Source organism: Papio anubis, chromosome 4 (genome assembly GCF_008728515.1).
Source record: "Papio anubis isolate 15944 chromosome 4, Panubis1.0, whole genome shotgun sequence".
In the NCBI taxonomy this organism is placed as follows: Eukaryota; Metazoa; Chordata; class Mammalia; order Primates; family Cercopithecidae; genus Papio; species Papio anubis.
Window position 1 is genome coordinate 97,792,745 of NC_044979.1, and position 576,716 is coordinate 98,369,460.

A 576,716-nucleotide genomic window follows, 5' to 3' on the forward strand; every position below is an offset into this window, starting at 1 on the left:
GTAAGGAGCTCAGAGTAAATTCAGTACTATTGGAAATGCAATCCAAAATTATGTTTTTCAAAGGACAGGGCAGTTCCATTATGTCCAGGAAACGGAGAAGCCAGAGTTCAATTGTGGAATAATATGATGGTCTATGTTTCTTTTCTTTCTTTCTTTTTTTTTGAGATGGAGTCTCGCTCTGTCACCAAGGTTGGAGTAGAGTGGTGCGATCTCGGCTCACTGCAACCTCTGCCTCCGGGTTCAAGTGATTCTTCTGCCTCAGCCTCCTGAGTAGCTGAGACTACAGGCGCCTGCCGCCACGCCCAGCTAATTTTTGTATTTTTGTAGAAACGGGGTTTCACCATGTTGGCCAGGCTGGTCTTGAACCCCTGACCTTAAGTGATCTGCCCTCCTCGGCCTCCCAAAGTGCTAGGATTACAGGCGTGAGCCACCACCCCCAGCCAATGTTCTACGTTTCTAAGGGTTAAGTTAGCCACAGTACATTTGTTTCTAGGCAGTGACCTCAAGAAGAGCCTGTTCTAAAATGGAAGCTTTTTTGAGACATTACTACACTGCTGACCTCGGTGTAGTAATCTGACAATTCTTTTAGTCTCTTCAAACTGGACTGGAAATAATGGTAACTAAACTATATAGGGCCTTGGCATTTGCAAAGTGTTTTCTCCCATCCCTAAATGCATGAGTCAGACTCTGGACAGATAATTAATTGGTGGCAGATAGAGTAACTCAATATAGCAGGTTTACTGATTTGGCTTTGATGAGGACTGTGAGCTGTATAACATGTACATTCATTTATTTAAATTGTGTATGTGTATGTATATATATGTATATATATACACACACTTTTTTTTTTGAGATGGAATCTCACTGTCACCCAGGCAGGATTGTAGAGGCACAATCCTGGCTCACTGAAACCTCTGCCTCCTGGGTTCGAGTGATTCTCGTGCCTCAGTCGCTGAGCAGCTGGCATTACAGGTGTGCACCACCATGCCCAGCTAATTTTTGCATTTTTAGTAGAGACAGGGTTTCGCCATGTCGGCCAGGCTGGTCTGGAACTCCTGGCCTCAGGTGATCCGCCTGCCTTGGCCTCCCAAAGTGTTGGGATTATAGGCATGAGCCATTGCACCAGGCCTATTTTTTTAAATAATATTTTTTGAGTTTCTCTTACGTGAGCACACTGTTCAAGGCATGGAGACATTTCAGTGAATGAAACAAACTAAGTCCCTCTCCAAATGGAGCCTATAATTTTTACAATCGCAAAGATGACAAATGTGAGTTAATGAAGAGTATTATTTAAAAAAAAGCAGGATAAAGGACTAGAAAAAAGAGTAAGTAAGTAGGCTGAAGGACTAGAAAAGTAAACAGGATAAGAGGGATGCTGTTTTGCATAAGGTAGTCAGAGAAGGCCCCTCTTAAGAGGTGACATTTGAGCAGAGGCCAGAATAAATTAAGGAAGCACACTACGTGGCGACCTGAAAGAACGATATTCCTGGCAGAGGTGACAGCATGTGCATAGGTCCTAAGGCAGAAGCATATTTGCATCATTTTTTCTTACTTTTTATTATGGAAAAATTTAAACAATACAAAAGTAGACAGAATTGTATAACAAACTCCATGTATTCATTAATCTGCTGCTATACTGCCAACCAATTAATCAACACTCCCACTGGATTATTTTAAAGCAAATCAAGACATCATATAATATCATCCAAAAAAATTCAGTATGTATTCCTAAAGATAGGAGCACTTTCCTTTGACATACCACATCACTGTCATACTTCAAAAACTGTCAATAATTCCTTAATATCATTGAATATTAACTAGTGTTCAACTTTCCCAGATTGACTTATATATATTTTTACTAGTTGGTTTGTTAAAAATCAATATGTAAATAAGGTTATCTACAACATCTGAAAAATAGCAAGGAGGATGGTGTGGCTGGAAAGAACATAGCTCAATACCAAAGCTTACAGCTTCACAGAGAGGGAAAAAAAGCAGGATTGGAATCAAGAAAGGAAGTGGGAGAAGGAAGTGGGAGAAGGTGATCAGTAGTTATGAGGATGCAATGAACGGGCCAGTGCTGGTTGGCAGAGGTGCACAGGATTCTGTCAACATTCATGAGAAGTGTCGTCCTGTGGGTCCAGCTCCAGGAGGAGCAATCTAGAAGATGCTACTGCCCCATCCTTGAGATCCTTGGATCCTCTTGCCCCAGACAGGAGAGAATACTAATCTTTATATACCAGCTCCTAATTCTCACAATAGCCCTGCAAGATGATAACTGTTGTTTATAAAAGATGAAAGAGGCTCAGAGAAGTCAAGTGTCTGGTGTGGTGTGGAGAATGAATTTGAGCACTGGCCTATCTGGCCCCAAAACTGACCTTCACTTTCTGATATTATATCCTAAATCTATTTCTTTATTGTCCCCATCACAAGGGCAAGGACCTTGTCTGTTTCATGCACTGTGATATCCTTGGACCTAGAAAACTAACTGGCACATGGAAGAAACAAAAATATATATATTAATTTAAGGTATCAATATACATGTTGTATAACCTTGGGTCTCACCGAAAATGCTTTTGCAGGGATTGACTCAATTTCAGATCAATTTCTGTGTCTCTATGGCTCAACATGATACTTTCTACCTCTCTCTACTTTCTTTATTTTTTCTAGATCCACAGGTCTTCGATGGCTTGGAATATGGTCAGAGTTAGGCAACATGAAAATAGCTCAGGAATGACCCCAACTGAGAGACTATTTTATACTTACTAGATCAGTAAAAAGAAAGGCTGACTATATCAAGTGTTGGTGAGGATGTGGACTAACAGGAACTCTTACGTATCACTGGTGAGAATGTGAGTTGATAAAATCACTTTGGAAAAGCTTGGCACTGTCTTGTAAAATTGAACTTCTGCATATTCTAAGACTCAACAATTCCACTCCTAGGCCTTATTCCTGGAGAACTCTTGTACCTCTTTACAGGAGACTTTCATGGAAGCATCATTCATAACAGCAAACAACAACAATACTTTGTAGTTCTATTCACAGTGGAATGAATTCATAAAGCACGCTATTGTCACACAACAGAATTTTATACAGCAGTGAAAATGAATGTGTGAGCTACAGCTACCAGCAACAATATAGATGAATCTTGAAAACATACCCTTGGGTGAACAAAATCAAGTTGCAGAAGACTATTTTAAATATGTTGTTTTTATAAAGCACAAAACAAGGAAGATGAAACAGTGAAAAGTTTAAATATCTGTGCATTTATATTATATCTATCTACTAAAATCGTTTTTTAAAATATAGGAAAAACAGATGCAAACAAATCAAGATTTCAATTACCTCTGAAAAGCCAGCAGAAAAATGAGAAGATTCTGTGAGGTAAAGGAGAGAAACATATGTAGGTAGGTGAAAAAAATAGATAATTTGTCATTCTTCTTAAGTTTGGGTGGTGTGTTAATGGCTGCTTATTTTATTATACCACTTCAAAGCTCAGAAATTAACTACGTGACTTGTTTTGTAGGTATCAAATAAATAAATAAAACAAGCCAGTCAGCAGGATGGAGCAGTGTGTGAGGGCATCCTGTCTGCCATCCACACAGCCATCTGCTGGCTGCTGGCAGGAGTGTGTTTTGGCATCTGGATGCTGTTGTTTACTGTATGGTGGGTGCCAGGAGGTGTGCTGAATCCCTTAAGTGAGAAATGAAACACTTGCTCAAACTTGGAACTCCCAAGTACACATCCAGTAATTACACACCAGGGAGCAGACTTCATTCAGGGAATGCATAATTTATTTGTGCTTATACATTCCTTTACTGTTTGACAATGTAGTGATCACACCGAGAGGTACCAAGGATTCAAATGTGTTCTTTTATAAACATTTTTCTTCATGCACATCACGCTGCATAAAGCTGCCAAAGATCACGCCTTAAGTTCACTGAGCTTCTTTGCCACAGACGTGGAGGCACACACATTCTCAGCTACATGTGTAGAATTAATGTGTCTGATCTCATTCGGTCTCATGTGAGAAAAGTCACAAATTTCATCCATCTTTCTAGTACAGTTTCAGGAGCCCTGACAGCTCTTGCAATCTATAAATGGGGTAACTATTAATTGTAATTAAGTGTCAGAAATGAAAATAGAAAACATACAGAGGGACTTTTTCATTAATAAGAAATGTTAACACCATGTGATCTTAGCTTGTGCCAAAGACAGTAGTTGTACTGGAGTTTAAGGTGTCAGACTGTTTTGAAGAGTTTTAAAAGTACGTTGAAAAGGAATTTATTCATTCTTTTTAATGATAAATTTTAGAGAATAAAAATCTATGCTTACTCTCCCCACAATGAAAATGAAGATTTATAAATTATCCAGAAAATATGATCAATGTAAATAAACTGGTAATCTAGATACCTTTACGTTTTTGGCTTATATTGTCAACTGAATGTCTTTATCCCATGAATCAGAAAATTGCTATATCTCCATTTTACTTTCTTCAAATTACACAGTGTTAATAATTACTCTGGCCTACAAGATCATTTTCTTGCAAATTAAAAAAAAAACTTTGAATAAACCAATTGAAGAAGGCCATGTGCATATATATAATATGTAAACATATGTGCATAATACATGATATATAATACATACATATTATATATGTATCTAGTAACAGTATACACATATTCAAATACCTATATATGGAAAAAATTTTTTTTTCTTTAGAGTCAAAGTCTTGCACTGTTGCCCAGACTGGAGTGCAGTGGCATGACCATAGCTCACTGAAGCCTAGGACTCCTGGACTCAAGCAATCCTCCCACCTCAGCCTCCTGAATAGCTGGGACTACGGTCATGTGCACCATGCCCAGCTAATTTTTTTTTTTTTTTAGACAGAGTCTCACTCTGTTGCCCAGGCTGGAGTTCAATGGTGCGAATTGGCTCACTGCAACCTCCACCTCCCGGGTTCAAGCGATTCTCCTGCCTCAGCCTCCTGAGTAGCTGGGATTACAGGCACACGCTACCATGCCCGGCTAATTTTTGTATTATTACTAGAGATAAGGTTTCACCATGTTGGCCAGGCTGGTCTCAAAACTCCTGACCTCAGGTGATCCGCCTGTCTCGGCTTCCCAAAGGGCTGGGATTACAGACATGAACTACTGTGCCCGGCCTGCCCAGCTAATTTTTAATTTTTTTGTAGAGACAGGGTCTCACTATGTTGCCAAGGCTAGTTTCAAACTCCTAGGCTCAAAACAATCCTCCTGCTTTGGCCTCTTAAAGTGTAGGGATTACAGGCCTGAGCCACAGCATCTGGCCAGGAAAAGCATTTTTAAAAAACTGCCTACTATTCTTAGAATATGTAGCAGTGGGTTTAAAAAAATAGACATTAAAATGATTTTCTATTATATTAATTCACATGTAACTTTTTAATTTTTTTTTTTTTTTTGAGACGGAGTCTCTCTCTGTCTCCCAGGCTGGAGTGCAGTGGCGTGATCTAGGCTCACTGCAACCTCTGCCTCCCGGGCTCAAGTGATTCTCCTGCCTCAGCCTCCTGAGTAGCTGGGATTACAGGCGCACGCCACCATGCCTGACTAATTTTTTGCATTTTAGTAGAGATGGCATTTCACCATGTTACCTGGGATGGTCTTGAACTCCCGAGGCAAGGCAATCTGCCCACCTTGGCCTCCCAGAGTGCTGGGATTACAGGCATGAGCCACTGTGCCCGGCCCACATGTAATTTTTAAAACTTATGATCATCAATAAAGAATGACACTGCACACAGCATGATGTACGTGTCCTTTTGTAGCTTAAGGGTCTGGTCACGCTGCTGGGACTATTTCTTACATAGTCATTAGTATTTTCCTTTATAAACGTTTGATTCTTGGGCTCCATGATTATACAACATCCATTTATTTATTCATTAATTCAACAAATATTTATTAAATATTTGAAAATAATACTGTGAGATGCTGTTCACTTTGGTTCTGGGGCCATAATGATGGACAAAACCAAATATGACTCTTTACCTCACAGAATCTTCTGTCTAATGCTAAATATATTAATGAAATAATCACTAAAAAAATTTTTAAAATTTTGAGATGGAGTCTTGCTCTATTGTCCAGGCTGGAGTGCAGTGGCATGATCTTGGCTCAATGCAGCCTGTCTCCTGGGTTCAAGTGATTGATTCTCCTGCCTCAGCCTCCCAAGTAGCTGGGAAATACAGATGCCCGCCACCACGCTCGGCTAATTTTTTTATTTTTAGTAGAGTTGGGCTTTCACCATATTGGCCAGACTGTTCTCAAACTTCTGACCTTGTGATCCACCTGCCTCGGCCTCCCAAAGTGTTGGGATTACAGGTGTGAGCCACCACGCCTGGCCCCAAAAAGGCATATAATTATGAAATGTGAATAAAGAAAAGTATGTGGTGCTGATAGATTATAATGGAAATATGCCTTAGTTTGGGAACATCTCAGAAGGCCTTCCTGAGAAAGTCATGTTTAAGGTGAAGAGGGCCTGGTATACAGAATCAGCCATTTGAATCTCATTGTCTTTAGAATTTTTAATGGCTGGTGTTTTGCCCAAGTTACTCTCCAATTACTTTCAAAGTTGTATGATTAGTTATAATCAAATACACAAAAACTGAACACGTACTACGTGATAAGTAGTATAAGTACTAAAATAAAGTTCTTCCCTTCAATGAGTTACTTAGGGTAAAAGCACAATATGATAATATAAAATAAAACTTATAAGCAAAATAAGAGATATACAAGCTAGAGTACAAAAGAAGGAAAGCTTTCTTCTAGTTAGAAGTAGATTCTAGAGCATTTTCACCAAGCTTGTGGCATATATCTTGGGCCTTGCAGTGTAGATAGGAGTTTGAAGATACAGATGGGGGGAAGTAATTCAGTACGATGTAGGGATGGGAAAACATGAAATATATTCTAGAAGTTGTGGGTCTAGTTTGAGTTCTGTAAGAGGAAGTGGTGAGAGATGTGGCTGGACAGTTAGACTGGAATCAGCCTTTGACAGTCCCTGATGGCCATTAATTTGTATGGGCGTTTGAAAGTAGTGGATGAGCCAGCCTCGGTGGCTCACACTTGTAATCCCAGCACTTTGGGAGGCTGAGCTGGGCCAATCACTTGAGGCCAGGAGTTCCAGACCAGCCTGGCCAACATGGCGGCACTCCGTCTCTACTAAAAATACAAAAATTAGCCGGGTGTGGTGGCTCACATCTGTGATCCCAGCTACTTGAAAGGCTGAGGCAGGAGAATCACTTGAATCCAGGAGGCGGAGGCTGCAGTGAGCTGAAATCCTGCCACTGTACTCCAGCCAAAAAAAGAGAGGGAAGGAGGGAGGGAAGGAGCGAGGGAGGGAGAGAGAGAGAGAGGGAGAAAAAAAAAAGAAAGAGGATAGATAACTCCTTAGATGTGTAAAGAAGTGAATGATAGATAACTCCTTAGACGTGTACATCCAGCCCTGCTCAGCTCTCCTAACTCCATACTGTGGCTCTAGGTCAAGAAAATGATTAACTCTAATATCCCCTGTCCGTTTCTGTTCCTTAAGCTGGGCAAAAGTAAGGCAGATAAATTGTGTGCATTTGGAGGAACACAGAGGGACTATATCCTTGAGGTTAGGGACCTTGTCCTATTCATATTGCTATGCCCATCGCCTCACATAAGCCTGGCATTTGATTAATAATAAGTAACTGTTAGTTCCCATATTTATCTACTCAGTCACTAGGTAGAAACAATAAAGATCAAAACCCATATATTGCCCTTTTTTAATTACATTTTTTATTTACAAGACACCGAGCAGACATAACCAAATAAAATGTATTTTACTGGAACTTGGCTTGAAAAGAAATAGGTACAAAAGGCATTCTTCAGACATTTGGTGAACGCTGAATATGGCTGATTTATAGGAAGATATTATGAAATTATTATTCATTTTCCTAGGTGTTTGCAACTTTCTCAAATGTTCAGAAAGCATACATATAAGGCAAATATATAAAAATATTACTAATTGTTGAATCTGGATGGATGATATGTAGTTATTCATTTTACTATTCTTTTAACTTTTTTTTTCTTTTGAGACAGAGTCTCGCTCTGTTGCCCAGGCTGGACTGCAGTAGCGCTATCTCTGCTCACTGCACTCTACCTCCTGGGTTCAAGAGATTCTCCTGACTCAGCCTTCCGAGTAGCTGGGATTACAGGCACATCCCGCCACGCCTGGCTAATTTTTGTATTTTTAGTAGAGACAAGGTTTCACCCTGTTGGCCGGGCTGGTCTTGAACCCCTGACTTCAGGTGATCTGCCTGCCTCAGCCTCCCAAAGTATTGGGATTACAGGCATGAGACACTGCACCCAGACTTAACTTTTCTATATGTTTGAAATTATTCATAATAAAAAGTTAGGGAGGCTTTTCATTTCAAAAATCTGTGTTTTTAGTGTCTAGTAAAGAAAGGAACTCCAGCTTATCAGGAAAACAGTTTTTACTGAACCGGTAGTGGACAGCTCACAGATCCTCTGGGAAGGCTTGAAAATCATAATATGGGGGACCAGTCCTTCCAAGAACTACTCACCTTTCCCCTACCGTCCACACAGCTGGTTCTGCTAAAACTGATGCTACAATTACTGTCATGTCTCCCTCTGGAGACCCGATAGTTTCCACCGAGCTGCTGCCTCTCCTGGGCCAGAATGAATTCTATATGCAGCTAACTGGTGGAGCCCAGGCCCTGATAACAAGGGAGTATGAAAAACACATTTCTTACCTTTTCAGTATTTATAATGGAATACAAAATCTGCCTCATAAGGTGGGGGATTCCCTAAAGCAAGGTGGTTAAGATGTTGATTGGCCAAGAACAATAACAAAGGTCAACTACAGAAGTATGTATTAATTATTATCATTTTTTTTTGAGACAGAGTCTCGCTCTGTCGCCCAGGCTGGAGTGCAGTGGCCTGATCTCGGCTCACTGCAAGCTCGGCCTCCCGGGTTGACGCCATTCTCCCGCCTCAGTCTCCCAAATAGCGGGACTACGGTTGCCTGCCACTACGCCCAGCTAATTTTTTTGTATTTTTAGGAGAGACGGGGTTTCACAGTGTTAGGAAGGATGGTCTCGATCTCCTGACCTCGTGATCCGCCCGCCGTGGCCTCCCAATGTGCTGGCGTGAGCCACCGCGCCCAGCCCAGAGGTATGTATTATTGAAGATGAAAGTTACACTCCTTCACAGACACATAGGAGACATATGAAAAAAGAGTTATACCCCTTTCCGGAAGGCATCACAATTTTATATGTATCCTTCCATATATACAGATAGATATAAATACATATAGATATATAAGATACTGGTAAAAAATGTATTTTATATAAACAATAATAATGGTAGTAGCTAACATTTACTGAATAATAGCTGTGTACCGGATACCATTTTGAAATACTGCTTATGTAAACTAACACATTTACGGCTGACAACACAATCCTCTGATACGGGTACTAACATTATCACTCTAATTGTCCTATAAGAAAACCGAAGGTTAACTAAATATTTAAACTATACAGGTTTCCAGAACTAGTAAGTGGTGGAGCCAGGATTGTGAATTCAGATAGAGCATACACTCTTTAAACATAGCCTCTCCAATACCTATTGTTTATTATTTTCCTTATTCACTTACAATATGTGATTGTCTACTTCATTCTTTTAATGGCTACATATTATGGGCATATCACAATTAATTTAACCATTCCCCCATTAGTCAACATTTAACTTGTCTAAGTTTTCCCTATTCAAAGTAATAAGTCCTATTAAATATTTTTCTGCATATGTGTAAGTATTTCCAAGAGTCCTGGAAGTGCAGTTGCTGGTCAAATAGTACAAACATCTTAAATTTTATGTATATTGCTAAATTGTCCTCTAAAAAATTTTGTACCAATTTACATCCCACCTCTCTGAGTATGAGGGTCTCTTTCTGTTATTAGTCTCTACATTTGTACCAATTTAATGGTGAAAAGCATTTCATTGTGATTTTAATTTATGTTTCCCTGATCATTAGTGTAGCTCAGCATCTTTTCACACGTTCATTGACTGTTTATAATTTTCCTTCTATGAATTGCTTGTTTACGTATTTTAATCCATTTTTCCATTGGTTAGTCTTTTTTTTAATTCGAAGGTGCTCTTTATGAAAAAAAATTCCTTTGTCATGTTACTAATGGTTAAACTTTATCTAAACTGAGAACAAATAATTTAAAAAGCAAGAGACGTGTGTGTGTGTGTGTACGCACTTGTGTGATTAAAAAATCAATCAGAGGGTGCAGCACACCAACATGGCACAAGTATACATATGTAACAAACCTGCACGTTATGCACATGTACCCTAGAACTTAAAGTATAATAATAATAAAAAAAAATTTTAAGCCTTCTAAAAAAAAAAAAATCAGTCAGAGGTGAAATCTGCACAGGGCCTGTGGTCTAGTTAACAGTATGGTACTAATGTCAATTTCCTTACTTTGATATTGTACTATAGTTATACTAAATATTACCATGGGGCAAGCTGAGTGTATTAGTTTCCTAGGGCTGCTGTAATAAATTATCACAAACTGGATAGCTCAAAATAATAGGAATTTGTTCTCTCTTAGTTCTGCAGGCTAGAAGTCTGAAATCAAGGTATTGGCAGGTCCACGCTCTCTGAAGAGTCTAGAGGAGGATTGTTTCTGGCTTCTTCCCCAGTTTCTAGTGGTTTCTTTCAAATCCCTGGTGTTCCCGTGCTTGTACATATAGTACTTCAATGTCTGCCTCTGTTGTCATGTGGTGTTCTCTGATTCTCTGTGTACCTATGTCCAAATATCCCTCTTCTTACAAGAACGCCAGCCACCGGATTGGGGCCCACCCTAATCCAGTATGACCTCATTTCAACTTGATTATATCTGAAATGATAAGGTGATATTCATCGGTTCCTGGGATTAGGACTCAAGCATATCTTTTTGGGGCACACAATTCAACTCAGATACTGGGTGAAGGGTACAGCACACTTCCTTTACTTTTTTTTTTTTTTTTTGCCACTACCTGTAAGTCTAATTATTTCAAAATTAAAAATTAAAAAAAAAGGTATCTGGAAAAACATAACAAAATTATTAACAACGGTTACCTCTTTAGAAGATTTTACATTTTATTTAATACACTTCAGTTCAGCTTGGCTTTCCTTGGGAGTTATGGTATATGACTTTTGTCATTTAAAAACTAAAAAAAAAAAAAAAGAAAAAGAAATTTGGGAGAAAAGAATGGTCTTGTCATTAAAGCACTTAGATCTTAGCCTTTTGGAAAGAAACTTTAGTAGCAGTGTGAAGGGATGGTAAAGGGATGGTTTGATGCTAGAAGCTGAGAGACTAGATAAGAAATGCGTGCACTTATCAAGGTGAAAAGAGATCAGGACCTGAGCTGGGAACACTGGTAGGGAATGGCAAGGAGGAGATAAAGGTGACAAACATTCAGAATGCAACATAGACAGGATTTGGTGACTGATTGCATATAGTGGAGTAAGTAAGAACGAAGAGTTGAGACAAGTTCCCAGGTTCCTGGCAAGCAAGACTGGGTCCTTGGTGTTGCCATTCATTGAGGAGATAGGCTGGTGATTGTCCATTTGCCCCAACAGAACTATTCTCCACCCATTACCTCACTACTTTCTGCCCCAAGGAGCTGACCTCAAGAGACCAAATCCCTGGACTCCTTTTATCTCTGGTTTCAGGTTGGGTTTGGCCAATGACTGGTGTTAGCAAGAGATCAGAGAGAGGCCACAGCTTCTGTCAGAGAGCCCTTCCTCCATGCCCAGGTCTCAAATGCTTCCCTGACCTAGTTGGGGGATAACAGCTTCCTCTCTGTTGTTGCTCCTTCTGTTGCTAGAGAGAAACTTTATAGGATTCTTAAAGGGTCCCATCATTAAACTCTCATCAATGACTTACAGAGTGTGTCATCCATTTCCTGCCAGGACCTTGATTGGTACAGAAAAGGAATACAGGTGAAGGGGAGTGAGGTGAGAGAAAGATGGCAAATTCGCTTTTAGAAATGTGGGGCTGGGCATGGTGGCTCATGCCTGCAATACCAGCATTTTGGGAGGCCAAGGCGAGGGAATCGTTTGAGGCTAGGAGTTTGAGACCAGCCTGGGCAACATAGCAAGACATTGTCTCTACAAAAAATGAAAAATTAGTCAGGTGTGGTGGTACATGCCTATCATCCCAGATCTTCAGGAGGCTGAGATGGGAAGATTGCTTGAGTCCAGGAGGTCGAGGCTGCAGTGAGCCGTGATTGTGCCACTGCCTTCCAGCCTGTGAAAAAGCAAGACTCTGTCTCTTAAAAAAAAAAAAAAAAAGAGGCCAGGCACGGTTGCTCATGCCTGTAATCCCAGCACTTTGGGAGGCCAAGGCCAGCGGATCACGAGGTCAAGAGATCGAGACCATCCTGGTCAACACGGTGAAACCTCGTCTCTATTAAGAATACAAAAGTTAGCTGGGTGTGGTGGCATGCACCTGTAGTCCCAGCTACTTGGGAGGCTGAGGCAGAAGAATCACTTGAACCCGGGAGGTGGAGGTTGAGTGAGCCGAGATTGTGCCATTGCACTCCAGCCTGGTGACAGAGAGAGACTCCGTCTCAAAAAAAAAAAAAAAAAAAAAGCTGGGGTTTAGGATGTTTGTGTGACATGTAAGTGGATATCTATTATATGTAGGGTTGATGTCAGGAGGAAAGCCCGGGCTGGAGATGTAGATTTGGTAGATCTGGTAGTTATTAATAAATACATTAGTATATTTGGCAATTGAAAATATGTAATCATAATCGGAAATAATTTAAACCTGAAGGGACTGATGGCTGGACTCTGAGGAAGATTAGTACTTATGGGAGCAACTGCAAAATGAGAAGCCCACAAATGAAATTGAGAAGGCATATTCAAAGAAATAAAAGGAAGACCAGGATGCAATTGTATCCCAAAGGGGATAAGGAAAAAGTTTTAAGCAGGAAGGAGTGAACAATTCTATCATTAGAACTTCTTGGTTGAAAAGTTTGTGGAATAAGGTCTGAGAACTGAAAAGTAGGTTGGGAAATGAGGGTCATTGATGACCTTATCATGGTAACTTTCAGTGGACTGGTGGGGGTTGAGCACACTTTTTTTTTTTTTTTTGAGATAGAGTCTTGCTCTTGTCACCCAGGCTGGAGTGCAGTGGCACGATCTTGGCTCACTGTAACCTCCGCCTCCCAGGTTCAAGCGATTCTCTTGCCTCAGCCTCCTGAGTAGCTGGGACTATGGGCACCCGCCACCACGCCCGGCTAATTTTTGTATTGTTAGTAGAGACAGGGTTTCACCACGTTGGCCAGGCTGGTCTCGAACTCCTGACCTCCGATGATCTGCCTGCCTCAGCCTCCCGAAGTGCTGGGATTACAGGCGTGAGCCATCATGCCCAGCCTGAGCACATTTTATGGGGTGAGGAATGCAAGATTAATGAACATGTAGCAGTATGAATTTTAGCCCACAACTCAAGCTTGTAAAGAAGTATGTTTTAATATATTCCACCAATTCAATTTCTGTTTTGAGTCTCCATTCTAGTTTTTTCGTTTTCATTCAGGTTTCCATTTTTATTCAACTATAAGCAAACAGCACAATTAACACAACATTCAGCAACTCCAGACTAGCTTTTCTGACTCCCATGAAGAACAATCAATTTAACAGACAAAGATGTAAGGATTCCTCCCAAGCTGTCAGCGAGCACTGCTGCCGGTCTCCATGGCCACATCCCAACAGCAGCAAAGCCACTCTCCCTCCTGCCTCTTCCAGGACTGCTCTTTAAAGGGGTCACAGCAACATGCTGATGCCTGTTGAGGCATCTGAGATGCACCGTGTTGGGGGTCCGCTTCAATGCCAGCCTCTGCTTGTCTAGGTGAGCAACATCACCATAAAAACACATTGTGTACCATTCTGGACTCAGGTTCACAAAGGCAGAGGCAACCAATCTTTTTTTTTTTCTTTTTAAACCTCCCTTAAAGATTCTTCAATGCTTTGCTCTATCACTGTAGACCTGGTCTTTTTCCCACCTGATTTTTTCTTTTTTACATTCCGGGTTGCTATTTTCAGATTAACAATTTGATGACCCCATCACAGTACCAAAATATCCCCCAAAATGAAGTTCAAATTTGATCAAAACATAAATCAGAGTGAGTAAAATTATAAAGGTCAGGCAGCAGGAAAAGTCACCCTCAACCACCATCTGATTGGTCAGGTGTCGTCTGTGCCAAGGTGGGCAGGAAGAGGAGAAATCTATTATACATGCAACACTGAACTGGGAAACAGGGCTTGGGTCCTCCAGGACAGTTCAGGTCCCCAAGCTAACCCCCTACTTCCCAGACAGCTGCTCGTACAGTTTGGGCACATAGTCGTCCCACTCGGCCTGGTAACATGTGCCGGCCACCGGGGTCCCGAGCTGGTACTTTTTATGGAAGGACGCCACCTTGAATTTGTCACGTTGGTTTCCAGATCGGTTGCTGAGGGGGCTCGTCACACTTTAGCTGCCTGGCCTGCTCGTAAACCAGCCAGACACAGTAGTGGAGGCCTGTGCCCTTGGGAGGCCCTGAGCCCACATAATCGGAGAGGACTGTGCCACTGCTGATGTCACTGCCCTTAATGTTGACCACCAGGAAATGATGCCATTCCCTGTATTTGGGATCCTTTCTGCTGGGAGCATCCGGGTCTGTCAGGACCAAGGCGTAGCGCTTCCCTGAATCAATACCATCCCACCAAATGCTGGTGGGTCTATTCTTAACCTGGGTGGGCGTCAGCACTTTGCCCAGCTCGTCCACCGCCGCCCCGGCGTAGGTGACATGCAGCGGGTGCTGCGTCTGCTCGTCCACTTCTTGCAGGCTCTAGGGCCCGGACCACTTGCTGAGGTCCACCGGCATGGCGAGGCCAAGCAGTGTGTGCAGCCGGGAGTGCCGCGGCAGGCTAGGCGCGGGCGGCAGCGGCGACACGGAGGCCTCAGCACATTGGCCCGGGAAGGCGCAGACCCAGCGACCGCGTGAGAGCACGCGCCCCAGCCACCGCTCAGCCCCGCGCACCGCCCCGCTCCATTCTAGTTTTGTCAGGATTTTGAAATATTGCTCTGTACTAAGATAGGGTAGGGGATGTCTTGGAAACCTAGGAAGGTTAAACGGGCTGTGTGGTTTTGTCCACCTAGAGGTACCCTCCCATCCTCTCTGGCCCAGAGAAATCTGTTTCTAGAGTTGAGGGGGAGGAAAATGCTGGCTGTTCTCCCTCCACCTATATACCCCTGCCCTTGGCTTCTCCTCAAGCCATTTCTCTGCAGCCTGAATCCTCTCCCCATTTGTGGGGTTTGAGAGTCTGGAAACAAAAGCCAGAAAGATTTTCCTTCTACGTCCTTTCTTCAAGGCAACATATCTATGGGTGAAGGTTGGGAAAGTGGCAAGCTATACAAGGGGAAAATACCAAGAAAAATAGGTTAATATCTCAAATATATTAACACATCATATAGATTGATCCTTAAGAAGTTCAGCTGGGAAGGAAAGAAAAAAAATAGGATGCTAGTTGGAAGAAGATATGGGTTAAAAGGAGCTTCTTCCAGAATGATAGCAACTGTGCTTAAAGAAGCACAAGGAAGGTTCCTTACTTAAAGAGATCCTCCCCCCATGCATGGAAACCTCGCTTGACAGACTCATTACTTTATGCTCGTAGGTCCTTTTTTGAGATCCTAAGACTTGCATTAAGTTCCTCGTAGGCACAGAGATTATTACTGAGAATCAGGTTTTTTTTTTTCCCCCCCCGGATAAGACTGCTTGGTGCCCGAGGGGTGGAGCTGTTAAACCTGTGAAGGGTACCTGAAAAAGAAGAAAAAGTATAGAAAAAGAAAGATTCAGGAAGGGGAATTTTGTCTACTCACAGCTTGTCTTAGAACTTGCTATATCACACTATGTAACCTCAGAAGCCAATTTTCACAATTAACTAATAAAATATATTACAAATTACTTTCTAAAGATGCTCAGCCTAAGTACTTAGTAATAATTTCATGTTTCCTTTTGTCCTCATGGCAGGATCAGCCTAGCCATGGTCTCTTGTGAGAATAAAGGCATTTCTTTCATCTATTAAACCCAATGCTAAATGGCAATAAATCATCATTCATTGAATTCTGCAACCTAAACTATACCTTACTGAAGAAATTCTAGCCCCTATGCATCATAATTAACATCAAGTAGCAGTAGAAAATTGCAGTACAACAAAGACCTACATTTTGGCAGCAACCCTACTTGGTTGGAACCGAATGAACTCTGAGCAATTACTTCAGGGGAAGAAAGAAAAATAAACAAGACAGGCTCTACCTATGAAGCTAAATGAAGCAGTAGAGTGGTTTGTCAGTCTGGGTCCAAATAGCAGAGAAAAACCACATAGGTGATATGAGCAAGGAAAGTCTAATATAAAGAATTATTAACTATAACAGGAGATTGGAGTCACAAGGCTAATGGGAGTAAGAGGAACTCTAAAAAATATAAGAATGGCTGATATAAGGAGAGACACTACCCCTGGGACTGAGATAGAGTGTCCAAGCAAGATCACCTCTCAGAGCTGACATCTAGGCCCTGGAGAGGGCACGGCTGTGGGTCCCTGAATAAAGTCCCACAGAGAAGTCTCACAGAGAAGTCCTTGTGTTGCTGAAACTTACTGGAAATTCACCTTCTGGAACTTGCCAGAAATCTACCATCTGGAACTTGCTAGAAATCTGCCCTCTGCATCTTGCTAGAAATATGCCTTCTGGAACTTGCTGGAAATAGATGGAAGATGAGGGAGTACCATACAGACAATTCTTTCTAGAAGCAAGACAGTTGCTTGTAAAGACAAAAGACAATAGGAGCTGGAAAGAAATAGGGAGCTGGAAAAGTTTTAAAAATTGAAGAGACTTCAGCATGTTTAAAAAGACAACGGAAAAGATCTCGTGGAGATGGGAGTCTTGAATATAAAAACGAGATGATGTAGAGTTCCTGAGAAGGTGGGAGGTGTTGAGATCTGTGAAATAAAAACATATTTGAGCCTAAAACTTTGATTTAGCCTGGGTTAAAATTAAACATTTGAAGATTATCTTAATAACATTTCCTTAAAATAATTTTTATTAACTTTAATTATCATTGATACACAGTGACTCACAAAATACAGGTATTTAATAAGAAACACTGGGAAGGAAGAATCTTGTTGACATAAGTACCTTAAAAATTCAAAGTACTTTGCTGGCTATTACTCTTCTCAGTAAGATGAGGAAGAGAGGTTAGAGAATATTTACATTCTAGTGACCTTTCAGTTGCACAAGGAACAAAGAACACTGTTAGGAGCCAATGGGGCAAAGGTCTTTCTGAAATATAAACCTCTGCAGGCTCTGTTTCTTAGTATCATAAATTATAGTTTCTCTTTTTGATAGTGCAAGAAACTTCCCAAAACACTCTATTTTAACTTCAAAGTTTCTGCTTAGTATTTCCAGACGTAAACTTTAGTGTAAAGCATGTGATGACCACAAAGTCTATAACACATTTGTTATAGGAAATTTTCTTTAATGTGCAAGATAGGAAGTCAAGGGAATTTACGGTGTTGGAAGTCATGTTAATGAAATTATAGCCTATGGACTCTAAGTTGGATACTGAGGGAAGTATTAAAAGAAGAAATGGACTGAGATGCTGATGAGTTTGAAAAATAGTTCTGCTGGGCATATCTGAATGAGCAAGTTAGAAGAATAGGAGGTTGTGGTCAAAGAGTAGGAGGCTTGCTTTTCAAGATGATGACAAGGGCCAAGGTGTGACCACAGAAATAGGTATCTGGAGTGGAGTGGAGTATTTGAGATGGGGGATTCAGGAAATTAAAATGCTGGGATGTTGGCCTTTTCATTTTAATTTCATCCAAGTAGACAATGAACGGCTTAGAATGGAGAAGGAGACTGTGCACTAGGTGACAGTCTTCACTGAATGAGGAACAGTGACTTGGAGATCAGAAGATGACAGCCACAGGGAGAGAAGACGGAGCATAACACAGCAGTGTATACCTCAAAGGAGCAAAGGTGTTTTACAAGCATCTAGGTAGGTAGTAGTTGGGAAATGAGCAATGAGTACATCAATAAAATCTAATAGATAGGGAAAGAGAAAATAACCCTATTTTAGAGTGTTTGGAATCCTCTCTTTCTTTGCCTATCCAAAGCCTACCATTATTCAAATCTCATTTTTAAAGCCTCTCTTTTTAGATTGAGATCATCCTGGCCAACATGGTGAAACCCTGTCTTGACTAAAAATACAAAAAAAATTATCTGGGCATGGTGGCACGCACCTGTAGTCCCAGCTACTTGGGAGGCTGAGGCAGGAGAATCGCTTGAACCTGGGAGGTGGAGGTTGCAGTGAGCCAAGATTGCGCCACTGCACTCCAGCCTGGGTGACAGAATGAGACTCTGTCTTTAAAAAAAAAAAAAAAAAAAAAAAAAAGCTCTCTTTCTAAAACAAAGGTTTACAAAGGGTTTTTGTTTTTTTTTTTTTAAATTAAGAATCATTTATAGCAAAAGGTATCTTTAATACAAATTCTAATGTAAACCATTGTTCTAAGAAAGGAGAACAACTTATTTGCCTGGCTTTTAAAACCTGTAATGTTTCTAATAAAATATGTCTATTTGAACTTTTTCAAAAATTTTCAATCCTTGTTTTGCTATCTAATTGTCCCATCTGTGCCTTTTAAATTATATTATTCTCACTATGTAAGCCTTTTCTTCATCTTTTCAAATCTTATCAGTCTTTTGAAGTTTAGAACCCAATCTCTTTTACAAAGTCTAGCTAATTTCAAAATTATTCTGTATATCTTTCTACTTTATTTCTCAGAGTCCATTTCCTGCAAATTTGACAGTTATCTATACCATCCTGTAATATCTTGACCTGATTTTAAGTAGTTTCAGGGAAGAAACCATGCTTGATTCCTTGTTTTTCCCAGAGCACATAGTAAATGAACAAAACGCTCTTAGTAAGAAGCAACATGACACAATGGTGAATGCATGAACTTTGGAGGAAATTATTTTTGGTTAACAATTTTCTTCCTGATTCCTTTGTCCAAGCTCTTAAATCCTGACTGGAAAGTCCTCCCCCTATATCTCCTCATCAAAATCATACCTCACTTTAACTGTCCAGGCCTGCCTCTCCCATGAGAAATGTACTGCTAACACTAGCCTGTACTTTCTCTCATCTCTGAATATCTGTCTTCTTATTCATTTATTTACACTTTAGTTACCTACATTTTCATGGGCTCATTTCTTTTCTTCCTTTTGCTATCATAAGTTCCTCTAATGAAAGAACACTGTCTTTTAAATATAGTCAGCATATTTTCCCAATCAAAACACAGGACAACTGCCTACAAACTACTTGAAACTGTAGTTGCTCCAGAAAAATCATGGGTTACTCACTGATTTACTTTCCAATAATTCTCTCAATAGGTCTGCAATCCCTTATTCACCATTTTGAAATCTGAAAAGCTCTGAAAATTGGCCAGGTGCGGTGGCTCACGCCTGTAATCCCAGAAGGAGAATCGCTTGAACCTGTGAGGCAGAGGTTGCAGTGAGACGAGATCTTGCCACTGCCCTCCAGCCTGGGTGACAGGGCACAGGGCAGAGACCCCGTCTCAAAAAAAAAAAAAAAAAAAAAAAAAAAAAAAAGCTCTGAAAATCAAATGTTTTCTTAACATTTGGTGGCAAAACCTGTTTGACCTGACTCATTTGTCATTAAAACTTGACCTGAACCCAAGGGCAAAGTGGCAGAACCTGACCTGAAAAACTTGATCTGAAGTGAGACTATACACCTCATTTATCTTAGTGTGATATTCATAATTTTTCTGGAAAAAAAAGTTGACTGTGGGTGCTGCCCCAGATAGTGAGGAATGTCACATAAAACACACCTCTCTAAAGTCTGAAAAATTCTGAATTCTGAAATCCCTCTGGCAGAAAGATTTCACTTAAAGGAAGTGAATCCATATCTCTTCTAGCCGTAGTCCACTGCCATACACATAATAGGCTAACTTTAAGAAATTCAATTAAAGCCGGGTGCAGTCACTCATGCTTGTAATCCCAGCACTTTGGGAGGCTGAGGCAGGTGGATCACCTGAGGTCAGGAGTTCAAGACCAGCCTGGCCAACATGGAGAAACCCTGCCTCTACTAAAGATATAAAAATTAGCCCAGAGTGGTGGTGTGCGCCTGTAATCCTAGCCACTGAGGAGGCTGAGGCAGGAGAATTGCTCGAACCTGGGAGGTGGAGGTTGCAGTGAGCCGAGATCATGCCACTGCACTACACCCTGGGTGACAGAGCGAGCCTCTATCTCAACAAACAAACAAACAAAAAACCCAACCCCCCCCCCCCACTAAACCCAGAAATTCAATTAAATACTAAGAGAGTATCTATTTATCTTGGTGGGAAAAATGTGGTGTAAAAATTAAAGGATCATTACTAAAATGAGTGAAGCAAGTTAAAATTCCAGAACAAATACCTTCCTGGGGAAAATAAGGTCTAAAAATTCAAGAAATTATTAAGAATAACAAAGTAAAAAATACTTGTGAAAATGTCTTTCGAGACCAGCCTGACCAACACAGCAAAACCCTGTCTCTACTAAAAATACAAAAATTAGCCAGGCGTGGTGGCTGGCGCCTGTAATCCCAGCTACTTGGGAGGCTGAGGCACGAGAATCGCTTGAACCCGGGAGCCGGGGTTGCAGTGAGCTGAGATTGCGCCACGGCACTCCAGCCTAAGCAACAAGAGTGAAACTCCGTTCCCCCCGCCCCCCCAAAAAGACTTTCAATTGTGGCTTTTATTAGGCACACTGTTTTTCTGATTTCATTAACTGAAAATTAGTAGTCATTAAAAATTTATTACATGTGAATAGGAATATGATTTAAACATACAAGGAGTGACATCTCTGACAAATTGTGCTTATAAAGTTCACTGCTATGTTTACATTTCTTAAGGGACACAGTTATTTCTACTACCAGAAGGCTGCTACCAGTAACGCGAGTGATAACTTAAGTTGATTATTCACACCGTTTTCTTCATCCATAAAATAAGGAGACTGGGACTAAATGACCTGTTAAGGTTCTTCTGAAATTCTATGATCAAGTATAGTACCCAGCACAAGACCAAGTTAAAAAATGTCAATACATAGGAAAGAAATCAGTCTGTAAATACTGAGAACCTGTATTATCAAAGCTAATGTCTTCTGAAATAGCTGGAAGTAAAGATGAAAGTATATGAAAGATAATTTTGAATGTTCTGTATTTAGAATGTGCTTCAACATTTAATGCGATCTAATTTACATATCCTTTCAGGTGCTATTGCAAGTTTTATCAGGGTTTTATGGCAACAGACGAATATGATGAATTCGAATGGGACACACTGGCTTCTGTGAAGTTACGATTCAAACTGAATGTCTAATATAGGAAGGCAATACATACAAAAGGCAAAAGTGATTTTAGAAATAACAGAACGCGGGACAAAGTTCACACACGGAAAATGATATGGATAACAAAAGCCGGTATCTCACAGAAACGCGGGTAGAAAAGAGGGCTCTCTGCTGGAGCGAGAGCAAATAGAATCAGACGGCATTAGAACTGAAAGGCTCCTAGGAGCTTTCAGTGAACAAAACTTCGTAGTCAAAAAAGCACAGGACTGGGCCGGGAGTTGAGAGACAGTCTTGGAGTTCAGGGGTTTGCAGCCCTAGCCGTGTGGTAACTCCCTTGCTTCTCTGGCTATTTCCTTATCTATAAAATCGGTGGGTTAGTTTAGGCCGACTGAGACGCAGGCAGGGACACGGTACTGTTCATGGACCTCTGAGCTGCCCTTTCCACATCGCGGGTGAGTTACTTAAATCTCTGGTGTGTTTCCCCATTTCGTATGTCAAAATAATAATATAAAATCAGAATGTAAATCCAGACGCATTGTTTTTCTGCGATTAACTTGCTGAGCGAAAATGGCAAGGACGAACGAAGGAGAGAACCATCCTGCCTGCTTGATGAGGCACGCCTGGGCCCAGCTTCGCGTCCCGAGGCAGAGTGGGCTGGGGGCGTGTCGTAGCAGAGCGGCGGGGCGAACCCTCCAGGAGGCGGAAGAGACCGCCCCGTGGGCGGAAGTGACGCAAGGCCTACTGTCGGCTGTGAGGGTAGGTGTAGCCGGTCTTTGGGGGTAGGCGGTAGTGGCGGAAGAGGTTCAGTGGCTGATGGCGGATCAGGATCGGAAGCCTGTGTAACTTTCTCCCTTGGTCCGGGAGTCTTTCCACTGGGTAAGGCGCCTCCCCGGTCCACCCCAGCACCTTGTGCGGGTCGGACCCCAGCTGCATCTCTTTTAGGGCTCATGCTACACCCCTCTGCCCCTGTACTGTAGGGGCCTGGCCGGTCTCGGGAGAGGTCTCAGTGGTGACGAGGCTTTCCTTCCCGAGAACAAACCTTCCCTTCCGGACTGCGATTGTGACGGGGGTGTGGGCGACTCGGATCAGCCATAGAGTTTTGGAATAGCAACGGGTGGCCGCCCCACGCGGAGGGAGGCCCGCGGGACAGGCCTTCGCGATTTGGGGGAGGCGTGTGGGACGGGTGCCCTTTGGCTGGGGACAAGTGACGCTGGCGACCCCCGAAGGAAAAGCTTCTGGTGTCCAAGGCTCAACTCTGGGATGACTGTTTTGAGGTCCCTGTGGGTGTTACCGGCGCAGTAAGCTGAGAAAACACGTAGGTCGCGTCCGAGAAGGACGCTGGGGTTTGCCTCTGCGGAGAGAAACCCAGCTGTTTTGGTTTGAGTCGCCGGTGGCGAAGGGGGCGGAGACTCCCTGCGCCGCCTACTTTTGAGGGCCGCGGGCGGAGTTGGCTGTTCCGGCTGATCTCCTGCTTCACCTGGAATCCTTTCCCCACCCCGCCCCAACACCCCGCAGGTTCGCGAGGTGTGAACTAGTCCCGACCAACCTGCATTCCTCGCTTAGGGAATCTGTGGCTAGAGTTTAGCTTGCGCGTGTACACCTTATTAGTAAAAAATAGAGCTTAGCATGCGTTTGTGTGGGTGTGTGTACACACCTTATTGGTAAAAGTTTTGTTGGATAACACTGGCATATGACTTTAGACGTACAGTGTTAGATTTCCGATTTCACACAGTGGTTATGAATTGCTATTATGTCAGGCTTTAGATGGGAAAATCTTAATTGTTCAACTGTCTGCATTCTGATGTTAAAATTTCTACGTGCTGTGCACGAACAATTACTAGTTACAAATTTGGTGCTTAATTCCAAAAGGATTTAAAGAGATCATTTGAATAGAAACTAAAAGTGGGTTGATTGTCCTCAGTGCTTTTCGGGTTTAGAGAAGGAGCTGAGGACAGCCTTTCTCCTTCGTTGTTCTTTTCAAGGGTAAACTTGAAGTATTGTTTGATGATGCCGACTTCTAATAAAGTTTTATTTATTTTTCAAGCTGTTCAACTTCAAAGAACATCTTATTGTATTTTTTGTTTTATAGCCATCACGTTCTTTTTTTTTTTTTCCTTGAGACGGAGTCTTGCTCTGTCTCCCAGGCTGGAGTGCAGTGGCACGATCTCGGCTCACTGCAACCTCCGCCTCCCAGGTTCAAGCGATTCTCCTGCCTCAGCCTCCTGAGTAGCTGTGATTACAGGCGTGCGCCACCACGCCCGGCTAATTTTTGTATTTTTAGTAGAGACGGGGTTTCTCCATGTTGGTTAGGCTAGGGTCGAACTCCTGACCTCCTGATCTGCCCGCCTCGGCCTCCCAGAGTGTTGGGATTACAGGCGTGAGCCACTGCGACTGGCCCATCAAGTTCTTAAATTGTAGACTGCTGTTTGTAGTTCTCACTGCAGCCATGTTTGTAGAATTAACCAGTAAATATCTTTTCCATAACAAAAGTAAAATTTTGGAATTCAGAGTTTCAACCTTTTTAATGATGTTGAAATAATTATGAAAGATCCTAACGATGCTCCTTGTATACTTCTTTTGGGGACTTTATTGTATTCTTTTGGAATGGATATGTAAAATCTGGGCTTTATGCATTTCTGTCTTTGAAAAGCTTATTTTGTCCCAAATAAACCTTCGGAAGAAGATAAAAATGTTCTCTCCCCTAATATATGTGGGCCAAGATCATAGCATTTTAGAAACCAACTTATAAAATCTAAGAAGTAAATAAAAGTGGTGCGGGTGACACCTGAGCGGAATGTCTTGGCACTCAGGTGTAAAGGATTCTGGAACTAGGGATGCCTGCAATGGTGCAAGTTAATAGACTGGGGCCTTTGCTTTTGCCTCCTAGAAAAATTGCTGATTACATTTTTTTGGAAGCAGAGGTCTGTTGATAGTTGTTAAGTTTTTCTTTCTTTGAGCCACAGTGTGAATAATTGGAAACTGTTTGAATGTTGGACATTTTTTGCTTTCATATGTTTGCGTGTCCTATCGGACTGAAGTTTGGAGATAATTCTAAAGGTTTTTTAGCTGAGGATGTGAAAAACTTTCGGTAACTCTGTCAACCATTACCTGAATTATAACACTTCTAAAGATACAAAGTGTTCATATTCTAAAATGCAGTGTTTCTGCTGCAGTAGGTCATATGTGGAGTGTTACTAATCTGTTTCATTTCTTTATTTGCTTTGGTTTTCCTATTACGGAAATTTTCAAACATACACAAAGGAGAATGAACAGTAAAATGAACTGACACTTTACTAATCTTGTTTTATTACCCCTCTAACATTTATTTTTTTCCCCTGGAGTTTTTAAAGCAAATCTTAGACATCAAGACGTTTCATTTACAGTTAGCTTAGCATCTTTAACTGATAAGGACTTTAGAAAAACACAGAATTGCCATAATTATATTATCACACATAACAAAATTATTTTTGAATTCTAATTGTTAGGACTGGCAAATTATATTTAATATTTATCTAAATTAAAAAGCTTAATTTGGCTTCATATGTTTAATGTACAGAAGTTCTTACTATGATCTATTTTTTAGTAAGTTCACTCAGGCTTATATTTTTGGGCTAAAGTAAAACAAGTATTGGGAACCACTGGAAAAATACTACCACAAAAGTCAAATCTGTTTTGGGGTTGAAAAAGTTCCAAGAGGAGTAAGTAAAGATAACGTTGAAATGCTTCCCCACCCCCACCCCATGTTTATTTTAGCTGTATACATAACTGAGTGCCCACTATGTATTATTTATCTTTTTTATAGACATTAATGCATTTGCAAAATAATAAAATTGGAATTTAGACCAAAGACTCTATAGTATACAGTTTACAGCATAACACACATAAAGAAATTCTAGAGGCATTGGAGCTTGAGGGAATGTAGGAGGAAACCTGAAAGAGGGCACTGTAGTCAGCATGTGTAAGCATTTCTGACTTTGTTTCCCAGCCAAATGTGTCTGGTCCCTTGATTGTTGACTGGACGTTTTGTACTTATCCTTGGCTTGCCAACTTACTATACTCCTGTTTGTGGAGATGCACTTTAGAGAAGGGGAATCAGAATTTGACATGGTAAAGCTGCTTGCTTCTACTTTGCTTTTTGTGTAGGGAGTGTACTTCTGTCCAACTGAGAGGAGGTTTGTACTTTTTCTCAGGATGTTAGTGAAGCTACACTTCCCAGGCATTACCACAAGGTGATGCAGTGACTTTGCATATTGTTTCTCCACTCCCATGCGACCTTGACATTCTCAGTGAATTCCAGCATTTTTATAAGCTTGCCTGTCTCTTCAGTCTGTTATCTGTAGGAGGAGTGAACCAGAGGAACTATGTGGGAATTAGAAATTTTATTATTTAAAATGGGTTGATTAATGACATAATTATATTTAGATTGCGTTCATCCATGTAAACTTTTTAAATGATTCGTAGCTATATTTTAATAAGAAGAGTAAAAAATGACAAGGTGCTGGAATGACTTTTGTAAAATATTTCTATAATTATAGCAATTAAATTTTAAAAAGATTGGAGTGTTGGAGAGAGATTAATGAAGGCGATTAATAGGATAATCACAAATTATTTTACTTTTCAGACTTGTAAACATTGTGAATACTATATTTTAAAGTGAAATACTAGTGTTTTCTATTAGAAAATGTGAAATTCGGGGGAGGGTTTAAAAATGGGATTTCTGGTTAATAGGGCTATTTAAAACAATAGAAATAATACATTTATATATACTTGTAAAAATTCAAACAATAAATTGATGTAAAATTTAAAGTCCTTAAGTCTTGTTTTTACACACATCCCTTATAAGACTAACTCTATAGTGTATACTTCTTGAGTTCCTTTTGATGCATTTGTAAACATATACAAATACATATATGTATACCTATGTGCTATTTTGTACCTCAAAAACTTCAGTGAACTAAAAGTATAAGTTTGGATTGTGGATTTTTAAAAACTGTTTTAATTGAGGTTAACAGAAGTTTAAACACTTTTGCCTTGTCTTATAAAAAAAATTGTTACAGCTTTGTTGTTTAATTTATTTTAGGAAATGACATGTTAAATTTTAAGAAAAAAGTATTATCCTTAATCAGCCTTTGATTAAAAACATGGGACGTTTATTCTAAGCTAGTTTATTTCCTTCTTACTGAAAATCTTTCTCAGAGGAAGTGTGACTGTTCACTCGCTTCATAGAAAAATATTCTCTTGATTCAGTTTTGGTAGTTGTATCTAATAGATGTTGGTTCAGTTGATTTAGCTATAGTTTCTTTTGTTGGTATCTTATAACCAGTAGTGACTTTTTTTTTTTTTTTAAAGAACTGGAATTGGTGATTTTTTCCTCTTTCTTAAGCCACTGACTTGAAAAGAGATTATCATTAATGACTTCATTAATATGACCTCCCTGGGAGCCCAAATTAGCTCAGACAACTCAAAGAAACAAAATAATAGAACTCTTCAGTTATTTTAGGCAGAGTTCTCCAGTGTTTGTAAATGCTACCTTTTCATTTTTCTGATGGCTTTAGGTTACCAGGTAGAGAGTATACATAGTTAAGTCTTTCCATGAAATATGGTTGCTGGTAGCAAAGTCCCTTTGTTAGTGCAGAGGTAAAGGAGGATTGCTACTGAATATACTCTTTATCTTGGAATGCTTGCAAACCTCAGGTAGGGAGAGGCTAACAACTAGCCTGATACTCTACAGTGGTTTCCAGGTTCATGATTTACAGTCTCTTTTTGGGATATCCATTATATTCAGTAAAGCAGGACTTTGGCCGTAACAGAAGCAGAGGGGACATAAGAAGAAAGTTGGTATTTTTGAAAGTGCTTATTATTACAAAACTTTAAAAATTTGCCTTAGTATTTCAAACAGGTCAGCAAAAGAAACAGTTGTAAAAGCACACTGTTTCAGATCTTAGCAATAAGCCTTCTTACTAATGGCTAAAATATGAGTAGAGCCTTACTGCTGTGCTTGCTCTGTAGAAACTTCATTGATTTGTGAAGTAAATTAGATTAATTTGGTTAGCAAAAATCTTGCCCCAGTTTTCCCCATTATTACAGAAATGCCTGTTTTAATGACTCAAGCAAGTGCGGTCAGGACAGTCATAGTTTCTTATGTGTATTGTAGAATTAGTGATTGTACTGAGCCTGTGACAAACTCTGCAGATTCCTTTTTTGGGTAAATCCTCATTTGTTTCTGTTTTCTCAAAAGTAGAGCACAAAATAGGGAAAACATTTGGATCTTGCAGTTTTTATAATCTGCTTTCACCATTCATCTGCTATCCAGTGCTTGGTGTTTACTAAGCCAGTGAGCGTTCATGAATTTCTAATAGATTTTCAACAGTATGTATTTTATTAACACTACATTTCTATTTTTATTTTTAAATATAAGTTTATTTTAATCAGTAAACATGTGGAAAGGGTACATGAATACTAGAAGTCGAAGTAGGATCATTGGACCTAGGATGAAATGATAGGTTTGTTATAGGTAGAGAAGAATGAATAAGCTGAGCCATTTCAAGTAGACCAGCTAAGATTTTACATGGTTTGAGAGATTTGAACAAGCTTGTACCAGAAACCCAAGAAGACAGGCTGGGTCTGGGATGTGTGGAAATGAGTGAGAGTTAGTAGTAGGGACTTAAGTTGTTGGATAGTGGTTCTTCTTTTCTGGTTGCATACAGGATTGAGATTACTTGGGGAGATGTGGGGGCAGGGATATGTATATTCATATACACACCGACAGACACACATGCACACACCCCCAGGCCCCACTCCCAGAAAGTCGTTGTCATCTATTTATTGTTTTTTTAAAGGCCCCTAATGATTCTAATGTGTAACCAGGGTTGAGAAATGCTGGTCCAGGGGATTTAGAAGGGCAGGAATGTAGGCACAGAGATGTTAGCATCAGGTTTAGTTATAGGATCCCAAAACCTAGGGAGAGGGGAAGAGATGAATGGGATGGGCTAGGTTAGGGAGGAAAATGATGAAGCTCAAGGGTTCTCATAGGAAGGAAAAGTTAATTGACCCATAGCCAATAAAATACTGACTTTTAACTGTCCTTGTTTCTGTTTCTAGTGTTCGTTACTAGGAGCCAGCAGGTTTATATTGGCAGCATGTGCATGAAAACAGCTCTGGTTCATTTGGTTTTGATTCAGATAGATGCAGAGGGCTAGGCTTTCCAGGAGAGTTGAATTTTTGGTTTGGTTTTTTAACTTTTAAATGCCCATATAACTTTCTGAGCCAAATGGGTTTTAGTTATTTTCCAGTTTGTCTGTATTTTTATATTTAATCATATTTTTAAGAAGTTGCAGTATTTACAAAGTATATATTTTCTTAATTATGACATGCAAATATTCATGAAATTTATATTAAATATTATGTATTTTCTGAAGGCATAAGTTTATTCTTAGTTGGTATAATTTAACTTGTATGAATTACTTGTTTCAGATTCACAATGACATCCTTTCAAGAAGTCCCATTGCAGACTTCCAACTTTGCCCATGTCATCTTTCAAAATGTGGCCAAGAGTTACCTTCCTAATGCACACCTGGAATGTCATTACACCTTAACTCCATATATTCATCCACATCCAAAAGATTGGGTTGGTATATTCAAGGTAAGAAAGCTTTCGGAATATGTTCTCCATGTAAACACTTTTAATTTTCTTTTAAAACAGATTGATAAGTAGCTTGTACTTGCCTTTTCTTAACTCTGCATTAAGACTCATTTTTTTAAACATCACCATGAAATATTTAACAGTGAGGAGTAGATAAAATGAATGTTGGGAACTCCATTTCACCAGATTTTCCTCTCTCTCATCAAAAAGTTTACCTTAAGGACTTGTGAAAATTTTTTCAGAATCTTCTTTTCCTATTTTCTCCGTTCATTACCTGAAAAAAAATGATCTTTTTCTTTGGGTTCTTATATTATTTACTGTCTTTTCCAGTCATTTGAAATTAATTTTATACAGCTTGACAGTCATGTTATTATCCCTTCTACTGTTGTCCTGCATGGCTTAAATATTGCTCAGATTGTATTACACAGTTTTAAGAGTATTCTGTTTGTATTACACAGTTTTAAAGTATTCTGTTTAACATGACTGAATAGTAAACTCTTTGATGGCAGGAGTTCCAGTTCTTATATTTTACGAGTGATTTTGTATAATACTTTCTTGAAAATAAAGGTGATCATTACAGTGGTACACCTCACTATGCAGGACATTTTCTGGCAATTTTAACTCTTCAGAATGTAGTGGAAAACCAAAACATAAGAGTGTCCTCTGAGCAGTCAAAATAATGTCATGAATGTCCAAACAGTAAAACACATTCACTTTTCTCCTGTGTTATTCTGTATTCTTCCTCAGAATCAGTTTGTTTTATTTTAGTTAGGATTTTTATGGGCTTGATATTTTGATTGTCTAACCTGTATAAAGTTAAACGACAAGGAAGAAAGAAATGAATAGCTGCTAGAAATTAGGCACATTGAAAGTGTCTAGAAGTAAAAGTCCAGCCTGATGGGAAGGCAGAATAACATTTGGACAAAACAAAGTTTTGGCATTTAACGACTTTTAGTTCCTTTCTTTGAATTCCTCATTTCTTGATGTTTCTGAATACAACATAATAGTTATTTACTGTAGTTATTTACCGTTTACTTTTTGTGTCAGTTTTTTAGGCTTGTTAGATCCCAAAATGGAGAAACATTCATTGTAACCGTTTTATGAAATCAGTAGTAGTTTTTAAATTTTATTTCTTATTTTTTGAGACAGGGTCTTATTCTTTCACTCAGGCTGGAGTGCAGTGGTGGGATAGTGGCTTACTGCAACCTGACCTCCTGGGCTCAAGTGATCCTTTCCCTGCAGCCTTCCAAATAGCTGGGATTATAGACACACCACGCCTGGCTAATTTTTAAATTTTTTTGTAGAGACAGGGTCTCATTATGTTGCCTAGGCGGGTTTTAACTTCCTAGGCTTAAGTGATCCTCCGTGTCCCAGCCTCCCAAAGTGCTGGGATTACAGGTGTGAGCCACCACACCTGCCCTCAGTAGTAGTTTCGATTTTATGGGAGATACTGGTATCAAGTTAAAGATACTGGTTGAGAACTGGTGTTTTCTGTAGTAACACAGCAGAGTGGAAGAAAACAGAAATGTGATTGAGGAAAAAGAAGGGCATTTCCAGCAGGAAAATGGTATAGGTTAAACATCCTAAATCTGAAAATCTGAAATGCTTTGAAATCCAAAATTTTTTGAATGCTGACATGATGTGCTAAGAAAATGCTCACTGGAACATTTTATGTTTTGGATTTGGGATGCCCAACTAGTAAGTATAATGCAAATATTCTAAAATCTGATGACAAATTTAGAAATCCAAAGCACTTCTGGTCTCAAGCATTTCGGATAAGGGATACTGAATCTGTATAAGCAGAGGCTCAGAGGTAGGAATGTTCATGACAATGAGTAAGTCAGTTTACAGCATAAGCTTCAGTTAGGGAAGTTGTGGAAGATGAGATTGGAGATATGTTTCATTCTGTCTGTGGAAGACCTTCAGTGTTAGACAGTTGATAGACTGTTTTCTAAAGGGCAGTGAGAAGTCTTTGTATATGTATGGGTTGTTTGAAAAATTATGTTTCAAGAAGATGAATTACTACCTTTTTCCTGCAGACTCCTTTTTTATTTCTTGTATTTTTTCATTTTTTTTACAGCCAAAAGCCTGTGACTTTCCCTTCAAATCCAAACATCAGTTTTAACCATTTTATTACTTACATATTTCTAAATCCTTAATATCACTGCTCTAGTTCATGCCTTCCGTATTTTTTACCAAGACTATTGCAATAGGTCACCTGTTTTACCCCACTTTCATTCTTGTCCTCTAACCTTTGTTTTTTAACTGCTCTATATAAGCTGTAAAATGGAAACCTGAACATCTTTCTCTTATTTGAAACTCTTCATTGGTTCTTCATCATCTATGGAATAATGCCAAGACCAAATAACCTAGAGCCATACAGGGCTCCTGTATAAGATTTAATTTCCAGCTTCATTTTTGGTCATTCCTGCTGCTGCTTTTTTGCTTTGGTAATGCTGAACTATACTTCTTTCATTGTGCACTTTAAGGATTGTAAGTTTTCTCTCAGCAAAAAAGAAAAAAAAATCTTCTGTTTAATACTTTTTCCATCCTTTTTGCCAGGATAAAACTTTAAAACTCAATAGGAAGTTCAAGCATATAGTAAAAATTTCAGGTAATACAGGAAGGCTCAAGGAAGAAAATAATCATGCTTAACACTTTTACCTAGTGTTAACTGTTGTTAACATAATGGTATATAGCTACATGTAATAAAATTACAAATAATTATACACATGCATAATGTGTGTGTAATAAATATATACACACATACTACTGATGCATCATAGTGTGTGTATATATTCATTGAACCAGTTTCTTAATATTGGAATTTACACTGTTGCTAAATGCTTATCATTAATATGTAATAAAGTATTAATGTCTACCTATCTTCATTTTGTCTACTTATTTCATAAGGTAAGTTCTTGGAAGTAGAATCACCATGTTTATGACATTGTATGTTTTTAAGCACTTTATGTGTACAGCAAATTGCCCTCTAAAGTGATTTTGATAGACACCATATTGACAAGCAGGCAGGAAGAGAGTGCCTGGGTAGCAATTGTAAGGGAGGAGGAATGAAGATGGAAAAGTGGTATGCTTGAGAAAGTGTTAAGGAATTTGATTTGCTTGGGACAGCTATCAATTAAAAATCTATTATTATTATTATTTTTAGAGACGGGGTTTTGCCATGTTGCCCAGGCTGGTCTCGAACTCCTGGGCTCAAGCGATCCACCTGCCTCAGCCTACATAAGTGCTGGGATTGATAAGTGCTGGGATTGTAGGCATGAACCACCGTGCCCAGCTGCAGATACCAGTTTTAGAAGATGGATGGGAAAGGTTATTTTGGATCATGTTGTAGATTGTTTTAATATTTGAGGGATAGTTTTTAAGTAAGGAGTAATAAAGTTTAGAAGTGAAGCTTAATCTTATAGTGCTGAGTATGATAAATTGGAATTTGAAGAGAATGGAGGTAAAGAACGTTTAGACTATCCTAATTTTCTATGTGAGATAGTGAAAGCCTAAAGTGGAGAAGGAAGTAAGTTGTGTGTAATAATCCATAAATAGAATTCATAGGATATGTCAACAGTCAATTGAATTAGGACTGGCACTCATTCTATGGCATCTCAGTAAGGAGGAGCAAGGTCATGTGTTAAAAGTTGGGGAGGGCTTGAGTATAGATAATTGTCCTTGCTACTGTGGAAGAATGTCACAGGGAATTGGAGTAGCTTAACCAGAAGATTACTAAGCAGCAATTTTATGACTTTCTCCAGAGAGATTTAGCATTTGGAATTGTGTCAAGAGTGCCAGAAGTGGCTGTCATTCAAACTGGGTATTGGAAAAGGGTGGGAATGGGAAGGGAAGAGGACGAAGGATACTACGGTGATTTTGAGTATATTATTGAAATGATTGACTGATAGTGAAGTCCAGGTTGGGTAGGGAAATGAGTGAAGCCAAACAAGGGATATAGACCGAGTTGGAGGTTTTTGTTCCTTTTAGTTTTTTTTACTCCCTCTGCAGTATTGATTGATTCGTTTTAATTATAATGAAAAATAAACATATAACTTATGTTTATTATTTTATACGTTCACCTCTCATCTGAGCATTATACTCCCTATTTTACAGATGATGGAACTGAGGTCCAGAGATTAAAGTGACTTGTTCAAAGTTATCCATTACACATTGGAGCTGAGATTTGAACCTTATGTAAATTGGCATTCAATAATTATTCTCTGGCTGTTTGGTTGAGCTATCTGATTATTCAGAATTAACAACAGAGTTGCTAATAAGTTCAGCATGGATTTTCTTTAGTGACAGAATTGAAGTAAAATTACAGGAAAAGATTTAGAACTGCACCTGATGCAGGCTGGGCACAGTGGCTCACGCCTGTAATCCCAGCCCTTTGGGACGCTGAAGCGGGCAGATCACTTGAGGTCAGGAGTTTGAGAACAGCCTGGCCAAAATGGCAAAACCCTGACTCTACTAAAAATATAAAAATTAGCCAGGTGTGGTGGTGCGTGCTGGTAGTCCCAGCTACTCAGGAGGCTGAGACATGAGTATCACTTGAACCCAGGAGGTGGAGGTTGCAGTGAGCAGAGATTGCACTAGAGCACTCCAGCCTAGGTGACAGAGCGAGATTCCGTCTCAAATAAAAAAATAAAAAGAACTGCACCTGATGCCATATCTTTATTATTAAACCAACATTAATTGCAGTAAAACATTATATGTTACATTATATTTGAGTTTTGTTCTGTTTTGTGTTTATGAATTTGATTTGGTCTTAGTTGTATAAGTACATAAGCATGAGGAATTGGTGTATGTTTAGATTTATGCTTAGTACAAATTAAATTACCTTACAGTTAAAGACCCCCAGTGGATACCTGAAATTACAGATAGTACTGAACTCTGTTTACATTGTACTTTTCTGATACAGTCATACCTATGATAAAGTTTAATTTATAAATTAGGCACAGTAAGAGTTAACAACAATAACTAAAAATAGAACAATTATAACATGTAATTGTTATATTACCTGATACCCGGCCTGCATCATTAGCAACTCTGTTGCTAATTTTGAATAATCAGATCTTTCACTTAACCAAACAGCCCGAGTAAAAGTTATGTGAATGTGGTTTCTCTCACTCTCAAAATATCTTATTGTACTATACTTACTTATTTTGGGGTCTTGGTTGACCTCAGGTAACTAGAACCACAGAAAATGACACCTTAGATAAAGGATGACTACTGTAGTAACATTACAAGTCCATTAGTTTTTGTTTTTTAAACTTTAGAGTCTTAGAATTCTCACATCTCCGAGATACTGTTCTAATTGGAATTCTCACATCTCCGAGATACTGTTCTAATTGGAATTCTCACATCTCCGAGATACTGTTACAGTTGAGGAAATTGGAAGTGCAGAGTGGTCATGTGATGTGTTCAAAGTTACATTGCTAATGCATGACGTACCCTATACTAGACAAACAAAACCTCCCTATAAGATACTGTTTTCACTGCATCCTGCTGCCAAGCACATCAAAAACTAAGTTGCCTGATTAGAAGGTGGATCTAAACAGTGATTTTATTCTTGAGTATCCTGTTTCAAGCTTTTGTTTCTTTGTTCCTTGTTTTTCCTTTTCCTTTTCAAATTTTTTTCCTCCTCCTCCTGTTTTCCTGCCTTGGTCTCCCCTTCGGTCTTGTCTCATTCCACTCATTTTCTGTTTAAAAAAAAAAGTCCTCTGGTTTTAAAAAAATAATTATAATTATTATATTATATAATATATAAATATTTATAATTATAATTATTTATAATTATAAAATTAAAACGTCCTATAGTCCCACTACCAAAGTATATCCCTACCTAATATCAATGGTTAGCACTGTTAATGTTGTATTTCCTTCCAGCCTTGTTTTATTAATGGAAGGAGACTTTCAGTCTTTTTTGTTTTTGTTTTCGAGACGGAGTCTTGCTTGTTCTGTCGCCCAGGCTGGCGTGCAGCGGCGCAATCTCGGCTCACTGCAACCTCCGCCTCCCGGGTTCGCGCCATTCTCCTCTCTCAGCATCCCGAGTAGCTGGGACTACAGGCGCCTGCCACCACGCTTGGCTAATTTTTTTTTTTTTTTGTATTTTTAGTAGAGACGGGGTTTCACCGTATTAGCCAGGATGGTCTCGATATCCTGACCTCGTGATCCGCCCACCTCGGCCTCCCCAAGTGCTGGGATTACAGGCATGAGCCACCGCGCCCGTCCTCAGTCTTTTTTCTAATATATATATTTTGAATGTTGCTGGCATATCTCATGTATTTTTTAATGCCGTAATTTTTTCACTTAATCACTTACAATTAGTTCTGTACCGTTTTATCTCATTGAGGAATTTATGCTGTTTATGATATTTCTCTCTTGAATCAATGTTGCATACTCCCTTTGTATATCTAGGCATTTTTGCAGTTATTTTTTTCCTAAAGGAACTTTTCTGGTAACATGATTTTTAGAAGCTACATTGTATACAAAAGAAGGAAAATGAATGCTCCTACCCATTGTACTCCTAGCTTCCCCAGTGATGTCTGTTGTTATATATTTCTGGATTAGAAAAATTCATAGGCTCATTTTATACTTTTTTGTGGGCTTTTTTCCTCACTTAATTGTATTTCTTGGGAATCCTCCTATATCCATATGTAATCAGCTCATTTATTTTCAGTGCCCTTCCTGCTCCAAGGCTTGTCTCCCTTTATTCATCTCCAAACATCAGCCCCTCTTCTCTGTTTCTTTCTTTCCAACTGGTCTCTCGTATGCTTTCCTCACCCTAATGTTTCTGTCTTTTCCTCAGTGTTTCTCCAGGATTTATTATCTTTATTTTTTCTAGGTAACTTTGATGTCATTCTGGTCTTCTGTATGTTCTTTCTCAGAATTTCCTTTATGATCAAAACTTACCCGGCCGGGCGCGGTGGCTCACGCCTGTAATCCCAGCACTTTGGGAGGCTGAGGCGGGCGGATCACGAGGTCAGGAGATCAAGACCATCCTGGCTAACACAGTGAAACCCCGTCTCTACTGAAAATACAAAAAATTAGCCAGGCGTGGTGGCGGGCGCCTGTAGTCCCAGCTACTTGGGAGGCTGAGATAGGAGAATGGCGTGAACTTGGGAGGCGGAGCTTGCAGTGAGCCGAGATCCGCCACTGCACTCCAGCCTGGGCGACAGAGCTAGACTCCGTCTCAAAACAAAAACAAAAACAAAAACAAAAACTTACCCAGCGTGTTTTTCTGAAATGTTAACCCTATTTAAAAGGAATATATTGTGGCTTTCTCCCTTCTCTGTCATCCTTGTTTAATTTCCATTTTCTCATTTATTTTGCTGTTGCAGTAGTAACAAGAATGATGCCCACTGCTGTTGTAATTTTTCAAACTAAAGTATGTGACATATTCATTGCTTTAGTTTCTTTCTTAACATACATACAGCCTCCAATGGTATCTGTGACTACAATTAACTGGTTAACTAGATTCAGGTATATCTCCTAGAAGCAATATATTTTGGCAGTTTTAGATAACTGGCTATTTTGTCCCATTGTCTGAAGTGTTGCCATGTTCTCCCTGCCATTTTTCAATATTTAAAAATTGCTGTTATCAACTGTAAGTGTAATAATTTTCTTTTCGCTTGGTAATGGTAGACTAAAAGACAAGATTTCTTGCATTTCAGTGTATCCTGTAGCATTGAGAAGGAAGTTCTAGCCCGGTGACCAGGAAAATAAAACAGAGAATCAACCTTTGGTTTATTGACCCTTCTAATTAGATTTATTGTTATTGCAGTGGACTCCTACATAATTTCCTGATGTTCATCTTTTGTGTTCCTTCCAGTACTGTACACTCTAACATACTTTCATGTGGGAGCTTGATATAAGACAGTTATATCCCAAAGGAGCCCATTCCCTATGTCTTTCCAGGTTGAGAGACTTCTACATTTATTTTTTATGTATGCCTAACATGCCCCTCTCTAAGTGACTTAAGAACTATTTAGTTTTCCTTACTTAAAAGCAGTTTGAAGTGTAGTTCTGTATTTCTGACTTTTTGCTTAGGATTGTATCTCACCCCCCAACTTCTTGGTAGGCTCAGTTCTCAGGCTGCTAAGAAGCACTTATGTGATAGGCACTGTGCTAAATACTCTACAGGGATGATCTCATTTAATACAGACACAACCTTTAGAGGCTGTTTTTGTTATCAGAGGAGAAAATAGAAATGAATAACTTGTCTAAAACCATACAGCTAGCAAATGATCTGTTCTGGTATTCTGACCTCACACTGTATGCTCTTAATTATTACAAAATACTACACCTATAATAACTACCATTCATGGAGTGTTTGCCATGGATTAGGCACTTCACGTACTGCTTTTAGGTTCATTATCTTATTTAATTCTTCCAACAACTGAAAGGAAAAACTGGCTCAAACAGGTGAGGTAAATGACTTGTTCACTGATTCCTTAGGTTTCATATCTGTAAAGAGATGAATAGTGTCAAGTGTTTTTTACCTTGACACAGAACAGAATAAATTGTAAGATTTGTCCCAGCATGCAAATACACCAGAAACCAAATTTCATGAAACACTTACCCTTAATGCACTCCAGTACTTTCTTTTCTATATAATTACAAAATAAATGCCAGTCATGAACCACTAAATTGGTTTTATCACTTCCTACTGGGTTGTAACCTGTAGTTTCAACCATTCTTTTGGAGGCTAAAGGTGACTAAGGTTTGTCCAGCTTCAGCATTCTGTTGTCTATAATCAGGCCAATCAGAATCCTAGGTATAATCTAACCTTTTGGCTTATGCATAAATTTTTGTAATATTACTAGCAAATGGATATCTAGTACCTGTTTTAAACATCTCTAGTTTTCAATATTTAGCATGGCATAGTCCATCTGGAAAATACGGATTGAGATATGTATATATTCATGTTGTAAGTAGAAAATGTGTTATTTGAGACATGGGTGATCTATCTGTGTATATATAAACATCTTGGTGCTAAAGGTCTTTTTACAAAATTTGCCAATTGGCTGCAGGCAAGACTTGCCAAAGATGAGGGATTAGTGAATTTAGTGAATTTAGAGGGAGGCAGATGTCTAAGTAAAACAAATAAAACACTTAAATTGGAGGTATAAATTAAGTTTTTTGAATTTTGATATATCTGAAAATTCTTCAGAGGTGAATTTGTAACGCATGTCTAATGTTTTAAATATTAATTTTCTTTAGTCTATAACTCCCTCAGTTGTTGGATCTACTAGACATTCAGTATGTGCCACCTTTGAAAATAATACTCTGTGGTCAATAAAAAATAAATAACAAGTATTTAAAAACTTGCTGTGTTTAGTGAAATTAAATTTTAATCAAAACAAGTTTTTATATTTGATCATATGGATGGATTATCCTTGAGAAATTGGAAGCAAATTCCTTTTTAATACAGTAGAAATTCTATTCAATTTATGTAGATTTTTATAGCATTAGGCTGTGGTTTAATTTAAAAATAATTTGACCTGCTTGTTAAAATACTCTTGATTTGTAAACATATTAAATGTATATTTTAACTATAAAATACAATTTAAAAAATGCTGTTTATGAGCCTAATATTAAACTATTTGCTTATAAACCTGCCTTTTTTGTTATTTCCCTTTAGGTTGGATGGAGTACTGCTCGTGATTATTACACGTTTTTATGGTCCCCTATGCCTGAACATTATGTAGAAGGATCAACAGTCAATTGTGTACTAGCATTCCAAGGTAAGGACTGAAAACTGCAGAACTCGATGAAACTGGATGTCTTATTGCCGTTAGAGATGTTGTACTCCATTGTAATGATTTGTTCAGGTATGTCCAGGGTACCAAAGTTGAATTAATTTGTGTCTTTACTTAGCAAAAGCCCTAAGAATGTAACTGTCTAGTGTAGGCCACATGATGTTTTATGTAGACATTTAAAAGTTATTGGTTGTTGTCTTAACTTTCACTGAAGAGTGGGTTTCTTTTTAGGTATTAATTTTTGGGGATTTTTTTTTCAAGTGAGAAAACAATACAATAGTGATAACAGATATTAGAATAATGTAACAAAAAAGAGGTGAGGAAATAGTCCAGATGAAAACCACAAAAATGATTAACAGAACTTGTAGTTATTTGAATTCTGTCATGTGTAAGTTCCTTTATTATAAAATGGATATAAAGTAATATAAAATTCATTTTTGTGTTAGCTTGGCATTATTTACAAAATTTTAAAAATACTCTTATTCAGGTAATTCTGACATATGCTACAATATGGATGAACACTGAGGATGTTATAAGTCAAATAAACCAATCACAAAAAGAAAAATACTGTATAATTCCACTACATGAGGTACTTAGAGTAGGGATAGACACAGAAAGTAGAATGGTGGTCCGCAGGGCGTTCAGGTTCCCTCAAGGGAGGAATGGGGAGTTACTGTTTAATGGGGGTAGAGAGTTTCAGTTTTGAAAGATGAATTTTGGAGATAATGTTAGTTGCACAACAATATGAATGTGTTTAACATTGAACTATACATTTTAAAATGCTTGAGATAGTAAATTTTATGTGTTTTTTTACCACAACTTAAAAACTTGAAAAAAAAAATAACACTTATTCAGAGATCTATCAAAGAATTTGCTGCAGAGTAATTTTGTATTATAATTTTACTGACTTTAGGGTTGTATTAAAGTGAATTCTTACTCTTGTGTATGTCATAGATTTCTTTTGGTCTGGTGAAGTTTGTGGACTCTGTCTCAGAATAATATTTTAATGAATATAAAGTAAGACAAAATTGCAAAGAAAACCAATTATATTGAAATAATTATAATATCACAATAACAGATTTTTGATATATTAATACATGTGCTTCAAAATCTGTGTAACAAGATGTATTTTATTGGCAGATTTAATCGCTGCCATGATTTCCAAGTAAGATAACATTGAGATACCTGTAACAATTGTAATGTGGTATTAACATATAAGTAATTCCTGTTGGTGACAAAAATCACAAATACTGATAATCAAAGTACATGCTGAAATTTTAGTTAAATGTTGGTAAAAATAAAAATATAATGTTTTTACCATTAAAGTTGATGGATGACCTGAATTTTCTTTATCCTTTGACCCCAGGTTGAACATTCTCTAAAACTGCCTCTTTGCTATTGAGAACTTTATTTGCCTTTGTGTTTAAAAAAAAAATTTTAGGACTTTATTGCTCTTTCCTGGGACTGGCTATTAATAATTAAGACTTTTTCCTCTGGGTTTCTCATATCTTTAAGCAATGGGCTCTATTAAGAATGTTCTTATGTTAGCAGAAAGAAGTTTACATTTTATGAATCATTACTTTAAAAAAAAAGTGCTCGGGATTATGAGATGAATGATTTAAAATAAAGTTTATTGTCTCACACATTTTCACATATTTGAATGCAATTTAAAAATCGTGTAAATCTTTTTTGTTTGAGCCGGAGTCACACTGTGTCACCCAGGCTGGAGTGCAGTGGTGTAATCTCAGCTCACTGCAATCTCCGCCTGCTGGGTTCAAGCGATTCTTGTGGCTCAGCCTCCTGAGTAGCTGGAACTACAGGTGCTCACCACCACGCTTGGCTAATTTTTGTATTTTTAATGGAGACGGGGTTTTGCCATGTTGGCCAGGCTGGTCTCAAACTCCTGACGTCAGGTGATCCACCTGCCTCGGCCTCCCAAAATGCTGGGTTTACAGGTGTGAGCCACCATGGCTGGCCCTAAATCTTTAAAATGAAACCTCAAATCATTTCTCCCTTATCTGATCTGGTTTACCATCTTCAGAATGTTAAAAATTAAATTTGTTTTAACAAACTAAAAGAAAAGCCTCTAAAAAACCAAACTATACTAAAATATTTATTTAATGAAAATACTTTGTTAGCATGCAAATGCTTACTTCAGAAAGGAACTAAAAGACAGTTTGAATTTGGGATAAACATTTCTAGTATTATTGATTTCTTTTTTTTATTTTTATTTTTTTGAGACGGAGTCTTTCTCTGTTGCCCAGGCTGGAGTGCAGTGGCGCGATTTCAGCTCACTGCAAGCTCTGCCTCCCAGGTTCACGCCATTCTCCTGCCTCAGCCTCCCAAGTATCTGGGACTACAGGTGCCCGCCATCATGCCCAGCTAATTTTTTTTGTATTTTTAGTAGAGATGGGGTTTCACCGTGTTAGCCAGGGTGGTCTCGATCTCCTGACCTTGTGATCCACCCACCTTGGCATCCGAAAGTGCTGGGATTACAGGCGTGAGCCACCACACCTGGCCAAAACATTTTTATAGTGATCCCTCCCTTGAGTTTTAGCTTTTGTTATAGTTGCTAAGAGAGAGCATCAGCCTGTTTTAAGGGCAGCATAACTTGGAGCCTATGCACATAGCTTTGGTATAGTGATTTCCAAATTTAACTGTAATTTGGAATCACCTGAGTGCTTTAAGACATGCAGAAATTTATGTCCCACCTCCAGATGTTGTGATTTTATTGGTCTGTGGTATGGCCTGGGTTTTAGAATTTTGGAAAGATCAACAGGTGATTCTGTTATGTTGAAGTTTGGGAACCAGTGGCATGGCAGACAGTTTTCAGCAAATAATTGTTAACATTATCTAATTGATTGGGAGGCCGAGACGGGCGGATCACGCGGTCAGGAGATCGAGACCATCCTGGCGAACACGGTGAAACCCCATCTCTACTAAAATATACAAAAAAACTAGCCGGGCGAGGTGGCGGGCGCCTGTAGTCCCAGCTACTCGGGAGACTGAGGCAGGAGAATGGCGTAAACCCGGGAGGCGGAGCTTGCAGTGAGCCGAGATCCGGCCACTGCACTCCAGCCTGGGCGGCAGAGCGAGACTACGTCTCAAAACAAAAACAAAAACAAAAACACATTATCTAATTGATACGGTCTTATCTAAGTTAAAATGTCCTGTTTTTTATCAGGCAATATCTGACTTGGATTTTGGTGACATGTGCAGAGCAGCCTTCTAAAATAACTAGGCTCAGATTAATCAGCTTCAGATGGTTTAATTTAAAAAATTAATAAACTTTTTTGGAGCAGTTTTAGGTTTACAGAAAAAATTGAATGAAAAGTAGTTCTCTTGCAGTCCCTGACACTACCCTTCCCTGCTTTCTTTAATTTTAACATCTTGTGTGCTCCATTTGTTACAACTGATGGACCAATACTAATACACTATTATTGTCTGAGTTCATAGTTTACATCAGGGTTCACTGTGTGATGTAAATTCTGTTGATTTTGATGAATGTATGAAGACATATACCTACTGTTGCAGTATCATAAAGAACAATAACTTCACTCCCCTAAAAGTCTCCTGTGTCCCACTAACTCATCTCTCTTTCCCTCCTCGTAAAACCCTGGCAACCAGTGATGTTTTACTGTCCCCACAGTTTGCCGTAAAATGTCATAGAGTTGGAATCACATGATATGTAGTCTTTTCAGATTGGCTTCTTTTACTTAGTAACATGTGGTTTAAATTCCCTCATGTCTTATAGTGGTTTGAATAGCTCATTTCTTTTATTACTGATTAATATTCTATTGAATGGATGTATCATAGTTTATTAATCTATTGAAGGAGAACTTGGTTGCTTCCACGTTTGGCACTTACTAATAAAGCTACAATAAACACTCTTGTGCAAGTTTTTGTGTGGATGTAAGTTTTCATTTCATTGAGTAAATACCAGGGAATGTAATTAATTAATTGTATGATAGGTTCAGTTTTGTAGGAAACTGCGAAACTGTCTTCCAAAGTGGCTTGTACCATTTTACATTCCTCCCTGCAATGAATGGTGAGAGTTCCTGTTACTCCACATTTCAGCAGCATTTGATGTTTTGGATTTTGGTGGTCTGTTTGTTTAAAAACTTTTTCACTTTATTCTGAATTTTGCATGTGTTTGGTCTAAACATTAATTGGCACTGTGAGTGCATGGAGCTTGCATATATAAAGATATTTCCTTATGTTCTGTGCCAGGAAACCAATATGCAGAGGATAAAACTTGTAGTGTAATATGGGCAATGATTTAGGTCCCCATAGATGTTTTTGGATAAGGAAATGTTATAAATTATATATGTAGTTTATCTTTTAAAATAGCTTTTTTTAGATAATAAAATTTAGGTGTGTATTGGAACCAGTTTTGTTATGTTTAAAACTTCTTTCCTAACAGCTGTTGTTTTATTTTTAATCATTTTTATTGTGATTGGTTTCTGCCAGGTTAACTTATTTTTTTAGTGGTGACTCACACCTGTAATCTCAGCTATTTGGGAGGTTGAGGCAGGCAGATGACTTGTGACCAGGAGTTAGAGACCAGTGTGGGCAACATAGCGAGACTCCATCTGTTGCAAAAAAAGTTATTTAATGTGTTATAGTGACTATTGCATTTGTTTATTAGGGACTTAGCAATAAGTTTAAAAGTGGTTAAAAGACAGAGAGAGAGAAAAAGCATCCAGTTTATTTCTGTTAATACTTCAAAAACATTTTTGGGCCAGACGTGGTGGCTCACGCTTGTAATGTTAGCATTTTATGAGGCCAAGGAGGATGGATTGCATGAGCCTAGGAATTTGAGACCAGCCTGGGCAACTTGGTGAAACCTCATCTCTACAAAAAATATCCCCAAAATTAGCCAGGCATGGTGGTGTGCACCTGTAGTCCCAGCTACTTGAGAGGCTGAGGTGGGGAGGATCACTTGAGCCCAGGAGGCTGGGGTTGCAGTGAGCCGAGATTGTACCACTTCACTCCAGACTGGGCAACAGAGTGAGACCCTGTCTCAAAAATTCATGGGCACTAAGCATAAATGCAATATGTTTTACAAGTTTCTGAAAATTCAACAGTTCATTTTTATTTTGAGTTTTGAAATTCAGAAATAAAAGCATCTGCCTGCCTAGAACTTTTTTGTTGCGTAAGGAAGTCAAGGAAAGCTTAGTCATCAAATATTAGAGTTATAGAAGGGCTTTCAAGCATAATGCAAATCACTTTGCTCATTTTGTGGATGAGTCATGAGAATCCTGGAATGCGAAACCCGAAACATCTAACAGTACCTAAACGTGATTGTTTTCCTAAATGAACCCTTATTTATTTATTATAATCTTGTTGAACACTAAAGGCACAGTCTGTAAAATTCGACTCGAAAATTTTGTTTTTACTTTTTCCGATTTTATTTTCAGTATCTATCTGACAACAGTTTTTCCAGGCAGCTTTAAATTGCAGCTCTGAATAATTAGGTCTATCTCAAATGGTTTTGAACCATATTTTTTAGCAGTTTATTTTAGTGAAGTTTTTGTTTTTTAAAGAATTAGACCTTGAGGTCGGGCGCAGTGGATCACGCCTGTAATCCCAGCACTTTGGGAGGCGGAGGTGGGTGGATTACCTGAGACCAGTCTTGCCAACATTGTGAAACCCTGTCTCCACTAAAAATACAAAAGAATTAGCCAGTCTTTGTGGCGTGTGCCTATTAATTCCAGCTACTCGGGAGGCTGAGGTAGGGGAATTGCTTGAAGCAGGGAGGTGGAGGTTGCGGTGAGCCGAGATCAGGCCACTGCACTTCAGCTGGTGACAGAGTGAGACTCCGTCTCAAAAAAAAAGAATCAGACCTTGAATACCTAGTTTGTAGAGTTTCTAATGTCTTGATGCCAGAGCTGATTAATTATGCTGTATATTTGTTTTCTAGTTAAGCTTTTAAGTGAGCCTAGTGGCTATTTGGAAGTTGGTATGAATTAGTAAGTTTTTAGTAGAGATTAGGAGGGTGGATTTTTAAAAACTTTAAAAATGTATATTGCCAGATACATGTCTATGATATTTGCTTATTTAAACTTTGTATTTTGAAGTAATTTTAGATGTAAAGACAACTTGCAAAAGTAGTTCACAGAATTTCTGTATGCCCTTTGCCCAGCTTCCTCTCATGTGAGCATCTTGCATGACCATGGTACATTTATTTAAGAAAACAGTAGTTTAATAGTGGTATAGTACTATTGACTAAAGTACAAGCCTTACTCAGATTTCACCAGTGCTTCCATTACTGTTCTTTTTCTGTTCTTAGATCCCGTCCCTAATCCCTCTTTGCATTTAGTTGTCATGTTGTCTTAGTCTCCTTGGTTTCTCCTTATCTTTCATAACCTTTACTTTCTTGTAAAGTACTGTTAGCATTTTGTGTTGTTGTTGTTTGTTTTGGTAGTAGCTTGTCTCTCATCTTGGTTTTGCTCATTGTTTTCTCATCATTAGATTGAAGTTATGCATTTTTGGGAAGAATGCCATAGAAATAGTACTGTACCTTTCTCAGTACATTTTATCAGGGAGTATGTGATGTCTATATATCTTATTACTGGTTATAATAATCTTGATTGCTTAAGATTGTGTCTTCTGGGTTTCTCCACTGTAAATAAAGTTATTTTTTTCCCCTTGTAATTAATGCATATTAAAAGGGAGCTACTTTGAGACTGTGGAAATATCTTGTTTCTCCTCGTATTTTCAGCCACTAATTTTAGTATCCCTCCGTGCATCTTGCCTACGATTATTGCGGTGTTTGTCTAATGAAGTTCATTACTTGTATATTTATTAGTTGATCATTATGTTAGAAAGAATTGTCGTCTTCTCCATGGAATCATTAATTTCTTCTGTGAAATAAAGTCTAATACCGTATTTTTTTTTGTTACTTAATTGTTTCAGCTTTAGCCATTGGAGCTTTTCAAGTAGGCTCCTGTACTTTTTTTGACATGCTCCACCCCTCCTAATTTCTTTTTGTGGACTACTACTTCGCTTTAAAGTGCCACAAGAATTTATCTTATGTGATACATTGTCTGCCTCTCCTCTCTGTTTCTGGGAGACACAGCCTGTCTCACTGTGTCTCCCAGGCTCGAGTGCAGCGGCGTGATCTCGGCTCACTGCATCCTCTGCCTCCCATGTTCACGCCGTTCTCCTGCCTCAGCCTCCTGAGTAGCTGGGACTACAGGCACCCACCACAACGTCCAGCTAATTTTTTTGGATTTTTAGTACAGACGGAGTTTCACTGTGTTAGCCTGGATGGTCTGGATCTCCTGACCTCGTGATCCGCTCACTCCAGCCTCCCAAAGTGCTGGGATTATAGGCGTGAGCCGCCGTGCCCGGCCTGTCCTCTCTGTTTCTAAGGAGAACAGCCAGCTGTTTTTTAAAGAGTGAAATCAGGCGAAGTAGGTATAATAACTGAGGCTGAAAATTTCAAGGCATGAAAGAATAGCAAGCATAGTGATTATAGCTTTTGGGGTAGATATTAATAAGGTAAGATATTTATCTTTGTTTATTCGTTTCACAATTATTGAATGTTTTCTTTTTACAAGTCATTGTGGGGAATTCTGAATTTTTTAATATGTATATGCACAAATATATACACATACATGTGCCCTCAATGTGTGTGTGTGGTATCTACGGTGTTTTAGAGGTCTGATGTAGTTGTAAGTCATGTACATAGTAACCAGTAATGTTAGGTTTACTGTGGAGGTATGTAGTTTTTACACTTGATCTTAGCCAAAAAGGCTGAGAAGCGATAGGAGATGTTTATTTTTTAATGTAAAAAGTACTGTGTGAGCTTTGAGGGGGAGGCAAAGATTAATTTTAAGTTACAATAATCCAGCAAAATTTAAAGTGGAATAACAAATTGAGGGAAGAAGGGGGCAAATATTGAACATATTATTCTAGATACTATAAATATATTATCTATTTGTTAATATTTTGGATCTCTGAGACAGCCTTTTTTTTTTTCTTTAATTTTTTTTTTGAGATGGAGTTTTGCTCTTGTTGCCCAGGCTAGAGTGCAGAGGTGCGATCTTGGCTCACTGCAACCTCCGCCTCACAGGTTCAAGCGATTCTCCTACCTCAGTCACCGGAGTAACTAGAATTATAGGCATGCGCCACCACCCCTGGCTAATTTTGCATTTTTAGTAGAGTTGGGATTTCTCCATGTTGGTCAGGCTGGTCTCAAACTCCCAACCTCAGGTGATCCACCCGCCTCAGCTTCCCAAAGTGCTAGGATTACAGGCATGAGCCACCACCCCTGTTTTTTTTTTTTTTTTTTTTTTTTTTTTTTTTAACAGATTAAGAGCCTGTAGCTCAGGGAGGTTAAGTAAATAATAGTGGTAGAGCTGGAATTCTGAATAGAGCTGTGGGTTCTAAAGCTTTTTTTTTTTTTGAGACAGGGTCTCACTTTGTCGCCCAGGCTTGAGTTCAGTGGCACCATCATGGGTCATTGCAGTCTTGACCTCCTGGGCTCAAGCAATCCTCTCACTTCAGCCTCCCTAGTAGCTGGGACTACAGGCACATGCCACCACACCTGGCAAATTTTTGTATTTTTTGTAGTGACAGGGTTTTACCATGTTGGCCAGGCTGGTCTGGAACTCCTGGCTCAAGTGACCTGTCCACCTTGGCCTCCCAAAGTGCTGGGATTACAGGCATGAGCCACTGCACTGGGTTCTAAAGCTTATTTTTACCATACTGCACTAGCAGACCTCATCTTCTTTTCTGCCTTCATATAGTTCACATGTGCAGCATATTCCTTTAGTTAATATCTCTCATTTACATGTAATGAATGTAAAATTGGAGGGAAGATTTCTTTAAATGACATATTCCCATCCCCACTCCCAGTCCTCAGTAGATTTTTATATTGGTTCTTCCCTTGCTCCTCCTCCAGCCTGTTTCCCATTGTAAAGTATATACTTGCTTCTCCCAGATGAGTGGGTTTTGCCCTAGAAGATACAAGGGGAAAGGATATTCTGGGAATATAAGCTTAAACCTAAGAGAAGAAAAATTTTAACTTTGAGGAGGAAGGAAGAGTCTAGTTTTGATAATTTGTGAAAGGAGAAAGGACATATCCCAGATACGTGCCAAGAACAGTGTGCGGAATGAGATATGGCAAGTATTGTTAAATTGAAATAACATGAATTTTATAATAGGAAGTTTAATAATTTTGTTTGTTAACTTCCTCTTAGGATATTACCTTCCAAATGATGATGGAGAATTTTATCAGTTCTGTTATGTTACCCATAAGGGTGAAATTCGTGGAGCAAGTACACCTTTCCAGTTTCGAGCTTCTTCTCCAGTTGAAGAGCTGCTTACTATGGAAGATGAAGGAAATTCTGACATGTTAGTGGTGACCACAAAAGCAGGCCTTCTTGAGGTTGGTGTTCACAGTGAGATAGTGATTCACTGATAACTTTAAGAACAGAGCTCATGTCGGTTGGCATTTTAAGAACTTTAAGGTTATGTGAGAGTTGCCACAAAGATCGAATGCTTTAACTTGATGCAGTGGCTCACGCCTGTAATCCCAGCACTCTGGGAGGCCGAGGTGGGAGGATCACGATGTCAGGAGATCGAGACCATCCGGGCTAACAAGGTGAAACTCTGTCTCTACTAAAAATGCAAAAAATTAGCCAGGCGTTGAGGCGGGCGCCTGTATTCCAGCTACTCGGGAAGCTGAGGCAGGGTAATGGCCTGAACCCGGGAGGCGGAGGTTGCAGTGAGCCGAGATCGTGCCACTGCACTCGAGCCTGGGTGACAGAGCGAGACTCCGTCTCAAAAAAAAAAAATCCAATGCTTTTTAACTAAAATAGAGTGTCTTTTTTGAAATGCTTAAAAAATCTTTCGGCCATAATTATGCTGTTGGTTCCACTGTGGCAGGGACTGTCCCTAGGGCCTGTCCTTATTTTGTGCATAGTAGATAGTGCAGTAAGTACCAATTGGGAGAGTTTAGGTCTAAAGCTTTCTTTACGTTCCTTTGCCTAACTTTTTGTGGTGGCGTAATCATTTCATTGTAGAATGTTACCAATTTGGGGATGAAGCTGCTTGGGATAATGGTATAAATCAGTAAATCTAACTGTAAGGATGTGAACTTGGTTTCACTACCATGAGCATTCTCTTTCTAAAGTGTGGCAGTGAGGCAGGAGAGCTTCCCAGTCTCTTAATTTAGATTGAACATTTTTAGAATGATTCCTGTTGTTGTACTTCTGATGAAATGGATAAGCCTAGATTAACCATAATTTAAAAAGAAAATTTAAAAAGCTATTTACTATTTACTGTTTTTGTAAATATAATATTATGGAGTCATGATAATGGCTTCAATATAAATTTACTGTGTAGATGGTCTAATAATGCCTTATGTATTAATTTTTAGTAGTCATTGACAGAGAAAATAGAGTGACATTCTTTTCTCATTTTAAGATCACATTTTTCAGTATCTTTATCCTATACCTAAAAAACTACAGCTATATTTGAGTTATTGTGATTAATTATATATAGTGCCCTCTATTATAATAGTAAGAAAAATAGCTTCTCAAATTGGTTCATTATACATTTTTGGCTAATTTCTATTCATATTTCTTCTATTGCAGCCATTGCTTTTTTTTAATAGTTGGATAGATTTTTTTAACATGTAAATATTTAATGCCTTTGATTTTACTTTTATTTACCTCAAAGAACTGAGACTGGAGCAAAAAGACAAGAGGCTACAGATATAATACTTTTATTAGACAGTCAAACTAGGTTAGGAGGAACCAATCATTTTTTATTGTGAATTCTTTCATATCTTTCCTTCCCCTTTCCAGAAATTCCTCTCTTATCTTAAAGAAATGTAACTTTTATAGGGTGACTAAAACATTTTGTGGTGCAACTGCCTGATGATCAAGGTTTTTAGCTTTGTATTTGAATGCCAGTCAAAGATGCTGAAACAAGCCCAGATCTTAAGAATGCAGTTAGTATTTATACTGTAGCTTTTTGAATACTTATTAGACCACCCTCATTTCAGGGCCTCCAACAGAAAAGTGATGGGCATTTTGGCATTCACATCTATGTTGTACTTTTTCTTCAAGTAGATTGAGACATACCACATTCTGTTTCACTCCTTCCTACTTTGCAAAGGGTACTTTATAAAGAAAACGAAAATTGCTGTTTCTGAAGTATTTCTAAGATTAAATTTTTTTAACCAATATTTTGATGAGTCTTTAAAATCCCCACATTCATTAAAGTTTTTGTTTTATCTAAAACTGCACAAAATTAGTACAAATGTGAGACATTATCTGGGGCCCTGTTGACATTAAAAGTGATTAATGAGACATAATTTTGCCGTGTGTGGACCTTGATTATATCCTAGATTTTAAAAAAAATTGGGGGGATAGTGAGGGATATTTGACTATGGCCTATTGGGGAATATAAAATTATTCTTAATATTCTTAGCTATAATAATAGTGGTGGTTTAAAGCCACTGTCCTTATTAGGTGATGCTTGCTCTGAAGTATTTAGGAGTGAAGTGTCTGCAATTTCATTTCAAATGGCTTAGAAGAAAAAAGGATACATAAGCTTAAGTATATAAAGAGAGATAAAATAAACATGGCAAGATATTAATAATTAGTGAATTTAGGTGATGGATGTTTGGATGATCATTGTAAAATTTTAACTATTTTGTATTCTTAACGTATTTCAAAATACAAAATTGAGGCAAGAAATGAGACATATACGTTCTTATCTAATTTGAATTCTTCTAAAATGTCTACTTAAGCTTTAGTGAACTCGAGAAAGTATATGTGAATTAAATAAACCACTGGAAAAGGTGATTCTTTTTTTTTTTTTTTTTTTTTGAGACAGAGTCTCGCTCTGCCGCCCAGGCTGGAGTGCAGTGGCTGGCTCTCGGCTCACTGCAAGCTCCGCCTCCCGGGTTCACGCCATTCTCCTGCCTCAGCCTCCCGAGTAGCTGGGACTACAGGCAGCCGCCACCTCGCCCGGCTAGTTTTTTTGTATTTTTTAGTAGAGACGGGGTTTCACCGTGTTAGCCAGGATGGTCTCGATCTCCTGACCTCGTGATCCGCCCGTCTCGGCCTCCCAAAGTGCTGGGATTACAGGCTTGAGCCACCGCGCCCGGCGAAAAGGTGATTCTTTTATAAAGTCTGTGTTGCGCTTTGTCAAGATATATCTTTATTTTTAAGCTGCCAGATAGTTTTGAGCCAGATTTAATGCCAAATTAATAATGATACTAACCTTTATGGGTAATATACTTGCCTGGTTCTAATTTTCTGTTGACTTTATTGAATGCCATTTATTGCAATCTACTTCAAATCATTTTTAAAAAATAGATAAGATATAAAAGAAATTCAATGATTGAATAAATAAACTTTTCCTGGCATTTTGGTTTGATTTGTTGGAACAGGTAGAAGAGTCATTCAGAAAGTTTGCAGCTATTCAACTTTGATAAGAGCCATTTTAGAATTTAATCAGTTTGATTTCATAATCCCTTGACCCTGGAAAACCAATTTAGGGTATATGGAGGAAAAACATTTTACCAGTTAAATGTATAATACCACCTTTGTTAAGTCTTCCCTCTGAGTCTTCATTCTTCCTATAAGAGAAATATTAAACTTTGTTTTACTATCTTATGACCATTAATTTACTAATATTTTAGAATATTGAAGTTCATATTTTCCTGAACTGTTGGCTGTTCCTGTAAGAATCAGGTATATTGTTAATATATTGTTACAGTCTGCATGTTTGTCCTAAAATTTGTATTTTTACTTATGAAGAGTGTTTTAATTTAGCCAAGTAGAGGCCATTTTATATATAGAACCTATAAATTTCTTGATGTCTTAAAGAATCAGCACTTTGAATAGTAATTCCATAGATGAAGGCCATATATACCATATAAGTTTGTGATAGATTCAAAGATTTCCTATAGGTTTGCATTCCAGAAGAGGTACAACTTTTCCTCTCGGAGTATCTGATTATTACTGTGGATCAGAAAGCCCCGTAATTAACGGAAAAATTAATATGCCTTTTTTTTTTTTAGTTTTGATCTCAAAAATGATTAGCAGCCAACTTCATAATACAGTTCTCTCATTTTATATCTTCTTTTAATATTTTCTTCTTTGCTCAACCAAAAGAAGGTTTAAATTTATGATTGTTGAATTTTTCTAACTGAAGTCTAAGTAGGTAGAATGTAAAAGTTCTTTCTGTGAATGTCTTCACTATTTTTTTTGGAAATGGAAAGCTAAATTTGTAATAACATATTTTAGGATTAAGCAAAAAACTATTTAATTTGAGTTTTTTGCTTTATAGTTGAAAATTGAGAAAACCATGAAAGAAAAAGAAGAACTGTTAAAGTTAATTGCCGTTCTGGAAAAAGAAACAGCACAACTTCGAGAACAAGTTGGGAAAATGGAAAGAGAACTTAACCATGAGAAGGAAAGATGTGACCAACTGCAGGCGGAACAAAAGGTTAGTTGTGTCTTGTGTAACTGACTGAAGTTGATAGTATATTGCCTGAAACCCACCTTTTTAAAGAGCTGAACCAATTAAGTAAGCAAAAACCAGGTATTGAGAAAAGTAGCCTTTTAGATAGACATTTATACAAGAACAGGTCAGTTCCTATTAACCTTCTGCCACAGCTGCTTTTATGTTTGTAAGATGGTTAAAATACTTTTAGACTTTTGGTACCAGGCTTGTTGAGGTAGTCCCTGACAACTATTTCCAGATGTTTTACATCTAATTGTAGAATACTTGATAGATTTTTTGTTCTTGTTTAGAAATACAATTAGAAATGATAAGCACTGAATAAAGGAAAAATAGAATACATAAATTAAAATTACTTTTCAAAAAAGTGTAATTTGGTGAAATAAGATGTAGTAGTAGACAACATTTTGAAATTTTTAATGGGAGAAATGTTATATTATCCTAAGAAACAAACTAGTTAAAATTGGCAGAATTTCTTGAGCTAAGAAAGAGAGAGACAGGTACAATGCATGCAGAAAACATTGTGGCTTCATTAGTAATAGAAATAGACTTGTAAGAAGCCAAAAACAGTGAAAAAACAGTTATCTAGTCATTGAATTGTTTAATATTTTCACAAGAAAAGCAATTTGTTCTGATGAAACTTACACAGACTGTGATCATATATATTACAGTCTCACTTATAGTAGAGCTGGTGGGATATACTTATGCCCATTGACAGTATTGAGCTGTTGTTTCCTGAGGATGGGGTCTGTTCTGTTATCCTTTTGTTCAACAAGGCCTCCAGCAATTGCTTAATAATTGCTACATGAACTATTAGTCCTGTGATTCTCAAACATTTTTATACTCCAGTGGAGTGGTTATATATTGCACACCTGGGCAGAGATGTTATACAAGTAAGTCTTAAATTCTGAAAAGATTTTCCTTGCTTTGTTCTATCTGTTTGAGGATTGCTCTTTTGAGTTAGAGGGTAAACATAATGTCAAGTACTGTGTACATTTACAGATCTCCTTATAAATGTCTGTGAAGTCTTCACTTCTGTCTTTTCATCATTAGTCTTTTTAGTTAAAAATATGCAAGTATTTGCCAGTTTTACTTTTAGTGTCCTGCAGCAGACTGTAGGACTGTAGGAGTAGGATTTTCCATTTGGTTAAGGAACTACTTTTTTCATTTGAACCTTTCAAGCAGGTATACCAAATATTAAAATATAGTGAAATCTCATAATACGTGCCCTCCATGACTATTAGGACATTCAGCTAATTTTTTTTTTTTTTTTTTTTTTTACTCATTTGTTGTAATCTCTTGCTGCTTTGTGTAGTTATTACTCTCTTTTTCTCCATTCTTTACATATTTTTCTCATGATTTATACCTGGATTTGGCAGTTTTCCAAAGTGTAATGTCAATCTTTTTTTTTTTTTCCCACTGTATTACAAGCCAGAGGGATCAAGGTGAGATAGATAACTCATGAAAAAGGCCCATTTCACCATGTCCTAAGCCCATGAGATCAAGAATATCCTGAAATGTGGCCTTTGGGGTTTTAACTCTGATTACTTTGAAATCCAAGAAAAGAATGGATGATTGTGCGAATAGGAATGGCAGAATGATAGACCTTCATTTATGTGAAATTACATATATATACACACATCAGGCCATTTCTGTGGTTCATTTGAGTAGTAGCTGAAATTTAAACAGTCTCACATTCTCTGTCCTTTCCAGGTGATAAAGGGGTTAAGGACTACAGACAAGACTAAAGTGGTAGACTGAGGTCAGGGGATTAATGAAGCAAAACTTGTAGGAGATTGTGGCCTTGGTGCTCAGAAGAGGTCTTCAGCAGAAGTTTTTATGGCAACTCTTAAATCTTGATGACAGTCACTAATCTTGGAGGAGACCACTTCTCTGCTGCCATTCTTGCATTGGGGCATATTCTCTGGGAGGCACTTGAAAGTGATTTTTTAAATGATGCTCCATATTATAGAAAAGGTTGATAAAAGTACTTGGAATGGTACTTGATGCATGGGAGGTTGTCCCTAAATGTAAGTAGCTATTATTATTTTACTATTTTTCATAATATGAACCAGAGAATCATCAAGGAAGGACTAAAATATAAAGTGTCATCCGACAGGAGTGGAAATTCATAGCATTTCCCTCAGATTCTAAAAGTATAATGCATATATACTGTAACCAAAAAAACACTCTAAGTTATAAAACATATGTGGTGACAATTGTTTATTTCTGGGGATAAAACGTGTTTGCCAGGAGAGATAGTTCCTCTTTGTTACTAGTCAACGGACTTTTAGTTTTTTAATTTATTTTTTATTTTTTATTTTTTTATGAATTTGCTTCATATTCCAAAATTAGTCTCCTGCTGGGCTGCCACAGCTCCAGACTTTCAAACTGGTCTGGTTGGATGGCTTATAAAATCTGTGACATTTCTTGGCATTTGTTTTAAATCTGTTCCATGGTATGAATCCTATAGTAGTTCTAGAGGTCTTCTATTTGAGGTACTGAGTATATCAACTGTTGAATATCTGAAAGATTGTTCTGATGTATCATCTATAATTTCATTTAAAGTTTTATAATGGATACTCCATGTAATAAGCAGAGACCTTCATTTTCTTCATAATAGAAATTTATTGCATTTCGATTCTTTTATAAAATAATATGACTAGCTTATTACCTATTCCATACTTGACAAAAAATAAAAGTAAATTAAATGTCTGTAATTGTTTATTAATAAAATTTTTCATCTTTTATCACATTGACTTTTATCACTCTAAAGTGCTCTAATAATTAAAACTAAATGAAATTCTGATAATTACAATTCTTTAACTCAGTGAATTAAAAGAATTGGATATGTTGGGATTATTACAACAGATTGGTTTAAATTATATGTTTGTTTTTAATGTTATTTTATGAAATTGGCTGCTTGAAGGAATAAACTAGGATTACAAAGTAGATTAAAACTAAGACAAGATAATGTTTATAAATTGAGAAACAATAAATTACGTATTATATTTCCCCTAGATTTTTGTGGTATCTACTTCGTTATTAATGTACATCCTAGATTTGAAAAGTAACTATTATTAAGGATAATTTTCCATTCATTTCTGGTTCAGCTGTAAGGGAAGATTTCTCCCCTCCTCTCTTGAAAAAGGCTCATTAATAAAAATAACTCATATAACATCTAATAAAAGCCAGATAGTGATTTGAGTGCTTTACATATGTTAGCTAACTTCATCCTGTGAAATAAGCAGTATCGTCTGCATTTTTCAGAGGTAGCCCAGAGAGGCTACTTACTTGTCCGTGATTGCACAGTTAGTAAGTGATAGAGGCTAGCAGTATGGCTCCATCAGTGCTTTTAACCACTACTCCATACTTCTGAGGGCCAAAGATGTGAGCTGATCTAATTGATTATATTTCAAAACAGCTTTATTGAGATGTCATTTGTATATCATAAAGTTCACCAGTTTATACAATTCAGTGGATTTTAATGTATTTACAAAATCATGCAACCATTACCATAGTCTAATTTTAGAACAAATTCATCCCCAAAAGAAAGCTTTTACTTACTTGTGGTTACTTTCCATTTACCTTCCGATTCCTTCCCCCAGTCCCAGACACCCACTAATTGAAATTTCTGTATCTATGGATTTGTGTATTTTGGACATTTCACATGAATGGAATTATATAATATGTGGCCTTTGTGACTGGCTTATTTCACTTAGCCTAATGTTTTCAAGGTTCATCCATGTTGTAATATATATTATTAATTCATTCCTTTTATTGCCAAATAATCTATTGTACTGATGAGTATTTTTTAAAAACCCCATCTTTACATTTATCAAAGACTTCTGTGAAAATTAGCAGTTTGTGTGTTTCATTGTGTTCTCATTTGTATTTTGGAGTGCTAGATACATATTGGAAATTGAAGGATTTAAAATTGAGGCTCAGAGAACCAATGATTTTGAATCTTGTTTTTCAAACAGGACTAAAAAGTGCTGTGCCCCTATTAAGTTTTTCAGTTAGCTTAGTTTATAATTTTTTGGAGCCTAAACTATGAATTGAGTTTTTTCATATAATTGTATTTTCAACTTGAATAACAAAATGGATATGATGTACTTCAAGACATTTTTGAACTATATTATATTTGAGAATATTAAAGTAATATTGCCAAAACGATGTAATGGAGGCTGTTACAAACTGTTAAATGTACTCATACTGTTTTGATTCTTAAGTTTCACAAACTGGGTAGGAGACATCACCAGGTATTTGGGAAGTATCATAGGTATAGGAGTGAGACAATGTGCAAGATCTCTTCTCTGGCTAGTGTGGGCCTCTTAAGCTATCTTTATCTTCTTGGCTTTTTCTTCTCTAAAATGTAAACATATTTCGCATTGTTGTAGAGTGACAGCATATACTCCAAAGAATAACTTGTCATCACATAGAGTTTTCCTTTTTATTCTCATTGAAATTGCTTTCAAAAGGTGGTCACTTAGTTTTTCTGAGTTCAGGCTTCCTCATGGATAAGTCATCTAGTTAACAAGTGGCAAAGTTGAGAACCTGAAAAACCAAGATAGGTGTTTTTGTTGCTATATTACAATAGCTTATAATAACAGACGCAAGTGTGGTATGTCTCTTTATTCATCGAGTGTTTGTGGAATAAATAGGTAACAATGAGTTTTGGGGCTTGTGGCATTCCGACCAGTTTTTATTGTAGTCAAAAGAAGGATCTGAAGGTGACATTTTACTTCGGATATGGGATTTTATGGTCTTGAAAAGGATTAAAAAAACATATACTTAAAAACTATCATTCTTGGACAGTCCTGGTTTACTATATGTAAGCTATTTACAGTGTTTTCTTTTTATGCATCTTTAGTGTTTTTCTGTGGCCTTCCAGTTCTTTTAAGAAGTTTTAAAAAGAGCACTATTTTGCACTTTATCATTTTACAAATATTGTGGGTATTCTGGCATTTAAAGGGACGAAAATACCAGTTTGTAACAGCTAACAAATGAATTGAAAGATTTTGTATTACTAAAACTCAGCAGTCATTTGTCTCCCTCTAGCGATCACATAACTGTGCCACATTGCCCATTTACTTACCATGTTTTGATTGAAAACCAGAAAAAAATAGTTTTAATACTTTTTAAATTATGTTTCACATCTTATGGAATTTGATCTACATTTATTTAAGATTGTCCTGATTATAATTTTAATAGAAAATCAATAGTTCCTGTAAAGATTTTGGGAAGCCTTTATTATCTTGCTTCATTGAGCCTGAGAAGCCATGGTAATACCTTTTTACTTCCAGGAAGAAATAATCCAAGTAAACTAAGACATGCCATTGATTGTAAGATACATCTCCATTTCAGAAAGGATAAATTGTGGGAAAAAAATTAGCATATAGTTTTAGTACAGTAATGTAATGTCTTTGTGGATATTAGTCATTGAAATGGTTTTCTCATTTATAGAAGAAATTTTTCTTATCAGAATATTCTAGGATACATAATGGTATGGTTAGATGAAACTCATTGATAATACAATTGAAGGATCATATGTATTAAAAGTTTAAAGTTTAGAATTTTGAGTTGCGAGAACTTAAGTCAAATGGAGTTCTTTTTGATAAATGGAATTTTATGGTGGTAGCTTTGTAATATGTCAGCTTTGCTAGGCTGAACTTATTTTCCAGAGTTCCCTTCTCTGTAATTTGTTTAGGATGAGCCACAGGAGAGATTCTTGCATGAGATGAGGCAGAAGTGAAGCAGCAGCCATTTTGTAGCTTATACAAGTTGCGGCTTCTCTCCTGGCTCTCCTTGTTGGTATGAGGTAATAGTAGCCAGGCTGCAATTGCCCTACCTTCTGTGGAATCCTCTTTCAGTTTCTCCATCTCCTGGGTTAGGCCTGTCAGGAAGGACCCCAGCATGCTCAAGACACCTTGAGACTATCAGGGTCAGAATAAAAACCAACATGGACTTCAGTTTTCAGTCCATTCTGGTGGGCTTCAGCTGGTGACTGTGGATCCTATTTTGTTCTTGCTTTTCCCACTTTATAAATGTCTTTCTTGATTGCCTGCCTTACACAAACTAGTTCCAGTTTCTACCATTACACAAGATCAAATCTCTTAGTGTCTCTCTCAATCTGTCTGTTCGTCTGTCTTTCTCTCTCTCCCCAGCTGTTTGCTTATCTGGTTAAGCGCTTACTGATAAATTTACCATGGTACGTAATTCTTAAGGAGTTTTTAATGCAATTTCAAATTTGAAATTCTAGTAATGTACATTAACATTTAGGAAATTGAATTAACCATTTTCCCTCCAAAATGGTAGTGGCATCTTTTGGAGTATTAAAGTGTTCTTCAGTGTATTGTAAGTAATTTTGAGGATTCTTATAAAGAACCAAACTGGTAAAATGCGTAGATAAAGATTTCTGTCTGGTATAATTTTCCTTCTGCCTGAAAGGACTTTCTTTAACATATTTGTAGTGCAGGTCTTCTGTTGATGAATTTGTTCAACTTTTGTATGTTATGTTAGGAAAAGTCTTATTTTTACCTTTAGTTTTAAAAGAGATTTTTGTTGTGTATAGAATTCTAGAGAGATAGTTTTTGTATTTGAGTATTTTAAAAATGTGGTTCTTCTCACATTTATTGTTTTTGATGAGAAATTCAATGTCGTCGGTATTTTTCTTCCTCTGTATTTAATGTGTTTTTTCCCTCTTACTATTTTTAGGATTTACTCTTTTATCATTGAATTTAAGCAGTTGATTATGTTGTGTCCTCTTTATTTTCTTTATTTTTTATGCTTGGGGTTCAGTGACCTTTTTGTATCTGTATACTTAGGGTTTTCATTAAATTTTGAAAATTTTAGGCCATTATTTCTTCAGCTGTTTTTTCTGTCTTTCCTGTTCTTCAGGGACTTGAGTACACATATGTTTTGTTGCTTAAAGTTGTTTCAGAGCTCACTCGTGCTTTTTTTTTTTCTCCCACTCGTGCCTTTTTTTTTTTTTTTGGTCTCTTTTCGCTCTGTTTCATTTTAAATAGTTAAATTTTGTATGTCTCCAAGTTCACTAATCTTTTCTTTGCAATATTTAATCTGCCATTAGTCCTATCCAGTGTATATATATTTTTTATTTCAGACATTGTCATTTTCATTCCTGGAAGTTTGATTTGAGTCTTTTCATGTCTTTCATGTTTCTGTGTATACTGTGTTCAATATTCTTCTAGCTTCTTGAACATATGGAATACACATGTTTAAATACCTATTCATTAACTTGATCATCTGGCTCATTTCTGTATCAGTTTTGATTGATTGGCTTTTCTACTCATTATGGGTTATATTTTTCTGCCTCTCTGCATGCTTAGTAATTTTTGATTGGATGTCATATATTGTGAATTATACCTTGCTGGGTGTTGGGGTATTTTTTATATTCCTAAAAATATTCTTGAGGTTTGTTCTGGGATGTGGTTTAATTACTTGGCAACAGTTTGATCCTTTTGAGCCTTGTTTTCATGCTTTGCTTGGTGGTACTAGAGCAGCATTTTAGACTGGGGTTACTCTCTCCCCACTACTGAGGAAAGACTATACTGTAATTGTTCTCCCACGAATTATGAGTTTTTCCATTCTGGCTGGTAGGAATAACCACTATTCCTGGCCCTTTTTGAGTTCCAGGCACTGTTCCCTGTAGTCCTTTTTGGGTGATTCTTTCTCCAGCCTGGGTTAATTTCCTCACATGCATATGCTGTTCAGTAATCAGCTCAAGACTTGAGGGGGACTCCTTGCAGATCTCTTGAGTTCTTTTTTCTACATGATCCTTCTCTGGTACTCTGTCCTGAAAACTCTATTCTCCTTAGCTTTCCTAGACTCTCAGTTTCTCCCCATAACTCAGGGAGACCACTGGATTCTGCCTGAGTTTGCCCTCTTTGCCCTGTGGCCTTAAAAGTCTCTCTAGACAGTAATAAGTTGGAGCAGTTATAGAGGTGACCTGTGTTGTTTCTTTTCTTTCGGGGATCACTAACCTTTTATCCTGACGTCCAGTGGCTTGAGAGCTGTTCTTCATTCAGTTTTTTAGTTTTCAGGTGGTAGAGTTCATTCGGTTCTTGTTACTCTATCTTGGCACTATTTTAGTTGCATCTATTTGTGTGTTTTAGAGTTGCTATCAGGAGAAATGTTTATTTAGAGGAACCAAGATGTTCTTTCTCAAGTGATTTGAATTATCTGGTATTCTAGGTACCCAGGTTTAAAAGCCTGTATGGTTTTTCTGCATGTATTTGGCGTTCTGTTCTTAGTTTTCTTTTCCATGGTACTCAAAGTAGCTGGTTCAGAAACTTTGTTACTGGTCTGTGTTGGAATGAAAAATGTACACTGCAATGTATGTAAATGCATTACTTCCTTCACTGAGAAAGTATTGCTGTGAAAAGCTATTAGGTGAACCCAACAGTGTGGTTAGTGATGTAGTTGATTTATATTTTTTACAAGTGTCTTGTCTTGATATAGCCTGGTAACTGTTGGTGGTCTAGTACTGTTCCCCTAGTCACACTCCTGAGTAGCTGCTTGTACGTTATGTTACTTAGTTTAACAAACGTGGACTTTTATTTAATATGCTTTTTATTGGACTCAAGAATATAGATAGGTTCTGTAAAATTGTACCCAGGATTACTCAGTTGCAGATATAAAAGAAAGCAAGCATCCAAAAGCCAACCTATATTAATGTCAGTTATCTTGATTTTTAAAAAATATGTACAGTTTGCCACGTGCGGTGGCTGATGCCTGTAATTCCAGCACTTGGGGAGGCTGAGGTGGGTGGATCACGAGGTCAAGAGATCGAGACCGTCCTGGCCAACATGGTGAAACCCGTCTCTACTAAAAATACAAAAATTAGCTGGGTGTGGTGGCACATGCCTGTAGTCCCAGCTACTCGGGAGGCTGAGGCAGGAGAATTGCTTGAATCTGGGAAGTGGAGGTTGCAGTAAGCCGAGATCGTGCCACTGCACTCCAGCCTGGTGACAGAAGACTTCGTCTCAAAAAAAAAAAATAGTATACAATTGGATGGTTTTTTGTATATTTACAGAGTCATGCCACCATCACCACAATTTAATTTTAGGATGGTTTTTGTCATCCCCCAAAGAAACCTTGAGTCCGTTAACAGTCACTCCTTACATACCCTTGTCTCCATCCCTAGGTAACCATGAGTCTACTTTCTGTGTCTCTATATTTGCCTTTTTTTTTTTTTTGCATTTGCATAATGATTTTGAGGTTCATCCATAGATCAGTACTTTGTTTCTTTTTATTGCTTAATAATATTCTGTATCTTGATGTAAAAAATTTTTTTAAAATATAGAGACAAGGCCTCACTATGTTTCCCAGCTGGCCTCAAACTCCTGGACTCCAGCCAGCCTCTCACCCCAGCCTCTCAAGTGCCTGGGACTACAGGTGTGCGCCAGTGTGCTTGGCTCATATCTAGATTTTTGATTTTTGAGGCAAATATTTTTCTGACAAGTGCTTTACTGTTTTGAGATCCTCTATCATATGTATTTGTTGCCCTTCAAATTGGCTGTTTTTGGATTAAGTGTACTCAGTATCGTAGCAGTGTTTGAACTAGCTTTATAATATCCTTATTTTTGGCTTTTAGTTGTTACATTTTCTCTTCAAGAATCAGATATTTAAAGTAATTTGCAATAGTAGTTGAATTTGGGTATGATCAGTGGTGCATATCTTATACTTTATTACATAGCCAATTTAATTTTTTGTCTTAATGGCAGTGTATCAGATGGGTTACTTGATTTGAATACTAATCAGGGATAAATAATGAATTAGAGTGAAGACAAAGCAATCCAACAGTGTAAAGTGTTTGTTGTTGTTGTTAATGTAACAGTCTATGTCATAAGTCATTGAAGTCTGGAGAGGGGAGCGCGGATTGGCTTTACATGATTATTCAGGGGCCTCGTTACCTTTTATATCATTCCACTGCCTACCCTTAGAGTCCTAGAGAATTTATGTCTTCATGATAGAAACTTAGTCACTGGCATATCCTGGTTTCAGCTGGCTGAAAAGGGGAAAGAGATCTTAGACAAGGCATGATCAATAATGTAAGTTCTAGAGGTGGAATTATATATAATTTCATTGATATTTAACTGATGATAATTTAGATAACTATAATGCATTACAAGAGAAGCTGGGAATAAAGTGTAGTTGGGCAGCGATATGTAATTACTATGGTTGAAAGGAGGTCATAATTTGGCAGACAACCAGCAGTCTCTGCCACAACACACAACACCAATGTAGTACCAACAGCCTCTGCCACACCACACAACACCAATGTAGTAGTCTTTGAATTTAGCAGTTTATGAATGAGATCTGGAAATTATCTTTGAAGAGTATCTTATAACTTTATTTATTAGTACCAGTGTTAAGAAAGGTCATATCAAGAGTAGATAAAAATCAAATTACCAAAATTTCAATACCTCAATTATTAAAATTTTCAGTTATTATTTTAGAAAACTTTTTAAGAATATTGGAAAGTTGAAATCATTCTCAGTTCTTCCATTTACTAGCTGTGTAACCTTTGATAAACTACCTAACTTCTCTGTGGCTCACTTTTCTCATGTGAACAAGCATCATAGTTGTTCCTAATTCTTAGGCCATGTGTTCATCAAATGAGAATGTATTATGCATAAAGCACATAGAATTTCCTACACAGTAGCTCTCAAGATAGCTGTTATTGTTATCATAGCATTAGGTACCTGGTTTTGGACAGAGGCAGTTTAAGGCGTTTACTATCTAATACATGGAATTGCCAAAAACCAATTTTGAATTTATGATCTAATTGAATTTGTTTTTGTTTGTTTTTGCCGATTGTCATCAAGAAAAGATACAAAAGGCTTAATTTTAATACATGGGGTGATGATTATGACTTATGTATACATAGCAATATATTTCTTTCAAGCCAGTTACTTTAATATTGTACCTGCTCTACAAAGTAAGTTTTAAGAAATTCATAATATATTATTTCTACAATATATTTATATACTTTTAAATCCATAATTTTTGTATTGATAAGTATAGAACTGTAAAATGAAGCATTTTTATAGTTTATTTCATAAGACTACATCATTGAGTAGTTCCCATTCAATCTAATTAAAAGGTAATTTAAGTTATACTACCTTAAATGTTTGCACTTATTCCCTAACTCTTTAAAAATGTATATGAAACCTAATGTTCAAAAAAATAAAATCAGTAGTCTGTGGAATAAATTCATATTCAGGAAATTATTTAGACACTAGTATATTTGTAGCCTGTCTCTCTTCCCCCTCCTCTCCACTCCAACCACAAAAATAATGCTTGGATCTGTTATTTTCTATAAAAGTTGAATTTAAGTGCATTTGTTCATAGCAGATTTTTCAGTGAATTGAAGGTAGCCCTCATTACATTTTTTACTATAGTAATGCATCACTTACCAATGGGGATATGTTCTGAGAAATGGGTCGTTAGGTGATTTCCTCTTTGTGCAAACATTATAGAGTGTACTTACACAAACAGATAGTATAGCCTACTACACACCTAGGCTATATGGTATAACCTATTGCTCCTAGGCTACAAACCTGTAGTGCATGTTAGTGTACTGAATACTGTAGGCAGTTGTAACACGTGGTAAATATTTGTGCATCTAAACATATCTAGACATCTTAGAAGAGGAAAGGTACAGTAAAAATATTGTATAAAATGTAAGATTTGTTATACCTGTACAGGGCATTTACCACAAATGGAACTTGCAGGACTGGCAGTGCTCTAGGTTATTCACCGAGTGAGTAGTGAGTGAACGTGAAGGCCCAGGGCATTGCTGTACACTACTGTAGATTTTATAAACATTGTATACTTAGACTGCACTAAATTAATTAATTAATTATTATTTTTTTTGAGATGGAGTCTTGCTCTGTTGCCCAGGCTGGAGTACAGTGAGTGTAGTGGTGTGATCTCGGCTCACTGCAACCTCTGGCTTCCAGGTTCAGGTGATTCTCGTGCCTCAGCCTCCCGAGTAACTGGGATTACAGATGCGCGCCACCATACCTGGCTGATTTTTATGTTTTTAGTAGAGACAGCGTTTTACCATGTTAGTTAGGCTGGTCTCATACTCCTGACCTCAGGTGATCTGCCTGCCTCGGCCTCCCAAAGCTGGGATTACAGACATGAGCCACTGCACCTGGCCAGACTACACTAAGTTTATAAAAATTTTTTTTCTCCAAAAATAAATTAACCTTAGCTTACTGTAACTTTTTCACTCTCTAACTTTATTTTTAAAAACTTTTTGATTCTTTTGAAATAACTCTTAGCTCAAAACGCAAACATGTACAGCTGTGCAAAAATACTCTTTCTTTGTATCCAAATTCCATAAGCTTTTTTCGATTTTAAAAAGTTTTTGTTTTCTTTTCTTTTTTTATTTTGTTTTATTTTGTTTTGAGATGGGGTCTTGCTCTGTTGCCTAGGCTGGAGTGCAGTGGCGTGATCTGGGCTCATTGCACCTTCCGCCTCCTGTGTTCAAGCAATTCTCCTGCCTCAGCCTCTCGAGTAGCTGGAACTACAGGCACACACCACCACGACTAGCTACTTTTTTTGTTTTTGTTTTTGTTTTGTATTTTGAGTAGAAATGGGGTTTCACCATGTTGGCCAGGCAGGTCTTGAACTACTGACCTCAGGTGATCCACCCACCTAGGCCCCCCAAAGTGCTGGGATTACAGATGTGAGCCGCCACACCTGGCCAAATATTGTTGTTTTTGTCTGGTGGATTTCCAGAAACCAGAGAAGATGCATTTATAGTCTGTGTAGCTGTCATCATAACTTGGTATTTTAGTTGATTTCAAAAGTAGGGTGTTTGAGAAAAGCCAGATTAAGTAAAATGAGTGAGATTTGATTTATAATCTTACTAGCAATTTTCATAAATAGTTGTTTTGTCAATAATTTGCTATTTAAAGTGTTCAGGTGCTAGTTTACTAAATTTTACTCTGTGTGTGAATCTAGAATACCATTCCTTTTTTCTAGATAATTGTTAGTGATACTATATCTGGTTTCTTCATATGCTTTTGTTTATAATCAGAATTTTATTTTTTAACATGAGAATAAATGTGCTCTGTTATTTTAAATACTTTTAAAATGTGTTTAGCCACCTAGATGAATGATTCATAATCTTTTTATGTGGTTATTCATATGTGAGAGTTATGACTTATGGGAATTGGTAGTAGTGGCTCTTGGAAACAGTGATTTTTCAGTTTAGGAGTGAGAGGAAAGTCCCTGCATGAATCTGAAGTACTCACATCTCTTTATCTCCTTTTGCCCCAATTTTTATGATTGTTTTCTTATTGGTATACAATTTAGCAGGCTTAATTATCTGATGGAGGTTTTCTTTGTTTTAATATTAGAATTATGATGTGCTTTTGGCGTGATTTACAAATGGTGACCAAAAGTGTTTTAGAAAAATTGTGTTTTAGATTTTACTCTTTTAAAGTTAATTTTTGAAAGCAGGATTCCTAGTTGTCTGAAATGGCAAAGCTCTTAACTTTTTCATGCTAAGGAGGACTGAGCCACATTGAAGATGCTTATGCTTAACTCAGACATGAAAACTAGAGGCCTGAAGACTAATCCTTACTTTATAATTTTCATGTCTTTTGAAAGGAGGCTTGGATGCTGAGAAGCTATCAGGTGCCTTTATGGGCACCAGAGAAAGAGTCTAAGCGCTTGTAGTCAGAGTTAATATATAATTCACTGTGAAGTTAACTGACTCAAAGCAATTAGTTCATGATTTACATTCAGTTGCTAGTGATTTTTTTCTCTTTTCCTGTGCGTTTTGTAGAATGCTGTATACCCATTATAGGGCTTCATTACTTTCAGGATTGGAAGCTAATTTTGTCCTAGGGAGAAATACTTGGGTTAAATCTGTAGTGTACTTGCAGTGCCAAGAGAGCATTGGTAAAACTAAAAATGAAAAAAAAAAAACGTAAACTTTATTTAGAAACCTCTCTGGCTGTCTTTATAAATCAACACAACAAATCCTGAAAATGTGCCCAGTGTCACAGCAATCATTATGATTGCAGAGGAAATAAATATTACTTGTTTTTTCTCTGGTATTATGGCATTGGAACAAAAAACGCATTTTGTACAACAGTTTTTGGTTAGTGTTACAGATTCAGTCAAACATTTGCTTTGAACAAAAATATATCAATAGGGTGTATCTGACTTTTATAAAATAATGTAGCAATGTGCATATTCTAGCAAGATATTTAAAATGATATTCTATCAAAATATTTGGGTGAGTTCTTTTATGTGAATTAAAGTGAAATATAAATACTATATAATGTTTCATACTTTTAACCTGGCAGAATGATAATTTTTTAAGTTTTCGTTGCTGGGTAGGTAAGTATTACTGTTTTGGGGAGAAATTTTAAAACTGTTCTCTAATAAAAATAATTTTATTTTAATTTACCAATTCTTTTATTGTATAGTTTTTTATAACAAAGCACCTCCCTGTATACACTGTTATATTTGAGTCTTATAAATCGTCCATTTAAAGTAGAATATTCCAAGTAGAAATACATTCAATTTGTTGCACTAACTACCTCTTTTGTATTTGTCTTAGTATCTTTGAATATTTGTTTAGGCGTCTGAGTCACACTAGCAAGAACATTAGGAACATGGCTTTAGGCATATTTTAGTGCTTTGATGGGACTTAGTTACCTGTGCTAGAAAAAGTGGGTGTTAACCTCGATGGTGTTGTGTAAGACTTGATTTGTCGTGACTAATTTTTAAAAATTTTTCCTCATTTTTCTTGCCTGCCCCCTGGTGGAGAAAAGTTAGTAAAATCAACACACAGGGTACATGAAAAGTCTGAAGGTGGGGGGAAAATGTATATAAAAAAAGTAATCATTGCTCATGCGTGTAGTCCCAGCACTTCTGGAGGCCGAGGCAGGAGGATTGTTTGAGCCCAGGAGTTTCAGCCTGGGTGACATGGCAAAACCCTGTCTCTATTAAAAAAAAAAAAACGAAACATTAGCCAGATGTGGTGGGAGTGCCTATAGTCGCAACTACCTGGGAGACTGAGGTAGGAGGATCACCTGAGCATGGGAAGTCGAGGCTGCAGTGAGCTGTGATCGTGCCACTCTACTGCAGCCTGAGTGACAAAGTGAGACCCCAGACAAACAAAAAACAAATTATCGATTAATTTAGTATATGAAAATTTAAATATATGTTATCATTTCAGGTTTTATAGTCTTAGCTTCTCAATTTTGGAGGGAACAAATGCGGGACTAAAATTGTAAGAATACATAGTTTTCTTAAAGCTATGCAAATTTGCTTTGCTGATTATGTTTCTGTGTTTCTCAAAATACCTTCTCACTTCTCAGGGTCTTACTGAAGTAACACAAAGTTTAAAAATGGAAAATGAAGAGTTTAAGAAGAGGTTCAGTGATGCTACATCCAAAGCCCTCCAGCTTGAGGAAGATATTGTGTCAGTAACACATAAAGCAATTGAAAAAGAAACTGAGTTAGACAGGTATTTCTCATGCTTTTAAAAAATAAATTCAATAAAAATTTTAAAACTTTAAAACATTATAATGTTACTTTATCATACCTATCTCAGTTTAAAGGACAAACTCAGGAAGGCACAACATGAAAGAGAACAACTTGAATGTCAGTTGAAGACAGAGAAGGATGAGAAGGAACTTTATAAGGTAATTTATTTGTTCCATATTTATTGCCTGTTACTTCAAAAGAAATGACACCAAAGCTTAGGGGCTGTAGGTCAGCAGTTGAGGAGCAGCTTAGCTGAGTGGTTCTGGCTCTGGTCTCTTGTGTAGTTGCAGTCAGGATGTTGGCAGCGGCTTCAGTCAGCTGAAGGCTTGATTGGGACTGGAAGAGCTGCTTCTGAGATGGCTTACTCACGTGGTTTTTGACAGGAGGCCCTTCAGCTCCTCTTGAAGTGGTCTTTTCATAGGCTGCTTGAATATCCTCACAGCATGGCAGCTAGCTTCTCTCAGAGTGAGTGATCCAGGAGAGAGCAAGGAGGAAGTCACAGTCATGTTGTGTATCACCCCTAAAAGTTAGTTTTCAGGGAATTAATTTGCTTCTGTTTTACATACTTAACAGGTAGTGTGTAATAAGTTGAAGATGTTTAATGACATTAAGATACTTGTTTATCACAATTCATGTAACTATTTTTCCTTTTTAAGAACATACATATATATATACCTTGGGGAGAACATTAATTTAGTAATGATCCTGTTTTAGAGTTTGACTTTTAGAATATCTTCAGAGATGTCATTTTATAAAAATATCATCACTACTAACAAATCTTGACCGCTTGAAGTTTTAATTTTTTTTTTTTATTTTGAGATGGAGTCTCACTCTGTCGCCTAGGCTTGAATGCAGTAGTGCGATCTCAGCCCACTGCAAGCTCCACCTCCCGGGTTCACGCCATACTCCTGCCTCAGCCTCCCGAGTAGCTGGGACTGCAGGTGCCCGCGACCACCTCCGGCTAATTTTTTTTTTTTTTTTTTTTTTTTTTAAGTAGAGACAGGGTTTCACCGTGTTAGTCCGGCTGGTCTCGATCTCCTGACCTCATGATCTGCCCACCTCAGCCTCCCAAAGTGCTGGGATTACAGGTGTGAGCCACTGCACCTGGCAGTTTTTATTTTATTTTATTTTATTTTTAAGCAACCCTGAAATATAGGGTAGTTAGCTTAATTGTCACTAACTAATAATGTGGGTGCAGATTGAGACTTATTTTTTTAAGTGGCTCATAAGCATTTCCTGAAGGCAATTCCAGATGAGGAACTTCAAGAACATTCTGAGTTAAGTCCGTTTCTTGTTAAGTCAGTTTAATGAGCTGATGATTATGAAAATCAGGTAGTGTTTTAAAGTGATGCTGCAAGGGTGTTGGCTGCTGATGCCTTCAGAGAATCAGGAGTTAATATTCTATCCTTTTGAACAAGAATTAGTCCTTCAGCATTCTGTACATTTAAAGAGTAAAGTTCAAGAAGTAAGTTAATTCATTTCTCCTCAGTTCTCTTAACCAAAGTAAGATATACTTGATAGTGGACACTAGGGGTCTGTACTTATAATTCCAGTTATTGAATTTGATTTGTGTATCTGTTAGGAGCAAATCTGCAATAGCGAAAGTCATGGGAAAATCAACATAGTTGGGTTAGTCAACAAATACATTTTTCGGCACATTAAAACTAAGTAATATCGTACTTTTAGCCTGCAGAAAATGGAATTGTTTGAGATGTTGTTTTTGAATGTACCCCTTCTAGTTTTCCAGAGTCTTGTCATGCCAGATTTGAATATGCCAAGTAACATAATTTATTTCCCCAAAACAACAGCCAAATCTATTTGCATTTTTAAAGAGAACCTGAAACCATTAAATCAAAGGAAAGACTAGAGATCAGGTAATGTTGTTAGGCCTTAGAATAATCTCTATGGAAAATAAAAAAGCTTAGAAAAGCTGCGTTCTGCTCCTGCATGCTTAACTAGTCATTTGGCAGAACCTGGGTCTCCTAAATCCTAGTCTAGTATGTCTTTCCTTCCTTTAATTATCTTTGGGTTAGAAATATAATGGTATTTTAAACTTTGACTGACTTAGGTCATGGAGTTAGAATGTTCTTGACATTTTCAAACACCATTACAGGTACATTTGAAGAATACAGAAATAGAAAATACCAAGCTTATGTCAGAGGTCCAGACTTTAAAAAATTTAGATGGGAATAAAGAAAGCGTGATTACTCATTTCAAAGAAGAGATTGGCAGGCTGCAGTTATGTTTGGCTGAAAAGGAAAATCTGCAAAGGACTTTCCTGCTTACAACCTCAAGTAAAGTAAGTACTTTTGCTATATGTATTTGAAGATTGTAAAACATACCTATGAAATGTATGCAATATGATTTTCATTTTTAATTCCCCCAACCTTTTGTTTTGAAAAAGTTCAACTTTACAAAACAATTGGAAGAACAGAACAGTGTATACTAATGTATGCTAAAATATTTTGCTTTTCTTTGTTTTATCTCCCCCATTTATATGCCCTTTTTTCCTGAGTGATGTGAATTGCAAGTATTATGATAATTTACTCTAAATACTTTAGCATGTCTCCTTTATGAACAAGTACATTCTTCTCCATAGTCATAACACCATTATTACACCTAAGAATTTAGCATTGATTAATAGTCATTCTTGTATATAGTTAGTTCACATTCAAATTGCCCCAAATGTATGTATAACCTTATATAACCTTTAAAATTTTGTGATTCAGACTTAAAGATTACATATTATTTTGATTGTTGTATTTTGAGTCTGTTTCAATCTAGAATAGTGTCCCTATACTTTTTATGACATTGGTATTTTTGGAGAAGACAGGCTAGTCTGAGAAAATGTTTATAATCTGGATTTGTCTGTTCTCATGACTAGATTCAGGTGAGACATTTTTGCAAGAAAAGACATAGATGATGTTTTGTCCATCCTGTTGGAGTCATATCAGAAATTATATAATGTTGATTTGTTCCATTCTTGATAATGTTAGGTTTAATAATTTGTTTAAAGTTATGCCTACCTGTCTCTGTATAGGTGCCTTTCTTTTCTTCTTTGTGATTATTAAGCAATCTGTATAAACACCCTATTCTCCAACAGCCTTTCCCCAATGGTTTTATTGTCCTTTGATGCTCCTCACCTGCAGCAGCTATTACGTTGGTAATAATTAATGATAGAAAAATGGTGATTTAAAAAATTCTCTTATTCCTTTTATGTTTATTTGTAGGTAATCTTTTATAATGAGGAAGTTCCTGTCACCCCTCCCTCTTTTTTTAATATAACTTTGTACTTACGAATTTTTTGTTGCATATTATGCATAATCATCATTATTCTTTTTCGTACCCAAATTGTTCTGAATTTAACCAGGGGAATCTTTTCAAGCCTGCTTTTTTGTCCTGATATGTTCCTGTAATGCTTTGAATACTTACTTGCTTTATGGCACAACTGTATGTTCTAACTTAGGTTGTTCCCCCAGACCTGATATTACCATTTCTCCAAGAAACTCTGGTTTTTTTAGTAGGTAATGGTATTTTGAAACCAAGAACGGGATCCTATTGCTACTATGGGGCTGCTGCTTTGCACTTTCAGTGGGTATTTTGCATCTTTATTTTATATTGGTAGCTCCAATTCAGATTTAGTACCTTAGGATTCTTCCTTCCTTTGCTCCGTTCCATATTTTTATCTGTCTTCTCCCAGTGTGAGAACTCTTGTTTCTAAAACATCGTTATTACTCATGTGTTTCCATCCAGCTGTACACACCAATGGTTTCACAATTATTACATCGATGCCACTTCCAACAATAAATCTACTAAATAAAGCTAAGGTATTTTTACAGCTCTTTTTTCTTAGAATATGTTTCACTAAGGATGTATAGATCACCATGTTCAAAAGTTACTTGAACTATTTTTTTTTTTTGCATACATATGTTATAAATTTGTAATATAATTTCATTTGTTTGTATTTAATTTTAATGTTTGCTTTTATTCTTCTGTTTGATTTAATTTTATTGTTTGAATATGTGAAACAGTTGCTTTGTTCAGAAGTCAAAATGATAGAAAAATTTTACTCTGAGGTCTCAATCTTTTCCTTATTTTTTTAAACCCTTTTCTTACCTATACCCATAGGTAAACATTTTCATAAGTTTCTAGTTTATTCTTATGTTTCTTTTTGTAAAAATAAGCTTATATATGCATGTGTACATGTACATACATACTTCTTTATCCTCTTCTTTCTTAAAAAAGGTGGCACTACTATACATACCGTTATGCATCTTTTTCTCACTGAACAAAATAAGTTGCTAGTTATTCCATATCAGTTCATAGAGATCTTCCTCATCTGAAAAAAATGGCCATATAATATTCCATTATATAGATTTCCCTTGATTGATTCATTATTTCTTATGATGTTATTTTTAGTAATTTGCTATTAAAAATACTCAGACATAGTTAATGTAATACCTAAAATGTCAGAAGTGCATGACATTTAGAATTAATGATTAATCCTTGTTACTTTTTAATGTAACAGATTGCCAGTGCAAACATGAGAAGTGTATTTGATTATTTGTTATTTAATAAGATGCTAAAAATTTCTCTAAGCATCTTTTTCCTATTTAAGCAAGACTTCTGTGAGGAAAAGCTTAGTTATGGAAGTACCTGAGAAAAATGAGTACTAGTTGCTAAAGCTTTTTAAAAGATTGTAAAAGTAGTTTGAGGTTATGGTTATAAAAAAATTTAAACAGTATGTGAGGGTACAGAGTAAAATGTAACCCTCATCCCTTCTCAGATAAGTCAATATTGAATTTATGAATATACGTATATTTATATTTTAACACAAATTAGAATTTATACATTTTTTCCTTTTTAAAAAAATTTATAAATGGATATCTTGCACTATGATACACATGTGAATCTTTTTCATTCATCATAACAGCTGCCTAGTATTTCTTCTCTTCATTTAACAACTGTATAGTATATGATTGTTTAGAGTCTTCAGCTTTTATAAGCATCCTGCAGTAAACATCCTTATAGCAATATGTAGGCACATTTATAATCTGTAGAATAAATTATTTCAAGTGGAATTACTGGGTCAATGAGTATTTAAATTTTGATAGTTATTTTCAAATTACCTTTCAAAAAAATGTTCTGTTGATTTTTTTTATTCCTACCAAGAGTATATGAGATATGTATTGTTTGTAATGACTGCACAGACTTTGATAATATGGGAGTAGTATATCATAGTTTATCAGAAATTCTCATATTGGTGGACATTTTAGGTTCTTAATAATTTTTCATTATTTTAGTATTTTGTTGAATCCTTGTAAAGCTAAACCTATGTCTGCCCTTTGATAATTTTCTTGGAAACTTATGGAAATAAAATTGCTAGATCAAAAGCTGTGAGAATTTTTAAGCTGCTGATGAATGTTGTAAACATCTGATGAGAAAAGATGCCAGTTACAGTTTATATAAGCCCACCTGTTTGTGAATGTGCCAGTTTCTCAAAACCCATGCAAATATTGGAATGTTACTGTTTTTCAATCTTTGTTAGTTTGAAAGGTGAATGGCATTTGTTTTAACTTATTTATTTGATTGTTAGTGAGTTGAATTTTTTACTGCATAATTGCATTTATTGCTTTAAAAAATTTTGTATGTTCATGACTCTTGACTTTTTTTGTTTTGTTTCTCCCTTTCCTATTGACTAGAAAAGTTATTTATGTCAAGTATTATTATACCTTTCTTGAATATATTACATATAATTTTCTTCTAGTTCTTTTTCTTCTCCTTTGACATATAGAAGTTGGCAATATTTGTACAGGTAGATCTATTAGTGTGATGCCTCCGAAGATTTTGTCCATGCCAACACTGCCTAAAATCATCATTTACATGTCCTTCTAATGGGCTAACACTTTAGAAACCAATATTAGGTTGCATTTTTTTTTCCTGATTTTACATTATTTTTAGTGCAGAGATTAAAAGCAGGAAGTTGAATAAACTAAATTTATTGTTTATAATGTTTAAATGTTATAATGTTTAAACATTAATATTAAAGGAAATAATTTCATCACAGCAATTTTAGCTTTTTAAAGATACTTTTAGATTTGTCAAGCAGTATGCGTTACTTTTCATTTTCCCAGTGGCTCGTCTTTACTCCTTGTATATCAATATTTTGTTTTTAGAACTAAGGCCTAAATCTGTTCTGTGTTTTTATAATGATATGTGAAATAGATTAGATTATATTTGATGTCTTTTTTTTTTTTTTTTTTTGTGAGATGGAGTCTCGCTCTGTTGCCCAGGCTGGAGTGCAGTGGTGTGATCTCCGCTCACTGCAAGCTCCGCCTCCCAGGTTCACACCATTCTCCTGCCTCAGCCTCCCGAGAAGCTGGGACTACAGGCACCCGCCACCACGCCCGGCTAATTTTTTTTGTATTTTTAGTAGAGATGGAGTTTCACTGTGTTCGCCAGGATGGTCTAGATCTCCTGACCTTGCGATCCTCCCCGCTCGGCCTCCCAAAGTGCTGGGATTACAGGCATGAGCCACCGCGCCTGGCGATGTCTTTTAGGGTAGAAAGTAGGAAACATCTTTTAACCAAAATTTTTGGTGTTACAAAGAAGCTTTTGGAATGATTTTTACGGGTAGTCATACAAAATGAGGGTCAGTATTTCTAGGAGGAGAGATTCTGGGGGATGGGATCTTTTGTTTGAACCTCAGTTTGGGCAGGTCCTTAAGCACTGGGTATGTTGCCTGACTCCCTGTACTTTAGGTTCCTTGGGTATGAAGTAGTAGCAGTGAAACCAAGTACATAGGGTTGTTATAGAGGGAACCTAAAACAAAGTTACCTCTTAAGTTTTTTATAGGCATATACTCTGTAAGTCATGAGTAGAAAAATCAATATCTAAAATTTTGGCCCTGTTGAAATATGCAAAAATTGTTTCTGCTTCTGTTTTTTACTTGAGTGGCTGAATTACAAATATATTTATCTGCTTTCTTCAGGAAGATACTTTTTTTTTAAAGGAGCAACTTCGTAAGGCAGAGGAACAGGTTCAGGCCACTCGGCAAGAAGTTGTCTTTCTGGCTAAAGAACTTAGCGATGCTGTCAACGTACGAGACAGAACAATGGCAGACCTGCATACTGCACGCTTGGAAAATGAGAAAGTGAAAAAGCAGTTAGCTGATGCAGTGGCAGAACTTAAACTGAATGCTATGAAAAAAGATCAGGTAAAGCAAGTTAATTTTGAATTTGCATTTTGATTTAAAAAACCACTATAATCTCACAAAATAGTAAATTGTGTTAAAATAAGGCAGGTCAGATATCTGATCAGAGAATGTTAAATTTTCATTCCTTTTGTTTAGTCATTGTGACTTCTTGGCTTACAGTTAATGTATGCTGTAAGAAAAACTTCTGTGAGCGAATTCTTAATGGTTGGTGACAGCTGCCCTATTAATTAAATATGTTGATGTCAGATATGTATTGCTTTGTTTGGAATTTCTTATTAGCTGTATAAAACAGTATTATGGTTGTTTAAGAACTTAATAATTGCTCTTCAGGAGGTAGATTATTTTTCTCTAGTTTTTTAAATGAACCTTAGTCCTAAAAATGTAAAACTGGACTTAACAAGAGACCCTGTGTTGCTCTGTAACCAAAATCCCAAAATAAAGAAAAAAGTGGCTGGAGGCAGTGGCTCACACCTATAATCTCAGCACTTTGGGGGGCTGAGGTGGGAAGATAGCTTGAGCCCAGGAGTTCAAGACCAGCTTGGGCAACGTAGTGAGACCTCATCTCTACAAAAAAATTTCAAAAATTAGCCAGGTGTGGTGGTGTGCACACGTAGTCCCAGCTAGTCAGAAGGCTGAGGCAAGAGGATTGCTTGAGCCAGGAGGTCAAGGCTGCAGTGAGCCATAATTGGGCCACTGTGTTTCAGCCTGGGTGACAGAACAAGACTCTGTCTCAGAAAAAAAAAAAAAAAAAAGAAAAAAGTAAGATTGAAGTTGGGGTTACTATTAACATTAGGAGAGACCAGATTTTTATTTTTTTCTTAGAATGTTTGTTTCTTTCTAGGACAAGACTGATACACTGGAACATGAACTAAGAAGAGAAGTTGAAGATCTGAAACTCCGTCTTCAGATGGCTGCAGACCATTATAAAGAAAAATTTAAGGAATGCCAAAGACTCCAAAAACAAATAAACAAACTTTCAGATCAATCAGTAAGTATCATTAAATTTACACATAGTAAAATATCTTGTTAGTATTCTTATTCGAAAATCAAATTTGTAGTATTCTAAATATCAACCTTTTAAATATAATTTATCTCTGCTTGATTTCAAGTAATTGGCCGAATATTGTCAGAACTCTTCTTTAAAAAAGTCTGGAATTTTAATTTACTGGACAGCCAACAAAGGAAGCAAGGGCAGTAGCAAGGAAAAGACAAAGAGAACAAACAGTCCTCTTTTCTAGATAATTTCCCCCTTAAGTTCTTGATGAATATCTTTATCACTTAAAACTCAATACTTATTATTGACTCTTGTGACAATGACATCTATTCTCATTGGAGTTCACCATTAATCATCCCTTGGTCTTAGATGGTTTCTCAGTTGTAATTGGCAAGTTCTTCCTACTCATATTAGGAAGATTCTTATTCCTATTAGATTAGGAACAGTTAAAGAGTGTTAGCTAATTCTTTTGTATTCCATTTGAGACTAGGTAGGTAGATTTGTAAGACAGCCAAGGAAATGTTTTTATTTGGAGGTATGTATGTTTCAATGTGGGTCCTTAAATTGTACTTAAATACAGGGCTTGCAATCTGAGGAACTCCTGGAAATGTAGAAGAAACATAGTTAAAACCTGAATATGATGCATATGATACTTTCCTGGTCCTATTTTTTTAAATCAGAGGAGACAAGCAAGAAATGCATGTAGTAAAGTAGGAAGGGTTTTGTGAAAAAATATGATACTTTAAGTATGACTCATCCACATGTATGAATTTGGCCTGGGGCCTTTTGAGTACATTATAACTTTGTAGTAGATTTCTGTGAATGACTTATTTTGGTGGTGTTTTGATGAGTTTATAAGAAAAAGCAAAATATGGTATATTTCTTTTGCAACATTTAGGTCAGTGAGGAAAATGATGTGTATAACTTTAGTCTTTGTTGGCATTTAAAACAAGAGCAGCTTTTGTGGACTTCTTAGGATTTCCTAAAGTAATATGTAAAAATATTATGTACTTAGTTACTGCAAGAAGGAAATATAGCTAATTCATTGACTCATTTAACAACTTATTAACATTTTGAATAGGCTAATAATAATAATGTCTTCACAAAGAAAATGGGGAATCAACAGAAAGTGAATGATGCTTCAGTAAACACAGACCCAGCCACTTCTGCCTCTACTGTAGATGTAAAGCCATCACCTTCTGCAGGTAAAAATCTTTTAGACTTTTTGTGGAGGGTAGTGTACACTGGAAAGTACTTATACTGCCTTCTTCCATGTGTAAGAACTTCAGGGTGTTCATAAAAATTTTCATGTGATAAGTGAAGGAATTGAGGCAACGAGAAAATAAGGGTGTAAATGTAAAATAGAGTCATGCATGTGGTGAATATACAAAACATGAATAGATAAAATGTGAATGTAAACTAGTAGTTATCTTCTTGAGACTATTCACACATGTTAAAAATGAGCTGGTGCTTGTGAGTACTAATTTGGGCTACATAGGACAAAAGCCACGAATTGAATTTTTACTTGATGTTCCATTAAATCTATGGAATTTTGAAGCATTTTATTTGTCGATTTTAATTTTTAAATTCTGCAGGGGAAAATAATCCCCTATTATTCTCGTGTTTTTCTGTTCATTTATTTTTGGCTGCTTTGGATCAATGGGTTACTTCTTCCCTTGTCAATGTACCTGTTGGCTGATGGAGTTAAGTTTTTATTATAGAGCAGAATAGAGAGACATAGTGAAAACATGAATAATATGAAAATTTGGGTTAACTAGGTTTTCATCTGTCCTAATTTTTTCACTTTTATGTAAATTTGACAGTAATGACATTAAATACTAGAGAAAGTATATTTTCTTGTTTAGTGTGTGGAGTAGTTGATCTTTTAAGTCTTTTTAAATGTAAACATCTTAGACTATTAAATATTAGGTTTATTCCCTGTAGGACAGAATTGAGCCTTCTGTTTCCATGTATCCTTTGTAGTAACTAAAATGGTGTTATAGGGTATTTACTTAATAAAGACTTAGTGGTAATGAAGGGCTAGAAGAATGATTTAAAATGTGTTCTTGGCTGAGTGTGGTAGCATGTGGTCTCCTAGCTACTCTGGAAGCTGTGGCAAGAGGATCACTTGAGCCCACGAGTTTGAGGCTAGCCTGGGCAACATAGTGAGACCTTGGCTTTCAGAGAGGGGAAAGAGAATTCTCAGAGTATGGTTTTCCTACTTACCCTGTCTATTCAGTTATATAAGGAGAACAGTTTTTGTGCTGTTTTGGAACTCTTTTTAGCAAAAATTTTTTTTTTTGTTTTTGAGATGGACTCTCACTCTGTCATCCACGATGGAGTCCAGTGGTGTGATCTCGGCTCACTCCAACCTCTGCCTCCCGGGTTCAAGCGATTCTTGCCTCAGCCTCCTGAGTAGCTGGGACTACAGGTGCATGCCACCATGCCTGGCTAATTTTTTGTGTTTTTAGTAGAGACACAGTTTCACCGTGTTAACCAGGATGGTCTTGATCTCCTGCCTCAGCCTCAGCCCACCTTGGCCTCCCAAAGTGCTGGGATTACAGGCATGAGCCACCACGCCCAGCCAGTTTTTAGCAAATTTTTTAAAAATCAAAGAATAATCCTTTATTATTGAACGTGAACTTGGTTCTAGCCAAACGCACATTTAAAAATTCTCAACTAGAGTTTATGTATCCTTTGTATATCTAGGATATAAATAGATATTTCTGTCCTTCAGTATTCCATTTATTATATTTCACAATATGCAGACCTTTAAGTTTTTCTGAACAGGAAGATAATATAAGGGGCAAAATACTTTTTAACAGTCTTATTTTCTGCCTTGCTACAGCAGAGACAGATTTTGACATAGTAACAAAGGAGCAAGTCTGTGAAATGACCAAAGAAATTGCTGACAAAACAGAAAAGTATAATAAATGTAAACAACTCTTGCAGGTAAGTTAACTACCTTGTAAATGAAAGAGGTTTATAAAATCTTGATGACTTAGCTTACCTTTATTGTTTTGATTGATTGGTATCTTTGAGTTTCTTTCCCATCCCCATATACTGTTACTTAGTTTCACTTTTGGGATGATATGGGCGTTTTGTGTACCTGTTCACATAGGCATGTGTGTAACATCATGAGACCTAAAGTTATTATTTTCTTTTCACCTAATAAAATGTTCTTGTTTGGGTAATGGGCAAATAGTTAATTGAGGTTAGAAATTATTATCTATCATCGTATAAAGATTCATGAGAAATATTTGAACTTCATAAAAGGAAAGTGCTGTTTTTAAATTTACTATTATAGGCCAGGTGCGGTGGCTGATGCCTATAATCCCAGCACCTTGGGAGGTTGATGTGGGTGGATTCCTTGAGGCCAGGAGTTCAAAACCAGTCTGGCCAACATGGTGAAACCCTGTCTGTACTGAAAATACAAAAATTAGCTAGGTCATGGTGGAGCATGCCTGTAGTCCCAGCTACAGTCTCCTGAGGCAGGAGAATCATTTGAATCTGGGAGGCGGAGGTTGCAGTGAGCCGAGATTGCACACTGCACTCCAGCCTAGGCAACAGAGCAAGCCTCTGTCAAAAAAAAAAAAAAATAATAAAATAAATTACTATTATAATAGCAAAGATTTTTACATCTTAAAGTGACTAGACTTGCATAGTGGAAAAGGGAATGTTAACCAAATGAGTTGTCTCTTATGGTGTTGTCTATTTTCATTATTATTATTGCTACTATTATTATTTTTGAGACGGAGTCTAACTCTGTTGCCCAGGCTGGAGTGCAGTGGTGGGATCTCAGCTCACTGCAAGCTCCGCCTCTCGGGTTCACACTGTTCTCCTGTCTCAGCCTCCCAAGTAGCTGGGACTACAGGTGCCCGCCACCACGCCTGGCTAATTTTTTGTATTTTTAGTAGAGACAGGATTTCACTACGTTAGCCAGGATGGTCTTGATCTCCCGACCTCGTGGTCTGCTCACCTCGGCCTCCCGAAGTGCTGGGATTGCAGGCATGAGCCACCGTGCCCAGCCTATTTTGATTATTTTAAACAGCATCATTCAGACTTTTCTGGTTTGCAGCCTTCTTGGTGTAGTATTCACTACTGGAATATTTAAAGGAAAAGGGAAAATGCTTCTCATTTATATCAGTTTGGCATGGAGAGGAAAAAGTGTTGTTTGTGTATGTGATTTTTGTTTGTTTTATTAAATGTGCTTTTTTGTGTGTGTTTTTGTGTGCATTGGGGAGGGGAGGAGCCTTGTTTAGAGCTATAGAATAAAATTTACACATTAGCTTAATTTTACTGTAATTTAATTTACAGTAATTATTTAAAATATTTTCATGTTATAAATAGCAAAATCTTTTAACCAAAGTTAAAATGAACTTTTTTTTTTTTTTTTTTTTTTTTGCTTGAGAGAATCTTGTAGAAGGGTTGATTAGAACAGTTTTGAGTTCAGGGCAGTTGTTTGTAAGACTGAACTACATTTTCATTAAAGATGAAACAATTCTGGATGAATATTTCAAGATTTTTCTATAGAAATAGTATTGAAAGGAAGGTAGAATAATGTTCAAGCAAAAATCTTTTTTTTTTTTTTTTTGACAACCATATTGAGGTATAATTGAAATCCAATGAATTACTACACATACCTAAAGTATACAGTTGGATCAGTTTTGACATACGCAATTGTGAAACTATCACCACAGTGCCATCACTCTTCCAGTTTTTTGGGTATGTGTTCGCAACACATCTCTTTCGTTATCCTTACCTCCGGGAAATCACTGGCCTGCTTTCTGTCACTATCAATTAGCCTACATTTTAGACAATTTTATAAAATGGAGTCATGTAATATGTACTTTTTTCCACCCACTTTCAGCATGATTATTTGAGATTTATTCATATTATTGCTTATATTTATTTCTTTTTATTGTATCATTTGTTTATCCATTCCCCACTTGGTGGGTATTTGGGGTTGTTTTTCGTCTGGTACAAATAAAACTGCTTATGAACATTTGTTTACAAGTTGTTTATGGACATATGGATTTTTTTGTTTTTTTTTTTTTTTTGAGACGGAGTCTCGCTCTGTCGCCCAGGCTGGATTGCAGTGGCCCGATCTCGGCTCACTGCAAGCTCCGCCTCCCGGGTTCACGCCATTCTCCTGCCTCAGCCTCCGGAGTAGCTGGGACTACAGGCGCCCGCCACCACGCCCGGCTAGTTTTTTGTATCTTTTAGTAGAGACGGGGTTTCATCGTGTTAGCCAGGATGGTCTCGATCGCCTGACCTCGTGATCCGCCCGTCTCGGCCTCCCAAAGTGCTGGGATTACAGGCTTGAGCCACCGCGCCCGGCCGGATTTTTTTGTTTCTTTTGGGTAAATATCTACGAGTGAATTACCTGGGTGATATAGCAGTTGAATGTTTAACTCTATAAGAAATTACTGGCTGGGTGCAGTGGCTCATGTCTGTAATCCCAGCACTTTGGGAGGCCGAGGTGGGAGGATCACTTGAGGTCAGGAGTTTGTGACCAGCCTGGCTAACATGGTGAAACCCCCTCTCTACTAAAAATACAAAAATTAGCTGGGCATGGTGGTGCACTCCTGTAATCCCAGCTATACAGGAGGCTGGGGCAGGAGAATCGCTTGAACCTGGGAGATGGAGGTTGCAGTGAGCCAAGACTGCGCCACTGCACTCCAGCCTGGGTGACAGAGTGAGACTCTGTCTCAAAAAAAAAGAAGTTACCAAACTGTTTTGTAAAGTGTTTGTATCATTTTACATAGCCAGCCTAATGGGTGTATACTGACAGCTCATTGTGGTTTTAATGTGCGTTTCTGTAATGACTTGATGTTCAGCATCTTTTCTTATGCTTATTTGCTCTTTATCTCTTTTTGTGTGAGTGGTCAGATCTTTTTGGTAGTTTAAACATTGGGTTGTTCACCTTGAGTTGTATTTTTTTTTTTTCTGGATATGTCTTTTGTCTGATATATGTAAGGTGAATATTTTCTCCAAGTCTGTAGCTTGCCTTTTCATTTCCTTAATGATGTTTTTAGAAAAGCAGAATTTTAATTTTGATAAAGTATAGTTTATCAGTTCATTTTTGTTTTATGCTTTTTACCTTCTAAGGAATGGTTTGCCTAATCCAAGGAGATAAAGATTTTCTCCTGTGTTGTCTTCTAGAAGTTTTATAATCAGCTTTTCTATTTAGGTCTGTGAATCATTTTAATTTTTGTGTGTGGTATGAGATATGGAATGTATGGTATGGATATTCAACTGACCTAGCATTATTTGTTTAAAAGATTTTCCTCTCCATTGAATTGCTCAAAGTATATTTTTAGGTGTTCACATTGAACAAAATGTTCCAAGTGGAACTGGCCTAATTACCTTTTTGTCATGATTTGTAGCTCCTCCTTTATGATAATCTGGGTTGTAGAGAAGATCAGTGTATAAGAAGTCAACCTAAAAATTATCTTGGTCAGCAAATCCTGGAGTTTATCAATGTATGGAAACAACAGCATTATAAATATGACATTATTTCCTCCCTTTGCAAAAGTAATATATACTTATTGTGAAATGTTGTAGTGTTCCAGAAATGAAGAGTAGAGATGGCAAAAATTACCTCTTATCATTCTGATCCCCTGAGATAAGAACTATTAATATTTTGGTTTATATTTTTGTATACAACACAAACATAGATATTATAACTGTGTAAAACAACTTATAAACAAAAATGGATTATATTATATCTTCTTTTTTAGCAACTTGCTATTTTCAATTAATGTATCTTAACATTTTTTCTTGTCAACTTGTACATCTGCCTTATTTAAAAATATATATACTATTTCATTGTGTGGATAGAAAATGATTTCTCCAATTGTCTATTAATAGACATTTGATTAGTTCAGTTTTTATGCTGTTACAACAGTGTTATAATAAACATTCAGCCCATATCTAAGTATGTTGCTATAGATTTTCAGTCTACATGGATTTAAAATCTTTTGGTAATTATACTAATTTCATTTAGGATGAGAAAGCAAAATGCAATAAATATGCTGATGAACTTGCAAAAATGGAGCTGAAATGGAAAGAACAAGTGAAAATTGCTGAAAATGTAAAATTTGAACTAGCTGAAGTACAGGACAATTATAAAGTAAGTTTGGTACTCATTGTATGTAAACTTAAGGCATAAACTTTTGAAAATTTGTTATGTATAATTTTATTCAATCTAATGTACATTTTAAATATGATAATTGATAGTTTTTTCTACAAGTAAAAATGTACTATATATTTAGTTACATGAATACTGTTCATTAACTTTGAATTGAGAAAATGGATACCATTTGGGTTGCTATTGTGGCTTTAATTCTGTGGATTCAGATGGCTATTAAAATTACATCTTTGCCGGGCGCGCTGGCTCAAGCCTGTAATCCCAGCACTTTGGGAGGCTGAGACGGGCGGATCACGAGGTCAGGAGATCGAGACCATTCTGGCTAACACGGTGAAACCCCGTCTCTACTAAAAAATACAAAAAAAAAACTAGCCGGGCGAGGTGGCGGGCGCCTGTAGTTCCCAGCTACTTGGGAGGCTGAGGCAGGAGAATGGCATGAACCCGGGAGACGGAGCTTGCAGTGAGCTGAGATCTGGCCACTGCACTCCAGGCTGGGCGACAGAGCGAGACTCTGTCTCAAAAAAAAAAAAAAAAAAAAAAAAATTGCATCTTTTAATTGTGTTTATTTTTAAAGGTGAAAAGTGATCATTATCCTCCTGTCCTCTTGTTCATTTTGAAACAAACATGAATGCTTATGTAAAATTATTAGGATTGCTTGAGTCCAGGAGTTTGAGATCAGCCTGGGCAACATAGGGAGATGCCCACTCCACCACCAGTCTCTAAAAAATAAAAATAAATAAATAAAAAGAATTATTTTAGGGCTTTGACTTTTTTTGTAGTACAATAATATGTCATCAGTAATTTTAAAAATTTGGCTAGAGTTTTACCATTTGTCACCAAAGTATGTGACTGTGATCCTAAATGAAATACTGTAAAAGCAAGTGATGTAATCTTAACTAATGAAAATTATTTTTGCCAATATAATGTTAGGCAACAGACAAGCCCAAATAATAAATGGTAACTGTAAGAATGTTAGAGAAGGTCAGGTGCCGTGGCTCACGCCAGTAATCCCAGCACTTTGGGAGGCTGAGGTGGGCGAATCACGAGGTCAGGAGTTTGAGACCAGCCTGGCCAATGTAGTGAAACCCTGTCTCTACTGAAAATACAAAAAATTAGCCAGCCATGGTGGTGGGCACCTGTAATCCCAGCTACTCGGGAAGCTGAGGCAGGAGAATCACTTGAACCCTAGAGGCAGAGGTTGCAGTGAGCCAAGATCATGCCATTACACTCCAGCCCGGGTGGCAGTGCAAGACTCCTCAAAATAAATAAATAAATAAATAAATAAATAAATAAAATGTTAGACTAAAAAAAAAAATAGGCTGCCTAGCTACTTAATAAGTAGAAATATATATTTCTTCTAAGGAATAAAGTATAATTTAATATATTTTAAGAAATGTATATAGATATAATTTACATTTTTTTTTTGACTGAAGACAGGAATTCTAAATGGTTCAAATATCATAGCTGATTCTACCTGTGATCTAATTTTAAAATTAGAATTACTTTAGTTTTCCCCTGTAGGGGCTGGAGATGTAGGACATTACAGACTAAGATACATTAGCTTATTATTTTTGTGACCCTTGTGGATATTCTTTTCAGTAACTGGCAACTTCCTTAACTATTAAGTGTGAATCATGAATTCATATGAAAAGAATTTTTTGCATATTGACTAGGAAAATGATTTAGTAAATGTTTACTGAAGCCTATTTTACATAAAGTACTATGTTAGATATTATGTGGGCAATCACATAAGGCACAGTGGTATGCTTAAGGAGTTTATAATCTAGTAGATTGCTAGAAGTGTAATGGTAGTGTGCACAAAATTTTCACACCACCATAGGTAATCATCTGTAAACCATGGGAAGCTGAACAGATAATTTTATTTCATTAATGTTAAAAGTAAGCATTGAGATCAAACAGCGTATCTAAAATTATGTAGCTGGTAAATGTGTTTGGCTTTTTATTTAGTTCCTTTTGCCCTATTTTGTACTATTTTGACATGGACTAACACTGACCAGACAAGGCAAAATGTGATAAAGCTCCACATGAATAATAAGTTTAATTGCCTTAGAGTTGTTTCCAATCAAATATTTAGGGGGAAGACATTATGGAATAACTACACCTTTGAAAGAACAAACTGGAGGGGAGGAGAAGCAGAGCTAGGGAAAGGAAGCAGCAGCATTCTATGTAGATGGAAGAGCATTAAGACATATTTGGAGTTGAGAAATGGAGCACGTAGTCTGCGAACTGTGAGCAGTCTTGATCATTAGGACTTGTGTCTGTAATAGAGTAGCTTAGGCTTGAATGATAGCTTGAAGCCAGGTTTTAGGCCTAAAATGGAATTTCGGTGCTAGTTCTATTAAGAATTTTCTAGGAGAAAAGAGACTCAATCACAGTCTTTTTGAAAATAATTTGGCAGTATTGAAGAGGATTTAGAGGTGGGAAGGGTTTGAAGGTGAGGAAATCAGGTAGAAATATTCTTAAAATGAATTGATAAAGACCACCTCCTTTTGGGTACCTTCCCTGATCACCTGCCATTGAATGGATTATATATTTACTAGAGAAAGCTGTGAAAGACATGTTTAGGGAAGAACCATTGAAGAATGATTTTATTTGTATTTGTATCCATTAATGCTTAAACTGTAATAGGTGATCAGTGGGTGACTGCTGAATGAATGAATGATTTAGAGACTGAAAGTGTTGGAGAATGGAGAAACAGGAAAAGGGAAAAGTATTACAATATAGTTTCTCAGCTTTAGTCACAGTGTAGTCTGAGATTGAGTTCTGTTAACAGAAGTATGAAAGTAGGCTTGGGACATTAACTATCAATTTAAAAGGCAGATTTGGAACTTGGGAAAGAGAAAGTGGTACATTAGTTAATACTTGTGATTTATTCCCAGGGGGGTGATATTTGAAGGTATGGAAGAAAGTGAGTTTTCAGAGAGAATATTGAGAGAAGAGGCCAAAGAAGAAACTTTGGAGAATACTCATATTTGTATTGGGAAGAAAAAAACACACAAAAAAGGGCATGGGGTGATGAAAATATTCATGCAATTTCACATAAACCAAAGGAATAGTTTTAAGAACAAGGCAAGTTGGTCAATAAATGACAAATAATTCAGAGAAGTCAAAGAATTAGCTGAGGAAAATACATGGATTTAGTAATAGGAATTATTTTCATAAAGCAGTATAAACCAGATATCAAAGTTGCAAGGAGGGAGAGGTAATGAAAAAAAATAATGCAATTTCTTTCTTTATTCAGCTTCAATTGGCAGAGAAAGACAAAGAAATAAGTGGTCTGACTTCACATTTGGAAAACCTCTCCAGGGAGAAGGTATTGAGCAATGTAGTTAAAAAAATTTGTACCATATGAAACTGAATAATAATAGAACTTTATGAAGAGACACATTTTAAAGTTCATGTGACAGTACAGTGTTCAAATTTAGGAAAACGTGAAATTTCTAAAAATTACATGAAATGTTTATCTGGTTTTCTTTTATAATAGGAAACATTTTTGAAGTTGTTTAATGACTTACAGCAAAAGCTCACAGTCAGATAGAGCAATATATTGGTAATGTAAAAGACACTATAGTGCAGCATTTCTGAGTGTGGTCTGTGGTCCTTTTGGTGGTCCCCAGTCCCCTTTCAGGGGCCTGCAAAGACATGGTTTTCATAATAATACTACCACATTATTTGATTTTCTCCCTGCTGTTATATTCGCACTGTGTGAAAGCAGTGTGGAAAACTGCTTGTGTATGTATTATTATGAATTAAGGCAGTGGCACCAAACTGCTTTAGTAGTTATTGTATTCATCACCACCGTGTGCTCACAATAGAGAAAAAAAAGCCAGTTGTACTGAAGATGTTAAAACAGTAAAATATGTTAATTTTATTGATGCTTGACCCTTGGGTACATGTCTTTTTAGTATTCTGTGTGATTAAATGGAAAGTACCCCTAAAGTTCTTTTGTCGCCTAATGAAGTATGATAGTTAATAAAGGTAAAGTGCTTGTGTGGTTGAGTTGTGAGTTGAACTAGTCTCTTTTTTCATGGAAACTATTTTTACTTTAAAGAACAATTTCTATATTGAGACTTGGGTATTTGGCAGATATTTTCTCAAAGTGAAATGAAATGAGCCTGTTATTTTAAGGAAAAACAATTGATAATATTTTTCACCATTGATAATATTTAAGCTTTTAAGCAAAAACTAGAATTTTGAAAAAATTGTTATCTTCCACTGTGAGCTTGATGCTTTCCAATGTTTATAAACTTTTCTAATGAGATGGGTGTAATATTTAGACTGTATTTTTTTTTGTTGTATAGCAAAATTTGCCAGCATTTGGAAGATCCACATAATTCAGTGAACCAGCAGTTTTCCAAATGAGCAGCTATGTTGCAAAATCATGTATCATAAAAGAACCATTCTAAGTGCAAGTTAGACCTCAAGGTTGTATGGGGTTATTGTAATAGTTGTGAAATTCTGATTTTTCAACTATTACTACATTTTCCACATTTTTTCTTTGGCATTCTACTGTAAGAAAGAACCATCCTTTGTCCTTGTTTATATATGTCTGTGTGGTATTGTTCCAGTAACAATTTTCTGACGCCAAAACTGGTATTCTACAATTCAGTTCAATTCTGATACTAACTACCATGAGTTAGCGTAGACCCCACAGGTTAAGGGCTCAGTCCCACAGGACTGCTCCCGCTTTAGAGGCCAATTACAAGTGAAGTCCTCAGGCTACTGATAGCAATCATTTTCTTACACTTATTCACACATAAGTACTTAATAGCAAAAATTATTATGTACCATCAATAACAGTGAAAAAATAATGTGGCACACGTGGAATTTTCTACTTGTGGCATCATGTCAATGCTCAAAAAGTTTCAGTTTGGAACATTTCAGATTTTGGATTTTTTTATCAGGGAATGCTCATCCTGTGTATGCTTTTTCTCAACACTACTATATTCTGAAAATCATTCCGTATATGAAGTTCATACAAATCCTCCATCTTTTTTTTAAACAGGTGTGTAGTACTCCATTGTACATACCATAATTTATTCAACCAACCTCGTATATTTGGCCATTTAGGTAGTTTCTAATATTTTACAAATAATACTACAATGAAAGATTCTATGTAGCTACAGTTTTCTGGTGTTGGGGTAGTACCTTCAAGGTAAATTGCTGGAAGTGTGATTGCTGGTTTGAAGGGTAAATGCATGTGTAGTTTTGTTAGAGATTGCCAGATCCCCTTTCATAGAGTTTGTATTATTTTTTGTTTCCACCAGCAATGTATGAGAAGTGGACCTGTTTCCCATATAAATTGTAATCAGGTTTTCCAATTTTTGCATATGGGATAGATTAGGAATAGTATCTTAGTGTAGTTTTAGTTTGCATCTCTATTATGAGTGAGGTTAAACATCTTATCTTTTTTGTGAGTTTTTTGGCTCATTATTCTCTGATTTTTGGTTTGTTTTACTTACCTTGTTATATATATATTTTTTTCCCCTGTTAAGAGATACTAGCCCTTTATCTGTGATATATATGTAGTAAGGATTTTCTCTCAGTTTATTTGACTTTTGACAGTGCTCACTATGCTTACTTTTACCATGTAAATGTTCTTTATTTTTGTGTAAAGTGTGGTACTGCCTTGACCAGCAGTGTCAGCACCATCTGGAAACTTGTTAGAAATTCATATTCTTTGCTGGGTGCTGTGGCTTACGCCTGTAATCTCAGCACTTTGGGAGGCTGAGGCTTGTGGATCACCCGAGGTTGGGAACTCGAGACCAGCGTGGCCAACATGGTGAAACCCCGTCTCTATTAAAAATGCAAAAATTAGCCAGGCATGGTGGCTCATGCCTGTAATCCCAGCTACTTGGGAGGCTGAGGCAAGAGAATTGCTTGAATCTGGAGGCAGAGGCTGCAGTGAGCTGAGATCGTGCCACTGCACTCCAGCCTGGGCAACAGAGTGAGACTCTGTATCAACAACAACAACAAAATGCATATTCTTGGGTCCTGTTCCGGCCCTGCTGAATCAGCAGCTCTGGAGATGATGCCCCAAAATATGTGTTTGACAAAAACCCTCCAAGTGTTTCTGATTTATGCTCAATTTTGAAAACCACTGATGTGTTGCATTTGAATTTTTGTTTTCCACGGAAAGCATTCCCTACACCCAGGTTATAGAGGAGTTCACTTGTGTTTTGTTCTAATACTGATATAGTTTCAGTTTTTTTTTTTTTTTTTTTGAGATGAAGTCTTGCTCTATTGCCCAGGCAACAGTGCAGTGGTGTGAGCTTGGCTCACTACTACCTCTGCCTCTCGGGGTTCAAGCGATTCTCCTGTCTCAGCCTCCTGAGTAGCTGGGATTACAGGCTCCCGCCACCACACCTGTCTGATTTTTGTATTTTTAATAGAAACGGGGTTTTGCCATGTTGGCCAGGCTGTTCTCAAACTCCTGATCTCAGGTGATCCACCTGCCTCAGCCTCCCCAAGTACTGGGATTACAGGTGTGAGCCACCATGCCCAGCCAGTTTCAGTGTTTTGTTTTTTTTTTTTTTACATTAAAATTTCTTATCCATTTAGAATTTATTCTTAGATATCACAGAAGGAATGAATCTAAGTTTATCTCCTTCTAAATTGCTGTCTAGTTATCTCAATCCATTTATCAAAATGCCGGTTTCATGTCAGTGATTTGAGATACTAAATTTACTGTATAATAGATTTCCATGTGCAGTTGGGTCTCTTTCTATACTTTGAGTACTGTTCCATTGATCTGTCTGCTCATATGGTAGTACCATGATGTTTTAATTGTAAGAACTTTGTAGTCTATTTTAATATTTGGTTGGGTTAGTCCTTTCTCATAACTCTTTGTTTTCAGTGTTTTCTGGCTTTTTTCTCTTGAAGGGTTAGTTTTCCATATCAATTTTAATACCAACTTTTCTAGCTCTAGAAATGATTGTTGGTATTTTTATTGATATTGCATTAAGTATGTACATTAACTTAGGGATAACTAACATCTTGGTGATATTTCTACTTTTTAATAAAGAATAGGCAATACGGGATGTGTCGTTCAAATCTGTTTTGTGTCTTTCAGGAATTTTAAATAATTTTCTTCCTATGGGTTTGGAAGAATTCTTCTTCAAGTTTATTCCTAAGTATTTTTGTTTTTCCTTTTGAAAATGGGATTTTCTCTTTCATTGTATGTTGTAACTGGTTATTGTTTTTGAATGTGGGACTCTTGAACTTTTTGTAGCTTTTAATTTTTATGTAATTTCAAACTCAAGTTGAAAAAATAGTATAGTGAACTCTCATATATATTCTTTCCCCACCATTTGACAGTAACTGGAGGTGAAGACATAAGAGTCCCTGCATGTTGTATCCTCAGTACAAGGATGTTCTTTCAGCCATGTTACAGTTAACAGATTTAGGAAGTTTAACACTGACACAGTATTACCATCTAACCTACAGTACATATTAAAATCGTATCCTTAATACTTCGTTTATTGTTTATAGTCTTTTCTTCCCTGATCTAGGATCTAATCCCTGATCATACATTGCATTTAGTGATCATGTGTTTAGTTTTTCTTTATCTGGAACAACTTTATAGCCTTTCTTAACCTTGACATTTTTGAAAAATATGGGCCAGTTATTTAATATAATATTGATTTTGGTTTAATATTTCATCATGATGAAACTTAGGTTATGAATTTTGCCAGGAATGCTACAGAATTTAAATATCCTTCTCAATACTGGTAATCTTTCGTTATTTGGTTAAGGTATTGTCCACCAGGTTTTACTGATGTAACATTAATATTTTCCCTTTGTAATTAATAAGTAATTTGTAGGGAGATACTTTGAGACCATGTAAATATCTTATTCTTTATCAAACTTTCACCTGGTATTTTAATATCTATTAATGATCTTCTAACTCCATCATTCCTTCTATATTGATTAGAATTTTTCTGTAAGAAAGAGCTATCTTTTCTTTCCCCCTAATTTGTTTGTTTATTCATTGATTGTTATCATTGTAGACTCATGGATTCCTGTTTTATTCAGTGGGTTACAGTCTATTTTTATAATCATTTTGATACTCAGCTTGTATCAGATTTAACTAATAAGAGCCCCTGCAAACTAGCTCTTGTGGCTTTTTATTATGTCTTTCATTATTCTTTGAGCGCTTATTACTTTCTGGTGCAGAAAGATGTTCTAGGCTCATCTTGTTATTTTCCTGCCCCAGCCTGGAATCAGTCTTTTGTCCAAGGAGCCCTGTTCCATTTACTGGTGAATGTAGTTTAGAAACCAAGATCTGGGCTGTAGGTGTGCCCTCATTGATTCATAGTCCTTAGCAGACAGCTAGAAAATACGTTTCTCCCCCTCTCTTTATATTAAAAAATAGCAACACACACACACACACACACACACACACAAAACCCATGAGTAAATACTTATATCTCCAATTGTAGTCTAAAACTACAGCATAAATTCTAGTCTTCTCTCTTTCCATAATATAACTTCCTTTTCTAATTAGACTAGGAACCTGGTCTCAGTTTCCTTGATATATTTACTCAAGTGTTGAATACACAGAAAATAATTTCAGAATTGCTAACCCATAACACTGTGAAAAGCACATCTAACTAGAGTTCAACATTTGTTTCATTTTTTGGCGGGTGGGGTGGAGAGTGTAAAATTTACATATTTAGTTGTCCCATGGTGTACTCTCCATGCTCCTTTATTCTCAGAGCATCCCCGTAATGGCAGAGAAGAGGAATATATTATTTCTCCTGTTTACCAGTTGGGAATATTAGAAACATCCTTAACTTGTCAAATAATTTGTAAAACTGGGGTCACTGTGAGCCATTGTGGGTACCGAAGAAAAAAAGTATTTAGGCACCCTGGCAAAGGCAACCAGCTAAACAGACTTGTTCCTGGGAGCTGGAATAGTAAGAGGTGACTACTTCTGACAAAATCTGTTTCTTAAACTGTGGTGGCTTTCTATTTTAGGAAAATTATGAGTCAGCAGTTAATATTGTTTTGCTCAGTTAAGATAGCTACACTCATGTTTTCCATGCCTTTGTCAGTAGGAGAGATCCCCCAGGGATTCTTGACCATTTTTGTCTCTAGTACCCTTTGATATTTTGATGAAGTCTGTTTTCAGAAAATGATTTAGAATGAGTACAGCAAAATGTGTAGAATCACAAAGGAAACGCATTGTTGTGGTTATCAAAATATTAAGACAAATTTGTGATATATGTGATAGTAGAGTATGTGCGTATTCTTTTAAATGTTAAATAAGATTTAATAGCCTATCTAATAATGACTAGAATTTTGAAGCAGTGATGAATAGAAAGGCTATTTTGAGATGGCTACAACAAATGTAGTTCGAAACAAATGGAAGATTTAGCAGCATGTCTGATAATGACCATAATTTTGAAGTGGTGATGAATATCAAGGCTATTTTGAGATGGCTACAACAAATGTAATATGAAACAAATCTATTTGATTTCTGTAGGTGGCCAAATTGCAGGCACTACAACTATTATTGTGTTCTTTGGCCTACATTCCTAATGGAAGAAAATCCTAAATTTTAGTTAGAAGTTAGTGAGTAGATACAATGTTTTTGCCCATGTAAGTTCATGGACCTCCTGAAATCTAAACATGGACCCTTTGAGGGGCTTTGTGAATGCAAGTTTAAGAACCTTTTCTAAGTCCAGGTATTATGTTTTGGAGGGGAGAGTTCAGTCTTCTGATTTGCAAAAGAACCTAACCTCAACTGTCTTGTCCATGTTCATGCATTCTCTCTCCCCCATGAGGAATCAAAGCTACTTGTCACCAATCCTGTTCTTACCCTGAATCCTATTTGCAAGGGATTTATTGTATCTTTGATGGTAGAGTAGGCATATTAGATTAAACTCCCTATTAGGTTGGAACTCTCTATAAAGTTGCTTGACTGTACCAATGCAGCATAAATCTTTTGATGAAACCCTTGACTGTATTTCAGTAGTATGTTATTTGCTTACGGAAGAATTTAAACTCTACTTCTTTTTGCATAAACTTGATAGTAGAGTATGTGCTTATTCTTTTAAAAGCTAAATAAGATTTAATAGCATGTCTAATAATGACTATAATTTTGAAGTGGTGATGAATAGAAAGGCTATTTTGAGATGGCTACAACAAATGTAATTCAAAACAAATGGAAGATTTGGAAGTATTTTATTATCTCTAACTTCTTTTGTGCCTTTTTGGTTTTTTTTTTTTTTTTTTTGAGATGGAGAATCTTGCTCTGTCACCCAGACTGGAGTGCAGTGGAACGATCTTGGCTCACTGCAACCTCTGCCTCCTGGGTTCAAGCGATTCTCCTGCCTCAACCTCCTGGGTAGCTGGGACTACAGGTGTGTGCCATCATGCCGGGCTAATTTTTTGTATTTTTAGTTGAGACAGGGTTTCACTGTGTTAGCCAGTGTGGTCTTGATCTCCTGACCTCATGATCCGCCCGCATTGGCCTCCCAGAGTGCTGGGATTACAGGCATGAGCCACTGCACTCGGCCCTTTTTTTTTTTTTCCTTCTTTCTTTTGAATCGTGTTTGAAATATTTCTTGGATTTAACCTTTCTTTTTTTTCTGTAGTCACATACCAGTCTTGAATGACTACAGTAGCATCTCTGGGGTTTTTAGTCATGGCAGGAGATGAAGGATATCTTTTGAATGCCTGTCTTGTTCTAAATGTATCTCCTATTTCTCAATAGCCCTGTAAGGCTTAGAAAAGATAAATTCTTTAGGGTTATTAGTGCTGATCTGATGATCAAATCTAGGTCAACCTGATTCCAGTCTACCATGCTGTGCTGCCTTCCTACTAATTTGCTTCTTGTTTGCATATGCCCATTATTGTTTTGCTAGATTAACCTTACCAAGGACCATTTTTACCTGTTGTTATTGTTCAAAAACCTGAAGGCCCATTGTAGTAAATTGTATGACAGATTTGACACATCTGACCTCCAACTTGTCTTTTCAGCTATATCTCCTACCTGAGACAGGGTCTTGCCTTGCTCTGTTGCTCTCCAACTCCTGTGCTCAGGTGATCTTCCCTCCCAAAGTGCTGGGAATATGGGCATGAGCCACCATTCCTGGCTCCTGCTACTCTTAATATGTATCCTTCATTTACCAAGCCTGAAATATGTTATTCTTTCTCATATCTTCTGTATCCGTTTATTTACTTTATGTCTATAATGCTTTTTATCTGCTGGGTGAAAATTCCTGAGGATCCATCTCAAATGGCTCTTCTCTATAGTCTCTTCCTAGTATACAGTGTTTCCATTTTGATACATTGCATTTTACCTTCATCTCTATACTAGTCCACTTATCACAATTAGTTGTTAATTATTTATCTAGAGTTGTACCTTTTATTAGACTGAATTCCTTGCAGGCAAAATCCATTTCCAGTTAATCTTCGTATCTCTAGTTCCTAGTACGCTACCTGTTACATAATTGATGGTGTGCTAGGTATCTTGAATGAGTATTTTCTTTTTTTGCTTAAAATTTCACAAGTCTTATTTTTACAATAAAATAATGAATGATTGAAAGGCAGGAATGCCATCTTAACCTCACAGTTTTACACAGTACCTGGTGGAGTTGATACATGGACATGTATTTATGAATGGACTTGCTTAGAAAGAACGTTTAATTCCTCCATCTCTTACCAAACCTAAGCTGACTTGAATTTTTCTTAATGTTTGCCAGTTATGCTCTTGATGATGACTTTCATTTTAAGGTTACTTAGTCCATTTTTTGGATCATTTATATAGGTAAAAATGTGTTAACTTAGAGTCTCATCTCTACCCCCAAGAAATGAAAAGCAGCAAAACCAGCTAAACTTTCCAGACTAAATTTTTCATTCTTATATCCTTTGTTAATAAGGCCTCTGGTTGACTTTTTTTTTTTTTTTAACAGCTCTGTTAAGGTGCAGTTTACATGTAATATAATCTGTTCATTTAAATGCAGTTTGATGACTTTTGGCAAATGCATGTAGTTCTGTAACTACCATTTCACCCAAGCAGTGTAACATTTCCATTACTGCACAAAGTACCCTCTTGCTTATTTGCAGTCATCCCCTCCCGCTACCCCCCGTCCTAGAAAACCTCTGGTCTGCTTTCTGTCGCTGTTGTTTTATGGCTTCTAGTATTTCATGTAATTGCAATAATGCAGAATTTATCCATTCATTAGTTGATAGACATTAATCCTCTTACCAACTGATGGACATTTAAATTATTTCTGATATTTTGCTATTACAAGTAATACTGCTATGAACATTCTTACACAAGTCTTTTTGTGGACATATGTTTTCGTTTTTCTTGGGTAGATACCTAGGAGTGGAATTGCGGGCTTATATGGTAAGTGTATGTTTTTAATGAAACAGCCGAATTGTTTTCCAAAGTGGCTGTACCATTTTGTATTCCCACTGGCAGTGTATGAGCATTCCAGCTGCTCCATATCCTCACCAGCACTTGGTATTTTTGTCAGTCTTTAATTTTAGTCATCCTACTGGGTGTATATCTCGTTGTAGATTTTAGTTTTAATTTCCCTGATGACTAGTGATGCTGAGCATCTTTTCATGTGCTTACAGGCCATTTGTACATATTCCTTTGTGAAGTTTCTGTTCAAATCTATTTTTTTTTATTGCGCTGTCTGTCATCTTTGGTTGCGACAGTTCTTTATATATCCCAGATATAATTCCTTTGTCAGATATTTTGATGTTGTTTTCTTCCAGTCTGTGGTTTGTTTTTTCTTTTTTTTACAACATTATCTTTTGAAGAGCAAAAGCCTTGAATTTTGAGGTAGTCCAGTTTATCAGTATTTGTCTTAATGATTCATGCTGTTCGTCCTATCTTAAATTTTTGCCTAAATCAAGGTTATGAAGATATTCTATTTTTTTCTTCCAAAAGGTTTGTAGTTTTAGCTCTCTTACTTTAGATTTATGATCTATTTATTTTTTATATGGTATGATATGTAGTCAAAGTTTGTTTATAAATACCCAGTTTTTAAACATCATGTTGAAAAGACCATCCTTTTCCTCCATAGAATTTCCTCTACATCTTGAGGTATTTTAAATGTTGAAAATACTCTATAAGTATGGGTCTACTTTCAGAATCTATCTTCTATTTTATTGATTTTTACCAAGGGTCAGAAAACTAAGGCCTATGTGCTAAATCTGGCTTTATATAAATAAAGCTTTATTAGCACATGGCCATGCCCATTCATGCAGGTATCATCTATGACTGCAACTGCAGAGACAGATTTCAGTAGTTGCAACAGAGACTGTGTGGCCTACAAAGGTGAAAATATTACTGTTTGGCCCTTTGCAGAAAAAGATTGCCAACTCCTTATCTATTTTCTTATGCCAATACTCTACTGTTTTGTTTACTGTAGCTTTATAATACGTCTTGAAATCAGGTTGCATAAGTCCCCCAACTTTGTTCTCTCTCTTTTTTTTTTTTCCCTTAAACGCCATCTTTAAGGGAAAAGCCACTCGTCTTCCAGGCTGAAGTGAGTGGCTTGATCATGGTTCACTGCAGCCTCGACCTCTTGGGCTCAAGTGATCCTCCTGCCTCAGTCTCTGAAATAGCTGGACTACAGGCATGTGCCACTGTACCTGGCTAATTTTTTTCTTGTTTTCTTTTCTTTTTTTTTTTTTTTTTTTTCCCTGAGACAGGGTCTTACTCTGTCACCCAGGCTGTAGTGCAGTGGTGCCATCATGGCTCACTGCAGCCTTGACCTCCCAGACTCAGGTGATCCTCCCACCTCAGGTTTCTGAGTAGCTCGGACTATAGGCACATGCCATCACACCAAGCTAATTTTTGTATTTCATGTAGAGTAAGGATTTTGCCATGTTGCCCAGGCTGGGCTCAAGTGATCCATCCACAGCCACCCAAGTGCTGGGATTACAGGCATGAGCCACTGTGCCTGGCCATTTTAAAATGTTTTCTTGAGATAGGGTCTCACTGTGTTGTCCAGGCTTGTCTCAAACAGGCAATTCTCCTGCTTCGGCCTCCCAAGTGCCACGTTGTGAAAATCATTGAGAAACAGGAAATGAAGGTGGCTTGTCCAATGTGATTCTAAGGCCTGAGGAATTGTACGGTGGCCAATAGTCACACACATCCCATTAGTAACTACTTATTTAGGAATGAAATAAACACATTACTTTTTTTTTCAATTTATGTGTAGTTTTTTTTTTAAATGGTCACTAAATTTGTTAGAAGACAAATACTTAACAGTCAGTAAATCCTTACTTAACATCATAGAGCAGTTGTTAGAAACTGCAACTTTAAGTGAAAGGACTTACAGCAGGTTGAAAGAAATAACACCTCATGATCCACCCACCTCGACCTCCTAAAGTGCTAGGATTACAGGCATGAGCCACTGCACCTGGCCCCCTTTTTTTTTTCTTTCTTTTGAATTGTGTTTGAAATGTTTCTTGGATTTAACCTTTCCTTTTCTTCTGTAGTCACATGCCAGTCTTGAATGACTACAGTAGCATCTCTGGGGTTTTCAGTTATGGCAAGAGATGAAGGATATCTTTTGAATGCCTGTCTTGTTCTAAATATATCTCCTATTTCTCAGTAGCCCTGGAGTTACAAGCATAAGCCACCATGTCCAGCCTGTTCTGCTTTTTACATATGGGCTATTACAGGACCTTTGTATTTCTGTGTACATTTTAGAATTATTTTGTCAATGTGTACAAAAGCCTACTGGGATTTTATAGGTATTGCATTGTAACTATAGTTAATTTGGGGGGAATTAATAGTGTAAAAATACTAAGTTTCTAGTCCATGAACATGTTATATGTCTCCATTTGTTTATGCTCTTTTTGATGCATTATTTTGTTTAGTGTAGAGGCTTTGCACATCTTTTGTATATTTCTTCCTAAACATTTTATCTATTGATTTTACTCTAAGTAGAATTACTAAAAATATCATTTTCCAATTATTTATTGTATGTACAAATACAGTTGATTTTACATATTGATCTTGTATACTGCAACCTGACTAAATTGTTTACACTCATTTTACAAAAAAAAACTCCTATTTTTTTTTCGAGACGGAGTCTCACTGTGTCACCCAGGCTGGAGGGCAATGGCGCGATCTCGGCTCACTGTAACCTCTACCTCCCAGGTTCAAGCAATTCTTTCTGCCTCAGCCTCCTGAGTAGCTGGGACTACAGGCGTGTGCCACCACGGTTGGCTAATTTTTTTGTATATTTAGTAGAGACGGGATTTTACCATGTTAGCCAGGATGGTCTCTATTTCCTAACCTTGTGATCCACCTGCCTCGGGCTCCCAGAGTGCTGGGATTATAGGCATGAGCCACTGTGCCCGGCCATTTTTCTAGTTTTTATAGATTTTTTGGAATATTTCACATTCATCCTCATACCATTGTGAATAAAGATTATTTTACTTCTTCCTTTCCAATCTACCTTAATTTTGCCTTGATCCACTGGCTATTTTGAATGAAAGTGTTGAGAGCAGACATCATTGCCTTATTATTATTGGATCTCATTATGATCTTCAGTAGAATCATTTAGTTTTTCACCATTAAGGGTCACAGTAGGTTTTTTTTAGGTGGCTTTTACGAGGTTAAAAAAGTTCCTTTTTATTCTTTAGTTTCTGAGATTTAAAAAAAATCATGAATGACTTGGATTTTGTAAAATATTTCTTCTGCATCAATTGAAATTATCATATTTCTTTTTCTCCTTTATTAAAAGGTAAATTACATTTATTGATTTTTGGATGTTGAACTGCATTTGGTTTTTGGATGCTAAAGTGACTTTTTTTTGGTGATAAAGTCCATTTGATCAGGTTTTATTTTTTAATATTGGGTTTGACTTGCTATAAGCTAAGGCTTTTGCATCAATATTTATGAGGGATAAGGTCTCTAGTTTTTTTGTGAAATCCTTGTTTTTGGTATAAGAATAATACTGGCTCTGTAAAACAAGTTAGGAAATGTTTCTTTGTATTTTGAAAGAGTTTATACAGGACATACGTTTATAAAAAAAATCTTAAATGATAGAATTTACATTTTTCTTTTTTTAAGGAGACTTTTTGGCCAGGCACGATGGCTCATGCCTGTAATCCCAGCACTTTGGGAGGCCAAAGTGGGTGGATCACGAGGTCAGGAGTTCAAGACCAGCCTGACCAACATGGTGAAACCCCATCTCTACTGAAAATACAAAAATTAGCCAGGCATGGTGGTGCGCACCTGTAATCCCAGCTACTCAGGAGGCTGAGGCAGGAGAATCGCTTCAACCCAGGAGGCAGAGGTTGGAGTGAGCCAAGATTGCGCCATTGCACCCCAGCCTGGGCAAAACTGTGTCTCAAAAAAAAAAAAAAAAAAAAAAAAAAGAAGACTTTTTATTCATAGCTAAGTTGTAAGAGATTCACAGTTTACCCTAAATTAACTCAGTGAGAATGATGTACTTTTCTTGGCACAAATAAATTTGAAAATACATTGGCTTTATCCTGCTTTCTGATTTTGTTATATGTGGAGGATACATTTATGAGAAGTTGAGAGCCAGCTTTTCTAACTGTATTTCCAATTGCATTCCAACTTCATAATAGGAAATAATTTTATTGTTATATTTTGACTAAATGTTTAATAGTACTGTACTTATGAAATCTTTTATTGCTTTGCTTATTCATCTTTGTTTTTGTTAATTTTAGGAACTTAAAAGGAGTCTAGAAAATCAAGCAGAAAGGAAAATGGAAGGTCAGAATTTCCAGAGTCCTCAATATCTCAACACATGCTCAGAGCAAAATGGTTATGTTCTAACACTATCAAATGCACAACCAGTTCTGCAATATGGTAATCCTTATGCATCTCAGGAAACAAGAGGTTATTACAGTATTTTTGGTTTGGGGTTAGCTGCATCTGGAGATTTTTTTATGGTTTATATTTTCATAGATTAGCAAACTGCTGGTATAATCAACTCTAATACAAACATTATTTTATTTGTATAATTAGCAGTTTTAATATTTAACAGTGTAACTGGCCTCATCTATAAGTGATGCACCATGAGATGAGTAGTTTATTTGCTTATTACATATAGTTCACAATTTAAAAAATCACCTGGGTTAAAAATAAAAACATATTTTTTTCATGTACCAAAGTGGTTCTTTATATACTGTTCATCATATCTATACATACAGATGTTAATTTTAGTAACCGGTTTCACTGTACCCTTCCAAACATTTTATTACAGATGGAGCAGATGGTGCTTTTTACCCAGATGAAATACAAAGGCCACCTGTGAGAGTCCCTGCTTGGGGACTAGAAGACAATGTTGTCTGCAGCCAGCCTGCTCGAAACCTTAGTCGACCTGATGGCTTAGAGGACCCTGAGGATAGCAAAGTAATTTTGAATTTTCATTGTGTGAGCCTGTCCCTTTTTTATTTTTTAGCTTATGTAGAGAGTTAAGGGTTTGTGTGCATATGTGTATCTTTGTGTGTGCATGTGTGTGTGTGGAAGGAGAGTGTGTACTTGAGCCTGCACACAATTGCCTACTTGATTTTTGGAAAAACCTGCTTGTATTTAAATTAGAAAAAAATCTACCAGTATGCTTCAGACGTATACTTTAGGAGTTATATACTAAAGTAAAAGATTAAGTTTAGGGAATAATCTCAGAATATTGTAGTTATCAGATAGTTTAATCTTAAACATCACTAAGTAACTTACTATATTCTTCTGATTATAGATGTACTAGGCTTGAAGCAGCAAAGTGTTAATGGCAATATTATGTTTCCTTACAGCAGCTCTTTTTGGATAATAGTTTCTTTTCTTCATAGAAGCTCTTTTTGGATTTCCTGTGCATTAAGATGAATTTAAAAGAAATGCTTTATCGTGCTCTTTGCAAGTACAGTGGTATCATGACCTGTTTCTTATTTAATCTAGTTTGCTGCATTTAATTGCTATTAACCTTTGCAGAAACTGATCAGTGTTCAGACAGGCATGATTTTAGCCCTAGTGCTCAACACCCATAATGGAGAAAAATGTATTTCTCCCTCCTGCCTTTTGGCCTCCTATGTCCATTACTGGGAATAATTAGGAAAACTGTCAGAACTTTTGTAGCCTATTTAAGGTCTAGAGTATCATCTTACTGCTTTTTCACACCTTTACCTCACATTTTGCATATTTAATCTGATCATTCTTGGCACAGATGTTACATGTGACAAGACTTTCTCTTCTGTAGTCATCTGCTTCAGTTTAATTAGCAGAATGTTCTTTCTGATCTGTGTGCTTTGCCCTCCTGCAAACCCATGAGAAGCAGTGTTAGAGTCTTGTGCTCATTTGCTGACATGCTTAGATTTGGTAATGAGATGGAGGACTTTTAATATGCACACCTTGAGTAACTTTATTTTGCAGTCAGAAGATTTTTCACATTAGAAAGTAATTCTTATGTATATTCAGAATTTAAAAAAATTATTGTCATTACAACAATAAAAAATCACTTGCAAATGAAGTGTTTTAGTAAGTAAGTTTAGTAAGAATATGGAAAGCAAATTTGAGTTAATCTGTTCTTTCTTTCTGTTTCTCTGCCCTGGGAGTGATTAATAGCCACAGGCCCCAGCACTTTTGAGTCAGGGTTGAGGTGACCTACCTACTCTTTCAGCCTACCCTGGTGCCTACACCTGCCGTGTCTCCTCTCTTCTGCACCAGAAACTGTGGTCAATTGTCAGATCAAAAACCTTTTGTGGCTCCCATTTACCTAACTTTAACATCATAATTATGACAGCAGCAAACATTTCTATACCCCTCTTTGCCATTAATGCTGAGCTCTTTAGATAGAGTCACTTATTGGTTCTTCATAGCAGTTCTTCATAGCAGTCCTGTCACAACTTTATAATGGAGGAAACCGAGAGACAGATTAAATAGCTTGCCCCAAATCACATAGCTGCTGTAGGCAGAGACAGGTAGAGACAACCTCATGAGATTGGCTATAAAAGCTGTGGTCTTAGCTACCTGTCAAATGGACTAAACCAGAGGTTTTCCTACTTTCTTAGTTCATGGCACCCTTAGCATGTCAGTAATTTTTTTTTCACAGTAACTCCTACGCTAAAAGAAGGACAGTAAGTCCTCACTTAATGTCATATATAAGTTACTGGAAATTGTGACTTTAAACCAAATGATGTATAACAAAACTAGTTTTTTCCCTCATCAGCATTATAATGAACCGACAAAAGAAATGATGTTACTTCTTTCAACCTGCTGTAAGTCCTTCATTTAAAGTTGCAGTTCCTAAGAACTGCTCTATGATGTTAAGTAAGGACTTACTGACAGTTAAGTATTTGTCTTCTAACAAATTTAGTGACTATTAAAAAAAAAAAACTACACCTAAATTGAAAGAAAATTAATGTGTTTATTTCATTCCTAAATAAGTAGTTACTAATGGGATGTGTGTGACTATTGGCCACTATACAACTCCTCAAGCCTTAGAATCAGATTGGACAAGCCACCTTCATTTCCTGTTTCTCACTGATTTTCACAATGTGGCACTTACTTTATATCACAGCAGCTGCCAAAACCAGCATCTCAAAGATAAGATGACATTGAAAGGAATGGGTAGCACTATTCAAAGTTGAATCTGTGAGCCGTCTCCAACGATTCTAGTTGTTCACGTGGTATATGACAAATCCACATGCTCCTCAACTTACAATGGTGTTACATCCTGATAAACCCATCATAAGTTGAATATGTGTTTTCGACTTGAAGGATATTTTCAGCTTACAGTGGGTTCATCGGAACGTAACTCCATCATAAGTTGAGGAACGTACTGAATGTGTATTGCTTTTGTGCCATCTTAAAGTTCAAAAATTGTAAGTCTAGCCATTGTGTGTTGGAGGCCAACTCTAATGAGTATTTCTGTGTACTTCTGCATATATAATATCTTTAGAAAATTTAACTTATCCCACAGTAATCCTCGGAATTTACTGTGGTGCCCTAGGTACTTTCATACCTCATTTTGGGAACTATGGGTCTAAATCGTTGCTTCTCAAAAAAGTGGTTTGTAGACCAGCAGTAGTGGTATCTCCTAGGAGTATGTTGGAAATACAGAATCTCCTGCCCCACTCCAGCCCTACTGAGAATCAGACGGCATTTAACAAAATCTTTAGGCGATCATATGATTTTTAACATTTGGGATACACTATTTTAAAACTTCCTAACCCTAATCGTTCAAGGCCAGATTATTTTCTCTTCCCTTAATTCATATCTTACTTTCTAGTTGTGTTCTTGCATTTCTTAGTGTTTCTCTTCTACTTTCATTCCTTTCTCCTCTGTCTCTTAAAGATGAAAGCCCACACATTCTATTAATATGTGGCTTATTTGAAACTTTCCACATGAGCCCTTCACTGTGAACCCCTAAACTGAAGACATTTTTTGTTGATAGACAGTTTTTTCTTTTTTCTGGTGAGTTGTAGCTTTTATTCTCAGAAGGGTCTGTGACTCCAAAATGATTGAGAACCAGTGCTTGAGAGAGTCAAGGCCTGTTTCCCATTTATCATGATGCACTGTTTGAGTTTTTGCCTTTCTCAAATTTGCCATTTTTCGTGTATTACCTTACGTTTTAAATTTAATTTTAATGTGTTTTCTGTTCGCAAAAATAGTGTGTGGTTACAGTCAATTTCATCTTTATCAAGAGTGCCAAGACAGTTCAAGAGGAAAAGAATAGTGTTTGCAACAAATGGTACTGGGAAAATTGTATATCCAGTTCGATGAAAGAGTGAAATTAGACCCTTGACTCATATCCTGTGCAGAAATTAACTCAAAATTGGATTTTAAATGTAAGAGCTAAACTACAAAACTCAAAACATATAGATAAATCTTTATAACTTGGATTAGGCAGTAGTTTCTTAGATATGACACCAACAGCATAAGCAACAAAGAAAAAATAGATATAGGTTGACTATCCCTCATCCAAAATGCTTGGGACCAGAAATATTTCAAATTTCAGATTTTTTCAGATTTTGGAATATTTGCATTATACTTACCAGTTGAGCACTTCTAATCTGAAAATCCAAAGTCCACAGTGCTTCAGTGAGCATTTCCTTTAAGTGTCATCTCAGTGCTTAAAAAGTTTTAGATTTTGGAGCATTTTGCTCTTCAGATTTTTGGATTAAAGATATTCAGCCTATAATTGAATATGTCATCAAAAGGATTAAATGAATCTTTGCTGTTCCATTTAAAATTTTTTACACACAGTTATTTCCAACAGATAATATATAGCTGGTTGGCATCTCTTAATGCTGAATATTCCCTTTTCTATACCATATTAGTATAATACCTTTTATATAGTAGAGGCTTTTTAAATGTTATTAATGAATTTAGTTTAAAGAAATGTGTTTGTTCCATTTTTGCCTATTAAACTATTTAAAATTCAGGCCATCTTAGAAAAGTAATTGTTGGGCTGGACATGGTTGCTCACGCCTGTAATGCCAGCACTTTGGGAGGTCTAGGCAGGCAGATCACTTGAGGCCAGGAGTTTGAGACCAGCCTGGCCACATGGCAAAACCCCATCTCTACTAAAAATACAAAAAAAATTTAGCTGGGCATGGTGGCACATGCCAGTAATCCCAGCTGCTTGGGAGGCTGAGGCATGAGAATTATTTGTATCTGAGAGACAGAGTTTGAAGTGAGCCAAGATTGTGCCACTACACTCCAGCCTGGACAACAGAGCAAGACTCTGTCTCAAAAAAAAAAAGAAAAGTAGTTAATTTTTTGTGGTAGCTTTATTGAGATATAATTTACATATTGTACAATTAGCCATTTAAAGTATACAATTTAGTGGTTTTTAATATATTCACAGAGTTGTGTAACCATCACCATATTCAATTTTAGAACATTTTCCTCATTACCAAAAGAAACCCTGTACCTTGTAGCAGTTAACCTCTTCCCATTTATTCCCACCAGCCCAGGAAACCCTCAGTCCACTTTGTTTCTCTATAGATTTGTCTGTTCTGCACAGTCATATAAGTCAAATCATAAAATTGTTATCTTTTGTGACTGGTTTCTTTCACTTAGTATGTTTTCAAAGTTACCCATGTTTTAGCATGCATCCATGTTCAACATGAAGAATGGGTTTTATTCTTGTTTGTTGGTTTGGATGTATAGATTGAGCGTCCAAAACCCGAAACTGAGTGCTGACATGATACTCAAAGGAAATGCTTACTGGAGCATTTTGGATTTTCAAATTTGGGATGCTCAGCTGGCAAGCATAATGAAGTATTACAAAATCTGAGAAAGTCTGAAATCTGAAACACTTCTGGTCCCAAGCATTTTGGGTAAGGGAGACTCAACCTGTCCCACATTTTGTTTACCCATTCATCTGTTAGACATTTGGGTTATTTCACCTTTTGGTTATGGCATACATGCTTTTGTTTGTGTAACTTTTCACTTCTTTGGGGAAAGTGGAATTACTAGGTCAGTTCCACTAGTAGTTGCTGGAGTAGAAATGCTAGGAGTGGAACTGCTGGGTCATGTGGTAACACTTAGGTTTATCTAAACCTTTTGAAAAACTGCCTGATTGTTTTCCGCAGTAGCTGCATGACTCTACATTCCCGTCAGTAGTGTGTGAGCGTTCCACTTACTCCACATCCTCAGCCACACTTGTTACTGTCTTTGTGAAATGGTTCATCGTCGTGATTTTGATTTGCATTTTCCTGGTGGTTAATGATGTTAAGCATCTTTCATGTGCTTGCTGGCCATTTGTATATCCTCTTTGGAAGAATATCTGTTCAAATCCTTCTGCCGTTTTCAAATTGGGCCCCTTATTAGAGAATATGGTTTGCAAATATGTCTCCCATTCTGTGGGTTGTCTTCACTTTTATGATGGTGCTGTTTGCAGCACAAAACTTTTAGTTTTAGTGAAGCTGAATTTATGTTTATTTTGTTGCTTATACTTTTCTGTTATACCTAAGAAACCATTGTCTCCAAGGTTTTTAATTTACTCCTGTGTTTTCTTATAAGGGCTTTATAGTTTTAGCTCTTGTATTTGGTTTTTGGTCTATTTTCAGTTAATTTTTGAATATGGAGCAAAGTAAGTAAAGCTTTTGAAAACTAATAGAGCTTTGCAAAATTATTTTTAATTTTTGAATATGGAGCAAAGTAAAACTTGAAAACAGAGATTTGCAAAATTATTTTCTTTCTGATTTTAAATACTTTTAAATTAGATAAATGATATAGTTCAATGTTATTTCTTCATTGATTTATTACTAGAATTGAATGTCTGACAAAGCATAAACAATACATCTCATAAGAAGAGGAGGAATACTGACTAATATTGTATAGTAATACAAAGGTTTGAGGGGCAATTTAAATAAAAGTTTTAAATAAAAATTTTAAATAAAAGTTACCCAGAGTCATTGGGTACTCTCTTTTCCCTTATGTATTGATTTTGGTCTTAGCAAATATATAAATTTCTTAAAGTGTGAATGCTCTTGAACTAAAGTAATAATTACCAACTTAGTAAGAGTTTTGTTAAGTGGTAAAACTTTCTTCCTTGATATTCATTACTAATTCCTGAATGATAACTAAGTATTTCAATTAATAGTTCCTAGCAGAGGTAGAATTACAACACGGTTTGGGAAATGCTGAGTAGATAGAGTCCCACAGTCTGGATACTAATAATACAGATGATGTAACTCAGTCATTAACCCCTGAGTATGTATTCCCATAACTTGATTATGATAGATGGCATTTTTTTTTATTGTGGTAGAATAAATATAAAATTTGCCATCTTAGCCATTTTTAAGCATATAGTTCTGTAATGTTAACTTTACTGCTGTGCAGCCAGTCTCTGGAAACTCTTCATCTTGCAAAACTGAACTCCTTACCCATTAAACAACAATTCCCATTCCCTCTTCCTCCAGCCCCTGAAAACCACCAGTAATTTGAATTTGACTACTCTGGGTACCTTATGTAAGTGGAATCATACGGTATTTGTCTTTTTGCGAATGGCTTATTTCACTTAGCATAATGTCTTCAAGGTTCATCCATGTTGTAAACGTGTATCAGAATTTCATTCCTTTTGAATAAGGGTAAATAATATTCTACCCTATGGATATATGCCACGTTTTGTTTATCTGTGCCTATATCAATAGAAATTTGGGTTGTTTGTACCTTTTGACTATTGTGAATAACGCTGCTGTGAACATGGGTTCGTGATTGAACATATCTGTTCAAGTCCTTGCTTTTAGTTCTTTTGGGCATATACCCTGATGTAGAATTGCTGGATAATATGGTAATTTTATTTTTAATTTTTTGAGGAACTACCATGTATGATCATGATTGTATTTTGAAGTTAGTGTGATCTAACCCTAGTTTATTTTCTAACAGGTTATAACCCCCTTTACATTAGGCCAGGCAGGTGACTCATGCCTGTAATCTCATCACTTTTGGGGAGGTCAAGGTGGGAGGATTGCTTGAGCCCAGGAGTTGGAAACCAGCCTGGTTAACATAATGAGATCCTGTCTCTTAAAAAAATATGCCGAGTGTGGTGGTACACTCTGGTAGTCCTAGCTACCTGGGAGGCTGAGATGGGAGGATTGCTGGAGTCCAGGAGGTCGTGGCTGCAGTGATCCATGACTGTGCCACTGCACTCCAGTCTGGGTGACAGAGCAAGACCTTGTCTCAAAAGAAAAAAAAATTACTATTAAATGTCCAAGGTGGTCACATGCTTTTAATAAGAAAACAAGAATGTTTTTGTACAGAGTATATCCTGAGCAGATAATGAGAAGTTTTTGGGTTTCAGATTGAGCGTCAGTTTATCGTAGCTTGTTTCCTTTGCTTAAAAACCAGTTTGTAATGGAAAGAGTATTGTGCTGATGGGTGTAAAGGTAGATGAACACAATAGGGCGTTTAGATCTTTAAATGGATTAAAGTAATATTAATAAAAGTTTTCTGAAAAGGTTTTTCTTAAAATTTGGAATTGTTCATAAATATATTTCAGTATGGTATTCTCAATAAAATTTGCTTACAAGATTATTTTAGTAGTTTAGCTAAAAGACTAGGTGGTGATATTTTAAAATGTGCTGTTAAACCCTTTGGGTTTGTAAGTTTCAGTGCTGAAACTGATAATTTAATAATTTGAGGTAGAAGTATTTCTAAAACAGAATACATGATTCTCTGGCTTTCATTTAATATAACCTTGATGATTAAGGTTTATTTAAAAAATCAATGTTACATGGTGTCATATTCTTTTAAGATGCATAGTAAGGCTGTGTGATCTGTTACCAATAGTGAAATGCCTAACATCGGATATTTCGAGTTCTTGTCTTGCTTTTCTCTTTTTCCCAATAGCTTTTTTTTTTTCCTAAACTGCCAGTCAGCCTGCTTATAATAGCTTCATTTCCCAATTAAAGTATTTTTAATCTACTATGGCTCTGAAACTAACCAGGCTTGTTGAGTAAAATAGAATAAATGTATTCTCGGCCGGGCGCAGTGGCTCAAGCCTGTAATCCCAGCACTTTGGGAGGCCAAGACGGGCGGATCACGAGGTCAGGAGATCGAGACCATCTTGGCTAACACGGTGAAACCCCGTCTGTACTAAAAGATACAAAAAAAAAAAAAACAAAACTAGCCGGCCGTGGCGGCGGGCGCCTGTAGTCCCAGCTACTCGGGAGGCTGAGGCAGGAGAGTGGCGTAAACCCAGGAGGCGGAGCTTGCAGTGAGCTGAGATCCGGCCACAGCACTCCAGCCTGGGTGACAGAGCGAGACTCCGTCTCAAAAAAAAAAAAAAATGTATTCTCAGGTAAAGATTTCACTCATCATTTTGCCTGTCAATATCATGAGAAACGTTATTATATGTATTGGCTTCTTAAGAGTGCTTACTGCATACTCTCTGATTTCAGCCTATGTTTTGAGTAGATGGTTCATGTTTTATTTCATGAGAACTTATTGTTTCTCATTATAACATGTAGAATTATACTCTTGAACCCCTCTCCTCTTTTATTAGGTAATAGGTGGTAGAAGATAACAGAGTAATCGAGTTATCATTGCCAAATTATACATGACTTAGAAAGTATAAATTACTTCTACTTTTTTTCCCCTCCAGGTATTTAACGAGCAGGATTAACATGTCTGACAGGTTGTCTGAATCTGAAACCTTAGCTACAAACTCTACTGTTAGCTGATTCATGGAAGCAGTAAATTGGTGTAGGCTGTTAGCTGTTATAAAACAGGAAAAGAAGGTTATGAGATTTTTGGTTCCATTACATTTTTGGCCTTTGGAAAATTGTGTTCTATCTTAAATATTTGTCATTAAAAATTCTAAAAAATATATCAAGACCTGCCCCGTTTTATCTTTTCCCATTATTTTCTTCAACATTTCATAATTTTGGATTTTTGTTTTTCAAAGATGAGTGAGAAACTTTTGTTCCTTATCACTGATTTGTAGTTATTTAAGCATACTCAGTGTTTCAGAGATTGTTGCTGGGAGGCCTAAATCTGGGAGCTAGAGTAACCTGGCACAGAATCAGAATTCACTGTCAGCAGATTCAACTACTTTCTCATCTTCCTTCTTTGTATCTACAGACTTAAAAGCTATCTGGGGCCGGGCACGGTGGCTCACGCCTGTAATCCCAGCACTTTGGGGGGCCGAGGCAGGCGGATCACGAGGTCAGGAGATCGAGACCATCCTGGCTAACACAGTGAAACCCCGTCTCTACTAAAAAAAAAAAAATGCGAAAAATTAGCCAGGCGTGGCGGCGGGCGCCTGTAGTCCCAGCTACTCGGGAGGCTGAGGCAGGAGAATGGCGTGAACCCGGGAGGCGGAGCTTGCAGTGAGCCGAGACCGCGCCACTGCACTCCAGCCTGGGCGACTGAGGGAGACTCCGTCTCAAAAAAAAAAAAAAAAAAAAAAAAAAACTATCTGGATTTTAGTTACTTGATTGAATTTTTGAAGTATATAAAGGATTCCTGTTTTATCTCCCAATTTAATCCCCCATTAGGTTATCTGTCCTGTTTTCCTTTTGCTCAGTTATATCCTATGGGACTCATAGATAAACAAAAGTATTTTACCTCTTCTTTTACTTTTCAAGAGGGGAATATTGTCAGAAGGATAGTCAAGTACCAGAAATACTCATTTTGTCTTTTGTTTGTTCACTTTGCACTTCACACCATATATACTTTTTTGGTGCTCCTTCCCATAACAGACTTAACTGACCCATTAATAGCAGCTCTGGGGCAAGCATGCCTACCTAGTAACATAAAGACTTCATCAGGGCCGGCTACACTTGGGGATATGCTGTTAGTTCATGACATGGAGCAACTAACAGCTGTTGAGATATAAAAAGGAAATAGGCAATTTAGATGATGTGCCTTATTTTAGTGTTAAATGAGCCTGTGTGTTTGGCTGTTGATGTAGCACGTACAGATCTCTAAAAAACTGACTGCTGGGATGCAGCCATGGGAATCCAAATCAGTGTTTTCTTTCTGATTAAAACTAGATGCACACATTTTTAGAAGTCTCACTTGACAACCTCTGAAATATTTAATTTTGGATTTTGTTCCTCTACAGCAGAGTTTTGAGGCTTGTAGTTGAGTGCATTGCTTTGCTTTAACATGTGTTAATCCAGTTGGATTTGCTGCTGTGTGTTCCCAAGAATATACATATACAAACTCACACATACTCCATTAGTTTTTCATTATGATTTCTGTATGTCATGCAATGGATGTATCTTGTCAAAGAGACTGTCTTTCTTGTAAATTAAGCTTACAGTTATTAAATGAGAACATTTGAGACAGTAATGCCATCTGACAATATTGAAAGTAGGGCCGAGCGCGGTGGCTCATGCCTGAAATCCCGGCACTTTGAGAGACCGAGGAGGGCGGATCACTTGAGGCCAGGAGTTTGAGATCAGCCTGGCCAACATGGTGAAACCCTGTCTCTACTAAAAAATTAGCTGGGCCTGGTGGTGCACACCTGTAATCCCAGCTACTCAGGAGGCTGAGGCATGAGAATTGCTTGAACCCAGGAGGCAGGGGTTGCAGTGAGCAGAGATCGTGCTACTGCACTCCAGCCTGGGTGACACAGTGACGACTCCATCTCAAAAAAAAAAAAAAACAGTGGCCACCCAGTCTGCAGAAAGATACAGTCAGTAAAAGTTACCTATGTATATAGGTTTGAAAAGGTCTACTGTTCTCAGCTTCATTTACACACACAGATATGGTAAATGGTATGTCTCTATTCCTCTGAATACTGCTTTTTATTTCAAGAACACCACACTGTTAGTCCATAGTGAAATACTCTGCAGAGTTTCAAACATGTTTATTTGAAAGTCTAATTAAATGATAACAGAGAGAAAATTTCCTGAAGTGTAATCTTCTTTTATACAGTCAGTATGTGCTTGATTGAATTAAGGAATTTATATTTGGTTTTACTTTCCTTAAAAGTTCCAAAATTATTTTTCCCCTAGGAAGATGAGAATGTGCCTACTGCTCCTGATCCTCCAAGTCAACACTTACGTGGGCATGGGACAGGCTTTTGCTTTGATTCCAGGTAGATTTTTCTTTCCTTTGTATAATTTGGGTTAATTTAGGCCAGTGGTTCTCAAAGGTGGTCCTTGGGAACTCATTAGAAATGCACATATGTAGGGCCTGGCCTAGCTGAACCAGAAACACCAACACTGGGCATAGGCCCAGCAATCTGTGTTTTAACGTGTCCTCTGACTGATTCTGATGCATGCAATCATTTGAGAACCAGTGCCATAAAAACTTTTAGCTATTAAACCAAATGCACTGGTGGGAAGTTATGAGTTGTATTTATCCTTACAGTCTTACAAAAGGCATTTTCTGTTAAACGTGGAAGAATTCTTGGTACTAATAATTTCACATAATTGTGATTGGATTTGGAAGGTTTTAAGGGGAAAAAAAGGTTTTGTTAATCTAATTGTAAAACTAAATTTAGAGGCTCTATAAATGGGTTACACAATTGTCTACAGCAAGCATTTAGAAGCAGAGAAAGGTTTCTGGAGTAAAGACTTGTAAGGTAGGTTGTTTAGTATGAATATCAGCTAACTAGATAAATGGAACCTTGTCATATACGGACAAGTTACTGTTGTTCTACATTTATTAGAAACATGTAATTTTTTCATTTTCCTCTTTAAGCTTTGATGTTCACAAGAAGTGTCCCCTCTGTGAGTTAATGTTTCCTCCCAACTACGATCAGAGCAAATTTGAAGAACATGTTGAAAGTCACTGGAAGGTGTGCCCGATGTGCAGCGAGCAGTTCCCTCCTGACTATGACCAGCAGGTGTTTGAAAGGCATGTGCAGACCCATTTTGATCAGAATGTTCTAAATTTTGACTAGTTACTTTTTATTATGAGTTAAGACAGTTTAGCGGTTAAAAAAAAAAAAAAAAAATCACCTAAAATAGACCACTGAGGAGACCATAGAGTGATGCCTTTATGCACCCTCTATTGCACTTTCTGACCAGGAGCTACTTTGAGTTCGGTGTTACTAGGATCAGGGTCAGTCTTTCTTTCATCAATAAATTTTAATCTGTTAATCTTACTTGCTTTAAAACAAAGTTCTTGTGTGTTCTTATCTTTATTTATTCCCTAGTTTGCAGAATTGTCTGAATAAAGGATACAAGGATTATTTCAATGTTACTGCACTGAAAAATGTGTATGTATTAGTGTGCTACATTATTTAGCAGAATATTCACAAGTTTCTGTTGACCTTGTTGATTGAGCATGACTACTAAATATTATGTAATAAAAAGCATTTATCATAACAGTCTTGTGAAGTAGTTCTTCAAATACAGAGAGTTCTATAATTTAGCCCATGAAATGATAGGTTTTTAATTTCCAGAAATGGAGCTGCATGTAGAATGAGATCACATGCTTTTTATATGTGAAATGTTGGTTTTAGCAATTAACAGAAGGCATATTTTGCTAATTTTATGACAAAATTTTAGAATAACCTGAATGATTATTTTTAAACTATCTTAAAGTTGTATGTATATATCTAATGGGAAAATGGAACAAGAGATGTCAATATTGTTTTCCGATTAAATGATCTCATAACAGGGGTGTTTGTGGCATAAAATCACAGAATATATATCAGTATCTTTTTTACATTTTCCTGATGAGAATATAAATTTGAAATATTCTCAGTAAGTGATTAAAAGTACAATGCATAAACCCAAATCAAAGTAATGTGTTTCTTCAGTTATGTCTCTGCTGTATAGAACTCACTAACATTAAAGAACGAGGACACATTTTCCAAGATCTATAATTTCATTGTTGTCACATTTATTTGTGAGTTTTTCATTAATCTAGCATCTTGAACATCTTTTTTTGGTTTGGGCCTTTAAAATTCTTCTGAACTGTATTCCCTTTCCCTTTTATAATGTGCATGTGAATAATTTAAAGTACCAGCTTTTGATTTTGCTGCTTTTGTAGTTATCAAAATAGTTTACATTTGTTCTGAGCAAACTAAGCTATTGAAGATGTTAACGTAATATTTAGACTTGGGGGCATTTTGGGTTACTATATGTGAACTGCAGCATATGTCACTTGTATTTGTTTGTGGAAGCAGAGTTTGTATATTGTTAGAATCCTTTAAAAAGTTTGCGTCTAGGGCAAACCAGTATTAGGCATTCGTATGCCAGCTGTTAGGACACAGCAGTCCTAGGAAGCAATAGCTTTGGAGACTCCAAGTTTCAGCTTCCTGACGGGTTATATGACGAGCAGAATATACTTAGGTAAAATATGTTCAACAATGGGAGCATTTTTGTTGCAGTTAATAATTATGGACCATGTTAATCCAAAAGTATCCTTTGAATATTACAGTAGTAGACGCTGTTGATCTTACTGGCCTAGAACTTATTTTAAAATAGTTTAAATCCAAGCTTGTTATTGATAGAAAAGTAATACAGGCTAATCTAAGCAAAAAATGTAAGGGAATAAAGTCTACGTGCATCAGCTGAACAGCCTTAGAATGAGGAACTGAATGGATATATTTGTTAATTTCCATGGTAAACTTGATACTGGTTTTCATAATAGACACTAAGGGAAATAAAGAGCCATATTTATTTTTGGGTCAGAGGCAGTTTATTTTCAATGTGATTTCATTTACATTTATAAGCAGCTTTTCTTGACAGGAATTTTGATTAAATTGCCTTCAGTTCTAAAACAAACCTCTGTTGCTTTCAGACTTAATGTGCTCTGTCCCCAACAAAACATATGAAAATATAATTTAAAGCACAGTTTTCACAGACACAGTACAATACATTCACTATACACAGTATAACAAAATATTCCCATCCTTACCTGTTTAGTAATACTGTCACAATGAATAAGTAAATAGAAATTGGAATTTATCATTGAAAGAAATGTAACATGCACAATGACTATTTTATGACTGTTTAGCTGTTGAACTACTGATCCAGCCTGCAGTTTCTTGCACTAGAAGGAGCGAAGCTAAATAATAATTGCTGGCCTAAAAAATTTTTTTTGGTCGATTGTAGGTAGATATGAAATAGCCAAGTGGGGCCTTCTTATGCACCAACTAGTTGCGTCTCATATCTGGATCACCCTTTTAAACATAGGATAACACTGTATATGCAGGACCAAGGCCATACTTCAGATCTGAGGAAATTTTTAGAGGGCAATGTCTTTATAAATACTTTAAAATCCCTCATTATGAGAGATTCAGAACTTAATGAATACAGAGGTTTACTCATCTGGCTAACAGAATTGTCATCCTTTCAAAATGTTTGAAAATTGAGGAGGGACCCCTGCTTCCCAGCTATATGTTACGTAAGACTTTTCATCAAATGGGAACATGGGAAGAAACTTTTTAATAAGCAATTTGAGTTTGTTTTATGGGCAGTTAGCTATCTTGAAGCATTTTTTATTGCATAATTAGGCAACTGGTAAACTCTCATGTTTAAGGAATAGCACTTGGGAGAAAAGAACACTCAAGGCATGATGGTACTGTCGGTGAGGAAAAACTTCAGGAATGGTCCAGGTGTAGGTTACTCTAACGGGTCATATTAATCACGCTTTTCTTTGACCACCTGCTGCAAGAAGCACTTAATTGTCAATAAGGCTCATTTTCATATTTCAGCAAAGTGTTTTATAAAGCTAAACAGACATTTCCAATGAGAACGCAGACCTCTCTACAATGTGATGAGAAAAGTGCCTTTTAAAAATAAGTCAAAAATGAGCATGAAGAGGAGGCAACAGGGGTCTTAACAAAAATGTTCCTCTTTGAAATGTGCTTAGAATTTTAGTTCTGATTTGCAACCCACAGGTTTGGTAGGGCAGTGGTTGCAAGAATTGGCAACACATAAACATTAAATTGTTGGCAATAGAGAACTACAAAGTGCTTTAAAACTTCATCTGAAGATGAAGATATAACTAAATTTCACACACACAAAATTTGCACTTAAGTATTTCAAAGTGTTTCCTAACAGATTTCAGGGAAAAGTATTTCACTAAGTGGGTATCTTGGTCCGCAGATATCAATAGGCATAAATTGAATCCCTTGTATCCAGCAGGCACTCAATGAATGTGTATTAAATGAATGAATGAACTGAATAGACTATTTTGTACAAAATGCCATTTATAACACTAAAATGACTAGTAAGTCAGATGGCAAGATTTTCAGCTTTTTAAAGGGCAAAAGGATTTGCAAGATAATATAAAACACAGAAAGCACACCTTTTATGTATGTTATTTAAATATGAAAATATTTTTAGCATATTATGTTAAACATTCTTTCTTATTTATATTTCCATTACCTAAAGTCTTTCTACTCACAAATACTAACTCCATTATGTAAGGCATGGTAACCAGTTTGATAATGAAGGTATTATTTTGGTTTTGAACATATGTGAGTTGATGTGTTGAAAACTTCAATCACATTACAATCTTGAAAAAACATCTCAGTGCCAGCCCCTCCTCCCCCCAGTTGATACCACTGCAATACAATTCTACAATATGCAACATGCCCTCAATTTTATTTTGTTTTGGGGGAAATGTGCTGAAGAACCTAGAGCTTGTTTTGTTTAGCACCTTATATCAAAGTAATGAAAATGGGTATGATGATTACATGTGCAAATGTACAAAATCATTAACTCTACAAAGATACATCATTCCAAAATTACAGAAAAAATTTAAAGCATGCATTTAATTCTTTTTCTTTAAAGGGTTGCTGAATGCTTCCCCTGAAAAAAGGTGGCTGTTTTCAAAATCAGCAACTGCTGGTGAGGATTTCTTGGCACAGTTATGACCAGCATGTTATTGCTGCATCTTCCTGATGATCTCAGCCGACACCGGGGGATGGAAATTGATTGTGTGGTGCCGCAGGCCCTGAGCTGTCTTGTAACTCTTCCCACAGCGACATTTGAATGGTTTGCGGACACGAATCTGTGTTCTGTGACCATTCTTAGCGTGATATTTTATGCCATTCACATTCTGTGGAGAAGATGAAAATATTTCTTATTAGATGGATTCACAGAATGCCTGTCAAACTTGGGAAACCTCAGTTTGGGTCTGGACTGCAGTTCCTGGATGGCAGCTGTTTACAGTGTAGTCTTTTGCAAGGACTCCAGTTGGGACCCTTAGGGACATTCTGGTGTGTCAATCATGGGCTGTACGGATGGCCACACACACAGCTGACTCCAAATTTCAGATGTGCCTCAATTACTCTGAAAATGAAATTACTGATTTCTTCCAATTTTATATAAAATATATATTTAGGACTTAGACTGTATAAAGAAAATCCTCTGAATCTTTTCCACTCTAAATAAAGTTAACAGTGAACAATCCTATACAAATGTCTTCAGCATGTCCAACAAAATATCTTTCTAAAGAAAAAAAACATTAGGGCACATCTCAAAGTTTGACGTATAGAAATTTTTGATTTGAAAACTCAATTTACATCTTGCTTCTAGACAACTGTGTTAACAGTTCCCTACCATGCCTTAACCAGAGTTTTTGTCAATGTTCTGCTCTGCCCTAAGCCAGTATCTCTGATGCCACTGTGGGAGCTACTTGTTGCCCAAATTGTGTTGCCCCACTGTACAACTGTATATGTTTAATAAGCACCTGTGGTCAGACTGGGCCTTACCTTAAGTATTACATTCCAAACATACAATGAACTTTAAAAATTTAAGGTTATTTATATAATGTTAGTCACTAAGATTGGACTTCTTAGCATCTGGATACTAAAGTTATCAAAATGCTTTCTGAATTTCTATTAATCGGTTTTGCTAGCTCACCAGCATATTCTATGTAAGACTCCATTCTTAGAGTCACTCTCTACAGTTTTAACAACCAGTAATCCTCATCCCAATTAAATGGTGAGGAAATAGGCTCAAGGGTAGTAAGTAACTGGTGGAAGATTTAAGAAGGGATGGCAGAGGTGTGGTATTTGAGCATAGGTCTTAATTTCCAAGTTAGCAATTGCCAGATTAGAGAGTAAGGGAACACAGAAGACAGCCTAAAACAAAAAGCACAGATTTTAGGAGAGTGAGCTGTTTCCTAAAATACTACCTAAATCCAGTCCTGCTAGGCCCAGTCCCTTGCCCAGCTAAAGGATTCCAACACAATACTGTTCTCACTCTTCATGGGATGCCTTTAAAGAGCTCCCAGAAAACAGCTCCCCGCTGTCGTCTCATGAATATCTAGCACAGTGCCTGGCACATTGTAGATGCTCAGTAAGTCTCTGTGAGTGAATGAAGTTACAACAGCACTTCCCAAGTTCATGCCTCACTAGTAATGGAAGAAGGGTTGCTACTAAATATAAATATAAATGTTTGGTGGTTATTACTACCACATTAGAGATGTGCAGTGCACGTTAATGTTTTTAAAAAGTCCTTGGAAGAGAACTCTGCTGGACTTTGTTGAACCCAGGGGTGCCAAGTAGCAGTTGGCTCAGAGTCTGAAGGTTGTCCAGTGATTTGAAGCAGGACAAACAGTCTGCTCTGAACACCTGGCTCCAGGCCTTCTGTACCTTGTCTCCAGCCTTGTCCTTCCAGCACCAATCCTTTCAAACATAAGTTCTTCAGTCTTGTTAAGAGGCATGTTGGGGGTTTCAGAGCCTGCTGGGGCAGGAAAGGGGAGGGTAGTGGCAGTGGCAGAATCAGACCCACTGAGATGTTTGATGGGTAGATATGTCCTGCCAGTCCCTGGCGGTTCCATCCCCTCCGAGGCCCAGGCACATGAGTGAAGAGGCCAACGTGTGTATCGAGGCCAAGTGAGCCTTCAGATGGTTCTAGCCCCAGCTGGTGTCTTAGAGCAACTGTGTGAGAGACCCCAGGTGAGAACCACCTTGTTGAGCCAGGCAGCCCAGAGAACTGTAAAAGATAATTGTTTTAAGCCATGTATTGTGTGTGAGAGAGACAGAAAGAGAATGAATATTAGTTTTATGGCCATTAGAAAAAGACTTCCAACTTTAATATGGTAGAAAGTGTCCTGGGTTACAAATGCTAGAGATGTGCACCTGCCTGCTTAGTAATATCCCTTTATAGCTCAACGAATATTGAGCACCTATCAGGGTCCTTTTCTGCGGATGAAGGGCTACTAAAACATTTCATGTCCTTGTTTTCATGGGGAACTTGATGCAGGACAGATCATCAGTAATCCAGCTACCTCTGTGCCCCAGAACCATTCAAACCTTGTCAGAAAATAGAGGAAACCAAAAACAGAAAAGCATTAACCAAGAAACAAAAAGGCAGAGCAACTCTTTTTTTTTTTTTTTTTTGAGACGGAGTCTTGCTCTGTCGCCCAGGCTGGAGTGCCGTGGCCGGATCTCAGCTCACTGCAAGCTCCGCCTCCCAGGTTCACGCCATTCTCCCGCCTCAGCCTCCCGAGTAGCTGGGACTACAGGCGCCCGCCACTTCGCCCGGCTAGTTTTTTGTATTTTTTAGTGGAGACGGGGTTTCACCGTGTTAGCCAGGATGGTCTCAATCTCCTGACCTCGTGATCCACCCGTCTCGGCCTCCCAAAGTGCTGGGATTACAGGCTTGAGCCACCGCACCCGGCCAAGGCAGAGCAACTCTTAATGGTGTCAGGGCTTAGCCATTCCATTGAGGGCTGAGGTTTTTTATAACTAATTAGGCTAAAAAAAAGATTTAAGACCAGAAATTGCTAAAACCAGAGAAGCCAGTCCAACGTGAAGTCAGATCTGTCGTTCATCAAGAGAAGGACAAGCCAGGGCTGAGGGGATTCCAGCAGGCGCTGTGGCCCGTTCCCAGCTTGAATGTAAACATTATGTTGTGTGTCTGGCATGAGACTATGAGGAAAATAGCCAACACTACACACACATCAGCTTTATGGAAAAATCAGGAAGCATATTTAGAAACATAAGGTATTTCCAGGGTTGGTCAAAGAACCTGCTGTGCCATCACTCCTTTGTCTTTGCTGCTGTGATTAAAAATGTTGACAAGTGTGAGTGGGTTGCCTTTATCACAAATGTTAGTACAAGGTCAAGTAAGACTCTCTTAAGACATTTCCTCCATCCAGCCATTCAGTTAGAGGCCGCAGGAACATCCTCTTTACAAGACCAGAGGAGCTCTGAAAAGATCCACCAAAGTTTCTTATTGCATCAGTCCTGAAACAAATTTGATCTTTCAAAAATATTAGTAAAAAAATAAATAATGGCTGGAAACCTGAAATGCTGAAATTGCTGAAATTCTTTGGTCTTTGAAAAAAATGGAATCAAGCTTAAAAGGGCAAGGAAGGTTGCTAACGTTTATTAAGAGCTTATCATACTGGGTACTTGATGTCAATTGCCTTATTTAATACTCATGTTCTGGATGAAAGAACTGACTCCTAGAGGAGGTGAGTGACTTGGCCAAGATCACATGGCTCGTAAATTACAGAATTGGAATAGGAACCCAGGGATGTCCGATTCCATAGTCCATATTTCCTCATGTAGTCTCCTAACGTGCTAGGTACTCGTTAATTACAACAACCAGCTGGTGGTCTTTGAAAAATCTTACCAGTTGGGAAGAAGGATTGGGATAATAGTCTGGAGAAAACTGTCTGTGAGTTACAATGATGTCAAGCTAGTAAGGGAAGAAAGTGGGAAGGTAGGAGGTAGAAAGGAGGACTTAGGTGGGGGTTCTACCATTAGGAACTACTTGTCCCCTCTGATGGAATTAGGCCAGTCAATAGACAGCAGGCGATTTAGAGGCTTTTCTAAAAGTCTACTCCAAATCAAATCATGAAGCCTAAAGTCCAGATGCCAAGCTGGGCCATCCTGTCCTTACCTGGATGGGATCTTTGTTGTCAGTACTCAGACCTTCATGTGTACAACATGACACTTGACCTAGATAAGCCCAATGGTCAGTTTCCCAGGGGCCTGGATGTTGTACACAATGGAGAAGATGAAGTTGCTTGGGGATTTGATGAGGAAGAAGAGTAAGAAAACAAACTGGGGATGGTAGTAGTGGTAATGGTGGGGGTTAAAAGTGAAACCACTTGCAGCAATGTGGACACCCCACCAGCCGCAGAAAGCAGGAGGGCTGAGGCGCATGCAGTTCCCTACTGGCCACTGCACACCAGCACACAGGGTGTCTAGCAAGTTGGGTGGGGTCTTTAGGAAAAAAGAATTGCCTCTTCCCTCAGTCATTTAAGTAATATGTTCAGTTAGACAATTGCAGAAATTCAGAAAACACAGAAGAGCATAAAAAAGAACAGATACTATCACTGTTAATATCTGAGTTAATTATATCTTGAGTTACATAATTGAGTTGAGTTAATAATCTCTCTCAATACCTTTTTTCCACTTAATGTTACTTTGTGAGCACTCCCTCATCATTAAGTGTTTCTCAGTGTTTGAAAACGGGACACTATCTGGGTCTGTCTCTGTTGATGAAACTGTCACCATGCAGAGGACTCCAGAGGAACTTTGGGGGGCGGGGTATTGTTGTTTTACATTTCTTAAAAAACAAAACAAAAAAACTTTAAAGTGCCTTTAATCTTTGCCATTCTAACATAAAAATTATCAAAGGAAAAAAACCTCAAAGCACTTCAACCCATCTTTTAAACCTATCTGCATTATAAGGAAGGGAAGTCGTCTCTGTTCCCTGAATTCAGGCAAGCGTGAGCAGGGCAAGAGTGGTGGGCTCAGTGGTTGTGGCCTGGAACGCCTCTGGGAAGGATACAAAGGAAATAATCCTCCCACGGCTTTGGGGCTCCGGGGCTCAGTGGGGAGCCCACACTTCCCTGTTCCCATGGGCTACGCCTTGATTCCTTTGCCCTCAGAGCACCTGTCACATCTGAGACCTGTGCTGGGTGCTGAGGAGGGACAGTGAGCTCTGAGGGTTTTGGGAGCAGTAAGGGAGATGGTGCCTCAATGTAGAAAGAGCATGTGGGGAGGATGAGAACTTGACCTACGAGAGGCGGAGAGGGGAGTCGGTCTGGGAGGTTGGTGAGGGCTCCCAAAGGTGGTGGCACTGGAGCTGTGCTGGAGAAAGGAGCGGAATTCAAATGAGAGATACTGAGGGAGAGAGGAAGGGACGGGGGACCGGAATATGCCTCTTTGCCCTAAGGACTGTTTAGCTGAAGGCAGTTAAGCAGCAGCAGATGCAGGAAGGAGTCCCTGCTCTCCCTCTGTGTGCCTAAAAACAGGACACACATTTACAAAGACAAAGGGAAGGCCACCCCCACTTCTTCCAGGGAGATCGAAGGTTAACCAATGCAGAAGACTTTAGACTCTTACTGGCCTGGAGATGGTACTGGAGGAATCTACATGAACAAGCTAATACACTAACAGGACTCTTGTCTGCCTTTTGTTTTTCTTTTTTCCTTCCATAAGCTGCTGCTCCCAGAGACTCAAAGCCCTTTTCCTTTGTTACTTCTCTAAAAATGTACTTAACGGTTCTTTGTTGAAGACGCTGTATAAGCTGTGAGAACCGAGAACCGCCCATTCCCTGGGTGTCTTGTCTCCCATGTGTATATGAAATACACATGTTGATAAACTGTTTTTCTCTTGTTAATCTCTCTGTTGTTACAGAGAAGATGTTGCAACTAGAACTTAGGATGATTGAGGGAAACATTGTTTTTTTCTTCTACAGAGGGCAGGGAGCATCCTCGGCTAAGGAGTTAACATGGGAAGGAAATGTAGAGACCTGGCTTTACTGCAGGGTCCTTCTCCCATTCCCTGCTCGGCATGAGGTCTGGGAGTTCAGTACCTCATTCTGTCTGCTCTGTAAATGCCAATGAAATGGCGAGGACTGCTGATCCTGAGTCAGTGTCCAGGAGACTTGGCTGGCAGAGACTGCTGCCAGCAGCAAGCAGGGAGTAAGAAGAGTCTGACTTGCCTTGGGAACAAATGAGGTGGCAGCACTTCTGGATTCTGCCCGAGTCCACAGTACCCAGCTCATCCCACCCTCTTCTCTCCAGTACCCAAGCCAGCAATGATGTAGTGAATCAGATGAAATACGAATCCCATTGGAGCACAGCCCTACCTTCCAGCCAGCAACTTCAGGGCAGAAAGAGTCAGCCGCCAGCTTGGGATGTAGGAGTGGCTCATCTCCAGTGCCTGGTCAGAGGTGAGGTCACAAGCCTGCTATGGCCCTGCGTATCATGACCTGCATTCTGGCCCAGAAAAGGAAACTCACACTTCCCTTGCGGGATCAGGACCACCAACTGCCGCCCACGTCACCTGCCAGTCAACGGGGCTGGAGTCGGCAGCCCCTTCAGCCCAAGGCTCATTGAATTCTCAGTGGTGGAGAGAGAACACTCAGAAAAGCCCCCACCAACCCAGACACAGACAACCCAGAAACCCAAGCAGAGGAAAAGTAAAAGAATGACAAAACAGAAATGACAAGAAGGAAAGGATGCGAACAAGAAAAGGGGATGGAGCTAGAGGTGGGAGAGAGGGGATGCTTCCCCTGCACCCGCTGCCCAGAACTCAGGGCGTAGCTTGTATTTCCTTTGTGTTTTGGCGGGTCAGCCTGAGTACAGGTCATTACTTGGCTCCCGCTTTTAACATGGCCGATGTGGAAGACACCCCCGGCCGGGTGCTCGGCCCTGGAGAGCAGGCAGCAGGATGGCAGTGGTGGGGAGGAACAGCTGCGGTGAGATGCGGTGGGAACCGGCCCCAGGGGCCAGTCACGGCCTTCTCTGTAGAGAGCAAGAAAGGAGGAAAAAGTCTCTTTCTGCAATGAAGCGCTGCCCTCTGGAAAAATGGGCTTGTCCAACAATCCTGTGGATGTTTTGTATCCCAAGGTAACCCCTGAGCGGCCCTTCCCTCCTCTCCCAACTCCATGCCTCTGACACAGAATGTACAGATGCGTCCTGAGGCCTGTTCTGACCCAAATGCAGCGCTCCTCTGCCAGCCCGCAGAGGCTTCTCACATCTGCGTCCTGGGGAGTTCATTTCAGCTTAAACAACGAGCATCTGGACTTTGCATGATGGAACTGTAACAGTACATAGAGTAGGTGAAACCTAGAAATGCTAACTTTGTGGCACATTTGTGTGCCATGCTTTTACATCGACAGCTGCTATGAAAAGTACTGAAATAGATGAGTGTTCAGAGAGACCTATTTAAGAAGGGGCAACATAAGTGCTTATGCCATCTTTTCTTTTAAGCTTAAAAACAGTCAGTCTGCTCTGAGTGAATCAGCGTGCCATCGAGCATGCCAGGTGTGTTTCTGATGTTTCTACTGCTAGCTCACAGGTGGATGTGAAAGAGCTGCTAACACCTCATGGGGAAGTTTGCAATTTTGTTTTTTAAAATGCCCTCTAGACCCATACTTGACTGTTGTGGTGTTTCTCATTTTGTCCCTGTTCCTTATTAGAAAATTTAGCACCCCCAGCTGCGCATGACACCCAGTCAGGCCCTCAGAGACCTGGGTCAGCAGACAGGCAGCTGAAGTTGAAGTGGGTGGTTTGGTGAGAAAAATATCAAAGACCTTTTTTCTCCTGATCCCCTTTCATGCCAGTGGGTGGAAGGAAGCAAGAACTTCCTCAGCTGGAGGCTAAATACCCCACCACACTCACCAAATGGCTCTGGGAGCCATCTGGGGCTTTTACAACTTCAAAGTGGTCTCCCGTGAGCCACCTGCAGGGCCATCCATTGGGGAAGGTGCTTGGCAAATAAATAGGTTGACGTATTTGATACTCTGTTCTGATGGGTCCCCCAGTATGACATGAATTTGAAGACTATCAAAGACATGATCCTCCTACAAAAGATCTCTCTTGACCGCCAGGATCCCAAGTAGGTGAGCAGAGGGGAAAGCCCCGGCGGCAGCCAGCGGTGGTGGGTGAGCACTGCCCTGAGGGCACCTGTGTGCACGCAGCGGTGAGGCCCACGCACTCTAATGCAGGAGAGGGGAGTGTCTCCCCCTAGCCCATACACTTGCTTTAAAATCAAGAAAGGGCGGCTGCCTTCCATGAAGCTTGCCCTGTTTCCATGTGGTTATGCCAAGCACGCAGCACCTCTGTTACCTTGTATCTCTTTTTACATCCAGGAACTGGGCAGGCAAAAGGCTTCTCTTCCCCTCCATTCATGCACATGGAGCTGAGGATGGCTTCGGAGCTGATGGCACTCTCTGTGGTCCAGGACTCATCGCTGTCCGACTCCTCATAGTCCACCTCCTCCTCGTCATACTCACTGCCTGCGGGACAAGAGAAGGGCAAGGACTGTCAGGAGCACTCATCTCCCCACAGGTTCACCCGGCCACTCCCAGGACAGGAGACGTGGCAGTGGCAGCGCAGCGCTGATGGCCCAAGGAGAGGGCACTCGCGGCACCAAGTGACTGCAAACACGACTATTCCCTTACAACCCTGGGAGCAAGAGCCCCGTGTTCCCACCTAAGAGACCAGGGCAAGGGCTTCCCAGCAATTCATGGCTAGGAGTTGGCGGAGCAAGAACATTAACTCGGTTCTACGGCAGCCCAGCCTGTGGCTGTGAAGGCACAGGGAAGACTCGCTCTGGGGCCAAAACCAAAAATAAGCAACGATGACAGACTCCTCACACTCCCCACACTAGTGCCTGACACTCCCAAATGAGCAGAACCCTGTCCCCTTAGCTTTATGCTTTACTGGCCTAGTAAATGCAAAAATCTCCAGGGTCAGGGGTTACGTTTTGGACTTCTTAGGCATTTCCAGTAGGAATGAATTTCAGGTGTTTTTCTTTATAGATTTGAGCTGGGAAATTTGGAACTAAAAGAGGGTTACCCTCAGGCTAGGGAGCAAGAGGCACAGAAGGCCAGGAGCTCTGAGGGTAAATCGCCAGCAGCGACTCGTCCTGGAAGACGAAGCGATCCTCTACACACGCAGTCCCAGGCACTGCGTCTGCCCTTCAGCTCATGCGACGCTTCCTGCTAGGGCTGGCCCATCGCCGTCACGCAGCTCAGACAGGAAGCAGGGATTCTCTTATATTCCTAAGGGTGAAGAGCTCTGCTAAGAATCGAATTGAAATAGACTCTACTGACTTCTGTGCAAGACGGCAGGGATGGAGAACCACTTCAACAGGCAGCCTCGCTTCGCTCTTTTTTAATGAGGCCCAAAGCCATTTATTTGGAGCTTTCGCACAATACAACCCTGAAGGACGTAATTCTACAGATCATAAACAGTGTAAAATAATATGTTGACAAGTCCTAATGCATTTACAAGCCCCGTGGAATAAATAGGAATTATAGCACAACATTAATAAGAATTATATGGTAGCAATTACAGTTGTGAAATTCATCCCCCAGGTGTGAGGCTAAATTGTACCAGGGGCCTGCCTGGGTGCTTCAGGGGCTTACTCTGCTACATCAATTATTTCAACACCAAATATTGGCACTTTTATTGGGTTTCATTTTAATAGGCATTAATAAGATTGTTTGAAGAGCCAGTTGAGCCAGGAACAGGGACGCCGGCATCTGAGGCTAAAAGTTGAAAGGAGCCAGGAAGGAAGGAAGGGACCTGAAGTTTATTGAGTGCCTATTATGTTTCAGGCACATTATATGCATTATCTCATTTAATCCTCCAGTAACCCTGTGAGGTGGGGATTACTGTCACTTTTATACACACGAGCACCTGAGCCCTAGTGAGGTTAAAACGCTTATGCATTCTGAATTAGCCATTAAGGGACAGTGTGCTTTTCCCCCATTGCTTCCCAGCCCCCAGTGCCAAGCTCTTCTGAGGGGTTCCTTTTTAATCTCCTTTGAGTTGCTGGCTCTTCACCATTTAATACTGAGACGGAATTCAAAGCAGTCTGTTTTGAAGTCTGTTAGAAATTCTTGGGTGGTGCAGAAAAAACAATTTGGCAAACATGAAGCTTTGGAGTTAAATGTGGGTTTCAGTAAATTCCGCTGTACTTGGCCATAGCTCCCTAAATCAAGACAGCCGGTTTGGAAACGCTTGTACCAGGCGACACAGGGGTGCCACTCTGCCACGTTGCTCAGGGTCTGTCCTGGAGCAAATCTTGAAATCTGTTTTTAAGTAGGGCATTGTTTAAGACATTTTACTCTTAAACAAATGCCACATGCTGGCGTCCTTTAACTTGCTTGTTAGAAAACTATAAATGCTATTTCGCAAAGCTCCTCCAGCGGGACTTCAGAAAGTTAGAATGACTAATTTATCCATCTAATTGGGCTAATTTGTTAACCTCAATACCAAGAACCACGAAACATTTAGAATGGGGGAGGGTGGGGCACCTCAGACCAACTGGGAGCTTAATGAAGCCCAACAGAAGAGAAAACTTCAAAACTCCACTGGATCAAAAGCGATCAGGCCGAGGAGCTGAAGCTGCCTACACCGTCTCCGTCTCTAGGGAAGGCGCGTGGTATCCAGCCCCAGGCAGGGCAGGCAGGGGCCACGCAGCTCACCCTGCAAGTTGGAACACTTCTGAGACGGAAAGGTAGTGTGGGCCGACAGGTGTAAGCTGGGACTGTCCCAGGCAAGGTGGGACACACACCACTCAGCAGCTACAATCAAATCCTTGGGTGAAACTAGTCATCTCCCTCGGCTGCAACAAGATGGACTTTTGTTTATACTTAATTTTGTCCTCTAACAGAGAACATCAGCACAGACCTGGGCTCATGCCTCTGCTTTCATTAGCTGAAGGACAAGCCGCTTGGCTTTTATTTTCTCTTTCATGAAATGGGCACAAGTCTGTTTCTTGCAGGTTGAATTTAAGGATCAGAATGAGTGTGTACAGAATACCTGGGATAGGAGGACTTCCATAGAGTACGAGCTGAAAACATGCAAGGCAGTGTAAGCAATGCCATCTTTGTAATCATATTACATAGACATATTCCATATAAAATAAGATTATCTTTAGAAGGGCCTTTTGTGAAACCAAACGAGATAATTCCAAAAGGGTTGGGAATCCCTACTGGAAAAAACACAAGAGACTCCAGGACCAGACAGGCCCCATCTGCTTTAAGCTCAAAGAAGGAGCAAAGCACACTCCAGCCCCCACCTCCACGAGTCTGCAGAGGCCGGGAGGGAGCGCAGCTGGGGCTCAGAGCACTGTGAGCCAAGGCAAGTGCCGCTACCTCTCTGAGCTTCAAACTGCTCATCTGTAAAATGGTGAATGCCTGTACGCACTAAGGCTGTTGTGAAGAATAACTGAGTTCCTGTGTTTAGGACTCTGGACAATGCCTGGCCCATGGTAGGCATTAAAGTAGGCAAGAAAATAAAATGCTATGTGAGCCGTTTATCTCATCTACTGTTCCCTTGCTCTCTCTTGAGAACAGTCCCCTTTTTAAATCTGAGGAACGTGGTGGGGTTCTACTACAGCTTTTCTTATTGTACCCCAAATGCTCCCCCTTTTATTAACCAGGTGTCCACAGCACCAGGCGGCAGCCAGAGGGCCTGGGGCGGGCAGCATAGGGGCTGCGGGATCCGAGTCACAGGCGCTCAGATGCTGGCACTCATTCGTGTCCCTGGCAGGGCGTGGGGGGTCCTGCAGAAAACTTTTGAGGCCAAAACACAACTGCTGTTAGTCTCCTTTCAAACATTTTGGAACTGTAGAAAGAAATACCCTAAAACTAAAGTCACCAAAGCTGCTGGGCCAGCCTTTGTCCTCTGCTTTATCCATTTCCTCATGTCTTCCCACAAGAGGAAAATAAATCCCAAGCTCGTTCATTCGTTTTCAATTGCTGCTTCAGCTGCTATCTCAACACTCACTGCAGAATGAACAAATCCCCAGCCGTCTCCACGCCTTTGCTAGGGAACTCCTCCTCCATTCCTGGAAAGCAGGAGGTGGCAAAGCTGCTTCTCCTAGCAACACCCTCCCAAGTTTTACTCCTGTGCTTCAATTAATAAAAAATCGTGAGCACCGCCCCAAGTATGAATTTGTGTGAATATTTTTATTATAAATGCCGTATATGTATTAATATATTATTGCAGAAACCACATCTGCAAAGAAGCAAAAAGGGTAGGGCTAAAATAAGTATAAATATCTTAATACAGGAATAGTTTTAATAAATTATTTATAAGTAGGTATAAAGATTTAATACCCCCTTCTCGTCCCTCACTTTGAGCGCACTGCCCTGCATGCCAGCTGGGGCTTCAACGGGGCACATCACAGTCTGCACTGAGGCTATCAGGTTGAAATGAGGCTCTGGGCTACTCTAGGGGAAAATGAGGGGACCTTAAGGATGAATACATTCATTTATTCACATGGCAAACTTTTACCCAACACCTGTCATAAGTAGACTTGGTGATCACTAGGTCCTGTCTAAACGCCCCCCTATAAGCCAAAGGAGAGGGGCGGGGTGTCCCGCCAGGAGACAGAAGATCATGAGGAAATGAAATGATGTTCTTGTTCTGTGCCTCACACCATCCCAAGACAACAAATGTTAATTTCCACACAATTTTTGAAACAAACAAACAAAAAATATATAAAGTATTTCCTTAAAAGAGAGGGGAAAAAACAACCATGTGTATGTATAGTTATAAGCAGTTGGGGCAGGAAAGGTCTTTGGAGTGTGAGAGTCACAGAAAGAATGTGACTGGGGGCCAGAGTGGGCATCTGGGGACAGGCTGGCAGGTGTCCTCAAGGCCACCCTCTTAGCAAGCTCTGCTGGGGAACCCTGGACTGTGGGGTCAGAATGTTGCAACTGGGAGGAACTTGCAGACCACTGAATCCCACACTCATCTTGGTGTCTCAGAAGTTAGTGACTGGGGCTGGGCACGGTGGCTCACACCTGTAATCCCAGCACTTTGGGAGGCCAAGGCGGGTGAATCACGAGGTCAGGAGATCGAGACCATTCTGGCTAACATGGTGAAACCCCGTCTCTACTAAAAGTACAAAAAAATTAGCTGGGGTGGGTGCCTATAGTCCCAGCTACTTGGGAGGCTGAGGCAGGAGAATGGTGTAAACCCGGGAGGCAGAACTTGCAATAAGCCAAGATCATGCCACTGCGCTCCAGCCTGGGAGACAGAGCGAGACTCTGTCTCAAAAAAAAAAAAAAAGAAAGAAGTTAGTGACTGGGGGTGGGCAGTGGGGAGGGTTAGTGGGCACAAAACAAATAGAGTAAGACCTAGTATCTGCTAGCACAACAGGGTGACTTTAGTCAATAATAAATTGTATATGTTAAAATAACTAAAAGAGTATAATTGGATTGTTTGTAACACAAAAGATAAACGCTTGAGGGGCTGAAGACCCCATTTTACATGATGTGATTACACACTGCAGACCTGTATCAAAATAGCTCATGTGCTCCATAAATATATACACCTACTATATACTCACAAAAATTAACATTAAGAAATTTAGGCCAGGCGCAGTGGCTCACGCCTGTAATCCCAGCACTTTGGGAGGCCGAGGTGGGTGGATCACGAGGTCAGGAGTTCGAGACCAGCCCGGCCAACATGGTGAAACCCCGTCTCTACTAAAAAATATATAAATTAGCTGAGTATGGATGAGTGCCTGTAATTCCAGCTACTCGGGAGGCTGAGGGAGGAGAATCGCTTGAACCCGGGAGGCAGAGGTTGCAGTGAGCCGAGATGGTGCCATTGCACTCCAGCCTGGGTGAAAAAAAAAATAGAAAAAGAAATTTAAAAAAATGTTAAGTGACTGGCCCACAGTCACATAGTGGTCCGTAGCCCGTTCAGGGGGCTTCTCTTCTCCAGGTCTACCTCATGATGCAGGATTCTAAGCAGGAAAAGATCACGCTATGGCCTGCACCCATTCACATTCCCTCTCTTCTTCCTCTCTCCTCCACCCCACCCTTTCCAGCCCTAAATCCCAGGATGCTTCAAGGGAAAGGGACACGGTGCTAAGAAAAAACCTGTTATGTGCCAACCACCCCTCCCGATACGTTCCTGTTTGGGGGTCCAGAGGAACGCTTTCTCACCACTACCACAAAACTCTCTAGCTTTGTTCATCCTACGTACCTACTACTTCGTAATTTCTAAGCTACATCTCCCCATTTCCTCCCTCTACCCCATAACCACTGTTTTATTCCCTATCTCTGTATATTTGACTTTTCCCGCATGTAAGTGAGATCATGCACTAGTTTTCTTTCTGTGTCTGGCTTATTTCACTTAGCATAATATCCTTCAGGCTCATCCATGTTGTGGCAAATAGCAGGATCTCCTTTTTGTAAGGCTGAATAGTATTCCATTGTGTGTCTCTCTCTCACACACACACACACACACACACACACAGATTCTTGGTGCATTCATCCACTGACGGACACGTTGGTGGTTTCCAATTCTTGTCTACTGTGAGTAATGCTGGGAGAACATGAGAGTACCGACATCTTCCTGAGGTGATGATCTCATTTTCTCTGGGTATATATCCAGAAGAGGGATTGCTGGGTCATATGGTAGCTCTATTTTGCTAACACTTGTTATTACTTGTCTTTTTGATCAGAGCTGTCTGAATGGGTGTGGTCTTTTAAGTGATAGTTCATGGTGGTTTTGATTTGCATTTCTCTGATGCTTAGCGATGAGCACCTTTTCATATTCCGTTGGCCATTTTTATGTCTTCTTTGGAAAAATGTCTGTCCAGGTCCTTTGCCCATTTTTTAAACCAAGTTATTTGTTTTTCTGCTATTGAGTTGTATGAGTACTTTGTAAATTTGGCTGTTAACCCCTTATCAGATATATGGTTTGCAAATATTTTCCCCAATCCATAGGCTGCTATTTCATTGTGTTGATAGTTTCCTTTGCTGTGCAGCTTTTTAGTTTGTAGTCTCATTTATTTTTTATTTTTATTTTTTTGAGACAGAGTTTCACTCTTGTTGCCCAGGCTGCAGTGCAATGGAATGATCTTGGCTCACTGCAACCTCCACCTCCTGGGTTCGAGTGATTTTCCTGCCTCAGCCTCCCAAATAGCTGGAATTACAGGCATACACCACCACACTTGGCTAATTTTGTGTGTGTGTGTGTGTGTGTTTTTTTCTTTTCTTTTTTTTTTTTTTTAGTAGAGATGGGGTTTCTCCATGTTGGTCAGGCTGGTCTCGAACTCCTGACTTCAGGTGATCCACTCGCCTCAGCGTCCCAAAGTGCTGAGATTACAGGCATGAGACCCTGTGCCCAGCTATGCAGTCTCATTTATTTTTGTTTTTGTAGATTGAACTTCCGGTGTGATAACCAAAAAATTCATTGACAAGGCTCATGTCAAGTTGCTTTTTCCCCATGTTCTCCTATTCTCTAAGAGTTTTACAGCTTCAGGTCTTATATCCATGTGGAGTTGATTTGTGTGTATGGTGTAAGATAAGGGACCAATTTCATTCAAGAGTATGTAGAAACCCAGTTTTCCTAGCACCATTTACTGCAGAGATTATCCTTTCCCATTGTGTTCCCTTTGTGCCCTTGTCAAACATAGTTGAATACATGTGGGCTCTCTCTTCTGTTCCACTGGTCTATGTGGCTGATTTCATCCCAGTACCATACTGTTTTGATAATCACCTTTGCTTTGAAATATAATTTTTATTTTGAGATGGGGTCTTGCACTATTGCCCAGGCTGGAATGCAGTGGTGCAATCTTGGCTCACTGCAACCTCTGCTTCCCAGGTTCAAGTGAGTTTCCTGCCTCAACCTCTTGAGTAGCTGGGATTACAGGCACCAGCCACCATGCCCGGCTAATTTTTGTATTTTTTGTGGAGACAGGGTTTTGCTATGTTGGCCAGAGTGGTCTCAAACTCCTGACCTCAGGTGATCCGCCCGCCTCAGCCTCCCAAAGTGCTGGGATTACAGGCGTGAGCCACTGTGCCCAGCCTGTAATATAATTTTACAAGACCAGTGCTCTAACCACTGAGCTATGGAGCCCACGTGCCTGTAATAAAATTTTAAAGCAGGAAGTGTGATGCCTCCAACTTTTTCATTCTTAGGATCACTTTGGTTATTTAGAGTCTTTGCGGTTCCATATCAATTTTAGGATTGTTTTTACTGTTTCTGTGAAGAACGCCATTAGGATTCGGATAGGGATTGCACTTATTTCATATGGCACTTTGGGTAGTATGGACATTTTAAGAACATTAATTCTTCTGATCCATGAGCAAGGGATATTTTTCATTTATTTGTGTCTTCTTCAATTTCTTTCATCAATGTTTTATAGTTTCTAGTGTACAAATCTTTCACCTCCTTCATTAAATTTATTCCTTTTTTTGATGCGATCATAAATGGGATTGTTGTGTTGATTTCTTTTTCAGCTAAGTTGTTATTTGTGTATGGACATGCTACTGATTTTTGTATATTGATAATGTATCCTGCAACCTTACTGAATTCATCTTCCTCTGTACTTAAAAATTAGTTGGATCAGATTTGTAATTTTGATGAAACAGTCCTCTATTAGAGGAGAATGCCTGCAGAGATCTACCTTTCAAAAGGACACAAGGTTTAAGGACACAAAGGATCCACTGGCTGTGACACTGGGTGAGTGTGACAGTAGGGTGGAGAGTCAGCCCAGCAATCCCTTTTATTGGGATGGTTAATTGCTTCTGCTGATGCTCCGGTGAAAGTTCCACGGTTTTGAGGCCCGATTATTTTTTAACAAACAAATGGGCAGATTGTACAAATGTGTACATGTCATGGCAGTCAAAATGCCTGTTTTTTGTTTGGCCTCCTTTTGCTCTAAGCCATTAGCTCCTTAAATTCTGGCACTTGCCTTTATACCCAAACCTACCTGTGCTTACTTGATTTTTTAGTTTGGTAAAAATTCTAGCTGCCTAAGAATGGGCAAATTTTGTTTTACATGTGCATTTAACCAGAGAAGTGTCTTTGCCATTTAGGCTTGAGGTGCCGCCTATGAACCTGGCCCTAGGAGAGGTGCTTTCCACATCACCAGCCTTTTTCTCTCCAACTGATCAGAGGGGAAAGCTAGGGTGTGGGAGGGTAAGGGATGTGCCGCAGGTCACCTGGCTAGCAACAGGCCCATCAGGTCTTTGGTTTCAAAATTTGTGCTCCTTTGATTCATTTTTAAATTGAATATCCCCTGTATGATGGGGAGAACAGAGACGCGACAGACAAAGCAAGGCCCTGGAGATGGGCTGCAGAGAGAGGAAAATGAACACAATGCATGGAGTTGCTCAAAACCACATGTGGTGCGCAGTGTGTGAGCAGGTGGGAGCAGCGCGCTAAGCCTCATGACAGCCAGTGATGGGACCCTGCCATCCAGGTGGCTGTGGTCCAGTTTTCCAAAGGCAAGGGACAAGAGCTATCTTTGTAAGGCTCTCCGTAGTCTTAGATATGATTAATCAATTTTAAAATGATGTCCACTAATGTTAGGGTTTCTGCAAGAAAATGTAATTTAACCTGACGCTGTCACATATAAAAATTGGCTGCCACTCATCTTTCTTGGGTTGAGTTTTCTGTATTCATACTCCATGGTTTCATAACCACTGTGGTGGGAGCCTGGGGCGGGCAGGACAGCAGCCGAGAGGGGCCTCAAGAGCTCATTTCAGCATTTCAGTTGGGGAAATGACCAAAACCAAGGTACGACCCTTTGTATATAAGACAATTATATACCACAGGATGGCCAGGGAGGGTTGTTGGAAAAGGAGGTAAAAATCAGTGTCAGTTTCATGAATCACATGAAGAAACTGAGGTGGCCTGGAACTCGTGCATGCACATGCACACACACACACACACACACACACACACACACACACACACACCCCTCTCTTCCTGGCCACCCGCCTACACCGAGCCCACATCGCCATCCAGGGGCCTTGCCGGGTGCTTCTGCCACATTTGCTCTCTCACTGGCCACAAGAAGATTTCCAGTCTTGCCCACTCTCCTTGAACCTCTGCCCGCACTTCCCTTTGCTGACTCCTTACTCTGTGGAGATGGCCCAACTCTGTTTTACTGCCTACAGAGTTCTCATTCTTTGTAGTCATAAACATAAAATAGTGACATACAGATAAAAGTCAACCTTTTCCAGAAACCCAATATGCCACATTTTTCTTATAATGCATATCATTAATATTCATGTAAAAGTGATAACTGTGGTGACAGCAAATTAAAACTTTCCTGGGGTATCAAATTCTGGCAAATACATTAGCAAAGAGTTGCCTTTCTGTCTTATAGATTTATCATTATAAATTAGCTTTAATTGGTACTGACCCACTTTATAGGAGCTAAAGCAACAATAGTCGAAATGAATTGGCAATGAATGATTACAATGAAAGACACATTAATGGCTCTGGGACCACAGGCCATGCCTGGAAAATTCTTGACCTCTTTGTTCCTGGACCTCAGCTCATTACTGGAATGTCATTCCGTAGTTAAGGAGGAAACAGGTTCCTCCTTAACTATGGAACTGCTCCTGGTTCTCCAAGCCAGAAGTAATAGTTCCATAGGACTTTACACTTTCTAATGAATTGCCGTCCCGGTGTTGGATTCATCTCTGGTATTTGGAGTTCTGGTCATTATTTGTGATTACCTCACAGTCCCCAGGACACTGCCAGAGCCACAAGGAGCCACTGGACATGTGTTTGTTGAAGCAGTGAACCAGTGAATCGAGTTCAGAGGGGAAGGAGGCCCCAAGATTACACAGCTTCAACTCTTGACTCCCACTAATCTTTTTTTAAAAAATTACTTTATTTCACTTGCCTGCTTAAACCCTCCAGTGGCTTCCCACAGCAAAGAGCAGCCCTGGGCCTCATCATGACTTTTTTCTTTATCAAGGTTTCTTTATCAAGGCATCTTTCAGCTCTGAAGGACCAGTTTTTTTTTTAACTTAAGAACTATTTGTACTTGGTTTAATGATAAGCTTTTACAACTATAAATCTAACAAACATTTATAAATCTTTAGATAGTATTAAATAATAATACATTGGAACGTAATTTTTAAAGTTTTTTTTTTTTGAGACGGAGTTTCACTCTTGTTGCCCAGGCTGGAGTGCAATGGCGCGATCTTGGCTTACTGCAACCTCCGCCTCCTGGGTTCAAGTGATTCTCCTGCCTCAGCCTCCGGAGTAGCTGGGATTACAGGTATTTGCCACCACGCCCGGCTAGTTTTTGTATTTTTAGTAGAGTCGGGGTTTCACCATGTTGGTCAGGCTGGTCTTGAACCCGTGACCTTAGGTGATCCACCTGCTTCAGCCTCCCAAAGTGTTGGGATTACAGGCATGAGCCACCAAGCCCGGCCTAAAATAATATGTTCTAATACATTTAAATATTGATTACACACACACTCAAATTTGACATATTTCAACAAAATCATGCCAACTTTACTATGTAAGCTTTAAAAGATCTTAAAAATACACAAATCAAGGCTGGGCATGGTGGTTCACACCTGTAATCCCAGCACTTTGGGAGGCTGAGGTGGGAGGATCATTTGAAGGCAGAAGTTTGAAACCAGGCTGGGCAATGCAGTGGCACCCCATCTCTATCAAATAAAAGTTTAAAAATTAGCTGGGTGTGGTGGTGTACACCTGTTGCCCCAGCTACTCAGGAGGCTGAGGCGGGAAATGAGCAAAACCAGGATAGAACCCTGTGATAAGTTTGGGAAGATCACTTGAGTCCAGGAGGTTGAGGTTGCAGCGAGTGGTGATGGCACCACTGTACTCTGACCTGGGTGACAGGGAAAGATCATGTCTCCTAAAAAATAAAAAAATGCAAACCAAAAAACGAATCACACCAATGACCACAATGACTATCAAGCCTAAATTTAGCCTGTTACACAGTTGGTTCTAAAGAGCTGAATTATTTTTTCATAATTTCCATACTTAGCTTTGACCTTTCTGGGTCACAAGAATCTGGTGAGACCTAAAAGACAGAGGAACTGACCTCGGGCCAGTGGAGGGTGGGGGTTCTGAGTTATGGACCCACACTGATGCCTGGGGGTTCTGAGTTATGGACCCACACTGGTGCTTGGTCAGGATGCAGTCAGGACAAGATGATTCAAAAGTGAGCCTGGAAATAATTGCATTAGAAGATGAGTGGATACTCATTGGTTTCAAATAACTTATTTATCTCTGCCTTAATTTCATTATTTACCCGGTAGTCATTCAGGAGTAGGTTGTTCAGTTTCCATGTAGTTATACGATTTTGAGTTAGTTTCTTTATCCTGAGTTCTAATTTGATTGAACTGTGGTCTGAGAGACAGTTTGTTGTGATTTCTGTTCTTTTACATTTGCCGAGCAGTGTTTTACTACCAATTATGTGGTCAATTTTAGAATAAGTTCGATGAGGTACTGAGAAGAATGTATATTCTGTTGATTTGGGGTGGAGAGCTCTGTAGATGTCTATTAGGTCCACTTGGTCCAGAGCTGAGTTCAAGTTCTGAATATCCTTGTTAATTTTCTGTCTTGTTGATCTAATAGTGACAGTGGGGTTTAAAGTCTCCCACTATTATTGTGTGGGAGTCTAAGACTCTTTGTAGGTCTCTAAGAACTTGCTTTATGAATCTAGGTGCTCCTGTATTGGCTGCATATATATTTAGGATAGTTAGCTTTTCTTGTTGCATGGATCCCTTTACCATTATGTAATTCTTTGTCTTTCTTGATCTTTGTTGGTTTAAAATCTGTTTTATCAGAGATAGCAAAAACCCCTACTTTTCTTTACTTTCCATTTGCTTGGTAAATATTCCTCCATCCCTTTATTTTGAGCCTATGTGTGTTTTTGCATATGAGATGGGTCTCCTGAATACGGCACACCAATTGGTCTTGACTCTTTATCCAATTTGCTAGTCTGTGTCTTTTAATTGGGGCATTCAGCCTGTTTACATTTAAGGTTAATGTTGTTATGTATGAATTTGATCCTGTCATTATGATGCCAGCTGGTTATTTTGCCCATTAGTTTCTTCATAGTATCTATGGTCTTCACAATTTGGTATGTTTTTGCAGTGGCTGGTAATAATTTTTCCTTCCCATATTTAGTGCTTCCTTCAGGAGCTCTTGTAAGTCAGGCCTGGTGGTGACAAAACCTCTCAGCATTTGCTTGTCTGTAAAGGTTGTTATTTCTCCTTTGTTTATGAAGCTTAGTTTGGCTGGATATGAAATTCTGGGCTGAAAATTCCTTTCTTTAAGAATGTTGAATATTGGCCTCCACTCTCTTCTGGCTTGTACGGTTTCTGCAGAGAGATCCGCTGTTAGTGTGATGGGCTTCCCTTTGTGGGTAACCCAACCTTTCTCTCTGTCTGCCCTTAACATTTTTTCCTTCATTTCAACCTTGGTGAATCTAACGATTATGTTTTTTGGGGTTGCTCTTCTCAAGGAGTATCTTTGTGGTATTCTCTATATTTCCTGAATTTGAATGTTGGCCTCTTTTGCTAGGTTGGGGAAGTTCTGCTGGATAATATCCTCAAGAGTATTTTCCAACTTGGTTCCATTCTCCCCTTCACTTCAGGTACACCAATCAAACATGGGTTTGGTCATTTCACATAGTCCCATATTTCTGGGAGGCTTTGTTCATTCTTTTTCATTCTTTTTTCTCTAATCTTGTCTTCATGCTTTATTTCATTAAGTTGATCCTCAATCCCTGATATCCTTTCTTCCGCTTGATTGATTCAGCTATTGATACTTGTGTCAATGAGAACGAAGACACACAATGTATCAGAATATCTGGGACACAGCTAAAGCAGTGTTTAGAGGGAAATTTATAGCACTAAATGCCCACAGGAGAAAGCGGGAAAGATCTGAAATGAACACTCTAATATCACAATTAAAAGAACTAGAGAAGCAAGAGCAAACACATTCAAAAGCTAGCAGAAGACAAGAAATAACTAAGATCAGAGCAGAACTGAAGGAGACAGAGACAAGAAAAACCCTTTAAAAAAAAATCAATGAATCCAGTAGCTGGTTTTTTGGAAAAAATTAACAAAATAGACTGCTAGCCAGACTAATAAAGAAGAAAAGAGAGAAGAATCAAACAGACACAATAAAAAATGATAAAGAGGATATCACCACCGATTCCACAGAAATACAAACTACCATCAGATAATACTATAAACATCTCTACATAAATAAACTAGAAAATCTAGAAGAAATGGATAAATTCCTGAACACATACACCCTCCCAAAACTAAACGAGGAAGAAGTTAAATCCCTGAATAGACCAATAACAAGTTCTGAAATTGAGACAGTAATTAATAGCCTACCAATCAAAAAAAGCCCAGGACCAGATGGATTCACAGCTGAATTCTACCAGAGGTACAAAGAGGAGCTGCTACCATTCCTTCTGAAACTATTCCAAACAATAGAAAAAGGGGGACTCCTCCCTAACTCATTTTATGAGGCCAGCATCATCCTGACACCAAAAACTGGCAGAGACACAACAAAAAAAGAAAATTTCAGGCCAATGTCCCTGATGAACATCGATGTGAAAATCCTCAATAAAATACTGGCAAACAAAATCCAGTAGCACATCAAAAAGCTTATCCACCAGGATCAAGTTGACTGCATCCCAACATATGCAGATCAATAAATGTAATCCATCACATAAACAGAACCAATGGCAAAAACCACATGATTATCTCAACAGATGCAGAAAAGACCTTCAATAAAATTCAATGCCCCTTCGTGTTAAAAACTCTCAATAAACTAGGTATTGAGGGATCATATCTCAAAATAATAAGAGCTATTTATGACAAACCCACAGCCAATATCATACTGAATGGGCAAAAGCTGGAAGCATTCCCTTTGAAAACAAGCACAAAACAAGGATGCCCTTGAGGTCTTACCACTCCTATTCAACATACTAGTGGAAGTTCTGGCCAGGGCAATCAGGCAAGAGAAACAAATAAAGCATATTCAAATAGTAAGAGAGGAAGCCAGATTGTTTCTGTTTGAAGATGACATGATTGTATATTTAGAAAACCCCATCGTCTCAGCCCAAAATCTCCTTAAGCTGATAAGCAACTTCAGCAAAGTCTCAGGATACAAAATCAATGTGCAAAAATCACAAGAATTCCTATACACCAATAATAGGCAAACAGCCAAATCATGAGTGAATTCCCACTCACAATTGCTACTAAGATAATAAAATACCTAGGAATACAACTTACAAGGGATGTGAAGGACCTCTTCAAGGAGAACTACAAACCACTGGTCAAGGAAAAAAGAGAGGACACAAACAAATGGAAAAACATTCCATGCTTGCTGCGGGAAGTCAGGGACCCTGAATGGAGGGACCAGCTGAAGCCATGGCAGAAGAACATAAATTGTGAAGATTTCACGGACACTTACCATTTCCCCAGTCAATACTCTTGTGATTTCCTATAGCCTGTCTTTACTTTAATCTCTTAATCCCATCATCTTTGTAAGCTGAGGATGAATGTCACCTCAGGACCCTGTGATGATTGCATTTAACTGCACAAATTGTTTAAACAATATGAAATCTGGGCATCTTGAGAGAAGAACAGGATAACAGCGATGTTCAGGGAACAAGGGAGATAACCATTAGGTCTGGCTGCCTGAGAGCCGGGCGGAACAGAGCCATATTTCTCTTCTTTCAAAAGCAAATAGAAATATTGCTGAATTATTTTTCTCAGCAAGGAACATTCCTGAGAAAAAGAATGCGTTCCCAAGGGGAGGTCTCTAAAATGGCCACTTTGGGGATATCTCTCTTTTACAGTTGTAGATAAGGGATGAAATAAGCCCCGGTCTCCCGTAGCACTCCCAGGCTTATTAGGACAAGGAAATTCCCGCCTAATAAATTTTGGTCAGACCGGTTGTCTGCTCTCAAACCCTGTCTCCTGATAAGATGTTATCAATGACAATGTGTGCCCAAAACTTCATTAGCAGTTTTAATTTCGTCCTGGTCCTGTGATCTCGCCCTGCCTCCATTTGCCTTGTGATATTTTATTACCTTGTGAAGCATGTGATCTCTGTGACCCACACCCTATTCGTGCACTCCCTCCCCTTTTGAAAATCGCTAATAAAAACTTTCTGGTTTTGCAGCTTGGGGGGCATCATGGAACCTGCTGACATGTGATGTCTCCCCCTGACACCCAGCTTTAAAATTTCTCTTTTGTACTCTTTCCCTTTATTTCTCAGACTATAGGGATAGATTCAATGCTATCCTCATCAAACTACCATTGATTTTCTTGACAGAATTAGGAAAAAACTACTTTAAGTTTCATATGGAACCAAAAAGGGCCCGTATAGCCAAGACAAACCTAAGCAAAAAGAACAAAGCTGGAGGCATCACGCTACCTGACTTCAAACTATACTATAAGGCTACAGTAACCAAAATAGCTTGGTACTGGTACCAAAACAGATATATAGACCATTGGAAAGAACAGAGGCCTCAGAAATAATGCCACACATCTACAACCATCTGATCTTTGACAAACCTGACAAAAATAAGCAGTGGGGAAAGGATTCCCTATTTAATAAATGCTGTTGGGAAAACTGGCTAGCCATATGCAGAAAACTGAAACTGGACCCCTTCTTACACCTTATACAAAAATTAACTCAAGATGGATTAAAGACTGAAACGTAAGACATAAAATCATAAAAACTCTAGAAGGAAACCTAGGCAATGCCATTCAGGACATAGGCAAGGGCAAAGACTTCATGATTAAAACACCAAAACAATGGCAACAAAAGCCAAAACAGACAAATGGGATCTAACTAAAGAGCTTTGCACAGCAAAAGAAACTATCATCAGAGTGAACAGGAAACCTACAGAATGGGAGAAAATTTTTGCAATCTATCCGTCTGACGAAAGGCTAATATCCAGAATCTGCAAAGAACTTAAATTTACAAGAAAAAAACAACCCCAACAAAAAGTGGGTGAAGGATATCAACATACTTCTCAAAAGAAGACATTTATGCAGCCAGCAAACATATGAAAAAAAAACTCATCATCACTGATCATTAGAGAAATGCAAATCAAAACCACAATGAGACACCATCTCACGCCAGTTAGAATGGCAATCATTAAAAAGTCAGGAAACAACAGATGCTGGAGAGGATGTGGAGAAATAGGAAGGCTTTTACACTGTTGGTGGGAGTGTAAATTAGTTCAACCATTGTGGAAGACAGTGTGGTGATTCCTCAAAGATCTAGAACCAGAAATACCATTTGACCCAGCAATCCCATTACTGGGTGTATACCCAAAGGATTATAAATCATTGTACCAGAAAGATACATGCACACGTATGTTTATTGCAGCACTGTTCACAATAGCAAAGACTTGGAACCAACCCAAATGCCCATCAATGACAGACTGGATAAAGAAAAAATGGTACATATACACCATGGAATACTATGCAGCCATAAAAAAGGATGAGTTCATGTCCTTTGTAGGGACATGGATGAAGCTGGAAGCCATCATACTCAGCAAACTAACACAGGAACAGAAAACCAAACACCGCATGTTCTCACTCATAAGTGGGAGTTGAACAATGAGAACACACGGACACAGGGAGGGGAACATCACACACTGGGGCCTGTCAGGGGGTGGAGGGCTAGGGGAGGGATAGCATTAGAAGAAACACCTAATGTAGATGACAGGTTGATGGGTGCAGCAAACCACCATTGCATGTATATACCTATGTAACAAACCTGCACGTTCTGCACATGTATACAGAACTTAAAGTATAATAAAAAAAGAAAAAGAATACAAATTATCAAATAAAAGTCTCTAAAGTCTATGATAATCATACAAGTGCATGACAATAAATGATGATGTACAAAAGTGCTCAGTGATCCTGCCACATCTGTTATTGCTGGTGTTTGAACTGTGGTGGGAGAAGGTGCTCCTTACAATATTCACACATTCATTCCTTAATTTAACCCACTACCAAGAAGACCACTGTCACTCACTGATGCATCAAAAGGACTGGGTAAATAATTACCCTGTTTAATTAATTTTCTTAAATGTATGATAGTTCACATTTATTTTAATGTTTACTACTAGACGTGTTTTGGGTCTTTATTTAGAAGTTTGGTGATGTTTTTGTGACCAGAAATATGCTGTAGGAACTTAACTTCTCTTTGTATAAATTAGCCTTTGGGAAAACTGGTTTTGTTATATGTCTTTTCACTTAAAGTGAAAATTTCCAAGAACCTCTTGACAACATTAAGTGAGGCCTTCCTGTATTTGGCTTCATTAGTATTCAATGCTGCACTATGAATGACGCTGAGCCATAGGATGAACCAAGCTCACATCTTTATCTTCCTTGGAGTTCAACACCATCTCCATAATCTCTGTTGTGATCTTTGTCATCTTCATCCTCCTCCCCATCCTCCTCATTGCATGAGCGGCTGATGTGTATCTGGGGCCCACTAGAGGCCAGGCACAGCTCTAAGTGTTGTACATCTATTAGCTCATTTAAATGTCACAACAACCCTTTTAGGTGAGCACTAACATTATCTTCATTTTACCTAAAATGGAAGCCCAGAGAGGCACAGTGTCTTGTCAGAGGTCCAAAGGTCCTCTGTGGGGTTGCAAGGGTTCCCAGCTGGCCATCTGGCTGCAGAGTCTGTGTTCCCAGCCAGAATACTGCGCTGCACACTTAAATTCAGTCCGACCCTCGGATGGACTGTAAGCCTCCTCTCAGTGTGTTTAAGCCCCCAGGTATTCTGGTCCCCCCTCCCCACTTTCCTCTCTGCCTCCCCTCATCCCTCCTTTTTCCTAAGAGACTGTCTCCAAGCACCTGGTGCCCTCTGTCCTTCTGCTCCAGGACCACCCTGCATGGCTGCCATCCTGGAATTCCCCTTCTCCACTGTCCCAGGAGTTCCCTTTTCTTCTCCCCATATGGGGCCGATGCCTTTTCCAAGGTTCTGTGTCTTCCTCTTTCTTCGTTCACCACTTGCTTGGGTCATGGGAGGTAAAATCTGGAGTCCCCGAATGTCTGAGAATGTCTTCATTCTACTCTCAGGTCGCAGCCCACGGGTCCTGAGCCGCAATGACTCCCAGTCTCAGCTGTGTCCTCCTCCCAGGAGACTCAGCTTCTTGCTGCTCTCTGTCATTCCACTTGCCATCCTTTTACTACTGTGCTGGGGACTCATCCACCTGAAAACTCATGCCCTTCAGTTCTGGGAAATTTCTCTGAAATTTGCTTTTTTATAATTTCCTCTCTTAGCTGTCTTTCTGGGAATTCTTTTTATTCTAATATTACACCTCCTGGACGAATCCTCTCATATTCTTATCACTTCTATTTTCTAAACCTCTGATTTTTTTTTTTCCTTTTTACTTTCTGGGAGATTTTTCTAAAACATCTCTCTGTCCTTTCTACAAATGTTTTCATTTCTGCTATTATCTGTTTTAATTTCCAAAAACTCCCTTTTTATTCTTTTTTTCACGCACAAAGCTTTCTCCTCTCTGTAAGGAGAAAGTTATCGTTTGTTTTTATTTTCTCCTGCCCCATGCACTGTCACTGTTTCTCTGGTGTGCCTTTCTTCCTCTTTAATCTGGTCTAACACTGTCTGTCCTGGAAGCCATTCCCAAACCTTCAGGATCCTTGTCTCTCTGCTTGTATTTAAAAATGAGGCATAAAAAGCAGATTGGATGCTCTGGTGCATGGGTGGGTCTATCAAATGGTGAAGGTCCACATAGTAAACCTGGAGGGGGACCACCTCACAGGTCCTTTTCCCTTGGGCTGGCCGTCCTGGGTGGTGCGAGTGGCTACGGGTAGGGAAAGGGCACTAGGCTTCTACCACTCACGATGGAGTCTCTTCCTCAGTCTCCCTGTTCTCAGAACGGTGCCCGCACCCTGGGCTCTGCCTGGCAGCTCTGGTTCAGCATCTCCAGAGCTATGCTCTGTCACGGGATGGATGGCAGCTGCCTGGCCTTACAGGGTTAGGGAGGACACAGAGGGGGAAAGGAAGGGACATCCTGTGGAGACCGTCAGCCAGTTCTCCTGACTTCAGCCTTGTCTGCACTCCCACAGTCAGAGGTATCTGTAGCTCCATTTTAAAAATAGAACAGATTTATTTTTTACTTTTTAAAGATATATTCAACTTTTATTTTAGATCTAGGGGGTACACGTGCAGGTTTGTATATTGTGTGATGCTGAGGTTTGGAGTACAACTGATCCTGCCACCCAGGTCCTGGGAATAGCAAACAATAGTTAGCTTTTCAACCCTTGTCCCCTCTCTCCTCCCCCGCCCCAGAGGTCCCCAGTGTCTACTGTTGCTGTCTTTATGTCCATGAATACCCAATGAACATAAAGCTTTACTGAGGTATAATTCACATACTATACAATCCACTTATTTCAAGCGTACAGCTCAAGGTTTTCCATATATTTGCAGACTAGTGCAGCCATCATCACAATCAATTTCAGACCATTTTCATCTCTCCAAAGAGAGACCATGTACCTATTAGGCTGCTCCAGATCTGGAGGCTTTCTGGGATTATTGAACGTGAATCGGCCCACCTCTGAGCTCACCCTTTTCAGCTTAAGTTCCAGCTTTTTCTAGTCTGCTAAGTCAGTGACCTCTTTTCCACTTGCTGTTCAGCTTCCATGCTTCTGTTGCTGCTGCCTCTCCTCTATCTTCATCTTTGTGGATTATGATTTTGAAATTCCGCTTTCTGTATTTTGGGTACATGTGTGTGTTCACACCACCTTTTAAAACTGGAAGTTCCCTGGCTGCTTTGAAATCATTCTTTTTTCTAGCAAGAACAAAAGTTCCAGGCCTGTCTTAGATTACTCCTGCCCTAAGACATGTGGTCTGCTCCTTTCCTCTCAATAGAGGACAGCACTGAGACCAAAATCTAGGTGCTGCTGTGGGGCCCAGTGGTCCCATGTGAGGGCTGCTTCTGGGCAGCACTGCTGTTCCGGCCTGCCTTGGGGACAGGGCTGTCTGGGCTTCTCTTTAGGATCATGAATTCACTACTGACATTTCCAATTTAATGCTAACATCAACATGTGCTTCAAAATGTTATTCCAGGTGAACATGCGATTTATTTTCTCTGCCTACAGCTACTTCATTGTCTATTCCTTCCCTGCCCATCATTATCCTTCCCTCTCTTTTATGATGCTTGTATGTCTCCATGTCCATCTGGTTGGGGTCCTTTAGATGACCCTGTTCTCCCTGCTCTGAATTAGAGACCGGTGGCTACAAAATGCTGAGCCTGTCCCTGCCACAGGGCCTTCTTCTCATGGCGCCCTCTCCTTGGACTTTCTTCTTCTGGTTTGTCTCATGGGTGGCTGCTCAGCATTCGGGTCATGTCAGCTCAAATGTCACTTCCCTCAGAAGGCCTGCCCTGATCACCTCCCTGCCAACGGAGCCCGTCCTTGCCCAGGCACAACCTCCACACTTGGGTATCTCCCTCACAGTGCAGCTAATTTTCTAAATGATATCGTTTTCGTCTTTGCCATCCTTCTTCCCCACTGGAATGCAAGCTCTGGAAACCTGAATTCCTGGTATCCTTAAAAGTGACTTGCACACAATTGACACTCAATATATATTTGTCGAAGAAACAAATCAGAGGCAGAGACAATGTGCAAACACGGGGCCTCCTGACCCCCAGGCCATGTCTTGTGACTACGCGATGTGGTTCCTGGGGGAACAGAAATCCAAGTACAAGGCCCAAGGGAGGAATTTATAGTGAAGACACACAAAAACTTCACCTACCTGAGATTCAGCTTCCAGCAAGTGACACACCTAAGTCCAATTCCCTGTCACATTTCTCTGTGCCAGTTTTTGGCAAAGAATTGAAACTCACGAGTTCGTGGAATGTTTGTGGGCAGTGGCACTTCCCACTAGGTCAACTGCCAAAGAGAGGAGCGCAGGGGAATGCAGGGGTCGCCTCCCCCAAGCTGCCAGCTTTGTGAACACAGCCCGGACTCATCAGGAGCGCAGAGGCCTGACTGCCGCCTGGCCGCTGTGACGAGACCGTTGTCATCCTAACGGCTAATGACGCACAGAGGAGGCTGTGACTCACCCTTGGCTCCCTCATCCTCCATCAGGGAAGAAGGAAGAATGTCACCCTAACTCCATGGCCGCGATTTAATTTGAGGTCAAGATCAAAGCTATTCAAATCAACATCTTCTAAAAACTGGAAATTCAGATTTTAAGACAATTCCACAAAGCCATAACAAGAAATTCTGCATGTATTTAAATAAGCACATTCTCAGAAAAAGATGAAAAGAAATGCACACCCTAGGAAAAAAACAGTCCCTTTCTCATTAACCCTATAGCGCCAGGCCCCTTCATCCTTTTCTTCTTTTCATTTTGCGACTTCAAAGCAGCCCTCTGCTCACCTACTCAGTTTGGAGTCAACACCCGCGGGCTTGCCCAGCTCAGAGCCTACTGTGGCCCTAGCAGGAGTCCTCTCCCTGCTGACGGCTCCGGCCAAGCTGACTTCTCCTGGTATCTGAGTTCCCTGCTCTCCCAGCTTGGTTAGAAGAGAAAGAACCACCTGAGTAGCACAAGAAAATATGGTCTCCTTTATTGTTCCCATATGTTGTTTCAGGTCCCATATCTTTAACATATCCCACATTTTAAGGAAAAACTGAGCAACGAAAAATGCCAATGTCTCTTCAGGACAGCAGGGAACTTAGAGGGACACCTTTTCCCATCCCTTATCCAAGTCAGAAGTCCCACTGCTTCAGAAGTCCCAATGCTTCCTTCTTAGGGAGATCAAAATGACTTCTTTTCCCTTAGCTTTCTCACTGCTGCTAAACACTTGGGGACATTTGCTATAAAGTTTTCCTGTGGCAATGGGCTCCCTCACAGGACCTGCTTCCCCCAGAGTCTCCAATAGTGCTTCCAAACTGCAGACCGTGACCCAGGAGTAGGTTGTGAGATCCATTTAATGGGGCATGATGAGCATTTGAAAAGGGACAAATGGAATAGAGAGTATCAGAGTATAAGGTGTGTTCATGGACTGGGCACCGTGACTCACAGATGTAATCCTAACACTTTGGGAGGTTGAGACAAGCGGATTGCTTGAGCCCAGGAGTTCAAGACTAGCCTGGACAACATGGTGAAATCTTGTCTCTACAAAAAATACAGAAATTAGCCAGGTGTAGTGGCACACGCTTGTGGTGCCAGCTACTCAGGAGGCTGAGGTAGGAGGATTGCTTGAGCCTGGGGAGGTTGAGGCTGCAGTGAGCCATGATCGTGCCCCTGCACTGCAGCCTAGGTGACAGAGTGAGACCCTGTCTCCAAACAGAAAACAATGACAAAAGAGATGTGTTCATGAAGCTTTTGTTTCAGGGGTGTATGTGCTGTCTCTCACGTAAAATGTAGTTCTTACTATGTGAAACAGTAAAAACCTTTAAAGCCATATTTAACCATCAGCATCTAGTTTACAGGATTTCTTTATAAAAGAACCAACATTTAACCAGAAAAAACATATTAGTGAATAAAGGTATCCAACATTTAAATAGGATATAAAACAGGCTAACAGAGAAAGAGAAAGGGAGTTTCTGACGACCATCGACAAGATGTTGTGTTAGGTAGGTGTACAGTGAGTGCCACCCACCAGCCCTCCCCACCAGGAACCTGAAGTCTAACCGGGGAGAAGAGCTGTTGCCAATCTGACTACCGTAGCTGCAGAAGGGCCCAAGTAGAAGGGAGCTGACAGCCACAGACACGAAAGTGACAGACTTACAGACTGATGGACAGTGTGCAGAAGATTCCTGGCTGATTCGGTATCCTTTAGGACACGGGGCATATTCTTTGTGAATATTCTCAAGGGCAGTCCACCCTTGCTTTCTGAGCAGGTGACACTGTTCTAGGGAACGGCCACAAGTCACCTGGGGCTGTTCTGCTGGACTAAGAATGATCATGTATGCAGTACTTTGCAGCCCTTACTCAGGCCGCCATCGGGCTGCTGCCTAGAATGGGTGCGCAGACAGGTTCAAGTCTTGCAGCTCGACCTCAGCTTGTCTTCATGGAGTGAGGGCAGCACCGCCGGCACTGGAAGGATGGTGCTCTGTGACACAGTGCACGTAGGCGTTTGTATGTAGTATGGATATTTTGTACCTAGTAATTTTGCTTACTTAATAGACACTACAATATGAGAAAATGAAAGGAGCCACAATGATGACAGGCCAGATTGCGATGTGCAAAGGTACACACAGAACAGCTTCATCCTTCTATTAACCCTAATGAGCACAATGACACAAACTCAACTGTCCAGAGCCCACATGGTGAGGTGGCTAAGAGAGGCACTTGGGAGCAGGTGGCCTGTGCTAGATTCTGTTCTGTTCTGACAGATATCTCACCTCTCCATGCCTCCATTTCCTCATCTGTAAAATGGAAATAATACTAGAGCTAACCTCACAGGGCTGTGGTGAAGATTCTGTTCATAAGCATATTTAGGTTGACTTCCGGCACACAGTGAACACTGTATTAGTGTTGGTTGCTATAGTCCTGGTAATCAGCATTTTAAAATTAAATGTCTGGATTTGAACGACGACCACGGATCCACAAAGGCCTAACAATAATCCAATTCGAATTATCTGCCTATAATTAGTGGACTAAAATGTCTAAAATGTAGTTTACATTTCGAATACACTCGATCACAATACTGCTTCCTAATGATGTTGGAGAAACAGCGTGCTCATTGAGGATTATATTGCTGAATTTATTTTCATTAATCCACTCACATTATTGGAGACCTGGGGATAAAGAAGACACGCTGTCTCTCTGGCCTCGAGGTGCACGATGCAGGACTTGGGTGGGCAGACTGCGTCATGCCGTGGAGGAATGCAAGGTCGGAGATGGCCCAGACACTAAGGGAGTGCCTCACTCTTAACGACATGACTTCTGAAGGCAGTGAGAGTGAGTACTGTCCTTGTTGGACCAAGTGCTGTTTGTGTCTGCACTGCGGCAGCCCTTGCCGGGGCTTGTTTTGGTATGATGATTTCCTTCTTAACTGTGAAATAAAATGTGCTGTATTTATAGAGCGTACACCTACAGACAGGGTGGATATTTTTACGCCAAGAGAAAGCTCAAAAGGAGGGTTGGGAAAGGGAGGATGATTGATATAGAGAAAAATGTTGCAATGATCAAGATGAGAAATAATTAGGGTCTGCCAGCCAAAACCAGTTTCTACTACATCAGAGTAATTGTCTCTGCCCAGACATCGCATATGACATGAACATGCACCAACAGAAAATAAGCTGCTTCTCTCGGGAATAATGTCGTGAGAGTCACTGAAAGTTCACGCAAATCTCAGAGATTGCCCATAAAAGCTTAGTTTCACACTTCGTCCCATGTGGAAACTACAGCCTGTGCCGCATGAAAAACGAGTTTTATGAGAGTACTTCTGATTTTTAAGAAGGCTATTTGGCTTCATAACAGGGCAGCTTCCCGAGAGCACCAGCAATGTCGCTTTTACATACTGCACGTACCAGACAGGCCTCATAACCATCAGGGCTGCATTTAAATCTGGTAAAACGTTATGCGGGTGACAAACTTTGACAAAAGCGATTGGGAGAAACTGCAAGGGCAAGAATTTCCCACTCAAAGAGATCGTTTTAAGCATGCTCTAAAAATCAGTCAGAATTTTACACTCCAGGCATGACAACAAAGACCGAGGGAGAGGTAGACGGCGTGGCTGTCCCTGCTCCCGGTGCCATTCATGTCCGACAGGCCGATCTACCAAGTAGACATGGGCATTGTGGCCAGTTTCAGCAGGCCAAGGTCTCAGTGGGAGTGCCCAGTGACCCTGGCGATGCTTTTCCTGTCATTTCTATTTCTTTCACAGGATCTCACCTGGTTATGAGAGGACACTTTGTGACCCACTAGCCTGGGTTCCAATGTTGGTTTCTTCATGGACTCGCTTGGTGACTTCAGGCAAGACATTCAATTCCATTTGCCATTTTCTTCTCTTGCTACAGAGCCCACTTCAGAGGATTCAGTGAGTGAATACGACATACGTGCTTGGGTCAGTGCCTGCCATACTATCAGCACTACCTGTTACTATTTTCACTGGTTAAGCAGACACGTGAGTTCACACATGACACCGTCTATTGGGATGATGCACGTTGCTTGCTCAATGGCTTTAAGGCCTAGGATCAGTGACAGAACTCCAGGAGCAGTGGGGTTAACATGGGTGACCAATTTCCCCTGCCCACTGTCACTCATATGGCCCATGCCTGCTCCTGCAGATGCCGTTCCTCGGTCCTCACCGCAACTCCGTGTGGGGTTGACAGCCGCTTGCTTCTCCCGTCCCCACCTCCCTCTCCAGATTCCTCCGCCCCTGCATGGGCCGCCTTGCTGGGGTTTCTCACTGTCCACTCTGAACAAGGCGTGGAGTTGCTTGCTCCAGCCTGGCTGGTCAGCTCCCCAGCTGCCCTGCCCCAGCCCATCTAGGTGACAAAGGCATGATATCGCTTCCTCTGAAGACTGGATTCTTCTTTAATTTGGACACAGTGGACTTCAAAAGCGGCACTCAGATTTCCCTGTTGCTGTGACTTATAAGCATTAACTCTGGCAGTGAGATGTTGCCTCCTGATAAGAGAGAGCATGGTACCTAAGTCAAACTGCCAACATTTAAACCCTGTTTGTGGGATCTTGGGGACTTACTTCTTCAAGCCCCAGTTACCCCACTTGAAAAATGACAACCACAACAGTAGCTCGCTGTGGTAAGGATGCAGCTAATACATGGAGAAGGCTTTTCACGGTGCCTGGCAGAGAGCAGTAACTCAGTCTAGACCCTCGGCAGACGGTCACACCAAGAACGAAAGGCACGATGTCTTTCTTCCCCAGAATAGAGGTGTGTGGGCTCTTCCCTGCGCTCTGGTCCTCTGTTCATTCAACTTCAGGGCCTCTCTGGATACATGTATTGTTATGTATTGCTACACTGGAAATCCTGCATTCACAAGCTGCAAACTTCTCTGCATGTTCATAAAATGTCTTGCGGAACAGAACGATGCCACATAAATGCCACACAGTGATAAGCAAGAGGTTTTTACGTGGTTTGGTAATAAGACTGTTACTAGACATCTATTCAGGGCTGAAAAACAGGAACAGTCATGGTCTAATAAATCACACCTATCAGTTCCCAAACAAGCGGCAACAGAAATAAGGGAGGACCCTGCACCCTGCTGTGAATGGAAATGTGATGAATGACGTATTTACCAGTAGGACTCCAAAACCCTCAGGTGCTTCCATTAGCTTCTGCCTGAACTGTGGGTGGCCAGTTTGGATAGCAGTTTTCATTATAATACATGCGGACAGACTAGGTATTTTTGGGATTCTAGACAGCGGTGTCTCGACGGCACCAACATGGAGGTACAAACATCTGCAGCATCAGCTGTGCCATCCCCCTTCCCTCCCCCTGCTTCCGAGACAGATGATTAAATGGATATAGGCGTCTATTTGGGTCCCTTCCTAGCGTGGTGACCCCATGCAGGAACCGAGGGGTTGATTCTGGCCTGTTTTCCAGAATCAAATCCAGGATGGGGCAGGCCAGGAAGATGCCCCAGCTGCCACTCGTAATGTGCAGTAGGAAGTAGGCTTTGCGTAAAACAAAAATAGAAACACGGCAACAAAAGACACTATCTCTCCGTCCTTCTGCCATTTCTTCCCTTCTAGGGTTAGGAAATGGTATTTGTACCAAGGGCTGACTTTCTGTGCAAAGTAAAGGGAGGCTGGTTTGAATTTCTGTGTCTTATTTTCCTCGCCCCTCTAATCAGGCCCTGCCTCCCTAACTACATTTATTTTATTTTATTTTGAGACGGAGCCTTGCTCTGTCGCCCAGGCTGGAGTGCAGTGGCACGATAGCAGCTCACTGCAACCTCTGCCTCGTGGGTTCAAGTGACTCTCCTGCCTCAGCCTCCTGAGTGGCTGGTATTACAAGCACACACTGCCATACCTGGCTATTTTGTGTGTGTGTGTTTTTAGTAGAGATGGGGTTTCACCATGTTGGTCAGGCTGGTCTCGAACTCTTGACCTCATGATCCACCCGCCTTGGCCTCCCAAAGTGCTGGGATTATAGGTGTGAGCCACCACACCTGGCCCCTAACTGCATTTAAAAAGCCCCCATAAGCTCATTTCCTGGGGTCTCGGAGGAGGTACTGGTCCTGCTGTGCTTCTCCCTCCAGCCCCACCTTGCTCAGTGCCCCTGACTCTGGCTCTGCTACCTGTGTTCTCGCCATGCCCACCTCTTTCATGTATGAATTCCACATCTGCTTTAAGTTCCAAGTGGGCTGGGACCCTGTTTGATGAGTCTCTCCTACACAAGTCCCAAGTATGCCATCAGTACATACTTTCTGATAGATTTTAAAACAGCCAAAGCTTGACCTCTGTACAATGTTATCACTGCGTCATAGAATAATAATATTTCAGGGCTGGAAAGAACCTCAGATTTCCTGTGCCAACCTCCCCTCTTACAGACCAAGGCCTGGGGAGGGGGTGACCTGTCCCAGGTCACACACTCAGCAAAGGTCCAAGCAAGGGTGGAAGTCCAGCCCCCAGGTCACTGGCAACCCCTCCAAGGTCCTGCCAGTGGCTGCCCAGGTCAAATAAATGGGAAACCAGCGTTTGCAAGCCAGGTGACGGAGCCCTCCTGAGTCACAGATGCTGCTCGGAAGGCTGCTTAAAACTCATTTTCAGGCATACACCAGTGCACACGTCCAGTACTCTGCGATTGCGTCCACCGAAACAAGCTGCTTATCTACTTTTCTGAACTTGAAGTTCAAATAGTGAGTGCTTTTGAAAACTCCAGAGTAGTTATCAATGCTTCCTAGATGACTTTAACTGGGTTCACGTACCCCCAAGCAATGGTATGTATCTGTAGACGCAGTTTCATGAATAGAGGAAAAATACCAGGTTTAAATGTGTCTCTTAAACTGTCATTCTAATGGGAAGTTAGAGTTGGGTCCTGAGGGAAATAAAAAGGAGAGATTTTCTAATTCTAAGTTCTCAAACCACTGAATAGCTTCGCTGCTCCTCCTCAACTGGTTTGGAGTTTGATTTGAGACCAGCACTAAATACAAATGGCTCCTTTTTCAAATCAATCTTGATCTAGAGACATACAGGTCGACCTTGGGAAAGCAAGGTCAGTGCTTTGTGCCAACAGGGTTGTGACATCTGTAAGGAGATGATCACAATCTTTAGCAAACCTCCATTTGTCAGCTCAAGTCTATTAACTGTTTCTTTCCTTGCTTTGTTTTGCTCTGTAAGGAGAATACTCCTTTTCATCTCAGGACAAACCAACGATATGTCATCCACAGATGTCCTAATGGGATAATCCATGTGTCACAGACGATAAGGAAAGTACTTTCCAGTTAGCTAAATAAGGATTAATGAATAGATATTCAGCAAACCTTTTGGGGAGACACAGACAACCTCTGCAATGGGCAGTGTCATCAAAGTCCAAGAAGCCTGCCTAGTACACATTTGTAAATGGCCATTGCAAACTACTTCAGAGGCATAACTTTCAAGTTTGTGCATTCAAGAGAAATGTTTTCTATGTCTATATTTTTCTAAAGAGTGAAGGTTTAGAAGAACAAGCTTCAACTGTTAATTATATGATGGTCCCAATCTTTCGGGGTGGGTTTGAGAATTAGAAGCGTGTAAAGGGTATGTGGTTCAAGTGGGCGGAACTTTTTCTACCTCAGGCGACTGTCACACGAGAACTGTCAAGGATGGAAGGTGGGGAGACACACATGTCAAAGATGGAAGGTGGAGAGAAAGTGGTGGTACTATCTGTGGCATGTGCTCTGTTCAGCGGAGCTCACTTCAGAAAGTGCAGCTGGAACACTTCTGAGGTGCTAAAGCAAATTGTTATAATGTCACTGCCCATGGTGCTGTGGAGGCTTTATAGCCACAGAGCGCCCATAGTCTCTGGAAGTCATTCTGCATTCTTACATAAACTCTTTCCCCCCCAGCAAACTCCATTCTCCACAGAAAAAGGCCTTTCAATAATGAACAGCCGTCTGTTCCACAGAGCACAGGAAAAACATGATAAACCAAGTCACACAGCCTTGGCTGTAAACATATTCTTACACGAGATTTCTACAACTCCATATAAACAAAAAAACAAGCTATTAACCACTTGCAGAACAAAAAAAAAAAAAAAATGCATTGGGTTTCCTGCAATTAAGCCGCAATGTTTTACAGTGCAATTTTATTTATAACTGAAAAAGAGTAAATAAGTAAATATATAAAACGTCGAACAGACCCCTCCTGCCAAAGGCTTTTTCTGCAAATTAACTTTGCAGTAATAAAACCTGTGCCAGCTGGAATCTTTTCCCCTGTGCTCTGTGGCAAGGGCAGCCCACGCGGGTATATGGCTGAGAAAAAACACAGTAGGGCATTTTCTACCTTCAGCCAGGGGATGTTAACTGAACTTTGGCAAGTGTTTAAAGATTTCTCTCTCCATGTTCAAGAAAGAATTAAAAACAGTTGAACTGGGGAAAATGAACATCTGTTACTTACTTACACTCACAACCACAATGAAAAACATTCACAATTAAAGCAATTTTGCTTCCCTGCTAGTTACAGCTGTAATCTTGGGTTAAAAATATAAATGTGGAGCCTCCTTATTGTCTTTGGAGCTTTCTTCTTCGGGCTGCTTGTAAAAAAGGTAGTTTACTTGGGGTTGATTTTTTTTTTTTCCCGTTGGAATAACAATATCAGGAAACAGGTCTGCATAAAAAGATAGGGGATGACAACAAAAAGTACCTACGCAATGGAGCCTTGTTTTATGAAGCTATGAACCAGTAGTCAATAAGTGTTTTATATTTGGGAGTTAAATACACTTTACAGCTGTGTAAAAAACCAGAGCCATTTTGGGCCAAACATAAACATTCCAGCGTCTACAAGGTTTACTTATATTAAGCAACAGGGCAGGTTTCTATCAACTGGGAGGGATTTGTGTGTTATGCATGACAGCGCTGAAAAGCCTTCCACATCAAGTCATTTCCCTTCCAACATGCAGAAATTTCATCAAGAAAATCAAATCTATTTCCGACAAGGTCTTCATACTTCCACCCCAAGCTAATGAAATAACCTCCTAACTGATATGCCAGGCTCTAGTCTCTTGGCCCTCCAATCCATTGTCTTTCTGGCTGCCACATTCAACCTTCCTCCAAATAGCTGCAATCCATAATACCGCTCTTCTCTGACTGCATTGGTTACTTTGCTTATTAAAAATGGCTCCACTGCCAACTCAAACACAGATTCCTTAGCGTGGGATTTAAGGTCCTTATATCTATGCATATGCTTCATGAACCCAACACACCAGTTCACTGGTGTGGAATGGGTCCCCAGCCATCCCCTGGCTGTCTGTCTAGGTTTTTCTGGCTTGAAATACACAACACTCAGCCCACCCTCTACCCTTTCCTGCACTCATTCTTGAAAACCTCTCAAATGCTACTTTCCTCAGGTTATTGTTAGCTGAATTGTTCCCAGTAGATGTGACTACTAACCCTTTTAACCATGATAACGGTTCACTGAAGGCACTGAGGTTCAGAGTCTCCTAGGAGCTTTATTTACACCCTTGTTTTCCTCTGTGACTTCACTGCCATCTCTCTGAGGGTGGCTCATCTTTGCATCCCCTCCAGCACTCAGTGCTGGGTCTTCAAGGTACAGTCATTAGAGCCAGTCGCTTGTCTCTCTTCTAGAGAGCTGGTGGAACATTTCCTGACTCCACTCTGATATGCTGCTGAGAAGGCAGACTGAGACACTCTGATGCGATTATTATATGGACTAAAAACCATCAGACTTCCACCAATATCACATATAATTCAGTCAAACAGATTTGCTAGGCGTGGGTTCTAATTGGAATGGCCATCATAATTAGTCTTTCTCCTTGGTCAGGCCAAGAAGGAATTAATTTGTAACTCATTAACATTGATTTGGAGCAATCTTAAACCATGGTAGGAATGAGTTCATCTCCAACTGGGCACAGGGCCTTGCTGCTGAAGGTCCAAGGTCACTGCCCACAAAGGCTGGTTCAGCCTTGGAATGTCCATGGGCTCCTGCCAGCCCTGGCCCTGATCCACACCACAGAACCCATGTGGCTAAAGAAGCTGAGGCTGGGAAAATCCCCAGGGAGGGGGCAGAAGACTGTTACGTCTTTAGCAGAACATGAGGCTTTTTCCGAGGTTCTGGAAAATAAGTCTGGACAGTTTTCTTTCAAAGTGGTATGGTTCAGCACACCTCTGCCCTCCTTTGCCATCCCCTCAGGAACAAAAGCCAGAAGTGCAGAGGGAGCTGTCATGTTATTCCTGGCCCGATGAGAGCAGGAAGTGCCATAAATCTCTCAAGACAGCCTAGGCTCATGGGATTTCCAGAACCAATCTGTCGATTTATGAGAATCAGATCATTCAGACAGATATCCGAGCTTAGATCCTTATGAAAAAACATTAACATACAGGGCATTCCTGTCACTTAGGAAAACATTATTCTTTCAAAGTTCCTCCTATGGAACACATCCAACATCTAGGGGAAAATAGCAAAGAAGCATGGCCTGAATCAGGCCAACCGCTGAACCTTTAATCTCGGAATGACTGACTTATCTGGGGAAATCGCTAGCAGCCCTGCTGGACAATGATCAATGAGGGCTGGTGTGGCGTGGCACTGCCTTGGCCCCTGAGCAGGAAGGCTGGTCAACAGCCTTTGGGATCATCAAACCTGGCCCCAGCAAACAGGAAACAGAGCAGTTTTGCAAGTGTTCGGCTTGCAAACGCTACCTACAGATGATGTTGGACCGGCAGTGCTGGAGCGCTGGAGCTGCAGAAAGGACCTAAGGCCCAGGCTCCTCTGTCCCCTGGAATTCGACTTGCTAGATCTGGGGTGGGTTCCAGAGAGCCATATTTTGAGGGTCACTGGGAAAAGCTTGGGAACTACCGAAATACCATATATTGTGACAGAAGGGGTCAGTGATTTAAGACCATGTCTTGATTCTAAAAGAGAGTCCTTGACCGTAGGCTGCCCCTGAAAACCTGCTTGTCTCCCATCTTCGCAAGAAATGGCCCGGCCTTTACTTGGTTGCCTGGGAGTCTTTCTCTCTCGCTTTCCCTTCCAGCCTCATCCAACTCCCATCGGCTCTACCTCCAAAACATTTCGAGTTCATCCGTACCTCCCCACTCTGTGATCCTCGTCCCAGACTCGCATCGCTTTCCTCTTTCCTCTTTCCTCTGCACAGCTGGAATAGAGTCCCCTTTTAGCCAGTTTTACAGCCCCAATCCCAACAGTCATTGGTCAGTCAGAATAACCTTTTAAAAATGTGAAGCAAACCATGACATTCCCCTGTTTAAAACCCTCCCTTGACTGCCCCTCACATGTAGCAAAAAGTGCTAACTCCTGTCATCTGGGCATGTTTCCTCCACCCCACCCACCAGAACCAGCCAGCCTCACACTCCTGTTTTTTCTCTTCATCTTTAAACATGAGCTCTGAGCTCATCCTTAAAGCTCAGACTGGGAATCACCGCTTCCAAGAAGTCTCCTGACTCTTCATCCAAGTCTGGGCTAGGTAGGTGCCTGCCCTGTGTGGGCTCTGAGCTCGTCCCTATCAGAGAATTGTCCACCCCATGTGAATCTTACCATCCGTCTCCCCTCTGTGTCTCTGTGATACTGGGGTTATGTCTTTTATCTCTGTACATTCATTAGGTACACAGTAGGCACTCAGATGTTTGTTCAGTATATTAACAAGAAGACCGATCCTAGTTATACCTGGAAAACTAGTAATTATCCTAGGAGCTAAAATGAATGTTATGGAAGGACACACAAAAGGAATCACATTTCCTATATTTCCATTCATTCCTAAGTCCTCAGAGGCAGCAGAGGAGAGCACTCAAGAGTCTGCTTTGCAGCAAGGCAGCCCTGGGTTAAGATCCAGGCACTAAAACTTCCTAGCAGTGTGGCCTGGGGCATGTTACCTAATGTCTCTTACCTTCTGGTCTACATTTACATAGAAAATGGGAATGTGAATTACATAGAAAATGGGTATGGTTAGCCAAGTGCCCAGTACATCCTGGGTGTCCCCACATGGTAACTCACAGTGTTGTTCTTACTCCTTTAGGGGGCTAACCCTCTAATGCCTCTGGCCAAGGTGGGGTGGAAGGGACAGAGGGTCTCTCTTCAACCTGCTTCCAGAACTGTTTTATCTAATAAAGCATAACTCCTGATTTGTTTTCCTTTATAAGTAATCTTGATTTTTAGTATTTCTGAAAAGTCAGCTCTACTGGACTCTAGAACAGCTTTGGTCATCTGTTTCCACCTTGACTCTTGGGAGGACATCTGATGGGACCTCGAGGGGCACACTCTCCCTTTCTGCCCTTCTCCCTCCACAGCGCATGTTTCCATTTTCCAGTCCCATTAACGCCACCGTCACCACAACTGCTAGGATTTTGCTAAGTACTTAAAGCAGAAAGAGGCCTGGATTAGAATTCTGAATCCTTTTAATCTCTCTACAGGTAAGTTCTGCCAGCCTAGTTTCTTAAAATGTCAAGTATTAAGCTGCTTTTATCTCCCTAATTAATAATTAGCTTTGGCAAGCAAGAAAGTAAAAGGCATGGCTGGATCTTTCTCAAAAATAAGATCCCGGATAGCAGACTAGGTATAAAACGCAAGGAGATGGAAAGATCATTTGGATTCAAATAAAGCAGAAATCATGAGCCAAGTGTCCTTCCTCAGAGGATGGAACTGAGCGGGTGAGTTTCCATTACTCTCTCTGGAGAGGTCTGTGCACTGGTGGGAAGGGGGGTTTCCACAATGAGCGCTCTATACTTGAATGCCCTTAAAGACTAGAGGCAGTCTTTTCTATTGCTGCTTTGTAGCTTGGAAATCCCAGCTAGTGATGACTTTATGGGTTTGTATGGTCTAGACAAGAGGGTTACTCTTTGGTGAAATTGCTCCTTAGGGAGGTTACTGTGAAAAATTCCCATACAACTAATTAGCATTCAGAAGGGCAGGCTACTGAGAGGGCGCTAGACTTTGGCAGAGGCCGCTGCTGGAAAGCCAGCATCCCAGGCTTTATTACCGACCACGTTTATTTTCTTCCCTGTCAAAACAAGGACAGGAAAGGGGAACAAGAGAGCTAGCGAGAAAACACAACTCAACGTAATAGTGGAGAACAAAAAATGAAGCCTGCCCGTGGCTCTGAATGAGAGGTCACGCCTTCTCTGAGAAATACGGAAATACCAAACTTTTTTTTGTTGTATATTTTCTACATAAAACGTTTTCAGCTTTCTCAGTAGCTTCAGATCTTTGGAAGCAAACATGGAAAGGTATAACAGTCTGAACTGGGTATGGGGTAAAATGCTCCTCCAAATGTCAGCAAGTCATAGTTTTAAAACCCAGAGGAACTCACAACTATTTTCACCTCAGGTTTTACAGGGCCAATAGAGGTAGGTGGTTGTACGTGTTCCTTCAATACGGGGAAGAAATAACTTTCACCTACCCTAGGACTGAGCCAAGAGAAAACACCTGTCTAGAAAGCCTTGGGTTCTGGTCAGCTGACAAGCGGCCTCTGTGCAGGGATGTCAGCCTGTGCTCCCGAGTCTCATATCCAAATGCAAAACCCATTTGGGCAAGTCAGCATCTTCTCCAAGAAGCCCTTGGAGACTGGCCCTGCATGGCGGCTTTCCTTGCCATACGTGCTCTCAGATGATCTCACACTCACACAGATGTGGTTTTCTCACGTCTATGTTATTTGTAGGGACGCAGTTTCTTCTCCTTCCTGTTGAGTTCATCAGGGTGTGGCATCTTCTCCACCTGCACTTCACCCTGATGGACCTATGATGGTCTTGCAAGCTAAGTGCTTCACACTTACAATGCAATAACTGAGTATGCAAAGGGGGACCATCTACAAAAGCAGCCATATTTTAAAAAAGCATTTTTCTTCCTCTCTGTGGTTATGCTCCAGACAGGGACTGTGTACGCATTCTGGCGATGCCGAGTCTGCGAGTGTTCCAGGGTCTGCAAGCCCGAGGGAATTATATAGCTATGGCTTGATGGGGTCTCAGGAGTGAACTACGAACATGATGCAGTGTGATTATGGAAACACACTTGCTGTTTTGTAGTGGCTAGAATGTGACTGAAAGGAATAAGCACTAGAGTGGGAATCAGGAAGATTGGACTGTGGTACTGTTTTACGCAATTTAACTATACATCCTTGACCCTACACTTACGAAGAGATGAGCCTAGATCACTTGTAGGCTTTCAAATTTTTTGACCATGATCCATTGAAAAATATATTTTACATTACAACTCAGAAAACCACACACATACACACACACTCACACCGTTTCCCCAGCTAATATTTATCCTTATGGAGTATGAAACACTATTTTCTGTTTTTTTCTTGTCTTTTAAAAATACTGGTTATAACTTACCAATTAATTTCATGATCCATCAATGAGATATGACTCCAGTTTGAAAAAAGTAGCCAAGATGATCTCTGCATAAATTTCTGGTTCCCAAATTCCATATATGTAAAGATCTGATGCTATTTTATGCCACAGTGTTTTTCCTTGTTTTCTTTAATTGGGAGGAGTTCGGAGCAGTAATGCACTTTGTAAATTTAGGAGTGTTAAGGAATGACAACTTCCATAACGAAGCCATTGCCTCACCTGCCATTCTCCCAAGAATTCTCATCTAACTGGTGGAATAGGGAATGGATTCACTCTCTGGTCTCTTTGACCATCATTTTATTTATTTATTTATTTATTCAGTTAATACAATTATTTTTAAAATTCTTGCTCATTTCAGTTTTTTTTTTTTAATTATACTTTAAGTTCTAGGGTACATGTGCACAACGTGCAGGTTTGTTACATATGTATACATGTGCCATGTTGGTGTGCTGCACCCATTAACTCGTCATTTACATTAGGTATATCTCCTAATGCTATCCCTCTCCCCTCCCCCCACCCCACAATAGGCCCCAGTGTGTGATGTTCCCCTTCCTGTGTCCAACTGTTCTCATTGTTCAATTCCCACCTATGAGTGAGAACATGCGGTGTTTGGTTTTCTGTTCTTGTGACAGTTTGCTGAGAATGATGGTTTCCAGCTGCATCCATGTCCCTACAAAGGACATGAACTCATCGTTTTTTATGGCTGCATAGTATTCCATGGTGTATATGTGCCACGTTTTCTTAAACCAGTCTGTCACTGATGGACATTTGGGTTGGTTCCAAGTCTTTGCTATTGTGAATAGTGCCGCAATAAACATACGTGTGCATGTGTTTTTATAGCAGCATGATTTATAATCCTCTGGGTATATACACAGTAATGGGATGGCAGGGTCAAATGGTATTTGTAGTTCTAGATCCTTGATTGCCACACTGTCTTTCACAATGGCTGAACTAGTTTACAGTCCCATCAACAGTGTAAAAGTGTTCCTATTTCTCCACATCATCTCCAGCACCTGTTGTTTCCTGACTTCTTAATGATCGCCATTCTAACTGGTGTGAGATGGTATCTCATTGTGGTTTTGATTTGCATTTCTCTGATGGCGAGTGATGATGAGCATTTTTTCATGTGTCTGTTGGTTGCATAAATGTCTTCTTTTGAGGAGTATCTGTTGATATTCTTTGCCCACTTTTTGATGGGGTTGTTTTTTTCTTGTAAATGTTTGAGTTCTTTGTAGGTTCTGGTATTAGCCCTTTGTCAGATGAGTAGATTGCAAAAATTTTCTCCCATTCTGTAGGTTGCCTGTTCACTCTGATACTAGTTTCTTTTGCTGTGCAGAAGCTCTTTAGTTTAATTAGATTCCATTTGTCAATTTTGGCTTTTGTTGCCATTATTTTTGGTGTTTTAGACATGAGGTCCTTGCCCATGCCTATGTCCTGAATGGTATTGCCTAGGTTTTCTTCTAGGGTTTTTATGGTTTTAGGTCTAACATTTAAGTCTCTAATCCATCTTGAATTAATTTTTGTATAAGGTGTAAGGAAGGGATCCAATTTCAGCTTTCTACATATGGCTAACCAGTTTTCCCAGCACCATTTATTAAGTAGTGAATCCTTTCCCCATTGCTTGTTTTTGTCAGGTTTGTCAAAGATCAGATGGTTGTAGATGTGTGGTATTGTTTCTGAGGGCTCTGTTCTGTTCCATTGGTCTACATCTCTGTTTTGGTACAAGTACCATGCTGTTTTGGTTACTGTAGCCTTGTAGTATAGTTTGAAATCAGGTAGCATGATGCCTCCAGCTTTGTTCTTTTGGCTGAGGATTGTCTTGGCAATGCAGGCTCCTTTTTGGTTCCATATGAACTCTAAAGTAGTTTTTTCCAATTCTGTGAAGAAACTCATTGGTAGCTTAATGGGGATGGCATTGAATCTATAAATTACCTTGGGCAGTATGGCCATTTTCACGATATTGATTCTTCCTATCCATGAGCATGGAATGTTCTTCCATTTGTTTGTGTCCTTATTTATTTCATTGAGCATTGGTTTTCAGTTCTCCTTGAAGAGGTCCTTCACATCCCTTGTAAGATGGATTCCTGGGTATTTTATTCTCTTTGAAGCTATTGTGAATGGGAGTTCACTCATGATTTGGCTCTCTGTTTGTCTGTTATTGGTGTAAAGGAATGCTTGTGATTTTTGCACGGTGATTTTGTATCCTGAGACTTTGCTGAAGTTGCTTATCAGCTTAAGGAGATTTTGGGCTGAGACAATGGGGTTTTCTAAATATACAATCATGTCATCTGCAAATAGGGACAATTTAACTTTCTCTTTTCCTAATTGAATACCCTTTATTTCTTTCTCCTGTCTGACTGCCCTAGCCAGAACTTCCAACACTATGTTGAATAGGAGTGGTGAGAGAAGGCATCCCTGTCTTGTGCCAGTTTTCAAAGGGAATGCTTCCAGATTTTGCCCGTTCAGTATGATATTGACTGTGGGTTTGTCATAAATAGCTCTTATTATTTTGAGATATGTTCCATTAATACCGAATTTATTGAGCGTTTTTAGCATGAAGGGCTGTTGAATTTTGTCAAAGCCTTTTCTGCATCTGTTGAGATAATCATGTGGTTTTTGTCTTTGGTTCTGTTTATATGCTGGATTACGTTTATTGATTTGCGTATGTTGTACCAGCCTTGCATCCCGGGGATGAAGCCCACTTGATCATGGTGGATAAGCGTTTTGATTTGACCATCATTTTAAAAGAGAGCAGTAGGTGGAAACAGCCCCCTTCCATCCATGTCACTAGGATCCCTGTTCTTACCGGGCAGCAACTACTAAAATGGTTTGCAGCTTCCCCATTCTTAAGACATACATTATTATTATTTTTACCAATCTGTTTCCCATTCTTTTGAATATTCTGAGGACATTTGTACTGAACACAAAAGATGAACAGGAAGATAAACAACATGTTATAGCAGTGCTGCTACTCTGTCAATGCATAAATGGAGGCCAGAGATCTTAACACAGAGCTCTCAGGAGTCTCTGAAATCTGCAATTCTTTTATTTCCAAAACATACACGGTAAGACACTCATTTGAGTTGTTTTCTGCATAACCATGATATTTTCACACTGACCTTGAGGGTAAGGCCAGTCTTTGAGAATGTCATTGTCCTATGTGTATGTTCCATTTCTTCATACCGAGCATCACCTCTTTTCTGAGAGTCAAGGGACCACACTACCTGTTGTTTGACATTTAGCTAGCTTCAAGGGCATGGTTCATGGCGCCAGGATGAAGCTAAGTTAACTGGCCCATATGAGAATTAAACCCATGACCTCAGACTTATTAATACCATGCTCCTATCACCCGAGCTCCAGTTTGCGAGTATCATGCACAGAGAGGGAAATGACTTCTTATAAGACAACAATGAACAGGTATGCAGAACTGATTCGATTTAGTATCTTCTCTAAGGTACTAAATGAGTTAGTATCATTTAGTATCTAACTTCATCATCGTGTATTTTAGGGAGACTTTCAACACAATAATGGTCTAGAACTTGGTGGAATATTAGAAAGTAACCATTTAAAAGGGTGGGGCCTGCTCAAGATATAGGGTCATGATCATGCTTCAAAAACACCATCCTACATTTAGTATCTTAGAAAAGATACTAAAAGTACATTCATTTAGTATCTTAGAAAATATACTTCAATGAGAGGAACCAACGATAACTATTAATTTGGCGTCTAAGTAACAATATGGTTTATTAGGTTAATAAATTCAGAACACTTTATAGACAAGAACCTGCGAACACTCCGAAGGAGCCACAAATTGCCATCTTCTGGAAGATAACAAAAGAGGTAAAATGTATGAGAAAACATCCATTCACTTTTCAGTCCTGCCATCTTTCCAAAATAGACTATTATATAATAGAAAACAAAAGGTAAATAGAAATTCTAGGAGGCTGTTAGATGCTATTTTTAAGAGGCACAGCTACCACGAAGATGGAGCTACTTTCAAGTTTATATATAGCATAATTCATTTTCCAGTTTACCCTCCTTGCTTGACAGAATTAAAATGACAATGTTCATCAGTGTGCCACATTTATAGCTTTAGCTAAAGGTCTCCCACATGGCAAAGGACAAGCTTTCTAGTCCTGGCAAAACTTCCACTTTTGATGATGCCAAGAAACACATATTTGTTGGAAAGCAAAAAAGGGAAGGAAAAAAATCCTTTTTGGAATATTTATTACTTATTCATTTTAGAAAACAGAGCCCTATAGATTACTTACAAATGTGTTAACTAGCCGGGCACAGTGGTTCATGCCTGTAATCCCAGCACTTTGGGAGGCTGAGGTGGGCGGATCACTAGGTCAGGAGTTTGAGACCTGTCTGGCCAACATGGTGAAACCCTGTCTCTACTAAAAGTACAAAAATTAGCTGGGCGTGGTGGCGGATGCCTGTAATCCCAGCTACTCAGGAGGCTGAGGCAGGAGAATTGCTTGAACCCAGGAGGCAGAGGTTGCAGTGAGCTGAGATCATGCCACTGCACTCCTGCTGGGTGACAGAACAAGACTCCATCTCGGGGGGAAGAAAAAAAAAGGTTAACTAGATTCTACTAAACTTTGTTTTGTTTTGTTTTGAGACAGGGTCTTGCTCTGTTGCCCAGGCTGGAGTGCAGTGGCGCAAGCTAGGCTCACTGCAGCCTCAATCTCCCAGGCTCAGGCGATCCTCCTGCCTCAGCTCCTGAGTAGCTGGGACCATAGGCACATGCCTCTGCACCTGGCTAATTAAAAAAAAGCTATTTGCAGAGACAGGGTCTCCCTGTGTTACCATGGCTGGTCCCGAACTCCTGGGCTCAAGCGCCTCAGGCCTCACCTGTTTTGGCCTCCCAAAGTGCTGGGATTATAGGCATGAGCCACTGTGCCTGGCCTGAACTTTTAATTTACTATTTAGTTGGCAAGTACCGTGTATTAGTAACCAAAGGTGTATTTATGTTTCTGTAATGCGTATTTATTATACAGTTATTCCAGAAATGGTTTCATTTTTCTTTGATTTAAAGAAAAAGCCAATTTTTATATTTGCAGTTACTTCATAATTTTAATTTTATGGTTTTACTTTCCAAAAGGGGCCTATTCATCTCCCGGCTGCGGGGGGAACCGTTCCAGGTTAAGGTGCATGGCCCACAGGTGGTGGCAGTACCCCATCTAGCCCTTCAGAACCAACTCCAGTCAAGATCCCCTTGGTAGCTCACTCACAACTAAGTTGTGACATTTTAATTGCATGCTTTTAAATATTAACCATTTGTCAAGTTTTGTTAGTCTTAATAATTTTCCTATACATACAACATAGTATATTTTGAATTATATATACTGGTATTACAGAAACCAAGTGACTTTAATTAAACACTTTTTTCAAAGAATGCTTCCTTTTAATGGCAGTGAAATGCTGTTCATAGCATCTAAGTGCTCTGCCAAAACTAACTTCATCATGGTGAATTTCAGGGAGACTTTCAACACAATAATGGTCCAGAACTTGGTGGAATATTAGAAAGTAACCATTTAAAAGGGTGGGGGCCTGCTCAAGATATGGGAGTCACGTTCACGTCTCAAAAACACCATCCTACGTTGACGGCCCAGCATCAGTCCCCGTAACTGTTAGCACCCTGTTAGTACAGCCTGGATAACCCCAGACAGTTCTGTCTAGAGGAGGATAGCTGAGGATGCACCACCAGAAACGCATATCGAGGGCCTTTCCTGCCCCTGAATTTAAGACTCTAGGCAGCCATTTTCAAGTCAAACATTCTGAGGAGACTTTTTACTATACAGTGACACAGCTTATCTTAGAGAGCTCACACGAAAACAGATCACACGAAAAGCACCACTTTATTTGCCAGAAAGAAGTCTGCTTGACTTTTATTTTTTATTTAAAAATTTTGATAGTTTTGAAATAGGAATCTATTTGAAAAATAAAAATGCGGCCGGGCGCGGTGGCTCAAGCCTGTAATCCCAGCACTTTGGGAGGCCGAGACAGGCGGATCACCAGGTCAGGAGATCGAGACCATCCTGGCTAACACGGTGAAACCCCGTCTCTACTAAAAAACACAAAAAACTAGCCGGGCGAGGTGGCGGGTGCCTGTAGTCCCAGCTACTCGGCAGGAGAATGGCATAAACCTGGGAGGCGGAGCTTGCAGTGAGCTGAGATCCAGCCACTGCACTCCAGCCTGGGCGACAGAGCCAGACTCCGTCTCAGAAAAAAAAAAAAAAAAAAAAAAAAAAGAAAAATAAAAATGCATCCAGTCTCAGGCTGCAAGGAAACATCTTAGCTGGTAGACAATGTCAGGGACCAACTACTCCATTCAAAATTATTCAGGTTCCCTGAGAATGATTTGTCCTGGGGCCTAAACCTATTTAGAATACACTAGCTGCCTTAAAATGAAACTGAAGAATTGGGGTACTGAGATAGAAAACACAGTCCATCATGAGATCAGTAGATGTCAAATTCATATACAGTTGTCCCCCAACCAGCTTTAGTTTCTTATGGTTGATTTTGCCTATGTGTTCTATACCAAACGGAGCCTAATTGACTTGGTTTTTTAAAAAAAAATACTTATTTAGACTAGTGGAATATGAAATAAATCTTTGATCTGATAAGACCAACCCAACTTGTTACTGCTAAAGATGAATTAACACCAGTCCAATTTTCCAAGGAGGAACTGTGTAATTTTGGTTGCAAGGTGCCAGACATGCACAATCCCTTTGTCCATGGTCCCAGAAAGGTTCCAGGAACCTCAGTTTCTCCCTGCCTGTCAAACACCGCTTGTTCTGAGTGCATTTCCAACATCTGATGCAAGTCCTGGGACAGGAGCAGTGAGATTCTGCCCCTCGTCTTTTTAGCAGAAACAAATTAGCTCAAAGCATTCTCAGTTTTCTGCAGGTTCTTTAACGCTGTGCAGCTGGGTGTGCCTGGGGATCATTTTATTGTTAAAACTTGAGCCACATGGAAAAGACATTAAAACAAGTTTGCTGCCGTGATACTCAGAAAGATGAAAGGGCTTCTCTGATTTTAATATGCCGTGTTGTAGACTGGTGGTGGCAGGGGCGGGGGCGTGGAGAAAAGGTGTCTTTGGAAATATATGAGTTTGTCTGGGCTGTGAATTCTTCAGGTGCTAAATCTACATCACCTTCATAAGGGAGGCGTATGGCAGTCTCGGGCGTCTGTTTGTTTATTCATGTTTTCAGTAGAATCCACACCACTTTCCAGGCTTACAATATGTTGCTCTCTTTAGCACTCATATTTCAGTTCTGGTTTGTGCTTCCAAAGGAAAATTACTGAGAAGTGTGCACTGATGGATGTTGGCATATGAGCGAGCTCTGGACGTTGGCTTAAAAAGATGGCATTCTTTCTTGGGGAGACAGGATGTGAGCTGCACAGTCTTAATATGTGCTCTTTAAAACAACTTTACCTTGTGATCTTTTTTGGTATTTTTTTGGACGATGCAGAGACCCCTGCTGGGACAAAGAAAAAGCAGCTAGGACCTAGGGCCAATGCCTCACCACTAACCGTGTTGCTAGCACGAAGGGAAATATGACCGTAAAGACCTTTGAGATTTCTTGTGGGAATTCTTAACAATGGACATACTATTTTTATTGAGTTTGATTAAACACCACAGTTAACAGTAGAGATGAAATTCAGGTTTTTAACTAAATGTAAATGGTCAAGTGTGGTATAGGATCATTCTGCATGAACAGTATAAAAAATAACACAGAAACACTGAATTATTGGCTTTCTGTTAGCACAGACATTAAATCTGAGGATTTAAGTGCCTGCCCATCAGAGAAACTGGATTACTTAGAGTTTCTGAGGATGTGCTCAACATGGACTGAACCTGGGTGGCTTTAATTTTCTTTCTTGTAATATTCTCAACGTAAGGAAGCACCCTTTATCTCATGGGAAACAAAATATTTTGGGTATTGGAAGACGTAGGTGCTGTAAGTTCTATCAGAAACACTTTCAGTCATTAACCAATTCTCAACCGTGTCACTGGACTGAGAGTTTGGCAAGAGTGCTTCTTTATCTTGTCTTCCCTGCTCCTTCTCTCTACTTAATATGTCCCGTAACTGTTTTATTTGTTCATGTTACTGCTTCCTTAGTGTTCCTATGCTAAGGATAAAGAATTCCGCCTACTGTCTTTCTTCAATGAAGAGGAAATTCCAGAGATTTTCAAACTCAGACTACTGCATGTATTTACTTCATTGTTCCTAAATGAATTGTTTGTAACAGAGGAAATGCTATTTGCTAGTTCAAAGAGTGACTGGAAGTTGTGGACTCCTGTTCTTTATTCCTGCCTGAGCCACCACTCTTTTGTTTCAATTGAGGTAAGATTTACACACAGTGAAACGCACAAATCTTAAGTGTATACTTGTTTTTTTCTGAGACGGGGTCAGTGAAATGCACAAATCTTAAGTGTATACTTGTTTTTTCTGAGACAGGGTCTCACTCTGTCACCCAAGCTAGAGTGCAGTGGCACAATCACAGCTCACTGTAGCTGTGACCTCCTGGGCTCAAGCCATCCTCCCTGCCTCATCCCCAAGTAGCTGGGACTACAGGCATGTGCCACCACGCCCAGCTAATTTTTTGATTTTCGTAGAGACAAGGTCTCACTATGATGACCAGGCTGGCCTCAAACTCCTGGGCTCGATTAATCCTCCCACCTCAGCCTCCCATGCTGGGATAACAGATGTAGGCCACTGCATCGGGTAGGCATATAATTGGATGAGTTTGATAAATGTATACATTTGTGAAACCAACATCCCAATCAAGACACAGAATATATCCATCATTCAAGAAAGTTCCCTTGTCCACGCCTTCCTCCTCACATTCTCACATTAACTACGGTTCTGATTTCTGTCGCCACAGGTTGGTTTGCCTGTACTTGAATTTCATGAGTACCCTTTGTGTCAGGCTTGTCTTGCTCAGCATAATGTTTTTCAGATTCATCCATTTTTTTGTGTGTGTATCAGTACTTTCTTTTTATTGCTAAATTATACTGCACTATCTGGATATATCAGTTTATCTACCCATTTATCTGTGGATGAACTACTCATCAGTTTGGGGCTACTGTGAATAACTGCTATGTACATCCTTGTACCTGTCTTTTGTGGATACATGTTTTCATTCCTCTTTGGTAAATACCTAGAGTGGAAGTGCTGGGTCAACATCACTCAGCTCTGTGGCTCTGAGGAACCTACATCACACTTCTGTCCATTTCACTCTCTGCTGGGCAGAGGGATAATGAGATCTGCTGCCCTCTCCCCTCAGAGCAGGTTTGAGGACATTCTCCGCTCTGCACAGGAAGGAGGGAAGGGAGTTTCAGAGACACTGTAGTCAAAACTCCCCCAGTTCTAAAGACTTTGAGATACCCTTTACATGGCCCTCTGACCTTGATTTAAATCTTACCAGTGGGATGTTCAATTCTACACACCTTAAAGGGAATCTGAAATGTAAAAGGACCCTAAATTGGGTGGCACAAAGGGGTGTCCCCCCAGTCCCAACTGTGACAATGGTCGGGGCTATGTGGGCACATCCTTCAACAAGAGAGGGGACAGAGCTCCTTCACCAGTGTGTTCACCTGCTGGAAACATCCAGTGCTCTGTTTCTTAGTACTCTGAGCCTCCACAGTTAAAAGGGTTATTGCTACCTTTACTAAAATAACAAAAAGGACATAAAAGTTGGTCAACTTGCTACATCTTCACTTCTGCCACCCCTGGTTATAAAATGATAATCTTAAATGCTTCTGTGTTAATAACAACAGTGTCATGTCCCCCCATTTCTAAATTGGGTTGTCCTTTCATTATTGAGGTGTAGGAGTTCGTACATATTCTAGATATGAGACATTCATCAGATACATGGCTGCAAATATTTTCACCTATTCTGATTGCCATCTCAATTTCTTGATAGTGTCCTTTAAAGCACACATTTGTTTCATTTTGACGAAGTCCAACTTCTGTTTGTTTTTTTTTCCCTTTGGTCCCATAGACACTTTAGATATAGCGTTTGTATCCATCTCCTTCCTGAAAATGAACCCATCTCCTTCCTGAAAATGTATCCATGTCCAGAGTGGTCATTAGCAAATACCACCTGTAATGCACATTCCTGGAATCAGCCTTCTCTGAGGTTAGTGCAGACTAAAAATAAATATGCACAAGCAGCCCTGGCTAGGGCTGGTGAAATATTGTCTGCCCAAAAGGGCTGGATTCAGCTTACAGCAAAAAATGTTTTGATTTACAGGTGCTACCTAGCTATTTCTAGAAGCCCTAACTAACCTGACTACATAAGCCATTTCCACCAATTCCAGTCAACAGTTCCTGAACACATGGGGCTTACTTACTAATGCAGGGTATTTTGAAAGCAGAGCGGGGATATTCCTATGCTAATTTATTTTCTGAACTGGTGGTTTAAATAGAATCAGTGTTAACACAGCAGTTGTTCCTGGCCCTATCCTTATTTAATTAATCCTCCCAATAAGGTAAACACTGCCTCCATTATACAGATGAGGAAACTGAGGCTTGAAAACGTTTAAGTTCATCTGTCTCTCAAGCAGCAGAACCAAGATTTGGATTGAGACCCCTTTGGTGTACAGGACTCTTAGCACTTTACTTCTGTGCTCCCAGAGTTCGGGAGGGTCTCCCAGAAAAGTCTAGATCTGCATACCACCTTTAGTCAACGCATCCAGGTCTGCTCACTAATTCCCTAACCTGACACATTCCATAATCATGGACTATAAAATTGTTTGCCCAAATCACTTTCCCTGTGATCTCACCTTATTCCAACTCCTTTGGAACTTACATTTGCCCTGCAATTATCTATGACATTTTATGAGTGTGAATATACATCTTTCAATTGCATTAAAACAGCGTAGAATGACCCCATGTGTATTTCTATACTGTCTTATTAATCATCTGTGCTAATGTAGCCCATATGTGTATACATCATGTTCATTAGTTGTCTGTTCCACAGGCATACGTAGCCTGCTTCTATTAAGGGTTGTAAGTTCTAAACCACAAGGGCTATGCCTTATGCTTTTCTGTATCCCCAATACTTGGCACAGTGCCTTATAACAAGATATACATGTTCATTGCAGCACTATTCACGATAGCAAAGACATGAAATCAACCTAGATGCCCATCAATGATAGACTGGATGAAGAAAATGTGGTACATATACACCATGGAATACTATGCAGCCATAAAAAAGAACAAGATCATGTCCTTTGCAGGGACCTGAATGGAGCTGGAGGCCATTACCCTTAGGAAGCTAACACAGGAACAGAAAACCAAATACTGCATGTTCTTACTTATAAGTGGGAGCCAAGTGATGAGAAAGAACTAACTGATGAGAGAACACATGGATACATACAGGGGAATTATACATACTGGGGCCTTTCGGAGGGTGGAGGGCAAAAGGTGGGAGGAGGGAGAGGATCAGAAAAAATAATGGGTACTAGGGTTAATACCTCGCTGATGAAATAATCTGGAAAATAAACCCCCATGACACAAGTTTACCTATGTAACCAACCTGCATTTGTACCCTGGACTTAAAATAAAAGTTAATAATACTTGTCTTGTGTCCTATCAAATATTAACAAGGATCAAATTACATGGTGAATGTGAATGCTTTTGTGCACTATAAGGTTCGAAAAAGATTATGATTACAGATCACCACTGACTTGTTTGTATTTATTTATTTATTTATTTATGATGAAGTATTACTCTGTCACCCAGCCTGGAGCACAGTGGAGCAATCTTGGCTCACTACAACCTCCGCCTCCCAGGTCCAACTGATTCTCATGCCTCAGCCTCCCAAGTAGCTGGGATTACAGGTGTGCACCAACACACCTGGCTAATTTTTGTATTTTTAGTAGAGACGGGGTTTTGCCATGTTGGCCAGGGCGTGAATTCCTCTTTGGTAAATACCTAGAGTGGAAGTGCTGGGTCAACATCACTCAGCTCTGTGGCTCTGAGGAACCTACATCACACCTCTGTCCATTTCACTCTCTGCTGGGCAGAGGGATAATGAGATCTCGAACTCCTGACCTCAGGAGATCTGCCCGTCTTGGACTCCCAAAGGGCTGGGATTACAGGTGTGAACCACTGCACCTGGCCAATTTGATTGTTTTCCTCAAGTCAAAAAAAGGTTTTGTTTGGGAAGGTTTTTTCTAAGTGGTATAGCTGTGGAAAAATAAATCCCATTTCCTTGTTGCCATCCTCACTGCAACACTTTCAGTAGCAAGAAGAGATTAAAAATAAGTGGCTGCAGAAGATGCTGGGGAAGCAGAATTAGCCATAAGACTCGACCATGATACTCAGGCAGAGGAATAAAGGTTTTACTGGTCAATCAAAAAGGAAGAGGAAGCGACAAAGATAAGAACAGAGTAGTATATAAACAAGCAAATGACCTACAGAATGCAGGCAGAGAATATAGCAACATCTTCTCATTCTCCAGCTACAAGAGCGGGAATTTATGTGAAAAGGAAAATGTAAATCAGATCAATAGGAAGATTTTAGGGAATGTTGCTTAGGTATCATGCAGACATCCAACTCTTTAGGGAGAGTTTTTTAGAAAAACCAAATCACAACCTCAGGAATTCACAAGTAGATCACGACATTCAGTCAGGTTGAAATATTTCACTTTCCTCCCTCATTTTCCACTATTAAACAGAACAGGATTTCTCTGAGATTTTTCCTTCCATTTTGTTCTTTTCTTTTGGGTAGGTGGGGGATGTATATTAGTTTATACTTTATTTTGCTTATCTTTTTTCTGTCTGGAATTTTTTGTCCTTACTAAGCCTGTTTATTTCATTTTCTAACAATAAAGGCATGAGGGAAGAGCTCACCTTAACTCCATTCAGATAGAGCTTCTAAATGTCAAGCAAAGTTCTGTCAGTCCTGTAAGTCTGTATTGCAGAGTAATGTTCACCCCAAGGGAAAAATTAATACTATATTATTTAAAATAATTTGCTGCGTATTAATAACTCCTAAAGTTTTCAATATCTTTATAATCTGAACAATTTATTGTAAAAGCCATAAAGAAATATTTTGTAAAAGGCCATACCAAAAAACACAGGAATGTGAGGTAAAATAATATAAAATTTAAGTTTCTGCATTGTTTTAAGAATCTAAACAAGAAAACCTAAAAATTGGTTTAATTTCCTTGGGTGCCTTTCTCTGGTTTAATACTTGAATTTCCCCCCCCAGAGTATGCCAAAATAGATATACCAATATTTTCCAGGAGTAACTATGTGATGCTACTAGAACCAGAAACCCAGCCAGCTCTTTCCACCGCTTCTCCATTAAGACATGAGTGAGCATCTGTCAGTCCCACTGGGTTCATCCCGGAGGCCAAGGAAACAGATTACAATAATCTTTCTCCAGACAACGTGGAAATATGTTCAAAATTCAAGCTAGAAGGCACACAGATACTACAACGAGATGGGCCACGTTTTAAAACAGTGGTTTCTTAACTCTGGTTGTAGGTTAGAACTACCCACCCAAAAGCGCTTTTAAAAACTCCCAATGCCCAAGCCCCATCCACCAACTGAATCAGAGTGGCTGCAGGGGAAGCCCAGGCAGAGGGAGATTACAATTTTTTCCAGGTGATTTCAACATTCATCCTGATCGAAAGTCACTGTATTAAGAGGTTCAAGGGGGAAATATGGGGGGAGGGGGGACAAATTACTTTCTTAACTACGCTGTAGGCAATAATAACTAAGGCAACCTGCTCTCTAATGATGGACGCAAAAGCAAATAGGCCTTTGCTACAGGATGACCTCACACCACAGGTCAATTAATTTGATGGAAAGAGAACCATTCAACTCTTTTTAGGGCCAGTAATTCTATATCTTCCAATCATATGGACTAAGTTGCTTTAATTATAAAAAGAAAGACAAGCTCATTTCAGAAAATGTGGGAAAAGAAAAAGAAGAAAATAACATTCATCTTCCTACCATATTAAGGTAGATAACCATGGTTAACTTCTCTGAAGTAAAAGATAAAATTTAGATCACGGGTCAGGTGTGGTGGCATAATCTCAGCACTTTGGGAGGCTGAGGCGGATCATTTGAGGTCAGGAGTTCAAGACCAGCCTGGTCAACATGGCAAAAACCCGCCTCTACTAAAAATACAAAAATTACCAGGTGATGTTGATGTGCACTTGCAGTCCCAGCTACTTGGGAGGCAGAGGTGGGAGAATCTCTTGAACCTGAGAAGTGGAGATTGCAGCGAGCTGAGATCACACCACTGCACTCCAGCCTGGGTGACAGAGTGAGACTTTGTCTCAAAAAAAAAATAAAATAAAATAATTGAGATTATATTGCTTATGCAGTTTTGAAATGGGATCTTCTCGTGTAACAATATAATGTAAAAACCTTTCCTACAACATTGTGGTGAGTGGCTACAAAGCAGTCCATTGCTTGAAATGGTCATTATTTATTTATTGGTGATTGACTTTAGGTTTATTCGCAGACACATGGATCCACGATTCCTTGAACTACAAACTAAGTAAGATTAACCTGGTAAATACTGAAAGGAAAAAACAGTGGTATAATGGTAAAGTGAGGCAGGGAAGGTCCTGATATGTAGCATTTGCCAATTTCACTGGTGTAAATACTCCCACCATGGCCAATTTCAAGGTAACAGTTTAGTAAACAGCTTGCAAACCTGATTATTTAACAACTGGCTATCTGGAGTCAGCTGACCCTTAGAGAAACCCTGGCTGAACGAAACTGTTAAGTCCTTCTGTTACGACATGCTGTTTGAATGGTACAGCTGTGTGAAAATGGAAGTTACGGTGAATGAAGTCAAACCAAAGTTTCAGTAACTTAACGTATTTTGAGTTTGGAGGTGTCAAGTTCACACACACTGTGGATGGTCTAATAAAGTTTTTTAAAAAGTATTAATGTAATAATAACGAATGTGGATAGAAAGTGTGGGTATACTAGAAAGAGCATATTCTTTGAATAGACAGACATGGATGTGTCGTTAACCTTATTAAGCCTCTATTTCTTTATCTGTACATAGGAATAATAATGTCTCAGTGAGGCTGGTGTTAAGATTAAATACAAGGTCATGCATAAAGAATACAGTAAGCACACATAGCAAACACTCCACAAGTGCTACCTGCCTTTCCCCCTAAGTAATTATACTCTAGATGTTACTTTTTTTTTTTTTTTTAGACGAAGTCTTGCTGTCACCCAGGCTGGAGTGCAGTGGCGTGATCTTGGTTCACTGCAACCTCTACCTCCCAGGTTCAAGCAATTCTCCTGCCTCAACCTCCCAAGTAGCTGGGATTACAGGCATGAGCCACCATACTTGGCTAATTTTTATATTTTTAGTAGAGATGGGGCTTCACCATGTTGGCCAGGCTCGTTTCGAACCTCTGACCTCAGGTGATTCGCCTGCCTCTGCCTCCCAAAGTGCTGGGATTACAGGCGTGAGCGACTGTGCCTCACCGATGTTACTACTTTTAAAAGGAGAAGGGTATAAATTATCTTAACAGTTTCATATAATTTAATCACATTTATTTTTAAATTCAATTTCTCTATTATTTAAAGCAGGGGTTGGAAAACTGTGGCCTATGGGCCAACTCTGGCCTCTTTTTGTACATGGAGTTTTCGAAAAACTTTTAATAAAACATACCATGCCCGTTAATTTAGGTGGTTCTATAGCTGCTTTCACATTACAATGGCAAAGTTGAGTAGCTGAAACAGAGGCCCTGTGGCATGCAAAGCATATTTACTATATGGACCTTTATAGAAAAAGTCTGCTGATCTATGATTTAAACTATTCTAAGCTTTTCTTAAATGAATACTTTCTCTATATATTAAAAGAAAACAAGACAAGGATAGGAAAGGAAAACAAGGAGAGAAGAAGATTCTTCTAGGATGTAAAAATGGCAAAACAGGCCATATATGATGGCCCCTGCCTATAATCACAGAGTTTTGGGAGGCAGAGGCGGGAGGACTGCTTGAGGCCAAGAGTTTAAGACCAGCCTGGGCAACACAGCAAGATCTCATCTCTACCAAAAAAAGTCAAAAAATTAGGTGGGCATGATGGCATGCACCTATAGTCCCAGCTACACAGGAGGCTGAGGTGAGCTACCCAGGAGGCTGAGCCCAGGAGTTTGAGGCTGCAGTGAGTTATGATAACATCACTGCACTCCAGCCTACGTGATAGAGTGATACAGTAAGACCCTGTTGCAAAAAAAAAAAAAAAAAAAAATTGCAAAACAAACATTGATTCCAAGTATACCAAAGAAATACTCGAAAGTCTAGGATAAAGCTGAGCTCTAATTCAGTATTGTCAAGAAAATAAACCTTAAAGAACATTTTATAAATGAAGTTCCTACAAGATGACTATTATTTCTGAAGTGGGAATGCACCATGAATATGGAACTTGGAAGAGTGAATTTAAGGGGTAGAAACGTGGAATTTTATAACCTGGCAATGAAAGTGACTGAAACCACATTAGTCAGGCAAAATAAGCTGATCTCTCTAACTACAGGTAAAATAACATTCCAAACACTGAAAAATGTACACAATCAAAATTGTACATGGTAGGGGTTTAAGAAACCATTTCCCCTGCTAATTTTTGATGTTTACATGGAATGTTCTTCCAGCAGCAAATAACTTACCAATGATCTTGACAGATTGAAAATGATACATCTTTACCACAACATAAATTAATTCTCTCAATGGGAAATTGCTAAAATAGGCAAGGTGTCAGAAAGATTTCTTTATGTCTGAAGGAAAGGAAATGATTCCATTTCTTCCAAACATTCTTACGTGAAAAATAATAAACTCTCACTTTTAAACTGTCTTTATTTTCAGGGGGTCCTAGGCACCCGTCACTAATTGGGGCAGTCATAGTTATCTGGTGTTGGACATGAGTCAGTCCATATTACTTCAGGTATAAAACACAGCCAGTTGGAGACTGCCTCCATAATTCATATTATACATGAATAAATATCATAGCAATACCCAGAAAAGAGGATTGCGGAATTACACTTCACTCTCTTTCATTCCTTAGATTTACAACATAAATGTCACACAAAGATCCTGGAAAGTCAATCTTCACAAAATAAAATATAAGGGAAACATGGTGGTCTATTCAAGGAAATAGATAAATGCCTAACACAAATGAACTGGTTCGTCCTCTAGAAGAATGACCTTGATACTGTTCCTAAAATACAAAGTTGAAAACCCCAGACGAAAGAGATGAACATTTACTGAGCACTGTGTTATACGTGTGCTATCACATTTAACTTTGATACAAAATCTATATAATTGGTATCAGTGACTTGCCCAAGGTAACATTTGTAAAGAAAGAAGTTCAGGCAGGAACTCTGGTCTATCTCCCATACCTAACCTGTCTTCAAAATGTTCAATCCTGATTGAACACAGGGTATCTGTCAACCATGACAGATACCCTGTGTTGGTATGGGGCAACCCTGAGATGCCCCATAGAGAAAGAGGTCCCCTAATCACAGCATCTAAGTTTACTAAATCCTCCCTTTGGAGACTAACAGTGCACATTAAAGCCCTGAATTAAAGAAATCCATTTAACTTTGTCGAACTCATCATCTCCCCAAACTTACTAGGAAATCCCTTTTCCCCAACTAGTATTTTGTGAAGTTAGTATTCTGAAACACGCTTTGCACGGTGGAAAATGGATGACAGAGAGATACATAAACTGTCAGAGAAGATAAACAATTTTAATCATGGCTAAGGAGATGATGGTGTAGTTACAAGTGGCTTCTCTTTGCTCTTCGATTCAACCAAAATTTTGAGTAAGACCCCCAATGCCCTAGTCCCCACCTACCTCTGAGTCTCATCTTACACTTGGGCCACCTGGCCTGCTTTCAGTACTGGGGACCTGCTGGGCTTTTCCCCTCCATGGAGCCTTTGCAAAATGTTCCCTTTGTGACATTGCTCCACCTTTCCTCTTTACTAAGTTGACTCCTTTCCTGCCTGGGTCAAACTTCTCTCTGGATGCCCTCCTATCACAGAATTCTATATAGCACTTGCCATGATTACAAGGTTATATTTATTTGTGTATTGATTTGATTAGTGATGGTCTATACTCCCACCGGGGGAAGAGAGCTATCTCTCTGTTTCTCAGACAGCACAAAGATGCGGGACCTCTTCCACCATCTCTATTCACTCCTGCCCAAGGAGGAACAGTGACTTAATGAAGCACGAACTAGGGAGGAAGGGCTGGACACGCTCTGCTCAGGGTCCAGGGTGCAGTCTGGTCAGCTCCCATCCTGAGGTAAGCTGAGAAGTGCACAGTGGGAAATAAACTGAATTCTGGGAAGACATACTAGGAAGCCCAATTGTTACAGATCCAAGCTCCATTCTGTGGTTTAGCTTTATGTAATACAGGTGATATTTTGTTCTTCATCTGTGACTGCTGTTTTATTTTTTAATCATTTCCACACTTAGGAGAGGAAGACAAAAGTGATCTTGTTTGGCCTCTAGAATGCCAACATTCTCCAACAGGTGTAAGCTCCTGTGGTCAGGGAAAAGGGCCTCTCTCTGCTCACCTCAGTAGCTCAGTTTCTGGCACTTACGAGGCATTCAAAATGCCATTTCGCCCAGGCTGGTCTTGAAATCCTGGCCTCAGGTGATCCTCCTGCCTCAGCCTCCCAAAGAGCTGTGATTATACGTGTGAGCCACAGTACCCAGCTGAAGTCCTAGTTTCTTGATACATGTAACTCTACCAAGATTTTCTTACTAATAAATTTTTTAAACAACTGAACTTTGTCTTCAGATTATTACAAGCTAATCCTAATGTGGAACTGAGGATAAAGTTTTGAGCAGAGTCAATCCAAATCAATGAAGACGGTATCCTTAAAAGGACAGAAGCCTCTTTAAGGCGAGGACCTGGAGGAGAGGAGATGAGAGTGCAGGAGTAGTGGACATCCATGTGTGTCAGGGAGACTGAGATGAAAGAGGAGGCACATAGGAGAGATGGGCTGGGAAAAATAAAATGGATTACTTGATTGGAGAATAGGTGGGTATAAAGAAGCAAGTGAAAAAGCTAAATTGAAGGGCAAGTTTCCACTATTTACAGAAAAACCTGGAGAAGACAAGGACTCCCCCTTTTTCTCAAGGCATTGTAAAAACAATGAAGTCTCCTTGGAAGAAATATTCTATCTAAATTTCTCCAAGACTGCTTAATAAATTGTTTTCTCTAAAATATGTAATGATTTTAACTGTTTTAGAAGACAAAGTGTTCATAACATATTTAGTTGTAAATCAGGTGATGAAATATATATTATTGTAGAGCCCATTAAAAATGTTGTGTATGTGGGTATGCACAGTAAAAATGGGAAATATATTGACAAAAAATCTACAAAACCATTATCGCATGCATATTAACAATAATCTAGAAATATTTCTTCAGTAATAAACTGAAGAATGAATCAATATACAGAGACTAGTGAAAGGATTGATGATGTGGTGGGTCTGTGTCATCGTCTGTCCCCAGCCCCTTTCTGCCCCCAGCACATCGCACACACTTTCTCTTTCTCCTCTCTCCTCTCCTCCTCCTCAAGGCGGTAGGGCCAAGCCACTCACCTGTCGGAGTGCTGCTGCGGAATGAAGAGGAGGGGGTGATGGGTGGGGTCACGGGGGGAGTAAGGCTTCCACTGCTGTGGCGTGGGGGAGTGGACACATTCCCTCGAGACACTGAGCTGGACAGAGTCAGTGACAGCTTCGGCTGAATCTTCTTCTTTAGGGACTCCTGCTCTCGGCGGGCAGCATCTGTCATGAATCTGAAACAACAACAGAAGGTAAGGAACCGGGGCCACGTATAGAGCATGAGGACTCACGACATTCATTAGGTTTCACAGAGGCCCGACCCTGGAAAAGGACCTTGGCCACAGGTCAGTCCCAATCTCAAAAACTCACAATAGCTTCCCTTTTCCAATGCAATGGAATTATCTTCTAGCTTGTTATTTTTAAGGTTCCTCAAAGTCAGGTTCACTTCTTCCCTAGCAAATCCTCCTTGCCAGGAAGCTTATACACACAGAATACATCTGCACCCACTGTAATGCTTTCAGTTACAAGATTTCCTCTCTTGGAAGGTCTGCTCTCTTTTTTTCTACCCATAGGAAGCCCACACATCCTCAAAGTTCCCCAACCACTCCTAAGTAGACAGCGCTTCCTTTATCTGCAGGTTGGCAGTATTTCTTTGTACCACTTAACTGCCACCTAACATATATGGCCTCATGAAAACTCTCTTTTTTGTATTACTTTGATTCTCATATTGTTATTTGGGTTTAAAAACTCTTCTTGGCTAATTGAGGCCTTGCTTGCCTCATCATGAAGGCAAGGATTCTAGTCCCCAGTTCCTAGCACAGTGCCAGGCCCGCCTCAGGAAACACAGACAGAACTGCATACATTTGCCCAGGAAGATTCCAGAAGGGAAGAGAGCAGCACAAGGAGGGAGGTCACCACTGATGATCTGTTTACGTTCTAATTTTATTACTCATAAAGAGAAAGGTGACTTTTCCTGATAGTTTCACTTTGGAAACTTGAGTTATTCTTCCAATGCTTCTCTGATGTTGGTAATATTCAAACTTCATTCTTTTCTCACTGTATAATCTACCATTTTGTAAATTCGTGTAATATGAGATTCAAAACAATCTATGAAATGGTATCTCCTACCTAAAGAACATTCACCTTTTCATATTGGCAGGCAAACTTTGTCAGCTGCATTTTTGAAAACTGCCATAGAAAGCATAGTCCATAAATGTATGATAGCGTTCAGATGATAAAACCACAGCTGTCCCCACCACCTAGGCTAAGAAACAGAACATTCCAGGCCCCTCAAGGCCTCTCTCCAACATCTTCCGCATGAACTATATTTTGACTATTTCAATACAATTTATCATAAACTCACTGCATTGCACTTAAACATGGTATTTTACCCAACCTATTTCACATTTTGTCTACAAAATTTCTTAGTATTTTTCCTCACTACATGATGAAGTTTTGAAAGTCAACAGATAGTTCTAATACCTGGTGAAAGCTTGAAGTCAATTAAATACCCAATGAAACAACAGTAATATTGTTACGCTGTCTTAAAATTTCTATTTTTATACTTGGAACATGGATGGCACATTTCTTGAATGGTTCTTGCAATATAATGCAGATATATAAACTGGATTTTATATGCTGAACTGAGCTTAGTAATAAAGCTTTGCCTTGAGCTCTTAGGTTTTGTGCTATAGCATAGTGGTGATTTAAAAAGGACTGTCAATGCAAAAGAGAATTGTTTGCACATGTAGCCAGGTACTCATTTATTTTCAGATGCAAAATTGGTTCTATTGTCCTTAAAACTTCTTATTCCCCTCCTCATAAACCTCTACTAAAAATACAGACTCACAGAGAAAAGCAAAGAATTAGTGCTTTTTAAAAAAAATTATTCTAAGAAGAACTGCTAACTCGCATGGTGCTGAGCGTCTCACACTGGGGTATGCAGCGCGCCAGGGAGTGGCAAAGCCACAGGATAAACAGGCTGCTGCTTCCAGGAAGGCTGATTGTTCTCGAGGGCAAGTAATTCAAACTAGTGTTTCAAATAGCAAAATAAACACGGACATGCTTATGGGGGTAGAAAGAAATTTTTACATCTTGCATTTTAGTTAAGAGCATGATATTTGGAGTGAGGCCAGGGTTCAAATCCTGGCTGGGTTATTATGTAATTTGAGGCAAGTTGATAAACTTCTCTGAATCTCAGGTTTATTCTCTGTAAAATGGGAATGAGAGAGTAGGTAAGGAATTAACATAAGTCTTTTCCCTTTCTGCATGGGAGTCTGATCTTTGGCTAAATTTGGTAACCTGCTAAGACAGTATGTCAACCACGTTACCAGGCGACACTCTGACTGGTGAACTGCACAGCCTGGGAGGATCTAGGAACCTGTAGCTATCTGATAGGAAGCCAAGAATCCTGATTTAGGCTTCCTGAGCATGGTGATCTTGTAGCTGGGCATGGCCCTTGCAGAGAACTGGGAGCTATGCCCAGAGCATGTTGCAAGAGCTTTGGCTTCTGTAGGGCATGAGGCTTTTCTACCAGGATGGTTTCCACTCCTACCCCTCTGCACCTGAACAGACTCTCATGTGCACTGCTGCAAGGGTGCCTGCAGAAGGCGGCCTGTCCTCCATCCTCTGAACGGGCCCAGTGCCCTATTGTGGCCCATGGTCATCTGTGAGTCTGAATGTTCACGACCTAAGAAGGTAACCTGCTGGCAGACAGGGCAATAACATTTCAACTTCAGAGGACTGTTGTGAGGATAAATGAGGTAATTGGCCCGACATGTAGCAAATGGCTCAACATGCAGAAGCTGTTATTAATTACATAAAGCATTATAATATGGTTATGTCTCTTTATTTTGTCCACCTTACTCAACTCCAAGTGTCTTGAGAACACACCACACACCCATGGCTCTGAAAGCACTAAGCACACACATGCCTTGTGTAGAGCAGAAATTCCATTTGTGGAACGGCTAAATGGAATAAACCCAGAGGGTGCATATCCAGTGTGAGACAGAGAGGGAGAGACAACCAGAGGGAAGAGAGAGAAAGGCTTCTCTATGTCTAACTCATATATTTATACATTTTTTTTTTTTTTGAGATGGAGTCTCGCACTGTTGCCCATGCTGGAGTGCAGTGGCACAATCTCGGCTCACCTCTGCCTCCTGGTTCAAGCGATTCTCCTGCTTCAGCCTCCCAAATAGCTGGGAATACAGGTGTCCGCCACCATGCCCAGCTAATTTTTGTATTTTTAGTAGAGACAAGGTTTCACCACGTTGGCCAGGCTGGTCTTGAACTACTGACCTCAAGTGTTCTGCCCGCCTCGGCCTCCCAAGTGCTGGGATTACAGAACTCATACCTCTTATTGTAAAACTCTCCTACACCTCAGATATAACACAACAACTTTTTTTTTTTTTTTTTTTTTGAGACGGAGTCTCGCTGTGTCGCCCAGGCTGGAGTGCAGTGGCCGGATCTCAGCTCACTGCAAGCTCCGCCTCCTGGGTTTTTACGCCATTCTCCTGCCTCAGCCTCCCGAGTAGCTGGGACTACAGGCGCCCACCACCTCGCCCGGCTAGTTTTTTGTATTTTTTAGTAGAGACGGGGTTTCACCGTGTTAGCCAGGATGGTCTCGAACTCCTGACCTCGTGATCCGCCCGTCTCGGCCTCCCAAAGTGCTGGGATTACAGGCTTGAGCCACCGCGCCCGGCCAACACAACAACTATAAACAACCATAACAACATTCACACACACACAAACCCTGCCTTCACCCTCACATGGGTTTGGCCAGCTACAGACAGCAATCTGGATTTGGGTTATATCTTCTATAGTGCTTTCTAGAAACAAGAACAAGGCACCTATGTTAAAAGCATTAAACATGAAACACATTCTTAAAGCCCTGTCGCCAAGACTTCCTCCTGTAGTTCTCCCTCCTCTCTTGGATTGGTGTTGTGAATTTGGACATACGATCTATAAATCATGGTAACCTTGACATATCAAGGCATACAGCTGCACAATTTGTTCTAGTGACAACCATACACACACATCCCCACACCACCCGCCCCCACAAACACACACAGGAGTGCCACACAAGCGCTGTGGGAACCCTGGTTAAAATAGGCCCGTGTCTCCCCTGCACTACCATGTTGCTCCTCTTCCTCTTCCCTTCATTAACCACGACTTAACCCATTTTCTGAGACTTACTAAGTTCTCAAGTTTTTGAGCAATGTTCTATCAGCACAGCTGTCTGTCAAAAGGTGGGCAGATTCCCAGTGGCAAGGAACCATTTGGGGAGACAAGAGTGTCTAGAGAAGCCAAGGAGGCATAGCAAAGGCTGTGATTCTGGCCAACAAATGAGGACTATGTTCCCTGTTTTACCAAATATCAGGGCTGGGAAAGGTTCACCATGTTCCCAAGGCTGAGTTCAGGTTAAGGGAGTCATGTCACTCAGTAGCCTGAGCTTTCCTCAATGAGTCTGGACACCACTGGCGATCTTTCTGAAGCTCTCAATAATCACGGCTGATGTGGATTTTTTTTTTTGGAGATAGGGTCTCGTTGTCACCAAGGCTGGCGTGCAGTGGTGTGATTACAGCTCACTGAAGCCCTGACTTCCTGGGCTCAAGTGATCTTCTTGCCTCAGCCTCCCAAGTAGCTGAGACCACAGGCATGCCCCACCATGCCCAGGTAATTTTTTGATTTTTTGTAGAGATGGGGTCTCACTATGTTGCCCAGGCTGGTTTCAAACTCCTGGGCTCAAGTGATCCTCCCACCCAGAGTGTTAGGATTATAGGCGTGAGCCACTGCACCTGACTCACTTGGGTTTTAGAGCAGGAAGGAACCTTGGTTAAGTCAGATCATCCGGTTCAGCCCCCTCATGTGTTACAGCAACTGTGAACTGAGGTGGTGTGACCTGTTTGGGGTCATTCAGGCTAGTGGCAGAGCTGGCATCAGAGCCTAGTCAAGCCTCGGGACTCTGTCATGGTTTTCACAGTTGAAAGCGTTCAGGGAGCCGGAGCATGGGGCCTGGGGCAATGCCCCTCTGGCAGTTTACATGGGGGCAGTGGGTAGCTGGGAGAACAAAAGGCTCATCCTCCAAATGTCAGTCCGTCCTGCTGTGTGGGACCACTGGGCTCCCCAGTTGTGGGGCAGAGGTCTCTGGAATTGTAGCCCCACTGGGCTACAATCTGGGGAAGGCAAGCTGGCTGTGCCCACCTCCCAGAATTCTCTCTGCTTTGCAGTGGTGATACTGCTCTGATCTGGCAGCTGTAGTGTGCTGGAGCTGGCTCATACTGGGTTGTGAAAGCTGACTTAAATTTTCAGGGATTTGGTGAATCTGTTGTTAAACACAGCTGTTATTAAAAACTAAATTATGAGGCCGGGCGCGGTGGCTCAAGCCTGTAATCCCAGCACTTTGGGAGGCCGAGGCGGGCGGATCACGAGGTCAGGAGATCGAGACCATCCTGGCTAACATGGTGAAACCCCGTCTCTACTAAAAATACAAAAAAACTAGCCGGGCGTGGTGGCGGGCGCCTGTAGTCCCAGCTACTCGGAGGCTGAGGCAGGAGAATGGCCTGAACCTGGGAGGCGGAGCTTGCAGTGAGCCGAGATCGCGCCACTGCACTCCAGCCTGGGTGACACAGCACGAGACTCCGTCTCAAAAAAAAAAAAAAAAAAAAAAACTAAATTATGTAAATAATTAAATCAAGTGCTTTGTTAAAAACAAGGATACTTAACTCAAGGCTCATCACTTAATTATTTTACTGCATTTTAATATTATCTATATTCTTGAGGTTATTTACATTAATATTTTATCTATTTGGTAGAATTCCTGTATAACTATATGCTATATAATGCAAAGTAACCTACTCTGTGTTCAGTAACATGTGGGTAGCTTGAAATTGGCTATGGCAGGAGTATTTACACCACTGAAACTGGTAATACCACAAATTGGGATTTTTTTCCTCCCCAAGTCAGTTCAACATTTTCCAGTACACCTTCTAGTGATTATTATTATTATTATTTTTTGAGATGGAGTCTCACTCTGTCGCCCAGGCTGGAGTGCAGTGGCGTGATCTTGGCTCACTGCAACCTCTGCCTCTCAGGTTCACGCCATTCTCCTGCCTCAGCCTCCCCAGCAGCTGGGACTACAGGCGCCCGCCACCATGCCCAGCTAAATTTTTTGTATTTTTAGTAGAGACGGTGTTTCACCGTGTTAGCCAGGATGGTCTCAATCTCCTGACCTTGTGATCCACCCGCCTCGGGCTCCCAAAGTTCTGGGATTACAGGCGTGAGTCACTGTGCCTGGCTGTGATTATTATTTTTTAATGTGGGGAAAAAAGTGTTTGAACTGGGCTTCTTGCCTACTCACTAAAGGAATTAATCAGGGAAGGAACAAAGAATGAATAAGAAAGTCTTCTTTTTTCAAATTGTAAAAAGTAATGTATCTCAGTAAAGAACACTTACAGAACATTTTTTATGGATTTGTGACTTGTGTTTAAAAAGCGTTTTAATTGACCAATACAGAGGTTAGGAAAAGAAATGAAATAAAGGTATTTTTTAAAGTTATGGAATATATATGCAAATCAATATCTACATTGCCATGCATAAAGATTTTAATAAAATAGCAATCTGTGTACCTATCATTCAGCTTATGAAAGGAATTTTTGATGTTTCCTGTGTAAAAATTTTTTTTTCTAAGAGAAATATTACCCAGATAAAACTATGGTTGATATTTTAGGGTTTTTCCTTCTAACATTTTTCTACACATAGAGAAAACTGAGTATTTCTTAAAGAAAAAAAGTCACTTGAGACTCTTTCACTCACTGTTGACTAACAGCCTGAAAATCTGCGGTCAGGCAAAGCAATGTTTTCATTTTGAAACTGAAACTGCTGTAAGATTAATTTCAACTTTCCTACAAATCAGAAATGTCTAAGTTACTTTAATTTAATATGGTCATTTGTAGTAATATTTGTTATTGCTAGGGGAAGTACATATTCCTTAAGTAAATTTTCAAGACTCCATTATAAATCTTTTAAATCCTCAGACCACAACGTTCATTTAGTCTGACATGTTCAATGTGGAAACATGAATATAGCTCCGCAGGGGGAAAATGGCAACTGCTGGTCCAGGGAGACTAGTTTCAACCACAAACTCAGGAAATGTACAGTATTTGCTGGAACCTGGGCAGAGACTCCATTGCCACCTCACTTGATGGCCAAAACACCTGAGTCTAAGTGACCTGCTGGGGAAAAAACATCACTGGGCTTTCAATGGATCAGAGAACTCAGAAATGGAAGTGACCACTCAAAACCGCAGTCTGAGAAAAAACTGAAAACTCCAAGATATGTGGTGTGGCGTGGCTGTGATTATATGACTCTGGAGAAGGCGCGTGGTCCAGAGGTCTGCACTGCATGTTGCCAGGAGGCTTGCTCTGGGGCAAAGAAACGGGTGGCCTCCGGAGTCACTGCATTTGCTCTTGTGGTCTTGGTTTTTCTACTTGTTAAAACTGAGGAGATTTGGTTTTATGGATATATGGAATACATCACTGCTAGGGTCCTTCCCAGCTCTAACAGTGAATGATTCCAGCAATAGCATTGTGCAGTATTTTTCAAACTTTGACTTCAACCCATTGTAAGAAATGTATCTCACGGTGCGACCTGGTGTGCTCACATGTATAAACAGGCCTGCAACCTGCAATTCTGAAATCTCCAAAGCTCTGAAATCTGAAATTTTTAAAAAATAAAGTTTGGCAATAAAACGTCATTGGAAGGCAACTCTAACCTGACCGGGTGAAAGCCTACTTACAGATTTTATTGTATTTAGTGAAAATATTTGTGTGTTTCACTGTATAAATATCAATGTATGTGATTATATGGGGCTGCCCCAGACCCTACTGGGGGTATTATGTAATATGTAGTATTTGTACCATATTACCTTTATGAAATCTAAAAAATTATGACTTATGAAACATATCTGGACTCAAGGATGAGACATTTTAATGTAAATATCTGAAACAGAAATTTCACAAAACAATCTTTACTACATGTGATATACTCTGGCATTTTTCTGTTCTATTTCATTTTAACAAAATCTGATGGTCATGACCACCACATTGACTTCTCGACCCCCTGGGAGGTCATGGCCTGGAGTCTGAATACATTAGTGTAGCAGTTAAGAGGGTGGGCTTTGGAGGTGGACTGTCTAGATTCACATCTCTGATCCATGCCCTGCTAGCTGTGTGATGACAGTGGGCAAGTTACCTACCTAGCCTTTCGGTGCTGCCATTTTCTCATCTATAAATGGTGACAATGACAGGCCCGACCTGTTGTGGTGAGGATTAAGTAAGTTAATATACATAAAGCACTTAGAACAGGGCCTGACACTTCATGCTTGACAAATGTCAGGTTCCTGGTTCATAAGAGAAGCGACTAACACTTGTACTGGAAATCTTAACTCGCAAACCTTTTACCTTCTGCCATCTACACTAGCATTTGGTTATTTCTGAGCTGGGGCACTGAATATTAGGATTTTAAATACTGTCATCATGAGTTCTGCTGATTCTGAAAGCAAAGAGCCACCTTTACTGATTCTGCAGGCATTCATGTTATTTTTATTTATTTTTTGGCTTTTGTGACAGGCTCTCACTCTGTCGCCCAGGCTGGAATGCAGGGGCGTGATCATGGCTCACTAGCAGTTGCGTGATTTTCTTGTCAGCCTCCTGAGTAGCTGGGACTACAGGCATTCGCCACCACACCTGGATAATTTTTTGTACTTTTTGTAAAGATGAGGTTTTACCATGTTGCCCAGGCTACTTTTGAACTCCTGGGATCAAGCAATCTGCCCACTTTGGCCTCCCAAAGTGTTGGGATTACAGGCGTGAGTCATCGTGCCCGGCCCAGGAATCTATTAAATTGCAATGGCATCTATTGAATGGCAATCACAGGCAAATTCAAGAAGACAGATACAGTAACTATTAACACAACAGAAAAAGAAGGTTCGTCTCATTAGACAACATGCTGGGGCCCACCTATAAACTCATATACCTCTTCTTACTTCCTGGCCTTGATTTCTAGAGTAGAACCAAATTATAGAGGGTCTTTCCAGCAGGACAGGCAATGGGAGACCCTCCATACCACGAGCTGCTGGACTGACATCCTTCCATCCAGCTAAAGGTTGTTCTCTGCTTGGGAGATTCATCAAGTTGCACAAGGCTCTGACTTGGTCTGTCAGCAGACCCTCCGTAGAACACCACATCCAATTACGCTTCATTTGAAGTTCAAAAGCTTTGTTCTGCCTTTTCAATGGCCCTTTGGGCACTGTCATTTCTCAGCAAAAACAAGCTTTTGAGAAAAGCTGTGGGGAGTTGGCAGATAGGCCCTGAGATTCCAAGCACTCCAAAATCTGGTAATTCATTGCTCCAGATGATGGTACTTCTGACATAAAAATCTAACCTTCTGAAGGACAGTCTAACATGGAGAGTAAGGATTTTTCTTTTCTCTGGCTGTTACTATGCAATCCAGGACAAGAATGGATAGAGAACCAGTAAGCAAGCAAAACAGTGCATGGCACATTTGAAATGTGTCTGTGGGAAATGGTGATGGAAATAATGGGTACATTTCAGCATGCAACCATGTGTGGCCCACATGTCAAAGGATCTGGCTGCTCTAGGTCTCAATGTAATGATGGCTTTCAGAACGTACGTCTGCTAATAAATTCATGTGGCGGGTCTTCTTATTTTAGCAGCAACTTAATTCCATAGTGAAGCTAAAGGTGTATTTGGTTAAAACAGCTAGTTAGTGAAACATGACCTAGAAACAGCAAGTGGAGTAATCATTTGTCAGCACCCCTTCATTAATAGAATGGCCTTTTTTGGTGATCTGGGAACTTAATAAATGTACTTTTCAGTAGAAAAGAGAAAATCTGGATTTCCAAATCACATTAATTTCAGAAAGTTTATAGTAATGCTTCAAATAATCCTATGTTTCACTTCTTATCCCAGAGTTATTTTTGACTTCATGATCTGAGGCCCATGGGGTGGATTTTGAAGCTTCATAAAACTTTTTGCAGTATCACCAAAACTCTGAGCCCCTTTTAACATGCCATTAAAATGTTAATGCAAAATAATAAAACTAAAAGCAGCACGAGGAAAAAAACCCACTCCATTTGATCAGATCAGTTTGGCACTTAACTTGTAAGGGGTATTTTTTTGTGATTGACCTTTACACTGGTTGTGGACATAATTTGAGAAGTACACAGCTAACGAAATAGACTGTGTTCCCAGGTACCAAACTAAAACTGACAGACTTACTGCATTAAGAGAGACGTTATTTTCTCTCTCTCCTTTTCTTTTTAAGACAGGGTCTCACTCTGTCAGCCAGGCTGGAGTGCAGTGGCATCATCACGGCTCATTGCAGCCTTGACCTCCTGGGCTCAAGCGATCCTCTTACTTCAGCCTCCCAAGTAGCTGGGACTATAGGGATGCACTACCAAACCCAGCAAATTGTTGTACTTTTTGTAGAGCACCACATCCACCTAATTTTTGTAGAGGCAGGATCCCACTCTGTTGCGCAGGCTGGTCTTCATCTCCTGGGCTCAAGCAGTCTTGTTGCCTTGGCCTCCCAAAGTGCTAGGATTTCAGGTATGAGCTACCCACATCTGGCCTGCTTTTCTAAGTTTCTATTTGACATAGATGGAAGGATGTAGTTCCTGGTCTTTGGAGAATTCTAATCTAATTTTGCATAAAATAAATATGAGGGCAAGCCAATTTCAGAGCAAACCTTTAGCTTATTTTGTGTACAGACGTTCATTTCTTTCTTTTTTTTTTGTGGGGGTGAGGGAAGAAAAGGTGGAGTAAGATAAAAAGACAAGATAAAAGGTGATCTTTTCTTCATCTACTGTCTTGACAATCATATTTTATTTCTTTTTCTTTTTTTAAAGGCAGCTACAGTTAATTTATATTCTGTTTGGTATATTATAGCTTGGATATTCTACACCTTTTTTAGTATTTATTTAAATAACACTGGGTTGCCAATTTTTATATTGCTATGTATACCTTATCTAACTCACATCTATCATCACCAGCCTCTGATTAAAAAGAAAAAACTACTTTAACATAAAATATAAGAAGATCATAATCTTGGAATAAATCTTTTCTTGAGAAAGACTGTTCTTTATTCTGAGATTAAGATAACAGAACACAGGAAAAATCTACTTAAACTGTTTTGATGAAGAAAAGCCACAATATAAAATTTCGTGTTATTACTTTATACTTGCATCATATATATATTGTATTATTTATAATATACTGTTTACAATTATTCTGTAGATGCACATTTTAAAAAATATCTAAATGTGTTTTCTATTATTATCATTGCAAAAAATTCAGTTGCAAGGAATGCTGACCAAACAGAACTCTTAAATTTAGGTGGAATTGCTTGAAATACGCTGAGCAAACGAAGAAGGCAAACAAAAGGGCACTCAAATCCAGCAGCTTCTCGTTTCCAAGAGCTGGGAGAAGGTGAGCAAGAGCTGAGTGTCCTCTTACAGCTGGACACACAAAGGGGTGGTGAGGTGCTGGATGCCCACTGTTCCTGGCCCCACATGCCCCAGGCAGCTCAGACACTGCAGACCAGTGGAAACGTCCTCATGAACAGCAGCAGACTAGCAGCTGTGCTGCGGATAGCACTTAAGAACCATTTTTTTAAACCAGTAGTATCTTTTCCTAAATTCTGACACTCAAATGAAATCCAGGCACCAAAGTTAAGCCACTGAAATAACAAACAAAATCCCATTCCTGAATACTATTTCTTTGTATGTTCCCAACAAATATTGTATATGTTCTTCACAACTATGGAATGATACAGTCAATTTACCCTAATGAAAGCTTGCTCAGGCTCCGGCAATCACTCTTTAAAGCCACAGGTCAGCATAAATTATCAGTGAAGCAATTAATTTTGATGTACTTTAGCCTGAATAAAATAAACCATGGTCTTTTTCATCATTGATGCCAAGAATAAAAAACACTTCTGAAAGTTACTATACCACAAGTCTTTGGTTTGGAGACCAATGGAATATCTTTCTCTTGGCAACTCCCTATCCTCCTTTCCATTCCTTTCATACCCTTCATTGAATTGCAAATAACTATGGCTATTTCTTACACATGGTTTTCATTGCTAATTTGACATTCACGTAAAGACTAATTAACAAAACAAAGAAGTTGCACTTTACAAGGTTTTGTGATATAAAACTACAAATAGCTTTTGAGTTTTCTTCTTTTGCCTCCTCTAGAAGTAAATTAAATGAGTTACTGAGGTTTCACTGTAAGCTGCTAATGAGATGATGCGTAACTTTCCCCGTAAACTAGAAGAAATTTAAAAACTGAAGAGAAAGTTGCACTTACGGTCTCTGAGAGTTTTAAATCCAGTATACAGCTGGGAACACAGCCTGGTGAATGAAAAATCTAGGTTCTGAAGGCAAACTCTTGATCTGACTTAGCTAGTGTTCAAGCTTGGGCAAATTAATGACTCCTTCTCATCTTAGGGTCTTTGTTATAAAAGAGAGGTAATCCAAACACTTACCTCATGGGGGTTATTATCAAGATCTCATTGGAAAATGCATGAAAAGCCCTTGGCTCCACATAATACTCAATATATGTTAGGAGACCACTCAGAGTTGTGGTATTTCCATGGGCGCTGGCCCTATGCTCTTGACCCTTTCCCAGGAAGGAGAAATTGTTTGTAAATTTAACAGCCATCTAGGAGAATTCTTACATAAGAGGTAATTTCTTGGGGGAACCTATACAGTCCACAGGTGGGCTAAGATAGGTATCTAAGTCTGGGATTGGACAGTTCCATTTCCAAAGAAAAGTACTTCTCTGATGTTGCATGGTCTTACCCTTAGGTGAATTCTTCTGACAAGGTGGGGTGGGTGACCATCAATACCCAGCTAAGAACAAGTGACTCCCAGGGAATCTAGCACCAGGGCATGGGGCACACTGGAGGTCTCCATTGAATGAAACACTGGGTTGAGAAAGGGGAGGAGAAGCAAATGAGATGGCAGAAGATTCTCAATGTGAGAGGAGGTTTCAAATAGGTAAGGTTTGTCTATGCCAGAGATGGCACACACAGTGGCTCTGGTGCCACTTAAATGCACTCTGCCCAAGACGATTCTAATCGTGTAAACTAATCGATTACAGCACTCTTGCCTGTGCTGCTCTGGGACTCAGCCTTACAGTCTTCTTCAGCACTGTGCCCTAGGTAGTCACTACAAACCAATGAAAGTGACACATAAGCTGAAAGTTTGTGCCATCTCGGACTTACACATTTTCCTCTGTATCTACTAAGATTTCCACTAATATTCTGGCCTAGGCATTTGGTACATACTTTATCCCTTCTCAGAGAATCAGAGAACAAAGCTGGCACACTGTAATATCTGAGAGAGAAAGTTGAGTATGTCTAAGACAAGAGCTGTCCCCAGGTTAAAGCAAGAATATTAGCAACATATTCAGATAACAGCATCTATTTATGAAATGTAATTGTGTATGGGTCAACTGCTCCAATTTACTGTGTATATAAGACTTATTTATACACAGAATAGCAGTCAGCAAATTAGCATTGTTGAAAGATAGAGCGGAGTTTATAGCAGTATTTCTTTTTTTTTTTTTTTTTTTTTTTTTTTTGAGACGGAGTCTCTCTCTGTCACCCAGGCTGGACTGCAGTGGCCGGATCTCAGCTCACTGCAAGCTCTGCCTCCCGGGTCTACGCCATTCTCCTGCCTCAGCCTCCTGTGTAGCTGGGACTACAGGCGCCCACCACCTCGCCCGGCTAGTTTTTTATATTTTTTTAGTAGAGACGGGGTTTCACCGTGTTAGCCAGGATGGTCTCTATCTCCTGACCTCGTGATCCGCCCGTTTCGGCCTCCCAAAGTGCTGGGATTACAGGCTTGAGCCACCGCGCCCGGTCCCCTATAGCAGTATTTCTTAAATGAACTATTAATAATAAGGCAGTGAAACTATTTTGGGGACAAAGCCAGTTTCTTTTTCTTTTTTTAGATGGAGTCTCACTCTTTTGCCCAGGCTGGAGTGCAGTGGTGTGAGCTCGGCTCACTGCAACCTCCGCCTCCCGGGTTCAAGCAATTCTCCTGCCTCAGCCTCCTGAGTAGCTGGGATTACAGGCGCCCGCCACCACGCCAAGCTAATTTTTGTATTTTTAGTAGAGATGGGGTTTCACCATGTTGGTCAGGCTGGTCTTGAACCCGTGACCTCGTGATCCACCCACCTCGGCCTCCCAAAGTGCTGGGATTACAGGCGTGAGCCACCGCGCCCAGCCCACAAAGCCAGTTTCAAGCACGGGCTGTTCTGTGACAAAGCAAGTGCATGTGGGCATCTCAAGCTTACAGACCTCAAGTCTCATGGATTTTGGGGGCTGATTTTTTTCCAAAGTGATTTTTCTGCCTTTTGTTGCAAGAGTTCAGTTAAACTACTTCTGAACTTAAGAGCATTAAATAAAATTCATGGACGGTCACTGTTTTGGACTAAGGTTCTGCACTAGGCCCCAACTGAGCAGACCAAACCAGAATGGAGTTGCTCAGGCTAAACTTTGAAATGGGCCAGTTTTCCAAAAAGCAGGACAGTCACAGCAACCAATCAGAAGGGGCCCAGTTTATCCAAGCTGGAAGTCCCCTATGAGAACAACAAATGACTTTAAAAGAACCAATGCACTTTTTGTTCCCTGTTTCTGCTTTCCTCAGCCCTACTGAAGAGTTAACCCAATTAGTCTGAGTGCTAAATATACTTGGTAAACTGTAAACTATGTGTAAATCTTGGCTATGGAAAGGATGCAGATGGTGATAATTTAAACTTTTTATTAGGCATAATTTTTTTAAAAAACCCACAACTACCGCCACAACGTCAGTATTTTGCTATCTTATTTAAGCTTTCGCCCTTCCTCCCTTTTTAGGCCATGAGTGATAAATCACATATTTTTCATCTTGTGTCCACATAATCACTTAAAAATTTATAGGGATTTTTAAAAATGGAAGAAAGGAAAGAGAGAAGAGAACAAAGGGAGAAGGAAATTATTCCAACATAGTTCCTGGGAAATACCTAACATAGATTCACAATTAAGATGGCCAGCAGCACAACTGCAGGGACACAACACACTGCCAAATGCTTGTAGAAGAGTACTGTTATATAGAATCTATACCATTGAATGACACTGAACATTTATTAATTTGAAAGTATCAGCCAATGGTTTCCAACTCTTTCAGGTATGAGAGTCTGTTATAATGTCAAATGGTATGTTGCGTTGCATAGTACAGTATTTAGATTGAGACACAGTATAGAGATTTTGGTGGTTTTTAAGTTAGAGGGAAAAAAGAATGACATAAAACCACTATTCAGTAATGCTTTGAAATGAATGTATATTTTATAAGATCTCCTAGCCACCTTTCCCCTACATGCTTCCTCCCATGCATAGCTCCCATGCAAAGCCTGCACAAATTTATGGGTTATCTGGAAAAAAATTCAGGGGGTATGTGTGTGTTTAAATTTTTCAAGAATGTCACTACTTAACTGCTAATGAAGTACTTCTTGGAGGGGCCTCTGGACCTTCTGCTGATTTACAAGGAGCAGCCTTCATTTGCATGCCAAAGGCGTGCACTAATCCTTAGCATCAGCTGGCTTCCAGGAATGCATGCGTCCCACAATCCTGTTTATCCTGCTGGTTTATTTAGCAAAGCTTTTCTTCAGAGAGTACAGGCCCGCATTTCAGGCCAGCCAACCTGATTATCCCAAATCCCTAATTAGTGTAATTAAAGCTTTAATGGATTGCAGCCAGGATATAAACCAGGCAAACCCCCATTAAAACCTATTACTTGTGTATGCAGGAATGGTCCACAGCAGAGGGCTCCTTGTTGAGTGACTGAAGGTCCTGGACACCTCTGCACCCAACACCCAGGCCATTTTTGGTGACCAGGGAGCCTCTTTCACCAAGTTCAGGTATGCAAACCAAGCGGTTATTCCCCCTGCCCCAAGTATCCACTGAAGCAATGGGCATTTTCAGATGGGTTTACCTTTCAATCATTACTCCAACAGATGCTAGCCTCATGGAGATTTTCCTCCTGTTATTATGCCCTGGGAAATGAGACAAATACCCTAACTAAAATAATTTCAACCAACTAGGAGAATCTTGTTAGACCCTGCTGAGCACACTCATATTAACCATGATGCAGAGAATCACTCAGAACTTTTCCAACAACCGAACACCAAAGATCTACAGCTTTAAGCCAGATTTAATCCATAGCGTTTTTAGGTGTTCCCAACAGTGTGCAAACTAACCCCTTCTTAAAATGGCTCTGGAGCGTGTTCACATTATCCAAGCTTCAGGTGGATATTTGGATGTTAATATTAAAGAAGGAATAAGGGCAGAAGATCTATGACTTTTAAAAAGTCTTTTTAGTATGTGATATGCTAGGTGCTTTATCATTATTACCTTATTTAATCCTCATGACAGCTTGCAAAGGGTTATCAGTCCTATTTACAGATACAAAATTGAGGCTTGAGACATTAGTTTGCCCAAGGACCCACAGTTAATATCACACCATAGGAAAGTTACAAAGTGCTAAAAGTCTGTGTTCTTCAATACAGTAGCCATTAGCCATATGAAGCCACGAACACCTGAAAGGTGGCTAGTACAGCCAAGGAATGAAATTTATAATTTTACTTAATTTAAATTTAAGTAGCCACATATGGCTAAGGGCTACTATATTGAATAGAAACATAAGATTTCCACGATCACAGAAAGTCCTATTGAGCAGTGCTGTTATAACTGATAAGAGCTCCATCTGGATATGCTGGGTGTGAAATGGTGGTGGGATACTCAAAATGTAGACAAACAGGTCAGCGATCTAGATTTGGGAGTCATCCATCCAGAGAAAACTAAGTGAGCAAGCAGGGAAAAAGAGGCGAAGGGTGAGAAACTTGGGGAAATGCCTGCAGTTTAAATGGCAGGAGGAGAGACTGAGTAATGGGTCTCATACATTTTTTTTCAGACTTAATATTTTTACGTTTTTAGATGAACATCTGGGGTACAAACATTACTTAAGAGTGAAGATCTTAAATGAAAAAGTACATTTATTTATTTGAGTGTTTTATGCAAAGATGTCCTCTCTTTCAAAGGCATAGCATTTATATCTTCCAGCTCAGAACGGGGGTGTAACTGGGAACTGAAAAATGTTAATACAGGACATAGGCATCACGTGGCTTTTATGCAATAAGTAGCTCAAATTCAATTTCATTCTGTCCACAAACCTCCTAAATAATGGGATCCCAACAATTTGCTGAAATAAAACTCTAACACTGGTACCTGCTGTGAAGGGTACTTTACAGTAATTTTCACTTACACTTCTTTCAGTTGCCTGGGGGATTCTTTGTGATGTTAACCGACCTTGTATTTCTTACCATGAAACCAAAAACACCTAGAGAAAAAGTCGACTCCTTTTCCTTATTGGGCGTGAAAAGTCTGCTCACAACGCAGGAATTTCACTTTGGTAAGATCTGAGACCAAACCTTTGAGACCAAAGGTTTTCCCTTGGAGAGGGTGAGAAAAATCTTGGGGCTAGTTTACCTCCATACTCTGCATCCTATGGAAGGACAGGAGTCTGAAACTCTGACTTCAGAAGAAAAATTTTCACCCACCCCTACAAATAGAGGTGAGTGATGCAGAGAGGGAGGAAGAGGGAATAGTGAGAAAGGTATTAGAATGGGCTGCTAGGATTAGGGTTAAAATTAAAACAAAAACCTTGAAATTTAGAGTTCTGAAAGGCCAGTTAAGACATTTCCAACTTTTTTTCCCCTACATAATTTACAATGGGGCTTGGGTGACTACAGAGCATGTGACCCTACAATGCAGAATTTGGAAAAGAGGAATTCTGGGAATTAAAATGCAAAAAGTGCGCAAACAGGCCAGCCTTGCCTATGACAGCTGGGAAAAGACTGGAGACGGCCAACACAAAGCTCCCTTTTCCCTGTCCTCACTCGTGATGGTGGCAGGTACTGTTTCCACTCACGGTGCTGATGATACAGCTGGCTCTGGCCTCATTTACGCAATTAACCACACATTCTCTGTGTCGGTATTGCTCCCTCGGAGAACATGAGGAATTTGTGAGGAGACTTTATATCTTTCAGGATATCTGGGAGCTACTTAGTGGGTAATTCACTGAATGCTACCCCAGTGTCTTTGAAAGAGTTAATTCACCTCCTGAGGGCCTCCAGAATCTGCCTCCTCATTAGGCCTTATGGGACCAAAGGGAGGTCAATACAGAACAGCACACATATAAAAAAAAGTATATTTTATATATTCATATACATATATGATAAATATAATTTATAGATGAATATTTATATGACATATTTATATGCATATTATATATTTATATACATATAATGTATATTTATATTGTATATGTTTATATATTCATACATGTATTTATATATAATATATTTTTATATATTATATATATTTTTATATATGTATGTGTGTGTTTGTAGCCAGACTGACATTTTCTAACCATGCAATGTATTAAGAAAACGGGGGGAGAAAAAAACAACAAAAGAACCAGAAGGCCATACCTTTTAGACAAGCAGGACAGTGAGGAGGGAGGTCTTCTCTAGTCTGTCTCATCTCCGCTGTCTGTGGGCGGAGGAGGGTGGGGAACAAGGAGACCACACGAGAACAGAGCTTGGTGGGAAGGGTGCTGAGGAGCTAAGTGGTCAGCATATCTGCTGCAGGAGGGGTGGAAACCCCTTGCTTTCTTTCACACCCAGTCAGAGCTCAGCTCAAGCCTGCTCTTACCCTCTCTTCCTTGACTGATTAACATCTCCAGAAGAAAATCTAACCCACCTGTGGGAACCCTTGCAGATGCCTCATTTCTCTTGTATTCAGGCAGTGAGATACCTTGCCCATTTGATTTCTGTCCTACTTTCTTCTTACTATAATTGAAGTCTAATTCTCTCTCTCATTCTCAGTGAGTTGTTACTTAGCAGGGGCTCTTAGAAAAACAAAGGTGGGACCTGCAAGCAAGCCCTGTATTCAGCTTTACCACGTGCTAGTTATATGCCTGTGATAAGCTTTTAACCTCTGAGCTTCAGTTTTTTGTTTTTGGTTTTTTTTGGATAGTTTCACTCATGTTGCCCTGGCTGGAATGCAGTGGCGTGACCTTAGATCACTGCAGCCTCCGCCTCGCAGGTTCAAATGATTCTCCTGCCTCAGTCTCCCAAGTAGCTGGGATTACAGGTGCCCACCACCACGCCCAGCTAATTTTTGCATTTTTAGTAGAAACTGCGTTTCACCATGTTGGCCAGGCTGGTCTCGAACTCCTGACCTCGTGATCTGCCCATCTCGGCCTCCTAAAGTGCTGGGATTACAGGCGTGAGCCACCGTGCCTGGCCCGAGCTTCAGTTTTCTTATCTGTAAATGGGGGTTTCACTGATGTGTTTCTTTATTTCCACGAGTTCTGAAGGTGCGTAAGGTGGCTCTTCAGGATAAAGATTTAAAGCACAATAAAATCGAATGAGTAAGAGGTGTGGGAGAACTGGGAGAGAACAAACCAGGGGACAGAGCATAGGGGCAGGAATGGGGCAGCAGAAACAAAATGTGGAGGAGAACCGCCTGCTACCTGTTTGCTATTTGGGTTGAAAGTTCTTGAATACTTGTAAATTGGAAAGTTCTGAGTCAACAATGCAAGGAATTGCTCCCAATATTCTCAGATGCTTCTGAGTGAAGGACCAACATGTGCTGTAACTCCACAAGTAGTTATGGAAGTACTTGTACATGGGCTGAGGGGACATGGAGATGGGGACAGGGTCTCTGCTCTCCAAATGCTGCTAACAGCCTGGAACAGGTGTCTGAGGGAGGGCACAAAGAATTCTAAAGCCGACTGTGGGGAGTATGTTTGCACAGGGTGAGGCCCGAAGCAGAAGACCACTGTGTGTGGTTGGGCCGGGGGCTGTACTTTGGTCCTGGATGTTAAAAACTACTGTGTGTGCTCGTCAACCCCAGTTTCTGTTTTTCTGTTTTGTTCAGGTTTATACAAATCGTGGCAACCTTTTGTTGCCAGACTGCATTGTGATTTTCTCATGCCTTCAGCAGGACTGCCAGGGAAGCAGCCCTCACATCCCTTACTAAAAATGGAAACTCCTGCTCACCAGCCAAGGAAGAGAGGGCTGTGTGGCCAACATTTACCTTGCAATTGTTACTATATCTCCCATATAGATGTAGCACTTCTTCAAAAGCACAGGGCGACAGTTACCTTTCATTTCCACACAGGGGCCTCTGAGGATCTTATAGTAGATCGGTTCAGCCTCCATTCCATCTGATGCCCAATGTCCCTGCAGGAAACAGGCTTTGGGATTTCACAAGCCATGCACTGTGCTCCTCTGTTCTAGAACCTCCCTCTGGTGTGCTCATAGGATCTATTTTATTCATGGCAGCAACCAGAGTGCCGTTTACTTTATGTAAAGGATTTCAGCTGGTGAAGAAATGAGCCCCAGCCCTTAAGCGAGGATTAGACCCAGCCTCAGCAACCAATAGGATGGCAGCCACCAGCATCTTAGCTGCAAATTACTGTTAAGAGTCTACTATCAGGATGATTCCTTCAAGCAGGCCCTATTAAAAAAATAATCACCATCTGCTAGACTCCCTTCTTTATTAAACTGGTCATTAATTACTCGTAACAACTAATTTTGTCAGGATTTTATTGAGTAATTATAAAATAAACAGGGAGGAGATCAAGCTTCCTGCCTTGCTGAAGGCAGGAATTCTTTATAATGCTATGTTTCAAAAGGGGGCTGTAATAAATCCCCAAATTCCATTTAATATGGTAATTATAATTTGCAAAATTCATCCTTCCTGTGGTGAACGAGTGCCTTCTTTCAGCTTAGCTCAGCCTGACTTCATCTTGGATCATTAAATAGCAAACTAGTCTTTACCCACTGGTAACAATAGATCTTTCATGGGTTATTGGCTAATTAATCAAGGTGCATAATTTGATCGCTAGCACTTTTAAAAAAGTTTTATATTCCAGGTATCATAAAACAATATGATATTGCTGTAGAGTAATTAAAAATGAAGCAAGTTTTAATGTTTTGATTAGAACAGGTTTATTATCCTGAATAAGGTGAAGTGCAAAGTTTCACTGATTTCTTCAACTACAACATTTAGGTTGAAACATTTGAAACAAGCCATTAATTTAACAACATGCTCATCCAAAACAAATCATAACTCATTTCTTTTTACTGCAAAAGTAATTGAGTAATGAATAATGAAAATCATCCCACTGAAAAGGGCAGTAAATATGTTGACTTTATTATTAATACTCAATTTTGGTTAATAAGGCAGCTATTAAATTTGAAACATGATGGACCTGATTTATTGACTTATTCAAGATTAACAGTGAAATACTATCCAGTAAATACTGGGGTTCTTACAAGAGAAGATTTGATTCTGAAAAATTAAGTAGAATTCAACTGAAATTTCAGTTCATATTTAGAATGATTTGACCTTAAATCTCTTATCCCTGTACTTTGCTTGTTCCTTAAAAGAATTTAAATTGTGTGTGTGCTTATGTGTGTGTGTACGGGGGTGGGTATGAGAGGCCTCAGAGGGCCTTATACCATGCACTCTGCACCCTAGTGAGCTGGAATTCTCTGATGAAGTCAGTAGTGGTATGGTCATTCTTAGACTCTCTCCAAAAGGAGTTCATAATAAAATACCACAAGGACATTCGTTACACCTAAAGGATTAGTTGCAACCTAAGTCTCAAACACAACATTTTAGTGATGGTTCAGGGAAAAGAAAAAAAAAAAAGTAAAAGGGATCAGTGAATTTTTTTCTCCTTCAAATAGGATTATTTATACTAATAAGAATACTTGTTATTCATAGCACTAAGTTTCTTTGAAACTGAGTTAGTGTATACTGAACCAGTGCTCCTAGGGGAAATTCAAGGTTAGGTTCCTGCAAGCCTCTGGCCACAACATTTTCCTCAACGGATTAATACACGAACTTCTTTTAGGTGTGTTTCTGTTTAAAGACACCTTGCGTAATACATGTTGTTGATTCCTTGAAGTCAGGGCCAACAGTACTATGACTCATGCCGGCGTAAACTTACCTGACACATATATTCTCCTAAGTCACCTTACAGCCTTCTTGTGCTTAGGAACTCTAGATAGCACTTCGGCACTATACTTGGGGCCATTTTAAACAGCAAGATCACCAATAAAAAGCTTGAAATGCAAACAGCATGGCACTAAACACAGTGTGAAAAGGACACGTGTGTAATGTAAGAGCTGAAACAAGAAAGCAGAGCACTGCTTTGCTCAACCTTAGCTGGGAATGTGTGCACTGGTCAACTCAAGAATCTCACCACTCCATCCATGTCGGCGAGTGACTATGAAAGCACCACTTGGGGACACAAATACATTTTATTAAGAAGGCAAATTTACAAACACCGAATCCACAAATAATAGCAATTGACTGGGCCTGGCACAATGGTTCATGCCTGCAATCCCAGTACTTTGGAAGGCTGAGGTGGGAGGATCCCTTGAGCCCAGGAGCTTGAGACCAGCCTGGGCAACAGAGTCAGATCTCACCTCTTAACAACAACAAAAAAACCCGACTGTACCTTAAACTACAGGCTCTTACTACACATTCACCTATGTATTATTATATTTGCTTATCCACAATTTGGGGACATTTCAAGTGCTTGTCAAACATTTTCTTATTTATCGGCATATTTCAGAGAAGGGCTTCATTTCCTTAAGGAGCATTAGGTAACATCCCGAGTTTGCTTTCCATGGAGGCACAGTCTTTTCTAAAGGCAATGAGGACCTGTTCCAGAGTGCCTCTCCTCACTCCCAACTCTGGCATATTTCTCCTCAGGTTTCAATGACCAGAACTACATCACAATATTGTTTACATCAATCAGTGGCATGAGGAATGAGTTGCTTCCGTCAGCTTAGACCAGAGTTCTGACTCAGTAGGTCTAGGATGGCACCTAAGAAGCTGCAGTTCTAACAAGTTCTCAGGTGATCCTGATGCTGTTGGTCTGAGAACCACAGAGCTTAGATGATTTAAGATTTACCACCTGAATACACTTTTATGGCCCTTCCAGCAAATGAGAAGGGGAGAGTTTTAGGTGGAAACAGGCAATGGAGCTGTTCTACATGGTCTTTGCAGACATGATGTCTGCTGAGATACTGGTCATTGGTGTTAATGAAACTTAAAACAGGCTGTATTTCTTTTCAACAATTAATGTCATTTCCCATATTTAAGCAGCAGTTCAGTATAAGCTCACCAAATTTCATTTTAAATCTCACTAGCTGATTTTTTTCCTCATCACCACTGTTTTCTCTTCTCCTTAACTCATTTTGGAAAGGGAGTGAACAAGACATGTACAGTCAAATTCTTCAGAGAAATGGAATGCAGTAGTGTAAAATTCCGCCACAAGCACAGTTAATGAAGCAAGCTAATGCGGCTACTGCAACCCCTACTCTCAAATTTCTTCACAACCGCAGCAACATGCTCAATAACTGCCTGATTATGTGCAGATAGCACTTGGAAAAGTTCAAATACTAGAATATATTGACATCCACTCTCCAGCTAGATTTGCAAGTGGGGAAAAGTACTCCAAAGAAGGCTAGCAACATATATAGCAGCATTCAAGATGGAAGCAGAAGCCAAGCAAGCTATTTCAAGATCCCTGGAAGGTAAGCTAGAGATTTTCGTGCTATGATAAGTTTGCATAGACAGTTTTATTTACTCTAAGCATTGCATTTGTTCTAAAGATTACACAGAAAGATGTGGGAGTCACTGATGCTGTTTCCCACATATTTCTGACTTTCCACTTTTGCATGATGGTACTGCACTTCTTTGTTCCCCTTGAGGTTACATATGGGCAGATGACTTGATTTGGAAAATGCATAAGCAATGATGAGCTATAGTGGCACCTCCTGCTATAGTGATTACGGAATCTGGGTTGAGATAAAGCTTCTATAAGACTAGGTTCCTGAGTGAAGGAGCAGGGCCTCTCTAATGAACCATGGTGGACACGCAGAGTAAGCAAAAAATAAACTCCTGTTGTGTTAAGTCACTGAAATTTGGGGATTTGTTACTGCAGTATAATCAAACCCATCCTAATACAAAGGATGTAAACCTTTTATACTGCCCTTTAATTATACATTTTTTTCCTTTAAGCTCAAATGCCCCTTTAAAAAACCTACAACCTCAAGCTTCAGTCTCGCTAAGATCTTCATCATCACTCTAGCCAACATTTATCTCTTTGTGTGAACACCAGTTGCAACTCTAAGAAAAATCACAAAGTTTAGCACTTGATTATTTTATAGTTGTCCATATATATTAGTATCACCTCACCGACTACATCAGAGACTAAGGAGGGGGGCAGAGTTCATGTCATAGGCATCTTTGTGTCATCTTGAGCAAAGGAGGGTACCGAGAATTCTGATAAACAGCTGAGAATGATGTCAATATTTCATTTGAACTTCCTTCAGCGTGCTATCTGCACACAATCAGGCAGTTATTGAGCACATATTGCTGCACAGAGTCATACAGAAAATTTGAGAGTAGAGTTATAAGTAGCCACGTGCTTGCTTCATTAACTGTGCTTGTGGCAATTTTTACCACCTATGCAAATTTCCATTTCTCTGAAGAATTTGACTATGCATGTCCTGTTCACTCTCTCTTTCCAAAATGAATTAAGGAGAAAACAGTGGTGATAAGAGAAAAAAAAAATCAGCTAGTGAGATTTAAAATGAAATTTGGTGAGCTTATACTGAACTGCCGCTTAAATATAGGAAATGACATTGTTGAAAAGAAATACAGCCTGTTTTAAGTTTCGTTAACACCAATCATCTAAACATGGGACTTTGTGATATTATCTGGCCTAGTCCTTGGTCTTCAGATTTGTGCTTTTGAGCACGCGAAGTATCATGGTTCTTAAAAGGTAAGAGGCTGAGTGAAGGTCTCTTGCTTACTAAGTGATGAAGGTAGCACTGAAACACAGGTCCGAGTAACGGGCAACTTTAAATGCTCAACATAGGTGGGCAGACTATCTCATTAGCATGAAATGTAAAATTATATTTTGAAGAATTATGATTTTTGAGCTCTTAGAAGAGAAAAATATTTTGAACCTGGCCCCCCATTGTGAATAGAAACTAAAATGGGAAAATTTGGAGAAATAAACCAGTAAGGAATAAAGATCATAGGTCATTCATGCCAAAACCTGTGATGAGACTTAAAGAAAAATCATTTAATTTTTCAAAGGTAAATGGAAAATGCAAGCATGTCAACAATGCCTTAAAGCTCAGTAGCTGCTTATCTTGTCAAAAATGTAACTATCAGAGCTGGGTAAAACAGAACAAGCATGACGATGCATTCTATGATGATAAGGCAGCAACATGAAATAACATCTTTATAATCACTAAAATAGTGCCAAATTTGCTTGGGTGAAGTCATAGAAAAGAGGGGTGACTTACGGTTACAGAAGGAAGGAGCAAGCTCAATTTTGTGCTATTTGACTACAGGAGTGCTCTGGAACGCCCAGGAACATTGGACCAGCAGTCTAATTCTACCCACACCATTTATTAAATAATTAATACCTAATCATTTGAAAAAGTACTAGTTGGGAATTGGCTGTAAATCTAAATATCACTAATGACAATGTAAGTAGAGGCAAATTCAATCCTGGTTTCTAAACAACTTCACAATAAGCAGCTTGTGGAGTTTACTCTGTGTGCAAGTTGTATTACTGCTTGCGCCTTGGAATCCTCCTTCATTGCTACCCTTAAAATCCAAGCTAAAGGGACTCTCTTACAGGGATGAATGCCTCAAGGGAAGTGCCTTCAGTGTTTGAGGAACCAAAAGCTCCTGGCCCTGACCCAAAACTAATCCACATTATTGTAAGGTACATCCAATATTAAAGGCACTACGGTGATGTTTTAGTACACTGAGTTCTTAGCTTTCCTGAAAACTTCAGCTTCATTTGGCAACTGATGCCTCTTGGGGAGCAAAATTACTTACATCGTTAAAACTTCATCAAGTCATAATTTTGTTATAATTGTTAACATAAATAACTACAGTAAATAAGTACAGAGTGATCAATTTGTTCTTGATATCTCAAGGGAGTCCTTATTTAGCTTTGATATATAAAATCAGGACATTATTTATTTGCATTACAAACTGCATATCAACTATTCACTTGGGCATGTTTTAATTGGCTTTAGGTTTAGCACATTCCATAACTGAACTGTGTAAGCAGGTCGGCTTCACAAATAAGGTCTCATGTAACAGCTAAGTCTAAATGACGATGTGTCATATGGCATGTCAAATATTTTTCTGCTTTCCTCTGCTTCCCTTCCTGACATCAGAAAAAACTTTGTTCTAGTGAAATAGAAAATAAATTCTGCTACTACGGGATAAAAGGGGGGCATGTGAATAAGACCCTCTTCTTTCCTGGCCAGCAGGAAGTGCCTCCAGCTGTCTGATCTGCCTCAGTAGCCCAGCACAAATTTTTCAATTGACTAATGCTCCCCACTTCCACCAACAACAGAGTAAGATATCGCCTGCTAAGATAAATTACCATAATATAATGATTGAAGGGAAAATATATGGCGTAATAGAGAGGTCTAAATACCCGTAAGTGGAAAAAAGCATAAACGACCATTTTAATTAATTTCCTAATGTAAAACACAGCTGTAGTAATGTTGGCAAGCCTCACCTGCCCGTTTTAAATTTGTGACATGAAATCATGCCACTTAATTAAGTCTTAATGCACAAAAATATATTTTATTTACTTTTTATGGAATACCAGCATTTAAAGCTTTCTATTTATGTGTGTAAGCGCTTTATAAATTACTTGAAATACTGAAAAAATCTGACTACTACTAATCGGCAGTTACAAGTACCAGTTTTAGTTTCAATAATTAAATGCCTTTTTGGTGGACTCCTGCTGCTATGTGAACTAGCTCTAGGCTATTAAAGTAATGAGTCCGGACAGAGTCATCTGATCTCATGGTTGGTGGAAAACTCAAGGAAAAGGGCTTTGCCCACAATTCCTAGTCTGTTTACCAGACTGCAACCAGACTGCCTGCTGGAAGCATTATAAAGCCTCTGGGCTTCCCCTTCCCCCTTCCAGCAAGTAGCTTTTTTTTTTCCGCTTTTGCTTTTTACAAGTGTTGTCTCGGAAAATATGGTATTATAGAGCCCTCTGCAGGCCAGAAGTTTTGTAGTGTAGCTTACCAGCATGACTTTTCTTTTTTTTTTTTTTTTTTTTTGAGACGGAGTCTTGCTCTGTCACCCAGGCTGGAGTGCAGTGGCCAGATCTCGGCTCACTGCAAGCTCCGCCTCCCGGGTTCACGCCATTCTCCTGCCTCAGCCTCCCGAGTAGCTGGGACTACAGGCGCCCGCCACCTCGCCCAGCTAGTTTTTTGTATTTTTTAGTAGAGACGGGGTTTCACCGTGTTAGCCAGGATGGTCTCGATCTCCTGACCTCGTGATCCGCCCGTCTCGGCCTCCCAAAGTGCTGGGATTACAGGCTTGAGCCACCGCGCCCGGCCCAGCATGACTTTTCTTAAAGTGGCAGTAAGAGATGGGAAAAGTATAATTGTCAAAACTTCATAAATCAGATCTCATTAAGAAATATGTTTGTCATAAGGGCAGACTGGCATCAATTCTTCCAGAAGACGCACTGAAAAAGAACATCTGTTAACTTGATTGAGGGATGTTGCCTTGATAGCAAAATTTTGGTGGCCCCTGGTAACTCTTCATAATGGGTTGCAGTGTTAGGGATTATATCATCTTCATCATCATCGTAATTCTTAAAATAATCCATGAAAAATACAGGGCTCTGAACTGTTCACTTAAAAATGCAATTTCTGGCCAGGCATGGTGGCTCAAGCCTGCAATCCCAGCGCTTTGGGAGTCCGAGGGGGTAGGACTGCTTGAGACCAGGAGTTCGAGACCAGCCATGTAGTCAGATCATGTCTCTACAAAAATAGAAAAGTATTTTAAAAAAAGAATTTCTATCACACCTGGGCTTTAGAAGCCTAGGTATAAGGAAGAATAAATTAGAAGTTAATTATACAAACTCCATGATTTCCTCAGCCAAGTTTTCATTCGAGTGAATGAAGTGTATGCCTAGAAAAATTCAGTGAATTTCTCAAGTGTTTTAGAGAACTTAGTATAAATTTTTACAGGGCATTTTATATGTTTTAAACTTTTTGGATGAAATGGATATAAATCATTACAGAAAGAATGCATATGTAAAGATAAAAATGAGGAAGTGCATTGAAGACAAACAGAACAAACAAAGTAAGGTCTCATTTTCATTTAGACAGTACTTTTCGAACCACATTTTATGTTGGTTATATTCTTTTTTTATTGGAGACAGAGTCTTAGTCAGTCGCCCAGGCTGGAGTGCAGTGGCACGATCTCAGCTCACTACAACCTCCACCTACCAGGTTCAAGCAATTTTCCTGCCTCATCCTCCTGAGTAGCTGGACTGTAGGTACACACCACCATGTGCGGCTAATTTTTTGTACTTTAGTAGAGATGGGGTTTCACTGTGTTGCCCTGGCTGGTCTTGAACTGCTGAGCTCAGGCAATCTGCCTGCCTTGACCTCCCAAAGTGCTAGGACTACAGGCGTAAGCCATTGCGCCGGGCCTTATAAAATATTCTTAAAGTCAGCAAAATAACCAACAACTTTTAATAGGAAAATTTTTCCTAATATTTTCAAGTCAGCAAAAGTACTAACAGCTTTTAATAGTGGTTTTTTTTTTTTTCATAGTAGTCAAGAGAGTATTAATTTAAAAGAGGAAGCATTTGACCAAAATATTTCCTTTTATTGAGTTTAATCTGTGCCAGGTAACTCATAAACCTCCTGGAGCACCCAGAGATACATGCTTCTAACAACTCACAAAGGTGCCAGAGCCGTCTCCTCAAAGTTCCTCACCCTGGCAGTAAAACATTATGATCAACATTCTCCTAGAAGCTAGGATAAGTAGAAAAAATGGGAAGTGATATGACGATGAAAAGAATCTGATATTGCATATGTTAGAATTTCCTTCCATAGCATTTTTTTTTTTTTTTTTTTTTTTTTTTGAGACGGAGTCTTACTGTGTCGCCCAGGCTGGAGTGCCGTGGCCGGATCTCAGCTCACTGCAAGCTCCGCCTCCCGGGTTCACGCCATTCTCCTGCCTCAGCCTCCCAAGTAGCTGGGACTACAGGCGCCCGCCACCTCGCCCGGCTAGTTTTTTGTATTTTTTAGTAGAGACGGGGTTTCACCGTGTTAGCCAGGATGGTCTCCATCTCCTGACCTCGTGATCCACCCGTCTCGGCCTCCCAAAGTGCTGGGATTACAGGCTTGAGCCACCGCGCCCGGCCCCTTCCATAGCATTTTAATCATTTAACAGGGTCTCTTTAAGGACCTGAAGGGAGTTATGAGGAGGCCGTGGTCTGGAGGTGAGAACCCAGGCTGTGGTGGTTGGAGGCAGTCTCCAGATGAGCCTCAGCAGCTCCCTGGAGACTGGTGACATTCTAAGACCATGCCTTCTGTGGCTGTTTGGCATAACTGACTGCTGCTTTTCCCAAGGACAGCCATTTGGTGTTGGAGGTTTTTCTAGTCTTCTCTACTCAGTGGTATAGACAACACCAGCATGTCCTTAGGGTAATGTCCACAAGGGCTTGGGTTCCAGTAAAATGACTCTTCCAAATGAAAACCCGAAATTAAAACGTCGAGTTTCCAGATTTGTTGAACTCAGAAACAAGTGCTCTCAGCATGAACTGTCAACAGCCAAAGTTAAAATAGGCCAGCTGGTGGCTCCTGTGGGATCGTCTCCACACACTCTATCCCAACTTTGCAGAGTTGAATGTCAGACGTTATTCTATCAGGCCTGGAATCCGCTGCCAGACTCAGCCTCCTTCATCCGGCTTATCTCCTACTGAGAGGCTGTGGCTGACTGGATGGAACTGCACACTTCCCAGCAGATGCTGGGCTGCCAACGGATGGGAGCATGGCTGGGCTGGCGCCACCAACATTTACAGCCATTCCTCCCGCTCCATTCCCCCTGCAGCCCCCCAGCCCCATCCCACCAATGCCTGCTTGCAGACTTGGCACACTAGGAGAGGACAGGTGATGAGGATTAGGCCAAACGTATTTGCATATCCTCAGCACAGGGACGGAAATTAACACCACAGTGACATGATTTAATGGCTAACCTTAAACCCGAGAAAGCCCTGAACCAATTTTTGAGCACTACGAGACTGAGGGAGATGTAAAATGCAACCCATCTGGCAGGGATGGGTTTGTCCAGGGTTAATAGTAGAAACAGAAATGAATTAGTTTGAGTACGAAGTGTTGTTTAACGTTCACTCACAAATTATGAGTGGGCCTTATTCTTGGGCATAAGAAATGCCACCTTTACTGTATTCTTGTGGGATGGGGACGGGGACTGAAAATGGTGGGACAGTTTTCATGATCATTTTCTCCTCTGGCAGCCGTATCACAATCTTTTGAGACCGAGTCTTGCTCTGTCGCCCAGGCGGGAGTGCAGGGGCGTGATCTCAGCTCACTACAACCTGTCTCCCGGGTTCAAGCAATTCTCTGCCTCAGCCTCCCAAGCAGCTGGAATTACAGGTGCCTGCCACCACGCTCGGCTGATTTTTGTATTTTTAGTAGAGATGGGGTTTCACCATCTTGGCCAGGCTGGTCTTGAACTCCTGACCTCGTGATCCACCTGCCTCGGCCTCCTAAAGTGCTGGGATTACAGGCGTGAGCCACCGCGCCCAGCTCACAGTCTTAATAGGCCCTTAAAGACAATGTTGACCATTTGTCTGCAGCCAAATTCAGAAATGCTCTGACAATTAGGCATTTCAGAAATGTTCTGACAATTAGGTATTTCAGAAACTGAACATGTCATACAATTTTTGTTCACTATAATAAGAGCATAAAAACATTTTCACAATCTCTCACAAAGTTAAGTGAATGAGAAAATGAATTAGTACCCATGAAGTATATTTTCATTTTTCTAAAGCTGCTTCTTGTGGGAAAGTCAGAAAAGGGGTTGATTTTTTAAAAATGATTATGTAGACAACTGTGTCATTCTGTAATTTGAAGCAGGCAAGAAGGCAGCTAATGCTCTTTCGGCCGGGCGCGGTGGCTCAAGCCTGTAAGCCCAGCACTTTGGGAGGCCGAGACGGGCGGATCACGAGGTCAGGAGATCGAGACCACCCTGGCTAACACGGTGAAACCCCGTCTCTACTAAAAATACAAAAAACTAGCTGGGCGAGGTGGCGGGCGCCTGTAGTCCCAGCTACTGGGGAGGCTGAGGCAGGAGAATGGCGTAAAAACCCAGGAGGCGGAGCTTGCAGTGAGCTGAGATCCGGCCACTGCACTCCAGCCCGGGCAACACAGTGAGACTCCATCTCAAAAAAAAAAAAAAAAAAAAAAAATGCTCTTTCAATTTGCTGTCATATGAAGGTACCTAGAAAAATGAATGCCATTAAAACTTTCTTCTCATTTTTATGAATCCAATAAGGTACTGGGTGCATTCTCTGGGCAAATCCGCATAAAGCTTATTTAATTTGTTTTCTGCTAAGACAATAACGAGTTAGTTTCTCTGTAAGTAAGCACGAGCCTAACATCCCTTGGAACACAACGGTGACATCCATCATGAACACAGTGCTTTACCAACATAGGGTGACTGACAAATGCCAGACATATATTTTTAAAAATAGGGTTATTCCCTTTAATGGTGCCATCTTAGGGGGATATATGTACTTACTCTGCTGTGCTGCCATTTTATTACTCAAAAATATTTTGGACTTCCTATTGAAAACACCTTTGGAAAATACCTGGACTTCTATGGAAGATCACTAAGGGTGGTAACTATCACTGAGGAGCCAAAGGCCATTTGTAGTCAAGTTTGGAGAATAAAGCAGGTAATTCAGCTCCCAGAACCCCTTGAAGTAAAAACCACACAGCAAAAACTTACCCAAAACAAATAAGTGAAGCTAAATAGAATCTCAGCCTTTCATGAGATTGGAAATTATCTTTGAAGACCATTCCAAAAAAGCAGCTGAAAACATATTTTGAGCAATGGTAGAGTCATTGAAATAGGTCTGGTAAACATCCCCCAATGTGGTACTTTTTAAAAAGACAACATTCATTTATTTTATTTTTCTAGAGACAGGGTCTTGTTCTGTTGCCAAGGCTGGAGTGCAGTGGCAGTCATAGCTCACTGCAGCCTCTAATTCCTAGGCTCAAGTGATTCTCCTACCTCATCCTCACAAGTAGCTAGGACTACAGGCATGGGTCACCATACCCCACTAATTTTATTTTTAATCTTTTTCTAGAGACAGGCTCTTGTTATGTTGCCCAGCCTGGTCTTGAACTCCCAGCGTCAAGGGATCCTCTCGCCTCAGCCTCCCAAAGTGCTGGAATTACAGGCATGAGCCATGTGCCCAGCCCACGGTCAATATTCATTTGGATGTATATGTTCTGGTATGTTGTGTATTATGTGTCTTTTGCAGAGGAAGCAAAATGTCCGTGGGAGGAGTTCTTAAAAATCATGGCAGCCCCTTCTACAACTAGGAATCTCTATTGAGGTCACCTGGATGCAGATCACCTTTCTTCTGGGAAGACACTGGAATCTTACCTCCGTAGTTACAAAGTAAGGTGTACTAAAAACCTTAGAAACCTCACCATGGCCAGCCTGGAGAGTCTCCTGTGGTATGCAGAGCTGAATACTTGGAAGAAGTGAACCACTCTGCATGAGTGATGAGGGAGTCCCCAAAGGGAAGTGATGTTATCATTAGGGCAGGCAGAGTGTGGACAGGCTCAAGATAGACAGGACACCTTGAGGACAGGCTCAAGATGGAGAGGAAGGCTGGTTTGGGAAGAGTGTATGATGAGTTGGAAACTCCTTTGTACCCATCTTCCTGGACACAGTACTTGGGCTTGGGGAAATCATGGCTGAGAGTACAATTATGAAACAAAGCTGTGAACAGAGGCCCACATGAGGATCTACCATGGTGTGAGCCATAAATGTACCTGCAAACCCCCCAAATAGCAGCTAATCCTTGGAACTGGCAGGACATACCTTCAACACAACACTGTACAAGGGAGATAGTGAAAAACAGCATTCAGGTCCTGGCTTGCACTTTTTCCTTAGCATCTACAAAGCAAGACTGACCTTTTTCACTGAGCAAACCACTGGGTTCTTGGGTAATTTGTGCATGTCAAGAAGACATCAGACTTTCTTCTAAGAACATATAGGTGCTCTACTAATTGGAAAAAGTCACCATATCAGCACTCTAGCCTATTTTTTCATCTCTCATTCATTGCCTTGAATGAGGATGCACAGGAGATCCAGGAGCTGCTCTGTCTCCCCCTTCAGAGCTGGGAATCCCCTGCGGAGCCCCCATCCCAATTTCTTCCCCAAACTTCTGTTTATAGTATTTACTAAAGAAATGAACAAAGAAACTCTCACTATTGGGAAGGCCACTTAGGAACATTAAGAGGATGGGCTTCGAAACCTTTCTGCTGTGATTTTAATGCCAGCTTGATCATCTACTCTCTGTGACAATGGACAAGTTTCTCAACATCTCTGTGCCTTAGTATCTTCATCTGTAAAATGGAGGATAATAGTATCTTCCTTATCGTGTTGTTGTAAGCATTAAATGATATAATAAATATAAAGTACTGATAATCGTGTCTGGTATATAGTACTTAACAAGTAGTGAGATTTTAATGCCTCCCTCTGCTTTTTAAAGTAAACTATAAGCCCTTTGTGGGCAGGAGCCTCATAGAATCATCAATCTATATTTCTCATTTGAATAACATCTCACAAGAGATGTTTTTTATATTGCAACACAGAAATATAAAAAAGAACTATGAAGAGAAGTTGCCAAAAATATAATTCATAATGGTAGATGTGGGAATGCTGTTTGGGTAAGGAGTTCTCGGCACCCTTTAAGTCACCCCAAATGCTAATTAGTATTCTACAAGAAGGTCAGAGCAAATTCTAGAGGCAAGAATTTCTTTCCCAAATCAATTTTCGGGAACCCTATGATGAAAACTTCTCATTTTACATGTACTTGATAAAATGAAATAATAATTGAATCTACAAGGCCCACATGCAACATGAGGTCATATAACTGTGTCAACATGTTTGTGTTTTATTTGAATAGTTCATTTGTATTTATTTAATTATATATTTACTGAAAAGCAACACAGACTTGTACTACATTGTGCCAAATGGTATGTGATGGCTATACTTAAAATGCTCAGATTATTTTGAACAGAGGGATTTATTTTCTTCTCATAGCTTTTGGAAGTCTGGGCCTATCTGGTTTCAGTTAGGCAATAGTCTTTGGCCAACATTTTCTGGTACATTTGAAACTGTTGAACAATGAAAAGTAGAAACTTTTCATTGCCAGTGCAGCTTAAGCCTAATGCAGATATAAACACATTTAATAGCACTTTATTTAGGTTCAGCTTTATTATTCTTAACTTTCATAGTAATTTTGAATCACATTGCATTAACAAATTTTTATTGGGTTTCCCAATGGAAAGCCAATTGCAGGCAAGGCCTTTTACGACTGGGATGTCGCAGTCAATCTTAGATTTACCTTCTAACAAAGAAGAAAACACAATTCTTCAAAGCTTGCTTGTGTTAAGTTCTGATATAGTATGCTCTGAAGGACACTAGTTCTTTGCTTTGTTCTTTGCTAGTGCCCTTCCTAGGTATTGTACAAGTACCTTTCTTAAACATCTTTGAGTTACAGCCTTCTAACAGAGCAAGCACATGGATGGAGCTGGAGGCCATTATCTTCAGCAAAGTCACGCAGGAACAGAAAAGCAAATACTGCATGTTCTCACTCCTAAGTGGGAGCTAAATGATGAGAACACATGGACACATACAGGGGAATAACACACACTGGGGCATGTCAGAGGGCGGAGGGTGGAAGGAGGGAGAGGATCAGGAAAAATAACTAATGGATGCTAGGCTTAGTACCTGGATGACGAAACAATCTGTACAACAAACCCCCAACACACTTTACCTGTGTAACAAATCCACATATGTACATATGAAAATATGTACCCCTGGACTTAAAAAAAGAGCACATGGCAGTTGGCGACAGGAAGGGCAGGGACGATGCTTACCTACAGGCTCAAAATCTAACCTGGGCAAGAGGGGCATGTTCAAGATTTGATTTTAACTGGCAACTCACTTTTCTTGGCAACTGAAAGTATTCTAAGCAACTTATCCCTCTGGAGTCCTCTTCAAAACTTATAAATAAAGCAGTCTTCTAGGAGCCAGCTCCTTGAGAGGAGCTGCTATATTCTGGTTTCTGATTTATTTAGTGGTTAAAATATTTCCCTGTGATTTACGGTAGGGTGGCTCCAGTGGGCAGCCAAGCATTGCCCAGTGGCCTGTGGCATGCCCACAGCGTATCGGGTGCTGTGGCCAGCAGGGGGAGGGAGCAGAAGTGGCGGCCACCCTGAAAGATCTGGTGGCCAGCAGGCCAGGGAGTGTGTCCAGCAGCCCTGTGGAGGAGATCCAGGCTCCCAGAAGGAAGTGAGGGTCAGCCTGGAATCTTCAATGAAAACCTTCACTACAGGGTACACTACAGAATAACCACTTTTACTAAATATTACCCTAACCACAAAGAAGTTACTTAGTTTGCCAGTTACAAGCACTTTAGCTTATTGACTATAAGCAGAAGTTTGTAGGTAGGAGAGTACATACAGTACCTAAGAATGTGAGTTTAGGCATGAGCTGTGTGACTTTGGGCAAAAGATTTAATCTCTTGGGTAAAATTTCTCATGGGTAAAATGAGGTTTATCCCATCTGTACATGAGGAATGCTATCAGGATTAAGTGATTAAGCTGTTGCAAAGTGCAGAGTAAAGCCAAATAATAAATGGCAGTATTATTATTCCTAAGAAAGTATAATAGCAATTTTTTAAAATGCATGTAAAATGCATATGTGGGAAAAAAAAAAGCCTAGAAAGATACACCCCAAAATATCAACAGTGGTTATCTCTGGGGAACAAAATTATAGGAGAATATATTTCCTTCTCTATCCCTTCCTCCATATTTTCTGCATTTCCTTTTTTTTTTTTTTTTTTTTTTGAGACGGAGTCTCCCTCTCTCGCCCAGGCTGGAGTGCAGTGGCGCGATCTAGGCTCACTGCAAGCTCCGCCTCCCGGGTCACGCTATTCTCCTGTCTCAGCCTCTTGAGTAGCTGGGACTACAGGCGCCCGCCACCATGCTTGGCTAATTTTTTGTATTTTTAGTAGAGATGTGGTTTCACCGTGTTAGCCAGGATGGTCTGGATCTCCTGACCTCATGATCCACCCGCCTCGGCCTCCCAAAGTGCTGGGATTACAGGCGTGAACCACCGTGCCCGGCCAATTTTCTACATTTTCTATAATGAACATATATTACTTTTTGGTCAGAACAAAGTTATTACAATACTAAAATGTATCTTACATGAAAATATAAAGAAAATGGCTATGAAGAACAAGATGAGAAAATGTTATTGCAAACCTGACCACTGTTTTCCCTGACAGTATTTCTGGAACATTCCAACCTTGTCCTCCTTTTCTCCCAAGAACACATTGCAAGTGGTCACACTAAGATTAATGAAAACAGGCACATTTATAGCATACAAAAAGGCAATACAACACAAGTATGTTCACTTTTTGATGGTTTTATTGGTTTTGTGATATATTTTTTTAAAAGGAAAGATTAAACTTTTCTTCATAAAAAAATGGTTCAAATAGTTATTTTTAGACACTGTCATAAAAACTTAAAATTGTAGGTTTTTGCTCTACCACTAAGAAAACGTTCATATAATCTAAATTTCGTATTATTTTAAGAAACTATATTTACATCTTACCACTATAGCCCAAATATTCCAAATAATTTTCTCCTATAGTCTGACAGCCATTTTTTTTCTTAAAAAGGAAGAGATAAGTTGACAAAACGATATGCTAAATATAACACAGCCATCAGCAGGGCAGTGGTATTATATGAACAGTAATTGAAGTTTTCGATCACTTTGCTATCAGAAAAAAAGCCAGTATTAAAAATAACATTTTTACTGAATGTGAAACCAGATCTAAGTAGATTAAATGACTTGTCCAAGTCCTTTCTGTAAATTTGTGGCAAAGGAGAATTTCTCAGTGGAGTGATTACATCTTTGCCTTCTGGAAGGCCATCTACAATGAGATTTCATGTAGAGCAAGGGTTAGCAAACTTTTTCTGTAAAGGGTCGGACAGGAAATATTTTAGGCTTTGCGGGCCGAGAGTTTCTGCTGCAATTACTTCACTCTTGTGAAAGTGTGAAAGCAGCCATAGACAATTCATACATAAATGAATATGGCTGTGTTTCAATAAAACTTTATTTACAAAAACAGGTGGAGGGCCAGATTTGGCTCACAAGTCATAGCTGCTGGTGTGGAGGAACCTAACTGTTGAATTATAAAACCATTCTTTAAAACCTCTATCCTAAAAAAACAAAACAACAAAACAGAAAGACACAGGACTATTATAAGAATAAACTCGCAGGTGGGAATTTGGGATACCTTGGCACAGCAATGTGTGTGTTTGCACATGATGGCAAAAATCAGATTTGGAGGCTGGGCGAAGTGGCTCAGGCCTGTAATCCCAGCACTTTGGGAGGCCGAGGCAGGCAGATCACCTGAGGTCAGGAGTTTGAGACCAGCCCGGCCAACATGGTGAAACAACGTCTCTACTAAAAATACAAAAAATTAGCTGGGCGTGGTGGTGCACACCTGTAATCCCAGCTACTCAGGAGGTTTAGGCAGGAGAATTGCTTGAACCTGGGAGAACTGCTTGAACCTGGGAGAATTGCTAGAACATGGGAGAATTGCTTGAACCTGGGAGAATTGCTTGAACCTGGGAGAACTGCTTGAACCTGGGAGGCAGAGGTTGCAGTGAGCCAAGATCGCACCACTGCACTCCAGCACAAGTGACAGAGTGAGACACTGTCTTGAAAAAAAAAAAATCAGGTTTGGGTGACTTCTTGAATGTAGTTGGAAATAATTCTCCCTGGTTCATCACAGGCTCAGTCCTGAGCAGGAACTTGTTTGATAAACTAATAGCATGGGCTATTGTAAGTTTTTTAAAAAGGAGGTTTGGGGGACTGGAGAAATAAGCCAAAGGAAAAGGGGTTAAAGACAGGGAAGAGTTTTATGTGTATGGAGAGTGAGAAAGGAAAAGAAAGAGAAACCCAAGGTTTGGGAAGGTCATCTGGAGTTGGACAGGACTAAGGCAGTAAGTTATCTAAGACATTTCCCCCAACTGTTCTCAAGTCCAATCAGGGATGAAAGGACGCATGTGTTGTCTGTAAATCCATGTATAATGAGATGCTGTTTGAAGTAGCACAATCTTGGCTCTACAGCCTGTCACAGTTGAGAAAAATATTGGTGTTTGATAGGTGCTCCCACATCATAATGTAATACTTTATGAGGACTGTTGCCATGTAAAGTCACAGATACAGTCATCCATAATCTAGGTGCAGGTGGAAGACAGGGTACATCTTGTGCTCTCAATCAGCTGGAAACAATAAATAAATTTATGATTCCCAACATGAAATACAGAGTTTTAAAAAGAAAGACTTTAAATGAAGGTTTTAGTTACACATCGTTTATCCCAAACCATTTTAATGTATATCCATTTACTGCAAACTAATCTTTTATTTAAATAACGACAGCTAGAAGTAAATCGAGACTGAAGACAAAAAACAAAGTCCTTCAAGATGTGAAAATGAACTTGGTGATGATATTCAACAGACTCCTCATGCACTCTCCTGCAAACCTATAAGCTGAAGAGATTTAGAACTATTTACATGTGTGGTGATTGCATAGGCTACTGAAAAACAATGATTATTTTCTTCTTTGAGGTTTACATACTTTTTCATACATATAAATGTTTTTATGCTTCTTTATGACATTTTTGATATTGTGTATAAATATGAAAGGGCTGCATCTGGTAACGATGGCTATCATTCCCTGAGCATATAGGCAGGCCAGGAGATGCTTTATAAACGTTACCGGGACGGACATTATAAACAGCTCTGTGGAATGGGTATTATTATTTCAATTTTCCAGCAGAGGAAAATGGGCTTAGTGATGTATAGATGTTCCTGGTAAAAGTAGGACAAAGATGGTTAAACATTTTTAAAATAATGCTCTCAAATTAGTGGAGGATTTAATAAAGACAACATTCAATCTATATTCTAAATGGATATGTGATGTGATATGATCATTTTGAATATAGATGGAGAATTCAAAAAGAGCAAACAATCACTAGCTGACCAATAACTACTAAGCAGAGATTTTCTCAAAATAATACTCCAAGCACTGAGAGGGTAAGAACTGACTGAAATACAAGCTCTAGAAAATGAGCAGGGCTGCTTCTGCAGTAGGAAATCATCTACGGTAAAATCCTTCCTAGGCCCTCCTTTGGGACTCTCCAGTTTATTAGAAAAAACACACACAAATATTACTATGTTTTGTGCTTTTGAAAAGGTGCAAACAAAACAGGTTGTTTGGCTATGGATGTTCTTCTCTAGATTTAGCAGTTTTCATCTTTGAATCACATTTACAATAATGGAGTAATTTAAGAAAGCCATATTTCACTAAATATTCTTTAAGGCCTTGGTGCTTGTGGATATACTGTATTTTTGCACACTTGTGGACAAGATGTTGGCTTCATTTTACAACTAACATCTTGTCCACATCAGGGGAGCTTTCTCACACAGACATGCATACCATGTGGGCTACCTGCTGAGTTCTGGCAAGCTTGGCAGACTGCAGAACATAATGGGAAGGCGGTTGGAGTGGAAAAAAACCTTCCTGGGAATTTTTTAAGTGGTTACAAAAAAGGCATACCATTTCCTAATGTCCCACACTGTGAGTTGGCACAGGAAAGATAATCCAGGAAATGAGATGTAAAAACTGTACACAAGTTTCTTAACAGAAGAGGCATTTCGCAAACGGCCAACATAAAGAATGCATTTCCATTTAGGAAGTCAACCACTTGAAAGTTTTACTTTTTAATTAGCAGCATGGAAGTTGAAAGAATATGAGCTGGAAATGATCATTAATTCCACATGGAGATCTTACAGTTGAGCAACCAGTTCTCAGAAGCCAGTATGCTCATTTGTTAGTTAGGGTGCACATTCAAAACAACCTAGTTGGAGAAGGATATTCATTGGGTAATGTCTTCAAGAATTTCAACCGGAGAAGCTGTATCAGGTAAATGTGATCTAAATGCAGTTATTTTAGTTTTCTACTTTGGTGGAAGGCTTTTCTCTAGTAAATTACTTGGCTTACCAAAGCAAGATGTAAACCTTCTTATTTTTAAAGCCAAAAGGAAGAAAAAGAGAGAAAATGCAATAGCACCACCTAAAGGGCATTTCAATAGCAATAAAAACTAAACGAAGCTTGAAAACCAGTGAAGATTTTTCATTTTGCCACACACACACACACACACACACACACACACACCCACCCCCATAACACACCATATATAATATATATAAAACATATATATTACAGTGTACCAGATTGTTATGATAAATGCAGTTTGACAGATGGTACACCGTGGCGGTAGTCTCTGGAGCACTTATATTTGGCTCCATATCCCATCGGGTAGGGGGAAAAAAATCAATCCAATTTACAGAAAGGATCATTTTGCAAGGTTCAAAATTCAGTTGAATGAACTCATACACCAAGATGATCACAGACCTAAATGTAAATGTAAGAGCTAAAGCTATATATAAAACTCTTAGAAGAAAACACAGGAATAAATCCTCCTTACTTTGGGTTAGGCAGTGGTTTTTTAGATATGACACCAAAAGCACAAGTGACAAAAGAAAAAAACTAGATAACTAGGCTTCGTTAAAACTAAAACCTTAGTGCTGCAAATGATATCGTCAAGTAAGTGAAGACAACCCACAGAATAGGAGAACATATTTGCAAGTTTTATATCTGATAATGAACTTGTATCCAGAACATAAAAAGAACTCTTACAACTCAACAATAAAAAGATCACTAACCCAATTAAATAATGGCAAAGGATTTGAACAGTTATTTCTCCAAAGAAGATATACAAATGCCAATAAGCATTTGAAAAGATGCTCAACATTATCAGTCATTTGAGAAATGCAAATCAAAATCGCAATGAGATTCCACTTCATACCAACAGACAATAATAAGTGTTAGTGAGGATGTGGAGAAATTGGAATCCTCACCCATTGTTGGTGGGAATGTTAAACGGTGCAGCTGCTTTGGAAAACAGTTGGCAGATCCTCAAAATGGAACTGTACCTCAAGTGAGGAATGAATAAACAAAATATGCCATATTCACACACAATAACATTCTTTGGCAATAAAAACAGTACTGACATATGTGATAACATGGATGAGCCCTGAAAATGTCATGCTAAATGAAAGCAGCCAGACACTTTAGGTCACATATTATATGATGCCGCGTGTAGGAAATCCAGAATAGGCAAATCTATAAAGGAATAAAGTAGATGAGTGGTTTCCAGGAGCTGGGAAAGTGGGGAAATGGGCAGTGACAACTAATGTGTACGTGGTTTCTCTGAGAGACGACAAAAATATTTTAAAACTAGGTTGTATTGATGACTGCACAGTTCTGTGAATATACTAAAACCAATGAATTATACACTTTAAATATGTGAAATGGTATGTGACTTATATCTACAAAGCTGTTACATTCAGTTGAATAGTTCTCAATTGCTAGCCCCCAGCAAAATAGAAGGTATTGTTTATACACAAAAATAAACCAGCCACAGCCTCTGTGATCCTGTAGTTTGCAAATCTCTTCTACGCAATGTTGAAGGGGGAAACAGTGACAACTTGGTGAGGTCACACAGCAGCAGAAGTGGGACCAGGAGCTGGGTCGCCCAGAGTTTCAAGCAGGGCCAGGACTAGGGTGAGGAGTGAGGTACTTGGATTGCCCCAGTGAAGGGGGTGCTCACTCCCAGCACTTCGTGTGCCTTGCCCTAGTCCCAGCCCTGGTTCCGCTTTCCATGCCACCTCCCTGGGAAGTTCGAAACAAGAACAGCTGCAAGTAGAAATGCTATTGTTAAAGCATCAACCATCATTCTTCATTTTTTTCCCCTAAAAACGTCGTTAAAGAACAAGAAAAGATTTCTTTTTCCCCTTTACTTTAGGGAATACTTCAGGGAAAAGAGAGATGACCCAAAGAATGAGAAGTCAGGCAGAGCCTGGAAGAAAAACTAACTGAAAAAATACATGCTTGCCAAGAGGACATGCTTTCTCTGGTGACCAGAAGTACCACCAGCACTTATTTTAACAGTTTCATCTAGCATGGTCTTCCACAACATGCCTACTACAGCTGCCAGTGGAATCTAGATTGGCCACCTCCCTTCCTCATATGTGTCTATACCAACATGCTTCAACTGGATTAGTGAGTTTCTTTGTGAGTGCAGTGGACATAGTGTAAATACTACAATAAAAATGTGGCCTTATTGCTCCCCAACAATCTTTTATTTTTTATTTACACATCTATGCAGTCTCTCTAAGGTAAGCTCACACACACACTCTGCATGCTACATGGTTATATCCAATGCACAAACTCAGGGACAAAGTATTCCTGAAAGAGTATAGAAGCTTTCAGCTTTATTTTGTCCATTTGTTTACTTTGACATGAGATGGTGGTAGTAAAGATTAAAATGCTCTCCCATGTCTATCCTGATTATCTATCCTGCCTGTTGATGGTATAAAACGGCTTGTAAGGCCAGACTTTCTATTTACATGTTCTGATTTATTTGCTGTTGTCAAAGATTCCCTGTTTATTATCCCCTCCAGAATGAGCTCCATGCTCCAGCTAAACATATTTTTATACCCTTTCCTGCTTTAATCATAGCCAAATATTTGAAATCACGGACATGCTTGCTGACTCTAAGTTTAAGTATCCCATTACACAGCAAGTTAAATAGGTGCTTGGGCTTTACAGTCTTAATGTTTAGTTTTGCTCTATTTGTTTCTCTACATAAGCATTGTACTCATTCTTAAATTTTCTTGTGAGGCTTTGCCAACAGTGTTAGGTTTTTTTTTTCATGCACTTCTATTGCTTGGTGTCAACTAGAGTTGTCAAAGCCTTGCCAAATTTACTTTCTTAGTATACATCTTACAAACCAAAGAGATTTGTGCATTATGAAGACAGCTCTTATGTCCACAACGTTTACTCCTTAAGCAAGCACATAGGCTTAATGTTTAACAAGGACTCCACAAGACTAACTCATATACAGGGTCTGAAACCTCCCCCTACCACTTACTAGCTCTGTGCACATTCTTTACCCTAGCTCTGCCTATTTTCTTTAATGGAAAATGGTGACCAGTGTGACAGCTCCTCCATCCGGCTGTCGTGAGGATTAAATGAAGTACATTAGCAATCACTCAATAGAGGCAGTTGCCATTAGTATTGCTGTTGAACTTTTGTCTTTAGGATGTTCTCATGACAGCCTCTTATTCTGGTTTGCTTAAAGGTAACCAAAATATGATCCTCTCCTTTAAGAGCATATGTAAAATAAATATATTATTGACTCGAAAACACTCAAAAACCTGTAGAATAGGTTTATTGCTTATAAACAAGAAAAAAAATTAAGCAATCAGTGTTCCCTCTTGGTTTTATGGATGGATGTATAACAACAGAATCAATATGCTATGAAAAAGCTTTATATTCCATTAGGAAATCTCATACCTGAGTGAATAGAACTATCCATTTAAACTTGTTTTCTATCTCTTTGCTTCTTTGGAACTCAAAAGCAACATATTTTTCCATAAAAATGCAAACATCACAGGATTACTGATACTGTAAAAAAGGAAAATTCTTACAGTCCTATCCCAATAGCCACTGTCAGTTATCGGGAAATACTCTGGATTGCCTTTTTTTGGTGCATTTTCTTTACCAACTTTTTTTTCTTCTTAAACTTAGCAATAGATCTTGGACATCTTTTCAGGTCAGTACATACAGATCTACCTCATGGTTTTTTTTTTTTTTTTTGAGACGGAGTCTCGCTCTGTCGGGGCCCAGGCTGGAGCACAGTGGCCGGATCTCAGCTCACTGCAAGCTCCGCCTCCCAGGTTCACACTATTCTCTGGCCTCAGCCTCCCGAGTAGCTGGGACTACAGGTGCCCTCCACCTCGCCCGGCTAGTTTTTTGCATTTTTTTTAGTAGAGACGGGGTTTCACCGTGTTAGCCAGGATGGTCTTGATCTCCTGACCTCGTGATCCACCCGTCTCGGCCTCCCAAAGTGCTGGGATTACAGGCTTGAGCCACCGCGCCCGGCTACCTCATGTTTTTAAACAGGATGGATACACTCAATTTAATGAACCAATCTCAAATTGAAGAATATTTTGGTTACTTCCTTTTTTTTTTTTTCTATCACAAACACTTTTGTGGTCAAATTCTTAACAGTTTCACAATCTGACCCAATCTCTATATTTGAAAGGCTCTTCCAAGCTTCATGATTATCTATTGAAATGAATGGCAACATCCATCCTCAAATGAGCCCTGCTATTTCATGTCCTCCTCTCTTTAGAAAGCTTACGTTACATTGTATCCAGGAGCATGGCTTGTTTTGTTCTTAACTTTCCAACATTACCTCTTCCCTGGGAAAAACAAAACAACAAAAACAAAACACTAAAGCATCTGTGTCTATGTTACAATCCTCTGAAAATCTGTTTCTCTGTCCTGGCCCATTCATCTATTGACTAGCTCTTTGTCCTGTAGCAATTCCAGGGAGGTCCAGGGCATATTAACCTCAGCTTCTACAGCCTTGGGCAAGGTACTTATCTCTGTGCCTCAGTTACCTCATGTGTGAAATGGGTATAATACAATTGTGAGGACTGAATGAATACAGTGCAAAGTACTTCAAATGGTGCCTGGTAATAGCTGGTATTCAATAAGTAGTAGCCATTATTGTTAATAGTTGGTTGGTTGCTTTTAATGATTTTTTGAGATAGGGTCTGGCTCTGTTGCCCAGGCTGGAGTGCGGTGGCATGATCATGGCTCACTGCAACCTCCACCTCCCAGGTTTAAGCAATTGTCCCACCTCAGCCTCCTCAGCCTCCTAAATAGCTAATTTTCTTTTCTTTTCTTTTTTTTTTTTTTTTTGTAGAAATGGAGTTTTACCACATTGCCCAGGCTGGTCTCAAACTTCTGAGTTCAAGCCATCCACCCGCCTCAGTCTCTCAAAGTGCTGGAATTACAAATGTGAGCCACCATGCCTGGCCATAATGATTCCGTTTTAAAGAACTGAAAATACTGATTTCTACCCCCTACAGGGAGAATGGCTCTCACTTGTTTCCATGACTGATGCCGCTTTTGCCACCATCACTGTTTAGCAAGAAATCTGAAGCTTAGGCCGTTTCTCTAAAACACCTTGTGTTGCAGAGCCAAGTAGCAGCTGGCCATGAGGTGTATGGAGCACAGAGAAAATCTTCCTACTTCAAAATACATGAACAAAATGATACGGTTAGAGGTTCATTGCGTGGGGCTTTAGGAATGGTTTTGTTATCAGGAATTCTCTGCTTAAAATATCAAAACTCCTGGGAGGAAGAAAACCTTTAGTTATCTCACAGCTCAGCAAAGATGAATTGACAGTCAGCTAAGCTAAAATAGGTGGAAATCACAGCTGGGGGTGGGAAGGACTGAGTAGCAGTGTAAGCAGCAGCACTATGGCAGGGGAGGCAACAGGACAGGAGAGAGGCCTTGCTTCCTTTGCAGGGTGTGGTTCCCAGGTCCTGCCATACCCCCAATACTCTGAGGGCACCAAGCCAGGTTTAGAGGCCCCTGGATCGGGACAGAAGGGGATGAGCTGTGTGTCCCCGGGGTGAGATGGCCCCTGTGCCCTGTCCCACCTGCCAGTTACCCATGGCCTCAGGCTTTTTTCCTCCTCCACACCCCTCTGATGGCATCTTCAGCAATGAGCCAGTGTAGGGAAGAAATGGCCGTGGCCTCCTAGAGGGGGAAGACCCTGTGTGTCAGGCCACAAGCCAAATGCCACCTTGCCATCAGCAACCCTAACGTGTTGCTTTTCTTGGGCACTCACAAGAGGCAGACTGGTTTTATAACACACCCACTCATGGTCTTTCTCTCCACTTCATGAGAAACCCCTTCAGAATTCAGACGGTTTTCACATCTCGGTTCTCATCACGGGGTCTACGCATGATGTTTATTGGGATGAACACATTGGAATCTGGGGCTCTGCTTTCCTCTTTGCATGTAAGTGACCCTGCCACTTGCTAACAGTGGTTGAAAGCCATTCCACGGCTGCCGTGGCCACTGAGGAGGGTTCTGAGGACTGAGGCAGGCAGCAGGGCCAGACTGCAGGTGTGGGCCAGGAGCCCTGGCACAGCAGTAAGCAGATCCTTGTCTCCTGGGAAGAAGAAACCTGGCTCCCGCCCGCTGCCCTCCTCTCACCTGCTCCCTACAGAGTGCTGCGCCAGCCCTGAGCATGCCCCCGGTACCATTCTCAGTGAGCCCGGAACACAAAGGCCTCTTCATGTTCAGTTTTGATAAGTTCCTGGAAAAGGCTGGTGAAGAAGGCGACAGCTTTCTGCTCTCCTATCTTTCGCAGGGCCGGGTCACGGCAGTGTGGTGGTGGGGGTGCTCTCCCCGCCACCCCCGTGATCAGCCTTACCCTTGCACCTCCTCACTTCTAGCTCCTTCATGCACCCTGTGACCCAGACTCACCTCAGAGTCCTTCTGCTTCAGTGTAATGCATCTTATTCTACAGCCTGCACTTCCAATACACAGCACACCCACATGCCCAGATGCCATCTCAGCAGTCAGCCTACATGGTTTCACAGAGAACGACCACAGGCACAATTAGGCATTGAACAAAAGCTCTCTGATGATGCCGCTGATTTGGCTGAAATCCCTCAAGTCTGATGACAGCACTGAGAGGCCAGTCCACAAGAAAGACTGACTGCTGCATCTTGGGTGGGTGGGTGGCGTACTCGGGTGGAGGCTGCCTGGGTCTTGGGTCTCTGATCAGAAGGGTTTTACACCAACGCAGCAGCCCTTGAAATTAATTTTCCATTAAAATCTAAGCCTCTCAGTCCGATAAACAAACTGCACATTTACTGTGGATTCTGTATCTGACCTTTTACACTGGTTTTGTCAACAAAATTTACTGTATTCATAAATACTAATGTTCTCATTTGGTTCCCTATCTTTAGTATACTGTAAATTATAAGCAAGTACATAAATGTCTTGGGCTGGTAATATAGTGGCCTGAAATGACTTCCTTTTTCCTTTAAAGATGTTGCGTGCTTTAATGGTAGGTGTTTTTAATTAACTTGAAGTGCCATAAAGTGCCCATGTATGAACAAAGACAAGTGAGTTGCATTAAATTAAAAGTGCAGTATCTGACTAATGTTAACAAATTAGGCATGCCTTCAAGATGCACAATTTCTGTTTGGAGTTGTCATCTTATTAATGCAGAGATACCAAAGCTCCTACAATAGCCGCACCAAATGAGCCTTTCAAAATTAATATTTTTGGCAATCAATTAGGAATAAGATTTCAAGCTTTAAAAAGATTCCCACTCAGGCATCTCAACATAGCATCCCTTCCCTTTTTCCTTCATAAATGAGCTCAATTTGGGGATCTGATCTTTTTGCCAATATCAGTCCAAATTAGCACTGTAAATATTGAAATCAAATGTTACTACTTCGCCTAATTTTCTTTCAGCCTGCAGTTAATCTTTATTCAGCCTTAATGAGTATTTATTGTGTGACCCTGACAGCTTGCTACTGCTGTGATAAATTATCTGACTCAAGTCCGATTAAAAATGCAACCCTGAGTGCTAATTATCTCAACAGACCTGCTTAATAATAGCATTTCTTGTCAATTATGGAATCTCAGCATGGGTGTCAATAGCAACAAATGCACAGGCCTACCTTGGATGCTGACTTCCCATAATGCCCTTTTACTTGCCATATGTAAATCAGAGTGCTTCTGTACCTGTGATGACCTTTTATTAGCAAACTGTCAAAATGATAAAACTAGCTGTAGCAAAACCCCCACCACCATACAATTAGGGGCTACAGCTTAGGACAACAGGAGGGCAATCAGACACAGCTAATTATGATGCATCTTACTTATGGCCTGTCCAGCAGGAAGAATGAGCTGTTTTTGAAATTTATGCCAGCTTCAGCATGGCCCACAGGAGGCAAGCTGCTGGAAAGTGGGGTAAGGGGGGAGGGGACAGGCAAGGAACTGCATGTTTCTACAGTTTTTCTGGGAATCTGGAATCAGATCTGAGTTCAAATTTCAGCTCACTTATTTGCTGTGTGATGCTGAATAAATCAATTCGTCAGAAAAATGGAGGCAACACCATTTCACTCCATTGGGGGCTGGGTGAGTGAGGGGAATGGAAGGTAACAAATGTAGAAACACTTAGCAGAGTGCTATCACGTAGAAGGTGCTGAGTATCTTGTTGACTTTCTTCCCATTTGCCTTTTCCTTTCCTAATGACCAAGACAACCAATAACAACAGCTAGAAGTGCCGTTTACAGAGCTCTTGCACGCATCCTGCACACTGTCTTATGTGCAGCCTTCCTCCTCACCCTGTGGTCAGAACTGATGAGAAGAGCGGAGCTGAAAGCTACCCTACCCAGATCATTTAGTGCAGTCTCCCCTTCGTAGGTACAAACGTCTTAAAGAATTCAAAAGCAAAGACGACTCTCTTCACAAAGGGTTATCTGAGTATCGCAAATGGAGTAGCATTTATTTAATTGAGCATTTACTACGTGCCAGTCACCATGGGGAGTGCTTCACTTTGTTTGATCCACACAGCATCCCTATGAGGTGGCTGCTCTTAGCCTATTCCCTCTGGAGATGAGGAAAGAAGAGAAGAAAGCTTAAACGACTTGTGCAACCTCTACAACTTGTACGTTTCAGAGCCCAGGCCTGAGCTGAGAGTCAAAACACCCACTTTTCAAAATAGGGGGGACACCACAACAGATTTTAATTACCTCCACAATGCTTTTAGTAGAAAAGGACAGGGTGATACCAGCCTAAGAATGTTCCCCACACCGTCATATGGCACTCTAATGATAAGGAACAATAAACAATACATGCCTTTTTGGCTCTCTGCTGTGACAAACCACAAAGGCAGCAGGGCAGGAGGCAGGTCTGAAACAAGCTTTGGTCTTTGGATGGGGCAAGGTGTGTTGGGAGTGAAGTAAGATGAGGCACTATTTGGTCACATGACCTGAAGCATGATCAGTCTTGGGTGGTAATTTATGGGGCACAAACCTCCTCTGGCTTAATCCAGAGAGGCTTCTTTCTCATGACGAAACTAATTCTGTCACATTGACGCGTTCCTGCCTCACCTGCCTGCCCTTCCTAGGCCAACCTGACAAGAACCCGGAATACAGCAGGGTACTGAGCATAACTGGAGGCAACGTCCTCAGATACAGTTCTGAATTTTCCCAGAATAGAAGGGGACTGTCTCAAGTGAACCCCTATTAAAACACAGATGTTCACATCCCCTACATCCGGACTGCCTGGCCTATGCAGACAGAACAGGGAATCCATCCTGCTCTGTAAGGAGCCAAATGGCATTTCCCTGGTGGCCACACCCAGGTTGTGATAAGGCTCAGGGTCGTGGGAAACAATGCAGAGGAAAGGAGGGTAGTGTAGACGCCTCCGCTGCTAGCTGGAGGCCGCGCGCTGGATGGCTAATGAGGCCCAGATGCGGGTCTCTCACTGACTGATCCGGGGAGATGTGAGAAAGGAATGCGATCATTTCCGTCTGAAATAATGTGCTCCCTCTTCCCCGACACCTCGGGCCCACTTCATTACTTCCTCCACCGATGATCTCAAATTAGGAAGCCAATCCTTCCCCTCGATATGATGCCAAGTTAGTGCCACGAGGGTGTAAATCAAATGTTTCATAAACACTGTGTGGGCTAATTTCTTTCCAGGGGTACTCAAGTCAGTCATCTCCCTCTCATGAGCATTTGCTGCTTTCCCATAAAGTGAGCGTGCCTGTGCTTTCTTTGACGAGTGATGCTAATTGTCATTTGGGGTGAGCTACAAAGCTCTTTCTCTAGGGCATTAGCTGAGAGTTAATGCATTCCACAGAGATATCTGGGGGCCCAGTTTTCAACATCCTGACGCTTCTCATCACCTTGTTCTGTCAAGGTAAACCCAGATTTCAGCTGGGAATAAAGCCTTGTGGGTTTAAGTCTGTCTCCTGATTTTCATACTTTCTTTGATTCCTATGACACAAAGCAATGTTGATGTAGAAATTATTTTGTACCACACTTGCCTCCTTGGCGTGTCCTTCAGCAACCATTCAAATTCCACGTAAGTTTCACAGGAACTATGGAAACATATCCTCTACAGATGAGCTTAGCATGGAAGTTATTACCCCACTGGGTCTGACATTATTTACCTCCCTCTGAACACTACTATAAAAGGAACAACATCTTGCCGAACACTTTAGCAACAAGGAACATAATACATGTGCCCGGTGAGCTGTTAGATTCATATCTGTAGTCTCTGTATTCCAAACTGTTCTATGTGTGAGTCTAGTGCAAGAAAAAGTGTGGCTCAAAGGCTGTGTCTACAGCGCATAAGGTTTTAATGGCCTTTGCTTGCTTGCAGACCAATCCCTTAATTTTCTGGTTATCCAACCATTTGCCACTTGGCTTCCTATTTTGAACAATATGCTTGTTGACACATTTTACTGAAAAATCAAGTAATCTGAAATATAAACTGTGCTTAAGTGGTAGACTATAATTTGTTTTGTAGGTGGGTGCCCGATTTGAGCAGCTGTTATCTACTTTTTTCATTTTATAATGTTGACCCAATCTTTTTATTATTATGATACCTTAAGTTCTAGGGTACATGTGCACAATGTGCAGGTTTGTTACATATGTATACACGTGCCATGTTGGTGTGCTGCACCCATTAATGTTGACCAAATCTTAAAAAAAAGTTTGTTTCAGTCTGGGTCTCAGGCCAACAAAATAGTCCCCTGAACTTGACTGAAACATACGGATGTGAGATTTCATTTATTGTTTTTGGTAAAGTCACGTTCCTCCAGAAATTCTGCAGGGGTCACATGAGAATCTTGGGTGCTGCCACTTGCCTGAAGCTGTTTCCACTAGCAACGATCTTCCTAAAAACACATGTCAGCAGTTAGCAATCCAGCAGTATTACTGAAGCCAGCCCTAGGGAGCTTCATTTCTATTTTGGGGACTCACTGGCCTTCCAAGGGACAGAAAAAAAATTTGGATCATTTGGCTTTGCAGGAAACCCCTTGCCTAATTTCTATTTCTCTAAGCCACACCCCTTCCGGAACCCTGTCATCAGCTAAGGTGTGACTGGTAATACATTTTGGATTTCGAGAAATAATCCTGGACACCTCCCCACTATGCATTATCATCTTAAAACTATCACAAGACCCACGGGAAAATAGTTCTTCCACCTAGGATCTTTGGAAAAGTGATCGAGAACTCGCTTTGGTACTTCTGGGGGTACTGAAGTAAAAAAAAATTTTTTTTTAAATCTTCTTTTAGGGCTGGGGCTTAAGCACACCACTGTTAGACACACTGTTAGAAAAGAAAGTAAATCCAGAAGCCATGATTTCAAGCAGAATTGAGTGTGGGTGCTGACTTTATGCTGGATTATGACACAGCTAGCATGTAAGATGTCCAGGGAAGTCCAGTGGGGCAAGCCATGCCCAGCACTGATTCCCTGGACTAGGAAAAGCTCTCCTGATCATCCCCCTGAGCTTCTGTGTAGCACCTCCCGATTCCTGACCTTGGTGTGGGCTAGCAGGGTCCTCTGCACCTCTTCTCTAAGCCCCAGGCCTTGTGGGTACCTAAAATCGATCTTTTCAATTCTTCCTCCTCCTCCTCTCTGAAAGTTACTACCACTTCCCACACCCAGGTCAAGTTACACCTGTCCAGTTTTTATGGTTATTTGATTCCCTCTAGACCAGCAACCAACACATCTCAGGGGCTGTGGTTCATCACCATGCCCTTGCTGGGAGTTCTCAGAACCAGCTGCATCAGCATTGCCTGGGCACTTGTTAGAAAGGCAGAATCCTAGACCCCACCCCAGAACTCTGGGATTTGCATGCACTTTAAGTTTAAGAAGCACTGGTCTGGAAATGATAGGTGTTTCTTGAAAGCAACTTATTTCTGAGAGTTCATGAGTGATCTAGGATTTTGGGCCAATTCACAGAATATTGACAACCATGGTTGCCTTCTAAAATCTCACAGCTGAAGTCTTCATTCTGCAGACAGACTCTGATTTATGATAATTTGACTTACAATTTTTTGACTTTAGGATGGTGCAAAAGTAATACACATTCAATAGAAACAGTACTTTGAGTACATACAACCATTTTGTTTTCCACTTTCAGTACAGTATTTAATAAATTATTTAACCCTCTACTATAAAATAGGGTTTGTGTGAGTTGATTTTGCTAGAATAAAGGTTAATATAAGTGTTTTGAGGATGTTTAAGGCCAGCTAGGCTGAGCTATGATGTTTGTTTGGTAGGTCAGGTGTATTAAAAGCCTTTTAAACTTATGTATTTTTAACTTATGATGGGTTTATCAGGACATAACCCCATTATAAATCCAGGAACATCTGTATTTGATATCCAGGAGATATGTTTAAATCTGTAGTAAATTTGTTTAGTCTAAAAGTGAAATTAAATGTTCTGGTTACCACACACACCAAATAAAGATATATAATTTTTGAAGAATTAACCTAAAGAAGATCTATCTAATACGCAATCCGAAGGCACTTTGAAATCTTATAGTGTCTCATATTTAGCACCAGCTGACAAAGGCCAGGGATAAAGCAGCCTTTGTTTTAACTGAAATTCTACTGGAAAAAACATCCAAGAGTCTCCATGATTCCCCCAATGACCAACTGAGTTTCCTTGAAGTTTTGGAGAACTCAGTATTCACAGGGTTGTGAGTGGCTTCCAAAAATAGATTTCTGGGCTGCATGTCATCCCTAATAGAGCAGAATCATCAGATGTTGGGATAGGGATTTGTGGTTTTAAATCTCCCTGGTGACTGCGGAAGGACCGCAAGTGGGAGCAATTACTCCAGGCCACTGAGGGGCTCTGAAGGTGGCTTCTGTCTTACGTTGTAGCTGTAACCTCAATCACAAACACAGATTTATACACAGAGATTCTGATGACATAGAGTTCTGAATCCAAAGGTGAGGAAGGGTTTTGTGGTCTACATGTCAGTCCTTGAACTTGTACCTACATGTTTAGTAAACTACGGTGGTCTTTTATTCCACTGAGGACAGAATACCACTGTAATATGTAAATATGTGCTACCAACAAATTCTACTGCCCTAAGGTGAAAAAAGAATTCAAAATGTTCTGAGTAGCTACACTATGTCCACTGCATTCAATCAGAAATGGTCCTGAATTCTTTGTTTTCAAGCAAACTTGGCGAAAGTCTAGATCATTTTATAGTGGAATCACAAAGCAATTTGTTTTTCCTCTCTGAGGTGAAAATGTAAAGCCTCCTGTTACTTACGCCATGACATCTAAAAAGCAGATGATATTATACATTTTTATTATCTTCAAGAGTCTACGTTTCTGTTCCTTTCTAGTAGATTATTTAGTTACTCTGCCAAAGGATGCTCATAATGTCATGTTTGCAAAATAGCTTTAAATGCTTTCAAATACTTCCAAGATTAAAATAACTGCTGAGTTATTTTGCTTTCTGTGGACAGTTCAATTTCATTTAATCTCTGAATATACTCTTTTTCTGATGGATTTATAACTACTACACAATAGTAGCCATCCATAAAGAACAACACAATAGGTACTAAGAATCTACCACTCACAGTTGTTCTGTTTTTGGCATTTGTGGTTCATGATAGCCCCTGCTATTCCTTTCAAATGAATCTGTTTTCATACAGCATTTATTTCTTGACATTTCACATAATTTAGTCAACACTCCTTAATTTTTTTCCCCTTTGATCTATGACTATGTGTACACCAACCAAACAAAAAACTACAAAACTCTAAACGTAGTGAATTTCTCCTTTTTTTCCTCCCTTCTCCTTCTAGTTGGTTATTTACATCACTAGTGACATACTATAATAAATTGCCATCACCATCCACTCCTCACTGTAGATCAAAGCCTTGGAGTGCTTGATGAAAATTTATTAGACCTCTGCCCACTGAATCCCACCTGGCTGCTCACAGCACCCTTGGCTAGCATTGCCTTGAGCTGGCTGGAGACGGACACTCTGATGACTAACAGCTGGGTGTCTCAGACAAGACCTCTCTACCTCCAGCCTCCATGGGCTAACTCCGTTTGCTTTCCTATCTCTTTTTCCTTATCTTACACCTAGGTCTTTGGTCAATTCATGGCAGAGGCTGCCAAGGATGTCAAAAAGAGGACATGGGGACGAAGGGTTGGGTGTGGCCTGCAGATGGTCTATGTGCCGTACCAGGCCACTGGACAGTGCTGCTGGACTGGTGATATTCGGGTCACTGATGTGGGGTAGCCAGTCACTGAGAGGTCCTGGGAAGGCTGAAAATCACAGGTTGGGCAGAGAAAAACTCTCTGAGGGGCTTTACTCTGGGAGATTTATAAGACCCAGGGGTGTTTACATCTGTGTTCAGTTTCAAGCATTTTCCCAACTGCTTCATGCCACGGTGCTCCAGCTTATCACTGCAAACATGGCCAAATAAAAACTACATGTGGCATTTGGTAAAATTTATACAGAGGGGCAGCTCTTTGTATCCTGCCTCACCTGAGGCTCATCTAATCAAACAAATCTGGCAATAAGGATGACAGACTGTAAAATCCAAATGAAGCATTATTTATTTTCTGCACCCCCTTTCCCACTATGCCACGATGCCTATGGAAAAAGAGACCGAATCAAAACCTTCTAAGAGTCTGTAATTACCCTGACAGTAATGACTTATCATTTGTACACCCTTGTATTTTCTGTCCCTTCCTCTGAAGATTCACTTCAGGCATGCGGGAGCATTTACAGCCAAGACGTCAGGAACAGAAACACAGTGACTGTCTGAATATTGATCATATACAATCTGTATACAATATACAATCTGTATATTGACTGTATATTGACCATCTGTATATTGATAACTTACAAGGGTTTGCAGCTACATTGCTAGCTCATATTTTTGGTGATTAAAAAGAGAATGGGGGCTCCTGGATGTAAAATATCATACTTGAAGGTAGTGGTTGAGTTTTGGAATTTTTTGACTTGATTCATTCCACAGTTGTGCAGCGTTCTACCCTATGTCAGCAATTAGAAAACTGGGCAATTAACTTCATGGATTTCTACCTGCCCTTAGAAGACATCCATTTTCTGAACACCTAGGAAGTCCTGACATATGCTAAAATGTGCACCCACAAACTCACAAGGCTGCATAAGAGGCCAAATTCAGCAGGTCCTGCTGTCAGCCACACCCTCATCCCACAACAGCTGCTCTCATCAGTTACACCCTTTGCATCCCTGTCTAGATGTTATTTTCTGGACTCCTCCAATTCCATAGTTGCTCAGATAAATTCTGTAGAACAATAGTATTGACATCTGGAGTTTGGGAGGCCAGGGAGAGTTGAGGAGAGAGAAAGGGACGAGCAGGGAAGGGAAGGATTTGCGACGCAAGGCAACTGTCAACACAACCATTCTGGCTGATCATGCTGTTCCTTGGGCTCCCTGTTTGACCTCCACTAGCCTTTCTATTGTCGCACCCTCCTGTCATTCCCCAGTGTTTTCTTTTCCTTTTGGTAGTGGAGGCCCCCACAGTTGGCCTTTAGAGTGCATGTGTAGTTCCAGGACCCAAACTACACGCAGGGAAGTGTTGTCATGCTCGTGTGTGATGCTGACCTTCACCCTGTGGGCCTGAGCCACAAAGTGTGCTCTTGTGGTCATTTAAAAGTCTGCCTTTGGCCAGGCGGATCACTTGAGGTCAGGAGTTTGAGACCAGCCTGGCCAACATGGTGAAACCCCATCTCTACTAAAAATACAAAAATTGGCCAGGCGTGGTGGCGCATGCCTATAATCCCAGCTACCTGGGAGTCTGAGGCACGAGAATTGCTTGAACCCAGGATGGGGAGGTTGCAGTGAACGGAAATTGTGCCATTGCACTCTAGCTCAGGCAACAGAGCAAGACTAGCAAGAGTCTGTCTCAAAAACTAAATAATAAAATAAAATAAAATTAAATTAACAGTCTGCCTCCTAGACAATGCCAGTCTTTAAGAAGCTTCCTCTCACAGCTCTGCCAGCCTCATGAATGTATGTCAGGAGTCTCAAGTTTACCCCTCAGACACAGGTCAAAATTATCGCTCCACTATCTCCTAACCTCCAACTTAGGAACTTCCCAGGATTCCTGACTTTTACTAGACACTCAGCTTCAGACCTAAATTAGAGAGATAACTTACCTGCTTTTCATGATACTTTTGATACAATCTCATTCCACCCTCCACTCCTCTTTGTGAAACACTGGCATCAAGTTGAGCTTTGCACCAGTTAACATTTTCAAGGTTTAAGATTTCATTAAACATTTCAAGGTTTAAGACTTTGTAGGACCATCATGAGCATATCAAATGAGACTATGTATACCAAAATATTTTGCAATCTGTTAAGTAATATAGAAGTGGTTAGGTGAGCCAGATACCAGAGCATTAAGACTCTCTGCAGAGTTGTTGAGGCTATACAGTCTGATGTCAGAGCAGGAGTCTCAGCTGACACCCTGAGTAGATGACAGTGAATCACTTGAGGGACAAAATATGCAAAGCTGCTTCAACCTCAAGGTGGCCCAGTACCCACAGGCACGTTTGGATCCACTGCCTTGGAATGCCATCCCTCCCAAAAGGGACTGGGATCATCCAGTGGCCCTATCTAGTTGATGAAAAGATCTACAGAAGACTACCAATGAAAAGCCACTATCACGCCCACGGGACCTTTGAGTAGGTCTAGGTAGGCGTACACTTTACCGAAAACCAGGATTTTTATGACACTAGCCCTAATGATCTTCAACCTGTAATAACTGAAAAACCAAATGTCAAACACAGGTCTGGTACTTAGGAAATCATTCTCACTTTGAACCAAACCTGATTAACAAAACTTCAATTCCGTATTGTCCAAGGGACCTAGAGAGTGTCCATTATGCACCATGAGCTTGATATTGAGCCAAGTACATTACCTGCATTGTACTACATAAGATTACACCAAGTAGTCGGTCACAGCACTCATAAGCTAAGGGCTACCTCAAGGCCAAACACAGGACACAAAATAATTACAAATCAGCGCAACAGGCTCCTGTTAGAAATGAACGGATGGCTCAAACAACCTGAATTTCAATGACAAAAAAGGCACAACTCTTGCATACAAGATAATTTAGTCTTTCTCTTCAATTTTCTGCAAATACAAAATGAAGCAACAACATTTTCCATTTTAAATGATATTTAAATAAATGTTGGTATGAGTTACAGGGAATCTTGCCCATTCTTTTAGGATGGTGAACCCACATAACCCAGCTTTAATTACTTCTATTCCCCCATCTTACTCAAGAGGCTTAGCTCAGTGCCTGGCCCATAGTAAGGACTCAATAAAAGGTTGTTATAATTAAGCTTATCACTCCTATTTAAATATGCTGTTCAATTTTCATCTGGGTGTGCTAACTTCCCTGTAGGAATGCCACTCTGGCTCACATACACCTAGAACCCCTCTGATGTGTAATGGTCTTTACTCTGGCATTGCTTGATACATTAGCCCTGCTAAGCCAAAAGAAGAGTACTATTACCTTCAGCAATTGTATAGGTCTCTATTTAATAATGCAATTTCTTGCCGGGTTCTAAGGCATTTGCTGCCACAGTGTACATGAATAAAAAGGAAAAGCATGCATTTTAGACATTAAAGCATAAGCCTTATGGTTACTTTTCTGAAATGGTCATCTTTCCTGGGCAACCAGATTTGTTTTTATAGCTTCAAAAATCCAGGTGTGTCCAGTTTTGCAAAATGAATTAGTTCATTCAGCAAACATTCAGGATCCTGAATCCTTTTACAAGTTAATTATTACAGTATTTAGGTCCTGATGTTGGTGCTTATACTCAACAATTCTTCCAAAGGCAGAGAACCAATTAAGGAGAACAGAATATTGGTCCCACACTATTGGAACAAGACAAAAACACGGCTCAGGCATCTTCTAGTTTTAGAATCAACACATCAGAAAAGGTATCTGGTGTAAGAAGAGAAAGACAGCGGGTTCATGAGCCATACTGCTGACATTCTACAGCCTCTCTCCTTTGCTGTCTCTGTGTCCTTCCTCAGATTGAATTACTGGGCTGAGCTGCAGGTTCTGTCTCCTTTCATGCTCACTCCATTCCCTCCTACAGAGAAACTACAAAAGCCTACTCTTTGAGGAACTGAGCCAATACAGAATATTCCCTGCATATACCTGTAGGATGAGAAACTGGTTAATGACTAGGCAGGTGGGGTGGGCACTCAGAGCAGCTGTGTCATCAGCAGTTCATGGCACAATAAAGAGTTTGTGTTCACTTCCAGGGACATAATGAATAAGAATTAGCACCTCCCTTCAAGGAGCCCATAGTCTAGCAGGGAAGGCAGGTTCACAAATGGAAAAACTTAACTACTTTGCACAAGGTAGAGGCAGCACCTAGCAAAGAAGGGGTAATGAACCCTAACGGGTGGAGAGGGGTCAGAGAAGACATTTCTGAGGAGGTAGGTTGTGAGAAAACATCTGAAGTTTATCAGTCCCAAACAGGGATTAGAGGACCGATCCTGGCACCCAGTGAAATGGTTCCCATGCTTCATCTGTGTCAACAATCTCAACACGGGACCTTTCCCCACTTTCCATGAGGGGCTTTGTCCATGCAGACACAACCTATGAGTACAAAATTACATTCTAATCCACCAATTCTCTCTTACATTCTTTTGTAGGTCTCATAAGTAAACCAACAGCTGAAATACAGATCTGGCTACAAGAAGTTAAATCCCTTTAGGCCTTCACAAAGTGGCTGAGCTGTAGTTGGCAATGGAGTTGTTCTCTGAGTTATGAATCACTGAGGGAAAAGGGCTGGAGAAAACTGCAACCAGCTATAGGGCTGGGGGAGTTGAACAACAAGCATATTCCTTTCTATTAAAATCAGATGTTAACAAATTTCATCTCTTTTCTTGTTATGCACAGAAATGCACTGAAAACATGTTTGAAACATGTTTAGGAAAAAACACATTAAGATATTTTTATTCTTATGAGAGTGTAAGCATGGAGGGATTTGAAGGCATCTGCTATCAATATTCAATATAAAAATCTTACCTATTTGATCTCTTAAATGTTACCAAGTGGAACCACATCCTGATCAACAAAGAGCTTCATAGTATTAAGCAAAATCATTTTTAGCAGAGAGAAACGTGCAGTTTCCTCTTGTTGCTCTAAAGGCAGTAGCATAGGATATTAGTTACAGCATTAGCATAATCCTGAGCTTACTTTATTTTAAAAGCATGGAACAAATATTTGATGATGCCTCAAGTTTTACCAAACTCAAGTTTTTCCAGCTGGCAAACCACAGGCTGAAAAGTTAAGTCATATAAGGCTTTATAGCTCCATGTACTAAAAATATTCCCAGCCAATGGGTAATTTTTAAAGCTGTTCTAATCCTACCTGTAGGTGGATAAATTTTAAGCTTGAACAACCTTTTAAGGGGTAGGCTTTTTGTTAACTATAGCCAAGAGGTAAAAACAGTCCAAACCCAATTCTGGCATTCATTTGCAAGGTCATGTTTGAGATTAAAATTTATGTGTATAAAAAGGATTTACAAACTTAATGCTGAACCCAAAATGTGCCATATTAGTTACCATGACAAATGACAAATCTAGCCCTCTGACTTCACACTTAGCTGAAGTGCCTGCAGCTTAATGCAAGCTCAGCTTTGAGAGGACGAGAGGGGAGTAGGCTTCAAAAGGTTCTGTGGTTTGGCTGGGGTGCCTGACCTCAGAATCCACCTACTCAGAAAGGTTTGGATCCCTGGAATCTCTGAAGAGACTCCAATGAGGTGGCACACACACATCTATATTCTTTGGGGGTGGTGGGTTATGAAGGATTAAAAAGACAAATTTAACTTGAACAACTAGAAAATGAATAGACCGAAAAGTATGTTTAATCCTCTTGATGGATCAAAGGTCTGTAAAATACATACATATCCTAAGTTATGGGCTGAGTCTGTGAGATGATAAGAAGTACAGCTTCAATGATATGGAGAAAAGATGGATGTTTACCCTGGATAACTGCAACACAGTCAGCTTCTTACTGGAGATGTCATCAGAGAAGTCACAGTGACAGCATTCACACTGCCTCAGCATGGCAGATAAAGGCATACATCCTGAGCTAGATGACATGACCGGTGACCCATTGGGCTTCCAACCTCTTTCCACCCTGGTGTCCTGCCATGCCCCACCCTGCGGTGAGCTCATTAATCCCTCAGCCAGCCCTTCCCAGTTAGTCTGTCTAGGAACCAGTGAAGACGGGACTTTAGATATCTAACTGCAAACATCCTAGAGGCTTCTGATAGACATCACTTGTCCTTCTGTAGTAGCCCAGCTCAGGGATCCAATCCATCATAGCTCCTAGAGGTAAATACTGTGGTTAGTGGGGTCCATGGTGTTTCTTCTTCCTGCTGCCTTTCACTATTTCCTGCTCAACTACTCTGTTCAGCCTGACTGGGGCTGTGTCTCACCGATCATGCAATGTCAATAAAGATGGCCCTCTGGAAGCTCAGTGTCTGCCATCATCTGCAGAGGGACACTATCTGTGGAATAGAGCATGGTCAGCAGTGGGTGTGGCTGCTGAGTTGGGAACACTAATTTAGGATAGTGGCTTTGGCAGGGCATCCTTGTCCATCTGCAATATCAATCTTGTCCTCCACCCCTCAAAAAAGAACTCTGGTCTTGTACTCCAGCAGCTTTTCAATATTATGACTAGTCAGCCCATACATAAGGGTCAAATTCAGCAACTCAAATGCAGGTGGCTTAGGGTATCAACTGGTAATGTGTAAATGCAGTTATTTCTGTGACAATCAAATTTATCCACCTACAGGTAGGATTAGAACAGCTTTAAAAATTACTCATTGGCTGGGAATAGTTTTAGTACATGGGGCTATAAAGCCTTACATGACTTAACTTTTACAGCCTGTGGTTTGCCAGCTGGAAAAACTTGAGGCCCATGGGTGGGGAGCAAGGCATGTCACCCCAATCTGTAAACAAGGTCACTCTCTAAGTATCACACTTGATTTTCCAGACTGCAAACAGGACTTCTTTCTTTCTTTTTTTTTTTTCCAGATGAAGTTTTGCTCTTACTGCCCAGGCTGGAGTGCAATGGCATGTTCTCAGCTCACTGCAACCTCTGCCTCTTGGGTTCAAGGGATTCTCCTGTCTCAGCCTCCCGAGGAGCAGGGATTACAGGCATGCACCACCATGCTTAGCTAATTTTTGCATTTTTAGTAGAGATGGGATTTCTCCATGTTGGTCAAGCTGGTCTCGAACTCCCAACCTCAGGTGATCCACCTGCCTTGGCCTCCCAAAGTGCTGGGATTATAGGCATGAGCCATGGTGCCCAGCCAGGACTTCTTTCTAACTGACATCTTCCAACTAAATGACAATTAAGTTGCCTGGCCAATAAATTCTTGTGGTTTGGTCTACACAGATTTCTTAAAAAGTATATTAGTCTTTTACATGTTCAACATTGGTTTCTGCCAGATTTGTGAAGTAATAGAAAAAAGTGGTCATAAGTGAAACACATCCTTTGTAGCTCATATGAAAAGGATGCCAACATGCGTTCCCTGAATTCAGTGTGTTTTTAGAAAAAGCGGTATAATTTATATCATTTCATTTACAACAGTGCTAAGTTAATGCTCTTGGCTGATTTTGACAGAGGTCTTTCCAATCAAACTGCAATGATTTGTTTCCCTTAAACACTTTCCGTACTGACGGACTTTTAATTAGCTTTCTAGAGTGTTTTCCTGATGGACATCACCTCCCTAAAGCCTTGTAAGTTTCCTGGCTTCTAAAAAAGAACAAGAAGTTAAGGGGCATTCTTGGGGTTTCAGGCTTTCTGTGAGTCAAGAACAAATCGTTGTTTCGTGAAATTGGGTGCAACTGTTTACTGGGAATTACGTAGAGAGGCTTCTTTCTGTACCCTCTCAGCCCAGTCCCCAAACCTGCTGCTCAGCAATTTGACTGTATTTGTTTATTTACAACTGATTGTGACAGTGTACTAAAAGGCATGTTTTTACACAATAATGTCAGCTGGGGGTGGTAATATGAGACCACAATTAGGCATGACCTCTACTTCATGAAGCACTCCCTAAAGGGTGGTGGAGGAGTGCCAAAGCTCAACAAGGTTAGCCAGATTATCTTGAGTGAATAAAATGCTCAGAGGCTGGAACCTGCACTGTGAATCTTTTAAATCTGTGCCTAGGACACACAGCAGGTCCCAAACTCAACCACAGACTCCTTCTTTGGAAGAGCGTTTCACGGGATGAGTGTTCTCAAGAACTCACTTTGGGGCACGTTGACTTCATTCACTGAATTAAGAGAGTGCTGGAGGAAGGGACAGGCGACCTTGTTGTGTTCTGATTGGGTGGGATGGGGTAGCAGAGATGAAGTAGTGAAGGAGTGTCAAGGAAGTTCGTGAGTAGGGCAGAGCAGATCTTAAAGGCGTTTCACAAGAATCAGAACCTGTATTTGGCTCCGAGAGCTGTCATGAAGTAAAGGGAGGAACGTAGTGGAGGCGCTGACGTGGCACCTGTGAATGTGCATCTATCCTTCCCATTCACATTCTCATGAGAGCAGTCGACTAGCCATATATTATAAAACTGAGGGTCCTCTGACTCAGTTACTTCCCTCATTGATTCTGCCAGGTGACCAAAGACCCCTATTAAGATGATGCTCTTTGGGGGTGTGACTCAGGCATTCCGAAGACTTTAAAGTGGGAATGCTATCAAGGATGATGACGTGCTAGGCCATGGTTAGTCAATGCCCTTGAACCTCATGAATTGCTCATTATTATTCCCTAATATCTGCTCCACTTGTTGTTCCCCATTTTCCACTCCTAACCAGGCCTCTCAACACTACTGGGGAGAAAGTTTATTTTCTCTTCATAAAAGTGCCAGGGACTGCTCTTCTGGAAGAAAGGGCCCTGTGTGGTAGGGCTACAGAGTACAAGGCCAGAGAACACCAGGCAAGTCACACCATGGCCCAAAAGGAAGATGGGGTGAAAATGCGGTCATGCCGAACCTCACCTCACGGTTCTGGCTATGGCCAGTCCGGGCTGCTGAGGACATCTGCCTCCACGGCTGTCTGAGAAGAATATTTGCAAACTGTCAATTTGACCACTGGGGGACTGGGAGGCTGGAGTGGCAGTAAACTCTGTTGAGTGCCACTGCCAAAGCAAGAGTCTATTTATGTGAGATCACACGGAGGCAAGGCCGCACACGAATAATGGCAAACCTCACTTCTGAGTTTTAGTGGTACCTCATAAAGCCATTTGTTGATGGAAAGTTTGTGCCGTTGACTCAGTTCTGCTCTGCCCTGAGTCTGCATTTTCCCCTCCCTTCCCCCAGTGGCAAAGGCCTATTTGGACCTGACATAGGAATCATCTTTGGTTCTCTCCCAGGTAAGTGAACTGAATTTAAATCCTCAAAGCACTCCTCCTGTGACCTTCAGGAATAGCAGCTAGACCCTGACATCAGTTGGCCACATTTATTCCTGAAATTTCTAGCTTTTGTGTCCGAGATATGAGGCCCCACTTGGCACTTGAGAAGTGGTTCAGTGCTTAATTATTTTATTTATAAAATAAATAACATGATTTTTTGCTTTTATTTTCTAGGATATGATGACATAGGGGATGATGTTTGTTCAAGGTGTCCTCAGAGGAAGCAATACCTCGAGGTAGTTCATCTAAGTGGGGACATTTCTGCAGGATTTCAAACGACGCACCTGGTGTGAAGCATTATACATTTCAAGAACACCAAATACAGATGTATAAGAAAGTGGAGGAATGAAAACAACTCAAAAATACATTCAAACGGAGCACTCTGGTTACCCTGGACTACTGTATTTCCTACCCAGCCCAGTTCCATTGATGTAACGTCCTACCACCCAGAAGATCCTCCTATTTTAAGACACTATCTTGCAAATGCCCCTGCTCCATACTCAGACTACTGCAATTACACAGTAAGATTAATGAATTCACAGGCTGTTTCTGAGGATTTAATGACTTCTTAATAGAACAGGGTGCACACATAGCTAGACTACTATGACAAATCATAAAAGCTTCTTAATAAGAAACCCCAATTAGTTAATTAAAATTTGCTAATTGAAAATTCTAAGAATAGCTTGTAAAATATTCCAGACCTTGAGATAAAGCAGTAAAACACATATCTAATGTGCCCACCAGACAAGTTTTACATATCTATGTAATAGGAGACCTTGGTAAGTAAAACAAGAAATGAGGAAATAGGTCATCACAGAGAAACCTTGAAAGTGGTCTAATATATCAAGAGTGAGAACTGGAAATTGTTATTATTTATCACACAGAGAGCAGGTGCAAGGAATGGGGTCACCTTTATTAATTTACTCATACATTTCTTACTCCCCCTACTCCGTTACAGATTCATCTCTCTGTAATGGCATAAAGGCATATGTAAGTAACATTGCATGGATCTCACCAATTTTGGATATTTTAACATTCATTCCTGTTCTTAAAAGATGTACTTGATGCTCAGCGTGGCTCTACAAGAAAATGCTCAAAATGTGCCTCATTAAGATGACTGATGTAAATTTTTACTAAAGAGTAGGTGAAATGTTGTGAGGAAAGGAATGCCTTCTAAAGCAAGTAGAGAGAAACCATTTTTTTTTTTGCTCCAAATGCCACATAACCAGTTCTAAGTTAAGGGGAAAGGAGGAAGAAGGATAACAGAGCTACAGGACTCAACCTCCATGAAGTCATCACATGGAAGCCTTGACAGTGGTCTAATAGAGCAACCCCTAGTTTTTGTGCTGCAGAGGGAACATGGCTGCTGCTCCACCAAAGCAATCTGGCAGGCTAGACTTCACAGCTCACCTGAAGTATCCTTGGAGCTATGTACATGGCTCCGGTGAAACCTAAAACCCAGCCCAGGCTCTCCGATTCGTTCTTGTTTCGAGCCGGGGGTCCAGTTCTGTGTGACTTACCTTTCCTCACCATAACGTGGGAGTAAAGTAAGGTCAAACGTTCTGGCTTTGACTTCAGCCTTCAAATTTGATTTTGCAGTCCAGACGATACCAGATCCACCCTGCCATCCCCAAGTCAGGGCTCCTTACAAAGAATTTTTGGAAAGAAGAATGGATGACAATGGGGAGGGCAGAGGGGGACAAGCAGGGAAGGAGCTGGGATGTGACCTGCTAATATAAATTATAGTACTAATAGCAGTAACTGGTTTTACTAGTAGTACCAGTAAAAGTGCAAGAGTAATGGCAAGATTAGCAATAGCAGTGGTGGTGGCAGAACAGTGACAGTAGTACGAGTAATGTTAATGGCAGCAATCATTTGGGGAAATGCCTACTGAGTGGTAAAATAAAAAGACATGTTATTAACTTTTCTGTACTATCTTTACTTTACAGATGAGAAAATTATAGCTGTAACCTGCCAAGGGAACCTGTCCGAGGCCACACACAGTTAACAGCAGATAAAGATTTGATACCAGGTATCCCAATGCTTTCTAATTATGATCAGGGTTCTCTGAACAAATCTCAGGAAATACTTCTAGGCTAGTCATTTTATCATTCCTTTTACATAAAATGTCTCTAGCTAGCCAGCTCCTCTTTATACTGCAAAGTCCGTTTCACTTTTTCCTCCATGAAACTTCTCTGATTACTTTAACTCCTATGAAGTTATAGCACTGATCATTTGAGCTATTAGCCTGGCACAAGGACATACTTTGGCCCTGTGACATACTTTACACTGCTATTTAAGTTTCCATATGTGTCATCTTGAGTATACAGACCCACCATTTATATTTCTTTGTCTCTTCTAAAGTACCTGGCACCCATGAGTATACAGTAACCATTCCCTATACAGAACATATGTTACAGACACTCTAAAAATGAATGAACAGCTGGGCGCGGTGGCTCATGCCTGTGATCCCAGCACTTTGGGAGGCCGAGTCAGGAGTTCGAGACCAGCCTGACCAATATGGCGAAACACCTTCTCTCCTAAAAATAAAAAAATTAGCTGGGCATGGTGGTGGGTGCCTGTAATCCCAACTACTCAAGAGGCTGAGGCAGGAGAATTGCTTTAACCCAGGAGGGGGAGGTTGCAGTGAGCCGAGGTCACGCTATTGCACTCTAGCCTGGGCAACAGTGAGATGTTGTCTTAAAAAAAAAAACCAAAAATGTGCAGATGAGTTTCTTAATTTTGTGGAAGTGCATGACACTCAGATCAGATGCCCTGTTGCAGATGATAAGGACAGACTGTACCAATGTACCGGGGGTCTAAAATGAGGTTAGAGTGAAATACTGCAACCTTGCCACTTTACTCAGCATAAAAATGCATTTAAATCCCCCAATTCTTCTCTCTGGAAAAGGTATACATCTGTGAGCAACTCCCTAAGAGAAAAAGGCAAACTTCAGAACACGAAATATTCCCAGTTCGTTAGACTTATTGTGCTTATTTAATTGAACGGCATTTTCACTGGAAAATTTTAACCAATTCATGTATCTCCTTAAACCACAAGACTGAAAGGACCCAGGGAATCCAGTAGTGAGAATTTACTCCTTTGGGGAAAAAAACTTCTGTGTTCTAAGTGCTAATTTTGTTTTTTTTTGTTTTTTTTTTTTGAGACGGAGTCTCGCTGTGTCGCCCAGGCTGGAGTGCAGTGGCGCGATCTCGGCTCACTGCAAGCTCCGCCTCCCGGGTTCACGCCATTCTCCCGCCTCAGCCTCCGAGTAGCTGGGACTACAGGCGTCCGCCACCACGCCTGGCTAGTTTTTTGTATTTTTAGTAGAGACGGGGTTTCACCATGTTAGCCAGGATGGTCTCGATCTCCTGACCTCGTGATCCACCCGCCTCGGCCTCCCAAAGTGCTGGGATTACAGGCTTGAGCCACCGCGCCCGGCCGTTCTAAGTGCTAATTTTTAACCTGCATATCTTTCTTCCCAGGAGCACAGTGTTTATCTTGTATGCACAATTTCTTTAGGTTACATTCGTTTTGGGGTAACCCATGCCAAATGAACCCAGCGGGCAGACTTAGAAGAGAAGGCATTGTGTAAAAATGTAACAAGGATTGATTGGCTCTAACAATGTCTGACAGTCTTGCTGATATATTCTTCAGTGCACAACAGGGTATTCTGTAGAAGTTAAGCTGTGGCATGAGGTGGAAGTTCAGCCTGGCTGCTGACATATTTTGGACAGCAGAGAGGGCTGAGGTTGCTGTGGTTGCCCTGACAATTGAGGGGTTGGCACATCAGCAGAATGAGAATTGGAGAAGTCTGGCAAAAAGTAAAGCCGCAGGAGGGTGAAATCTGGAGGAACAAAGCCTGGTTTCCCAAGCCACCCAGGAGGCTTGGGTCCGTGCAGCTCCAACTCACAACCTGGTGGAAGAGCTTGCTGGGAGAAAAGTGCAGGAAGGTATGCAGACAAGGAAGGAACGGCGAGGGAGGGAGCAGAGGGGAGATGCTGAAGGTGGGCCGAACAGACAACAAACACAGCTAAGAATGAGGAGTCCAAGAGAATCATGACAGGCCAAAGAAAACCCTGGGGTGTTATAGAGGGAGCATGTGACGACAGTAGGCAGTGCAGAAGCAAATGGAGTCAAACAAACCTCCTCATCAAAATGGAAATATGGCATTTGAGGACTTAACTGTTTGATCTTCTATGAGAAACCAGGACAGTAATAGCTGGCAGTTTTATTGCTTACTACATGCCAGGCACTGTTCTAACTATTTTACAAATATTAACTTATTTAGTACTTATAACAGTCGTCAGAGAGTAGGCAGTGCAGAAGCAAATGGAGTCAAACAAATCTCCTCATCAAAATGGAAACATGGCATTTGAGGACTTACTGTTTGATCTTCTATGAGAAACCAGGACAATAATAGCTGGCAGTTTTATTGCTTACTATGTGCCAGGCACTGTTCTAACTATTTTACAAATACTAACTTATTTAGTACTTACAACAGTCGTTAGGGTAACTATTACAACTTCCATTTTACAGATGCATAAACTAAGGCACACAGAGGTTAAGCAACTTGTCAAAGGCCACTGAGCTTATCAGAAGCAAAGATGAAATTTCAACTCAAGTAGTCTACCTCCAGAATCTGTATTCCTGGTCACTAAGCTGTACTCTCTCCCACAGACTCACGACATGCAATTATAATATATGATTTGTATATGAAACATAATTGCCTGAGGCAGGATTCTCAATTCCAACTGCCGCCCAAAGCTGGTGTGTGGGTGAGTGGCACAGGCGATGACTCAGACCCACTGATTGTCCTCGACCACATCATAACTGGGAGAAGCTGGTTTCTATCTGTCACCACACATATGCCCAGGAACTCTGGTGAAGATATTAAAGAGTTTATTTTTCAGGAAAATATTCTCCCCAAAGAAAGCTTACTGCAAGAGCCAGAGGTGGCAGGAAAGAAGGAAAAGTGATAGGTTTTGCCAGATTATAGAAGAATTGCTTTTTGGATAAATTAAAGAATAGAATGTTGACTTTGATGCTAGTTGGACTTGTCCACCAGACAGTCAATGTAAAACAAGGAAACACTGTCATTTAAACAGCTTCAGTGGGAGCCCCGGCCAGAGAAATACTGCATTTTAAGGGGGAAACTGTACACCCATGCCATAGTATTTGAGAATCTAGGGATTCATGGTGCTCTCCGGATCCTTCCATCATGGGTATCAAAGGTTTACTGTCATCACCTAGAGGCAGAAGGCTATATGCTGGTCCAGGACTTTGGCACTGGAAAGACCTCAGTTCAAATTCCAGCTCCACTAGTGGTGAGTAACATTTTTGAGCTCTGTTACCTTATCTATAAAATGAAGATGGCATCTCAGTCATAATAATAGATTATTTAAATAGTGGTCATAAACACTCTTTGCTTTTTCATATCAACTTTTGATTGATGTGAATTCTTGATAGTCTTCATGTGCAATAACACGATTCACTGCAGTATGAACATTCTCACTTAATTTACTGAATATTGACCAGATACCAGACTAACTGCACACAAGAGGAAACATACATAGGTAAGAAGTATCAAATCATTTTTCTCAAAATTTTCTGATTGTAGAGGTGCCTAACTTTGTTGACGTTATGTTAGAAAAAGATAAAAGTGATCATAGTAATATTCAGAAAATTACCCTGACAACCACACCCATTAAGTGTTAGGAAGGCCAAACCTCACAGTTCATATGCATCACTTACGAAAAGTTTATCCAACTGACTCTCATGGCTGGGTGATTCACAGTCTTCCCCAATCCACAGAGAGTCAAGACTTGCTTTTCTAAAAACAGAAAGCTTTCATGCTAATCCTGGAATCTCTGAGGGACAAGAGAAGTCAAAGGGATCAGTCCTTGTATTTTATAAATGGTGGATACAAGTTATATTTGGAATCCCATATTGAATGCAGAACTAACAAATCCATAGAGGAAAGGCAGTAAGTTTTGCCAGCCCATAAATTAATTACCTTTAATAGCCAGGCTTAGGGTAAAAGCAGGAAGATATGCAAGAGCTTCCCTATCTGCTGCTTTCATTTTGGTAGTTAGTCCTGGAGTTAAAATCACTTCTAATCAGCAAGAAAAGCAGTTGTTTTAAAAACAGTAACATGCTGAGGGGAGAATTTCCCCTGATATTCTAGGGAATGTGAACTTTGGCCTTTGCTGTGGAATAATCCTACATATGCCTTTCTGAAATACACTGCAAATCTTTTTTGTCCTTTTTAAATGAATAGACTAAAGCTCTGAAGCTTAACAGAAATGATCTACCCACTATCCCTCCTTTTAAAGCTTCACTGTGTGGGGTTAGCATTCACCTGTTTAATAAACTGAGCAAACCAAACATGGCAAACCTTCAGAATTAGGGAATCTGAATTCCAAATTCAGATTGTGCTGTAAAGTGTAATTCTTTGGGATGGATTTTCTGTGAATGAAGGGGAAAACGTAATAATACAGAATTTTCTGGGGAATATATTTTTATGTATACTGTGTTACAATTTGACATACAGCATTCTGCAAACTTATTTTCTAGTTAAGTCAAGGACAATTTTAGGAGTATGGTAATAATCATGTTTCTCTGTATCACAGTTAAATTTCAATTAACTTTAAATTGGAAACAACATAGCTTTGGTGCTTTCCTTCCACCTGTTAAGAGGATCAGAGTAAATTCTTGGATGAGAAAAAAACCTACTCTTTTATTTCCTTCCAAATTCAGAATTGCCATGCTGGTTCCCTATGATGACTCAAGTTACAATGGTAAACTGGGGGCAGCTGTCAATCCTGGGGTCTTGCACATTGTTGTGATGGGTCACAAATATTCGAATAATTGCACAAATGACAGTAAATGGATCTATGTTTGCAAAAGCCCCCCTCTTTTTTTTTTTTTTGGAGACAGGGTCTTGCTCTGTTATCTAGGCTGGAATGCAGTGGTGCAATCACAGTTCACTGCAGCCTTGACCTCTTGGCCTCAACTGATCCTCCTACCTCAGCCTCCCAAGTAGCTGGGACTATAGGTACACACCACCACGCCGGGCTTTTTTTTTTTTTTTTTTTTTGGTAGAGGCAAGGTCTTGCTACATTGCCCAGGCTGATTTCAAACTCCTGGGATCAAGCAATTCTCCTACCTTGGCCTCCCAAAGTGCTGGGATTAAGGCATGAGCCAACATGCCAGGCAATGGCTCCACTTTTAATAAACTGAAGTAGACTGAAGATTAAAGTACTGGATGTAAGTAGCACTTTCTTTTCTTTTAACACAATTTCTTCAATGGAGAATGAGGACAACATCTGAACTGGTTGCTTATATACCTATATACCCATAATATAGTGATGGCAATTGTGAATTTCTCTAGTGCTTCTATTATACCCTCTTCCCCCAAATGTTTTGGGATTTAGTAAAAGTCTAAGTTTTCCCTTGGAAATGTTTAATGAATATTATCGTCCAAAACACGCACTGGTATAAAAATTGGAAACTCACTGGTAAATAGCGTTATAACATCCGTATCCTTTCTCCCCAGTCCAACCACTTCTGAGACAAGGTTCTATGAAAATGATCTAAATGGAAAAAAGATCCATTAGGTGGATCTTTTCTGGCACGATGAAAAATGTTTGCTTCAGTGTCATTTATAATAATGAAAGCTTGTAAGCAGCTATCATGACGAAATGAAGGGCATGTTTCAGTGAACTCTATCTTATGGAATATTACGTGGCCATTAAAACAGTAATTTTGAAGATGCAGCAATATGGACAATGCTCATGATACAATAATTAAATGTATGACCCAATTATAATCTTGCCACAGATGCTTATAAAACTAGAATGGGACCAAAAACATGGAACCACTGAACATAAAATATTGTACAAGAGTGGTACAATATAAATGATCCACCCCACCACCAAAACCATTTTCAAAGCTTACTTTTTACTATTTCCCTAATAATCAGAAAAAAAATTTTTTTAAATGGCTGACACAGTATATTATGCTTTTAAAAAGAAGTCAAGCAGAAGATGACCAAGGAAACCAAAGGAAAAAAGAACCCACATATTTTGGTAGTCATGAATCTTACCAAAGGCTAGTTGGGTCACCTCAGATGCCAACAATGGTAACTCATGAATCTGTTAGTCCTTAAACTATTGGCTACAATGGGCAAACTAATCTCAATAAAAGTCATTTTAAAAAGCAAGAGAGCAAGAGAGACACTTTCCCAGTATATCCTGTGGTCTGGAATTTATTGTGGTATCTGTGACGGAGAAGAGTGTATGTTCGCATGTGTTTCTTTTTTCTAACATTATCAGCATGAGAATGACTAGAAATGTGCTGTAAGTTTTTCAGAAGTCAAGACAGCTGCGACAGCTACAGGGTTTCATTTATAGATACTGACACTGCATATTTCAGTATATATCAGACACAAAGGTTAAAATATGTGCATACTGTTCTTCAGCATAAAATCTAAGCAAATATCTTAACTCTTGACAGCACCAAAATGTTGCTCTTACTTTTTCCAGCCATTGTACACCCAACATACTCTATTCCCCGATATTTATAACACAAATAAGCAAACAAAAAATCAGGCATCTAATCAAAATGCATCCATTCTATATTCGAAGTCTAAGAAAGTAAAACTGGTGACAGGTATTAAAAGAAGATCTGAACATGTTTATTTTTATAGTCAAGTTGTCTCACAAAGCATAGATACATATGTTTTCCTTATAGCTAATATTAACACACATAAATGCCTATCACTTAAGTCTTCTGACATCCCAAAATTACTGCTTGAGGTGAATCAAGACTGTGGATCACAACATTCTTAAATTTGACTGCATGAAGAAGACTGGCAAATGTCTCCCTCTTTTAAAAGATGTTATATTTCTACATGAGGCATCTTTTTGGGATACATTTGAGCATATTCAGTAAAATGCTGATTAATCTTTCTTGATCTTTACTTCTGATAAGAAATGAAAGATCCTTGTATTTTATAAATCTTCAGCAGTTTAGATTTCAGTAGTCTAAAGACTAATGAAAAACGAAAGAGAAAAACAAAGCCAAAAATCATAAATCCTTCCTCACTAGAAGGCATTCCTCCCTTATCCCTAAAAGAAATTCATTCCTGCACATCTTGTTTGAATTTAACTTCTGAAGTTTGTCTTGTTCCATCTCCAGAACGAGTCAGGCTGCAGGGTATAGAGATATGACTACATGAATAAAAACACATGAGCAATGCAGCCACTGCATATACAAAACCAAGATGACTGTCAAGTGACATGTCACTTGGATACATGTGTTTCTGTACTTTGTCATGAATGTTCAAGCTGAAAGCTACTGGAAGAATCTGAATTCTCCTTCCCCTGCTATTGCAAAATATGGTAATGTAATTAGAAAAAGCTAATGCTTTATGAGCAGCATGCTGGCATCCCTTTTTAGCTGTAGAAGATTCACTCTTTAAAAAGCACTCAACACATTAACACTATACAATACATTCCACAACGCTACAATGAGGGCAAGACTCTCCTACTAACACAACCTCAGGTTCTGAGGAAGTGCCTTGCACAGATGCTGGGTTTGAGTTTTACTCAGGAAGAGGGTGCTGTTTTTCTTTAATCCCACCCACTCTTTCTTACACCAGCCTTACATGATTTATAGTATTTTTATTACAAATAGAGAAATGAAACCTTGGTTTGCACAGATTGAAGTGGTGATGAGGGAATTGGGGTGGTTTGGCAATGGATGGAGGTAGAGAGTGAGATGCAAAATTCTATTCCCATCACAAGTGAGAAAAACACAATTCAAGGCTGATCCTGGACACAGTCAAGTTCACAGGGGTAGTCCAGGAAGGGAAGGGCACTGATGGTGTATGTGGCCATGCCTGTAATGAGATGAGGTCCATAAACTACAGTTCCCCTTTTCCTGAGTCTCCATAAATGCATGGGAGAAGCAGAAGCAGGGTAAATTTGCAAGAATTGTTACTGGTGGCCAAATTTCTCTGGTGGAAAAGGCAGGTTTTCTTTTTCATGCTTTTATATTAAAGCCTTTGAATAAACAAAATTCTTAGGGAACTCTCAAGGGATAATTTTGTCTAGAAAGTTCCTTCTACTTCTTTCTTAATTCCTTTAAAGGTGTGAGATTCTGACCTAGTAACTTGCAATGAAGCAGTATGAGCAACAAAGATGAGGTAGTGGTTTAACTTTCCAGCTGCTTCAACTTTAGACAAGAAAAGAAATGGATGGGGGCATCCAGGTTGCTTGGCAAGATGGTGCAGACTGCACAGGTCTAAGGAACTGACTAGTCAGTGTCCACGTCAGTGATAAACCAAGAGATCTGAAAAGGCCTGACTATCATTTCTTATTGCAGTCTCCTTTTCATAAAGCACAGTTTTTATGCTTTTATTATACACATATGTATCCCAGACACATCGGTTCTAATTTTTAAAAATAAAGCTGTCCTAATTTGGGGTGGGGGAAAGAAATTCAACTAGCTGCACCCTCCTCCAGATAGTTTTGGGCAGTGGGTCAAAGTCACTGGCAGACCCATGATGCACCTGACAGAGCTTTGGAGTAGATACTGCAGGGCCCCCGGACCATGCTCTGGCCATACTCCTGCCCCTGAGACATGAACAGGAACAGCTAAGGAATCTGAGGGGTCCTCTGCTTGCACATGGGAAGAGAAAACAGAACATAGGGGCATCTTACAGCTTTCTGACTGTCCGATCCCTCTCATGGTGATAAAGGGAGGGACCTGACAGACTAACACTTTCAGTTGTAAAAAGATGAAGTAATGTCTTCTTGCCAGCCATATTTGTGTATTCAGATCAATCAGGGTCATTAAAAACTATATATTACTAAATAACAATCTACAAAAACATAGGTTAAATGAAAAAGCAAAATTTAAAGAAGTTCCTCTAATGCAATTTTACACATATGTGTGGATAAACACTTGAAGGGAAATACAAAAGCATCTTATTTGTTGATAAATTCCTGGTGCTGTTTCTTTCCATTTTTGCTCCTATTATTTTTAAATAGAAAAAGAGATAAGATGGATCAAAAATAAATTGCTCTAAATACCACTATACAACTACAAGAATGACTAAAATAAGACCTTGAAATTACAGACAATACAAATTGTTGGTAAGCATGCAGAACAACAGGAAGTCTCAAACCTTGCCAACAGGACAGCACTGTGGTCCATTTTATTTTTTCTTTTCTTTTTTTCTTTTTTTTGAGACAGAGTCTCGCTCTGTCGCCCAGGCTGGAGTGCAGTGGCCGGATCTCAGCTCACTGCAAGCTCCGCCTCCCGGGTTCACACCATTCTCCTGCCTCAGCCTCCTGTGTAGCTGGGACTACAGGCGCCTGCCACCTCGCCCGGCTGGTTTTTTGTATTTTTTTAGTAGAGACGGGGTTTCACCGTGTTAGCCAGGATGGTCTCGATCTCCTGACCTCATGATCCGCCCGCCTCGGCCTCCCAAAGTGCTGGGATTACAGGCTTGAGCCACTGCGCCCAGCCGGTCCATTTTATTTTTAAAAAGTTTAACTGGTTGACTGTTTTTACTAGCTGAACACACATCTATACCACAAGCCAGTGATTCCACTTCTAGTAATATATTAGAAATAACTGCTATGTACACAAAAAGACTGGGAAAAGAATATTCATAACCTCTCTCTTTATAGTAGTCAAAGACTTCCAACAGAGAATAAATAATTGTGAAAACTCACATAGTTGGACAGTATATAACAAACAACAAAACATGTACTAGCACATGCAGTAATACAGAAGAAACTCAAAAACATGCTGAGCAAAAGAAATCAGACATAATTAAATGAAAGTTAAACGAAGACCACCTGAAATTCCAGATTAATTTGCTTTGCCATAACAGGTATTATTCTATACATAATATAATTAGTCCCATAACTCACAGTCACATAATAAACTTATTAACAGATGGGAGAGGTGGTAGCAACTGGTGAAGAACTTGTTTTGAAGATGGAAAAAAAATGCTTATATAAGGTAGAATTCCAGGGCCTGAGCCTGGTCTTTTTGCGTTCAGCATCTTTCAGTGGCTACAAGGGTGTTTGTGCCTAGGAAATCAGAGGCTTATAATAGTTTTCCAATTTAAATTAAGAGTTCTTTGACTTTGCTATTATATACAATATGCACATGCCTCTTTAAAATTGTAGAAAATAAGACCTTGATGCCTTAGCCCTTCAGATAAATGTATGCCAAAGACCAGAAAGTGCTATTTTCAAAAACAGTAAATGAGTTAAGAGCATAATATGCCTTTATTATTAAAAGCATTCTGGCTTTGAGTTTTCAAAAATATGCCTGCTGTCTAGCAAAGATTAATGCAATATAGAAACCAGCTTTTCATCATACTTATTTGGCCCAGGAGAAGTGTACATCGCTAAATCTGGTTGGTGCTGAACACATGATAAAATGGGCAATAAAAGAAAGTAGGGATGTTTGTATGGGCACAAGGAAGACAAGTCTAAGCAACCTCCCAGCTAATTTGCTCCAAATGAATTTATCCCAATAATAAAAATGAAAAAAAAGATCAATCAAGTTTGTACCAATAACAGATAGTATTTTTCCTGGTAGCCTACAGTACCGAGATGGCCCCCACTGTCTGAGAGTAACATAGCACTCTTCCTCTGGGTGTCAGGATGTGATGCCATTTATCCTTTTCTGCTAACCTTACTCTGGTCAAAAGGTAAACTCGGACAACTCACAGTTTGCCAAGGTGATACTGTGATTCCTGAGAGACACAACTATTGACGATTGCTTAGCTCTCTCAATTTGAAATGAAAGAGTGAGTTCAGCCAAGTCTGGCATCATCAAGAAGAGACGCACACAGACATCACCAAGAAGGCAGGGACAATTCCAAAAGCCAGATCCCATTTCTGGTCTTGGTGTGCTGAATGATATCTCATTAGGGGAGAGAGGACATGGCAAGGACTGATTATACGCCAGCCCTACCAACTGTAAATTACACAGGGCCCATGTTGTCACCTAAATCTGCAGGGAAATTCTGGTGATCATGGAAGGTGGAAGCTGCTTGGAGAGCTTCTCTGCGAATCCTTCTGCTTGTTGAACATCACGTTTATGGCCTTAGCAACGGTGTAGAGTGAATTGATTGTCAAGGAAAATGCAGTAACTCATATCAAGCCAGGGAAAAAAGCTCCTGGGATGAGGCTGACACGAGTGCAATGACCAGAGACTAAATTACCACCTGCTTAGGGTGGAATGAAAAGACCAAACAATAAGCAAGGGGATTTATCTGCAACTGGAGACAATGACATAAAATACAAGCTAGCACTTCAATTATTCAAGTCTGGTAATTCCACACAGTCTGCATGTCTGGTTAAAGAACTCTGTGGAAATTCTTGAGCTGCAGGTTTTTAGAGGCAATGTGTATGAGGCAAGACAATGGAATTGGAGATTAGGAGACACAGGTCTTGCCTTGGCCATGCCTTGATTCTGTGCAGTATGGCGAGAAATCATCTAGCATCTTTTTACCTTTGTATTTGAGCAATCAAGAATAGTGATAAAAACAGGGATGTACAATAGAAAGATCTCGGAGTCCAAACCTTGTCTGCCATTTATTAGCTGTGTAAACTTGGGCAAGTCACTGAATTTCTCTGATCCTTGTTAAAAAAAAAAATAGTGGTAAGAGCAATCTTTTAAAGTAGAATCATGGTTCACTTGAGCAAATGACTTTGTAATAAACCAGACACCTGGAAGTATCTGGGCAAGTTCTTTGTAAAATAGAAAGGGTTATATACATTTTGGTTTTCATTACTGCTATCTGTTTACCACACAGGGCAGTGTGATGACGTGTACAATATATAAAAGATCTTACAGAAAGCAAGGTATTAGTATGGAGAAGTTCTATGATATCCAAGAAAAAACAAAAACTTTGGAATCACATAAATTTGGGTAAGAACCCACTTCTAAAAGTTTGACTACTTAGAACTGTGATGACACCTTACTCAAGCATTCTTAACCTGAGGTCTGTGGACCCAAAGGGGTCATGGGGAGAATTTAAGAGATCTGTGAACCTGAACAAAAACAAAAAACACCAAAAAACATCATTACTTTCAACTAGTCTGTAACTGAAATGTACCATTTCTTTCAATTATAAGTATATGCAGTGAGTCACAGTATTTTCACAGTATCTACGTATGACTTTGTACCTATTAGAAGTCAGATATTTTGATATCACAGTACCATTGTAGCAGGTATCTCAAAATATTGTTTATACTCATGACTAATTGAAATTATGGAAGCTACTAACCCAGTGCCTAAGCTTCCTTATTTAAGGCTTTACTAAAGAAGCACACATTAGTGTATCACAAATTCGTAATTTTACTATTTTGACAACAGCATTTTAATGTAACTGGTTTTCTTTGGAATCTTACATATTTTAGTTTATGAATCTTAGTTTAACCAGTTTTAGTTAATTCCAAAACACTATTTTGGGAAGTAGTCCACAGGCTTCACGAATTTGCCAAAGGGCTCCCACAACCTCCCTGGGAATTCATTTCTTTAGGTGTCAAAGAGAGCTAAGAGCCATGATGCAGGGTCACCGTGAAGATTTCAGATGACACAGAGAAGTACACAGTCTAGTGCCCCACACAAAAGCCAGTGTGCATTGAAACAATGAGACAAGGGAATTAATTTCTATTTTGTGTCTTTCATTCTTCCTAATTTCAATACAATTCATTTTTGGTATTTCAAGGATTTAAGTCAATGAAGACTTGACTGTCTTCATTTGCTGTATGGCTTTGGGTGGTGTTTGTGATGATATGGTTACGCGGATGTCCTTTCCTTCTAAGTTCAAAGTGCTATCGCTGGACACAACCTCTGCACAGGCCAGACGGGAGAGCTCTGGGGATGAGTCCACGTTGGCTGAGGATGGGGGCACCTTATAGGGGATATACCGCTGACTTAGCTGAACTGCTTTGAGCCAATGGGCAAGGTCTTGGCCACAGTGGAGGAAATGAGAACAAGTAATTTAGAAACTGGGAACACAGAGCTATTTTAAAGCTTGCCAGTGAGAGAGCCTTCAAAGACAGGACTAGTCTTTAGGCTCAGCATAATGAACCTCAATGTGAGAAAATTAAGTAATGTTTCAACTTGAGTCCCAAATCAACAGTCTCAGCAATATGAGAGTATTCTACAAATGGGAATGCACTAGAGCTACAGAGGGAAGATTCATGGCCTTCTTAATTAACTCCGAGGTGCCGCACATAAGGGGAAAACGATAAATCAAGTAGATTACTGCCAGCAATCTGAATTTCCAAATGAAATAAGAGAGGTGTAGCGCCTTGAGTCATTTTGTAAATGTGTACGGTGGGTGGAAGGGAATCTCCAAGGTCATCTCTTGTGTTTAATTTGCCAGTTTATGATTTAATTTCATACCATGTGCAAAGTACTTGCTATACAATCAGGTGTGAAAAGATAGGAAATAGAAAGATTAGTAAGACATGATGGGAGGGCAATGCAATATACACACATGTAAAACTGTAAACTTGTTACTCATGCATTTATCCCAAATATATTTATTGAGCTGCTACTACTGTGTAACAGTGTACTACCTACTGTGTAACAGTGTTCTAGAAGCTGAGGATGTAGTAATGACCAAGATGGACAAAGTCTCTGCCCCCATGGAGCCCACATTCCTTAGGGAAAGACAGGTACTCAACAAGACAATTACATAAACTGTGATTTCAAGCAGTGATAAGCACTATGAAGAACAGAAGAGAAGAGTAAGGGCACAGAGAGGGATGAACAGGATATTGCTGTGCAGGTGACATCTGACCAGTGACTAAGAGAAGGGGAGGACATGAACTGTGTAAAGCTCTGGTTGGAGGGAGAGCATCCCAGCAGAAGGGTCAACAAGGACAAGAGCCTTGGAGCAGACCTGAGCTGGGTGTGCTCAAGGGGCAGGAACGACAACTCTTTTGGGGGAAGGGGGATGGGGGTAAGAGTTGAGGCTGGAGAAGTGAGGGGATGCCTGGTTGCAGAAGCCATGCTGGCCATGATAAGAAGTTTCACTTTTATTCCTAGTGTGACAGGAAGCCTTTGGCAGGCTACGACTCAGCTCCTGCTAAGATAAAAACACAAGCAAAGAAATATAGGTCTGTAGAACAAATAAGGATTAATCCAAATTGCAGGATTATCATTAGTGGTGAAAAACACAAACACATGCAAGCAAACCTGGAAACAACTGGGATATCCACCACTTAATAGTAAAACAAATAATTATATATCCATATTATAGTATTTTGTGTTGCTGTTAAAAAGAATGACTTAGATCTATCTCTACTGACCTGGAAGGATGTTACATGAAAAACAAAAGATAAGTGTGTGGGGGGAATGAGATATATACACATATACATATATGCATATATGTATGCAATAGATATATTTTATGCATATATATGTATATATGTATGTGTGTGTGTATATACACACACACACATGATGTTTATTTTAGGCTCTCAACTTTATTTAAAAAATGTCACAACCAATCAGGGCTATATATATATATATATATGTACATATCTCCACACATGGGGAATACCCGCCACAACGTTAACATTTATTAACTTGGGATGGGGCAGGGTGGGGTGTTAGGGAGAGAGGAGAGAAGCTATTAGTCTTAAACATATTTGTACACAATTTTAAAATTTATATTATTCAACAGTCATAGCCAAATGTGTTAATGTTACGATTTTTAAAATTTTAGCTTTTTAGAGATGGTGGTCTCACTTTGTCACCCAGGCTGGAGTGTGTGTGTGTGTGTGTGTGTTTGTGTGTGTATGTGTGTGTGTGTATTTATTATTATTTTCCGAGACAGGGTCTCACTGTGTTACCCAGGCTAGAATGCAATTATAGCTCATTGTAATCTTGACCTTGTGGGCTCAGGTGATCCTCCTCCCTCAGCCTCTTGAGCAGTTGGGACTACAGGCTCATGCCACCATGCCCAGCTACTTTAAAAATTTTTTGTAGAGACGGGGTCTTGCTTTGTTGCCAAGGCTTGCCTTGAACTCCTGGGCTCAAGTGATCCTCCTGCCTTGGCTTCCCAAAGTGCCGGGATTACAGGTGTGAGCCACCATGCCTGGTAGGGGGTGTATGATTTTGAAAAAGGCACTTAATCAAATATTTAAACAATTTATTCTCAGTGATTGGGGAATCTTCGTAATATAGTGTTAAACGTCCATCTTGAAGAACAGGATTATCACAGCCAGAAAGAATTAGAGACAAGAAGGAGGATGCTGCAAGTCAAGGGCAAAACAATGGAAGGTTTTCATTCATGGCACTAACAGACTGATGCTTTCCACAGATCTTGTGATGGCAGCTGGTGGACAGGGTTTCAGTGGAGAGAATGGAGGCAGAGAAAGCATTCATTTGCTGTATGGCTTTGGGTGTTGTGATCAGTGAACTCTTGGGACAATCCCAAACAGGAAGTTAGCGCTTCAAGTAAGGACAGGAGCAGGGGAAGCATTCAAGAGGCGATGAGGATGCAAAGGTTATACATTTGGTGCTTGATTGTTTGGAAACAGGAGTGAGGAAATGAGATGGTTGGAATATAATTAATTCCAAGCTTCCTAGACTAGTGAATGGGTGGGTGCCATTAACATAATATGAATCAAAAAAAAAGAGGAGACATTCTGGAGAAGGATGTGAAATAACGGGCCTGGCACTAGATGAGCTGAGCCTGTACTGAACATTCCCAAACCCACAGGTAGTGGGGTGGTTAAAAATGGGGGCTGAACGAAGCATGGGACTAGGGTCTTCTCCACATAGGTTAACAGCCAAGGTCAAGGCATGGAACAAATACAGACAGAAAAACAAAATGCTAGAGACAAAACTTAGGGAGAGGCCACCGCTTTTATGGCAAAGAAGTAGAAGAACCAGGACAGAACAAACTAATGGGCACAAAGGAAGAAAGGATTTTAGCACTGAGAGCAACTGCTGACAAGGGGATGGGGACTTCCTTAAGGAACTTGAGTACAGTATGAAACACTTCAAACTGAACTGCAGTAACTGAGACTGTTACAGGTCAATCTTGAGGGTCCAGCCGAGGTTGGAAAGATTGCATTTGAAGTGGGACGAATCATCCCACTATATACTTTTATGTAGCAATTCTCCGTGGCCACTAAGTAGAGAGGCACGTATTAAGTTTATCTGAGGCTGAGGACTGGAGATGATGAGTGGGCAAGGTCAAGGGGACAAGGGAATTAACCTAATTGATAAATTCAAAGTTGAATTTAGCAACTGGGTGAAGGCAAGTTGTGTTTGGCTGTTCTTGTGAAGCTATAAAGGAATACCTGAGACCGGGTAATTTATAAAGAAAAGAAAAGAGGTTTAACTGGCTCACAGTTCTGCAGGGTGTATAAGTATGGTGCCAATATCTGCTTGGCTTCTAGAGAGGCCTTAGGGAGCTTTTTTTTTTTTTTTTTTTTTTTTGAGATGGAGTCTCGCTCTGTCACCAGGCTAGAGTGCAGTGGCGTGATCTAGGCTCTCTGCAACCTCTGCCTCCTGGGTTCAAGCCATTCTCCTGCCTCAGCCTCCTGAGTAGCTGGGACTGTAGGCACGTGCCACCATGCCTGGCTAAGTTTTTGGTATTTTTATTAGAGATGGGGTTTCACCATATTAGCCAGGATGGTCTTGATCTCCTGACCTTGTGATTCACCACCTGCCTCGGCCTCCCAAACTGCTGGGATTACAGGTGTGAGCCACCACGCCCAGCCAGGAAGCTTTCATTCAAGGGTCGAGGCAAAGTGGGAGCGGGCGTATCACATGTTAAAAGCAGGAGCAAGAGGAGGGGGTGGTGCCACATGCTTTTAAACAACCAGATCCTGTAAGAACTCGTGATCTCAAGGACAGCACCAAGGGGATGGTGCTAAATCAGTCATGAGAATTCCACCCCCATGATCCAATCACCTCCTACCAGGCTTCACCTCCAATACTGGGGATTACTTCTCAACATGAGATTTGGAGTAGACATCTAAGCTATATCACATGTCAAGGAAGGACGGGCTGAGACCCTAGAGGTCTCAAGGCAAATGTGGCACCCAGGAGAGGACACAGCAGGGGAAGCACTGGAGCCTCTGGTCAATAGGTCAACTTCACAGTTTGAGATAATGAAAGTACAGCAGGTCTTGCTTATGACAAAGTCCAAGACATCGCTTTCTATGTAAAAAAGAAAAAGGAAATCCAAGTCTATTTCTAGAGAGTTTCCGTATCACTGAATTTCTACTGACCTGTAACAAGTTTAAAAATTTTGAAAAATTATAAAGCAGCTTTGAATTGGGCTCAAAGATGCATAAGAAGAAGATCGGTCATAAATACTGATGAGTGGACATAAAGATTTTTTAAAATGGTCTGATGTGATTTCAATTGTATAAGCAACCTTTTTAAAACAGAGTGTCCTAAGAATGAACTGTAGACTGCTGGAAGTGCAGTTCCTAACAAATGAATCACATCACCCAACTGTGCCAAGACTCACCTCTCCTACCAAGTGTTTTGTGTGAGCAATGCAAACTAATTCTGTTGGAGCAAGCCGAAATGTCACGTAAGGGTTGTCCTTCCAGCTTCCCAGTGTCCCTCAAGAATATATGGTCTTTCTGGAACACAATGAGCACACCAAATCAAGTTACAGATATTACAAGGAAAATCTGGCAGGCAGCCATCTCAGCTTTTCTTCAACTAATGTCCATAAAAATATAGGGTAAGAAAATGGTAGCATGATGCCTGGTGTTTGAGACCAAACAGCATGCAGCATGTTTATTATGGCATGTATGAGGCCACAAACTTCAGTCTGGGGCTGGGGCACACAGCAGAACCTTAGTTCTAGTAGACAAGGGAGGAAAATAGGAAGGCATGCCTTGTACTGTAATAAATATGACTGCTCTCAGAAGACCATAAACAGGTGGTTTCATGAAAAAATAAAAAAGTCACTGCTTTTAGATTTAAAAAACATCAAATGCTTCAGGCTTGTTTGTATTAAAAAAATAGAAGGCCAGTACACACTCAGCTAATTATAGCATTTTTTATGAGGCTATGGCTGACTAAAATCTGGCAAAAATGAGTCCAACTGAAATAGCAAGAGTGAGAGTTTGGGAGGATTAGGTGAGGTTTTGGAGTGGGAAGAAATGTGGGAAAGAGGAAGAAAGCTTTCATTAAGCAGCTCACATTCTGGTAGAAGGAGGAAAAAAAGCATCCAGACTGATTTTATTTTCATTCAAAACAATCTCTTATTCCATACATTTTTACTTTAAATCCCTGAACATGTTTATAACGGCTACTCTGAAGTCATTGTCTCTTAAATCCAACATCTGGGCTATCTCAGAAAAGATCTCTATTGACTGCTTTGTTTTGTCTAAGGGAAGATTTTCCTACTTCCTTCATGTCTAGTAATTTTTAATTATATATTAGACATCGTGATATCTGATCCATTCCTATGAAGATACTGAGTTTTGTTCTAGCAGGCAGTTCAATTTCACGCTGATCATGTTGAACTTGCATAGGTCGAGACTTATACTTTATTAGAACACATCTCTTAAAAGCCCAAAATGTTTCCCAAGACCCTTTAACTTGTCAGGACTTCAAATTCTGTCTCCTCTGACAATCTTACGTGGGTTTGGTTTTAGGGATCGTTGGGGTGCTTTTAGAGCAAGTCATACCTTAGAGCAAAGTCCTTATTCCTAATCTGAAGTCTTTCTGGTATCTCAGTTGAATGACCAGATGTCCACAAATTGTTTCTATACTGGCTGGGCTGGAGTGCAACATGGTTTCTCTATTCTAGTCTCACCCTTGTGGCAGCCACTCTTTGATAAGACTCACGGTCTTACCCTGAACAACAGCAACCCACCCTCAGCCATGGACTCACGGAGGATCTTCATACAGATTTTTGGAAAGTCTTCACAGATCCCTCATCTTCACTTGCACCCCCCTTCCCTCCACACACATACACACACAGGCAGATTTCAGTGGCTTTAGTTGTGCCAACTCTGACTTCTGCCTCCTCAGTTCAGTGAAGCTGCTGCGCTCTGCCTGGACTCTAGCTTACTCCATTGCAGTAAGGACATTATCCTCAGATGGTGAGGGCCAGGTAGGTGACCATGGGGCTCACCTCCAAAGCTTCCTTTCTCTCAGGGATCATGGTCTTGTACTACTTATTGTCTATAGCCTGAAACCATTATGTTGTACATTTGTCCAGTTGTTTATGGTGAGAGAAATCATGATGGCAATTTAACATATTTTTATGCTCCATGCCATATGAATGTTGAATAAAAGTTGCAATAACATTCCACATAGCTCTCTCAATGCAAGTAGCAGTAGTGGCTCCTGGTTTCACATAAAAGTGTCCCTAGAGTTCTTTTTTTTTTTTTTTTTTTGAGACGGAGTCTCGCTCTGTCGCCCAGGCTGGAGTGCTGTGGCCGGATCTCAGCTCACTGCAAGCTCAGCCTCTCGGGTTTACACCATTCTCCTGCCTCAGCCTCCTGAGTAGCTGGGACTACAGACGCCCGCCACCTCGCCTGGCTAGTTTTTTGTATTTTTTAGTAGAGACGGGGTTTCACCATGTTAGCCAGGATGGTCTCGATCTCCTGACCTCGTGATCCGCCTGCCTCGGCCTCCCAAAGTGCTGGGATTACAGGATTGAGCCACCGCGCCCGGCCCCCTAGAGTTCTTAGATCATTCATTCTTATTCTTTCATAAACAAATTCACGTATTCATTGAATAAATACTTATTGAGAGTCTTGTATATGACAGACAGTGTTCTGGGGGCAGAGACAAGATTTGAACTGAAACAAGTCTGACTCCTGCTCCTATACTCTTAACCACTACATTGTTCTACTTCTCAAAGAGAGGAGAAATACATTGGAAATGTGGGAAAAACAGTGATAGTTTCTGAGCAAAAAAAGCGGAAGCTATATTTTTAATAGAAGCCAGCCTGGTGTCTGAGCAGGTTATGAGAAGTAGGTGGGAATACCACTAAAAGAGGCACAAGAGGATAATTTGATTGAGTTATACCATTAGGGCAAAATTTTGTCCTTGTTCTTCCAAGATGATGATGAGTAAAAAGAGTATTCTACCTTTTGAATCAGAAAAAGAATAAAAAGCCATTCTGAATAAAAGGCTTCAGGGTTCCTTGGGGAAGTTGAGGAAGTAGGTGGAAGTGATACTACTCTAGTGATATTACTATTACCACAAACTATATACAGAACGCTATTCCCATCAGATGCTTCAAGAAAAAGTGCTCTGGGATCAGGTGCATATAAGAATTATATTACTCCTCTTGGAGACTTAAAATGCCTATCAGCATAGCAGAGGATCTGATAAATCGTAGGGTAGAGAAAACCATTTAACTTAAAATCTCCCAAACACAAAGACCACAGTACCCTACTGTGAGTAAGTGCGTGAAGGTGTGAGGGTGTGAGGGTGTGTGAGGGTGTGTGTGTGTGTGTGTGTGTGTCTGGGGGGAGAAAGGCCGGAGAGAGAGAGAGAGAGACAGTGTGAGAGTACATGTGAAACCGGTGAATATCCCTTGGAATTATTGTTCTATGAAACAGATTTTAGAATTTGCTATCTAATATCAACAGCAAATACTAGGCTAAATAAAAACCACTTTTAGAGGTCAAGCCTACCACTACTGCACCAAGTAGTGCAGGAAGTTCTACAAAGAGAACGAGGGTAGATCTGTAACTAACTTGTAAGAACATAGTATATTTTTGTTAGGTAGTAAATGAAAAGAATCGAGTATAAAAAGGTGCCAATTTGTGCCTAGGCATGACAATTCTTTACATCTTATACTAAATGCTATATATGTATTTTTAAGTTAAAGTTAATTTGGAAACTCCAATTTATGTTATTTTAATAAAAGCGTATTTTGCAGAAAATACAGTATAATTAACAGCTGTGGCCATGTACATTACCATGTCTTATTTTCTTTCTCTTTTTTTAAAAAAAAAAAAACAAAAAAAACAGAGTCGTTCTTGTTCTATCACCCAGGCTGGTATGCAGTGGCGCCATCATAGCTCACTGCAGCCTTGAACTCCTGGGCTCAAGCAATCCTCTCACCTCAGCCTCCCAAATAGTTGAGATTACAGGTGTGAGTCACTGTCCCTAGGATCATATCTTTAAGTTTTGTCAGTTATCCATTTCTGGGGACTGACAAGTTATTACTAAGCTACCTGAACTACTCTGACAATAATCTGAAGGAAACACCGAGGGACAGCCCCATGCTTCTCAGTAACCTTTTTATGGAGACTCATCTGCCTTTGCCCTGCAGCTCCCCTATCCCCTGCCTCATTGGTGAGTCATGATGGAGGATGATTTCCTGGGTGCTATGCCCTTTCTTTCCTATTGATTGGAGATGCTAAGGTGTCCTTATCCATTATAGCTGAGGCCTGTTATGCTAGGATTTCCCTTGCACAGTCAACCTAATTCGGTGGTAGCTATCTATCATATAGGAATTACTGGTTACCTCTCTCGTAGCGTTTCCAGCTTCTTCAGTCTCCTACTGTTTCATCTTATCAGGTTGCTAACCTCTAATTATCTAGGACACAGCAATTATTCTGATATTATTTTTATGTCTGTTCCCTCTGCCCAGGTGTCCTACCCTATTTTTCCAATATTAGATACTCTTTCAAATTCTCCTCTTACTTTTCTACCCTCTAATACTTAACTTCCAACTCTGATATCCCAACAGGTCAAGCTACACAGTGGTTAGAGTCTAGAGCCTAACTGTGCAGGTTTGAACCCAATGCCCCACTGTGTACTATCATTTGCAGGTTTGAACCCAATGCCTCACTGTGTACTATCATTTGCCTTTTTCATTCTCATTTTTTCATAGGTGTACTGTGGGGTTTTCCAGAGGTTGTATGACATACAGCATTGCAGCAGATTGGATGCAAAATCCAAAATCCAGCTGATGTCCATTAAGTCATTAAAAAGCCCACTTTTAAGAAAATCAAAGGTTTTTTTCCTATCTGTAAATATCTATTATGTTCAACATATTATGTTCAAGAGTGTAGAGTAATTTTAAATAGGTATATAAAGGCAACAATTTTTACTTAACTGTTTTCTTCTTTTTTTATAATCCAAAAAGCTAGCTCCATTTTAAGGAACCTAACCCTCTGTTGATTGATTAGTCAGTGTTATTGCCAAAGAAAGTTTCATCTCAATTTTGAGACGGCCAAATGTCTATCAAGGTTGTTTAAACATATATCTGAGCAGAAAATCATTCTTTTCCGGTCTTCACTGCTCAGAAAAATTAGAGCTTATTTCCCCTGAGAGGAAATAAAAATCTCTTATTTGTATAAACCTCATTTTTTTTTTAAAGCATTATCTTCTGTCATATTTAGCCTATTGCTGTCAAGCTGATTTTCTTTCACATGAGTTAACCCGTATTACTATCATCTTGAATGTATACTGGCTTCATCTGAATTTTGATACTGCATGCTTCCTTTCTCTTATCAAAGGTCACCAAGATTCCTTTTGGTCATCTTTCTACCATGGCCAGGTGAGCAGTTGTCTGTTGCTTGGCACTCTCTTTCATTTACTACTTTCCTACAGATACATATCCAAAGTGCCTATTGTGTGGTAAGTTTATGCTCTGGCATAAACTTATGCTCTGGCATATGGCACCAGAAATCTGGTATGAGTGGAGGTGGTAGTAACTTGGGCAACCTTCCACTCAATCTTTCTCTTCACTTAAAAATAATTGGTAAACTTACTGATCCACTATACATGTCCACTTCTCTCCCAGCCAGAATTTGATCCATCAAATTCCCTATTTTCTCAGGTTTGTAATTACAATGAAGTGCCCAGTTCAAGACCCATCTTCTCCAGATCTAATTTCTAATTTACAGTAAATACAGAAGACAGAGGAACTCATCAATTGACGTCTAGAGGAAACAACCAAGAGAAAATCCAGAAAGTAGAAACATTCTGTGGGACAACTAGCCTATCTCTTCAACTAGTTATTGTCAATAAAAGGGACTGTGCCAGATCAAAAAAAAAAACTTGAGGGAGAAAATATCCACGTGCAATGTGATTCTCTGAATTGGGATGCTAGACTAGACTGACCAGTTATAAAGAACATGTATAGACCACCTGGAGAAATCTGAATATTAGATTAGAAATCTGTGTATTAGATAAGATTTAAATTTAATGAAATGGAAAAGTAGAGATGAATGACTAAAAAGAGTAGATTATGAAGTAATATGTACAGCTCTTGATTAAAAATTATATATTTATGTATTTTTATAAAATGATCTGAAAAATATGAGTTAAAGTTTTAGTAGCAGTGATACCTGGGTGGTGAGAATGTGATGTTTTAATTTGTTTTTACATTTTTGTCTGACTATATTTTCTAATTTTCTATAATGCCTATAGGTGGCTGTAACAATAAAATGTTATTTTAAAAATTACTCACTTTCTCTGAGATGACTTATCCAAGAAATTTCACACCCACTGATCATGCCCTGACTCTAGAATTCCAGCACATCCTACTGACAGTTTATGCCAAACCACCGCACTTGATTCAAGTTCTCTGGTGGTTTCTCTATGTGGCCCCATCCCTATTCTTTGACTTCTTTTGTAGTCCCAAACCATGCTTGGCAGAATATTTATTACTTTAGTGAGTATAACTCCCATATAGAGAAGGTTCCAAGATGGCTGAATAGGAACAACTGCAGACTGCGGCTCTCAGTGTCAGCGACGCAGAAGATGGGTGATTTCTGCATTTCCAACTGAGGTACCGGGTTCATCGCACTGGGGCTTGTCAGACAGTGGGTGCAGCCCATGGAGCAGAGCAGGGCATCGTGTCACCCGGGAAGTGCAAGGGGTCAGGGAATTCCCTTTCCTAGCAAAGGGAAGCCATGACAGACGGTACCTGGAAAATTGGGACACTCTCACCCTAACACTGCACTTTTCCAATGGCCTTAGCAAACGGCACACCAGGAGATTATATCCCGTGCCTGGCTTGGAGGGTCCCACGCCCACGGAGCCTGGTTCACTGCTAGCACAGCAGTCTGAGATTGAACTACAAGGTGGCAGCAAGGCTGGGGGAGGAGCGTCTGCCATTGCTGAGGCTTGAGTAGGTAAACAAAGTGGCCAGGGAGTTCAAACTGGGTGGAGTCCACCACAGCTCAAGGAGGCCTGCCTGCCACTGTAGATTCCACCTCTGGGGGCAGGGCATAGCTGAACAAAAGGCAGCAGAAACTTCTGCAGACTTAAATGTCCCTGTCTGACAGCTTTGAAGAGAGTAGTGGTTCTCCCAGCATGGAGTATGAGATCTGAGAACGGAGAGACTGCCTCCTCAAGTGGGTCCCTGACCCCTGAGTAGCCTAACTGGGAGACACCCTCCAGTAGGGGCCAATTGACACCTCATACAGCCGGGTGCCCCTCTGAGACGAAGCTTCCAGAGGAAGGATCAGGCACCAACATCTGCCATCCTTCAATATTTGCTGTTCTGCAGCCTCTCCTGGTGATACCCAGGCAAACAGGATTTGGAGTGGACCTCCAGCAAACTCCAACAGACCTGCAGCTGAGGGTCCTGACTGTCAGAAGGAAAACTAACAAACAGAAAGGACATCCACACCAGAACCCCATCTGTATGTCACCATCATCAAAGACCTAAAGTAGATAAAACCACAAAGATGGGGAGAAACCAGAGCAGAAAAGCAGAAAATTCTAAAAATCAGAGCGCCTCTTCTCCTCCAAAGGAATGCAGCTCCTCGCCAGCCATGGAACAAAGCTGGATGGAGAATGACTTTGACGAGTTGAGAGAAGATGGCTTCAGACGATCGGTAATAACAAACTTCTCCGAGCTAAAGGAGGACGTTTGAACCCATCACAAAGAAGCTAAAAACCTTAAAAAAAGATTAGATGAATGGCAAACTAGAATAAACAGTGTAGAGAAGTCCTTAAATGACCTGATGGAACTGAAAACCATGGCACAAGAACTACATGATGCATGCACAAGCTTCAGTAGCCAATCCGATCAACTAGAAGAAAGGGTATCAGTGATTGGAGATCAAATGAATGAAATGAAGCAAGAGAAGTTTAGAGAAAAAAGAGTAAAAAGAAATGAACAAAGCCTACAAGAAATATGGGACTATGTGAAAAGACCAAATCTAGGTCTGATTGTTGTAGCTGAAAGTGACGGGGAGAACGGAACCAAGCTGGAAAACACTCTTCAGGATATCATCCAGGAGAAGTTCCCCAACCTAACGAGGCAGGCCAACATTCAAATTCAGGAAATACAGAGAATGCCACAAAGATACTCCTCGAGAAGAGCAACTCCAAGACACATAATTGTCAGATTCGCCAAAGTTGAAATGAAGGAAAAAATGTTAAGGGCAGACAGAGAGAAAGGCTAGGTTACCCACAAAGGGAAGCCCATCAGACTAACAGCAGATCTCTTGGCAGAAACTCTACAAGCCAGAATAGAGTGGGGGCCAATATTCAACATTCTTAAAGAAAAGAATTTTCAATGCAGAATTTCATGTCCAATCAAACTAAGCTTCATAAGTGATGGAGAAATAAAATCCTTTACAGACAAGCAAATGCTTAGAGATTTTGTCATCACTAGGCCTGCCTTACAAGAGCTCCTGAAGGAAGCACTAAACATGGAAAAGAACAACTGGTACCAGCCACTGCAAAAACATGCCAAAATGTAAAGACCATCGATGCTAGGAAGAAACTGCATCAACTAACAAGCAAAATAGCCAACTAACATCATAATGACAGGATCAAATTCACACATAACAATATTAACCTTAAATGTAAATAGGCTAAATGCTCCAATTAAAAGACACAGACTGGCAAATTGGAAAAAGAGTGAAGACCCAATCAGTGTGCTGTATTCAGGAGACCCATCTCACGTGCAGAGACACACATAGGCTCAAAATAAAGGGATGGAGGAACATCTACCAAGCAAATGGAAAACAAAAAAAGCAGGAGTTGCAATCCTAGTCTCTGATAAAATACACTTTAAACCAACAAAGATCAAAAGAGACAAAGAAGACCATTACATAATGGTAAAGGGACCAATTCAACAAGAAGAGCTAACTATCCTAAATATATATACACCCAATAAGAGCACCCAGATTCATAAAGCAAGTCCTTAGAGACCTACAATGAGACTTAGACTCTCACACAATAATAATGGCAGACTTTAACGCCTGCCTGTCAACACCAGACAGATCAACAAGACAGAAAGTTAACAAGGATATCCAGGAATTAAACTCAGCTCTGCACCAAGCGGACCTAATAGACATCTGCAGAACTCTCCACCCCAAATCAACAGAATATACACTTTTCACAGCACCACATCACACTTATTGCAAAACTGACCACACAGTTGGAAGTAAAGTACTCCTCAGCAAATGTAAAAGAACAGAAATTACAACCAACAGTGCAATCAAACTAGAACTCAGGATTAAGAAACTCAGTCAAGGCCGGGTGCGGTGGCTCATGCCTGTAATCCCAGCACTTTGGGAGGCCGAGGCAGGCGGATCACCTGAGGTCGGGAGTTCAAGACCAGCCTGACTAACATGGAGAAACCCCGTCTCTACTAAAAATACACAATTAGCCAGGCATGGTGGCGCATGCCTGTAATCCCAGCTACTCGGGAGGCTGAGGCAGGAGAATCACTTGGACCCAGGAGGCAGAGGTTGCGGTGAGCCGAGATCATGCCATTGCACTCCAGCCTAGGCAAAAAGAGCGAAACTTCGTCTCAAAAAAAAAAAAAACCTCAATCAAAACCGCTCAAATAGATGGAAACTGAACAACCTGCTCCTGAATGACTACTGGGTACATAATGAAATGAAAGCAGAAATAAAGATATTCTTTGAAACCAACGAGAACAAAGACACAACATAGCACAATCTCTGGGACACATTTAAAGGAGTGTGTAGAGGGAAATTTATAGCACTAAATGCCCACAAGAGAAAGCAGGAAAGATCTAAAATTGACACCCTAACATCGGAATTAAAAGAACTAGAGACGCAAGAGCAAACACATTCAAAAGCTAGCAGAAGGCAAGAAATAACTAAGATCAGAGCAGAACTGAAGGAGATAGAGACACAAAAAACCCTTCAAAAAAATCAATGAACCCAGGAGCTGGTTTTTAGAAAAGATCAACAAAATTGATAGACTGCTAGCAAGACTAATAAAGAAGAAGAGAAGAATCAAATAGACGCAATAAAAAATGATAAAGGGGATATCACCACAGATCCCACAGAGGAACAAACTACCATCAGAGAATACTATAAACACCTCTACGCAAATAAACTAGAAAACCTAGAAGAAATGGATAAATTCCTGGACGCATACACCCTCCCAAGACTAAACCAGGAAGTTGAATCTCTGAATAGACCAATAACAGGCTCTGAATTTGAGACAATAATTAATAGACTACCAACCAAAAAGTCCAGGACCAGACAGATTCACAGCCGAATTCTACCAGAGGTATAAAGAAGAGCTGGTACCATTCCTTCTGAAACTATTCCAATCAACAGAAAAAGAGGGAATCCTCCCTAATTCATTTGTGAGGACAGCATCATCCTGATACCAAAGCCTGGCAGAGACACAACAAAAAAAGAGAATTTTAGACCAATATCCCTGATGAACACCGATGCAAAAATTCTCAATTCTCAATAAAATACTGGCAAACCGAATCCAGCAGCACATCAAAAAGCTTATCCACCATGATCAAGTGGGCTTCATCCCTGGGATGCAAGGCTGGTTCAACATACCCAAATCAATAAACGTAATCCAGCACATAAACAGAACCAAAGATAAAAATCACATGATTATCTCAATAGATGCAGAAAAGGCCTTTCACAAAATTCAACAGCCCTTCATGCTAAAAACTTTCAATAAACTAGGTGTTGATGGGACGTATCTTAAAATAATAAGAGCTATTTATGACAAACCCACAGCCAATATCATACTGAATGGGCAGAAACTGGAAGCATTCCCTTTGAAAACTGGCACAAGACAGGAATGCCCTCTCTCACCACTCCTATTCAACACAGTATTGGAAGTTCTGGCCAGGGCAATCAGACAAGAGAAATAAACAAAGTGTATTTGATTAGGAAAAGAGGAAGTCAAATTCTCCCTGTTTGCAGATGACATCATTGTATATTTAGAAAATCCCATCGTCTTAAGGAGATTAAGCCCAAAATCTCCTTAAGCTGATAAGCAACTTCAGCAAAGTCTCAGGATACAAAATCACTGTGCAAAAATCACAAGCATTCCTTTACACCAATAACAGACGAACAGAGAGCCAAATCATGAGTGAACTCCCATTCACAATAGCTTCAAAGAGAATAAAACACCCAGGAATCCATCTTACAAGGGATGTGAAGGACCTCTTCAAGGAGAACTACAAACCACTGCTCAATGAAATAAAAGAGGATACAAACAAAAGGAAGAACATTCCATGCTCATGGTTAGGAAGAATCAATATTGTGAAAATGGTCATACTGTCCAAGGTAATTTATGGATTCAATGCCATCCCTGTCAAGCTACCAATGACTTTCTTCACAGAATTGGAAAAAACTACTTTAAAGTTCATATGGAACCAAAAAAGAGCCCGCATTGCCAAGACAATCATAAGCCAAAAGAACAAAGCTGGAGGTATCATGCTACCTGACTTCAAACTATACTAAAAGGCTACAGTAACCAAAACAGCATGGTACTGGTACCAAAACAGAGATATAGACCAATGGAACAGAATAGAGCCCTCAGAAATAATGCCACACATCTACAACCATCTGATCTTTGACAAACCTGACAAAAACAAGAAATGGGGAAAGGATTCCCCATTTAATAAATGGTGCTGGGAAAACTGGCTAGCCATATATAGAAAGCTGAAGCTAGATCCCTTCCTTACATCTCATATGAAAATTAATTCAAGATGGATTAGAGACTTAAATGTCAGACCTAAAACCATAAAAACCCTAGAAGAAAACCTAGGCAATACCATTCAGGACATAGGCATGGGCAAAGACTTCATGACTAAAACACCAAAAGTAATGGCAACAAAAGCCAAAATTGACAAATGGGATCTAATTAAACTAAAGAGCTTGCAAAGCAAAAGAAACTACCATCAGAGTCAACAGGCAACCTATAGAATGGGAGAAAAGTTCTATAATCTACCCATCTGACAAAGGGCTAATATCCAGAATCTGCAAAGAACTTAAACAAATTTACAAGAAAAAAATCAAACAACCCCATCAAAAAGTGGGCAAAGGAAGCTGGGCATGGTGGCTCACGCCTGTAATCTCAGCACTTTGGGAGGCCAAGGCAGGCGGATCATGAGGTCAGGAGATCGAGACCATCCTGGTTAACACGGTGAAACCCTATCTCTACTAAAAATACAAAAAAATTAGCTGGGCGCAGGGGCGGGTGCCTGTAGTCCCAGCTACTCGGGAGGTTGAGGCAGGAGAATGGCGTGAACCTGGGAGGCGGAGGTTGCAGTGAGACGAGATCGCGCCACTGCACTCGAGCCTGGGCAACAGAGCGAGACTCTGTCTCAGACAAACACACAGACAAAAGTGGGCAAAGGATATGAACAGACAATTCTCAAAAGAAGACATTTATGCAGCCAACAGACACATGAAAAAATGCTCATCATCACTGGCCATCAGAGAAATGCAAATCAAAACCACAATGAGGTACCATCTCACACCAGTTAGAATGGCCATCATTAAAAAGTCAGAAAACAACAGGTGCTGGAGGGGATATGGAGAAATAGGAACACTTCTACACTGTTCGTGGGACTGTAAACTAGTTCAACCATTGTGGAAGACAGTGTGGCGATTCCTCAAGGATCTAGAACTAGAAATACCATTTGACCCAGCCATCCCATCACTGAGTATATACCCAGAGGATTATAAATCATGCTGCTATAAAGACAGGTGCACACGTATGTTTATTGTGGCACTATTCACAATAGTAAAGACTTGGAACCAACCCAAATGTCCATCAATGATAGACTGGATTAAGAAAATGTGGCACATATACACCATGGAATACTATGCAGCCATAAAAAGGGTGAGTTCATGTCCTTTGCAGGGACATGGATGAAGCTGGAAACCATCATTCTGAGCAAACTATCTCAAGGACAGAAAAACCAAACACTCCATGTTCTCACTCATAGGTGGGAATTGAACAATGAGAACACTTGGACACAGGGTGGGGAACGTCACACACTGGGGCCTTTCATGGGGTGAGGGGAGAGGGGAGAGGGGAGGTATAGCATTAGGAGATATACCTAATGTAAATGACGAGTTAATGGGTGCAGCACACCAACATGGCACACGTAGACATATGTAACAAACCTGCACATTGTGCACATGTACCCTAGAACTTAAAGTATAATAAAAAATAAAAAATAAAATAAAATAAAATAAAAACTCCTATATAATTAGTAGCTACCTGCTGTCCAACATGGCTGACAATATAAACACAAATAATGAAGGTGAAAATTTCATAGATTCTTATTAGAATATGGCTTAGTATTACACAAATTTGTATACACATAGGTGACATATTTTACCCAAAGTGACAGTCACAGTATTACAAGTCCTATTCAGTACCATAATTAATCTATATGCCTGTTCATCATATTCTCCAATATTAGGAGGCTAATATTATTGGTTATATTAATTCATATAACTTTAATATATAATTAAAAAATTTCAAAACCCTTGCTAATTACAGAAAACAATACTGACTCTGTAAGAAACCTAGAAAACTGTATGTCTTTATTTTCATTTGATGTAATTTTGAAGGTGTTCTATTTAACACATGTCAAATATTATGGGTAATTAAAAACTGCAGATATTCCATCTCACTTCTTAGGAAGGCTGATAAGCAAGAAATCCAAGGGAGGTATGCAAATAGATATTTCTGTCCATAAATCCTTTTAAAAACATGTTTCATAGAAGAGCCTGAAACTGAACAACAGGTATCTCTAATTCACAGCACTATCTGGGCGAGAATCAAATAAGTTTTCTAAAACAGGCACTCAAATGAAACAGTACAGATAATTCATTCCCAGCTTTCCACTTCAGACCCCGAACCTCAGCTCTGGTACCAAGAGACTAAAAACACTCCTCACCTACTATTAAAAGACCTATCAATAGAAATTCGTTTCCTGAATTATGAGCAGAGAGTTTCTCATTCTCATTAAAAACGAGTTTTGCTTTTACTTTGTCTTTTTTGCTTTGGGACTGTATGTTTTCTTAACCTAAGTTGATTTCAGTTTCTCTCCAAATATTACTGTCTCCTTAATTATTTGAGTTGGCTGAAACACTAAGTCCTCTTTTAGACCTGATATATCAAGTTTGAAATGGTGCTCTAAAGTTGGGCTCACACGTTCAGTTTAAGTAAAAACTATGTTACTTTACAGATGGGGTCAGTTGTTGAGAATGTTTTTACTAAAAGATGAGCTGCTACTAAATAACTTTCTGATACTAAATTATTTCAATTTATTATATTCTGGTATTACAACAATGTTTTGAATTCATAAAGTACTTCTTCACCTCAGGATTTAAAAGGTTCACTCGAACATAAATCCATTAATCTCCCAAACCATCCTATGAAATCAAAAAAGCATATTCTAACTATGCATATAAAATACTTCCAAAATGAGCTTATAAATCAGTCATGTTTGCAGCATATGCACAGAGCATTACAATTTGACTTCTCCCTAACAAAGAAACAAGAGCATTCCATACACAGGTTGCTTTTAAATAGTTTCATGCAAATATTTTAAGACTGAAAACATTTTTCTACTCTGTTAAAAAAGACGTGTTTAAAAAGTCAATAAGCGGCAGATATGAGGTTGGTATAAATTCTGAAAATGGCTTACCTATTAATGTAACTCAGGGCAACGTAGGTTGGCTGCTGTAATTCTTGTTTTTCTAAAACCCGTGGATCTGTATCTGTAATAAAAATAAAATTATGATTTTTTTAGATTTTTGCATTAGAATATATGAGGCTACCTAACACAAAGTAACAGAGGCTAAGCAGAGAAAAAGATTAATTTAGTACACCACTTTTTAAAGCAAACTCAGTCGGCAAAGCACAATCATTTGTTCATTCATTCATAAATAACAAGATATTGCATTACTTTTCAAGGGAATTCCAAACATCAACAGTGATAAAATGTCCATCTGTCACAGAAACTCTTGCACAATCCCCCTCATAAATATTGGTTTTCACTGCTTACAGTTACAATGTTGGCATGGTTTCTGGTGGTTAATCGGCCTAAGAAAGAAAGTCTCTGTTAATTATGCTCACTTCAATGCTGGAACAAATTAGTTTCCATTGGAAAGCTCCATCAATTTGAAAATCTACTGAGTATTGTTCTTGTTCACGAAACACTTTTCTGCATTTGGATTCACATTCTGGAGGGCAGTTCTTCTCTTTTTAAAATGTATGAGTTTATTATAACTTTTCTAGACTCTCAATCAGAAATTCTCACACTGGTTCAGAGTCAACAAACACTACATTCACCAGAGGACTTTTCCCCTCAAAGAGACAGAATTCAACACCATAGCAACGCTTTATAATGGTGCTTCTCCAGCACAGCACCAAGAAGATACTTTTCACAACCAGAAATGTATTCTCAAACTTCTCACATAGAGAAATGACTGTATAAATATATGCATAAACAATGTTTATGTAATAAGGAAATAGGAAGAAAACAAGCACACAATTTTGTTTTCTTAGAAAAAGGTTCATAGACTTCACATAGATTTATTTTCATTATAACCCCACTTAAAACTATCTCATTATTAGAAACCTTACAGCTGCACTTGGCAGTAACCCCTTCTTTGATGTAATGACAGATGTTGTTTCCAGCACCTTTGCACAGGAAGTGTTTATTGCACATGGTAGATGTAAGCTATGTCCACTAACTCCAAAGTGCATGAACAGGTGATGGGGGGAGGGAAGGAGATACAGTGGCAGAGAACACGGGTGGCAACAATGACAGCATAAAAATCAATTTACAATGCTTTTAACTCCCAGACTAAAACTGGACAGTAGTACCGGTTTTATTCGTGGTGTTAAAGTTAAGAATCTCATGTTCACTTTATGATTTTTTCTATGCCAAGAATTTCAGGGAGACACTATTCAGAAATCCTGCTTCCTGGGTCTTTGCCACTGCAGGTCCTTGAAAGCCAAATTCTGACACAAGAGACAAAGATTCTCTGAATGGCTCCATCGAGTCGGGTCTGAAGGTTTTGGCAGTGCAAATGAGAACAGATCAGTAGCTCTGTGCTTCCTCCCTCCTACAATGAGTACATATGCAACTGAGGCTACCCTCCATCTCTGGCCTAGTGATAAAAGGAGTGGTTCTCTAAATACAAGAAAATCACTCTTCAAGGGGAAACGCAGTTTTCACATGCAACTCTTATTCACACTCATTTAAATTTGCTGTAATCCCAACATATATCCATGCTTCTGAGAGGAAGATCCTCGCTGGAGGAGTCAGTAGAACAATGTTCAACAGGGAAAGGTGTTTTGTCCAAAGAAATGGCACATTGGTATGCTGGGTGGGCCATGTGTGCAAATGGTGACTGACATGCCAATCCTACAAGGTCTTTCTAGGTGCTTAACGAGGTAAGAAACAAGAAATTAGAGATAAAAACCATGAAAATGAAAAGAAAGGAAGAAGATAAGAAAGAACAGGGTAATGCAGAAAATTTCTCAAGTCCTCACAAAATAGTTTCACCTCAAGTTTAGGTACTGACGATTAAAGGGCTTTGCTTTTGACACAGGGGCCTTAACTTGAATTGCTAAAAACCATCCTTCAAAGAGGTATCTGGTGCATGATTTAATGAGGTGTATTATTTTGAAAGAAAAGGGCACCATTCAGAGTCTAAAATTTGTGTATAAAGGGGAAAAGGAGCCCATAAACATTTTTATAATCTTTTGCTTGCCTTCATTCCTATAACTGACATTCCCCAACCTGACAATATTCCCACAAACCATCTTCTAAAGTTTTCCTTTGTTCCCAAATTATATAATTTCTAAATGTTCTAAATATTACCTCTCCAGACTACCTTGATTTTTATTTTTTCCCATGTATATGTGTACAAAGATACATTTATATTATCCTTTTCCTTCCTCAAGCTCTAGAACCTCTTTGGAAAACGGGAAGGAAGTATCTTATATAAAAGTCTACAACTTTGATGCTCAAATAAATGGCGTCAGCTCCTGCTGATCACACAAACTGCATCTTGTAATCTTGATTCACAAAAAATCAAGAATGTTTAGCACTTTATTTGCAAAGCAAGGTTTTAAAGTTTTGTTTTCTTAATTTGCTTCATCTTCCATAACCTATTCTAGACCTAGGCTCACACATCCTCAAATTGTAAGTGGGAAACAGACTTCTGGAAGCTTTCAAACACCACCCTCTCCATCACAGAAAAACCATTTGGAAGCACCTCAGGTAGGATTCTACTTTCTCTAGAATGTACTCTGGTAACCAACAAGACAGCAGAACTTCTTGACAGACATCCACCGGGTCCCCAAATCTCCTTTTCAAACTAAATGTTTCCTTGGGCAACCTTTAGAATATCCATTAAAGCACTGAAATCTTAAAATTAAATTAGGCACTTGGTACCCACAAATCAGGAGAGGCCTGCACCAGTGCCACCGGAGGAGTAACATCAGCTGCTGGTCACAAATAAATGTCAGTTCTGTCACTTGCTTCCTGGCTGGCTGGTGTGTGGGGATTATGACTCACCATTTTACGGATTTAATTATGCTGTTGAGCACTTCACATTCAGTAAAAGTATAATAGCTGCCTTCACTATTTCTCCCTCCCTGACAGAAATGTAACTGTCTAATGCTAAAAACTCTCCACAGGATAGGAAGAGAGAGAAAAGAGAGTAGGTTTTCAGAGCACGACAGATCCCCAGGTCCTGCACAATGACATACTCCTCATGAGGATTATATGAGGGCAGAAGGGATACAATCAGAACAAACTGGAAAGAGTAACACTATTCACTAAACATTACTAAATCCAACAGGAAGAACTTCCTTATAATATGCCACATTGTTCAGAATTTTTTTGAACATGATAAATCGCTACACGAAGGAATATAATATGAAATGAGATGGCCACGGCACACATTTATGGTGCCGATAAAAATCTGGAACTAGAACATTGGTTACAATTGCCCAGAGATATAATCCACCTCAGCAAATGGTCTATGGAATAAAAGTACTTGGTTTTTCATAACCACATGAGGCTCCTTAAACTTGTAATTTGGCAAGAGAATAAGCATTTCTATAACATGGCTGTCAACAGCCACATAACAACATTCAACCTCTTTCATATCACTAAGAAGTGACAGGAAGATAAACTCAAACTTCAACTTTTTTTTAGCAGGGCAGGGTAGGGCCAGACACAGCACCAACAGAGGTTATGACACTGTTTTCTGCCCTAGACTACTCCTTGCACAGTCCCTTGCATACTCACAGATTTCAGGTAGACTGGAGGCTAAAATAATTCACATATTAAAATATATTTTAAAATACCCGAGTGATAAACACCTACACTAGCTTATTTCAAAGTTTCTAAAACATAGCATTCTTGAAAGTAGATGGCAGTGTGTCTATCTTTATCTCAGGGGATGAGGTTCTGAATGCACAGCTCTATAATAAGGACTTCGCTATGTAACACTAGACACAGGTACAAATTGAAAGTTTTCTGTAACTCCTGTGGTCCTAGTAACTTATGGTTTTATAGACTCAATTACATTGCGAAGGGCTGGGGGTCACAGTACTAGCTCCCACTGCTTCTCAAGTGGCAAGGAAACAGCAAGGTAGATAGCAGAAATAAGGAAAGGACAGCATTCAGACCCTTAGTAGGAACTGGAACTGCAACGTGACCAAGGAAAGGCGAACACCACAGATCACCTCGTTGTCTCTGTGAAGCCCATGTTGATCAGCTTTGTTGTCTCTAGCACTGGAACCAACGGCCATCAAGCATCAGGATTGCCACGGTTCTGAAGAATAGCCTTTTGCAGTGCTCTTGTTGAGTCTAAACGAAAACTTTATCAGGGTTATTTACCTGGTCAACTGAGGCTAATTAATGAGCTCTTGGGCTTTGGCTATGCTTTAGCTAGTCTACATTTTATAACCTGGATTACTTATAATTTTAGAAAGTCAGAAACCAGACGCACAACGTCTCAACAAAACTAAGGAGGCCTCTAAGGGCAATGTGCTATTCGCAGGCTGGGAGGTAGCAGGGTGGGGAAGATGTGATATCATGCCGTTTGAGAACTTGTTCAAATTCGATATCCTCCAAATACCAGGTTCTTTTTAAACTGTGTACAGCAACAGTGGGAGGCCTGAGAGGATGTGGGTGGGAAGGGGTGGAGGATTTGCAGTGCTGGAAGACCCTGGGGAGGCGAATATCCACCCAGCCAGATGAGTGATTTTGAAGATCTGGGCTGGATACACCACTTTTCTTGGGAATCAGCAACAACTAATGGGTGCTGTCTGTTCTTGGCCTTCCCTCAGCTATCCAACTTGTGAAGTCACAGAGTTGTAGACTTTGTTCAGCACAGCCTTCCGCAACATTCCGTGTGGAGTTTGCTGCATCCTCCTCCTCCTCATTCTGCACCACTGTATTCCTAGCTGCACCACTGTATTCCTAGTGCTAGCACTGCACTTACGCCCCGGGAGGGATGTTATCCAGGCATCTCCTCTCCTCCTTCCACACTTTTCAGAGGTGAAAAACTTATCTCAACTTCTTTCATTTCTCTAGCACTCAGCTCAGTGCCCTGCATGTAGGAGATGTCAAGTAATTGCTGAATGAATATACTGTTCCACTAGTTTTATAATGAGAAAATTGAAGGCTTTTGCTTATAGGTAGCAGCTTCATCAAGGGCATGTTTCCTTCACTATCCAAAGCCCCACTAAAATAGAAATAAATGAATAAACAACTAATTAATGATAGAAGAATGGCAGCAGAGGCATCAGGAAATAAGTTATTTCAACCAGTATTTTGGAAGGTGGAAAATCCATACAGGAGTAGACAAAGACATAGAGTAGATAGAGTCTCAAGTACCTGCAGTGGGGGAGACCCAGAGCCAGGATCTGAAGCCCCTGCAGAAACCCTGAGGCCCCAGACTTAGAGGTGTCAGGTATGGCAAAAGGCAAGTGGGGGAAGGTTCAGGCCTGAAAATAGGGGGGTTGTTTAAAAGGTTGATTATCCAGGGACACTAAAGCAGGACACCAATTATAGTGGAGGGAGGAGAGGGAAAGTGCAGGGCTGAAAATAGGGGAGTTAAAATGGAAATATGCCAACTCCACTGCTCCCAATAACAATGGTAACCAGTCAGAAGGATTCTTCTCTGATTCAGTTAAGTGGGTGTGGAGAAAAGACTGCCAATGCCAACATCTGGTGATTCCCTAATTAAACGATCTCCCTACAGTTAAGTGCATGGTCAACCAGCTCCATCCATGCTTCCATCGAGAGCCTCCTAGCAGTTTTTTCTTGCTGTGATACATTTTCTTAAGAGTCAAGGTCTTGCCCTATTGCTCAGGCTGGAGTACAGTGGTGGAATCAGACCATAGCTCACTGCAGCCTCAAACTCTGGGCTCAAGAGAGCCTCCTGCATCATCTTCCTGAGCAGATAGGACAGCAAGTGTGCACCAACATAGCTGAGCAATTTTTCTTTTTTTTTTTTGTAGAGATGGGGTCTTGCTATATTGCCCAGGCTGGTCTTGAACTCCTGGCCTCAAGCAATCCTCTTGCCTCGGCCTCCCAAAGTGCTGGGATTACAGTTATGAGCCACCGAGGTCAGCCTGCCTTGGTTTTAAATATGAGCCAAGAACAGTCAAGAAATTGTCTCTAGACATTGGAGGAAAAGTCTTAAACGTGAATGAGAGAAACCAAAACAAACAAATGGGGAGGGAGGACAGAAAAAAAGGAAGGGAAGAAGAGAGGAATGGGGTAAGAAGGAAGGAAGGCAGGTAGACACGAGCGAAGGAACAAACACATCAAGGCCTGGGAGGTTAAGTGACATGTCTACTTACACAAACCCGGTACTGGCAGGGCTAGGACCAGAAGCCCTGCATCCTAAGTCTTATTGGGCCAGCATTTGGACTATTAAAAATGCTGCTCATCCTCTAAAGACATTTCATTGCTACCATCCAGTTGTAACACTGGACTCCGTATAGATAATCTTTTTTATACTTTCTTAAAAGCCCCGTAGTTCTGTTGGTTGCAACTTTCAGTCCACTTTGAAGACTGAATTTGTTGCATCAACAATTTACAAAGACCAACTTTTAATTCATGGCTAGTTTACTTCAGCTGCTGAAACAAATAATTCTTGTTGGCAATGGCCCTTTAAAAAAAAAATTCTACAATTGCACGTAACCAGCCTTTGAATGGATCAACTTTTCCTTAGTTTATAGACACGTCATTTGAAACTTTTCCCAAGCCATAATTTCCATTACAGGGAAGTCAGTGCAAATCAGTGAGATGCTGGCTTTCCCCAATTCAATGTGAAATCCAGATGCGGTTAAGTGTTGCTGTAAACTTTATGAGTTAAATATCTGAAAGTCAGGGACACTGTGCAGCACAATAACACCATCTATTAAAACAAGCATTCATGTTCACATTTGTAGCCCGAGTTTTCCCACCACAAGTGAATGAATAAACATTATTCAACCAAGAACTGTTTGGACAATATTCCATAGGCTAAATTAGCTGGCTGTTGCAACTTTCCTTATTCCTGGCAGACCAGAGGGTTAAAATGATCAAAAATAATTCTGACTAGGATACTTCCCAACTTTACCAATCTCTCAAGCTTCTAGGATCATCAATGACTGCTGAAATTTTCCCTTAAGTATAAGATGTATAGTCTTTCTATCAATGAAAAGGACACTACCAGTTCACACTTTTCAGTGGTGATGGAGTGTGCTTTATCCACTCAAGCTCTCGCCTTGCTACTTGTGAGAAAAGAGCCTGCCAGAAACCATAATGGCTGCAAGATATGCTTGTAAAGTATACAACCTGCACATCTGTCTACAGCAGCCCTGGAAACTGGGGTGCTGAGACTAAATAACAATAAAATTCTTTCAAACCGGAGTAAGGCCAAAATTTGGTCCCATTTAATCCTGGGACCAAGTTAATTTGTGTGCACATACAAATAAATATACATGCCTGCCTTCTCCAGAAATGAACCTGATGACAGATCCAAGCAGCATGCAACGCAAAAGATCATAAAGGAGCTGCTACATCTCCCCTGCCCATGAAAAGAGCCTATGAGAAGGTATCTGGAAGAGAAGACAGCTGCTTGTGAGTGAGGTTTAGCGACAAAAGAAAAGGCAGGAACATGAGGCTCTCGAATTCGTCTCTGAAGGCTGGAAGGCAAAAACCTGTTTATGGAAAGGAAACCTTCCCCTCCTTCTGCCTAACATTGTTTGCCCAAGGAAATCCTACCCATCTTCCAAGGCTTTGGCCCATATAGTACTGTCAGCATGCACTATACCATATATATTTGCAAATATGTCTTATCAGTCCATTAAAATGGAAGCTCCTTAAGGAACCAGATCTTAGAGGCCACAAATCCTAAGCCCAGTGTTCTGTAAATAATCAGTGCCCATGATGATATATGACGAATACATGAATGAATGCCCTGAACATGCAGTACCACAGAGGATACAAAAGCATTCAGTTCAGACAGCTCTGCCTTGGAGAGTCAGGCAAACAGAGGGGGAATAGTAAATGACTTTACCAGGATATATACTTCCATCAAAATACATCCCACCAAGCACAGATGTTCAGAGAGCTATAAAATGATGTACAATTCACAATAACAAGGGACAGAGGGCAGATAGGGCTAATCCGGGAAGGCTTTACTGATGAATGGGAACTGAGCCAGGTTTTGAAGGGAATGAGCGTAGGGAATCTTCACAGGTGAGGGCGGGAAACCTAAGAATAGCACAGGGGAGAAGTCCGTGGATACTGTGGAAAAGCAGTGGAGTTGAAGAGTATTAGTTGTAGTATTAGTATTAGTTGTAGAATATTTATAGAGATACCTTATAGAGATACTTTAGAAGAGTAGTTCTGAACTGCAGGCAATTTTGCAGCACCCCCCACCCCCCCGACCCCTGCCCTGGGATATTTGGCAAAGTCTGCTAACAATTGGAGGGAGGGTTCAAGTATAGTATCTAGCAGGTAGAGGTCAGGGATGCTGCTGAACACCCTACATACGCACGCAAAGTAGCGCCTACAACAAAGAATCATCTGGTCTAAAATGTCAATAATGTCAAGGTTAAGAAACCCTGCTTTAAAACTATATGATTATGAGAAACACAGCTATTGCTCCTAGATTGCTTCTAGGTTATAATTTCTGTTGTTTTCTGCAGTCTAAATCAAGAGGCCGGAAGGCTGGTGAGGAGGCAATGAGAAGAGTAACACAGAGGCTGTTTGGACCTGGATAAGTGCTCCTATTTTCTTTTTCTTTTTTCTTTTTTTTGAGACAGTCTCGCTCTATCACCCAGGATGGACTGCAGTAGTGGGATCCCAGCTTACTGCAACCTCTGCCTCCTGGGTTCAAGTGATTCTCATGCCTCAGCCTCCTGTGTAGCTGGGATTACAGGCACCCACCACCACACCCGACTAATTTTTGTATTTTTAGTAGAGATGGGGTTTCACCATGTTGACCAGAGTGGTCTCGAACTCCTGGGCTCAAGCAATCCACTGGCCTTGGCCTCCCAAAGTGCTGGGATTACAGGTGTGAGCCACAGTGCCTAGCCAGTTCTTATTTTCTTACTGGAGACAAATAAATTGAATTCATTTAAAAGACATTGAATTCTTGCCATGTTTAGTTGCTTCGGGGTAACTTTAAATCAGTAGGTTCACAACTGAGCAAAAAAGATGAACAGAATTCACAGTTAACAATAATCTGGCCGGGCGCAGTGGCTCATGTCTATAATCCCAGCACTTTGGGAGGCCAAGGCGGGCGAATCACTTGAAGTCAGGAGTTCGAGACCAGCCTGGGCAACCTGGCAATACCCTGCCTCTACTAAAAATACAAAAATTAGCTAGGCATGGTGGCGTGCCTGTAATCCTAGTTACATGGGAGGCTGAGACACGAGAATCACTTGCACGCAGGAGACGGAGGTTGCAGTGAGCTGAGAACACGCCACTGCATTCTAGCCTGGGTGACAGAGTGAGATCCTGTCTCAAAAACAAAACAAAACAAAAACCTAAACAAAAAAACCCAATAATCTAAGACAGACTACAATGTTTGTCAATACAGAGGAAAATACTAACTACTCTAGAAACAAAACATGATTCTCTGTGCTACTCAGGGGAACTTTTTGAAAGAAAAATTTACATGAGCCTTGAACTAAATCTACGTTCAGAAACGATGAGAAAATGATGAGTCTGAATAGAACACAGTTTGAGCAGATAAACAGAAGTATTTAATAGAAAGGAGCGGGGAGTGGCAAGAAGTCAGTGGGGCTGGAACTCAGCAAGAGACCTGAAATGCAGATTGGGTCACGTCGCAAAAGACTTGCAATGCTTTCCAAGACATCAAACTTAGTTGTGCAGACGATGCAGAGCACTGAAGGTATAAACTGACAAAGCCCATGTTTTCGAAAAATAACCTGTGGTGGCAGGAAGGACTAGGAGGGTGGGGTGGGGAACTGGGATGTAGAAATATAAGATTTGGTAAAAAGAACTGGAAATAGAAGATTTTTCTTATGTTATAGATCTGAGTATTTCATTACAAAAACAAAAAGTAACTAGAAGGTGAAAAGGAGTTTGCTAGACAAGAATATGAGGTCTGCTTCTGACGTGTGGTAAGACATTCTGCAGAACCAAGAAGTCTGGAACTCAAAGGGCAGATAAAAGACTCATGGTATAGATAGGAAGTGAAGTGCTGAAGAATCCCATCATAACACCACACATTCCAACAGGCAACTGAACCAAAGCATGTCTCTCAAAACAAAACAATGATATTCCATAAAACCCCAACTACGCTGATTAAAAACCCAGTTATCAAATAACTTGGCCAAATACTGGCTGAGAACCTACTAGGCCCAGTGGAATTCCAGCAGGGATTTTTTAAAAGCCAGAGGTTGTGCTGCATTTGAAACCAACTGAATGGTAAATTTCACAAAAGATGAGCATGACAGACTGGGGGGAAAAAAGAATAGAATAAAAATTGGCCCTAAGTTCAGTTTTGATCTGGTACCCAAGTCTCCAAGGCTCACTATGACAATCAACCTCTCATTGGCACATTTGGTGTTGCATACAAGTCAAACTGCCTCAATTCAACCCTAGCTGTGTAACTTCTTTAAGCCTCAGTTTTTTTCATCCACAAGAAATTGATAAGGATAGTCCTTTCACCCTAGGGTTGAAATGTGGATTAAATTAGCAAGCATGTTAAGTATAACTACTGCTCAGTTCTTTAGTCCATAAGGTATTTTGAAATTAAAATTTGCACTGTTCTGGATTATTTCCATTTTATGTGGCATAATGATACATAGAAAATCTAAGAATTCATCACTCACATAAGTGTGGCCGGGACTGCTGGCTGCTGCCCAACAGCTATTTTCCCCCCTTTCCCTCCATAATGCTTAGAAACATGGCTGCCTGGTATAAAAACCACATTTCCCAGCCTTCCTTGAGACAGAAGCATTCATGTGACTAAGTCTTGGTCAATAGGATAAGGCCTCAGGAAGCCTCCTTAATATGGTAGATTTCTTTCAGGCTGCCTGAAAGAAATACTGGGTATGAGATAATCTTGTGAATGGAAGTCATATATGGTGAAGCAACACAATAGGAGTCTGGATCCCTGATTGGGTGAAGCTCCACACTACTCTTGAACTGAGCACCTCCAGCCTTCTTTAAAGTGAGAGAAATAAACTTATCTTCCAATTAAGCCATTATTTGAAGGTTTTTCAATTATATGAAGCCAAACCAAAACTTGACTGAAACACAAAACCACCGGAATTCTGGTTTATTTTGTTGGACCTGAAACTCTCATCTGAAACATGAAATATTTCACGTTTCGTTTTATTTTCTTGGATTTAAAAGAAAAAAAAAACTCTTTAAAAATGTATCATAATAAGTGCATGGAAAGAAAATCAGAGCAAAATCACACCTGAATCACCACAGCCTCTGTGGCTAACTCTAAACAGGATGGTTAAAGAATGGGAGAAAGAAGAGGAAAAAATCATCATGTCAAATTATGGCTCTTTTGGTCGTTTTAAGACTTTCTCCAGAATTAGTTATTAGTGGGCAATAATGAAGCAAATTGCACATGCATATTACTTCTGAGTTATGAACAATACAACCAGCAGTAACCTTTGAAGCTGTCAGGATCTTTTCAGGCAGGCAATTAAAGTGAAAAATGAGAGTGTGCACAACTTCCATCACCCGATACTACAAGTAATAACACTACCTACAAACACTGACATAGGAGTGGGGCTCAGTCTGAATATTTATTAATGCAGATCTGTTCCCATTTGTTCCTCTTCTTTTCCTATAACCCATCCCACCCCCACCTGCCAAAATTTTTTTGCTTTAAAGGGCAGCTCTGACATCATGCATCGCATTTACCTGAAACCTACATGCACCGTGACATCTCTCCTATCTGCACTGAAAGAAATTTTCCTCCCTTTCCCTCGACTCATATATAAATTTAGGACAAGCTTGGATTCTACAAGGAAACGAAGTTGATAAAGTAGTAAGCCCAATCAGGAAAACACAAAATAAGACGAAAATAATCAATAATGGATATTTACAGATGGCCAAATATATACGTCAAGTATGGGGTGCTAGGCATCGAAGGTCCCCCTGCCTGCCCCTACCCACCCCTGCCAACACACATACAAAAAGGTCTCAGCTCTCAAGCAGACTGGCCTGTAGAGGAAGTGTCTTATATTGATCTAAGAATAATCTAGTGTAGAAGTATCAGCTTTTCTAATAAAGTGTAAGGCCACTATTTGCATATTTTGTGATTTAAGTACCTAGACTTTAGAGAAATGGCAGGGATGACTGCAAAGAGGCGGGGGACCTGACGAGCCAGTTGGAACAGGTGTTCCCAAGCTAAGAAGAAACACCCATGCTAGAGGCCTAATACCTGACACCTATGAATCCATCTATGAGTCTGTCTCCTGTGGTTTCAGCCATTTCTAAATCAACAAGAGCCTAGAGCCCAATGGTTTCTAGCCATAACTGCCCATGATTAACACCTGGGTAATTAAAAAAAAAAAAAAAAAAAAAAAAAAAAACCGAAAGGAAAAACCCACCCAAAAAAAAAAAAAAAAAAAAAAAAAAAAAAAAGCCTGATGCCAAGGACCCATCCCCAAAGATTCTAATATGCAATTGACAATTACTATTTGACTCTGAGAAGGCTCAGAAACTGGAAAAGAGATAGAGAACTGGTTGGGAAAGTTATTTACACCAATCTGCATCCCTCTCACCCTCCCAAACTAAAAAGGCAATTGTGAAACTGGAAAGGAACTACTGGAAGTGATTTAAAAGTTGTATAAGTCTGACATCCAGTGAAACCATTAAATTTTTTTTTTTTTTTTTTTTGAGATGAAGTCTTGCTCTGTCCCTCAGGCTGGAATGCAGTGGCATGATCTCAGCTTACTGCAACCTCTGCCTCTTGAGTTCAAGTGATTTTTGTGCCTCAGTCTCCCAAGTAGCTGGGATTACAGGTGTGTACCATCACACCTAGCTAATTTTTGTATTTTTAGTAGAGATGGGGTTTCACCATGTTGGCCAGGCTGGTCTCGAACTCCTGACCTCAAGTGATTTGCCCACCTCAGCCTCCTGAAGTGCTGGGATTACAGGCATGAACCACAAGACCTACCTGAAATCATTAAATCCTGACTTCACTTGGGATTCAGGTTTATTCCCCCCGCTTTCACTTTCTATACAGAAAGTATTAAGCTTAGAAGTTATGTAGACAAGTTAATGTTTTCGTGTATTTCTAAAACCAAATCACAGTCTTTGTGAGTGGTTTTCATCTATTCAGTAAGAGTGTTCTGACAAGACCTCTGACTGGGAACCATTTATTTTTCTTCACAATATGCGCCTACAATTAATAAGACCACATCACTTTAGTTGTTCTGCGGTTCAAAATTTTCTGTAAGTCAGATGGGCCAGAACCAGTGTGGTTTTCCTGTGCTGTTATTATTCACCTCAGTAATAAATCAGACCATATCCAGGCATATTAGTTTTGTATTTCAGAAGCCAGTTTTGTCAAGGATTTGGCAAAAGAAATTGCCTTTGTTACATCCTATCTCCCAGGGAAGCCGAATCACTGCTTTAAAAAAAAAAAAAAAAAAAAAAGGCCACAGGGAGAAAGAGCTGAACATCTGGACCCAGACTGACTGGATGGCTCTGCCTAACAGTTATCAAAGGTAAGTGTACATAGGTCACAGCTTACTCAGGTCAAATTCTGGTCCAAGAGACTCTGCCTGGCCGGCTAGAGCATTATGCATGCTGACTCCATGCCCAGGTGGCAGCCAGGAACACAGTGTTCAGGCTCGTGGGCCACAGAGGTTACGTGCTAGCTGGGGATTTATTGCTCCTGATTCTGCGCAGGTTGTGTATTCATTCTGCTTGCTAATGAGTAGGGGAGCAAGCTGAGCTGTAACTCAGATTGATCTCGCTGATGGTGTGAATTTGGGCGTCTGGGAAGTCCCTGGACCTTCTCAGTTATCTGGCACTTGGCAGATGGCTCCTGACAATCTTGGCTTCTGTGGAAGGACTTCTGGGAATTAACTCTGAACTCTCTGTTGCTTTAAAAAAAAAAAAAGGCTTAAATTTCTTTAGACAATGTAAGATGGTAGTTACTGACACTCTGCTACTTTCTGTGTGACTTGAGCAAGTTTCTCAGCAGATAAAGACGACAGTGACTCATGGCTCCTACACATGATGAAGTTATTATGAGGATTAAAAGAGATAAGCCATAGACAGCACAGAGCACAGTGGCTGGTACATGGTAAATACTTAATAAATCTTACCCACTAGGGGCCAGACTTGGTGGCTCACGCCTGTAATCCCAGCACTTTGGGAGGCAGTGGCAGCTGGATCACCCCAACTTGGTGAAACCCCGTCTCTACCAAAATACAAAAATTAGCCAGGCGTGGTGGTGTGCTTCTGTAGTCCCAGCTACTCAGGAGGCTGAGACAGGAGAATCGCTTGAATCTGGGAAGCAGAGGTCACAGTGAGCCGAGACTGCGCCACTGAACTCCAGCCTTGGCGACAGAGCAAGACTGTGTCTCAAACAAACAAACAAACAAAAAACCCCAAGAAACCAAAAACTTACCCACTAGGTACTATTATTATTTTAGGTAGTAAGGTCTGAAAGCATTTAGTGCTTACGTTGTGGGACTACATTTGTGAGCAATCAATAGTTCTCAAGTAGCAATAATAACTAATAATAAAGGTATTATTACTATCACTGAGTGTCTACTATGGGTCAATACAAAATGAATTGCTTTCCGTGTGCAGTCCTCATGAAAATCCTGGAAGGGAGATATCTCCTGACCCACCCCGCTTCCCAGAGGAAAATACAAAGCTCCGAGAAGGCCCCAAATCACATGACCAGGAGATAAAAGCCTTAAATCTGGGTTTGTCTAACTTCAAAGTATGTGCTATTTGACCACACTTGCTGCTTCCCCTGAGCGGAAATAACTTGTTTCACAGTATGGAGCTCTACAACACTGTTCAGTAACAATGCTCTCAAATTAAATTGCCAGGTGGCCTTTCCTTTGTATTTTAACTTTTAAGATGATTTTATTATATCTCTTCCAGAAACGAACATGGATTTTTTATAACAAAATTAAAATAAGCATTATGTAACTATTAGCATAAAACATTTTTGTTCTTGTATGACCTAACATCATCTCGCATATCCCCAGAAGCATGTGGAACACTTTGCAGGCACCCCACCTTGCCCAATTCCCACTCTTTAAGTGCTATCCAGCTACTGCAATGGGATGTCAGCAGCCCTATATCTTAGGAGCAGGTAAAAGTATGGTATTCCTGATCTTTCCAATTAAGTTTATGTTTTTGATTGCCCATGTCTGACTCTAGGCTTAGAATCATTTCTGGACCCAAATATTTCTCCTGTCCAGTACTTTGGGAGGCCAAGGTGGGCAGATCCCCTGAGGTCAGGAGTTCGAGACCAGTCTGGCCAACATGGTGAAACCTCGTCTCTACTAAAAATACAAAAATTAGCCGGGTGTGGTGAGGTGGGCAGATCACCTGAGGTAGTGAGTTCGAGATCAGTCTGGCCAACATGGTGAAACCCTATCTCTACTAAAAATACAAAAATTAGCCAGGTGTGGTGGTGTGCACCTGTAATCCCAGCTACTGGGGAGGCTGAGGCAGGAGAATCACTTGAACCCAGAAAGAGGAGGTTGCAGTGAGCCGAGATCATGCCACTGCACTCCAGCCTGGGCAACAGAGTGAGACTCCATCTCAAAAAAAAAAAAAAAAAATTATTTCTGGACACTAAGGTTGCTCTTGGGGCTGGTAGGCAGCTCTCTGAATTAAGCAGTTGGTTTTGGCCTCATTGCCATTGTGTTAGGAATCAATACAAGTTGACCAGGTGACCGGCTGGATGGGAAAGCATACAGGTCAGAATCATGCCTCTTTCCTTTTTTAAAGAAGACTGAAAAATTAGACTTTTTAAAAGAGCAGTTTTAGGTTCACAGCAAAATGGAGAGGAAGGTACAGAGATATCTCATATACTTGTGTCCCCGCCCCATGCATGGCCTCTCCCATTACTAGCATTCCCCACTAGAGTTCTTTTTTTTCCTTGCTAAAAAGTGCTTCATAGAATGCCAGAATGCTTTGGAAGCATTGGGATGAAATATTTAGACAAATTCTGATGGAAATTAAAACCCATGACAGCAGCAGCAACACTATTACCGCACCTGCATCTTTTGTTAAGTTTCTCCTTTGGGTGACTGATCTTAAAAAACACCAGAGGTTCTAGTCCAGGGTCTAACTATTTCTAGCTTAGAGTTTTCATCAAGTCAGTTACCTGTGAAAAGGAGATAATGATATATGCACCAACTCCCTCACAAGCTTTAAGTGAGAATCATACGTTTTAATTATTTATTTTTAAAATTAATTATCATTTTTTTAGAGATAGGGTCTGTTGCCCAGGCTGCAGTACAGTGGCACAAACATGGCTTACTGCAATGTCAGTCTCCTGGGCTCAAGAGATCTTCCCACCTCAGCTTCCTGAGAGGCTGGGACCACAGGTGTGTACCACTATGTCCAGCGAATTAAAAATAGAATTTTTTTTTTGTGGAGACGTGGTCTTGACCAGGCTGGTCTTGAACTCCCTGCCTCAAGTGATCCTCCCACCTTGGCCTCCCAAAGTGCTGGGATTACAGGCGTGAGCCACTGTGTGAATCACACATTTTAATTGGTCAATTCCAGTATAAATTCTAAGGTCCTATCCCAGCTGCCAAGACAAGGTGGCCTCAGAGTCATTGTCTCTCCAGCAGGAATAACCCAGTGCAGCCATGTCTTAACTTACTAGTCTCTCTGGCAAATAACCTCTGGGAAGAGAAGGCTTAAACTATACACTAAAATAGAAACCTGATTATTATTATTTTTTTTTTTTTGAGACGGAGTCTCGCTCTGTCGCCCAGGCTGGAGTGCAGTGGCGCGATCTCGGCTCACTGCAAGCTCCGCCTCCCGGGTTTACGCCATTCTCCTGCCTCAGCCTCCCGAGTAGCTGGGACTACAGGCGCCCGCCACCTCGCCCGGCTAGTTTTTTGTATTTTTTAGTAGAGACGGGGTTTCACCGTGTTAGCCAGGATGGTCTCAATCTCTTGACCTCGTGATCCGCCCGTCTCGGCCTCCCAAAGTGCTGGGATTGCAGGCGTGAGCCACCGTACCCGGCCAAAACCTGAATTATTTGTATAAAGAACTTAGATTTCATTTTACTTTTCTATCCTTGGGACTTGAGTGCACACATGCACTCAGATTATGATTTTTCTCTTGCAAGAGTAGGGACCTGTATCAGAAAAGTTCTTCAAAAGTTCTTCCAAAGAGCCATGTGACTTTTCAGTAGAGACAGAAAACCTTCTGGCTAGCTTTAAGCTGAGTTTATTAAAAGCCATTCTGATTCACTACAAACTGTGTGATCAACTAACTTGTTTCATACATAAAAGGAAAGCCTTTCCATTTATAAAACCAAGATACATTTAAATGATTTTATCACACATTCAAGCCAAATGCAAAACTTTCTATCATGGTTAGTAAAATAGACATTATCAAGGTAAACACAAGACATCAGATTCCTCAGAGAAGCTCGGGTGACTTCTGGGATTTGGTAAATGTTACTATCAGCTGAGTTTCAACAAATGGAAGGCAGAGACTCTGATGGATTTTCTAGGCTTACTTAAGATGAGGTTTAATACTCTAGACATGGATTCAATATCATAAAGATACTGCGTCTTCATTTCTATGGCTTGGTTTTAAAAGGAATGCAGAGATAACATACTTAAAAAAAAAAAAGTAGTTGCTGAGTATCTACAACCATTCTGCCTGTCAATCTCTCCTCCCTTCAGCCCACACCTTCCTACTTTAGCCAATCAGTTCAATGTTTTTACAATATTTTTGATGCAACTCACAGTAAAACATACATTTTAAATCATAACCAGTACACCGCTCCAGACACAAACATACAAAAGTTTCACAAAACATTACTAAACTTCACCATATGTGATAATACCATTGCATTTTTTTTTTTTTTTTTTTTTTTTGAGACAGAGTCTCACTCTGTCACCCAGGCTGGAGTGTAGTGGCGTGATCTCGGCTCACTGCCACCTCCGCCTCCCGGGTTCAAGCGATTCTCCTGCCTCAGTCTCCTGAGTAGCTGGGACTACAGACACATGCCACTACACCCAGCTAAGTTTTTGTATTTTTAGTAGAGATGGGGTTTCACCATGGTAGCCAGGATGGTCTCAATCTCCGGACCTCGTGATCCGCCTGCCTCGGCCTCCCAGAGTGCTGGGATTACAGGCATGAGCCACCACACCCGGTCACCTTTGCATTTTTAAAAAATGTTATGACAACCCATTAAATTGATGTTGTCACTAACTAATGAGTCCTAAATGGTGACTTCAAAAAAATTCAAATCTTGCTAAATTACAAATCAATAATGGCGTGTGTTAAGCCCACTCCTACACATGGCTCTTTATTGCTTACATGATAAGAGATTTAGGTAAAACATAAAAGATCATTTGCAATTTGGCTCCCTCAATCAAATTCTCCAAACTCATCTCTAGTTCTCTACATGCCCCCTACACTCCAGCAACTCCTAACTTCTTCCTGTCCTCTGCACATACCTTGTCTACACTCCATACCTTTGGTTCTGATTAGCCTGTTTGCCTTTCTGTGTCCTGTTCTGTGTGCCAAGTACTGTTTTACACAGTCTCTCTTGCCTCTGGTTAGGTTCAGAGAAAATCAGGGGGAGAAAGGAGAAGGTGGTCCAGTATCTGTTCTCCTACTCCCTCCCAGCTAGGCATGGTTTTGGAAGCAGCTGCTATGCTCTACCTAAGGCCACAGCTCTGGATGGCGGCTGTCCCCCTTCCAAGGCTGCCACTCTCCAGGTTCTGTTCACAGCATCACCTCCCCTTTCCCTGCAGCTTTCTGCTGTTGCTAGGTCCTGGGTGCCTCAACATCTCCTACCCTGCCAGACCCCTATAAATAGCCCCCATATTTAACCCTCTTCTATTATTTGGGGGCCTAGAATGATATGCCATGCTACCCAGAACACCCCGTCCTCACCTGCTTCTCTGTGGTCATCCTCAAACCCATCATCCAAAGTCCACTATAAAAGTCACCTCCTCTATAAAACATTCCATAAAGCTACATGGTAGAATCTGCCTTAATAGTCAGGTATATTAAAAAGATAGATTACATTTTAAAGTGCTTTGCTCCCAACAGACTCAGCTTCTCCAAAAGCTAGCAACTTGTTTCCCTCCTGTCCCTAGCACTTAGCACAAGGGCTGGCAAATAATCATGATCATTGAAAGAATAAATGAATGAAAGGTAAGAGGATTATCAATTATTAAATGACATCACAATTACATGCCAGTAGGTAGTATTTTCTAACAAGAGTGTCTACAGAGCTGCTTCATCTGAATTCCCATTCTGGGGTGATCTAGTCAATTTTCTCTACATGTAGCTGCTGGGATCCAGCTAGAGACAACTGCTGCTTACTGTGTGGTGAACCCCCTATCCCTGGTGGTAACTAGCTGGCTCCCCACAATCCCACATCACCTGGCAGGGTGTGGGATGCTACGATGCTAATGAGATTTTACTTGAAAGATGTAATTATTGCCGCAACCCAAGAAAATAATTAATGGCCAATTTTAGTGGGCAAAATATTCATTAATCAAGTCAACAGACAAGAGACCTGCCGAGTTTAGGAAAAAGGTCCTTAGAGAGAAGGAAAAAAAGATAATCACCTAGAGATTTCTCCTTTTCATAAGTATAGGTTAAATCTATTCAATTATAGTCTCTTGAAAGTTTACATTTCAGATTTAGTCCAATGACTTCTAATGAAGTCTAGGTTTAAACTTTTCAGTTTTAGAATGCATTGCACAACTGTTATTTAATCATTATGCTGCACCAAAAGGTAGTGATGAGGAGACAGCATTAATCTCATACTTGGTTGGTTTAAAACACTTCACGCAAGGATTTCTGAACATGACAAATGTCAGCTTCTGTTTTCTTATATTACAAGCGAGGAGGAAGAAAGGTGTCATGATGAGAAAACCACTGGGCTTGGTGAACATTTACGTCATCTTTGACCCTTACAAACACACAGCCTTTTAAACCTGAGGGTGAGAGGACATTTTAAATTCTTCTAACACCTTGGTAATCAGAGCGCAGGGAAATATTTGCCCAAAAAACAACACAGTGACCCAGAGATCAAATCAAACCTACACCTACTATTAAAAGATACTTCAATCCCAAAGAGCATGGGCCCTCATAAAAAATGATAAACAAACCCTCCAGCCTCTCCCTCCAGCCCTTCTTCGCAATGCCTTTTTATAATATTCATGTCCTCAGATTTATGTCGACCATATATTGCCTAGATGTGTCTCCCCATTCCATTAAAAGGGACTTAAGGGATGGGAGATGGGTCACAGAAGGCAGCAAACAATAGCTGACAGTCGAGTTTATTTTTTAAAACCAAAAAAACTTCCATGTTTTCATTTAACTTTAAATGCTAACAACCATATTCTAGCCTCGACATGCCCATAAAGCTGTTTCACAGTCCAGGGAAAAAAATTTTTTTGTTGTAAATAATGTTCACCATCCACATCTTAACAGTCTGGATACTGAAGCATTTTTCATTCAGAGTAATGATCTCCAGGAGTAAAAATAATATAATTATAACTGAACTACTTGGTCAGCTAAATCACAACCAGAAATGCACTGGTATGTATTTCATTCACTGTGTCAAAAAATCTTCATTCTGAACTATCAACACAGCACTAAATTTTGATCTGTCATTGAAAACAGGTCGCTTCTATTTCTGGCTTACAGCATGGTAACAGGGCACAGCAATTGGCAAAGACAGCTAATATTTCACATTAAATCTCCCTACCTGACCTTCTGAATCAAAAATGGAGGGACTCATGAAGAAGAAATTAAGTAAACACTCCTTTTTCTTAAAAAAAAAAAAAAATCAAAACAAAACCCCTCTTAAAGGATAGAAAAGAAACGACTGAAATTCTTGGGATACAAATTTGTTGTTGATAGGTTAGCCACTAAAGGCCACTGAAGGGTGTGGGCTGCACCCCTGGGCTGCCTCCTCTTACAGAGGGATAGGAGGGAAAAGGGAGTTTCTTGGTGTCTAGGTGGTCCTTAAGACAAAGCCAGAATTGGCATTTCCAGTGGAGGGAGGACCACAAGGTCAAAGGGCACGTCAGCCACTTTGGGTGTGGCCTCAGCTGGCCCTTTGCAACCCACTGCTACTGATGGTTGAGATGTGGACAGAGGATGATGGACATGCATTGCAGAAGGAAGCAACATCTCTTGAGATTCTTCTCCTCCATGAGTCGTTTTGAAATCACTTGTGGATCTGTATTTAAACCACGTTTTTATCTTTTAGTTTACCTTTAAATACAATTTGAGAAAAGTTTTGCAGATACTTCTTCCTCCTTTGTCCCACCACAACCCAAGCCTGGGTAAAGTGACCCTCCCAACCCAAGCCTGGGTAAAGTGACCCTCCCATCTGCTCTTTTTAGTTGCCCCATCTTCACACGTACCCCATGGTTTGAAACCACCTGATGGGCATTCTCAACCTGGGTAGGTTCACCAAGTAGCGTCTCCCTGCTATAGCCCCAGTGATTTCCGATTTAATTGATCTGGCATGTGAGACCCACTGAGACACCTGAGTGCACCCCAGGTGACTCTCATGTGCAGTCAGGGCTGAGAAGAACTGCTGTGCTAAGCTCCCCGAGGACAAGCCCTGGGGCTGTTCACCTTTGAACCAGACCTAGCACAGGGCCTCCTTGCTAAATAGTAATGGAACACATAAAAGAATGTTGTTCAGTGATTGAAGAAGACAGTGGGAGGAAAAAATAGGAGGGCCATTCAGGATGGCCTCTCAAATGTGAGTGTGCATCAGAATCACCTGGAGGCCTGTTACAGCTCAGGACAGCAGGGGTCGGGGGGAGGGCGGGCATCCCCAGTGTTCCTGATTTAGTAGCTCTAGGGTGGGCCCTGAGAATTTCCATTTTTTACAAGCTCCCAGGTGACGCTGATGCTGCTGACTGATCTCAGGACCACACTTCTAGAACCAAGGCACTGAAACGACCAAAGCCGTCTAGTAATCTTAGATTAGATGACACATAGTAGTGGACTGCAGGATCTGATGAGGTGGCCAAGGACAGTAATTCTATGAAGGACATCACAAGGAGAGGCTGCACAGGTCTTTATTCCTATCTGATTGCTGGCCACAGAGACCAGGGTTGAGGAAATCTCCCTTTTAAACTGTAATTCCAGGTCACTCCGCTACCTTTAATCTTCATGGCTTAAGTATATGAATTATCCATCATGTGTCCACTACTATTCAGAATTAGGGTGTGGTTGGCAAAAAGAACAGACTGCCATCAATATCTAAATAAAAATTACAGTAACACTTTCTTAGAAATAGGCCCAAGATCAAATTTTCCAAAAGCAACCGGTGGCAGACCTAGGCCAGGAAACAAACCCAGGGCTGCTAGTTAAATCAACGGAGGCACTGGATTCTACAGCTGTAAAAATACAGTGGTTTAAAATTCAAGCTTCCAACAGCCATCCAAATAGATGCTATACTAAAATTACATGGGGGGGAAATGCAAGCTTTCTTCAACTACTGCCAGTTAAGGTATTTCTTTCTTAACAGACAAAGCAAAGGAATAAAGAAAATGCCAATTGCATTTGGTTTTCTTAAGAAAGCACTGGCTACTGGTTCCTAGGAACCCTCCCATCACCCAAGCCATTGAACAGTGACACAAATGGCATTGTGACAGTAACACAAGCAGGGGTTCTCTCTCCACTTCTGGCGAACCATCTGATGGGTTGATATGGTTTGGCTGTGTCCCCACCCAAATCTCATCCTGAATTTCCACATGTTGTTGGAGGTAATTGAATCATGGGGGCAAGTCCTTCCCATGCTGTTTCTGTGATAATGAGTAAGTCTCAAAAGATCTGATAGTTTTAAAAAGGGGAGTTTCCCTGCACAAGCTCTCTCTCTTTGCCTGCTGCCATCCATGTAAGACGTGACTTGCTCCTCCTTGCCTTCCACCATGATTGTGAGGCTTCCACAGCCACATGGAAGTGTAAGTTCATTAAACCTCTTTCTTTTGTAAATTGCCCAGTCTTGGGTACGTCTTTAACAGCAGCATGGAAATAGACTAATATATGGGTCCTAGCCAGAAGTAATAAATCTGGGTGTTAGACAACTGAATGTCTCTCTACTTTGGGGTTGTGAGACAGTCTTCAAGGAGTTTCTAGAGCAGAAGTAAACAGGAAATTGTGTTCTCTGGAAACACAGTCTGTTATTGGGAGGGGAGTGGTATAAAGATGATGGGCTCACCCACTCAACAAGGATCAACCCTTATATTTGCAGAGAGCAGTGGTTTAAAGTACGGTCCTGGACCAGCAACCCCCAGGATCCTGCCAAATTCTCAGCCCCTGCCATTTCCCAGACCTAGCAAAAGCAGAAACTGTGTGTGTGTGTGTGTGTGTGTGTGTGTGTGTGTGTGTGTGTGTGGTGTGTGTGTGTTTAGGGGGAGGGGGCAGTGCAACCTACATTTTAACAAGTCCCATGCTAAAAATTCTGATGCAGCTCAAGTTTGAGAGCTACTGACAGAGCTTTACAGTCCTCGAAGCACCTCTGCATACCTTTTCTTGGGCAAGTCCAACAACCACGTGGGAAAGATGGTATCATTACATTTTAAACATTAGGGAACTGAACTGAGACAACGAAGATAAGCTTAAGGAGGCATAGTGCCTAAATGGTAATATAGGATCCTGGAAGAGAAAAGGGACATTAGGGGGAAACTAAGGAAATCTGAATAAAGAATAGCAAACAATGCATCAATTTGGTTCATTAATTGTAACAAATAGACTATACTAATGTAAGACATTAATAATAGGGAAAACTGGGCATGGGAATATATAAGAACTGTACTATCTTTGCGATTTTTTTCTAAAATAAAAAATTTGTTTAAAACAATTAGGGAACTGATGCTCTGAGATACATGTTAAAGATGCTAAATACACAATGGGTGCCTATGGCATTATTTTCTGTATGTTTAAAGTATTTATGAAATATTTTATAATAAACTATATAATACTTTGAAACTGTAAAAACTACACTCAGACACTGTTTTGTCTTTTCTCCAGAAAAGGACTGGCATGTGTTTAGATAAGGATGCTGTGCTTGCAGCAGGCCTGAAACACCCCCTCGTCCCAGCAGAGCCTGTGGGTCCTTTTTGTGCAGGCCCTCTTTGTATTGTCAGCTCCCGCACCACGAAGGGGACCTGCCCATGCTCAGGATCCTCCCTGAAAAATAACTGCTGCGATGGAGATGCTCTGGGTTCCACCTGCTCCCCAGGCTCCAGGCCCCCGCCTCTCCCCTCACACCCACCACAGGCCTGGGCATCTCATCATGTTTATAACCCCACAGGGCCCTCATCTCGGCTAGGCCTCCTCTAACAGTAGCTGCTCCTCCTCCAGACAGTGACGGCATTTTAATGAGGGCACTATAGAGCCTCTGAACCCCGCAGAAGTGAACTGCATGCTGAAAGCTGCTGGTGCCTTCAGACCAAGCCAGTTGGCCATTTCCCTCTGCCTTTCTTTGCTGCAGACTGCGCTGCCCTTGGTGAGAAGTAAAACCCATGCCCCTCGCCCCAGTGGCTCCTGATGGAGCAACGTCTCTGAGGCCAGCCCGGAGCTCTTGAGGATGCATCAAGTCATTTACTTACCTCTTTTCCAACCTCGGAAGGAGTTAAAAACAGGTAGTGAAACCAACAGAATAGGGATTCAGAGGAAAGAGAGCTGAGAGGCCTGAACAACCCATAAACTGAATGTTAATCCCTAGAATAGTGGGACATTCACGGCTGCCCACACGTTTCTGAGGCTGGCTATTTTCACTCTGCTGTTTTAATGCCAACACCAAGGAATGTGTGTGGCAGCCAGCCTTCCGCTGACACCTTTGCCTTGGGTCTTACCCAGACCAAATGAGTGAGGATGAGGGGACAGGAGCCAAGGGGGCATTGTTTGTGAGTTCAAGAAACAACACTGAAAGCTTACTGGTTTGTTTTCTAGATCAAACACATCACCCTCATGTACCTGCCGGCTCCCCCGGCCCTTACTCATGCCATTATGTCATTTTCGACTGCTCTCCCTCCACTCCTCAGTGGAGTCAAACCCAATTCCTCCCTAAAGGGCCTGTTAAAGTCCAAAAGGCAGCCCAGGGAATCGTTCTCTGCTTTCTTTTGTATCATTCGTTCTTTCATTCAACCAATATTTACTGAAGACCTACTATGTGCCAGGTACTGTTCTCGGCACTAGAAATACAGCAGTGAACAACAAAAAAAGAGGATTTACATTCTGGAAAGGACAAGGGTCAATAAGGACATCAGTAAATACACACTGCTATGTGTACCATGTCAGATGGTAACTTCCAGGAAGAGAGAACAGGGGAAGGGATGATAGTGACAGCTGTCCTGCTCTCTTCACTGGCACTTAGGTTAAATATGCCATTATCTGGCCAGGCCCAGTGGCTCACACCTATAATTCCAGCACTTTGGGAGGCTGAAGCAGGTGGATCACCTGAGGTCAGGAGTTTGAGACCAGCCTGATCAATATGGTGAAACCCCATCTCTACTAAAAATACAAAAATTAGCCAGGCATGGTGGTGGGCGCCTGTAATCCCAACTATTCAGGAGGCTAAGGCAGGAGAACTGCTTGAACCTGGGAGGCAGAGGTTACAGTAAGCCAAGATCGCGCCACTGCACTCCAGCCTAGTCGACAGCCAGACTCTGCCATTATTTAACTCAGTTAATGTTTTGTTTCCTCTTCAGCTAGATACTCTGTGTTCTCAAACAGTAAGGGCTGTTTTTGGCTTCTTCCAGCATGGGATTGTATACAATGTCGCCGTTCAACCAATTCTGTTGAACAAAAAAACTTATACAGCTGATTCATGTTTTAGAAACACAGACCTTCTGGGTGCACAGGGAAGTCAGGAGATGAATTAATCCAGGTGGAACCGCAGGCAGTGAGTCATCCATTCCACACCTATTTTCCAGCAGCCATGTCCTAGGCACATGAGTGCAGCACTAGCCAGATACTTGTGGGCTCACCAGTGAAATCCTGCCCTCGTGATGTGTACATTTTGGTGGAAAAGACCAGCAAATGACAAGCGATTACTTCTTCGTTGTTGTTGTTGTTGTTTGTTTGTTTGAGACAGAGTCTCGTTCTGTTGCCCAGGCTGGAGTACAGTGGCATGATCTCGGTTCACTGCGACCTCTGCCTACAGAGTTCAAGCAATTCTTGCATCTCAGCCTCCCAAGTAGCTGGGATTACAGGTGCCTGCCACCACATCCAGCTAATTTTTTATAATTTTAGTAGAGACAGGGATTTACCATGTTGGCCAGACAGGTCTCGAACTGATCTCAGGTGATCCGCCTGCCTCAGCCTCCCAAAGTGAGTAAGCGATTACCTCTATGGAGGAAACGGCAGGAAGAAGAAAAGAAGAAAAGCAACACAGAGGCTAGGAAAAGGCTTTCCACCGAGATGATGTTCCAGCCAAGACAGGAAGTGGGAGAAGGAGCCAACAAGGCCAAGGGCAGGATAGGGGTGGGCAAGGATACTGAGAAGCAGCGCCTGGAGGAGGAGCCGGACAGGGCACAGGCCTGGAGGTGGAAATGTGCTGGGTGCGTGGTCACAGAGTCCAGTTAGTATGGGGATGAGGCTGGGGAAGACAGGAGCCAGCTTTCGCAGGCCCTTGTAGGTCACTGTAGGGAGTGTGGGTTTCATTCTAAGTGCAATGGAAAGACACAGGAGAGTCTAAGCAGGCGAGAACACAAGATTTGTATTTTAAGAGGATCCCTCTGAAAAGACTGCCCCAGAATTGGGGTGACTACATGTCACACTTTGCCAGGGACAGTGTTACTTTATGCCTGTTGTCCTAGCATCATTATTAATAGCACCCCATTTCACTTTCCAAAGTGTTGCAGATTAAGGGAAAAATTATATGGTCATCCTATCCAGAACCCATTATTATAACTAACATGATTCACTGTTCTGAGAAACCTGATATGCTATGTACCAGTCACATCCCCCCAAATAGAGCAGAGGCTGAATACAACATATTCTATAGTGGGAAATTAAGCCTGTCCTCCAGCACCGCAATTATGAAAAGGTTCTACTGTGTTCTGATGGCTTTTTTTTTTTTGAAAGACAGGAAGAAGAGAAAATTCTATAAAATTCCATGATGTATTCCACATTTTACAGCTGCTGCGAGGGGAAAACTTTTCCACAGATCAAATCTAAAATTTTCGTGGTTCAGTTGGAGTCTGTCCTCACTTGATATGGACAAAAAGGGCCAGTCATTGCTCTCTGTGCAGAGATCCTGAGAGTCCTGTTCTTGAAGAAGCCTGCCAAAGTCACCTCCAAGCAGCTCCAGGTTACATAAGCCCTGTTTCTCTAACCTCTCCTCTCAGGTCTTATTTTTCAAATGTTCAGTCATCCTTGTGGCTCCTCTGTTTATCCTTGCCAAGTTCTTCACACTGACACAGTACTTCTAAAGTTATACTCCAGAAGCCCTCTGCTATTTTCCCTACCAAATCTTTCCAGAAGCCTCAAAGCCATTCTCCTCTGCATCTAAGCCACGGGCCGGGAAACTGGAACCGGTGCTGACAAGCCACACTGTACCTCCTGCCTTGCTTCCACCTGTCCTCCTTGGAGTAGACCACCTAAAGAGAGGATTAAGCATAATCTTACCGTGTCTGGGGGATAAAGGCATGTAGGGGTAGCAACCTCTGTCGGCTTGGATTATGCCCCTTCTCATATTCCATCTTAGAATCTCAGAATGTTGGGATAAACGCGACCTTAGCAACACTCTTTTCATTTGGTAGATTTATTGAAGGCTGATCCTACAAATTGCTCATAGATGGGACAGAACTCGGACCCTGGACCGTGGCCCTTCCCCTCTGCTTTGCTGCCCCTCCGTCCACTTCATGGAAATGTTACTGTCCTCTGATTGATTTATACTGAGCTGAATTTACATGTCTTTTCCCACCCCTCTCCTTGACTTGATTTAGCTTCTTGAGGGCAAATAATGTATTTAATAGGTCTCTGTATTATTCACAACATGGCATCTTTCATGTAGCCAGGTCTCCGGGGAGATATTTGCTGAGCAAACTCCTGAATGGACTCTTAAGGCTCCTCCTTGCTTTATGATAGAGACAAGAGTAACACTCCCAGGCTTTTAGGGGTCACAGGCTCTGGGGACAAAGAGACCTGACTCCAAATCCAGGCTATGCCACTAGTTTACCAACTAGTAGCTAACTGGCTGTAGGAAAGGTATTATAATTCATCTTTCTTCATCAGAATAATGGATGCAATATACCTACCTCTTTCCGATGGCTACAAAAGCCTCCCTATGTTGCACAGAAATGCCTCAACAGACACATGTTCTGCCCTGAACACCACTTCTCCCTCTTTTGCTTGCTCTGCTCAGTTAATATGAGTTCCAGCTATTTTCCCTATAGGTTAAGCTTTTACCAAAAAAAAAAAAAAAAAAACCATCCCAATAGTGCTGTTCTTACCAGAGATACCATTTTTTTCTCAGGCTGAACTACTTAAAACCCTCCTTAGATAAGAGATAAAACTATGCTGGAACTTATATCCTTTTGCAAATTTTTAAAGTAGAGTGCTGAGATAACACCAAAATGGGGGAATTCCTAAGGTGACTTGGGATGTAAGTAGGAGTGAGGAAAGTAAGCTTAGAGAGAAAACGAAGAGAAGCTTTCTGATGAGGTGTGAGCCCATGGAAAACGGCGCAGGGAAAATGAATCGGAAATGCAGCCTGTGGGGTAATACCGCTGCAGAAGGAAACAGGCGAGGAGAGCCAGCCTCCACGGTGCCTCCTCCTCCTGACTCAGAAACTCGGGCCAGCAGGAGTTGAAGCCTATGACCCCTAGGACTGATCCCATACTGACATCTTGTGGTTACAAGTGTCATGACACTTATGTGGCCCCACGGCAAGCATGGACATGCATATTCATACCACAACCAGGTCTTCATTTTGCAGCATTTCAAAAGCATCAAATGTTTTCTCAGCCCCAAGCTCCCTGTTTTCAGTAGAGGTAGAAGTGAGCGAAGGAACTGTTGATGAATGTGACACTGGCATTTGTCTCCCCCGACTGCATCCATGCTAGTGGCTCCAAGCCTCTGCAGCCTTGGCTGGAGCATCTCTTCTTCTCCAGCACCCGAGGCTTCTTTAGAATTACTAAAACTCACTGGTTGTTTTAAACGTGAAATGAAAACTGCAGCTGCTCAGAGCTTTCAAACACCAACCAAACCACCCCCTCATGAAGTCTAAGGGAGGAAGGCAGGAAATAGAACAGTAACCTGGTTCTTTGGAATTTCAAAATTAAATTTCTCTTCACAACCGTTCCCCGGAGCTCCTCAGTAATGGAGGTGCACCAGAAACCCTCCATCTTGCAGAATCCCAGATGGTCCTGAGTGCCTGCTGCATTCGGAGCACCTGGGGATACTAGTGCACCTCAGAGGGCCCACGATCCAACAAGAGATGGGCAGGACCCCATCACCGTGAAGTAAAGGAGGGGTGGCGAGGGGCGGACATGGGCCGAGAGAGTTCTGGCGGGAGACACCAGGAAAGGCTCCCATGGGAAAGCAGCATTTTATCTTTTAGGATGAGCAGTGTGGGGCAAATAAAGTTGTGCAAGAAGGCATTGATAGCAGGTAAAGTCACAGGCCTTAGGAATCATAGGAAACAGGGATTTACTAGGAATCAGAAAACAGGGATTTACGCCCAGGCCCATCACTTCCTAACTGTCCATCTGAACATTATCTGTGAGCTCTCAAAACCTCGTTTTCTTCCTCTGAAAATCAGGGATGAAAATTCTGACTTCACATTGCAGTTGTGAAGAATGAGTAAGATAATGTGTAGAAGCGATGACTCGGCACACACTAAGGACACACACATGAGAATGCCAGTTGCTAACAGCTGGAGGAGCAGCAGGAGCGCAGAGATGGGCAGGAAAGGCTGCCACCACCTGCGGAAGTCAGGGGCAGGTGAGGACAGTGTGGACGTAGGACAAACAAAGACAAGGTGGTGGGGCAGGGTTGGAGGACAGAGGCACTGGACACCAGGCAGGGTCGCCTGACCAGCTCTTGCTCCTCTCTGCTCTCCCAATGTGTCGCCTGACTCTTCACTTGGTTTCTTTTTGCCTCTTTATATCCTCTCTCCCCAGCGAGGTTATTTTGGCTTTCTGGAGACATGGGCCACAGTTCATCATGGGTCCAGCAGAAGGCTCAGGTGCAGAGCAGACACTCACTGAGCATTTGGCCTGGCCCCTGATGATGCTGGGTCACTTTCAGCAAATTAGCTAACCTCTGTTAGGAGGCAGGTTTCTCTTCAGTACAATTCAAACAAAGGCAGAATACTTGTCTCTTTTGGTTGCTGTGAAGATTAAATGAGAAAATGCAAGTGAATGGACAAATGACTGGGAAAAGGCTAATAAAAGATAACTGCTATGAGAGCTGCACCTGCTAGAGTCCTAGCTGCCAGCTTCAAAGAAAGCACTGCAGACTGTTTTCTATGAAACCCAGTCTCAAAGACCTAAGGATATGCTCAGGATAAATCAGAGAGGGTTGAACAATATTATCACAACAATATTTTCTAAGAGAGTTGTTAAGAAAATCGGGTTTTCATCTGAATTTCTCTGTATTATGTAACTTTCCCACTTCTTAATCATAGCTTTCAAAAACACACCATGGTAGCACTGCCCTTAACTGCTTTTCCAGACGAAATCTTTTCAAATTTCCACCAAAAGAATGCAGTTGGCACCACCTTCTCCTGACCGTCCTAACAAATGGATAAACGTTGCTGCAATGAGACAGTTTAGAACAACATCTGCTCCTATCTGCCAACAAAGTTCAGCTGTGGCTTCTGACACTAAATAGGGCATGAAAATCTCTTCCTTTAAAAAATAATAACATTTATACTTTTTTGTTGATCAAAAATAACAGATGACTATAGAAAAAGTAGAAAATCTAGAAAATTATAAAAAACAAGTTACCCATAATCAACTATCCACACACAGTTCAGGCTGTGCATTTTATAATATCCTTTACTATCCTTCTAGTCTTCTTTGCAGATGTATTTTTAAAATGGAGTCAGTCTTATCTTTTCACTTATTATAGCTGAAGATTTTATTTAATATTTCACTTTTGTTCTTGTTGTTGTTTGTTTGTTTTGAGATGGAGTCTCTGTCGCCCAGGGTGGAGTGCAATGGCATGATTTTGGCTCCCTGCAACCTCCGCCACCCGGGTTCAAGTAATTCTCATGCCTCAGCCTCCTGAGTAGCTGGGATTACAGGTGTGCGCCACCACATTTCACTTTGTAAAAAATTACCACATTACATAAAGCTGGCAGTATTGAAAGAGATGTGAGGTGAAGTCTTTATTCTCTAGAGGTCGGTGCTTCATGAGGATACATGACACACACACAGGAAAAACAAATAATGGCATACAATAATGATGGGATACAAGAATGACTTAAGACGGGGTAGTACAAACAACATCTGTGAGGTTCACACCTCGATGAGATTACCATGGCCTAGAATGGCCTTGCAAGGACTTCATAAAGGAAGACAGAAACAAGTCCAGCCGTGAAGCATTGTAGTTCTATAGAAAATTTTGAATTGATAATGACTAATTTACCTCCCTTTCTCCAATACACAGAAGGACAGGTTCACTGAAGTCTTCCCTTGCTAAGCCTTTGTTCTTACGGACAAAGCTGAGCTCCCACAAAAGCTGTTTTTCAAATATCATAAATAAGGATGTAAGTAATTCGAAACAATTTTCCAATTATGTTTGCATTCATGAGGAAAACCAAGGTTTTAAGAGAAAATAAAAGGTTATCTGAAGAATTAGAAGTCAATTCTGAAATTCCAGATCCCTAGTGTCTAAATAACACATAATACAAGAATTAGCAAGAATCTACTCCACACATGATATTGAAACTTGGAACCACTTGTCAACCAAGCTTAATTCCTGGGACAGACCTTCCTGCTTAACCTGTATTCATCCACTCATACATTTAGGAAATACTGTTCAGTATTTTAGAATGTGAGTTAATGAGTCCAACACTGGGCTAGGCGCTAAGGTAAAGTGAACCATATGGACAGGTTCCTGCCATCATGGAGTGGACAGTTTTAGTAAGAGAAAGGCTGACAGGTAAACAGACAATGACAACCCAATGTAATCAATGCTCGGTAAATTAAGCCACCTTAAGGACTTACAGATGCTACAGATATAAATGCTTCATTAAGAAATGAGCACCTAGAAAAAACACTATATTACCCTACGCTTGGAAAATTAGGAAAGGCTTCTTAGAATAGATAACATTTAAGTTTAAGGAAGAACAGCAGAAAGTCAGGAGAGGCAGTAAAAGAAATATCTAGGGCTGGGCACAGTGGCTCATGCCTGACATGCTAGCACTTTGGGAGGCCAAGGTGGGAGGACTGCTTGAGGTCAGGACTTCAAGACCAGCCTGGGCAGCACAGCAAGACCCCATCTCTAAAAAAAATTAAAATAAAAAATGTAAAAATGAATATGGTGGCACTGCCTATAGTCCCAGTTACTCACGAGGCTGAGGTGGAAGGATTGCTTAAGACCAGGAGGTTGAGGCTGCAGTGAGATGTAATCACGCCACCACACTCCAGTTTGGGTGACAGAACGAGACTCTGTCACAAAAAGAAAAAAAAAAAGAGAGAGAGGTCTAGGAAGAGAGAATAGCATGTTAAAAATTCTAAGGGAGAGAAAAAAACATGGTGAAAAAGTGGAAAAAAGATATTCAAATGGCTGGGTCAGAGGGTGGAGAAGGGAGGATTTCGGTGAGCTAGAAGTAAGCACATACATAACCAGGTGTGGGCATGTGTGTATACACACATACTCATTTAGACCTCAAAACAATCCTCCCATAATTATCATCATTTTGAAGATAAGGAAACAGGTATGAGAACACTAGTTGGTGATAAACAATAAGTAGCCAAAGGACCCTGAATGGAAGAGGGACATGATGAATTTTGCGTCTCTGGCAAAATACCAATGATGCAGTGTAGAGAATGCTTTGGAAGTTAGGAAGTGATGATAAAATCTTTATTAAGCTTCCCAGAGAGATTAAAGGGCTCACTTTCTGTCATCTTACATGCCATACCCTGAGTCTGCAACTTGAGAGATCAGGAAACATAGACAGAACCGTTTCCTTCAAGGAGGTTATAATCTACCAGGGGCAACAAGCATATCAGGACACTGGGTGCTCTCTGCAGTGCTTGGCAAGGATTCCAGAGACCAACTACTTTCTAAAGCACCATGACCAGCAGAATCATAGACTGAGGTTCCTTCTTTGAAAGACAGCCAAGCTTCTTCCAGGAAGAGAAAGCCCTGACCACAGGGAAGCACTGACCACAGCTACAGCCCCAGTTCTTCTCTGGGTCTGACAAACTCAGGACAATGGTTCTGTCCCCTAACACCTTTCTATAGTCCCAAATCCTAACCTGGTGACCCACTAACAATGTCCACATGGTACCGTGAGTGTCCAGGGCTATTCCTGGCTTAGTCACACTCTTTCCCTCTTGGGGTTTAGCTACTTTGTCACCTCCCTGCTGGAGAAATGCCACTTACCCATGATAGTGTTAAAGAACATTTGTCTTCATACTTAACAACAATCCAGTCCACCCTTTATTCTACTTTCTTCAAAGCTATGAGTAAGAAAGAGAAATTAAACTAAAATGTTCAGTGTAGGTAACAGGCTCTCCATACAGCAACATCGTATCTAAATCTTTACAACCACCACCATGAGAAAAAGATGTGCTTGTCCTCATAAAACATGAAAACACAGGAAAAGGTAAATTGACTTGCCTTGGTCCACACAGCTAAATAAGAGCATAAGCAGGCTTCAAATCCAGTTCTGACTCCAAGGCCAGCCTCATTCTACTGCACTATTTAATTCTTCAGAAGTAAAATAGGTCATTTGAAAACATACTATCTTTCTGAAGTTGGCAGTTAACGTGTTTGCTACAGAAGATTGGTCAAGAAACCAATCAGGGGTTGAAAATTTGACTTTGAAATTATATCCTCAATTCTTAAACCTTCATTTATGGTTTGGTGGCGTATTTAGTCTTGTCAATAAGGCCCTTGCAGCAGCAGATGTTGGACTGATGTGAGATGGAAAGATTTTTGGCCAGGTTTCTGAAACCCTAAATTCTAGACCAGTTTTCCATAGTGAACACAGGTTCATGAGAGCTAGGGCGGAGCTGGGGTTACTCTAGCCAAATGCACACTGTTATTCAGAGCCTTGGCACCAAACTTTGCCAAGGTGCCGATAAACTAGGGTAGGTTATATGTCAATGAATTATAAGTAGGGGATCATATAATTCCTTGTCCAAACCATTGGGACACAGCAAAAGGAAGTGTTATTAAATATGACAACAGGACAAATGTGTAATCCAGGTCTGGCCACGGCAAACCAACACTTATGGTCACCCAGGTCATAAGCAGCCCCGTTACTTTCTAGCTTAAGGCCTAGGTTACAGGAAGTCTAGAGGCCCCACTGGGTCTGGATGCCCAGGCTCACATGCTCATCTTGTTGCTAATAGCAACAGGTGGCTTCTAAAGATGAATCTAAGGAAAAATGCTCCACAGGAATAAAAGCTACAAAAGTATTCTTCTCTAAAGCCCGAAGTTAGCCCAAACCATCCACCCTAAACCTTGGGGCAGGGTGGGCTGCAGTGGAGGCAGTCTGTCTTTCTTACTACAATACCCTTCTCAAAGGAGGACGAAAAGAATAAGAGAACGTAGTGCAGACACAAGAGCTCTGAGCCTTTTGTGTACCAAACTGACATTCCCTGGTACTTGTGGCCCAGGAATAGTCCAGGTTTTGAACCTGTTCCAGCTGCTTTCTCCCTCAAGGCTCAGGTTCCTCTGGGTGACTGCAACGCCTCTAACAGAAGCACAGAATGAATGTTGAAAATGCATTCCCCCTAGAATGTGCTACTCATAAGAATTCCTCAGTGCAGGGGAATCAACCAATGGTGCAGGTATCATTTGTGTAACTGTCTAAGGTACCATGCAAAGGCTATTTTTTCATGTTTATAAAAATAGATAGACCCAGTTTCTTGCCCCTAACACAGAACTCTATACCTCGTAGTCATTTACTAAATGTTCTCTCACCTGAATAGGACCTAGTTAAGTATTCCTGAAGCCACCGGCACTGGAGAGGAGTCAGCGCCTCCTTACTGGTGAGTGGTCAGGAGATGTCCGCAGAATGGTTTACACCACAAAACTTATTGCACCCCTTACCTCGGTTTTCCACTGCATCAGGTCAGAAACTTATTTGATTTGCTGCCCCGAATGGGCTTCACACCTTCCCTCCTATTCGCCAGTGTGTCTTTTTCCATTACCCATGTTTAAAAACAGACTCTTTAATTTATGGGCATTTAGGGCTGGTGAAAATCTCCAAGCTCTGGGCTCACCACAGACTCAGGCCCCTAAATGGTAACAGCTGAGCTGGCTTGTCAGGCGGGGTGAGGCCCCTTCTCCCGTCCCTGGAGAAATAGCCTGAATGAACAGACGTACTGACCCCAGCCCCATGCCGGTCTCAGGGGCTGCCCCAAAAGTGGCTCACTTGGGGATACGGCTTGTTGCTTCCATGGTGAAGAAGAAAATCTTTATTTGTGCCTGGGGAGTAGGAAAAAGGGTTCCTAATGCTGGCCTTGGTCTGTTTCTGATCTCTCACAAGGGATGAAACATTGATAAGGACGGTCCTTTATTTGTGGTTATGTTCTTGTTTGGTTATTAAAATACCCTTTCTTCTGTGAAACGATGTTGGACAGTGGGTGACATTTTAAAATGTCTTTCATTGGCAAAATAAAGAGTTACCATTGGCATACTGATAAAGTTTTTTGGTAAAATTTTACTGCCCCCTGAAATGCAAAAGTCTGGGAAACACTTCCTTAGACTCCATGGCAAGGCTTCTGAAGAGCAGAGAGATGGGAACGTGGGTCGGGAGAGTGGGGAGAGCACTCTCATCTCAGAACTCCAATCTGCTGGCTGCAACATATACATTAAATAACTAATGGGGATGGCAACAAAGCTATCTTTGTCATCTAGTCCAGGCCAGGCTGGGTACTTATATTATCTCAGTTAATCCTCACAATTACCCTGCAAAACAGACACTACATTTTCCATTTTATAGCTAAGGAATTAAATGTGCAGCTATGTACCATCAACAAGTAGCTGTGAAAGGCTGGGATTCAGCCCCAATGCCTGTTTCTTTCCCTGATGCACGGGGTATGCAGTGGGGAAACAGGGCTATCAGCTTCACTAAACAGCAAAACAGAGCTTTTGAATTAATCAGAGTTGTGAAGGGACCCATTTCTGAATGGAGCCTATTACATTCTAAAACTCAGATGATCATGAAGACGTTATAATGGAAGTTTGTTTATTCTCTGCATTTTCTAATTGGTTTATTTGAAAGTTTGGTCTCAGGAACTGCTCTGCAAGGCTCTGGAAATGACTTAATCAAAACAAGCCCAAGTTCAATGTGAAACAAGCAACCTGTCTTCTGCAAAGCAATAGTCATCAGCCAAATCGGAAGCACCCAAGTAGTCATTACCCTCCCTTTCTTGACCTGTGGGTATTTCATTGCTTGTTGCCATTTCCAAGAGTTCAGGCAGGCTTAAGTAACTGTTCATTAAAACCAGAGTTTAAGGGGGAGGATTTTGAACAATGTCAAAGACCAAGGAGCTCACTTGAATATTACCTGTAGATTTAACTTAACCATGCTGTTGCTATTTCTAAAAAGGCATAAATCACACGATGGCTGTATTCTTAAGGGTCATGTAGCACTAAATACTAAATCAAACTTCTCGCATCCATTGAATCTGCTGAAGGCAATATGTAGAGATGTTGCAACATTCTTTGCCACTACCTTTCCATTCTGCTCCATTCCCACTTTTAGACACAAAGCAAAACCATCCACCCCGGGAATTTAACAACAATGCATCCGATCATTAATAGGTACAAATAAAGATGCAAGAATCAATTGTCACAAATAAGGATAGGATTTGGCATCTCATTTGGAATGTCTCCTTTGCCTTAACAACCCTATTAAGCGTTGGTGAATAACATTAGGCAACTATTCATTCAACCAATATGTACCAAGTGTCTACTAAATGCCAGCAATTGTTCAGGATGATGGGGATGCAAAAGTGAATTAAGAATAAAGACAAAAATCCTTGCCACTATGGACTTCTCCCTGTAGTGCAGAGAAAACTTGATATTATACAGTAAAAACTTCACTTATTAAAGTTAAAATTTTAAAATAATAATTTGACTTTTAGATGGTTTTCATGGTACATGGAAACTCATGATTTTCTCAAATTTATTGCTTCATCCTAGAAGAAAATATTATTTTGCAGATGATTTAACATAATATACCTAACTTGAAGCAAAATCATGCAGACATCTTTTGTTACTATCCACATTCCTGACATCTTCCTTGAAGTTTTTCACTTCTAAGGGCTGCAGTGATTCAAGAGACTGTGCTGGGTGCTTCTTAGAGGATGGCCCTGGGGAGGAATAGGGTTCCCAGCACAGGACTTGTCCTTGTGATGTTCTGCCAAGTCAAATTTACTTCCTACAAAACCAACAATTCACTTTTACGCTGGATCACTAAATAATATGGCAAGATTTTAGTCAGAAAACTTAGGCAGAAGCTTATGAAATAAAGAATGAAGGAGAAAGAATGAGGACGCAACAATGGAATCAAGAGTATCTGACATATCACACTTTGTCTGTTGTAAGGAATTGCTAACAGATGAAAAGAATGTCCTCTAAAAATCCCCCCTCGAATAATCAACTATCAAACACGTGCAACAAAACAGACTATGGGAAGTTACTCCAAAGGTGACTGCTAACTTTCTTTATCCTAAACAGATGGATCACAGATAAAAAAGGCTACAGAGCTTGGTAATACCTATGTAGAGAATGAAAGGCTATATGGCAAAATCTATATAGGAAAATCTATAGAATTCTTACGAAATAATGTTTTCTATCAAATGGGAACCATTTTAAATATTGAGGCAACTGAGATATTAAATTTTTTAACCTAATGTTTAGATCTTTTCTTATACTGTACAAGCTAAGTATTTAAAAGCTTGAAAAAGAAAGCAATGGCACCTTTGCAATGATCAGAGCCAAGTTTGCTGACAAGGTGAAGAACTACACAGTCAGGACTCAGGTGCTGGCTGCAGTGCATCACTAGGTGGAAAACAAAACATAGGAATCAGTGGTAAGTTCAGACTCAGTAAAGTGCTACACATTCCTTGAAAGTCGAGTGGTTGAGGTGAATGGAGCACTGGCCTCAGGTATACCTGGGTTAAAGCATTCTTACTTTCAAAATCTGAAACACAGGAAGAGTTAATAATACAGCTTGGCATCATTATATCAGAGTGTCAAAGCAGGTGAGCTGATGAGATTCAGAAAATAAAGACAAGGACTCGGAAGGTGGCACCCCTCTAGATGCAGACCTGAGCAAACCAGAAGGAGCAAGAGCCCTGTAGGGGCTGGCACAGGGTGGAGAATGTTTCTAAGGAATTGAAAAGGAGTGTTCAGTTTAAGTATACAGATACAGAACACAGCCTCAGTTCTGACTGTAGTTGAGGGAAGTTTTATAGGCTTGTGGAAGGCAGGCATGGAATACAAACAAATCAATGCGGACAGGAGTAAGAGATAAACAGTTTTAAATGTCTTGTACAACTAAAATGTTTCTGCAGCCCAGGTTTATTGCCAAAAGAGGAGACTTGGAAAATTTTGGTCTGGCTATTCCAATTATAGAGCTTTATGAAACCACACAGGATACAGCACTACCTTCTTGAGAAAAGCAACGATGTCTTGACCAGGTAAACCTCCACGGTAAGTGTGACTTGTAATGGGTAACTCTGCATAAGGGCAGTTCATCCTTTCAAGGCCTGGCCTCATTCGTTTTGGAAGACAGTTGCAAAGATCTTGTAAATTTTGCTTTATCTATTTGTCAGATTGAGACTCGTACCACTAAAAAAAAGTACATGAGTTACTATGAACCTTTGTACTATTTATAATGTGAAGTACAGGTCGTCAGTTACCATCTTGACTTTAAAATAGTTTTTATTTATCTTTGTGTTGGTTTAGAACTTAAACTTTAAACAATGTCTCTCTCTCTTTTGGTTTAGGGAGAGAGAAAAATGAAAGTTTTGATTTCTATTTTGGTCTTGCCCAAAAGTATTTCATAAACATTTACTAAGAAGATTGTCAAGCTCTACCTAACTGCCCCCATGAAAAAGATAAACCTTCTTATGATTATTCAGATAAATATATTCATCATTTTCATCCTGGTGTTATTATTCATACCAACAAAGGTACAGTTGTCATTAAAAGTAACCAGAGTTCCCAGGCACCTCATCAATTACCTACCTACCTATTCTTGGCAAAGCTTGGTTGCTATACATAAAGCATATTTACACCTACTTAGTATATGGTCTAGCTGTTGAGTCCTCTAAAGCTAAAAAGACATCAATACCTCAGGTTCAGCTCTCCTTTCCATCCTTTCTCTATTGATGGCACCTTCACACATTAGATCCTAAAAAAGAAGTCACCCTTAGGTCTTTCTAGAAGTTTCTTAGGTCTTTAGAAGTTGATATGGGGAAGAAGGGGCCAGGAAGTATCATCTTTCTGATGGCCATTTCTGCCTGTGTGTCTAACACAGTGAATATTCATATAGAACAAACACTGGCGCGGTGGGGGTGGGGGATGGTAGATGTTGAGTGGATGATGGAGAGAAGGGAAAGTGTTTGTGGAAAGACCCTCACTCCCAACATCCCACCCCTCAGTCCCAGACTGCTTCGAGACTAGGAAGCAGAGAGCCGGAGGAATGCAGCTGGTGATGCAGTGAGACCTTATACTGGTTACTAGGACTATCCCGCAGAGTGTACCATTTGTGTATATATGTTTGTGTATGCATAACTTTTTCACTTACAAAATGGGGCTTCTTCCATTATTCTCAGCAACCTAAAGCAGGAACAGAAACCCAAACACTGCATGTTCTCACTTGTAAGTGGGAGCTGAACACATGGACAGAGAGAGGGGAACACCACACACTGGGGCCAGTCATGGGGGCTGGGGGAAGGGAGAGCATCAGGAAAAATAGCTAATGCATGCTGGGCTTAATACCTGGGTGATGGGTTGACAGGTGCAGCAAACCACCATGGCACACGTTTACCTATGTAACGAACCTACATATCCTGCACACGTACCCCAGAACTTTAAAACGAAGAAAAGAAAATGGGCTTCTTTTCTCTGATAAAGACTCTCTGGGAAGAGACAGGATCTACACTTTGTCACATGGGAACCTGCAATGGGAGATATGAGGATTTTCTCTTTCTGCGTGTGGGAGGCTTTGCTTTTCCAAGAACACTTTGGAGTGTCTCACACATCCAGAAGTGAAGATTGGGGCTGGCTCTCTTCCTAAGCTTCACAACAAATCGAAAAGTTCTAAAAGTGGTATGACCTATGTTTATAGAAGTTCATCTTGTATATGTACAAATAACATGAATAAAACATGATTTCTTCCTTACTTTCACGTTTACCTTCTCCTTCTCTCTTCTTTAACCTGCAAAAGGGAACTGTGAAATCTGCATAAGAATCAACACTGGCACTGCATATTTTGGATATAAACCAAGGACAGAAAATATGGACTCTGAAAATACTAGTTCAGAACTAAATAAATAGATCTGCAATTTGGAAATTAATAATAAGAAAAAGTTACTGGTTTTCTTTTTAAGACTCACAGAGGATAAATACCTCTTATAGTTTGGGAATTAAAGAGAAAAAAAAAAATGGCTCTGCTGTGCCTCGCTGAAAGCTTTCTCTGCCCTGGCATGTTTGTAAACAGCATGTTTCACTTTGCTAGCAGGCGTGACAGCTTAAGAGTGTCAAGCCCACTCCCTCATTTGCTAGATCAGATAGCCTTTTCTGTTTGTGATAAGTGAAACCTAATCTTCACTTGAATGAGAATTTGCCCAATATATTTAGAACATGAGGCAGGGCTATCCCTGAAGCAACCTAACTGCCTCTGTGCCTCAGGCATTTTCCGCTAGGTCTAAGAATCAACACAAAAAGATCGAAAGCTTTAAACACCTGAGTTCGGATAATTCTGGCCAGGAAGAGACCCCATGACCAGTCAAGTGTCATTACCAGGTAAGGAAGTAACATTAGCACAATGGGCCCATTCTTGGACCCTAACCTGTGCTGTACCCACATACTCTACCATCTCCCCTTTATACCTCTTGGTCCTCCCACTGCAGGTCCAGCACTTCCCCTCAGCTCCCTACAAGGATGCGAAAGCATCCCAACACAAACGTCCAAGTATCTCCTCTCGGTCCTTGACCCGTTCATTTTTACTTTCTAAAGATATTACTACAGCACCTTGCAAATTGAATTTAACAAAGGACCTATGTAAGTATGGATTATGTTACTTAAGCAAACTAGATGGGGAGCCCATCTTTTCCATATTTACCCCTAGAACAAAGCAAAGTGCTTGGTCCTTAGTTGATACAATGCTGACTCAAGTGAAAATAAGGAGACTGCACAGCCACTGGGATGGAACATGGATTATGAGATCGAAAAGTTCACAAAAATAAAAACATTTCAAGGAGTTAAAGAGGAAGACCAGAGATTTGGAGCCTAGTGTGTAATGTGAATAAAGACTTGAGGCTGGCAAGGTGGCAGAGGACAATGGCACCAGGGCTGGGATGGCAGTAGACTGTGGCTCTGATTACAAATGAGACACTCTAGGACCCAAAACTGGCTAGGCCTAGGGTATGCGGGAGCTGCACATGTAAGATTCTGAAGGCCCCAAAGTTATTTGGGGAGTAGAACCCTTGGAAGAGAGAGGACGTAGCGCTAAGGAGACTTGAGGGTGTGGAGCAGATTCGGGGAATTACTGTAATGTGACCACAGGGCACACTCCAGCTGAGGAAAGCAAGAACTCGCCAGCCACGCATGTAAATACTATTCTGTGTGCTTGACAGCAACTCCTCTTTCTTTCAAATGACATGCGCCTCTTTCCTTCCTGACTTTCAAAGAGCCCTGATTGCTGAACTTGTAATTATGGTACTCTATGGGAACTCTTTTTTTGGGGGGCGGTGGGAGGAGTCTCCCTCTGTCACCCAGGCTGGAACGCAGAGGCACGATCTCGGCTCACCACAATCTCCACTTCCCGGGTTCAAGCAATTCTCCCTGCCTCAGCCTCCTGAGTAACTGGATTACAGGCACCGCCACCATGCCCGGCTAATTATTCTATTTTTCAGTAGAGACAGGGTTTCACCACGTTGGCCAAGCTGATCTTGAACTCCTGACCTCAGGTGATCCACCCGCCTCGGCCTCCCAAAGTGCTGGGATTACAGGCATGAATCATTGCACCCGGCTGGAACTCTTAATTCTTTCTTAAATCAGTTAGTCCTGATGCATAAGAAATACCAATACCTCTCAAAAAAAAAAAAAATTCTCTTTTATGACTTTCTGAAATAAAACATCACAATATAAATTTCAAACTGTTCGGTGGTCTACTGATCCCAGGCAAAACACACACATGCGCGTGCGCGCACACACACACACACACACAAAGTTTAAGCAGAACCTTACTTAAGCGACTTGAGTCAAGGAACATGAGAATCTGAAAGGTTAGGGTGGGTTTTTGTTCCCTTTGGCCAAATCCTAGAAGACTTTGTCCACTGGGGGTCCCACTGCCTTTCAGACAAACAACAGGGAGAAGAACAATTGGAAGCACAAAGAAATCCTTTCAGTTTCTTTTGTTATTTTGAGGCAGCCTTTGAGGGTGGCCAGTTATAATGAAAATATGAAAGAAAACTAATATACACACACACTGATTTATAATTTTTATAATGGAGCATTTAATATTCACATTCTTGTATGGAAAATATTCTTATTTTTCCCAATCCTGCTTCATTCCAAAAGCATTTACAAAAGAGACAGATCTGTCTTTAACTCACAAATGAGAAAACAGAGGCCAAACTGTGTAAGTGACTTCCCTATATTCACATACCCAGGTGTATGGCCAAGCTGGAATCTGAACAGAAGTCTTTTGAATTAAAATGCCACAATCCTTCTACAAAGTACAGAAATGACACCATCATCCTCCTAACAGAAACAGAGATCTGGATGAAATATCAAAAGAGAAATCCTGCTTCCCTGTTCGCTCGGAAAGGAATTTGTTACTGAATAAAAGGTAAACATGCCATGGCCTCTGCAAACAAAGTGTGATTTTTTACTATCCTGTATATTAATGAAATACCATCACAGCCAGTAAGATGAGAACTCACAGTGTGAAGCTAAGGACATGAAGGCTGAGCAGTTACCATCCTCAAATTGCAATATTTTATATATATAAAAGAAATAGGCTGGGTGCCGTGGCTCACGCCTATAATCCCAGCACTTTGCGAGTCCGAGGCAAGTGGATCACCTGAGGTCAGGAGTTCGAGACCAGCCCGGCCAACATGGTGAAACCTCGTCTCTACTAAAAATACAAAAATTAGCCTGCCGTGGTGGCGGGCGCCTGTAATCCCAGCTACTCAGGAGGCTGAGGCAGGAGAATTGCTTGAACCCAGGAGGTGGAGGTTTTGGTAAGCTGAAATCGTACCTCTGCATTCCAGTCAGGGTGACAGAGTGAGACTCTGTCTCAAAAAAAAAAAAAGAAAAAAAAAAGAAAGAAACAGGCACAATTTATCTGTTATAGTGTTGAAAAACATCAGGGTGGCATTAATCTCAAGTGAAAAAACAGGAAAAGAATGAGAAACTTAAGACATCTAAGAGATTAAAAAAAGAGCATCATCAAAAATAAATTTTTCAGAAACTATTTTTTCAAAAAATGTCCAACAAACTCTTAAAAGCAAATAAGCCACTCAATTTCGGTGTACAGCCCTTTCTCCTAATGGATGACTGCGGGAGAGATGTTTGTGGTTCCTTGCTTTCTTTTTGGGAAGGGCTGGGCAGGAGGAGTAAGCTGGAGGATAAAGGGCAGAGAAAGTATGGCATGCTTAGAAATTGTTAACGTGTACTCATTAGGGAGTACACAGAGTGACAAGATGTCAATCAGAAAATATATAGCTGATTCACTTTTCTTCTGGGTTGTTAAAACCCACCAAAGCTTTCAACCACTGTCCTGAACAATTCTCAATTTCAATTCTAAAGCAACAACAACCTGAAACCCTGAGAACAGACCATAGACATGTATGGCAATAAATACACAAAAATAAAAGAGAAAAAATTAAATGCAATTGTCAAATAATATCTTTAACTGGAAGAAGATATATTTGTGACAATTCAGCAGGAAGACCTTATTTTTTTTCTAACAATGTAACATACACAAAGTCAAATGGAGTAGCTCTAGCCTCTCTTTAAGTACATGTATGTGAGATGATTGCCAAGGACCCTTGCAACTTTACTCAGTAAATTATAATCATTTATCTGTCTTGATGCACTAATATGTAATAACTGTGGGGGAAAATACAAGTAAATAACACCTTCCCCCAACCAGTCATTTTAACATGCAGCACTCTGCAATAATTATGATTCCATTATACATTCAAGTCCACAAGGACAGCAGCCCTGCCTTAGAATAAACTTCAGGTTAGAGTCAGTTTGATAAACATTGATTAACAAACCACTGACATAGTAACAAACTAAAACCTATCTGACTTCTGTAGTGACTTTTTTCTTATGTTTTGTACAGTTATTGGGGGCATGCATATTATTTGGAAATATTAGTAACATGAAGTTGTTTTCTTTGTTTATTCTTCATCTGGTGCCACAGTCTTCACTCACTTTGGCGGGGAACAATGAGGATGCAAATAGAAGTGGTAGATTAACGCAACCTCACTCTGCAGGCAGCTTTGGACACAGAGCATCTTGACAAAGGCTCGCACTGGAGGAGGTAGGGTCATCTCTGGAGGACATTTGGGCTTCCTCGTGGCACACAGGTTATTCTGGGGCCTGCCCCAAATGCCATGATGCCTTGTGCCAAACAGGGGAAAGGAGGGAAAGCTACCTTCCTATTGTGGGTTAGTGGCTTTTACCTCCCTTTATTAGACACCTAGAGGTTCCTAACCCTGCCTGGGCACTCAGGGGTGTGGGATGTTGGGGGTGACGCTGTGCTCCTGGGGATGGTAGGAAAGTATGGTCAGGGATGGGGAGAAGCATCTGCAAAGAATGCACATAGCGAGACCAGAGAAAGTGAATAACCAGCAACCCTCATGGCAGCCCATTGGCATCTACAGAACAAACTCCCTCTAGGTACAGCAGATGCCAATCTTTCGGCTCACGAATGGGCACAGTTCAGTGGCCCAGTTTAGGAAGATTCTGGGCCTGGGGACAAAGGAACACAGTGGAGCACACCCTTACTGGGGCGCAGAGGGAATCAATCTGTTCAGAGTTTATTTGGGTACATGCAGAACTTGCTTAACTGTCCACCTCTGAAAAGAGACAATTATGATGTAGGAAAAGAAAAAGCAGCAAGACTAGATGTACTCAAACACAATAAGTATTATGTTTTCTTGCAAATGTCCTCAGCAATGAGATACAGAAGCAGAGGAATTTAAAGAACACATCCAAGAGATCTGCACAGTCAGAGAAATCAGTGACTTTGTTTTATTTTTCAGTTTTCCAGGCAGGACCAATTAAACCTGTCTTAATAAAATTCTCAAGCAATGCTGACACGATTCATCTGTGCAGTATTATAAGAGTTTAGCAGGCCCCATTTTAACCTTGGTTGAGTTTTATGACTCATGTAAAACATTCTGAAAATGACTCAGGGAAAAAATGGGGACATGGTGAGATAAAAGTGGAGGAGGTGAGTCATGAGATCTGAGTTCTTATTTCCAGATCAGTAACTAGCTGTGTGGCTTTGGAGGGGTCCCTTCACTTCTCAGAGCCTCTTTTTCCTTGTGTGAAAGAAAGAGAAGGAATTTTTACAGTTTTATTTGCACGTGTCTATTTCATCTCAATTTTATTAAAAACGGGGCTCAGGTTGAACACACTTGGTCAAAAGGAACCCTCTTTCTAAATGCCAATTCACATGATTGTTCCATATCCAGAGATGTGTGGATGGAAAGTTTCCTTATTCAAACCTTACAAATGAATTCCAGACACCCAGGACACCCCCAGCAACAAGGAATCTTTTGCTGAGTTGGTTCACGACATTTTTGGACAGCATGATTTATCACAGATGTCTCCAGGTAATATGTTTCCTCATACTTTCTACCTCAAACTCACTTTTCTCTCCTCTAGTCACGTGTACACATAAATTGCTTTACTAGAAATGGGCAGAGAGATTTTGGAATTTTCATTGCCAACATCACAATTTCAAATAGGAAAAATAAAAAGCTCTTTTTCTTCCAGCAGAGAAAAGCATGAAACTCAGTTGATAATTCTTACAAATGGTACCAAACAAAGGAAGAAAATACCAGAACCGACGGGCTAATGCAAAACAATAGAGAGAACAGAGGAGAATGGGAATTTCCATGCAGTGGGAAGCCTATTTTTGGCAAGGTAAATGAAACATTAACATATTATATTAGAGTAATTCAGGTGAAAGAAAACATACAACCTATAAACTTTGGGATGGGGGAATGATTGTGGCAAATAGCTTCTCACTGTGCTTGTATTAGCATAACTAGTAGATACAAGCTCATTTTTCAGGGTTTTATGATTCTGACACTATAAATCCAAAGTAGACTTGACCTTGTTAAGTAAATGATTCATATAATTTTGTTTACATCACTGAACTAAAGAAAGGAAGACAAGATAAAAAATTCTACTATGGAATTTGTTGTTTTCTTTCAAGCATTTAAAAATATTAGAGATAATCTTCCTTTTTATTTAAACAAAACTGTTTAACATCTGCTTTTTATAATATTGTTATTTCTTGTGAACATTCAGTGTTTGAAACTCTTGTTCCCAAGAATTACTTGCAAATATCACATAACTAAAATTCCAAAAAAGAAGCATGCACACACCCCATAACTCCAGCAAATCCTTGATTAACTGAAAGCCAAAACCCAACCAAACAGAATTCCAGACGAGCTGAAGCTTGTCCTTTCCATATGACTTTTATAAGAAAGTAGGAAACTACAAAAAAGATACAAATGTATTTAAAGCAAAAGACTTGCTGAACATATCTGTAGGTCAGTACATATTCAGCTGCACTGTCCATGCTTGGTATACTTAAAGTATTATACAAAAAACCATGCTCATGATGAGGTATGAACTCTACCTTTTATTTCTACCTCAAATTCTTTTGTGGAACAAAGCAGAATATAAGCAGGTATTATCTTTTATCTCTACAACTTTAATGCATAGCACATCGATGAGACCTGCATACTAAAATATTTCTGTTAACAAATTAACAAAGAGTGGTAAATTAGAGGCAAAGCATGCTAAATCTAAAAAGATTCATGATCGCTCAGCATATGGAATGTACGCTCATAGCATCTTAAGGTTTAAAGAGACCTTGGAGATTTACTTAGCCCTCCCTGGTGCAGGGCTCAGCTTCTCCAAGAACGTTCTAATGTTTTAAAAAATGCTTTGGTATTAGCTACCATATTGGGAACACATGCACACGCACACATGCATACACACACACATACACACAATCATCTTATTTCATAGTCTTATGAGATAGATGTATTTATCTTGCAACCAGGGAAACTGAGGTTCAGAAAGTGGCAGAGGGAAGACAAGGAAGAAGAAAAAGCCAGAAAGAAGTGAAACAAGTTTTTTTTGCCAATTCTTTTCTATGGTCTAAGATCCAAGAATAAATAAGAAATTAATTAGACAAGATGAAAATGTGCCTCCCCTGCCCCATGCAAATACCAATATTATAACTGACTTACTGAGATATATGAAGCTAAGATAGTCCCTGGAACATACTACACACATAATGTTAGCTTCCTTTCTTTTGAGTATGTTACAGCATCTTGGGGACAGGTAAAGATATTTAGGACCCACTCTCAACTCTGAAAGTTTTGGAATTATCGCATAACTAAAGAGAGTTATGAGGAATGCTAAAACCCATTCCCCTAAGAATAATCATTGCAATTGTGTTTTTTATTTTAATTTAAAATTCAATGTGTATATGTCTCCTTCCCGCCGCCCCAAGGACATAAATTACTGGAATGACTGAATACAGCAAAAAATACAGACGTGGGGAAAGGGTGGCAGTTTTAACTTTGAAATTCACTATACTTGTCAGTTAAAGTCAGGCCTAAAGCATTAATTTATTCTGAAACATTAATTAACTGGAGCTTTTTTGCATTTAATTTTCTCTGGCATTTTGGAATCTATTCTAAGCCCTGTGGAAATGGCAGGTCTGATGTTATTAAAGTTAGCCTTTCAGAAAGTCCTCAAACTGAAGACTCCTACACATTAAAAAATGCTGAGAGTCCAGATAATGCAAACCTGAAGTATTATTAAAGGGTATTCTTTACACATGAAAGAAAAACCTTACTTTTATTAAAAATGAATTAAACTGTCAGAAGTCTACAATTTCACATAATATTTGAGCCCTTTAAACACATAAAAAACAACATCTAAAGCCAGTTTCATTTTTTTATTTATTCATTCACCCACTCATTTAAATATCTGTTGAGTGCCAACTAAGTGCCCGGCAGATACTGCTCCGGGGCGGGGGGAGGGGGCGGCAAGCAAGGTCCTGTTCTTGTGCAGTTTACAGTCTAGATGGGAAAATAACAACCAACCAATATATAAGAAAATATCGAAGAGAGATGTGTGCAATAAAGAAAATTACAGAGTAATGTAATCAAGAGTGACTGGGAAGGCCTCTGTGAAGAGGAAGAACTTATGTCAAGTCCTAAATGATCAGCAGTTGGCTATACAAAGTCTGGGGGTAAACATCTCAGAGAGGGGAATACACGGTGCCACAGTGGGGAGGTGGGAGTGAGCCAGGCAGGTTTGAGGAGCAGGAAGGCAGCCATAGAGTCTGGGCCACCCGGCAAATGAGGGTGTGGGGGTGTAGAAATGTGTTTGGTGGGATCAAGAATTGTATTTTGGACACAAGGAATTTTAGATGCCCACTTTAAAGAATGGTATGATAAAACAATAATTTATAGCAATTCCATGATCGCCCAGAGTCAAGAGAGGAATTGGGAATGGAATTTAGGGATGGATGCCACTGACTGCAGCGATGTAAGGTAGAAGACCACGATTCTCTAACAAGCTTTATCCCATGCGTCACTTTAGATATTCCATTTAATTGGTTAATACTTAATTTAATATGTCCCAAATTCAACAGAGTAGATACTGTTCCTTAATGTTCTATGAAGGAAAGGAAGAAGACCCATCTAGAAACCACGGAGATTATTTCTATTACATAGATATTTCTTTAATAGTCAGTGTGCTCTCAAAGAAACAAATTCTTTCAGAAATGCATATAAATGGGTGCCCTAGATACATGTGGCAAAAATTTAAAAAAATTAAAATGTGTGTAATCGGAGAGAGTATTTGGAGAACGTAAGAGCGAAAGGCTTTCTAGTGGTGGTTCACAACACAAAGAACTATTGTTTACCTGGTGAATGTCTGTGTGTTGGAGCCCAATTGTGTGCGTGTCTGCATGGGTGTGAATGTGCGAGTGTGTACGATTTGATATTGCTGATGGTGGAGGGAGGGAAGTTCACCTTCCTTCCAAGTCAGATGGCCCAAATGATTATATCTCCTTGCTTGGGATGTTTTGAGCTTGATTTTGGATGGATAAATAGTTTATAATTTGGTATAAGCTATTTTTAAAAAGGTGACATTTTTTAAAAGGTATGGGAAAAATTAAACTAGACATCTTACTATGCAAATTTCTGAGGCAGCAGAGAATTCCATGGCCACATCTATTTCCCAAGACACAGCCTTCCAGAAGCCAGTGAGATATCACCGCTTCTTGTGCCTCTTTACTTTCCAAGACATGTTTGTGTCTGAGCCTCATCAGCCTAAGGGCAAGACCTACATATTTCAGATGATTTGCATTGATGGGTTATGACTATAATACATACCAGAGTTAACAATCTTGATTTCAAGTCTCCTTGACTACATTTGGGAAAGGGCCACCTTACTTTTTGTTAATAAATCTTCAGAGAATTCCCCTGTAATGCAGCTGTCTGATACTCATCTTGAGTATCTCAAAAACAGTATTTCTCATACCCACAAATACCACTCATGACTAAGTTTTCTAAAAAACTGGCAGGGAGTCATTTCCACAATTGTTTGACTTTCGAAGAAAGGCTACTTTCTACTCCTGTAGGAGGAGATCAAACCGAACTGGGCACCAAGTATCTAGATCACCCTATGAAGTGCTGCCCTCAAACACATTCTCTGTACAGTCACAGATGGTGGGGTCACCCAAGGAAAATAAAGACCTGGCCTAAAAGACGCAGTCCTCTTGGGGAAGCACAGAAGTAAACAGTGACAACCAAGAAGAAGAATGTGCTGAAAGCACACAGGATAGGTTTTGAAGGATCAACAGGAATTCATTAAGAGGGCTGAGAGATGGTGACAACATTTCAAAGAGGATGGAGCCAACTATGACAGAAAGAGGCAATGTGGAGTGTGATGTGTGGAACAAGTAGCCCCATCTGATTACAGCACAGGGTGTGGGGAGGGAAGGGGAAACTACTGCCAGTTCCATTCAGAAAGACCTTAGAGTTCCTGCCAGGGTGGGACAATTACCCTGAAGGAAATGGAGAAGCACAGAAGAATTCTGAGTTTGAGGGGGAGTTGGAGGCGAGCTGGGTTCCTGACATGATCAAGTTTTAGAAAGATCAATGGAAATGGCAATAGCTGAAGAATGGATGGGTTAAGGCTGGGGAAGTGTGAAGACTGAAGCCAAAGTAGAAAGCAAATTAATTTATGTTAAAAACCAAAGTAACAACCGTCCTTTAACAAACTGCTTGGCGGGAGGGATTGTTTTTAAAACACTGTTGTCTTGGTTGTCTTCTATGCACTATAACATACAGATACGTACTGCAGAACAACATTTTGGTCAATGATGGAACATTTATGCAATGGTGGTCCCATAAGATTGTAATGCTGTATTTTTACTGTACCTTTTCTACGTTTAGATACACAAATACCATTGTGTTATAATCACCTACAGTATTCAGTACAGTAACATACTATACGGGTTTGTAGAAGCAATAGGCTATAGCATATAGCGTAGGTGTGTAGCAGGCTCTACCATATAGGTTTGTGTAAGTACGCTCTATAATGTTCAGGTAATGATGAAATCATCTAACAATGCATTTCTCAGAACATGGTTTCTCAGAAAGTATTCCCATTGTTAAGTGACGTATGACTGTATTCTACTAAGTATGTGTGCTTTGCCTACCTGACAGTCTTCTGGGGTACCTGCAAAAATATAAGATAGATATGAAACTGCTGCAAAAGATGCATATGATCTGAGTATCACTAGGAAGTATATAGGAATATTGAATGAGGATTCACATTAACAGGTGAAGCTAAGTCTGTAACAATGAACTGTGACATAAGGAGGCAAGGTAGAGTACTAGGAAACCAACAAACTGGCTAGCCGATGGCCTTATACAAAAGATGGCTGCCTGTTAATGGCAGACCATTAGCTCTCTTTCCCCCAGAACATGAGCTCTTTGGTTGCAAGAATGCCAACTGTTGTGAGTCTGTCTTTTTGGATGACCTATTACCTCCATCTTTCGGCTCAAGTGTTGCCTCTTCTGAGAGCCAGAGTGTGAACTACCCTCCCCTAAGCTCAGCATGTTCTACCTACCTTACGGCCCCAACATTTTCTTGGGGGCTACTTTTTATTCATCTTTGTGCTCTCCGGGCCTAGACAAGGGCCGGATACATGAGTTGGTGTTTGTTTTAAGAAACACTGTGAGTTAAACCTAGCTCTAAAATTATTACACAGCCATTGTAGAAAACTGGCAGATCCTCACAAAATTAAACATAGAATTACCATATGACTGGTGATTCCATTCTTAGGTAAATACCGAAGAGAGCGGATACAATTGTTCAAAGACTTGAACATAAATGTTCAAAGCAGCACTATGCATAGTAGCCAGAATGGAAACAACCCAAGGGGCCACTGACTGATGAATGGGTAAACAAAACGTAGTATATTCTCACAGTGGTGTATTATTCAGCCATAAAAAGAAACGATGTACTGATGCTTGCTACAATACGGATGAACCTTGAAAACATTATGTTAACTGAAAGAAACAAGACACAAGAGGCCAGATATAGTATGATTCAACTTAGAGGAAAAATCCAGCATAAGCAGATCCATAGAGGCAGAGAGCAGGTTACTGGTTACCAGGAGCGACGGGGAGGGAGGAGTAGGAAGAGACTGCTTAATGGGTTTGAGGTTCTTTTGGGGTGATGAAAATGTTCTGGAGTTATACAGTGTTGATGGTTGTACATTATTGTAAATGTACTAAAAACCACTAAATTGTACCCTTAAAAATGTTTAAATGGTGAATAGTACGCTATGTGAACTTTACCTCAAGTAAAAAAAAAGTGGATCAAATATATCTCATTTCACTGAAGACCATCAAATATATCTCATCTCACTGAAGACCATCAAATATATCTCATCTCTTCTTAGCTAGTAAGTGTCCATCTGTCCTTCCTTCCTTCCTCTCAACACTCCTCTCTTCCTCATTCCTTCCTCCATTCCCAGCTTGCTATGAATCTTCAACAAAGTCAAGTAAACAAAGTCTTCACCTGCAAAATAGGAACTGCACGAAGATGATGATCATACTCTTCTCTGCTGTAGCATCTGACAGATAATTTGCTGGGATGCTGCAGTTCCTATGGACTGGACATCCCATAGTAGACAGCAGGTACAGGGATGAGTGATCCACCTCCTCCCAAGTGTCTGCACTGTCCTAGCTGATGAGGCCATATGCCAAAAATTTTAAGAGTCTGCCCACGTTCTTTGAAAGTTCAGCAAGACAGTGGGAGTTACAAAGAAAGCTAATAACCTATCCTTCTAAGGAAAAAAAAAAAAATCACACAAAATGTATTATTCTTTAGTTTTTAATTAAAAATGACCTTTCTGATTCTATGGCTGGAGGCAGCTATAGTAATGAAAAACGATGTCATTTACTGGTGATACTAACAGTGTGACAGTACAATGAAAAAGGTTATAATCATCAGAGAATTCCTAGGTGTCTACACACCACCTAATTGCTGGGATGCGGGGAGGATACTGATTGAGAGACATTGTAATCACTCTGGAGCAAAAGACTAAACACAAACCTATTTGGCATATGGTACTCTTGGGACTTTATTCTCAGCTTTTCCTTTAATGCTGCCAGCAACCAGAAAAGCACATGAGAAGGAGTTCAACCCTAAGAGATGGAATTTTGACACCATGGGTCACCATCCTCTTAAACTCTGAATGAGGTGAGACCAGTGCCTAGCCTAAGGGGCAGGCAGGCAGGAAGGAAAAAGGCTGGGAGGAAGCCAGGAGGAAGGTGAAAATTAGGGCGGCATAAAAGAAATTCTTTTGCTTAGCTTGTTCAAAGAAGGTGAGGTGCGGGAGGTGGGGGTGGGGATGAGTGGTAGGAGTATGTCTACAGAAATGCTGCTGAATGCCTAAGTGCCCTGAAGCCCATTTTCCCTAAAATCCAAAATATGTTCTCTTCAGACAGTATCTGGGCTACTTTCTTCTTCACCCAATTCAACCCAACCTGAGTAACAAATGAAGAGGAAGCTGCCAGGAACGGGAAGAGTTTCTAAAGACTCTTGAGAAAAAGGTCTGCTGAACTGAGATTAAAGTATTTCTCCACCACTGTGCTTATTTTCTGCCATCTTCAAAACCCAGGGCAATGGGGAGTGATTATATTCAGAATAAGAAACATCTATTGGTTTAGTGGCTAGAGGATAGACAGAACTGTTAAAAGCGCAACGAGTGTGTGGATTAGAAGAACTTCACAGCAGAATTTTGTTTTTGTTTTTTAGAGACAGGATCTCACTCTGTCACCCAGTTTGGAGTGTAGTGACGTGCTCGAAGCCCACTATAGCCTTGAACTCCTGGGCTCAAGCGATCTGCCTACTTCAGACTCCCAAGTAATAAAGACTACAGGCATGCCATACCATGTCCCACTAATTTTACTTTTTATAGAGATGGGGTCTCACTGTGTTACCCAGGCTGGTCTTGAACTACTGGCCTCAAGTGATCCTCCTAACTTGGCCTCCCAAGGTGCTGGGATTACAGGAATGAGCCACGATGCCTGGCCTGTTTTTATTGTTTGTTTAAAAGCATTTTATTGGCCTTAAAAATTACAAAATAGCATTTGCACATTTTTTTAAAGTGGAAAACCATTAAACATTTTAAGAAAGCCTTATAGATGTATAAAGTTAAAAAGTGAGAATCCTTCATCTCCCACTACACCTCCCTAGGTTAATTACTACAAGAATTGTGATAGGTTTCCTTCTCTAATGTTTTCAATGTATGAGCAAATATGTAAATGCTTTTGTTATATTTTATATCTGTTTGTTATTCAGTGCTTCCAGCTGTGCCCAGCATGACACAGGAATTACTTCTTTAGTTTCTACAAAACTTTTAGGAGCCAAGTACTACAAAAAGCCCCATTTTTAGTGATGGGCAAACTGAGGCGCAGAGAAGTTAAGCAACTTGCTCAAGGTCAACCAGCTGGTAGATGACAAACCTAGTTCCAGAGCTGGCTTGTTAGCCCTTATGCTGACATACGGCATCTGTCCGTGTCAAACCATGGAAAACTAGCTTATTCTTTTCAAATGGCTGCATGGCATTACATATAATGAATACTCCAAATTTTATTTAATCTGTTCTCTTACTGAGGGACATTTACGCTGCCCCAAACTTTCCTCTATTATAAATATCGTTATGATGAATTTCCTCAGTACAGCAGAACTGTTAGGTCAAAATAGTATGGTTTAAGTTTGGATAGGTGTTACCCTCCCAAATAGCTTATGTAAATCTACATTTCTAGAAAGAACGTTCCAAGAGCGTCCTTTCTGACACACTTTCCCAAGTGCTGGACGCTGCCAATCATTTCATGTTTGGCAATCACAGTCTATGAAAGTGATTTTTTTTTTTTTTTTTTTTTTTTTTTTTTCAGGGCGAGTCGCTCAGCCGCCCAGGCTGGAGATGCAGTGGCGGGATCTCGGCTCACTGCAAGCTCCTCCTCCGGTTTAGCCATTCTCCTGTAGCCTCCCGAGTAGCTGGGACTGGCCCGCCACCTGGCCGGCCCCTGGCACTGCATATTTTAGTAGAGGCCGGGGTTTCACCGTGTGTTAGCCAGGATGGTCTCGATCTCCTGACCTCATGATGCGCCCGTCTCGGCCTCCCAAAGTGCTGGGATTACAGGCTTGCGCCACCACGCCCGGCCGTGAAAACTGATTTCAATATTTTTTTTCCCTGATTGTAACTGAAGTTGAAAGTATTTTGATATGTTAAAGAGTCACTTGTATTTCTTCTGTGGTTGTTCATATCCTTCCAACATTGATCTATTTCACTCTTTTCCTTCCTGATTTGTGGGAGCTCTCTATAAATTTTTAATATTAATGCTTTTTCTGTTACAGATGTTTCACATATTTTCTCCCAGTTGGCCCTCCATATTTTCATGTTGTTTATGGTCTCTTTCACCATAATTTCATGAAATTGAATTTGTTAAACATTTTAAGACTTCAGAGCTTCTTGTCATGCTTTTAAAGGTCTTCTCCAGGACTATAAAAATATACTGCTTTGTTTTCTTCTAGAATTTTATAGATTTGAAATGTAGTATGTTATGAATTAGGGATCTAAATATATATTTTCCCAAAGAGATTGCCAGTTGACTCAACACTATATATTAAATATCCCATCTATTCTGAGTTGAAAGTTACCTTTATCATATATTAAATTCTCAAGTACACATGGATTTCTTTATGGATTCTCCATAGAATATTTTAAAATCTGGTGGGGCATATTCCTTCTAATTATTTCTTTTCTTAAAAATAGTTCTTTGATATTTTTGCTTACTTATTCTCCTATATGAACTTTAGAAACAAACTTTAAAGTTGTAAAAAGAAATTCTATTAGAATTTCATTGAAATTGAACAGAAGTGTTACATTAATTTGAAGAGAACTTATAATACTGAGCTCCTAGCCAGGAGTGAAATGTATCTACATTTATCAATATCTCTTTCTGTATACTTCAGTAAATTTCTATCATTTATCTCACAGACATGTTTTGTTAATTTTACTTTTACATTTTTATAGATTGTGATGCAATTGTGAAAGGTATCCCTTCCCCCCATAATACCATATATATGGTTACTGCTATCAGATGAAAAAAATATTCATTTTCTTTAACTTTACTGAAGCTTTATTTCTCCTAATCCATTGCTTCTGATATTTATCATATATGGAGATGATCATATAGATTTTGGCCTTTTATGCTATTAACTAATCAAATTACACTGATTTCCTAATATTGGACTAGTCTTGCTTTCCCAGGCTAAGTTTACAATATCACGGTGTATTGTTTTTCTGGTATTTTGCTGTACTTGGTTTACACTTATATTGATAAATCAGATGGTTTCATGTTCTCTTGGTCATATTTTTGTCTGGTTTAGGTAACAAGAGTTAAATCAGTCTGTAGAATAAGCCTGGATATGTTCTATCTTTCTCTATGCTTTGGAGGTGTACAAATTACCAGTAAAATAATAAAATCTGTCCCTAGTATCATTTAGGAGGAAGGAGATCTGGCTACTTTTCAGAAAGAATTAGATGGTTGGTTAGAATGAATGGACCCTCCATGGATGCATGGATGGACAGAGAGATGAAAGACTAATTTTCTTCTGTGGTTCCTTTCTATTCACACGTTCCTTTTTGAGTCATTTTTGGTAATTTTCAAGTTCATTTCTAAAAGACTGATACATAGAAAAATTTTATAAACCTTTGGTTCTATCTCCCTCTAACCCTCAAGTAAGCTTTCCAGGTGTTCCTATTTTATCAACATTTCCAAAGAGATGAGTTTTATTTTATCAAATTCATTAGGTTTTTGTCTTTAATCTTGTTTTCTATAATTTCTGGACTTATTACTTACGATATTTGACTTTTTGCTTTATTAAAATAGTTGTTCTTTTTCTCAAATATTGATTTGAATATTTAGTCCATTTATTTTCAGCACTTCTAAGTTTCTTTTCTTTTTTAGGCAAGGGATGCTGGCAAAAAGCTTGTCTAATTTTCTTATAAATGTCTTTAAGACTATAATTTGTTCTCTGAGAACTGCTTTGGCCAGACTTCTGGTTTCTTATGTGAAGTACTCTCATTCCTATTAACTTCTAAATAGTCTGTCATTTTCATTATGATTTCTTCTTTCACTGAAGAGTTATAAAAAATGCTCACACAAAGACTTGTAAATGAATGTTCATAGCAGCATTATCAATAATAGCCAAAAGGTAGAATCATCCCAAATGTCCATCAGTGGATGAATGGATAAACAAAATGTAGTATAACCATACAACGGAGTATTACTGAGCCATAAAAAGGAAGGCAGTATTGACACATGCTGCAGCATTGATGACTCCTGAAAACATGTTAAGGAAAAGAAGCCAGACACCAAAGGCCATATACTGCATGTTTCTATTTATATGAAACGTCCAGAAGAGGCACGAAGAATCTCTCTCTCTCTCTCTGACAGATTCTCACTCTACAGCCCAGGCTGGAGTGCAGTGGCATGATGTCGGCTCACCGCAACCTCCGCCTCCCGGGTTCAAGCGATTCTCCTGCCTCAGTCTCCAGAGTAGCTGGGATTACAGGCACCCGCCACCACACCCGGCTAATTTTTTGTATTTTTAGTAGAGACAGGGTTTCACCATGCTGCCCAGGCTGGTTTTGAACTCCCAACCACAGGTAATCCATCCACCTCGGCTCCCAAAGTGCTAGGATTACAGGCGTGAGCCACCGCACCCAGCCAGAAACCCTTTCTTTCTATTCTACTACTTCCAATACTTCACTTCTGACACCAGATGTGTGGGTTTTTTTCCCTTACACCAAGCAATTCTCCAATCCTTGGTGAACACCAGCTGGTATCCTACAATATTTTCAATTCAATTATGACACTAATCAGAGTTAGTATCAGTTCCCACAGGTAAAGGGCTCAGTCCTACAAGAATGTCCCTATTTCAGATGCCAATTGAAAGCCCAGGTAGCTACTTGTACTTCTGAACAACTGGCTATAAATAGGAAGTTCTGGTAAACAGAAAGCTCTCTTCAGGTTCAATTATTTGCTAGGATGGTTGACAGAATTAGGGGAAACACTTTACTTACATTTACCCATTAACTATAAAGGATACAACTCAGGAACAGCCATGTGAGTGGAATGGAATGGAAGTGAGGCATTGGACAAGCTATGGGAAAGAGGCACAGAACTTCCATGCCCTCTCCAAGCACACCACCATCCCAGCACCTTTCCATGTTCACCAACCCAGAAGCTCTCAGAGCCCCATGCTTTAGGAATTTTTATGGAGGCTTCATCACGTCGGCATGATTGATTATGAACTTAATCTCCAGCTCCTCTCCCCTCCCTAAGACTGGCAGGTGGGGCTGAAAGCTCCAACCTTCTAACCATGGCTTGGTCTTTCTGGTGGCCATCCCCATTCAGGAGCCCACCAAGAGTCGCCTCATTAGAACAACAAATAGTCCTGTCACTCAGGAATGGAGATGGGGGAGCTCTGTGTCAGGAACCAGGATCAAAGACCAAATATTAGAATTAAAGATAAACTTAGCACCCCTATTGCTCAGAAAATTGCAAGGGTTTTAGGAGCTCTGTGCCAGGCATCAGGGGCAGAAACCAATATATTTATATTTATTATGTCACAAGGCAAATCCGTAAGAGACAGAACATAGGCTAGTGGTTACCAGGGTTGGAGAAAGAAGTGAATGGGAAGTGACTGCTGATGGGCACAGAGTTCCTTTTGGGGGTGATGAAAATGTCCTGAAATTAGACAGTGTTGATGGCTGCACAACTCTGTGAACAGACTGAAAACCCCTGAATTGTACACTTTAATAGGGTCTATTTTATCTTATATGAATTGTATTCCACAACAATAACAGTTATAAAGAATAGTATTTTCAAATCTCCATGTTGTTAGATTTGGGAAGGCTAAAATCTACTCTTACTGTATTTTGTTTGGAGAATTTAGACTATGCACGGTGTCCAATTTTTGAAATGTATAGAGATTTTCTTTGTGGCTTAGTCTCTGTCAGTTTTTGTAAGTGTCACTAAGTACTTCAAAAGAATATACATTCTCTCATTGTTGGATTAAAAAAAGAATTCCAAATGCTCTCATTAAGTCATGGTTGTTGATCGAGTTATTAATATTTTACATATGCTTTCTCTTGTTACTGATTCTGTCAATTTCTGCTAAAGGCATATTAAAGTCTACTATGGCCAGGCATGGTGGCTCATACCTGTAATCCCAGCACTTTGGGAGGCTGAGGCGGGCGGATCACAAGGTCAGCAGTTGAAGACCAGCCTGGCCGCATAATGAAATCCTGTCTCTATTAAAAATGCAAAAAATTAGCCAGGTGTGGTGGTATGCACCTGTAATCCCAGCTACTTGGGAGGCTGAGACAGGAGAATCGCATGAACCCGGGAGGTGGAAGTTGTAGTGAGCCGAGATCACACCATTGCACTCCAGCCCAGGCGACAGTGCAAGACTCCATCTCAAAAAAAAAATGAATAAATAAATAAAATAAATAAAGTCTACCACTATAACTGTTTTTTAATAAAGAAACTATTGTTATATTTTAAGTGAGTATCATATTCTGTTTTTTTGTTTGTTTGTTTGTTTGTTTTTGAGATGGAGTCTTGCTCTGTTGCCAGGCTGGAGTGCAGTGGTGCGATCTTGGCTCACTGCCTCCACCTCCTGGGTTCACGTGATTCTCCTGTCTCCGCTTCCCGAGTAGCTGGGATTACAGGTGCACACCACCACGCCTGACTAATTTTTTTGCATTTTTAGTAGAGACGGGGTTTTACCATGTTGGACAGGATGGTCTCAATCTCTTGACCTCGTGATCTGCCCACTCGGCCTCCCAAAGTGCTGGGATTACAGGCGTGAGCCACCGTGTCCAGCTGTGAGTATAATATTCTTATAATAAATAATAGCTCTAATCTAGTGAAGTTCTGCATTGTCTCCTGCAAACTGGCTCTTGAAACCTAATTTTTCCAGCTCCTTTTGCATACTCATCTGTTTCACTTACAACCAAGGCGTCTCCCCAACAAGCCTCACCCATCCCACTTCCCCACTAAAAAAAAGTCCTGAGGTTCATATGCAAACTCCCTACAAAGGTCAGTGCCACCAAACAGTGCTATAAATAACACAGTTCATCAATATTTAAAGCCTGCAAATAAGAACAATTAAACTCAACTAGTAACTCAGAAAACAGAATCACAAGGAAAGAAATCACACCTTAAATTGATTTAGACGGGCATTAGAAAACTTACAAAGTGATTTACTGACAAACTAAACATTCTAGTGTGGCCTAGTGGAAAAGAAAAAACACTGTCATTTTTTTCTGTTTAGAAGCCAATGCATAGAATCTGAAACTGCAGGTTCACTCTGAGGGCAGGCCTCATGTGATGTTTAAAGGAAAAAAAAAAATTAACCTTGTGCACACCTCCTATATTCAAGATCATTAATGAAAAGCCAAAATGTTTAATTTGCTCTGATGTTTCTGCTTTCTGTCATTTTTATATAGTTAACAGGATCATAATTTAAGTAAGTCACACATTGTAAATAACCTGGGCATATTATTTTCTTCTCCTTGGTAATTAGACCACCTTTTGTTACAAAGAATCCTATAAACCATTTAACCATGAGTAGCTGTAAACTGCTCATATTAAAAAATGGGTGCTTCTGCTCTTAAGAAGTTGAATAGCACCAAGAAAATGACATACCTTTTTGTCTCTCCTTCACGTGCATTTTATTTGAGTTTCTGGAGTCAGTTGACTAATTTGATAATTGATATGCAGGTGTAAAAATCTACTATAAAAACTTGTAAAAGAAAGCAATCCCTATTGACCCGCCATTTTACCTCAGTGCGAAGCAGATAATCTACACTCAAGGCCTTACCTACAAGTGGCTTCTCCAGCCATGTATAAAAAAGATGAAGCCATCTGGCACAACAGGAGTTGCAGAAGTATTCAACAAATTAAACAAACAAACAAACACCTCCAATCACTTCAGTTTCTTAAGCAGAGCAAAGCAACTTGTATCTTTGTGTTACTTGTGATTACTTGATATGCTGATCAATTAGGATGTAAAAATAAAACTGGCAAAAATCAAGCTAAGAATCCTAGTGTTAGAATATAGGACATTCACAAAGATGAGGAATCATTTTCACGCAAACAAACAGCAACAAGTATGGATACTGACTTTTTTTTTTAAATTGTGGTAAAAAATACAATATTAAATTTTACCATCTTAACCACTTCTAAGTATATAGTTCAGCAGTGTTACGTATTTTCATATCGTTGTACAACAGATCTCTAGAATTTTCCATCTTGCAAAATGGAAACTCTATACCATTAAATACTAATTTCCCCTACCCTAGGCTTTGACAACTGCTTTTCTACTTTGTTGCTATGATTTTGATACGTCATATGCTTTGACTCACAGTACTTGTCCTTTTGAGACTTATTTTGCCTAGCATGATGTCCTTGAGGGTTAGCCATACGGTAACATGTGATAGGATTTCCTTCATTACATCTGCATGATATTCCACTGTAATTACACACCACACTTTCTCAATCCACTCATCTGCTGATGGATACTTGGGTTGCTTGCACTCCTTGGCTATTGTAAATAATGGTATAAAGAATATGGGTGTGCAAATATCTCTTTTAGACCCTGCTTTGAATTATTTTGGATATATACTCAGAAGTGGGTTTGGTGAATCACACAGTAATTCTATTTTCGGTTTTTTGAGGAACATGTTTTCTATAATGTTTTGTTTCTGTTTTGAGGAACTGTTTTCCATAATGGCTGTACTGTTTTTTTATTCCTATAAACAATGCATAACCATTCCAATTTTTCTGCATCCTTGTCAACTCTATGACAATTACACAGATATGAGGAAGAAATCTTTTACAGGAGTGTATTCAGGAAACAATTGAAGAAATTGATTCTACTATATAGCAAAAGAAAACAATAGATAAAACAGTATTTTCATACCTCTTATTAATGGCAAAAAGTATCCCAAAGAACCAAAATATGTTGTGATCCCAATGAGAGATTTCAACCAATAAGAGTTTGAAATGAAATAGCTTTTCTTAAATTTCATAACACCAGCACTTGGCTTTTGAGCAAAGGAGTGGAAAGGTATGGAAAGAACTGGAAGGGGCTAAGAAGACACTGGCTGAATCCACTCATACTGAGAAGATGCTAGAGGGCCTCACAGAACCCTTCCATCCTCACCTTTCCCACCCCACCCCACGCCCCAAGCAGCTCTGCATCCATCTTTTTAAAAAACTGTTGAATAAAGCCAAAAGAAAAGGAAAAAAGGAAAGCCAGTAGTCTTCATGCTTCTTCCAGGATTAAAATTCAGTTTCTTCAATTAGGATAGGAATCCTTGTCTATTTCTCACTTTGCATATATACCTCCCCAAGTATACACTTCCCATCTTCATTTTGAAAAGTAAATGTGCCTCGAACCAATCAGTGATGTAGAACAAAACCTTTAAATTCTGCTTTCCACAGAGCATATAATCCTGCATCTACTTAAATATACAAAGCACTACTTTCAGTCATCATTCTTGCTCAATCAGTACCATTTATCTATTAAATGGATGGCTCTCTTATTTGCTCTAGCATAAAACTGACCCCATAGTAGTTACAGAAGTTGAAGAGACACAACTTGAAAAGAATCTACCCTTTTTAATTTAACCAATCCCAGTTATCCTTTATAACAACTGATGCACGAATATCCAACTAGAGTATGGCAGGGCAGTCACCAGCACTGGAACGAAAATGGGTCCTCTCCTATATATGAAGAGAACACCATACAATTTCTTCTGAGAGGGAGAATGGCAAAAAGCACTGACTCTAGGGCCCTTGCTCCCTAGTCATGCCCCTAGACCCAGTGAAGACTCCCCTTGTACACTTGCTGACAGGATCTCTATTTGCGGTCTGTTTGGGTATGTTCTGGCCACACTAAAGCTACTTGTAAATATTTCTGCCATTTCCCTTTAGGAAACCCAGGGCCTGGTATAATATGTGATTCTCTCATGCTCAAGGCCATTAGGGTAAATGTGCCTCGTGTATCCCACTTAAAAAGTTAACGCAGGAAGAGGTGCAGACGCTGGTAGACACAGTCTGCCTTTCTTCCTGCTGTCTGGTTAATGTAGCAACTGGCTGCTCAGGAAGGAAGGGGAGGGAGATGGACCGGAGAGCTGAAAAGACGGCTGGCGCTAGGTAGGATTTACCTCATAGACTTATCCACACCATCCCTCCCTAAAACAAGCTACAATGCATGGCGCTCACATTGCATTTTGAGGTAAAAGTCCTCAATATAGGTGCTGGCAATGTGCTCTATCTCGATCTGGATAGTGTTTACCAGGGCTATAGATGAAATATGCAATTGTTAAAAATCAGTCATGTACACTTAGAGTTCATGTACTGCATGTTAGTAAGACTTTGAAAAATTAAATTTTAAAAGTTCCCAATATAGACTTACTAAATGACAGAATATGGCTCCAATTCATTCCTTTCAGGTTTGTTTTTTTTTTTTTAACTAAATTTTGCAATGACCTGAGGTCTCCAACTTCTAGTCTAGTCTCTCTCCCTTCCATCCCCTTTTTGCATCACTAACACATCAAAATTCCTAAAGTTCCACTCTGATCAAGTCATATTCCAGGTTAAAAATCCCTGATGGCTCTCCATGGTTTATCACTGTCTATGAACTCCCTGGCCTGGCACTCACTCCCCACTCCAGGGTTAGCCACATGCCCTGGCCCAAAACACCCCTCAACAGCCTTCCTTGAGCCCGTCCTATGAAGATCTCCCAGCCCGCACTTTGGTGTGTGTGATTTCCTCTCGTCTACCTCCACCCATCCCCAAATTTCCATCTTCCACTGTTAAGCATATGTATGTATATCTTTCCAGCTTCCTCCAAATGGATACTCTAATAGTAACAGCAAGAGATCTTCATTTATTATGGATTTGATAATAATGTTTTAATATCATTTACTACATACAATGTAAGCTTCACGAAGACAAGGCTCTTTGTTGTATTCACCAGTGTATCTCTTGGGCTTGGAAGAGTGGCTGGCACATAGTAGGTGCACAATAATTATTTGCTGATTTGATGATAATAGCTTTCCTGAAGGACAGCCTGTTTCCCACACACTGTGCTTTATACAGATCATTTCTATTCCTGAAAACACCAAAGCAATACATATAATATAAGCCCCATATTCCAGATGGGGAAATTGAAGCTCGGCGATGTTAAGTAACTTGTTTAAGGCCTCACAGCTCAGGGTAGTCAGGATTCAACCTCCTCTTCCTTTGAATTCTCAGAAAACATTGTACTATGGTGCTTATCTTCTGTCTGATACTACACTACACAGTAGCCTGTTCTCTCTTTCTGCTTTCCATTCTTTGTGAACAGAGACTGTCTTACCCATCACAGTGTCCTCTGAAGCACCCAGCTCAAGTCTTCACAGTGCAGGGGCTCCATAAATATCTAGTGAGTGACTGAAGAGTAGATAATAAAGGGGTGGGGGAATATGATTTAGAGAATATCTCTTAAAAAAAAAAAACCCAGAGCATGCAATAAACTAAAGCATAAATGAACACTAATTAATAAAAGGAAGAAAGTTAATTAGTAAAAGCAGGCAGTTCACACCACATGTACATGACAGGAGAGAACAGCCTCATGTCAGATGGGACTCCTGGGAGCGCAAGTCTTTACCATATAAAAATTAACTACAAGACTCAAAGGGCAACACCACGTGGCAGCTTCATTCCTTGAACTATTTCAACAACTACATACACAAAAAAAAAAAATAAGAAAGAAATTGTTGAGTCTGGACTGAATATATTATCTGAATGTGAGCATGAAATTTCACAGAAGAAATCATCATAAACCTTTTCCTCCTCAAGAATCATGTCCACCATGTCACAAGTGCTAAACTAGTAGATTAAACTAAAAGCAAACACAGCTCATGACATCAGGAGAGCTATCTGGCTTTATGCTCAGCTGGGGCTCAGGCCGCTTTTGCAATCACCAGTGTGGCTGCATACTACCCTTCTCTTTGTCTTCTTTATGCTAACAATTCCTGATGCACCCTCCTGTTCCCTGCTCCTGAAACCCTTTCCCAAGTCGGTAGTTCCTTGCCTCCATGACTCAAGAACTAAGGTACAACGACATTCCAGAACCCACCCATCTCTTAAGTTGGGGACTGCCTGTACTCTCCTTTATGAATACATATATATCATAATGTTTTGTGTCTTTAGGGGATAAGATTTTGAGCTGCTATTCTAGAGCATGCTAAAATGTTAATTCTATAAATTTATTCTGGAACACATGAACAATAACACTACTTTGGCTATTTTTCTGAATTTCTCCATAATAGAAAGTAAGATTAAAGCAAGTTCCTAGCTCTCCATCATGCTGTGACCCTCATCAATGAAGTTCAGAAATTGTTGCACATTAAAGAGGGTTTACCTGCTAGGGGCTAGGCTGAATCTTACCTTTAACCCACACCTTAGTAAACAATTTGCTAAATAAATGAACTGGTAGTATAAGGAAGATTTCAGCCTGATTATTGTAAAAGCACATAAAAAATGTTTTTATGACCTTAACCTCTGTGTCTACCTGTATGAGGTTTTCAGAGATTATTTATTTTAAACTCTACTTTTGTACCTCAGTATAGGTTGAAGAGAGACCCTGCAAACAAGCCCAAGGAATGTTAAGAGTGATAATAGCTAAGATCTACTGACCACTTAATATTGTGCCAAGTACTCTCTAAGTACTTTATATGTATTATCTCATTTAATCCTTGATCATCTTATATGATAAAAACATCTGGGCCTGGTGTTTTCTCTATGAAAAGATTTTGTTTTAATTTTTAACTTTTTGTTACAGAGATTTTTCAAACATACACGGAAGTAAAGAGAATGCTATAATGAATTTTCATGACCCATCACCCAACCTATGGGATTTTTTACTCCTATTTTTAATGGTTATAAGCTACTTAGGTCTTTGTAGCCTTTGAGTCAGTTTTAATAAGTTAGGAATTTTCCCATTGTGTCTAAGATTTAAAATGTATTGGCCCCAAACCTGTTCAAAATATTCTTTTATTAGATTTAAATCTCTGCCCTAACTGTGGTTACTAACATCATTTGTTTATGGCTTTTCTCTTTTCACTTTCCTTGATCAGTCTTGGCAGAGGTCTGTCAACTCTATTCATCTTTTTAAAGAACAAACTTTTGGCTTTCTTGATCCTGTCTAACGTAAAAATTTTTTTCCCCTTAATTCTAGTTCTTCTTTCATTATATCCTTCCATTTTCTGAGGGGTTATTAGGTGGTTATTTTTTCTAACTGAGGCTGGATGCTGTACCAGTCAGGGATGCAGAACCATCACCAGTGATGTGACAGGAGGAATGCTTACAGCAATTAGACCCTGCTACTGTGGGAGGGGCTGGGGAAGTGAAGGCGGTGGTGCTGATCCTGATGGGGACACCAATGACTCCTTCTGAAGCCCAGGAGCAGGAGGACCAGTCAGAGTTTGTATGCCGGGAACTCAGAAGCCAGGCTCATATAACACCAAAGTGGACCTACAAAGCGGGGGATGCACAGAGAGGTCTAAGGAAAGCTTACTTTTTGTGGGTCCACAGGAAAGAACCTGGGGTGGCCAGCCAGAGGGAAGAAGAGCTAGATACAGAGAGGACAAAAATGAGGACAAGCCAGAACCTGCCTGCACCTGCCTCTATTTCTGTTCATCAGCTCATCTCACCCTGAAGTACTCTGGAGAATGAAGGCCACTGCTTCACTAATTCTACCCCCCAGTCTCCTACAAGTTCCTCTTTTGGACTTCCCATACAAGGAAGGAGATTCTGGGAAACAGTTCCTAGTTTAACCAACTTGATCAGGGAACAGAATAGCACAGATGCTTTCATCTCATTAATGTTCAGCCTTTCTTCAATACATTTCTAAGTACTATTCAGCTATATCCCATAAGTTTTAACACAGATTCTATGTATTTTCATGCTTATTTCTAAATATTTTATGTTTCCCATAATGTCTGCTTTGTCCTGTGATTTATTTGCATGCATGCTTCATAATTTCCAAACATACAGGTTTTCTTCTAGTTTTTGTTACTGAGTTTATAGTGCAATTGTCTTAAATATTTTCATTGCAGTCAATTTTCTTAAGTATTTTACGTGCCCTTAAAATGCTCTCCCACTTCAAATGTTGGATGCAGCGTTCTTTATATGTCTTTCACATCAAGCTTAACACTGTTACTTTTTTGCCTGCTTGATAAACCAATTAGACAGAGTGAGAAAGAGATTAAAATCTGCCCCATGATAACAAGACTGTTTTATTTTTCCTTGTGATTTCAATAATTTTGATTTTACATATTTTGGGTCATAGTAGTAACATAATAAGTATATAAACGTTTAGAATTGTTTTATGTTTCCGGTAAATGGAACCTGCTAGGACCTTCTTTATCATTAATAATATTTTTGCTTAAATTCCATTAGTAAAATACCAGGTTTCTTTTTGTAGGACTCTGCCTGGCATATAACTTTACATACTTTTCATTTCATCTTTTCTTTATGTGTTGTGAAGATGATTCTTGGAAGCAGCATGCTGCCAACATTTTTTAAAATCCAGACTGATAATCTTTGTCTCTTAACTGGAATAATTTGTCCAGTTATATTTAATATAATTTAGTGGTTATTCTGAAAATACCAAAATTATATATAATGTATCAAAACCTAAACATTGCCAATTTATTTACCTTCCTCCCAAATAATACGTTATATGTAATCACCTCCTGACTGACATGCTATAATCGACACATATTTTGGTTTTCTAAGCTCACAAGAAAGTTACTGTTGATTCAAATTTACCCACATATTTACCATTTCATTCCTTCTTTTAACTCTAATCATTTTATTCATGATCTCTTACCTTCTTCTCAAAGTACATATTTTAGAATCTCCTTTCATGAGAATATGTTACTCCTCTTTCCTTGGTCTGAAAATTGCTTTATCTTATCCTCATTTTTGAAAGACAGATTTGGCTGAGCAAACAATTACAGGCTAATTTTCTCTCTGTATTCTGAAGACATTGTCCCACTATTTTCTGCCCTGTCATCACTATAGTTAGTTGAACCACTCCTTTGAAAGCTACATGTCTTTTCTCTGTGGCTGCTTAAGGATTTTCTTTGTGATGGTGCTCTGCTATTTTACTATGCCATATCTAGGCATACGGATCTCTTAAAAATTTAATCTTGTTTAATGTGTTGGTATCTTTAATCACTTCTGGAAATTCACTCTTCTTGTTGTCGTTTAGCCCTCTTCTATATTTTTCATCTTTGTATCTACTGCATTCTAAATACTTTATTCAATTTTATCTTCTAGCTTATTAATTCTTTATTTGATTCTATCTAATCTGTCATTGATTACCTATCAAGCTTTTAATTGAAATTTCTATATTTTAGCTAATATAAGTTGCATCTGCCTAATTTTCAAATTCTTTATTTCCATACTCTTGCTCCTTACACATATTTTCAATCTTCTCTTCCATTTTTGTAAATGTAGTAAACATACTTATTTTATGTATCATGTCTGATAAATTCAGTATCTGAAGTCTTTGCAGGTTGATTCTGCTGACTCTTTTTCACAATGATTTATTTTTTGTGTGTGTTTTGAGATTTTTGAATGGGAGCTAATGTATTTCAGGAATTCTGTAAGGGTTCTTTATGGTCAAATAAAGAAAGAATTCCTTCACAAACAATCTGCATTTGCTTCTGCTAGGTAACAAGAGCGACTACCAACCTGGTACCATTTTAATTAGATTCTAAGCTGAATGTTTTTCTGACCATTCAGCTAGTGTGAATTTCAGCTGTAAATCCACAAGTTGCTCTGTGGTTACAAATTTTCTGAGGAGATTTATTTTTTGCTCCTCCACATAGCTCTAAGGTTTAAGACAGAAAATTTTCCTTGGAGGAGTCTCAGGTTTTTTTCTAGCTTGCCGTTACCAAGAGAATACAGCTTAGAGGTACCAGTTCCATGGTGGGAGGAGCCTTTGCTAATTATACAGTTCAACTTGGGTGGGCCTAGAGTTTTCCTTCTGTGGCTCTGGAGGTTGTAAAAACCTAAGAGCAAGTTCAGGGTGAAAGTCAGCCTCCAGAGCTCTCTCTGGGTTTCCAAATTTCACTTGGTATTTAGCATCTGAGTATTTCTTCCTGTCTTGTCAGATTGGCAGTACAATTGAAAAAAATCTGTTCCACTGATCCTGCAGGCAGTATGATTTACAGTGGTTCAGAATGAGAGCTTTGAAACCAGACTGCCTGGGCTCAACCTTCTGCACAGTACTGATTAGCCAGGCAGCCTTGGGAAGTTATTTAAACTCTGCTTTAATATTTCTACTTCTAAAATGGGAATAAGAATAGTACTTGCCTCATACATGGGTTTTTGTAAGGATCAAATGAATTAGTGCAGTAAACTACTTAGAACATGGCTGGCCATAGCACTCAAAAGAAAAAAAGGCATTATTATTACTACTATCACTGTTAGATTGTGGTACCATGATGAGATCTTACAATGCAGATGTTGCTTTCTACTTCCTTAACATTCTCTCTTGTATTATCATGTTGTAAAATCAAGCTTTGCAAAATGTAATTTTATATAAACATTTCTGCCAATGCACTCATTTTTATGAAGCTGCTATTTAAGAAAGTAGACAAAACACATAAATATATGCATAACAATGAATGGCAGACACACTCCACTGAACACTCCTATTTAACTGCTCTTACAATTTAGGACCAAGAGGGAGCACAATGAAATTAAAAAGCATTAATCAAAATAACCCGAAGAATAATTTTAATGATGCCTAATGGAGGGATTTGGCTATTGCCATCAAGTGTAAAGGTGAGCATGTTAATAGCAAAAAGAAATGGCTTTGTTAAATGTGATTATCCCTTGCTCTTACTAAGCCTTATGAGATAGAGCTACACAAAAAAGAGCCAGGAGAGTTTTCAGGCCCAGAGTGGCTGTATTTACAATGGTGAAAACCCAGTATATTACAAATTATATACAAATTTTTTTTATATTATATACAAATAATATAAAAAGGCATATACTATGCATACAATCAGAAAGAGCTGGCTTTAGTAAGACAAGGGGGTATTTCTTGATTTTAATATGCGAACATTTTTAAAGTATCAAAATCAATCTTATTATCATGAGCACTTTTTTCTTTTTTTTTTTGCTTGGCCATGAAAAACTTTATTTTTATATTTAGGTTTGATGAATGAACAGCCATGCAGAAATATGATTGGACACGAAGGATCTGGCCTAACGGTGATGGACGGAGTGGGGAAACCCAGCAAAACCACACAATTTTTTACTGAGTACTTCAGTTACAAGGTAGAGAGTGAACCCTGCAAGAGAAATGAGCTCCTGTTGATTTGTTTATAAATTATCACAACAAAACGTGTCTGGCTAAATTGGGATGTGGGATTTGGGGTTGTGCCAGCTGTCAGGTGATCACTGCTCAACTCCAAATACACCCCTTAATAGCTGCTCTGTGATAATGGACTGGACTCGAAGCATTCTTCTTGACTCAAAGCCTAACATTGAGTGAGCTCAATGTCAGTTAGAGTGAGCGCAGAGTGAGGCCTTGTCAGTAGAGGGCGCCGCAGGGACACTGTAGTGGCTCCAGAGTACCGCGTTTCGACATTTTCTTGCTGCTGCTTCACTGTCCTTCAGCAGTGCATGTATATAGGGACATCTCTGCTCCGGTCTTGTGTGCAGAGCATGCAGTCCCTTAGCGACTCCGCAGCCCTGTCCTGAGGCTGAGTAACCACCTTTCCACAGGCCTCCCACACAGCGCCTGCAGCTTGTGCCCACTGCGATACTCCAACTCCCCACCAGCGTCAGGTTGCCTGTGCCCCAAAGCCAGCAAACTTCTGTGCCATGGCAGGGAGCTACATCCACACCCTCCCCAAAACAGTCTGAACCCAGCCTTGGGGAGTGGCTTCCAAGTGTGTCTTTCTTTGCATATTTTTCTTCAGCTTTAGGGCACTTATTGAGTTCTCTTTACATCTTTATAGTTACTCTCCTATCTTAGTTTAGTAATTCCTTACACTAAACTTCCCCTGTTTTAAGTTCCTTTGTGGTTTTTGTCTCCTCGTTCGACCCAGACTGACACAGTGTTTAATTCTCATTTCTGAATTCATAGTCATGTACTCTTTCCTCATCATACATCACTTACTTTATCCATTAAAAATATGCTGTCTTTCCATGTACGTGTCAGCTGAAATGAAAAACTTTGAATGATGCAAGAAAACATCTTCTAAGCTTATTTTATTCTTTGCTTATATCATATGAAAAAATTCCAAGCTCAGCACCTTGCCTACCAAAGGATTTAAAGTCAAATTAATTATTTCTTCCTCTTTTTACACCCTGTTCTTTCTCTCTTCCACAGAAAAGGGCTGGACTTTTGTTTATAATTTAAAAATAACAAATAGATTTCACAATACCTTATTCTAAAACATTTTAACAAGAATTTACAGATCCTAATTACTTCCAGAGTAACATTTGAAACTAAGACATTAAAAAGTGCATTGAAAAACATAGATCATTTATTTATCTTTCCTTTAGTACCCAGTACTGGACAGACTGTAGACTAGGAACTGTGATCTAAAAAGATGAATGAGGCATCCTCACTTCTGCAAACTGCAACAGAACGAGAACATAGGTGAAAAAAGAGAAGGAAAGGCAGGGAGACTTGATAGCAAGATATAACAAAAAATTTCCTCCAAAAAATCACCCTTGTAATAATGACCAACATTGTTAAACACTCCTTAAGAGTATAACCCATATAATTCAGGGGGAAAAAATCAAGTATCTTTAAGAATAGTTCCATATCACATCTATTTGAACTTGGGCTCTTAATTGTCAAAGCTAAATTAAATCAAAATATAAAACAAAACTATACTAAAATAGAACAGAAAGAAAAGAATGACATGCATTATTTGTAGTATCTTCCTGTGTTCCTTGGTAATGGAAACAAGCAAATATCTGGGATTACAAAAATTTTTAGGACATCTATTTCACCAGCATGCAAATAACTTGACATTTTACAACTATATTTATAGTACCCTTTGAGGTTCCCTGAATAAACAGTTTCCAATCTATATGCATCTCTTTGACATGTGAGAGAGGGCTCAAGAAATGCCACAGTGTGAAAGTTATCAAAATGGAATTTTAAATCTAATGAGTTGCATATCATATCTAAGCAGAGAGTTTCAACATGACTGCAAGAAATGCTCTATTTTTTCTCCTCCCAAAATCTTCTAAAAGGTCACACCAGTCTAATAGTGATAGGTAACTGCCAAGAGTTAAAAAAAATTGGACATCCTGGAAATTATAATTAAAAAATATATACATGACTGAGGTAGGCAAAATCAAGGAAACCAAAGATACGGAATTAACACCCTCAATGACCAGAACGTCTGGCTATATATTTACTTATTTTTTTTCTTTTAATTTTAATTTTCCCCCAAAATAGAAACATATTTCAAACCTCATCATTTTCTACTTTAACCAGCCAGCAGGAAACCAACATAAAATTTAAAAGAAGGAAACTATGTAAAAATCTTATATAAGCAAAAGCTTTTTCAATTTTTATTCCAACATGAGAGCAGAAAGCAAGATTTCTGGAAACTGATTATTAAATAGAAAAGAACAAAAAGAAATGTGGTCCTATTTATCACTCATTCAACAAAGAACTAGTTTTCAAATTGAAAAACTAAGCAATGCATTCTGAAATGTGGCTACAAACAATTCTATAAATTTTTAAACTAATATTAATGAGAGTTGAGGAAGCAAACTTTCAACAACACTCAAGTAGTTAAACAGAACTTCCTCATACTTCATGTTTGCCAAACAAAATATCAGGAATGTGGGATAAAGCGTAAAGAGATCTTATTATCATCTAACTCAGTCTTCTTTCACAGATTAGGAACTTGAGAACCAAAGAAGATTTTTGTTTTTTGTTTTCCTCTAAAAAATGCTCTGCTAATGATCTTACGGGCAGGTGGAATAAAAAGGGTACAATTTTAGAGGCACTAGATCACTTAGCCTTTAAAATTTCTTGACCAGCCTAACAGAATATCTTAAATTCCACCATTAGAGATTCATTCTATAGGGTTATTCATTATAACTTTAGATCTAAGAATCTAAAAGTTTGAAGGGCACTTGCAGATCCTGAGTCCAAACTCACTCAAGGAGCATATCCAAATCACATTTAGGTTAAGTTCTTTTAGGGAAATGACTGGGTCCTCTTTACCTCCATAGTCCCAGATCCTGGCAGACAATAACCTACATATTAATTGTGGTGTTGGTGAAAATGACTAAAGAATCAGTCAGCTGACTTTCTCCCTGAGCACTGATGAGGAATCTTTTGGGAATAAGATTCAGGGGTGGTAGGTTTTAAATAGAAGAGGACAGAAGGGAGCCAGACGTGGGTCCAGGAGACACAGTTTGGGGTTCTTGACAAATGTAAGCAGAGTGAAAACCAGGGTAGGGTAGAGGAGTGGGTGAGAGAAGGGGGGAGGTGCCTCAAGAGAACAATAGGACAGCGAGGTGAGGGAATGGAAGAAACACACTTTGTTTATTGCACAATGTTTCACAGACCTTCTCCTGCCAACAAGCAGACCATAAATGTCACTATTCTATCCTAACATGTGCTGTTAAGTCAGTGCAGGATGGTCTAGAAATTTTGCAACTATTTCAAAAAATTACCAAAAATGTTTTACATCCTGCCTAGCATCTTGTTATCTAGGTAGTAAAATACCAAGGGTTAATGTGATAGCTAAAGAAAAAGAAAATCACCCAACCACCTCATGCCTTTTCTTTTTCTTTCCTAGGAAATTGCCAGTTATATGGGTCCTACATTTGTCCTTCTTTTTAAATGGGAAAAGGCAGAGAAAATAAAACTACAACGCGTTTTATTTGTGCGTTAGCGATTACAGCCCGGGGCTATTTTTCCTTTCCCAAACAGTGTACATTTCAGACCTGACACAAAGCAGGGGGTGGTACGTTGAGCTCCATCAAGCAAATTTTTACTTGTGACCAAAATACTGGACCAGATGGATCGCAAAACTTGCCAAGAGTGCAGTTAAATGTTCACGAGAGGACTACTAACGTAAGCAAGGAACTCACTAGTGCTATCTCTGTTTTTTGTTTTCATTCCACCTAGAACCAAGAATTTAGGAATGCTAAGGAAATCAACCCCAGGCAGATTTAGTCTTTGCTAAGCACATTACAGAACTGTTAACACACACCTTAGATGCACTGAATTCTAACAATTACAGAAACAAATCTCTAAGGTTATGGAACTTCACCAGAGGTATTTCTAAGAACTGCTGGATGATTGTTAAAAGAACACTGGAAAGAGTCTGGTACAGGCCAGGTCAGGGCTGGAAGTGGCAAAGAAAGCATCAACAACAAAGCTGGGCGCGGTGGCTGACACCTGCACTCCCAGCACTTTGGGAGGCTGAGGCAGGTGGATCACAAGGTCAGGAGTTCAAGACCAGCCTGGCCAGCATGGTGAACCCCCATCTCTACTAAAAATACAAAACATTAGCAGGGCATGGTGGCACATGCCTGTTATCCCAGCTACTTGGGAGGCTGAGGCAGGAGAATTGCCTGAATCCAGGAGGCGGAGCTTGCAGTGAGCCAAGATAGCACCACTGCACTCCAGCCTGGGTGACAGAGTAAGACTTCATCTCAAAAAAAAAAAAAAAAAAAAAGAAAGAAAGAAAGAGAGAGAGAAAGCATTAACAACAAAAGGTAGGAACCATCAAACCAGATAATGATCCTCAACCAGAGTACTACAAGGTCCCTGCTTGGAAAAGTATCTGTGCTTGCCTCAAGCTCACGGTTACTACCTAATGGCACCTTCCAGAGGGTGGCTGCTGCTGTTGATTTGATTGTTGTTACTGTTGTTTTAAAACTCTAATTGGAAAATCAGTTTGTAATTCCATTTTATGACTCCTGAGGAGATGAATGGTCTTTTTAAGAACAGCTATCCAAAAAACCCTACAAAATCCATCCAAGGACAGCCTCTGCTCATCCAGAGCCAAGAAGAACTAGCAGGTACCTACAGCATCTCGGCACAAGGCTGGTCCCCATTCCAGATGAAGCTTCCACAAGTTAACTCCTTTGTACCTGCCTACCCTTGAATATGAAAATCTTTGACAAGCTGCTGCCATCCCTCCATGGTTGTGAGACCACCTGGATAAAAACTCTAGGAGAAAATGCTGGAGTCTGTGTCCACTCCAGATAACTAAGTGAAGCTTTGTCATTTACTAGGTCCACAGCAGATGGAACTAGGAAAGGCTGGGTTTGAAAAACCTAAATTAAGGTAAATATTATCCTCAGTGAACATGTTTCCCTGCTCCATCAGTGTTGTGAGGGGGGAAGATTCCAGAGATGATGACTCAGACATCAACAGGGATGAGTTCTACTGTTCTGGTTGTTAAACCAGTGGACTCTTTATCTCTCCATTAACAAATGCTGTTGTGCCCATATCCCCAAAGGAACCCCTTGCTGCTCCTGCCCTCTCCTTGGGGCTACTTTAGGCCCCCCTACAATCCAGCAACTAAAGAGGTGACCACAGAGCACAGCCAGAGGCCTGTGAGAATCAATGCCAAGGCTTCAGCCAGAGCCTCATCAGTGCTGCCCAGGCTACACCAGGCCTTAGGTAATCTGACTTGTGCTGCTGGAAAGCTCTGGAGAACCAATGATGGAGAAAGTGTTGGGCAAACTTTCTCTTGTTTTCTGCCCAGGCTAACAAAATGAAAAAATGAGGAAGAAGGTAGATTTGGGCCACTTAGAAAAACATAGTTTATTTGAACCAAGTACGGCAATTTAGTTTCAATTTGTGAAATCTCAGTGTCAAAATAGGTTGGAAGGGGACTTGGGCAGGTGCTCAACCCAATCTTCAAACTGTATAGATAGGATAAATGACTTACGCTCGCTTGCTAATCAGTGCTGAGGCGAGGAACAGAACCCAGACTTCAGCCTCAGTCTCTCAGCCTAGTGTCCTTTCCCGTCTCCTTCTGCTTCTAAGTAGTTTGTTTGTTTGTTTTTGAGACAGAGTTTTGCTCCTGTTGCCCAAGCTGGAGTGCAATGGCACGATCTCGGCTCACTGAGACCTCCACCTCGCAGGTTCAAGCGATCCTCCCACCTCAGCCTCTGGAGTAGTGGGATTACAGGTGCAAGCCAACATGACCAGCTAATTTTTTGTATTTGTAGTAGAAACGGGTTTCACTATGTTAGCCAGGCTGGTCTCAAACTCCTGACCTCAGATGATCCGCCCACCCAAAGTGCTGGGATTACAGGCATAAGCCACCGTGCCCAGCCTAGTTTTTATTTATTTATTTATTTATTTAAGACAGTTTGTAGTACTTTCAAGTGTGCCAAAAACTGGGCTAGGAGGTAAACAATATAAGATGATTATCTCTAAAATACAAAAAGGATATGTAATGGGCATGCAATTGGTCAGTAAATACCTAGAAGCTTCTCATGCATGCATAATAAATTGCTTCCCTTAAGTTAAACAATCCTCTTGTCATATCAATTATACCATTCACCTAATTAACAGAATCTTTCCTAAACTGTGCAAAGGCAAACTTCCCTGAAGACCTTGCAAATGATTCCAGTGCCCAATTGCTGGAATGGCACTAATGAGATTTGACTCTACTGACAAATTAAAATTTTAATCAGGGCCACATGAAAATCTCAAGAGCAGGAAAAGTAAAGCAAATCGAGAGGTTTACATCATAGGTTTTGAGATACTTTTCCATACATGCAACACAGAACAGAGAAATTAAGAGGCCAAGGAAATGTTATTTTTTTAAAAAAGGAGGAGGACAAAGAGAAAAAGAACACACGAGTCACTGGTAAACAATGTTGACACTGTTGGCCACTTTGTTTTAAAATCATATAAAATCTTTGGGGTATTAACAATTGCCCATACTTTCCCCTGAAATTGCAGAAAACCTGGCTCTGCAGCAAAGGGAGATGGTTTAGGCCACTGACTGAAAGACTCATCCCTGTGTGTGGTTTCAAAATGCTGCCTGGTATCATAGCAACCATACATGACTGAATGTTGTACAAAATGTGATCAAGGCCTCCCCTGGGAAAATCTCGTGGAATTTACTCCATTTCTAAGATGTTCCCAGGGCTCTGGAAATCAGGTCCTCAGTACAAGGATCTTAGCGCAGGAGGAACTTACACATCCTCCAATCTGCCTACCGACAAGGCACAGAGGGGATGGAAGAGCCCAGTGACTTAACCAGCACCGTGACTGGTGGCAGAGCCGAGAACAGAGCCAGCTATCTGGACTCCCAGCTCAGCACTGCTTCCTCTTCATCTCACGGCCTCATCTCTCCAGTTTAGTGAGAACTGATCTTCCTCACCAATCAGCTGTTTCACAATGAGACTCATGCATCATAGCTGTATTATATTTTAACCTGGAGATCGAGTATGGTACGCCAATTGGATGTTTGTACTCTGGGGACTTTTCCTTGTTCTAAGGTGACATGACAAATGGCAGATCCTGCACCTTCCACTTCACTAAAGATAGTCTTAAGGACAAGTGCCTCGACTTCCTTTGGCCATTAGCTCCCTGCTTGCTCCCTAGCATTAAGAAACAAAAGAAAAGTTAGCTGATTTGTTCCACGAGCCTGAGCCATGCACCTGGAATGAGAGGTACTGAGGGAGAGGCCCAGGTTTCCTGGGTCTGTACCAGGTTCAAAGGGCGGAAGAGCTGCTCTCCATGCCCAACTTGGAACATACAGAATGACATAAAGGGGGAGAAAATTTATCTCCAAACCTCTGGTTCACAGGCAATCATGTGCAGAGGCCTTTAGCTTTACAGTTTGGGGTGCTTTTTTCTCCTGGAGGTGCCGGGTACGGCTCCATGCTTGGTCTGCAGCATTCACCATGATGAGCGTTGAGCAGTGTTCTCAAAAACTCATGCCCCCAAGTTTGAACAAACTCATACTTGTCCCCTAAGAAGTCCCTGTCATCCCAGTCTGTCTGGCCACGAGCTCCTACTCCCCTGACCTTGAGGCCCACAGATGGGATGAAGCCAGGGCCTGGCTCCTCACTCAGGTCCTCCCGCGCCTTCTCTGGATGCCTTTCTCTCCCTGCTCACGGCACACTGCACTTTGTAAAACATCTTCAGATGTGGAGAGCTGAGTCCTGGCAGTCATCCCAGGAAAGGGGAGCTTTATTGTTGCTCTGCCCGTGATTGGTCCTCACTCTCAAACAGCTGTGAACCTTTTTCTTCGTTTATTTTCAAGCAATTAAAACTACAGCTTGATAGCATTACTGTAATCTCTCCCATTGTGTTTAGAGAAATTTTCTTTCTTCGAGATTTCATGTATCTATCCAAAAGAGAGAGAACAGTCTAGAGGCACCGCATACCTCACGAAAGTGATCTGATTGGTTTCTATCCCTGAAACAGCCAAATACTTGGAAATAAGAAGTTGAAAACATACATGTGGCCACATTTTCCTCTCCTTTGCTTCCATGTCCACATGGAAAAGAAGAAAAGCTTCTAGATATTTGCAAAGGTTTTGTGAAATATGAGCTTTGGCTAAGCAAATGTTTTTGAAAATATTTGGACCCTCCAAACAGAACAGATGTTTTTGCAAAATTTTCCACCATCCAGTCACAGCAATCCCGGCATGATCCTGCCCCATGTCCGGCTCCAGGCAGGCTGTCAGTGGCAGCTGGTCTGAAGAAAGTTTCACAAAGCATCTAGCTCTTCTTTGACTTTAGAACAAGCTCCCTCCAAGCCTTGCAATGTTCCAAGGTAGAGGAGGTAGCAGGAAGACGGGCATTTGAACAGCACGGAGGGCCAGAGGCAGAGTGTGAAGGCAACAGTACCAGTTCTCTTAGTGACAATCATCAACAAAGCCTAACATTTCACAAGTACTCGGGCTTATTTCTTACTAAGTCCTGAAGCATTAAGGTCACCCAAAATCCCCTATTAAAGCGTGAGCTCCTCGAGGGCATAGACTGTGGTTTATTCATCTTTCTATTTCCAGCACTTGCATACTGCACACCCAGAGCAGACACTCAATAAATTTGATTGACTGAAATGAAAGCTGTGAATACCTTCATGGGAACAGGGCCATGACCAGCAGGCATCTTACCTAGAACTGGTTACCAGGTGAAGGCAAGATAAACAGAGTATTCCAACATGGAGAAGGCAGCTGCCTAAAACGGAATCGGCTCTGGAGAGCCAGAATCCCAGTGTGTAGCGAAATACTACAGGTCAGCAAGCAATGCAGTGTGATACAAAGATCCAACGATGTGCAGCCAGAAACCAGTGCACAGGGAGGTTTGATGCCAACAGAGACTGTCCTAAATCACAGGCAAGACCTGCATTCATAAAGTTATGAAAAGAGCTCATCACAGCATATTTCTTCTCCGCTTTTATGCACCAGGACAAACACCTAATACAATATCCTTAGCAGATACACCTCTGTCAACTCCAGCACCAGCAGGCGTCGACAGTTTGGTGGCTAAATGCAAATTCTTCTGCAAACCCTGCTTCAACTGCCCTCAAAAACTCTTTAATCCTCCTTTCAAACTTTTATAATTCAACTCTCGTTTCTCTCCTTCCTCATAGAACCATTTGGAAAGATTTTGGTTTTTCAATAAATATATTAATACACAAAAGTTAGTATGTCCTATAAAAGTATTTTTAACCCAGCTCCTAATCTGCCAAGATTTCAGTGAAACCTTTCACTTACCATTTGCCACCCACATACAGACCCAAGGACGGACCTTCTATCCAGTGACGGCACTTACAGCTGATTAAAGGGTTTGGAGGTGATGACAAAAATATGCTTGGTTTACAAAGACAGGCAACATGGAAGGACACATCTGTGATCAGAAAAACTGCAAATCTGTGGAGGAGGAAGCTGCTTTCGATTTGCATTATTACTGCTTGGGTTCAGGAGAGATCGTGCTGTTCCAAGTGATTCCATATTTAACAAGTTCTCGGCATTTCTCATTCCAAAAATATGTAATGAAACTACTAACGATACCAAAGAGCTGATTTTAACTTTTGTCTTCTTGTCAGAAGACAGAAAATGTTAAAGAAGAAATTGATGATGTTGTTAAGTTTAACATCATAGTATGAAGTCTGGGAGACATGTCTGAATCAAACACATCTTCCGTTCTAAAATCTACCAAAATGAAGAACTTCCGAGAAGATGAATGAAGGAAACACTGTATATATTGCTTGCATAAATTGGATCTCATTAAAAATATGGTGGCTAGGCTTCACACACAGTTTGCACCTTAACCTTGCATCTGTTATAAGTGCCCCAAGCATTATTCCAGCTCTTTCATTTTAGTGAGAAAGTGTGATGATTTTGTCAACCAGGGTGTAAAACTGACTTGAAACAAACTGCTATAATCAGCTTCCCACAACCCACTGAACTATGCGAAATGGCAGTATGTAATAAATAATTAATACAATTAACAAAATGGCATGAGCCTACTATAGAACATAATCTGTTCAGGCTGAAGAATAAAGTTCATTTCAAATAATTGTTACCATATTTACTTATGGATATGGCTATATGCAACTGTACACTTAAATAGCATATAACAATTCCCAAAGTCAGGTCTTTAATGTAAATTGGCCTTGCTTCACTTTTGAGATAAGTATCTCCAGACATACGAATTCTTGGATAAAACTTAAAAAGACTAAAAGTCATTATAAAAAATAGAAAAGATAAACTGAAAGAAAAAATAGAAACCATCCATAATTCAGCTCCCTTCCACCCCCCACCCCCTCCCCCACCAAAACACGTTCAGTTAACATTTTAGAAGGAAAGAGATAAACACCTAACAGTTGTTTCAAAAGTTGGGATGGGGTTAGAGGATCAGGGAAGGATGAGTTTACCTTTCTTTGTATCATTTAAATTTTTCAAGTCATGTGCATGTATTTTTAATTTTTAGAAAATAGTTTATATAAACTTGCATACACCTTTCAGATTTTCCTCTAGATACATATTTTTTAAAAACCAAAACAGTGATGACATTGTGTGAATAACCAAAAAAATTATAAATTTAAGAAAAGTACAAAGACAACCTCTCTCACCTTGTTCCCCTCCTCCCAAACCTCAGGAAAGGAAACTCCAGCCTTGCCTCGGTGTGAAAATATATGACTTTTTAAATTAGCACTATTGGTAGGTGTTAGCAGTGAGCAATGTGTGACCCAAAATCTTCCTTTCACACAAAACACAACACTATTGTCTTCTAAATTTCCTTCATCCGAGTTGGACAGGACCCTCTCCAGTCCTCTATGTTTTAAAATAAGCAACTGATATCTAGGTAGGTTACAGAGTACTTGAGTTAACAGAGCTAGCCGTGCTGGAGCCTGGCTGGAGACCTGGTCTCTGGACTTCCCATGCAGCCCACACAGCCATCCATGCTGTTATTGGTAGAGTTCTTTTATACTTAGAGGGAAGGTCAGTCCTCAGATTTGCCCTGGAGTGTGATGACTTCAGGCTGTCTCCCCTCGCTTTCTCTCAGGCAAGGGCGCACCCAAGGACTGAAAATCAAAGCCAGGACCACACGACTCCCATCCTGACTCTCTGGACCCGAATCTTTGCATTTTGCTTTATTTTCACTTTAAATCAAAGTAGTTTGTTAGGCTGTCTCTTAATACTTTGGCACATGTGTTCTCCTGGGGGACAATTTCACAAGGTACACTTACAACCACCGAGGCACAGTCTCTTTGGAAGAATAAGGAGCCCTCACGTCTCATCACAGTGAACGTGCCTATTTATGTCACGTCTGCATTATTGCCCCTGCCTGGGGCAGTGCTGGCAACCCCAGGAGGAAAAACCACTCTGTTGTGGCCATTTTCAAAGAAACTGGCCTTCTACATACAGAAGCCCCTGGATGTGTGAATTTTCTTCGCAACAAAGGGACAGAAGGCCCAGTGATAGTTTCATGGTTATATGGTCAAAGGGGTTGATAAGAAGCAAAACATAAAATAAAATAATCATAATCGGAAAGAAATTGCATAAGAAAAAGGAACCTAAATGCCAAGTAAATTCAATTATTTAAGAGTAGATGCTTGAAAAAAAAGCTGACTTAGTTAAAAAAAAAATCAGAAGTGAGGCTTTTTCCCTTCAACGTATTCTATTGCTTTCTTATGCTTTATTATAAAATTAGCTGACAGTACTGTACAGGGGTCACTGCAACATTTTCTAAGTGCCTCACGTCTACCTATGTGTTCCTACTTTTCCAGGCCTCTGGGCAAGGATGTTTACATTATTTGTCCTAAGTAATTAACTTGCCCCAAATAAGTTAAAAAGTCAGTGTCACAATGTCAGAAGAAGGGCCATGAAATGTTTGTTAAGGTCACTGGAAGAGGCTAACTTGTGGCTAAATTTAGTAAGTATTTCTTTCATAGGAATAATATCAAAGTTTGAGTCATGGAATAGAGAGGAAACCTGAAATGAGATTTTAATATTGTGCACAACACCTTAAAAAGCCAACAGGAAAGCAGTATCCCATATGAAGCAGAAATCCAAGCTAAAGAAGATATGGAAAACAAACAAAACATTGTGGAGAGTTTTTAAAAATCTGAAACAGAAATACATATATGTATGTACTTATGTGCACATACACACATACATATAGAGAGCCCTATTTTTTGTTGATGAAATAAGCTTATTTTTATGAAATCAAAAAGATTCGTGGCTTAATAAATATGTTAGAAGAAATGAGCTATTTGAGTAAGCTACTACTTCGCAGGAGTTAAGTTTATAAAGGAGGTTATACATACTTTTATAATTATTCTGATATTTAAATTTTGCATAATATTTCTCATTAATGAAGACAACCCTGGCTTGTCTGATGTGTGAAATTATTTATTTTTAAATTGTATTTCAAATGAAATTAACTGACATTATTATACACTGCCTCATTTTAGGACAAAGGCTTCCACTCACTGGAGAATCCACTGTGAATCCCATGAGCACAGAATGAGACTTCTTAATGACTAGTCTAAGCCTTTATAAAAAATGTCAACCATTAACGACAATAACAACTACTCCTGAATTGTGTCCTCATTTTCTTGAAAGAAATGAAGAGGGAAAGGACACAGGTCCCAGGAAATCAAATCCGCTTTTAAAGAACTGTCCTCAGAAACCAAGCAGGGAAAAGGGAAGAGGTTATGGGCATGTCGCTGGAGCCAAGCTGACCTGGGTTCAAAGCCTTACTACACTCACTGCAAATTTGTGGCCTGGCAAATCAACACATCTCTCCAAACCTGTGCACCCTCGGATGTAAAGTAAGTGTAACAGCATCTACCCCACAGGGCTGTTGGAAGGATTTTCCAAAATGAAGAATGTAAAGTTCTCCCTCAGTGATAACCCCTCTCATCATTACTATGCCCCAGCATCCCTTAATACCAGAAGTTTCTCCCCACTCCTCCTGGACCACAGAAGCTCATTTATTTACTTACAACAGGGCATTTACCTGATAGTGAGCTAAACTCCCCCTAGAATATAAAAAGTATTCATTAAGTAAATATGAGAAAATAATTTTAAAATAGGCATATACAGACAGTAAAAAACAAACTTTACCTCCTTCCATCTCCACTTCTCCTGATTTTTACCATATATAATTTAGTATGCTTTCTTCCAAATCTTCTCTCTCTACCTATAAATGTATATTGTAATTGGGTTTTCCCCAAAAAACACATCATGCTTCTACAAACTGTTCTATAAGTGACTTACTTTACTCAACAACATAAAACAGACAGTATTATTCTTTTTAATGGCTGCATAGTGTTTCCTATAGTGAATATACTTTACTGAAGCACTCCCCATATTAATGGATATTTAGGAATCCCGATTTTGCTATTAAAAAAAAAACAACAACAGGCTGTGCACTATTTTTAGGGTGGATTTCTAGAAATGGGCTTGCTAAGTCCTTGATTCATTTGAAACTTAATTTGACACTGGTTATCTTGACCACACTGACATCAGATCATAAATATGGTCATAATGACATCATAATGGGAGAAACGAGAGAGAGAGAACTTCTATTGGTATTCAGAGCATTTTTTTTCTCTTGGACATAAAATGGATCCATTGTACAGGAATGCCTTCTCCCCATTCTCAGTGCAGAGACAAAGCTGACAAGCTTAAAAGTACATGTTTAGGATTCTAGACTTGGTTTAACTCAAATGGCCTTGATTGGATGGGGTCCCTCTGCAGTATTAAAACTGCTCTAATTGCATTCTTCAAGCCAGCTGAAGGCTGACAGCTTCCGCTCCCGGCTCATTATCAGAGCACTTCAAGGGGCTCCATTATGAGCAGAGCACCTGGTCCAAATTTATTTCAACGGCCCAGAGCAAAATGGGAAGGTGCTTAATGTTCAACCACAATGGTGACATTTTTATGAGATATCCAAGGTTCAGAAACAAATAAATGAAAGGTTTGAAGGGAGCATGAACAGAAACCGTGACAATAAAAATTCAACATTGATATATCAATTTAAAAACATATACCACCCATACACTTGGGGTAAGGCCAAAGGTTCAATGCAGGCTAACCAGAAAGAAAAAGAAGAAAAAAGGTCAATACTCAACTCCTCCCGTGACTGGCTTTGCTAAAAAAGACTGATGAAATTCTAAAAATGTTTAAGGAAATCAGAATGAGATGCGAATTCTGGTTAGGATAACAATTATGTTATCTATCTCATCTACCTTCACCAACATGAGAACGAAAGAAAATCCAAGTGGAATTCAGAGTGAATTCTAAATGTATTATGTTCATAGTTTTTCTCTGGTTTGCTTACACAATTGCTGTCTTTCTCTCTCTTAAAAAAAAAAAAAAAAAAAATCCCGTGTGGAAATAAGTTAATAATTCCTTACAGATGTTTCCATAAGAAAACATTGTGCAAATATATATTTAGAACTTTTTAATAAATGCATAATAGGGAAATTTTCCCAGGTAGATCATAGCAGGTCCAAAGTAAACATGACATCCTATTGCATAAATCCATATCTAGAGACTGCTTGTCAAGTGGGATTTTGCTCTCTGCAGCTGAGTACTTGCAGAGATCTTAGTGTGCAGACGACAACCAATTTTAAAGCCCGAAACCCAGCTGCAGAGCATTAGAAAGCTCTACCCTCTACTAAGAATCTGTTTAAAGAATGTTAAAATAAATATTTGTATTCTTTCACTAAACACAACAATGACACTTACATTGGAATCTAAGAAAATGATGAATGAAAAATTATAACACTGGCACTTTACAATGGGAATGCTGACTAAATCGGAACTATACAAACTCGGAGGATTTACTCAATGTTTAGTCTCTTAAGAGAAAAAGAGGAGGACAATTAATCAACTACATAGAAATTTTTTTTCAGCTATTAGTTGCTTTTGGTCTTGTGATTTTTATCTTTCTCAAGCATTTTCCCTATTAAGCCGACCATATGGATGTGCAATGCATTAATCGGCCAGACTATAAAGGCTTTAATTATTTTACTGATTTAGAAAGGCAATTAGGCAGCACCTATTTTTCACGTATTGATTACACCGACTCTGGTTTTAGATCTGAATTCATGAATCATCAGGCAACTGGTATAACCACAAAAAAGGCTACTGGAGTCTTTTTTTTTCTTTCCTACAACAAATAAATAAAAGCACTTAAAATTAATTACCTGATCGAACCACCTTAACTACAAAAAAAGAGTGGCAAAATCCCAGTAGAATAAATTCGGTATGTAAGTCCTCCAGCAAAGTGATCACTTGTCTGAATGCCTGCAGGCCACCCAGTGTTAGGTCTTAGAATTTGGGAGCTTAGAAAAATCTTCATCTGGGTGTACAAAAACAGGGTGCTTTGTTTTGGTTCTGATTTAGCCTTGCTTCTGCCTTTACTGTATTCTGCTGCCTCCTTTGAAACTACATAAAGAGCTGGAGCTCTGGGAGTCCATGGGGAATTTCCAAGCTCACCATGGAAACTGAGGAAGTGGTCATTTGGATTATGTACATCCGGGTCCTGATTTCTCCTTCACTTTGACCTCCTTCTCCTCCCCATCTACTAACTATTTAAGATCCGCTATGTAATCTAGCTCAGAACAACTGAGACTGCAATGATGGCTGTGCATGGTGGCACTTATGAAACGAATAATTCCCAGCCTTTCCCATCTTTATGGAACAGAAGAAAACATAAGTCTTGAAAGTTTTCACAAGATGTTATGTTAGATGAAAAAATTTGAGAATTTTTCCCATAGAACAGATGTTTCCTAGCTTTGTACAGCCTCTCAGCTCTACATTAGGAAGTCACTCATATGATGATAATGTACCATTTATGGGCAGGGTGGCAAGACACTTGGATTCAAGCACTGGATGGCATTTATCAGCTGTGCAACTCTATGCAAATTATCTTCAAGTCTTTCTAGCATTAGTTTCTCCATCTATAAAATGGGAGCAATTATGCATGCTTTACCCATCACAGAGAACTGCTGAGACAGTCATACGTGCATGTGAAAATGCTCTCTAAGCTGGAAACTAGTGTCATAAACGTCATTTCTTTTTGCAGAAGCCATCTCCTTCATGCAATCACCTACACTGCCCTCTCGTGGTAGGCAGGCTGCATTGCTACTCAAAGGCAAAGATAATTATTTTGTGAATTTAAGATTGTATTACTACCAGATTAATTTCATGTAACCAATTCTTAATTGCCAGGCGAATAGAGAGAGGGCCACTTGACATGAAATATACAATTCAAAGGATCTACTCGGGTTTTTTTTTTTTTTGTAATGCCATTTATGAACAGTGAATCCAGACACTATACTCTGGGCCCTTTTCTGGTACTAGTAGTCAATGATAAAAATTTTGAAAAGTGGAAAACACTGGACAAGAAGAGAAGCATGAGATCAGCTGAGTATTGGTGAAAAGTCTTACCTTCCCTGTTACTTTGGACATGGATATTAAAGCCAGTGAAAATGTTCATAAAAACTGTAGGAACAAAAAGCCATCCATAGTTTTGCCGTACTCTAGAACTAGAATAACTGACTTTTAGAACTGGTAGGACCTGAGATACCACATTGTTCCTCCTCCTTTCTTTACAGATGGAAAATTTAAGATGCCTATAATTTTTTTTTTTTGAGACAGAGTCTTGCTCTGTTGCCCAGGCTGGAGTGCAAGTGCTGTGATCTCTGTTCACTGCAACCTCCACTTCTCTGGTTCAAGAAATTCTCCTGCCTCAGCCTCCGGAGTTGCTGGGATTACAGGTGGCCACCACCATGCCTGGCTAAGTTTTTAAATATTTTTAGTAGAGACAGGGTTTCACCAAGTTGGGCAGGCTGCTCTTGAACTCCTGATCTCAGGTGATCCGCCCGCCTCAGCCTCCCGAAGTGTTAGAATTACAGGCGTGAGCCACCACACCCGGCCATGTGCATAATTTGAAAGATGTACCTCACTTGGTCGCTGACCACCAAATTCCATCACAGCAACCACCTTCACTTGGAGCTGCCTCCTGCTTCTGTTTTTATCACTTCTTAACTCAAAATACATCTTCAATCCCATTTTTCTCTGACATTGATATAGAATAAGAAATACTGGAAAACTAAGCCACGAGGAGCAAAATAAAACATAAACATCCCTTAAGAGAATTCATTATGAGAAATCATAAAACTGACAAGTCTCCTGAACAAAAATAACTTGAGAGTTTACCCAAAGGCTAGCAAATATTAAAATAATGACAAGGATAACAACCACAAGCAAATCAATACATGCTTGCTGATGAACTGAGTAGGAACTTAAGAACTTGACGCCTCTCTAAAATTTTTAGTTGAGAAACATTTAATTATACTCACTATGCAGAAGGCCATGTTTCAAATGCTTTCTTATAATCTCATCACAACATCCAATATGCTGTTAATAACCCTTATTGACTACAGCATCGGTTTACAAACCCTGCTGATTGTTCAGCTAGCACCATGGATCGGGGAGTCATCTAGAGGCATAACTCAGAGATACTGCTGGTCTGGTTCCAGACCATTGCAATAGCAAATATCACAATAAAGCGAGTCACACTAATTTTTTGATTTCCCAGTGCACATAAAAGTTATATTTACACTATACTGTAGTCTATAAAGTGTGCAATAACATTGTCTTTAAAAAGTATATATCTTAATTTTAAATTATTTTATTGCTAAAAAATGCTTTGTAAAAATGCTTATAGTCATCTGAGCTAGATCTTCTGGATAAACTGTTGCAGCTTCTCCAGCAAGTACTTGAGAAGCTGCCTCACTTTGCTGCCTCACTTTGCACTTTCACGTTATGGAGATGGCTTAGTTTCTTAAACTTCATGAACCCAACTTCTGCTAGCTTTCAACTTTTCTTCTGCAGCTTCCTCACCTCACCCAGCCTTCATAGAATTGAAGAGACTTGGAGCCTTGCTCTGGATTAGGCTTTGGCTTAAGGGAATGTTATGGCTGTGTTGATTTTCCATCCAGAACACTCAAATTTTCTCCATATCAGCAATAAAGCTATTCTGCTTTCTTACCATTCGTGTGTTCACTGGAGTAACACTTTTAATTTCCCTCAAGAACTTTTTCCTTGCATTCACAACTTGGTTAACTGTTTGGTGCAAGAGGCCGAGTTTTCAGCCTGAGTCGGCTTTCAACATGCCTTCCTCACTAAGTTTAATTCTTGCTAGCTTTTGGTTGAAAGTGAGAGACATGTTACTCTTTCTTTCACTTGAACACTTACAGGTCATCATAAGGTTATTAATTGGCCTAATTTCAACACTGCTGTGTCTCCAGGAATAGTCAGGCCCAGGGAGAGGGAGAGAGACAGAGGAAGGGCCTGTTGATAGAGCAGTCAACACATACAACATTTATTAAGTTCACCATCTTATATGGGTGCAGTTCCTGGCACCACCAAACAATTACAATAGTAAAGTCAAAGATGACCGATCACAGATACAATGACAATGAAATTTAAAAGATTGCAAGAATTACCAAAATGTGACACAGAGACATAAAATAAGCACATGCCGTTGGGAAAATGGCCACAAACCTTCAATTTGTAAAAAATGCACTATCCGCCAAGTGTGGTAAAGCAAGGTGTGCCTGTATTAGGGAAGGGAGGGCATCAAAGTTCCTTAGAAGATAGAGTAGTAAGCTGGTAAATTATGGGAAAAGTCAAGAAAACCTCGTGGGGACCAGCACAGGAAAGGCTGGCAGAGATGAAGCAGGCCTTGCATTCTTTGACCTCAGGGCAGTGGAGGACATCTCCGGGATGTGACCCAGTCAGGTTAAGGTTTTGAGACAGGGCTAAGCCCAGTGTTGTTACTCTTCAGTAAGCCTGGAATGGAGCCACCCCCTCCCCAAGCAAATCACATTATGATGAGGAAGAGTCACATGCAGATGAACAGTAAATGAAGACAGGACAGCCAGCTCGGAGGAACCAACACCAACATGGGGGAAGGGGTGCGGGCGCGCCTGGGGGGCTGCACCTGCAGAGGGGAGCAAGAGGGCACTTTGGGGCACCAGATGCTTTTTCTAAGGTTTGGTCATAACCAGCACCAAAAAACAGCAAGCCGCGCCATTCCCTCTGCTATTCTATTTCTTCACGCTGCCTAGCTGGGGTTTTAGGGACTTGAAAATGTACCTGGGGCTACAGAACAGTGTCCACGCACTTTGGCAAGTGGGCAAGTGGGCCTGGGACATTGTAGCGGCCTCTGCTCCACCCTTTCGCCTTGTCCAAAAGTCTCGACACTGCCAGAGAGCGAAGTGGGACAAGACCCCAGAGAAGAATTTAATAAAACATCAAGGCCAGGGAGTTTGTGATACTCAAAACTTTGTGGAGGATGGGTCAATCTGCATTTATATGTGTTTCCATCTTTCCAGAGAGAGAAAAAAAATTAACATGGACTGAATTTTCTCTATTTCTATTAATTCACATATTATGGCATTTTCATTACAACAAAATGCTGCACTCTTATACTTTCTTAAAAAGATCACTATAGTAAAACTCCTATTAATCTATATACCTGGATGACACTAGAGTTTAATAAGTGTTTACAGAATAAATCAATGACTGACAGTAATATTAAGGGGCTAAATAAGTTGATCTCTAAAATTACTTTCAACCTAAAAATGCTAAGTCCTTAGGTTATTTTAGAGTAGAGTATGTTTGACGATTATGAGAAAGTATCTGGAAACGTGAAACTTTAGCCTGCTAAAGCATCCTCTAGACAGGTCCCTCTGACAAAATGAAGTAAGACCTGGTAGAATTTTTCAGACAAATCATGCCAAAGCATCACCTCCTTCAAGACAATGCATGGGGGTGTGGGGAGGCAAGGACATCACTTACCCTTGCAGCCCTTGTCTATTTGGCTTTCTTTGCAACATTTCACTGGACTGATGAGTGCTCCTCATTGAACTCTCCTTCCTGGGCTTCCCCTCGCTCTCCCACCTCTGCCCGTTCACTCTGCTCCTGTGCAGGCTCCCTTTTCTCTGTCCACCCTTAGTGAGTCTTTGGCCTTAGGGATCTTCTTAGGTTCTCTTCTCATGCCACACCGTCTTTCGTCTCCTGTGATTTTAGTTAATATCTGTATGGTGATGGCTCTCAAATCTCTTCCTCCAGCTCCAGCTGCCTATTGGACGTGTATAATCGGTAGCTCTCCAGGCTGCAGTATGTCCGAAGCTCCCCTGCTCTGGTCTCCCTCCTCGCAGCCTCTTTTGAGTGACAGGCACATGTCCTACCAGCCACCCATGAGCCATCCTTGGCACCTCTCTGGAACCTTACCCCTCACATCCCATAAATGCCCAAGGACTGTGCATCCACCTGCTGAACATCACCAGAGTCCACTTCCAACTCCACTCACAGTGACTGCAAAGGGGGCCTTTGCCTTCGTGCCACCATCACTATTCCCTGCTCCACAAGGTGGGCAGGGTCAGCTTCTCAAATGTTGATCTGGGCACCTCAGTCCCAGTTCAGAACCCACCAGTGCCTTCCTACAGCCTGTGAGAAAGTCAAAACTCCTCCAACTGGGTTCATAAAGCCCTTCCAGAGCTGACCACCACTGAGTGCTCTGGCCTCTCCCTCATGGAAACACATTTTCTCACCTCCTTTACTTCTGCTGTACTCATGGATTAAAATGTTTTCCCTTATCCAAATCCCCTCCACCTGGCTGGGGCCATTGCCTTCCAGCTTTTTGGCTTCTGGTAAGTTCTGCCTGAACCCCTTCAACCCTAGATCAAGCACCCCTTCCACATGCTCTCTTTGGGTTCACATCTCTCATTTTAGCCCTTGTAATTCGAGTGTAAGTTCCTGTAACGTCTCAGTATCCTTGCCCCACTCGTGCATATACCCTAAGGCTGTCTCATTCATATCACAACTCCAGAATCTGCACAAGGCCTACCACATGACAGCCACTCAATGGATATTTACTGAATAAATAAACTCATGATTATGAATATTTTAGTACCTGACCTATGAGTTATTGATACATAATGGGAGTACCATGGGTTTTAAAATAACACAGACCTGGTTTCCCATCCCAGCTCCACAGCTCACAAGCTATTCGATCTCAGAAAATGTATGCCAACAACTTACTTCATAGGGTTGCTGTGAAGACTAAAATACACACAGCATGTGAAGTGCCAAGAGTGCTGTATTATTTTGTATTTTTCAAAATGCAGTGCTACCAACTTCTTTATCACTATGTCAATTAATGCTATTGCTGCCTTAACCCACAGGCCATCAGAGACATTTTTAAAGTTCTTTATGTGAGCATTATTCAAGGAAAAGCCTTGTCTGCTGACCCAGCCAGTAAAAACATTGGGCCCTGACATTGGGTAAGAAATGTTGCTTACAACATTGTAACATTGTTGCAACATTGTCTTACCCAATGCCAGGGCCCAGTGTTATTACTCAAGCAGGCTGGAACATCCGATAATTTCCGCCAGCCTAAGAATTATTGGTATTGCTTCTACATTTTACATTTTATGACAACAAGTCTAACAATACAAAGCAAACAGTGAAATAGCTTGTTTCTTTCCAGGATTATCGAATGAGGGCAGAAGATGTCATGGGTATATTTTGATAAATATTTCAGGCATTACAAACAACACTGAAATATATGCCAGCCTTGTAACCACCACACTGCAACATTTTCTGCTGCCTTCTGAAGACTGTGGAAAAGCCTCCTTGTGAGGGAGGGTAGAAGGAAGAGAGGGAATTTCTCAGAAAGAGAAGAGAAAAACCTAACACTTGCCCAGTATCATTGTGGGTTTAACCATTTTGCTTTACTGATTTTATGGCACAATCTAGTCTCCCCGTATCCCCAGAGCAAAAACAAACTAACAGCAACAACAAACAACAAAAACCCTTTCCATCAGGCCACCTAGTGGCTTTGGAACCAATTACAAAGTACTATGAGACGACTCTTTAAATGAAAACTCTTAAGCCATTCACCAAGTCAAGTACATTGTGGGAGCTGAACTCCCACTTCAAAAGTTTGGGTTCTGACCACGGCCTCCAATCCAACCTCCCTCAAATTCCAAGAGACTTAATCCTGGCTTCCCGTCAGGAAGTTTGCTCTCACAAACTTGTAGAAGTACTGGCTATTAAAAAGTGTATGAGTTCTTTTAGTCTTTCTGTGCCACGGTCAGTAAGGGCACAGAAGAAATCCTGAGCTTCTAAGGGTGACCCCACCCCACAGGGGGCAAGCAGCATCATGCCATCGCCATGCCCAGGAGGGAGACATGGAGATGGCCTTGGAGCAGCTCTGGGCAGACTCTCTCTCTTCACACAAGAGGCAACTTATGTTCTGGGTCAGAAAGGATGTTTGTTGTCTGCTGTGGTTTGAATGTTTATCCTCTCCAAAGTTCGTGTTGCAATTTAATCCCCAATGTGGCAGTACTGAGAGGTGGAGCCTTTAAGACGTGAATGGATTAACATTTATGGATTAATAGGTTAATATGGGATTGGAGCTGTCGGCTTTTATAAGATGAGGCAGAGAGACCTGGGCTGGCATGTTTGCACACCTCAGGACTCTGCAGAGACCCCACTTGGAGGAAGGCCTCACCAAATGCAGCCCCTCAACCTTGGACTTCTCAGCCTCCAAAACTGGAAGAAATAAATTCTTTTCTTTATAAATTACCCATTATCAGGTATTCTGTTGTATGCAACATTGTCTTGCCAAGGTGGCCCAGTTTATACTATATTTTCCAAGGCTTGCAAAAACTAAGCTTTGCCCTAGAATTCTTGTTGAGAAGGATCTGAAACATATGATTTTTATGTGGCTGACAGGCATAAAATCCCAAAGACATTAATACAGAATGATTTTTTAAATATCTTCTGATATGTACCATACCATGTTTAAAATGTTCCCTTCCAGTTTAAAATGTATGCTCTAACTATAGAGTATTTCCTTAGAAAAACTGAACAAGAGGAGCAATAAGAAATCCTATTTATTTAAGATTTTTCTCTTTAAAGTACATAAAACTTGAAATTTTTATATGCAGCTTAGGTCTTCATAAACCTACAAACAGGTAAATGGAATACTTAAATCTTTTCCTGAAAATATCTTTGTTTCCCCAGACTAAGACCTCATATTCAAAGTGTCATCCCCCCGTGATTTTTTATGACCACGTTATAAACCCCTCCAAAAATGGGGTTTACAATGGAAGTGTTGACATCATGTTAACTATTGCTTTGCAAACCGAGCTCAGTAATCAAGGCCCATTATATTTATGAGGCAGGTAAAATCTGTAGCCATTAATCACAGAGCCATATTGACAGATTCTAAGTTTGAGGTCCAGCAAAATTAATGTATCCCATTTCTTATATCATTGATACCACGAAGAAAATTTGCAGGCAGCTTTATAATTGTGAGGCTTTTACATTTTTACAGAAATCCAGAGGCAGACTTGTTGAAACATTTCATTTATTTACACCTGCTATGGTCAGTTTTTGCACATCTGCAAAGTACGAGAGAAGATTTTTCTTTCCCCATAGATAATTCATGAGAATTACATGCATTTGCACAAACGCAGTCTTTATTAGAAGAGCACTACAATCATGAATTCTATGTATCCATATACCTAACCCACACTGACATTGTACCAAATTGTGATTAATTACCAAAAGAATATTCCACTCCTAAATTATAATTCAACATCCCTATATAAAACAATCTGAAATGTCAGCACTCTGTCTTTATGACATCATGCCATCCCAATAATTCTGTTTTACAAGTAAATTCCTATTATACATTAATAAGGGCTGTTGGTGGCTAAACATCTTGCCTCCCCAGTAATGACTGGCTTGAAGGCAATTAGAGCAGCCAGGTGCAGTGGAGCTGGGTACTCATAAAAGTTTTTAAATTTTACTGTTTCCGTTTCATTTGGGGAGGTGCATTCCAATCTGCCCAAATTAAAGAGGAAGCTCTGCCCATGTTTTCAGCTGTTGTGTGTTCTAACCATTACTGATAAACCCCTTTAATATTTCTTTGCTCCTTAGAAGCTGATGATCTGAGGAGTTCAAGTTTCACCACGAGCATCTATATTTCACTGGCTGTCACAGTGGTTACTCCAGACACACACATACATGTGCACACACACAGTCCCAGGGTAACAGAGCAGCACCTTCATTTAAGACTTTCTGGGGCAGCCCTGAGTAGTAAAATTGATGCATGAAAGAAAGAACTTTACTCACTTTGTTAACATGTTTTTGCTGTAATTAGTTTGGGTCAGTGGAGGAGACATCAAATTAAAGTTTTATGTCATAATAGGAGCGATGATTTTCCCATTACAAGAAAATCAATTTCCTTCTACAAACTACAAACACTACATAAAAGAATTAATAAGTGTAAAGACTTAACACATCTGAAGCAAGAGAAAAGGTTGCCACTGATGATGACAAATATCCTTAGAAGTAGAATTTTAAAAAGAGTTAACAACTTCCCCACGGTAGTATTATAAGGGTGATGTACCCTGGGAAATTTTCCTACCATTCAGAAAACACAGAGCCCTTTATTTAACTATTATGTGTCTTTCTTTTCTTTACTGTGTAACTCATACTAATCAATTTAATTTAATTCAGTTAAACATTTTTAATGTTATAAACAATCAGTTTTATGATATCAAATGACTGACCTAAGTAGGTTTTTGTTTAGCTTTCAACAAGTTATATGGATACTCTATACATTAATGATCAGATAGACAAAAGTAATTATGTAGCAGCTGCTAATCCAAGGACCAATACCATCCTTAAAAGCTAGATTCATGTCGATGACAGTAAGACAGGGTCTCACTTGATTTCAAGAATACATCAGTCAGAGCTATTCTAGGAAGTACTCTTGGAAGAGACCCTTTAGAAGTAAAACAAATCATATTCCATTTAATTTCAGAGGGCAAAACAGACGTGACTGCCTCTGAATGAGAACAGTCCTCAAAAGTGATACCCAATTTTTTTCTAGGCGGTTTGGGGATTTTCCTTTTTGTTTGCTTTATTTTTGATAAAAACTTTACACTTACCAAAATAGGATTTTTTAAAAAAAAGAGTAGTGCAGCATTAATTCAGAAAATAACATCATTCAGAAACACACTGTTGGTCTGTATTAACAACCAACCTCTCAATTTTCTGAGGGGAAAAAGGGCACATAAAATGAAGACCCTTTGCATACAGTTAATCATCTCTTGCTTCTAAGCAAAGAAAAACTTATCAAGCACTCATTTACTTAGGATAGTGAGCTTCAGAATGTCATCATTCGACATAAGGTTTTTCAGAATTCCTAATCAGGAATAATGCAAGGAGGAGGCCATTTGTAATATCAAACAGGGAGCACCAAAATCTAGATTGCTTATCTCTGTGTCCTTCCTTTTGTTTTCCTTAAACCATGAAAATGTCCGTTTTAAAAAGAAAAAATAGTCACAATCAGTATTCTTACATATTTTCTTTCTCCTCTCTACTTTTTTTTCCTCGTGGGAATACGGGAGATAAAGAGAAGGGTTTCACAAAGGGCCTTTATTTCTTTTAAGCAATTACCAAGACGAATCCTGCTTCCCAGTGGATGTCTCCCTGCCAGCTTTTGAACTACATCCTTAGCCCCTTCGTACAGATTAGCCGCCCTACATTAACAGACACAGCCTGAAAACCAGGGAGTCTGAAAACACATCCCTTCACAGAGCTTAACAGTCACTCAGGGTTAACACCTGCAGGGCTGCAATCTGCTGCAAGAGGCAATGGTGCAGGGACATGGTAGCCGACAGCAGTTTCAACCGGTACCATGTTCCAAAAGTTTCATCAGTTTGAAAACTGCAACTTCTACATTTTTCTGCAAATCTCTCTTCCGCATTGCTGAATCCATTCTGGATTCTGAGATATTTTGCTGCTAGCAGCTAGCTTTCTTACTGGCTCCCTGTGCCTTATAAGGCAACAAGGCAATACATTAATAAGTGCTTTGGGGGCTCCCTTCTGACCACTGAGCCACAAGTAGGTTGCAGGTAATTTGATCTAAAGGCTCCATTGTCAAATACACCTTTCCTTTTCCTAATTACATGAGAAAACCTCAGTAAGTCCCAATTTTAATAGTAGTGCTTCCTGCCACAGGGATCAAAGTCAGAGATGTGTGTGATGAAGTGTAGCTAGGTTTGTTTAAGGAGGGTCTCCTTTTCCTTCTACTTCCAACCCTTTTCCTAGTATCTCCCAAAGAAAAGGGGGCCTGCCTCCATTCCCAAGGACAGGTCCTCTGATTCTCCTCTGTTAGAACTCTGTTATTTTCACCTGCCAAACCATTATGCCAAAAATCACTGTTTGCATTCTGTTGTCCTACATGTTTCTTTTTTATTGTTGTAAGCAGGGATGGATGTTTCTCTGAGTTTATATAATCTCTCTCAGGATAAATGCATTCTTAAACTAATAATGGGCTTGATTCTCATGTTAATTCCTCCCTTCAATTAATTTTATTTTACCAACATCTCCAAACTAGGGGGACACTGGACAAATCATCAGCACTGCACATACTGAGCATATTTCCAATCATCACCAATTTCCAACAAGAATAAAAATGCTGCCCAAGAAATAAACTCCCATTTGGATACACTCAGTCATCAGAGTGCATTCCAAAGAGCAATACAGGAGGAAAAAAATAAAACAGAAACAGAAAGCAAAACAATAATAGTATTGAATCTTAAGGCAACGTAAAAATCTAATCCCCAATGTGATGGTATGTGGCGATGAGACCTTTGGGAGGTAATTAGGTCATAAGAGCGGAGTCCTTGCCCATGATGGGATTAATGCTCTTATAAAAGGGGACTCGAGAGAACTTGCTTCCTCTCTCTCTCTGTACTAGTTGAAGACAACAAAACAGCTATCTGCAAACCAGAAAGAGGGCCTTGTCATACCCAATTATGCTAGCAACTTGATCTCAGACTTCCCAGCATTTAGAACCATGAGAAATAAATACCAGTATTCTATGATAATAGCCCAAGCTAAAACAGAAATTGGTATTGGGAAGTGGAGTGCTACCTTAACAAATACCTAAAAATGTGGAAGTGGCTTTGGAACTGGTTAATGCATAGAGAGGCTGGAAGGTACATGCTAGAAAATGTTGATATTGCTGTGAAAGGACTTTGGAAGGTGATTCTGGTGAGGGCTCAGAAAGAAAAGAGGAGAGACATATAGAAAGTTTTCATCTTCTGGGAAAACACGTAAGTAATGCTGTTCAGAATGTTGGTGGAAATAGGGATGGTACCAATGAAGGCTCAGACAAATGAGGAACACATTATTGAATAATTAAGGAAAGTAAATTCTTGTTATAAAGTGGCAAAGAACTTGATTGAACTGTGTTCATGTACTAGTATTTTGTAGAAGGTAGTATTGGCAAGTGATAAAATTGGCTATTTAGCTGAGGAAATTTCTAAGCAACATGTTGAAAGAGCAGCTTGGTTCTTCCTGACTACATACAGTAAAATACAAGAAGAGAGAAATTGAGATGTGAGGGAAACAAGAAACTCTGTGGTGAGATTACACCATTTAGATTCAAAAGTCCATGTAAGATTTGGGTCCCCAAGAAGTTAACCACATAATCAAATCCATTATGGTGCCATTGTCAGTCAAGAATCAAGGTTGCCTGCCAAGGCTTCAATCCCAGTATCCACTGTGGATACTAACAAGTTACTCAACCTCTTTAAACCACACTTTCCTCAACTTCAAAATCAGTTTAATGATTGAACCTACCTCATCGGACTACAGTGAAGATTAGATAAGATTTCCTGTATAGCTCTTATAGTGCCTAACATACCTTATGATCTCAATGAACATTAACTGTCATTATCATCAACATCATCTTCTTCATCATGAACAACAAATCTCTCTGCTTATCAAAGATGCTAATATCCAGTTAAATTGCAATCTTAATACTGGGTTTCCCCAATTTCTTCAATAACTGCCTAACTTGTCCATTCATCTTATTTTTCATAACTTTAAACATTATTAAATCAAAGCACAAGAATCTAATATAAATTCTAGGCCAATTACATGCCAAAAGGAAATTATTTTAGCGTTACAGTACATTCTTAGCATTATCCTACTCTATCTACATGAAAAGTAAAAACTCACTCTTTGTTTAAAATATCTCATTTGAACATCACAATATCCTCCAACACAGGTATTTGTACTCCCATATAATAGAGAAGAAGAGTGAGGTGGCTTCACTGCTTAATTTACCCAAGGCCATGGGCTAGTAATTGGTGGAACCTGGATCAAAGTCAACTTACCTCACTTTTAACCACGCCTCCTCATTCTCTATCTTCCTCTTTTCCTATTCAAGTTCTTTTTTCTATTCCACAGACTTTTTTGTTTTAGTTTTTTTACTTAAAAGTTAGTTAAAATTATTACTATTTTCTTCTAATTATATCAGGGGAACTAATGTTATTCTTATTTTTACATACTTTTGAGAGATGCACTTTCTTCTGTCAACCTGAACTTCAATTTTTCATTATGTATCAACTAGAAGTCCATATTTTCATGAATATTTAATGTTTCCTCCTAACAGTCATGTTATTTTTCACGACTATTTAAAACCACAGTTGTTAAACTAGCTATTTATGAGGCATTTTCCCTTGCTCCCAATATGCTACCATAACAATTTTAACCACTAAGAACATTCTTAAAATAGTTCAGTTTTTTTTTATTTAGGTATTTCCCATTAAATCCACTTTTGGAGAAAAGTGAATACAGTTTTACTTTCTTTCATCCTCTTAAAATCAACTTAATACTAACCTGAATAAACAAAGTCCTGAATGAAGATCTCAATGTAAGTTAAAAAAAAATATATATATATATGTACAGACACACACATATATATGCACACGCAGAGAGAGAGAGAGAGATCAAAGGAAAATCTGTTTAATGTAAACTTTATTACTTTGGGGTTTTAAAATTCAGAAATACACTTCAACATTCATATCGCTGTTAGAATAGTCAGTGTATGTATGGCCCAACTGGAAAATATTCTCTTGTTTTAAATGATGATGGGTCCTTGAATCCTGTGTAATGGAACTTAAAAGACTCATATCTTCTATCTTAGCATGTCAATAGGTCAAAACTTTGTAAAATCAACTTGGCAATAACATTTCATGCAGTCCAAGTATGTTACCGTAGCAGAAAATTTGCTATGATGGCTTAATTACACAACTACATAGCAACATTCAACTTCCAGTGAGAAAAGGTTTAGATTTAGGGAAACTTTTCAATATTTTCTTTTTCCTCTCATTGAGGGTATATTTGGGGTATTACACATGACTTCATGTATATATGTAAACACAATGTTGTATTTGTGTATATATGTAAACACTGTAATTACATATATAAAGGGCACTCAATGGGTAGGAGTCAATGTTTAAACTATCAACTTTTAATTAGTTTCAATTTTTTTTTTTTAACCTGACAGCAATAATCTAAACTCTAACATCCCATTTCAGGGAAAAAAGGCAAAAAAAAAAAAAAAGAAAAAAAAACAATGTCAAAGTAGAGGAAGAAAGAAATAGAAAGATCTCATTTTTAGAAATGACAGCTCCTTATTTTGGCTTCTATTTAATTAAAGTACACGGTTGGACTCAGCTTTGATGTTATACTGCCTATTCAGAAAGTGGCAAGCAATATTAAAAGTATATAAAAAATTAAAAGTAGGGAAGAAAAGGAAAAGAAATTGCTTAAACTACTTCATAGAACTGCTTTTAGAAATTTCTGGCTGGATGCGGTGGCTCACACTTATAATCCCAGCACTTTGGGAGGCTGAGGCAGGCAGAGTGCTTGAGCCCAGGAGTTCAAGTCCAGCCTGGGCAACATGGTGAAATCCCACCTCTACAAAAATACAAAAAGAAAAAAAACGAAAAAATTAGCTGAGTGTAGTGACTTGTGCCTGTAGTCCCAGCTACTCAGGAGGCTAAGGTGGGAAGATCACTTGGGCCTGGGAAGATCGAGGCTGCAGTGAGCCGTAATTACACAACTGCACTCCAGCCTGGGCGGTAGTGTGAGGCCCTGTTTAGAAAAGAGAGACAGAAAAAGGAAAGGAAGGAAGGAGGGAAGGAAGGATGGAAGGGAGGGAGGGAGGAAGGGAGGAAGGGAGGGAAAGAAAAGAAAAGAAAAAAGAAAAAAGAAAAGGAAGGAAGGAAAGGAAAAAAAGGAAATTTTTATCTAGAAATTTCCATTCATAGACAAATAATCAAAACATTATTCCATGTAACTTAAATTTCTTTCCTAAAACATGTCCCTGAAAGGGTTTCTACAAAGTGTTCTAGTTGCCATGTGCATTTGAAGAACACAGAAGTGCACAATCTTTTTAAAAGCATTTTTAAATTTTGATGTTTCAATACTTCAGTAGGACTTACCACCCCTTACTTCCCACCATTAATTAGCATCTGTGAATCTGGTGTTTGATATGGTTTGGCTGTGTCCCCACACAAATCTCATCTTGAATTATAGTTCCATAATTCCCACATGTTATGGGAGGGACCAGGTGGGAGATAACTGAATCATGGGGGCAGTTTCCCCCATACTGTTCTCATGGTAGTAAGTCTCACAACATCTGATGGTTTTATAACGGGTTTCCCTTTTCACTCGACTCATTCTCTTCTGTCTGCTGCCATGTAAGACGTGCCTTCTGCCTTCCACCATGATCGTGAGGCCTCCCCAGCTACGTGGAACTGTGAGTCCACTGAAACTCTTTCTTTATAAATTACCCAGTCTCGGGTATGTCTTTATCAGCAGCGTTATCAGCAGCGTTATCAGCAGCGTGAAAACAGACTACTACAGTGTTGCAGACAAAAAAATTACTGATTGGATAACTTCAAACTTAAGTTATCTGAAAAATTTGATTCTTCATCAATTACCACTTACATATGTTCCTTTCAATTTGCTAAAAATTTCTCTTGGTATATGACCATTTCACATTGCTAAAATCCAGTCAGCTCTCTCAGGCAGCGAGTTCACTGGGCTGTTTTGCACATTCAGGGGGAAATGAAGAGAGTGCCACAGTGATAGTTCACTTCTCACTGAGCTTTGGGCAAACCCAAAAGACAGGTGCCTGCCTGCAGATGCTGTCCACTGTCTCTTCTTTTCAAATGCTGTAGCACCCCCCTGTGGCAATGCCTGCAAACAAGTCAATAACAAGAATGCCTTTTAGAATGAGCTGCAGACAAAAGTAAGGGTGTAGGGGGCAGGACCTAGGGAGGGAAGAATATATTCAGTGCTCAAGACAACTTGACCCTCCTTCTTCAGTATTCCATATATTTATTCGCAAATCTTTATTAAATGTTACAAGCACATCATAAATGTAGAGACACCGCAGGACAGACCATGGTCCCACCCCTAACTGGAACTTAAGATTCTTGTGTGGCCAAAGCAAGAGACAGACAGTAACTATGAAAGCACACAAATAAAATCATTTCAGACAGTGATACATGTCCCCACGACTCAGAGGTGGAAGAAGTATACATGTTCAAAACAGGGTAAGGCTATGAGACATGGTAATATGCATAAATCAGCAATGTAACCCTCTGAAGTAGAAGTCAACATTCTATCTGCTCGGAGGCAATAGACATTTGCATTTCTTTTTCGGATCAAGACAGGATCTAAAAGTAAATCGTTGTCTGACTCCCCGATATCCCTTCTTCCCTTTTCTCATCAATACAGATCGCTAATGTTCACTCAGAACAGAGGCTACATTTGCCAGCCTGAAGGTCCCACAGCTGGCAAGGGGCAGGACAGAAACCAAAGGGCTGACTCACCAAACATCAGCAGTCTCCTTTCCAGCCCCAGCACGTCTCTCCAGGGCTGCTCGCTTCTGCCTATCCACTCTGTAGCACAAAAAGCCTGGAGAGGCTTGGCCTGGTCTGGGTTTCTGTCCTGACATACCAGCTAACTTGTCTGTGACCCTACACACATTAATAAGTTCTGTCTCCAAACTGTCATCTGCTGAAAAGCAGCCACCTATCTTATAGGAATGTCATGGGGGAAGAAGGAACCCAGTAGGCACCCAGGACTTGAAAATTTCTGGCAGAAGGAACATGGGCAAGCAGACCCGAAGCTTCTCCTTCCAGGCAAGAGCACCCGCTTCACCACCACTTAATTCATGTTTTGCTTATGGTGCTTTTTAAAAATTATTATTTTTTTATGTTTTTGTCAGCTCAGTCCCACCCTGTGGCCAGAGGGGACCAAGGGCCGAGCTGTGCCTCCTCATGATGTTTTAACAATGCCCTCTTTGCTCCACTGCCCTCAATCGTCGTACCAAAGCCCCCTTAGTAAGACGGCAAGGAGGAAACACACAGAAATATATCTGGAGTCCCAACAAGAAAGAAGCTCCATCCAGAAAAACTGGCACCCCAGAGAGAGGCATAGTCTCTACTCTGTGTTTTGGCTTATGCGATACCCACATTTACCCCAAGGCTGTGCCATCTCCAAATTTGAGAAGCTCCCACAGCACCAAAGCCAAACTACTTTCAAGGCTCTACGCAACCTATTCCATCTTATTCCCACAAGTCTTCAGTTTCATCCCAGCCCATCTCTTCACTCTCCATCAAGAGCACCACGATCATTCTACGTATTTGTTCACTCTCTCGGGCCTCCTAGGCAAGCCCTATATTAGTCCATTTTTATACGGCTATGAAGAACTGCCTGAGACTGGGTAATTTATAAAGGAAAGAGGTTTAATTGTCTCACAGTTCAGCATGATTGAGGAAGCCTCAGGAAACTTACGATCATGGCGGATGCAGGGAGGAAGGAGAAGTGCCAAGAGAAGCAGGAGGAGCCCCTACAAAACCATCGGATCTTATGAGAACTCACTCACTATCATGCGAACAGCATGGGGGAAACCACCCCCATGATTCAATTACCTACAGCTGGTCTCACCTGTGACACATGGGGATTATGGAGATTATAATTCAAGATGAGATTTGGGTGGGGACACAAACCCTAACCATATCAAGCCCCTTCCTCAAGGAGTTCTCTGGCTTTCTGCTCATCTTCAGCCCACCTGTCCTTCTAGCAGAGCCTCTGCTGCCTTCCAACAGGTAATCATGGTCCCCTCCTCTGAACCTCAAATCCCTGTGAGATCCTAAGAGGGCATCGGTCAGCTTAGGTTGCCATAACAGAACACCACAGCCAGGGTAGCCTGAACAACAGAAGCAATTCTGGCACCATCAGGACTGTTCGGCTGAGGCCTTGCTTCCTGTCTCATAGGCTGGCCCTCTTGCTGTGTCCTCACATGACTGAGACAGAGAGCTCTGGTGCTCCTCCTCTTCTTATACTGGCACTAGCCTTTATCAGGCCCCAACCACATGACCTCGTTTAACCCTCGTCATCTCTTCAAAGCCTCCATCTCCAAATACCCTGGGGGTTAGGGCTTCAACATAGGAAATTTGGGGAGACACAAACATCCCATAACAGCAAGGGTGGCGTGAGACAGAAGACACTAAAAGGGAGAGGGATGAGCAGAACTGAGAGGGAGGCCACTGAAGAGAGAAGGGGGAGGCAGGGCCTCTGTCTGCTCTTGAAGTTGGAAAAAAGAAGAATGAAGGGAACAAGAGGGCCAGAGGGTAGGGTTGTCTGAGGAGTTCTGTGGTGAGGAAAAAATTATGAGTAAAAGGCAACACTTTTGGTTATAAAGCACAATAAGCTATGACAAGAAGCGGTCCTTTGGTGTTAACTCTCTGAAGGTTAACTTGACTGGACCATATAAATCGGAAATGACCTTTCCCTTGTCATAAAAATAACTGAAACCCTTATAGACATAATGAAAAACATACTATCCACTATTGAGCAAGGAAAAACATCTATCATCAAATTAAATATTTTGTCTTTTAAGTGCATGAGCAAAATAATTTACATAAGAACTACAGTTTTCACATAATCATTCATGCATGTTGATAGGCAATTCAAGGGAAAATTCATAAAACAGAACTGTAGCTCAAATCTGTTCTGAACAATTTATCTTTTTACTAGAAGATGGCCAATAAAAGACTATTTTTTAACTTTTTCATTTGCAATTTTTTTTTTTTTTTTTAATTCTCAAATTGCATCTGTGTCTCAAATAAAGTAATGTGAACATTCTACCTCTGGGGTGTGGAAAAGCAGCCATGGCCGCTGGATGGCCGTGGGAGGCTGACTGCAAATGAAACACTGGCTTACACTGCCCTCTGCTGGTATACTGACCACATTTCAAGTTCCTTCGTTTACAAAGTTGCCAAAAGACGTTCAGTATTTTGAACCAGCAAATTCAAGCCTAATTACTAAAAACAGGTTGTGGAAAATATTACCAAGTGGCGTAAATGCCATCTGCACCACATCAGGCACACATTCCTAATGAAAAGGGCACATGTGCAGAAAGAGATGGTGCCAAATCACATCTGCTAACCTAATATAAAGGGTTTTTAACTAACTCTTTAAAATATGCATTAAGTTCACAATAACGCCTTTAAATCACCCCCCTCCTTTCCCACTCAACCCCTGCCATGCCAACCAACTTTTCAGAAAACAAATAAATATTGCAAAAAATTAAATCTTGGCTCCCACCACTGCATTTGGGCCTCTGTTTAAATCAGCTCAGCAATAAATAACTGCATGTTACCACAGTTTACAAAATTCATTTTCTAAGTACAGACTTTTTTTTTTTTTTTAATTTAGATGCTGCTAATTTGCCAGAATGTTGCTGGAAAACATGCCATTTGTTTAAACACACACAACATCAGCCTCCATTAAAATGATTACAGCATCATTCAAAAGTCTGAAGCATTTATTAGGTGTCTCTAATTCCAGAGAGCCTTTTACTAAGCCCTGTATAAATAAGTTAAGACAAATTCCTGCCTGAGAGCTTATTTCCTAAAATAGATGAAGTCACACACATTGACACAATAGAACAACACAGGTACACTAAGTTAAGTGAATGTACCTACATTGTGTTCTGAAGCAAGAAATGGGAGAGTTGTAGGAGCCGGATATATAAAGGGTGGGGCAAGAAGAAATCACAGCTGTCTACGAATCAGCCAGCAAGTCCTTTAGGAGGAGGTGGGATTTCAGGTAGCTGAATGAAGGGGAAGCTTCGGGGAGCTAGAAAGAAAGGTGGCAGCCACAGGACTGCTAGAGTCTGGGACGTCATTTGCATGTAGAAATGGGATGACAGGAAAGAGGTAAATCTTGGAAATGCCATGACTCCCAGCAGCCACACAGCAGCTTGCTTTAACCAAGCCCAGAACACTACGCACTTCTGCACAGGGGTGCCCAGCTCCAGGCTACTCATTAAATTCTCAAAACTATTCCATAACATAGCTATTATTATTAAATCCCAAGTTTTACACATGATGAAACTGAAGCACACAAAACAGAACATTTTGTCTCTAGACCCCAAAAACCTTAAGCTTGCTGCTATGGACTGAATGTCTGTGTCCCCTTAAATTCCTATGTTGAATCTGTAATCCACAATGTGATGATATTTGGAGTGAAGCCTTTGGGAGATGATCAGATCATGAGGGTCTCTGGATGGGATTAGTGTCCTCTTAAGAAGAGAAACCAGAGAGCTTTTCTTCCCCCCTCTCTCTCCCTGACACATGTGGACATAGCGAGAAGACAGCTATCCACAAACCAGGTAGCAGGCCCTTACCAGGAACTGAATCAGCCAGCACCTTGATCTCAGATTCCCCAGTCTCCAGAACTGTGGGAAATAAATGTTTGTGTGTAAGCCAAACAGTCTATAATATTTCGTTGTAGCAGTATTTCGTTGTAGCAGTATTTCGTTGTAGCAGCCCAACCTAAGACACTTCCTGAGTGCAGGGACCAGGTACGTCTTCTTCATCTTTATGTCTTTAGTACCTAGCACCTTTAGTGCCTGGCATATAGGAGGTATACAGCGACCACCAGGAGGCATTACTAAACAAATACCACTCAATCATAATCTCCCCAATAGAATGTAAATCTGGTTCAGAATGGAACATTATTCACTTTTTATTTCAGAGTCTCCTTTATCTAAAGTGCAACTAGATTCTAGTTCCTTTGAACTCTGGGATGCCTCACAATGTGTCCCACTGAGGATAAATGAATGCTAGACTCACAATGAAACATTTGATGGTAAGAGATGATTAGTAATGATGACGGTAATGGTAACCGCTAACACTGACTGTACTGACAACATGTTGGGCATTGTGCTAAGCATATCATGCACAACATTTCATCTAACCATCAGGAAAACACTCCGAGGACAGAACTATGACCATCCTCCAGTGCAACAAGAAAGTCCATAAAGGGAGGTCCACTAGTCATGCCCAACTCCTACTCTGGGATTATTCCTAAAACAAAGCAAAATGTTCTGAATTAAATGTCCTCTCTCTCGGGCCATGATAGGCATCCATGAGCTACTCTATTTTTTCCTAATAAGCAGCAGGGCAAAGTTAGCACTAGGACTGAGGGATGCCAGCACCACTTTCTTGGGACTTTCTGTTATTCTTGACCTGTTAGCCAATGTGACTTAGAATAACGTGGAGATTATTTGCAGTATGGAATGGAAACCTTCCTCTTCTTTTCAAAGAGGAAAGTATACTTTGTTCAAATGTCCAGTATCTTGTCTCTTATGATGACAGTTGGCCACATCTCCATCCACAAATTCCAATGCTCTTTAGCATTTGGTACTTATTTCTTAAATGTGTATTCAGTCTGACTAAAAGAAATTATATGAAATTTTCATTGTCTATTCACAACTTCCAGCAAGACTAAAAAGCATTTTTTTTTTATAGCTAATAAATTCCAGCTTAGAAAAGTTAAAACTTCCACGCTTTGGAATTTCACCAACATGGGGGAGAGGAGTATGTAAGATGGAACAGCTTTTTAACTTTTTTTTTTTTTTTGAAATGGAGTTTCACTCTTGTTACCCAGGTTGGAGTGCAATGGAGCGATGTTGGCTCATTGCAACTTCCGCCTCCTGGGTTCCAGCGATTCTCCTGCCTCAGCCTCCCAAGTAGCTGAGATTACAGGCATGCACTACCATGCCTGGCTAATTTTGTAATTTCAGTATAGATGGGGTTTCTCTATGTTGGTCAGGCTAGTCTCGAACTCCCGACCTCAGGTGATCCGCCCACCTCGGCCTCCCAAAGTGCTGGGATTACAGGCATGAGCCACCATGCCTGGCCTTTTTAACATATTTTTAAAAGCTAACCAGTGACAAAAACAGAACTAATGAACAAGAAGGGGTCCTCACTTTCCTACAAAAGAATATGGCCTTTTAGTCTCCAAGATTTCAGTGCTTGGAGCTCCACTTGGCCTGCCTCAACACTAGGAACAGCCAAGAGAAGTTTCTGTGCTCACTAAGAGAAGAGAGATGCACTAAACATCGTGTTCTTTTTAATGGTTCTGATTATATATATCCAAGTACTTAAAGTCAAGTTTTTGAAAGATGCTTGCTTTCTTCTGTTAATTAGTCTAAAATCTAGTATTGGAAGGAAGAATCGTGGACAGTGTGTTCCACACTCCCAAATTTATTAGAAAGGACAAAGCGGAAAGTTCTGAGGAGAGGGTGGGGAGAGAAACCCATCAGCCTTAATAAATGAGAGTAATACTTCTGTTCATAAATCAAGTTCAAAATAAACTATAAACCAGGATTTCTAAACCAATACATAAGAGCATTTTTATAAACCACAATCCTTACATGAACTCTGGGTTTTAGATTAGCATCTCTCTGAGCTTGCCTAAAACTTGTATAAAGTAAATCATTCCAAATCCAAATCAAAAAAGTTTTATTTTTCAAACTATTGATTGTTCAGGTAGAACATATGTATATATAATAACAAGATATAACCCCTATTAAATGATGAGGTCTCCATTTTACCAGCAGGGAGAGGTACTTTCAGATGGATGGAATTACATCTCAGACAACTTCTCAATGCTTAGGGTGATTCTGCAAGCTTAATTTACGGTCCTGTAAGTTAAGGCTCTATGAGCAACATGATTAGTGTCCTACAAAATGGCTCAGTTTAACTTAACGCATCACAGAAGTGCCTTCACACTCTGATCACTCTAGACCCAAACTTAAAGAAGTATAAGAAAGGAAAAGAAAACAGAATTACAAGACCACCATCCATATGCACTGCTTTAAAAATGTGCCGAAATTCTGAGAAGCAAAGGTGTGTCTGGAAAAGAATCCAGAGAATAGCTGGACTAAGTCTGTGGTAGGCGGTCATGGGGCCACCAAGAAACAGGTTTGAGGCATCTGTGCATCTACACTGTATTTTGTATTGGGTTAAAAACTGGGAAAAAAACAAAACAAAACTTTAGGCAGCACTCATCCACTCTGGATAAAGAATAAACTCTCCATCTAACAGTGAGCTGGTGACATGACTTATTTACAGATCACGTCATCTAAGCACCTGAAAAGATAAAAATATCATAGTGATTTTTATGAAGTTTACATTTTCAGAATTGCTTTGAAGCATGTTTAGTGACTTAATGACATAAGCATTCCTTCAGCATTCCAGATAACAATAGAGGCATTGGAAATACAGGAGGAACCCTTTTTTTATCCTCATCGTGCCACATTAATTTTGTAAATAACACAACTGTGACTTCAAACACAATCAATCTGATATTTCTGCCACTACAGCTTTTCAACGTTTGAGCTCTTGCTGTATACCACATATTAAACACACCTCTATCACAGATACACAGTTATACTATGTGTTATATATTATTTATTACATATACTATGTTATATATTGATTCTACTGTAAGAATATCTCAGAAGACTAGGGTGCCCAAGAAGGGCTGAAAGGGAATCACAGAAGATTCTGACACATTTACAGTTTTGGCCAGTCATGGTGGCTCATGCCTGTAATTCTAGCACTTTGGGAGGCTGAGGTAGGAGGATTGCTTGAGGCCAGAAGTTTGAGACCAGACTGGACAACATAATGAGACTCATTTCTACCAAAAAAAAAAAAAAAAAGCCTGGCATGGTAATGCACGCCTGTAGTCCCAGCTACTTGGGAGGCTGTGGAGGAAGGATTGCTTGAACCCAGGAGGTTGAGGCTGCAGTGAGCCATGATCCTGCCACTGCACTCCAGTTTGGGTGATAGAGCAAGACTCTGTTTCAGAAAAAACAAAAACAAAATAAAATTTAAGCCAATTTTAAGTGTGTGCTTGGTGTATTTGAGAATCTGTTAAAAAAAAAAACCATATTTAACTGCTTGAGGGAAATGCCTTTTTTTTTTCTTAGCTCAAAAGGGATCAATATGACAGGGGATGCTTTTAGATGTATTTTTAACAGAATACAGCTAGAGGGATAAAATGCTAATTTTCTATGCATTGTCTTATGAACCACAGAGGAATAAATGGTGCCTCATCAGACACGTCTCAGTGGTGGAACTGGGGAGTGGTGCCACCCTGGGTGGGAGGCAGGGCACCAACAACCTTTCCCAGCCTGTGCCACCACCCTGATTGCCCAGAACCCCTGAGGGACAATGCAGAGGCAGGCAGCTGGAGGGACAGCTTAGCTTGGGCTCAAATCTGAAACACAGAAAGAGATAAGAGACGACCAAATCCCATCCCTGCTCCAGCATTTGCTGCAAGGTAACCACAAGCAAATGTCTTTATCTCTTAGGGCGCTTGCTGCAAAAGTGGAAACAGTAACAGCTACACCTCACAGGACTATCGTGAGAATTAAAAGACATATTGTGAATACAATGCCTGGCAATAGCGCCCAGCGCATGCTTAAGGCTCAGTGAATAGAAACGATTCCCGTAAGTATCACTCTCTGACTTCTGGGTTTGTTCCCATTGGCAATCCCTAGGTTATTTCTTATCACCATGTCCTTGCAAACCATATCATAAATATCCAGGCACTATTTGAGAAAAAAATACAACAATGTATACTTATTATACATTGTTGGTGAAAAAGGGTATATAATATTTAGCATAAAATCATTTCTTGAAAAAAAAAGTCTACATATGTGGTTGGAAAAAAGTCTGAAAGGACATATACTGATTTGTAAGCATGGTAGATTCTGAGTCTTAGTATAACTACAATCAACAGCTTTGGCTTTCCTTTTGCTTCTCTGTTTTTCTAATTTTTCTATAGTGAGCATACATTCCATAGTTACATAAAAATATGAGAAATCAAAATTTTCATACATACTAAAAAACAAAATCAGAAGATACTGCTGCTAAAGTATCAGGACTAGTACAAACACAATACCACTTCCAATGCAAAAGCACACGATGACGTAAAACACCACTCAAAGGTCAAGCACAGCCAGAGGACTCTCATGGCAGAGAGAAAGTGAACTTGACCTTGAGCCCTAACCCAGCTATTTCCCAGCCACAGCCCTCGGTGAGTCATTTATCTTAGGCCTCAGCTTATGACCGATTGATGTATCCATTTTTGCCCCAGTGGCAACACTTGCTAGATATGACCAGTCCCTTCTCCTTGGAACACTGCCCTGGCTTCCAGGTCACTCCCTCCTGGCTTTTCCTTCCACCTCGGTGGTCCTTCCTTCTTGGTCTCCTTTACTGGTTCCTGGATCCCATCTGGTCTATTGTTTTAATGCCCACCAATCCCAAATGCATATCTTCAGTCCTGACCTCTCTCCTGAATTCCAGACTTGAATATCCAAAACTGCATGGTGGTACTTACCTATAGTTCCAGCTATTTAGGTGGCTGAGGTGGGAGGATCACTTGAGGCCAGCGGTTTGAGGCTGTAGTGTACTATGATTGTGCCTCTGAAAAGCCACTGCACTCCAGCCTGGGAAGCAGAGCGAGATCCATCTCTAAAATATTTTTTTTTAAATTGCCCACTGAAGATTATCATCTGGCATCTAATAGGCATCTCAAACTTAACCGGGCCAAAACAGAGATCCTGATTTCCACATTCCTCCAAAACTTCCTCCAGCCAGTCACCCTCATCTTAGCGAATGCCAACCAAATCCTTCCAGTTGTTCAGGTCAAACACTCTGCATTCATCCTTGGTTTCTTTCTTTCTCTCATACCCAAACCAAACCTGTTGACCTTACCTCTAAAATCTACCCAGAACTCTAGCACTTCCCACCACCTTCACAAGTACTACCTGCACCAGGACCACCATCTTGTTACTGGACTATTGCAATCCCCCTTTAATCAGCCTCCCTTCTTCCACCCTTGTCCCCTCCAGTCTACTCAAGACACTGCAGCCAGAGTCACACTATTAAAGCACCCATTTATCCATCCTGTCACTCCTCTTCTCAAAGCCTCACTGGCTCCCCATCTCCCAGAGTAAATGCCTCAAGCACACACTGGCCTATGTGGGTGCCCACTACCTTATCTCCCCCTGCCCTCTTTCTCACTCACTCCAGCTCCACTGGCCTCCCTGCAGTTCCTCCAGCACACCGGGCAGGCTCCCACCTCGGGGCCCCAATCTGAGCTGTTCCCTCTACTTAGAATGCTATTCTCCCAGTTGGCCACCTTCCCACTTCCTGCAGGTCATTACTCAAATGTCTTCTCCCCAGGGCAACTCCCCGGCCACCCTAGGTAGTACTGTGACAACCCCACACTCTCCTCTCCACTTTCCTTGTCTTACTTTTCTCCATGGCAGTTTCATTTCCCAACATAACTTTTGTTTCACTCACTTCATTTATTTGTGGTCTGTCTCCCCACAGCTAACACATAAATTCCACAAAAACAGGATTTCTTTATTGTTTTGTTCCCAATTGTATCCTTTGTACCTAGGACAGGGCCTGGCAAATACTAGGCACTCAATAAATATTTACCGAATAAACAAATAGGATTTAACAGCCTGCCCTTACTTGTCTGAGTTATATAAGAAGCCCACAAAATAAGGAATGTAAACATAACTACTTAATAATTTGTCACTTAAACATGTGGATAGTGTTATTATTATCACTGTTGTATTGAAGATGTGTCCCAGTTCTGCCACATGTGGCCTTAATTAGTCATGCTTGACCTGTGATTCCCCACCTCCCTCCTACTTTATTTATTTCAGTACCAAGGCTGGTAACTGAGAATTCCTACAACACTAGGATTCTGGAAAGTATTAGGTTCGCAGACCCACTCAATAAATTAAATAATTATCTGAATCTTCCCATTTTTGTCTCCCATGGGGAAGGATAAGGGGAGATTAAAACATTGAATGTGATCGCCGAAGAGTGCAAACAGTGCCTATTCTTTCTTGACTGTGCATCAGAAATAGTATACCACTGAACCTAAGGCAGCTCAGGGTAGAAGACTCTGCCCTTGACTTTTGCTTAGCCCTCATGAAACAACCATGTCTCACCCGAGGTAGATTTCTGTGTGACCTCTCTCAATAGACAATAGCTTGGGTTCAGCTCCAAGATCTTCATCTGGAAACCAACAGTATTTAAAATATGCTAGTAAGTCTAGGAGATACAGAAAACTGCATGTTAGGTTATGACAGGCCCAGATTTTTTTTAAAGATACCAAACAGAAATGATACAGAGTTAAAAAACAAACAAGAACTCTCCTCTAAATGCCAAAGTCTCTTGGCCAGTAGAAAACTCTACTTGAAGACAATTTTGCTGACCCACATTCCATCTTGGTTAGAAATGGTTGTTTGGAACTCTTCTCCGTAAGTTCAAAAGAACCATAGCCCTTTCGAGGTCAATAACGGTACTTTTTACTTACAAAACTAACACTTAGTTACCGCAGATAAACTGCAAAGCATTGTGAATCCTGGTGAGGAAGGTAATTAATCTAATTGAGCTGAACACATAATGGTTTTCAAGTGGATAAAACTGCATCTTGGGACACCTGAGCCCAGCAGCAATGCCTGCCCTATTTCAGGAATGCGCAGAGTTGACAGGAAGGCAGTTGTATTGAGTTCACCTTTCAGTTTGACAAAAGGATTTCCGTCGTCACACCCTAGGGCTCCTTTAGAAAGAAGCAACTTATAAAATTCTATCCTGTAAAATACCCTAATATCAAAGTGGGAAACTGACCGATTTAAGACTTAATCAGCTTAATTTGTAAGATTTTGCCTGTCAGCAACATACCAAGCTTGACTTGCTCCTCTCACCTCATTACATGGAGACTGCGTTACCCCAGAAGCAAGAGGAAGAGTTCACCGGAAAGAATTACACAAGCGGCTACAGAAAAAGCTTTCATTTCTCACTTTATGTAAGTGACTCAATGAGCACACAGCATCTCATCCTCATCAACCGTGGCTTCTTTCTTCGTTAAAAGTAAACCAAACAAACAAAAAGCTATTTTGCATTTGGACTCTCTTTCAGGAGTAACAACATATTCCCAAGAAAAGATGAGGTAGCATGGGAAACTGTTTTAAGGATGACACACTGGCAAGCTCACGACCGCTTCTGCTAGGATCCAAGCATATGTGGAGGTTTTCAGTAGGTAACAAGAACAACCTTCACTGTGAATGCTGTCTTACAGTTTACTTCAGCGTTTAAAATGCTTTATTTATGATAGCAAAACTAGAGAACATAAATGCATCCGTATCAGACCAAAGGATTACAAATAAATCCCCTAGTATTGCTGATGTGGCATTTTTCCTTCTGAAGAGCGATGGTTTTTCTTTTCATTTGCTTTTGGTGTTGGTTTAACTCTACATTGGGTTTGATATTTTCATCACACACAAGTCAGGAAATCTGGAGTTAATGTTCCAATAGCCACTCTCCCAACAACCTCTGACGCAGACGTGCACCTGGCTTGCTGAGCAGCAACGTCCTGATTACCGCATGTCATCATTTCAATAAATAGAACTCAAGTGTTACAAGACAACACCGAGTTCCAGGGAGACACAGGATCTGACACATGTTAATACCTCATTATACATCCAAGCCTTCTGCCAAGCAGAAGAAACACAGGATCACCTTCTAACATAAACATTACCGGCCTTTCTTGCTATAGGGATCAAGTCCAGTATATTTTTCATTCACCACATGGTTATTTCCCTCCACTGTAAAGGAGATGCAGTGAATAAAAGCTATGTTAGGATAGCAATATGCTTGAGATTTTTAAACAAACCAGTGAGGCAGATCACTTATGGTTTTCATACCAAGCATACCTCTGAAGGCTGCATATAAATACTCCTTTCAGCTGTGAGCACCACGCACCCCGATATGAAATACTGTACTCTATATATAAGCAAGAGACACAGCATTCCACTGACTCAGGAAACACAGGTCCAGACTTTCACACTTTCATCTTCCATGCAGGCCCCATGGTCTAGTGGGCTAGCACAAGGCTGGAACTGGAGGAATCTGAGAGTTAGTTACAGGACTGCCTAGTTCCTGACGGATTTTGAGTTCAGGAAAATTATGTAAATTATAACTTGGTTCTTTATTTCTGGAAGAGGGAACAAAGTGACTACAAATTCCTAATTGCAGCAGAATCATCTAAACTTTGATGACTCAAGTTGCCAACATCGAATTAATCTGCCACCTGATTGTCCCAGTTTGACAGGTGTGCTTTATATTTGTCCCTCAAACACCAGCCATTCCACAAACATCCCACTAGAGTATGTTTCCAGCACTTAGTGAATGAAGTATCTTGAAGGTATTTCTCATCATGGGCAGAGTTTTACAACCAGTCTCTTGAAGCATTTTTGTGTATTTCAAAAACCACGACCTACTACAGAAACGTTAGCGCATACAGTAGCCATGACAAGTCACCTGTGGAGAATACAACCAGGAGCAGTGTCCACCTTGGTATCAGCTGTACTTTACTAATGTGCTCTGGGGGACTGAGAATGTTTTTGGTGCCTGTACTCACCGTACTTCTCCCTCCAAACTGATGAAACCTAAACTGGAGATGTGTTTCAAGACATACAGTATGAAATAGCCGGGAATATAGGGATCTAGTGTCTCCACTGGCTTCAACTTCTCAAGCCAAAAATTACCGTGTAGCTATCTAAGCCAGAGGCCACCATGGCAGACCAACAGAAACAAGGCAAAATTAAGTGAAACGTAGTCAGCCCAAGGCACATACACAAAAAGAGGACATGAGGACCTCACAGGTTACAACAGTATCAGAACAAAATGCCATTCAATAGTGGTTCAAAGGAAAGAATAAACAGAGACACCATTTCCGTTGTTAGACACACATATCTAATGTAGTTTACTGCCAGAGAACACATACAGAGTTCCACTTTACAGACCCTACGATGGACCTAAAGCATTTTCACAGAGATGACTTATTAAACTAAAATAAATGGTAGACTACAAATGAAACCAGAGACATAAGCATGAAGGCTTAGATCCAGCATCGCACCCAGGCATACCTCACTTCCCTGAGCTCAGAAGGCATTTGCCCCACCAGATCTAAAGCAATGAGCTCCCAGGTCCCAGAGGCCCACTGATCAGACCTGGGGGGGGGGGGTGGGATGCAGTAACTCTCTTCTTCAGAGGACAGGCTTTTCCAGATGGTAGTGTGACAATACAACCTCAATTCTGCAACTGGTTCTCTGCACTATCTTTATTGTGCCCACTGACTCACTCAACAAATATTTCCTCAGCCCTTTCTCTGCCAGGTGCTGGACTCAGCAATACTTTTTCCTAGTCGAGACAGTCATATCCAGGCCCAGTTAATGCCCTGATTGGATTAACCTTCCAACCTCTCTTCACGCTCACCTTTCCAGCAATGCCAAATTCATTCAGTCCCCAAGGTCACTGGCATCCTAGTTTCAAATGAGGAGCCTCGTCATGGTACTCCTATTATTATTATTATTATTATCATTATTATTATTTTTTTTTAGACGGAGTCTCGCTCTGTCGCCCAGGCTGGAGTGCAGTGGCCGGATCTCAGCTCACTGCAAGCTCCGCCTCCCGGGTTTACGCCATTCTCCTGCCTCAGCCTCCCGAGTAGCTGGGACTACAGGCAGCCGCCACCTCACCCGGCTAGTTTTTTTATATTTTTTAGTAGAGACGGGGTTTCACCGTGTTAGCCAGGATGGTCTCGATCTCCTGACCTCGTGATCCGCCCGTCTCGGCCTCCCAAAGTGCTGGGATTACAGGCTTGAGCCACCGCACCCGGCCGGTGCTCCTACATTTTGGTGGCAGGATAGCTCCTGCCCTTAGTTTCCAAGCTCATCTCTCTATAATCAAAACGACTCACGTTGTCTTTACTCTTCCCTGTCAGTTCTCTCTGCTCCTCTAACATTCACTTGCTCAGTTTCTCATGGATCTGATCATCCCATGAGGCAGCCTGATCAAGGAGGGCCTGTCCTCTGTGAAGAAAATGAAACCCTTGTGCACTGTTGGCAGGAATGTAAACTGGTACAGCCACTATGGAAAAAACAGTATGGAGGTGCCTGAAAATATTAAAAACAGAACTACTGTGTGATCCAGCAACCCCACCTCTGGATAGATGCCCAAAGAACACAAAATCAGTATCTCAAAGAGATACCTGCACTACCGTGTTCACTGAAGCATTATTCTCAATAGCTAAGCCATGGAAACAACCTAAATGTCCATCAATGGATTAACAGACTTTAAAAATTGTGGTATTCATACACAATGGAAATTATTCAGTCATAAATAAAGGAAACCTTGCCATTTGCAATAACATGAATGAACCTTGAGGGCATTATTCTAAATGAAAAAGTCAGACACAGAAAGATAAATACTGTATGATCTCACTTATATGTGGGAACTAAGAAAGTCAAACTCATAGAAACAGAGGGTAGGATTAGAATGGTGGTTGCCAGGGGCTGGGGGTGGATGGCTGGAGGAGGAATAGGAAGCCATTAGCTAAAGGCTATAAACTTTCAGTTATAAGACGAATAATTCTGGGGATGTAATTAAAAGCACAGTAACTATAGTTAACAATACTGTTTTATATACTTGAAAGCTGGTGAGAGGACTGGTCTTAAATATTTTCACCACACACGCAAAGTTAACTATGTGAGGTGATGGGTCAGTTAATTAGCTGTTTTGTGGTAATCATTCCACAATGTTGACATATATCAAAACATCACATCGTATATAGTAAATATATTCAATTTTAATTCATCAGTGATACCTCAATAAAGTGGGGGAAAATAAAATTGAAATAAAAAAATAATAATTTTTAAAACGGCCTATCCTTTTCCTTATTCAGGCAACTGATATGCCACATGCCTACATATTTCATCTGATAACCCATAAACGCTCTCTCAAGGTATATCAACCACCTGCCCAGGAAAAAACATCTGCAATAACAATAGCACTGAATACTGTAAAGCACTTCCAATTATACCATCTCAATCCATCCTCGACACTGTGAAATGCCTATTACCTAACTCATTTTACACACAAGGAAACTAAGGTTTGTACAAATTAACTAGTCCTAGATAATAGAGCTAGGGAATGGCTGACCTGGGACTCACTCTGTCAACAGGCTGCTAAATAAGGGTCCTTCCATCACCCACTCTGCCAATCCCTGTTCAGTATTTGCCATGAGAGACTGTGGGGATGGAGGACACTCACCTTGCCTATCTCCTGAAGGCCAAACTGGGCCAACAAGTGAAGAGAGAATCAGCCAAGCCAAAAGAGACGGGCATATGAGGACTTGAAGCCTAAACGGCCTAAGTGAATTTAAAAGAGTAGTAGTACCCAACGAGAATTTGTCAGAAAATAACTCAGAATGAAGCTGCAAAGGTTACATTACAAACCACACTAGATATTTTTTAAGGAACACTTGCACTTCACACACATTAATCAATAAAAATGAAAATATTCACCGGGCGCGGTGGCTTATGCCTGTAATCCCAGCACTTTGGGAGGCGGAGGCAGGCAGATCATGAGGTCAGGAGATCAAGACCACCCTAGCTAACATGGTGAAACCCTGTCTCTACTAAAAATACGAAAAATTAGCAGGGCGTGGTGGTGGGCAGCTGTAGTCCCAGCTACTTGGGAGGCTGAGGCAGGAGAATGGTGTGAATCCGGGAGGCGGAGCTTGCGGTGAGCCGAGATCACGCCACTGCACTCCAGCCTGGGGAAAACATTTAAAGACTGCTGAAGAGTTAAAATCAAGAGGAAAAGAACCAACTGAAAAGAATTATAATTAGAAAGTTTAGGCCGGGCATGGTGGCTCACACCTGTAATCCCAGCACTTTGGGAGGCCAAGGTGGGCAGATCACCTGAGGTCAGGAATTCGAGACCAGCCTGGCCAACACGATGAAACCCCATTTCTAATAAAAATACAAAAATTAGCTGGCTGTGGTGGTGTGTGCCTGTAATCTCAGCTACCTGGGAGGCTGAGGCAGGAGAATCACTTGAACTTGGGAGGCTGAGGTTGCAGCGAGCCGAGATCACACTATTGCACTCCAGCCTGGGTGACACAGAGCGAGGCTCCATCAAAAAAAAAAAAAAAAAAAAAAAAAAAAAAAAAAAGAAAGGAAAGAAAGAAAAAAAAAAAAAAAAAAAAAAGCAAAACTTCCAGGAGTCTCAGACTAAGATGTTAGAGTTCAGTTGCCAAGATGTGAATGGAACGGTGCTTTCTGCCTCAGGGTCCTGAAGACTAAGACGTGGTGATGTGCCTACATGGCTGGCCACAGGGTAGCATGATATCTCAGTCACCTAAAATCACACTCACAACCCAGGAGCCTTGCCTGGGAGGGACTTCTAATTCCATCCAAAAGTCTTGTTCTCCTCTTATTTTTGTGAAGATAGCAGTAAAAATTACCACTGGTAATACATTTAAAATTAAAAAGTAGGATGAGGGAAAATGCTTGCAATCTGGTCAACAAGAGGGACAAACGACCCTGAATTTCTGGCTTAGAGTTTCCTGAGGACTCTGCTACAGTAGACAACTAGATCTGGCTGAAGAAAAGTAAGGAATTCATAGTCAATCTTTGTCTATTTTATGCTTGATACAATCTGAGTATTAAAGTATTCGTAGATAAAGGGATAGTCTGTTGTTTTCCCAGTTAGCAAAGCAATGCTAATCCAGTTAAGTTCAATAAATACTTCTTGCAAATCTACTGTAGGCTTGCCTGCATCCTTGCCAAATCTGGTTATAGGTACAGAAGTAACAAACAGAAAATATTCATTTGCTTCCATGTTTCTACTTTCTAACCACTGGAGACATTTCTCTCTAGGGTTTTGTTTTATTAGGGTTCTGTGACATTTTATTTATGTGTTTCTTTGTTTATTAATTCATTTGGTGAGCTTTCTGTTGAGGAAGAACATGCAATAAAGGATTTTCCTTCAGTTTTATGGTAAAATATAAAATTAGACCTTTATAAAATATCATCGCTTTCTACCACATGACAGCTATGTCTTTGAATAAGTCACAAGGCTTCTTTGAGGAGGTTTCTCAGTAAAAGCGGGATAATAAAATCTATGCTTTTCATCTTAAAGTGGTTTTCTGAAAGCCAAATCAAATAATGAAGCCAAAAGTGCTCTGTAGGTATTAGAGGATATTGTTACTTATTATTAGCATAGATACCTATGGATCAGAAAACCTAGTAACAACAACAGTGTATTTACCTTCAGGAGACTTCCCAGGGGTGTGTGTGCATGCGGCATGCATGCATGTACAAGTGTGTGTGTGTTATCAGCAGGAGAAGTAGGGTGGCTCTGTGCCGTGCAACCAGGATGGTAATTTCCCAGGTACAACTATATTTCTGCAAGCATCAGAGTTCAAGGAAGAAACAAGACTTGGGACAGCTATCATATGTCTGACCTAGAATTGTGTAGTATTACGGTGCTATCCCAACATCTAATTTTTAATCATCCCAACTCTAGAGCTGTTTTTTCACTTTGCTGTTGTTTCCAGAGCTTGACTGGTGGCAAAGGATACTTGAAACATCCCAAACCTATGATTTTATGATCATGAGGTGTCTTCGCCTCTCCCCTGCTGGTGACAGATACTTGGCTGTCCCAGAGTTACTTAGAACAAGTACCACTGGGAAAGAACTTTCTGAAGAAACCTTAGTGGCCTCCAAATTGGCAACGGAAAGAAACCAAGTTAGTGGAGGGGAAGTCACTGACATAACAATGGAGGCCAGTTTCATTAGTTTCATTCACCGAAGCAAAACTTGGACCAGAAGACTCATTATTCAAACCAGATGCTGATTTTGTAACATCCATTTCAGTAATGAACTGTCTCCATTTTCTTTTTATTTTGAATATGCAATATTACAAAGCAGACAAATCACCACATTAATAAGGGCACACTTAAAGTTTGTAAAGTTGGTTTTAAAAAGAACTGAGTGTAGAAAATCTGTTTGCAAAAGTTTATTGCCAAAAGCATTTTTTTAAAAAATTTTAAATCATGTGACAAAAGAAATGCTATAATTGGTTTAAGATAAGATCAATTATGGGCAGCAATGAAATTACCTTTTAATGATAATTAGCCCCAAATCTTGATTACTGCCAGCTCGAATTATCTGGTCATAAGGCACACAAAGTACTGTGTTCAACTGTCTCAAACATGAACGAATGGTGGGCCTGCCCCAGGTTAGCAGTCAAATAAGATGGGAGGCAGAGGAGGAAGGGGAGCAAATGAGGCAGAGAAGGCTGACCGTACAGACCTCACGTGCTTAAGAGAAAGCAAACATTCATAAAAATTTGTATCAAGCACAAAACTCACTTTTAAAAACAGCCTGCTGATAAACTTTCTCTTAAAAATGATTATTCTATATCTCTTATCAAAAGAATGACAAGGATCAGATCTCAACCCCAGAAAAAATAGCCTCTCCAGGGAGAAACTGAACCAGGTCGAGCTCAGGAGAATATGAAAGCAGAACACAGGGAATGGAGCCTGGAAAGAAGACCTGGGCCTCTGGACACAACCTCAAAGAGGAAATGGGAACCCGCCTCCAGTTCAGGGCGTTCGGGGGTGACACAGCCTTGTTGCCCAACGTCCAGGTTCGTTCTCAGAGTCCGGCCTGGTGAATAGGTATCCTACAAATAAGGCAGCGTAACCTCTGGGGGCCCACTTCTGTTGCTTTATGGAGGCAGACTATAGCATTTAGAGATGGAAATGATCACCAGCCTCATTTTACAAACAGGACCAAGGAGGCAGAATGAATCCTCATGGGACTAACTAATGGCAAAGCCAGTTCTCCAACCCATGTGTCCTGACTCCTTTACCCAGCTGCTCCTGTCCTCTCTCTCTGGGCTGGCGGTGAGGCTCTGATCAGTTACTAACACTGGTGCTGAGGAGCACTCGCTCGCTCACCACAGTCTGCCCACTATGAAAGGACATGCTCCTCTCTGGCCTTGGGCATTCTCACCTGGTTATTCAACACTAGATAGCTGCAAATAAAATCTGTATTCATATTGGAGCTCTAAGTCCTATTTACCAAAACCTATATAGACCAGGCACAGTGCTAGGCTCCTGCATTCATTCACCTCTTGTAATGCCTATAACTTAGGATGCGTTTAAGCCTCATTTTACTCAATAATGAGGCTTAGAGACATGAAGTAACTTGCTAAGTCCACACCACTAGGTAGTGACAGTCCTAGGTTCAGACTGGTTTTTCTAGCCACTGAAGACACTCTACTTTCTACTACGCTACTAGCTCTCAAAATTTTGCTAAAGAAAGAGCTCCTCATTCAGCTGATTATGAGAGCTGCACAGGAAGCTTTACCTGATGAAAATAACTGGATCTCCATATAATAAATAAATAGATTCTAAATAATGGTAATAATGCTTCTAAAATCTTGGGGGGTAAACACAGGCCCTTTCCGTTTACTTTGCTAAGGAGAGAAGGTTCTTGCAAAATTCGAATTTTTCCTTCCAAAAATCTTCACTCCACATATCTTGGGTATTGTTTATTATTCTTCATTTCTCTTTAGAACAAAAGCTTAACGCAACAGACGAAAAGAACAATGGGAATATTAACAAGCAAGAATAACTTTCCACAGAGGTGGTAACCGAAGTAAGATCCCACAGACCAGACTGTGGAGAACTTCATTATTCCAGCTCGCCGCCTCCTTGGCGCTGGCCATGTTCCACTGATGCTTTCACCTTCTGGCAACCACCTGCTACCTTTACCTTCTGCAAACGCAGGCACCTGGCCAGCCTGGAGAATTCTGCTCTCTGAACAGAACACAGATAATTTCCATCTTCCAGTCTGAACACAGCCCTGAAAACTAGAACTCACTGCAGGTTTGGTGCTACTGACAACTCCGCAGTTTGTCATCTTCTGCTTGCAGGGAGGCTGGCCTGTTCAAAGCTAGAACACTCCAAAGAGGCCTATTCTTAACCAAGGAAGGCTGACAGGTTGGAGCCTGCTTTCCTCAATATATAGATTAGACAAATAGAAGCATCATCAAGGCAAACCGGGCATGGTGTACTCTCAACCAAATACAACCAACTTCTTTTTAGGTTTGTTTTTGTTTTTGTTTTTTTTTACTTTTAGGGTTTATTTACTGGCAGTTTCAGGTCTGGAAATACAAAAAGGAACATGACATGGGTTCTGCCCTTGAGGTGCTCTCAGTCTGGTGAGGGAGACAATACCTTTCAAGGGACAACCGTGGTACTGAGGATGAGTGTGAGAACATAGAGGTCTACTAGATGCTATAAGAAAATGGGACAGGGGAACTAGGGATGCCTCATCAAAGAAGGGGCCACATGAACAGGGCATACAGATGAGTAGGAATTTTCTGGGCAACAAAATGGAGGCGAAAGAACATTCCAAACAGAAAGAACAGTGTGTTCAGAGATTCAAATTTATCAAGAGGCCTGCAGTCCAGGGAGTAAAGAGAAGCAGCGTTTGTATGTGCAGCGAAGTGGGGAATGGGTAAAGGAAGGATCTCAGAGACTATTTACAAAGGGTCTCTGTAGGCATGTAGGAGGCAAGAGGTTTTAAAGCAGTGAAATGACACATGTAGGTTTTGTTGTTGCTTTTAAGTAATTCTGGCAGACAAGCTGACTGTGGATAGGAGGCTACATCAGGGCTGCACAAGAGAAGTAAAATGCCAACCACAGGGCCAAGCCACCTATGTAATTTTAAATTTCCTAGTAGCCACATTTAAGGTAAGAAAAGACAAGTGAAATTAATTTAATAATACGCTTTAACCCCTCAAACCCAAACTACTATCTTTCAACATGTAATCAAGAGTTTTAAAATTATAATAAATGAGATAGCTTACATTCTTTTTTTCATACTAGTCTTCTAAATCAGGCACAGTACAGCACATCTCAATTTAGACTTGCCACATTTCAAGTGCTCAAAAGCCAGATGTGGCCAGTGACTACCATGACAGACAGCACAGCTGTAGATAAACCACTACAGCTAATATAAGACCCACTTAGGAGGCTGTAGTCAACAGTACCAGCAAGAAATGATAAAGCTCTGGGAAGGTATTTCTGGCCCTTGGACATATGTTGAACTGGCACTGAAATACAACTGTAAAGACATGTAACTTATTTTTTGTTTTGAATAGGTAATACTTTATAGGCTTCAAATATAAAAATAATACAACAGAGTACACAAAGAAGAATATTGCCCCCTGCCTCTTCCTGCTCACCACATCCTTATCCACGCTATCCCGCACCCACCCACTCAAAGTAACCACTTTTATTGAGCTCCTTTTGTTTGTTTATCCTTTCAATGTTTCTTCATGTGGATTCAACCAGATATGACTATAGACTCATATTTTGTCTCCTTTCTACATCAAAGGGAGCATACTATATATGGGTCTATACTTTTTTTTTTCCCATTTAATAACATATCTTGGAGGTCTTTCCATATCAACGTATGAAGAGTTTCCATGCTCTCTTTAAAATGCTGCACAATATTCCATTGTAAAGGTGGATCATAGTTTATTTAACCAGTCTTTCACCAGTGGATACTTGAATTGCTTCCAGTCTTTTCTATTATAAACAATGGTCTAATGAGACACCTACTCTATAGGTCACTGCATACGTATTCAGACGTATCTGCAGGAGAAATTGCCAAAGCTAGACTGCTGGGTCAAAGGGTAACTGTATTTGTAATCTTGATAGATGAAAACCGGCCGAACTGGCCTTCATGAGAGTTATGCCATTCCATACTCTCAGAAGCACAGTGCTGATGTTTCCACAACTGGTCAACAATGTCTAAGTGTCACACTGTAAAATTTTTGCCAATCGGAAAAAGTTAAAAGTGCTACTTCAGCAGTTTAAGTTTGTGATTCTCTTATTATGTGTAAGGCTGAAGATCTTTTGGTAGATTTGAAAACAATGTATTTCTTTTTTTTTTTTTTTTTTTTTTGAGACAGAGTCTCGCCCTGTCGCCCAGGCTGGAGTGCAATGGTGCGATCTTGGCTCACTGCAACTTCCACCTCCCCATTTCAAGCAATTCTCCTGCCTCAGCCTCCCGAGTAGCTGGGATTACAGGCACGTGCCACAGCGCCCGGCTAACTTTTTGTACCTTTAGTAGACACAGGGTTTCACCACGTTGGCCAGGCTGGTCTCGAACTTGAACTCCTGACCTCGTGATCCACCCGCCTCAGCCTTCCAAAGTGCTGGGATTACAGGCGTGAGCCACCGCACCCGGCCAAGACAATGTATTTCTTATTCTGAGGATAATCTGTTCATATCCTTTGCCTAGGCTATTGGTATTCCAATTCATTTTCTTTTTTCTTTTGAGACAGAGTCTCGCTCTGTTGCCCAAGCTGGAATGCAGTGACATGATTTCAGCTCACTGCAACCTCCGCCTCCCAGGTTCAAGTGATTCTCCTGCCTCAGCCTCCCAAGTAGCTGGGATTACAGGCATGCACCACCACGCCCAGCTAATTTTTGTATTTTTAGTAGAGACAGGATTTCACCATGTTGTCCAGACTGGTCTCGAACTCCTGACCTTAGATGACCCACCCACCTTGGCCTTCAATGAATAAGAAAGTCATTTTCTTATTCATTTGTAGAAACTCTTTATATGAAGGTTAACTGTCCACTGCAAATAGTTTCTTCTCTGATTGTCATTTGAATTTGCTTATGGCATTTTTTTAATCAGGTAAAAATGCTTTATTTGAATTTAGTCAAATTTATCAATTTTTTTTAAATGGCTGCTGGATTTTGAGTCATGGTTAAAAAGTCCTTCTTAAAGGTTATAAAGGAATGGCTTCTAGTTTCTCAGCATTTCATGCAGATACAAATATATATTTGTATATTGAAATCCTTCTTAAAAATATCATTTTTCACTTTTTTCCAACTGCGGTAGACTAGACATTTGCTGAATTGCCTTTCTGATTTCTCCTTCCTTTCTTTCTTTGTCATAACTCTGTTGAATATGATGCTGGTCATCATATAAAATTAATTGATCAAGTTGGAGTTTATCTGAATGGTATGAGATAATAGAACCAACTTCACCTTTCTCCAGAGATCTACCTACTTGGCCCAGTAAAAATCTCATCATTCCATGGAAAACACAATTTTAAATACCATTCTATTTGTGTGTAGACAGCAACCTAGATTTTTATAAACTCATGGTTCTAATTCTCTAGTCTAGACACTACAGAGGTAAATACAACCTGTGTTATTCAATTATTTATGGGAACTGCCAAGTTTCATGAAACTGCATTCATCACATCATCAACAGTATCTTTTGAGCAGATGCTTGACTTGAAGAGATATACAGACACAAACTGCCATTTAGAAGTTTACAACCGGGAGGTCGCTAAATTATTTTTCACAATTAATTTGCTTAAAAAGCAAGCAATACAACACAATTAAAGTCTGGCAAAACTCACAGAATTCTGGTTTACTCAAGTTTATTTTATATGAACACCAGTGCAGTATTAAAAAAAAATTATAACAAAAATAGGACAGGGAAAACAGGCAAATCTGAAAATGTCTGGTCTACCTCAGCTGGAAAAGTAGTAAATGACATTTCTTTGAGTGTTTCATAAGGATAAAAATATAAAATGCTTCATAAATGTGTGTGTCATCCTTGCATAAGGGCCATGATAATCTTCTCTGTATCTTTCCTATTTTTGCATATGTGCTGCCAAGCAGAGCACAAAAAGAATATTTTTGGCCGGGCTCAGTGGCTCACACCTGTAATGCCAGCACTTTGGGAGGCCAAGGCAGGTGGATAACAAGGTCAAGAGTTCGAGACCAGCCTGGCCAATATGGTGAAACCCCACCTCTACTAAAAATACAAAAATTAGCCTGGCATGGTGGTGGGCGCCTGTAGTCCCAGCTACTCAGGAGGCTGAGGCAGAAGAATTGCTTGAATCTGGGAGGCAGAGGTTGCAGTGGGCCAACATTGCACCAGGGCAACAAAGTGAAACTCTGTCTCAAAAAAAAAAAAAAAGGGAATTTTTTTTTAACAAGGATCTAACATTCCCAATTATTTCTATTTGAAAGTTTCTTGTAAACTGTAATTTTTAAAGTAAAAATGTGAAAGCTACAGTATTCTATGGCAAAAGACCTTGTATTTCATTACTAATTCTAATTTTCCATATTAACATTCTTCAAGTTTTTATTCAATCCATAATGTACACATTACCCTGTCATTTGAGGTTGTAAGATTAGTTGTTAGAGATCCATTCCTAAGAGAGTTTTACACACACACACACACACACACACACAAACACACAAAAATACACACACACACAGTTATGAGCAGCATATCCTTCAAAAACAGCAGGGGGATCTGCTCCTGCAGGGGATGTTAATTTATTAGAGACAAATTATAAAACTTCCACACAGCAGATGATCTTACCAGATAAATAGCTATGACGACAAAATGCCCCTACATAAGAAATAAAGACAATGCTGGGGAAAAGGGCAGGGAGAATCCCTGGGAATGAAAGCTCCCTAGACATGAACAAAGTATGGCTCCTAAGACCTCTGTGCTATTAAAAGAAACAGTTGAACTGGAAGCCAACGGCTCTGTGAACCAAGAGGCAGTGGCCATGCTGCTCCCCAGGAAGCCCCCAGTCTCCCCATCCACTCCCACCCTCAAGAAGTTCCTGCTTCCCATGGCAACCTGCAGACCATCACTCACAAACCTGATCTCCAGCCCTGAGAGGATGCTCCTGAATTTCAATCTTTTTTCGGCTTGCAAGTGAGATGATTTGCCCTTCTATCATACCTAAGTATCTAAAACTAACCATTAATACCCACTGTCCCTCCCCTCCAACAAAACCCTACTTTGTTTCCTCTATCTATGTCAGTCATATGATCATTTTCCAACTTACCCGGACTCTAGAGCACCTCCGACGGCAGGCATCTTCTGACTCAACTTTCCTTTGACACCTACAATAACCACTCAGCAAGTCTGTTTTTGTGATGTCTCCATCCTGCCCGTCCTTTTTGTTTCCAGTGCCACTCATCTATTTCAGACCCTCCTTACGACCCTGTGCCTACTTCACAGTCTCTTAATTTGCTTCTTCATTCCTCCATTTACAATCGGCTCTCCACATGGCTGCCATGGACCTTTCCTAAACGGTACTTTCTCAGAAACCTTCCGTGCTTCCCCCTACTACTTACATGACAGCCCCAAATTATGCCATTAATCATTTCATTCACTCAACAGATATTTACTGAATACCCACTATGTGCCACATGCTATTCTGGGCATTTGGGACATATCAATGAACTGATAAAAACTCTTGCTTAATCTTGTCTTAACCCGTTTTCTCCTGAGCCTTACCGCACTAGTCCCCTACATAACTGTAAACATTACCTATACATGTACCTGTATCAGCAGTTATATTCTACTGTACTGACACATTCAATGATGCCTAACAAGCCCCTACCATGTGTTAGATCCAGCAGTCAGCAAGACAGATGTAGTCTTTTCTGTTCCCTCTAACCCTCCATCCTAAAATATGCAATCCAACCCCTCCAACCTCCGCGAAGACTGCTGTAGGCATCCAAGCCCACATCAGGGGCCATCAATTCCTCTCTGTCTTGCAACAGTGATCTTATCTTGTAAAAGCACTTATGGTTTTCATTTGTTTGGTGGGGTTGTTTTGTTTTTAAGCTTTTCAGGGGTTTAAACTCCCTAATTAGAGTAAAGGTCTTAGAGGATTGGATGCTTATTCTCTTCTTTGCACTCCCTAGAATGTCATAATCACTGAACACTAGAGCCAAAGGAAACTTCTGACCCCCGTTCATCAAACCAATATTATTGCTCGAGGAACTTGAGACACAGAGAAGCTAAACTGTAATATCAAATGCTAAAAAGAAGTGAATAAAAATATGAAGGAAGTCTACCAGGCATCCTTCCCTTTGTCCCTAGGGGTAGAGGAAGGAAGATGTCTGAACCAGTAGTCGTACACAGTTCTTTGTTTTTGAGACAGTGTCTCGCTCTGTTGCCAGGTTGGAGTGCAATGGCGTGATCTCGGTTCACTGAAACATCCACCTCCCGGGTTCAAGTGATTCTCCTGCCTCAGCCTCCCAAGTAGCTGGGATTTTCATTTAACTCTGGAATTCATGCAGGGGCTCTCATGCTGTCTGATGAATTATTTTGAGCTTCTCCCCAGATGAGGCCTAACTAAGCTGGGAAGCCACCCTAAGTGGGAGATTTGCTCAGCTCTGCCCTGCTGCTCTCTTTTCAATCCCCTACTCCTTGCATTTGCTTGGGACCTAGACAATGCTAATAAACTAAACCCTAAGCCCAGATACTTACCAGAACTAAACCCTAGGCCCAGATATTACCCCCGCCTTGAAATCCAGGGGTTCCACTGGGCATGTTGGCTCACACCTGTAATCCAAGCACTTTGGGAGGCCAAGGCGGGAGGATCACTTGAGGTCAGGAGTTCAAGACTAGTCTGGCCAACATGGCTAAACCTCGTCTCCACTAAAAATACAAATATTAGCCGAGCATGGTGGCATGTGCCTATAATCTCAGCTACTCGGTAGGCTGAGGCTGAAGAACCGTTTGAATCCGGGAAGTAGAGATTGCAGTGAGCTGAGATTGTACCACTGCACAACAGAAGGAGATTCTGTCAAAAAAAAAGAAAAAAAAAAATCCAGAGGTTCCCTTATTCTGCCATATCAATGCTTTACCCTCCCCTCTAGCCAGTGAGCTGCCCCTGCTGGAAGCCAGAGAGCTCTCTAAGGGAGGTAGCTGTTACCCTCAGCCAGAGTTAGAATGGCACTACAATTAAAAGGATCTACAAGCACAAAGTAAGAATCATCATATGAGACTTGCAATTTGAAACAGGCTGGTAGAGTCCAGGAATCATCTACAAAGCTGTGAGATGCAGCATGGTGTATCCTGCTATAAGATTTTTAACATGAGCTCCGTTTCTGTATCCATGTGATTTCCTCTCCACTATTCGTATGACACTCAAGGGGGAAATGTGTGTTCCTATTTTCATCCCACCCCTGTGCTCACTGAAATGACAATTGGTGCTCAATAATGTTTCCTGAATCCCCTAAAAGTGAAAGTCAAATTTAACAGAGGTGTAGTTGCAGACATGTCGACAATGTAGATAAGAATGTCTCATATGTTTGTACATTTCTCTGTGGGGCCTAGAAAAAGTGATAGCACTTAATTGGACATAGATTACGATGTCCATGTTGACCAAGTTAGACACCCTTCAGGTGTTGTTTAACGCAGCTTTCCCATTATTCACAAGTAAATCTGTACCCGCATTTTATAATCACCCTTCAATGTCCCAGTCTTTTGGTTTAGCTGAATCCCATAATCTTGGAAGCTGACAAAAGTTCTCTCCCAAGCTGCCATCACACCTGGAGGATAGTTTGGTGCCAATGTTCACACAGAAAGAAAAGTTTTCAAGATCAAAAAATATTCCTTGCATTTGTGAAAATCTTTGAGGTATAGAGACTTTCTACCTAGCAGCAGCCAACAAGTGGCCTTGTTTATTTCTGTTTAATTAAATGAACTGTTAAAAGCAAGAGAAACATACCATTCTAAGCTCCAATTTTAAATATGCTATCTGATTTTAGCTTCTTGGGGGAAAGAAATAAGAATTCATGTCTGAGCCAAAACCAAATACATACAAGTCCTGCCATCAGTGATACAGCTGCCAGAGCGTCTTCTCTAATGTGCTCCCAAACTCATGCTTCAGTTTTTCCTCCCCTTCCTCCCCTGCAAACAGGACGGGCACCTTCCACCCAATCCAGGCTCCCACCATGTCTGGAACATGCTCTGTAGCTCAGCTTATGTGAACATCTGAACCTGGTTTTCCAGAACCCAGCCACCATGACCCAGGTCAGCCTAACAGTAACTGCTGACCCAGACCACAGGGCTGGAGCTCTTTCAGGCCCCTCCTGCCTTGAGCTGAAATTGGTTCAAGCAACTAGGGCGAGGCTGGGGCACCAAGCAGGATTTAAGGGGTTCTCTGGGCCCAGATCTGTGGAGGAGGAGAAAACAGTGACTGAGGAACCATCTGGGCCTGAGATGTCAATGCGGCCTGCCTTCTATCAATCCACGAGACCTGAACAGACGAAATATTAACCTACGGGGCAATCCCGGAACACTAACCAACACCACTCAAGCAGGGACGCAGCACTCATGTGTTCATGCATTCATTCTGTAGGAAATGAGCCACTCCATAGTTACAAGGAGATACATCCCAATTTGGAAAATCTAGTGAGCCTCTAGTTAGCTAGAACGCAAAGAAGTATAAACTTCCATTAACTAAATGATAGGTTCCTTCACATAAGTGACATTTCAGCCACAATGAACTTCTCATTATTTCCTGAACACACCAAGATGCTGATATCCTATTTAAAGATGCCTCTCCCTCTTCTCTATCAGCAGCAATCAGTTCTATTTATCGTTAAAGACAAACATGTCACCCCCCTGAGAAGTTTTTTCCAACTCCCCCAGCCTTTCCAGGAGACTTTCCAGCTACGCCACCCTGCATGCCCCACCTTCACTCTCTCCTCTAGCCACACTGCCCTTTTCTTCATTGCTTCCATGTTAAGTTGCTTCCTGTCTCAGAGCCTGTGCACATGCAGTTTGCTCTTGAGAAATGTTCCTGCCTGTACTGCAAATCACGACCACCCCCAGCACCGCGACCCCCACCACTCATCCCTTCATCGAAGTAAGACTCACCTTCTTCAGATCTCAATTCAACCAGCAAAGTCTTCCCTAACCCCCCAACATTACTCACCCTCACAGCAACCCATGCCTTTCCTTTCCTGCACTTATCAGAGCTGTACTGTAGAACCGTGATATGACCTGATTAAAGTCTATTTCCCCACTAGACTGCAAGCTCTGTAAGAGTAGGGACCATGACTATTTTTATCTATCATTGCAACCCCAGTGACCAGCACAGTAGGCACTCAGGAAAGATTAGCTGAATGAACGAATGACCTTCTCTATAGTGTCTGTGTCATTATATTCTAATTGCCCACTGTGTGCTGGCCACAAAGCCTGGCCTCTGCCAGACATGTCAAGAGGCAAACACTTTCCCAGAATTCATTTAAAAATGGAAATGGACATGTATCCCTATCACCTGCACCTTGTACATACATCTATAGCAATGATGGAAGGTGGAAATAAGGGTCTTAAAATCCTAGGATTGATGACTCTTACTAAGGACAGGAAAAAGTGGCCGTAGAACAGATCCAAACAGGTAGAAATACTAACCAAAAATCAAGGGGGCGGGTAATATTACTGTTTCTGATCAATTCTAACCTAACCAGAAAAGTCACAACCAAAAAACCCATTTCTTGGCTCTTCTGTTGATGTTTCAGCTGTTTTGACTGCTGAGAAAGAACAAAACTGAATGAACAGGAGACACAACATGCCACGTGTAACATCTCGGTCAGTCCCTGTTTGGGGTTGACCTGTGTCCTTCCAAAATTCATATATTAAAGTCTTAACCCCCAGTACCTCGGAAAGTAACTATTTGGAGATAGGGCCTTTAAAAAGGAAATTAAGTTAAAATGAGGCCATTAAGGTGGGTCCTAATCCAATCTGATTAATAAGAGGAGAGCAGGACACACAGACCCCAGGAGTGCGCACGTACAGAGAAAAGACCCTGTGAGGACACAGCCAGGCGGCGGCCATCTGCAAGCCACGCAGAGAGGCCTCAGAGGAGACCAACCCTGTCAGCACCTTGTTGCTGGACTTATAGTGTCCAAAGCTGTGAGAAAAATACATTTCTATCCTTGGCGCCAACTGGCCTGTGATACTGTGTGCTGTGATAGCCCAAGCAGTTCTCGAGATAAAGGGAAGGAAGAGGTTCCAAGTATCTGCTGCCTGCCCCACTCTTCACCATCCTGGGTGTCATCTTCTCTCCAGTGCCGTCCTTTCATCTTCATTTGACAAATAAGGACACTGAAGCTCAAAGCCACAGAGGGGGCTGAGCCAGAACTTGACTGCAGGGCTATGTGCTTCCAAGGCCATGTCCTTCGCACTTTACCTTCAGATGCAAAAGACCAAAGTAGAGTATGAAATATGAAAGCAGATTCTATTTTGCTTTTCTTAGCCCTTAGAGAAGGGGGGAGATCACAATTTTAACTAAGTTGAAAAACCAGACACATTTAAATAAAGTGACTGAAATGCTGTGGAACAGATGTGAATAGGAACTAATTTTGCTTTTTAATGAGCATTTTGACCAGATCAATACTAGAAAATGCTGAACTGTACAATGCCATTACTGTGTAAATGCAACTACCCAGTTGATTGGCTCAAAGAGGCATTACGGTAGCTAAAAAATGTACTTTATAAGAGCAGGGTCTATTATGTAAAATAAAGTCATAAAAATCTTAATTGCACTGTATAAAGGACAGAACCTGATCTAGCCTACAAACCATGGAAAGCAGAGAAAAATAAAATGCAGCTGAATGCTTAATCAGCTGTCTGTCACTTTCTGAATAGTGCCTAATATTCTAATTATTAGTCACCACACTGAGAAGGTGCAATTATGGAACAGGGAAGATAGCTTTTTTTTTTTTTTTTTTTTTTTGTTAACCCACAATTTGGAAGGCCTTCACAAAAATATCATTTAAGACCCAATAAGCTATAAAGGGAAAAAAATGATTAACAGTTAAAATTCAGTTTTCCCCCCAAAGCATTTTTAAAAAGTTTGAAGTTGTATTGACAGATATGACTAACAATTGTAATCACAGAAATAAATGTAGTAAAACGATAATTTATCTGTCACAATTTACCGAGGGGGAAAAAGTGCAGCACAAGCAGCTGAATTGTGAAGTTAAATGAAAGCAAAGATAGAACCCGGTTTTTAATGAAATGTGGAGCATTATTAATTGGTTTCCTAGCAACAACGGGGCTAAAATTACTTAACACGTCTGTTCAATCAGATGCAAATTTGAGTGTTATCCCTTAAATGTTGATTATAGTTGGTCTTTTCAGATGCAAATCCAATGTGTAAAGTGAATGTAAATGTTGACAATGCTGATACAAAAAATCCCCTGATTAACATCATTCTGGTGTTCAAAGCACTAGAGTTGAGGATATTCCCTTGGAAGGACTGCAAGCTGCCAGGGTTGCCCATCTTGTCTGGCATTTTTCTGTACCTGTCCTCCCTGTCCCACCTCACCACCACCCTCACTCAGTGCCAGCATGAGAGATGACTAAAAAATGAGATTGCTGGGCCTTGTGATTTCTCAAGCACTGGTTTCTCATCAGTGCTAAATGATAGAGACAGATGATGCTTTCAGCTTAGAATTCCATCAGCTGATGCAAAGGCCTTGCCAACTCAAGACCAAGGTTGGTCTCAAGTGTAGTTTTTCAGATGGAACAAGACCTTTGGGTGACTCCACCGGAATGGGAGCCAAGCAAACAAATTCCCTGCAAGACTGCCAAATAAGGCAGCCTTCCTCAGCTATACCCTGGCCTTATCCTATGGTTCAAATGTAGCATATTCTAGTAAATGGAGGAACCAGGAAGGTGTTAGGGGTGGGAAGGATGTAGCCCCTTCATAATCTCCATCATCCCCCAAAGCTACCCTAGTAACACACTACTCCAGACAAAAGCAATATGCTTGCCTCACTTTCACTCTCATGCAACAAATATTTATTGCACAGTTACTATTTGCCAGGCAATGATCTTAGGGAGCTGGAGACACAGAGTGAATTAGAAAAAGTTCCTACTCTCATCCCTCCTAGTGCAGGGGAGAGACAAATACATAAATAAACTTAGAAACAATAATTTCGGGTAGTGATAAGAGCTAGGAAGAAAAAAGTAGCTTAATGAGGAGAGGGGGATGGGCATGGCTGGGGGACCACTTTGGATAAGGTCTTTTGGAGGGAGGATAACTTATGCACAGACCTAAAGGAAAAGGAGCAAGCCAAGCAAGGTGGGGGGAAGCGAGTCTCACCCAGAGGCAGGATTGACTTTGGAAGAGCACGGAGGCCAGAGGCTCTGAGTGTGACAAAACAGGACGGGGAGCGGTGATGATGAAAGAAGAGCAACTTTGAGATAAGTTCCTAAACCATCTTCCAACAAGACTGCACTCCCCATTCCCCACCTTACGGTGTTTCAAGGACACAGTCGTCTCTAGAGCCACCTCAGGGTACAGTGCAGGAGAAAAAGTCTGCCATGTGAGGGAGAGGAGAGGGAAAGGAAGAGGAGGGGAGGAGTGAAAAGAAGGGAGGAGAGAGGAAGAGAAGAGAGGGTGAGTCCACAGAACCCTAAAGGTCATCTCCTTTCCAAGTCAAGGCCCAGTCCCTTTCCAACCCCACCCCACCCCCAAAAAGATTCCATACCAGTGGAAAGTACATTCTTAAACTGATCTCCTCTAGAAAACGGGGAATGGCTTTTCTGGCCAAAGCCCCCTGCCTCTCAATGAACAGTTTGTTCCAGACACTCAATCAAGGCTCTGGGATATCCCAGGCAGTGGTCAACAGGACATATATTCCACAAAGTTCTGAAGCTTGCTTTTGATTAAAATTGATAGTCTCCTGACAGCTGCATACTAGGCCAAGGATCCTAAGGTTAACCTTAAGAGTACTGGGGCAAGGGAAAATTGGCAGACCCTTCCTGCAATGCATCTCACTCTAGCCTTAGAAGTCATGCCTTCAGTCTTTGAAGTATTTAAGGGTTACTATTAAATGCGAATGCCCTTTACAGAAACATGTGTAACCTTAGGTATAACCCACATCAGGGTGGGGATACAGATGCCAGAGGAAGCTGTGGAAGTGGGATGGAACCTAAACTATCAAGTGGCCTAGCACGGACCTGCGTTGGGAATGGTGACAATGTCAAGGTATGCAAGGGGAGTTGTGATGCCTGACTGGAAAACACAAACCGTCACTGGGCTTGCCTTAATTCATGTTAACCCTTAGAGAGAAACACCACTGGCACCTCACTTCACCAGGGAGGTCTAAAAGGAAAAAAGTGCGAAAAAGTTTTATTTCATGAAAAGTAGAGATAAATGTCAAAAAAAGAGAAAATGTGGCTGTATTAGTCCATTCTCACACTGCTAATAAAGACATCCCCAAGACTGGGTAGTTTATAAAGGAAAGAGGTTTAATTGATTCACAGTTCAGCATGGCTGGGGAGGCCTCAGAAAACTTACAATCATGGCAGAAGGGAAAGCAAACACATCCTTCTTCACATGGTGATAGCAAGGAGAAGTGCCGAGCAAAAGGGGCAAAAGCCCTCGTGAAACCATCAGATTTCATGAGAACTCGCTCACTATCATGAGAATAGCAGCACGGTGCGTAAGTGTCCCCATGATTCAGTCACCTCCCACCGAGCCCCTCCCATGACACATGGGGATTATGGGAACTACAATTCAAGTTTAGATTTGGGTGGGGACACAGCCAAACCATTTTAGTGGCCTACCACTCGGTTACAAAAAAAGAGATATCCTCTCTTAGTAGCATCTACTCAGAGTTCCAGAAGGCCATATTAAATTGTGAGTTAAGAATCAGGTTGTACATGTGATTATAGTCCTAGTTACTGAGATGTATCTTCTAGATCAGTGGTTCCCAAAGTCTGGTCCCCAGAGCAGCAGCTGATGCAACACCTGAGAACTTACTAGAAATGCATATTTGACCAGGCACAGTGCCTCATGCCTGTAATCCCAGCACTTTGGGAGGCCAAGGGGGGCGGATCACAATGTCAGGAGTTTGAGGCCAGCCTGGTCAATATGGTGAAACCCCATCTCTACTAAAAATATAAAAATTAGCCAGGTGTGGTGGCACGCAACTGTAGTCCCAGTTACTTGGGAGGCTGAGGGAGAAGAATCGCTTGAACCCGGGAGGCAGAGGTTGCAGTGAGCCAAGGTCATGCCACTGCACTCCAGCCTGGGCGACAGAGTCCATCTCAAAAAATAAAATTAAATAAAATAAATAAATAAATAAATAAATGCATATTCACAGGCCCGGCCTCAGACTTATAGAAATCTGGCAGTGCCCCCAGTAACCTGTGCATTAATAAGCCCCCAGGAGCTTCTGATGCACAGTATATTTGAGAACTACCATTCCAGGCCAATTCAGCAGGAAGGTGTGTCTGGCTGAGTTTATAATTAGCACTGACTTTATATTTGCTGAGTTTATACTTAGCACTGACTTGCTGCAAATTATTTCAATCAACAGGAAACCAAGGATAGTTGCACTGTACCTCCTGCACGATGGCACACATTCAAAATAAACACATTCATGGTGTGAATTCTTTCACATAATGACTTCTTCAAAAGAATGTACCACTCAGAACACAAGATGCTGATTTACTGATTTCTTAAGATAACCCATTGTTCTGACTGGGAGAGAAGTAAAAAGAAAAAAGTGAGTTATTCTTTAGGAAACTTAAGTTTGGGGTAGCCTTCTGAGAGTAGCTCTGAGAATCACTGGGTTCTCTATTTTTATGTGAGACTCTTTTCCTTGACCCTTCATGGCCAGCTGTCAGGTCTCCATCCTAAACAGCAGGAACTCCCTAGCAGTGGACAGAGGGTCTTAGTCATACAAGAAGACCCTCTGTGAATACCCCCCAAACTCCCTCTACCTCTCATATTTTAGACAGAATCATATAATCTCTTAGTGTTCCTGACAACAAAATGGATATTATGCAGGCGTATGGTTACTTAAAAACTCTGAAGATGAAAACAGAGCCTAGAAGATGTTTTAACCATTATAAGATAGCTATACATGAAGAAATCTACAAGCAGAAGGATGAATCTCAAATGTAACTGCACATCAGAATCACTTGTGATGCCTAATAAAAATGGAGATTTCTGGGCCCCAAACATTTCGGATTCATTTGGTGTGAACTGGGGCTCAAGAATCTGCCTTTTTGGGGGTCCAAGAATCTGCCCAGGTGATTTTGATAGAGAGATTTGTGTTTAACTTATCTGCATGGTAACTTCTCTAGTTTTCAAGGGGTATTAATATGGTATAATGATAGAGGGCTTTTTAACTTAGGGAAACAAAGCAATACTATAGCAAAAGAACTACAATTTCCTTTTCCCCTGGGTGTTTACTAAAGTAGTTGAGAAAAAGTCTGTATGTCTCTCATTAAAGTAAGTTTGTAATAAGTAATCTTTTTTTCTTTTTATAAAAGCTATACATGTTCATTGTAAAAAATTTTAAAAGAAAAGAAAGAAAAACAAAAGGGAGAAAGTATAAAATACCCATAATCGCACCATCCAGAGATAAGTTGGTACATTGCATTCTTCCAGATAACCTGCTGGCTCTTTCCAAACACATTTTTTAAATAGTGGGATCAGAGTATATGCAGTTACTGTGTTATGTGTTTTTCACATTTAATAATACTGTCAATATCTTTCCGCCACTCCTCAATTCTTTAAGATATAAAGTGAAAGAATACCTAAACATGAACTCTCTATTGATAAGTTTTTTTTTTAATCAAGGAATTAAAATTCTATGTAAACAGCACATAAATACAAATATTTATGGCACTTGTACAAGTATGCTAAAAATCTGTTTTTATTAAAGTGATTTTGTATTGAGGCAGAGTTTATTAGTAACCTTTACTAGCTCATTAGCTCATTTTAGTGAAAGCATGCACATTACTGGAGGCCTCTGGATACACCTACAATATATTCATACAACAAGTATCCACTTTAATGAAATGTATTCGATGAAGGTTTTTCTCATGAAATCCAAAGGGAGCCAAAAGACTCTACTGGAAAAAAAAAACCGAGGACCCTCCCCCAAACAAAAGATGTTTTTTTTAACTTACCCTGAGAGTCTATAAACTAATTCTGTTCAACTAGGGAGTGGTTGAAAAATAAATATATTTCACAGAATGCACTCATCATAAACTGAGAGCTAAATTCTTGCATGTTTATAAATGAGACACAAAGAATGTGAGTTTATGTAACAACCCACATTCACACTCCCTTGCAAGGCCTGCTTGGTATCAGAAAGCTTGTAAAAGCTTCAACACAGTAGTCACATGAATGTAGGCAAGTCACTTAATACTTCTGTGTTTTAGTTTCCTCGTCTGGAAAACATGGAGGCTACTAAAGAGCATCTGTGCTAATTTACTCAGGGTTTTCTGAGGGCCACATGGGAGAAAACATGAAGCTCTATGTAAACTGTAAGTGGTACTCCAATGTGATCAGGAGTCTAACTGGTATTTCTCTCTCTCTCGAAAGGGTGCTTGCTCACCATTCCTTAGTCTATTGCCCACACACAGTATTCCGCAACTTCCTGAACACAAGGGATTGGATAGAATACCAAATGCATGTGTGTTAGGCCAAAGAACAGAGACTAATTTAATCTTTCAATATTTGGCCCAATGACTGCTTACAATTGAATCAGACCCATGGATCCCTCACTACCATCATGAAAACTTATATATTCTGGGAAAATCTTTGTTAATAATAATTCTCTGAGAATTATCAGGCATGGTCCCAAACTGAGCTTATCATCACCATTACCTGGTAGGTTTTTCAGAAACAATGGATTCTCAGGCCTCACATCAGAGATTCCGGAGCTTTTAACTTAATCACACAGACAATTCTAAGATGCCCTAACTTACCTTAGTATTTTCTGTGCCAAATTGTACTTGACAAAAGATTGTACATTCATTTCGGTAAGACTGGGAACCCTCAGTACAATATGATTGAATTGCATGTCAGTGATTTTTATATTCACAAAGACAGATGACCCTTAAAATGAGTGTTCTCTATCACTTCCAAAAAAAAAAAAAATCTAAATGAGTATACCTGACTGTACACAACAAACTTTCTCCCTATTGCCCAATGTTAGGGAAATAACAGAAAATTCTCAATCCCTTTCCAAAACACTTTTTATTTCACCAGAGCCTTCTCTCCTTACATAAATAAAACCACAATATGCACTAGATGACCAGAATCTTTAAAAATATCCTTAAAATTATAGGTATTATCTCTTTTTCCTGTAAGCATTTTGCAAAACGAACAGACATTTGGTCCATGGTCGATACAACCTTATCTTTGAATATATGGACTAAGCTCTTTACAACATTCTTTTATTTATCCAACAAATGACCAAAATAAGCACTTCTCAACACCAACCACAAACCTTCAGGGCTTATCCCGGAGCAGTATCCTGCAATTTGCATAGAATTTTGTTGCCACTCTCAGATATTCAAATATTGCCTAATTTTTCTAAGCTCTAGGTTGGAAAACTGGGCTGTTACTTTGCCATGGGCATTTTTTCTCAAAAGTTTCTTCTGCTATGGGAAAATTGACAAAATACTTCACTCAGTGTATTATTAGAAGTGATTCTTGAAATTTAATGGAATGGAAAATGCAATGCACAAATCTTCAAATTTATTGTACTAAACAATCTCTCTAGAATATATGGGGCAAAGACTGACCACATAAAATATTGATTTGAAAAAAAAAATACTCTTTGATCCTACTACCCCCATGATCAGATGCTTCTTGGTGAAAACATTTCCTACTTGGAATTCCATGGAGAATATCATTACAGGTAATTTTCCTACTATAGCTGATGACATGGAATGCAATAAGTGCTCATTTTGAAAACATGTGAGCTATTGGTCACTTGGTTTCCATCAGAGAATACTAATTAGGGTAAGCAGTACATGGCGGTCTTGGCCCGAAAGACAGCAATGAATTCATTAGGGAGAACGAGCATCAGCAAGGCTCAGCTAATTTATCATATTGACCACAACATGAAATCAAGTCGCGTTCCAGAACCAGAACTCATTAAAAATGTAGTGGGAGAAGAGGGAGCAAAGACTGTTTTACTTAGAAGCTTAAAGACTTGTGGTAACAAAGTATCAGGATACCCATAGCTTAGGGGAAACCAGGGCTGCCCGCAAAGATTTCAAAGGAGTCAACTTCAAGGACATGGAAAGATTCTTAAGGGTGGTAAGGAGAGGATTAAATAGAAGTTATAAAGTGAAATTATTGCAAAGGCAATTGGAGCTACACATAAGGAAGCAATTTCCAGCCATAATTTTAATTAGGAGCATAGAATGATCTTCTGTGTAATGATGACCCTTCATCATTACCATTACTCAGAATTACCCTGCATCCACATGCATAAACATAGAGTGGAAATTAAACATAGACATGGAAGAAAGGTCAAACATAATCACATCTTTCAGATCCTCCAGCTGCAGGTGAAACTTTTCAAACAAAATACTAAAATACAGTTAGCGCTCAATGTATAAATATTCAACTTACAAGCAATTGATAAATTCATTGTCACCGCTGCCCCCCCACCCCTACCCATCTCTGAGCCTTCACACTATGTACTCTTGACTATGGAACTCCCTGCTGCTGCTGCAGTAGCAACACAAATAATTTTATGGATAAAAATGGAACTTTCAAGAGAATGTGTGTGTGGAAGAAAGGAAGAAGCCGTGAAAGCAGACGTGCTTTAAGCACAGAAGCAAACCCCCTCTGGCAAGCAAACAAGGCTGGCTCACCCCTTCCCAAAAAGATCACCCTCCAAACCTCTGACATGGATTACTCATCTTTATTTTACCATCTTGTTCACTAAAGCAGGAGATTCATTCGGCTTAACAAACACCCTTTGTAAAATGCAAATGACTTGATAAGTGGACCAGACCACATCCATTATTCACACTGTGAATCAGATTTACTTTCCTACTACCAGCTACCATCAGCTGCCTTGAAGGAATGAGAGTTTTGACTGAGAATGATTAAAAGAGTAAGAAAGGTAAAATTAAATTCAGAAAACGGAGTGCTACAGGAATATGACAAGGAAGGAGTATCACAACAGGGAAAGAAAATCCAAGAATCATAAGCCTATCAGCTGCTTAAAGGGCTCTTGATGAAGAGAGATGATGACATAAATTGTACTTTTCAAAATCTGCCAGGAGAATCCAGGAAATAAAACAAATATTCTTTTCTCCTCTTCCTTCTTTCCCTAGCAGCAACTTGCTTCCAGGCCCCAGAATTCAACTTAGGCTCACTAAAGAGGAAAAAAAAACCCAAAAACTAGAACTGGGCTTCCACTTGAGATATATGGTCTTTTGTGCACTAGCCTAGGAACCTGTCCACTGTCATAATTCCTTATCGTGGCCTCCTAGGACACCAGCTCCCCCACCAACCTCACCACGGTCCTTACTCAGTGTTCTCGCCATATGGATTTTCCTTCTGTTCCTCTAACAGGTCAACTTGCTCCTGCCTTACGCCTTTGCTGTTTCCTTTGAGAAACCATCTTCTTCCAGAGAGTCCTTCACATCACTGTGGTCTCAATAAATTTCACCTCTCCAGATGGGCCTTCCCTGACCCTAACCAAAGTTGTCCCACTGCCATTCCACAAAACTCACACATAACTACTTGTCTCTATTAGTCTCATTACGTACTTACTTCCTTCCCTCTTAGCACTTAGGCCTATAAGAAATATTATCTTGTTTATTTATTTACTCACGTATCATCTGTCTTCCACACTACAACCCAAATTTCCTGAAGGCAGGGGTGACGTCTCTTGATGGCAGCTGTCAACCCTGTGCGTTGAACAGCGCCTGGTGGGTACTGAGCACTCTGCATGTTGGTAGTTCAGAAAAGAATTTCAGTAACTATATGGGACACTTCTTTTTTTAATTTGGGAATTTCTCTATTATGAATGGTTTCAAAGGCATAGCCAATAATCATCTCCAACTAAATATTTATAGTTCTAATAGCCCAAGTTCGGTCTCCACATATTTTTGTTTCTTTGATGATTGATTGAGAGAGACAGGGTCTTGCTCTGGTCACCCAGGCTGGAGTGCAGTGGCACAAACACAGCTCACTGCAGCCTCCATCTCCAGGGCTCAAGTGATCCTCCCAACTCAGCCTCCCGAGTAGCTGGGATTATAGGTATGCACACCAGCATACCTAGCTTTTTTTTTTTTTTTAATTTTTCATAGAGACTGGATCTCACTTTTTTGACCAGGCTGGTTTCGAATTCTTGGCTTCAAACGATCCTCCCTCTTCAGCCTCCCAAAGTGCTGGGATTACAGGTACAAGTCACTGTGCCCAGCCTCTATCATTGTTTTAAATTTACCAATATTTGTCTTTTACTGAACAAATACAAGACCCTGGTTCCTGTAGGCCATCAATTAGAACCCAATCTAAGTGATATATATTTTTTTTAACAAATGATATAAGATAATTTATCATTTGTTATAAATGATATAAGAAGAGAGAATTGAAAACTATGTGTATATAGGTGTGTGACTCCTACAGTATACTGTCCAATCCTGTTTTACACTATCATTTAAAATCTTCTATTTTGTATTAAGGTTTTATGTACACACATACTCTCTCGCTTGGACTATAAGCTCCTTGAGAAGTGGAATCCATGTCTGATTCCTGCTACCTCCCGAATGCCTAGGATTGTGCTTTATACACGTGCTCAACAGATCCCAAATGAATGCACAAATTATACTTGCACCGTTACTCAAAGTGACTCAAACTATGACGTATCCTGTCTGCAACAGCAATTTCCCTAAGTGATAACTGGGTAATTGTAGGGAAGCAATATTTTCCTTTTATAGTAGCAGCCTAAATGACAACTGAAAAATACAGACTATTTGAAATACAAACATGCACAAGTTACACTGTATACACACAGACACAGGTTTGAGTGAAAATTAAATGTGAACATTTAAACATGGACAGTTCTATTCCCAAAGTTTGTGTTCCCCAAAACTAAGGAGCCCTGTCTCCTCCACCGGCTTGATACCTAACAAGCAGGCTGTGTTGCTACCACAAACATTAACTAAAAGGCAGATATGAGACAGAGTTTTCACTATGTGGCACTAAATATATTGTTTAATATGTAAGGGTTGCTACATGTTATGAGTTTTACAATTGTTCTTATGTCAGTTAATTGCTTATAAGAACAAACAGCACCCTGCCACATGCTCACAGCCACATGTTCTTTGGCTATTTTAATAAGAACTGGACTGGATTTACAGCAAAATAAGTTTACTTAGGACTTTCTGCCAAAATCTTATCTGATAACCGCCCCCCACACATGGACATCTGGGGACGGCATTTTGAAACACTGTTTTGAAAGAACACGGAGATGTTTTCAAGGGCAAAAGAAAGCTTCAAAAGAGGCAATTACTTTTTAAGTCTGATCAATAGCGAAGAGCAAGAACTATAAAATACCTCTTAAAAACTCATTTCAGGGTGAGGTGCAGTGACATTTACAGCAACACCAAGAACAAAATTCTTATAAACAAGCTGGTGGTATTCTGGCTAAGTAGGTGGTATAAACATAAAATTCTGTTTGTATCTATGTAACTAGGTAGATGGAGATTATCAACCAATTCATCTCTGGTCCTCTTCCTGTATTAGAGTCTTGTGCTATTGTACTGGCTCTCTTATTTTAAGCAACTCTATGTAATGAAGTTTCTGCAAGCTGCAGGGATTGGCAACTGTACAAATACCTTTTTCCATTCTCCCTGTTTCACTTCAGGAAAGAATTTCATTCTTCTGAAATGTATGGATAGCACTGCCAATCTACAACGCTGCTATGGAAGCCCAAAATACAACAACAACAACTAGGATGATCGCAGCAGGGAGTAATTACTGAATGCTCACTGTGTCAGGCACCGTGCTGAATGTTGGGTATTTGTTATCTCTAATAACCCTCACACTCTATTCTCCCTATTTTGCAGGTGAAGAAGCTGGGACACAGAGTTTAAGTTACTCGATTAAGGTAGTTCAGCTAAGAACGAGTGGTAGGCCTGGGATTCCAACCCAGTTTTTCTAACTCTAACCCAATACCCTTATCTCCCATATTGAACCAGTTCCTGCCCTGGTGATGTCATAAACGGAAATTCAACCTCCCTCAAGAAGGAAAAGATAGAAATCCCTGGACACATATGGGGATCTGGGCTGCATCACCCCAACAAGGATGAGTCTAGAAACAGCAGTGTGCTCAGAATCTAGAGAGAAACACCACCTTGGTGGAAGTGGGTCTGTGCAGGGCTGCCTCCGGCACTGAGTTGAATGTGTGGTATGAGTACACAGCTCAATTCCACCTATTTTTTAGTGAGCACCCACTATACACCCACCATTTCAACACATGCCACAATTTCAGAGATGAGTAAGTCTTCGTCCTTATGGAGTTTGTAGTCTAGTTAGGGAGAGAGATAGGAGGAGGATGAATTAAAATACTACATGAAGAGACCCAATTCTGAACTAATTGTTCAGGGACAAGGGTATGTCTAGACCCAGCCTACAGTGAGGAAGACAGGAAGGCTTCCTGAAGGAGAAGGCCTGAAGGAGCCCACAGAGTGAGATGGGTGGAGAGCCTGCAGGCCGCAGGATGGATGAGTGCTCGCACGGGAGGCTCGCAGGCGATGAGGCTGCAGGGCCAGAAAATAGCAATGGCCAATGCTGAATGCTTATGCCGTGCCAGACCCTGTGCAAATGTACTTTAATGCCCAACAGTCCGATAAGCTAGGCATCCTGATGGCGTCTTACCAAGGCAGCTGGGGCACTGGAAAGCAGTGACTCGTGTGAAGTTGCTCAACAGTTAACATGGTGGGGTAGGGACTGAGACTCAGAACCTCTCACTCCAAAGCCTGCAGAGAACTGTGGTGCTGTTGGCCTCTGAGGCTCAGTAAGCATCTGAGGGCAGGAAAGAGCAACTCACAAAGAGTCTAGGTAGAGAAGGAACATGATTCAATCTGTGTCTTCGAACACCACTCTCAGAGCTGTGAAAAGTAAGCGGCAGGGGTGGACCAGAGGCACGGAGACCAGTCAACTGCTCAGCAACAGCATCTTCCTGTGGTCAAACTTCTCTTGCTGATAGCTCCCTCTCCCGCTGCCAGTCACCCTTCACAAGCCTGCGGCATTCCAAAACAAGGAAGGAATGTATTTGGAACAAGCAATCCATAGCAAATCAGAATGCCCTTTGCCAGTCCCCTACCTGGGTCTCCTTAACAGCATTTATCACAGGCCTCAAGAGGCCTTGCAAGTCCTTTTCTGCCTCCACAGGGTACGCTCTTGGATGAACTGTGCATAATTCCACTACGTATCCCTGGGATATAGATGGCAGTGGTTTCTAAATGATGCCTACCGCTCTCCACAGATGCCATTTCTTGATAGTCACCACATGAATGGTGTCTTCCATGCAGCCAGGAACTCAGGATGGCCAACTTCAATCCTTTGAGACCATATGACAACTGAGAGCCCAAAGGGATTCCATTATTAATGTGAACCAACATGAGTGGTACATAGAAGGTATCTGACACTCTTCCAAGAACTTTCCGTGTATTCATTCAATTGTCATGACAATCCTATGGGAAGACACAATTAATTATTACCCATTTTCCTGATAGGGAGACTGAGGGACAGGCAGGTTAAGTCCCTTGCCCCAAATCACACAGTAGGTAAGTAAGTGGCAGAGCCAGGATTCAATTCCAGGTAATCTCACTCAGAGCCCTTAGTCTTAACTACTATCCTCTGTTCAACGCCTCCCACAAGAAAAACTAAAGAAAAGAGATCCATGTTCCAGAACCACACCTACCACCTGCTATGAAACAAGCAGGTATAACCTCTCTGCAGGGCTTATGTATTTATTACCAGAGGGGAATAAACACAGATTTAAAAAGCACACATTTTCAAAAGCCTGATGCTGGTAGAAGTCACAGTGGAAGCAGAAGCCAGAAGCTATGAACAGACCCCGCCAGGTAAGACAGGCACAGAGAACAAGTTAATAATGGCCTAAATATAAAGACATAGCTTCAAATCCAACCTACTATTAATTAATTTATGTATTGCCACTAGGGAGGAGGCAGTTAGTATTAAGTTAGATTAAATTATGGAGAAGCTTCAGCATTGCTGTGACTATTTCAACAGTAATTATTAAGTTGCTATGCCTTCCTTCCCTAATAAAAAACCCTTTATTCTCATTCTCAGAATGCTTCGCCGTTCACCTGTCGCTAGCTTCTTTTGACAGGCATGACAGGCTTTTAAGATTAGACTAAAGACACTTTTCAAAGAGAAAAAGGAAATCTGATTTCTAAATCCTAGTAGGCTTCTCATCCTAATTCGCTCTGTGAAGAATATTTGCCGCCCATCTTCTTCTCCAAAGGGTTTTAGATTTCCTTGTTATGCTGAGTGTTACACTTGCAAAGACTGACAGTCCCGGAAGGAAATTGTAGACGTCGAGTGCTGGAGCACTAAATTAGGAGTCCAAAGACCTGGGCTCGGGCCCCAGACTTACCACTTGTGAGTATGAATTTGCCCTCAGTTTCCATATTTATAAAATAGAGGCACCTCCCAGAGTGGCGGGAGGCTCAAATGAGATAACATACATGACAGTTGTTTGGAAACTGTACCATCACATGAACGTGAACGACATGGTGAACTGGCTAATTAATTAGGTCAAGGTAGACCTGAAGTGGAGGGGCTGAGTCACTGCCCCACTGCCCAGCACTGAAGATCAGGGGCCTGGTACTGGTTGTTTTGCTTCACCATCAGAGACAAATTTCCCGGCTGCCTATAGTGACCTTGGTTTAGATTTTGTCACAAAACACTGATTTTGTGTCCTCCTGTCAGTACCTGAAGACCTCAAGGGCCATCAACCCACTGCATCTATGAAGCTGCCAAGCTTTTCATGGAAACACCAAAGGAAACTCTTTGCAAGGGCACATTCCTTCTTCTGTGCATCAGCCAGAGGCCCAGGGAACAGTTAGTGCCATGAAGTGAACTGTGTTCCCCAGAGCTGATCCATTGAGGTCCTAACCCCTGGTACGTCAGAATGTATTTTATTTGGAAAAAGGGTCATTGCAGATATAATTAGTTAAGATGAGTCATTAGGGTGGACCTCTAATCCAGTGTAATCGGTGTCCCTACAAAAAGGAGACATGTGGACACACAGACAGACATGCACACAAGGAGAACTTCCTATGAAGACTGGAGTTATGCTGACAAGAAACTACCAAAAGCTAGGAAGAGGACCTGGAATCGACCCTTCCCTAGCACCTTTAGAGGGAGCACAACCCTGCCAATACCTTGATGCCAACAATTTTAGTCCCTAGAAGTGGGAGGCAATAAATTCCTACTGTATCAGCCACTCGGTTTATTGTACAGTTATTGTAGCCCCAGGAAATCATATATTTAGGATTTACTTTTCCTGTTTCCCTACACTCAATAATTCATTCATTTAATCATATTTACTGAGGATCCACTAAACGACAAGCATGAAGAAGACATCTATATCCTGCCTTTAAATAACTTAGAGTGGGGTAGGAGGCAACAGCCCTCTGGACAAACGTGATAAAGTGGTGTCGAGGTATGTTTAGAGTATACGTATTTGCGGAACAGGGAAGAAGGCATGGTTCTTTCTGGAAAGGGAAGGAGGATGGGGAGGGAGACTAGAAAAGGTTGCAGAAAGAAGTGCTTACTCTGACAAAATAAGTCCTTCAAGGTATCCAGCTCCTATAAAAGTTGAAAGTCACAAATCTTTTTTTTTTTGAAATGGAGTTTCGCTCTGTCACCCAGGCTGGAGTGCAGTGGCGTGATCTTGGCTCACCGCAACCTCCACCTCCCCCTCCCCGGTTCCAGCAATTCTCCTGCCTCAGCCTCCCGAGTAGCTGGGATTACAGGTGCCTGCTACCACACCCAGCTAATTTTTGTATTTTTAGTAGAGACGGGGTTTCACCATGTTGGCCAGGCTGGTCTCAAGTCTCAATCTCAGGTGATCCACCCACCACCGCGCCCAGGCAAAAGTCACAAATCTTAGTAGCCCAGAAAACAGGCAGAGAATAAAATAACCAAGGTGTCAAAATATGAGGAAGGCTAACAGAGACAGAAATACTCACTACAGTATTTTTACTGCAGTCTAGGAAACATAACACCTGCCACCCCTCACCCCAAACCCCACTGAGATTCTGACTCAGTAGATCTGGGGTGGGGAGAGAACATGTATGCCCTTAAAACGTTCTAGAGGAGATTTTACTGTCCAGGCCCCCATGGATTCTGTTGGTGCTTCCCAACATTTTCACATCACAGTACATAGAGTCAATAATAATATGTGTACAACACATTGAATTAAAGTAGAGATAACCTCGCAACATTTATGCAGATAAGAATCTGTTTTTATTCTTTATATCACATTGTTATGGCAAGAGAAATAAAATACTAGGGAAGATCTTAGCAAGAATTTTTATAAATATTCCAAACACTAAATTCAAGAAGTTTACATAAGTTACATAAGGAGCCACATAAGTGATGCTCAAATATAATTTGAACTGTTATAATGTTTTGAATTGTTGTAGGAAATGTTAAATGTTTTAACAGAAAGAACTTTACAGCTGTGAATATCTGGTGGCAATGTGAAACTCACTCACAGCATATAGTTTAGGAAGCTCTTGGTTATGTTACGCTATCCCAGCTTTTAATTTGGAGTAGAACAAAATTTCATAGACTCAAAAGATGCAGCCACAGCCCTGTATCCTGTTACAGTGAAATCCCAAGCCAAATGTGAAATAGAAAATCGAGGCAGACACAACTCAGAGACCTGTGACTTCTAGAAGGTTGAAGTTAACAAACAAAATGAACAAGCACCTCCTACATGGAAAGCCTGACAACCAGAAGAGAAGGTTTAAGGAAAGGATTTTTCAAAGACTCGGCTTTTTAAGCTATAGAGGTGGATTCTCAGAACTTGCCCTGAGTTCTTTAGGTACACAGTCACGGAATGCCAGAAAATTCCTGTAAGGTGTTGGTAAGAGGCCAATGCTACTCAAACCAGGCCAGTTTTCTCGGTAAAAAAGGTGTAGTTAGAGTATGTTGAGTTAATTCCCATAAGACTGTCAATTCAACTTTTATAGGATTGTATTATAGCCCTAAGATCAATTTAGATGTTTTCAATAAAACGTGCCTTAAGAACAGGAAGCCTTCATTATCATCAGGCATAGACTAAACTAAAAAAGAAAAAGAAATCCTGGTTTTTAGTACAAATGTTCACATACAGTAAGTTCACCAGTTACTGTGACCTCCCCCTGAGAAAGAAAATGCAAGGTTCTGATGTTAGGTGCTTGACGGATACTTTACGTATAGTTCTCTTAACCTATGACTTTCAGAGTTTTGACCAAGGCTGACAGTAAGAAATAATTTCTAATATCTTCATCAGTATACCTACATGTTTAAAATGAAAAAGTTTCACAAAACACTCTTTTCTAATTTGTTTTATTATAAAAATAATACTTTTTACTGGTCAATATTGATATACAACTTCTTATTGGGTTTACAGTTAGAAAAAAGACTACAGTCAGAAAAATACCAGTGAGCTAAATTATACTACATCTGCAGAGCAAAATATGTGGCAGTCGTTAGAAACAATGAGGCAGTTCTACTCATATGGAATGATTTTCAAGATACATGATTAAATGTAAGAAAATTAATTTTAAAATATTAGGATTACCTTCTTAATGATGTTCAAGCATTTTTTTCCCTCTTCTTTGTCAACAGGACATGAAAACAGAATTTCGTAAATGCTACTGCCCATAAACATCATCATCATCTGGGGAACTCAGTGAAATTCCTGGAACTCATCCTCAGAGACTCTGATGTGATGTTCAGAATTCGGTATTTTTGGTATGTACCACCCCCTACCCACACACACATATACACATGCAACAATTCCAACAAAGGTACTCTGAGGACCACACCTCGAGAACCATTTCTAAAGCCTCACTGACACTCAGGTGAGCAGTAATATATTCCCTGAGACTCGCTGAGAAGCCTCTACTTTAAAATAAAGCCTCCACTTTAAAATAAACACTTGGGAAACACTGACCGCCAGGAGTCAGAAATAAGTTCTAAGGGCAATGGAGGAGGTGACTCCGTAAGTACTTCCTAAATACTCAAGGCCCTTCTACTGTGGGCACCTTTCCTTTGTCCTGCCATGTTTAGCTCCCAGCACAAAGGACACTTCAGTAAGACGTCAAGTATAGGAGGCCTTGCTGTTGAACTTACGTTGCTCACTATATCTGTCCCTTGGAGCCAGAGCATGTCTCAGCAGGCCACCCAGGGCCCTGCTAGCCCATGCAGCCCTTTTGTCAAAAGAGGTACCACTACTTCTGGGTAGGACAACAACCTAGCACGAGATGCAGGGCATGGCCAGCAGAGAGCAGGCTGGATTTCAGCACCCTTGCCCCTACCCAGGCGTTCACGCACAGTGAACAGCCTGCACAACCACACTAGATGCAATCCAATTCACTGTCAACCCTGCCTAGAGCTTTTTCTGTGTTCTGGGGATAGAAAGTACGGGCATTGTGTTGGAGCAGAAAGAGCATTGTACTGGGAGTCAGGAGAGCTTTCAGTCTCTACCCTGCCTCCAACCAGCTACTGAGATCGTCACTGGGCCACACTGTTCTGCAGCCTCTGAGAGACAGAATGAAGAGTTTTGTTTAAGCCTAGGTCCAACCCTCTGGGTCTAGTCTCACCTTCCACAACTCTCATCTCTTTCTCTATACTGCAGATTGACTCAAATACTTCTACTTCCAAGAGTCATCAGACTTTCTCTGTGATGCCTCCAGCCTTGTGGTGCTGTTCCCTGCTTGGGAAGCCCTTCCTGATACTTGTGTGTCTTGAGAACTCATCCATGTCCTTCAAGTTTAAGTTCCAGCAAATTTAACTTTGATTTTAAAAGGCTGAAATAGAAATAGTTATTTCTATGGCCCTTTATCTCTGGGGAAGCCTTCTCTGACTCCCTCAGGTACTGCTTCCAACCACTACACCTTGAACATAAACGCCCTCCTTAGACAAAGCATCACACTGTATTATAGCTCCTGGCTGGTGTGCCAGTCTTCCCTTTGCATGCAGGTACACAACCTTTGGAGATGATATTCCACTGACTATACAGTCCCAGGTTTAGAATGCTCAGCATTCATGGAAGGAATTAATAAATGGGAAAACTGTTTCTTCTACCCTCTAGCAGTTACTAAAGTGTCCCTCTGATCAAAGAGAGGGATGGACCTATGTCGTCTTTGGAGCTATAGACAGATCCTTTAAGTAGAAGAGAAAATGATACTATTCATAAAAGGAATTTATGGTATATTCTTTTCATCAATGCAGCCAGACTGCAGGTCTTAAAGAGGTTCCTTTTATGGATAATATCATTTTCTCCTTACATATAAGTTCCTCCTTATATACCGTAAGCCAGGTCATGTTTATTATTTTATTATCTGTCTTTCCTCCTAAAATGTAAGCTCTAGCAGATCAAAGTCAATTTCATTTAGTGCTGAATCCTCACCACCTAAAACAGCACCTGGAGCCTACAAGGTGCTCTGTAAAACGTTGTTGAATGAAGGAATAAATGAAAAAATAAGCCTATGAAAATTAAAGTTGCTGGGTGGGGGTGTTAAGAGGAGGGAAAGAACTAGGAACAGGTGCTGCATTTGTAACACGTTTACAAATTGCTTTATAATCACTAATTAGCCACATTCTCTCCAATGTAGGTAGTGCCTATCCTCCCAATTTTAAGATAAGGGAATTCAAACCCAAGGTCACACAGCAAATCAGCTTCAAGTTCAATGCTTAGCCCCTAGCCAGTAATAAGAATAAGATTAAAGATACTGCTGAGCTCCAAAAGGTTGAAATATTAGAGAAAGTAAGAGTTGAAGGCATGGGACCCAGAAAGCTTTGCACATATTCTCAGCACACTGCATCGAAAGAGAAACAGACAGTTCTGTCTGGAATTGTAAGTTCTCAGTGTGTATACACTGCATTATTCAGTCATCAATTTCCAAGGCCCTGAGAGGCAGACATTTGCAGGAAACAATGGGAGCAGCAGTCTCGCTCCAGAGTCTCAGGCCCTGCCTGCCAATCAGCAGTGACACCACTCTGTCACCAGGAGGCTGGGGCTCGCTCACTGCCAGGGGTTTGTACAGGCTCTTTACAGAGCAGCTGGAGAGGAAAGAGAAAAGGAAATAAAACCTAACTTGAAAATAATTAAATCAAACAAACAATAGGCTGACATCAAAAATAAATATATTTAATCACAGTTTAATCACAGTATAATCATCTAGCAGCAAATATGCTCATTTATATTATACATGAGATTCCAAATTAAATTTTTAAAAACGGAAAATGGACAGATGGATAAAGATTCCTAATTTTTCTATTTCAGCCTTTTTAAATCAAAGGTAAATCTGCTGGAAAATGGCACTTGGCTTCCAGTATTATTACTCATATTCCAAGAAAGGAAAGTAAAATGTAAATTTTGATGAAACTTAAAATTTAATTTTGGTTGGACTTTTTCAATTTACTTTTTACTTATAGTTAGGAGATGAGATCACTCTCCTCTTCTGCTTTAAAAATCATTTTCCACAAAACTATCCAAACACGTTCAATACTGCTAGATCTAATGACAGAGGTCATAGTGAGTTTGCATCACTGAACGAGGAATAAAGAAATCAAGAGATCAAAGCATGATTTAGGCTGAGAGAAAAATAAAAAAAAGAAACCAAGAGAGTTCCCATCCTTGATCCCTTCTAAACCGGATCCACATTTCCAGCAAGTAGAAGGACAAAGGAAAAGGTAACTAAAATGTCCAGGGCAGTAAAAGGCCTGTGAGTCAAGGTTCACATGTACAATCTTTGCTTTTCCAGGTACTGAGGGTATGATGCTAAGAGGTCATGCCTCCCAAAATACTGGAGGTAAATATGAAAACACGCCTAAGCACATACTGAAATGGAGACCAGGAAAATCCAAAGATAAGGATAAATTATATGCTGACCCTGCAGCTTAATCATCAACCACTTAATCTTACCCCTAAGTAATGTCACATGAAGCATTTTTAAATATTTAGCACCACAGATTCTTGTAGGAATCCAACAGATAATAAAAGAGGGAGAAGGGTTTGGTAACAATTCATCCTCAAAAGAGCACGGAAAGTGACTGGAAGCTTTCTCATATCACTTAACAGCTACTGAGAAACAATTTATATAAAATAAGGGTGCTGACGAGTTGATGGGTGCAGCACACCAACATGGCACAAGTATACATATGTAACAAACCTGCACGTTATGCACATGTACCCTAGAACTTAAAGTATAATAATAATAATAAAAATTTATATAAAATAAGAGTCATCCATTTTTATGTGTGTAGTTTGATGGGTTCTGGCAAATGCTTACAGTTGGGTAACCACCACCACAATAATAAAAAAAAAAAAACAGAACATTTACAGCACCCCCAAAACGTTCCCTTGTGCTTCTTTGTACAATCTCCTTCCCCCATTCCAGGATGCTGGCAACCACTTATCTGTTTTCTGTCTCTGTAGTCTTGCCTTTTCTAGAATTTCATAAAGTAAAATCAAACTGTATGTAGCCAAACTGTATGAACGCTTCTTTCACTCAGTATGATGGGTTTGAGAGTCACGCATGTTGCTATGTGAATGAGGAGTTTGTTCCTTTTTATTGCTGAGTAGTATTCCACCTCTCCATGTCAATTTTATACTCTTCCTAGAAGCCTTAAGATAAATCCCATGCTATTATTCTAAATACTATTTATTGACTTCCCTTGATTTTGTCTTTGGCAGAAATGTCAACACGGCTGTGGCCACTTGGCCAGGTACAAAAATAGCACCTGTCAGGAGGGCCAAGCTAGGTAAGCCAACAATAATTTAAACAAAGAGTTGGAAATGCCTAGACATACTAAGGAGCAGAAGCCAGCAGATGACAGGCCACCATCTTGAAGAAATCTCTTGACTGTAAAAGATTAGAACAACATTAAATTAAGGAAAATCATTTCCCCATTGATCGATTGATCAGTAAGTATTTCCATTTAGGGAACAGTGATACACCAGATGATCTGTAACTTGTCCCACTGTGAGGGTGACATGAGCTATCCTATGGCACTTGAAGATTCAGGATGTTCTGGTGTAACACATGAGTGAATCTTCAGATAACTGAAATTTATCTTATTAAGTACTGTACTAATTAAGTATTAAAAGGTGCTAATTCTATGCCTTATTAAACAGAGTCTACTGAATATAATCAAGTGTTTACTTGATGACGCAGACTGATCATTATAAACAGTCTGACTGCATGATAAGCTCTTAAATAGAGTTGTCCTCAGGGATGGTAGACAATTGTCTCCTTATTCCAAATGGTCCCAGAGTATTGTCATTTAAAAATAGAAGTTCCAATTTTCTTCCTATAATGTTAACTATCACTAGTCATACTGTTGCTGTGTTCTTGCTTTTAACCTACTACAGGCTGAGTTTCCTTTGTCTAAATGCTTGAATTCGGTATTTTGTTGTTGTTTTTGTTTTTGAGACGGAGTCTCTTTCTGTCACCCAGGCTGGACGATCTCGGCTCACTGCAACCTCCGCCTCCCGGATTCAAACAATTCTTCTGCCTCAGTCTCCTGAGTAGCTGGGATTACAGATGCCCACCACTATGCCTGGCTAATTTTTTGTATTTTTAGTAGAGGCGGGGTTTCACCATGTTTGTCAGGTTGGTTCAAACTCCTGACCTCGTGATCCTCACACCTCAGCCTCCCAAAGTGCTGGGATTACAGGTATGAGCCCGTGCATCTGGCCCAGAATTCTGATTTTTTGGTGTTTGGGATATTTGCATTATACTTACTGGTTGAGCATCCCTAATCTGAAAACCCAAAATCCAAAATGTCCCATTAAGCATTTCCTTTGAGCATCCGGTCAGCACCCCAAAAATATCCAATTTTAGAGTATTTTGGATTTCATATTTTCCAATCTGGGATGCTTAGCCTATACTATTTTCTCTTTTTATATAAAAAAATATAAAATATTTCCTTCATACAGAAAAGCCCAAAGAATAAGTATCCAAGTACCCACCTTCTGATTCAGCAACTGTACACACTTAACATACTTCTTTCAGATCACCTTTCCCCTACTAGTAAAAACAATTTTTTTTTTTTACATTATGAAAGTGTAGCTACCTTCCAAGACATCTGGAAAATGGAGAAAATAAATCAGTCTTGGCTGGGTACAGTGGGCCATGCCTGTAATCCCAGCACTTTGGGAGGCCAAGGCAGGTGGAGAGCTTAAGCCCAGGAGCTCAAGACCAGCCTGGGCAACATGGCAAAACCCCATCTCTACCAAAAAAAATGTGTGTGTGTGTGTATATATATATACACACACACATACACACACACACACACAAACAAAAATTAGCCAGGTGTGTTGGCACATACCTATAGTTTCAGCTACCTGGGAGTGGGCTGGGGGGATGGGGGACAGGGAAGCTGAGGTGGAAGGATCACCTGAACGTGGGGAGGCTGAGGCTGCAGTGGGCCGTGATTGCACCACCACACTCCAGCCTGAGTGACAAAGTGAGACCCTGTCTCAAAAAAAAGGAAAAGGTAAGAAAAAGAAATCACTCTTAACATACCACAACCACTCTTTACATTTTGGTGAATTTCTTTCTTTCCTTTATCCTCATGCAACTGGGTTTCCCAGGTATGTCACTTTATCACACGTTTCTTACTTTATTTTGTTTTTTTGAGACAGAGTCTCACCCTGTGCCCAGGCTGGAGTGCAGTGGTGTGATCTCAGTGCACTGCAACCTCCGCCTCCCGAGTTCAAGCAATTCTCGCGCCTCAGCTTCCCGAGTAGCTGGGATTACAGGCACGCACCACTACACCCAGTTAATTTTTGTATTTTTAGTAGAGATGGGGTTTCACCATGTTGGCCAGGCTGGTCTCCAACTCCTGACCTCAGGTGATCCATCCACCTTGGCCTCCCAAAGTGCTGGGATTACAGGCGTAAGCCACCGCGCCTGGCCCACATGTTTCTTTAGATTGCTATACACCATAATTTTTTAGAGGCTGCATAGCAGAGCAAGTGAATATACTCATTATTGAACCAATCCTCTCTCATCATTACTCACTTAGGATATTTCCAATTATTTGCTATTGTAAATAGACTCCAGAGAATATCTTTAAGTATACGGTTTAATCTTTGGACTTTTAATCTACTGAGAAGGCATATCTGAGTATTTCTTGACTTAACTTGTTATCATCAGAGTGAGGCCTAAGAAACTCTGTTTCTTAAAAATAAAGAAACTGTTTCATTCACTCATTCATTCATTCATTTATCCATCCATCTATTCATTTACTCGAAACATATTTACCAAGTTCCTTCTTAATGTTAGAGATCTTTTTTAGTGAAATAAATTAAAATGCATGGTTGCTGCGCTCAATAAGCTCATGAACTAGCTGTGAAGACAAACTCACTACACTTGAAACAATCAGACAGCAACAAAGGAACGAGGAAGGATTCACTGATTCACTGCTGAGTGAATGACACATGCAACTCAGGGTCTGCAGGAAGAAAACCTCCTTGTGGTTTACGCAGTCAGAAATGGGCAGCTGAGGAGTCCTTAAGGATAGGCGAGGTTTCCATTTCCACTGGCTTTACTTATCTATTTTACTGCTCTCATATTAACGAAGAGATGGTACTCAAATCTTTCCCCCAATCCAAAGTCAAGTAGAGCAAAAATAACTCTTTGTCTCCTGGCATTACATGCTGTCCCCATCATTTTTGGTGAGGGAATCAGGGTGATGGACCACCTTTCCTGTGCTACCAGGGAGCATTCACACACAGGCTGGGCTGCAGAGCCTGTAAACAGCCTCCTCTCCTCAAGCAGCCCAATCTCTCATATCTTAGCAATTGAACCAGACAACTATATCCCCTTTCTTGCTCTGTCAACAAATGCATGAAAAGACTCTTTTTTTCTTAATGCCTATCAGACTGGAAAAAGTGCCAAAGAAGTATGTCGCCAGTGTCAAGAAAGATGTCCATGGAGAAAGAAAGGGCAACAGTTCACCTATTTTTTTCCCTCTGAAGATCAAAATGTAAACAGGCAGGCAAAGGCAGGCAAGCAGAAAGGCCTGGGTCAAACTCAAAGGTCCCCACCCCACCCCCAGTCTCTCTGCTCTATGAGGCCCTGTCTTTTCGGGCTATTGCAAGTCCTCCTTGGCATGCCTCCCTCATCGGTGAGGACACTGAGAAGTGTCAGAAATAGGGAGGAGCATCCAGTTGGTAAGAGCACAGAAATAAAGAGGTAATGGGAAAGCCTGAACCCACGGGTTCAACTGGATTCCCACACAAGCACACATTGATCGTCAATTTGAATCAGTGGGGGGAAAGGTCACTTATCTTTAAACGTGAGAGTTGTCTGAAACGAACGTATCTGCTGAAACATGGGATATAGCAATGGGCTAAATAATTACTAATTAATTCACTTAGCAGTCATCTCATTTTCTTCCCACTGTCCATATTCTTACTCCATTGTCTTCCCCACATTTTCTTCCCCTGAGGAAATAAACACATTGATGAAATAAAACAAAGTCTCACAATGCTGATTGGAAAGTCCCTTCTGGCAGGAGCCTCAGCAGTGACCATTAGAGCAAACAGAGCACCCACGTGATCTGCAAGAAGGTTTTACCTTCCTCTATTCCCTTGCCAGGAGCACCCTGACAAACATTCCCTGGCTCCTTTGAAGACAGGTTTCCTGAAGAGGACTCCACCTCCTTCAGGAACTTTCTAGGGGAGGCAGTCAGAGGACTGAGTAACTGAAATGAGTGTTACTGTAAGGACAGGATCATCCTGACTGGTGGGAAGGCAGGTCCAGAAAGCTCAGGGGGGCAGGGTACTGCTTAAGGGAATTTTGATAGAATCTGTCATCTTGTCAAAGGCGGGCATTCAAGGAAGTAGGAACAGGGTGGGCAAACATGTGTTGGGAGCACGCAGGGAACTGCCAATCATTTGGCACAGCTGGCCTGCAAAAGAGTTGCTTGCAGACTTTTGGATTTCACAAAGCAGGCCATGAAAGAAAAGTAATGCCCACAGAAGAGTCCAGAAAACAAAGATAATGACTATCATTATCTTCATTTTGTAAAAGAAACAAGTTTAGTGCACACATTCATCAAAAGGTATCACCTCCGAATAAAGGCCACAAATGCCCCCACATCTAACTTGAGGGAACAGTCACAACAGTGTGTGTATGTTTTTTTCTTATTGCATGAGGACCAGTGGGAACACTGTCATGGGGCCGGCCCTGGTCTGCACATTTGGGCATGATGACTACAGGGCACAGGAAGGGGCTTTCCTCTCCTAAGAGGCCACGCAACTTGCCCAAGCCTCACACAAGGGAGACATTAGGAAGCACTCAGGTGGGGTCTGAAAGAAAGCCTGTGTGTCCACCTGCTTCTCATGCTACAGGCCACCTCACCTCGAGGCCCATGCTGATGGCCTGACAACTGAAGGAGACTGGTTGTTGAGGTCCAAAACTCCACCAGTCATTTAAGTGTCTGCAGGTAGCATGTGAAGTATAGTCGTCAAGTATTTTAGATTAAAATGTGTTCATTCTATAGGATAGAACTATTAAAAATTTCATGTATGAAGAATTTGTACTAGAAGTAAGAAAGTTTTAGGTTATAAGGCAAATGGAAAAGCACAATACAAATTATACATAATAATTAATAATGTAAATAAAGACTGAAAGGAAATGCATCCAAATGTTAACAGCAGTAGCTCTTGGGAGGGGGATTTTTTTTTTTTCTTTTTTTTTGAGACAGAGTCTCACTATGTTGCCCAGGCTGGAGTGCAGTGGTGTGATCTCAGCTCACTGCAACTTCCACCTCCCGGGTTCAAGTGATACTCCTGCCCCAGCCTCCCAAGTAGCTGGGATTACAGGCACATGCCACCACACCTGGCTAATTTTTTGTATTTTTAGTAGAGACAGGGTTTCACCATGTTGCCCAGGCTGGTCTTAAACTCCTGACCTCAAGTGATCTGCCCACCCTGGCCTCCCAAATTGCTGGGATTACAGGCATAAGCCACCATACCTGGCTTGGAGGGGGAATTTAAAAAATGCTTTTCTACGTCTTATAAATGTACTATCATTTATTTTCACGTTTTCCTTTATTTTCTATATTTTCTACAATACTTTCAAAAACAAAGGATAAGACCAGGTGCATTGGCTCATGCCTGTAATCCCAGCACTTTGGGAGGCCAAGGCAGATGGATCACTTGAGGTCAGGAGTTCGAGACCAGCCTGACTAACAAGGTGAAATCTTGTCTCTACTAAAAAAATGCAAACTTAGCCGGGCATGGTGGCGCATGCCTGTAATCTCAGCTACTTGGCAGGCTAAGGCAGGAGAATCGCTTGAACCCGGAGGTGGAGGTTGCAGTGAGCTCACGCCATTGCACTCCAGCCTGGACCAAAAGAGTGAAATTCCATCTCAAAAAAAAAAAAAAAAAAAAAAAAAACCACTGAGGATAAAATCTTTTAATTTTTAAAAGTTTGAGTCAAAACTATTTTTTTTAAAAGACCTGCATTTTGAAATTGTCATAAATTGCCACAATTCACTCTACTAGTAAAAAAAACAAGAAAGAATTGTGGCTCATGTTGACATATACTTAATAATTATTTTTCTTTCTACTTTACTATCACTATCTCATTAGTATTTCATTTATAGATTTCCCAAATCAAACCAGCAGCTTCATGTCTTTACGTAGTTTCATCCTCACATGACAATGTGAGAGTTTCGAATTGACTTAATTATATCATTATGCAGAGGAAATTTAGCTAGGTCTGTTGATGAATCAGATGCTATTTTATATAAAACAACAACAACTACTACAACTACAGGTCAGCTAATGATATAGATGGTTTTTAAAGGAAATGAATTGGGTTTCATGGTTTCATGACAGGGTTGCTAAAACTTTGCTCTATAGGATTTTCCCATATTTGGCTACATCTCTTCAACAACTTCACAAATATTAATCTGAATATCTAAAAGTCCTATATTTGGAATAAATAAAAAGGCTTGACTGATTACTCAGGAAACCGTGAATCTAATCCCTGGTATAAGTAAGCTGGCCCTCTGACCCACTCCATCTCCCAGTTACCCCACTATGCTACCGAGCACATCTTTTCCTCTCCCAAACCCCACTGCATTTCTTCCAATGCGTACTCAGTGCTTCCTCTATATCAGGCATTGAATTAGTTTTTTCTATCTCCCATTGACTCAGAAAAGGGAAAAGAAAAATCAAAGGCCATATAAGTAATAACAAATGAATTCTGACTTACTGCTCCTTTGTAAAAGAGAAAGATAAAAATTAAAAATTTGACTCAGGAAATAAAAGAATAGTTAAGTAAATATGGCGAGTTAATGAAGAATGACAGACAAGAAAGTAGTGATTGAAGAATGGGTTATGCGGAGGTGAAATTCAGCTAGGTCTGTTGATACAGGACAGGAAAAGGAAGAAGGTAGGAGGTCTGAAAAGGGGACACTGCAAAAAATGACAGTGAAAAAGCATAAGAAAGATACAGAGATAACCCAATACAGATACATAGAAATACATTTGAATTTTACAACTTTTTCATAACTATTATGATTAAATGTTTTTAAAAACAGTGTAAATTGGTGTTGCATTTTCACAAAGCTGTATTATATAGTTTCTTATGTTTCTAGGAAGAATTTTTAAAATTTATACATCATGTAAAATGTTTGTTGAGCAGTCTAGGTAATTTCCAACTTCCAGAGACCAACGTCCAGTTCATCACAATTTCTCCCTCGATTCAGCACCCCCACTGTGGGCCTATGAGCAGTGTGGGGCCACTAGTACTCTCCAAGGTTACACCTTGGTTTGCTCATCTTGGAGCACATGGTTCTTAACACTGTCAGCGAGGAAATGGGCTCTCAGAAAATGTTTGCTGAAATAAAACTAATGAAATGTAAGCATCTGGCTCTTTGCAAATGATAAAAAGCATCATATCTCTACTAAAAAAAATTAGCAACAATGTTTTCTATAAATTTATTTTCCTAAAGTCTGTATTTACAATATGATTATTCAAAAAAAGTGACTAACTTCTATTGGGGAAATTTTCATTAATAACCAGATTGCAGCTTTTTTCCAATTATAATAAAAAGGCAAAGACCAAAAAAAAAAGAAAAAGATTGTTCAGTTAGATGAAGATACCAGGAAATTCTACCTGAGGCAAACCTATCCCACAGCCACCTCCATTCTAACTGTCTCACTCTCTGCAGCCATACTGAAGAAATCTATTCCCTCTTTCTTGACAGCCCTCCTCATATCTGGAACTATGTTCTCTTCACCAAGCTAAGCATTACCAGTCCCTCTTCGCTTACTCATTCATGGCTTCCACAGCCTTCATTTCTTGATAGCCTTTCTACAGAGACTACTTCATTGAATGTGACAATCAGAATTGATGTGGTCTGGCAATCAGCATGGTGGGGTTAACACTCACCATACCCAGAAATCCATACCTCTATTAGGGGTGCTTTGGGATGTCTGCAGCTCAGAATTGTTTGTAAGATATGTATCCTCTCCTGCCCTCCACCTACCTGCCCTTCTACCCCCTCCCGCTGGAACAATTATCATGAGACTCTAAAAGAAGTCCCTATCAAAATGTCACTATGAAAAATCCAGGGAGAACACTGGGAAATGCCAAGAATTCTCAGTCCTTGGGTACTTTCATAAAGGGAGGAAGAGGTACACATGAAGACGGCCCCTATCAAAGCCTTCCCAAAGTTTTGGGGACTGCTGTCCTCCTTGACTGCCCCCCTCCCATCTCAACCCATGAGGGTAACTGGCTTGTATAACCACTTAAGAAAGAATCTGCTTTTGCTACAATCCCACAAGCTGATCCCACAATCTGAGCTGTCCAACCACAGAATAGACCTGCAATAAGCTGATGTGCCCTTAGTGATTACAATGTTCAAGCATGGCGGAGGGCCACTGTCAGGGTCCCTACAGAAGTCTCCAATGGGGAGAACAGATGGGTTTGAGACCACTAATGACTCTTCCAGTACTTAAGATACGATCATTATATAGCCTCTTCAAGATCCTCTGGTCAAACTTAACCTCATATCCAATACTCTGACGCCCTGGAGTGAGCGCAGGACTCAAACATTTATTCAACAATCAAACAACTAACCAAACCACATTTACTGAATGTCTCTTGAATGCCCACCATTGTGCCATACAAGTGAAAAAGGAATTCCACTCACATTCTCTGGCCAACTGGATCTTATTAATCTATCACTGAGCAAACTTAGGCTGCTGCTAACAATATTAAATAATTATTTATGATTCCCTATTCCTACTTAACATTTATTAATTATGGTACTTAACTTCTCAGTTTCAAAATTTCTGTAACATCAATGACTATAAATATATTATATTTCCTACAAAGATGATGCCTACAATATTGAAAAAAAAGGGGGTCTCAATGATAGACCGAAAAAATGGCCTTTTCTCCTAAAAACAATTATATTCATAATAGACAAAACATACTAGGGAGAGCAAAGGCAAAACATTTAAGAAAAAGAAAAGAAAAAGCTTAGAAGTAGATACAGTAAGCTATCTGCAATTGCTATCTGCCCTTGCTCACTAAAACTAAAAATAAAATTGGCCTGTGGTTTACTAAATTTGGTTGCAAGTACTCTTCCCCACCAAACCACTCTGCAATCACATCAATCACTAATGAAAATGATTGGGAGGGGGGATGGAAAGGAGGCTGTAGTAAAAATATACTGTATATTTTCTGGAACGTATGATGAAACAGAAGGTTTCACTTCTTGTTTCAACCATTTTAGCACCTTCTCCTTTTACTCAATTTCAGGGCATGAAAGAGACTGGGCAGTTGGGCAGAATATGAGGAGAACTCATTTTGAGAGAAGATTAAAACCTGGCCCACTAATAAACTGTCTTCAGTTACTATACACATCAGTCAAACCAAATAATTCACTCTCAGTTTAACTCATTCTGCAGGGCTCTGGAATAATACATCATTCTTCTGATAGAGGCACAAGTCCATTAATTACCAAACTGTGCTGCCACAGAGTTATACGGTCTTCATTATTCCCCTATAAAGTGTGTTTTAGTTTTCGAGGCAAGAGGAGAAATTCAGATGGGAAATGAGTAATTTAGGAATCTTTTACAGCTCTCTAGCCTGCACTAAGTAATCCTTTCTTCCCTTTCAGAGTTAATCATCAAAGGTACTGAACACGGTATGGAGGGCCTGGCCACCCATGCCCATTCAGCAACTACAACCTCCACCTAAATTCAGAATTATCACACAAGAAACGACCCATGCAGAAGACACCAAGAGAAACAACCACACCTACGTTGTGACAGCACAGAATATGTGTGTGTGTGTGTGTGTGTGTGTGAGAGAGAGAGAGAGAGCGCGAGCGAGCAAGCAAGCGAGCATGGGATGTATAGGAACCAACTACCTGGGTCCAAATTCTAACCCTGCCTCTCCCTAGGAAGATGACCTTGTGCAAATTAACCTCACAATGCCTCAGTTTTTTGATCTGGAAAATGATCATAAGGGTATAAGGGTACCTACCTGATAAAGTGTCTATGAGGTTACATAAGCTAATGTAGATAATGTCCAAATCACAGTACCTGGTGTGTGTGTGTGTGTGTGTGTGTGTGTACATATATATTTATTTATATATATTTACATATTTATATATATTTATATATGTAGATCAAGGATATCTATCTATCTATGTATCTCTATATACATCCTTGATAGACACCATATTCATTCAATCCAAACTGCCACTCACTCTAGCACGCTGGTATCTCCGGCTGCCAAAAGTTATGCAAAAATATACTTAAACATCAAATCATCTAAATCATTTGGGTGGAATCATCGATCCTTAACCAGGCTTGTGAAAGGTTATCTTGGCTCTGTTTACTTTGGACAGGCATCAAGCATCTGCTTTCCTCAGAATCTGAAAGTCACTGGGTCAAGGCTGTCGAGGCCCCTTTTCACACAGAGGAATCAGTCAAGGACTGAGACTGCTCTGTGTGGTGGTGGTGGTGGTCACCTGGCCAATTGCATGGGGAGTCACTTCATGGCTTTGGCAGAGTCTGCCACTGTCTGCTAGAACAAATGTGGAGCCAAAATATGATTTGTCTGTTTTGACGTGTGTACATTTTCTGAGTACAAGAGACTATTGATAAGAAGTTTAGGTAAGTGGAGAGAATGTTTGTTGATTCCCCAGAAAGCACAAAATGTTCATTCAGTGAAGAGAGAAGGCCATTCGCTCATTATGGTTATGAATTAACGCTACATCTTCTATAGCAGAGGTTCCCAAGAGTGTATTGAAATTGCCTGGGAATTTGTTGAAACACAAATTGCTGGGTCTCAGCCCCATAGTTTCTGATTTCGTAGGTCTAGGGCAAGTGGACACAATGTTGAGAATCTGCACATCTAATACGATAATTCAGAAAATACTGATGCTGCTTGTCCAGAGACCGCTCTTGGAGACCACTGCTCTATAAGCAAGAGTACGTCACTAACTGTAAGAAACGTAAATTCAGATCCGAGAACTAGCACACTACCAAGCAAGGGGGGAAATCATTCTCATGAGACAGTCATTGAATGAATACATGAACCAAAGAGCACATAAATACCTTCTCCTCTATCATGCTACATTTCCCATATTTCTTTATACTGGACTTCATACTACATATAAATAAAGATGGCCTTCGATATCCTTCAACCAACCACAGTGGGTTCTGAAAGCATACATACATGTGCATGCACACCTCCCCTGTGGTGGTCTGCTCAATGTAACCCAACCTCCACTCTCTCCTTCCTTTTAATAGCAGAACCTCCAGAGTGCCTGCTGGGCAAATGGCTGCCCAGCTGCAGACTGATCTCCTCACCCCACCCCGTAGCTAGGTGTGCCCACTAAGTCCCTCTTCCCACAGGCTGAAAAGCAGATAAAGCGAGAGAAGGCTGGCCTCAAGCACCAAGTCAGGACCGCAGCCTAGAGTAAAAGGTGGCAAAGTTCTCTTGTAAAGAGCCAGACAGTGAATATTTTTGGCTTCGTGGGCCCGATCAGCTCTATCACAACTACTCAACTCTGCCATTGTAGCACAAAAGCAGTCACAGACGGTATGAAAATAATGAGTATGACTGTGTTCCAATAAAACTTTATTTATGGACGTGAAATCTGAGTTGCAAATAATTCTCACATTTTTTCCAACCATTTAAAAATGTAAAAGCTATTCTTAGTAGGTGGGCTGTACAAAAACAGGAGACAGGGCAAATCTGTCCCAAGGCCGGTAATTTGCCAACCCCTACCCAGTGGGAAGATGACACAAGACAGAAGGAACCCGTCCTTAGACAGCTTCGTGGAGGAGACCTACTACCCACCCTGAACCACAATCTACTTCCATTAGTGACAGAGACAGCTTTTATCTTCTTTTAAACAATTGATTTCAGGGTCCCTGTTAATGAAGCTTAGCATGTAATGCTAACTCATGCACCTACATACACACAATCACATTTTGGTGTGACATGGTTTGAGTTTAGGACTGTTCAAAATGAACAAAAAATTAAGGAATGGAAGAGTCCTCTTTATTTTTTAATCCCCGATGTAAGCTTAAATTCCACATGGTCACCTCCTAACTTTCTCAGGTAGCAGAACTGATAGGAATAAACACTCATGTTGGTTCCTGCAGCAGGGACTGCCCAATGCCTATTCTCTCCTTATCTCTGCATAACAGAACCCTGGACAATGTGCCCTGCAGGGGGAATTATACTTCTCCACCTCTCAAAACTTGGTTGAAAGCAGGCACTCTGGGCCTAGGGAGAAAGGAGGCCACATTGTAAAAAAAACACACACACACACAGAGACAGCACTAGAGAGAGAGAGAGAGAGAGAGAGAGAAACAGAGAGAGAGAGAGAGAGAGACTTCCTAACGTTGCCTGGGCCTCACCCAAAACCCATCGTCCATAGGGGACTGACAGGAGATAAAAAGGCAAGGAGGGGTAGCCAACATAATGGAGGCAGTAGTTATTGGTAGGGCCTTCCAGAAAGCCCTTTTGGCCTTCCTGCCCTTTCTTCTGGAAGCCTAGAAATCATGGAGTGCTAACGAAAGGGGAAGAGAATGGCAGAGACTCTAGTTGGCACAAACATCCTGGGAGTGGGGTTGATGGGAACTCCCTGTACTACTTTTGCAACTTTTCTGTAAATCTAAAATTATTCTAAAAATTAAGTTAATTTTTAATTTAACAAATTTTGTAAACTCTAAAGAAGAGTAACCTAAGCAGAAGAAACAAGAGCAAAGATCTTGAGACATGAACAACACTGGCCAGCTCAGGAGAGGACAGTGAGTGGGTGCAGCACAGGAGCAGAGAGGAAGGCGGGAGGGAGGTGGGGCCTTCAAGGGGGCATGGGCAGGAGGTGTTGAGACCATAAGCCTTAGGAAGGTGTCTGGGTTTCCTTTTGTTGGAATGGAGAGCCTTGTCAGCACAGTGGCTTGACATGACTGACATTCTGAAGGATCACTCTTGCCGCTATGGAGGACAAGCTCTAGGGCGGTGGAGGACGTAGAGGCAGGGAGGCCCAGGAGGAAGGTGATGGGGCTTCAGTCACAGTCTTCAGCCTCCTCACCAACTGCAGGAAGAATTAGTTGTACTAGTAAAGTTCATTCTTCCTGGTGTACACACAGCCTATTATACTGTAGACAGCATGAAAACCGGGGAGTCCAGATTCTCATACTTCACTCCTGGTGCCTCAACAGTTTTTAAAAATATTCACCCAAGCCCTGATACCCCTTATAAACAAAGCCATAATTACAAAATAAAGTGCTTTGAATTAAAAAGTTGTTTTAGGTTAGATTGTGATAGTTTAAAAACAGCTACTTCATGAGTTTGGTTCTGCTTACAATAGCAAAAAGCAGAACTTAACAGAATGATGGGGTGATGCTGCCCTCCAGGTGGTGAAAATTGGTTTTGGGTGGAGCAGGGAATCTTACTCTAAGTGTAAAGCACAGATTACGTATAGGACATCAACAGATGCACAATTTATCTGTGGTATTAAAATCTCATGAGGAGGGATGGGAATAGGAAAAAATGTCAAAAAAGGCTCCGGGGTATGGGGGCACATTGTGAAAAAAGGGTTGAGAAATGTGAATTTGCATAAGCACCCCAAATATAGCATAACCCAGGCAGAACTCCCCTGTCACTCTCTCCCCTCACCCTTTCTTCTTTTCTTTCCAGCCCTTACCACTACCTAACACGATATACTTTTGTTTCTGTTGTTGTCTATCTGTGTCCCCTATCTAGAATGTAGGCTCCATGAGGGCAGGGGCTTTGCTTGTGGCTGCACCCCCAGCACTTACAGCAGGGCCTGGCACATGGTAGGCGAGGCTTGTTTTGTGAAGGGAGGCTGTTGGGTGAGACATCCTCAAAGGTTCCTTCTGCTGCAAAACTGTAAGATTCTCAGATACCCTTGCAGCATTGTCAGTCACAAAACATTGCTTTAGATCCATCCCAGGAGGCCATTCCTTGCATACCAAAACCATCTCATCAGAAGGTGGCCCCACTTATGATCTCCACCCCCAGGACCAGCTGTGTTTTAGGAAGGCCACGATATATTTATCAAAGCAGCTCCATGGTCAGAAACTTCAGCATGACAGTACCTCATGCTGCATCAGGTGATCAAGAAAAGATTACAGGCTTTCTAAAATTATCAGCAAGATATGGACCTTTATGACTTGCATTCAGCTTCTAATTTTCAGGAAGGAAGTAGTAAATCATTTGGAAGTTCGTTTTTGGTTTGCTTGGAGAGAAATGTTCTTGAGCTATCAGGTATAGAACCACAGTATTTTTTGATCTGAAAGAAACCTCAGAAATCATCCGTTCCTGCATTAGGATGTAGCTGTGGATCTCAACATGTAAGTTTGAACTCTGGTTACGTTCTAGTAAGTAACAATGGGCAGATTATTTAAGCACTCTGTAGCTCAGCTTCCTCATTTGTAAATTGAGAATAATACTAGGTACACCCCATAGATGAATTAATTCATGTAAGGTTGTCTGAACGATAACAATGTGTAGCACAATTCAGGCATTCAACAAATATTAGCCATTATCATTATAAAAAGCCTTTTGGTTTTTACTTTTTTTAACTTGAAAAACCCTTTAATCTAAAAAACAAGTCTATTCAAAAAGCCCTGTAGGTAGAGGATGAAAACTACTAGGAAGTCCTACAGAAACCCTAGAACCCCAAGAACTAGAAAACCAGTGATTAAACCCAATGCACATATTTTATTCCCCAAGAAATGGAGGCTGCAGGTTGAAGTGGCTAGTCAAGGTCACAGAGTACTCCAGTTTCAACTACTGGCCCTCTTGCGCTCTGCATTACCAGGTGCCTCCTCGTTATTAAGGAAGTACAGAACATGTGCTAATGGGGGCTTTGCTGCTGTCACGGGAATGAGTGTCAAGAGTGACATTCAGAAACTGCACGTGATCTTCATAGAGAATCATGGAGGTCCCCATGGCAAAGTGAAAAGCAGTAAGTCTCTCTGGGGCTTCCCTAGCAGATGGTTATACAGCTTCTGCTTGAATATTTCCAATGAACCCACTGCTTTTCCTGACAGCCTTTGCTGCTAACTAGCTATAGAAACCAGACTTAGAAGCAGCATATGATTATCCTTTATTCCCCAAGAATCTCACCATTCCCAGGGCAGTATGGTGAAGGCTTTGGAGTCAAGCAGGCCTGACTGTGTGATCTTGAGGGGGTTACTTACTCTCCTTAAGGCTCAGTGTCTTCACCTATAAAATCCAAAAAATATATAGTACCTCCTTTGCAGCCTTTCCGAGAGGGTCAAATGAGAAAATGCATTCAATTGTGTTTTATAGTCCCCAATACTTAGCTGCAGCACAATAAATTGTAACTGCTATTAATTATCATTATAACCATCTACTCTCTCCATTAAACCATTAGGCTATATGTTAGCTCTTCAAAGGAAAGGCAAAGTTCTCAACAGCAGGCTCACTTATTTGGTCCAAGGCAGAAACTTGCTAGCTGCCTACCCAAATTAGGCCTTCCTTTCCTCCACAGTAATAGAATTATAGTTAGGCCACGCTGAGGATACATGCACCTGTGCCTTTGCAGCTCCATGTAGCCATGGAATTAAGTTCTCACTAATGCAATAGAAGTGGAAATAACAAGTTATCACTAACAGCCTAGGCCATACACATTGTATGTGTACTCCTCCATACTCTTTTCCTTTCCCTCCAGAGGAACACAAAGTTTCATCCTCAGGCCCCAGAGAATCCAGCTTCTACCATACAGAAGAGGAATACAGTTTAGGAGTGTAGAGAAATAAGATGAAAGGAACTTGAGGCCCTCAATGACTACATGGAGCCAGGAAGACTGCCTACCTACCCTGGGCCCTTACGTGAAAGAGATAAACTTCTTGAGCCTTTAGTACATGTAAGGTTGGGCCTATTTGTTACAACAGCTGAACTTTCTGTCCTAGAGTGACCGCTCCTTGGGATCAGTGACTTAAGCTGAAACATTTACAACACCTGTCAACAAGCTAAACAGTAAGATCATGGCCACAACCTGAGAGACAAGTAAAAGGACAGGTGTTAGAAGAATATTAGAAGAATATATTCTTTAAATACCCTTTAAGTCTTGTAGATACACCATGAAAATTAGTCTCCATGCTTTTTGCAACTCTTCTGATATAACATAAAGACACCAGGGGCTTCCATGGGTATATAAAATGTCTGATGAAAGGCAAAGCATGAAACTAACTCAAAGCCTTTACATTCCTATGGCTTCAAGAGTCTTTATTTCAGGCAAAATATGAAAGTGAAAAAAGGAGGACTAAATCTGTTTTTAGGCATAATCTAATCTGGTCCTTGGAGCTTAAGACTTCATGGTAGAGGAAACATATCTGAATACGATTCAGTGGCAATCAGTTTAAGTTCCTGTGTCATAAACTTAGTGCCACTGCAGATAAGATGCAGAGCCATGGATCATGTCTTCTGGAGGCCCACAATTTAGTGAAGAGAAACAGGAAGATAATGGAATAACAATAATAGAGTGCTGCCTGTTGTGCCTGCTATAACAGATAATAAGAAAAGCATTATCAGCTCATAGTCATTAAATGTTTAACATGTGCCCCTCTCACATCAGTCTTATATGGCAGGTATCCTATTCCTCATTCCTCAGTGTGCACATGGGAAAATCATATATTAGTAAGTTGCCCAAGGTCACACAGCAGTCCAACCAGAACCTAGGTCAACTGACATCAGTGACAGCTCTCTCTGCCACAAGAAGGTGTGACATACAGTGGGAGAATGGGAAAAGAGGTTCCCAACTGGCTGGGCTGCCCTTTTTCATCCTCCATGACATTGACTTGGAACTGGGGAAGAAAAGGGGCACATGAACAAGTGGCAAAGCAGCCCCAAAATTCTTAAAGCTCTCTATGCTAGGGGAGGGCATCACAGAAAGCATCCCTTAACCTTCTCAGCCTTGCCAAGCAGCTCAGGAATTGAGAATACAAGTGCAGAAGACTGGGCAACCCAAATTAAAGCCTTTAGATTTTTAAGGAAACTTAGAATGAAAAGGGGTCATCCCTAAAAAAAGCAGCAGGTTCCCCTATTCTTTGTGGCCAAGCAGAAATCATTTAATTGCTTTTTTTCTCCTTCAAGCCTCAGTTTCCCTGCCTGAAATGCTTATTAACTCCTCCATGGGGAGTTACAACATATGCATCCCAAGCCCTCTGGGATGCTGTAGGGACAGCAACCTCCTGTTTACAGAGTACCATGGTCAGTTTAGGAGAAGATTTTTATCTCTGTACTAAACATCAAAAATCCTTTGGACTCTTCCTATTTCTGATAAAATGCATCCATGATAGATTGGATTATTGTTCACTCACAGCTCTCCCTCCTCAAAAGAAATATACTTCCTTGACCTATTAATTCTGGGCTTGGCCATATGACTTAATTTGGCAACAGGGATGTTGTGTGCACGATGTGAATAGATGCCTTAAATAAGCTTCTGTGGTTTGGCTTGGCACTTGAGCTCTAGTAGTCCACCATGAGAAAAGTATGTCCCTACTAGCTGCTGCCCCTTCAGCCTGGTTCCCAGAAGGAACACCAGTGGGCAGATGTAAGCCCAACCCATAGCACATTAGCTGACCAGCAGCCTAACACAGAGCCACCCAGCTGAACCCAGACTCAGTCAGCCAAACCACAGTCCCCCTGCAGACCAGATAGCATTCGTGCTTATTGTCTAAAGCTACCGAGTTTTGGGATAGTTTGTGATGCTGCATTATTGTAGCAGTAGCTGATCATCATTTTACTTAAGGAAAGGCTTAATTACAGGTACAAATATATCTATCTTGGCATATTTCACACTCTGATTTTTCTCTTGAACTTCATTGACTGCATGGGCATCCTGTCACCCAAAGCACATTACTTTTCAATTACTTGAACAAAGATGCTGACAGGTGAAAATACAGAAAACAGGTCCAGATGTCTGCGGTAAAACAAATGGCGTATTCTGACAGTAAAGTGTTTCTACTAACATCTCTCCATGACATGCAGATGTGAAAGAAAAAAACTACTGTTCATGGAATTCATAAAATACTATCTTTCAGAATTAAAGAAATGGCACTGTGATGGTGAAATAGTATCTTCAGAGTTGGAATCTATACAATCTCCCACAGTACTTTTTCTCAAATAAAATATATGTCACGTTACTGCTTTCAAGACCATTCTCCTTCCCTGCCCCCATTTCTGGCAGTCTCATAACCACTAAAATATACGCAGATTTCATAAAGCTACTGAAGAAATTTTTTTAAAGAAATCTATAGGCTCTCAGTTTGAAAATCGTACCAAACATTATTTTCAATACATCACAATTGGCCTGGCATGTGGCTCACGTCTGTAATCCCAGCACTTTGGGAGGCTAGGTGGAAGGATCACTTGAGCTCAGGAGTTTGAGATCAGCCTGGGCAACACAGGGAGACCCCATCTCTACAAAAAATATAAAAATCAGTCAGGTGTGGTGCTGCACACCTGTAGTCCCAGATACTCAGGAGGCTGAGGAGGGAGGATTGCTTGAGCCTGAGAGGCGGAGGATGCAGTGAGCTAAGATGGCGCCACTGCACTCCAGCCTGGGTGACAGAGTGACACTCTGTCGCAAAAGAAAAAAGCAAAAACAACAACCTTATTTTCACTCCCACTTCCAAATAGCAAACACTAAATAAATTACATTAGTCAAATGAGTTACATTAGCCAAAAATTTTTATTTCAATACAGAACACAAAAAATAAATAGAGCTTTTAGGATTAAAAAACAAGCAAACTAGATTTAAAGAGAACTAAAGTGCCAGTTAGGGCTTCTCGGGTCCCTAGGGGGCTTTGAAGGTGGTAATGGGGCTTTGAGCTATTTGAATGTTATAAAAAAGCAGAACAGAAACTAACCATAATGAAGCCACACAACATTCCACATCATCCTTTGGGGCTGGAATTAGGTTGCCTCCACGTGGTGACATTGACTGACACAAGGCTAAGCATGCAGGTCCCAGCTCCCCCTCCTATCCCACCCCCACCATTCTCCTCCTCAAACACACCAGATACTCCCATCTCAGGCCCTTGCAGCCTCTGCCTGGAACATTCTTCCCAAGACACCCCAATGGCTCATTCACTCCCCTTCATCGAGCTTCACTGAACTTTGTTCAGACCCCTTCTGAAATGTTTCCCTCTCAAAGAGGCCGTTCCAGACCACCTTATCTCAAACAGGCCTTTCAACCTCTCCTGACTCGCTGTATTTTTCTTCACAAGGTTATGACTGTTTGAAATTAGCTCATGTATTGTGTTTTGTCTGCTTCTTCCATGAACATGAGGCTTTAACTGTGTAGTTCACTACTATATCCCCAGCTCCTAGACAGTACCTGGCACTCAATAGTTACCAAACACATAAATTGGGTGTTTCAGATGGTGCTGCATGAAAAATTTAAAAACGAAGCATTTAATTACTTATTAAATCAGCCTGTTTTGTTAGACAAAATCTTTCAAGAAATAGAACCCACGAGAAGGGAGAAAGAAAATTAACAAAAGAGGCCCTCAGTAATATTAAAAAAAAAAAAAAGTTGGAAACCATTTTCTTACTCAACTACTGCTAAGTCAAATAAGCCTGGACCAGCTGCTTAACTGTATCAGGGCAATATATTCTGTAAGGCTAAAAATGGTTTCAACTGATGTTGACAAAGATTGTTTAGGAATAAAGTATTTTAAATATTCTCTGCAATAAGTAAACAACTCAACTATTGCTATGCAAGCTTCTAAAACAGGGCCCAGCTTGGGGTTTGCCCGAGAAGCTTCCAGCATTTAAGTCTGTAACATTTCAAGGACTATTATTAAAGAGATGCACGGCCCCTTAAAGAGGAAGGCATAGCATTTTGTGAGTCCTATAGTCATGTTCTTGGATTTCTTCATAAAAGCCCTACAAATCCTTTTGAATGATTCACAACAAACCTTTATAAACCAGACATATAAAATAATCTCTTGTTTTTTCCTTTGCTTAGTTGTTGCAACATGAAATAATTATGTTTTCTGCTTATATAGTTTAACAAACCTCTCTAGACTCTTGAAATGCCTTTTCTCTGAAATAGAAAATTATATTTATCAAACATGGAAGTATTTTTCTAATCACATGATCTAATGTCTCAAAAACTTAAATCTGGATAAACAATACTAAATTAAGGCTGGTATATTTTCAAACAGCAAGAATTTGTGTGTGGAATGTTTTAACAGCTCATGAATTCCTACGACCACTCAGTATGACTTATACAAACACAAACCAAAACTCTACCAGGGAAATCAAATTTCACCAAATATCTCCAAGTTAAAAAGTTTAACAAAAGCAGAAATGTATATGGTTATTTTGATTATTTTCCTCCCATCATATTATGGAAACATGAAGAGGACAGGAGAATTTGAGGAGTGTGTGGCATGGGGGGCATCACCATGGATGCAAAAAAAAAGGTAAATCCTATTAGTATTACAACATGTGTGGGGGCTTCCTGATCACCAGGCCCTTCGTAATCATGTTTCTATTTAATTCTCACAACAACACTGGGAGATAAGTACTATTCCCATCCTCATTGCACAGTAGCTGAGGGCTAGAGGAATTAAATAAGTTGGCCAAGGTCACGTAGCCTGTGGGATTCCAGTGGCATGCATAACCGCTTCACAGTAAAACCTCCACCCCTGCCTCCTGCAAGAGACAAGGAAGGGAAATAACCAGACAGCTTCTTTTTCTTCAGAATTCACCAGCTAACACACTGCATATAGGTGGTGTCTCACAAAACACTGTGATATGTTCATACTATCATCCCATTTTAGAGAGGAAGAAAATGAGGCACAGGGAGGTTCTATAACTTGACAGGAACAAAGCCAGGATCCCAAGAGAGGCAGGCAAGCTCCAGAAACCTCACACTGAACCATGGCTTACTGCTGTTCTCTCAACTTTTCTCATCCAAGCACCTGCACTCACTCACAACTTTAAATTTTCAAGGACGGAATTAGCTAGTTGGCCTAGATCATCTGTAAGTTTCCTTTCCGTTTTTAAATGATAGGATGCTCAATTCACTTGCAAAAGGATTTTTGCTACGATAAAAACACTCTGGAGAGAGTTTTTCAGTGGTCCTGCTTTTTTTTTCCCAGGGGAAAGAAATGGTACTGATAATAATCTTAATACACTTTTAGGATTAAGGCTTAGCATTTTAGAATTTGGTATAAAAGAAAAAGTTTTAATTACAATGTTTTCATGTTAAAAATAGTTAACTGCTTCATAAAGAACAATGGAAATTTTGAATAAAAACCACTATAAACTATTATTCTTTTCATTATTCTATAGTTTGGATAGCTTCTTTGCAGGAAGCAATGGTATAAAAGGTTTACTTTGTACCCTGCCATTCATATGTGCTTCATTAAAGCACGTGGCCTGTCATCAATGGCTCTTATTAAATACAACGATTGGATGGAGTGCAGTAGTTGTCTTGCACAATGTTTTTAAACCCATTTGTATTAGTTGCCAGCATTTAAAGATGAGTTTCATGTAAAAATCTTAATTCCTAGCTTCTCTCTCTCAAATAATAATAAATAAATAAAAGCATCTGCCAACAAAGGGCCTGTACCCCAACATGGCAACATTGGGTATCAGCTGCCCTTTTAAGCAAAGCAAAGACTCTTCAGTTTGCCAAAGTCTCCACCACGCCCCATTGCATTGAACTTGGTTACTTCCTCCATACACTATGTCCTCAGGCATGTGAGTTTAAGATCCTTTCACCACCACAGGCTCCCCGGTTTGAGCATTTCTACTCTAACCACATAGCTGAGATAGTATCACAGCATCAAACTTGCTGTATATTAAACGTCTGCCTCCAGTATAACTAAAAACTACACCCACAGAACTGAAACCCAAAATGGACACACCCCTTTAAAAGTCTGATTCCTTTTTGAAACAACACAATCCTCCCAATGCTTGATATTTCATTAGTGTAACCCAATGAGTTCCCAACCTTGGCCGCACATTAGAATCAACTCTGAAGGGCTAAGAACACATAGGCCCTGACCCAGACCATTCCACACCAACTGCATCAGAAGCTCCGGGGATAGAACCCTGGAAACCTTTCCTCCCCCAGCTTCACCCAAGTGATTCTGAATGGCAAGCCATGTGTTAAAGTACTGGGGTAAGCTCTAACATACACGGTGTGACTTATCAATCAATAAGGCTGATTTTCCACAAGCCACAGATGAGAATCATTCTCATTACAAGTTATGTTAAATATATTCCACTGAAGGTGCCATGATAGTTCCAGCAATTGACAAAAGACGATTCCTTTACTCTAACATCTGAAGTGAAGTGCATGTATAACTTAACGTTATATGTTAATCTCTTGATTTTTCTGTGCGATGTTTGCATATTTTAACAGCAAATACTTTGGTGTGGGCCCCTGAAAGTGCTGAAGTGGAGCCAACATATAAAAGGGAGTTTCCAATCTGGGCAGAATATTGAGACACATTAGTTTAAATCACACATCATCAACCACTTGGTTGAATTGATGCCAAACTCCAGATGTCTAGTGTCAGAAAGATCTTATTAAAAGATGTACTTGGCATCTCTCTGAAACCTAAACTATGTCTAAGTTACACAAGGACTGCGAAACACCTGTGCGACACTTGCTATCAGTCCTGAAGATGAGTCATACTCCACAGTCCATCAGCCAGTCAGATTCCCAAGTAAACTGAGATGAGCTCAATGAGGAAAAGAGAGGCCTAGGAAAAGTTAACTGGGAACTGTCGAGGCCACAGCTTTCCATAAGAAGTACTCAGCTTGGGTTTACACAGAAACTTCAAAAACCCCATTTCCTTCATGTGATGTTTGATACCTGAGGAAGCCTGGGCATAATTTCTGCTTCTGTATGCCTATTGCCATGGTGTTCAATTTACTTAACAGAAAACCGTACAAGTATGTCTCTACAGATTCCCCTGCTTTTGCCATTACTTTCATAATTATGCCATATATGGAAAATCAGGCAGCTAAATTAGCATTCGAGAGGCTCTCGCTAAATGAATTAGGTAAGAAATGGGTGCTTCAATTTTAAGCCCAGATGTGCTCCTGCAGAAGCAATTTAAGATCTGGTGCTGGAGTGACAGGACTTGACGTGTGCCCTCTGTGTGGATGGCACCAGGGAGATGTCCAGCAGTGAGGGCTCTACACACAGGCCACGAGCACTGAGGGTTTTCAGTGCTTAATTCACAATGTTTATAGTTGGAGCCCGTATGTATGTACCGTTGGTCAAAAAAAAAAAATCTTTAAAATAAAGTACATGAGCTGAGCACTGGGCCATGTGCCTGCAATCCCAGTTACCAGAAGGCTGAGGCGGAGGATCGCTGGAGTCCAAAAGTTCAAGATCAGCCTGGGCAACATACCAAGACCCTGTCTGAAAAATAATAATAAAGTAAAGTACATGAACATAATTACATGATTTCAATTTTGGAAATCTGAAGCAAAAGAGAAGTTGGTGTTGGGGTGTGTGTGTGTGAGGGTTAGGTATTGCGTTTGTCAGGAGAACCTATCCTTAAATAATCATCAGTGAGGGAGAGAAATCCAGTTAGCATCTTTAGACAATTCAGTAATTACAACCATTTTAGAACTACCAAAGTATTGTTTTCATTGTTGTTACTGTGATGGGATGCTCATGGACCCTCCTGTCCTACCTAAGCGTTTTCTTCAGAAGTCTTGAAACATTCAGAAACATTTCTACCTCAACCAGACAACCAGCATCAACATATTTCATCAATCATCCATATTGCTCCCATCCACACTGCTCTTGGTGGAAATCCAGCCTTTCTGTATTTATTTCTGCAAGACTTTCAGGTGCTGAAGAGCCTTCAATGAAAATGCAAACGTCTTGTAAAAGATCACAACTTAGGATGTAAAGAGCAAGTATGGAGTATATGGGCACACCTGGGAGCAAAGCTGTCCCTGGCTACCCCAGGCATTTTCCTGGCTGTTCTTTGCTCTGTGTCCTGGCTTCCTCCTGTGTTGCATGGGACTAACACTGTATAATGCATATTAAAGCAACTAGCCAGTAGGTACTGTGAAAGGAAAATCAATCTCGGGACCCCCCAAATAATAAATAATACTATTACTATCTCATACAAATAAGACTGTAAGAGCTGCTCAGGTTTGAAAAGCTCAAGTTAGTGAGATCAGGAGGATTCAAAATCCAATTCTGTGTAGCTTCACAGTCCATGCTTCTCACCACCCAGGCCTCTGCCTCCTGTATACCAAATACCCCTGGCAATTTAACAAGGAAAATCAATTTCCTTTTTAAATCAGCTTTAAAAAAAGTCTTTTTCAGATTCCCTTAATATAAACTACACTGGACTAATTGCATAACCGGTATTTGTGTGAATGCCATAAACACATAAATATACAGCCCTCATAGATGCAAACCTACAGAAATTAATTTCAAAGATGTTTTTCACTGTCCAAAGTTACCTTTGTCATTTATTTTTTTCACAGCCCAAAGTACTTCTCAATTTTTATTTTCATACCATTTCTGAAAACACGTCTTGGGGAGGAGGATAGGATGATGACAAGACCCTGAGTTTCTGGGGGAGGAAACAGTGCACAGGAGGTGACCACACAGTTCAACGCACACCCCTGCTGGTGCAGCTGTGGGCAGGGGCAACAGGACAGAAAGGGAAAGACCTATTAAAATAATGATATTTATTGAGGTAAAAGAGGCTTTCTGTCCTGAAGGAAAATATTTCTGTTTTATACCAATATAAACAAACACTCTAGTTCATATTTCACTAGGTGTGGTATTTAATTAATATGGTAGCATATTTAACTCCAAAGGAGAAGGCAGTACGTATAGGATGGGGATAATGTCTACTTCACAGGCTTGCTGTGAGGGCCAATGAAATAATATACAAAAATTATTTAGCACAGTCTGTGGCACATAGTCATGATTCCCGAACTGGGAACTCATGGAATAGACCCAAGTTTTGTGGGCCTGCAGATTCAGACTTTTCTTATGAAAAAAACAAAAATTGAATGTTATAAAATGTTTACCAAAGTGATTATTTATTGAGATTAACAAATCACAACAAATCACAAAATTTTACAAGCTGCAATCCCAAAACATCCTAAAATCAGAATCCAGGAAAAGAACCCAGTATGTGTATTAATTAACTTCCTGACACACTGTTATAAATACTTCTTTTGGGCTGGATACTCTGACGAATCCTCATATCACAAAGACTTATATTCATACCATTTTCTACAGGGCAGAAAGATGACTCAATCTCCCCTCAAGCATGGGTGATCAAAATTTATTCCTAATTATTGATAATTCAGAAAATTTACTTTTAGCCTTATAGTTCTTTATTGGCAATGACATATACATTTTTAGGATTGTTATCAAACCTCTAATCACATCTCTTAATTTTCTTTCACATATGAGTCATAAAAACCCAGGACATTTCAAGTTTTCTCATGTAGTGACTAACTTTAAACATATTTTTAACAATGATACTCATTAACCAGTTTGTTGTATTTTTGGTATCAGGCATATTCATGTCAAATGAACAAGAATCTTAAACACAGAATTCTCATTAAAAATAGTGCATTTCTAATAGTATATTTGTATTACTGAGTATATTCCTAAAAGAAGAGAATTTTCATACTGACTACACTTAGATAAGAACTGAATCCTCCACATAGAATCTTACACATCTAACAAGTGAAAGAATTCTCCACAGACCTGGCTCCATACACCATAAACCATCCCACAGCAGATGTCATGGTACCCATTAACACTGCAATGCTCTGACTCTCCCTTTGTGTAAGGACCCCAGGTGAGCTGGCACAATGGGTGGCGATCCTATGAAGCAATTTCTACACTAGGATGGCTACGGATAACTTGACACAGAGGTAACTGTGAACTGCATAAATACATCCCACTAAGCCCAAACGAAATGTGGCCCCAATTTGACTTCCCTCTAGCTATATCTCAAAAGCACTTTCAAGTCCAATGTCATCGAACCCAAACAGAAATGTGAGAGCAGGGAAGTCAGAATGAGAAAGAAAAACATTAAGTGATTGCTGTTAAAATCTTCTTCCAATTTTACCAGTTATGATCTCACAAAGGCCCAGCTACATACACTGCTAGGGCTCCTCCAGGGGCCTGGAAAGTGCTAGGTGAGCCCTGGCAATATATTCAAAAATGGCAAGGAATGTGTTGTACAGGTGAGGGGCCCTGGGGCTGGAGCTTCATTAACTTCACAATAAATCTGCCTCTGTGGTCCCTATTATTATTCATCATTTATCTCAGTCTGTACATGTCTGGTCTCTCCAAATAAATTTCAAATCCTTAGAGATAGGAAGTACTGTCTTAAACACTAACATATAAGAAATACTAAAAAATATGTGGCTGTCTTCACTATCCATGGCGATCTTAAAAGAGAGGGAAAAATGTATAATACAAATGTATATATATACACACACATAAATATGTATACAAACATGTGGATATACATACACACATATATGTGCTATGTGTATAGACATATACATGTATATTTATATATGTGTTAGATATCCTATATGCCTTTGTGTCTAAAATATATATTTATTTCTATATATCAATTATATCTATAATACCAAAAAAATGGTGAGTTTTTCAGTGTTATTAACCTGGTATCCAGACCATGTCCCTTCAAGGAGGTCTATCTCAGGCGAAAGTCACCACTGAAGTCTGGCAGGCAATAAACAGTGCTTCCTTGGGAGGCCCGTGGGTGAGCCGGGCAAGGGACAATGGCCATCAGGGGCTATCAGTGCTCTCTGGTGCTGGGCAGACGGTCTATTGTTAGTGACCCTAGAAGAGTCCCTCTGACTCCTGCCAAAGTTGAGAGCAATTGGAAAGACTTCACCCTTAAAGAGGATATCCACTAATCTGGTCCCTGCTTGCAGCTAGCTTAAAAAAAAAAAAAAAAAAAAGTAGGTGAAAACTACTGCCATGTTCCAGTGCTTACAGCGAGGGGAAAATACAATTTTCTTTACACCAATTAAATATATTAAATGAAAGGCACTTTTAAAAAATACACACATAATGAATTTCTGACATCTATGGTTTCCCACCTACAGATTCTAAATAAAGAACACTTTTCAATTTAATATGTTAGCCAGGTCAACATGGAAACAAAATGTGTATCTACAATCCAGCAGGTATTTCTTTGTATGCAGGACATGTCTGCACTGTTAAGATCTAAAGGCAGGGGTAAGAATGGGGTGGAGAAATATAAGGAAATGTGGGGTATGTATGATTCTTGCTCTAGAAGCAAAAACTAGAAAAGGAAGATTTTTAAGGAATTCAGAAACAATGCTCTACAATACCAGGCCTCTGGCTTCTCAACAGTCCCAGGGAAGCCCCTCATCAAGTGTCACCAGCCTGTACCAGCCTTAAGGCGTCCTCATTGTCATATACAGGAAGAATTGGGTTTTCTCAAAACAGCTGTCAGTTTGTATTTCCAGAACTGTCAACGTAGGAGATATCTCTGAAATATATGAACTCTAAAGAAAACCATTTTCTGAAGAATATGGATGTTTTTGTCAACCCAGTTACATGCAGAGTTTTGGTGTCTGTACATTTCGGTCACATGTCAGAAAATGTGTATACCAAATGAAAACAATTAGAAGCTTGTGAAACTTATGAGACAGGATGTTCAACAGTGATGTTTTCTGAAGGATGATCTGACTGTTTACAGGTGAGAAGAGGCTTATGCAAAAACCAGTGAAGACAGAGTTTTGGAGACTGCCATGAAGTTTCAGATTTCAGGTTCCCTTATCCTGCCTATGGTGTGTGTGCGTGTGTGTGTGTGTGTATGCACATGCATTTAAAATTTCTCCTAGCACTACACCTGGGGGCTTCTCGGGAACCCTGGGAGTAACAGGGAGATCTTGCCGCCAAGCCACAGGGTGCAGGCAGAGAGCAGGGCAGGCAGCAACAAGCCTTTCATTCATTCATTTATTCATTCAGTCATTCCTTCTCCCCACAGGAAGTGTCCTCAAGGGAATGCACCCACAGGCCCAAGGCACAGTGCCTCTTTCTAGTCCTGGATTTTTTCAAATAAATTCAGGCCGCAAGGAAAGGCCATGTTGGAGGCCGCTGGCTTTAACAGCACTTTCCCAGTCCACTGTGGCAAATACCTCTGCCAGGGTATAAAGTGCCTCTGGCCACACAAAAGAGAACGTGGCCAGAGGCTGCAATACTACCGCTAGATTGTTGAGGGGTCTCCTATTTCCCGTTCTCAGTCCTTCCCAGGAAGAACCCAATGATGTCACACAGTTATAAAATGCCCAAAACAATACCACAAATAGGTGGATACAACCCATGTTAATCTCGAAGGTAGACTTTGACAGTAGGACTACATATTTATTTAGCAGATACACAAATGGCAAGAAACTACATGATGTAGACAACTTATTATTGTAGATAAATACTTCACATATATTATCTCACTTAATCCTCATTAACCACTCCGTGAGATGGGTGCTGCTACTATCCTCATTTTACAGAGGAGGCACAGTACGGTTAATTTGTCCCTGGTCATACGGCTGACAAGTGGCAGACATGTGTGTTCAACCCCAAGCAGTCTGGGTTCACTATGCCACTGCTCAGATGACCTTCATGTGGAGTTCAGTTACTTTCTAAAGGAGGAAACACAGACCAATCGTGTGAGGGGAGGTGAGGAGGGGACTGTCGAGTTCTTCACCTAATTGGCAACTGGCATAGGCTCAGCTTTGCATACCTGTCTGGAATTCAAATCTCCAAATCATACAAACCAGCCACGAAAGCTTAGGCAATTATAAACTGTTCCTTAGTTTGCTCACCTAAAAGTGGGAGTAATAAGGGCCAATGACAGACTGTATGACTTATCTATTTAGTACACTGTGGTGCTCCTTTGAGAAGATAATGCAAATATTTACTAAATCATCTTAGGAGCTAAATTCTATATTTTTGATAGTAAGTGGCCTGATTTTTCTTTCCAGAAACTTTGACCTTTATTAATTAGATGGTTTACAAATCTATACTATGAAATGAAGCACTATAGCTTTATTACCTGGGTTTTGGAGATGAGGAAACTAACAAGTAGAGACTCACAACAAGAAACCTGTTGATATTTGGGGTTAAGAACCAAGTTATAGCTAATGCAGGCCATTCTTGGTCAGTGAGACTCTGCCCCTTAACTGGGCCCTTGCAGGGAAATCTCTTTCAATAGCAAAGCTGAGAGTCCTAACATCTGAGGAGAGTTCTGAATGACCTGCTAGTCTGGTACTATCACACAAATAACTGAATTGGGTCAGATTCCTGTGTTTCTATTCAAGCGGTGCAGTCCTGCCTTGGGGCCTGTGCACTGCTTGCTCCCGGAATGTCCTCACGGCTAACTCTCACACCTCCGTGGAGGTTTTGTCTCCCATATCAGCCTCTCGGCAAGGCCCACCCTGACCAATCTATTTAAAATTCCAATACCTTCTCCTCCCAACCCTCCAGACCCTGCTCTAGTTTTTCTCTTTTCTGTATCATTAACCACCTCCCAACATACTGTATATCACATACTTCAATTGTTTATTGTCCGGCCCCCTACCCTAGAATATAAACTTCCTAGAGTGGTATCTTCATTTTGTAAACCAAAAAATATCAAGTGCTCATAACTTTGCCTGGCATAAAGCAGGGACTCAATATATTATTACATAAATAAATTCAAAATGCAGAGGTACTTCTAAAAATGCACCAAATAAATAAGAATGATTCAACAGTTGTGTTTCTGAGACGAAAAGTCATACGATTTCACAGCACTGGGATGCAGGATTGCAGCAGGCATTTCATGGGCCTGGGGCACGACCCTCAGTGCTAAATTTAGTGCTCCTGGTGTTTCTAAGATTCCCGGTTACCAGTTTAACTTCATCTATCTAGGATGTTCATACCAAGAGTGTTTCTACAAACTCAAATACCTACTCAAAATAAGAAGCAAGCAAATCCGGACCTGCTTTTCCCACCTCCATGTAACAGACCCAGACCTATGAATGAATTGATAACAAAATTGATGGAGAAGCACTTCACAGTTGCAGGGCTATGGGATTTCCAGGCAATTTAAATTTAAGTGGGAATGGGGGACAGTTTTAGCTAGGATATTCAGTGTGTACACTGAGACAGGTACTCCAGTACTAAACCAGCAGTGAAATGCAAGAAAGAAAACAGGAATACCAGTACAGCACCCTTCCAGGAGGGAAAAGAGCTAAAACAGTGGATGGTGAAAATCACACTTCCCTTGGTGCCAAAGCCCCAAATCCTTGTTCATTATGGGGAAAGGAAAATAGTTAAAAACAAAAGTTAAGCATACACGTATAAGATAACAGAGAGTTATTCTCAACTTAATGTGCTTAATTAATCCAAACTAAACATAATACTTTGATAATGAAAAATACAGGCCTTGAAAAATCTGCCAAGCAAGAAACACACCACATTCCCATAAATGTTCATTTTATCGCTGTTTAAGGGATTTTACTAGCGGCTAAAGGTAATAACCCAGATAGGCCCCCAAAATGGAACGCTCGCCTAAGCATATCTCTAATACTCATCGTTGCTAAATAACAAGACTGCTTAACAAATTAAAAGCAAAACAACACATCTCTTATTTTTTTCCTGAATCTTTTTAATGTAACCACTCACCAACAGACATGAAATCAGTAAGTCAATCATTAAAAATAACAGTCTCCAAACTCTTATAGATTGAATTACAAACGATAAATACCACATAACAATACCAGTCTAGAACTTTCACTAAATGCTTTATATTTTCACCCATGTCTCTTCATCAAAAGTGTATTATGACACTATCTACTAATCGGGATATTTTTATTCTTTCTTAAGATCAATTCTTACTTCTTTCTGCATATAGGGCTGCCTTTGATAGTAAAGGGCCTCTCCCCAGCAGAGGTGTATAATAGTTTGAGCCTCTTCACCCTGGGAATTGCAAGTGTTCATTCATTTTAACATTTGCTTTTCATAAAGTTTGCTGGTTCAAACTATTTTCAACTGTGTTAGCCCTGCGACACAGTTCGCCTAGGTCACTGCTATTGCTGTAAACTTAATTTTTTCATATTTTCACTATTAAAAGGACAACACTAGCCTTCTGGGAATGAGATAGCATTACTTCAAAGTTGAGTTTTAGAAAATGTATCAAACTCTTAACCTTCTTAAAAAAATGTGTGCAAAATATTAGGACAATTTCTACACTTAAAAAAACCTCATGACTCACCAAGTTTTAGACCATCTCATACAAACTCCTCAAGAAGGATAACTGTCTTTAACACATTTTAATAAATAGAATTTATACTGTCTTTTAACCAGCTTGTCTAAGTAGGCAGGCAATGGGGTAAAATTATTACTCAGCTTACATAATATAGTTTATTCTGAAATAACTGTTAGCGAGAATGAATGGGATATGCAATGACAGCCTTCCTTAAGTCAAGAGATATTATTTATTTATATTACTTATATCATACATATGAATTTATAGCATTATTTATATTTCTTATTTTTTACTTATTATTGGGAGTAAGGGGAAGAACTTAAACTAGTAACATTTCTACCAGAACTTCACAGTACTGGTGTTTTCGCTTTATTTTAAACTAGCCATCATGAAAAATCTGATTTAATACTTTAAAGCACTTTCAGTAATGACTATTCAATCATGATATGAATCAGCAAATTTGTTGCTCCATTAAACTGCTTTTAAGACTACCAAAACTTGCCCAGCTCTTCTGTCACACCTTTAGCAGAGGAAATGGAAGAAGCTATTACAAGGACACCTGAAAACTTGAAAAGTTTCAAAACGTGGACAATTACTCAACAGAATTTTCTTCTGAAAGACATTTTGTAGACGTTTCCCACGATTATCTCCTATTCCGGATGGCCCATCAAATCACATTCTAAACAGGCATTCAACACTTATTAAGCACCCACTGTGTGCAGAGACAGCACTATACTAAGCAAAGGAGCATAGGGTTCTGCCTCATTTTATTCCTGCATAAATACACAGCAGTCGTGATTTATTCTCTCAACTTTGTAGAAACGTGAGCTGCATCCACATGGCTGAATCCATGGCATTCATTTGGACTTCCTGGGGGCAATTTACAGGTTCTCTGGATTAGACAGCCCCATTGGGACACCGCTCAGACCCTTCACCTTCCAGCCCACGCAGGACAATTCGCTGGCGTCGACCACACCTTCCGCAGGTGGTTGGACTGCCTGCGCCAGATGCACCCGGCCCACCTCCCTTAGCAGGGGTTCCGAATAGAAGTGTGAAAATGTGTGCAAGGACTTCTGCAAATCAGAGGATTTGTTGAAAGGTCCAGGGGTCCAGGCGTGAAGGGAAAGTAGCCACCCCGCGGGGCGCCCTCTCCCCGGCGTCCCCCGGGCCCGGGGCACTGCGCAGGCCGCCGCCGGTCCCAGGGCGCAGCCAGCGCACCTCGGGCCTAGCACCATTAGAAAGGCAAATCGCAGAGCCGGGGTGCATTTAAATCTCCGGCCATGGGCCCGGGGGATGGCTCTCCAGCAGACGCTGCCGCAAGGGCCTCCAGGGCGCGTCGACCCCGGGGCGCTGGGCGCGGCCCGCGGGCGCGCCCAAGACCTCAGCCCGCAGCGCCCGGGCGTCCGCGCCAGGCCGGGGCACGGGAGGGCACCCAGAGCCCCCGGGCCCGCGTCCCCGGCCCCGCCCGGGTCGCTCGGCCGCCTCCCAGAGAGAGGGCAAGCGCCCGGGCCCCCGCCCGCGGCCGCCGGCCCCCTCCCGATGCACCACACCCAAACCAAAAGCCGACAGGACGCAGTGGCGGCGGCGGCGGGAGGAGGAAGCGGAATGGCTGCCGCGGTGGAGCCACCCCCGCCCCCCCCGCTCCACCTCCCCGCGGCTGCAGCCGCCGCCGAGCCCTGGGATGGCCTCGGCTGGGCGGGAGTGCCTGGCGGCGTGCAGCGCTCCGCTCTCTCGCTGCCTCAGCGCCTCGGGCTGCTCCGGCCCCCCGGGCCAACTAACTCCGCGCCCCTGCTCAGCGCCCAGCGCCCAGCGCCCGCCGCCCGCCGCTCTTCCGTCTCCTGCGCCCCAGTGAGCGAGGCTTCGGCCCTGGGCCGCCGCACCCCCAAGCTGCCCTGCTGCGGCGCTCCCCTGCCCCCACACCACTTCAGCCCGCGTGCACGCCCCTGAGTCCCCAGCTGCCAGGTCTGCCCGCCCAGACTCCTCGGGCGCCCGCCCTCCCCACCCCAGACCGCCCCTGCCCCTGGCACTCAAGTGTCCTCGTGACCCGCCACCCCCACCTCAAGCCAGACAAGTACCTCCCTGGCCCGCTGCCTCCTCCTGCGGGCTGCCACCCCTGGCTATCTCCTGGGGGGCTCCTGCCCAGGCAGGAGTTTCCGCGCGCCTGGCACCTCCGCCCACCCCCGGGCCATTTACCGATGTGGTTGTCCTCGATGTGCTCGATGAGGTCGGCCAGGGTGGGGAAGTGGAGTCCGCAGCCCCCGAATCGGCAGGTATTGGAGAAGAAGGAGGCGGCGGCGATGCCTGTCATGGTGCTACATGGAGAGCCCCCCTGGTGTCGGCTCTGCGAGCGCCGGGCGGGCGAGGGAGGGAGGGAGGCCGGGTGGGGTGAGGAGAGGAGGGGCTGGGGGAGGGGGAGAGAGGCGGGGTGAGGGGAGCGGCGAGGACGGGACGGAGGGAGAGGGGGCGAGAGAGATGGAAGGAGAGCAAGGAGCCACCGGGAGGCAGAGGGGAGGCGGCGGCTGCGGCGGCGGCGTCGGGAGCGGCGCGGGGAGGGCGGGAGCGGGGGCGGGGGGGGAGGCCGCCGCAGCTGGGAGGAGGGACCAGGGCGCGCGGCTACAGCTGTGCGGCCCCAACCTCAGCGCCCGGACCCAGGCCTCACCTGCGAGCCCTGCCACCAACTTTATCTCGCTAGGCCTGCCCTTTACAGCTTGCGATCCGTGCCATCTGTTTGGAGCCTCCTTGGTTATGTATATGACGTTCTTAATGCACCCACATGGATTAATTACACCTACCTTCCTGCGAGGAGAACTCAGGGAGTTACCCTGGCCCCTCTCGGGGACATTTTTTTGTACTCAGCCACCTGTCTAGGTGTGACACATTCACAGGGGACCCGGGGAAAGGTAATTGTGTGCACCTTCTTCTTTAAACCTTCTTTAGAAAAAGTCTGCATTCTCCGGAGGTTTGTACTAATTGATTTTAATGAAGCTTCCCTCTAGGCCAGAAGAAAATCTTAGCTTTATTTAAATTTCAAAATAGAGTGCTTGGTTGTCAAGTGCATTTGCCTGTGTTTTACATATGTACCACGTTTTTTATACTCCCTGCTCCTTCTAGGAAAACAAAAGCTAAAATAATTTAATCACCCGAAATTACAGCACCCCACTGCACCCACTCCACCATCTCAGGTGTGGTAATTAACCCATCCTCGTTTCAGCCACGGCAGAAAGGACGGTGCATTGGTTAAGGCTAGAAGGAATGGAAACAACGGCGAGGGAAATGGTGACTCTTACTTAAAAAGGAAGCGATTTCATCCTGTGAGCATTTAAACCATAATGTTGACCAGGTAACCACTTAAGTTGAATTTAGTAGCTTCCCTGAAAACCAGCATTTTGCTGATTATCAATTACTTTCTGGTCCCCACCCCCTCCTCCAGTTGCAGTCATATTTCTGCTGTAAAGTGTCTATTTGCCAGTAGCAGTTTTCAGGTGCCTAAGAAATACTACACATTATCAGCAGTTTATGACCCAACAGTACATTTTTTATTAATATTAATATATGCATACTGAATTTAGTATTTTTCCTTACGGCAAATTTTACTTACCCTCTGGTGCAGATAAATAGAGAAATAGTATTCCTCCCTCCATAAACTCTATGCATCCCTGTCTAGTGTTATTTCTAATAATGGGATTGTTTGCTTTTCATGCAAGTTCTTAGAGTAAAGGTACATGTAATATGTCTGTTGCTACAGGAAGTTTTATGATCTGACCATCACCGGTATCATTTTCTCTTCTCATCTCTTCTGTCTTGCAGCTCACAAGGTGACAAACTTTTGCTAAGATGAGATTTGGCTTGGGTGGGGCTGGGGCAGCTGTGTCTTGAAGTTCATTTTGGTGCCAAGAATGGTTTCGTGGTCCCAATGAGGGAGGGGGCAGGGCCCTGGTGGGCCTGATAATGAGCCAGGGACCCAGTTGGCAGGGGACTGAGGCCAAGGCCAGACAAGGGTCTAAAGAGCAGGAGTTAGAATTCTAGATCTTGAATTAGAATTTTGGCAGCTGTGCAGTACATTCAGCTGCCCAATCTGGGAAGGCCTTCAACTGAGAGCAGGCAGAATATCTGGCAGGCACACATCACACCGAATGACATGGAAATGCAATACAAAAACTTCAGCCAAAAATGGTGCCAAAACAGCCACTCTTAGAGATGAGTGTGAGGCACCCCCACTGTGCAGCATCTGGGAGCCCCAATAGCTTTGAAGAAGTAGCAATTCTGTCCTCCGGAGGAAAAATTGTCTATGTGGAGTTATTAACTCCCAAGAGTGTGGAGAGGTGGTTCAGGCAACAAAGTTCCGAGATGGAAAGTGCCGGAAATGTGCAGGTGAAAGATGAAGGAAGTAAGGGGCCTGGGTTTCACTAATACATGGCTTTCTACTACCTCCTGTCAGTTTCACTATTCCTAAAATAAAACCTTGCTAGACCAAATTGAAAAAATAGATTTTTTTAAAAAAAATGAAGTGAGCTAAAATAACTTCTGAAGTAAATCAAGATTTTGATTTTTAAGACAAAATTATTTTCTCTACCTTGGATAATTATTACTATTTTATAAGGAATCAGTTCATTTTGCCTGAAAATAATCCACCCTACTACTTCTTCATATATGACTGAAGCTTTGTTTATGTGTCATTCTGCTTATACTAGTTTTTAATAATCTGTATACTCTAGGCATTTCTGGTCTTTGTATAAGATACATGATTATGATCTCTTAGATCTGGAAGATGCTCTGGCTGTCAGAACCACTGGTTTTGGAAATGTGGTAAACTGACGCCAGGGGCATCAAGCAAGTTCTCCCAGGTGCACACAGTTTTTTCTCTGTACTCGTGGTGCATTTAGAAGGCATTGATAAACAATAGAAGGACAAATATATAGATGGTAACCACATGCAAAGTTTTTAAAAAATTGCTAATAGCATGCTTACCTTTCTGTACTTACATTTTTAAAGTGTTTGTTTCAAGGATACTCCTTTAGATAAAGTCAACATCTAAGCTACAAAAATATATAAAACAAACAATTCAACTTATTGCATCCGAGAGAGAAGGTGATGACTGACATACCTCTGTACTTGCAAAAAACATTTATCTGTCTGATTTGGGAAGTAAAAATATTTGAAAGGAGAGGGACAGTGAGGGAACTGAGAAGTCAGAATGGTATGACAGTGGCTGTAGACAAGAAGCATTCTCTGGGTTTAAGAGCCTTCCTTGAAAACATGTGTCTCTCCCCAGAGCCTAGTGCCTCCCAATGTGTAGGCACAAAGTATGGATGTGCAGTGGCCCCACAGTGTGGTACTTAGCATTACAAATGGTTTGAGATCCCATAACAGTCTCTCCAAATCCAGCATGTCCAGTGCCCTCGAGATGGGGCAGCTGCCGGAAGGTGTGAATCCACTGGTCTAATGGAGCCAACTGAAGACACTGAGGATCCTGCTTCATACAGCTGTCTGTCCTCCACATGCAGGAATTGGTTTATTTTGGCATACACTGATAATCAAAACCGTGCACTTCCTGTGTCCTGTGTGGACATCTGTTAACGATGCAAGAGGATCTATATGAACATTAGATTCTATCTTGAATCTAACTCTATACTGCCTTCAACTCTAGCTTTCTCTGGCTTTTTAGATTGTTTTCCAGGTCCCTCTTGAGGTGCTTTTCAGGTTTACTAGATATTTCTTCTATTGTCACCACTGTGTCGAATGAGCAGATCATGAATCTCGGTCTTCTTCAGCTCATCCAAGTCTGTGGACACTTACAATGTCTGATGTTCCCCGGCTCTTGAATACTAAGGCTGCCACTTCCACCAACAGCAACCTTGGGCTCAATGGCATGCCTTCTTTAGGCTCCATCTTCTTCTGAGGAGGATGATGTCTATTCCAGGTTTTATTGTTTAATATTTATGCAACCAAGTTCTCTGTATTGATTTTATTCCAGCTCAGAAATGAATCAGCTTTATCTGCTCTCTGCTGATTAATTTTCATTTTGTCCCCCAGTCTCATTTTGCCTAGGATTAAGAGCTAGCCTTAGAATGAGTAATGGGGGTATTCTCATTAGTTGCCACCAGTGACCTCATGAGTGTTAGCCCCTAGCTCTCCACCTGGCTCCTCCTGCCTACTGACTGTATACGTAGTTATGGCATTTATTTCCAGTTCCTTTTAGGACTTTTCCAGAACTAAAATAGTAAAACACCCCACCAATCACTGCAGTTCTAATTGAGCGTCTTGGATGCATTCCCCTACGTTATGTGCTACACTGCTATCCAGATGATAACTCCAAATCCAAATCTGATGGGAGCCACTGCTGCTCAGGCCAGCCCAACCTGAGATTTAGAATAATGTTAACAAAAGCAGCTAAGCAATTACTATTTCATTTTTGCCTTTAACCTATCTTGATTGAACATCTATGCAAGGCTCCTGTTACACAACTCCAGAAAGCTCTATTTATATAGGCAACTGCATGAACAGTGACCCTGGGATCTGTGCAGCCTTGCAGTGCTGTTCCACCGTGCAAGATATGAGGGATACAATTTGAATGAGACAAGCCCAGTCTGTCCTCACATGAGAGAGCACTAGGTGCTTTGCAAGGTCCTCCTCAATCTATTCTAAGGGTCTGCTAGGGGTGGCTTGGTTGGACTCCGTGTACTACCCTCTTGGCTGCTCTAGTATCTATTATTTCCCTTCTTTCCAGCTTTGGCTCACTCAGATGATAACTTCAGTTGCTGTTGACTGTATTGGAGGCACTAAGGCCACTAATGCTTGTAAAAGACTGCACAACCGTTTTTGCCCAAAGATGTGTTTTTAGGCATCACTGATTCTCACACAGCAATGCACAGTCTTGAGGATTTCTATAACTTCAAAGGCTGCTAGCACCTTTTTTGTTGTAGCTTTTTGAGGTTTTACCAGCTCACACTATTGCAGTCCGTTTCCTCTAGGACTCAGAGAAGTATCAATGGAGATTGGACTAGAAGATCAAATTGGGAATACTACTCCATGATCTCATCTCCCCTGCTAGAATGTCTTAGTGGTAACTTTCACTACCAGAATAAGCTTCCTGCTTTTCAATGACCAAAATTGATCTCTGCAGAAAAATTTGATCCCAGCCTTACCTCCTACAGTTTTCCCACGTGTACTGACAGTTCAAGATGTACCAAATCATTTTCGTTTTCTTTCTTCTTTTTTTTTTTTTTTTTTTTTTTTTTGAGATAAGATCTTACTCTGTTGCCCAGGCTGGAGTACAGTGGCACGATCACGGCTCACTGCAGCCTCAACTTCCTGGATTCAAGCAATCCTCCCACTTCGGCCTCCTGAGTAGCTGGGATTACAGGTGCACGCCACCATGCCCAGCAAATTTTTTGTATTTTTTGTAGAGATGGAGTTTCGCCATTTGCCCAGGCCAGTCTCAAATTGTGGGCTCAAGCGATCCACCCGCCTTGGCCTCCCAAAGTACTGGGATTACAGGCGTGAGCCACTGCATGCTGCCATTTTAGTTTTCAAAATGCATTCACTTATTCACACAAAAGCCACCTTGCCTTTCTTTGCAAATGTTGTGTAGCCTGCCTGGAACATTCTTTTTCCCTCTTCCCCATTCCCTCCCCCGAATATACTGCAGCAACTCAGCATATAATCTCCTCCAGGAAGCCTTCCCTATAACTGCCTCCTCTTCCTTCCCTGCTGAGCTGGATGCCTATCATCTGTGTTCTAGCCAAATTCCCTCTGAATCAGATCCTGATTGCTGGCTTACTGGTCTTCCATCTCCTGTGTACCAGTAGTTCTCAAACCTTTTGATCAAGAATCCACTTGATCTCATTAATATTTATATTTATTTATAAATTATATACAGGTGCTACTTTTCACATATCGTATGTATATTATAGGCTAGACACAGTGACTCACTCCTGTAATCCCAACACTTTGGGAGGCTGAGGTGGGAGGACATTTGAAGCCAGGGGTTTGAGACTAGCCTGGTCAATATAGCAAGACCCTATGTCTGCAAAAAATTAAAAAATTAGTTGGGTATGGTGGTATACCCCTGTAATCCTGGCTATTCAGGAGGCTGAGGCAAGGGGGGAATAACTTGAACCCAGAAGTTCAAGGTTACACTGAGCTATGATCACACCTCTGCACTCCAGCCTGGGCTACAGAGCGAGATTCTCTCTCTAAACCAAAAACCAAATGTAGTATGTATATTATGAAATAAACTCTTTTTTAAACGTAGGAATAGAAGGCCTGGTATCTTCATACTATACTGCAGAGTATTGCCTGGCCCACATCCTGGGGTAAATGTATTCCTCCTTGGAGGCCTCTGCACTTGATGGTAGCCTCCTTGAGGAAAGAAACTTTTTTTTTTTTTTCTTTTTTCCGGAGTCTCACTCTGTTGCCCAGACTGGAGTGCAGTGGCACGATCTCAGCTCACCGCAACCTCCGCCTCCTGGGTTCAAGCAATTCTTCTGCCTCAGCCTCCTGAGTAGCTGAGACTACAGGTGCGTGCCATCATACCTCCCTAATTTTTTGTATTTTTAGTAGAGACGGGGTTTCACCGTGTTAGCCAGGATGGTCTCGATCTCCTGACTTCATGATCTGCCCACCTCAGCCTCCCAAAGAGAAACTATCTTTAGGCCTGCACTGCTCAATAAAAGTTGTGTGGAAGTATAGTTCAGCACTGTGATAAGGCAGTGTGCTAAGATTTCAGTTTTCAATGTTAAAGTTATTTCTAACAATTTGTTACTGTTCTTCTCTTATGTAGCATCAAGGAAAGAGTCTTCAGTCTCTTAGCTTGGATAGATTACAAGTCATTCCTTCCTGTGATTGTGGATCCACTTTTGAGGAGACCTCTCTCTAAGGTCTAGTGCAATGACTGTGCTGTGCCAATAACAGGCACTTACAAACTGCTTGTCTCATTTATTTTGATGATGCTGGTTTCCTAGTCTCTGCTGACGCAAAGCCATTCAACTGGACAGAGAGAAGCAGGGAGCCGTTCAGCCATGACATGAGATCTGACACTAGCTCTCCTTTTGTAGACTGACTAGGATATCTTTCCCTTTCACAGATGTTCAAATTCACTATAATGATTATTTTAAATAACTATTACTACATTCATTTTGTGCCTACTGTTGGACTTGATGCCTTAACACAGAGCAGTTCTTAAATCCTGTGAGGTAGACAAATGCTATGCCCAAACTATGGATGAGAAAAAACAAGACCCTGGGAAATGAGGTAACTTGCTGAGGTCCTTAAAGCTAATAAGTGCTGGAACTAGGATTTGAACTCAGCTCTGTCTGACTCCAGAGTCCTGGCACTTAACATTCTATCCATACTTGAATTTGTGGATTATAGATCACTTTTGTTCTCTCCCCTTGAATCTGGGGGCAGGCCCGTGCTCACATAAATCACAGACACTGGGCTAGAGGGGCAAAAGCATCCTCGTTTGCCAAATGCGTTAGGTGAGGATACTGAGAATCAGGATGGGGATTTGATGATGGAGATGTCATGAGGCCTCCAGCAGGAACTGAAGCTCTTGGCTTGTCTTTTGCCCTCTCCTTCTCTATTGGGAGGTCCTCTCATTGCTGTTACCAAGCTTGTTTCTGGTCTTAAATGCCTTATTTTAAAACTAAACTTTATAGAGATGTCAGACTTTTAAAAGATACCCTTGTGTTGCCCTTCACCCTGTTCCTGACAACCTCCACTCTGTGCCTTCCTGCTGGTGATTTCGGGGTGGAATAGGGAACACAGGCATCACCTATCATGAGGAAAGGTGACCCTTTTGTTTTCGTCATGCTCTTTGTCTTTGCTCCTGTTTTGTAAGGACTTAACTCATGTTGTCTTTCAGCCAATTGTTTGGCATAATTATATTTTCTGTTGCAATTTTAGTTCCCAGAGTCACAGAACAAACAGTCCCATTAAACATCATCTCAAAGGGCTCTGCAGCTCAATCCCTTCTTTTGCAGATCTGGACCAATGTGGAGGCTACTTTTGCCTTACAGAAAATGGACCCAGATTCCAGTCATTTCTCTAGGAAATGACTTTCCCCCTGGGTTTTATAACTCAATTTGCCTTTCTGTAATTTTCATCCCATTATATGTTTGCCAAGATAAATGATTCTTTCTTCTCTGTATTGCCTTATATATGTAATGACTTTCCTTATTTATAAGGCCTCAAACTCAGAAACCTTAGAGTCAAACAGGATGCAATGAGAGAAGAGGTGTGTGAATGCACGTTTGTATTGTGTGAATGGTGGGGCAATGGTGACCTGGACAGAACTGTTCTTTTAAAATAGTGGAAAGCAAACACATTCCACCTGCAGCCCACAGTTGGCCCATGAGCCTTCCAGTTTGCAATCTCTGTTTTAATTTCCATGCCACAGTGCCCAAATTAGATTACTCTTATTGCCACAACAGCCCAAGAATATCCAGATTAATTATTTCTCATCACTGTGAGATGTAATCTAATTCTTGTTGTAAACAATTCAAGAAGGGTCCTTTGCACCTTAAACAGATCTTGAAGATAATATCTGAGCTGCCCAGGTAAACGGTCGTATCAGAGGGAATAAATAGTTGATAAGGACTGTCTTCCTGGTTGTAACATTTCTTGGTTTTCAGCATCTTTCTGTATTACCCAGTGCAGATCAAAGTCATAGAAAATTTTCAACAAGCTGACTGTATAAATACTCCAAATTTATCTAAAGTGAGTGACATAAAAGATAATGTTGTGGCCGGGCGCGGTGGCTCAAGCCTGTAATCCCAGCACTTTGGGAGGCCGAGGCGGGCGGATCACGAGGTCAGGAGATCGAGACCATCCTGGCTAACATGGTGAAACCCCGTCTCTACTAAAAATACAAAAAACTAGCCGGGCGTGGTGGCGGGCGCCTGTAGTCCCAGCTACTCGGAGGCTGAGGCAGGAGAATGGCCTGAACCTGGGAGGCGGAGCTTGCAGTGAGCTGAGATCGCGCCACTGCACTCCAGCCTGGGTGACACAGCGCGAGACTCCGTCTCAAAAAAAAAAAAAAAAAAAAAAAAAGATAATGTTGTATAGCACCTGACCAGTCTTCATCTATAAAATAATTAACAAAACCCTTCAGTTGGTAGGTTTGGGCTGCCCAGTCTTTGAGTATTCCCTCTCCTGTGTCTGCAGCTCAAAGTCACATTGCTTGCAAGATAGTCTCTTTAAAAATGTATACAGTAAACAAACATTTTAGATTACAGTCTTCAGGGTTAGAGCCAACTCATGATTCCAATTTCTTTCTCTCTCATTCGCCATTACCATTCTCACTCTCCCCTTCCCAATCCAGCGTCCCTCCCCTGCTACCTTTCCCTGCCTGTCCCCAACCCCCTGAAAATATGGTGACTTTTCAGGATTGATTCTTGCATGGGGCCTGTGCATGGAGAGTGCTTGGTATTGTGTTTGAGAAAGTTGCACCAGAGAAGAGAATTCAAGAAAGAAACAGGAAAAAGGAAATTGGGAAAGAAAACTAAAAAAGGGCAGAAGCAAAGGTTGAGAGATCTTTTCTGTCTTCTCTCTCCTGTGCACCAAAGTCCTGCAGCAGAGGAATCGTCTCTTCAGATAATCCGTATACTCGGTCTCTTATTCTTATGAACCACAATCAAATTTGCCTCTTATCTTCCTTATTATGTACCCTGATCCAAAAGACTGATCAGAGGAAAGGTCTTCACAAAAGTTCAGTGTTGAAAAGACCTAGATCCTAATACCAACTCTTTTTTTTGACTTGCAGATCATTAACCTTGGGGAAGTCGCTCAATCGTTCTGACACTTCCTTACCTACACACTGGATGTAACAGTACAGATCCTATCCAGCTTCTGGGGATGAAATGAAATGCTGCATGTGAAAACACACTGGAAACTATAAAATGCTAATCAAAGATGAGGTATTACCATTATTATCTCTGAATCCAGTGCTACAAATGCTATGGCATGTGGTCATCTAACCAAATTTTCTTAGATTTTTTTGGAGGAGGGGGTGGGTGTTACAGTCTGGTGCAGCAATAAGGTAGAGCTTGAAGTTATAGGAAGGAAACTTTAAGTTGCCAACCATTGCTATTTCAGAGACATCATGAGGATGTGAAATCACTTTGGAGCATACCTGCTTTATTTTGAGATGAGCCATTTGAGTGGATCCTTTTGAGTGATGTAGACATAGTAAGACACTTATTATTCTGGGGGGAGTACAACAGGTATTGTTTTAGTTTTGGTTTTGGTTTGCTTGACTGGGGCTTGAGGTTTCAGCACTACAGGCAGCTGGAATCTTGCTGCCAAAATGTTTGGTTCGGGAGGTGGGCATGTGGCCAGGAAGTCCCATCAGAATTAAGTTCAGTGCTTTTATCCAGTGGTTATCTGCATTTCTATCCAGATAAGCCTCTGCCTGCTCTCTTCTCATCATTTGAGAAGGAGGTACTTAGCCCAGTTGATGCTGGCAGACATCTTAAGACCATGAGGGACTTCTGCCTGAGGACAAAGCCAACTTAGCAGAATGCGGAATTAAGAGACCTCAGAGAAACTGAACTGGAATTCTGATAGAACTGTGCTGGAAGCCCACATTGGTCTTTGCTGTTACACGATCCGGTTATTCATCTTTATTGTACAAGCCAGTTTGTGTTGGGCTTTACAGTACTAGATAGTGACGGTGAAGTCATCATCCTAAATGATACAGAGTTTGAAGGTTTCTGGAGAAGGGGTGGGAAAGTTTACACAGTGTTCGGGGAGCTTACTGAGAGGCAACTGCCTGTCTCCTAATCTTTCTTAATGAGGTTCACCGCAGTGAACCTGCCTCTGATGGGCTAAGGTGGGGCCACGTATGATCAGCTGATGGAGAGAACACTGCAGGAGGGAGGCCTGAGCTATCACAGAGGAAGGAAGGCTGAACTGGGTCCTAGCATTGGGGTAGGGCTGTGGATAAAGCTGTGTCACTAAGTTGATGGCCATGGTATAGTCTGTAAATATGCCTATGTTCAGTTTTCACAGATTCTGCCAAACCATTTTCTAGAGCCAGGTTAGCAATTTACATACTCATCATCACTGGTTCAGAGTTCCCAGAGCATTTTACATTTACATTGTCTACAGGCTAAATACATTTCAATTCTCTTAAGGTTTTTTTTTTTTTTTTTTTTTTTAATGCAAGTATAACAAAAGTGCCTGAATACCTGCTGGTTCTAACCTATTCTCCATGAAATAGGAATATCTTAGCACCCCCATCAAAATTTGTCTTCCTGATATAGCAGTCATGTGGGGAGAGGGAAGGGGAAGGAGTATGCAGGGGGCAAATGATGAAGGGGTGGGTAATGGTAGGGAAGGTTGTTTTCTGCACAAGTAGCAGCCAGTCAAAAACATTTTATTACACTTAGGTTGATTCTGTGTCTTGGCTGTTGCAGATAGTGCTGCAATAAACATGAGAGTGCACATGTCTCTTTGACATGCTGATTTCATTTCCTTTGAATATATATCCAGTAGTGAGATTGCTAGATCATATGGTAGTTGTATTTTGAATTTTTTGAGGAACCTCCACACTGTTTTCCATAATGGCTGTACTAATTTGCATTTCCATCAACAGTGTATAAGAGTTCCCCTTCACCTGCATGCCACCATTTGTTTTTTTTTTTCTTTTTGCTAGTAGCCATTCTAGTTGAGGTAAAGTTATATCTCATTGTGGTCTGATTTGCATTTCCCTGATGATTACTGATGTTGAGCATTTTTCATAAATATCATCAAGGAATGAAGGAATAAAGAATATGGTATTTTCACTGCGATAGCCTGAGGAAAGAAAGAAAGAAATAGAGCAGAGAGAGAGAGAGAGAATGTGTTATTTATAAACAATGGGATACTATTCAGCTATAAAGAAAGAATGAAATCCTGTCATTTCCAGCAACATGGATGAACTCAGAAGACATTATGCTAAGTGAAATAAGCCAGGCACAGAAAGACAAATATTGCATGATCTCACTGAGGTGCAACTTAAAGAAGTTGATTTCACAGCTGCAGAGGCTGGGGAGGAAAAAGGGAGAGTGAGATGGGGAGAGATCAGTCAATGGGTACAAAATTATGGTTCTATAGGAGAAATAAGTTCTGGCATTCTGTTACACAGTGATTCTGGCTAACAATATTGTATATCACAAAATAACCAGAAGAAAGGGTTTTGAATGTTCTCGCCACAAAGAAATGCTAAATCCATGAGGTGATGGATATGCTAAATACCTTGATTTGACTTTTACACAATATTTACATGTATCAAAACATCACACTGTACCCCATTGATATGTACAATTATGTGTCAGTTCAAAAGAAAACAACGTTCCATTATATTAAATTATTCAATATATGTTGATGAAACAAGCAATAAGATTTGGTATTATTGCTTTGATTTGGTACTATTGCTGGTTAATTTTTAAATTAATTTTTACTTAAAGTAATGCCTCAGTTATCTAAAAAATTCATTTCATTGGGCTTAGTTGTCTAGTGGCACGAGCTTGTTAAGCATGAAAGATTTACTTGAAGATGGAGGAGAGAGTTGATATAAATTTAATTGACTTAATATTTTCATTTAAATGTATATCTCCTAAAAAGCAAAACATGCAAACCGACAAAACTATGCATGTTCACTCAAATACTACCTAACATATTCCTATGTTGCCTTTCATGGGTTCCATCCTTGGAGTAGAGGGTGGCAGCCTCATGAATTGGAGTCCGTGTTTCCAGTGGCAATGTCTTTCACTGTCTATTAGGTAGGCTTGTCATATATGCTAGATTAATGGGATTATTATCCATCGGTGTTACCTGCCGGCCTTTGGGAGCTCATGAACAGAGCTCAGGAGTTCCTGAATTTTTCTATGAACTTGTTCCTGCCATGTTACAGTTGGCACTTTCAACAATTCCCATTTTCGTGCATTCACAGACATCTTGTGGCAGAGACTTCTAGGTGCCTATCCAATATCTATTCTCACTTGCTCCTTAGTAACAGGATGAGAATAAAAACCATACTGACTCAACTGCTGGGCATTGTTTTCACTTGGCCCATCTTCCCTTCTGTTTCCAAGAGCACAATGTGACAGCCGGAATGACAGTAGCTATCTTACGAATGTGAGAATGTGGATCACACTAGATTGATGAACTGGAACTGCCCTATCAGCCCTGCACTGCCTACTTCTGGAATTCTCATTCTGTGAGAGAAAAATAAATTCCTATTTATTTAAACCACTGCTTCTCAGGTTTCTATTACTCATAGTCGAATGCAATTCTGGTATTCTAAATATTCATTCAATGTAATCCCCCATTTGATTTGTTCAACATTTTACAATTGACTTGGAACAGAAGTCTATACGACAGAAATGCGTACAACTCACTCAGGCTGCCTGACCTGGGTCATGAAAGACTAAGCTTTAAAGGCTCTGCCAAGCCAAATTATCCACTATAGAACAAGGGGCTGAGTGGCAGGGCAGGTCCTTCTACTCCAAGGTAGCGTCGGAAAGTCCACAGGATGGAATCAAAAGTTGAGGTCTGAGGGTCATCACAGCAGAGCTCCCTGCCTGTTGTCATAGCAGGAAGGAGAGATCCATGACAATGTGTTGCGACAAATGTGAAACTTCCCCCTGCTTTTACACTAGAGACTTGCAGGCCCACCTGTTGAGTTAATCAAGCCCCCTGAATCTAAATGTCGAGAGCTTTTGGAAGCTGTAAAGGATTCTGTCGTCAGCCCATAGGCACTCTCTCACTGCATCTGCCTTTTTCCACCTGGCCTCAGACTAGGGATGATTCTCTACCCTCTTTCCCCCGCCCCAACACCACCACCATTGGAAAGATCACTGCAGCTGTGAAAGGAGCAGCGAAAATGCTCACTGTGGCAGCTCTCACTCCCATTCCCTTTCTATCTCCCACTCCATTTCCCCGTTTTTAAAATTTTATTCTCTCAAATCATTTTTTTATTTTATGTTACGTTATTTTATTTGAGATGGAGTCTGACTCTGGCCCAGGCTGGAGTGCAGTGGTGTGATCTCAGCTCATTGCAGCCTCCACCTCCTGGGTTCAAGTGATACTCGTGCTTCAGCCTCCTGAGTAGCTGGAATTACACGAGTGTGCCACCACACTTGGCTAATTTTTGTATTTTTAGTAGAGATGGGATTTCACCATGTTAGCCAGCCTGGTCTTGAACTGCTGACCTCAGGTGATCCACCTGTCTCGGCCTTCCAAAGTGCTGGGATTACAGGCATGAGCCACCGCGCCTGGCCTCATCATTTTATTAATAAAAAAAGTGTTTACAATAGAGAATGTTTGTAGGAACTAAAACAGGTAAACTGCATACTGAAACATTTTGTGAGTACAATTTCCCAAAAGCAATTTATAGATACAGAAAACTAAAGCAAACTGAAGATTAAAGCAGGGAAAAAAAACCAAAAAGGAAGGAAGAAATGAATTTAAACTTCAGCAGATCTGATCTACCTGCTTGGTAAATGAATGAGACCATTTCCAAAATCAAGAACTTTTTTTTGCTCTGCCAGTTATTAAATTAATTATCTGAGCTATATCCCTTAATACCAGAGTCATTTTAGTAATGGTGTAGCTTATAAACTTTTCACTCTCCTGTGGTTTCTTAAACTGAGCTGGAGCCAGCTTTTCAAACTACATTTAACTCAAAGCGCTGTTTTAGTGTGTTATAGACTTCAATAGAAACTAGAGCAGGTGTTTCCCTGGACCACCATGCTAGGTGTATGCTCAAAGTGGTAATGAGGAATAAAGCTCACATTCTGTGTCCCGACTCCCACAATCTCCTCCTTCATTTTCTGTTTTCTTTTATTTTTATTTCTTTGAGACAGGGTCTTGCTCTGTCACCCTGTCTGGAGTGGAGAGGGGCGATCATGGGTCACTGCAACCTCGACCTCCTCGAATTAAGCGATCCTCCCACCTCAGCCACCTGAGTAGCTGGGACTACAGGCGCAAGCCACCATACCTAGCTAATTTTTTGTAAATATAGGGTCTCACTATGTTGCTTAGGCTAAATCTCCTCTGTCTGGTCCAAATAAGACAGTGAATTGCTGGGGGCCCTATAATGGCTTCCATTCCTACAAGTGTCAATGTCTGTCCCTGGCAGCCCCACCTGGAGAATCCAGGGGTTCTTGCAGGGTCCTGCATGTGTTATCATAATGTTGCTCCGCTCAGAGCCCTGTTCCAGAGTCACGCCAAGCCCACTGAGGCCTTCTCTACCTTGGTAACCTGAGTGAGGAGTCCCAGCAGCACAGGGCACATCAGGCTGCCCCTAGATCTGTCATCTCCAAATGTGCTCAGGGGGCCCCTTTTTTCTGGCTCCCACCAGCCACACAGGGACTGTCACTGGAGTAGGCCTAGTGACATTTGTCTGGATTCCTCTGATGGGTACCTGAGCCCCACAAGTTAGGTCACAAAAGCATAGTTACTTAACACTTGAATCACTTAATCCTTCTAAACCTCATTTTATTTATCTGCTTGATGGGGATAAATCATGGTACCTTCACGTTGCAGTCGTTATCACCACAGCCACAACTACCATTTTTTTCCCCATTTACTACAAGGCATGTATGGCTTACTGGTTAGACATACAATCTGTAATGCCAAATTGCAGGGGTCAAGCCACGCTTCTGCTACTGAATTCCTAGATAACCACGGCAAGCTGTTTGAAGGCTCTGTGCCTCAGTTTCTCCATTTGTAAAATGGGGAAAAGAAGGAGCCTACGTTTACAGGGCTGTCATGGAGGGAAAGGAAGCTAATGGTATTAAAACACTTGGAGAAGCCCACAGCAAGAGAGAGAGTGAACGCCAAGCCCATGCAAGCCCTAAGTAAGACAGCGGGTGCCAGAGTGCTTGCCAAGCATAGGAAGCTTGTTTACCCTCCCACAGAGGTAGGTACCATTTATTCTTATCTCACAGATAAACAAACTGAGGTTTAGAAGGGTTAAGTGATTCAAATGTTAAGCAACTGTGCTTTTGAGGACCTGGGGTTTTTCTCCTTTTCTCCTTTGCTTTGAGAAGCCCTAGATCTCATGGGTGGGGGGTCATCACCCATACTTCCCAAATTGATATTGGGTTTCACAGGTTGTTTCCCTATACCTCAAACCTAAACTGAAAATACATTCCTTCACCTTGTCCCAGTGCTAACTCCTACCATTCACCCACAATTAGGCCCCTCCTCCCTCCTGGGCCCACATTCGCCAGGGTTCCTGGTGAAATCTTGGTTGGGGGAGTGCCTCACTGCAGAGAGAGGGGTGTAGCTCCTGCTGAGAGTGGGGCCTGCCGCCCCGCAGGGACAGTTGGCTGCCTTGGGTGATAACTGTACCAGTTTGCAGGAGTGGCTGCAGACTGTTTCGTTTCTTCTCCAGTTCACACTTCATCATTAGCCATAGCCTCACCACCTTCTTCAATTTCCTGTTCTAGGTTTCTAGCACGCAAAACAAAAATCTCCTTCTAACATTTCTTCCTCACATACTTCTGGGAAAGAAGCACGATCTCCTTTTCTGAATGGTTTGATCCTGAACATGGAGTTAGTGCTTACTTTTTCCACAATGACCTTGGATTTTTTTTTTTTTAATTCTGTCTCAGCTTCCATCTGAACTTCAAGTCTGGCTGCGCTGGGCCAGAAATGAGCAGTTCTCACACTCAGCAGCTAATCGCTCATGTCAGGGAATGTTATTTATCTACTCTCCCCTGAAGTTTAGAGCAACACACCTGCAAAATGCCAATAGGGCTTAATATGGTTTCTTCATCTTCTTCCCCAAAGAATTTGGTGTGGAAACGGATTTTCTATCTAGTGACAGTTCTCAAAATGTAATACAGTTCTCAGAAGTACATCATGAAAAGTAAGTCCTGCCTCCAACAAGGACCACACCCTCCCCAGTGTGCCCCTTCCCAGAGGCAATCACTATTACTCACTTTTTGTTTTGCCTTCCAGATATGTACAGGCCCATGTGTATGTCCCCTGTAACCAAGGGGTAGCATGATATTCACATTGTCTGAGACTTTTATGTGTTTCATTTAATAATATGTCATGGGGATCTTCCTGTGTGAAAATGTGTAGGTGCTCTTCATTCTGTTAAATGGCTGCATGGTATTCCATTATATGTAGAAGTACTTGTATTAGTTTCCTATTGTTTCTATAACAAACCATCACAAATATTGTGGCTTAAAACAATACATATTTATTATCTTGTGGTTCTGGAAGTGAGAAGTCCAAAATTGGTCTCACTGGGTGGAAATTGAGGTGTCCTCAGGAATGCATTCTTTCTGGCAGCTCTAGGGCAAAATCCATTTTCTTGCCTTTTCCAGCCTAGAAGCTGCCCCCATTCCTTGGCTCATGGCCCCCATTCACCAGTGCTATCACTGTGACTTTTGTGTCTGTGATCACATCTCATTCTCTCTGGCTGTTACACTCCTGCCTTGTGATTACGTTGGGCCCTCCTGGATCATCCAGGATAATAGTCTCCCCAACTCCAGATGCTTAATCAAGATCCAGCTGAAATGTCTCTTTTGCCATGGAAGGTATTCACAGATTCCCGGGATTAGGATGTGGATATCTTTGCAGGGGGCATTATTCTGCCTACCATAGTGTCCTGGTTTATTTTATCTGCTTCCTACATATGGGCTTTTAGATCATCTTTTATGACAAGCAGTGCTTCAGTGACTATCCTTCATTGTGCTTGAGGAACTCTGCACAATATCACTAAACCATTTAGAAGATAATATAATTTACTCTCTTATCTGTGATTGCTACGATTGGATCCTTGACTTTAACAAAGACTCTGAGTCTCAGGAAGTGGTTTTATATTCATGGAACTGAAACAATTTATTTGGTTAAAAACCCAATACTCTAAAGCTGTAGCTACTTTAATTTAAGTAATTCAGAATTAAATAAAATTAAGTATTTAGTTTCTCCGTCACACTAGCCACATTTCAAGTGCCCAATAGCTACATGTGACTGGTGACTGCCACATTAGACAATGCAGATATAAAACAGTTCCTTCATTGCAAAAAGTTCCATTGTACAGTGTTGGTACAGCATGATCTTTTAATCCACTATCAAATTAGGACCAATCTGTTGCCTGGACTGCATTTAACTCTTTCCTATAGACTGAATATTTATGTCCCCTAAAATTCATGTGTTGAAACTTGATCCCCAAGGTAGTAGTATTAGAAGGTAAGGCCTTTGGGAGGTGATTAGGTTACGAGGACAGACTCTCATGAATGGGATTACTGACCTTATAAAAGAGACCCCGGAGAGCACGCTCACCCCTTCCTGTCTCCATGTGAGGGCACAATGAGAAGGAGCCATCTACAAACAAAGAAGTGAGTCTTCACATTCTGCTGATGTCTTGATCTTGGACTTCCCAGCCTCTAGAACTGTGAGAAATAAATATAAACAGTTGTTTATAAGTCACTCAGTCTTTGATATTCTGTTATTGCAGCCTGACTAGACTAAAAACACCACTAATTCAATTAACATTTATTAAATGCCTACATTGTATGAAGCATTGTATCTCCTAGATACTCCAGGAGATACAAGGACTTTTTTTTAAAGGTTCCTGTCTCAGGTACATCACACATCAGTAGAAGAACACAGAAATGTTTTCTGGACTTGCCCCAGGAACACCAACCAACTATAACCAAGAAAATAACAAGTACAGTAAGTTCCAAAACAACTTAGAAGCACAAAAGAAGTACATATATTATGTGAGTAATCCTGGAGGCAAGGATATATAAATTCTTTTCTCATCTTTAAAAATAGCTTGGTCATTGTCTTTGTCCATTTTTCTGATGCTATTGAAATATTGAAATGTTCATTGACATTTTATATGTAAATAATACAATGAATAAGATTTTAAAGGCTTTTTTTTTTTTTTGAGACATTCTTTCACTGTCGCCCAGGCTGGAGTGCAGTGGTGTGATCTCCTCTCACTGCAACCTCCGCCTCCCGAGTTCAAGCGATTCTCCTGCCTCCCAGCTAATTTTTTGTATTTTTAGTAGAGACAGGGTTTCACTACATTGGCCAGGCTGGTCTTGAACTCCTGATCTTGTGATCTGCCCGCCTCAGCCTCCCAACGTGCTGAGATTACAGGCTTGAGCCACCATGCCCGGCCTTAAATAAGGCCCTTAATAAGGCATTATAGAGAAGCAATTACAGCACAGATTCTGGAAAGGGACTGCACAAGGTTCAAATCCAGATTTTGCTGTTTACTAGCTATGTGACCGTGGGCACGTTACTCAACTCTTCCGGGCCTCACTTTTCTCATCTGTCAACTTAGCTCTTGTCTTACAAGGTTGTTATGAAGATTAAATGAGTTAATGTCTGTAAGTACTTAGGATGGGGCCTGGCACTTAGTGCTAGCCCTTATTATTTTCTAAACATCCTTAACTACAGTGCTGGAATTTCAGCTGCTCAGAGTGAGTCTAAATGTTTCAACTGGTTCTGAACTGACCATGGAGGAGTTGGTAGTTTGTGGAAGTACTCTAGGCTCTGAGCAGTCAGTGAGATAGGTGTGATGTATGTGTGGCTGTCTTGGCTCAGGGCCAAGTTGCCCTCCCTAGACTTCTTGAAGGATGATGACGCTAAGGAAATTTGCAAGCAGAAGGCCTGAGTTTCCTCTCTGACATTCACTGAGAGGGAATTCTGCACTCTCATGGTAGTTCGTTATGGCCCGGTCATTTGTAAATTTGGCCAAATACTACCTCCTCATGTTCTACGTGCTTTTTTTTTTTTTTTTTTTTTTTTTTGAGACAGAGTCTCTTTCTGTCACCAGGCGCGAGTCCAGTGGTGTGATCTCACCTCACTGCAACCTCTGACTCCCTGGTTCAAGTTATTCTCCTGCCTCAGCCTCCCAAGTAGCTGGGATTACAGGCACGCACCACCATGCCCAGCTAATTTTTGCATTTTCAGTAGAGACGGGGTTTCACTATGTTGGCCAGGATGGTCTCCTTCTCCTGACCTCGTGATCCACCCGCCTTGGCCTCCCAAAGTGCTGAGATTACAGATGTGAGCCACTGCGCCCGGCCCCATGTGCTTATTTCTAAGTGAGATAACTAATATGTCCTGTCATTGATTCTGACATCTCAATCTCTGAAAGATACCCCCTCGCCACAGTCTAGAAATTCAGGTTTCTATGCTGATCACAACTGCATTCATTTCAGTTATATTTGCCTTTGGATTTCTCCAATATTCTCACTGCTTGGAGTCTGTCTTCCTATGGTATTTGTATCTTTCTGCCCTTTAGATCATTTTTTGTAGCCTCTGCCTTTTTCTCTCACCTTTCAAGTGATGCTGGTACCCACCAGGATTGGTCTCACTAGATCATCAACAGAAACAATTAAAGGTTAGAAAACATTTAACAGATACAAAGCACTATATAACTGTGAAATAATGCTTTGTACTATAAAATGCATATATCATTGCTTTCATTGTAATATGGGTTACCTGACTCATTTGTATCTACAAAGCCTACTTCTTAGGTACTAAATTCATCATGCAACATTTGGAAATATACATTATAAAAGCTATTTGTTGTACTGACTAACCACTTAGCATCTGCTTTTAAGTGTCTAGGGCTGTTGTTTATCTCCCTGCAACTGTCAACTTCGATCTTAAAGCCAAACTACAGAACTTTAGATTGTTTTCACCAGAGAAGAAGTTGAAAAAAAAGAGTAAGGAAACAAAACACACCATGCTGCTTATATTTTCCTTAATGCAAATTAGCTAGAGTTCTTCAGAAAAGCAGGAAAAAAGAAGTAATTTACAGGCGGTCCCACTACAGTCTGTACTTCTGCTCTGAGACAGTTTTCAGGCACCTTGCTTGCATGAGTCCTACCAAGACCCTGTGTCTAATGCTGTATTCTTTTTCTTAAAGAGTTTCCCCATCAGACATATTAGCATCAAGCACCACATAACCTCATATCCTCTGTTGGTGCCATAGTAATTATCACATTTGGCCACTGGCGCCTGATCCAGCTGCAATGTCAGGGTTGTGGGGGCGGGGGGCGTGTGTTCTGTGGCAAGTGTTGATCTCTGCTGTGCAGAAGATTGTGCACTACTTGGTCGAATTGTTCATGGAGTTGCTAACCCAGGGCCTAGGACACCATCTCTACTTTCATCAGGCTGCCCCTGTGGGCTGAGAACTCATTCCCTAAACTTCACTCCATATTTCTTCTTCAGAATCCTGCAGCTTTGAGAAGAGTGGCTCAAGTCAGTGAGAGAAGAGGCCATTTTCAGAAGCTATTCCTTTAATCCAGGGTTTCTCAACTGCCGTGCTACTGATATTTTGGGCAAGATAATTATTTTTCTGGGGGGTTTCCTATGTGTTACAGGATATTCAGCAGCATCTGTGGCTATTGTCCTGCTCCTGCCCCCCAAGTTGTGACAACGAAAATTGTCTTCAGGTAATGCCAAATGTCTCCTGGAGCAAAATCTCTGTTCAAGAACTGGTGCTTAATCCGACATTCCAGTAAATACTCTAAGATGAAAACCCTCCTTTTCTCCTAGAAGGCAAGACTTCTGCCACTCCAGTGCAGACAGGACTTCTGACTGGTGAATTCAACGTCCAAAAGCCAATTAGTTCTTAACAGATGACATGATCTTATATGTAGAAAACCCCAAGGAACACACACATACACACACACACACTCGCACAATTATTAGAACTAATACATGAGTTCAACAAGATTACAGGATACAAGATCAATATACAAAAATCAACTGTATTTCTACAATTGATTTGAATAATTTAGCATGAAATTAAGAAAACAATTCCAATGAATAATTAAACATAAAATTAAGAAAACAATGTCATTTACAATAGCATCACAGGGAACATAATGCTTAGAATAAATTTAACAAAAGAAGTAGAAAACTTGAACATGGAAAGCTGTAAAATAAAACGTTGTTGAAAGAAATTAAAGAAAACCTAACTAAATGGAAAGACATTTCATTAGAAGATTTAATATCGTAAAATGGCAAAACTCCCCAAACTGATCTACGGCAATACTCCCCAAATTTAACAGCTTAATCCTTAGAGAAATTCCAGCTGCTATTTTTTATTGGCAAGAATTGATAAACTGATCCTAAAATCCGTATAGAAATCCAAAGAACCGAGAATAGTTGAAAAATTCTTGAAACAGAGGAACAAACTTGGATAACTTAAACTTTTCAATTTTAAAATTTACTATAAGCTGACAATAATCCAGCCAGTATGGTATGGGTACAAAGAGGGACAGACAGTAGTCAATGGAATAGAATTGAGAGTCCTTGGCTGGGCGCAGTGGCTCATGCCTAAAATTCCAGCACTTTGTGAGGCCGAGGTAGGCGGATCACCTGAGGTCAGGAGTTCGAGACCAGCCTGACCAACCTGGAGAACTCCTGTCTTTACTAAAAATACAAAATTAGCTGGGCGTGGTGGCACATGCCTGTAATCCCAGCTACTTGGGAGGCTGAGGAGGGAGGATCACTTGAACCTGGGGGGCAGAGGTTGTGGTGAGCTCAGATCACACCATTGCACTCCAGCCTAGGTAACAAGAGCGAAACTTCATCTCAAAAAAAAAAAAAGAAGAAGAAGAAGAATTGAGAGTCCTCTTATATTTATGGTCAAATGACTTTTCAACAAGGGTGCCAAGAGAGTCAACGATGGAAATCAACAAATGGTGCTGGGACAGCGGGATACCTACATGCAAAAGAATTAAGCTGGACTCCTACTTCACACTATATACAAATTTAACTTAAAATGTATTAAAGACCTAAATGTAAGAACCAAAAGTATAAAATTCGTAAAAGATAACATAGAGGTACATATTCATGATGTTGGATTAGGCAATGGTTTATTAGATTTGACCCCAAAAGCACAAGCAACAAAACAAACAAAAGCAAACACATTGGACATCATTTAAATTAAAAATTTTGTACTTCAAAGGACAATCCACAAAATGATGTAAAATGTTTGCAAATCATATATCTGACAAAGGACTTGTATCCAGAATACACAGAGATCACTTACAGCTTAACAATTGAAAGACAATCCAGTTTTAAACGAGACAAAGGATTTAAATGGATATTTCTCCAAAGAAGTTATACAAATGACCAAAAAGCACATGAAAAGATGTTCAACATCATTAGCTATCAGGAAAATGCAAATCAAAACCACAATAAGATACCACTTCACACCCACTAGGATGGCCGTAATCAAAAAAACAAAAACAAAAAAACCTGGCAATAACAAATGTTGGCAAGGATGTGGAGAAATTGGGGTCCTCATACATTGCTGGTGGTGATGTAAAATGATGCAGTCGCTTTGGAAAACAGTTTAGCAGTTCCCCAAAATGTTAAACATAAAGTTATAGTGATTCCACAGTCCTATTTCTAGGTATTGAATTAAAATATGATAATGAAATATGAGAAATATGAATGAGAGTTTGAAACACATTTCTACAAACAAGTGTTTGTAGTAGCATTCTTCATAATAGACACAAGTGGAAACAACCCAAATGCCCATCAACTGATAAATGGATAAACACAATGTGCTATACTGGTATACCCATACAGTGGAATTTTATTCAACAATAAAAAGGAATGCAGGGCTGGTACATGCCACATCATGGATGAACCTTGGAAACATGCTAAATGAAATAAGTCACATACAAACAACCACATATTGTACGATTTCACTGAATGAAATGTCCAGAATTGGCAAATCTACAGAGACAGAAAGTAGATTAATGGTTGTCAGGGACTGGGGGGATGGGGTAATGAAGAATGGCTGCTAGTGGATATGGGGTTTCTTCTCGGAATGATAAAAATGTTATGGAAATAGTTAGTGGTGATGGTTGCACAATATTGTGAATATACTAGAAGCCACTAAATTGTACACTTAAAGAATAAACTAGAAAAATGACAGAGCAATTGGAATGCAAAAAATAAAAACGCCAACCCTTGGCAGAAAAACAGGATTTCTATAAAAACTTCATCAGAGAGGGTCTTATGGAGAACATAAGATGATAACTTAGCACCTCTTAGTAAAGGTTGGAGAAAATGCTTTTCACCTTATCATACCAGCTGCACCAAGTGTATCACAGGAAATGGCGCTGCTGAAGGTCCCACCCTCTCCAACACCTCCCATGTTGTCTGGTCTATAAGTTAGTCTGATGAAACTTTAAGATCTCACAGGAGGGAGCCACTGATAAAACCCACAGGGAAAGGCCCAGTAAAAGACTTGCTTGCAAAGTATGATACACCAAGGGCCAAAAGCAATGGTGTAAGGATTACATGCCTCCCTTATTCCCATAATAAAGATGAGGTTTCCATTCAGGAACTGAACACAGAAATTATTCCTAGTTTTTACCCATTGTAGAAATCTGCTTCCTTTGAGGTTTGCCCCTTGCCAGTTACATCAGAATCAGGACTGCTCTCTTTGCAGTTTATTTTAAATAGAGAAAAAAAGAAGGTAAAAGAACAGTGCCAGGCACTGTCCAAGGCGCTGGATAATACAACAGTAAACGAAACAGAGCCAAATTACTGACCTTGTGGAACTTATATTCTAATCACTTGATGCCAACCTTTTTTCCAGGAGTGTGACCTGTTTTTTATTTAAATCCATACTACACTGTTATGATATAGCTGCTATTATAATATCCATTACCCATGAGGAAAACTAGTGGAAATAATAGTCTTATCAACAAATGGTGCTGGGACAACAGGAGACCTCATTATACCTCTAAGCTCACACTGTAAGGGGTGGGCCAAGATAACCCAAGCAACTCACTCTAGTTGCTGAGCACTGAACTGCTTTGTCCATGGTTCCCAAACCGGGGTGCCCTAGAGGGCCACAGGGAGGAATGGCCTGCAGAATCTTTTACCTTTTGAGAGAAACACAGATCCATCTTTCAGGAACCACATTGACTACTACTATTCAGTTGTTTGGAATTAAACTAATAAATAAAATCATTAGGTATTTCTTTTGACCTCGGGACACTGTGAAATATTATGGAGATGCTAGAGGCACCATGAGCTGAGAACACTTGGGAACTTCTTCACTATGCTATTGGCTATTTACATGTCTGGTACCTCCTCTAGAATGAGAACTCCTGAGAGCAGTCTGGCACACAGTAGGCACAACAACAGTGTTCGTTGAATGAACGAAGAATAGAATAGAAGTAAGCAGAGATTTATAAGGGAATTGGAGCCAAGATATGAGCAGCGGGGACAACAGAGAGAAGAAATGGGAGAAGAGGGTGCAACATTTGAGGAATAAAAATCATGTAGGGAGCATAATACAGCAAAAGGCAGTATAGTGAAATTGTTTAGTTGTTGCTCTCTGAAGCCAGACTACCTGACTTTGAATCCCAGCTCTACTACATACTAGCTCTGTAATCTTGGGCAAGTTATTTAATTTCCCTAGGCCTCAGTTTTCTCATCGATGATGTGGAGTTAGAGTTATTATGACTGGTTAAATGAGTCTACATGAGTAGACTACTTGCAACACTGTCTAGCACATGGTAATTGTTACATATGTATTGTTTGATATCATTATTAGTATTACTTGGGTTCTAGTCAACCAGGTTTGTTTCTTCATAAATTTGGAGTCATTTGGACTCTAAGAGGATGGGACACCAGCCAAGCTGGTGGCAGCCAGGAGGGCCCACTGTCCCCTTAGCCTGGGACTGAGAGGTTTCCCTGGAGATGAGATTTTCATTGCTAAAACTGGGGAAAGTTTTGGGGAAACTGGGATGAGTTGGTCACCCTAGTGGCTGTCCTCTCTAATTCCTGAGAGCTTAATTTAATTGTAGGCTTATTCCTGGCTCAGGAGAGGGCAATTCCTTGGAGACCCAGAAGAGGCAACAGTGAAGCATTCGGGTTGTGATGTGTCTGAGCCCCATGAGGCAAGGAGTGTGCAATTTAAGGCAGGAATGCATACATGATTCGATTTGTGGCAATATTCTACCAACAGATGAAAGGATCCATCACTACCCACCTTCATAAGTGCACCAAGTTGCTTAAACACTGTATGTTTTTGAGAGTTTTCAGAGAAGGGGAAAAAGGGGAAACAACTGCTTCAATTAAATTTTATAGATAATTCAGATGACCCAAATATTATTGGACCATGTGAATACATACACCAAAAGAGCCTTCCTCCGCTCCTGTCATCTAGCCAGCCAGCTCCCCACACATGGAAACATCCTTCCAAGAGTTCTTTAGCCACATGCAAGAAAATACCAATATATATTCTTATTTTACCTTGTTTCTGGCATCAGAGACCTTAAAGGTGGCTGCAAGCATTCTGATCACTACAGAGGCTATGCTTTAATAAGCATGCAGCCCAGAGTCAAGCTCTAAAAGACTATTCACCTTCTGAGTCCACTGACAAATTGAGGATTGGGACCTGCAGAATTAAAGACAAGCCTCTGAGAGGCAGTGACTATATCAAGGCCCGGCTACCTGGCCAGCTACCTTCATAGAGGTCTCCTTTATCTCTTTACTCTCTTGCCTCTATAGAAGAACTGCAGTTTTTTACATATTCACTGTCAAGATTCACAACCGCTTTTACATAGAATTGTTGGTGGTCATTTCATTTTTATTTCCTTTGTCATATTGCCCATTCAGGATGCTTGACACCTCTCTCCCGCTACGCCTACAAGTTAACCTCATGGTCCCCTTATCTCAGTTTCTAACTGGTGGTTTTTGTTTGGTCGACTAATTCTACCTTTAGGTACTCAAAACTCCTACTCCAAAAGTTATGTGGGATGGGGGAAAGATGCTGTAGGTGTGGGCTGGTTCACTCCAACATTTTGTCCAACCTCTGCCTTTGCCCTCGTGTGCCATTACCCTACCTCTCTCTGCTTGCCATTCTTATGTCCTCTGCCTTTTTCTGTGTTTACTTCCTTCTCACATCTCAAACCTTCCATGTGAGTTACTTACATACTGACTGCTGTACCTTTAGAATTTCTTTGAATAAGGGTCATCTGGTAATAAATTATATTTTTCCTTTACAAATGTCTTTATTGCCTTCATTACCGAAAGTTATTGTCACTGAGAAATATATACAATTCTACACTGGTAGCCATTATCTTTCAGCATAATGAAAATATCATTTCTGTTAAATGTATGTTAGACCTTATCACTTTACAATCCAGGCGTCTTAAGCTGTCTTCCATTTTTTCCCATGTTTTTTTCCTCCTCTTAGTGTGTTCTGGATACATTTTTTTTTTTCAGACAGGGTCTTTCTCTGTTGCCCACTCTAGAGTGCATTGGCCTGATCACGGCTCACTGCAACCTCAATCTCCCTGGCTTCGGTAATCCTCCCATGTCAGCCTCCTGAATAGCTGAACTATAGGAATGTGCCACCACACTCAGCTAATTTTTTTTTTTAGTAGAGACTAGGTCTTGCTATGCTGCCTAGGCTGGTCTTGAACCCCTGAGCTCAAGTGATTTTCCCGCCTTGGCTTCCCAAAGTGCTGTGATAACACTGAACCCGTGGATACTTTTTCTGTATGTAATGCTACTGTTAAGCCCATCTATTGAGTTTTTAATTTGAATTATTGGTTTCATTCCTAGACATTCTGGACATTTCTAAACACTGAGTTCTTTTTCAACTATACTAGATCACCTTTTATATTTTCTATATCTGCAGAAATTTTTTCAAACTTGTGTCTAATAAGTCCAATACTTCAATTATTTGGGTTTGTTTCTACTTTCTATTGTTTCTGTTCTTGCTCATGATGCCTCATTTCCTCTGGTGGTATGTTATTTTTGACTGTGTGCTTCTCATCAGCTTAGAAAAGTTGTATGTGGGGGTTCTTTGAGGTCAAGGATAAAGGTGCCACCTCTGTAGAGAATTTGTTTTTGTTGTTGCTGTATAAAAACTGTACTATTTAGCCTGGGATCACTTGAAACTAAATTCATGACTTCAGGTTCTTTTGGACCACCCAGATGATGTAAATTTTAGGTAAAACTTTTTGTTAGAGCTACTTTGCAGTTAAAAAACTCAGGATGGGGATTTCCCCCTTGTTCAGCTCAGCATAAAGGCAACTTACTTTGCATTCCCCTGGAGATGGTGTTGGTGTTGGTTATATTTCCAGTCTTGGGGTACCTTGAGGGTTTTGATTTATTTCCCTTCACCCCAACAAGTAGAATTTTGAAGTTGCCAGGACTGACAAATGATCTCAGGATATAGATGGTTGCTGTGATCACTTACCTCTCTGGGTTCTCACTTTTGTTCGGATATCTTTTGTTATTTGTTGGATCTCCTTTGTCTTAAGGGCTACTTTAAAAATATTTTAGCCAGCATTTTAAATTGCTTTCAGTGGGAGGGTTGGTATGAATAACCTAGTTTGCCATTACCAAAAATAGCAGTATGATTTTTTAACAGCTGCATACTTTTCTATTGTATGCATATACCAGTGTCATTTAACCACTCTCCTATGATGGATATTTATGTTGTTTTTATGTTTCATATTATAAATAATAGTGCAGTGAAAATTATTCATCCACCATGTATACATCACATATATATTATACACACACACACATAGATACACACACACAAACACACCCCCACACACACGTATTTCTGTATGGTAAGTGCTGAGAAGTAGATTTCAGGATCAGATTTTATTATACATTTTTCTTTTGTTTTTTACTTTTGAGAGCTATCACCAAACTACACTCCAACATACTAGCAACGTAAGAGAGCTTCACCACAGCCTTGAATTTCGGGGAAGGCAGATAGTTCTTAAAGCTATATTCTCAAATGCATGCCACCTTGGCTTGTCTAGAAATTGTGACCATGCGATTGTGATCAAGGTGGGGACCTTCCTGGGTAGGACCACAGCTGCTTTCAAAACCTACCATAAGATGAGTATTAATTGAAGGCTCAATCATATACTCAAGTCCCATAGTATCTGGACTTAAAAAAAATGGTAAGCCCAAGAAGGATATTGACCAAGTTGGAATTTAACACCAAGATTAAGATGGTCTCTCGAAGATATGGTGCAGAGAGACCTGAATGGCCTCTGAATTAGTGGGCTAGGAAACTACTTCTCCAATAGTGAAGTTGTCCACATAGCTCTGAAAGTTTTCCAGAAACTTTAATCATGGAATAAGGTTTGTCTATTTTTAAAATGTGTGGATATTATTATTGATAAAGGCTCTAATCCAGGAAAAAAGAACAATTCTTAATCAATACCTACTGTTAGGGACTGAATTATATCACCCCAGATTATCCTTCTTTCTTTCTTTCTTTCTTTCTTTCTTTCTTTCTTTCTTCCTTCCTTCCTTCCTTCCTTTTTTCTTTCTTTCTTTCTCTTTCTCTCTCTTTCTTTCTTTCTTTCTTTCTTTCTTTCTTTCTTTCTTTCTTTCTTTCTTTCTTTCTTTCTTTCTTTCTTTCTCTCTCTCTCTCTCTCTCTCTCTCTTTCTCCCTTCCTTCCTTCCTTCCTTCCTTCCTTCCTTCCTTCCTTCTTTGTTGACAGAATTTCGCTTTTGTCCTCCAGGCTAGAATGCAGTGACGAGATCTCGGCTTACTGCAACTTCCACCTCCCAGGTTCAAGCAATTCTCCTGTCTCAGCCTCCTGAGTAGCTGGAATTATAGGCACCCACTACCACACCTGGCTAATTTTTGTATTTTTAGTAGAGATGGAGTTCTGCCATCTTGGCCAGGTTGGTCTCAATCTCCTGACCTCAGGTGATCCACCTGTCTCGGCCTACCAAAGTGTTGGGATTATAGGCGTGAGCCTAATCCCCAATATCTCAGAAAGTGACTGTGTTCAGAGATAGTCTTTAAAGAGGTAATTAAGGTTAAATGAGGTTTTTGGAATGGAGCCTAATCCAGTGTGACTGCTGTCCTTGTAAGAGAAGATTAGGACATAGATATACACAGAGGGAAGACCACGTGAAGACACAGGGAGAAGACAGCCATCTGCAAACCAAGGGGAGAGGCTCCAAAATAAATCGACCCGACTGCTACCATGATCTTGGACTTCAGATAAATTTCTGTTGTTTAACTCCCCCAATCTGGGGTATTTGTTATGGCACCCCTGGCAAACAAAAACAGTTAAGGATGGCTGAGGAATTGTTCATCCTATCTGATGTTAAACTGCCTGAAACTCTGAGTTAAAGAAAATATGATGAGTGGAAACTTATTTCATAACTTACTTGCCTGCCTCTGCTCTACTTATTTTAATACAGTTCTTAAGGAGTCCACAGAGTGATTTATAGGTTGGTGCAAAAACAATTACAATTTTTGCCATTGAAAGCAAAAATAAAAACCGCAATTACTTTTACACCAACCGAATAATTTTGAGATGAATGAAAAAAAATTTTTGAAATTTTCAGAACTGTGATATTTTGTTATCCTTGCATTTTATGAAAGTAGTATGATATTAAATGACATGATGGATACATGACAACTAGAACTTTTTGAGTATGATTGTAAGATAGACAGGGCAGGACTTAATACTTCTCTGGGCACTGTGCTGCCTCATCATGGAAAGCAGAGTCCAGGTTGACCCTTGGTCCCTAGCATAGGTACACATTCAATACAAACCTCACACTGTACGACTGGCCATTTGAGTGGGATGGATTACACATGCTTCTGTTGAGGGAGGTGATCTGGGACCTGAATCCTTTCTCTGAAGGATTACTCAGAGACCAGCTCCTACACCTGATAAGTTAAGATTTTGAACTTCTCACTGTGTCTCTTTCAGTAGATGAGGGTGGAATTTGGCCCAGAAGGCAGTGTCAGGAGGTGCATGCTGGGATTGTCCACAGAATACTTGTTTACTAGCGAGTTGAAGGGCAGCCTCTTTGGGCACAATTTGCAAACTGTTGACATATGTTTATGAATACAGAAAAATAAAATATCTGCTTAATAAAATTCTCTATTTTTTTTTTATTTTACAGACTGCTTTTAAGAAAATATTTTGCCTTTTTTTGAAGACAATTTTTAAAAATCTTCATTTCATATTCTTCTGGCCAAAGGAATTTACTTATTTTAAGCATGAGGAAAAAGCTCAATGCTTGGGGATCTTTCTTGTTTTATATTTTGAATTTAATGGCTTTCTGAGTCATATTCTGTTGGCAGGTACTATAGATATCCATTCAAATTACTGAAGACCCGGGTGAAAATAATGTCTTGTTACATATGCCTAATTATCATATCCATATTTCCCTAGAGCATATCACTGTTCTGAAACCATTAAGTGATTGTGCAAACTTAAATATAAAAGACAAACTTGAATAATAACAATCTTAAAAAAATTAAGATATCTATATTAGTCAGTTTTCATGCTGCTATTAAAGATATACCCAAGACTGGGTAATTTGTAAAGAAAAGAGGTTTAACTGACTCACAGTTCTGCAGTGCTGGGGAGGCTTCAGGAAACTTACAACCATGGCGGAAGGGGAAGCAAAGACATCCTTCTTCACATGGCGGTAGCAAAGAGCAGTGCAAAGTGAAGGTGGGGGAAAATCCCTTATAAAACCATCACATCTCATGAGAACTCAATATCATGAGAATAGCATGGGGGAAATGCCCTCATGATTCAGTTACCTCCCACCAGGTCCTGCCCCATTATGGGAACCACAATTCAAGATGAGATTTGTGTGGGGACACAGCCAAACCATATTATTATCAAACCTCAATAACTTTACTAAAAACAAAGAAAACACACCATAACTAATTCCAAATAATTTGAGATTATTCTCAAACTTCCCATAATTTTTCAGATTATAACGTAAATCTGAATTGCAAGTCTGTAAAATTATTACAAATTGCAAAAACAGTATGTGTTATTTTGAAATAGTTTCAAAATAACAGAAAAGTTGCAGGAACAGTTCAAAGAACTCCTATATGTCCATCTCTCAGAGATCCCATTCACTTCACTAATTGTCTCAATAATGTCCTTAGGGAAATGATCTAATACAGTGTCATGTGTGGCCTTTGGTTGTCATGCCTCTTCAGTCTCTTTCAATCCAGAATAATTCCATAGTCTTTCCTTGGATTTCATGACTGTAACATTTTTTCAGATCATGGGCAAGTTATTTTGCAGAATATTCCTCAATTTAGGGGACTTTATTGTTTCCTCATTATTAAAGTCAGGTTACGCATGCAGCTTTGAGGGAACATTACAAAAGCAATGCTAAGTTCTTACATCCTGTCAGTTGGCACATGATTTCAATCTGGTGATGTTACATTTGATGCTATCCTTGAATAAGGTGGTTTCTGCCAGGTTACTTTATTAGAAAGTTATTCTTTTTCCTTTATAATGAATATGTCTTTGTGGAAACATACTTAGAGACTATGTAAATATTTCATTTGTCTTCTGACTCTTGCCCACAAATGTTAGCATTCATTGATGTTTCTTGCCTGAATAAGTTATTACTATGATCATTGCCAAATGGTGATTTTCTATTATTTCTTCTACATTTAATAGCTAGCATCTGCTATGGAGAGAAACTTTCTCTTTTTTCCATTTATTTATTAGTTTGTTTAAATATGCTTGGACTCAATGATACTTTATTCAACGGGTTAGTGGTTAGCTCTTCAAACCGCCTGCTATGTCCTTTTGACATGCCCCCGTCATTTTTGAGTACTTCATTACTTCCTGATATTAAGTTAGTTTTTAGACTGGGCGCAGTGGCTCATGCCTGTAATCCTAGCACTTTGGGAGGCCCAGGTGGGCAGATTGTTTGAGCTCGGGAGTTTGAGAACAGCCTGAGCAACATGGCAAAACCCCATCTCCACAAAAAAATACAAAAATTAACTGGGTGTGGTGGTGCACGCCTGTAGTCCCAGCTACTTAGGAGGCTGAGGTGGGAGGACAGCTTGAGCCTGGAAGGCAGAGGTTGCAGTGAGCTGAGATTGCGCCACTGCACTCCAGCCTGGGCAACAGAGAGCCAGACCCGAAAATAATAATGATAATAATAATAACAAGTTATTTTTCAGACTCAAAAAAAGCAGAAGCAAATTGTGCTTTTGCTGCACCAGCCCTGAAATCAGTCTTTCCTTTTTTCTAAGGTCTCTTCTGTTAGTGGAAAATGATTTCTAGAAATCTGTGTGCTATGTAGGCTTACTGCTATTGGCCTATTGCTGCTTCCAGGATCCCTCAGTGGACAGAACAAGGACAGAACATTCAAACATCTTACTCATTTTTATATCTATCTAATTATATATATATATATAAGTTTATAGCAGTTCCTCCACTTCAGTTCAAACACAATCCTTTCGCCTTTTCATATTTAAAATTGTCTTATCAGGCAGCAAAGGAACCTGGCTGCATAATCCTTAATATACAGTTATCCCTTCATATCCATGGGTAGATTAGTTTTAGGACATTCCAAGGATACCGCAATCAGCATAAGCTAAAGTCCCTGATATAAAATGGCATAGTATTTGCATATAACCTAATCATATCCTCCTGAATACTTAAAAAATTATTTTGGAGACAAGGTCTCTCTCTGTTGCTCACTCTGGATTGCAGTGGTGCAAGCATGCCTCACTGCTGTCTCAACCTCTGGAACTCAAGCAGTCCTCCCACTTCAGCCTCCTGAGTAGCTTGGACTACAGGCATGTGCCACCACACCCACTTAATTGTTTAAATTTTTTATAGAGATGGCATCTCATTATGTTGCCCAGGCTGGTCTCAAACTCCTGGCCTCAAACAATCCTCCCCCTTCGGCCTCCCAAAGTGCTAGGATTACAGATATGAGCCATCATGACCAACCTGTCTGAATACTTTAAATCATCTCTAGATTACTCATAATACTAAATACAATGTAAATGCTATGTAAATAGTTGTTATACTGTATTATTTGGGGAATAATGGAAGGAAAAAAGTCTGCACATGTTCAGTACAGATGTGATTTAAAAACATATTTTTGATGCATGGTTGGTTGAATTCACAGATGTGGAATCTATAGATATGGAGGGCCGACTGTATTTATTTGCTCAGTCCCCCCATATGCAAAAAATCCTCCAGCCTGCTGGGCCACCATCCACTCAATTACTTTCTAACTTTCCTCCTTCTTGGGCATCTCCAGTGATTTTTAAAATGAGTGATTAAGTGGAAAGGAAAGAAAAAAGAAGGGAGAAAAGGAGGAGGAAAAGAAGAGAGAAAAAAAGTAAATAAGGAAGGATGGATATTAATTGTTAATATTGATCATGAAAAAGTGTGTGAGTAGAAAATTCAGAATCAGGAAAGAAAATACAAAATTAAGGATCTGCCTGGTTGAGAAGGTAGTTACTAGGTGAGACTAGGTTGTGTTGCAGTAATAAAGACCCTAAAATCTTAGTGGTTTAAAACAATGCATGTCATGAGCGGTTCTGCAAGGTGAGTGCTCTTTGTGGGGTGCTCAGCACTCCAGAGTGCTTTGACTTCATCATCAGTCTGTCTTAAGATGTTACCATTGCGATCCAAACCTTCAGGGATCACTGAAGTGGGAGAAGAGAAAATGTGACCAGCTCTTACATACTTCCTCGTGGAAGAGACACACATCAATTCTGCTCACTATTTATTGGTTAAAGAGTTAGGTGATCACTCATAATTTTAAAGGGGCAAGGAAGAATAGTCTTCCCACTGCCCATAGAAGCAGAACAGAAAATGCTGGTAAGCACAGGGATAGTTACCACAAAAGCTGTTTTCTACCAACTGTTAGGAAAAGCTAGCAATATTGAGACTATTCAGATTCATCTTTTTTTTTTTTGTCAAAAAATTTTATCATGTCGCTTTTGCCATAAATATTCTTGAAATCCAAGATAATTAAGATAAAGGTCACATTACAATTACCAAGAAAATCATCTAAAAATTATTTACTTTGAATTTACATGGAACTGAAATCTGAATTTAGAGATGGTTCACATCGTTTCTACTCTGAAACACTTTTTAGTAAAGACTGAAGTCACTGATTCTTGAATAGGGCTGCACATTAGAATCACTTGCAGAGATTTATAAAAATTGCTGCCTGAGTGAACCTTGTTCTTGGAGATTCAGATGGAATTGGCTTGGGTGGGGTCTAGACAGCAGTAGTTTTTAAAACTCTCCAGGTGAGTCTAATGCAAAAGTCAGGATTGCAATCCCTGCTTCTAGCCCTGACACCATTGTACTCCCACTGGTCCTTCAGCCTGTGTATCACTTCCCCGAGGAAACCTCCCTAACCCCTAAGTCTAGCGATGTGCTCCTATGTCTCTCTGTGCTTTCTGTCTTACTCTTTTTGGAGACGGAGTCTCGCTCTGTAGCCCAGGTTGGAGTGCAGTGGCATGATCTCGGCTCACTGCAACCTTCGCCTCCTAGGTTCAAGCAATTCTCCTGCCTCAGCCTCCCAAGTAGCTGGGACTACAGGCGCGTGACACCACGCCCTGCTAATTTTTTGTATTTTAGTAGAGACAGGGTTTCACCATGTTGCCCAGGCTGGTCTCAAACTCTTGAGCTCAGGCAACTGCCCGGCTTGACCTCCCAAAGTGCTAGGATTACAGGTGTGAGCCACCGCACCCGGCCTTCTGTTTTATTCTTTATCACACTGTGCTCTGTTTGCCTGGATGCTGTGCTATATTTAGCTGTAAGCTCTATAATGGTAGGAACATGCGGTCTTCATTTTTTGAATGCATAGTCTCTGACATAGATGCCTACCTAACACATAGTAATTGCTCAATTAATGTGTGTTGAATAAAATTAATACATAATATTAGACTTAGAACTTTCTTTATATTGCATCCTGTTCCAGCGTAAAGCTTGCAAGGACAGACATAGGTTTAGGAAATTAGTTTATTTGTATCCTTAATGAATAACTGATAGATATGAACCTCTTTTAAAAGGATCCTGGCCTACCTACACAATGAACATGTGTAAGATGGAGTAAAAACAGAAAGAAAGTAGGCTGGGCACAGTGGCTCATGCCTATAATCCCAGCATTTTGGGAGGCTGAGGAGGGGCAGATGGCTTGAACTTAGGAGTTCCAGACCAGCCTGAGAAACATGGCAAAACTCTGTCTCTACAAAAAATATTTACAAAAATTAGCCAGCGTGGTGGCACATTTACGGTCCCAGCTACTCGGGGGGCTGAGATGAGAAGATCGCTTGAACCCAGGAGGTTGAGGCTGCAGTGAACTGAGATTGTGCCATTGCACTCCAGCCTGGGTAACAGAGTGAGAACCTGTCTCAACAACAACAAAACCAAAAACAAACAAAACCCACAAAAAATGCAAAACAAACAACAACAACAAAAAGCAAGTAAACATTAGATGCTTTTCAAAAATGATTATTTGAACTCGTTTACAGGTTAAATACACTGGGAAATTTTCTTAAGAGAATCAGAAATGGCTAATCTATTTGCCTAAACTTGTTGTAGCTGTAAACCTTTAGATGACAGTTATAGTGCCTGCAAGGTAACGAATAAACTTCTCTGTTATTCAAAGACCTTTGCAATCTCTTTCCAGCCTGCCCTTCTAACTTCTCCCAGCTGAGCGAAGGTGGAAAGAGTACATTTTGAATTCAGAAGCCTCAGAATCAAATTGCTGTTCCACAGTATTCTATCTGAGAAACTCAGACCAGTTTCTTAATTTCTCTGGGCCCCAATTTCTCCATCTGTAAAATAGAGAAAAAGGAGCTACCTCTCACAATTGTTTTGAAGATTAAGATATTGCATCTGAGGGTGCTTTGTAAAGTGCAAAGCCCACTGCAAACAATTCTTAATATTAATTGCCAAACAGAGTTACTGATAGGTGTCACAATTTAGATGAGTACCTGAAGTTTCTCAACCTGGTGCCTTCCCTGGCTGAGAGTACTTTTTCTTGTCATTCTATCTATCCAGTTATTATGCTCAGTAATTATTAGTCTCCTTCCCTCTCTTCTTGAATTGTTATTTCTCAATACGTCTGGGCAATGGAATTCAAGCCGTGATGCAGCGATGGGAGGAAGATGCAGCAATAGATTGCCTTTTCTGCGGCACTAAAAGTGGAGAAGAACAGGGTAGGAAAGAAACAGTAATGCCTGCAAGCATCTGCTCACTAATCTCAAATGTGCCATTTACTTTTAATTATTTATTATAATACTTCAAAGCATATTTTGTAAAATTAATAAAGCCTGAGTAATTTGAAACCTCTCCATTTAGCTTGCCAATACATCTTTGCTGAGAAATGCAGTGAGTGGAATTCTGAGAGAATGATTTGATCTATGGGCCAGGGACAGAAGGATTACTGAGGATTTTTATATGTTCTTAGAATGCCTTTCTATTTCGGGAGAAAAATAAAACAAACATAAAACAAACTCCACTTCATAGCAGCAAGCCAAGTTATACCAGAAAATCTCTTATTACTTAGCGAAGAAGAGAATTTCTACTCTAAATCACACTCCTTATATTTACATATATTAAATATAGAATGAAAAGAATTTAGAAAGCAAAAACAATGTTTATAATCGAACTTTTAAAATCAGATGCAGACATGTAAATGAAAATGTTACCGTTGTATGAGGACCTATGTTAATTTTTGCATAACATTTGTTTCCATGGGTTCCTGTTGAGATTAAAGTAAATGCATTTACCAGCATACATGTCATGGAAGACTGACTCTGCACCATGCTCTGTGACAAAAGGCTTCAAGATTAAACCAGTTTGGTAAATCCTCTTCTTGGAGACACACAATGCATGTCTGCCTATTAAATCTCTGAGTGCTCCAGCAGTAGAGATCTTGTTGAAATTTAACTTTGTCATTCTTAAATTTCCTTGACTGTGGAGCCTTTTAAAATAATTATTTCACCTATTAACAGCTGAAAACGTGCTGTTCTTTGGAGTACCTCTTGGGAAACTCTCAATGACATCAATTAAATACATTCACTTGCCCTGCTCATCTACAGTGTCCTTTCTGGAATGGAGTTGCAATAAGAGTTAGGTAAAATTTTACATAAAGCATAATGTGATTTAAAACTAGTCATAAACAGGTTTTTCTTGGTAAGAGCTTTATTGGGATATAATTCACATAACATACAATTCACCCATTCAAAGTGTACAATTGCATGGTTTTTCGTATTTTCATAGAGTTGTGCAAGCATCCCCATGGTAAATCTTAGAACATTCTCATCACCTCAAAAAAGAAAATTCATTCCTTTTAGCTATGATCCCCTATTCCTCTATCCCTCCACTCCACCCCTAAGGAGCAACTAATCCATCTTCTGTCTTTACAGATTTGCCTAATCTAGATATTTTATGTAAATGGAATCATAGAGTATGTGGCCTTTTGTGCCTGGTTTCTTTCACTCAGTGTAGTGTTTTCAAGGCTTTCATGTTATAGCATGTACTAGTACTTTATTCCTTTAAAGTTTTAAAGATGGACAGAAGCCCAGGAAGGCAAGAAAGTATTAAGAAGGGCAGGGTGGTAAGTTGGTGCCCTGGGGATCCTTGAGCTTGACTAGGATAGGAAATGCCCTGCCTGGGAGAGAAATGCCATATTCTTTCCTTTCTTCCATAATTTCTTATGGTTTGGGCTCCAAATCTTTTTACATACACAGAGTTGATCTCCTCTGCAAAATCTGCTTCCTGAAAATTGTTGGTGGATCAACACTGATACTTTTCTTGGATATGAGGGACACAAGGCTTGCACCTGTTTCTCAAAATGAGTATCTGAAGTTCGAGACACTTGTATTTGTTTCCTGCTTATTTTACAGACTTGAAGAGGGAATTTCCAAGGGGATTGCATGGCACTTCAGTTAAACCTTTGAAAATATAAAAACAGTCAAGAAAAAGAATGCTGCTTCTCTCCTGAGGCAGCTACTAGAATCACTGTAGGGATACTGTATTTTGTAAAAAAGCTCATAATGGTTTCCAGTAATTAGGTCATAAGAGCTCTGGGGGTGAGAAGAGTTCTTTTTCCTCACAGAGCAGGTGAGTCAGGGTCTAGGAACAGAATTTATCATCCAGTCAATACTCTTCCCAAGAGGAGAAAAAAATGAAAAAAAAAAAAAAGTATGTGAGTGTTCCCAAGTGCTGGAGATTAAGGTTGATTTAATCTTGTTGCTTCTATTTTGCCACATTGTGACTTTCACGTGCATCCCATTGCCTGATGCTTATAAATGGTGGTTGTGTATAATGTCCCATCTTTTGGGTGCAGAGTTCAAGGACCCTGAACCAGCTGTAGGGGGTGTTTTGGACACTGATCTAGCAATGGCCTCAGAAGATCCTGATAGAGGTTTGATTGGTCACTATTATTGGTCACTAAGTAACACTGGTCTGTACTTAGTCTGTGTTACATGCAGAAAAATACTGATTCTGAGGCATTGGGGTCACAGAACTTAAGATGCTTTTATCCACAATTCGGCCAACATTCCTTGAGTACTGCTGTTTCTACACAATAAGTATATAACAGTAAACAAGACGGTCCCTGCCCTCATGTAGTTTATAATCTGGCAGAGATTCCTGTAAATCAGAATTGTCTAATGTTTCCTGTGGATTCTATGAAACGATCAAGATGTCTCAAATTAACTCGTTTCTGACCTGAGCTCCCTAGAGAGACCCTGTATGAGCAGGAAGAAGCATTCTGTGCTATGTGTCAGCCACTCCTTTGGATGTGTCACACGCCTTTCTCCTTTCATCTTCCCAACAAGCCTACATGTAGGGTCTTATTACAACTCTTTGGTGGAAGAAGTTGAGGCTTAGCAAGGTTTATTAGGAGACAGAACCAAGATGAACTCTAAGATTGTCTACCCATTCTCTTTCAATGAATCAATGCTACACCAACAAACTGAAACACTTTGATATTGACCCCAAGTTCAAGGGATGCCCAAAGGAGCACTAACAGGTGACAATAAAAAGTGTGCTCAATTCAACAGTAATAACAGAAGGCATTTTTGTGCCTTTAATCCTGTACTGTGGTGGAAAGAGCATAGGCTTCGATAAATCAGTGAGGATCACGTTAGTCTCCAATCAATTAAAATTCCAGAAATAGAGGCTTAAGAATTAAAAGTATTTTCCTGTAAAAGGTGGCATGAAATTCCTTGGTCTTCAGGGTCAAAGGCTCTTCCAGCTTTCTGTTTCCTTATCCTCATTGTCCAATATGGCTGCTAGAGCTCCAGATATCACATCGTAGTTCCAGGCAGCAGGAGAGGGGAAAGGCTGAAAAGGGGCATTGCCCCTTCCCTTTGGAAGACTTCTCAAATGTTTTACATAACACTTTAACTTCCATCTCTTTGTTTAGAACTTAGTCACATGACCAACCTAGCTACAAGGAAGAATGGAAAGTGTGATCTTTTAGCTGGAGGGCAGTGTACCCAAATGTAAATTGAGGTTCTGTTACTAAGAAGAGGAGTCTTGTTACTAGAAGGTAACTAACAGTCTTTGTTGTAATATATTCTATGCTTTTTAATTATATGATAAAATCTTAGCTAGAGCCTATTAACTGAATTGATTGCATTTTTTGCATTCACTCAACAAACACTAGTTGATGCCTACTGTAGGTATTGTGTTAAGTGCTAGGGATGCAAAGACCAATAAGACACAATATGAACTTGACATTATCAAGATAAATATTAAGGGTGATGACGAAGGGATGCAGGGTTTCTTTCAGAATTCTAAAATTGATGGTGGTGATGTATATACAACTCTATAAATATACTAAAAATCATTGAATTGTACACTTACATGGTGAATTGGATGATATGTGTATTCTATCTCAGTAAAACTGTTTTTAAAAGACAATGTGTGCCAGAGTAAAAGGAGTCTGTATGCCAATGCTTGGGAGATTCGTGTCAGTGCAGAGAATGGATTAGAGCAGTGGTTCTCAAAGTGTGTTCCTGGACCAGCAGCATCTGCCTCACCTGGGAACTTGTTAGAAATGTAGCTCCTCAGGCCTTACTCCTCATCTGCTCAGTCAGGAACACTGGGGGTGCGAGCAGCAATCTGTGATTGAACAAGCCTACCAGGGGATTCTAATGCACGCTCAAATTTGAGAGTCTCTAGATTCGAGAATATGAAAGGACTGAAGGAAAGCATTTAGGATGTTACTTCAATGAACACTGGCGAAATGACAATGAACACTGGTGACCCTGAACACTGGTGGCTTCAAGTAAGGATAAAGAGACAGACGTGGAATTACTAGCTATAGGTGGAAACACTTCTAAAAGGGTCTTAATATACTTATCTATGAAAGTGATGAATCAGGAGGTAATGGCTAAAGATGATGAAAAAGAACTCGAAGTCTATTTAAGCATATAATGAAAGTAGCCTATAAAGGAACTAGAGTGATAGTCATCAACATTTTGGAGGAGGGGAGAAAAAGAATAATGAAAGTGAACTACGTTTTTGCCTTTCTGGCAATCTCTTGAATGTTCTTGAATCTTTTGAACAATAATCTCTTAAATTGACAAATAGATTTTTGAAAAAATATATAAACTTATTACGTAAGGAAGAACTAAACCCAGAAATGGTTAGGTTTCCTTTGATGAGGTGGTCAGTGTGGAGCTTTTAATTATATGCCCGTCTGCACTTTTAAAAGGCAAAAATACAATGTTTATTTAAAAAAAAAACACTTAACTCTCTAGTGAAGTAGATTATGCTATTAGTCTCACTAATTTGATACCCCTTAAGACATCAGCTATAGTTTATGAGTGAATCTGAAAAACCAAGACTTTAAGAGGTAATGCCAGAGAATTAAATTTAATCTGAGAAAAAAGTCATCTAACAGTAACACAAGTAATCTTGGGTGTTTCTAAAGCTCTGTAGCTGATATCTTTTCGTTGTGTGTTAGTACCTGAAGAGTCATGATGTTCTAGTTATTTTTCTTTCTAATTCGATTTGCTCTTGTCCTGTCTCTTAGGTGTGTAACATCTCTCTCAATAGATTTGTTTTGCTGGGTCCACCCAAGTCAATAGCATCCACTGGTTCCTTCATGTGCTAAATTATTTGTGTGTTATACTTCATGGAGATGAGCATCCCAGGAAGCCTGGGCCACATTTCACTCAGGCCTTCAGCCTCATCATTTCTCCAAAATCTATCCCTTCAAGGCCCAAATAATCTTCGTGCTTTCAGTCTCAAAGCTCATTTCTTGGTGTACATCTTATTCAACCTACCAACCCCAGCTGACCATTTATTCATTGACTATCTTCACTTGGCTTCTAGCACCCCACTACCTTGGTTTTCAGGTTTTCCTGATGGCTTCTTTTTTAATCTTCTGTGTTGGTTGTGTCTCTGAACCTTGCTGAGCCTCAGGGATCAGTCTGAAGATCTCCTTTCCTCCCTAGCTTCACCCACCTACTCATTCCCCAAATGATCTTATGTAAGTCTCATGACTTTAAATGCTGTCTATATGCCAGTAACAACCAACATTTTATCTCCAGCTCTCACCTCTGAACTTATACCTCCAGCTGTCTATGTAATGTCTCCACTTGGGTGATTAAGTAGCCATTAAGAATGTGGCATGTTCCAAAACATTCCCTCTGCAAACTCTTACTCTTTTGCAAGCTTTGCCAGCTCAATATGTTGAAATGTCCTTTTTCTAGCTGCCTAGGTCAACACGGACTCATTCTTTGTCCTTCTCTCCCTCTCATTCCTCAGGTGGGATCCATTAGTCATACTGCAGCTCTCCCATCAGGCATATTCAGAAGATGACCGCTTCTCAACATCTCCACTACCACAACCCTGAGTCAAGCAGCCATTATTTCAGCCTAAAGTATTACAATAAATGGTCTCCCCACATCCACCTTAATACCTTCTCAATTAATTCTCCACATAGCAGCCAGAGTGAGTGTCTTAAAATATGCACCAGATCTTGCCACTTCTCTGCTTAAATCACCCACGACTCCCATCTTACTCAGAGAAAAAGCTAAAGTCCTTACATATTCCCCCGAGATGTGGCCTTATCTAGCAAACGATACCATGGTTTTCTTTCCCTAATCAGTGTTGGTTTCACTCTGTTCTTGTTAAATCCTTTTCCTGCTGCTAGCTATCTTGAACACATAGGCCACTGAACACAGAGAAAATTCAGTGAAAGCAAGTGGCTGAATCAGTGTATTTTAATCAAAAGGTTAAAAAAAAGAGTAGAATTTATGATACCCTATTAATGATGAATGTGTATACATAGAGCAAGTAATAATCTCAGTCTGTAAGCTTAGATATTCCAAAGATGTAACTTTATTTTTCTACAGTTCAATTTATATCTACAGCAGCGTGCGTCCTGTAGAATCTTCTGAGATGATGGAAGCATTTGCTGTCTGCAGTGTCAAATAGAGAAGCCATCTATTTTCTTGGACAGGACAGATCCAGAGCCCCCATTCCTCCCAGTGGTGGAAAACATAATCAGTGCAGGGCAAACTCAGTCAAAACAAGGATTTCTGTCATTTCAGGGGATCTCCCTCCTCTCTTTATCTCTAGGTTGCATCTAAGTCTTACAAGGCTCCTTGAGAGTTTCTGGTTCTCAATCCTCCAATTGTCATCTGCTGAGCAGTCTGAGTTCTTATTGGTTTCTGGTCATTGGTCTCTCAGGTGACTGTATCTTCTGGTTTGCTGGCCATCCTGTAAGTTTTTTTGGGATGAGAATGTACACTACAGGTGTTTTTGTTTGTGACCTTGTGGGGTATGTGAGTGTGTGTGTGAGTGCTAGATAAATGTGCATTTGTTCTAAATTTGAGAATATTCAATTCTGCTATAGAAAATAGAAATGGGATGGTGATACTCCTAAGATGTGTTAAATATAGATAAGGAAGTTAGTAACTTGTGAGATGTGTTAAACGTAGATAAAATAAGTAGAGCTTATGCATACTGAACATAGATAGGGAGAGATGGAAGAACTAAGAGACACCTAATTTTCACGAAGCACTAAATACACACGGGGTACCAGAGGCATCTAATTTTCATGATACACTAAATATAATAGAGGTATATGAATCCCTTTATATTTATGACATCTGAAATTGATAACCCATTGATGACACCCATTCTGACTCCAAATGTCCACTGCCAGATAAAATCCACAGCTGTTCAACAGGCTAACTGGTGAGGAATAGCTGTAGCCAGATATAATAAATACATGTGTTTCTCCTAGAAAACAATTGTTTGTGCTGGTCCCAGGCATCTTCTGTGTCTTGGGCCTCTTTGCTCATCTTTGAGGAAATATAGCCACACCATCAGGAGGGAAAACTGTCTATGGGTCTTTTGTCTATGGGTCTTTTGTAACCCAGGTTTTATGTAGTGTGGTCCTTCTACCTTTCCTGCACCCTTTCCTAAGCACATTACCCCACCCCATTTCTTTTCTCCTTTTTATTGCTGCGTGGATACATTGATTTAATAAATTGTATGCTTTCAGTATTTTAGTTTGGTCTCTGATCCTTTTTAGTCCTGCATCTCTAAGGTAGCTTGTGCAACAGTGTACTGGTAGCATAGAGGCCATCATGGCATCAAGGTAATTTCCCTCATGACACTGGGGGTAGATGGGATTGAGACTGCCTCAGGGTGACTCTGCCCAGGCAGGCTGTGCTATCATCACTGTCTACTGCTGCTGCTCTACCACACTGCTGTGGGAGATGGCTGGAAGATTTGGCTCTTCTGTGAACCCCAACTAAGGAGTGAGACATAGCCCTTGATCGTGCTCAGATTCCCAAACTTACTGGGGGCTCTATCTAGCCAGACTTGGCCAGGTGCAGGTGTGACTCCTTCTTTGGGACACCCACCAGTGTCTCAATAGCTTTCTTCCTCCTCCTCCCTCAGTACAGAGGGTCTGGTCTGTATGTGCTTTGGGAAGCACTGTTTCCAAATCTGTGGCTAACAGTATAAATTTCATGCCTCTAGTCCTTAAGAACCTTGGTTTTGATTCTGATAATCCAGGCTTTTGAAATTCAAAAACGTTTTTTGAGTTAAACTTTTTGAGTTTATTGTCTTTAGTTTAAAAAGTCGATTTCGAAACTCTACTATGGCCTGAATGTCTCTCAAAATTCCTGTTCATCTCCACTGTGAAACCTGGTCCCCACTGTGCTAGTATGAATAGGTGTGTGGTCCTTTGGGGAGTGATTAAGGATTAGTGCATTATAAAAGGGCAGGAAGAAATTAGCTTAGGTCGCTTTCTGCTCTTCTGCCCTTCTGCCATGTGAGGACACAGCAAGAAGGACCTCACCAGACACTGAATGATGGCATCTTGATCTTGGAATTTCCAGACTCCAGAACACTGAGAAATAAACTTCAATTAAATTACTCAGTCTGTGGTATTTCGTTATAGCCGCACAAATGGACTAAGACAAAGTCATTTCTCTTTTCTATCTCTGCATTTCTGCCATAGCAACCCTACTGTGAGGGCAGGCACACACCTACATGCTCACACACACACACACATGCACATATACATGACATCTCTGCTGCCTGAATTGGGGGAAGGTTGAGGGCAGGCCTGGAATACTGGGGAAGGAATAAGCCTAAGTCGTTATTTCAAATTCCCATTCTTCCCCATTTGCAAAGGACTGCATGTAGCTATGAGTGAGTTGTCTGGATACAGGGTTTGGAGGACTTTGCAGGCTGCTCCCTCTTTGTGTCTTAGCCTACTCTCCTGCTTGTCTTTATTCAGCAGCAGGATGGACACTGGCAGTTCCACGACAACATTATCCGTAGAGTTCAGTCAAGTTCAGAGGATGCTTTGATGTCCCTCTGGATCTGAAAATATCTTTCTTACCTTCTAAGTTTGCTTTGGTCCTTCAACGGAATGGAGAGAGCATTTATTGATTACCTTCTACATGCTGGGCATCACTTTCCAAGAGGCCCCTTTTAAAATGTAAATTCCCTCTGGCAGGGAAAAACCCTTAAGCCCTCATTATCTAACCCCTAGAATTAACTTATTAGAACCATTTCCATCTGTCATAGCCAGCTGCGATCAAGGCCGTGTGAGACTGGCGTCAGGATAGCTGTCCTGGGGAGCACCCTGGGAAGGGGAGGGGGCAATGAGAGGGGCAGGAGTGGAAGACCTTCCAAATCAAAGTTTATCTGCTCCACAACATTTGCCCCGTGGTAGCCCTGAAATAATTGATGTGCTAATTAAAATCTCTGTAGATTCATTAAAGCAATCCCGAGAAAATCCCTGCTTTGCACTTAGGTTGCCCAGCCAGTTGTTTGGGTATAAATATGAAAGTAATGAAACTCATTGCTTTAACAAAAATGATCCCATTTTGACTTTTTCTATCAGTCCAAATGATGAGGTTTTAACTTCATTTTAATGCTTAGAAGTGCAAAATAGTGATAGATGAGAGAGGGTATGGGTCACATAGGCAGGCTGGCTTGTGATTTACAATTTATATTATACAGACTGGCCACAAATGATCAATTAGCATGCATGAATTAAAATGGCCTATTCACACAATGAGATACTCCTCAGCAATAAAAGGGAATTACTGATTTATACAATCACGTGGATGCATCTCAAAAACTTGTTGAGCAAAAGACCAGACACAAAGGAATATACACTGTATGACTCCATTCACATGTTCTTAAACGGGCAAAACTCATCTACAATAAAACAATCTGAATAGTGGTTGCCTCGGTAGGGGTAAGAGGAGAAGATTAAAGCATGAGGGGACCTTTTAGGTAGGTAGAAATGCTATCTTGATTTGGGTGTTGATGTCAGAACCTACACGTTTGTCAAAACTACTAGAATTGTGCACTTCAGAGATGTGCGTTTAGCCACATGTAAATTATAACACAGTGAAAACAATTTAAAAAACATTTCCTGGCCTTTTTTTGAGCTAGCTTTCCTCAGAACTGGCTGACTGCATGTTGGTTTGGTGTCTGAGGTAACTAACAGCATAGGTATATCTAGCATAGAGCCGTAACCGCACATTGTGTAACATGCAAATTGCTTTAAGTTGAAGAGCTAAACGTTTAGGGTTGCCCACGTGTAATGTTATTAATCACTTTATTATGTAATACTTGCTCTGAAATACAGACAACACAAGCCAATCCCATCAATATTCTTTTGAATTTTTTATTTATCCAGAGTGTGTGTGCATGTGTGCGTGTGTGTGTGTGTGTGTGTTTGGGAGGGAGTCTCGCTCTGTCACCCAGGCTGGAGTGCAGTGGCGCTATGTGGGCTCACTGCAAGCTCTGCCTGCTGCGTTCACGCCATTCTCCTGCCTCAGCCTCCTGAGTAGCTGGGTCTACAGGCGCCTGCCACCATGACCGGCTAATTTTTTTTTTTTTTTTTTTGTATTTTTAGTATAGACAGGTTTTCACCATGTTAGCCAGGATGACCTCGATCTCCTGACCTCTTGATCCGCTTGCCTCGGACTCTCAAAGTGCTGGGATTACAGGTTTGAGCCAGTGCGCCTGGCCCAGAGTGTTTTTTAATAGGAAAAGTGTGGACCATATTTAATCCGTGCTTCATTTAAATCCATTCTTCAAAAGACTTCTCTTTCTTTCTTTCTTTCTTTCTTTCTTTCTTTCTTTCTTTCTCTTTCTTTCTTTCTTTTCTTTCTTTCTTTCTTCTTTCTTTCTTTCTTTCTTCTCTTTCTTTCTTTCTTTCTTTCTTTCTTTCTTTCTTTCTTTCTTTCTTTCTTTCTTCTTTCTTTCTTTCTTTCTTTCTTTCTTTCTTTCTCTCTCTCTCTCTCCCTTCCTTCCTTCCTTCCTTCCTTCCTTCCTTCCTTCCTTCCTTCCTTCCTTCCTTCCTTCCTTCCTTCCTTCTTTCTTTCTTTATTTTTTGAGACGGAGTTTTGCTTTTGTGGCCCGGGCTGGAGTGCAATGGCATGGCTCAGCTCACCGCAACCTCCACCTTCCGGGTTCAAGCGATTCTCTTGCCTCAGCCTTCCGAGTAGCTGGGGTTACAGGTGTGTGCCACCTCGCCCAGCTAATTTTGCATTTTTACTAGAGACGAGGCTTCTCCATGTTGGTCAGGCTGGTCTCAAACTCCCGACTTCAGGTGATCCGCCCGCCTCGGCCTCCCAGAGTGCTGGGACTACAGATGTGAGCCACCGTGCCTGGCTGACTTACCCTTTTCTAAGCTACTCCCTATGCACCCCTTTTGTTACAAAAAAAGTAAATAAACACAATAAAATAGTTTCACTCTGGCCCTGTAGTATGCTACACATAATAGCTCACATACACCTATAAATCTCTAAGATGCTACTGGAGAGTATTTCTGCACAATTGGCGTGTACCTGATTGGAATGTTATGGAGCTTTGATTAGGCTTCCCCTTGCCCCTTTTATTTATACAACGTCTACAGTATAGGAGTAGCTGCATCTTAGGGTAGGTAAGGTCTCCTAGAAAACTGAACTGAAGTAATTGTTTTGAAGGCTGAAGAAATACTGAAAGACCTGTAGTGTACATTCTCATCCTAATATTCCTTCTATTCTGATTGAGAATAAGAATCATGATTATTTTCGTTACTCATCTGCTCCTCTTGTTTATTCCTTTCCTGAAGTCTTAATCCTCTCCTTGAGACATCCCAGTTGGTTGCTATGGAAATGATTATTTTGCCACAAACAGAGAATTATGACCTACAGTAAAGAATAAGCAGCAGAAGCCAATGAACTCGTGGAAAATAACTTAGTCTTGCTGACACCAAAATAAGACTAACACTATTAAAACCGGAAGCAAAGTTGTCCAAAGTTTTTCATGAGACAATAAGTTATCATGAATTTTTCTGAAATAATTATTAGATGAGTTGTTGATGGGCACTATATACCTTTACAAGTTAAAGTCTTTCCAAAATTTTGAACCTAAAGGTTCAAAGCAACTAATGATGTGATATTAGTAATAATCATTTAATTGTTTCTGACCTGTCATACTCAAAAAGTACACTTAAAACTCTACTTCAGGCTGGGTGCCGTGGCTCATTCCTGTAATCCTAGCACTTTGGGAGGCTGAGGCGGATGGATCACCTGAAGTCAGGAGTTCAAGACAAGCCTGGCCAATATGGTGAAACCATGTCTCTACTAAAAATACGAAGAATTAGCCGGGCATGGTGGAGGGCGCCTGTAATCCCTGCTACTTGGTAAGCTGAGGCAGGAGAATTGCTTGAACCTGGGAAGCGGAGGTTGCAATGAGCCGAGATCGCACCATTGCACTCCAACCTGGGAAAGAGCAAAACTCTGTCTCAAAAACAAAAACAAAACAAAACAAAAACTCTACTTCAAACTCAGCCATTTAAATTCTTGTGTACACCTTTCTGGTTTTATATACAGATATAGCCATAATTTACTAAAATATATTTATATTAAATAATTTTTAATATGATTATATCTACTTTTGACATAATAAAATACATCTGTACTTAATAAAATAGAAATATATTTATGTTTCTATCTATATTCTTTTCCATGTTTCTATACCATCTTAATTTTCAAATTAAGAAACTACTTATCCTGGTTCCATATAGTGGAATATTTATGTCGTATCAAATTCTTTTGCCGTTATAAATGAAATGTCTGTAAATATCTCGATAGCAGGTCTTGAAAGAAATTCTCTAGAATTAACTCAGAGAAACTGTGTTCTGGGCATCAGGAATATGAGAATTTTAATGTAACACACTTCCCTATATATAGTAGGCCATCAATAAATGTTTGTTACACGAATGGACCTCATCAAATATATTAAATTGAAAAGCAATGGCAAAAACCGCAATTACTTTTGCATCAACCTAATACTTACTTTATGGCAGGTAATATTGATGGCTCTTAGAAGTCAGAGAAGCTAGGACAAGAGAAAGTTCCAAGGAATCTTAGGGAAGAAAGCAAATCTTTCATAGACTAAGGTCCAAGAGTGTCAGTAGCTTGACTCAGGCCCTGCTTGTGAGAAGGGTGTGTTTAGAAGTTTCATCTTCCTGCTTTCCATTGAATTTTCTTTGCACTGCACAAGCTGTGCTTCTCAGGGAGCTCCACAGAACTTGCAAAGGCCCTGAGGGAATGCAGTGTGTTCCCGACTCTGCTTAGTTTGTTAAATTCTGTGGTTTTTTTCTTCCAAAACGATTTTAGGCAGCTTATATAGGAACATCAGATACAGTGGAATAACACCAAAATGAAAACAAAAAAAAAAAAAAAAAAATCAAGTCAAAGAGGAAGTATAAGCAACAAAATAAAGTTGTCCCAAAAATGTGTACCTAGGGTCATATGGAGTTGGAAAAGATGCGACACAATTGGACTCTGAACTTCCTCAAGGCCAGAGGAAAGGGGGACATAAAAAACAGCACCTGATCCATAGCATCTGCTAGACAAAAACCAGTTACCTAAGGGAAGAACGGCACTCTTTGTCAGTGAGTCCGTGTCTGTCCCTGAATGCCAAGATAGTGCTAAGTCCCTCTTCAACTCCACTGCGGAGCTTTCAAGCTTCGCTGTTGTGACAAGTGCTGCCACTGACATTGGCTGGTTTCATAACGCCTGGCCCCATGAGTGCCTCACACTTAGATGACTGAATTTTGATGACTGCCACGAGGAGGGTAGAAATACAGCCTTGATGAGAGAATTTATGTGTAAATACCTGAGAGTCTGAAACTGTATCCCAGATGAACTCGATTAAAAATTTTTTTCTTATTGTGATTAAGAAAACCACATAACATAAAATTCAATTGATTTTAAATATTTTTTTCTGATTAAAAAGGTAATATATAATAGTTTTCTTGTAGAAAATCGAAATTTTAAAGAAGAAAAAACTGCCACTGCAAATCTGTAATATATAAGGCCAGTATATATTAGATATACCATAGAGTATTTTCTAATTTTCCACCGTTGCACACCTAGGCTGTTTTCAATTTCACGCTATTACAAATAGGGCCATGATGTACATATTTGTACATATATCTTTATACCTCTGATAAATTCCTTGAAGTAGAATTACTGGGTCAGAGGGCATGCCTATTTCTAAGATTTTTGAACAGATTACCTAGCCTAGAATATGTGTATCAACAAAGCCCACACCTTGTGATCTTTTGAAGTCTTTTCTAGCTTTCCTTTCTGTGGCTCATGCCTGTAATCCTAGCACTTTGGGAGGCAGAGGCGGGCAGATCACTTGAGGCCAGAAGTTTGTGACCTGCCTGGCCAACATGGTGAAACCCTGTTTCTACTAAAAATACAAAAATTAGCTGGGTGTGGTGGCAGGCACCTGTAATCCCAGCTACTCGGGAGGCTGAGGCAGGAGAATTATTTGAATCTGGGATGCAGAGGTTGCAGTGAGCCAAGATTGCAATGCTGCACTCCAGCCTGGGTGACAGACAGACTCTGTCTCAAAAAAAAAAAAAAAAAAAATACAATATGTAGAATTTTTCAAGGCTTTGGGTGTATTTCTTTCCATAGTTAGGGTTTTGTGTGTGTGTGTGTGTGTATATATGCGTGAGTATGTGTATGTGTATATGTATATGTGTATATCTATCTATATTTATATACAGCTATATCCATATATGTAGCGAGAAAGAAAAAGAGAGAGAGAATGTCTACAGACAAAGCAAATTGAAAAGAGGTAAGCTGAAAAGATTCTTTGAGGCCCTGCAGTGTAACCGCAGGGGGTTTAATAGGGTCTCTTTGGTCTTATCCATGGGTGGAAAGGGAATTAAGGGCTCCAAGTCGCTTCATGTGGCTATCCCTCGGTTTCTCTAAGACTCATATTCCTCAGTATCATTGTGTAATTTTCCACATAAAAACACCACGTATTTCTTGTGGAGTTTAATACTACTATATGTGTTATTTTTTATATTGTGAACAAAAATGTTTGTTCTACTATATTTTTCCCTGGCGCCATTTCTAATATCTACAGATTTTTATACTTTTTTTTTTTTTTTTTTTTTTTGCCTCTGGATGCTTAACTAAATTCTCTTTTAATAATAAATTTTTTTCTTTATGAAGGTTTCCTTGGAATAAAATGTGTCCTGAATATAATAACATTATTTCCTGCTTGTTGATGGACATGTTTGTAAGACTCAGTTATATATAGCATTTATCTCTAAATAGAAATAATATGCCAAAACACTTTTTCTGCTCATTAGACTCTGTGAATCAGTTTTTTCATCAGTAGCTGTTATTTTCATTATCTTTTAATGGAGGTTTGGTGGGATTAAGGGTAAAAGAAGCCAACAAAAAAAATAAGGAAAACTGTCTTTGTCTTTAATCCTTACTTTTCTGGTCCCATCCTTCTTTCTATTCCCCTCCTATGGATCAGTCTCATATCTGCAATATTAGGAGAATAGGAACAACAGGTGTGAACAACAAATGTGTACTCTCGGGATGGCTAAATCTTTCTAAATTGTATGTTTTCCAAGTTACCAGGATCCCTGTTGTGATATATAAAAATCCATCACAATTATAAATAATATGTATTTTTCCTTTATATTAATATTATATAAGTGGCATGCCCGATGGAAGAAACGGACTTTTTTTTTTTTTTTTTTGAGACGGAGTCTCACTGTGTCACCGAGGCTGGAGTGCAGTGGCGCGATCTCTGCTCACTGCAAGCTCCACCTCCCTGGTTCACGCCCTTCTCCTGCCTCAGCCTCCCGAGTAGCTGGGATTATAGGCGTTGGCCACCATGCCCGGCTAATTTTTTTTTTGTATTTTTAGTAGAAATGGGGTTTCACTGTGTTAGCCAGGATGGTCTCAATCTCCTGACCTCATGATCTGCCAGCCTTGGCCTCCCAAAGTGCTGGGATTACAGGTGTGAGTCACCGTGCCCGGCCCAGAAACAGACAATATTTTGAAAGCACACACACAAAAAATCTAAATTATCCAGAATTGTTATATCCCAAAATAACCTCTGTCTTACCCACAGTGGGAGTGTTTACACCGTGAAAATTGGTGAAAGCCACAGATCAGGGCTATTTTTGTTAGAGAGCTGTCTAAAGGTTTATTGGCATATCACTTGGAAAATCGATCCACTGGCTCCTATCTTCTCTTAGTCAAGAGTCACTCCATAAGGAACTCCCTTGTTCTTCCAAATTTGCAGAGACATCAGAAGGCTGAGAGGGTTTCTGCAGACAACCCACAGGGTTGAGAGGACATCCTCCCAGCCGAGGCAATATGCTGTCAGTTTACACCTGTGTAGCTGCTTTCCACAGCAATGACTGAAGTAAAATGGCTGGCTGAGGGGATGTAAGGCCCCAGAGGTGTCTAATCCAAGCATTATTAATGTTTTGGCAGTTTTCATGTATCCGTGCATGCACACATATAAAAACACACAGTTTTAAACTTACTAAAATGGCATCTTACCCCATACTCTGTCTCCTTCTCAGCTTTTTATGTTTACTTAACAATAAGTTGTGAACATTTTCCATGTAAACAAATACTACTTTACTGGTTGCAAAGTATTAGATATACCATAGAGTATTTTCTAATCTTCCACTGTTGCACACCTAGGCTGTTTTCAATTTCATGCTATTACAAATAGGGCCATGATGTACATATTTGTACGTGTATCTTTATACCTCTGATAAATTCCTTGAAGTAGAATTACTGGGTCAGAGGGCATGCTATTTCTAAGTCTTTTGAACAGATTGCCTAGCCTAGAATTTGTGTATCAACAAAACCCACATCTTATGATCTTTTGAAGTCTTTTCTAGCCTGCCTTCCTTCCTTCCTCCCCTCCCCTCCCCTCCCTTTCCCTCCCTTCCCCTCCCTTCCCCTCCCCTCCCCTCCCCTCCCCTCTCCTTCCTTCCTTCCTTCCTGCCTTCCTTCCTGCCTTCCTGCCTTCCTGCCTTCCTCTTTCTTTCTTTTCCTTTCTCTCTCTCTCTTTCTTCCTTTCTTTCAGAGAAGGTCTCACTCTGTCACTCAGGCTGGAGTGCAGTGGTGCGAGCACAGCTCACTGCAGCCTCCACCTGCCAGGCTCAAGTGATCCTCCCACCTCACCCTTCTGAGTAGTTGGGACTACAGGTGCACGCCACCATGCCTGGCTAATTTTTTGTATTTTTTGTAGAGATAGGGAACTTATAATGTTGCCCAAGGTGGTCTCTAACTTCTGGGCTCAATCAGTCTGCCCACCTCAGCCTCCCAAAGTGCTGGGATTACAGGCATGAGCCACCATGCCCGGCCTTTAACTTTCTTATTCTATAATTCTCTCATTCCAATGCAGAAGTATCAATGATTCCTGTAAGACTAACATGAACCACAATAAATAAATAGATTGCTTATGACTCTGTATCCAATAGCCCTGAATAGTACATACTTTTAAAACAAAACAAAGCTACTTTACTTTAATATCTCTACCCAAAGAAATAATGTTTTTCCATATTTATGATTAATATAAACAAAACAAACTTGCAGCAAACTAAAAATTGAGTTCTTTAGACTTTAAAACTTAAAGCATTTCTATAACTGCTACTAATCACCAGTCTTAAATATATTATCTTCATGTCTTCAGACTCAAGAAGACTTTTGTCTATAAATCCGTTCTACATAGCTATTTTATTTGGAAGAGAGCATAATGCAGATGACAAATGATTCATTGTTTCTGGAGCAAAGCAATATTATTCCAGAACAAAAGGAAGGAGAAAAATAGTAACAAACTTTGTGATATTTTTGAATTTGGATTGATTTGATCCTTCAACACTGTTCTAAACTATCATATTTCTATTTGATTACATTTTTTTCCTAGTCAGATTTTAATGACAAAAACATACTGTTTGAAATCTTGCATATGTGCTCAGGTATTTAACAACTTAAGACATTTGTGCTGCATTCAATTCTATTGCACTGCAAGAAATGAGAAAATACAAAGTCAGTGTAACAAAGCCAACATGAGATTTCTGAAAGGCTTCAATTCAACATTTGTCACCAATGTTGACTGATCACTTTCTCTGTTCTAGTTGTGGTGCTAGGCACCAGAGATAATGCAGTGAACCAGACAGACCCCAGACACCATCCCTAGTCTCATAGAGCTTGCAATTAAAAACCATACTCCAATGGAAATAAGGAAGGAAAGAAGCAAATGCCCAGACTTCTACTTGCTCTTCTGGTCTTCTATTGCTTTCTCAGCATCATTTCCTTTTTGAACAATGAAGGGCCTGCTACTGGCCTAACTTATAAGGAAAAGCTCATAAAATTGATTTGCCAGATTGCCTCACAACCCAAATGCATCTATTTTTATGGCATAAAACAAAGATGTGGTATGAATAACAAACATACTTGCTTTAATGGATGTCAATTGTATTCTTAGTCTCTCTCCAGGCAATTAATATTTCCCCTTGCCATTTTAAACACAAAGATCCTCTGAAAAACTCAGCTAAGGGCATAACACGACTGTTGTCAGTGACCATGGATCCTAAGAGATCCATATAGGCTCCCAGGGCAAGCTGGTCGTGGGTAAAACTACAGGGGTAATGGTCGCTGATCACTGTTGCCTCTCCCTGGAGTGACAAGATACCTCCTTCCCACCCTCTGCATCCAGCGTCTCATACTTGTGCCATCCTTTCCTTATTAAAAGGTTTTCAGGAACTGATCAAGTATTAATGCCCAAAGAATAATAAAACGTGAATTTTAGCAAAAACCAAAATGGTGAATTTAGCAGAAAACAAATCTTTAAATCAAAGGGATAGCCCAACATATGTAATTTAAGATATTAATTAGCATATAGAATATATTTGGGCAGGAGAAAAGTCCAAATATAAATTAACTTGAGAACAAAAATAAGAGAATACTAGTTAAACATAGGTGGGTGGATGACAGGCATCTGGGTGCAGTAGGGAAAGCCCAAAATCTGGATGAAAGAACATACCTGGGTTCAAATTCTTCCTGAGCCTCAGTTTCTTCAACTACAAAATGGGAACAATGACATCTATAAGATTTTTTCTATTTATAGGATTAAATATGGTAATGTATATAAAGAACATGGACCACATGAGCTGTCCCTGTGCCATCATGAAGTCAGACCACAAAGGTGCCTGCAAATTCTGCATATGAGCGCTTCCTGAATGCCTTTTCCTATCTGTAAAATGAGGTACAACAGGATTTTCAGCTGAGTCTGAACCCCAATAATTTGGAATACCGATGGAAAATCATGAAGGGAGAGTGGGAAAAGCAGACTTTGTTGGTTTTGTTTTTGTTTTTGTTTTTGAGACAGGATCTCCCTCTGTCACCCAGGCTAGAGTGCAGTGGTGCCCTTTTGGCTCACTGCAACCTCCGTTTCCCAGGCTCAAGCGATTCTCATGCTTCAGCCTCCCGAGTGTCTGGGACTACAGGAATGCACCACCACCCCGGCTAATTTTTGTATTTTTTGCAGAGACCGGATTTCGCCATGTTAGCCAGGCTGGTCTCAAACTTGGCCTCCCAAAGTGCTGGGATTATAGACGGGAGCCACCGGGCCGGCAAAAGTAGACTTTTTTTTTTAAAAAAACTTCAGTTTGTTTTTCTAGAGCGAAACAGTGGGGTCTTTAGTTTGCATTGGAATCACTCAAGAAACTCCTCCCCACCTTTAAATGTTCATTTATTTATCACAATGAACAGGAAACATGTAAACCACGTAGCTTTTTCCTCAGGAAATGGGTTTTTAAATGCACATTCTGGGGCCCAGTCCTATGAAATTCTGATTCAGAAGATCTTTGGGAATCTGCATTTTAAAAAAATTCCATAGGTCATTCTGAGGCTGGGCAGCTGTGCGCAAACTTGGAGAAACAGGACTGGAGAGAGTGTACCTTGATTTCCACTTCGAGAACACACTGTTTGAGAGTCTCTTTAATGTGCTATTTGGTAATGTAAATGGAAAGCAAAACTCCTTTCCAAAGTGGAAAGATTTAAGACAATGAATAACTAAATTGATTGGCAAAGTAAAATAAAGTCCGTTTTCATTGTGAAGTGAAATCTTGGCAATGTGTTTCTTTAAGGAAGTGCTTCTTGTTCGTAATATAGATTTGGGCTACTATAAATCTGGACATTCTTTTGGTTCCCAAAGAACCAAATCATTACGCCAGGAAAGCTGGAGTAGAGGTGGGCATGAGCAAAGGATGAAGGAGTCTAGTTTCTCTTTGCTGATGTGAAGGGAACACAGAGGTGGCCCTGGTAGTTTCAGAGCCCAACACCTTCAGTTCTGTGCGCAGTTCCCTCTTGGTGTTTTTTTATACCGGATGTTCCAAAATGTGAAAAAGATGCTACTGTCAGCTTGAATTCGGATGCCTTGTCCTTTTGCCAATAGGAGGTGGGGTCTTCCTGAATGTCAGGGCTTCCTGGATGGTTGGCCATCCTGGAAGGCAGACGTTTGTGAACTGCAAAGTTTTCCTTTAAACATTGGTCAGGGCCTGGGCTCTGGGAGAAGACAACTGGTCTAGGGGCTCTTGCTGGGGAAGGCACTGGCCACTGCAAAGTGGTGGGCGCAGGCTAGGGATGAAGGAGAGAGTGCTGGTAGGCCACTTTCCTCTGGAAGGGCTCCTCTTACGACTCTGCTGGCAGTCACATCCAGTGTGAAGGTCTTTGCTATTCTTTGATCTTTTATTCTTTTTTGTTAATTCCAATCCTTCAGTAAAGTTGGACACTTGAACAGATTTTTCAGTTCCACAAATTGAAGAGCACCTCTCATATTCTAGGATACTGAAGTGAGCATGGCAGACAAGTGTCCTATCTTTATGGACTTTCTAACTTTAGATCCTGAGGTCTGAGGGGAATTAAGGAATGAGCTGGCATCCAAAATTGGACTGGGTTGTATGAGGTGAGCTACACAAAGGGTTCACACTCCTTCTGTGCACCTGGCGGGATTTGCCTGGAGCTACACAGATCTGACTACTCCATCCACCGTGAAGTTACCACTGATGGTCTGTTATCCTTCCCTCCTATGGAAAAACCTTTTAAATTTGGATTAAAGATTTATAGAGCTTTACTAATGTCCTCAAAGAACGGGCATATGCAGTTTGAACTCTATTATAGAAGCAATTCAGCTCTTTGCAACTAAAAACATTGGCTTCTACTTGAAGTCTAAGTAAAAACTGCCTGATTGACTTGATAATGAGAATTGTCTGTAATTAGCAATCACTTGTTTGGCATCCAAATAGCAGCCCTTTTGCTCTCTTGAAGCATGCTCAAATCACTCACCATGTTACTTTAAGGAAAATTTCTTTCAATTATAGATGTAATATATGCTCCTATTGAAAATTTAGAAAATAAAAATGAAGAAAAGGAAAAAAGATTATCAATAGTTTCACTTACATATCCATTGTGATTTATTTTCTTCTTCTGACATACAAACAGTTGCCAGTTTATGAAGGTTTGACCTGCGTTTTTTTAACCTTACATTGGTACAAAAGTGATATGCATTTAGTAGAAAGCATACTCCAAGCATCCACACAGCAATTCTCAGTACAGTATTTAATACATTACATGAGATATTCAACACTTTATTATAAAACAGGCTTTGTGTTAGATGATTTTGCCCAACTGTAGGCTAACGTAAGTGTTCTGGACACGTTTAAGAGAGACAAGTTTAAACTATGATGTTCTGGAGGTTAGGTGTATTAAATGCATCTTCACCTTATGATATTTCAACTTAAGGATGAGTTTATTTAGCCCCATTGTAAATTGAGAAGCATCTGTATTAATTTTTACACGGTTGCGGTTTCATGGTATATGTGCAATTGCATAGGCTGGTTTCTTAAAAATCTGTTTTTAAAATATCTGCTAACTATATAAAGCAGGAAAAATATCACTTAGAAGTCTGCCTCCCAGAGAAACTATCCCTTCCTTTAATATCTGGGTGCATTCTCTTATAATTCCTTTTTTAAAAAAATGTAATTGTGTTTATGCTGGATTAAAGTTTTGTTAATGTGCACAGATCTTGTCAGAAAGAGTTTCAAGACGCTCAGTTGCAGATCATATCTGTTACTGGTGGTTTAGCAGTCTTTCCCAATTAAACCTCAATGACTCAGGACTCTCAGTATGACTTTTAAAGGTGCAGAAAACCATCATTCTTGTTCCATGGCAGAAAAAAAGGACGATTATGTTGCACTACGTCATTCTACTTTTGTGCAGGGAAAACACCTTTTGAAAGTGATTCCCCTGGTTCAGTTTCTTAACAGAGTGACCCACATAGCCATTGTTAGCAAGCACTGGAAGAGAACACTATTAATTACGGCTTTAAGTGGCCACTAAACATGCAGAAGATTTCCTCTGAACTGAGAGTTGAAGAATATGGTGCAACAAGCCCATTTCCTGGCACTGGAAAGTGGAGAGAGAGCTGCAGAAGAGGCCGTGATGAAGGAAGCACTGCAGGGCCATGCTTGGCCCCCGACGTGGGCCTTCAGCTGGGCCTCGTGATTCTAGGTCCCAGCCTGAGTACACGAGGATTCCTCTGGCCTGTTAGCTACAACTTCCTCTTCTAGAGGTCTTACTTGTCATCTATGTCTTGGTCATCTGCATATATTTTCTAGAAATTTCCTCAAGATACTGTGATGATTCACTTTCTGAGATGTCACAAACTTGAGAATGACTTACTATTGTCTTCATATATGTGTGTGTACATAAACACACACACACACATTTATGTGCATGCATTCTGGTGTCATGACCCTTTCTTTAAAGTCTTCATTGTCTTCTGAAATTTACTATTATAGACATCAAGACTGAGCAAAGCCTGATTTGTATCATTTTGTAGAACCTTTTGTTCTTCGTATTTTAATTTTTAGTTTAATAATTTTTCTAGAATATATATAATGTGGATAATTCTTTTGTAAACTCCTCACTTTCTGTGTAATCCAATTTTTTTCCCCTTTCTCCTGCAGCCCTTCTACCATGAAGGTGAGCCGTGAAGTCTATTGCCCAGGGATTGGGGACGTTTGTATTAAAGAAGGTTTTGGAGTACAGAAGCAGGAAGATGTGTTGTGGAGATGCTGTTGGCAGAAACAACTGACCTTGACTAAACAAAACAAGAGTTCCTGCAGGAGCAGAGGCCGCCGGGTGGAGGCTGACGCCCTTGCACAGGCTTGGGCAGCTCTTCTCCACGTGTCCACGTGGCTCACTTCCTCACCTACTTCAGGGCTCTGCTCACATGTCACCTCCTCTAGGAGGTCTTCCCCGACTACACTGTCCTCACTCCCAACGCTTACCCCTGCATAATCTGTCCCTCTCACTCTGCTGTGGTTTATCCTACCTGACACAGAACAGATTTATCTCCCTGTTGTCTAGCAGGCTTTTATCTAGTTCTGCTTTGCTGGACTGTATCAAGTAAGTCCCAGTTCCTGGACTTCATCACTCAGAAAGGGTGGAACACACGAAAATGGGATTTTCCTGTTCCCACTACAGCACTTTCTTGTGGATACCATATCTTCCCACATGCAATATTCCATTCCCATCTCACTCTTACCTCTTGCCGAGCTATTTTCTCAGCGCGTGAGTCTCTGAATGGAAAATCTACTGCTTTGTGCCCTGCTTGAGGATAAGCTTCACCAGAGCAGTCTATATTGTTGTTGCTGTTGTTGTTGTTTATTGCTGTATTCCTAGCTTCTAGAACAGTGCCTGGCATGGCATGAATAAATTTATGAGTATATATAATGGACAAGTTTGAGAGAAGAAAATTAGTTTGGAAACAGGAGAGTTTAGTGGGAGAGACAAGGCCCTGACTACTTCAAAAAGCAGCAGTACTGTAAGAGGACAGGGTTTCTACTTTTCTGCCTGGCCTAGGACTTGTACTGGACTTTCAACTTGAATTCATGTAGCAAGATGGTGGTGGTAAAAAGATAAAGGCATTTCTACCTCGGTAGACAGTTTCTTTTTCTGGAGACAAGACTTGAGAAGGCCTACCAGATTCTGGCAGTGAGTAGACTGTACTTGTTTTCAGCATTGTGAATTTTTGCCTTCATATGAATTTTAGTAGGGAGTTGAGCAATGCTTCCATCCAGATTTCCATTTCAAATTGGTTATCTATTTGCACCTTTAATTCATGTAACAAATACTTCACAGAGAATACAAAGTTGAACTATGGGCAGTTCAATTCATCCCCCAAAGGCAGAGAAGAGATGGCAGGTCCAAGTTATGCCTATACTACACAGTAGAGATTGCATTTTAAGTGTTTTGTCATTGCTTCCAAGTTCATACAAATGCTTCTTACTAATTTATTTTGGCCACATTCACTATTCTTATTTGGTACTCATTAGTGAGTTTTTACTCTTTTAAAGAAAAGAAACCTCCAGATTAACTAAAACATTTAAATATGAATTGTATGTAGGCTTTATTCATTTATAAAATGCAAAGAAATTAAGATTAAAAGGAAAATCACATCAAAACCCAGAGACATAAATAAAATGCATTTAAATGATTCTTCAGTAGTTTATTGATGCTGAGATAGTTTTTTTTCCCTTGAAAATATATAAAATTTTCTTTTCATCTTCCCTGAAGCATATCCAAATAATTTAGTGACTACATAATTAATATCCAGGTATTCTGTGATATTTGGATAAGAGGCTTCAACTTCTTCTAAACTTATTTTATACTTCAGACCACACATTTGCAGTTCGTTGATAATGCTTTTGGTTGCAGCCTGAGATATTTCCAGGTTTAAAGCCAGGTTCACATTTTGCTTTGAAGGGACAGAAATTCTAAACAAATACAGATGGTCAGGCCATAAATTTAATTAAAATTTCTGCTTTACTGGATGTTACATTAAATATGGCCATAATGCCAAGAGAAATACATGAAAAATCCATTTGCATCCACATCCTGCTGCTTCCACATAGAATGAAATAACAGAATGCTAAGAAGTATGTGTTTGTGTGTATGTGTGTGAGAACACATGTATATTAAGCGAGTTCTCTCTTTTGGCTGGGTGGCCATACTAGTCTCATATTTTGACTAATAAAAGATGTTTTTTAAAAAAAAATTTAATTTTTTTGTTTGTTTGTTTGAGACCGAGCCTCCCTCTGTCACCTAGGCCAACTTGGCTCACTGCAACCTCCGCCTCCCAGGTTCAAGCGATTCTCATGCCTCAGCCTCCCGAGTAGCTGGGATTACAGACATGCACCACCATGCCCAGCTAATTTTTGTATTTTTAGTAGAGATGGAGTTTCACCATGTTGGCCAGGCTGGTCTGGAACTCCTGACCTCAGGTGATCTGCCCGCCCTGGCCTTCCAAAATGCTGGGATTACAGGTGTGAGCTTCCACGCCTGGCTTAAAAGATGAGTTTTAATTAAAATCTGGGATTGGCCAGCTCCATATCTGTTAACTTTCCCATAGAGTGCTGGAGCACTAATTTAGAGAGATTTTGAACTACTGTGTGGTTTGTCTGTCTTCTTTTTGTGTAAATCTAGGACTTTTTTTTTTCTTTTCCAACTTGCCTGGAATATTTTCTTACTTAGAATTCTATGGAGATCATAACTCATCTCCAGGAGGGTGAACAAGGTCACTCATAGGAAGGTGGAGCATGGCTTTCTTACACAATTGGAAGGGAGGACGGGACGCAGCCCTGTCATTTACAGATGAGGACTCTGTGTCCCAGGAGGGCAAGGGAGCATGCAGAGTCTGGTGTGGTAAGCACAGGCCCAGCTCTGTGCAGATGGGGCAGTGAGAGCAGAAAGGACTACTGTGGCCACATTTGACAGGTCTGGTTGACCCTGCAGTAGGACACCATCCAAAATTTCCATTAAGTGCCTTAGTCCCAATTCCTCAGAAAGAAGGGCTTGAGAGCAAGCCTATGTATGAAGTCTTTATTGGCGAGTATGATCCCAAAGAGGAGTAGGGATGTAAACCAGGAAAAACGGGTAAGTCAGTCACTAAAGTCAACTGTTTGCTCTGCCCATCAGGACCCTGTGAGGAGCCTAATGAATTGTAGCCCAGGACCCTCCGTCATGGGTTGAACTGTGTTTCTCCAGGATTCATATGGTGAATCCCTGACCCTCAGTATCTGAGAATGTGACAGCATTTGGAGATAGGGCCTATAAAGAAGTGATTAAGATAAGTGAGCCTGATAGAATGGGCCTTATTTTAATCTGACTAGTGTCCTTTTAGGAACAGAAAATCTGTACACACACAGAGACATCAAGGATGCATATTCACAGAGGAAAGGCCAGGTGAGGCCGTAGCAGGAAGGCAGTCATCTGCAAGCCAAGAAGAGAGGCCTCAGAAGAAACCAACCTGCTGACACCTTGATCTTGGACTTCCAGCCTCCAGAACTATGATAAAATAAATTTCTGTTGTTTAAGTTACCAGTCTGTGGTGCTTTGTTATGGCAGCTCTAGCCAACTCATACATTCTTTGACAGGGAAGAAGAAAGACTTCAAGTTTTGACTCTTAGAGGGTTCGTTGCCTCTGGGTTGCATGTGCTTGGGTATGAAGAAATTTCCCCTGGAGTCTCATGCACTGGGGTCAACAGAGATGTCCCAGGGCAGGAGATGACAAGAGCACAGCTGGGTTTCAGGTAAAGCCCTAGTAGGTGGCAGATGTTAGAAGCAGATTGGAGCCTGTGCAGAAGTGGACTGCAGGGGGTGAGAGGTGGGGAGGGGAGACAGGTAAGGCTGGGAGGAGCAAAAGCAAAGCTGAAGTGGTGTCTAATACACAAGGTAATAATGGTATTGATAATAGGGATACTGATAATGGGTGATATTTATTGAGCATATTTTATGTGCCAGACACTGGGCTATGCACTTTACACAAACTATTTCACTTTCTATCTCACTAACTCCCCAGCAAACACTCTAGGATTTAGGTACCACTCTTATCCCTATTTTACAGACAAAAAAACTGAGGCATAGGGAGTTTCAGGAACTTATCCCAAGGTCATAACATCTACTAGTCAGTTGCCTCAACTCAAGTGATGTGGCTCCAAATCTTGCATTCTTAGTCTGCTTTCTCTTGATGCTGTCATTAAAAGAGTGTTCTAGAAAGATACATTTGAACAGTTGTTTTAATTCATTTTAATTTCATATACAAGTTATATTTTAATGAAAACATATGGTATTCTATGTGCAAGTTTATCACAAAAAGGTCAATATAATAGAGTGGTTAAGCAGTCCGACCACAGAGCCAAGTTCCTAGGTTCAAATCCCAGCTCTACTATTTTCCTGCTGTGAGAATTTGGGAAAGTTACTCCACTTCTCTGGGCCTCACTTCAAACCTGTGGATGATAAAAACAGCACCTACTTCATAGCATTTGTCCCAGTTTTCCAGAAAGGGGAGGATTAAATTATTTAATATACATAAACTGCTTTTTGTACATAGTGAATATTAGGGTTTTTTATTATAATCTTTAAAAATAATTTAGCTGAGCACAGTGGTGCAGACCCATAGTCCTAGCTACTCAGGAGGCTGAGGCAGGAGGATCTCTTGAGCCTAGGAGTTTGAGGTGTACAGTGAGCTACGATCACACCATTGCACTCCAGCCTGGTCAACAGAGCAAGACCTTGTCTCTAAAAAAGTAATAATAATAAAATAATAAATAAATGAGGAAAAATTGACCAGATGTGACTTTCAATAACTCTTACTCATATTAAATTCTTGAATTTTACATGTGGATCTCCAAATTTTTGCAACACTTCTGTTGCCGTGTAAGCTAAGGAACCCAGTTTTTTTGAAGTACTGGTCACATATCAGCTGTTAAACATCACATTACCGGCATCATAAATGAAGTCACCATTTGGCAAATAATTTCTTGGCAGGAGTGGCTCTCACCAACAGGGAAAATGTAAAAACATAAATAAAATCCCTATTGCAATTATTTAACACATTTCAGACACACGGCTCAGCAAGTTTTTCAACTGCAAAGCTCTTTTCCTTCCATCTTTGAACTCAGATGGCTGAGCTGTGAGGAGGAATTGAACTGTCCGGTAAATCCATTTTTTTTTTTTTTTTCCTGTAGCTATCACTTATCTGCAGGTGATGCTGTTTACCACAGGAAAAGATAAGCACATTATGCAAACACACGCATGCGCTTTGCCTTAAAAGGCCATAGTTTGTTATCTGATTGCTCTAAGTTAACGTGGGGAACCCGCATGAATGGTTGCAATAGTTGTTCTTACGTCATTTCCTCCCTTTCAAGGGTAGATAGAGCAAGTTTCCTCATCTGAGAAACGAAGGGGGTTGGACCAGATATCCTCCAAGCTCCCTTTTCGCTGTGACATTCTGTGGCTTCAGATTCTCTTCTTCTTGGGCAGTGTTTTCGGTTTTTAGGGCACTGAACCCAAACAGCCCTACCTGCTAATTTCAGTTTGGGCTGCTATGAAGACAAAAGGAAAGGACTGACGTTTCAGTAAAGCATTATAACATACAGAGTGGCTTCACATATGCATCCTTTATGAAATCCTCACAGAAATTTCCAAGGAATTTTGCAGATGAGGAGAATGAGATCCCAGGAGGTTAAGTGACTTGTCCAAGGCCACACAGCTTGTAGGAAGTAAGGCCAAATTTAAAACTCAAGTCTTTTTATCTGTTGGTGCAGTGTTATTTGCAGCATGCCACAGTCCCTCACAATCCAAGAGATAAACCTGGTGAGATTATGTAAACTTTCAGTTCCTTCAGCCAATGGGCCGGCATTGACTCTATTAGTTCTGATTGGGTCATGTGTATAACGCTGAACCAATCATTGTGGCAAGGGCAGTGTAAAGCTTTTGATTGACCGGACCTAGTTACAACCTCCCCCTGAAACGTGGGGAGGTTCCCTGAAACACAAAGCTAAAAATAGGAGATGAAAAAAAAAAAAAAAAATCAAGGGCCCTCATCAGACCAGACAGAATAAATGATGCACAGAAAAATAAGAAAATTCCCATTGTACACAGAGAAAGAATTTCCCCTAAAATACACTTCAAAAACAAGTTGTTTTAAAATGTCTTATTTTCTATTTTGTCTTAATTGAATTTAATTTTTGCAAAAGCAGTTTTTTTTGAACCGATGTCAAATCAAATACTAACTCAAGCGTGGTTGAGGGAGCACAATGATAAAAGCCCAGTCATTTCAAGTACTGAGATTTCTGAAATTCACATTCATTTACTGCATTTGGGTCCCAGTTCAAATGAGATAAGCTCATTCTTCTTTGGGGAATGAAATAAGGATTTGAACTGCTCCCAATCAGATCAAATCAACAAACATTTCTTGGACACCTTATGTGTCAGGTGCCCAGGATAAAGAGAGGTGGCTGAGCCAGCCGTGTTTCCAACTTTGTTAATTTGTTAAGTTTTCTGTTTCTTGTCTTGTGATCCCCAGATTTTATACCTGGGAGACATTTTACTTGTTGGGCGTGCATCATTCACATTCCCTTTGGCTTCTAGAAGCTGCCCAAAGGGTTTTTTTTTTTTTTTTAATTGCTTTTGGATTATATTCTGTTGAGCAAAACTTTCCCCTTGGTTGTTATGGCAACTTTCAAATTGCAAGAGTTAGATGTCAGCCCAGAGGTTTGACAAACAGATGACTTCCAGACAGAGGGGCTGATTTAGGAGTTTTGGATGGGGACACAGGGCTTTTACTGTACTCTGAACTAGTTTACATAATTTGCAAATTGTTTTGGTTCAAGTAAGCTAACCTCTGAACCAACCATAGAGTATTTGGTTACATTCCAAGTCCCTACAAGGAGCTACTCAATTCATTCATTAATATTCTATAAGTTCAACTAGCAGCTAACTAGTTAGCCCGTAGATGTGGGGGCAGTGGATGGTGTCTGCATCTTGCAGTTGTTGGCAAGCTGGGTTCGGTTGTGCTTTTGCTTCTCATGTCTCCTAACCCATCTTCAAGTTTTACTGGCTTCCAAAAACATGAATCCAACCCATTTCTAAACCTCTGTCCAGAAGCCTGACTCCTACACACTCTCTGGGACTATCTGGGACTCTTAGGGTGAATGTGATTGCAAATCATAATTTTCTCAGTGAAAGGAAGGTGTTCCTGGTTAAATTCAGGGTTGCTGCTGCCCTCTCCCCAACCCCCCACAAAGATTCTTAGTCTACCTTTTCAATGAGAGTCTATATAGTTATTTTTTGTTTTTATTGTTATTGTTGTTTGTGTTTTCATTAGGACAACGAGTTATTTGTAGTTCCAGTTCTTGAAACTAAAGTCTATTCCTTTAAATTGTCATGTAAAGGAAATTAAAAAAAAAAAAAAAACTATTGAGAGGTAATTCACATACCACAAAAATTCACCCATTTTGAATATATAATTCAATAATTCTTAGCAAATTTACAGAGCTCTATAACTGTGATCACAATCCAAATTTAGAACATTTCTAACACCCCAAATACAAACCCAGTACCATTTTAATCACTTTCCAGTCCCACCCCAGCCCCAGGCAACCAATAAAGAAGGATGATTTATCCTTAGTCTACTTGGCTTCACTACTAAATCCTCAAAGTCCCTTTTGGGATTCGTGAATGACCATCATTCCAGGAAAAAAATAAAGGAAACAAAACCTTTATTATTTTTTTCCTGGTTACAAAAGTAAGACATGCTTATTGTGAAACAAATTCAAAATTTAAAGAAAAGCACTTTAAAATATGTGATTTGTAGCAGAAAAAAACTACTGTTATATTTTGGCATGAAATATTTCAGGTTTTTAAATCACATTAGAAACAATAAATATTTATAGTGGAAAAGGGAAAATACTTAGAAGCACAAATAATTTAAAAAATCACTTAATTTCACTATCCAGAGATAATCTCTATGTATTAGTTACCTTTTTCAGTATAACAAATGGCCTCAAAGATCTCAGTGGCATAAAACAATGAGCAATTATTTCTTGCTTATAGTTCTATGGGTAGGCTCGGGCAACTCTGTTTCATGCTACAGGCCAATTTTAGGTTTGCTTCACAGATGTCACTTTATTTCTTAAACTCAGTAATTACGTGGAACATGTCTACTCAGAGGATTAGTGGAAACGTGGTATTTCTTAAGACCTGCAATCAGACCTGCCATACTCAAGGCACATGGAGCGGTCCAATTTGAATGTGCGGGGAAGCATACTCCTCCCATGGTGATACTGGGGAAAGGGAACCAGTATTTGCTAAACAGTGTATTAGTACCCTGTAAAGATTATGATGTCTATTCTTTTCTTTTTCCCCCTATATAGTATTTATATAAAAACTTTTTTTCTGTTATGAAAACAGGTTCTTTCTAACAAGTACATGAAAAGATGCTCAACATCACTAATATTAGGGAAGTACAAATCAAAACCACAATGAAATACCACTTCACACCCATTAAGATGGCTATTTTCAAAAAAACAGTAAGCAACAAATGTTGGTGAGAATGTGGAGAGACTGGAACTCTTATGCACTATTGGTGGGAATGAAAAAGGGTGCAGTTGCTACAGAAAACAGTATGGCAGTTCCTCACAAAATTAAAACTAGAATTACCATATGATCCGGCTATTCCACTTCTGTGTGTACACCTAGGAGAATTGAAAGCAAGGACTTGAACAGATGTTTGTACATTCATGTTCGTAACAACATTATTCACAATAGCCAAAAGGTAGAAGCAGCCCACGTGTTCACTGACAGACAAATGGATAAACAAAATATAGTATATCCAAACAAGGAAATATTTTTCAGCCTTAAAAAAAAAGGAAATTATGATGCATGTTACAACATGGATGAACCTTAAGGACATCATGTAAAATGAAATAAGGCAGTCACAAAAGGACAAATACTGTATGAGTTCCCTTATATATAAAGTACCTAGAATAGTTAAATTCATAGACACAGAAAGTAGAACTGTGGTTCCTAGGAGTTGAGGGGAGGGAGAAACGGGAAGTTATTGTTTAGTGGATACGAAGTTTCAGTTTTACAAGATGAGATAGATTCTGGAGATGGGTAGTGGTAAAAGAGGCATAACAATGTAAATGTACCCAGTGCCACTGAACTGTACATGTAGAAGTTGTTAAAGCGTTAAATTTTGCGTTAATTTTATCATGATAAAAATGGTTTCTTTTCCTACATATGGTTTTAATTGCCTTGTTAACATTTCCAAGTCAATAAACATTATTTTGTAGCATTATTTTAATTATTTATCTATTATTTTTTTATTTTTTTATTTTTTTGAGATGGAGTTTTGCTCTTGTTGCTCAGGCTAGAGTGCAATGGCACAATCTCAACTCAATGCAAACTCTGCCTCCTGGGTTCAAGCAATTCTCCCGAGTAGCTGGGATTACAGGCATGTCTCACCACACCTGGCTAATTTTGTATTTTTAGTAGAGACGGGGTTTCTCTCTGTTGGTCAGGCTGGTCTCGAACTCCTGACCTCAAGTGATGCATCCACTTTGGCCTCCCAAGGTGCTGGGATTACAAGTCTGAGCCACTGCACCCAGCCTGTAGCATTATTTTTAATGATTGCTTATATAGTTTCTCATAATGTAGATATAATTTACTTAATTTCTTATTATGGGCATTTACTTTTTCAATTTTTTTCTGTTGTAAATAATACACTTTTGTTCCCACCTGTGATTATATTCTTTAGATAATTTTCCAGAAATGGAATTTTGAGATCAGTGGTTATGAACATTTAAAAATATTTAAAAATCTGGATTCTCACTTCTTCAATTACTTGCCACTATGGCATGTTACTATCTTAAAAACCTTTTTTTTTTTTTTTTTGGTCACATGAAAAATGCTATTCCATAGATATTTTAATTTGGATTTCAAAGATTAGTAATGAAGTTGAACGTGTTTCGACATGGCATTTCTTTTTCTCTTCCCCTACCCACCCCCTGACCCCCATCTCTTCTTTTTTTTTTTTTTTTTTTTTTCTGTGTGTCAATTGCCAGCCCATGACATTTGCTCAGTGTTCTGTTGGGACAGACACACACTAAGGGCAGGACAATGGCATCAGTCTATCCTGGGTACAGGCCATATGGGGGTGTATTGACTGTAGGCAATTTAAAACCAGTAGTGAAACCTGTTAAAGGTCAACCTACACCAGCATTCTAAACAATGTCAATGTAAAATACTCCACCCAGCCCTCTCTTTTCTTTCCTTAATGGTCTATACATTCTTTATATATTGCAGTTATTAAACCTTTGTCTGACATTCATGATATTTGCCCTTTCATTTTGTGGATAGTTTTTAAATTGCTTTGAGTAAGTGATTCATTCACATGTTTAAAATTCAAAAAGTATGAAAGGGCCATCAGGGAAAAGTATCCCTCTCATCCCAGCTACCTAATTCTCCTCCTTTCGGACACCATTGTGATTAACTTCCTATGCATCCTGCCAAAAAAGAATTTAGGCATGAACATTTCTCCTCTTTTAATCAAATAGGAGCATACTATAATAATTTCAGTGCCTTGCTTTTTTTTTTTCACTTAGTAATAGAGACCGTTTTATAACACTACCTTAATAGCGTCCATTTTCAGTGCCCTGAAAAGTTAGATTTGTGCCTACTGCCAATGACGGAGGGACACTGCTTTAGCATGCAAGGAGGAGGTGAGGGATAGAAGTACTTAGGAGACAAGACAAATTAACTTGCCAAATCATTCTCAGCATGAATGCGAAAAAAATCTTGCATAATGAAGGATTGCCTCCAGCACCACCAAACATCCATTTTCTTGCTTTTCCTAACCTTGGAATTTGAGGTTCCAGAAATCCTCATAACTTTGTGTGGTGTTTGTAACAGTTGCACATTTTAGTATCAAACAATTCATATATATGTGTGAAGTATGAAGTGTGATATCTAATATTTATATGGGCAACCGGATGACTTTTGAACACTTGAATTGCAAAAAAACCCCTTATTTTTATAAAAGTATGTAATAAGCTTTTACTAAGTTTTCAAAAAAACTGAAATATACTTTCAGCTTTATTAAATACTTTTCATTTAACCCTACATAAAATTTTGATTTTTGTTAATAATAGATTGCATTTGCCTTTTAATAGACTATTTTTAATATTTAGAAGAAAATATTTTTGGAAAGCACATATAAAAAGTAAATTTAAATTTTATATGTTTATATTTATTTAACTTATATTTTTTGATAAAATATTCAAATTTTGGATATTTTAATATGATCACATTTTATATTTTTAATCTTTTAGATTATTACTTTCTACAGGCCACAATTCATGTGAAATTATTCATTATAACAACCTAGTTAGTGATTTATTAAAGTGAAGTTAACATATATTAATTTTGTCAAATAAATATATAACTTATAAAACTATGTATGTCTATTTTATTACAACATCACAGCATAGCAATACAACATTCAGATGTGTACAATAATAAGGCCAAACACAATGGGTCACACCTGTAATCGTAGCACTCTGGGAGGCCAAAGTAGGCAGGTTACTTGAGCTCAGGAGTTTGAGACCAGCCTGGGCAACATGGTAAAACCTTGTCTCTACAAAAAATACAGAAGTTAGCCAGGCATTGTGGCGCATGCCTGTAGTGCCAGGAGGCTGAGATTGGAGGATCCCTTCAGTCCAGGATGTTGAGGCTGCAGTGAGTCATAATCATGTTACTGCCACTCCAGTTTGGGTGACAGAACAAGATGCTATCTCAAAAAAATAAATAAATAAAAATAAAATTAATCATAAAATTCAGTTGTCTTTGATGTTTTTCCCACTTTCAGTTATCTAAAATACCTTGTTTGAAAATCATAGCTTTACATGCATCTTACATGCATTTAATATACATTACAAAGGTATATTTGTCAAGATATGAGAATAAAATGTACTTTACAAAGGTTGGTAGTTCAATTCACAAGTTTTAAATGTCTAGACAATGGCATTGGGCTTCTGTGTGTTCTTGAGCTCCAGGCCCTGTAAGTGTGGGGTGAGCTGGTACACACACACTCAGGTTTCCCCACTGAATCCATCCTCAGGTTTGATTACTTGGTTAAGACTGGTGACCACTGAATCTCTCCACTGGCAATGTACAGTTTGTCTTTGTATTTGGTCGGTGACTGATGGGGTGAGACTTTGCACCATGTTTTAGCATCCATTGGCTATCTTTACCAAATCAGTTATTACCTTGGGGACTAGAAAAAGATGATTTTTTTTCTACTTCCAGTATTGCTTCTACATGTACTAGATGACGTTGTTCTGTAACAAACAAAAAGCTAGGCTTGCCTTTGTACTTTCCCTGCCCTAAACTTGGAGTCACCTGGATCCTCAAGGAGCCTCTCAATGCAATTTAATCTGAAAATTAATGGTCCCGCTTTGAGTGATGTTGAACATTATTTTATTTATTTAAGGGTCATTTGATTTTCTTTTCTGGAACTGTTTGTTGATACCCTTTGCCCATTTTCATTACCCTTTAGTTTTTAAAAAGTTTGAAACATACTATCATGGCAGCTACAAAAATGTACTTTTCAAATCTCCCGCTGTGGGTAATGTAACTGACTGACATCGCAGCTACTGCTTTCTGAAAGCACCTCTGAATTCATACCAAGACCATGATTTCCAAGGCTGGTCCTAACCTGTGGCTGGGTATGACAAGAACACTGTCCCTGCAAAATGGGGACTCCTTGATGGGTGACTTTGACTCCTTATGGATCTGGTTGAAACTTTCTTAGAACCATGCTGCAGTCCAAGGCTCTGCCTATCTAATCCTGCTTCCTTCTCCTTCTCCTTCAGAGGTATCAGACCTGCACCGTGGTGCCTTCCAGGCATTTCCCTAATAAGTTTCTTGCATGTTTAACCCCATTTTGGCATCTGTTTCTTAGAAGACCTGAGCAAACACAATTCCATAAACATAAGAGTGTATAAAACACATATGTACACTTTATATAATAAAAAAATAGATGTATGAACCTGCCACCTAGGTTAAGAAATAGAAAATAACCTGTAACTCCCTCTTTTCCCCCATCACTTCAAACTTAACCATCGTCCTGAATTTTGTGCTATTATTCCCTCACTTTTCGTTATTGTTTAATCACTGACACATGTATTATTAAGCAAAACATTGTTAATTTTGTCTGTTTTGGAACTTTATGCCAATGGCATTATACTTTAGGTATTCTTCCGTGACTTAATTGTATTATTCACTCAACATCCCAGGGCATCAACACAACATTCAGATGTGTGCACTCTAAAGTGCATAACTAAAGTTAATTGACTTTGATATTTGCCCAGTTTTTCTATTTGATTATTTGTTTTATTCTTTTGCAGTAGTTAATTGTATATTCTTGATATTGATTTTTTTTATAATTATAAGTGTTGGAAATATCTTATCATTTGGGGCTTGACTTTTCACTCTCTTTGTAACTCTTGACGAACAGATGAACAGAAGTAATCAAATATATCTATCTTTTCCTACATTGTGTCTTATTTAAGGAATTCTTCCCTACTCTAAGATCTTAAGTTATATTTTCCTGTGTTGGATATTAAAAGTTTATTTTGTCTTTTATGTTTTAATCTTTAATGTACCTAAAATTGATTTTTAATCTGGCATGAAATAGGAATCAGATTTAATTTTTCTTATTGAGGTGTGATTTACATCCGGTAAAATTCACCTTTTATAGTTCTATGAGTTTTGACAAATGCAGGTGGGTAAACCACTACCATCATCAAGATAGAGAACCATTCCCTCACTCCATAAAATCCCCCAACCTCCTTTGTCATCAACTTCTTCCCCTGCCTCAATCCCTGGAAACCACTGCTCTATTTTTGTCTCTATAGTTTTACCTTTTCTATAAGGTCTTATAAATGTCAGATGCATACACATGGCATTTTGAGTCTTCTTTCACGTTGTAAAATGCATTTGAGATTCATCCACATTGTATGAATCAGTAGTCTGTTCATTCCTTTTTTATTGCTGAATAGTATTTCATTGTATGGTTGTAGCACAATTTGATCCATCATTCACTGAAGGATATTTGGGGTGTTTTCAGTTTTTGGTGATTCCCATCAACAATATAAGAGATTTCCATATCTGTGCATTCACCAGCACTTGGTATTATTGGTGTTTTTTTTTTAAAAAAATTCAAATGGGTGTGTGCTGGTATCTCATTGTGATTTCAATTTGTATCTCCCTTAGGATTAATGACATTGAGCATCTTTTCATGTGTTTATTTGCCATTTGCATGTCTTCTTTCATAAAGCATTTTTTTTAAAATTGGATTTTTGTGTTCTTACTGACTTATTGAATTGTAAGAATTCCTTATATGTTGTAAATAAAAGTTCTTCATGAGATAGTGGTGTGCAAACATTTTGTCCTAGTCTGTCATTTGCCTTTTCATTTTCTTAATCAGGTTATTTAAAGAGCAGACCTTTCTAATTTGATAAAATCTAATTTGTTAATGTTTTTCTTTTAAGGATCATGCTTCCTGTGTCATATCTAAGAATTCTTTGCCTCCCCAAGTCCATTAAGATTTTCTTCTAGATATTTTTTAGTCTTAGCTCCTGTTTTAGATCTATGATTCATTACAAGTTAACCTTTTCATATGGTATGAGGTCAAGCAAATTATTTTTTATTTGTATGAGGTCAAGCAAATTATTTTTTATTATACTTTTTAAAAATTTATTCTAAAAAAACAAGATCCATGTGCAGAACGTGCAGGTTTGTTATATAGGTATACGTGTGCCATGGTGGTTCACTGCACCTATTGACCCATCTTCTAAGTTCCCTCCCCTCACCCCTCACCCCTCCAATTATTTTTTAACAATATATCACCATTCTGAAATATTCTGTTGACAGTTACGTAAGATACATTTCAACTACTTCATCTGAACTTGTTTTTGTTTTAGTTTGGGGTTTTAAAAATTTTATTTATTTAAAAAACTTTGAATTGACAAACAATAATTGAAACATTTATGGGGTACAATGTGTTGTTTTGATATATGTATATATCATAGGAGATTAAATCAAGCTAGTTAACATATTTATCACCTCACCTGCTTGCCATTTTTTGTGGTGAGAATTTTAAAAATCTACTCTTACAGCAATTTTGAAATATACAGTGCATAACTTTGCTCACCTTGCTATGCAATGCATCTCTAAAACTTATTCCTCCTAACTGATACTTTGTATCCTTTGACCATCTCCCCTTTTCTCACCTCTCCCACCATCTACCTCCCAGCTGAATCCCCAGCTTCCATTCTACTCTCTGCTTCTAGGAGTTTGCCAATTTCACATATAAATGAGATCAGGCAGTGTTTGTCTTTTTAAACGAAGCAATGTGACTGCTTTCCCTACTTATTTTTTTGAACTTTATTTATTTTTTGAGACGCAGTCTCGCTCTGTTGCCAGGCTGGAGTGCAGTGACGCGATCTCGGCTCACTGAAACCTCTGCCTCCTGGGTTCAAGCGATTCTCCTGCCTCAGCCTCCTGAGTAGTTGGAACTACAGGCACACACCACCACACCCAGCTAATTTTTGTATTTTTAGTAGAGACAGGGTTTCACCACATTGGCCAGGATGGTCTTGATCTCTTGACCTCATGATCTGCCCACCTTGACCTCCCAAAATGCTGGGATTACAGGCGTGAGCCACTGCGCTCAGCCTGAAACTTATTTTTTGACTCTATGTCACAGTATAAATTGATCTACCTATTAGCCAATTTCCTTAGCAGCATGAAAACTACCAGATAGGATATTTCCAATGCAGAGAAACTTTTGCTTCTAAATATAAAAACACTTGATGTTACTGAGTTGAAAATATAGATCTCAAAACATGTTTAAGACAAACTTGCTTTATTTTTAAAATTTCAATAGGAATATTGTTTTAGTAATTTCCTTTTTCTTAAAATTCCTGTTTACTTAATGAATGCATTTAAAAACAAAACCCTCAAGTGGGGTATTTTGTAATAAGACTTATTTTGATATAGGCTCTGAGAAAGCTTCTACAATTGGTGTTGCCTGCCTGCAGTTTGCCCATGGCAAGTCGAGTTGACATAGCAGGTGCACTTAATTTTTCCCTCATCTTTTAAGATGGTTATTAAGATTTATGGGGCATGTGTGCCTGTATATGCATGCCTGAAGAGACCTCATGGAAATGAAAAGCCTCTTTCACTTTGCGCACGTGGGGAGCCAGCCCTTTGATTAGTTACTATTGTGGAAGAGGCTGCTAGCTAAGGCCTTTTGCAGTTCATGATGCTATCTCTTTTCCCCACCATTAGCCTGAAAACTTTGTCCACAAACAGCAACTCCATTCAGCACTGCTGAACTTGTGTCTGAAGTAAGCCTTTCTGGGGAAGGTTCTTCAAAGTACAGTTTGACTTACAGTTTGAAATGATAACCTTAGCAGGTGTCAAGCAGCACCCAACACTGCAGAATCCCACAAGTAAGCATTTCAACGGATAAATGATATTTTGTGTCTTCTACATAATGGATTTAATGAGGGGTTAGTGTCAAAGTCATACACAGAACCGAGGGAAGGATGTTATTGAATGCCCAGCATGATATCTACAAAAACTGTTTGCTGAATGCAGTAAATTATCAGTCTTTTCAGGACTGATAAAAGCCAAAATGGGCTGGAGTGCTGACATTGAGGGGAACCTAATAGAATTCCACTTTGGCTTCGGACTTGGCTATACTATGTCTTCTTTTTAAAGTCACAGAGACAAACACCATACACAGGGTAATTGATATCTTTTACTTCTGCCTGTGTGAGCCTGCCACAACTGTTAGGGACTGGGAAGTTATGAAAAGGATGAAAAGAAAAGATGTACCTTGAAATTCCATGATATTGTTACCAATGCAAAATGGCTAGGATCTTAATGTCCTCGAAAAACTAAATAGAAGACTCTTCATGTCTAGCTCTGTGAATGAGTAAAATTTAGTTAATACATCAAAATTAAATCTTACTATTTAAAAAACTAAATAAGATTAACTAAATGCTTCCTCTTTCTCAATTTGGTTGGTTGATTTGTTCCTGGGTGTATCTAGGTGAATTCCTCTATTGACTAATCTCCCTATTTCTGTGTGTAATGAACTAGATTCTTCCCAGTTCTGCAGGTGCAAGCCTATCTCCTTTGTAGCAGAGTGAACTTGGGTCACAACCCGAAGTTATCCTGGTGAAGCGGCTTCGTTTGTCTGGGGTGATACCCGAGGTTCGTTGTCTCACGCCAAGGAAATCGAGGATGCGGACACACAAGGAGTGGGTTTAAGAGCAGAAGTTTAATAGGCGAAAGAAAGAAGAGAGCTTCCTTGTGCAAAGGAAGGGGTCCTGAACAGGTTTCTGGGTTCTCAGTGAGATGCAGTGTGTTTTATAGATGAGCTTAGGGAGGTGGTGTCTGATTTACATAGGGTCCAAATATTGATTGGACCAGGTGTATCATATACATCGCCTGTGAAGAAGCTGGACGTTCCACCCTAATTTTTTATTATGCAGATGGAGTCTCTACCTGGCTGGCGCCATGTTGCCTGCTTTTTTACTGCACACACGTGGCAACAAAGAAAAGGGAAGAGGGAACCTCCATGTTGAATATACCTGGCCCCCAGGTAGTCTTTTCCTGTTGGCCCAGCCGCTGGCATTTACTTATGAAAGCTTCCAGCTTGCTTATCTATGTCTGCAGCTCGATTTTACAAGCTGGTCTTTGTTAGAAAAGAAATGATTTGGTGGCTGCTTTTTGTTAAAAGGAAATTCCACCGAGAACTCTCTTACCCTTACTAACTGCCTAAATAATTTTTGTTTTTTTTAGCTCCTGTATCACTTGTTAGTGGCCCGTGAGGTTAGGTTTAAATGGCAAGGTTACAGAAAATCTCCAGAAGGGCCAATAGCTATTAAGGGATTATGTCTGCTTTTTGAGTACCGTGCTTAAAATTTTGGCTGTTAATGACTAATGTTTCTCAGAAATTGTTGCAATAAGCAGTTTTATTAATCATTTTATTAACTGAATTGTAGAAATATACATATGCATATATATCATACAATCTTTTGCATAAGTTCACTTGTGGATGCCAACTGTCACAGAACTTAGAATTCTAAAGAAAACAGTTTAACAGGTACCCAATGTCTTGTATTGCATTAAAAATTCTGCAGATAAAATTCTAAATTATCAACTATCTATAACCCTTTTAGAAAGCAACAAGGCAATATATAGTAACTGTGGGCTCATATTCTTTGATTTAGTAATTCAACTTCTGAGAATTCTTTAAAGGATATCATCCAAAAGAAGGAAAAGGAGTATGTACCTATATTTTCATAGCAAGGCTGTTTGTAACAGAAAAGAAAGGAAATAAATTTCTCATGAAAGGTAGATGCTTAAATCAATTGTTAAAAATGCAATGGGTGATTATAGTTTTAAACTGACTCTTATTATTTCTATTTATAGACACATAAAATGCCTATGATTTGATATTAACTGAACATGCAAAAATGTGTGTCTAATATGATTGAAACTATATAAGGATATTTATAGGAGCAAAGAATGAAATGCTACTAAAAATAAAAGTGTGGTGGTGATCAAATTGTAGAAGATTTTTGAAATATTAAATTATTTTTTGCCTGTTTCTTTTTTTTGAGACAGAATGTCGCTCTGTTGCCCAGGCTGGGGTGCAGTGGCGTGATCTCGGCTAACTGCAATCTCTGCCTCCTGGGTTCAAGGGATTCTCATGCCTCAGCCTCCCAAACAGCTGGGATTTCAGGCACCTGCCACCATGCCTGGCTAATTTTTGTATTGTTAGTAGAGACAGGGTTTCACCATGTTGGCCAGGCTGGTCTCGAACTCCTGAACTCAAGTGATCCACCACCTTGGCCTCCAAAGTGCTGGGATTACAGGCATCAGCGACTGTGCCCCGCTCATTGCTTAATCATTATTTTAACAGTAAAAGATATTAAAGTATCTTTAAATTGCAAAACCACAGAAATTTTGTGAAATATTTGTAATCTTAAACCAAAGTGATTCTTCACGTATTTTCAAAATGCCAAAAAAAGTACCATAAAAGAATCAATTACATCACTAAGTATACTGTTTAGTTCAGCTGCTTTTTTTTTTTTTTTTTTTTTTTGGGTGGGGGGAAGATTTTTTTGCCGAAAGAGCAGTACTTTGATTTATATGCTGGCACAAATCCCTTCCCTTGTTGTGGACAACCTGTTGCAGACAACGCTCTGAGCAACCCTGCCCTGCCACACTCACCTTTCTGTTTCTCAAACATGCCGGCCTGGTTTCTGTCTCTGGGTTTTGCACTCACTACTTCCGCCTGGAATGCCCATACTCTGGATTGTCCTGAGTCCTTCTCAACATTTAGGTCTCAGAATATTATCATTTAAAAGGGATCTTCCATGAACCTACCTTAGCCAAGGTTGTGGCATAAAATTTCTTTTTTCTTTTCCTGGAACTCTTCAGCAAGATCTCCAACTTTGGTTATGCATTGGGAGGTGGATTTATGGGTAATTTTTTGGATATTACAATGATATGCTCAGAGCATATTTCAGGTGGAACCAGAGCAAGCCACTGACAGTTACCAATATGTGGGAAGAGACCAGAGTCTTATGTTTGAAATAGGAAGACTCCAGAGATCTCACAAAGGATCTGGGAGAGCTCCCCACTTAGGTAGGACACAGGATGGAAGATCCGGTAAAGGAAACGGGATGAGACATGTGACTTCAGAGGCCTCTTTATTTTCTAGTCCCAATGAATGACATGCATTCTCATCCCTCTCATTCCCAAGTGGCCGCATACGCTTTTGTTATCCATGTCTCAAGAAGTCCCAGATGAAGTGATGGTGGTGGTGGGAATTTTGCAAGGGCAATACTCCTGTCGTGTAAAAAGCAAAGACACTATTTTAAGTAAATTTATTCTTGGTATGTCTTTCCTTTCAGCACTGAACCAAATCCTAGTACATTCTTTGTGATGTGGAGAGGCTGCTGCTCTGGGATTGCCTGGGCACCATCTTTCCTGGCACCCACCCTCTGTACCAGCCTTTTTTCTCCTCCTCAGTCACCAGAAAACTGACTTCTTTTGCAAAGTAGCAGTGATGAAAACTTTCCAAGTTTCAGCGGGTAGAGGATATCCAGCTTTGACCCTCAAAGTAAACAGAGCCTCAGAAATTCCGTGGAGTAGGCAGGGACAAGCAACAGAGCTCTTCAAACTTTTTGAATTCACAACACTCTTTCTTTAAGTTTTCTGGTTAACTAAATATATACTAGTACAGCAAAAATTAATATTGGTATAGAACCAAGAAGCCAGAGATTCAAAAAGGGTCTGAAAAAGCAGTAATTAAAGATTGAGAATAGGAGTTGTGGGACTCATAGTAAAATATTCCTCTCTACTTATTACGGTCCTTGTGTAGGCCAAAACGTGACAAAGCGAGTGGATAGTTCATCTATCAGTGCAATTTGCTTTCTGAAGTGGTTCTTGGTTATACTTGAGGATAAATACACTGCCACAGGATGAAGATGATCGTATAATTTGGAAAAAGAAGAAGAGAAAGAAATTGCTTCCGAAATGCCTTCACAGACTCTTAAAATCAGTAGAGCCACAAAATCACCTAAGCTTAATATTTCTTCCGAATGTCCCAAGGAACTGTAAGATACATTTCAGAAGACTCTTTTAGCATCATGAAAATATATTTAGAAAGACTCTAATTTTTGCCTCTAATGGTTGACTGGTTTGACAAGTATGGTTAAAATTCCTCAAAATTCAAATTTCATAGGTAGCTTTCTTTTTCCTCCCCCTCCCTCCCTCCTTGCTTCCCTCTTCCTCTCTCTCTTTCTCTCTCTCCCTTCCTTCCTTCCCTCTCTCCTTGCTCCTTCTTCTCCTTCCTTCCTTCCTCCCTCTCTCTCTCAACTAACTTCCTTCCTTCCTTCCTTCCTTCCTTCCTTCCTTCCTTCCTTCTCCTAGAAATATCCCTTAAATAGATTTATTTTACAAAGTTTTTGCCCCAAGATAGTCTAGCAGTTAGGAACAGGGACTCTAGTGTGGCCAGGGTTGAAATCTCAACTGTCGTTTACTCACTCTGGGACCTGGGCAGGTTACTTAATCTGTCTCAGCCTCAGTGTTTTTATTTGTAAAAAGAGGGTAAAAATAGTACATATCTCATAGGTTTTTATGAAGACTAAATGAGTTAATCAATGTAAAACTCTTAGAACAGTCCCTGGTGTATTGTCAAGGTTTGGAAAGTGTTTGCTATTGTGATTTTAAACCTAGGGGATCGAAGCATTAGCTTAGGTATTTTTGGTAAAATATTTAGCTGAATTGGATAAATATTCTTAAATGAGTTAATATTAATTTCACTGTAAGCAGGTCCAAGATTTAAACATGCAAATGTTGTTTGTAATAAGTTGTACTGATCAGTTTTCCCAGTACTTCAACAAAAGAAACTCTGGCACAGTAATTCTGAAACTTGAATGTGCCTCAGCATTGTCTGCAGGACTTAAGACGCAGGCTGTTGGGCCTCACTCCAGAGTTTGTATTTCTGTGGCTCTAAAGGAAACTTAGAACTTTCTTTTCCAGCAAGCCATCAGGTGCTACTCAGGCTTCTGGCCCTCATACCACACTTTGAGAACCACTCACTGCTTTACAGGTTTGAGGAGCTCATGGTAATTGTATAGAGGGAAAATTCTCCTCTTTTCCTTTCTTTTTCTGTGAGAAACACAGCCTTCCTGTGGTTTCTTGGGAACTATAGTATTGTTTATAAACAACTTGATCTCTTTAATTGAATTAAAATCTCCATTACTACTTTACTTGGTCTCTGCAAGTACTTCCCAGACTGCTCATCTCTGGTCTAGAGCATTGGTGTTTTGTTTGTCTTGGGTTTGGTTTTGCTTTTTAATTTGGTGCGGAACATTAACTTTGCAAAAGACAGATCACTTTTTGCTTCCTGGTAGTGGTTACACCAGTTACCACAGTGTGATCTTGGGTAAGTTTTCTAATCTATCTTTGGTTCTGTCATCCACAAAGAGGGTATCATCTTCTGAGGCAGGAAAATAGGGTCCGGAGGCAGGGAACTTACGGCCGATTCACACTTCAGCTATGACAGGAAACATCCTCTCCATAGGGCATACGCCAAGTAAATGACTTTGTAACTTTACTTTATCCTCTTCATTTACATTGGGCGTACACCAAGTAACCAATGGAAACCTCTAGAGGACACTTAAAACCCCAACAATTCTGTAATGCGGCCCTTGAGCCCCTGTGCTCAGGCCCGCTCCCACACTGTGGAGTGTTCTTGTATGTTCAATAAATTTCTGCTTTTGTTGCTTCATTCTTTCCTTGCTTTATTTGTGCGTTTTGTCCAGTTCTTTGTTCAAGATGCCAAGAACCTGGACACCCTCCACTGGTAGCACTTCTATTTCACAAGGGTGTTGTGGGAGTTGAATTAAATAATGTAAGGAGAGTCCTTAGTGTATACTTGCACAGAACAATGGCCCAATCAAGCGAGCTATTAGTATTCAATAAACATAACACAAAGCTGAGAACTGGATTTAAAAAGCAAAGTAATTGAAAAGTAATAGAAAAAATATATAATTTTTTACAAAAAGGAGATGGGAGTGAGGGGGATTTTAATTTTGATCAGATCACGGAAGCCAAGTCACCAGTTACTTCACTTCAGCACTTAATAATATTACACATCAGTTAAAGCCAATTTACTGGATTATTTTGACTTGTTTCAACTCGAGAGACTAGAAAACTTTTGCTGGGGCCTACCAACATGTTGTTGGAGGAATGTTGCTGCCTTTCTCTTCTCTCTATCAGTACTCTTTACATATAACTTCTAGGTAGAGGGAGTTAGTCCATTTTGTATCTTTTCATATTGTGAATGCAATCCTTTCTCTTTCAATTAATTTACTTCCCTGATGCATACATTTTCCAAACCACATTTCAGAAAATCACAATTTAACATAATTTGGCAGAATTTACCACGAGTGGGTAACTCACTTTTGCAAAAATTTAAGCTTCTTTGGAAGAAATTTTCAGACTCACTTTTGGCTGATATCAAGTTGATTCTTCTCATGCATACATATTTGTCTTTCTCACAGCACCAGATATTAATATAACAAAGTTATGTCTACAAAAATGGATCTCTGCAGTACATATATTAAAATTCTAAACAAGTCTCCAAAAACTTCCTTTAACTATAAAACAAAGGAAGCTATTATTGTTGACATTAGTATTGTTGCTAAATAACTTTCAAATTTATTTTGGGTAGGGGGCACCACATAAGGAAAAGAACTTGGTGAAATATAAACTCTTATGGAGAGAATTTCATATAAGAACTAATTTACAGAGGCAATCCAAAACATAAATATTCAATAAAATGAATGAAACAATAACTTTTGGCCTTGTAGCAAAATATAAGCCCAAAGCATTTTTCTTTTGCTTTTAGCTGAAATGTTCATAATGTGTGTATAGTTACCAATTTGCAAACACCTGACTTACGAATGACACACCAAACAGCTAACCTTGTTCTGAACCCTCAAACTTTTATAACCAGTATTATAAAATAACTCAGGAGAGTGATTTTTGGAAGAAAAGTCTAAAAAGAAAAAAAAAATCCAACTGGAAACTTTAGAGCAGTGGTCCTCAAAGTGTAGCCTGCCTCGGAATCACCCCCAGGGCTTGTTTAAACACAGATTTGTAATCCCACTCCAGAGATTCTGACTCAGTGGGTCTCAGGTGGGACCCCAAAATTTGCATTTTTACCAAGTTCCCAGGTGATGTTGATGCTGCTGATCTAGGGCTCCCATATTAAGAACCATTGATTAAGAGTCTTTGAGGTCAGCCAGCCTGGCTCGCACCTGTAATCCCAGCACTTTGGGAGGCCTAGGTGGGCAGATCACCTGAGGTCAGGGGTTCGAGACCAGCCTGCCAACATGGTGAAACTCTGTCTCTACTAAATATACAAAAATTAGCCGGGTGTGGTGGCAGGTGCCTATAATCCCAGCTACTCAGGAGGCTAAGGCAGGAGAATCGTTTGAACCTGGGAGGTGGAGGTTGCCGTGAGCCAAGATAGTGCCATTGCACTCCAGCCTGGGCAACAAGAGCGAAACTCCGTCTTGGGCGAGGGAAAAAAAAAAGAAAATGTGTCTTTGAAGTCAAAATACTGGAAAAGAGACTAATGAATTGTTAGAGATAAATTCTATTACTTACCTTTGGAAACCACACAGAAAACAACAGAAACTACTTGGTAGAGTTGTGGTGAGGATCAAATAAGAAATTATATGTAAAGTACTTAGATGGCTAATGAATGGTAGCTTTTACTGATACTGTTACATTGTGGTTCCTCTGTTTTCAATATCTACTAAAGTATTACTGAGACGTATCTAGGCACTAGGAATACAAAAGCGAATGAAAGCCAGGCTTGCTCCCTGTCCTCATGGACTTTACTGTTTGATATTGATAAAATAATCAGTTGTTAAAAGGAAGACTTTTGACAAATTAAACTCAACAGAGTTTATTTGAGCAATGAACAATTCACAAATCAGACAGCTGTCAGAACCAGATGAAGTTGAGAACTCTGCTTTGCAATGTAGGCAGGCAGCGTTTATAGACAAAAACCAGAAATGAGGTACAGAAACAGCTTGATTGATTACAGCTCAGCGTTTGCCTTATTTGGACATGGTCTGATCAGTTGGCAGCCTGTGATTGGCTGAAGCTCAGCTTCTATGATTGGCTGAAGTGCAGCTATTTGTTATAAAATATACTCTTAAATTAGGCTTTTGGTTTATTTAGGTACTGAATTGGATTGCATTTGTTATTTAGGGACTCAGTACAGAGACAGCCTCAGGCCAAATTTAGTTTAATTTAACACAGTCAAATTAAATAAAATAACAGCTAGAGCAAGTACTAGGAAAACAAGGTACAGAGTGCTATGAGCATATGTAAAATTAAACCTGACTGGTATTTTCTGACTGAATTTTTTCACTGTCTGCTTTACTGTATGAAATTTCACCAACTAGAAATTCATTTGATTTGACCATCAGCTGTCCTCAGGGGACAAATAACCTCTGCAAGGTATTTTATATGGTTAGGGACACTGAAAAACCACAATAGACAATATTTTCCCACACTTAATTTTTCTTTTTAAATTGTGATAAAATACACATAACAGAACATTTACCATTTTAACCATTTTTAAGTGTACAGTTCAGTGGTATTAAATACATTCATATTGTGCAACCAATCTCTGGAGCTTTTTTAATCCTGCAAAACCAAAACTCTTACACTCATTAAAGAAAAACTTCCCATTCCTCCTCTCCTCAGCTTCTGGGAATCACCATTCTACTTTGTCTCTATGAATTTGACTACTCTAGGTATCTCATATGAGTAGAATCATATTTTATTTGTAATATTGTGACTGGCTTATTTCACTAAGCATAATGTCCTCCAGGTTCATCATATTATAGCATGCCAAAATTTCCCCCCTTTTTTTCTTTTTTGAGATGGAGTCTCACTCTGTTGCCCAGGCTGGAGTGCAGTGGTGCAGTCTCGGCTCACTGCAACCTCCGCCTCCCGGGTTCAAGTGATTCTCCTGCCTCAGCTTCCAGAGTAGCTGGGATTACAGGCGCCTGCCACCACACCTGGCTAATTTTTTTAATTTTAGTAGAGACAGGGTTTCACCATGTTAGCCAGGCTGGTCTCGAACTCCTGACCTCAGATGATCTGCCCACCTCGGCCTCCCAAAGTGCTGGGATTACAGGCGTGAGCCACTGAGCCTGGCCAATTTCTTTTTTTTCAATTTCCTTTTTAAAGGTCAATAGTATTCCGTTGTGTGTACAGTATATACCACATTTTGTTTGTCCATTAATTCTTTAATGAACACCTGGGTTGCCTCCCTGTTTTGGCTGTTGTGAATGCTTCTATAAACATGAGTGTAGAAATATCTCTTTGAGACCCTGCTTTCAACTCTTTTGGTTATATAACTGAAGTTGAATTGCCAGATCATTTGGTAATTCTGTTTTCAATTTTTTGAGGAATTGCCATACTGTTTGCCACATGGCTGCACCATTTTACATTCCCACCAACAGCATATATAGGGTCCAATTTCTCCTATCTTTGCCAACATTTGTTATTTTCTGATTTTTTTGATAGCAGCAGTCCTAATGGGTATGGGGTTTAGATTTGCATTTCTGTGATCATTAGTGATGTTGAACATCTTTTCATGTGCTTATTGGCCATTTGTAGATCTTCTTTGGAGAAATGTCTATTCAAGTCCTTTGCCCATTTTTATTTTATTTTTATTTTTATTTATTTATTTTTTGAGATGGAGTGTCGCTCTGTTGTCAGACTGGAGTGCAGTGGCACAATCTTGGCTCACTGCAGCCTCCACCTCCTGGGTTCAAGCAATCCTCCTGCTTCAGCCTCCCAAGTAGCTGGGACTACAGGCGCCCGCCACCACACCCAGTTAACTTTTTGTATTTTTGGTAGAGCCAGGGTTTCACCATGTTGGCCAGGATGGTCTTGATCTCTTGACCTTGTGATCCGCCTGCCTTGGCCTCCCAAAATGCTAGGATTAGAGGCGTGAGCCCCTATGCCCGGCCTCTTTGCCCATTTTCAAAATCGGGGTTTTTGTTGTTGTTGAGTTGTAGGAGTTCTTTATATATCCTGGATATTATTAACCCTTATCAGAAATATGAATTGCAAATATTTCCCCCCTGCCTTTTCGTTCTGTTCCTTGTGTTTTTTGATGCACAGAAGTTTTAATATTTTTATGTAGTCCAATTTATCTATTTTTTTCTTTTGTGGCCTATGCTTTCAGTATCATATCCAAGTAATCACTGTGAAATCTATTGTTATAAAGTTTTGCTCCTATGTTTTCTTCTAAGAAATTTTTAGTTTTAGCTCTTATGTTTAAGTCTTTGATTGATTTTGAGTTAATTTTTGTATATGGTGTAAAATAAGTCACTAATACTCTCTTCAGCTATGTCTAATTTCTGTTTAACTGATTCACAGTTTTAACATTTCAACAATTATTATGTTTTTACTAAAAATCTAATCTGATTATTTTATGAATCTGACTGGCCATTTTGGTAGTTTTTTCCTTGCTTATTTGTAAATACTTCATTTTTAATTAAAAAAAAAATTCCAGATAGTTATATTTTGTGCTGATAACTTCAGTATCTGAGGTCTTTTGGAGAAGGGGTTCTAACGGTTTTTTTGTGGTTTCTGTGAACTCTCACTCATAGTGTCTTGCTTTCTTGCATGTTTGTTGATCTTTGTTTACTAATTCATATTTTATCTAGTCAATTATTTATTCTATTCATTCAGTGAATAGATATGGAGTGCATACTCTCTCTAGCCTTTGTTTGTATGTCGGGCATACAGAAGTAAACAAAGTAGATAAAATCCCCTTCATGGAGTTTACATGAAGGAGAAGAAGAGAGAGAGAGAGAGAATAAACAAGATAAATATGTCAAATATATGTTATATGATGACAAATTTTAAGGATAAATTAAATAAGTGGGATATAAAGTGTGAAGTGTTGGGTTATGGGTTTTTTCGTTTGTTTGAAAAGTTGGATAGGATTGCCAAGAAGGCTTCATTTAGATGAATTTTGAGTAGGCGTCTCAAGTGAAGAATCTAGACAGGCAGATATTTGGGAGAACATTACATGGAGAATATAGTAGGTGAGAAGACCCTAAGGTGGGTTCTTGACTTCCAGGTGACAGTGAGGGGCAGAGTGGCTACGATGGTGAGCAATGGGGAACAGACTGGGAGATGGGGCCAGAGAGGCATTGAGGACCAGATTATATAGAGTCTTGTAGGTCAAAATAAGGACTTTGGCTTTCATTCTGAATGAGTTGGGGAGCCACTGGAGGATTTTGTCCAGAGAAATGACCACTTTAGCTTATGTTTTAACAGACTCATTTTGGCTTCTGTGTTGAGAATAGATATCAAGGAGGTACATGTAGAATCAGCGCACCTTCTTGGAACCTATTTCAGTAATACTGACAGGACATGAATTGGCTTGAAGCATGGTAGGGGCAATGGAGATGGTGAGACGTGATCACATTTTTCTACATCTATAGTTTTAAGTTTTAAGGTGGAACCAACAGGATTTTTAGGGTTAGATGGGGAGCGCGAGAGAAACGAAAGAGTTCAGAATAACTCCAAAAGGGCCTGAGCAACTGGAAGGATGGAACTGCCAGGTACTGAGATGAAGGAGGTTTATGGGCAGAGAGGTTTGTGAAATGAAAAGAGGAAGTCAAGAGCTCAGTTTTAGACATGTTGATTTTTGATGCTATTAGTCATCCGTTTGGGGACGGCCAGTAGGTGGTTTCATATATGAGTCTGGAGTTCTGGTAGAGATCTAGGATAGAGATATAAATTTGGGAGTGTTGGCATAGAAATGGTGCTTAAAGCAATGAGATTGAATGTGATTACTAGGCAGAAAATATAAAAGAGAAGAGGTCTAAAGTCGAAGCCCAGGAAGTCTCTAAAGCTTAGAAATCAAGAAAATGAGAAGGAAACAGAAAAAGGACCAAGGAAGACCAACCAGGAAAGTAGGGGAAAAACCAGACAGCTGTGGTGTCCTGCAATCCAAGTGAGGCAAGTGAATCAAGGAATGTCAAATGCTGATGACAGGCCAAGTAATATTGATAGCAGCGGTATTTGGGTCCCTGAGGTTCCTGGCATCTCCAAGCTTCAGGGTGCCACCGTGTTCCCTGGTGCCAGCTGTGGAAGCTGCTTGCAGTGCACCTGGTCTAGTCGCAGCCTTACAGAGAGCTGGCACCGGTGCTGGCACCTGGAGCTGCCCGCTCCGCTGCAGCAGCTGGCACTTCTGACTGTATGGTGGCCAGACCCCATACTCACACACCCCTTACTGCTCCACGCAGTCTCCCTTGGCAGGTGTGGGATCCATGCTGGTACCATGAGTCAAGAGCAACCTGCCAGGCTGAGTGGGTAGAATGAGTCCAGCGGGCCTGAGCAAAACTTGGGCAAAGGTGCCACTGACCACAGAGGTTTCTGGCTAGAAAAGCAACACCCCAAAGATTCTGTGACAATATGAAGACTAAGAAACATTCAATGGATTTAGTGACATCAACGATATTTGGGACCTTGATAAGAGTAGTCTTAGAGGAGTCACAGGGATGAAAACCTGATCAGAGTGGATTCAAGAGAGAATGAGGTACACCCATGTTTTTGGCAGCATTATTTGTAATAGTCAAAAGCTAGAAAGAACCTGAATGTCTATCAGTGAGTGAATGGATATGCAAAACGTGGTATATACCTACAATGAAACACTATTCAGCCTTAAAAAAGAAGGAAATTCTGACATATTCTACAACACAGATAGAACTTTAGGACATTATCCTAAGTAAAATAAGCCAGTCACAAAATTATAAATATGGTAAGATTCCACTCATATGAGGTACCTTGAGGAGTCAAATTCATAGAGACAGAAAGTAGAATGTTGGAATGAGGAGTTGTTTAATGAGTGTAAGAGTTTCAGTTTTGCAAGAAGAAAAAGCTCTGGAGATTGGCTGCAAAATAATGTGAGTATACTTGGCACTACTGAATTGTACACTAAAAAGATGGTATGTTTTATGTTATGTGTATTTATCACAATTAGAAATTTAAAAAGTTAAAGAAATGAGAGACAGAAATTGGAGACAGAAAGTATAGAATCTTTTGCGGAGTTTTTCTGTGAAGGAAAGGAGAAAAATAGAGGTAGAAATAAGACCAAGAGTGTTTTGTTTTTGTGATCCTAGGTTGTCTGTTCATATTTTTGAAGAGTTATGTTTATTAATCTAAGAATGCTTGCGTAGATTGCCTCTCTTTTAGTGGGAAAATTGAAGACAGCAGGGTGTGCATATGAATAGGTCTGAGTCAGGAATGTACAGGTGAGAGATGGGTAGATGAATTTTTGCATTTAGAAAAATGGAGTAATAATATTATCTACACCTAGGGCAGTGGTGATTATTAAAACGTATATGTAGGCCGGGCGCGGTGGCTCAAGCCTGTAATCCCAGCACTTTGGGAGGCCGAGACGGGTGGATCACGAGGTCAGGAGATCGAGACCATCCTGGCTAACACGGTGAAACCCCGTCTCTACTAAAAAATACAAAAAACTAGCCGGGCGAGGTGGTGGGCGCCTGTAGTCCCAGCTACTCGGGAGGCTGAGGCAGGAGAATGGCGTAAACCCGGGAGGCGGAGCTTGCAGTGAGCTGAGATCCGGCCACTGCACTCCAGCCTGGGCGACAGAGTAAGACTCCGTCTCAAAAAAAAAAAAAAAAAAAAAAAACGTATATGAAACGTATTTTCTTGAGCAGTTAGTGTTGAATAAATGGTAGGTGCAATTATTATTTGTTTTTCTTCATTATTTGCTACTTGGAAAAGGCAAAAGTTAAATCTTTTATATTACTTTTAAATGTGTGAATTAGGAGACAACGTTAGCTATTTTACTAGAGTGACTTATATGGTCAAACAGATTTAGTGGAGATTCCTTTGTCTATATCCCTGGTACTTTTCTACTTGATTCCTGAATCTTTTATGAGGGAATTATAAGAAACAGGAATTTCCCCCTTCAAATTTGATTTGGTTGTGTTTTGCTATATAGGAAAAAATAAAACAGACTATTTTTGTAAAGCAATGGTTGCTTGTGAGCTAGAAAAAAAAATCTCCGTTTGACAAGAAAAATGTATAAATTTTCCCAATCCTTTACCATAGAGAAAAACAAAAAACAACAACAAAAAAAAACAACACAATTTGCTTCGACCTTTTTGAAAGACCCTAGTTATCTAGGCTCCAAGAAAAAGGCACGCTCAATTTTGTGAATTACCATTTTATGTGAACAAATTGAAGTCTTATAGCATTCTTAATTTGGTTTCTGAGAGACATTTAGATAATTGGGCAATTTACAATAGAGTATGTTCTATCTGGGGCGAAACCTGCTTTTTCTTTGGGTTGCAGATTCTCTGCCCCCTTGTGGCCTTCCTCCTTCCTCTGGGGGCGTGTGTGTTTAATGCTACTGCGTTTTGCATTTCCAGGCTGGTTTGAGAAGAGCGCGGCTGCCTGGTTCCCTGAACACCAGACGGGGTTGCTAATTACATTTGCCCAGATGGCAAAGGGGGTCCCTCAGCCTACGGACTTAATTTTGGAAATTTACTTTCAGAGAGAATCGAGAGAGAGGATTGCTTTCCAAATTAAAGAGAATTATGTTACAGGCATTTGATTGTGTGAGGAGACAGAATCACAAAACAGGAAGGAAATCCTCAGAAGTTATTTAATCCAATCTGGACTCCAGAAGACATTCAAGACAGATGGGCAATCTCCTAATCTCCATGTTTTGTCTTCCTGTCTCTTTTTGAAGATAATGAAAGGATTCTTTTAAAAACATTATTTATCAGAAATATATTTATTTTAAGATATTTGGAAATCGTTGAAAAATGTAATGAGGAAAATAAAAATCATCTATAACCCCATCACCCAGAGATAATTACTATTTAAGGGTTTAACTCCTCTTCATATTTTTTGATAGAGAAAAATTAAATATACACTTTTGCATTGTATAAACGATACATGTTTTCAGATGGGAGCAGAGGCTGGCAAAATATGGCTTGTGGACCAAATCCAGTCCACATTCTGTGGGCCTGTATTGCCTGTAAGCTAAGAATTGTTTCACAGTTTTAAATGGTTGAAAAAAAGAATGACATTTCCTGACATGTGAAAATTACATAAAATTCAAATTTCCGTTCCCATCAATAAAGTTTTATTGGAACACAGTCATGTGTATTCATTTATATATTTTCTGGGGCTGTTTTTGCAGCACAGTGGAAGAATTAAGCAGTTGTGGCAGAGACTGTATGTATTAGTCCATTCTCACATTCTCTGCTGTAAGGACATACCTGAGACTGAGTAATTTATAAAGGAAAGAAGTTTAATTGACTTACAGTTCCACAGGACTGGGGAGGCTTCAGGAAACTTAAAATCATGGCAGAAGGGGAGGCAAACATGTCCTTCTTCACAAGGTGGCAGGAGAGAGAAGAATGAGGTAAAGGGGGTAAAGAGCAAAGGGGGAAAGCCCCTCACAAAACCATCTGATCTTGTGAGAACTCACTATCAGGAGAACAGCATGGGGGAAACGCCCCCATGATTCAGTCACCTCCCATGAGGTCCCTCCCCCAACATGTGGGGATTACAATTTGGATTACAATTGAAGGTGAGATTTGGGTGGGGACACAGAGCCAGACCATATCACTATAGCACTATAAAGCCTAAAATATTTACCATCTGGTCCTTTACAGAAAGTTTGTCACCGCTTGGTATTGAATAAGCATTTTCCAATACCCTTAAATGCTTTTCAAAAATAGACAGCAAGGCTGGGCATGGTGGCTCATGCCAAAATCCCAGCCCTTTGGGAGGCCAAGGCAGGAGGATTGCTTGAGCCCAGGAGTTTGAGACCAGCCTGGGCAACAGAGTGAGACCCCATTTCTATCAAAAATTTAAAAATTAGCCAAGTGTGATGGTGCACACCTATAGTCCCAGCTACTCAGGAGGCTAAAGTGGGAGGATCACTTGAGCCTGGGAAGTTGAGCCTGCAGTGAGCTGTGATTGTGCCACTGCCAGCCTGCGCAATAGAGCAAGACCTTGTCTCAAAAAAAAAGCAAAATTATTGTTCATATAATTTTGTGGATGAATTCAACTTTTATTCTCTTAATTCTCCTGCCTTTAAACATTTTTTTACAATGGTCCTTTAAATAATATTCAGTATAAAAAATTAAAATATACATAGAGAGTACAATATGGCCATATATCCCTCATCCAGATTGAATAGTTACCAAGATTTGGCCACATTTAGCTAATATTTCCCTTTGTTGAAATACTTTAAAGTAAATTAATAGAGATTGTAAAATTCCATCCCACTTGAGCAATCATTTTTTAAAAAAATTATAAAACGGTTTGCCAGAGATTCAGGTTCAAAAATATTATAAAACTAGTTCATGTTCATGATGAATATTGAAGCACATAAAAACAACACAGAATGTGTAAATACTTGAAGTAAAAAGTAGAAATCCCTCTTCACCCCTTCTCCCCTGCCAGTTTAGTGGGTATCCTTTCAGTTTTTTTCTTATGTATATAGGAATAAATTTTTTATAACTTAGATTAACTGCTTAAAACATAATTTTGGAATAAAGGAACAAGAGAAGAAACTTGAATGCAAGCACATATGACAGCACTCCAGATTGGTGCCTTAATTGTTGGAGAGTGAGGACTGGGCCCCTCCTAAGTTACTAGCTAGGGTGGGATATGTTTTCTTCTTCAAATGTCACTGATCACCAAGAAACACACATCAGAAACCAGGAATGGGAAGATGATATTGGCGTCGACCCTCCTTTTACTGCCCCTTGCCACCTCCCCACTTAATTTCTCAGGTAACAGGTGGATACACATAGTAAATTCGAGAGACCCTGCTTTAGGCTCCCTCAAATGAGAGTCACTGTATATAATCCACCTTATTACTTTTTGCACTTTTTATCTTAAAAGCAAAACTCAAATTTAGAGAAAGTCTGCATGAATAATGTAATGAGTTACTGTATACCCATAACCCAGATTCACTAGTCACTATTGCCATATTTATTTTCTCTATATATACATACTGATATTTATTAATATTGTTGTTATTGCTGAAGAATATGTGAATAAATTGTAGATATCATGACTCTTTACTTCTTGATCTTTCAGTGTGTAAGTGCATTTTTGGGGAAGCTTCTTCTTCTTTTTTTTTTTTGAGACAGAATCTCACTCTGTCACCAGGCTGGAGTGCAGTGAAAAGATCTCGGCTCACTGAAACCTCCACCTCCTGAGTTTAAGCGATTCTCCTGCCTCAGCCTCCCCTGTAGCTAGGACTACAGGTGTGTGCCACCATGCCCAGCTAATTTTTGTATTTTTAGTAGAGACGGGGTTTCATCATGTTGGCCAGCATGGTCTCGATCTCTTGACTTTGTGATCCACCTGCCTTGGCCTCGGAAAGTGCTGGGATTACAGGCATGAGCCACCGCGCCTGGGCTAGGAAGCTTCATTTTAATGTGTGCTGAAGTCTGGGGCAAGGACCCTCAGGGTCTACCGGATGCAACATTTCCATGTACAGTTTACTTGAGTGGTTTGTGGAGTTACCAGATCATTTTTGTACTATAAATTGACAAATTACACAGTCTCTTCAGTTGTTTCATTTTTATAAAAGAAAAATATTTCTTTTAGAAAATAAATTTTGTAGTGTTAGAATTGGAGTAAATTTTTCCCATTCTAGTTTTTGTTTTTCTGAAACGTATACATAGTTTAAAAAAATAACAGCTTTATTGAAATATTACTCACCTAACATAAAATTCATTCTTTTAAAGTACATAATTCAGTGGGTTTTAAAAAATATATTCACATGTTGAATTGTCATCACTACTTAATTACAGAACATTTTCATCACCTCAAAAAGGTACCTGTCAGCAGTGATTTTTCCTTCTCACATCTCTGTAGTCTCTGGCAGTCACTCATTCTGTTTTGTGTCTCCACAGATTTGCCTGTTCTGGACATCTTATGGAAATGGAATCATGTAATATGTCGCTCTTTGTGTCTGACTTCTTGCATTTAACACAATGTCTACAAGGTTCATCCATGTTGTAGCATGTATCAAAACTTCAATTAATATTATTTTATATAGGTAGGTTACATTTTGTTTATCCATTCATCAGTTGGTAGACATGCACATTGTTTTCATGTCTTAGCTATCATAAATAATGCTGCTGTGGACATTTGCATACAAATTTTTTGTGTGGAAATATGTTTTCAATTCTCTTGGGAATATACCTAGAACTGGAATGGGTCATTTGGCAACTACATTTAATCTTGTGAGGAACTTTTCTGAGAAACTGCCAGCCTGTTTTCCCAAGTGGCTATACTATTTCACAATCTCACTAGCAATGCATGAGCATTCCAACTTTTTCATATCTTTACTGAGACTTGTTATTGTCTACCTTTTTTTATTATAGCCATCCTAATGTACATGAAATTTCACCGTAGTTCTGATTTGCATTTTCCTAATGACTAATGATATTGAGCATCTTTTCATGTGCTTATTGGCCAAATTGTGTATCTTCTTTGGAGGAATTCTATTCAAATTCTTTGCCCATTTTTTAGTTGAGTTATTTGTCCTTTCATTGTTGAGTTTTAAGAGGTTTTTATATATTCTGGAGACAAGTACCTTATTAAACATATGATTCAAAACATGTTCTCCCATTCTGTGAGTTGTCTTTTTATTTTCTTAATGATGTTTTCTGAAGCACAAAAGTTTTTAATTTTAATAAAGTCTAATTAATTTATTTTTTATTTTGTCATTTGTGCTGTTGGGATCACATCTAAGAAACTATTGCTAATCCAAAGTTATGAAGATTTATACCTATGTTTTTTCTAGGAAGGTTGTATAGTTTTAATTCTTATTTGTAGATCTATGATTCATGCTGTGTTAATCTTTGCATATGGTGTGAGGTAGGGACATATCATATTTTAAGAATAAAAGTATTTAAGAAAAAATATTTCAGAATAAAATGTTTTTAAGAATAAAAAGTTTTAAAAATAAGTTTATGATCATAATGAACTGACAGCTTTCAAAGTCCTAATATTTGTTGTTTCAAAATTTGTATGCCTGTAGGCTAGAAATTTAAATTGATCATCATTAGATTGAATTAGAAAAAGATATACAAAAACAAAGTCAGCTTTTTCCTTTTTAAAAAGATTGAATAATGGAATTGTCAGATGGCTGCCATCTGTGTATTGTTCCATTAACAAAGTATATGCATGTGTTTTTTGCTCCTCCCAATAATCTCATTATTCACAAGAAAGCTAAAAATAGTCATGAAGATCTAGGTGATAAATTTTAAGCAAACAGGCAATTAAAAAATAACAGGATTGTGAAATATCCAATTAAAATCATATTAGAAAATGGTCCAGGAATCCCCAAATAACTTTTATGTACATTATATGGAGATAAATGGATCTTAAACTTTCTGGTTTTCATTTTCAGAGGTCATAGACATTTAAAAAAATTTTTTTGATAATGAAAGAATATTTATTTCCATGTTGTGCTCAGGCCTGAGCTAAAGTACATTAACACATTGAATGATGTCACCCAGGGATATGTAACCAGACAATATACAGGACTAAGATGAACAAGTGGTGGTGGTGGTAGAGGGGGTTGCATCAGTAATTCATGTAGAAGGAACCAGGCAGACAGTAAAACAAAAATTTGCAAAACACACCAAGTGATCAAATCTCACATCTTCAGGATAGGCAAACTTGATTGCTGGGTTAAGAACTTTAGAGGGCAATTAAGGTGGGTAGTGGTGGCATTTTCTCAGCTTAGATTGTCCTCTGATATGTATATTTCAGCCTGTACATCTACTTGCCAGCACTGTACATTTAATTTCATGAGAAACGAAGTCCTCAATTAAGGAAAGGGAATCGCTTTGACCAGATCTTTTGGCTCAGATTTGGCAGGTTGGCAAGATCTTAAAGTCTCCATAACCAAAGTTAGAGAGAGGCTCTATATGCTAGAAGCAGTAACTAGTCACTGCATGTGGTCTGGGCCTTAATCCTCTGCAGGAAGACTGACTACAGCATCTGGCTTTTCAGACTCTACCTAGGAATTCCACCATAATTAAAAGATGTATAAACTTGACCTACATCCTCCAACTCAAATAACTTAAAGGGCCCAGGACCCTTCCCCATAGAGCCTAAAGCCCAATATCCTTCCCTCAAGGAATACCAGCAGTGTTCAAGTTTAGCTTTGTTACAGAAAATGAGTCATAACAGATTTCTCAGTTTGTGACACTAGTCACCTTGAAGAACACCTCTAAACGCATGAACTCATTGAGACTGGTCCAACCTCTAATTTCTGGCTCCTTGTTTTTCCTGCCCCTGCCTACCTTTAAGAGACAGACTCTCACTCTGCCACCTAGGCTGGAGTGTAGTGGCATGATCATAGCTCACCACAGCCTTAACTCCTGGGCTCAAGCAATCCTACCATATCAGCCTCCTGATTAGCTAGGCCTACAGGCATGCACCACCAGGCCGGGCTAATTATTTTTTGTAGAGACAGGGTCTCACTATGTTGCTCAGGCTGATATCAACTCCTATCCTCAAGTGATCTTCTGCCTTAGGTTCCCAAAGCGTTGGGATTACAGGTTGTGAGCCACCATGCCCAGCCCCTGCCTACATTTTCAATATTCCACTCAACAAATAACATTGAGACTTCCTGGGTCTGGAAAGTAAAAAAAAACTAAGTACTATGTAGAATTAAGCAAGCATGTGAGTGATGTTTCAGAAGTAACCTGTTTCTGTTTCAAGTAAGGCCTACACCAATGCCCTAACTCAAACAAGGACAGACAATAGTTAATTAGTTTTTATTTCATAATCATAAACTTAACTCTGCAATCCAGCTAGGTATGGAAGGGGATGAAGAAAACATGGAACCCAAAGGGAACTGCAGTGGAAGCACAAAGATTCTAGGATACTTCCAGCAAATGGGGTGGAGGGGTGCTCTCCCGAGCTACAGAAGGAATGGTCCGGTGGTTAAGGTAAAACACAAGTCAAACTTACCAGAGCTGTCCACAGTCATCTATGGTGGTCTTCTTGCTGGTCTTGACATTCCTGGATCCAAAGAGCTCCATGGCCTCCACAATATTCATGCCTTCTTTCACCTTGCCAAAGACTACATGCTTGCCATCCAACCACTCCGTCTTGGCAGTGCAGATGAAAAACTGGGAATAGTTTGTATTGGGTCCGGAATTTGCCATGGACAAGATACCGAGACCTGGATGCTTCAGGATAATGTTCTCATCTTCAAATTTCTCCCTGTAGATGGACTTGCCACCAGTGCCATTACAGTGTGTGAAGTCACCACCCTGACACATAAACCCTGGAATAATTCTGTGAAAGCAGGGACCCTTATAACCAAATCCTTTCTCTTCAGTGCTCAGAGCACAAATGTTTTCTGCTGTCTTTGGAATCTTTTTTGCAAACAGCTCGAAGGAGACGTGGTCCGAGGGCTCGCTGCCGACAGTAACGTCGAAGAACATGGTGGGGTTGTCCATGGCTGATAGTACCAGGACTCCTGGCGACAGTAACCTCTGCAAAGCTGGTCATAGAAATTTGAGAGTTTCTCCTAGATGGAAGTTTTAGCTATTTATTTTTATATTAAATGGTAAATTCTTGACTGTAGGTACCTTGTCTTAATCCCCTTTGTTTTTATTTTTTTCCGTCCCCAGGGCAGCCATGTTTGCTTTTACGGATTGTGTAGTACACAGCTCTAAAGAGTGCCTGGGGTTGAGCAGTGCACATCTATCTCACTGTACAGGGAAGCCCGGACTGTCACAATAAACTGCAGGCAGCAAGTCTTTTTATTTATTTGCTGGGTTAAAATGATTCCCATAAGTTCCCTCTAAAATTACCGACAGATTTTCGGTGGGAAGAATGCATTGGAGACTGGCATTAAACACTAGTCCAGGTTAATATTTGCATTGAATGCCTCTCTTATATCTTTTAGCATACATTAAAATGGACTCTAGTCTTGTTCTAGTAAAACCCACGACTGAGTGAACCAAGGACGAGACTGCCGGTTGGTCGTGCACACTCTGGAGGGTGCCAGGAGGCTGGCTTCATCCATGTTGCAGTGTTTCCTAAGGAATATCTTACATCTAGAGGCTATGGTGTCTCACATCTTTGTCCCCAGTTATCTACCTTGTGTGTACCTTGCATTCCTTCATTTTCAGAATGCAGAATTGAACTTGGCTTTGAAGTAAAACAATACTGGTTTTTGAGTGATCCAGCAGCTGTTATACTTTGGTGAGAGTTTTCTTCTCCACCCAAGTCTTGTTTTCCATTTCTCTCTCCACCACTTTCTCTTCTACCCCCACCTCTTCCAGCTTACTCTACCCAATTACCATGCCAGAAACAATTCTTGTCTATCTCCTTTCCCAAAGAGATGCTTCCTTTATTCAACTGCTTAAATAAGTAAAACAAAGTTTCCCTTTCCCCTGAAGCACCTGCTCAAAATATAAGCGGGAGACCAATTATAACCCAGGAGACAAATCCCCTTTGAACAGCTGATCCAGGGAATGGATTTGGAGGCTTATCTTCGGTCTGAATCACAGGGTCACACCAGGGTCATCCCTAGAGCAAATTGTCCTCTTGGCTTCCACTGAACTTACCCTGAAATGTGCACACTGGATCTCTTTTCCCATGGATTATGAAGCTGTTTTGTGAAGGCTGCTCATTTGATGTACTAATCAGCATCTTGACATAACACATGGGAAGAGTTTAAACGTTTGCTTTTGTACTGCAAGGCTTCTAGGGTACTTTCTAATTAGGTCCTTGTAATCACAGACAAAAGCCTGTGACTGTAAATCTGAAAAAATGACTTCCAAAGCATAGGGCAGTGCTTCTCAGACTTTCATGTGTGTACACATCATCCAGGTATGTCATTTAAGTGCAGGTTTTAATTCCCTAGGTCTGAGGCATGGCCTAAGATTCTGCATTCTAACAAAGTTTCAGGTGAGGCTGATGCTGTGGTCTGCTGGACTGCACTTTGAGAAGACCCTACTTGATGGACAGTCAGCCAGGAAACTTTCAGTTTGAGGCATAATTAGTGAAACTTCATATTCCTTAACTACTGCCCAAGGGCCTTGAATGGTAGATGCACCTGTGTATGGTAGATGCACCTGACAGTGATAATCTGACTTCAGCATACCCTGAGAATGACCCTGCATGGTAGATGCACACAAATGTGTATTTGAAGTTCTGACCTAAGGAATTCAGAAGTTGCTAACCTGGAGATTCATTCCTTATCCGTGAGGAATATCTGAGCCCCTCACCCATGCCAAGGAACACAGGCTGTACAAGAGATCAAAGCCCTGTGTTTTGGGTTAAATGAAGGTTACCAGTTGGAGGTTGTTAGGAGGAGGGTGCTAAGTGAAAATGCTATTTCAACTGCGTGCTTCTTACAAGCGGCTCTCCTGCTTTGCCCTTGCCCACTGCCACTGGACAGTTCCATGTAGCCCACTGTCACTGAACCATCCCTATATGTAAGTAAGTTTCCCTCAATAAACCCCATGTCTGCTTTGCTGGCTCTGGGTCTCTTGTTCGGGCTCTTGAAGCTGGTGCATTCCCTATTGGAGCTAAGAGGGGTCTGGCATGATTGATTTCCTCTGTACAACTGCCCAAACTTTGCTGAGCATTCTTATTTTTACCTCCTTTCTCTGGTTCAAATGTTTTATTGTTGTAGTCATCATTTGAATGATACTTATTTGTTTTCATGCCTGCCTCCTAGACTCTGAGCATGTAGGGATAAGACAGCCAATTCTCATTCATCTTTGGATCAAGGGCACCTAGAACAGTATCTGGTAAAACACACACACACACACACACACACACACACACACACACACACACAGAGTAGGCACTCAACAAATACTGGATAAAAGAAAAACTGATAGATTAAACTCATAAAATTAAAACCTTCTATCCATTCCAAACATCATAAACAGGATACAAAGGCAAATGATAAACTGAGAAATATATTTGCAGTGTATTAAGATCTCTTATGAGTTCTTACAGTTTGAGTTGGGTCTGTCAAAAGATATGTCACAGTCCTAACCCCCAGTATCTCAGAATGGGAACTTACTTGGAAATAGAGTCATTGCAGAAATAATTAGTTAAGCTGCGGAGTAGGGAGGGCTCTTAATCCAATATGACTGGTGTCATAAAAGGAGGAGACATGGACATACAGGGAGAACCTCATGTGTGAATGGAAGCAGAGATTCAGCTGATGGAGCCACAGGCTGTGGAACACCTGGGGCTGCCAGAAACTGGAAGAGGCAAGGAAGGATCCTCCCTAGAGACCTCAGCGAGAGTATGTACTGCCAATGCTTTGATTTTGCACTTGCTGTCTCTAGAATGCTGAGAATACATTTCTGTTGTTTTAAGCCACCTAGTTTGTGGTATTTTGTTACAGCAGCCCTGGTAAACTGACACATAAGCAACAAGAAAAAGAATGATCTAGTAGCAAAGGGGGCAAAGAACCCAATCATAGGTAATGCACAAACAAATGCAAATTGCTCATAAACAAACAACGTTCAAGGGCTAGTAATCAAAGCAATGCAAAATGAACACAACATTGAAATGCTCTTTTTATCTTATTATATTTATTATTTTAATTAGGAAAAAATACAGTGTTGTGAGTTTAGGACAACCAGGCCCTCTTCTGCGCTTGAGCCACTAGTAGCTGTTGATATTACCTCCAAATATATCTTAAGTTGTTCCACTTCTCTCCATGTCTTCTGCCATTGCTTCCTTCTAAGATACCATTGTCATTGTCATTGACTGTTTAAAAATTTTATTATACTTTAAGTTCTGGGATACATGTGCAGAGAGTGCAGGCTTGTTATACAGGTATAACATGGTGCCATGGTGGTTTGCTGCACTCATCAACCCATCATCTATATTAGCTATTTCTCCTAATGCTATCCCTCACTTATTCCCCCACCCCCTGACAAGCCCTGGTGTGTGATGTTCCCCTCCCTGTGTTCATGCGTTCATGTGTTCTCATTGTTTAACTCCCACTTATGAGTGAGAACACACAGTGTTTGGTTTTCTGTTCTTGTGTTAGTTTGCTGAGAATGATGGTTTCCAGCTTCATCCATGTCCCTACAAAGGACATGAACTCATCCTTTCTTTGGCTGCATAGTATTCCATGGTGTATATGTGCCACATTCTCTTTATCCAGTCTATCATTGATGGGCATTTGGGTTGGTTCCAAGTCTTTGCTATTGTGAACAGTGCCGCAATAAACATACGTGTGCATGTGCCTTTATAGTAGAATGATTTATAACCCTCTGGGTATATATCCAGTAATGAGATTGCTGGGTCAAATGGTATTTCTGGTTCTAGATCCTTGAGGAATTGCCGCACTGTCTTCCACAGCGGTTGAACTAATTTACACTCCCACCAACAGTGTAAAAAGCATTCCTCTTTCTCCACATCCTCTCCAGCATCTGTTGTTTCCTAACTTTTTAATGATGGCCATTCTAACTGGCATGAGATGGTATCTCATTGTGGTTTTGATTTGCATTTCGCTAATGACCAGTTATGATGAGCTTTTTTTCACATGTTTGTTGGCTGCATAAATGTCTCCTTTTGAGAAGTGTCTGTTCATATCCTTTGCCCACTTTTTGATGGGGTTGTTTGTTTTTTTTCTTGTAAATTGGTTTCTTTGTAGATTCTGGATATTAACCCTTTGTCAGATGGATTAAAGACTTAAACATAGCCGGGTGCGGTGGCTCAAGCCTGTAATCCCAGCACTTTGGGAGGCCGAGACGGGCGGATCACGAGGTCAGGAGATCCGAGACCATCCTGGCTAACAGGTGAAACCCGTCTCTACTAAAAATACAAAACTAGCCAGACAGGTGAAGTGAGCCTGTAGTCCCAGCCTTCTCCGAGGTGGGGAGGCAGGAGAATGGGCGGGGAACCCAGGGCCAGACTTGCAGTGAGCTGAGATCCGGCCACAGCACTCCAGCCTGAAGCTGACAGAGCAAGACTCCGTCTCAAAAAAAAAAAAAAAAGACTTAAACATAAGACAATAAAACCATAAAACCATAAAACCCTAGGAAAGCTACAAACATTACCATTCAGGACATAGGCCTGGGCAAGATTTCATGACTAAAACACCAAAAGCAATGGCAACAAAAGCCAAAATTGACAAATGGGATCTAATTAAACTAAAGAGCTTCTGCACAGCAAAAGAAACTACCATCAGAGTGAACAGGCAACCTATAGAATGGGAGAAAATTTTTGTCATTGAGTTTCTAGACAACTGAATTAATCTAAATGGTGTTGTTACTTACCTTGCTTAGAGCTGCCAGAAGGAATCATTTAAAAAACATTAGTCAGACCACATGACTCCTCTGCTTAAAACCCTTCAGCGACAGCTTTCATTGCAGTTAGTGTGGTCCCTGACAAGCTCCCGTCTTTCTCCGTCAATGAGCTTTGGACCCGTGGCTTCTTTCAGTTCTTTTGTGGAGCTCTTCTTGTGGGGCCAGCACACATTGCTAGTCCCTCTCTGAGAATGCTTGTCCTGCCACTCTTCACCTTCTGATCTTAGTTTCAATGTCCCAATGGAACTTCCTTGGTATTCCTCGTTGGGCCCTGCCTAAGTGAGGTCACTGTATTATATTTTCTCATGGTACTTTGTTGGTTTCGCTCATGATTTATTATTGTCATGAATATTGGGTATTTGCTTATTGTCTCTCTCCCTATCTAGATTATAAACTTTATAAAGGCAAGGACTGTATTTATGTTGTCCTCCAGCTGTAACTCAGACTTGGGTATAGAAGCAAACAGATGATAGGCAATCAATGTATATTTGCCGACTGAATAAATGGAGATTAACTTGGCAAAAGAGGTCAAAAGTCTTAGAAATGTTGATATCCTTTCAATCAGTAATCCCATTTCTAGGAATATATTTTAAGAAAATAATTAGGGATATGTGTCAAGACTAGTCACATTGCAACTTAAATAACAGTGAAATAAATTTTAGCAATGTATTGGGAACAAAAATAAATACCTAAAAACGACCAGTATAATAAATTATGATTTGTACATTCAAAGAAATATCAGATAGATAATCAAAGCGGTATTGTAGAAATATATTCATTGACATACAGTTTCAGTGAGCATATATTTTTGTAAAAATAAAATATATATGTTTTTGTATTGTTCTCTAATGCATAGAAGAATATTTAGAAAACTATATACCAAGGCCGGGCGCGGTGGCTCAAGCCTGTAATCCCAGCACTTTGGGAGGCCGAGACGGGCGGATCACGAGGTCAAAAGATCGAGACCATCCTGGCTAACCCGGTGAAACCCCGTCTCCACTAAAAAATACAAAAAACTAGCCGGGCAAGGTGGCGGGCGCCTGTAGTCCCAGCTACTCGGGAGGCTGAGGCAGGAGAATGGCGTAAACCCGGGAGGCGGAGCTTGCAGTGAGCTGAGATCCGGCCACTGCATTCCAGCCTGGGCGACAGAGCGAGACTCAGTCTCAAAAAAAAAAAAAAAAGAAAAAAAAAAAAAAGAAAACTATATACCAAAATATTAATTGTGGCTCCTTTTAAAATTATTTAAACTTATTTAAACATTGTATTATATGTATTTTTAAAACATTCCATAAAAAGGATATTTATTGTATTATTAGAAGAATAAAAGTTTTTTTGAGTGAATGAGAGTTACCTGGAATGTTTGGTCTGAATTTGAAACCTTCATTCCTACAAAAAATAAAATAACTGATATAATCAAAAAGATACTTTCTAAATTTCAGATGCTGTCATTCACTTCCACACAAGCTTATGCTGTGAAGGAAGACATCCCGTCTGTAGTTAAATCCCAGGTCATCACTGTTTTCCATGGTTGAAAGTTTATTCTGTATCTCTTTGTTGGATAAACTCTTTCTTTTATGTTGGAGTTTTTTTCATCTTAGGTTTTGGGTGAGAATTGAATGTAGAAATCTGCAGTTTCTCCTGTCAAAGAAATTTCAATACTTTGGTAGGCATCCAAACAACACATTCTACTATATAGACCAAATATTGTGTCAAAAATGGGCTCTGGATCAAATTTATGAAAACATATTGGATGGATTTTATAATCTGAAAAGTTTCCGAGATAAAATTATATCTAATCTTATATCTTCATTTCCTGATATGTCTTTACATTAGGAAGCCCTTAGGTTCTCTGGAGACCTTTGTTCTAACTTGGCAGAGGTGACCTGTGTTACTTCTTTATTTTCTCCTTGGACGTGGCTCCTTGGTTTTCATAGCCATGTGCAAATACAATATTGGTTTGTTTCCAGTCTCCAGATTCGACTGTGTTACACTATTTTTCACCAGAAAGAACAAGTTAAGGGAACACATTAGTTTGTGTATTTACTTATGTACACAGACACATACACACACAAAATTTTTGTATCAACAATGAGTCAATGACAATACAACATTGGGCAATTTTTAATCAATCTCCTGCAGATAATGAAGCTATATCTATTTTAAAAAGTGGTACACACTCTCTTTCCTTTCTCAGTCTGAAATGTTATTACTTGAGGGAGTAGGGGAAAGAAGAGGGAATGATTTAGGAGAAATTAGGCAGGGTATGGGAGTGAATGGGTAAGGAGAAAATTCTTAGAGACACTCCCAAGTTCAAATTAAAAAACCAAATTAATAAAATAATTACTGCCCTTCCATGGCCCCTCTTTTCTATACTCACAGCACTTAGTCATGTGGGTAGGTATCATTGCTCACCCTGTTGCTATGATAAACTCCACTTCCAATACTAAAGACGTGTGTGACTGCTAGACCTCAATGTCCTCAATTACATCTCTGTGAGAATCAAATGTGATAAGGTATAACACTCTTGGCATGGTGGCTTGTAGATATTAACAACTGTTGCTATGTTGTGCTTCTATGTCTATCTTAATCAGGGGTTGTGTCTATTTTTCTGCATCTTCCTGGGTATCTAGCAAAGTAATCAGAGCGTTACAGATGCTCAATGAGTATTCAAACAATTGAAAAGAAATTTTCCGAGCACAGTGGCTCCTGCCTATAATCCCAGCACTTTGGGAGGTCAAGGCAGGTGGATCCCTTGTATTCATAAGTTTGAGACTAACCTGGGCAATGTGGCGAAACCCCATCCCTATACGAAATACAAAAATTAGCTGGGTGTGGTGGGGCATGCCTGTAGTTTCAGCTATTTGGGAGGCTGAAGTGGGAGGATGGCTGGAACCCAAGAGGCAGAGGTTGCAGAGAGCCGAGATCGTGCCACTGCACTCCAGCCTCGGCAATGGAGCCAGAACTCGTCTTTAAAAAATGAATAAATAGGGAGGGCGGAGCAAGATGGCCGAATAGGAACAGCTCCAGTCTCCAACTCCCAGCGCCAGCGACACAGAAGACCGGTGATTTCTGCATTTTCAACTGAGGTACTGGGTTCATCTCACTGGGGAGTGCCGGACGATAGGTGCTGGTCAGCTGCTGCAGCCCGACCAGCGAGAGCTGAAGCAGGGCGAGGCATCGCCTCACCTGGGAAGTGCAAGGGGGAAGGGAATCCCTTTTCCTAGCCCGGGGAACTGAGACACACAACACCTGGAAAATCGGGTAACTCCCACCCCAATATTGCGCTTTAAGCAAACAGGCACACCAGGAGATCATATCCCACACCTGCCCGGGAGGGTCCCACGCCCACGGAGCCTCCCTCATTGCTAGCACAGCAGTCTGCGATCTACCGGCAAGGCAGCAGCGAGGCTGGGGGAGGGGCGCCCGCCATTGCTGAGGCTTAAGTAGGTAAACAAAGCTGCTGGGAAGCTCCAACTGGGTGGAGCTCACAGCAGCTCAAGGAAACCTGCCTGTCTCTGTAGACTCCACCTCTGGGGACAGGGCACAGCTACACAACAACAACAACAACAACAAAAAAGCAGCAGAATCCTCTGCAGACGCAAAGGACTCTGTCTGACAGCTTTGAAGAGAGCAGTGGATCTCCCAACACAGAGGTTGAGATCTGAGAAGGGACAGACTGCCTGCTCAAGTGGGTCCCTGACCCCTGAGTAGCCTAACTGGGAGACATCCCCCACTAGGGGCAGTCTGACACCCCACACCTCACAGGGTGGAGTACACCCCTGAGAGGAAGCTTCCAAAGCAAGAATCAGACAGGTACACTCGCTGTTCAGAAATATTCTATCTTCTGCAGCCTCTGCTGCTGATACCCAGGCAAACAGGGTCTGGAGTGGACCTCAAGCAATCTCCAACAGACCTACAGCTGAGGGTCCTGACTGTTAGAAGGAAAACTATCAAACAGGAAGGACACCTACACCAAAACCCCATCAGTACATCACCATCATCAAAGACCAGAGGCAGATAAAACCACAAAGATGGGGAAAAAGCAGGGCAGAAAAGCTGGAAATTCAAAAAATAAGAGCACATCTCCCCCGGCAAAGGAGCGCAGCTCATCGCCAGCAACGGATCAAAGCTGGACGGAAAATGACTTTGACGAGATGAGAGAAGAAGGCTTCAGTCCATCAAATTTCTCAGAGCTAAAGGAGGAATTACGTACCCAGCGCAAAGAAACTAAAAATCTTGAAAAAAAAGTGGAAGAATTGACGGCTAGACTAATTAATGCAGAGAAGGTCATAAACGAAATGAAAGAGATGAAAACCATGACACGAGAAATACGTGACAAATGCACAAGCTTCAGTAACCGACTCGATCAACTGGAAGAAAGAGTATCAGTGATTGAGGATCAAATGAATGAAATGAAGCGAGAAGAGAAACCAAAAGAAAAAAGAAGAAAAAGAAATGAACAAAGCCTGCAAGAAGTATGGGATTATGTAAAAAGACCAAATTTACGTCTGATTGGGGTGCCTGAAAGTGAGGGGGAAAATGGAACCAAGTTGGAAAACACTCTTCAGGATATCATCCAGGAGAACTTCCCCAACCTAGTAGGGCAGGCCAACATTCAAATCCAGGAAATACAGAGAACGCCCCAAAGATACTCCTCGAGAAGAGCAACTCCAAGACACATAATTGCCAGATTCACCAAAGTTGAAATGAAGGAAAAAATCTTAAGGGCAGCCAGAGAGAAAGGTCGGGTTACCCACAAAGGGAAGCCCATCAGACTCACAGCAGATCTCTCGGCAGAAACTCTCCAAGCCAGAAGAGAGTGGGGGCCAATATTCAACATTCTTAAAGAAAAGAATTTTAAACCCAGAATTTCATATCCAGCCAAACTAAGTTTCATAAGTGAAGGAGAAATAAAATCCTTTACAGATAAGCAAATGCTTAGAGATTTTGTCACCACTAGGCCTGCCTTACAAGAGACCCTGAAGGAAGCACTCAACATGGAAAGGAACAACCGGTACCAGCCATTGCAAAAACATGCCAAAATGTAAAGACCATCGAGGCTAGGAAGAAACTGCATCAACTAACGAGCAAAATAACCAGTTAATATCATAATGGCAGGATCAAGTTCACACATAACAATCTTAACCTTAAATGTAAATGGACTAAATGCTCCAATGAAAAGACACAGACTGGCAAACTGGATAAAGAGTCAAGACCTATCAGTCTGCTGTATTCAGGAGACCCATCTCACACGCAGAGACATACATAGGCTCAAAATAAAGGGATGGAGGAAGATTTACCAAGCAAATGGAGAACAAAAAAAAGCAGGGGTTGCAATCCTAGTCTCTGATAAAACAGACTTTAAACCATCAAAGATCAAAAGAGACAAAGAAGGCCATTACATAATGGTAAAGGGATCAATTCAACAGGAAGAGCTAACTATCCTAAATATATATGCACCCAATACAGGAGCACCCAGATTCATAAAGCAAGTCCTTAGAGACTTACAAAGAGACTTAGACTCCCATACAATAATAATGGGAGACTTCAACACTCCACTGTCAACATTAGACAGATCAACAAGACAGAAAGTTAACAAGGATATCCAGGAATTGAACTCATCTCTGCAGCAAGCAGACCTAATAGACATCTATAGAACTCTCCACCCCAAATCAACAGAATATACATTCTTCTCAGCACCACATCGTACTTACTCCAAAATTGACCATATAATTGGAAGTAAAGCACTCCTCAGTAAATGTACAAGAACAGAAATTATAACAAACTGTCTCTCAGACCACAGTGCAATCAAACTAGAACTCAGGACTAAGAAACTCAATCAAAACCGCTCAACTACATGGAAACTGAACAACCTGCTCCTGAATGACTACTGGGTACATAACGAAATGAAGGCAGAAATAAAGATGTTCTTTGAAACCAATGAGAACAAAGATACAACATACCAGAATCTCTGGGACACATTTAAAGCAGTGTGTAGAGGGAAATTTATAGCACTAAATGCCCACAAGAGAAAGCAGGAAAGATCAAAAATTGACACTCTAACATCGCAATTAAAAGAACTAGAGAAGCAAGAGCAAACACATTCCAAAGCTAGCAGAAGGCAAGAAATAACTAAGATCAGAGCAGAACTGAAGGAGATAGAGACACAAAAAACCCTCCAAAAAATCAATGAATCCAGGAGTTGGTTTTTTGAAAAGATCAACAAAATTGACAGACCGCTAGCAAGACTAATAAAGAAGAAAAGAGAGAAGAATCAAATCGACGCAATTAAAAATGATAAAGGGAATATCACCACCGACCCCACAGAAATACAAACTACCATCAGAGAATACTATAAACACCTCTACGCAAATAAACTGGAAAACCTAGAAGAAATGGATAATTTCCTGGACACTTACACTCTTCCAAGACTAAACCAGGAAGAAGTTGAATCCCTGAATAGACCAATAGTAGGCTCTGAAATTGAGGCAATAATTAATAGCCTACCAACCAAAAAAAGTCCAGGACCAGATGGATTCACAGCTGAATTCTACCAGAGGTATAAGGAGGAGTTGGTACCATTCCTTCTGAAACTATTCCAATCAATAGAAAAAGAGGGAATCCTCCCTAACTCATTTTATGAGGCCAATATCATCCTGATACCAAAGCCTGGCAGAGACACAACAAAAAAAGAGAATTTTAGACCAATATCCCTGATGAACATCGATGCAAAAATCCTCAATAAAATACTGGCAAACCGGATTCAACAACACATCAAAAAGCTTATCCACCATGATCAAGTGGGCTTCATCCCTGGGATGCAAGGCTGGTTCAACATTCGCAAATCAATAAACATAATCCAGCATATAAACAGAACCAAAGACAAGAACCACATGATTATCTCAATAGATGCAGAAAAGGCTTTTGACAAAATTCAACAGCCCTTCATGCTAAAAACGCTCAATAAATTCGGTATTGATGGAACGTACCTCAAAATAATAAGAGCTATTTATGACAAACCCACAGCCAATATCATACTGAATGGGCAAAAACTGGAAAAATTCCCTTTGAAAACTGGCACAAGACAGGGATGCCCTCTCTCACCACTCCTATTCAACATAGTGTTGGAAGTTCTGGCTAGGGCAATTAGGCAAGAGAAAGAAATCAGGGGTATTCAGTTAGGAAAAGAAGAAGTCAAATTGTCCCTGTTTGCAGATGACATGATTGTATATTTAGAAAACCCCATTGTCTCAGCCCAAAATCTCCTTAAGCTGATAAGCAACTTCAGCAAAGTCTCAGGATACAAAATTAATGTGCAAAAATCACAAGCATTCTTATACACCAATAACAGACAAACACAGAGCCAAATCATGAATGAACTTCCATTCACAATTGCTTCAAAGAGAATCAAATACCTAGGAATCCAACTTACAAGGGATGTAAAGGACCTCTTCAAGGAGAACTACAAACCACTGCTCAGTGAAATAAAAGAGGACACAAACAAATGGAAAAACATACCATGCTCATGGATAGGAAGAATCAATATCGTGAAAATGGCCATACTGCCCAAGGTAATTTATAGATTCAATGCCATCCCCATCAAGCTACCAATGGGTTTCTTCACAGAATTGGAAAAAACTGCTTTAAAGTTCATATGGAACCAAAAAAGAGCCCGCATCTCCAAGACAATCCTAAGTCAAAAGAACAAAGCTGGAGGCATCACGCTACCTGACTTCAAACTATACTACAAGGCTACAGTAACCAAAACAGCATGGTACTGGTACCAAAACAGAGATATAGACCAATGGAACAGAACAGAGTCCTCAGAAATAATACCACACATCTACAGCCATCTGATCTTTGACAAACCTGAGAAAAACAAGAAATGGGGAAAGGATTCCCTATTTAATAAATGGTGCTGGGAAAATTGGCTAGCCATAAGTAGAAAGCTGAAACTGGATCCTTTCCTTACTCCTTATACGAAAATTAATTCAAGATGGATTAGAGACTTAAATGTTAGACCTAATACCATAAAAATCCTAGAGGAAAACCTAGGTAGTACCATTCAGGACATAGGCATGGGCAAA

At 40.3% G+C, this 576,716-nt stretch overlaps 2 protein-coding genes, 3 long non-coding RNA genes, 1 other non-coding gene and 2 pseudogenes across 25 annotated transcripts; 4 read left to right on the forward strand and 4 right to left on the reverse strand.

Annotated features, from left to right (window-relative positions):
* Window positions 1-13,586: 13,586 nt before the first annotated feature.
* LOC103882944 lies at window positions 13,587-14,939 on the reverse strand (annotated as a pseudogene). Its single transcript, XR_002520722.2, has one exon. The product of XR_002520722.2 is annotated as a phosphatidylethanolamine-binding protein 1-like (transcript).
* Window positions 14,940-22,136: 7,197 nt separating this feature from the next.
* On the forward strand, window positions 22,137-114,321 carry TAX1BP1 (Tax1 binding protein 1). 11 transcript variants are annotated; one of them, XM_021935229.2, is made up of 18 exons: window positions 22,137-22,306; window positions 28,904-29,072; window positions 38,725-38,827; window positions 48,052-48,239; window positions 52,160-52,318; window positions 67,708-67,856; window positions 67,944-68,034; window positions 69,990-70,175; window positions 74,868-75,092; window positions 75,934-76,080; window positions 77,168-77,291; window positions 78,935-79,038; window positions 83,096-83,221; window positions 86,502-86,573; window positions 99,944-100,115; window positions 100,483-100,652; window positions 111,689-111,771; window positions 112,380-114,321. In XM_021935229.2, exons 2-18 carry the CDS (start codon window positions 28,911-28,913, stop codon window positions 112,579-112,581), a joined length of 2,463 nt encoding a protein of 820 aa, XP_021790921.1. In that variant the 5' UTR covers window positions 22,137-22,306; window positions 28,904-28,910; the 3' UTR covers window positions 112,582-114,321. The 11 variants fall into 11 exon arrangements, with proteins under 11 accessions (XP_021790921.1, XP_021790922.1, XP_021790926.1 ...); XM_021935230.2 differs by having other exon boundaries at window positions 100,483-100,631; XM_021935234.2 differs by having other exon boundaries at window positions 99,944-99,989.
* JAZF1 (JAZF zinc finger 1) lies at window positions 114,307-466,608 on the reverse strand. 2 transcript variants are annotated; one of them, XM_021935240.2, is made up of 5 exons: window positions 466,258-466,608; window positions 278,223-278,295; window positions 180,462-180,658; window positions 124,686-124,855; window positions 114,307-116,699 (listed from the first exon to the last, which is right to left on the reverse strand). In XM_021935240.2, the coding sequence occupies exons 1-5, from the start codon at window positions 466,370-466,372 to the stop codon at window positions 116,523-116,525; spliced, it is 732 nt and encodes a 243-aa protein (XP_021790932.1). In that variant the 5' UTR covers window positions 466,373-466,608; the 3' UTR covers window positions 114,307-116,522. The 2 variants fall into 2 exon arrangements, with proteins under 2 accessions (XP_021790932.1, XP_009201451.1); XM_009203187.4 differs by lacking the exon at window positions 466,258-466,608 and adding an exon at window positions 305,901-309,369 and having other exon boundaries at window positions 114,311-116,699.
* Window positions 158,814-269,950, forward strand: LOC103882941. 6 transcript variants are annotated; one of them, XR_004183452.1, is made up of 6 exons: window positions 158,814-159,145; window positions 191,840-191,932; window positions 196,300-196,411; window positions 213,013-213,152; window positions 244,462-246,319; window positions 269,136-269,950. It is a non-coding gene; the product is annotated as an uncharacterized LOC103882941 (long non-coding RNA). The 6 variants fall into 6 exon arrangements; XR_004183448.1 differs by lacking the exon at window positions 191,840-191,932 and having other exon boundaries at window positions 158,815-159,145; XR_004183450.1 differs by lacking the exon at window positions 158,814-159,145 and having other exon boundaries at window positions 189,209-191,932.
* Window positions 247,636-260,464, forward strand: LOC116274677. Its single transcript, XR_004183454.1, has 2 exons — window positions 247,636-249,615; window positions 258,138-260,464. It is a non-coding gene; the product is annotated as an uncharacterized LOC116274677 (long non-coding RNA).
* LOC116274692 lies at window positions 404,932-405,038 on the reverse strand. The gene has a single exon (XR_004183476.1). It is a non-coding gene; the product is annotated as a U6 spliceosomal RNA (small nuclear RNA).
* On the forward strand, window positions 466,201-479,298 carry LOC108585035. Of its 2 annotated transcripts, none has more exons than XR_002520720.2 (4): window positions 466,201-466,334; window positions 467,276-467,404; window positions 475,829-475,982; window positions 479,142-479,298. It is a non-coding gene; the product is annotated as an uncharacterized LOC108585035 (long non-coding RNA). The 2 variants fall into 2 exon arrangements; XR_001900833.2 differs by lacking the exon at window positions 466,201-466,334 and adding an exon at window positions 466,653-466,964.
* Window positions 479,299-563,071: 83,773 nt separating this feature from the next.
* LOC110742829 lies at window positions 563,072-567,256 on the reverse strand (annotated as a pseudogene). Its single transcript, XR_002520990.2, has one exon. The product of XR_002520990.2 is annotated as a peptidyl-prolyl cis-trans isomerase A pseudogene (transcript).
* Window positions 567,257-576,716: the final 9,460 nt, after the last annotated feature.

Bases quoted from the DNA above. Each gene is read 5' to 3' on its own strand.
- JAZF1 (XM_009203187.4), bottom strand. From the start codon at position 306,027: ATGAAAAGAGTGTTGCTAAGGTCGCGTTTATCCCAACATTCTGAGATT. The intron at 278,296-305,900 runs GTAAGATTATGC...TTTTTATTACAG, and splicing joins GCCTTTATCCCCCAGACACG to ATACAGATCCACGGGTTTTA. The intron at 116,700-124,685 runs GTAACAGAGGTG...TCTTCTCCACAG, and splicing joins GATGTAAAAAGAGATACAAG to AATGTGAATGGCATAAAATA.
- TAX1BP1 (XM_021935229.2), top strand. From the start codon at position 28,911: ATGACATCCTTTCAAGAAGTCCCATTGCAGACTTCCAACTTTGCCCAT. The intron at 68,035-69,989 runs GTAATTTATTTG...ACACCATTACAG, and splicing joins ATGAGAAGGAACTTTATAAG to GTACATTTGAAGAATACAGA. The intron at 111,772-112,379 runs GTAGATTTTTCT...TTCCTCTTTAAG, and splicing joins GGCTTTTGCTTTGATTCCAG to CTTTGATGTTCACAAGAAGT.